Genomic DNA, 576,716 nt, shown 5'->3' on the forward strand with positions numbered 1-576,716 from the left:
CTCAGGTGAAGGAAACAGTAAGAGGTGTACTCTCAAATTCCTAGAGACAATTAGGAAGACAGAGAATCCAAACCACTGCAAAGAATGTTTGAAAGAAAGGGCCCCTCCGAGAAAAAAGGCCAAGTTAAATAAAATTGATTTTCTGCAATTTGTGAAATTAATCAGCCATCTTTTGTGGGTAAATAATTTCAAATGCAAGAACAATTAAGAAAATTAGGTTTATTTATGTTAATTAGAAAAATTGATTGTAGTGTTAGAATTTGTCAAATGTTTTCATTCTGAACAATTTACAAGAGTATTTATATACAAACATAATAAAATAAAGTACATCACATTGCTCTTGCTTGACTCAAAGTGTTTTCTCAATTCTGAACACACCCCATCACTTCGGTTTTTAATATTTAATAGGGAAATGCTTTGTCTTGACATAGTGTTTGATTCACAGAGTATAACACTGAAGTGAAAAGAGAATCTAATGATCACCAACAGTTAAAAAATACTTTTCAACCAATGACTTTATCTTTAGAATTTTTTCTATATTAAAATATGTTTCATGTTAAAAAAAACGTACTTTTATTCACTTGTCTGAATTTGTTGTACTAAATTTGACATTTATATAAACCCACAGTTGATCTAAATATAGATATGAATCTATTAAATTCATTGGTATGTTTCCAAAAATGAAAATGAACAAAATTATTAGGAATAGAGGTAACAGAAAATCCATTTGAAAAATTGAAGTGAAGATGCCTTATTTTATTTAAAATGGGTAACGTTTCTATTTTCTGAACCTAATACAAACAAAACCAAAAGATGGTAAAAATCCATGATATTTATAGACACCAAATCTTAAGTAATACTGTAGGGCTGTATTAATTTATACTATTGTGTACTGAATAATTCTCAATCAAGTTTCCTAAACAGCTTTCAAATCATTTAACATTGTTGAGAAAGCCAAGAAAGTTTAGTACAATTGCTGAACATGGCAGAATTTTAAGTTAGCAATTGGGATACAATATAAATGCAGATAATTTATAATAGAATCAATCTGCCACAGTATTAAGTACACTATGTATGTATGGATTGTCAGGCAGGAATCTGATTCAGTTTCTCATTTTTAAAGCAGTGGATTGTTTAGTAAGGTCAGTTCTTCAGCACTTTCTTCAAAGTCCTGGCAAGAATACTGACAGACCTCTGTAGTTTCATTATATGGAAAAAAAAAAACAACCCCAAAACAAAACCACAACATAAAAAATGGTAAGTTTGCTGTTACTTTGAAAAGTTACAGCTATTTAAACTGAAACAATCAATCAGACCTCCAAGTGCACTTGTGTCTAAAATGTCACTTTTGTCCCCAAAGAGAAGGAAATAATCAAGTACTATATTAAGGTGCTGATTAGTGAAAAAAAAAGACATCAGAGGAAATTGGTCTTTAATTGGATGCTTAAATTCCTTCCAGGGTGCTTAGTATACTTAGATGTTGGTATCCCGCCTCTGATACTTTCCTGATTGCCCTTTATAGCAGCCTCAAGGCGGGATTTTAGGGCTGGAGAAGAAGCCATTACACTTTTAAACACTGACGAATACTGAGGCCCAATCTGCATGAGATTTTGCAAAGCAAAGTCATGTAAATTTCTCATTACGGAGGTTGCCGATACCAAAGCCTTCTCATCCAAAAGGAAGGAAATGAGGATGGGGAGAAGACAGGCCACCAGCTGAGAGCCTGGAAAGTAAACACAAGAGGTAAGTAAGCCTTAGGTTCTATAAATGTTTATTACACAAAGCTGTAAACATACTAGATCTGCACACATTTCCCCCCACTTAAGGGGAAAACAATTCTTCCCATCTCTGCTCCCAAATTTATAATATTTAACATTAACATAATACTGCCTTGCAATGAATATGAAAATTAAGTGACTCTTACATTTTAAATATTTATTCATTTAACAAATATATTAATGTTTTACTTTTTTTCAGGAATTCACCTGTTTATTTTAATTTTTAAGAAATTTATCTGACCATAACCCTTCTACCCTCTCCAAAAAACAATCATTTTTTTAACAGTTTATTTTTATTGCATTTTTTTCCATTACCATTTATCCCCCTTAGACCCTCTGCCACCTCTATCCACCCTCTCCCCCTGAATGTTTTACATTTTAAATAACATTAACTTTCTAATTTTGGACAGATTCTGATACAGCGTGAATTTTGTGCTGACACTTACGATGCTGTTCTTCAGCAACAGTTACCAGCGCTTCCAAGACCTTTATGCCTTCTTGAAAGATCTGAAGCTCAGTAGTATCCTCAGGCTTTTTCTTGTCTATTTCCTGTAGTTTGTCCACAATAGGGGACACTAAGGAGTAAATGTAAGGGTAGGAAACAGCTGGATTCGGATACTGGAAGATGGAAAGTAGCAGTTGATAGGTCTTGATTTGTACCTAATCAGGTAAGAGACAAAAATAGTAAGAACTGTAAATATAAATTTACATTAAAATAAAGGCTTTAATATAAATTTTAAAAAGTAAATAAAAGCCCCTAAAAAGATATTTAAATTTATTTCCAATTCATCTTTAATTTTGAAAACCCAAGTGATAACAGTATGCAAACTTGCCTGCTAACAGCGGTCGCTGTGACACTTTGGATGGGAACAGACGCATGCGGGGTGCTAGGACAGGCTAACTTGCCTTTCCTGTTTTAGGATTAATTTTTCTTCTTTTCTCTAATTTCCATTTCCCCCCTCATGTGCCCTATTATAATCTAATACAAAAATAAAACCAAAACACACATGCAAACTTGAAAAATATTTGGGAGATTCAGAAAATGCTCTAAGACAAAAATCACTTAAATTGAAAATTCAAATGTCATGGTTTTGAGACACATTAATTAGTATGCCTGAACCATATTAATTATACCATCATTTTGATAATAATAATGATATCTAAGCCATCATTTTGAGACTGCTACATAAAGCTCCTGCATTGCTGTAGGCAACAAACAGAACAGAAGGAGATGACTATACATCAAATACAGGTCCTCAAATAATGTTGTTTGCTATAACGTTGATGAGATATCTTAGGAACTTAACTATTGTTTATACTGATTTTATCAATTGTTTTCCTTAGATGTTGTTTTGCTTCAAGTTGCAGAACTTACCAACAATGTTAAGTGAAGATTTACTTCATATCATCCTTTATTCAATACACTGCAATAGTATTTGGATTATTAATTTTTTTCTGAGAGAAAATCTGGTTCCTACATTTGAGGAGTCAAGATATTTATGATCATATGCTACACACTCACTTTGTAGCACATAAAAGAATAGGAAACTAATTCAGCAAATGAAGGGACCATAAAGCAATGGGATCAACTTGTGTGTACTGTTTTTGGAATGGGTCTCATTATATCAAGATCATATACTGAAGGCATGTACTAAAGTCTTCCATTTCCCTCTCTCTTGTCCTCTTCCTTGCCCCAGAATTTTTACTGATTTTGGAGAGAGAGGAAGGGAGAGAGACATCGGTCGGTTGCCTCCTGTATGTGCCCCAACCAGGGATTGAACCCACAAGCTAGGTATGTGCCCCGACTGAGGTTCGAACCTGCAACATTTTTGGTGTATGGGACAACATGCCAATCTACTGAGCCACCCAGCCAGGGCTGGAGTATTTGTTTCTTCTTTAAAAATTTTTTAAGAAAAGGAAATCTACTATAATAAACTACATGTATCTTATTAAATGTCCCTTGAAAAATTCTAGAGATATAGCAATTTTAAGATGCCCCTATTTCAAATTTATTTATTTTAAAACATTTCCTTTATCTTTTTCCAACTATGCTCTATCCTCGGGGCCAAGGAATAACAAGTAGTATTATTTGGCTCTGTCACCCCAAGAAGAGGTTTTATCCAAACCTAAAAATAAAATAACAAATAAAAGTTTTGCAAAAGCATAAACATATTGCTATTACAAACATCTCTCTGCTAAAGACACTTACCATAGGATCTTTAATCTCAAGAGTAGCCTTAAATTTCTCCACACAGCGTTCCTGAAGGCATGGGATAATTGTTACTTCTGGACTGGCAGACAAGATAAATACTGTGATAGCAGTAAGGAGACTGACTTCATCAAGTTCTTGGTGTGTTCCATCTACTGAGGAGAAAAATAATCTATGAGAACCAGATCCTAATACTGCCATATTTACTGTTTTATATATCTGTGTGAAGCTATCTCTAGTTTGGTGGGAAAATTTCTTTTGTACATAATAGTTACATACAGTAAACACTAATTGACTTTAAGACTCCTGGCAAATGTTGTCAGTTAAAAAATGTGGATTATTAAGTAATTCTACAGCCAAGAATTACCAAAGTAATTATAATCTTTACAGGTAAAGACATCAGTAAATATACATACATATTTATTAGGAATATATAAATTTACTAGTTGTGCGACCTTGGACATTAAACTCTGTCTTCAGCTTCCTCATCTGTAAAATGGGAGTAACAACAGTATTTACATTTATAAGGCTAAATGAGTTAATCCATGTAAAGCATTAGAATAGCATGTTGTATATAATACTCAATGTGTATTAGTCATTACACTACTATTTTTATTGTGGAGCAATATAGAAATGCTTGGACAACTTTTTTTTTTTTTTTTTAAAGATTTATTTATTGGGAGAGAGAGGGGAACAAAGAAGGAGAGAGAGGTAGAGAAACAGATTGGTTGCCTCTCGCACGCCCCCAACTGGGGACCTGGCCCACAACCCAGGCATGTGCCCTGACTGGGAAAGGAACTGGGGACCCTTTGGTTCACAGGCCGGCACTCAATCCACTGAGTAACACAAGCCAGGGCCAAATATTTTTTCTTTGTTAATTTTAAAGTATTCGTATTTTGATAATACCTGTGTCAAGTGAAAATAACTTAGCACATTGCTTCATATACCATTTCATAACAGTAGAGAAAAACCTGAAAACAGTTGCTTAGGCCACTGTGGGGACTAAAAAGTAATACTTTCCCTCCCACCTTCTAAATTCTTCTAGGTGGGCTAATAATCAAATTAACAGAAAAATTAACAGGAGAAAATAAAATTTTAGTATTTGTGCATGGGGAATTCATAGTAAGCATGAAAATTCCAAAAACACTGAGGCAGAACTGGGTATATATGACATTCTGGACAAAGAAGAGAAGGGGGGGCATGGGATCTTAGATTTCAAAAGTGAGAATGAGCCATTTACAGGTAATTTGTTTCTTCATAACCAGCTTAAAGACCAATATCCTAAAGGCAAAACTTTTGGTCCCCTTCACCATCAATCATTTGAAGGAATTTTCTGTTAGATGTATATTCATTTTCCAAAGTCAAACTCTCATAAAATAATTTTAATGAGCCTGATGTGAAAAGTCAGTATTATCTGAAAAGGAGTGACAACTCATTAATTTGTATAAGAATTGATTGCTACTGCTGAGAAGAAAGGGGCGCGCACGCGCGCGCACACACACACACACACACACACACACACACAGTTTGTCCAGAAGGTATCCAGCCATGTACTATGAAAAATAGAGACATTAATTGAAGAAGATACATGATAGAAGAGACATTGTACAGAAACAATGACACCTCAGTCCCCTTCAAAGTAGGCTTGGGACCTCACACAGTTATCCCAAATGCCATCAGCTGCCCCATTGTACTTTCCTCAATCTTATGGGACGGTATGAAATCTGTTCCCTTTCAAAGGTGATTTTAGTTTTGGGAAAAGCCACAAGTCTCAGGGCACCAAATCTGGGCTGTAGCGGGGTTGAGTCACCTGGGTGGTTTGATGTTGCACCAAAAAACTCTGCACAAGATGAGGTGTATGAGTGGGTGCACTGTCCTGATGATGCTGACAATCACCAGTTGCCATGGCTGCAGCCATCTGAATCATCCGAAAAGTTTCCAGAGGGATGTTCAAGCTTAATGCAAAATTTGATGCAGATGTGTTGGTCTACTTGCTCAGTCACTTTTAATGAGACAGCCACGCAGTGGACATGCTCACTCAATGGTGTCTATCGTCCACACTGGCTAGTACAGTGAAGTCATCATTGTTCATGCATGTGCATTCCGGTCCACTCTCCTTGGCTGCCAGGTAACAGCAATATCATGCAAACTATTCTCGTTATATTATCAATGGAAGGACTTTTTCCAGACAGACTATATGTATATAAAAATAAATATATCTATATATGTGTATATGTATACACGTATACATATATATCTGTGTATATATATGTGGGGGAAGGGAGGAGAAACTTTGGTAACATTCACTCCACAAAAAATTTAAGAAACGTTTATCATGTGCCTGTACTCTTTTTGGCACTGAGGTATAATTTAAAGAGAAAATCTACTATATACAAGGATGCAAATAAAGAATTTAATTTCAGCTTGTCCCAAGGTCTATAAATACAAAAGACATTAAAGTAACAAAGCAATAGGAGCTGCTATACTGGGTGGTCAGAGAAAGTACTGAGGATATTGATATGAACTGAGACTTGAGAGACAGTAGCGATAAAAGCAAAATATTAAGAATGATATTTTATAAAAATAATTTGAATAATTTTAAGGTAAAACAGTACACGGTCAACACTTAAAATTATGACAGCATTATCACAAGCACTTCACATATGTTAAATATTTAATTCTTACAACAGCACCATGAGGGAGGTACTCACTTCTCCCTTTTTATGAATTACAGACTGAGGAACAGAAGAAATTCAGTCATTTGTCCAAGTCACACCATGAGTAAGGCAGTTTGATTCCAGTGAACAAACTGTTAATCATGATGCTGTACTGCTTTCCATACAGTCAAGTTATTTTTAGTCATTTATAACAACTTGAAACTGCAGCACAGTCAGCTAGTCTGTTTAATAAAAATCTTTTTATTTTCAGTAAGATAAAAACTGTCCTGGGTTCCTCCTCCCATTTCTTCTAATATTCCCTTATTCCCCCAACCCTGCCCAAATTTCCTCAGTCATGGCTTCGCTTAAGGACAGGGATATGTTCTGAGGAGTGCACTAGGAGATTTCATTGTTGTGCAAATATCCTAGAGTGCATTTATACAAAGCTGGATAGTAGAGCCTACTACATATCTAGCTATATGGTATAGCTTATCGCTCCAGGCTACAAACCTGGCATAGCATGTTATGGTGCTGAATACTTTGGGCAACTGTAATACAATGTTAAGTATTTGTGTATCTAAACCTAGAAAAGGTACAGTAAAAATACAGTATAAAAGATAAAGTGTGTGTGTGCGCACACATGTAAGAAGGCATGCACAGATGCTTTGGGGGGTCGGGGAAGGGCTGCTGAGGAAGGTCCCTTTGGAGAGAAAGTAGATGGGGGAACGGGAAGGGAGAGAGGGACTGAAGAGAAAGGGAGAGCAGAGACAAAGAGACTCAGAGAAAAGCTTGAGAGGAGGCCCAATAAAAGGGAGGGCGGAGAGGGAAATGGGGCTGGGAGGAAAGATAAAGATGAAATAGAGGAAAGGGAAGTGAGTTTGTAAGAGGAACAGGAATGGGAGGAAAGAGAGACAAGAGAAATGAGAGGAAGGGAAGTGAGTCTGTGAGTGAAGAGGCAGGCAGGAGTTAAGGGTAGGCTTCCCCTTTCCCCAGCCTGCATCTCTTGATCCCTGGCCAAATTCTGGCTCCAGCCTCTGACGGACAGCATGCTGAGTGGGCCTCCTCATGTATTTAAACAGTGCAGAGCAAGCAGTAAATTCAACGTCATAGTCCGGTCCAGACTTTTCTTTTAACATTTCAAACAAACTTTTTGCTTATAATCCATTATAATCTTATGGGGCCCCCATTGTATACATGGTCAGGCAATGACTGAAATGTGGTTATGCTGTACATGACTGTATTCCCATTTTCTTTTTTAAATTTTATTTCTCAATTACAGCTCATTCTCTTTTATTTAGGATAGATGCAAGTTTCCCTTAGTGTTAGCCGCTTGGAGAGGGCTATGTGGTAAGGAAGCGGGGACTTCGGCTACCATCCAGAGAGAAACTGCAGCCTCTTGCCAACAGCCTTGAGTGAGTCATCTTGGAAGTGGATGCTCTAGTTGCAGTCCTGGCCAACATCCTAACAGTAACCTCATGAGAGACCCTGAGCCAGAAATACCCAGCTATGCTACTCTGAACTCCTGACCTGTAACTATCAAATGCCTTTTTTTTTAAAGACACTAAGTTTTGGGAAAATCTGTCATGTAGCAAATGGTTTTCCCGTCATGATTAGCTGCTTCTTTAATTTCTCTCAGTAGCTAGCCTAAGTCCTCAAGGTCCTAACCTCATTCCCTGATTCACAGCAGAAACACATTTTTGTGTGTGTGATACAAGAGGCATACTCATACTCATTCTCAACATAAAAATTTAGCTCTAGTACACCGTCCTCATCTATTTTCTTTGCTCTCACTGGGAGAGGTTAGTCCTTTAAAATTCACAGTGAATGTTATTTCTTCCTGCCTGGAAAGGGATGTTGTTTCCTTAATACTTCTAACTCCAGCCTCATTGCTACCTTCTTTTTTTCCATAAGCGCAAACTCATACAAGTCTCATTAAAAAAATTCCTTGACCCTACACCTTCCTTCAGCTTTTTCTTCTTCCTGTTAAGAGGGACCTATACTTTGATCCTTCCTCTTCCTTACCTCTTGTTTGTACCTCAACACTGTATTTTTACACTGCTCACCAGTCTCACCATTAAAAAAACTCCTTTTCTTTGGCTTCTGTGACTACATTCTCTTCTCAATCTCCTCTCATCTTGCTCCATAAACTCAAGCTGGGTAGTTTCAAACCATCCTGTATGTTGCACTGACAACTCCCTAATACATGTAGTCTAAAATCATCTCTAGTCCAGATTACTTTCTTGACCTTCAGACCTCGACATAATTCTGTTCCACTTGATTATCCTACAGTCTTTTCATAACTACCTTCAGCATACTCTCCTGAAAATGCTCACTACGGTATTTCTGTTAATGGTACTATGAATGCGCCACTGACTCTATCCTTTCAACTGCTAAACCATCAGCAAAATCTGTTAATAATTTAGATTTCATTATTCTACTACTCTTTACCCTTACTGCTACTATCTTATCTTCAACAATCTTGCTTTCTTTTCTATACTGGTGCCAGAGTGATTCTTCAGGAATGCAAATCACTTCACTCCCCTTAAAACCCTTTAGTAATTCCACAGGCATATTAAAAGCAGTCCACATCACAGATCAAGACAAATTCTCCATAATCTGGCCCTAAGTACCATCCAATTCACCTCTTTTTCTACTAATCATCATTCACCACCCTCTTACTCTTTCCCCCCAAACCCATATTCTCTCACTTTTCTATTTGGTTTCCCCAAATGTACCTTATTAGTTAGATCTCCAGGTGTTTAATCAAAATTCTGTGCTTCTCATCCCTATCTATGATGTCCAAGTGGAGAATGCTCTCTAATCCTTTAAGAAGATGATTCTGCTGAGAAACCTCTTGTGGCATACAGAGGTGTCTGTCTGACATCCCCTTCGCTGGGGAAGGTGCTGCCCGGCTGCGGTAAGCGTGGTCAGCTGTCGGCTCATTCAGGGTTGGCCTTAGGATCACATCCTTCGTGGGGCAGCCCACACCTGAAGATAAAGGCCAGGACACTGCTGTCCTATGTGGGACACTGATGGGCAGGCAATCTCTAGGCCTCTTGGGTTCACTGAGCTTTTTGGGACCTGCATTGTAGTGTGACTTCTTTTGCCCCAAATTGCTTTCCCCTATTCCCTTCACAGATTTGGTTTCTTGATAAAACTCCTTCGCTCCAACTTCATGCTGGCATCAGCTTCCAGAGAACCTCACCTCTGACACCCTGCCTGATATACTCAAACAGAACTGATCACTCATTTTTTCGCCAGTAAGTCTCTTTTTAAAATTACTAGAAATCCAGTGATAAATAAGATATTACTGTTGCCCTCAAGGAGAACCTAATATTATTAATCATACCCTACAGCAATTTATAGGTACTAGATTGCCAACTCTAGGTACAAAGAAAGCGATCAATAAATGCTGAATTCAACTTAAACCTTTTTACTAAATGAAATAGAATATACTGAACTGTGACATTTATCCCCAATAGAACAAGAAAAGTGGGGATAATGTGTAATTTGTCTGAAGACTTTTTACAATTACTATAATGTATGTTGAAAATAAAAACTACATAGTAACAAGAGTATACACATTTTAATGGATACTTAATATGACACTAGCTATCATTTATTGATATATGTCAGGTAATAAGGGAGATGCTTCTCTGTATTATATTACAGCTCTAACAATTTCCTGCAACATAATACTCTTATTTTGTTAATGAGATAACTAAGACAAAGAGAAGTTGGGTAACTTGGCTAATAAGTTAGCTAGTAAGTGCTAAAGTGAGACTATGAACCAGATTGGTCTTATTTTCTATTTATAATGAATGCATAGCTTATGCACTTTTCAGTATACTATGCATATTTTTTAATTTTTATTTTTAAAATTTTATTTATTTTTAGAGAGGGGAAGGGAGGGAGAGAAACACTGATGTGTGCGAGAACATCAAACAGTTGCCTCTTGCATGCCCCTAACTGGGGACCTGGCAGGCAACCCAGGTATGTGCCCTGATCAGGAATCAAACTGGTGACCCTTCAGTTTTTGAGATGACGTCCAACCCACTGAGCCACACCAGTCAGGGCTACTATAAATATTAAAAAGTTCTGTTAGCTAGTCATAGATCATACATTTTTTTAAGTTTACCTAATATTACATATGAAAGTCTTTCACTGTCAACTTAATATACACGTTGCCAGTCATTTACTTGTAACAAAGGCTAAAGATACTACAATAGGAACACAAAGGTTTCTATCCACTTATATTCTCTAACTACATATGTAGTAAATATGGTCTCTTTCAGGTGAGATTACCAAACATGAACAAGTAAATAGCTTATTTAAAAAAAACTGTCCCTCTTGCCTTTTTAAAGCAAATTGAACAACTGCTTCCAAAGAGCTATAATTACCTGGATCCCAAGAGTCAAGAATTGTTGTTAAAGCACTACGGAGAAGGTCAGTCCAAGCAGTCTGGCTCTTCTCTGCTCTGGCCATGGGAGAAGATAGTATTCCTTTCAGAGCCTGTAGCGAAGCTGCGACTGTTGGAGATAACTGGCCCCCAGGCCCCTTCACAGCAGTTTCTCTGAGGACCCCAATGGTGAGGTACAATATAGTAGGGAGAACTGAGATGCTTCCTGTAAGACACATTTTTAAAAACACTCTGTGTTCAGTGTACGTATATAGTTCCTAAAAAGAAATCATCAATGAGTAAGACAATGCCAAAGATTTCTAGCTGTTTTTTAAAAAAAGATTTTATTTATTTATTTTTAGAGAGGGGAAGGGAGGGAAAAAGAGACAAACATCAATGTGTGGTTGCATATTGTGCACCCTCTGCCTGGGACCTGGCTGCAACCCAGGCAAGTGCCCTACACTGGGAATAGGACTGGTGACCCTTTGGTTCGCAGGCCGGCGCTCATTCCACTGAGCCATACTAGCCAGGGCAGATCTCTAGCTTTTAAGATTATTTTTCATAAAGGACTATAACTGTTAAGATAACTTAAGTAATCTTTAGATTTTAAATACTGGATTATATTTTGGTTATAAATGAAGATTTTAGTTAAATTTTATTTATCTTTTAGAGACAGGGGAGCGAAGGAAGAGAGGGAGAAGCAGCGATCGGTTGCCTCTCGTCCATACCCCAACAGGGGACCAAACCCATGACCTAGGCACATGCCTTGACTGGAAATCGAACCGTTGACTTTGGGCTTTGCAGGATGATGCCCAAACTGAGCCACACCAGTCAGCGCTGAAAATATTATTTAAATTGCGTCACAGTATCATTATCTTTTGCTGTCTTATTTTGCTTTACTTGGTGTTTGGCAACTGCTGCATTTATTTTTATTTGTTTTTTAGTGTAGTAAATATACACAATATAAAACCACTTTAACCATTTCAAAGTGTACAGTTTAGTGGCATTAGGTACATTCGCAACGTTGCAACATCATTAACACTGTCCATTTGAATTCATTTTATATTAAACTCTTTTTTAAAGAAATGTGTAGCAATCCACTCAGTACAAAATATTGAAGTTTTCATGGTCATCAAAGAGTTGAAAAATCAGTTGTGTTTAAAATGAAAGAGACTTGTCCTGGCTGGTGTGGCTCAGTGGATTGAGTGCCGGCCTGTGAACCAAAGGGTCACTGGTTTGATTCCTGGTCAGGGCATGCGCCTTGGTTTTGGGCCACATCCCCAGTAGGGGGCGTGGGAAAGGTAACCGCACATTGCTGTTTCTCTTCCTCTTCCTTCATTCCCCTCCATCTAAAAGTAAATAAATAAAATCTTAAAAAAAATAAAAAGAAGAAAGAGACTGAAGCTAAAATGGTCCATTCAATTTCCCCACTGGCTACTCAACAAAACTTGTATATTTTTACCTATAATCCTCTGATAGTCAACTTTTTCTCTCACTGTTGGGGTGAGGCAGTGAGTGAGAACAAGGAATATAGATTTTAATTCAAATTAAAGTCACATTACAAATAAGACAGCATATAAACTGGTCAAGATACAGTTAAGCTGAAATATGTTTACCAATTGAAAAGTATTAAGTACTGAGTATCTATTATGTGTTAAATTTCCTAAAGGACAAAAGTATTCCTTTGGAAATAAGAAATAAGTTTGAATATATATTTATCTGCTTTCTATATAATGATCGATTACAGTTACACCTCTATATGACACATAAAAACTATGTATCTACATATGGAAGCAACACACACACACACACACACACACACACACACACACACACACACGTACGTATATATAGGGAAGCTTCACAGAAGGGGTAGGCCTGGAGCTTAACCTCAAAAGAAGGCAAAATTTTACACAGAAAAGAAGGGATGGGGTCACTTCAGATCAAGTAACACTGTGGACAATAGCACAGAAAAGGGATGAGCATGAAGCCTTGTGGGTTTAAAATTTACACAGAAGGAATGAAGAGGAGGCAGTGACTCAGTAGAGCCCTGTTGAGAGCCTTAAAATGCTGTACTAGAAGTATGGACTTGATTCCAAACAGAACTGGATATGATGACAAACTTCTGTCATCTCTGAGGTAGGGACAGTCCATTAGATATTTTATATCAAAAGAATGCTCAAGATTGAACAGTGCCACTGACCAGTTTAAAATAGTCAACCATAAAAAAACACATCTGTAGTACATGCTGTCTCTACATTTACTTTCACCCTTTTAGTAAAACAAATTACTAGAATGCAATGTTAATCTTAGAGGATTAATAACATTACCCAAACCTTTGGGTCAGATTTGGTTTAATGGAAAAGGATTAGCAACCATTATCTCCTATAGCTATGAAAACCATTTCTCTCCTTCCAGGCCACGTAAAGCAACCACACAGCACAGCGTACCTTCAGGAGAGCACACTGCAGGAAGTTCAGAGAGGATAACTAATGCAGCTGAAACCAATCTACTTCCATCTTCTGACAGCATCTGTGGCTTTGTAGCTTTTATTCCAGGGCTACCTGTCAATTTAGGATTTAGTTCTGGGAGCTGTCTAACTAGAATGCATACACACAATTCCAGTGTTGCAAAAACCAAAGACTTCCCAGGCACAAGTCCTCCCGTGTCCTTTCCCTCTCCAAATTCTGGCAAGGTTTCCTTTTCAGCAGCCCCATCATCAACTAAAAGACAAAAAGAATGGTGTTGAATAATACTTCATATTTACTTTGCTTCTGGTAGATGGCAATTTTGTTCATTTCTGTTGTAGGCAACACATTCAAATGGCTGAAGTCTTGAGTGTTAAAGATCGAAAGAGGAAGTGGTCAGGAAGGTAAACGCAGTTGTCTTTATTATGAGCTCTTACTGCAATGACTTAAAAAAAAAAATCCTTGGTAACCTCTTGGCCTTAAAATGTTCCTTGCTGTTAATATTGTGACCTCATAGCTAGAGCTCCAGTGCTACCTTGCGACATTAAGACGGAAAGGTAGGAATCGAGGTCCCTGATGTCTTCATGAAGCTGCCATACCAGCCCAGGACTGCCTACCTCTAGACTTTTTGAGATGGGAAAATAAGTCCTTGCGTTTTAAATCCATGGTTACATTGGGTTTTCTGTTACATGTAGTCAAATATAATCTTGAGTGATAAACTGATCAATACTGAATTAGACTTATAAATAAGCCATTTAATCACTTTGCAAAACCTAAGTCATTAAAAAATTGTTAGTTGTTCTATCCATGTACATTAGTACACTCAAAGCTAGTGTAAGAAACGGTCAGAATATGGGACTTTTTTCTCTTCCAGGGTTTTGTTAAAATTCTCACTTTCTCAAGGAGTAATAGTTCATCTACTGACAATAGCCAAGCTTACGTGTAAAAGTGAATGGGAGAACTTACAGCCATAATCTAGAGATGTTTCATTTGTGCTACACATAATAGATTACAGAATGACACAGACACATAAGCAATAATTTAAAAAATAATGATGCTATGTGAGTAATTTGGCATTGTGGGTTAACATTCACCTTCTGCACTTCGTCTTTTCTCCTTCACATGTTCTTGAGCTGCACAGATAATCTGTCTTACCACTTCAAGTGAAGCCAATTGAATTGAAGGTGATTCTCGGGTCAAAATTACTCGATGAAGTACATTCAACAACTCGATACCCAAGTCCTATCAGAAAACATTTAGGGGAGATTGTATGGGAAATACTTTCCTAAAAAAAACAAAAAACAATGCTAAATTCTATGACAAAATCCAGAAAAAGAGAATGTAACAAATTGCTCACTAAAAAATAAAGGTGTCAGTGCAAAGTTATGTAACACCTGCTCCACTTTAAACCAACTCCAGATTGGTTTTTGTCCAATCTTGTGGGAGATGGCACTGTGACAAAAGGTCATTTTCACACAGGTCCTAAACTGGGAAAACAGAAAAGGAAATTTTCAAAATAAGATAAGAAATTTGGCTAAAAGAATACAAGAACTGCCATGGAGATTGCCAGATTTACATTGAAGTCTTTTTTTTTAAAGTAATAAAAAATAATAGAGCAGTACGACATTAGAAGTGGGTAAGTTAGTAAGCACAGAATGGACATCTCTCTAAGAATAAAATACATGGGACAAGTAATATTTCATTTCCTCCCTTTCTTTCTACTGGTTACTCTAGTGGCTTTCTTTCATCTTTGGAAATAACCGAGTAAATCTATCATTATAATAATTGTTTTAACATACACAATAAATAAGCACAAAAAGTTTAAAATTTATAGAAGTACTAACCAAGTCAGGTAGGAACCTGATTCATACTTTAAAACTTAATAAACAATAGTATTAATAAGGTGAATAATAGTCCATATATAGAGAGGAAATCATACCATCCATGTCTTTTAACATGCAAGAGTCAATGATAAAAATTTTATATACTGGTACTACATGATGTTGAGGGTGCCTGCCCAATGCACAGTTGCTTTTGGGAAAGCAGTTAAAGGAAGTGCCACACTTTGTATAGTGATCCTTTTACCATGGTCACAACTGAGTCAGATATTAATGTCTGATTCCACCTACAGGCTAGTCAGCAGTCTCCTAAAAGACCTAGAAGGGGAACACAGCCAACAGGAATACTTTGTAATAGCCATAGACAGTAACGGCATGAACCAAGCAGATTATTTCCTAAGGAAATGAAAAATAAAATAACAGATGAATATGAGGAGCAGGGTGCACTGAAGCACACAGAAAGAAGAGCACCTGTAACTGGTGGCTACTATACTGGATAATGCAACACAGAACCTTCCCATCATTGTAGAGTTTGAAGAGCTGCTTTACACAGTGGTTAGCTGGTGGCAGCAGAGAGAAGTGCAGCAGAAGCAGAGACAGAGAGTGGCAGAGGCAAGAGAGCTCCAGGAAAGTACAGCTTCTGAGGGCATTCCAATTCTGACACCTCACTGTGCAGCTGGTTAGTTTTCTCTTTACTTCTCTGTGTTCACTTTGTTTGCTGTAGTAACCTCAACATGCTTCTGTTCCTTAAAATCTAGAAGCCTAACAAAAAACAATTAAATCACCTGATCACTGCCAATTTTAGATCTGGGCCAAGGGACATCAAGAAGGGCTTGCAATGCATGTAAACAAGCAGTAATGCTTTCCATGGTTGCCTCTGAGCGCAAGGAGCACAGAAATTCCACACAGATTCCTGTAGAGAGCAGAAAAAGAGGGAGGCTTCTTTAAGATTCTTAGTTTGTGAAGTTAAATAACTTTTCGTTTTGATAAGATGTGTAAGTAAGCTTAACAAAACGTAACGCAAACAAGCTACACTAACTTTAGGGTTCTCAACAAGTAAGTGCTAAGGCAAGTCTTTTAATAGTTTAGTTTTACATGCTTGTACACAAAGAATAATCTCATTTAGGCCTGTGCACTATTGTGTAGTTGCTATGAAATAGCCAACAGGCAAATATTACACCCTGGCTGGTGGGACTCAGTGGACTGAGTGCTGGCTTGTGAAGCAAAGGGTCGCTAGTTCTATCCCCAGTCAGGGCATGTGCCTGGGCTGCAGGCCAGGTCCCCATATGGGGGCACGCAAGACCAAATTTTGACGTACTTCTCCTTCTCTTTCTCCCTCCCTTTCCCTCTCTCTAAAAATAAATGAATAAAATCTAAAAAAAAACCCATGCAAATATTGTAACAAATTGTCTCAGAGAATATAACATGCAGTTTCTTAACTCTATTCCAATTAAAATTTATTGAGTGATTACCATGTATTGGGCACTGTACTTTACGTACATAATTTCATTGTATTCTCACAATACCTGAGGAAGTAGGTACTATTATTAACCACTCTTTTTAGAGAGGAGGAAATGAACATGGGGTTTAAGTAATTTAATCTGTACAAGGTCAGTTACAATGAGTTACATCAAGAATCTGAACTGAGGTAGTCGAATTGTACAGCTGATGCTCGTAATAACTGTTATCCTTCATTCTATGAAAGTCTGTTTTTAAAAAGCTCTCATTTCAAGACAAATGGAAAGGAAATTTTTAATATACCCAACTATATAGGAAATCTGGTCATGCTTGACTGGGGAAGGAATAATAGAAATTCCATGACTCACATTTCATTTAATCAATAACTTCTTTATTGGTAATGAATGAAGTAGGTAAAATATGAATAACATTTATTACATTTGTTCTAAAAACTTATTGTACCTTTGAAAGATACCTTACTTTAAAAATAGAGTTCTAGGAAAGCCAAAAAATCAGTTAAGCTTCATAAATGTAAAAATCTCATTTATCTTGGGAGAGCTAAAATATTTGTAATTCTTTACCTTTGAATATACTTTTCTTAAACCTTGCAATTCTTGAGGAAGGGGAAAGGCGGAGGGGAATGACCTTTTAGTACATTGTTATTTTTATATATATACTACTGAGAAATTCAGAACAATTGTACCACATGGATTATTTATTTATTTATTTATTTATTTATTTATTTATGAGAGGGGATGGGAGAGAGAGAAAAACATCAATGTGAGAGAAACATCAATTGGTTGCCTCTCATATGAGCCCCGACCAGGGACTAGACCTGCAACACAAGCATGTACCATGACTGGGAATCAAACCTGCAACCCTTTGGTTTATGGGACAATGCTCCAACCAACTTAGCCACACCAGGCAGGGCCCATATGGGTCTTTTAAAAGCTCTGTGGAAAGAACTTGCAATTTCTATAATTCGAATTAATGGTGAAGTCACCTTGTAATGGGATTCTAGACTTACGAAATTTGCAATTTTATAAAATATATACAAGTTTATTCAATTATATCAAGGCTATCACTAACACCTAATACAGAACGAGATAATAGCCACCAAGAACTGATAGGCAGTGAGGCACAATTTAAGGAAAACTCTGTAGGGTTAGAAGCTTGTAAGCTCTTTTACTGACCTAAAATAAGATGGAATCTATCAGTGTAGACATCCTCAGGAGACTTTACTGTAGTCCCAGATGATGAACCTTGACACATGGAAGTTGGTGTTACAGGCCTTGAGAGATTAGAAGCTCCTTCATCTGGTTCAGCAACAACAAAGCCTGTGCTTGTCAGCCACAATGCTGCAGCATGGAGGACAAGTGCCCAGGAGTTGGAATAATGCACTTTTGCATTTTCACTGGTCTCTGCTGTGTAGAAAGCACCACCTTTACAGAAAAGGTGAAGCAAAGGGTTTCAGGTTGAGTAAGAGAACCTACATTTTCTCTTTTCCCTATTATAAGATAGAGACCATTCCCATCATCCCAAAGCTTCCTTAAGACCCTTTTGTAGTCAGTCCCCAATACCGCAAGGCAAATATTTTCTAACTTCTATTAACACAGGTGCATTTTGCCTGTCCTTGGACTTCATATTAATGAAAAAATAGGTAGTATGCACTTATTTGTGATAGATTAAATGACAATGTTTTTGGAGATTCATCCATGCTGCTATGTTATCGATGTTTTTATTTCTACTGGGAGTACAGTTGTGGGGACAGGGTTGATGTACGTTTACACGTTTATTAGAATTTTCCAAGCTAAGTCTTTAATACTTATTTTTAATCATAAATATTTTAAAGCAAGTATGTGATGTCTGTATGTGTGTTTAAACAAAAACTGACACCCACTTACCTACCTACCTTCAAGATTAATGTAACATTTTGCCTGTATATATTTATATATATGCCTATTTATATGCCTATATATATTTATTATATGCCTATTTATATGCATATATATATAAAAATGACTATATATATATATATATATATATATCACCAACCTAATACTTTGTTACATCACTAATTCTTGTCCTTCCTTCTATAACCACTTTCTTCAAGTCAGTGTGGGTTACTCCTAAGTATGGTCTTACACTGGCACAACAGATGTTTGTATTCATAAAAAATATGCTATTATTTTGTGTTTAAATTTACTCGCAAGGCATCATATGTATCCTTTTTAAACTTGCTTTTTTTCATCTACTATGTTTTTGAGATTTATTTATGTTGATTTATGCCTGTCATTCACGTTTGCTGAAAAATTATGTCAATAAATCAGATTATTTCCATTTCTACACTATTGAAAAGTACAATAAATACTCTATATCCTATTTCTGTGTGTAATTCCAATTCCCATTCTAATTTGAAAAAAAACAGCCACTTTGGAATAACATGAAGATTAAATATGGCTACAAGATATCCAATTGACAAAATGTAATAGTAATAACTATAAAATTAGATCCCTATCCCCGTTCCGCACACATCAAATAAATTATAGTTGGACTGAAGCCCACAATGTAAAATGCAAAACTATGAAGCTTATAGGTCTTCATGATCTTAAGTAAAAAAATTTATGAGATACTACACAAACATACAAATCATAAATGATTGATTATAAAAATTCTAATGAGGTAAAAGAAATAAGCTGGGAGATATATCTGCAAAATACAGAACCACAAAAGAATAATATTAAAAATACATAAAGAGTTAACATATTAGTAGGAAAATAACAACTACCAAGTAGAAAATAGGCAAAGATTGTGACTAGGTGATTCATGAAGAAGAATCTTAGCCCATAAACCTATGAAAAAAGGTTCTCAGTCAAGGAAATAGTGAAACTATGAGACACTACTTCATACCCGTCAGATTGGTAAAAATTAAGTATGATAACATATAATGGTGGAGAGATGTAGTGAAACAGAGCATATAAATTGTTATAACCTCTTTGGAGAAGAGCAATTTGGCAGTATCTCGGGAGTTAAGATGGGCATGCCTCATAACCTACCCAATCAACTTCAGTATGTCTAACCTGAAGCAACTCTCGCATGCTCATTCCATGAATTAAAATTATTCTGAGGAAAATATTTCAGATAAACATTACCTAAGTAAAAGAGAAGTGCTGAAAAGTTACTGTCACTCTAGAAATTATGTAAATATTTTATTTTATCCCATTACCTTCAATAGGAAGTTGAGAGGCAAATTCTGAAGGCAAAGTTAAGAGAGCGAAATCCTGAAGTGCAGCAAGCCAGAGCCTACTTAGTGTGCCCAGGTCTGTGTGGACTAAGTCAAGCAGCCCATCTGATGAGTATGACCCATTTCTATCATTCTCTTCTGAAAAGGTGGTAGTCTTCAAAGGCTGTTTGTGGTTTTTATGTCTTTCTACAGCGATTATGTAGACCTGTTAAAAGTTAATTTGTAAATAGGAAGATCCTGAGACCACTGAAAAGGTGCTGTAATATTTTTATCTTTCTGAGGAGGCAGACTTACCTTTGAGGATACTGAACTTCAAATGCATTGTGATATCAAAAGGTATACATGTGTAACCACATACATGAAAATGGAGTAGAGAAGATTCAAAAGGGTTATCTTCAATAAGCTACATTAGGGATAACAATACTTCATAAATATGCCAGTACTGTGCACTTTTACAACCACAACAGCTGCAACTGAATGATCTTGGCACATTCTCCCATGAAGCTTTGTTTTGACCTTAAAATTCATCTCAACATTCAATTTCAGGTGGCCATCTCTGATTTGCTGTAGGCTGAAATACTAAAGTATTTTCTTTCAAAGTTACCACTAAATCACTACAAAAAGTTTACATACATAGACTCAACATGGACTGTTCATAGGACTGCAGGATGTTAGAGAAAAAACAAAGTTTCTGAAAAACTAATCTGGTGGCAAAAGTGACTGAACTTATGTGAGGCTATTCATCCAACACAATGTGAATATGCAAACATTTTATTAGAGATACATTAATGTGTTTGATTATAGTTTACATGGTACTGTCCTAGACTTCCTGGATGAATACATGGAATATGCAATGTATTACTTTCCAGAAATCTCTCAAATCTGAATTCCAAATATTATCTGATACCAAGGACTTGGCATTATTATGAGCCTCCTTTATGTAGAATCCGTTGGTCAGTCATTTTCTTTACTGAGTAAGAAACAGGAGCAGGTAATAGGCTTAAGCAAGAACCCAGATTCAAATTATTACAAAAAACACTATATAGGCCGATAATTATTTGTAAAATAGGCTATGGAGATTACAGCCTTTTTTTTTTTTAATTTACTGATTTGAAAGAGCGAGGAAGGGGGATGGGAGGGTTGGGGGTGGGGGAAAGGAAAAGAGAGATATCGATTTGTTGTCCCACTTATTTATGCATTCACCAGTTGCTTCCTGTTTGTGCCCTGGCTGGATATTCAACCTGCAAATGTGGTCGGATCGGGAAGACTCTCTAACTGACTGAGAACCCAGCCATGGAGAGAAGGCGGGCTCCCAACATGGTTTCATCTGGTCCTTCCACCTCCAGCACTGAGGTGGAGTAGCATTAGCAGCTTGGGTGGCGGGGAGAAACAGGAGAAGGGGCAGGAGCCAGGCAGTTCGGGTTTGCGAAGGCTCCTGCATGGCCCTGGCACCTGCAGTGGACTGCCCCGCTGCCATGATGCCCAAGAGGAAGATAATCTCCGAGGAAGGACAGAGAAGGAGGAGCCCAAGAGATCTGTGAGGTTGTCAGCTAAACCTGCTCCTACAAAAGTGGAAACCAAGCCAAAACAGGTGCCAGGAAAGGATAAATCTGCAGACAAAAAGTGCAAACAAAAGGGAAAAGGGGAGCAAAGAGAAAACAGGCTGAAGTGGCTAACCAGGAACCTAAAGAAGATTTGCCTGTGGAAAATGGAGGAACTAAAAACGAGGAGGGTTCAGCCTTGAATGAATGAAGCAGGAAAAAAGAAGCCAAGTCTGATTAATATCATGTATAATGTCTTATCAATAGTCCCTCTCTTCCTTTTTGGATAAGCCAGAGGAATATTTTTATCAACTATTTTGTAAATGCAAGTTTTTAAATAGCTCTAAAAACATTTTTTAAGGAGGGAAATTCCACTTCATCCCCTCCCCCCCCTTTTTTTAGTGTAAATGCTTTTTTAAAACAGGTGAGATCATTTGCTGGTTATTTTTTGGTACAAGCAGAAAAATAGTGGGATATTGAATATGGGAGGCTTTGATTTTCTTGGGTGTCAGCGTAACATGCCATAGAGCGGGTAGTTTTTATATCGTATAATATACAGCATGCCAAATGTCAATCTGGAGTCAGTCCTGCATTTACTATGTCTTGAATATTTTAAATTACTTCTATTCTCATGTTTTTGGTAGAATTATTTCGTAAAGAAAACCACTCCTTGATCTTGCATCTCCCTGCCAGAATTTTGTGCACTCTGAAACATCTTTGGTGTGGTAGTTCAGCTTTCCTTGTAACTTTGTTAATGTGCTGAGAAAGACTGAAAATTCAATTATGTAGTATATATGATATTAAATTGTGAATTAGACTTTGATGTAACAGCGCATTAACATTTGCAGATATTGGTACCTGATACTGCATTAAGGAAATGTAGTCTTCAAATTTTAAGCTGGAAAGTCACAGGGATAACTTTAGAAAAGAGTAGCAGCTTTACAACTTCACATTTTTGGTACGTATGTTAAGAATTGTATACAAATTGAAATGTCTGTGTACTTATCCTCAAAACAACCAATAAAATCTCAGTTATGAAAAAAAAAAGGATAAAGAGCTGACTGTTAAACACAGACCCAGCTTATTAAATCTAGGCAAAACTACTTCCTAACCAAGAATTTGTCAACCCTAAAAATTGAAAAAAAAGATCTTAAAATCTTCAGATTTTAATTAGCTGTACTAGAGGAAACCCTTTCTTATGTACTGATTAATTCTCTCAATTGCAGTGTAAGACTATGCACATTCATTAAAATGATATATGAACCCAAACTAACCAAGTTTGGTAACTGCTAAAGCTGGATGATGGGTATAAGTGGGTTCATTAAACTACTATATTCACTTTCATATCTGCTTGAACATTTCTATGGGAAATTAAAAAAAAAATGGAACTTTCTCCCTGATTAGAAAAGTAACTAATGAAAAGTTAAGCATTTTTAAAAATCCTCACCAGAGGATATGTTTGTTGATTTTATAGCGAGAGGAAGGGAGAGAGAAGGGGAGAGAGAGAGGGACATTGATGTGAGAGAGGAACCTTGATTGGCTGCCTCCTGCATGCGCCCCAAACAGGGATCAAGCCTGCAACCTAGGAATATGCTACAGCGGGGACCAAACCCGCAAACTTTTGGTGCACAGGACAATGTTCCAACCAACTGAGTCACGGGGCCAAGGAGAAAAGTTAAGCATTTTTATATATTTCTTTAATCTTAGAAAAGGAAATGACTTATTTAACATTCATAGTCATTCTACAAAACAGTATACAAAATTAAAATATGTGTTATAGAGTTAATAGAACATATAAGCAAACCCACATTTCTAGTAATTCAGATTTCAACAGAAATTGTTTTTCACTGGCTGTTGTAAAGTCTCTCTGGCTCATGACTGCCCCTGATGAAAGCCGCAGATAACAGAAAATAAAGAACACTTCAGAATGCTTTGCCAAAGTATCAGCTAACATATAATATACATTGAAAGCCTTTTGTAACCTTATAAAAGGAGTTATTTGTATTTTAAAAAGTTAATTTCAGTTTATGGCCTAAGGTGTTTATTAACTACTTCCAAAATTCCCATTATAAATTGAGAAGTACTAACCTCTGCCCAGGCTTTTAGCACAGCTAAGATCTCCATGGTAGAAGCACTTTCATTATATAAGTGACTTAGAGCTTCTTTTCCAGCTTGTATTTTTGTTAATGATGAAACAAGCAAATGATGAACTCTCCGGAGATCATTAAGGTCACTTACAACTCCACTTGCTATCCAGGCACTGCAAACCTAGTTTTAAAAAAAAATAAGAGGTTACATTTAAAAATTATCAATATTTCCCTTGTGAGTTCAGTCAAGGTCACCCACACCTTAGGAATCTAGTCCCTGAAATCACCTTGCTATCAAGAAACCCAATGGGATGCTGCTGATAATGACCCTCTAAAGCTACCATTTCAAAAGGATATGAAGTCTAAGGTTGATGCAAGGAAACCGGTACTAGTATGTAAAATCAAAGAGTTTCAGGTGGTATTTACATGGATAAAGCCATAGAAGGTATCACTTTCATAAATGTTTAGATTAACATTTGAATTAAATCTCTGATCTTGATTGTTTGATCTTATTATTTTAAAATCTAAATTTGTATGGTTAATTAAAGGCACCTAGCACTAAACCCCAAAAGGAGATTTTGATCCTTTTGAAGACAAGATATTAAAAATTTCTTCTTTTAAATTTCTAATACAAAAGCATCATTAATAATTTTCTTTCCTTTTCTTTTGAAGGTTTTAAAAAGATTTTACTTATTTATTTTTAGACAGAGGGGAAGGGTGGGAGAAAGAGAGAGAGAGAGAAACATCAATGTGTGGTTGCCTTTCACATGCTCCTTCCTGGAGACCAGGCCTGCGACCCAGGCATGTGCCCTGACTGGGAATCAAACTGGTGACCCATTGGTTCGCAGGCTGGCGCTCAATCCACTGAGACACACCAGCCAGGGCACATCATTAATAATTTTTCAATGCAAAAAGTTACTCAATTATCAGGGATGGTTATGGTTTTTCCGGTTGTCACAGTATTTCTCTTTTTCTAGAGAAAATTTATTTTTCCTTTTCCATTTTTTATTCACTTCCTGTCTCATTTCAGAAAATTTCAAGTGGCTTACAGCAAGAACACATAAAATAAAATGATTGATAAATTAGAGACTCAGTACATGTAAGATGGTTCTCTGAGTATTGAAGGCACTCACACACTTCCTGAATACAACCGAATAAAAGAAAGTTGAAAGTCCTGACTAAAAAACTAGTTTTTTTCATTATATTTATAATTAATTCAATTCAAGCCAGGTCTGCTTTTAATCATTTCAGGTCATTCAGGGCTGGATATTGAGTATTCGACAACCACTTGAACAAAAGCACCTGTTGAGAATTATATATTATATAGTTCTTCAATACATTAAAAAAACACCCAGTCTTACTTGAAATACAAATCTAAACTATCCTTAGATACCTTTTTTACTTTATCACATAGATTTAAAAAAACCTGAAAAGTGTGACAGTTTATAATATTGCTCAAATGATGGGACAACAGGTACTTGCATACATTACTGGTAGGATATGAAACTTGTAAACCCCCTGTAATAGACTCTTTAACTCAGCAATTTAATTTTGGAGACTTTATTTTACAGATATGCTTGCACCCGGTGAAATGACTTACGCAGAAAGTCCTTCACTCTAGCACTACTTAAAACAGCAAGAGATGAAAAAAATCTGATCTGTCACTGATTAAATAAATTATGATTCATCCATATACTGGATTACCATGCAGTTATATGAAAGAAAAAAATTCTCTAAACATAAAAAGTAAAAGCAGCAGCTGAGATTAATGGTTAGAAAACTATAATATAAAACCATGGTATCAAAAAATTGGAGAATTGTTTCCAAAGAGGGGATTTTACTTAAGCTTTATGTTTTTAGGCGTTTACCTGACATGCTTTGGCAGTGACATTGGGTGGTGTCTCTGAAGTAAAGGCTGGTCTAAGTGCTGCTCCTACCTGGCAAAAAATTATATGACATATCAAGATCAGTAAGTAAGATAGCGCAAGCTCTTTCTCATTTTAATGTTATTAAAATTATTGATTTATAATAGGTATTATTGACACCTACTGTTTTTGCCTGCCCAGCATATCCCAATTTTCCTTTCGGGAACCCTCCTTCTACCTAAATCTTACCTGATGTTGTTGCCTTGGAGCTGACCGCACTGCCTTGCTTTAGACACTCATGCTGGGAGCATGAGAGCTCCCTTTAAGACTTTTGCCTGGAGTACTGGGAAAGAAGTACTGTCTCTTTATAAGACTCTGGGTGCTAAGAGAACCACCTTGATATGCTTAGAGAGAGCAAAATTTGAGAATGCTGTAAAGTCAGTGTTAGGCCGACTAAGATTTCTGAAAACAAAGTTCCTTTTCTCCAAAGTGAGCTGTAATTTATTCCTATCACTTGCAATTTTAAGGGTACTAAAAATATAACAGATCTCTCCTTAATTAGATTGAATTATACTATTTTATTCTAATATGATAAGTTCTATGTATCACCACTCCCTTCCTCTTGCTCTCTTTCTAAGCATACATTGGCATCAGCTGCTGGGAAGATGTGAGAGAGACTGCTAACAACGAGTGAGCTGCTCTGGTCTCCCTAACCGCTGGCTGTCAGGACCTGCCTCTGAATCATAATGAGAGATATCCTGGGATGAATGCTGCTGGCTGCAGGGTTACATGCAATCTGCGTGATGTAACGTGTTATGATTCTGTCACCTTCCTGGTTCTTCCAAATGGCTCAATGCACCAAACACCAGTTTAAAAGACTACAGACCCAGTATTAGAAACCTGAACTCTTCTCTAAGTCCAGAAAATAAAATGAAGGTGGTTGTATCTATTCTAGGAACTATGATTTAAAAATAGCCTAAATGGAATGTTTAGTAATGATTTAGTGTTATCTTAAGCTTAGTCAGATATTTTGTAAAAAGTTTCATTACCAAAGTTCTTTATTTCCCTAAATTACCATGAAGGTTTTAATAATGAAAATTATAACCTTTAACGTTGTAAGACTTATTTTATGTACCATTTTGCATTTACCTGAAGATTTCATCAAACATATGCATTTTTTATATACTAATTATAATGGTGATACATAAATAGTGACAGTCATTTATGTATTAAAAGGTGATATGCCAATTAGCATCACAGACTTTTTAGAGAAAGATTTATTTATTTTTAGAGAGGGGAAGGGAGGGAGAAAAAGAGGGAGAGAAACATCGATGTGAGAGAGAAGCACTGACTGGTGGCCTCTCACACACGCCCTGAACAAGGACTGAACCTGCAACGCAGGCCTGTGCCCTGACTAGGAATTGAATCGGTGACCTTTCCCTTTGTCACACTACGCCCAACCAGCTGAACCACAATGGTCAGCGCAGTTTCACAGACTTTTTATCCACATGTTTAATAATTAAATTCTCTAACAGACAATTTTCAAGGCATTTAGAGAAAATATTCTCTAGCAGAATATTTTCAAGGCATTTAGGTATGTACATTAACACCTTTGAAAAAAAGTATGCTTACATTGGCTTGATACTGTTCCAGAATTACATGTCCTGGAAACTCTGGTTCTGGAATACTCGCAAATCTCCGAATAACAATTAACAATGTTTCAAGGCCAGAAAGACGGAGCTGGTCACTATGATCTGTGGCAGCCATAAAAGCCATGCGAATTAAGTCGGCAAGATGTAGCACCAAAAAGTCATCTGCAAGATTAAAAAAATCTTGTCAAGAGAAAGAGTATGCTGGAACTAAGATTTATGTTAGGTTTTTAATTTAATTTCATAATCTAGACTTTCTTTTAAGTATCTCTGATTTGAATTACTGTTTTGTTTTATAATTTGATAAATACAACCGTGAAAGCTGGATTTACTGCACCACAGGAAATACACAGAAAAACTATACCAAAGCAAGTAATTATACAGCTATTCAAAAACCAAAGACAGAATTAGCATCCTTTAAAAGAGTACTAACAGTACCTTCAATAAAATTTTTGATCAGACTTTCTGATAAAAATACATTGGAAGGTACTTAGTAGACTTTGGGTTTTGATGAATTAATCAGTATTTTAATTACTCTCTTCACATCAAATTGAAGCTAAAAGACTTGATGTTCTTTTAAAAAATAACTTTATGTAGTGCTTTAAATGGACTAGATTACCTTATTTTTACATGACCTGCCACATGTTCAAATGATGGGAATAAAAAAAAATTTCTGGCTATATAATTACCAATGAAAATTTTTTCCATTCCTACAACACATTCTTTGGTATAATAATTCTACCAGGGAAAAACATAAGACAATCATTTAGTAATGTTTCAACAATAAAATGTTTAGGGTACAGTTAACCTTTACCTAAAATATGTTTGAGACTAATTCAAGGAAGAATAGCAATAGACCACACTGAAGAAACCAACTCATTTTATTAAGTGCCAATCACAATTTTAATCAGGAGCACAGGAATCAGTAAGCATCTAGGATATACTAATTTTATACTATCAGTATTTAGCACAGTGCTCATCACAAATAAAGAAACTCAATAAATGCTGCTTGAAAAATCCTTAAAACAGAGATACCCTATTCATATTCTCAGACTGGTATTAGGAACATTTTGTTTTAGAATTCTTTTGCCTGGTAAAGAATATTTTCAAGGCATTTAGGTATGTACATTGCCACCTTTGAACTGTACTGAAGTCAATTTAAAAAATCAGATATCAGACCATGAAACACATATTTAGGCAACAATAATACAACTGAATAAAAGGTTAAAATGGTCTTAAAACTATGTTTACACTGAGAAAGGCTCAAATGTTTCTTAGTATATCCATGAAACCAAAATAATCTATAAGTAAAATTGCTATAAGTTATAACTCAGAAAATAAATTTTGGGAAGTACCTAACACATGTACTGCTTTGTAAGACCATTAGTTATTCTCTATAAACTTAACTCATTTTATATGTCCATTAAACAACTGAATGCCATTTTAAGAAGCTTATACATTAAAAGTGAATTTAAACATTTAGAATATACTACACCTACATTTTATATAAAGGTGTAGTCAGTTTCATAGCTGATTTGGAAGAATAAAAACATTTCAGTTTTACTTTTTAAATGAATAATAGATAAGCAGACAGTATTTCTCTATATATATAGCATTTGGTTTTTTTCATTATTATGCCACTTACTTCTTGAATCCCTTCTTTTCATTTCTTGTGCTAACGCAATGTCAAAATGTGCACAGTGTGCACTCTCACACTGGTTTATTATCCTACAGACACATTCAGCAGCAAAGACTCTGGTAGCCCAGCGGGGATTGGTAAAAGGATGGAATTTGTCATCATTTCTGGTGGTCAGAACTGAGGCATCATCCCCTTTATCGCCTTCCTCTTCTTGCATTGTATCCACACAAGTAACGGTTGTAAAATCTTTTATCAAGGAAGAATACATGTAATTACAATCAACTGAAGCTATATTTATGAAGGAACACAAATGACTTCAAATTCAGAACAGAATAACTGTTGTTCAATCATACATCTTTTAACAATGTAAAATAATCATGCCTAATAAATACAGATAGCAGTGATACTTAAAGAACTGCTATTAGAACTGTCTAGGTAAAAATATGAAAGTTGTTAAATTATACTCAAAATGAAAAACATTGAATATGATACTAGATACCAGGTAATTATCAACCCTCTGTATTAAGGAAGATCAAAATTCTCTTGCAGGGAGTGTAGTGGATTGCCATTTTAACAATGTGGCATTGAATGGACTTAAGAAGGTTCCTGAAGGCACTGAAAATGTCTGAAGTATTTTTCTCTGGAGAGACCCACTGCTGTCATTATAGCCTCACACTGTTCTGCTAACTAAAGCACTGAGCACTGAAGTACATGTATTTCCTCTTTGTACTGTTAACTTACTAACTCTACTTACAAATGGAACTAACGCCACAGAACCAACTTGTTTTTCTTAAATTATCTTGTATGTCAACATTTTTTTAGTGTGTTATGAAAGATAATAAAGATGTCACAAATAAAGTTATGGCAAAGTCCTGTCTTATGTCTCAGAAGTCAACAGAAACTAAAATGTGTATTTTCCAAATAAGAATGGATAGGACCAAACTATAAGATACAAAGAATAAATGGTAAAATAAAATTGAGTTAGTAAGCTCAGAGGGTATAAATGCAAAATTTAAAAAAAGATAGGTGAGATACCAGAAAAATGTAATCAACCTGTCAGTCTATGCACATACACATTTTCTTTTAAAGGAGAAGTCCTTGTAAGTTAAGTAGTGGGGATAGAAGAGAGCATTCAAGAAGGAAAATGTGGAGAAGAATGGTTGAAAGAGCAGATCTAAATCACTGCAAAAGAAGACTATTAAGAATCAAGGTAGAGACTTCTGGTCAAGATGGCAGACATGGCTCACTTCTTCACACAGCCACATCAAAATTACAACTGAAATATAGAACCATCATCACTCAGAACCATCAGAAATCGACCCGAATGGGAGTCTGACAACTACTGAATTAAAGAAACTACATCCATCCGGACTGGTAGAAGGGGCGCAGGTGCAGGATGGGCTTGTCCCACACCCAGGTGTAGTGGATAAAAATTCAGGAAGGATATCTGGGGAGTGAGAGTCCTGGCCCCACACCAGCACCCCTAGCCCTGGGTTCCAGTGCCAGAAAGGTTAAGTCCTCACCACTTCTGGCTGCAAAAGCCAGCAGGGATTGAGTCAGTGGAAGAAACTTCTAGAGTCCCAAGCAGTTCCTCTTAAAGAACTCACACAAGGACTCACCTACTGAGACTTACTCCCTGTGAGGTCCAGCACTGGGGTAGCAGCTTGAAAGGCACCATATGGGGAGGAACTGAAGTGTTTGGCATCAGGGAGAGCAGAGGCCACTGGCCTTTTCTAAACCCTCCCCTCACAGAGCCAGCAAGCTGGTGCCATATCTGAGACTCCATCAGCCTGGCTAACACTGTTTGCCGTGCCCTGGAGATGCCCTGAGACTACGACCCACCCAACACGTGGGCCCACCCAAGTTGCTTTTCTGTATGAATGGCTGGTATTGCTCATGCTTCATAACTTCTTAAATGCTATCAAACAAGCAACAGCTGGCCTCAGTGATCCTTAGGCCTGGCACTAGCAGCAGCCAGCCTAGGTTCACAACTTGGCTTTGCTTGGGAATCTCCAAGCCAAGCACAGGTAGCAGCCACCTCAGACTGCTTTATAGCTCAGGCAGGGTGGCCCCAGGCGAAACCCAGGGGAATGATCTTGGCCAGCACCACCTGGGAAAGCCCAGGGCCAGTGCACCTAGTGGACAGCCGCAGACCACTTCACAGCACCACCACCCCGACCTGCACAGCTGATCCTCCATGGAGGGTGGAGGCTCATGGTAAGTGGTCACAGCCAGTCCTTGCAGCTGACTGGCCTGGGTAAATCCCTCCCATTGATCTGCCAGCAGCAATCAAGGCTCAACTATAAGAAGAAGGTGTATTTAGCCTACACGACATACCCAGCTTGGGTGATAGGAGACGCTGTGTCACTGGGACCCTACAGGACACCTACTGTATTAGGTTACACTACAAAGACAAGGAGTCAAATCAGCTCTACCTAACATGTAGAAACAAACACAGAGAGACTACCAAAATGAGGAGACAAGGAACAGATCAAAACTCTGGAAAAAGAGCTAAACAAAACGGAGGCAGAGACAGAGTTCAAAACACTGGTTATAAGGATGCTCAAGGAACTTAGTGAGGACCTCAACCGCATAAAAACAACCCAGTCAGAAATGCAGTTTACAGTAATTGAAATAAAGAACAATTTATAGGGAAACAAGAGTACAGTGGATGAGCTGAGAATCAAATCAATGATTTGGAACATAAGGAAACAGAAAACCACCAACCAGGACAACAAGAAGAAAAAAAGATTCAAAGAAATTAGGAAAGTATAAGCAGACTCTGGGACAACTTCAAGAGGCCAAACATTTGTATCATATGGGTACCAGAAAGAGAAGAAAAAGAGCAAGAATTTGGAAATTTATTTGAAAAAATAATGAAAGAAAACTGCCCTAATTTGTGGAAGGAAATAGACATGCAAATTCAGGAAGCAAGAGAGTCCCAAACAAGATGGATGCAAAGAGGCCCACTCCAAGATACATCATAATTAAAATGCCAAGGGTTAAAGAAAAAGAGAATATTAAAAGCAGCAAGAGAAAAGTTAGTTACATACAGGGGAGTTCCCATAAGACTGTCAGCTGATATCTGAAAAGAAACTTAGCAGGCTAGAAGGGATTAGCAAGAAATAATCAAAATCATAAGCAGAGACCTAGAGCCAAGATTGCTCTACCCAGCAAAGCTATCATTTAGAATTGAAGGGCATATAAATAGAACTTCCCAGACAAGAAAAACTAAAGGAGTGCATAACTGATTAATCATCACTGGCAGAAAACTTTATTTAACATTTTTACTTTCAATTTTATACTTTCAACTGGTAGTCACCAGTACTTACCAGCTGATGCAGCAAGCACATCTTTACAAAGTTTTAACCAAAAGGAAAGTTTATCCACTGCCATCGACGTGAGCATATGATTTAAAGTCTCTTTGATATCATGGCACAATCTGTGATCTGTCTCTTTGTCTAGCAAGGTCAGTAACACTCCTTCAAGTCCTACTTCTCTGATGTTAGCATCTGACAAGAACAAAACCGATGATCTAAGTAATACAGAAAACAAAACTGCCATATGAGAAGCACACACATTCAGTAGCTATTAAAATATTACATACCAGTATATTTTATTTTTCTGGGTCTGCTCCCACACTAGAACTAAACAGCCAAAATGAATGCTTAGTACACTCTGAAGGAAGCACAGTTCTGCCTTGCACCAGTGCCTGATGCCACCAGAACAGTGACGGAGGCAACTAGAAGAAGAAGACAGGATATTCCTCTCCCGGAAGCACAGCGCCACCGCAGGAGTGAGTCTGTCTGGACATCTGACTACTGCTGGAGCATATGCTGGTATATTTTAAAGAACTCGTCCAAATATTGTGCCTAAACTTACTGAGGTCTATTTAGTCCACAGTTAGTCTGGTATTATTCACAATACTATATTGCTATTTTAATCCAGTGTTATTGAAAGGTAAGACTTTATTGAGATTTTTTAATATGTTTTCCTTAAGTTAGGTCAACATTTTAACCCAGTTAACATTCAATACTTAAACTTTTATACAATATTTCCTGGTATAATTATTTTATATTTTCTCTAAATTTAATGTCAAATAAATAATCATAGTTAAGTTTTCCTTATTCTGGTAAGAAAAAGATTTTAAATTTATTAACATGAAGAGTAAAACTCAGAAGAAAACAACTACTGCAGAGAACAGTGTTTAATTACTCCAACTAAACCACTGGGGAACTGAAGAATGTTACTAAATTAATACAAATTTACTACACAATATTTTCATTGCAAAGTAATAAAATATCTCAAAGAGAACTGTAACCCTTGATCCAGCATCTATTTCCTCTAATTCTGGAAATGCTAAAAGAACAAATTTTCTCTTGAAGATTGAACTCATCTAGCATTTATGAAAGGATTTGTTTTCTAAAGATTTTCTAAAGATTCTTAATAGTCTACAATTAGACTATTTTAAAAGAGAAATGATCTTTTAAAGTTCAGAAGGAGGTGGTAAGAACGTTTCCAATTAGGGTCTAAAGAGGCAGAATAACCAATATACAAATGAGTCATGACTGAATCCTAAATTTGGATGGGGTTGATAGGTTAAGAGACAGCCACTGAAGACATTTTTTTTTTGATAAGTGGGGAAAACTGTGAGAATTGCACCTTTTATGATGTTACTAAATGTTAATTTTATTAGGTGTAGAAATGATGTGAGGTTCTTGGAAAATGCAAACTGAAGCAATGAAGGGTGAACTGTCATATTTGCAGCCTGCCTGAAATGCTCTGGCAAAAGGTTTGTATGTCTGTATGAAAGAGGGAAAGAGATATAAAGTGAGTGTCATAAAGATACTAAGTGGTGAGTCTATATGTTCAATGCACATTTCTTTCAACTTTTCCATGGGTTAGAAAAATTACAAAATTAAAAAAGAAATTATATATGAGTTCTTTATTAATTTTACCTGCATAGCTAATTCAATAATTCTAGGAACACATACCGGCATATGGACACAACCAAAGCCTACAGCAACAGATACATAATTTCAGTGGTGAATATAACCCAAAAGTCACTTTGGGGAGAATATCTCACAGTTAGAAGATTAAAATTTTATGGTTCAGGTAAGTAATTTCATAATAGTTTTCAAATGAGTTGTCCAACCTGTTTGATGACTACTAGTATACCAGTTCAACAATGCTGATTAACTCAAGCCAGAGCATATGTTTCAGTAACAAAACTATAATTTAAAAAGCACAGCATGACAGTAAAACACATTACAGGTCTGAGAACTTTAGAGAGAGGGACACTTTGTGAAGTTTGAGACCTAAATGTGTGACAGCACTTTGGAAACTATATGCCTAGAAGTATGATATTATCATTACTATTTTTGTAGATTGTTTGAATTTATATGCATGTTTGGGTTACTTGCATGTTAAAATGATGAGATATATATTTAAAACCAAGTCTTACTGACAAAGAAATTGTTTAATTCAGCTCTAAAATATAGAAGGGGCAAAAAAATCCTTTAACTTGACACAGACCCATCCATGGAGAATTTTATTAAATGAGACTTTGGGGGAAGAAAGGAACATACGATAAATTACTTAAGGGCTAAATCCAACTTCAATTGACTACTATGAAGACACTTATTCTAATCCCAGTGGCTCTCAAACTTCAGTATACATTAACATAGGAATTATAAAAACATAGATAACAATGCTGGGCTCTATTCCTCTATTTGGAATGGGACCCAACAGCTTACATTTGTTATAAGTTCACAGGTGACGTGGATATTGCTGGTTTGGGGACCTAAGTTTGAGAAGCACTGTTCTAAACCAGTAACATCACTGGTTGGAATTACAGTAATTGTTAGCAATTGTCTCTTGTAGCAGGTTTAAGAGATATTATATGTTCACTTTTAAAATTTGTTTTAAAAGCTCATGTTGACACATGAGATTTAAGATTAAAACAATCATTCTGAGCTGGAGATAAAATTTTAAGGAAAAGAATTACCTGGAGTCAACTCTTCTCTGCTATCCTTAGTAAGCGTAACAGCATGTTCTGAAACTTCAGCTGCTTCCCTCTGCACAAGCTGACGTAAACAGGCTAGTACTGCTCTTCTCAGTAACAAATAGGGACTACAAAGATTCACCTGAAAAATACCATTTGGGAACTGAAAGAGCTGAAATTCTTGCTGGCAACTCAGTAAATCTAATAGTCACTGGACCCCTCCTAATTCTATCCAGCCCATTGTTGGGCTGGATGCAACTTATTAAATACACAGAAATTCAAATTATTCTAGTATATATTTTTTATTACATAACTTAGAAATAACTTAAGAAGTAATATATGTACTCGATTATGCAATTTATAAACAAATCCAAGCAGAAGCCTCTTGACAGGAAGACGTAAGATTTATATGAGCAAAAATAGTTTTGAGAGAAAAGAAATATAATTGATATTTATCTGCAGTTTATACGTGTGTGCTCATGCAATTATAGTTTTTTATGATTCCCTAAGTAGAGATTTACACAAAATTATACAAGCAATATAGTATACTGGTTAAAATGGAGGCTCTGGAGTCAAACTGACTCAGTTTGAGTCCTAGAACCACCACTTCCTAGCTATGTGACCTTGGGCAAGTTCTTTAACCTCTCTGTACCTTAGTTTCCTCATTTGTAAAATGGAGATACCACCCCCATCTTACACGTACGTTGTGAAGTTAATACAAAGAAAAATGCAAAAGTGCTTAGCACAAATACCTGGCAAAGAGTAAATGTTCAATAATGTTAGTTATTATTAATGCAAGTCTCAATCAATAGTATTTCATTCAGATGCCATAAAGGTTAAATAAATGCATTTTTGAATAAAGGCAGAAAGAGTTTTACTCAGAAAACATATTCACCAAAAATGCTCTCTAGAGAGAAACATTATAGATAGCAAAATTTACATACGTATCTACTTATATATGGATCTACATTTATGTACATGGATATGTATGTATCTTAAAGATGTAAAATATTTCTGCTCAGCAACAGACTCAATACACACTCTTTTTACTAAGAAGTGTTTAAACAATGTTAATCTCAACAGATTGTGTTAATGATAGGGTAAATGATATGATTGCTGATATATCTTAAATGAGCAATCAAAACAAGTCAACGGTTTCTGGATACAAATTTTTACTCAGTGATTTCCTAAGTAGAATAAAGTGTAGATCTTTTGAAATTTGTTTTGTTCTAAATATGAAAGTAAAAACCAGTTTGGTATGGCTTAAGACAATGAATGTGTCTTATCATAGTGATTTTCCAAGCAAAACTTGAAAAATAATGGCACAGTTCTTATAATGATCTTTAGATCTGGTGTATATGGGAGAAAACGACTGAAGTAGGTAAGTTTGCTGAAAAGGGCAGAGGCTAAATTCTAAGAAAAAGAGTAGGTGGTGGCAGCTGGCTTTTTGACATATAAAAAGAAACACATGCAAATAGAGCTAAATCCTAAATTTTATCAGAAGCCAAAAGACAGAAAAAGGTTGTAAATATCTCATTGTGAAACATATGGACAGGAAGTGCTTTATAAATATGTTCTATTATATCCTCAAGCCATATCATGAACTCAAAAGTGGAAAGAGAAGAATGCTCTTCACAAAGTACCAAGGTAATGTCATTCCACTCATGTTTAAAAACTGCTGTTAGAAACTATACACAGGATAACAGAGAAGTTAAAATGTAAAAACAGTAAGTTTATTCATGCCCAAGATTATGACTACATTTAACAACAATCACAAAGAAAGCTCTCGACAAGATAATTTTTAAACAAATGTTAATCAATCTTCTAGTTATTTTAACTGGAGTTTTACAAGCATATAATACAAGGCAGGTGCAGCATTATTTGGGCTATTATTATTTCAGAAAGAGCATGCTTAAAAGTACTCTTTTTTTTTTTTTTTGTAGAAAAAAAGATTAAAGGCTGTCACACAAAGCAAAATGGGATGCTTAACATCTCCGTGTCATTCTCCAGCACTTATAATAGAAAGAGGAATAAAGTGGGTTAAGGCAAACAAACCAAACAGGCAAAATACAGAAATTAAATCAAACTGTAATTACAATTCCTTTCTGAAATGAATATATTAAATGAAAATGATGCAAAATTAAGTGCAAGGAGAATATACCAGCTGGAGAAGGTTAGGGAGGATTTTTTAACACTGGTATTAAATAAACACCATGTAACATGCTACACATACTGGGTTTTGCATTAATGGTTAGCTTAGGCAGAGATGCAGAGGAAAACAATAACATCTACAACCAAAAAAATGACAAAGAAACAGCACTGCAAACCTCAAAAAGTCAGGAATTGAGGGTCAGGGACCTACCAACATAGAATTATCCAACAAGATCTCCTGCACAAAAACAAATGACAGACCAGTCAAGACAAAACCAAAAGATAAATACTAGGATGACTTTGACAACACCCAACTAATAATGAAAATACAAATGTTGATAGAGATCTATCATTAAAACTGGCTTAGCTTCAGCTTTACAAATATACCATAAATACTTCATTTTCTAACTTAAAATATGAGTTGAGCTAAGATCTTGAAATAGTCAACTCAAGGTGTAAAGACATAAAATATACAGTAATTTAAAAATGTATATTCGTATACTTAGGTTTTCCTTTGGAATCTCTCATTAAGCTTCAGTAACACAACCAGGCCAGGCAGACATGAGTGATCTGGATTGCATTCACACAGACAGGAGTCCAGCAAGAGGCAAAGTTAATGGTTTGTCTCATCACAAGTTAATTACAGATTTTTTTTTTTACTCCTTGAAGACAGGTTTTAAAACTGAGTGGAGTCAGAAGTGCTAGTGTAGCTAAGGCCATATTCAGAATTGAGGTTAATAGCATGCAGTTAGAAGAAAGTCTTTTCCACTAAGACTTTTTCTTAACGATGAAAGAGGTATTCTGAATATTCAGTGAATTTCAATTAATATGAAAACATTTCATGCTAAATAATTATATTCTTTGTAGAAAAGAAACTTACTACAGGGAATACTCTAAAATGTAATAATAAATTCAATGTGATATATTTAGAATAAGCTTTAATAACCAAAATTTAAGACACAAAATTAACATACTATAGTGATAATTTTTGAATATGATTTCTGTGTAAGAAAAAATCATTTTACATAAATATTATGACTAACATGAATCAGATCTGCAACTGATACTTCTGGTTTTTTCCAACTGTTCTGCATGTACCCACAAGAAAAATCTGATAATGATCTTTCTTCTTTATATGTATACCTTTCTCATCTAGAAAAAAAATAAGTTTGATCAGATCTAATTCACCAAGGATTAGCAGTTAGTCTTACTCTTTACTTTTCTATAAACTTTATTTAATAAATGAATTCCTGTAAAGTTAAGGAAATTTTAAAAGACTATTAATGGAAATTTCCTACTATAATTTAGAAAGAAAAAAATGGCAGCAGCATTATATTTAAATAGAGAGCGAAAGTTAGATCAACTTGCAAAAGAGTAGATATTTTTCAATAATTGTTTTTGGCGGTGGTCCTTCATATATAAAGAATAATATTCTTGGGGAAAAGTTGCAGAGTAGTAAAGGTAAAACCCTTTTTCAGTAAGTGCTATTTTCTCTAATACATATTTAACTCAGACGGAACCAAAGTTTCTACCAGAAAAGTCAGTCATATCTTCTTTTTAAGAGTCTTACATAATCATGATTATCAAAGTCAATACGAAGATAACATAACCTATGTTTAAGGTATACATTAAGAAAATAAAAAACTGCTACTTAGTAAGGGGTTATTAAGTGCCCAGGACATAAACCTTTATTGGCATTATCTTGTGTAACCCTTATGTTCCACAGTCAAGGGAGCTGAGGCTGGAAGAGGTCATGGGACTTTCCTAGGGCCACCTAACTAGGAGGTAACAGAGCTAGGAGCTATTCATAACTATAAAGTCAGTTGGGAATAATGAAATGAGGACTGGAAAAGTCCAAGTTCAACTGGAAGAACCCAAGTTCAGAAACATGGATTCTAGACTTAAAGCTATCAAAACCTAGTCCAAATTATTTGACTATTTTGGTCCTCAGTTTATCTTTTTATTAAGAAGATTGATTTTAATGCTATTTGAGGTTCTTTCAAGGTCTGAAATGCTACATATTTTGCCTCAAGTTTGAAAATGAAAGATATGTCTAAATAAAGTAATAATTCCCAAATGTCATGTTACTAATGGGAGTGTGTTATGAACACTGCAGGGGTAGAAAAAGTTAAAAAGAAATGGTGTCAGTTTTCAATCCAAGAGTAACAATTTTGAGACAAGTCCAGAAAGAAACTAGTGATGCTTAAAGTCAATCTTAAAACACTGATGATTATGAATCACCTATATTCATTAGAAACATTAGTAGAGCCAAGATATTGATGCATATGCTGCTAGAATATTAAGGAAAAAAATGTTATGTGCCCATTTGGGATCAAAAGGACTTTGTACATAATAATTTGGAACAGAGAAAAAAGAAAAGCCCTGACTGGTGTGGCTCAGTGGGCTGGGCATTGCCCTGTAAACTGAAGGGTTGGCATTTCAATTCCCAGTCAGGGCACATGCCTGGGTTGCAGGTCAGGTCCCTGGTTAGGGGCATGCGAGAGGCAACCGATTGATGTTTCTCTCTCACATCGATGTTTTTCTCCCTCCCTTCCCTCTCTCTAACAACAAATAAAATCTTTTAAAAAAAGAAATTTGACATTTCTTTAGGGAAAAAAAGAGAAAGAGGAAAAAAATGTTACCACATAAATTGCTTATATAAAAATTGGCCCCTCACTCCCTGAAAAAGACTAGAATGGAAGGAAAATAGCTATTGTACACAGTCTAGAGAATAATTAAAATAAATCTAAGTTTCCAATAAAAGAAACTAAAGACTCATTTATAATTTTGTACTCACACAGAGACGGCTGACCAGGCTAGACAAATTGACATGTCGTGGAGCAAACATATGAAGCTGCTGAAGGCAAGAGATGGCCTGAGCTTGAACAAGGCAGTCTGGGTTATCTTGCATCACTGCACAGCCCAACAGACAGGAAGTCCTTAATGTTGAAATTGAAGTACTATTACCTAAAATAAAAGCAGAACGCTTTTTATTAACTGGCCTATAAGATCATTGCTCTTTAAACATGTATTACTAGGTTAAAATTTTTTTTTCCAATTTTAAATTTAAGACTGTGAAGTAAATTTCTTCTACAAAAGCAGGGATAATCCAAATGAAAGATTTTTAGATGATTGTTAGTTATTCTTAGTCTGAAAGGCTTATAGCAACACAAATGATTTGGCAAAGTAAAACCTAAGACTACCCCCTGGCTGGTGCAGCTCAGTGGATTCATCACTGGCCTGCAAACTGAGAGGTTGCTGGTTCGATTCCCAGTCAGGGTATATGCCTGGGTTGCAGGCCAGGTCCCCAGTTGGGGGCGTGTGAAAGACAACCAATTGATGTTTCTCTCCCTCTATTTCTCCCCCCATTCTCCTCTTTCTAAAAATAAAAAAATTAAATAAAATCTTAAACAAAACCCTAAGACTACCTGTAGATTACACTAAATTATCATGAGAAGTGGAATTAGAAATTGCTAATAACTTAGCTCTGCTTGTATTAGTTGAGTTGCTTTTACAGATTGATGGCATATAATATGCATTTGAACAGATCAGAATGAGGTTTTGGACATAGTCATTTAATTCTTAAAAGAGATTAAGTTCTTGATTTTACTTCATGTCTGTGATTTTAATTGTTAAGAGAAGCATTTTTAGGACATATCAAATCTTTCTAAATATAAATTCTTGTTTTTTCAAGGTAAGAGAAATCAGATTGAATGGCATTTATTTAACAAAATATAGTTGAGCACACTATGTGCCAACCACAAAGGCTTTTCAATTTTTCCCTCATTTGATAGAGGAGAAAATCAAAGCCCAGAGATTTAAGAATTTGCCAAAGGTCTTCCAATTAGGTAGTGGTAGAGTTTACATTAACTATCAGTTTCTAAGTTAGTTTCCTATTATGTCATCATCAGGGATTCCAATCTTCCCAAGAGGACTCTCAACATCCTGCCAATATATTTGAACAGAACATGCTGTTAAAATTTCACTTCAATGATAAGTATTTGATTCAGTCATTTTTTAAATTCATTTTTATATGTATATTTTCATGTGAACATCACAAAAACAACTATGCATACCTTGTAGTTCTGGACCTAAAGTAGTAATAAGGGCATTCAAACAACGACCAAGACTTTGATGAACTTCAGCATGAGTAGGAGGCACATTTAATAACAACATTATAACAAGAGAAAGGGTAGGTTCTACATGTATATAATAGAGAGGGCCAGCAGAATCAATTATCAATGATAGAGCATGTAGTGCCCAGGTCTGTGAAGACAGAAAAAATTTTTTTTAATGTTACAGCAGCATTAAGAAATATAAAACATAATGAATTATTCTTTCATTGAAGCAAGTGATAAAGTAATGGCAAAGCAAATAACTTCTATGCTATTTCTTCAGTCTAATGCTCTCCCAGCTGAGCTATTTTGGCCCTTTTGTGTGCTATTTCTAACTTGGAAAGAGAAATGATGATATTTTTTGTCTTTAAATATCCAGCAAAAGAAATCCTGAGAAACAATCATCTAATTTGGAATGGTATATTTAGATATATCTCAGCCTAAGAATTCCAAGATAAAATTTGGTTCTTTGGCTAACAGCTTGAACTAAGTTTAGTTTGTTGAATATTGCTTATTGTTTTATCTATATAGAGAACAAAAATTCAAGTTTGTAAAAGACGCAACAAAATTTACAACTACATATAATAACATAAACAAATCTCTCAATGTTAAAGAAAGCTAGACATAAAAGAGTACATATTATATGATTCTACTGATATAAAATTCTGGGGTACTGATAATGTTCTGTTTATTGATCTAGGTATTGGATACATGGTGTATTCAGTTTGAGATTCTACTCAGAGATGGACACTTATGACAGGTGCACTTTTATAAAAATATTTATAAAATACATACTTATTTTTATATAAATATGTATTTTATATATAAATATATAGTAAAGATATATTTATACATGTATACTAAACAGAAAAAATGCCCTTGAGCCAAATTTGGACTGCCACATGTTTTTATAAATAAAGTTTTACTGAAACAAAACCATGTTCATTCATTTATATATTATCTATGGCTGCTTCCCTGCTACAAAGGCAGAACTGAGCAAAAGAGTGTATGACATGTAAAACTTAAATAATTTACTTTCTGACCCCTTAAAGAATAAACTTGACAACTCTGGTTTAAATTATTCAAGGTTGGCCATATGCTGATCACTGAAATTGGATAATGGGTATAATAGGTTCATTAAAGTATACTCTCAACTTTTATGTATGTTTGAATTTTCCATAAGAAGTATATAAAAAGTTCTCTCCTCAGGTAATAAGTTACAAAGTGTTACTCCTTTTATCAATGGATGTGTAAGAAATCTTACGGTACTTTAAATGCTACAAAAATAAATTCCTGTTAATTGAGAGACAGCAGCAATCAAGAAGAGTCAGGTTTGATGATACTGGAAACTATGGAATGAAGCATTTAAATTAATCAATAAAAAAGTATTCAATATAAAAGTATGTGCATTCTGAACAGACTTCTTGAATGAAAAGAGAAATATAATAAATAGAAGTGAAAAGTACTGTACTAAAAAGAAGGATGAAAGAATGGAACACCTTGTAAGTCAACTCAAGTACTAGATGATATGGAGGAGACTATTAATAATATGGTAATTCCAAGAATGAAAGCTGATTGTGGATTAGAGATATTGAAGTTTGACAAGGATGTGGTTAAACAGTATCTTAGAATACTAAAAAAACTGTATTAGCAGATAGGAATTGGGGGAAGAGCAACAGGAAAAAAGTAAGTGCAGACATGAGAATAATATGTGTGGGATAAAAGGTAGATCATTTAGAGAGAATACCAGTACTTTGGGATAATGAGAGATAAGGTTCCTGGATCAGTTGATGAAACTTAAATGAGAAGTTGATTTAAGAAGCAATAAGCAGCTTTTCAGTTTTTCAGCTTTTCAGTAGGGAAGTGGCAAGATGAAAGTCTTTCAGGAAAACCAATTTGGCTTCATATCTAGGGAGAGTTGAAAAGAAAAAAACCTAAAAGTAAAGTGACCAGGTAGGAGGCCATCACAGTAAATAAAGACACACAGGAAATAGAGGTAAGAAGAGTAAAAGAGCAGGAAGACTAACAGTCACTCAAGATTTGATTAACATTCCAGGAAAATTATGATTTAGACAGAAATGGGTAACATGTGTAACAATTTAGTAAAGTGGTTAAGAACACGGATTTAGATTCTCTGACTTGTTCTTAACCTGAGTTACTTAGCTTCTTTAAGCATCAGTCTTCTTTCTGTATAATGGGAATATACACTCTAGATTATTGTGAGGACTAAATATATTAATATGTTTATAACATAATATAATGCCTGGTACCTATTTAAAAGATTTTTTTAAATTTATTGATTTGAGAGAGAAGGAGTGAGAGAAGGTGTGAGGGGAGGAGGGAGGAAGGGAGGGAGAGAGAGAGAAATATTGATTTGTTGTTCCAATTTATTTACGCATTCATTGGCTGCTTCTTGTATTAAGCTCTCCAAAAGAGTAGATGTTATCATTAAGAGGGCAGGGAGATTCTCTCTCAGAAAAAGATATCGAATTCGACTTTAGACATTGAGAGTGAAGTAAAAATAGTGAGATTTAAATTTTAAAAATCCATCATGGTTAAAAATGGCTTTGATACTTATTGAGAGGGGATTATTTACAATTACTAATGGTCAATAAAAAGATAATGTGCATTATCTACAAAAGGGTACCTACCTGCACATCAGGAGAAGTGCTGTCCTGAGACAAAGTATAAAGGATTCCCACACAAGGATTCAAATGTTGAGAACTTACTCCGCCTAAATACCTATGGAGGGTTCCTAAAGCCAATGAATGCCCTGTTCTGGTAACCGCGTCCCTTGCTGATTTCAGTCTGTAATTATGGAAATAAAAATAAATGATAATCACTGAAGCAAAACTATTGCATGTTACTGTCACTTAGATAAAACTTTTTGTATGACTAGTTCCAAAATTCAGAAATATATATTTACTGTTAAGTGACAAAAAAAAAAAAAAAAAAATCTGAAATAACCAGAAAGGTATCTTGCAAAGAAATAAATTAAAAAAAAAAAAAATCTTCACATTATTAATGATTATGTAGGTAAAAAGAATTTCAATGTCTTTCAGAGATACAGATACATTAAATTTATATGAAGAGCATTCTTAGTTTATTAAGCTACATTTAAAAAACTCAGATTGCTGAGATACTTTAAATCCAGATAGAGTTCAACTCAAGAACTTTGATTTTAAAATTAAATGTAATAGGAGAAATTAATATTTATTAGTAATTTTCTTATATATTGTTTGCTAATTTAAGCCCTTTACATTTAGTCCTTTAATCCTCCCAACCTTGAGATTCATATTATTATCAGTTCCTTTTTACATATGAGGAAACGAAATATGATAGGTAAAGTAACTAGTGCAAAGTAACCATCTATTAAATGGAAGAGTTGGGATTTGAACCGAATTAGGAATCTACTCCAGATTTCAAACTCTTAACTAAATCACATATACATATTCAGTAGACTAGAGGGTCAAAGTGCTACCTACATTACTACCACCACTATTACTATAACTTTATCTATCTATCTATCTATCTATCTATCTATATACATTACTAATCTAACCATGAACTTTCATTTTGTGGTTATTTTATTTTTTTATTACTTTAATTATTTATTACCTCATTTACCTGAATGCTCTAGAGTAGTTAGGGCAGTATTAACAACCTTCTATATGCAGTTTTGACACATAGTCTAGAAATATTCAATGAGAAATTCACTTACTTGTCGAAGCTAACTTGAGCTAATGAGGCAGTAAAAGGTCCATCATCAACTACTTGGGCTAACCTGGCCCATGCCTCTGCAGCTGCACATCTCAAGAGGGGGTTAGGACTTTCTAAGGCGCCCATCACTAATGCTAGGGCAGGTCTTCTCATTTCTTCTGGACCCAAACTTCCTTTGGAGCCAGCCGCATACTAAAATATATAAAGAATAATACAAATTGAAAACGGCAGTGAATTTTTTTTAACTAATTTGGAATGTATAATCTGGTTAACTAAATATGTTCACGCTTGGCTTACTACTTAAGAAACATCTCTTTGTTGTCTTGTATGTGCCCTGACTGAGGATCGAACTGGCAACCTTGGCATATTAGGACAAAGCTCTAACCAAATGAGCTGCCTGGCCAGGGCCAGAATAGTAATGGGGATTTCCATAAAATATATGACCAATAAAGTCTATTATATTTTACTGAGAAACAACAGTTATAAATGTTCACAAAGAGCCAGATACGGTCCAAAAGCCATAGTCTGCCAATCCCTGGTCTAGGATATTGGGTTCAGTGGGTTAAGGCATGGCTCCAAGCCAAGATTATCTGCCAAACAAGTTTTATATGTAGAAAAGTAAAAAGGAAATCATAAATCCTAAAACATTTTCATCAGGAGATTAAGAAAAATGAGGGATGGGTGAAGTAATGACCCTTTAAAAACACCTTCTTCTACCCTACCTAGTTGACCATATGTTTAAAACTGGAAAATCAAGCAAATGAGAGTTTAAAAAATAGAATTACCTTCAAGAAACTAGAAACTGAAGAAACAACATGTAACTGGACTACTTGTTGACGAGCTCCTTTTGTGCGCTTTATACTGTCCAAAAGCTGTTCCAATGTAAGAAGCCTAAAATCAGAAACAAAAGATTCGAAGGCATGTTAAAAAGACATTGGATTTGTCAATCAAGATAAAGGCAAAGGGCAGTACTAAGTATCATACTGCTCATTTGTTTAGTTTCATTATTTTGTTGGAACTACTAAAATGTTGAACACACTGGAGCATTTTAGGAAAAGAAAATATATCAGAACCAAAGCAAAAATATTTTGATTATGTGTCACTCTGACAGGGGGAGAGAATCACTATTTTGTAAAAACAACCGCAAATGAATGTTATCACTTGCTAAAGAGTAACATGAGCAAATTCAACTTTTCAGCAATTATTTTCTAAACAAAGAATATCCCAAAAGTTACTTGCATCAATTTTTTGTTCTTAATGGCAAGACTTAATTGGACTCAAAGACATTGCTTCATTTGAAAGGTGCTTCATCAACTTTACCCTGAAATAGACTTTAAAAATGTACTTGAGTAATGAAAAGCAAGGGCCTACAACCAAGGTTGCTCTACCCAGCAAGGCTCTCGATGAAGTAAAAGAGTGAGAAAGAGAAAAACACAGGTATAAAGAGAAAAAATGAATAAGTTTCTATCAGTAATAACTCTCAATGTAAATGGACTAAATGCCCCAATCAAGAGACACAGGGTAGCTGAATGGATAAGAAAACATGACCCACACATATGCTGCCTACAAGAGACCCACCTCAGAGCAAGAGACCTGCACAGATTGAAAGTAAAGGGATGGAAAAAAATATTCCAAGCAAATGGGCAAGAGAAAAAGGCCGGGGTTGCCATACTTGTATCAAAGTAGATTTCAAAACAAAGGCCATAAAGAGACCCAGAGGGGCACTTTATAATACTTAAAGGAAGAATCTATCAAGAAGACATAAACATTGTAAACTTATATGCTCCCAATATAGGCGCCCCCAAGTATATAAGGAAATTGTTGGACGACTTCAAAAAAGATATAGACAGCAACACACTGATAGCAGGGGATTTCAACACCCCACTGTCAAAAATGGACAGTTCTTCCAAACAAAACATTAATAAAGATATTGTGCAGCTGAATGACACACTGAATCTAATAGACTTAACTGACATATATAGAACCTTACATCCCAAAGAAGAAAAATACACATTCTTTTCAAATGCTCATGGCATTTTTCAAAGATAGACCACATGATAGGACACAAAGCAAACCTCAGCAAATTCAGGAAAACTGAAATGATACCAAACTTTTTCTCGGACCACAAGGGCTTCAAACCGGAAATCAATCTCAAAGAGAAACTTCAAAAACTTGCAAACTCATGGAGACTGAACAGTACACTATTAAACAATGAATGGGTCAATAATGAGATAAGAGAAGAAATCAAAAAACTTCTGGAAACACATGAAAATGAACAGACAACAGTCCAAAACCTATGGGACACAGCAAAGGCGGTCCTGAGAGGGAAGTTCATAGCAATACAGGCTTACCTAAAAAAGACAGAAACATTTCAAATAAAAGACCTAACACTACAACTTCAAGAACTGGAGAAACAACCACAAATAAATCCCAGAGCAAGTAGAAGGAAGGAAATAGTCAAGATTAGAGGAGAACTGAATGACACAGAGACAAAAAGAACAATTTAAAGGATCAACCAATCGAGAAGCTGGTTCTTTGAAAAGATAAATAAAATTGACAAGCCTTTAAGCAGACTCATCAAAAAAAAAGGGTGAGGACCCAAATTAATAATATCAGAAACGAAAAAGGAGAAATAACAACTGATACCACAGAAATACAAAGGATTGTCAGAAATTACTATGAGCAATTATATGCCGAGAAATTTGAAAGCCTTGATGAAATGGACAACTTTTTAGAAAAGTATAATCTTCCAACACTGAAGGAGGGAGAAACAGAAAGCTTGAACAGACCAGTAACAGCTGGGGTAATGGAAGCAGTAATCAAGAAACTCCTGGCACACAAAAGCCCAGGGCCGGACGGTTTCACAGAAGAATTTTACAAAAATTTAAAGAAGAGCTAACCCCTGTCCTTCTCAGACTATTCCAAAAAATCCAAGAGGAGGGAAGACTCCCAGACTCTTTTTATGAGGCCAGCATCACCCTACTCTCAAAACCAGATAAAGACCCTACAAAGAAAGAAAACTACAGGCCAATTTCGCTGATGAACATAGATGCTAAAATCCTCAACAAAATATTGGCAAACCGCATCCAGCAATACATTCAAAAGATTATCCACCACGATCAAGTGGGATTCATCCCAGGCATGCAGGGATGGTTCAATATATGCAAATCAGTAAACATGATACATCACGTAAATAAAAGAAAAGACAAAAACCACATGATCATCTCGATAGAAGCAGAAAAAGCATTCGATAAGGTACAGCACCCACTTATGATCAAAACACTCAGCAAAATGGGAATAAATGGGGCATTTCTCAACATAATAAAGGCCATATATGAAAAGCCTACAGCCAACATCATAATCAACGGGCAAAAACTAAAAGCTTTCCCACTAAGATTGGGAACATGACAAGGATGTCCGCTTTCACCACTTCTTTTCAACATCGTATTGGAAGTCCCAGACCCAGCAGTCAGACAAGAAAAAGAAATAAAAGGCATCCAAATAGGAAAGGAGGAAGTAAAGCTATCATTGTTTGCAGATGACACGATAGTGTACATAGAAAACCCTGCAGACTCTACCAAAAAACTCCTCAACCTAATAAGTGAATTTGGCAAAACAGCAGGATACAAAGTCAATATTCAAAAATCAAAGGCATTTTTGTATACCAGCAATGAAATAGAAGAAGAATTCAGAAAAAAAGTACCATTCGATATAGCAAGAAGAAAAATAAAGTACCTAGGAATAAATTTAACCAAGGAGGTAAAAGACCTGTATGCAGAAAACTATACAACATTGAAGAAAGAAATTAAGGAAAACACAAATAAATGGAAGCATATACCGTGCTCATCGACTGGAAGAATTAATATCATCAAAATGTCCATACTACCCAAAGCAATTTATAGATTCAATGCAATCCCTATTAAGATACCAATGACGCATTTCACAGAAATAGAACAGACATTTCAAAAACTTATATGGAACCGTAAATGACTCCAAATAGCCTCAGCAATTTTGAAAAAGAAAAACAAAGTAGGAGGGATCACAATACCAGACATCAAACTCTACTACAAAGCCACTATACTCAAAACAATCTGGTACTGGCACAAGAACAGACCCATAGACCAGTGGAACAGAATAGAAAGCCCAAAAATAAGCCCAGGACTATATGGGCATCTAATATTTGACAAAGGGGGCAGAAGCATAAAATGGAGCAATAATAGCCTCTTCAACAAATGGTGTTGGGAGAGCTGGATGGCTACATGCAAAAAATTGAAATTGGATCATCAGCTGACACCATACACAAAAATAAACTCAAGGTGGGTAAAAGACTTAAATGTAAGTCGCAACAGGAGAACATTGTAAGAGGAGAACATTGGCAGGAAACTCAGATATCCCACGCAGCAATTTTTTTCACTGATATGTCTCCTAAAGCAAGGGACATAAAGGAAAGAATAAACAAGTGGGACCTCATCAAAATAAGAAACTTCTGCACGGCTAAAGAAAACATCAGCAAAATGAAAAGGGAGCCAACCGTATGGGAAAATATATTTGCTAATGATACATCAGATAGAGGTTTGATCTCCAAAATATATAAAGAACTCACTCGACTCCACTCCAAGAAGACAAACGATCCAATCAAAAAATGGGCAAAGGACCTGGGCAGACGCTTTTCCAAGGAGGAGATACAGAGGGCCCAGAGGCATTTGAAAGGATGGTCGTCATCACTAGCCATCAGAGAAATGCAGATCAAAACCACCATGAGGTATGCATACTGCTGATGATCTGGGCAATTTCACAAGTGTTCTCAGAGTGAACACAAAGATTTGAACTTCTTGATTTGCATGATTCTGTGGGGTTTTCTGGGTCAAGTGAATAGCAACTCATTTTCAGATGTCACTTCAGGCTTTTAGGAAGAAAAATCAGTGTTTTTGTGTCACTGAGTTTTCAGCTGTTTTTTCAGCTAGATAATAAACTAATTGTGGGTATTGTATCCACAATAATGTCTATCAGCTTTTAATTTAATTCAGTCACTTAATTTATTAATTAACTTAATTACTTCTTATTAAATATTAGCCAGGTAAATAAGTAAACAAGAGCCATTATTACCTCACCTTCATCTGTCATCTGTAAGATTATATTAATGAGAACTTCTGACATTCTTCTTAGCCACCAGTTCTCTATTACACATTCACTGCACCAATGACCAGTCTGGAAATATTACATTTCAAGGTAAGTGAATTATTTATTTCAGGGTAAGTGAACTACTGAAGATGGCTTACCTCTGATCTTCACCCACATGAGCAAATACGACTCCAAAGAGTTTGACTGCAGAGCTAATAACTGAAAGTGTTGGAGGTAGGGGCTTAGGCACCGAATTTCCTTCTACCTCATTCTCATAGACAGAATAAGGGTCATACTCCAGACTTCCACAAGCAATACCATTACTAAATAGGAGCTAAAAGGAAAAAATATATATATATGAGGTTTTAAAAACACTGTCCACAAACAGAATCAACCCAAGAGTTACTGAGAAATAACCATACCTGTTCTTCAATAAATCTATGGTCAGTCTCTTGAAGCAAAGGACTTAATAACAAAAGATCATCCTGATGACAGAGCGGTGGGAGTAAGAATGTGGATGCTGCCACCTGGATATCAGGGGCAGTCAAGTCGGCAACCAGCTCTTTGAGGATAGCACAGAGGTTTCCTGTTGAGTCAGAGAAAAAAGAATGCCAGTTAACTAGAGTATGGGGTTAAAAAAAGCCACATCAAGCTCTGATCTACACACTGGGAATCTTTAATCTCTCACAGCCAGAATTTATATACCTCATCCTTGAAAAATGCCCAACAAGCGAATGGCTCAACTATGTGTTGCTGCTGGTTGCAAGATTAAGAATGGACACTGAAAAGACACCTCAGTGTATATGTGTGCGTTAACCTTATGTTATTAAATACTATGATCATTTTAAATAAAATTACATAAAGTACAAAAACACAATAAAGACAGACAAATAGGTTTAGAAAACACAGTCTGGAAAAAATTTATAAGCATTAGATATGTTTTTGTCATGGCAAGTTTCAAGCAGATACAAAAGTAGACATAATAGTATTATGACACCCCAACTCTCCACTGTCTAGCATAAGACTGTCATTCATCTTGACTGGATGGATAAATCTAATTTGACCTATAGTCCTCTTTACTATCTCAACATTCCCTATGTTATTTTGAAGCAAACCCTAGAAAAAATATAATTACACTGTGTATCCCTAAAGTTAATGATGTTTTAAACAATTCATTATCATGTTTTAAAAACCACTAAACAATACCCACTTAGTGTTTAAATTTTCAATTGTCTCAAATGTCTGTTTTTGTTTGCTTTTGTTTGAGTCGAGATCTAAGTCTACATGTTGTAGCTAGTTGATATACCTTAAGTCTCTTTCAATCTATTCTTCCTCCCCACCAATCCCCTGGTAATTTATTTAAAGAAACGAGGTTCTCTGTACCGTAGAAGTTTCTACAGTTTGCAATTTTATGACTATAGCCCCTGATCCTCAGTGAGTTTATTCCTCCACCAGGTGTATTTTTTTGTAATTTGGATCTAGAGAGGATTCTTTTTTTGGTGTGTTTGTTTTGGCTGCCAAGCTAGTTCACAGGTGGCACTGTAATCGTCTATAAGACATAAGACAAGATATTGCTATCTCTCTTATATGTACATCTTTGAAAAACTGGTCCATTTCTCTCATTGACCCAAATTAACCTTTCGAAGATATTTATCCTAATTTCTGATAAATTATCAATAGCAAATGATATTCACCTACAGCATAAATGGCTTTGTCAGTGTGTATTTTAAATACGTTAGGAATGAGTAAAAAGCGCCTTAGAGAAACACTCACTTTTGTGTTTCTTTGAGCAACATCATTGCAATGAAATGAAGATGGGGTGATGTCTGCTTTTTACTAATGGCAGGATGTGTTAGGGAGGGTTCACCTACTGTCACTTTTTGTATCATTAGTAGCAATAAAAATAATAACAACAAATATTTACTGAAGATGTAATACCTGTCAGTAAATGGCCTAAAAGCTGTATACATAGTTTTCATAAGCACCTCACGAGGTCCAGTTACTATTGTTATTTTCTAGGTGAGGAAACAGGAACAGAGATTTTCATTGCTCAAGATAACAGCGACTGCATGGCTGTTAGGCTGAAACATATGCAGTCCAGGCTCCAGAAGGTGAGCTTTAAACTACCATGCTCAATCATTCATTAATTCAAACTTATTTAAGATGACACTTTGTTTAATAAAAATAAAAATATTTTATTATATTTAATCCTCCCTTATAGAAGATACTAAATACAGAACACAAATATATACATATAACTATAAAATGAGGGTAGGAAGTACTATGTTTCATTAAAGATGAAAACAAAAGTACTGCTAAAGTTAGGAAAAGGAGAGATTATACACAGAACTGGGAAGGATGGACAGGGATCACAGGAAGCTTAATGAAGCAAATGAGAGTTACTCAAAGGAAAGTCTTTTAGCTTAACTGACAATATAGGATTCTGAAAAAATAATTTTGTTGGCAGTACAATATGCAAGGTATTTTTTAAAAAATTTCATTTACTTACTTTTTTTTTTAGAGAGAGGGGAAGGGAGGGAGAGAAACACCAATGCATGGTTTCCTCTTGCATGCCCACAACTGGGGACCTGTCCTGAAACACAGGCATGTGCCCTGACTGGATATTGAACCAGCAATCTTTTGGTTCACAGGCTGGTGCTCAATCCACTGAGCCACACCAGCCAGGGCTGCAAGGTATGTTTGAAATTACAGCTAAATGTGAAAACTGGCAAATTCCTATTTCTCACTTAAAGTGACTGTTTCACAACTGTCCCTGAACAAAATACAGATAATTCTATTTTAAAATGCAAATAAGCTTGTTTTATAAATACATTATTGGCTTTCTGATGCAGATGAGAACAAATTTCAGTGTAGAGAATATTCTAATAATCTAAGAATTTTTATTTAAGAAATTCTTAAATATGCCCTATGTATCAAAGCCAACTTCTTACTATGTATTATAAGGTTACTTTTTGACAACCGTTGTACCAACTGGTATCATCAAAACTCTCTAAAATGAGACCTTAAACCTTTTGTTTTGTTGTTTAGCCATATTTTCTGAGTTAATTAGATACATAACTTTAAAGACCTATTTCCTTTTTTGTTAAAGATTAGAAATTACTATAGGTTAATATTGTACTATGAGCTATGTTATTAAAATGTCAAAGATATACTGATAGCAAAGTTCTGATGTCATGTGCCATTCACAGGCTGGGGCAAAAGTAGGTTTACAGTTCTATGTGATACAGTTTATTCTTGCATTGTTATTTATTAATTATTGTATTACTTTCCATGTGAACTGTAAACCTATTTTTGTCACATCCTGTACATTATATAAATCTATGAAACAGAATCATTTAAAAAGAAACCAAAAGTCCTTCAGGAAAAAGTCCTTAAGTCTATTCCCAATAGTTGTAAAGATGGAAAAAAGACAGACATAACAGCAAATTATTATTTTTGTTTAAAATAAAAATGTTAATACATTTGTATTTTTGTTTTTTCTATAACATATACTCATAGGTTACTTAATTCATGTTAGAAAAAGATAAACCTGAAAAAGACAAAGAAGGTGAATGTAGATTTTCTATTTACAAGAAATTCATATTAACTCCTGACTTTGTTTCCCAATGAACACTCTGGAATTGATTTAAAATCTATAGTTATATGTTTGTTATTTTATCAGGACACCCGATTGCATTACTAAATTTCAATTCTGAGGCAATACAAAACTTTGTTTTTCTCCTTAATTTAGGTCCTTCAAGGGTAGACATCATTTATCAGAAGATAGACTAGGTTATAAGTTGCTATTCCTAAATATTTAATGAACCCTTGGAAAAAATCAATTTTTCATCTGTAGATGAATATAAATTTCAAAAACCTATGGTAAAACTTGATGTGAAAGTCTAAAGGGAACTGACTTTGCCAGAACCTAACAGCTATCTGAATATGATACACAGAAATTATCTCTAAGCCTTTTATTAGATATCCAGCACTTTTACATTGAGAGACAGCATGAAAGTAAACACACATATCACTAAGCTTTGACTGTTTATTAAGTCTCTAGTAAGTTACTTATAAATGGATACACAGCACAGTATGAAATAGATCTACCACCCAGCCCACCCCCCACTTCCGTAATCAGTTGTTCCTTCACTGTTGTCCATGTCCATGGGTCCTACATATATGTTCTTTGACTGATCCCTTCACCTTCTTTCAAACAGCCCCCACCTCTCCACTCCTCTCTTATAGCTGTCAGTCTGGTCCATGATTGTATGCCTCTGGTTCTATTTTCCTTGTTAGCTTATTTTGTTCATTCGATTCCTCTTAAAAGTGAGATCATACGGTCTTTGCCTTTTGCCAACTGGCTTATTTCACTTAGCATAATAGTCTCCATTACCATCCATGTCGCAAAAGGTAGGAGTTCCTTCCTTCTTTCTGTTGCATAGTATTCCATTGTGTAAATGTACCAGTTTTTTAATTCACTCATCTACTGACAGGCACTTAGGCTGTTTCCAAATCTCAGCTATTGTACACAGTGCTGTTACGAACGTGCGGATGCATGTTTTTTTGCATTGTTTCAGTATTCTTCGGGTATATTCCTGGCAGTGGAATTGCTGTGTCAAAAGGCAGTTGCATTTTTAGTTTTTTGAGGAAACTCCACACTGTTTTCCACAGTGACTGCATCAGTCTGCATTCCCAACAACAGTGCACAAGGCTCCCCTTTTCTCCACATCCTCGCCAGCATTTGTTGTTTGCTAATTTGTTAATGATAGCCATTTTGGCAGGTGTAAGGTCTCACTGTGGTTTTAATTTACATCTCTCTGACGGCTTGTGAAACTGAGCATCTATTCATATGTCTATAGGCAATCTGTATGTCCTCCCTGGAGAAGTGTCTATTCAGGTCCTTTGCACACTTTTATCTTTTAAGTATATTTTATTGAGTATGCTATTACAGTTGTCCCATTTTTCCTTCCCTTTATTTCCCTTCATCCTGCACCCCTTCTTTTCTACATATTCCCCCTTAGTTTATATCCACAGATCATACATATAAGTTCTTTGATTTTTCCATTTCCTATACTATCCTTAACCTCCTCCTGCCTATTTTGTCCCTACCAATTATGCTTCTTATTCCCTGTACCTTTCCCCCATTCCACCCCCTCCCTGGCCACTGATAACCTTCCGTGTGATCTCCATTTCTGTGATTCTGTTCCTATTCTAGTTGTTTGCTTAGTTTTTTTTAGCTTCCGTTGTTGATAGTTGTGAGTTTGTTGTCATTTAACTGTTCATAGATTTTGTATCTTCTTTATCTTAGATAAGTCCCTTTAACATTTCATATAAAAAGAGCTTGGTGATGATGAACTCCTTTAACTTGATCTTATCTGGGAAGCACTTTATCTGCCCTCCCATTCTAAATGATAGCTTTGCTGGATAGAGTATTCTTGGGTGTAAGTCCTTGTCTTTTATGACTTTGAATAGTTCTTTCCAGCCCCTTCTGCCTGTAAGGTTTCTTTTGAGAAATCAGCTGATGGTCTTATGGGAACGCCTTTGTAGGTAACTGTCTTCTTTTCTCTTGATGCTTTTAATGTTCTCTCCTTATCTTTAATCTTGGGTAATGTCATTATGATGTGTCTTAGTGTGTTTCTTCTTGGATCCAACTTCTTTGGGACTTTCTGAATGTCCTGGGCTTGCATGTCTAGTTTCTTTGCCAGACTGGAGAAGTTTTCCTTCATTTTTCAAATACGTTTTCAATTTCTTGCTCTTCCTCTTCTCCTTCTAGCACCCCTATTATTTGGATGTTGGAACGTTTCAAGTTGTCCCAGAGGTTCTTTGGCTTCTCTTCATTTTTTAAAAATCTTGTTTCTTCATTCTGTTCTGGTTGGATGTATATTTCCTCCTTTTGTACCAAATCATTGCTCAGAGTTCCAGTTTTCTTCCCTTCATTGTTGCTTCCTTGTATGTTTTATTTCACTTCATATAGCCTTCATTTCTTCCTTCATTTTGCGACCACACTCAGTCATTTCTGTAAGCATCCTGATTATCAGTGTTTTGAACTCTGCATCTGATAGGCTGGCTATCTCCTTGTGGCTTAGTTCCTTTTCTGGAGTTTTGATCTGTTCTTTCATTTGAGCCATATTTCTTTGTTTCAGTGCACCTGTTACGTTGTAATGGGCAGAGCTTTAGGTATTCACCAGGGTGGGGCTCCCCATTCACTGTACTGTGTCACTGTATGTGGGAGATGTGCTTGTTTGATTGCTTGGCTCTCGATCCACTTTCCGTCACTTCCTTCACTTCTCATAAGAGGCTTGTGCTCTTTTAGGTGTTGACTGCCGGGTGGGTGGGCTTGTGTTAAGTTCTAGGATCCTGTGGGCCTCTCCAATGGACTCTCCCAAGAGACTGGGATTTTCTCCGGCTGCTGGAAAACCCACAGGTTTTTACAGCCAGAGGTTTTGAGGCTTTAGTTCCCCACACACTGGAATCCTGGGCTGCATGGCTTGTCTTGTCCCCCAGTTGTTACTCCTGGCTTATCTGCACAGGAATGTGTGATACCCTGGTCCACCAGCTTCTTCCTTTGGGTCCTCTCTGCCCCTACTACCAGTCTGGATGAATGTTTCTTCCTCATCTGCTTGGTTGTCAGACTCCCATACAGTTTGATTTTCTAGCAGTTCTGGTTGTTTTTAGATTGGTAGTTATCATTTTGGTTGTGAGAGGAAGTGAAGATTATCTACCTATGCTTCCATCTTGGCTGGAATGCCCATTTTTAAATTGGATTATTTGTCTTCCTGGTGTTGAGTTGTATAAGTTAGTTATACATTTTGGAGATTAAATCTTTGTGCTGTGTATCATTGGCAAATAGGTTCTCCCATATGGTCAATTCCTTTTTCATTTTCATGATCGTTTCTTTAGCTGTGCAGAAGCTTTTAATTTGATGTAGTCCCATTTGTTTATTTTTTCCTTTATCTCCCTTGCCCAAGGAGACAGACTGGCAAAAATATTGCTATGTGAGGTATCTAAAATCTTACTATGTTTTCCTCTAGGATTTTCATGGTATTATGACTTACACTTGTCATTTGGCCATTTTGAGTTTATTCTACTGTATAGTATAAGATGGTGGTCTAATTTCATTTTTTTTTTTTTTGCATGTATCAGTGCAGTTCTCCCAACACCATTTATTGAAAAGACTGTCTTTACTCCACTGTATGCTCTTGCATTCTTTGTCAAATAATAATTGACCATAAAGATGTAGGTTTATTGATGGGTTCTCTCTTCTTTTCCATTGATCTATGTGTCTGTTATTATGCTAATACCAGACTGGTTTTGATTACAGTGGCCTTGTAGTTGAGTGTGATATCAGGTATTGTGATCTCTCCAGCTTTGTTCAACTTTCTCAAGATTGTTGAAGCTATTTGGGGTCTTTTATGGTTCCATATAAATTTGAAGAATATTTGTTTAGATGTATGTATGTATGCCATTGGTAACTTAATGGAAATTACGTTAAATCTATAGATTGCTTTGGGTAGTAGGGATATTTTTAATGATGTTAATTCTTCCAATCCATGAACATGGTATATGCTTCCACTGATTTGTATCTTCCTTGATTTCTTTCTTCAGTGTCCTACAGTTTTCCAAGTACAGGTCTTTTACTTCCTTTGTTAAAATTATTCCTAAGTATCCTTTTTTTTTCCCCCCAATAGTAAATGGGATTGTTTACTTTGTTTCTTTCTGAGAGTTCATTACTGGCATATAAAAATGCCATCAATTTCTGAATATTGACTTTGTATCTACTACTTGGCCAAATTCATTTTTTAGGTAGTAGTTTTTTGATGGAGCCTGTACGATTTTGTATGTCCAATATCATATCGTCTATAAATAATGACGGTTTCACTTTCTTTTCCAATTTGGATGCCTTTTATTTCTTCTTTTTGTTGATCACTGTGGCTAGGACATGCAACACTATTTTGAATATGAATGGTGAAAGCAGACACCTGGGTCTTGTTCCTGATCTTAAGGAAAATGCTTTTAGTTTTTGCCCATTAAGTATGATGTTGGCAGTATGTTTTTCATATATGGCCTTTAAAATGTTTAAGTATGCTCCCTCTATTCCCACTTTGGTGACTTTAAAAAAAATCATAAATGGGTGCTGCATTTTATTAAACACTTTTCCTGCAACTATCGATATGATCATGTGATTTTTTTCCTTTCACTTTGTACCACCTTTATTGTTTTGCGGATATTGTTCCATCTTGCATCCCTGGAATAAATCCCACTTGATCATATTGTATAATCCTTTTAATGGATCTGATATGCTAATATTTTGTAGAGGACTTTAGCATCTATGTTCATCAATATTGATCTGTAATTCTCTTTTTTGTGTGTTTACCTGTTTTTGGAATTTGGATAATACTGGCCTCATAAAAAGAGTTTGGGAGTCTTCCCTCTTCTTGAAGTTTTTGGAATAGTTTGAGGATAGGCATTAGTGCTCTGAATGATCTGTGAAATTCTCCTATGAAACCATCTGGACCAGGGTCTTTTTTGATTACTGCTTAGATTTCACTAGTTGTTATTGGTCTATTTGGGTTTTCTGCTTCTCCCTGATTCATTTTTGGAAGATTGCATGTTTCAAGAAATGTATCCATTTTGCCCAGACTGTCTAGTTTCTTGGCAATATAGTTGTAGTAACTTCTTACAATTTTTTCCATTTCTGTGGTATCTGCTGTTACGTCTCCTTTTTAATTTCTGAGCGTATTTATTTGAGTCCTCTTTTTTTTCTGATGAGTCTGGTCACAGGTTTGTCAATTTTATCTTTTCAAAGAACCAGCTCCTGGATTCACTGATATGTTTAATCGTTTAAGTCTCTATGTCATTTATTTCTGCTCTGATTTGATTATTTTCTCCCTTCTACTGTCTCTGGGTTTTGTTGCTGTTTTGCTAGTTCTTTTCGGTGTTAAGGTTAGGTTGTTTGAGATTTTTCTATCTTCTTTAAGTAGAGCTGTAATACTATGAAGTTCCCTCTCAGGACTGCCTTTGCTGTGTCCCATAGGTTTTGGACTGTTGTGTGTTCATTTTCATTTGTTTCCAGGTACTTTTTGACTTCTCCCTTGATCTCATCGTTAATCCATCCATTATTTAATAACATGTTATTTAGTCTACATGTATTTTGAATGTTTTTGAGTTTTTCCCCTCAGGATGATTTTTACTTTAAAGCCATTATGATCTGAGAAAAACCTTGATATGACTTCAATATTCCTGAAATTTTTAAGGCTTATTTTGTGTTCTGCCATGTGGTCCAGCTTTGGGAATATTCCATGTGCATTTGAGAAGAATGTTATTCTCTTTGGGCTGAGATGTTCTGTGAATATCAATTAAATTCACTTAATATAGTGTGTCATTTAATGCTGCTATATCCTTGTTGATTTTTTGTCTGGAAGATCTGTCTGTTGTTGACACTGCAGTGTCATATCACCTATAATGCCTGTATTGCCGCTGACCTCTTTCTCAAAGTCCTCCAAGATTTTCTTTATGTATTTAGGAGATCCTATATTGGGTGTACATGTTTACGAGGGTTACAGCATCTTGTTGGACTGACTCTTTTTGTATTATGTAGTGACCTTTTTTGTTTCATTATGGTCTGTTTTGAAGTGTAGTGGTCAGATAGAAGTACTATTACACCAGCATTTCTTTAGCTTCTATTTGCATAGAATATTTTTTTTCTATCCCTTCATTTCAGCCTGTGTAAATCTTTTATTCTGAGGTAGGCCTCTTGCAGACAGGAGATAGGCAGGTCATTCTTTCTTATTCATTCAGCTACCCTCTGTCTTTTGATTGGAGCATTTAATCCATTTATATTTAAGGTTTTTATTGATAGGTACTTATTCATTGCCATTTTTTCCTTTGTACCCGTGTTCCTTTCTCTATTCTTCTTCTTAAAGCAGTCCCATTAACATCTCTTGGAATGCTGGTTTGATAGAAATATATTCCTTTTTTTTCATCTGGGAAGCTCTTTATTTCACCATCCATTTTAAATAGGAGCCTATCTAGATAGAATAGTCTTGGTGGTGGGTCCTTGCTTTTCATTACTTGGAATATTTCATGCCAGTCCCTTCTGGCCTGTAGTGTGTGTTGAGAAATCAGCTGACAGACTTATTGGAGCTCCCTTGTAGGTAACTGTTTCCTCTCTTGCTGCCTTTAAAATTCTGTCTCTACATTTTGCCATTTTAATTGTGATATGTCTAGGCATGGGCTTCTTTGGGTTCATCTTGATTGGGACTCTGTGCTTCCTGAACCAACATGATTTTCCCTTAACTAATTAGGCAAGCTTTCTGACATTATTTTGTCAAACAGGCTTTCTATACCTTTTTCCTTTTCCTTTTCATCTGTTATCTCTATGATGGGAATATTATTACATTTCATGTCATCCCAAAGCTCTCTTAGATTATCTTTGTTCTTTTTAAGTCTTTTTTCCATTTTGTTGCTTTGGCTGTTTCTTTTCCATGTTGTCTTCCAAACTGCCAATTCGATTCTTTGCTTCATCTAGCTTGCTTTTTATTGCTTTTAGTATATTCTTCATTTCAGATACTGTATTCTTCATTTCCACCTGGTTCTTATTCATAGTTTCTATGTCATTTTTCATGCTGTGGTAGTTCTAATTAAGTTCCTTGAGTACCCCTATAACCATTACTTTGAACTCTATGTCTGATAATTTGCCTCTATTTGATGTAGCTCCTTTTCTGGGGATTCCTCCTTTTATTTTGAGATTGTTTCTTTGTCTCTCAATTTTAGCTGTCTCTTTTTGTTTGTTTCTATATAGTAGATAGATCTGCTTTGACTTCCTGTCTTGTGGATGGGCTTATGTGGTAGGAGTCCTGTGGGATCCAGTGGTGCAGACTCTTTGATATCCTGATCTGGATACTTTAGAAATGCTCTTTGTGTAGGTTATGTGGGCTCCTCTATTGTATTTGGGCGCTGAATATTGTTGGCTTGTTTGTTGGTGGTATCTCCTCTCTGGCTGCTTGCCTGAGAGTCTCAACCACCACATCTTGTGTGCTGTTGTACAGGTGCTAGCAGAACAAAGGAAAAGAAGGAAAAGAACCCACCGAGAATGAAACCAAAACAAGCAAATCCTCCTGCAACAACAACAGCAATATCAATGACAAATGATCAGAAAATAATAAAAGTGGAAAGAGAAATGGCGTATTAGGGAAGGAGAGGGAGGAAAAAGAATAAGAGAGGACCAAAGAACAAATAAGTGATTATGGGAGGAGCAAAGGGAAGAGAGCTAATACCAACAATGAATTGAAAGAAGAAAACAGGAAAAAGGGACAGAAAGAAGGAATAACAAAAAGAAGGAGCAATGGGGTAATCAAAGGTAAGAGTTAAAGAAAAAGGTAAGAAAACAAATAAAGCAATAAAAATAAATAATAAAAAGGCCATTTAAAAGAAAAAAATAATGAAAAAGAACAAAGTGGAATTTATCTCAGCAGTTTAGTGCTTGTCTGCTGGGTTTTCCCTTTAGGTATGGCATTGATGTTGTCTGAGGCTGGTGTAAGCCAATGTTGGGTGCTGACGACATCTAGCTCTTGGCAGCCTGTTTGAAGCTACAAGTGATCCAGTTTGTGGCTAATTCCTCTGGGCTTGGCTGAGCCCCAGATGGGCCCAACTACTCTGGAAAACTGGGTTTTATCAACGCTAGATGCAGGGGTGTGTCAGCACACACACCCAAGTCACTGCAGGATCTGCTTCTGCCTGTCTCTGCCTGCTGGCCTGCTGTCAGTTTTAGACTAGTCACAGACCTGACTGTTTCTGAGAGGGCTTCTGGAGGAACTGGGGACATGGGAATCCTGGATCTCCCACGACAGGTGTCTTTTAGACTTCAGGGAAATGGTGGGTATGTCCCCTTGCCTCCAAACCACCAGTTTGAGTCTGTCTGGGATTTTTACCCTGTACGTGACAGAACGGGGCACCTAGTAGGTTAATGGGTGGGGTCTCCAGAGTCCAGATTTTGTGTCTGCTGGAAACTGAGAGCATATTTCTATGGCTCTCCTGTGAGGGGAAGCACCAGTCTGTTTCCTGGGGAACTGTCTGGTACAGCTGCACCCAGCAGCCTGGCTATGTGTTCTTAAGTTGGTTTTTGTAACCTCTGTGCCTTCATCTGTCAAATGAGGAAAATGTAATTAGCTTATTATATTATCCCAAGATAAATAATACAGTTGAGCTTTGAATAATATGAGGGTTATGGGTGCCAGCCCCCATGCAGCTGAAAATCCACTTATAACTTTTGACTCTCCTAAAAACTTAACTATTAGCCTGCTGTTGATCAGAAGCCTTAACAATAATATAAACAGTCAGTTAACACATAGTTTGTATGTTATATATATCATATACTGTATCCTGACAATAAAGTAATCTACAGAAAGTAAAATATTATTAGGAAAATTGTAAGAAAAAAAGACAACCAGAAGAGAAAATGTAATTACAGTGATTATGGAAAAATATTCCTGCATAAGCAGACCCACATTGTTAAAACCAGTATTGTCAAAGAATCAATGTAATGTACATAATTGCTAACACAGTGCCTGGCATACAGAGATGGTTTTTGGGATGTATTTTCTGAGAAACGGCAAAGTATCCACTTATGTAAGAAGGCAAGCGATTGATGTTTCTCTCTCTGTCCCTCCCTTTCATCTCTCTGTGAAAGTAATGAAAAAAATGCCCTCAGGTGAGGATAAATAAAAAGTAAATTTAAATAATTGAAGTTTTTAAATTCATTTAAAAAAAAATCTTCACCTGTGGATATGTTTACTGATTTTACAGGGAGTAAAGGAGAAAGAGAGAAAAAGAGAGACATTGATCAGTTGCCTGTATGTGCTCCAATAGGTGATTGAACCTGCAACCTAGGTATGTGTCCTGATCAGGAATTGAATCCGCAACATTTTGGTGTATGGAACGACACTCAAACCAACTGTGGCACTCAGCCAGGGCTGCAAGGTATATTTGTGATGCAGGAATAGAGGAAGTAAAAACAATACCACTCACATAAATGATAAAGGCCAATACAGATGTAAATTAATATTTTGAACTACTGTGGTATATATTATATTGCATTTATTTGCAGTATAAGGAGATAAGCCAATAAATGTATTTTAACAAAAAAGTCGATCTGAAGTAATCAATTGAATGTGCTGTCTGCTGGAAATTATTAAGACTAAAAAATATAAAAGTTCCCATTGGAGACCATTTCTAGCTTTTACCTCTTAAAACAAGTATCTTGAGTTATTTGGTAGTGGTATACAGTTTTTCATAAAACTATTTTACATTTATGAGAAAAGTTGTAGGACTAATGCTAAAATAGGGGCAAATTTATTTTATACCTTTGAGCATAACAACAGCAAAACTGACATTATAAACTTTATAAAATCAATTATACCATTGTAGTTCAATATTAAACTTCTATCTGGGTAGAGTTAAGAATGGAATAGTGGAGCAGAATGCATATGACAATCACGTCACAGGTAACCTAATAATGGGCAAATTTCTAACATATTTGCATTATATATGCTGTACAAAATCCTGGATAGAATTGAGACCAATCTTTGTTACTCATTCTCTCCCACAAAAGATAATTACAGCATTTTTTTTTCCCCAGAAGAGAGAAGAAAGTAAGACATGAGGAAGTAGGGTGTCTAAAAAAATGTGTTTTATTCACTATTGAATGGTGAACATATGGGTTAAGCTGAACTTCCCACACTTCTTAGAAACAGGGCACTAAACAACTGCCATATAATTACTTCATTCAGGTATTACTTTCAGGCACTGTACTAGCTACAGACAATATAACACTTTGGTCTAAAGTACATACCTTTATAAGTTGCAGGAGGTAATAAAATCAGTAATTCATAAAGCCTCTGTCTATAAACCACTGATAGTGTTTTCAAAGGACTTCCATATGTTTTTAGTATTGAAGAAAGCCTTAAAATAAAAGAGAAAGTATACTTTAAGTATGTTATATAACAATGGACAACTATTGAACAGGTTGATATGTAAACATAAAATAGCTAAACATATTATTAATATTAATGAACATCAGTGCTGCTTTTTTTTTTCATAAAGTGTGATTATCAGTGTCACACATGGAAATCATTCTATTTTTTCTATCATAATTCATAAAACAAAACTATATATTCAGGTCAGAGTTCTAAGAACATTAAGTATTTTGTCTAGAAAATAAAACTATTAACTAAGTTCCAAAATTTCTAACTTGGCATTTGTAAACACTATTATGGTAGAAAAGAAATCAAAGAAACACCAGGAGACACAAATACCATACCTAGAAAAAAATCCAAGTGTTAATTAGGAACTTAATCTAGAATTCTATCACCAAATAGGAATCATGAAAATATGCAAAATCAAAGCAAATTCTCTTCTAAAAAAGCTTAAGCTAAGCCAATGGTTCTCCTACAGTTGTATTTACAAAAGCTCTTATCACCTTCCTTCACATTCTTCTTTTACTTTTCTTTAAAAAATTTTATTTTAATTTATAGATTTTAGAGAGAGAGTAATGGAAAGAGATAAACAATGATTTGTTTTTCCACTTACTTATGAATTCACTGGTTGAATCCTATGTGTGCCCTGACTGGGGATGGAACCTACAACTTTAACGTATCAGGAGGACACTCTAAACAACTGGGCTACTCAGCCATGGCCTCTTCTTTTACACTCATGGACTCTTTCCTAATCTTCTGTTTATTCCCATTACTAGTATTAAGACATTTTACTAAAGTTCACTCTTCTAACAAATATTTGTTAAAGGATCATTACTCTTCGCAAAGTGCCATGTTATTAACTGGAGAATGGCTTTCATCTCTTTTAGTAATTCAGAAATTCAGGAGAATCACTTTCATTTTGACACTGGAATAAACTGACTAAACTGTCATGGCATGGGGTTTCCAGGTACTCTAACAAACTCTGGCAATGTTTATTCATTTGTATGTTCTGCAAAACTACTGCTTGCTATTTCTAGTTTCCAGAAGAGGTAAGAGAGTTATATTTTGCCTTGTCATTTTATTTTAAAAAGTTGGTTTCATTTTATATTATTCAGCTTAGTACAGAAACATTTATAAACCAGGGTAGAATTTTCTTATGATGGGAGTTAAGAATAAATTGACAGCATTTTTGTATTTCTCTAAAATCAGATGAAAAAATAATTGCTGACATATGAAAACTGTTTCAATCACATTAGCAAGATGTTAAAAAATCCTGCAACACTCATTGTTTTAAATACAATAAAATTTACTTCAGAAGGGTGTGTGTGTGTGTTTTTAAAGAAAGTAAGATGAATAGAACCAAATGAGAATTTAGAAAAGCATTCCTAGTGGTTTCTGCTTCTATTAGGAGAGAAGATTAGTCTCTAAAGGGCTTTCCTGGTATAAATACTCAGATCCTGGGTAAAAAAAAAAAATTATCTACATCGTTAGGATTGCAGAAATTGACTTTTCCAAGGCCAACCTCTCTTCCCCCAACCAACCAAATATAAAAAGCATGAAATGAAACATGAGCTGAAATGAGTCGGGACACAAATGCTGACATTAACACATGATTCTATGGTGTAAGCTTGTACCCATGACAAGGTAGAGGTGATGAGGTGGAGTGTCTTGCAGGGGGTTAAATTCATCCCAAGGCCTGGCAGAGGCAAAGGCCTATCAGATTAAACCCAGCAGGAGAGAGAATTAGCAAAGTGAAAGAGATAGCTAAAGAAATTACCAGAATGCAAGAGAGAAAAGGACAAAAAGTATTAGAAAAGACTGAGTCATGAAAGACACAATGAAAAGACCTCCAGAAGGGAACTTGAAAGATTCAATTTTTAAAAACTACAACTACATGCAGTTTATGAGACATACCAAAAAAGAGTGACACGGAAAAAGACATAGGATATATAAAATAATAATGAGAGACTTACTCCTATATACCTAATTAGTCTCAAAATATGAAAGGGTAAAAATTCATGGAACAATAGAGAAAAACTGATAAACCCAGAATCACAGTGAAGGAGTTTACCATGTCAATTTCAATAATTGATAGGTTGAACAGATTAAAAAATTAGTGAAGATGGATAAAACAATGGAATTTAAAAAATATACACGCCACAGAGCAAATCTCAACCAATTCAAAATGGGTAACATACAAACCATCTTCACTAACTACAATCCAATTAAGTTAAAAATCAGTAACAGAACTATAAGCTAGAAAGTATCCCCTTACATTTAGAAATTTAAAAACATACTTCTAAACAATTAAAAAAATGTTAAAATTTTAAAGTAATTCAAACTGAAAAAAAGAAAGGAAATAGTACATATTAATACTCTTAGGGTTCAGACTGGGATCATAGAGGAAAATTCATGGCCTTAGTTTATATTAGAAGAATTAAGAGAAACTCAGTAAGCTAAGCATTCAAATTAAAGGGTTAGAGAAAGGACAAGAATTTATGAAAGCAGAAAGAAGTAATGACAAACAATAATTAAGGAAGTATAAAACAAATTCAATGCAAGCAAAGTTGCTCTATGTATTATAGCTTAATAAAAAAGATACAGCTCTTATGAGATGGATCAGGAAAAACAGAAAACATAATAAAAACTTATCAGGAATGAAGAAAGGAACATTTTATGAGGTCTGTCCAGAAGGTATCCAGCCATGTAATATGAAAAACAGACATTTACTGAAGAAGATACAAGAAAACTTGTACATAGGATGATGTCATGCAAACCATTCTCATTCTTGTTCTTAATGATGGCTGGACTTTTTCTGGACAGATCTTGTAGTTATAGCAGTGACTAAGAAGGTAAGAGAATACTAAGAACAACATGATGCTAAAAAATTGAAGATGAAGATACATTGGGAAAATTCCTGGGGAAACCTAACAGACAAGACAAAACCAACATCCGAACCAGACCTCAAAAAGTCAACACACTTAATGAAATGGAATACATAGTTAAAAAAACAGGTGCCAGGTCCATACTGTTTACAGATATGTGGGTCTCATTGATGAATATATATAATATGTAGAAACTCAAGGATAAGCAATCTAAATCCAGATGGATTATAAATCCAGTTATAATTAAATTAACTATTTCAAGCTCAATTTACCCCAAAGAATGCAACTATGTAAATAATTGGTCAATTAAAATTTTTAATTTTGTTAAAATTATGAGATTAAACCATTTAATAAAAATCAAAGCACATTTATAATAAACAAAGCAAAACAAAACATTACAAACTAGGAAGGCTTACTATTTTTTAAACCGATAAAAAAAGGTATAACTAAAAAGCCTGTAACAAATATTCTTTAAAATTTCAAAAGTAGACAATCAAAAGTGCAAGAAGGACCAAATTATGCCTAAAGAGGAGTAAGGCCAAAAAGCTTACTCTAATTGACATTAAAATTTATTATAAAGACAAATGACTCAAATATGGACTCAAATGTGGTGCTGACTCAAAAATCGGCAAACACACAAATGGAACACAACAGAGAGCAAAAAATCAGACAGGTCATGTATATGTAATAAAATACATGACTGAAGTAAAGAGCAATAACTGGAAGTATGGATTTTTTTTACTAAAATATAAGACAATTCGTTATCCATATTAACACATACTGCTCCAAACACAAAAATCAAGTCCAGATGAATTAAAAACAAAATTTTAAACATTTTAGAGAAATGTATCTTTTTATAGCTATGAAAAGGCAAAAAGTAAAGGATTGATAAATTTGACATTTAAATTACGAATGTCTGATAATCAAAAAACTACTTTATCTAAATATAGGTAAATGCATGCATGAATAGGGATTTCACAGAAGAAGGAATACTGAGGGTCCGTAAGTATATAAAAAGACAAACCATTAGGAATAACATATATAAAAATCATAATAAGATATCAGTTTATACCTATTGGACGGGTGCAAACTGATGTTTGAATAAGTGTTGGTGAAGAACTGAATCAAAGGGTACTCATATATACTATTTGTAGAAATTTACAAGAATTTTGAAAAATAATTTGGCTATTTCATTGACATGAAATATATACAAAGCTGTATATTCACACAATAAAACACTGTACAGAAATCAAAATGAATTAAACTTACACATAGATGAAATTTAGAAACAATATTGAGTAAAAAAAGTTAAGTCTCAAAAACAGTTATGATATCATGTGCTGGATCAAAACCAAGCAAGACTAAACACTGTGCTGTGTAGGGAAACATATATACAAGATACACTTTTTACAATTGCGACGGAATGGCAACTATAAAATTCAGTGTAGTGATTACTTCTAAAGGAAAGCAGGAAGAATGGTACTACAATGGAGCACACAAATAACTTCAATAGTACTGTTAATGTTCTAGGCCAGGGGTAGTTAAATCTGACCCGCTGCCCATTTTTGCAAGGTTTTACTAAAACACAGCCACATCTGTTCCTTAACAGATTACCTATAACTGCTTTTTAAATATATCTTTAAACTATTTTATTTATTATTAGAGAGAGGGGAAGGGAGGGCGAAAAAGGAGAGAAGCATCAACACAAGGGAGAAACATCGACTGGTTGCCTCTTGTACGTGCTCTGACTGGGGACCAAACCTGCAACCCAGGCATGTGCCCTCACTGGGGAATGAATAGGTGACCTGTTGCTTTGTGGGGCAACACCCAACCAACTATGCCACATGGGTCTGGGCTCCATAACTGCTTTGGAGCTTCACAACAGAGCTGAGTAGGTGCAACAGAGACTACATGGCCCACAAGCCTAAAATTTTACTATCTGGCCCTTATAGCTCATTTTATTCTGCTTTATAAGCTGCATATTATATATATTTTTCTGTATACATAAAATGTTATATCATTAAATACTTCTTGAGAGACTTTCTCTAAACTATATACTTTATCACTTTGGAAATTACAAGTGCTCATGACATATACTGGGTTTTCTCTGTTTTCTTATCATATATGTATAAGTCAAACATATGAAAACTATAAGCAACAAAAAACCAAAACTGTTAACAACCACCTGGTATTTATGAACACAGGACAGTAGTAACAAATCAGTAAAAGGCATACCTGAAAAGGCTAACAGGCTTGATATTTAATATCTTGGTTAAATCTGACTGTATAGAAGATACATTATCCACCAAGTAATTTTCCTCCCTTTTTAATATGTTTTTCTTCCAAAACCCTAGCCTAAAAAAATAAATCATATAACTAAATATTCGCCTTCCTGTGCAAAGGAATATCATTCATCAACCATAGAAATTGGCCTTATTATTGTACTTAAAAAATATTACATAATCAGAGGGTAATTGATTGCTATTAAAATTTTTTAAATCAAATCTAAATAGCAGGTCCTTACTGAGCTAGCAAATCCACAGCACAAGGAAGTGGTGGAAGAAGACGCTGAATTACTTCCTCAGTAAGGAGATCACCACAGTGGGAAACAAAGCTCTTGACAGCTGCAAAATAGAACAGACTTTCACTTGGCAGAGTGTAATGAACTATGAAAAAAAGCATTCAATTATGCCACAACATTTGCATTTTTATTAGAGGAATAACAAAATCGGTTAAAAACAAAAATGTTCTTGAAACTCTAGTATAAAAAGGAAGCTAGTGTCCTCTATTTCTAATCAAACTGAAAAAAGCTTCCTAGAATTACTAAAAGAGACCACCAACCAAGTTAACAAAATGTTTCTTTCCTGAGGATTTACTCAGCTCTCGAGTTCAAAAGGAGTATAAATTAATTTATTAGACCCTAAAATTTGCCAGTTCTAGACTAGTTGTACAGATCTATGCTCCTTTTGAGTGAGCATGTTAGGTTTTGTAGATGTTACCTGAAACACGTAACTTTTTAGAAGTTAACTTCATATAGAGAATAAAAAGAGTACTTTAAAGTTAGACTAAGTTTTAAGATTAATTTCAAAGTTGTTTTCCATTCCTAAGAGTAAAAAAATACCATGAATAAACAAACAAAACCAAAATCAATACTTTCATGCCCTTTCAAGGATTTCCTTAGTTCAAGTTTTCACAGTGGATACTATTTTTAAAGGCCCATATATTCTAAAGGATACAACTTTCATAAATATATATATAAAAAACACTAAATGGAAACATGTTTAATCAATGCTAATTAAATCCAATCCTAGTATTTCTGAAATGAAGAATGAGTGCCTACTTCAGACAAAGCAATCGTGGCATTTCTCAACTGGAGTGCATCTGATAAAACATGTTACACTAAGGATCAGAAATCTTAAATTTGGTTTATTACACACACTTCTGCTACCATCTAACTGAATATAATCAATTATATTCAATTACCAAAAAAAATCACCATAAAAAGATTTCCCCCTTAAACATACAAGTATGTGTAAAGTTAAAGAGTGGGAAAAGCCAAAGGAAAGGGAGCAAAAAGACTAAACTCAACCTACCACAGAGTGCACCAGCTCGTCCTTCTAAGGTTACCTGCCATGTAAATGAATCTCCTCGGCTCTTTTCTGTTTCTAGATCTTTAGAAGACACTGGAAAGACACACTTCCACAACTGCAGAACTCGAGCAAGGTGATGACTGACAACTGCAGGACCTGTAATTTATTCAACTTATCACTTATAAAAGAACCCAAAGTAGGTGCTATTAAAAGCCTATTAATAAACGTATTTTAACCCCCTACTGTAATAGTTTGTCCCTTTTCTTACATGCTGGTTTTTAGGAATGTACTACTGAATGAATTATGTCTGAAGGCATTGGAGTATGGAGAGAAAAAACAAGGAACTACCAGCTAAGGCTGGGCTCTGGTGTCAGCTCTTTTACTAGTGCTGTGATCTCTGAGACTCAGTGTCTTTTATCCATAAAATGACAACCTGCGCTGTTTGTCTGGAAGAGTTTGTCTGATCCAAATGATAGTGCCCTTTAAAGTAGTCTGAACTGTAATGTACCATGTAAATGCCATATACTACTGTTTTGGTAACAAGTAATTCTGTATCCTGAGAGTAATGTTAACTTTTGATAGCAACTTGTTCCAGGCCAAACATCAGATGTGATAAATCTTAATGTAATTTTTATAAAAGGATTTCAGAGCAACATCACTTACAAACTAAGAAATCATGAATACATAAAGCGAGTAATGAAAGGCAACATACCATGATAGCATGTCATTTGCCAGCATTATCAGTTAACAGAGGAAAAAAAAAATGAAAGTATAAAAACCAACACCTACAAATTTTCTTCCGAAGTAATTTTCTTCAAAATTCTGGGGTTATCTTAAAATTCTCCTCTAAATACTTGTTATTTCTCACTCCAAGTCCTGCTGACTGCATGTGTTTCCTTTGCAGCACGGCAGCACAGCCAAGAGCTACACACAGCTCTGGAACGAGAGCACCCAGGTTAACATCCTGGGTGCACCTACTTGCTTGTGTAAACTTGGTTAAGTTACTCATCATTTTTGCACCTCATTTTCCTCATCTATAAATGGGGATAACAATAATATTTACCTCATTGGACAGTTTCTGAGACTTATATGAGTTTATTATATAGAATAGTGATTGACTCACGATAAGCATTTATATAATGACTGACACTATGCAGTCCAAAGTTGAAAAGTCATTGAAAAACTGTCTTATTTGCACATGAAGAGGTGAGCCTAATGGTAAAATGAATGGGTATTTGTGAACCAATTTTCTTTTTTAATGCATACAATTTACTAGATTAAAATATAATTAATTTCTCCATTTTTCTTGAGCTGCTTTTCAGGAAGAGGCCATTGCTAAATCCTAAGCAAAACAAGACTAATTTAACACTCTTTGCTCACTATTTTCTTTGATGAAGTAGTACTAAAAAAATAAAATAAAATCCGAGAATAAAAAAGGAGTAGAAAAGGAATTCAGAGTAAGGTAATTAAGTGACTGTAAAAGGCTTGTGTGTGTGAGTGCATGTGTGCATACCAGCATACTCATATACCATGGGCTGTGGGAATAGAGAAAGTTTTGAAATTTTAGTCAGATAAAAAAGAAAAAAGCTGGAGTCACTCGGAATGCCCATAGTTGACAGAAGTTCCATAATAATTTGCCATTATACTAAGATACCTCATAAACTCAATAGTGAACAATATAGCATCTCTATTCTAGAGAGGTATCGAGATGTTATTTCAGAGACATACATGAAGGTGATAAAAATGAGTTTATGGTAATTAAAAAGTTAAAACATAAGTGAAAGTTTATTCACATCAAATATAACATATCTAGCCCTTGCTGGGTGGCTCAGTTGGTTGGAGCATCGTTTGTGCACCAAGAGGTTGCAGGTTCCATCCCCAGTCAGGCACATGCGTAAGTTGCGTGGTCAATCCCCCCTCAGGGAGTGTACGGAAGGAAACTGATTGATGTTTCTCTCTCACATCAATGTTTCTTTCTCTTTCTCTCTCTCTCTAAAAAGACAAATTGATAAACATATCCTCAGGTGCAGATTAAAAAAAAAAGAAAATATTATATCCTGCAAAAATCATAAGCACTTTATGAGCCACCCACAAATCTGTAAGGCATATAGGTATTTGTAGATATATATACAAATATAGTATATATTTGTAGATAGATATAGATATAGGTAAATCAAAGTTGGTTTATGTGGCATCAGATAAACTGGTAAAATGTGACAGCAAAGTTTCAAAATGTTGTAGTTCACATTTGAGGAATGGACTTGATTGTGATCTATTTGAGTTAACATTTGTTCAGAATAGTGAATATAGTAAAAATGATGGAAATTTTAATGATGAAGGAATTGCTGAAAATGGAAAAGAGGTGTTAAAACTACAAGACAAAATTAATAAAACACTCAGGCTGCCACTGAATACGATTTCCCACAAAAAAGAATCAGGACTCACTGGAGAAAGGAGGCTGATTGCAAGCCTGGGGTACAATGTAAAAGCTGGGACATCTTGCCATGCCAAAAATAAACACATTATCAAAAAATAGTAGCTTCATGTTAAAAGAACGCATGAACGAACTTGAAGGGGCTCCCACTGACTAAAGGGTAGAAAATGTGAGGATCAAAAGGAATAATGACTGCAATGGATTGTAACACATAACTATATAAAAACCTGAGTTCATGATACTTAATAGCAAAACCCTGGGTGATCCCCCTTTGAAAGTTGCTAGGATACCAGCAACACATTCTAAAAATTATAATAAAGGGAAATAATAATGCATAAGAATGAACTACAGTCCAAGAAAACATAGTAATTAAGTAAAAAATTAAAGTTTTAATGCTTTTTTTGTATGTTGATTATGAATATGCAGTAAAATATGTACTACTCTTTTTTAAATAAGGGATCTCTTACAGTCTTCTTTCAATGGAATAATCTTGTTTTAAAAGGTTTTGTTCATTGAAATACTGCATTTATTAAGTAGTTTATTTTCTCCTTTAATTAACCAAGAATATTGATATGACAGGCATGAAATATCCAGCCAAAGGCAAATAAAAAACCTTAGCAGATTATATCACACTGTGAAATTATGATTTATGCCAGAGGCCAAAAAACAGTTTCTGTAAAGGGCTAGACAGTAAACATTTCTGGCTTTTAAAGCCATATAGTCTGTATTGCAATTACTCTATTCTGCTACTATAGTGCCTAGAGGACACAGGTAATGTATAAACTAATGATTGTGGTTGTGTTCTAATAGAACTTTTTTTTACGGACACTGAGAACTGATTTTCATATAAGTCTCATGTCACAAAGTAGTTTTTTAAATTTTTTGAAACCATTAAAAATGTAAAAATCATTCTTAGTTTGCAGGCTGTATAAAACAGGCAACAAGCCAAATTTGGCCTATAGGCTGAACCCTGACCTAGTCCAATATCTCTTTAATCACCTCAAGAACATTACTTAAAATGGTTCTTCATTTATGATTGCTCTTTTTAATTTAAGCTCTTTTAAGATCAAATTACTTAGGAGGTGTCAAAATAATTTACTGGTGAAAGCCAGCCACTTTTATATGTTAGTAATAAATCACATGACCATAAAGTAGAGATTTGTAACAAAATACAGCTTTAATAAAGTAATAAAATGAGTTTCAAAGTTAAAGGATATAACTATAATAGTCATGACCATAAAATACAGTGTGATTTTTAATAAATATAATTTAAATGAGCCCTATCTCCTTCAATGTAATTACCTTATTGGTGTTACCAATTCCCACAACAATTACAGAAATGGATTCATAGGCTACAGTATGTTTTCTTGCCTACCTTATGTTTTGGAAAATGTTTTTTTCTGAAAATGGATATAAATGATTTCTGGAAAAGCCGGAGTCATTCAAAGTTAAGACTGAAAGATGATCAAATTGGCTTATCCTATTTAAGCCTTGTAGTATGCTGATCTTAAAGAAAATTTCAAATAAATAGACCTAAAAATGTTTTGGAGAATGTAATATAAATATATGGCTTCTTAAGGTGGCTAGAAAACAAATGTTTGTGTAGATATTTCAATTCTGGTACATATTGAAAGTTAATCTCATCAAATCATCCATTACAATATTTTACATTCAGAAAACACAAAGTTCTTAACTACATAAACCTTCCATGAGACTGTTACCTAATGTCATCAGAGCAGCAATCAATAACCATCCAGCTTGTGTGCGCTGAGCTGAAAGGCGGCTGTTTTGAGTAGCAGAACACAGCAAATCCTCTGCTAATGTCATAATAATCTATTTACATATAAAAGAACAAGGCAAAAACAAAAAGCATATCAGTTTATAGGTTACTGGACAAAGGACAGCAACTAATATCTTGAAAATTAATTCTCATATACAATAAATTAGTTGATTAAAAAACTGCCATTTATCTCATGGCACATATAAACTAATTATTAAAATTCTGCAGCATACCAAAAAATATCTATTTTACTGATCTGACATTAAAATAGGTATAATTTTGATTCATTCACACCAGGAAGCTCTGTTGTCATTTTTTAATTTGACACACTCAGGGAAAAGACATCAGCGCCCCTGACTAAATAGTCAGGTGTCACATGTTTTATTGCTATGGCACACCAGTTGAAAATCGCTGATGTAAACTATATCACGGTACAATGTCATAGCAAAATACAAGAAAAAGTAAATACTCAAGGTTAAAAATTGGCATATTAGGTGTACACAGAAACACTATGACTGTTTGTTGAGGATATATGACAACATTGTACAACTGTTTAAGTTTAGCTGTATAGAATTTGAATTTATTTTTCTTTTTTGGCAACCATCTTAGATAGTAACTGCTAAAGAAAGTCTCCTAACAGGAAACTCGTTTTTTAAAATTTTACATACCATTTTGATACCTGAGTTGCTGTATACTATAGAGGTTAAAGGTTTTCACAATGAAGTTTCAAAGTAGAAGAGAATTCATTAAAATGTTATATCTTAGAAGTTTATAAAATAGGCAGTTTTAAAAAACTGAGAGGAAGAACTAGATGTTTTACGTTTATGAATAATGCATGCTTGTACAGTACAAAGGCCAACAGGTATCTAATTAATATGTCTGAGAAAACATCTTGGAGACCAATTATTTCTAGAAAAGCAGTAAGTATTATGAGTTGGCATGTAAATTTTCTAAAGAGGAAGGTTAGTGGATTTTAAAACAACCAACCAACTTACTGCTAACTTTGGACTATTTGCAGCCTATAGTCAATGGATAACACTCAAATAGTGAGGACCAAATAAACCAATCCTGTCTGCCTGAACTAATAAGATACAAGAATATTACATTTAACTATAAATAAATGCAATGGCAATTCTTTGCTTAGAAGATGTGATGGATTAGGTTAGAATATAACTAAAACAATTAAGTTAAATGAATGATATCACTTCCAGAGTTGTCAATCACCTTAATTCAAATGGTGTTGGCAATACTCAAAGTAAATTTACAATTTTTGAGGTAGTGGTTATGTTCTTTTGCAAAGCGTTAACTGTGGAAGATATACTAGAGTACTCATTAATAAAAACACAGGAGTGACAACGAGAAAGCAATGAATAGTGGTCATTTATTTTAAAAGAAATACTTTTACATGTGTGAGGCCCATGTTATGAGGCCTTTCATTATGAACCAACATTCTCTGACAAATTGCAATTCCCAGATACCTACTCAAAAAGAAACAAATATTTTGTTTTATAGTTTACTAAAGTTTTTTCTTTAGTTCTCTTCAAAATTCTTTGCACATCAAAAGGGTTATTTTTTTACTAGCTTCTGTATTACCTACCTGCTTGAAACTGCTACCCTCAAAAGCAGTATATTTACCCAGAAAACCGTATTTTTGGTCAGCAATGCAATTTGAGAGAGACCTTTTTTAAGTACCACTATGAACTCATGAGGGTTTATATATTTTGAGCTTCAGTCTACATTTGCCATTATTTTTTGATGCACACATTATCCCATCTTTGGTCAGTGGGAACCCCTTCAGTTACCTCTTGTATTCTTTTATAATGAACACAACTGTAAAGGCGATTACTTCCTTGCTGCCTGGCATGACCAGATACTCCAGGCTTATTCTGCGCATTTCCTGCCCCCAGACCTGGAACCAGACATTTCTACATGAAGCTCTGATTCCTTTGCTGGAAAGGTATTTAGAGCCATAATCTGGGTCCTGGAGGTTGTTCCTGCTACTTGGTTGTCACTACTTTTAGGTCTTTTAGTGGACCAAGAAGATAAGTGTTTTTAAAAACAGGAAATTATAAGTTCATAGTAATATTTTCAATTCAACTTTAACCTATGGGCTTTTACTTAACTTTCTTGATTCTATAGCTGTAGCTCTTTTTTAAATAGGAAAATCTTGTTTCCTAAGAACATTAGGTACCTACTTTATCTAATTATATTTAATTTCAAAACAATATCACAAAATTATTAAGTGAAGTTTAAGATTTTTGTTGCAGCTCTATTTGTCTTTTACAATGCGATTATAAATGTACTTTATGGCAGAGCTAAATAAATATATAGCAAAATAAAGCCTTCAGGAACAAATTCTATTACTAAATGGAAATACTTTTAACAGAAAGCACTCCCCTTAAGTGTGGATAAGACATTATTTAATCAACCCTTCCTTTTTTCATAGTAATTACGTTGATAATATTCATCACTTAAGTAGTACCGCTGATTGCTCAGAAATAGGTCCTGCATGGCTGTGACTTGGTGATACCTAAGACTATGTTTTAGAAAAAACTTAAAAATGTCATTAGTATCTGTGGAGAATGAAACTGTTACCTTGCCCTTTCCATGAGGAATTCCTAGAGGACAATGTTTCACTGCTCCCAACAAAGCTGCCACAGCAAAACTAAAGCCAGTCACTGCTTCGGGTGAAGACTTAAGTACAGTAAGTCTTTCAAGGCAACGGTCTAAGAGAGGCGTCAGGTAAGAAGGTAGTGCCACAGCAATGCAGTGTAAACACCAAGCTGCTGCTAGTCGAACAGAAATGCTAGGATGAAGAATAACTGAAATGACACTGTCAAGAATGCCTGGAAGAACAGAAAGAATAAACAATGCCTTAGCTACACAGATAAAGCTCATTTAGCAATTATATAGCCAAAGGAATAAATAGCTACATGAATGAAGTATATATTATCTTTAGTAAAAGCTAGGTCAGAAGAAAAAAAAACATAATTATAAATAATTTTTTTGTACCCAAGAATTATTTCTTCCCATTTATCTCATGAAAACTGGCTTCAATTAAGCTAGCACACAAAAGAAAAACTGTATTTCCTAAATAAGCCAATATTCTGCTTACTTTACCCTGTGATCAGTGTTAGTGGTACTAGCAATTAAAAATGATCAGTAACAAAGTACCTTGAAAAGAAATGTTACACCATGCTCTCCCCTACTTTAAAAGAAATCCCTTTTGGTACATTTATATACATAATTAATACACTTCCTGTTGACCATATTGCTCTTATATGAGTACAAAATGTTAAACTCAAGGATTTGCTAGGTCCTCAATATGCTACTAATCAACTATGAAAACAGTGAAGTACCACTACCAGTTTAAAAAAAAAAAAAAATATATATATATATGCCTACATTTGTGATAATTTAACATACACCTTCATCAAATCATGCACCATTTCATCTTGACTGCTACTCAACTAATATGTATCCTGGGATAAATAGCTTACAAGCAAAATATAATGTAAAGCTTCAGTCCACAGGAAATATATATCACAAAGGACAAAAGGCATTAAAAATGATTTTTAAAAGTGATTAAATAAAAAAGCCAGCCACAAGAAATCACACACTGTTTGACTCCATTTATATGAAATATCCAAATAGGCAAATCCATAAAGACAGAAAGCAGATTAGTGGTTGTCAAGGGTTAGGGAAAAGGGAAACAGGGAGTGACTGCTAATGGGTGTAGGACTTCTTGGGATTATGAAAACATCCTGGAATTAGATAGTGGTGGTAGTTGTATAACTGAACACACCAGAACCACTGAATTGTATACTTTAAAAACAGTGAATTTTGTATAGTATGAATTATCTCTGAGTGATTAAATAATCTTCAAAAAGAGAAAGAAAACAGAGATTACTTGCAAAGAACTTTGAGGAAGTAAATTATTTGTACCATATAGAAGCTATTTTCACCCAGATGAGAGATATGAGTTAAGGTTTACTTCTCTATTTTTCCATTACCTCTTAAAAAAATTATTTTCATTTATTTATTTTTGATTGTAGAAAATGAAGAAGGGAGGAAGAAAGAGAGAAACATTGATGTGTGAGAGAAACATAGATTGGCTCTTCTGTATGTGCCCCGACTGGGGACTGAACCCACAACCCAAGCGTGTAACCCAACTGGGAATTGAACAGGAGCCACACTAGCCACGGCTATTTTTCCATTATCTTGACTGTCCCCAGAAAGGGGAGAGAGGTTGGGGTTGCAGGAGAAATGTAGAGAACCACCTTTAATAGCAAAAGCAAACCCTCCCCCAAATATATCCATATTCTTAATAATCTTGACTATATTATCTTTCATAAAATATCTCTAATAAATCTATATTGGAATCTGTAAGAAATGAACTATATGAGGGAGCTTTCCTTCCTTGGAAAAAGGATACTAAAGTAAAGACAAGGTATTCAGTTGAGTCACAACAACAGATACCTGCACTTGAATCCTGCAGCAAAGGCGCAGCTGTGGTGCCGAGACTGTGTATGAGATTTCCAAGTTCTTGTAAAGCGCATACCAACATATGCTGGCTGGCTGCTACGTCTGCGGAGCCAAGTCGAGTTTCCAAATTACCGTCACTCATCACAGCATCTGACAGGAGTATAAGATTTAACTATGCAACATTGCTTTGTTAAAATAGATTACAGGGGGTGTTCGGAGCAGAAAAGTATAAAAGCAAAAATACCTGCACTTGATCTTTATGAAACTATATGGCAGTGACTGAAATCCTAAAAGGGGGACTTGCATCAAGGAGGAATTAAACTAATTTACCGAATCAGCTCAAGCAACTTGACCATAAGTCCCTTACTAGTCCCTTAGCAGGTGACACTGAAAGGGAGAACTAACGTAAAGCAAAAACAATGCATCAACTTCTAATGAATTCTGATGAACCATCACCATCAGCCTTTACGATCTGTACACATATATTATAGTTATTACCAAGTTAAATAACTTACGTCTCATCTGTACATTGACTACTTTACCCTGAAAAAACTAATGTCTATAATGAAAGTGTTTTTTTGTACTAATATAGTAATATAGCAGTTTAGTTTTTCCTTAGGAAGAATTCCTTTAGCAACGTTAAAACAGACAGCCTAAGTAGATCCATACCCACAACTTTCTTTAACTTCCAGATAGCCTGGCAAATATCCTTGGCAGCAGCAATTTGAGCCTTTTCTCCAAGAAGGCCTCCTATAGTAGCTCGAAGGATAAATGAAACACAACGGCGACCGCAGACAGCATCAATCTGGGCTTGGGTGACTTTAGGATGCGACTGTGACACAAGGCTCAGGATATGAGATAGAAAGGCAGCAAAATTTTTCTCTAGCCATGCTCCTCCTAATGTTGAAATAAATACCACATAAGCCTAAAAAAAGAAAAGAGTTTTAACTTCAAAATGAAATAATTTCAATTGTATGTATTTTCTCTTCCACAAAATATGTAGAATTAATATTTCTCTTATCTTTCCTCATTTATAGTCATTTGACCTATACATATGCAGTACTGATTTTTTGTTTCTTAAGCCAAACCAAAGTTTGCAGTCCTTCATTAATGCTGCCTGTTTTACTTTGGTCAGATGGAAGAGTTCCGAATAGTCAGCATAGCCAGCTAATAAGTAAAATGTGTTTGTGGCTTCTCTGAACAAAGAATTCAAGTTCTTTCACATTCTGAACAAAAAAATCCAAATCAAATACATAAGCACATTGAAGGAATTAACTCTGTTCTAACATCATAATGCTAAGGGATTTTAGTTTTAGAACTGTAAGTTTATAGTTATAATCACTGCTCTGTTACTTTCAAGAAAGTTAATGGTTTCTTTTATTCCAGAGATACAAAGAGTATTTTTCTGATATAATCTGTTTTTTAAAAAACACATAGTTTACAATTAATTATTCTAGGACATCTTACATTTTCATTAAGTCTAATATACAGTAAAAAACAGTGAGGACATATATAAATTTAAAAAATATAGGTGAACCGTAATGGCATTTAGAAAACAAGATAATTTAAAGAAAGAATGCAGAGACTCCTGTTTTGTTTTGCTCTAAGATACTTTTCCCAGAATTTAGCTTTCTAAATTTTGGTTGGGACCAAGAATTTAAGCACTTACATAGATAACATGCTATAATGTTTAGTTAGGGTTGAAGCTATGCTGAATAATATGTACCTAATAGTTTAAACTTGAACTCTACACATAAACATAATGGAAAACATGTTAAACCACAAGACCCATGAAAGCACAAGACCTAAAAACAAACAAACAAAAAATACTCAAGTTTCAAAGGAAATAAACAAAATTATCCCATTATTAGGAAATGAAAACATTGTGTCTAATGGTCTACCTAATTGGCTTTGTTACATTAAATAAGGTTCCCTTACTTGTAATCTAGTTTTTAAAAGTGTTTTGGCCTCACTATATCTATTTATAAATAAAAGAGTGTAAGTGATGACCTTGTATACTGTCACTTCTGCCTGGAGTTAGAGGCCCTAAAACTATCATTACAGGCCCGTGAGAATTACATTTAGATACTGATTTGTGATTCTAACCTGAGTAACTCCAACTCGAACATCCCTACTGACTGAACTTGTTCCTTTCAGCATATCACCACTGGCTCGAAGAAATCCTGAACTTCCACGTAGAAACCCTGTTGCTAGTAATTCAAGAACTTCCTCCAGAGATGCTCTGCGCATGCTTTGTCGTGAGGCTGCTATAACAAAGAACAAAACAAAACATGTGATTCATATTTTGCAGACTAAATTTTAATGTGTGATCTTGATCAGAATGTTAACTGAAAAAAAATAAACTAAAAATCCAAATAAAACGCAAAATTTACAGGACATTATACACATTAACACAAATCCCACAAGGGTTCAGATATCAAATCATAATGGACTGTCATGTCAGTAACATCCTAAAGTCTACATCACTTTGAAATTATGCTCTATGTGCTCTCTTTTCCTCAAGAAAGTTACAAGACTAACAGTATTCTAAAACAAGGGAAAACATAAATAAATTGCCCTAGTTCTCCATGAATGAAAATGCAACACAATAATTTGAAAATTATTTTTAAATAATTAAAATGCCAGAATTTTATTTTTCTAAATGCTCCACAATTTTTAATGCAATTTATATAAAGTAACAACAATGTCTTACTTTTAAAAACTGTCAACTGCAAGTGCAACTTTTGTTATATCCTCCATCTCTGAAGAAATCAAAACCAAGTATTACTAAAACTTCTCAGTCAGCTCTCAGGCTACAATAATTAAGAGATTAGTCCATCTTCAGTTTGACACAGCTGAGTTTCTCCCTGTGAATATTTAGAGAATAGTATCTCCCTAAAAATAAAAGGAGGCAACCCTGGCTGATGTGACTCAGTGGCTTGAGTGCCGGCCTGTGAACCAAAGGGTCACTGGTTTGATTCCCAGTCAGGGCACATGCTTGGGTTGTGGACCAGGTCCCCAGTGCGGGGACGCGCAAGAGGCAACCACACACTGCTCTCCCTCCCCCCCGCCTAAAAATAAATATTTTTAAAAAGAAGAAAAAGCAGCCCTGGCTGGTGTGGCTCCATGGTTGAGAGCTGGCCTGTCAACCAAAGGGTTGCTGGTTTGATTCCCAGTCAGGGCACATACCTGGGTTGCAGGCCAGGTTCCCAGTAGGGGGCATGTGAGAGGCAACCACACATTGATGTTTCTCCCTCCCTCCCTTCCCCTCTCTCTATAAATAAATATACAAAATCTAATAAAAATATTTTTAAAAAGAAAATCATTTTCTCCCTTTCATTCTTCTAAAAAGTGACGGTCAAGAGCTCTGACTCTTGTTATTGATTTAAGTCATACATAGTACAGAAATAAATTTCCATTATTCAAAAGTATGAGCAAAAAAAATCTACTCTAGCCTAAAGAGAAGATAACCAGTGGAAACAAAGGAAAATCTATGTTGGTCTTTGGGAGAGAAACAATGGTAAACAGTACAGAATCCATGTCCTTGTGGATCACAAATTCTAAAGAGAGACAACAATAAGCATAATACAAGACACAAGACTAAGCACATAGTATGTTAGACAGTGAATGAAAGCTAAGCAAAAGACAGAGTAGGTTAGGAATACTAGGGGTGAGGGGGAAGTGTAGTTACATTTTTAAATAAGGTAGTCAGAGTACAGTTCATAGAAATGGTGACAGCTGGACATAATTCCCTATGAAGGGAATTAGCCATGCAGGTATCTGAGGAAAAGGTATATTCTAGGCAGAGGAAATAGCTCAGGCAAAAAAGCCTTCAGGGATAGGATGCCTAGTGAGTTCAAGCAGAGATATGAGGACAGTGCAATGGAAGGGTATAGTAGGAGACAGGCCAGGGTGTGAGGATGGGAAGAGAGTAAAGGAAAAAGGACCCTGTAGATCCTTACAAGGATGTGAGTGAAGTAAGGAGCCAGTGGAGGACCTTGAGCAGAGGAGTTATATAAACGGTCACTTGGTATCTGTGCTAAGATAACACTGTAGAGGGGAGCAAAGGTTGAAGTAGGAAAACCCATTAGGAGCAATTTAGTAATTCAAGCAAGAGGTTGATGGTGGCTTAGATCAAGGTGGCTGTAGTAGAGTGAAGTCTGAATATATATACATATATATATGTATCTTTTTATTAGAAAACATTTCAAAGTTATAAAAAATCTGCAAGAATTGTAAAATCTCCTATCCCCATTACCTAGACTCACAATATTTTCCTTATTACTGTCTCATTTTTGAAGAATATATGTACAACTAGTTGTTTTACAGAAGAGCCCTCAATTTGAGTTTGTGTAGTACTTCCTCAGAATTTTTGGCAAGATAACTACATAAGCAATGCTGTAAGCCTTCTCGATACCTAACATAAAAAGCCAGGTGTGTCCACTGTAAAATATCATTTTCCCCTTTGTAATTACAAAGTAATCTGTATGGTGATACTTTAAGATGGAATAAATATCCTACAACCAATTAAACTTTCATCCAAGAATGTATTAATTCCTACCCGCATAAATTACTGTAATTCCAAAATACTGTTACCTTAAAATTAGTTTCTGTATTAGTTGAATTCCACTGTAAAAAAAAGCTTTCCCTTCTCCTTTATTTTCAGTAATCTATGAAACTAAGATTCCTTTTTACTTAATAAGTTATCCACTTTCTGTCACTACCAATTTGACCAGTGGAAGACTCTTTTAGAAAGTTGGCCAGGGGAAGTTCTTCATTTTTTGGCATAAGATATTCCAGGCTTATTTTCAGAATTTCCCTACTCAACCCCATAACAAGCCAGTTATCCTGATTCTGGTTATGTTTTAAGACTATAAAGTAGAATAGCTACTGAGTGTGACATCAAGGAGTAAGGACTTTACAAATTTTTGTTTGAACACCTGGAAGGACAGAGTTGTCATCAACTTTGATCATCAAGACTGCAAGTAAAGCAGGTGTGAGTATGGGTGGGGGAGGGGAAGCCAAGCATTCACTTCAGGAAGAGTTAATTTGAAACATCAAATAGACACCCAAATATACATGTCAAATGGGCAGCTGGACATTAGTCTGGGCCACTTACAAACTAAGTGAATAAATGAATGTGGAGGTCACTGGCGACCATAAAAATAATGCTGGTGAAATGGTGAAAAATCCTAATTTAAGTGGGTTTAGAAAATATGGCAGGAGAGGAACAACAGACCGAATGTCAGTTCTCCTGAAGGAATATAGTCAACAAGGTCATAGTAACTACACATGGTGCCAGGTGGGTACCTGAAATACTGGGGCGTTCCACTCAGTAAAGTGTATCATTGGCCCTGACTGGTGTGGCTCAGTTGGTTGGGTGTCGTCCCACAAAGCAAGGGGACGTGGGTTTGATTCCAGGTCAGGGCACATGCCCAGGCTGCAAATTTGGTCAGCTGGGGCATGTATGAGAGACAGTAGATTGATGTTTCTCTCCCTCTTTCTCCCTCCCTTCCCTCTCTCTGAAAATAAATATTTTTAAAAAATAAATTACATGACTGGCTGAACACAACACTGTATACTTGAAACTGACACAGAATAGTACTGAATGTAAACTGCAATTGAAAAATAAAACAAATGACACAAATAACCAGAAAAAAAGGAACTCTAATGAAAAAAAGCATGTTTTGTAGGGAATAATCCAATAGAAAGAAGCTGATGAAGGGGAGACTTCCTAGAGCAATGTCTTTGAGCAGGTGAGAGAATGAACTCTAATATATATTGGAAGTGTGTTGATGTTTTTTGATTATATTTTATTGATTATGCTATTACAGTCATCCCAATTTTTCCCCCTTTGCTCCTCCTCCACCCAGGAGCCCTCCACTCCCTCAGGCAATCCCAACACCATTGTTCATGTCCATGGATGATGTGTATAAGCTCTTTGGCTATTCCATTCCCTACATTGCACTTTACATCCTCACTGCTATTCCATAACTACCTATTTGCACTTCTATAATCCCCTCACCTCGTCACCCATTCCTCCACACCCCTCTCTCATCTGACAACCATCAAAACGCTTTCCATATCCATGATTTTAACTGTTCTTCCTGTTTGCTTAGTTTTTTAAATTCAATTGCTGACAGCTATATATGTACTGCCATTTTATTGTCCATAGTTTTGATCTTATTTTTCTTAAATAAGTCCATTTAACATTTCATGTAATAATGGGTTTGGTGATGATGAACTTCTTTAGTTTTTAGTTTTTTTCCTTGTCTGGGAAGCTCTTTATCTGCCCTTCAATTCTAAATGATAGCTTTGCTAGATAGAGCAATCTTGGCTGTAGGTCCCTGCTTTTCACGACTTTGAATACTTCTTGCCAATCCCTCTGGCCTGCAAAGTTTCTTTTGAGAACTCCGTGCTATTATAACTAACTGCTATTCTCTTGCTGCTTTTAAGATTCTCTCTTTAACCTTTTGCTCTTTAATTATGATGTATCTTGGAGCGGGCCTCTTTGCATTCCTTCATCTTCTTTGGGGCCCTCTGTGCTTCCTGAACTTGCATATCTATTTCCTTTACCAAATTATAGGAGTTTCCTTTCATTATTTTTTTTAGACAGATTTCCAATTTCTTGCACTTTCTCTTCTCCTTCTGGCACCCATAAGATGCAAATGTTGGAACACCTGAAGTTGTCCCAGATGCTGCTTACAATATCTTTGTTCTTTTGGATTCTTTTTTCTTCTTGTTATCCTGGTTGTTTTTTTTCCTTATGTTCCAAATCATTGATTTGATTCTCGGCTTCATCTACTCTATTGTTTCCCTGTAAATTGTTCTTTATTTCAATTAGTGTGTGCTTTGTTTCTGACTGCACCTTTTTTATGCTACTGAGGTCCTAAGTTCCTAGAAAATCCTTTCAACTGGTGTTTTGAACTCTGCCTCTGATGGATAGCTTATCCATCATGCAGTTCTTTTTCTGGAGGTTTGATCTTTTCTTCCATTTGGGCCATGTTTCTTTATCTCCTCACTTTGGCAGCCTCCTTGTGTTTGCTTCTATGTATTAAGTAGAGCTGCTTTGACTCTCTTGGTACCATGGTCTAATGCAGAAGGTGTCTTGTACAGTCCAGTGGCACTGCCTCCCTTATTAAGGTACGCCCTTTGTATGGGCTGAGTATATCCTCCTTTTGTAGTTGAGCCTTGGTTGCTGTTGGCAGATCAATGGGAGGGGTTTACCCTGGCTGGTCGGCTGCAAGGATTGGCTGTGACCACTGACCATCAATCTCTACCATCCATGGAAGATCAGTTCTGTAGAGGCAGGGTAATGGTGCTCCGACGTGGTCTGTAGCTGTCCGCTGGCTGTGCAGGCTCTGTGGCTTCCCGGGTGGTTCAGGCCAAGGTTAGCCCCTACCTGTGTTTTGTGCAGGACCACCCTGCCTGAACTATAAAGTAATCTGAAATGGCTACTATTTGTGCTGGGCTTGGAGATTCCCAGGAGAGGGGCCAGCTGTGAATCTAGGCTGGCTTCTGCTAGTGCTGTGCTTGGGGCCACTTTGCAAGAGGGTGGGGGCTCACGGAGGCCAGCTGTTGCTTATTTGAGAGGATTTAGGAAGTTGTGACGCTTGAGCCAAGACCAGCCTTTCATATGAAAAAGCCACTGTTGACAGCTATAAATTGGGTGGGACAGTCTCAGGGGATCTCTAGGGTGGGGCAAACAGTGTTAGCCAGGTTGATGGAGTCTCAGATATGGCACCTGACTGCTAGCTCTGTAGCTCTGTGGGGGGAGGTTTTATAATAAGGACAATGGCTTCTGCTTACCTTTCTGTCTGGGAGAAAGCTGTCCTCTAGCTCTCGCCTTGATGCCAGACACTTCAGTTTCTTCCTGTATGCCACTGGTGCTTTTTAAGCTGCTACTCCAGAGCTAGAGCTCAGAGGGAGTGAGTCTGAGTAAGTTTGTGTGTGGGTTCTTTAAGAGGAATTGCTTAGGACTCCAGAAGTTTCTTCTGCCAACTCTACCCACACTGGCTTTTGCAGCCAAAAGTTATGGGGACTTATCTTCCTGGCACTGGAAACCCGGCCTGGGGAGCTTGGTGTGGAGATGGGACTCCTCCCTTCCATTATATCCCTCCTGAATTTTTATCCACCGCATGTGATGTGGGACCAGCCTGTTCTGTCTCTGCCCATCCTACCAGTCTGGATGGAAGTGGTCTCTTAAATTTCGTAGTTGTCAGACTTCCATTCCACTAGATATCTGATGGTTCTGAGCAATAGTTGTTCTATACTTTAGGTGTAATTTTCATGTTGAAAATGTGGCTTTAACAGAAGACTGGATGATTCACCTTGAGTAACAGAGGGAAAGTCAGAGTATATGTGTGCAGATGCTAGAAGTTGAATAAATTTGGTAGAGGAACCTATAAAAGATAGGTCATCAAAAGAAAATAAGGTGGGGGAAGAAGAAGGTATAATATAGTTAATTAGAAAGTAGGAGAGTGAATGGATTAGGGAAAGTAGTATGTCAGCCAGCTGCCATTAAGGACCTACTTGAGGTTCATGGTCAAGCAGAAACTAAGATATCTATTTGACCATGGTGTGGCTCAGTGGATTGAGTGCCAGTCTGTGAATTAAGGGGTCACTGGTTGGATTCCCAGTCTAGGGCACATGCCTGGGTTGCAGGCCTGGTCCCCAGTGGAGAGGCACACAAGAGGCAACCACACATTGATATTTCTCTCCCTCTCTTTCTCCCTCTCTAAAAATAAGTAAATAAAATCTTTTTTTAAAAAAAGCAATTAAGATTATATAAATCCTGACAACTTATCCCTATCCTAGGATAAAGTCATACTCAGTCCCTGCTTTTTAAGTACATTGGTATAATATATCACCTATTTGAAGCTTGTAAGTTACATTAAGAAAATCACTTTAGTTCCTACTATATCATCTTTGCATATCATGGATGAATGTACAAATACCTATCAAATTTGTTTTCCAAATTTGTAAGTGCTATATTGTTACCAGTCCCCTACTTAAAAAAAGACATCTAGATCACTTTTTATGCATACGAAAATAACACAATTATAACACAAGCTAGAACTTACAGATGAATTTCTAAAAGATTAGGGCAAAGTTTTTTAGCATGGGTGAAGACGATTCTTCAATTTGCTTAGTCTGATCACAAATTTGCTGGTATTAGTTTAGTGCTACTAAAGGATAATACACGTTTAAATACTGTTCACATTTATTATGCAATTCTACATTTTTGTTTGTTTTTATTGCAACTGTGTGCTAGTGCTAATGATAACTTAATGTGCATTTTATCTTTTCAAGAGGGCTTGATTAAATGTCTTCTAATTTCAAATTATTAGGTAACTCAAAATTATTAGGTAGCTCTTAAATGCCCTGAACAATTTTTTTTTCTGATTTGAGTGTTTTGGGGTTTTTTTTTGGCTTCTTCCTCTTCCCAATCTACCCTTCCACCTCTACCTCCCACCATTCCATAAATTAGAAATTATCATTGATTTAACAGATCAGGAGAACCACAATAAAAATAAAAATTTCTTACTATAAATTTTAAACTTGTGGATCTCGACTGGAGAATGAGAGGACTGTTAGTATTCTCAATTCTGATATACTATATACTCCCCATTCTCTCTCATCTCTGGTTGAGAAACACTAGAATTAGAAGAAATCAGATTCCTCTTTTAATAACAATATACAATTTCTAGAGCAATGGTTCTCAAACTTTATTGTGTATGTAAATTATCTGGGGCTCTTGTTTAAATGACAATTTTGATTTATTAAACTGGGTGGCGCCTGGGTTCCTGCATTTCTGATAAGCTCCCAAGTGATGTGGGAGCTCCTGGTCTGCAGAGGTTAAGGGTGTACAGAATAACCACATTTTCATTTGTGAGATTGTTTAGTCTTTGGAGACAGAATAAAGCAAGTTTTCAATTATTCATCATGGTTTTGTATATACTGTAGATTTAACCCACACAATCTCTCATTTTCAAAAATATGTTATTCTTTGCTCACTGCAGATAAGTGTATAAGTAGAAAACAAAAACTAACACAAAGCAAATTTTCCAAATATAGTAAACTTCAAATATCTGTTATTTGGAATTATTTACATCATCACTCCCTTTTACAAACTTAGTAATGGCAAGCCAAATGTATGTAATCAGATGCATGCTATTTAAAAAAAATTCTCAAAGATTTGGTTCATCCATCTGTCAGATAACATTTCACCATTTACTTAAAAAGAAAGAATATAATGTAGAGGAAGATGGCACATTTCTTCAAGAGTCTTTTTTTCCCTCAAATTTTTACTTGTTTAAAAATGAAATCATAGGACCTAGAGCAATGTTACAAACTGAAATTAATTTATAAAATAATCTGCCTCTTTTAAAAAATAATTAACGGGTAGCAGTAATGCCTCATATGTTTGTTTAAATCAACTGGGAAGAAAATTAACAGAAGACATTCTGAAAATAATTAAATCAATTTACCTTTTCCTGGATGTTTAGAAATTATAGCGTTAGCCAACACTGTCCCTAGTAGCTTTGAAACTGAAATCCGCACATCATAATTGGAACCTTCAAAGGACTTGAAACATAGTGTGGCCACACTGTCCAGGTCTGTACTCCACATAAAGCTGGCCTCATTCTGAAGTTCAAGGAGACACTAGTCAAGTGGAAAAACAGAAATTAATGAAAAACAATATAAATGCCAGCTTTAGAGCTTTATAAAGTGTAGAAATTATCAAGATCTAACAAAAATAATACACAAACCCAAAGTTTCTATATAATGATTACAGAGGCAACAAATGAATACTTATTCAAAATCCTAAAAGTAGTATGTCTACATAGTATGTAAAAAATGTCTTTAGAACCAGGTTGTTGGCTATTAGCAATTGTGAGAATAATTCCAACACAAACAACTTCTCTACATTATCTAAGCAACTATGTTAATAAGGCATGACTGAAACAGAAATCAATCATTTTCAAAGAACATAAACCTTACATGTAAACTTTAACTGATACAATTATACAGAGCAAACTTAATAGAGTAGAAGGAATACTGAGTCTGATAATTTTTTAGTTTTGAAAAATACAGTTTATTCATGAACATAAACAATATAATGTATATATTTGGTTACTTAATTATTATTTTAAGTATATCATACAGAGGCACATGATTAACATTTAGTGTTTTTCAGAGGGGATGATATAAATTCTACTTTTATTTTTGTCTCTATAGTAAAATTATTGACAAAGTAATGAAACAAAGGTATATTATTCTACACCTGTTTCCCGGTATACAGTAATTCTCAGCCTCTTTTATCTTATGTTCTACCAGCAATTATATCCAATAGATCTCAACAAGTTAGAAATCAAAAAGCCTACAATTTCAGAAATAATAATTCATAATTATTCTGTTATTATGTTTATCATTTATTGTCAGTGTTAAGCTATGAAAAATTGTAGTAGAAATTGCTAAGGCCTTAAGATAAGTAAAAACCATTCCATTAGTAATTGAAAATGTTATCATTATGGTTGAGTATAAATTATTTTACTACCTTAGTAACAGTAAAACACAAAGATGATTAATAAAAAATTTTGCTATTAATAGATTTATGTAAAATTTGACAACATCCGGTAGACAAAGCAGAATAAAGGTGTTAGCATTCAGATGTCAGGTGATTTGGAAATGAAGCTCAGGGATGCCAAAGGTATATCAAGAACACAATTGGTCAAAAGAAAGGAAGGCAGAAAAGAAATCGAATGAATATTTCATAATAAGTAGGGTCACTGAGAAGCTGGAGTAGAAGGAATACTGAGTCTGATAATTTGAACTCACTACCCTCAGTAATGTGCCGCTAACTACTTGATAAACCTTGGGAAATTCGTATAACTCTCTGGGTCTCAGTTTCCTCATGTGAAAGTGAGATAGCTGATTACCAAAGTTGCAGCCTAAGGAGATGGGGATGTTACCAGTATTTTCACAGGAATGAACTGATTTAATTTTCTTTATCTTAATTTTTAGGAATTCTGCTTATTAGACCATTTCACCTTTGCAGCAGCACAACGAACAGCCATGGACCTATCTGTTAAGCAGGATCTAGCAGCTTTATAAACATCCCTGTGGCAAGGTGCAGCAGCAGCTCCAAGTCCTTTCAATATATTTTGCAGACTCAGCATAATCTCATAGCGACCTTGAGACTACCAAAGACAAAAGAAAAAAATCAAATAGGAAAAAAAAAGTACTGCAAAAAAACAGCATGAAGCACTGAAATTTATCTCATAAATGAGAGAAATATTCAAGATTTTTGTACATACTAACCTACTCTGACATCGAAACATTAATAGTTGCTATTTTATAAAATATTTACTATCTGAAAAATGTTACATGTATATATTACATTTCAACACCACACAAATTTCATAGTGTTGATGTGAAGATTAAATAAAATTACATGGAAAAGTGTCTAGCACAAAGCTAGTATGTTGTTAAATAGCCAATAGGTGGTTGCTAAAAATGAGGTAATATGGTAAGAACGCAGGGTCTGACACCTACTAGCCACATGACCTTGAACAAATCTACTTCTTTATCTGTTAAATGGAGGTAGTAGTATCCACCTCTCAGCTTGTTTTGAGGCTCAAGAGTTACTACAAGTGCTTAGCATAGAGTCTGAAATACAGTAGACATTTTATCATTTACTGGACTGAGTAGTTTAACTCAGAGGTTAAAAGTCTGGCCTTTAGATTTAAAAAGACCTGGGTTAGAGTCTTGGCTCTGACTCTTACATCTGTGACTTTAAGACATTCTTACTTATTTTATTCATGTATAAAATGAGGTTAGGATGAACCACATAGAGCCAATGTGAGAAGTAAATAAGCCCCTGTGGAGAAGGCATTCACCACAAAAGCCTGGCACATCATAAATACTAAAGAAGTAGTAGCTGCTTGGATTACTGATGTTTTACTAAATGCCCCAAATGATTTCAAAATCCCAGGCAGTTAAGGACACTGAAGTAAAGTTGGAGGAAGACAAAATTCAACATTGAGTATCATTTTCATAGTGTTATTAATTTATCTTTGTTCAAAGGAACACAACAGTGACTAATTAGAGATGGGCATAACAAAATGGGTCCTAAAGGGAAACTTCTGAACTTTCTTTTATCTCAATTTCAAAAGCTGTCACTTGTGGGTATGTATCAAACATGGAAATCCCTTTTGAGATCTTTGAAATGTGCTACACGATCAATTAAATCATACAGATAAAAAATAGTGAAGCAATAATATACTTATTAATAAGTTAACATTTCTAAGACCTACAGAGTAATCCTCTGTTAACCACAGGGCTTAAAAGGTGTAAGAGGAAAAAAAAGTTTAAAGTAGCCATACCTCAGTAAATAAAAGTTTTTACGGACATCTCCTTTTAAATAAAACCAGGGTTATAGATGTTAACAATCCCTTCTGAATAACCTTCTTCAACCTTTCAGGAAACTACTGCTAAAAAGTGATCTGCAGAGCAGACTCTCTCGCCAGTTTTACATCATGGACTTACCTTCTTGAAGTTCTTAGATCAGCTTCTTGACATTTAACATATTTTACATTTTAATCTTCCCATGTTTTATCTTGGTACATTAAAAGTGTGTGTGTGTAATTAGCCAGCATTTTTATAAATTTTTTCAGAGCTACTATCTAGACCAAGGGTCCCCAACCCCTGGGCCATGGACCAGTACCGGTCCGCAGCCTGTTAGGAACTGGGCAGCAAGCGAAGCTCACCTGAGCTCTGCCTCCTGTGCGTGGCGCCACCCCCATCCCATGTGAAGTCTACCAGTCCCTGGTGCCAAAAAGGTTGGGGACTGCTGTTCTAGGCTGTTTTTCTAAGTAAGGTAGCAACAGGAACTGGATAATGTTTGATATTTAAAGGTGTGGAGGTATCCTTGATTATTAAGAGTCAGAGATTTAAAATTTTCGATTTATTATCAACAAGACAAGTAATAAGTGTTGGAGAGGTTGTGAAGAAAAGGGAGCCCTCATTGATTGCTGGTGGGAATGTAGACTAGTATAGCCACTATGGAAAACAGTCTGGCAGTTCCTCAAAAAATTAAATAGAGTTACCATATGACCTGGGAATCTCTCTCATGGGTATCTACTCGAAAAACTCAAAAACATGCATTCAGTAAGATATATGCACCCCTATGTTCATTGCAGCATTATTCACAGTGGCCAACACATGAAGACAACCAAAGTGTCCTTCAACAGAGGACTGGATAAAGAAGATGTACATATATACAAAGGAATATTACTCAGCCATAAGAAAGGGTAAAATACTGCCATTTCCAACAGGGATGGACCTTAAGAATATTATTCTAAATGAATTAAGTCAGTCAGAAAAAGCTAAGAACCATATGATTTCACTCATATGTAGGGTATAAAACTGAAACTCATGGACACAGACAGCAGTGTGGTGCTTGCCAGAGGGAAGGGGGTGGGGAGTGAGGGCTGACGGAAGATGGGTGGACTTTGGGTGGTGGGTACACAGTGCAATACACAGATCTTGTATCACAGAAAAGTATACTTGAAACCTGTATGATCCTATTAACTAATGTCACCACAATAATTTTTTTTTAAAATTTTAGTATATGTACAGACAAATGCTTTAACTTCAGACTGATGGGCAAAGCTATGGTTGGCAAGAGATTACAGTACCTTGGAAATCAAATGAAGAGACAGCTACAAAAACAAAGGGTGTTTCACAGTGGTAAATGATGCCAACAAGTCAGTGAGACTAGGACTGAGAGTATACTCTCCCTGGTAATTAAAAGGCCATTCAGACGCTGGTCATACGTGCACCCTCCATGCTCTTTCCCTCCCTGATTATATTCCTTACCCCCTCCATCAATCAGGTATACAGTAATTAGCAACTATGTATCTGGGTCCTTGGTGACAAGCACTTGCTCTGGCACAAGTATTATCAGGTTGAAAAGTGTCAGGAGCAGAAGGAACAGAGATGGGTCTACCAAAGAAATACATTAGTTTTTGACCATTTGGATTCATACATGAAATTTTATTACTACATTACTGCTTTTCTAATAAAGCAATATACGAAGTACATATATGCCACCTAGAAATAATTCGTTTATGGATATATTTCTGTATGTACTTATATGCTTGTCACAGATAAAACTCTTCTAGGCTCAAGAAACTGTAAAACCTATAAAATATTATCTTTTTATTTTTCGGTCAAACTGTAGTTACTTACCTCTGCACTCTTCATAGCTTTAAGAATATTCCCCACTGTGTCAGTAAAGGTGTTACCCAGTATTCTACCCAACTTCTTATACAAGGAACCCAAACATACCACAGCAGCACTGAAACAACATTTAAATTAGAAATTAGTCATGAATTAAAATAACAGAACTAAAAAAATAAAAAAAAAACCTTAGAATACGTAAAGGTGACTATTCAACTTTACTTTTACAGGATAAAATTTCCTGGAATCTATTGTTAAATTATAAGGCATGACATTAGGTGAGTATCACATAATACATTTTCAATAACAAATTTTAAAAAGATGTATCTTCAATGAATCTAAATCTCAGCCCAAGGATTCCATTCCCTCAAATTTTTACATATTAGATAATTAAAGATTTTCCCAAAGGTAAAAGAGATACAAGAAATAACGTTCTCAAGTCTGAAAATTTTATCATAAAATACACTGTTATAAGCTAAAAATTAAATCAACAAAAAACTTCTATGAAATTACTATTGTGGAATTTATACATGGCTAATCAACTTCCCTAAAAAACACAGGTGATAAAATGATCTGAATCCTATGCAGAAAGAAACTATGCTGTTCTTATTAGGATCTTAGAAGAATATTTTTCTACATTATTAACTTTTACTACTAAAAACTAATAAATAATAAAGATGCAAAATCTGAAGAATTTAAAATATCTTTTTCTTAAACACTCAACTACTAAAATTTTAGTGAGTTTTCATTTCTACATCTAGACTTCGAATACGTCTAAAATATTTTATAAATATTTTCAAAGAACTATTTCTCAGTCAATAGAAACATGTTAGATATTTTTTAAACTTAGATTTAAAAATAAGTAAAACAACTTGTATTTAGTATATAAAAACGATAGCACAGGGAAGCACTACTTTGTTTTATGTTTAGTTTTAGTATTTAACTTACAGTTTAGTGGGAAGGTAACTTGGAGAATCATCTTTGCTACGAATAAGGTCATTACATTTATCGATTGTCTCATAGACAGAGAATGTGTCTCCAATACTATATAGAATGCCTAAATTCTTAGCAAGGAGTTTGCGGGTAGGAGGCCCAGGAGAGCTGTTCAACAAAGATAGGAGCTGTTCAACAAGAGTCTTCTGTTTCTCCTTTACATCACTCTACAAGGGAAAGTAACAAAAAGACAAGTCAAAGTCAACCTACTTACAGGTAACCCTTTTTTTTTTTTCCCCCATATTTTTAAGAACTAACTAAAAGGCTCTAGGAAAGTATAAACTTATTTTGATTAAAAATTACAAATAAATTGGTGGCATGGCCAATACACCACACTAACAGGTAGTTTGTTGCCCTACTGATATCTCCATAAAACAAATTCTGGACCACAATATACTAGAGTCTCTCTGAACAGAGACAAGGGCTCTATTTCTTCTGTGTCTTTCTTCTTATGTTTAAAAGGTAGACCAAATTAGTATTTCAACAAGAGTTTCTTAGTTACTAAGTTTCCACCCCATATATATCTGTATATAAACAGCAACATATAGCCTATCATCAGAGCTGACCTTGCAATAATAGTTACTTATTTACTCAGATCTTTTTCTAAGTTCAGCACATTTTTTTGCAAGCTTATGCATATAAATGCTAATAATGTTACACCATTTTACTTGTCTGCTCTCTGAAAAAGAAATACAGAATATTGTTACAGTGATAATGGTATTTAGGTGCTCACCAAGATTTAAACTTGCACATGAAGAATCTGTTAATTTAGTGTATGGATTTTTGTCTTTTGTTAAATTATAAACATCTCTGTAACTAGTGTTTTTGCACCACTTTTGCATTACAAATGGTATTGTTATTTTGTAGGAGAATATCCTTGTTTTTAGATGCATGCAAAAGTATTTAGAAGTACCACTGCACATGGCTCAGTAAATCAATAGGTGAATCAAATATGGCAAAATATTAGCAATTGCTGAATGTAGACGAAGGGTGTAAGTGATGTTTTCTTTTTTTGTACCCATTTTATAAGCGTTTATTTATTTATTTATTTTGTTCAAATACATTTGTCTCCACCTTCTCATAAGCTTTTAAAAGGGAATATATTTACCCAAAGAATTTTCTATTAAAGAGTCTACACCTTTCTTTAAAGTGAAACTCCTATGATATAATTTAGCATTATATTGCTGGGCTTCGTGCAGATGGAGATACGTAAGGTACATAACATAATGAAAATAAAATCTATTATGATGTAATTTGTAGTTAATGTTTTTGATATATTTTTGAGTAATACAAAAAATATTGGCTAATTTTTTTCCTGTTTTTTTTGAACAGAATAAAATTCCTATAATATTGCATTATAAAGTCTTACTAAGGTCTAGCATTAGAAAGTTAATTTAGGTTATTCTGGACAGAACTAGAAAGGCAAACCAAAGGAAGTAAATATTATTTGGCACTTTAAAAAAATAAACAAACACAGTTTTTGTAATTTCACTTACCCTGCTGGTTGCTAGCAAGAGTTTCTCCAAATATCTCAACCAATCAAAAATAAACTCTGCCTTCTGAACTTCACCTAGTTGACTGTATGCTTCTTCATTCAGCAGTAAACTATGAGCTAATTCCATTCCTTGCAGAAAATTCTAACTGGTCACGATTGTTCTCATTAAACGTCAGTCAATACACCTAAGGAAATAAAATCTGTAACAGAGGAAAATAACATTTTGAAATGATAGTGAAAAGGAAGGCAATCATAATTTTGGAAATCTTTCACAGAAAAGCACAAAGCATAACTAAATGGAGTCATCTTTCATAACAGCTCTAGGGTTAAATGCGGTAAATCCCAATACCAAACTCTTATCTACTAGTACAATGACACAAAATCCATCCTCACATTCTGTATTTCTTGTTTAGAAGAGCAGACAGGCAAAATAGAGTAGCATTACTGACATTCATATGCAAAAACTTGCTAAACAGAAACATTCCATTAAAATTCTGAAAACTTTAAGGTTAGATTATTCAAGTGTTAAGATTTTCAGTTTTCACTGTAGTATAAATATGGGTCATAAGTGCACATTAACAAATTACCAAATATCTAGACCTCCCACTAAAGTTCTATAGTAAAGTTTGACATCTTCCTGGACTTTTGCCTAGGTATGTATTCTGTCATTTACCTGGAGATCCAAATCAGAAGCAGAAGGTATTACTCCCACTAGCACCTGTTCCTCCAGCCTAAGACACTACTTGCAGCTTAAAGATACCAGTTCTAGGAGAGTCCCCTCTCTACCTGTAGTCTCTTTATCTCTGTTAGCCTTGTTGTAAAAGTAAACTGTTTTAGAAGGAATTTGGATGGATGTTGTCCAGGGATTGTGGCAATAAAGATCCTATCTGCTCTAATGCAGCCTTCACTTCCTTGTAGCAAATAATCAATGAAAGACAGAGTTTTGTTTTGTTTTTAAATTCATGAGCATCTCCTGAACATACCCTAGTGTCTTTCCAGAACACATATAACATAAGTGTGTGTGTGAACACACACACACACAAACACACACACAGAGTTACATACCAAGTTATGACACTGTGATTATGGAACTTTTTTATTTTCAGAATGTGCATGCTTAAATATGTATCAGTAAAGTAGCATTATGTCTGAAACCCATTTTCAAGTGGCTAAGTAAATCAATCAGCCAGAAAATGTGGCAAAATGTTAACACAGTTGAATGTAGATATTGGGTTTGTGAGTTATTGTTTTATTATTCTTTAATTTTTCTGTATTTTTAAAAGGTCTCAATAAGTGGGAAAATTATTGAACAAAAGAAATTTAAAAAAACACAAGCTGGCTTTAAAACACAAGTCAGAATTTACTGGTCATAATAATAATAATTATTTTTAGGTCATCACAATTATTAAATAGCTGAAAAGAGCCCTTTTTAAAAACAGTAGTCACAAACTAGTAACCCATTAGCGAAATATGGCCTGCAATTTATTAGGAAAAAAATTAGTTACTAACATTTAAATATAAGATTTTACATAAACATCTAGGTCTATGTCCCCATACAGCAACGAATGACTGAATGTAAGAGGAGCAGGGACTCTTAACATGCCATAGTTGCCATCTGGCCTGCCTTATTCCTTTACATTATTTTCCAACTTCCATGGGTATTTAAGTTTTTGACTCCTACCCTTTATCTTACTTGCATCTTCTGGCTTGGGCCAATAGTCTAGATTCTGACTATGATGCTGCCCCTGAGGCCAAAAGCCAACTTTTACCCATCCATCAACTGTCTTCTCAAGCCTGTGTGCTGCTTTAGCCACCTGGGCCATCCCCTCTCAATGAGTCCTGCCCACCTGCCCAATACCACCTGTGATCTGGCACTTCCAGTCCTCAAAAAAAAAAAAAAAAAAAAAAAAAAGAAATTACACATTAGGTTATTTCAGAAATGTTAATGTTAAGGAACAAGGGCAATATAAAAAACAATGTTAACAAAATCACTTTACCAGATAACATGAATTTTAGCTGCTTGTTTAAAAAAACTCTCCTTTCCTTTCTTAAATTATCAAAATAAACTGACAAAAATACACACAATTAAGGACAAAGGTAATAAATGCTAGAGATGTAATTTCTGGAAGAAACCTAATACACAGAAAGTGAAAAACAAGTCTGCACTCAGTATCTGATTGTGTGAGGGGAGAAAAAATAACCTCAGTATCACAGAGAAAATTTCTTGTAACCACCAAGCAAGTCAAAATCCTATCTTAAGAATCAAATTACCTTTTTGAGGTCATTAGGGTTGCTGAAGAGACATTTTTTTCCTTAGACAACAGCAATATTGTGGTGTTAAAGGATCTATCAAGCAGCAAAATTCCTAACACAATGCAGTAATAAATAATTCAGTAAAAAGCTAGAGATCATAAGCAGGGCATAACATCTCCAATGCCCTCAATACCTTTCACATATAAATTACTCCTAAAAAGAAGTAGACAATTCATATTAGTAAGCCCATATCTAAACCCATAAGTCTAAAGTGCACTTGTGATCTCCACACATGCACTGTAAATGAGATAAGCAAGTACATTTTGCAAATAACAAATGTTCCTTCTCTTCTCTGGAGTTTCACTTCAGGAAGATGACTAAAATCAATTACTGTGCATTTTAATATAACCACAACCGTATGTTTGTATATACACTGAGATAATACTTATTTTTCTAAATTTTTACTTATTTTCCATTTTTATGTATCTGTTGAGATTACAAAGTGAACAGTTGTCCTGGGTGGTGTGGCTCAGTGGGCTGGGCATCATCCTGCAAAATGAGGAGTCTTCATTTCAATCCCCGGTCAGAGCACATGTCTGGGTTGTGTGCCAGGACTCCCTGTGGGGGGCGTGCGAGACGGGGCCAACTGATACTTCCCTTGAACATCAATGTTTCTCTCCCTCCCTCCCTTCCACTGGCTCTCAAAATAAATGAACAAAATCTTTTTAAAAGGTGATTAGTTTATTAAAAGTAAACATATATAGCAATGTTTTTCAAAGTGATTATGCTACTTAGAAAAATGATTTCACAAACCTGCAGCTCCCACTCTAATGCCAGCCTTTATTATTGGCAGAAGCAAATATTTATTGACTCCTTATTACAATCTAGGCACTACACGAAGTGCTTTACATTTTCTTGAATAATATGAAAAATTGTCGTGAGGCAGCTATTTTTATTAGCCCTATTTTAAGATGAGGAAACTGAGGCATTGAGAAGCTAAGATGATGCCAGTACTGACAGAAAGTATTAATATAATTTTCTCTACCTAGGGTTTATAGATCTATTTTAGTAAAAATGGGAACATACATTGAAATCAGGGGCGGGTGGGGTGGAGGGGGGGAGTTTCCCTAATCTTTTTGGTCGTTTTAGTTTCTTAAAATGATTTATTACATCATTTTGAGAAGGGAAAAGAGGCAAATCACAAATAATCAAAGAGAATATCAAACACAAAATAAGATATGTTTGTTGGGTTGGTTTGTTAGTTTTCTTATTTCCAGAGGGAAAAAAGACCAATTTACAAAATGAACAAGACTCTAGGCAGTAAATGGAACTAATTCTAACATGTATCAAGTGCCTAAGGTTCTGAAATATGTCTCAATTTCAATTACATTTTTTTTCTTTTGGCTTCACTTCTCTGAAAGGTTTCAAACAGCTTCAACTCAGCCTCCAGTCTTTAGTCTCTCGTTTTGTTCAAAAACATAAAATATGCACAAAAAACCCTCTCAAGAATCTCTAACACTTCAGAAAATACATAAATCTTTAAATCCAAATCCTTCAAAAAACAAACAAAGCTCCCCCTCTCCCTCCCGAAATTAGCTTTAATCTAGAAAAAAGCAGGATCATTTTATGCTGACCTAGATCCCCTTTGACCTGTGACTCAGGCTTTGCAAATTACAGGTTACAAAAATAGTAATCCACAAGTTATATGGAGTGTCATGCTTATGACGTTGTCTAAGATGGGCTTCCCTGGTAGAAAGAAAATAAGGTTTTTTTGTTACCGTACTTTAAATATATCTAGGCACACTAAAGTTGGTTTTCCAACACAACCATTATATTTCACCAGTTTTAGGGTAAATGGATATTGAAGCAAATTGTTTATAATTTTAAAGTCTTTGAAGATTTTTAAAGTTTGTATTTTTTCCCCATCTTTAAATATGAAATATCTAGCTTTTTTTCTTTCTACAATGAACTATTTTAAAATTCAGCTAAAAAAAAAAAACCACTTCCTTTAGGAAGCCTTTCATGTTCAAGTCGTCTGTTCTTGTACTGTCTCCTCCTGACATAGCACTTTTTCCATTATTACATTCATGCTTCTTAAAATAATGTTTGGCTTCTCTAGCCACCATCCATCACTTACACTATGAGATTCTCCTGGTTTTATCCCAAATCATGATTCAAAAATCTTAACAATGATTATCATCGTAGTAGCATTGTGGGTAATGTTTTTATAGTCTCCAAATTTTTAGTAATTTAAACTTTTAAAACAAAATTCTTAAAAACTAATAACCTAAATTTGTTAGATTCCTAACTTTTAAATTCACAGTACCATTTGCCATGATCATCTTGGTAACATGACAAATGGCGAGGACACATGTATAGCCTGCTGTAGTTTATGGCTATGCCTTTCATTTCCCCAACTGACTCCCTAACCACAAAATAATAATGGTAGCTATTATTCACTGAGCCAGGAACTTTTTAAAAAACTTGTATCATCTTTAATCATCGCAAGGAAGAAAGTAAGGAAGATATTATCGGATGAAGGACCAATTAAGATACTAGTAAATAATAGAGCTGAGAATGAACCCAGTTTTTCTTGGCAACAAAACTCATGGTCTTTCCTTAATTCTAGTAAGCCTTTCCACAGTGGCGGAAAGGAAAAACAGTGCTTCTGACATTAAGATGTACGGGGCACTTCAATTAAAAAAAAAAATAAAGACGTGAGGAACAAAACGTGTGGAACAAACAGGGCACGGGATGGAGGGTAGAAGCATTTGAGCTCTTTCTCTACCTATTTTCCCTACATCTTTCAGTAAATAACAAATCGGCTTTATCTCCCAACTCCTCCAAGGATAAGGGCCAAAAAATTAAAAGGGAAGTGTTGGGAAAATAGCAAAGGGGACAATAATGAAGAGGCAGGTAAAATGTCAAAATCAAAGGAAGCTAAGCATTTCAAGATAGCAGACCTATAACAATGTAGACCAGTGGTTCTCAACTCTAGCTGCTTTAAAAATACCAAAGACGAGCCTAAACTAGCTGAATCAGAATTTTTGGAGGCTGCGGTGCTGTGATGAATGAATTTTTCATTTACTCCTCACGCTACCACCATAAAAGCACCTACTAGCACTATTAATTTATAAATAAAAATGCTGAGACTAAATAATATAGAGTAGCCCCACTACTCTCCCATAATTCATCTAAGAAATATTTGTCTTGATATAATTTTTAGGTAAGCCCATAGCAACTGAAAGTGCATTAGAAAACAGCAAGAAAATGACAATAAAATTCCAACCTATGCTGTTACTTGGTATGACTTACTTTCAGTCCAATTCTCTGTAAGAACCCTAAAAATAAATTATCGTCAGTTAATATTTTAAATGTGAAGTGCACAATAATGATTTAAGCTCAATAAGAATTTGTTTTAGCTGAATGGTTCAATATTATATACACATTGAGTCTCAATTCTGTAGGTATAAAATTTTTTTTAGCCAATACTGAAGTTTTAGAAAAGTTGTTAGTTTTATAGTGACATTACAAACAGGTTCAACTCTTGGAAAACAGAACGTATCAGAAGTGAAAAATATATCAAAACCATCTGACAACAGTATCCAGCTTTTGAAAATTCATGGTAAAGAGAAAGGGAAGTATCAGAAGCACAAGTATTGATTATAGCACTGTAAGAGTGACAAGTGGAAACTTGCAAGTCCAACACAGAGAAATGGCTGGATACATTTAACATATTCAAAAATCTGTCTTTAAAAATTTTAATTATGAAAACAACAAGTATAGGAGTTTTACATGTTAAGAGAGTGTCTCATAGGTAAAGCAGTGTTTCCCAGGCAGCATTCTGTAGAATAACAAAGCTAAAGAATGAGAGTAAATGTGGTATGTTTGGTGGGGAGGGAGTGGGGATCCAAATCCAAACACTTACAGGTAATGCCAAGTTAGCAGTTTCTTTCCTACAGAGAGAGGGTCTCCAAACATGCTATATGGCAGTGTGCAGGAGGGCATGTATTTGGAACACGTGATATCTTTCAATATGTTTTCACCACAGACCTCTCCCCTACTTCCATCTCTTTTAATTCTCCTGATCGGAATCTTGTGAAATTGGTAGTCTAGGAACAATTTTTGAAATACTAGTCACTAAAGACTACTGTAAGTAAAAATAATAATAATAATAACTTTTTAATTCCTTTTTGTTTATACTATGGTAAGATTTTTATTAGAAGTGGAATATGGAACAAGTCAACATAAAAAGTCTCCTTAAAAGTAGACATTTCTGATTTTATATTTTGGAACAGATTATCTAAAATTCAGAATTCTAATAGGCAAATTTCTAGAAACATATAATCTCCCCAAACTGAACCAAGAAGCAGCAGAAAGCCTGAACATACTGATAAAGCTCCTGAAACTGAAGCAGTAATCAAAAAACTCCAGGCACACAAAAGCTCTGGACTGGCTGGCTCCATAGACAAATTTTACCAAACACTGAGGGAAGAGCTAACTCCTATCCTTCTCAAACTATCCCAAAAAATCCAAGAACAGGGAAGACTCCCAAACTCTTTATATGAGGCCAATGTTATCCTAACTCCAAAACCAAGTACAGACACAACAAAGAAAGAAAACTACAGACCAATATCGCTGATGAGCACAGATGTGAAAATCCTCATCAAAATACTGGTAAACTGCATCCTGCAATACATTAAATAGATCATACACCATGATCAAGTGGGATTCATCCCAGGGATGCAAGAATGGTACAATATTCGCAAATCAATAAACATAATACAACACATGAACAAAATGAAAGACAAAAAACCCCCCATGATCATGTATTATTATATGAAAAAGCATTTGATAAAGTACAGCACACATTTATGATAAAAACACTCAGCAAAGTGGGAATAGAAGGAACATACCTCAACATAATAAAGACCATATATAAGAAACCTACAGCCAGCATTATACTCAATGGGAAAAAGTAAAAGCTTTTCCCCTAAGATCAGGAACAAGACAAGGGTGTCCGCTTTCACCACTTTTATTCAACATAGTATCTAAAGTTCCAGCCACAGTGATCAGACAAGAAAAAGAAAAGGCATCAAATTGGAAAGGAGGAAGTAAAACTGTCATTGTTTGAGGATGACAAGCTATATTGCATAGAAAACCCTATAGGCTCCACCAAAAAACGACTTGATCTAATAAGTGAATTTGGCAAAATGGCAGGATACAAAGTGAATATTCAGAAATTGAAGGCATTTTTGAAAACCAAGAATGAATGATCAGAAACAGAAACTAGGAAAAAATCTCATTTACTATAGCAACAAGAAAAATAAAGTACCCGTGAATAAATTTAACCAAGGAGGTAAAAGACCTGTACTTGGAAAACTACAGAACACTGAAAGAAATTAAGGAAGGCACAAATAAATGGAAGCATATACTGTATTCATGGATAGGAAGAATTAACATCATTAAAATGTCCATATTACCCAAAGCAATCCATAGATTCAACACAATCCCTATTAAAATACCAATGACATACTTCACAGATTTAGAACAAATATTTCAAAAATTTATTTAGAACCATAAATGAATCCAAATAGCCTCAGCAATTTTGAGAAAGGAGAAAAATGCAGGAGGGATCACAATACCTGACATCAAACTATATTACAAGGCCACTGTAATCAAATCAGTCTGGTACTTGCATAAGAACAGACACATAGGTCAATGGAAGAGAATAAAGAACCCAGAAATAAATCCATGTCTCTATGGTAAATTAATATTTGCCAAAGTGGGCAGAGCATAACATGGGGTAAAAATACCCTCTTCAATAAATGGTATTGGGATATCTGGACAGATACGTGCAAAAAATTGAAACTAGACCACCAATTTATTCCATTCAGCAGAATAAACTCAAAATGGTATAAAGACTTAATATAAGTTGTGACACCATGAAAATCCTAGGGGAAAACATAGACAGTAAAGTTTCAGATATTCCACGCAGCAGTATTTTCACGATATACCTCCTATGGCAAGGAATATAAAGGAAAGAATAAACAAATGGGACTATATCAAATTAAAATTAAAAAGCTTCTGCATGGCTAAAGAAAACATCATCAAAATGAAAAGGGAACAGACTGTATGGGAGAACATATTTGCTAATGATACATTAGACAAGGGTTTGATCTCCAAAATATATAAAGAACTCATACAACTCAACATAGGAAGACAATCCAATTAAAAAATGGGCAAAAGACCTTAATAGACACTTCTCCAAGGAGGACATAAAGATGGCCCATAGACATATGAAAAGATGCTTAATATCACTAGCCATCAGAGAGATGCAAATTAAAACCACAATGAGATACCACCTCACACACGGTCAGAATGGCCATCATGAATAAATCAACGAACGAGAAGTGCTGGCAAGGATGAGGAGAAAAGGGAACCCTAGTGCACTGTTGGTAGGAATGCAGACTGGTGCCCCCACTGTGGAAAACAGTATGGAATTTCCTCATAACTAATGACCCAGTGATCCCACTGCTGGGATTATACCCCAAGAATCCAGAAACACCAAATCAAAGGAACCTATGCACCCCAATGTTCATAGCTGCATTATTTACAATAGCCAAGTGCTACACACAGCCTACGTGCCCATCAGTAAGTAAGTAGACCAAAAAACTGTGGTACATTTATACAATGGAATACTACTTAGCAGAAAGAACTCCTACCCTTTCTGACAAAATGGACAGAACTGGAGAGTATTAATGCAAAGTGAAATAAGTCAGGCAGTGAAAGACAAATAACCATATCATCTCTCCTGTAAGTGGAACCTAATGAACAAAACAAACAGATGAACAAAACAGAACCAGAGGAAGGAAACAAGGAACAGACTGACAGTGATGAGAGAGGAGGGGAGGGGGTAACAGGGGAAAGAAGGGGAAGGATCTAGTCAAGAACATGTATAAAGGACCCATGGACAGGGACAACAGGGTGGGGCCTGACTGTAGAAGCAGGGAATGGGGGGTGGGAGTTGGGGAGAACAATCGGGGCTGGGGGTAATTGGCACAACTGAACAGAATAAAAAAATTAAAAAAAAAAATTAAAAGCAAGGACAACTGTAATAGCATAAACACTAAAATAAAAAATAAGTAAAATTCAGATTTCTAAATAGAATCCTCTTATAGTTTCTCCTCAAATATGAATTTAAAAAATATAGTTTTAATTAGTCTAACATATTTAAGATCTATTAGTTCACATGTAAAAATTTGTGTTATTCATACTTTTAATTGTTTCACATCACACCCTTTCCAAGCTAAATATATTTTAAAATATACTTATATTTTTATATATAGAACCATCTATTTTAAAATTGACTTTTGGAATTCTGAATACAAATTCCCATAATATCAACTTAATTTGCACTGACCAGCGTGGCTCAGTGGGTTGAGTGCTGTTCCACAAGGTGAAAGGTCACCAGTTGGACCCCAGCCAAGGCACATCCCTGGGTTGGGGGCCAGTCCATGGAGAGGCAAACAATTGATGTTTCTCTAATACACTTATATTTCTGTCCCTCTCTTTCTCCCCCCTTTCCTTCTAAGAATAAATAAAATCTTTTAAAAAAAAATCAACTTAATTTATGTTTCTTAAGTCATATACAAAACTCTTAAATTGTAATGTGTCCCAGGCATAGCACTAATGCCTTATTTTAATATGATAAAAACATATTGTGTCTGCCCCAAGATCCTAAGAATGTTTCCTGCAAACTTGGTAGGAATGAGAAGAATATTACTTCTCACCACTGCATAATACAAGCCAGCAGGAACAGCAGAAACAGCTCCAAGAACAGATGGGTAGCACATCCTATAGGACAGAGAATTAGGATGGAATAAGAAACAAACAGGAGTTATGAAAAATTGTAAGTTGCCCTCCTCTATTGTTTTTCCAAAGTACAGCAGATTACTGTTAGGGAGGAGAAAAATGGCAGATGTGAATTCATTGAAGGAGACTGTCAATAGGGCCCCCAACTGAAGTCTAACCGTTTATGGCAATTCTCCTTCCTGATTACAAAAACAAAAACCCCTGAAGGGTACAAGGAAGTGTTGGGAGTTGGGGAGAGAACTGAACAGTAGGAACCAACTCTAAGGCAGCAAATAGGAAAAGGAACTAATTTTTTTTGAGGGTTTATTTACTAGAATCTTTTAATTCACTGCCTCATTTAATCCTCACAATACTGAAATTTAGATATTATTATCCTCATCTTACAGATGACGATAAGAAATTTGTCCAAGGTCAAGATGTTATTTAAGTGGAAGAAAAAAGACCTACATCTGTACAGTTTCAATGTCCATGTTCCTTCGACTACTTCATACAGCCTCTTCATAGTTACTGATCGCTGATTTACTGCGTTATTGCCATTCCTGAAGCATCTAACCCTTCTAAATTTGTTGTTCATCACTTCACTCTCCTCTTAGTACCTCATACTTTTGGGCTTTTTTTAAAGTGTGGGGTCTTCTAGAGACATCAGCTTCAGTGTTTGGCTACGCCTGACCATTTTTATCACTCTTAATTCCACAAATCAACTCTCCCACCTCCCCCTGGGAAGAAAGATTTCATTCTGGATATTCAGGAGTTCCAGAAGGCATATTTTAAGATAAGAGAAACTTTACTCCTCTTTTATCTTCCCCTTCATTCATCTGAAAGTCCTCATCTAAGCAATAACACTACTTGGTATACTCAAGAATCTAGTAACACGAAGTAAAAACCAAACAAAAAAAGAGTTTTCAAAACAATATATAGCAACTAATTGTTTTCAAAGATCATAAACGTTACTAATATTAAGAGTCTTGTTCCCTCAACGCCTGCTCATTCTTAGTTTAGACATGACTAATAATCCAGAATTATCTGTGTTCTAGTTAGGTGGTGTACAGCACCATATTAAATGTGAAGGAACATGCATTCAGAACAAGCAGTTCTCAGTAATGACCAAAATATTATGTACTACAGATATTTTAAAAATCAGAGTAATGTGGACTACTTAGTATCAATACAAGAGCAATGTATACAAAATGCCATTATTCCCTCAGCTCAGCAGAGACCAGGAATCCTTGTTCAATTTTTCAAAATAATTCTATCCCTGTTATTTGCTCCTCGTGCCATCTGCCACATAGGATGGATTTCCTAGTTCAGCCATTAGACACTGCCTACTTTAGAATCCCCCCTTCTAACTGGTCATGGCTCTTACATCCTGGTCAGCATTCACAGGTTCAACCTTAATGTGCACTATGGTCTGACATTTTGGCTTTCCTTATGGTCCTCATTTCTAGTTCACAACATACCCTATGGAATACCTAGCCTAGAATTTGGCTACATTTCTGACCTTCCTGGATTCCTACCTGAGGGGTTTTCTTGGCAGACGCTGCTTTTCACTCTCTGCCAGGTGTGCAGCTAGGCTCTTAACTTTGCAAGTATAGCTTCTTGGAACAACTCCATTATAACTCTGCCTTCTGGCTACCACCAGCAAGGCCCACCCAGTGAACGTACCATCATCTATTACGCCCCCAAAGCGGGTGTGGGGCAGCGCACCATAATCAAACCCATTGACATTTCTGCAGCAAAAGATAAACATTCACAAAGGTGGAATTAGACAATGACTATGAATAGCTTCATGTCATTTCAGGTCATGTTTTGCTGTCAAATGAGTTAAGAAAAAGACTTTTAAGAGCCCTTTGAACTCTGGAATTAAGATTAAGGGATTTTTACCCATATATGTATATTTTTGTTTTTTGCTTTTCATATTTCCTTCCAAAAAAATTAAAAGTATTTTTTTGGTGTTTCAATGGGCAATTTCAATTTTCTGATAATTTTACTTACATAAAGAATGTATTGAATGAGCTATTACTTACACATACACACAAAAACATGCATATTTCAACACAGAGAAACCACAAATGCAACAGAAGAGAATACAGATAGCTGCTGTTGTATAACTGTTTTGTATTGGTAATTAACCAATAGAGAAAATTTATCTGGGTAATAATAGGTACAACTAAATTACTAAAAAAGTGCATATATAAAACATTTAGTGAAATTAGAACTATACCATGGTTTTAAGATTAGAAATAGCATATAATGAACTTTAGATATTTAGAATTATCATTTCCTATACGTTTTCCCTCTCTTCTCTCAAACAACCAGCTCTAATTGCTTAGTCAGGTGACATTAACATGGTGCTTTAATATGGCTAAGTTATGCTTCTTTTCTAGAAATAATTATCTTTTAAGTTATTATTAAAAAAATAACCCCAAGCATGACTCAAGATACACGCTCCATTTTCAATCGTTTGGATATCTGTTTAGAGAGTCTAGTTTCCCATTTGTATCCTACTCCAGATAAACATTTGCTTTCATGTTCACAGTTACATTTCCAATAATTTTGTATCTGATCATTTGATCAATTGCTGTATCACTGAATTCACTTAAAAAAATGTTTTAAGTAAAAGTAACTTACTGTTACTTGTGATATACACCATGAATGATATGTAAAAAAAGTACTAAATGAAAAAAACTTCCCACACCAGATCTAAATTAAAACTAAAAATTATAAACCTGTTAAGATTTTGTAACATGTAAAAATCCTTCCCTCTCTATAGCCTTCCAAAAGTCTAGGCTTGCTGAAATGAAAAACTTTTTACTAGGTAACCATACAGAAAAGCTATGTGCCCTTGCATCATTACACATCTAGGATGTGGACGCAATGACAGGATCTTACAGTTTACCTGACATAATAATGAAAAGGCAAGATTAAAAATTAAAACTGAACTTAACCTATACTTCTACAAGAGACTTAGTGATTAAGAGTTTAGAGTTTTGGTTCAGGGTGGGCAAATTATTTTCTGTGAAGAGCCAAGAGAGGGTTTAAGCTTTGTGGGCCACATAGTCTGTCACATAAACAATATATAAAAATCCATCAACACTAAACGAGTATGGTTGTATTCCACTAAAACTTTACAAAAGCTGGCAGCAGACTGGGTTTGAGCCACAGGGTGTCAATTGCTGATCTCGGGTCTAATCCAAAGAATTTAACCCTAGAATTAGACAAAGGATTCAATAAAATGATATAAACATATCTTCACCAATTAAGTCTCAGTTAATTAATTTCTTAAATGAGGTTTAATAATAGTTTCTGCAGTCTCCTTAAAATGCAGAAGTGCTTTTTATGTAAGAGGACCACGGTTCTTTTCAAGTACTGTTCAAACCCCTCAACTATACTACAGATAATTAGTGAAACACAAAAGACGGAATAAAGCTTTTTTTTTTTTAAAGTACAGATGCTATTGAACTGGTTAACCAGAATTTAAAATTAAAATATTTTACAATAGGAAGGGCCTTAAACAAATCCAGAATTTAATCATTTACTTTGTTCATAAGATAATTAAGAAATGCTCATAAAGATTATAAACTACCACAATCCCTGTATTTGAAATAAGGCTGAATGAAATTCAGGTGCACTGCTTAAAGACAAAAGTACCTACATTTTTTCCTTAGAGAATATATTCATATTTGTGTCATTAAACAAAAAGTCAAGGTACTTTGGATTATGTGTTTCCAGTCACTGAAGTCAGATGGAATAATAAAGAGAAAGGAAGAGAAACCAGTCTAAGATTCACATAGTAGTGGAGAAGCTTAAGCTAAAACTTAGGTCTCCTGTGAGGTCAGGAGACTTTTCCTACATCATAGTTATCTATATAAAATAACTGCTCTCTAAGACAAAGCCAACCTCCTATACTTTTTACAACTGTTATTGTTCTGTTATAAACTCTGCCTCCTTACCCATTTTATAAAAGAAAAAAATCGATAGTATTAAAATGTAAGACTTTAAAATTGCCTTCTCAAAGACTTACTCTCTAAATGTTTGGAAAATAAAGCAGGGCAGTTTTCTCCCCAACCATCCAATGCCCAGGTCTAAGGACCCTTCCGCTTCTGATCCTTCTCCTCCTTTCAAAACCTCCTCTAGGCTGAAAGTTCCTTAAAGGCACATAAAAGCTGCTGAATATTTGAATAAACGAATGCACATCAAATATAATTATGACTTTTAATGAAGGAACTTAAATCATTTGACAACTATTATCTGACTTGACAACTGTGAAAATCTTAACTTACCACACGTATACATGACTATGATTAGTATAAAGCGCTTTATAAAGTTTCTAAAGACTTTATAACCACTTGGAATGACACTGTCCTGACCGAAAATGGGATAAGAAATGTTTCCTCAAACTAGGCAGATGACACTCCAGCAAAGGCTTTCTTTCCTAGCGAGAAGGACTGGAAATAGTCCTCCAACCAGAAGTCATATTCACTTCCCCCTGCCGCCTTTTTGGAAACCCACCTCGAGGGCTGCGCGCGGGGGTCCCGAGAACTTCGCCCGAGGCTGCGTTTAGAGCCCCGCGGGCGTCGCCAAGGCGGGTCCGGGAGCGGCGCTCGGCAGGGCGTGCTCCGACCTAGAGACTTAACTGCAAGCCCGGGCTCCTGCCCGCGGGGCGAGTCCACGCCTACCTGTTGTGATCGGGTGAAACCAGACTTTCCTGGAAGCCAGAAGAAAGGACGGACCACAACTGGCCATTCGGCAGCCCCCGCGCCCAGTTTCCTCGGGGGGCTCCGGCCCCTTAGGCCATGACACTTAATAACCGGCCCTGATCCCGCACCCGGGGTCCCAGCTTCCTCAATCACTTCGCTGCAGCAACCACCCCGAGGTCCTCCAAACCGCTCAACTCACGGTGCAGGCCCCGGTGCGTTGTCCTTCCCAGCCGGCAGGCAGCAAAGACACCGACTCCGCACGCTCGGAGCCGCCTCCACTCGCGGGATTCCCAACTGCTCGCCCTCGAGAGGTCCCCCACGGCTCTGCATTCGTCCCAGTCCCACTACGATACCGGTTACTTAGCTCGGGGACTTGCAAGCAGCAGCGACGGAGTGTCAGCGGGGCGGGAGGGGAACCCGTGGGGCGGAGCCGGAAAGCGCGGAGTCCCCAGAGCTGCAGGAGCCGGCGATTGGGAGCCTGACCAGCGCCGCGCCTCGATCCGAGGCCGCGCCAACCGGCCGCCGAGCCATCGAGCGCCCACTCTGGCAGGCAGAACTGCTCCACCGCCGAGGGAGCGATGGTGTAGCCTGTAGCCTGAGCTGAGGCCAGAGCACAGGCTGTGCGGTCCGAAGATAATGGCCACAACTATTTTTGTCTGTTTTTATCACCAGCCAGAATCCTCGGAGGGCGGCAGTGGGACGTCTGAAGGCTGCGACTGGAGCCTGGAAAAATTTAGGCAGGGAGTGCTGTGGGTGCTGTTGATTTAAATAAAGAGGTAAACTGAGACAAGCTTAAAAAAAAAAAAAAGATTTTATTCGGGAATAGCAGGGGAATTGCAGTTTGGGACAAGCAAACCGTAGCATGATACAGGCAAGTCCGTTGAGGATTTGTGAAAGGTTTATGGGCAGAAAATGTAAAGAGGGGAGAGTTCAGTTAGAGCCAGTTAAGATACAAAACAAACAGAATAGAGCCTTCAGAATTCCTGAGCAGACAAAACCAACCCAGTCACACAAATAAAGCTCAGTTCAGCCTACTTTGCAAGGCCAACCCGACCTGAGTCATCTCTCAGGCCCCTGGCAAAACTTCCCAAGGTTGAGATGAGACGACTTCTGACCAACCCCCATCATCAAAGAAAGTCCAACACCATCAGCTGCCTGTAAATAAGACATTTACAGGAAATAAGTCTCTCAGTCCTTGAATTTTGACTTCCTGGGGGCCCATGCCTTAGATTCTCCATTTTACATCCTTTAGTTCTATTTTAGATTGAGAGTCTTTCACAATGTAGATGGTGGAATGTTAGGCTTGGAAATGATTCTAGAGCACCATGTAGGCCTATCTCTTCCTTTTACAGCCTGAGTGTTTGGGGCTAGAGGTAAAGCCACTTGCTTAGGATCACACACTGAGTCAGTGGTGAAATTGGGACAAACAGCCTCTTGGTTCCAAGTCAAGTGAATTTTTCCAGTATACTCAGCGTTTTGAATGTAATTTTTTAGTTTTTATTTTAAAACAATCTCAAGCTTACAAAAATGTTGCAAGTATAGTACAAAGAACATTTTTTTTCTGGAAGTATTTGAGATTTAAGTTGCTGACCAGGTGCCACATAGTCTCCAAATACGTTAGTGTGTGTGTGTCCTACTAATAAATACCCTCTACAACGCAGTCACATTATAACTAGAAAAATCAAAATGTTTATGCGGTATGTTTTGACAATTGTCCCAATAATAATATTTTTTATGGTGAAAAGATTCAGTCCAGAATCAAGCACTGTATTTTCCTGTCATATAATTTCAGTTGCCTTCAATCTGGGACACTTCCTCAGTCTTTCCTTGACTTTTATATCCTTGATACTTTTGTAGAGTCCCAACCAATTGTTTTTTTAGAATGGCCTTCTCTTTGCATCTGTCTCATGTTTACTCATGATTAGATTCAGGGTAGGGGGGGTCTTTGACAGGACTCACAAAAATGATGCTGTGTTCTCACTGCTTTCTATCAGGTGGCACTTGATACTGATTTGTCTTATTACTGATGGTTATTTTAATAAGGTGGTGTCTGCCAGACTTCTCCACTATAAAGTTACTTTTTTGGCTTTGTATTTTTTTTAACTCAATGATTGGAGAGAGAGAGAGAAACATTGTCTTGTTCCACTAATTTATGCGTTCATTGGTTGAGTCCTGCATGTGCCTCGACTGGACACTGAACCTACAACCTTGGTGTGTCAGGATGATGCCCTAACCAACTGAGCTACCTGGCCAGGGCTCTGCTTTGTAATTAATAAGTATTTTGTGAGGGAGTTTCTTTGAAACTGAGTATTTTGTTTCTCATCAAACTTTCAGTTTATTTATGCCAGTATGAATTCAGTTTTCTACTTAATGGGTTATAATCTGTTTATATCATTATTTATTTTGATGTTCAAATTGCCCCGTTTGATCAGTGGGAGCCCCGTTTATGCTGGTTTCTGTGTCTTTGTGTGTGTTTTAAATTCTTTCACTATATTTTATTGTAAAACATTTTTTTAAATACAGAAAATGTGAAAGAGTTGTGTTATGGCAGAAACTTCGTTCTTCTTGCCAACGCAGGAAAGAATTACAGATCAGTAAGCCTACTAGTATGCAAGCAAAGTTTATTAGTGCTAAGTTCGAATGAGAAAGCAAAAGCAAGGGTGGCTAGAGCAAGGGTGGCTAGAGCAAGGGTGGCTAGAGCAAGGGTGGCAAAAGCAGTGTGGCCAGAGGCCGGGTGACCAGCACCCAGGTGGCCAGAGGCCAGCAGGCCAGGGGCCCCCTGTGTTGGAAAAAGAGCCAACCAAGAGGGCCAAGAGCCAAAAGAGGAGTCCTTAGTTCTGAGGACTTACATAGTTGATGGGAAGCGGGTGAAGAAGTTACCTCCTGATTGACAGGTAAAGGTGGTGCCAGCTTTCCCAGGGAGACATGACTACCCGAACGTGGTATGGGGGTCTGTTAGCCTGAATCCTTATTTTGCTCCAGACTCTCTTTTTTCATTTTGTATATGTGAGGGGAGGCAGGCAGTTAATCAAAGTTTTCTTTGAGCACCGTAGACCCCTCCCCTTCTCCCTTTCCAGGCCTTGGGATAAATGCACAGTCTCAAGGTTTTTCTTTTCCCAGCTAGTGGAGATGACACACATAGTCTTTCAAGGACGCCCCCTTTCCTGCACTGTCATAGTTCTACTTGTTGTTTAGAATGCCTGGCAGCCTTCTGGGACCAGGCGCAGGATTACTGGTCAGCAGGTGAGACATGTCTTCCTTTGCTTTTAACCTCTTGCATTAAGTTCTTTGGTAGATTGCAATGGTGAGGGCCCTGACTTTATTTCCCCTCTGGCCCGCTCACTCTATCGTAACAGTTGTATATACCATATACCCACCATCCATATTCTACGTTAACATTATACTATTCCATGGCCTTTTGACACATCTCCCTTGTTCTTTGAGCACTCTGTTACTTTCTGGCACAATATGATATTCCAGGCTCATCTTGCCCCAGCCCTGGATGCAGCCATTTATCCAGGAGTCCTGGTCCTTTTAGTGGAGAATGGTAGTTAGAAGCACTACACATGCTCACTGCTATTGGGGCATCACTGCTCAGGCTGTGTTAGTGGATGCAGAGAGGGAACATTATACATTCATACACAAATACCATGCATCTATACGCATATATAGCCACTCATATTTACTGCTATATATCTTTATCAAACTATATATATTGCAAAAATATATGTTCACAATAATACCTCTAATCCAGCATCACAGTTTATTCTAGTTTTCTCCCTTGCATGTTTATAACCCCTTTCTTTTACAGAGAGAAAGCTGGACCCTGTTGTCCTTTGGATATTTACTTGTTTGAACACCTCTCCTATATTTAAGCAGTCCCCTGTATGAAAGCTGCCATCCCTCCCTTTGGAGGCTGCCGTCCTTACCCCATGAAGGTCCTGAAAACCCAAAATTACACTACATGTCCTCTTTCTCTTTCCTTACCTCTGTTCCCAAACCTGTGCCCATGCCCAGTCTGTGCCCTCCCCACCCTGCTCAGACTTCTTGCTGAACATCCCTCAAGGCATCCTCCTGACCACACTTGATGGGTATACGCGGGTGTATAGGGTACTGTGATGTACCCTGAGAAAGAAACAAAAGTATTATAGATTCCCAAGGAGAGCGCGATTACTATGAAGTCGAGTTGGGAGGCTCATGAAGGATTTAAAGAAAGAGTTGACACTTAAAATGGGCTTAGAAAGATGCAAAAGAATGGATGAGGAGGATATATTCTGTTAGATACTGAAAAATATACGTAGATTACTGAATATGTGGTGCAAGAATAACAACACTAGAATTTTGGAGCTGGAAGGGATATTAGGTATCATTGACTTCAACCACTAGTTTTACAGAGGATTCAAAGACGGCCCCAAACTTTGAGCCTAAATAACTAAGAAAATTAAATTAGAAGGAGGAGTCAGTTTGGAGGGGGAAATAAGTTTAATTGTAAACATGTCACATTTCAGGTTAACAGTAGAGCATCTGAGGAGAAATGTGGGTTTACAGCTTAGAAGTGGGTCAGAACTAGAGATTTAGATTCAGAACTTTCTACATGGAGCTGACAGCTGATAAAATGAAAGAGAAAAAATAAAAGAGAAAACAAAAACAGAACTCTGAAAAACAACCAGACAAGTTTTAACCGAATGTAAATGTGTTCCACTTTTCAACTACTATTATACTCTTTGTTCAATCTCAAGCTGAGATTTTGAGTCACAATAAAGAGCAAGCTATCTTATAATTAGCGGAAAGAGGACAGTTTTGGAATCAGGTGACTTATGTTCAAATCCTAATTCTGTCAGCAGAAAGGGAGTGGGACTGAGGCAGAACTGCCTGGGACCAAGGCACTGTCCAGAATGTGTGGACTCTTAACTTCATGCAGGAAAGATTTTGAGTCCAGGTGATTTTGGGTCCAGGTGATTTTGAGAGTACATTTATTAAAGTTGGGGACAGTGAAACAAAGGAAACGTTTAAGATAGAAGAGGCAAGCTCACAGCAACAGGAGTGAGCTTAGACTGGGCTGCCTAGACTCAGGAAAGGAAATCACAGTAACAGAGGTGAGCCACGCTGGCTATGCAGACTCAGGAAAGAAAGTTACAGTTGCTAAAGGAGAGTCCTCGGAAACAGGGTCAGGGGATTAGCCCAGGATGAGCTGCCACTGTCCACTGCTCCCCTGGTTGCAAGTCTCCTGGGAACCTTTAAAAATTATGAGAAAGTAAAGTATGCCCTGGCCAGGAAGCTCATTTGGTTAGAGCATTGTCTCAGTAGGCCAATGGTGTGGGTTTGATCCCTGGTCAGGGCACATACAAGAATCAACTAATAAATGTATAAATAAGTAGAACAACAAATTGATATTTCTTTCTCTCTCCCTATTCTCTCTTTCTGTAAAATCAGTACAATAAAAAAACAATTTTTTTTTAAAGCAAAAGTGTATCCCTAAGGAAAGTGGAGCACGGGTGTGCTCAAAGGAGAGTGCACTGGGTCTTTGGTCTTAAGCGCTTTCATCTATTTTCTAAAGGCAGGAGTTTTAGGAGAGATCTCAAGGGAGGGTCTCAACAGAATAGTCAACAGCTTTCCAGGTGTGTCCTTTAATATGCTGATGCATTAAAATGAATGTATAAGAGAGTTTGGGATCATTCTCTGGTCAGCTTTGCTGCTTTACTTTTATCATGCATTTGTCTCTAACTGTTTGGGGTTTTTTTCTTATTTGTACCCCTGACTTCATCCATTCTGGGGTTTGGCTGGCGCTAATGGCATCAACTGGGTCTCTGTTATCTCTCTCCCTGACTAGGGTGATTTAAGCTATTCATTTTCTGGTTGGGGAGGAGAGGTGTAAACCATCTGCTCCAAAGTGTCCTTGGTTAGGAAAAATAAGATTTTGCGATTTATTAGCAGGCTGTTCATTGCTTGGCCTTATTTAACTATTTGTCTTAGTTTCCCTCATTCCTCTTGCCAAGGAATTTCCTAGCTTCTTACTACCCTGCCTCAGTTCTACCACTTAATAGGCATGACCTAGGGAAAAGAAACACTTTATATCTCTGAAGCTCAGTTTTCTCACTTTAAAATGAGAACATTATCTTCCTCTCTGAGGTGTGCTAAAAATTCAAGATACAGTAGAAATAACTAACATGTTGACTATTGTCAAATGATAGCTAGCATTACTAGGCTCTTACCTTCTCTCTCTATTATCTGCTTACTCCAGCTGGTCAACTCAGTTCATGTCACTGTTTGGCACACAGAAGTCACTCATTAGATATTTGTTGAAGGAATGGAGAATTTTATATACTTCCTATTTATTTATACTCATGACTATAATGCATTATTCTTGAATTTCTACCAAAATAATTTCCCTACCAATCATTCTTAGAAGTAGAACTGTTGGTGTTTAATGGAATATGTAAAATTATCAAGTAAATCAGTAGTTACCTATTTGACTGGCTATATGATATCTTGCTTTAATTTAGTGTTCAAATACATCTGATACAATGAATCTAGGTTCCAGCCAGTATGCATTTGGGAAATTGAAAATGATAGATTATCTTTAGCCCTAGCCTGTGTGGCTCAGTGGATTGAGTGCCAGCCTGTGAACCAAAGGGTTGTCAGTTTGATTCCCATGCCTGGGTTGCAGGCCAGGTCCCCAGTAGGGGGCATGCAAAATGCAACCACACATTGATGTTTCTCTCCCTCTCTTTTTCCCTCTCTTCCCCTCTCTAAAAATACAAATAAAAAAAAGAAAAGAATAGATTATCTTTAATATTGCTTTTATCCCTGAGGTTATAAAATTCAACTATGGTAGAATAGCATTCGCCAAACAATGGCAGTCTAGTGTACCATTAAACTCTAAGGTCCTGCTTTAGGTTGCACTCCTCGAGATGTTAATAATTGTTTTTTTAAAAAGGCATACTCAAATAAGTTTGAGAAACACTATATGAATATACAAGTATATTATAGCCACCTCTTAGAGAGTCATTATGTAGGCTGCATTTTTTGGAAACATGCAATTTTTCCCAAACTTATATGGCAATGGAATATAATATCTTTTTCAGAAGAAATGCATACTGATGTCCTTTAGAACTGGTGTTCCTGGGAGCAGACTTTGTGAAATGCAGCTCAGAAATGAAGTTTATTATTAGTGATCCACTCCAGTCATGTCAGGTAGGTCAATAAAACCATCAAGGAGACTGAAGTGTACATGTAACAAGCTCATGTCATAAAACTCACGGGTTGGCCACAGCTTCCACGCTGTCAGTTTCAATGTGACCCTGATAGCCCACTCCAACAAAAGACCTGCTGGCCATTTTTGATACAGCTTTCTACTTTTTTGGTCTATCAAGCATTATTTGTCAATGTACTGCTGAGCTTGCTATAATGTGTAACAGCTTTTAGCACTAAATTTCCAAAAAGAACTTTTGGCCATGGGTAGGATTTTCTTCAGTAGGCAAACCACCATTATAAATATTCAGCCAAGATGTACTTAAAACATAGCATAGATCTTGATCCAAGATGGCAAGTAAGTAATAATAGTAGATTATCCGATCTTGAAAGAAGCAGTTAAACTCAGGATTGGTTTTTCTAAGCAGGAATACCGAGCAAAAGCAGATCCACAACTATGTATTTGATAATAGTATACATAAGAAATGACTGCAATGTTCATAATTGACTAGGACACCTAAGTCCCCTTCCAATTCCTCATTCTCTGATCAGATTAAAAAATACAGCATTTTACATGTGCATAAACTTTATGGCTTTGTTCCAAAGTCGTTGTCATACGTTTATGAGCAAGCCATTTAACCTGTTTGGGCTTCATTTTCTTTCTCTGGAAAATGAACATGTCATGTTAGAGGGTCTCCAAGATCTTCAATTTAAAAAAATCATACATTCTATTGTTATTTTTACAAAAATAATCCCTTCAAAGTAAATAAAGTAGTTATTATTTGGAAGAAATAGAAAATAAAGCCCAGAGTAGCTAAGTGATTGATCCATGTTTGGAACAAGATTCCAAAAGTAGCATTTCAAAACCAGGCCTTTTGAATCCAATTTTCCATATCGTCATAGTACCAATAGTCAAAACTGTATGAAGTATGTTAAACTAACAAAATTTTTTAAAATCTTTGTTGTATAGGTATGTAGTTATATATTTTATTTATTTATTTATTTATTTAATAGTTTGTCTTTTGTTTTATTTTCCCATTACCATTTATCTCACCTTGCCCTCTTCCACCTCCATTCACCCCTCCTTCTGCAAGCACCATATTCATATATTTATTTTAAAATATTATTATTAATATCATCTTGAAAATACAATTTTTTCAAACTCAAGGAAACAAAAACATAATCCTACTACCTCCACTTAACAATCATTTTTGTTGATTTGATTCTCTTACAGCTGTTACTCACATGTCTAAGAAAAGTCATACACATATGGAATATCAAATTTGTATTCATAGTGATATCATTACCATTGGATACATTAAGATCTGTTCCTGGATATAGCATTGCTAGCACTTAATCACATGGATTGAAGGGAGGGGGAAAAACTACTATTTCCTACCTGTAGGTAGGGATAATTGGCAAAGAGTGAAGTGGACCTAAAATGATTCCATAGTTTGCTGTGATCTCCTTTTCCCTTCATATTTGGCTTTAAAATCTCATGGTTACAATCATTCCTCTGGTTTCCCTAAGAAAGACAAGGAAAGAGACTTTGGGAAGTCAATGTTAAGATGCTGTAACCTAGGGTTGGAAAGAAAATCCTGGAGATCTCTTCTGGCTTACTCAACTAATAAAGTTTTCACCTTGGAAGATATGAAAGATGTGACCCTGAAGGACTGAGCAGCAGGATAGGAAGGTTTCTGTGGAGAGGGAGAGAATCGGGCAGTAAAAAACCCACAGAGGCCAGGGAGAGAAGGCTCTGGATGATGGGATGTGGAGCAGACTCCAGGAAGGGGTGTTGGTGGAGGATCAATAGAAGAGTCCTTGGTCAGCTTGTCAATTTTTGCCTGCCAGAAAGTTCCTGATGGGAACCACAGGAAATACGATCATAAGCCAAGTTAATCACAAACTTAATAATCTATCAAGGTGAAGAAGCAAAATTTAATGACATTAGCAGCTCAGTTCTGAACATGAGCCAAAAACCAAGGAATGAGATAGGTCAAGCCCGAGCTAGGACTGAGGAGGAGGACTGTGATTCTACATATCACACGCAAACCTTTAACTTTGGCTGTGAGCTCTTCAGGCAAGGAAGCTGTTCACCTGTAGATAGGTAATGTAAGAGAATAATTTAGTGCTTTAATTTAGGGATGTTTTATCCTTTATAAGTAGCATATAAGGCATTCCACCAAAACCTAATTCACCAGTTGGAGGCATTTGAATGTAAAAACTGATGATGGACAATCATCCGGTTAAAAACTAAATTTATTGGAATAATAATCATGCAAGATATTATGATAATAATAAGATCCAAATAATTCATTGTGAAATTCATAATCTAAGATTATTTGACTAACTCAAGAAATTGAACTTAACCAGCAAAAAGGACAAAATGATCTGGTTGATTAATAGTATTCTTGCTGAACTATCGTATTTGAGGAAAAACTAATACAATACTACAAAAATACTTATGGAAATTTAACTTATTGTGTTTATTAACATAGATTAATTATTAACTTTTTGGGAAAACATTATGCTTGAAATAAATTCTAATGAAAATTAGTTTATATGTCAAAATTCTTGTTTAGTTGCCAACTTAGAAGAGAGAATCTAATCTAGATACAACTATTTAACTGACCAGTAAGGACAATAGCTAGAAACGAAATTATCCAAATGAAATGAAAGTAATCTGTGGAGCCAGAGTCATAAATCAGGAAGAAAAGGAAAAATGTTAATATTATAGAATAGAATTATATACTCTTGAACTCAATTTGCCAACTTACAAGACATTCACAGACCAGAGTACAAATCCATTTATAAACCATACTTGCTCATCTTAATGATGTTTTGTAGACATATATTTTCTCCTTTTATTTGCTTCCTTTCCCTTACTCTCCCTTAGATGAAAATAAAAAAAATTAAAAAATACTTATGATAAAATATTGTTTTTAAAAAGCAAAATATGAAATTCCTTCATAACTAAACTATTAAAATGTGTGTAGCTATGAACAAAGAGTATAGGGGAATTAAATGAAAATAAAATTGTCTTTGAAGAATGAGATGACAAGCTTTAGAAAACCTTTTTAATATTTCTGATTGTTTATATTACTTTTACAAAAGAAAAATAAAAGCATTTAAAAATTTTTTCCTCGCAATTTCCTGGTTCAATTTTCCCCCCTTTAGTTGGAGCTCAACATAAATTTGTTGAATAAGCATACAAAATGGCAACTACAATGGCTGGCAGATTTCCTTTAGGGAAAAGACAAATGATGATGGCACTAGCTATCATGAGGCAAGAATAAAATAAATCAGTATTTACTCATTCACCTGTCCGAGAGCCTCTAATTACCTATCTCTGAGATTGTTATTAGCAGAGCGTCCACATAATTTGTATTCTGCCAAGACACTTTTGAGAGTGAAAAGCGTAGCTATTTATACACATGCTGCATTTTTGGATACAACATCTAAAGCACAAGCAACCAAAGAAAAAATAAATTGAACTTTGTCAAAATTAAAAACTTTTGTTATTCAAAGGACATTATCAAGAAAATAAAAACAGAACCCATAAAATGGGAGAAATATTTCCAAATCATTTACTGATAAGGATCTAGTATCTAGAATATATAAATAACTCCTAATTAACAATAAAAAGACAAATAACCCAGTTAGAAAATGGGCAAAGAATTTGAATGGACAGCTCTCTAAAAAAGATACAATTTAATGGGGAATAAGTGACTAAAAATATGCTTAACATTGGTCATTAGGGAAATACAAATCAAAACCACAATGATATCTCACATCATAACACTAGGATGACTATAATTTAAAAAAGGAAAATAACAGGTGTTGGTAAGGAAATGAAACAACTGCTGGTGGGCATGTAAAATGGTACAGCTACTTTGGAAAACAGTTTGGTAGTTTCTCAGGAAGTTAAACAGAGTTACCATATGACCCAGCAATTCTGCTCCTTGGTGTGTATACTCAAGACAACTAGAAATAAATGTCCACATAAAAAAGACTTGTATGTACTTACATATTTATAACAGCATTATTCATAATAGCCAAACATGGAAACAATGCAAATAGATAAATGAATAAACAAAAATGTGGTCTATCCATACAATGTAATATTATTTAGTCATAAAAAGAAATAAAGTTCTTACAGATGCTACAATATGGCTAAAACTTGAAAATATTATGCTAAGTGAGAGAAACAAGACACAAAAGGCCAAATATTGTGGTTCTATTTGCATATAAAGTGTCAAGAATAGGCAAATTCATAGAGACCAAAAGAAGATTAGTGGTTGCCAGGGGCTGGGAATACAGGAAAAAAAGGGAATGACTTTAATGGGTACTAAGCTTCTTTTAAGAATGATGAAATGTTCTGGAATTAGTGACGATGTACCTTATTGCGATATTGTGCAACATAGCAATATTGCACAACCTTTTGAATATACTAAACCATTAAATTAGACACTCTAAAGTGGTGAATTTTATGGTACGTGAATTATATATCAACAATAAACAAGCAAACAAATGAGCAACCTGGGATAATGGGGTGAACTGGAACTGAAATATGGTCATCATAGATCAGGCAGTCAGTGTATTCCCAATCCTGAAAGATGAATACCTGGAGAAAGTTGAGGTTGGAGAATGCCTAGATACTTGTCCCCAGAACAAAATGTTTAAATCTGAAGTCTTAAAGTTTAAATGAGAGTTTATACTAGTATTAGATATTGCTTCCAGATCATTTCCATTTTTTCATTTCTCCTAAAAAATATGAAGCCAAAATTTAATGTTTTCATTTTATTCTTGTCACCATCTTTTACTTTCTCCCAAACAATATTCAGGCATAATTAGCACTCTGGTTGTGTTAACGTCCCTTTTCTCTCTTAATTTCTTTTGCTTCATCTCTGATAAACAATATCGAGCCAAAAATTAGCATTGTAATTCCATTCTCATTTCTTCTTTCACTTACCTGCAACTCTTTTGTACTTCTCAGTGCCCTGTTTCCCTCCTCATGTCTCTTTGGTCACTTTTTCTTTTATTTGCTTTCTCTTTCCCATTGAACTCTGCTTGCTGGTCCTCCTAGTAATCCCATGTTATCTTCTGAAATACTATCCCTTTTTCTATTTTGCTAATAAACTTTCCTGTACTGTTAACCTTTACCTAACAATCTTCTGATCTCTTTGCCATAGTAAAACCCTGACTTCCTCCTGACTACACAGATCCTGTTGAGTGAAGGCGATTCCTATTTCATGACCAGGGAATGAAGCTAATATTCGCCTGGCTCTCCCAGGGTTTTGAGACTATGGCTCTCTGTTGCCTCTCCTCTGAAGTTTCACATTCTCTTAAAAAATCACTCTCTCCCCATCTTCATCTCTGCCTTTAGCTGATCTTCATATCATACTCTCAAAGTGATTCAAGATTTGGGCACAGGGTTATGGGTATTTCTCACTGTTCTGAGTCTTATCATTCTGGGTTATCATTCTATTTTTATTTATTTATTTATTTATTTAAATTTTCTTTACTGATTTGAGAGAGAGAGAAACATTCATTTGTTGTTCCACTTAGTCATGCATTCATTGGTTGATTCTTGAACGTGCACTGACTGGGGATCAAACCCACAACCTTGGTGTATTGGGATGATGCTCTAACCAGCTGAGCTACCAAGCTGTTGTTCCATTTATTTATGCATTCAGTGGTTGCTCCTTGTATGTACCCTGACCAGGGATCGAGCCCGCAGACTTGGCATATTGAGGGTGATGTTCTAACCAACAGAACTACCCAGCCAGGGTCAGCATACTAGTTTTTAAATTCCTTGACACTCTCCACTATAGCTGCACATTCCAATGGCCTTATCCTATATCTTGTTATCATTCATAATGGCTCTATTCACAGATCTCATACTATGACCAGTCTCTAACCTTTCCACATTACCTACTCTAGTTCTCTTTGAACTAGTCCTTCCAACTACTAAAAAGCAGTAATCTTCTTAACCTCACCCGTCACCTAGTCTGTTAGCCCCTTGCTCATTTTATTTTTTTTATCTTGTCCAGTTTACTTACAAGGTTAGTTGTTTCAACCACTTTCTCCTTAGCATTCCTTCACTCCATGACCTTATTGTACAACATGCATCTCTTCTGCCAATCTCTGAATGTGGATCTACTCAACCATCTGCTTTTTCCGATTTGCTCTTGGGCTGCCAAGAAAATTGTGTAACTGTGTTTTCTAGTTTGCTGCATTATTTATGATTTCTAATCTCAGCTAGCTGGTTCATTTGCCCATTTCCTACAGCTACGCCAAACATTCACTACTGTCCTCCAGCCACGACTCCATGCCATCTTCCTCTCTACCAGATGACCAAGTCCTACATTTTACAGCAAAAGTAGCAGGCATGATGTCTGAACTCCATTTCAGCTCTCCTTTTCATCCTATACTTCAGCAATCTTTTCTTCTTATGTCAGTGAATACCCAAAGTTTTCCAAAAGCATCCCTCTACCTATGCTTTTGACATGAGATTTTGTTCCTTAAGTTTGCTCCAGAGGCCTCTTTTCTTTTTCTTTAATTTCTCTCTTTACTTTCTCTAAAGACATGCTCAGATTTCCTGCATCTTAAAAAACAAATATCCCTTAATACTGTTTTTTTTCTACAAAAAACTACAGCTCTTCGATTTCCTTCATCCTCAACTTCCTGAGTCTTCTACCCGTACTATATTTTCTTAAATACCATTCCATCTTCAAGATATTTGGCTTACATAATAGCAAGGAACCTATCTGTACTCAATAATGTTCATAGTGACTTCCCAATGGCTTTTTAAAAGTTCTTCCCTAATTTGAACTTTTTAGTGGAATGGATATTGTTCACCACAACCTACTTGAATAGAAATTCTCACTTTTCTTGGATTACATGACACCATTCTCTTGTAATTTTTCTGCTTCTTCTCTTCCCATCCTTCATTAGCCTCTTGATGGCATCTCTTAATCAGCTGATTTCTTAAATATCCAGCTTCTTACTGTTTCTTTCTGGACACCTTTACAAAAACTTTCTTAGACAATGTCATCCACTTTGGTGACTTTTAAAAAATGTATAGTTCAGTAGTTTATATATACTTTTCATTGTGATGAGACAGATCTCTGGAACTTTAAAAAATTCTTGCATGACTAAAACTCTACACCTTTTAAATAAAAACTCCCTATTACTCCCCATCCCCTGCCCCAGAGCCCCTGGCAACCACCATCCTACTTTTTCTGTTTCTATAAATTTGACTACTTTGCATATCTCATACAAGTGGAATCATACAGTGTTTTTCTTTTTGGAACCAGTTCATTTCACTTAGCATAATATCTTCAAGGTTTATTCATGTAGCATGTAACAGGATTTTCCTTTCTTTTTAACATTTAATAATACTCCACTGTATACATATACCACATTTTGTTTTCATTCATTCTTCAATACACAGTTGGGTTGCTTCCACTTCTCGGCTATTGTGAATAACGTTAATATAAACATGAATGTGCAAATAACTCTTTGAGATCCTGCCTTCATTTCTTTTGGCTATATATGCAGAAGTGGAATTGCTAGATTATATAGTAGTTCTATTATTAATTTTTGAGGAACCAAAATACTATTAACTTTGGTGACTTTAACTACCATGTACATGCAGCTAACTTGCAAATCTATATTCTCTGTCCCAGTCTCTGTATCTGAAATATATAAAGATATGAACCTACAAACAAAGGAATGTTTTATCTTTTTATCCCCTATGTTTCCCAGTACTGGGTATATAGTTGATTCTAAGTAAATTCTTATTTAAAAAGACTATGTTAACCTGGCCAGTGTGGCTCAGTTGGTTAGAGCATCTTCCTGTAAACTGAAGGATTGCTGGTTCAATTCCTAGTCAGGGCACATGCCTAGGTTGTGGGTTTGGTCCGCAGTTGAGGCATGCATGGCAGGCAACTGATCAATATTTCTCTCACATCAATGTTTCTCACTCTCCTATTTTCTGTCTTTCTCTGGAATCAAAAATAAAAATAAAATAAAAGCTAAACATAAAAATAGTGAAGCAGCCAATGAAAGACAAATACCATATGATCTCACCCATAAGTGGAATCTAATGAACAAAATAAATTAATGAACAAAATAGAACCATAGGCATAGAAACATGGAACAGACTGAAAGTGACCAGAAGGAAGGTGGGAGGAGGACAATGGTGGAAAGAAGGGGAAGGGACTAGACAAAGAAAATGTATGAATGACCCACGGATATTGTGGGAACAGTGTGGGAACTGACTGTGGAAGCAGGGGATGGGATGGGTGGAGGAGGGCAAAAGGGGAAAAATGGAGACAATTGTAATAGAATAACAATAAAAATGATTAAAAATAGTAATAAATAATAAAAAATAAGACAAAAAAATTTTTAAATGCATCATGTACATGATTGGTTTTATGAAAAATCAGTTCTCTTTGCCAAGGAAACATGAGTCAAAGTTTGCAGGGGGACTTCCAGGACAACCTTCTCCTTGATCAAAAGGAAAAGCCTTGCCAGGAAAGAAGCTGTTTTCTTCCCCTCCCTTTCCTTCAGGCTTGGAATGCTCTCATGTAGGAGCCGTCTTTGAAGATGTAGGACTTGAGGTACAGCAGCCATTTTGTAGCCAGGGGGCACTGGCAGAGAGAACCACAGACACGCTCACCAGAGAGGGACATTGTTGAGCCACCAATGGATTCTGAAGCCAGTCAGCCACCTCTAGACTTCTTAAACAATAATTGTCCTTATGATTTAAAAGATAAAATAAAATAAAAAATAAAAATAAACAACTGATGTCTTTTGAATTTTGACTGTGTCTAACAAAGAACTCCTGGGAGAGCGAAAGTCCAATATTTTTTTCTACTAATTATTGTCTACTTCAGGGTGAATCACTGTTGTAAGCTTAATAGTAGGCACCTTGCAATACCTTTATCTCTTCGCTTATAATGCCTACCACTGCTTTGCATATATTAGGTAGTAACTGGTTAATTAAATAATCTCAAATATTAATTAAGCTTAGAGTAGCAGTGGCCCAATATTGAAATGCTTGCATAATTTTCCTTTATTTCTAAGTGAGAATACCAAGGAAAAAAGAGGAGAAAATAATGAATTCATATATTATTACTATACTCCTACACATACTTATTTTATTTTTATTTTTTATTTTATTGTTCAAATACATTTGTCTCCATTTTCCCGCTTCCGCTTTCCCCTGCCCCCCCCACCTCCCCTCCCTCCCTCAATCCTTTCCCGCTTTGGCTTTGTCCATGGGTCCTTTATATATGTTCCTTGACTTGACCCTTCCCTTCCATTTCCCTGCCCCCCTCCCCTTCCTTCTTGATTCTGTCGGTTTCTTTTTTCTTTCAATATGGCTGATTATATTTTCCTTGCTTGTTTGTTTTGTTCATTAGGTTCCACTTGTAGGTGAGATCATATGGTATTTGTCTTTTACCCCCTGGCTTATTTCACTTAACATAATGCTCTCCAGTTCCATCCATGCTGTTGCGAAGGGTAGTAGCTCTTTCTTTCTTTCTGTTGCATAGTATTCCATTGTGTAAATGTAATAGTTTTTTGATCCACTCATTTACTGATGGGCACTTAGGTTGCTTCCAGCACTTGGCTATTGTACCTTGCGCTTCTATGAACATTGGGGTGCGTAGGTTCTTTTGAATTGGTGTTTTGGGATTCTTAGGGTATAATCTTAGCAGTGGAATCGCTGGGTCAAAAGGCAGTTCCATTTTTAGCTTTTTGAGGAAATTCCACACTGCTTTCCACAATGGCTGCACCAGTCTGCATTCCCACCCACAGGGTACTAGGGTTCCCTTTTCTCCACAGCCTTGCCAGCACCCGTTGTTTGTTGATCTGTTTACGATGGCCATTCTGACCTTAGTGAAGTGGTATGTCATTGTGGTTTTAATTTGCATTTCTTTGATGGCTAGTGATGCTGAGCATCCTCTCATATGTCTCTGGGCCCTCTGTATCTCTTCCTTGGATAACTGTCTGTTCAGGTCCTTTGTCTTTTTTTAATTGGATTGTTTGTCTTCCTGGAGTGGAGTCATGTGAGTTCTTTATATATTTTGGAGATCAAACCCCTATCTGATGTATCATTGGCAAATATATTTTCCCATACGGTTGGCTCCCATTTCATTTTGCTGATGTTTTCTTTAGCCGTGCAGAAGCTTCTTATTTTGATGAAATCCCACTTGTTTATTCTTTCCTTTATGTCCCTTGCTTTAGTGGACATATCAGTGAAAATATTGCTGTGTAGGATATCAGAGAGTTTCCTGCCAATGTTCTCCTCTAAGCCTTTTATGGTGTTGTGACTTATATTTTAAGTCTTTTATCCATCTTGAGTTTATTTTTGTGTATGATGTCAGTTGGTGGTCGAATTTCATTTTTTTGCATGTAGCTGTCCAGCTCTCCCAACACCATTTGTTGAATAGGCTATTTTTACTCCAAGTTATGCTTCTGCCCTCTTTGTCGAATACTAATTGACCATAGAACATGGGTTTATTTCTGGGCTCTCTATTCTGTTCCACTGATCTATGTGCCTGTTCTTGTGCCAATACCAGACTGTTTTGATTACAGTGGCCTTGTAATACAGTTTTATGTCAGGTATTGTGATCCCTCTTGATTTGTTTTTCTTTCTCAAAATTGCTGTGGCTATTTGGGGTTGTTTATGGTTCCATATAAATTTTTGAAATGTCTGTTTTATGTCTGTGAAATACGTCATTGGTATTTTAATAGGGATTGCATTGAATCTATAAATTTCTTTAGGTAGTATGGACATTTTAATGATGTTAATTCTTCCAATCCATGAACACAGTATATGCTTCCATTTATTTGTGTCTTCCTCAATTTCTTTCTTCAGTGTTGTATAGTTTTCTGTGTACATGTCTTTTACTTCCTTGGTTAAAGTTATTCATAGGTACTTTATTTTTTTTGTTACTATAGCAAATGAGATTTTTTTTCCTGATTTTATTTTTGGTGTATAAAAATGCTTTCGATTTCTGAATATTGACTGGGTATCCTGCTGTTTTGCCAAATTCACTTAATAGGTAGAGTAGTTTTTTGGTGGAGTCTATGGAGTTTTCTATTTATACTGTCATGTCATCTGCAAACAATGATAGTTTTACTTCATCCTTTCCAATTTGGATGCCTTTTGTTTCTTTTTCTTGTCTGACATTTGTGGCTAGGACTTCCAATGCTATGTTGAATAGAAGTGGTGAAAGCAGACATCCTTGTCTTGTTTCCGATTTTAGGGGGAAAGCTTTTAGTTTTTCACTGTTGAGTATGATGTTGCCTGTAGGTTTTTCATAGATGGCTTTCATTATGTTGAGGAATGCCCTCTTTCTTCCCATTTTTCTGAGTGTTTTTATCATAAATGGGTGCTGTACCTTATCAAATGTTTTTTCCACATCTATTGATATGATTGTGTGATTTTGTTTTTCCTTTTTTTATGTGATGTATTACATTTATTGATTTGCGAATATTGAGCCTTTCTTGCATCCCTGGGATGAATCCCACTTGATCATGGTGGATGATCCTTTTAATATATTGCTAGATGGGTTTGCTAATATTTTGTTGAGGATTTTAGCGTCTATGTTCATCAGCAATATTGGCCTGTAATTTTCTTTCTTTCTTGTGTCTTTATCTGGTTTTGGGATTAGGATGATGCTGGCCTCATAAAAAGAGTTTGGGAGTCCTCCCTCTTCTTGGATTTTTTGAAATAGTCTGAGGACAGGGGTTAGCTCTTCCTTAAATGTTTGGTAAAATTCTCATGTGAAACTGTGCGGTCCAGGGCTTTTGTGTGCCGGGAGGTTTTTTATTACTGATTCAATTTTCCCAGCTGTTATTGATCTGTTCAGGCTTTCTGCTTCTTCTTCATTCAGTGTTGGAAGGTTATACTTTTCTAGAAATGTGTCTATTTCATCTAGGTTTTCAAATTTCTTGGCATATAATTGCTCATAGTAATTTCTTACAATCCTTTGTATTTCTGTGGTATCAGTTGTTATTTCTCCTCTTTCATTTCTGATATTATTTATTTGGGTCCTCTCCCTTTTTTTTCTTGATGAGTCAGCTTAAAGGCTTGCCAATTTTATTTATTTTTTCAAAGAACCAGCTCCTGGATTGGTCGATCCTTTGACTTGTTCTTTTGGTATCTATGTCATTCAATTCTGCTGTGATCTTGATTATTTCCTTCCTTCTAACTTGCTCTGGGATTTGTTTATTGTTGTTTCTCTAGTTCTTGATGCTGTAGGGTTAGGTCATTTATTTGAAATGTTTCTATTTTTTCAGGTAAGCCTGTATTGCTATGAACTTCCCTCTCAGGACTGCCTTTGCTGTGTCCCATAGGTTTTGGACTGTTGTGTGTTCTTTTCCATTTGTTTCCAGAAACTTTTTGATTTCTTCTCTTATCTCATTATTGACTCATTCATTGTTTATTAGTGTGCTAGTCAGTCTCCATGAGTTTGAATGTTTTTGAGGTTTTTCCTTGAGGTTGGTTTCCAGTTTCAAGCCCTTGTGGTCCGAGAAAATGCTTGTTATTATTTCAATTTTCCTGAATTTGTTAAGGCTTGTTTTGTGTCCTATCATGTGTTCTATCTTTGAAAATGTTCCATGTGAAATTGAAAAGAATGTGTATTTTTCTTCTTTGGGATGAAAGGTTCTATATATGTCAGTTAAGTACATTTGATCTAATGCGTGGTTCAGTTCCATATCCTTGTTGATGTTTTGTTTTGAAGATCTATCCATTTTTGACAGTGGGGTGTTAAAATCCCCTACTATCAGTGTGTTGCTGTCTATATCTTTCTTGAAGTCCTCCAAGATTTTTCTTATATATTTGGGTGCTCCTATGTTGGGCACGTATAAGTGTACAATGTTTATGTCTCCTTGATGGATTCTTCCTTTATATACTCCTACACATATTTTTTAATAAATGCAGATATATGGGTTAAATACTGATGAACCTTATTCTGATCATATTATATCTCAGTAAATAAGAATGTGACAACAAAGTTTTTGGAAAAGTTTAGCAAATTTATAATGTCACCAAAAAAATAAAAATTAAAAAAACCCCTGCTCATCATTATTTATGAGATGATAGCAAGAACACTGAGTAACATTTAAAATAATATTCTGAAATCATCTTGAAACTAAAATTAGGCCCAGCTTTACAATGGAAAAAAACATTACCCCACACCAAGGTGACTGAAGGCACAACATTTATTCATTGCTTAAGACAATTGAGACACTTTTCTCTCTTGCTAATTTATACAGCTTTAAAACTTGCAGTAACTTCTGCCAATTCAAAACCCTGGGAAAATAAGTCACTCTGTTTATAGGGAGGAGAAGAAGGAAAGGATTTTTTCAACAATTTAGGAGGAATGCAGAGTGGCAATGGCTCAAAGTGGCCCTGGCAGACTGTGAACACGAGATCACCACGGAAACGTGGAGCTATGAAATGGCAAAGGGCTGAGTGAAATGCCTGAAGCTCATTCCAACGTTTAATAACCAGATGAAAACCCATGAGATGCAAGAAGAATTTAGTTATTTTGTAGACTAACTCACACGCTAGATGAATTAAAAAGAGACAATTATAGTTTAAATGAATACAAACACAAACGTTTTTTCCAGTTCCTCTGATTTATATTTAACCAATTTCTAATTTACAAGGTTCAGTTTTCAGAGGTCCACAAAATGAGAGTGCTGAGTAGGATCTTACAATATGCCAGGTACGAATTCCTCGTTTTTATGACAAGTCTGGGAGGTTGCAATACCGTAGGGTAGGGTAACATACAATTCATGGGAAAGCTGAGACTCCAACAAAGGCCTCTTGACTCTTGGTTCAGAGGTACTAACCACTATGCTATCAGTTCTCAGAGTCTATGGAAGAGTCACAGGGAAAAAGTGACTGTTAAAATGCAGATTCCCAGACCCCTTCTCAGAAATTGATTCAGTAGGTCAAGGGCAAGATGCAGGTGTGCAAGCTTTAAATGAAGAGCAACAATCTATGATGTGGTATTAAGCAAATGTCAGAAAATTTTCAATATCTGTCTTAAAAAAGGCAAGTATGCATATAATGAAAAGAAATGAAAGCCATGAGAACTATCTGAATGTACTCAGTCAGGAGAGAGGATAATCCAGGCATTAAGGAAACTAAACTTTGAAAATGATTACATCTACTCATAAAGAGACTTACCTTGGGCTGCAAAGTATATTAGAAGTGCTGGGAATACAAAGTGTGCTTTAGTTTACCTATGTTAGTACAAAACTTAGTAAAAAGAATCTCAAAATTGGATCCAAAGATGGTATTTTTGCTGGTATGGTCAGACATTCATTAAAAAACTCCTTACATCCTCTTTTAAAAAAGTCTGCAAGTATTTTCCCAACCCCAACTATTTATAACAGTATTAGCCAATGTTTCTCAGATATGAAATCTGTATGGTGCATTCTCTTCATAAATTTTAGTTTCCACATTCAGAAAAAAAAGCCGATGTAATAGATAAAATTTTACTAGGCTTCTTAAGAGAAAAATGCTGGCTGAAACAGTGCAAATAATTCATTCAATGGAAAAGCCCAGTAATAAGTACGGTCATATTTATCACGAATTTGGCTCTTTGTGATGCATCCTACAGAACTGCTTTATTTTGTATTAAATACAGAGGACTCTAATAGAGCTTGTTGCATCAAAATTCATTTTTATAAATAATAAAGACATTTTTATGTGGTTCACAAAGTTTGTTTTGCAAAGGACTCAAATTCAGGCTTCTTAAATGAGCCTTCTGTACTTTAAGAACAAGTTGGTCGTTTTTTTTTTTTTTATATACCTACCTCTTTTAGCTACAGAGCTAGTACATAAAAACAGTTATACTGTATTGGAAAGATACTATAAAGTGAACTTAAGAAAATGTAAAGGGACCACCCTGATATAATAAAATAGAACCAGCAATGGCCACATTTGTGCCAAATCTCAAAAATCTGTTTTAGATCCTCTCTAATCTTTCTGGGGTTATCTATTGCATTAAAACAAAAGCAACTGTATTAAACTTGCTTCCTGCACAGTCCAACTTCTCTTTATTCCTAATAGCAAAGAAATCTACATATATAAATACTGGTATAACTGAACCAAAATCAAGGATACTCTGGCCACTGACATATCTCCATATTAATTTAGGTAATATTTACTGAGGATTATTATTTTTTAGAAGTGTTACTTTTATTTATTTTTTTTAAAAAGATTTTATTCATTTTTTAGATAGAGGGGAAGGGAGGGATAAAGACAGAGAGAAAAACACTGATGTGTGAAAGAAAATTTTTGCACCCACCCAACCAGGGACCGGGCCTGCAACCCAGGCCTGTGCCCTGATCAAGAATTGAACCAGTGACCTTTCAGTTTATAGGAAAACATTCAATCCTCTGAGCCACACCAGTCAAGAATATTTACTGAGAATTGCTGAGCATGGGCAACATACACAGTATATGGGAGTACTGTGGGAGATGAAAAAAAAAATACTACACTATGTACACTATTATGTTGTCTAACGTTTTTTATACTATTGCAGTCAATATATATAAACATAAAAAATTAAAGCTGAAGTACTTAATCTCATCACAAGTGTCAAGAATGGGACAACACAATACCAAGGAAGGTGGAACAGGAGAAATTACTGTGTGGTCAGAAGAGATTGACTTGAGCTAGATAATGTATGATGATGGATTTAGAGGAGAGCAGAACTTAGGTAGAGGCATGATCTAAGAAAAATATGAATAGAGCTATACTGGAAAGTTTCTATAGGGGAGCAGTGGGAGAAAGGGTTAGAAAGGAGAACCGTGGGACCAGCCTAAGAAGTCTGGCTCATTCTGAGGAACAGTGTTTCTGGAATTCCAGTGTACACAAGAATCGCCTGGGGAAACAGTGAGATTCTAATTCAGTAAGGTTGGGATGGTCTCAGAAAACTGCATTTTGTGAAACTGTTGGGCTCTCCAGGTGATTCCTGTAGAGGTGGTTCACCGGCATATTTTGAGACACACTGCTCTAAAACAGAAGATTAAGAATCTTTTGCTATTGAAATATTACCCCCATTTCCCATAAGCTTGGGAACAACTAACTGCAGTCTTTGTTGTCCAATCTTTCTTCAGTATTTGGCACTGACTTACCATACATCGTGAAAGCTATCTTTTGTTAACAATGCATTTTTCTCGTTCTTTCTACCTCTCTGATCTCTATTACAGTAGTCCCCCTTATCTGCGGGGGATATGCTCCAAGACTCCCAGTGGGTGCCTGGAATCACTGATAGTACTCAAATGTCAAGAAAAGGTTTTTTTTATTATACATACATTCAATGACAAAGTTTAATATATAAATTAGGCACAGTAAGAGAGTAACAACTAAGGATAAAAATGTGACAATTATAACAATACACTGTAATAAAGGTTAAGTAAATGTGGTCTCTCTCTCTCTCTGCAAACTGATCTGATAACCAAGATCAAGGGTTATTAGAGATGGCTACGAAGTGACTAAGTGACAGGTAATGTATACAGCTTAGACACACTGGACGAAGAGATGATTTATGTCCCAGGTGGGATAAAGCGGGATGCTACGAGATTTCATCACGCTACAAAGAATGGCATGCAATTTAAAACATATGAATTGCTTATTCACGAAATTTTCCATTTAATGTTTTTGGACTGCAGTTGACTGTGGGTAACTGAAACCATGGAAAGCAAAACTGTGGCTGAGCGGGGGTGGGGAGGGGACTACTGTAGTGTCCTCTGGATTCTTACGTTATCTTTTCTTTATGTTTTCCCAAAATTCTGACTTTGGTCTTCTGCAGTTCTCCCTGCAGGATTTCATTCACTCCTGGAGTACGGAGAACCTTCATGCCAAACTCAGAAGTTTAGACTTTGCCCTTAGATAAAAAAGAGTTAAGGGATTTCTCAATAGCAGAAAGGAATGTTTTACAAACATTACCTTGAAGATGGCTGGCAAAAAAGGAATACAAATAGGAGGAATAGATGGAGGATTATCAAAATGGACTTTTAAAGTCATCAAGATGTGCCTTGTGTGGTATGGTGAAGTGGTTGGAGTGTTGCCCCGTAAACTGAAAGGTTGATGGTTTGAATCCCAGTCCAGGCACATGCTTGGGTTGTGAGTGCAATTTTTGGTTGGGGTGTGTGTGAAGCAACCAATTGATATTTCCCTGTCTCTCCCTCCTTCTCTCTCTAAAATCAATAAGCATGCCCTTGGGTGAGCATTAAAAAAAGTAATGAATAAAATCATCAAGGTGTGACTTCAGAATGAAAGTGTTACTTTTCTAGTTCTTCAGAAAAGCCTCATTTCTTTTTAAAGATTTTATTTATTGATTTTTAGAGAGAGGGGAAGGGAGGAAGTGAGGGAGAGAAACATTGATGTGTGAGAGAAACTTCGACTGGTTGCCCTTCGTACCCACCCCAACCAGGGACTAAAACTGCAATCCAGGCCTGTGCCCTGAGAGAGAATCAAACCAGCAACTTTTCCCTTTGTGAAATGATGCCCAACGAACTAAACCACACCAGCCAGGGCAAGTCTTATTTCAATAAATTAATAAATAAGGCACTCTAGATATTTTATCATGTGGGTTTTTTTAAATAAATTTAACTATAACAAATCAGTCCCTCTGCAGTGTGAATCATAGATAGTAAAAATTTGACGTCATTGTTCTTTTATAACACCAATGTGGGTTCTTATTCTCTAATACAAGTGGCACATGATTCTATAGTATTTGATCCTTATATTTGATGTTTAATTCTTTCATTATGTAGTCAATGAATCATCACAACACAGGCGTTATTCATAAATGGCAAGCCTTAAAATCCTGTGTGATTTTACTTTGTATGTAAAGATATTAAAACCACATTCATTGGTAGGCTGTGCCTTATACACAGTATTTTCTAAAACTAAATCTGTTAAGTCTCTAAATAGACAGATAAAATATTTAGAAATAAATGATATTCTAATTAAAAATTTCTAGAATCTTAGACAGAGGGAGAAGGCATCTAAATTATGTCAACCCTATCGCCTAATTTATTTTTTATTTTAAAATTATAGTTGACATATAATATTAGTTTTAGGTGCACAATATAGTGGTTGGACATTAATAGACTTTACAAAGTGTTTACCATGGTAAGTTTAGTACAAACCTAACACCACAGTCATTAAAGTATTATTGACTGTATTCCATATGTATGTTGCATCCTTGAGACTTATTTCATAACTCTGCCATCCAACTTAATAAATAAACCAATGTACTGGCTATTCTTTATCAAAAGATCAACATTGAGAGATGCTAAACTTTCATCATGATCAATTTCAACAACTCTTACTATAAGGAAAGTCAGGAAGATGGAAATCATTCCTCCCTACAATGTGACCTTCAGAAAATTATTTAAGCATTGTCTTACTTTCCACAGCATTATCCTCATTATATACTGGGAACATAAAATGAGATACTTATTGGAAGTTCTTTGTGCATCTTTGGTCAGAAAAGCTACAGAAAACCAAGGTGTAGTTATTTTCATATCTGCTATTTCTTTCGCCCTTGCCTCTTGTTCTAGTCTCCTTGGAAATGAAAAAGTTGGCCATCACTTTCTGCTTGATAACCTTCATGTGGCTGAAACTGTTATTCTCAAGCAATTTTTTTTAAAGGATAATTGCCTGAACTATAAAATGGCAATCTAGGGCTGTGAGTCAGCATTTCACCTACACACAAAATCAAAATGATTTAAAATAGGAAACACATAATCTTTTTAAAAGATATATACAGCTCTGGAGAAGCTTTGATAAAATTGGAGTTTGCAGGTTTATGAATAGTTTATTACATTTCAGTAAGTGTATTGTGAATCAATACAGCAAAAGTTTAAGGACAAAGAGCTCATTACCAAGGCAGATATTGATTCTCAACTTCCAAAATAGTACAGGAAGAATATAGAGAAAATATAATTTTTTTGTATAGAAGTCTAAAGTATCTTAGGAACACAGACCTAAAGAAATGGTAAGACTAAGAATTTTCAGCAGCTACTTAAGAAGTTTATTCAAGTTAATTTTTTCATCTTTTTGGTAATTAGAATTGTTATTTGGTTCTTTTTACTCTTTAAAACATTTTATTTTTATCTTTATAATTTACCTTTATTTTTTATTGAATTTATTGGCGTGAAATTGGTTCACAAATCCATACAGGTTTCAAGTGTGCAACCCAACAAAACATCATCTGCACATTGCATTTTGTGCATATCAGCAAAAGTGAAGTCTCTTTCTGTCTCCATTTATTCCCTTTGCGCACCTCCACCAACCCCCATCACCATTTCCCTCTGGCTATCACCACACTTTTGTCTGTGTCTCTGTGTTCCTTTGCTTAATCCTTTCCCCGTCTTCCATTCAGACCCCAACCCCCATTCCCTCTGACAGCTGTCAGTCTGTTCCATGTATCTCTGCGTCTGTTTGTTTTGTTAATCAGTTTATTTCCTTCATTACATTCCACACATAAGTGAGATCATATAGTACTTGTCTTTCTCTGACTGGCTTATTTCACTTAGCATTATGATCTCCAGGTCCTTCCATGCTGTTGTAACAGGTTAAGATTTCTTTTTTTTTTAAATGGCCAAGTAGTATTCCACTCTGTAAATGTACCAGGTTTTCATTCACTCACCTGATAGGTACTTAGGCTATTTCCAGATCTTGGTTATTGCAAATAACGCTGCAATGAACATAGGGATGCATGTGCATATATTCTTTCAAATTAGTGTTTCAGGTTCCTTCAGATATATTACCAGAAATGGGATCGCTGGGTTAAAATGCAGTTCCATTTTTAATTTTTTGAGAAAACTCTGCACTGTTTTCCATAGTGGCTGCACCAGTCTGCATTCCCAGCAACAATGCATGAGGGTTCTCTTTTTTCCACATTCTTGCCAGCATTTGTTTGTTGATTTATTGATGACAGCCATTTTAAAAAATGGTGTTAGGAAAACTGGACAGACAACATGAAAAAAAATGAAACCAGACCACCAACTTACACCATGTACCAGAATAAACTAAAAGTGGATTAAAGACTTAAAATGTAAGTTGTGAAACCATAAAAATTCTGGAAGAAAACACAGGCAGTAAAATTTCAGACATTTCTCATAGCAAAATTTTTGCCAATATATCTCCTTGGGCAGGAGAAATAAGGAAAATATAAACAAACAGGACAACATCAAACTAAAAAGTTTTTACACAGCAAAAGAAACTATCAACAAAATGAAAAAGGAACTCACTGAATGGGAGAACATATTTGCCAATGATATATCTGATGATAGGTTAATTTTCAAAATATATAAAGAACTTATACAACTCAATACCAAGAAGACAAACAACCCAATTAAGAAATGGGCAGAGGACCTGAAAAAATATTTGTCCAAATAGGACAAATAAGCAGGTGGCCAATAGGCATGAAAAAGTCCTCAGTGTCACTAATCATCAGAGAGATGCGAATTGAAACCATAATGAGAAAAATCTTTTTATTTTTTTAAAAATTTTCATTTATTGAATTTAGAGAAAAAAGAAACATTGATGTGTTGCTCCACTTATCCATGCACTTACCTGTAAGTGCCCTCACCAGGGATTGAACTTGCAACCTTGGTGCGTTGGGACGACATTCCAACCAACTGAGCTGCCCAGCCAGGGCAGAAAAATATCTTTTTAAATCACGTTGCAAGAGTTTGCAAAATGTGAGTTTAACATTTTATTGATTTATTATTTCATTTTCTTACATATCTTCCTCTCTTGCCTTTGCAAAGTCTATTTGACTAGCTGTCTATTTTATGTCACTCTCCTAGCTTGGGCTGTCTAACAAAAGACTATAACCTAGGTGGCTTAAACAGAAATTTATTTTTTCAGAGATCTGATGGTTAGAAGTTGGAGATCAAGGTGGCAGCATGGTCAGTTTCTTTTGAGGGTCGGGGGGCAACAGAGAAGTTCACTAATAGAAAAAATTAAAGTGGCTTCAAATCATCAAATAGATAATATGAAAATGAACACGTGAACTTGTTTTCAAATAATTCCAGTAGAAAAACTTTCCTTTTTCTTCCTTTATAGCAATCTAATTCAACAATGAAGGAACTTCCTAAAAAAAGTGACATTATAAACTAACACTAGTTTCATGAAGAAGTAACTTTTAAAAGCAAAAGACTGCCCTGGTCAAGTGGCTTAGTTGGTTTGAGTAGGGAAAAAAAAGGCAAAAGACTAAATATGAGATGTACATTGTTTTGGTAAAAAAATGAGAAGTATTAATCCATTGGTATATTAAATAAAAACACCTTTTAATACCTCTTCCTATGTCAACTAACCATTCTTAAAATAATTTTAAAACACTTGGATATGCTTGGAAAGTAATATAATACACAGTAACATTTATTACATTTTCATAGATATTAAAAGGAACAATAAACTGCATAATCTTTTGTTCAAAATATAGAAAACTGAATAGTAAAGCAAAACTGACAAAATTGCAATTTGTTTTTGCTAGATTTTACCCAACTTTAATATTTGTTTTTATTACATACTACATAAATTTAAGGGTGTAAGAAATATATATATTTTTTTGAAATATATTTTTCTTGATAACTCGTCATTGCAAAATACTTAAATATAGCTCTCTAAGAACATTTCCACAATGACCATAAAGTAAATAGAAAGCATTTCTCAAAATTTCAAATTAAAGCGTAGGGAAAAGCAGAATGAACAATGACTGAGATCCAGAATTTAGGTGACTAGCAAGGTCATTCAATTAGCAGGTTGCAGAGTTAAGAATTGGACCCAGGATTTCTCATCTAAAAATGCTGCAGATCAGTTTATTCAAGAAGAAGGGGTGGGGGGGCGAAATCCAACTATAGTCCAGATCACTTTATACCAGGAAACAACTGTAGAAACTGACTTTTAATTTTTCAAAACTCAATCAGGTGCGTGAATGGTCCATTGGTATCCAGCTTTAACACTTGCCTGTTCCCGTAAGTGCCATGTTTCACCACAACCCCGGCTTCAGCGCACTTGCTGTTAGCAGCTAATTCTTTTTCACATAGAGTCACAAACTGGGAATAAAGTTCTAACCCTTCTTCTTTTCCAGAGTTAGAGTGATACTGCATGTTTCTTCCTTTTACTTTCCCGCCAAGGGTGGCTTGAGGGATAATAAGAATGTTGCCGGGTAGATCCAATATAGAGACGTGCTTTCCATTTTCTGTTTCACTTAATTTCACGTTTAGCAGTGTATTAACTGGGTGAGAAAGAAAGGGAAAACATTTTGAAGTAAAAAACAAATGAAGAAAAAAAATAAACCCAACAATTTTCTAGTCAGCAAATCTCATACTTAAAACCCAGTTTGTCAGCTCATGCTTCTTACCCAAAGTCTTTATTTAGATTTTAAAAACTGCTTCATTAAGCTGAATGATCTAAGCATGAAAAACAAGGCAAATTTCATGCAGAAAATGGAATAATGCTTTAAATGTGGGACAAAATTAACTGCATACTGAAACCTGAAAATATTGTTGCCCTGGGGGACACATGAGAAGATTTTTGCCTTTTTATTCCTTTTTACATTTCATAAGCAAATACCATTAGAAAAAGACTGAGATAAATCCTCCTTACATCAAATTCTGCTTCGTAACAAAGAATATTAAATAAAAATCTTAGTGTATATATTATTTTAAACTTAATTGCCTAGAGTTCTAAGCTGAGACAAAGGTACCAAGTTCAATTCCATGATAAACCACCTAATTTTATAATTTTATAATCTCAAAGGCACTATTAATATAGACTTATCATTTTACAGATATAACCCATGGGAGAAGAGTAAAGGTGAAAGCAAGAATCATCAGAATTTCATTGTTACTAGGGAGAAGAAACTGGGACAACTGTAACAGTATAAATAATAAAACATTGAAAAAATAAAATAAAACAAAAGCAGTAACTTTCATTCTGTAAATAGACATCCCATCCAAACAAATTAACTTTGAGAACCTCAAACAATTTATTTACTGCGCTAGATTTTCACCTATACATCCCTGATCTTGCCATGTTGCTACTCCCCCGGTCTGTATGACATGAGGGCAAGAGCCAAATGTTAGTGGCTTACACATAACAGATGTTTGTTAAATTGAATTGGGTCTACCTTGTTTATGTGTATTTTGTCAACCACCAGCTTTGCACATATATAGTAGGTACTCAATAAATCTTCGTGAATTGAAAAGAAGAGAAATTCATTGTTACAATTGAAAAAGCAAATCCAAAGGTTTAGAGTTACTGATATTATCTTCATATACATACAATGGTATTACTATTTTTACGGCACTTATGAAATTGATACTCATAGCTAATAAGTATCAAAATCACCATAAATATTGATGTGTACTAAAAAAAAATCTAGACTTAGAAAACCTATGCATCTCAACATTAGCCATTTTCAAAACAATAATCAAAAGATGTGCCTAATGTAAGTAGCACAAGGGTCTTCCTTCCTCTATAAAATAAAAATAGCTTCTGCTTGTAAACAGTAGTCCTGAGAGGATAAATGGTAAAATAAACTATATAAACCTCACACTCTTGCCCAATAATTAGGTTTGGAAAGGTAAGCTTTCTGGTGTGGTAGTCAATGGTTTCAATTATCATAGGGTCTGTAAAAATATTAGTAAGGCTTCAGCATGGTTGCACCACTCTACAATCAGGGAAATAACCTGGTATAACCTGCCAAGGAGACCGTCCAAATGAATTCCTGAGCTACACATTAAGCACTATCAATTTTCACTTAACTAACATCTATTTTAAACTATTTCCGCCTGGCTGGGGTGGCTCAGTGGACTGAGTGCCAGCCTGCGAACCAAAGGGTTGCCAGTTCCATTCCTAGTCAGGGCACATGCCTGGGTTCCAGGCCAGGTCCCAGTAGCAGATGCATCAGAGGCAGCCACACATTGATGTCTCTCTCCCTCTCTTTCTCCTTCCCTTCCCCTCTGTCTAAAAATAAATAAATAAAATCTTTAAAAAAATAAAATACCTCTAGTATTCTCTATTACAAATAGGACTTGGCTATAGAGCCAGCAGTCCTTATTCATTACTTCTAAGGAAACTGTAACTCTCCAGGGCACTTCTTTCCAATGGAATTCTTGATCTAGCTACCCAGGCCTCAGGCTAGTAACAGAGTAGGGAGGTAATTCTGCAATAACAGGCCAGAGCACGATTTATTATACTTCCACACAACTCCCTCTGTAGACTATGACTGAGAATTCAATTAATGCTGTTGGTAAACAAATATTAGTATGCAGAAGTAAATGTAATATAAATACGAATTGTCAGCAAGTAGAATTAAAAGGAGACAACGAATGAATGAATGGCATGTTGGAGACTCAAAGATCCTAAGACAGGTTATCAATCAAGTGTCTCTAATGATGTATATGGAAAGTTAAGTTTTGACAGATCTCTGGATCTCAGTCCAATTACACTGAAGATGAATTGAAGATTCATCACACTCTAGGTTAGCCATGCTATTTCAGACTTTATGGCTATAACTGGTGTTTACGTTCCCAAAGGCACATGATTTGATTGGAAAAGATCTGAATCCACGTAATTAGTGTGAGGTGAGGTTTAAGAGATTCCCATCCTACTGACTTACTTTGCCTCTTCGAACAGAGGGAAGTACAAGTTAGTACAAGCTGATGCTATCCATAATAGATGGACTTATTTTGCTTATAACTGACACCAGCAGAATGTGATTCTTAAAGTCACAGTTCTTTACTGAGAAACATGATATATAAAGCTTTGCATTTAGACATCCACTAAAAGAGTTAAGGCAAAACACAAAGAGATTCATAGACACAGAGAACGTTTTGATGGTTGCCAGAATAGAGGGGGATCGGGGAGATGGGTGAAAGGGATGAAGGGATTAAGTACAAACTGGTAGTTACAGGATAATCATGGGGATGTAAAGTACAGTATAGGGAACAGAGTGGCCAGAAAACCTATAGGCAGGACCGACAGGCATGGACAATGGTGTAGGGATCCCCTGAGGGAGTGCACGGGCTCTGGGTGGAGGGGGGCAAAGTGGGAAAAACAAGGACAACTGTAATAGCATAAACAATAAAATATAATTTAAAAGAAAGAGTTAAGGCCAACCTCCTCAGTGTTTTTAATTCACCACAATTTATACATGTATTCAAAGTGAACTAAGAAGACAGTTTTGGAAGCACACAGGATTTAATTACTATAAAACACAGTGCAGCTTGGATGTGGTTGGTTCATTTCATCTTATGATTGAGATCCATTTAAGAATATATAAAACAACTTTACGAAGTCAATTTTTACTCACGATGACAAAAATTCTCTTTCTGTTATTGAAGATTTCTACTAAACTGTTTTATGGTTAATACAGATATAATTCAAAGCAAAAATGTTATCTTGGAAAAATGAACAGTATGTCTAACTCCCAGGAATCAAGTGCTGGTAAGTAACACTATATAACACGAGCCCTTATTTCACTTTCTCTGAGCTCCCTATCATCCCCAGCTTCAAATTTTAAACCATTGTAGTTACTGGCTTTTCATCCACACCCACCATAGGTCCATTTTTAAGTCTGTTTTTCAGCCGTGTACAAATTATCAAACATGTTTGATATCTCGGTATAAAATTCCCTTAAGGAGTTTTAATATAGCTTTTAGTCTAAGCTGTTCTTCACTGGGCGATTTACTTTTTGAGTTCTACTACTTGAAGCTCTTTTAGGTTAATTTCTACATGATTCAACTATCCATTTGTTTAATTTGTATCTTATCAATCAAACTAATGGCTAATGCCCTTTACTAACCTGTCCCCAATCTTAAGGATAGAGCCATTACTGTAGGCTTTTTGGCAGCACATGATTTTTATATTAAATACTGTCTTGAGACAATTTACGGTTTAACATGGTATATATGATACCTATTTAATCATCACAAAGAATGTGCAATACTATGGACTATCCAGTACAGTGGAGGGCTGCAGAGAGATAAATTATTGCTCAGTGATGCTTGCTCTATCCCTGGAGGAGGTGTGGATATGATGTCACTAAGCTTGGTTCAAGAATTGGGGGAACATTATATTTACACACATTTCCTATGTAAGAAATGCATAAAGGGTTAATGTAAATCTGCGTAATAATGATGCCACCTTGAGCTGTCTAGATTTGAAGGGGCCCACATCTTATACATCCAGTGTTACCTACATGTTCCTGTTATAAACTCTGGAACATAGGAAAACTATATTAAGAAATGCAGCATCTGTGTCTCCCTATGTGGCCACCCTGCTTCCAACAATTTTCTGTATCCTTGTCTGAATATCAGGGTGTTGTGTGTGTGTATACACTCTTCTAAACCATTCTATAAGTCATCTGAAATGCAGCAGATATTTTAAAAGAATTCTACCACATTTGTTTACTTTAAACTTTGGAATAGACAAATAGCTTAAGTCAACAACAGTACAGAGTTAAGTCATTTAGAATTTACCAGTGAGATTGTATCTTTTGCCCCTTCTGGAAATGTATCTACTATTGCTACACATTCTCACTCAAAAAAGAAACATCAAACACATACCCATTTTGGGAAGAAGTTCTTTATCAGCTCCCTTGAAAAAGCACACGTAGATCACTAATCCTCTCTGAACCTATGATAAATTTCCACAGTAAACTTGGATTAGAAAGAAACTTCTATGTAGAGATACAGAGTAAGTGAATAAAATTTCACAACTGTTACAGATGCAAGGGAAGAGAATCAAGTTTTTACAATATTGATTTCTTATGTATGTGAGAAAACAAAGTATTTTTCAATAGTCAATCTCTTTGATTATCATTTCTTTTAAAAATTAAGTTTAAAATACAGCCAACAGCAGTGAAGACCACAAGTTTTACCTTCAAACATTTACTTCTTAATCAAAATCTTTAGGCCATAAACTAACTTCCTGCCTGCCCCCTAAGTAAGGCTGGCAGACTTACAAACATTTATTTTGCAGGGCCTCATTTATTCAATACCAAATGACTTCACATTATACCGCATGTGGCTGATGACATCACCACTATTCCTCCTGATTCATTTATTTGTAGATCATGAAAATCAGGATCCAATTTTATTTCAATAAACTCCAAGAAACCTTCCAATTATTTGTTATTATAAATGCTTTAAATAAATAAATTTAGTAGGCCTTGGAAATTGCATTTATGACACCAAGTTCAACATCACAAGGTTGTCTGTTACCAAGAATGTCAGCTTATTTATTTAATGACTTGGATATTTATTTAGTAGCCCTTGTAGGACAGGGACTATATGGAAAAAAGACACTTGATCAATGAGTTTGATTTTGCTGCTGAGTAAATCATTAAATTTTTTTTATACTGTAGATTAACCCTGAGGAATCCAAGAGTTATTATGAAGATTAAATCAGTTAATACTGATAAGGTGCTTAAAATAGTGCCTGGTTTATAGTAAGAGCTATATATGTGTTCATTAAATGAGTATGTAAAAATAAATTTAAGGTCTGGAATGCAATTTATGTTATATTTTAACTCCCAAAGCACTTTACAGGCTGTTTGTATATATACAATAAGAACTCATTTTACCTGCTGATTGGATTTAAGTTCAACCGTATCTTACGGGATCTATGTGTTACCTACATTGTGTTCTATGTAAATATAACTGCAGTTCTGCTCATACACCTGATTTACCTAATTTTGCTGGAAGTGATTTTTAAAAAGTGCAATTGTGCTTCTGGAATAAGCGAGGACCTCCAATGCACACTCACAATAAGGAGCTGGCAGACTGAATGATAGTGTCTGTAGCACTGTCACAGGCTCTCCACTGGGGTTGCTTCCACATGAGCCAAAGTGTCAAGCATATTCAAATTTGACACTTGCAATGTCAGGATTAAATATCTAATTATTTGCTGAAGTGGACACCTGTTCTTCCCACTCCCCACAATACCTCCTCATACAGGTAATATTTTCTTTTAGTTTATTTCACTAATAGATCTTAAATAGACCCTCTTCAAATCCCACTCTTCGCATCAGAATCACTTTCCTTTGTAGCTTCTTCTGGTAGAAAACATATCACATACAACTTCTGGCCAAGATGGAAGTGTAGGTAGATACGCTTTGCCTCCTCGCACAACCGAAAGGAGGATGACAACAAGTTTAAAAACAAAAAATAACCAGAACTGCCAGGAAATTGAACTGTATGGAAGTCCAACAACCAAGGAATTAAAGAAGAAATATTTATCCAGACCAGTAGAAGTGGCAGAGATGGGCAGCCAGAGTGGACACGTGGCAAGGCAGCAGCTGGCGGGCCAGGTGGTCCCACATTTGCATGCGGATAAACTGAGAGGAAGAGCGGGGGAGCGAGACAGACTGAGCAATCCAGGATTCCAGTGTGGGAAAAGAAAGCCGCAAAACCTCTGGTTGTAAAAACCGGTGGGGGTTGTGGCAGTGGGAGAAACTCCCAGCCTCACAGGAAAGTTCATTGGAGAGATCCACAGGGGCCTAGAATGTACCCAAAGCCACCCACCTGCAAATTAGAACCAGAAGGGCCCAATTTGCTTGTCAGTAGCGGGGGAAGTGACTGAAAGCCAGCCAAGAGCCGAGCAAGCAGCATGTTCCCTCTCAGGCCCCTCCCCCACGTACAGCGTCACAGCGCAGAAACCTGGGTTGCCCCACCCTGGCAAATACCTAAGGTTCCACCCCTTACAACATAATAGGCACGTTGAGATAAAGAAAAATGGCCCAATGAAAGAACAGATCAAAGCTCTAAAAACAGGACTAAGTGATGAAGAGATAGCCAACCTATCCTATGCACAGTTCAAAACACTGGTAATAGGAGGCTCACAGAAATGGCTGAGTAGGGTCACAAAATGGAGAAAAAAGTGAAGGCTATGCAAAGTGAAATAAAGAAAAATACACAGGGAGCCAACAGTGAAGGGAAGGAAACCAGGACTCAAATCAATGATTTGGAGCGGAAGGAAGAGATAAACATTCAACCAGAACAGAATAAAGAAACAAGAATTCAGAAAAATGTGGAGAGACTTAGGAACCTCCAGGACAACTTTAAAAGTTCCAACATCTGAATCATAGTGATGCCAGAAGGAGAAGAGGAAGGGCAAGAAATCAAAAACTTATTTGAAAAAATAATGAAGGAGAACTTCCCCAGTCTGGCCAAGGAAATAGATGTCTAGGAGATCCAGGAGGCCCAGAGAGTCCCAAAGAAGTTGGACCCAAGGAAGCACCCACCAAGGCACATCACAATTAAATTACCCAAGATTAAAGACAAGGAGAGAATCTTAAAAACAGCAAGAGAAAGGAGACCGTTACCTACAAAGGAGTTCCTATTAGACTATCAGCTGAGATCTCAAAAGAAACCTTACGGGCATGAAGGGGCCGGCAAGAAGTATTCAAAGTCATGAAAGGCAAGGACCTACATCCAAGATTACTCTTTCCAGCAAAGCTCTCATTTAGAATGGGAGGGCAGATAGAGTGCTTCCCAAAGAAGGTAAAGTTAAAGGAGTTCATCATCACCAAGCCCTTACTATATGAAATGTTAAAGGGACTTATCTGAGAAAAAGATCAAAAACTATGAACGGTAAAATGACAACAAACTCACAACTATCAACAAATAATGATAAAAAACAAAAACAAAAAAAAACCCTAAGCAAACAACTAGAACAGGAACAGAATCACAGAAATGGAGATCAGAGGGGAGAGGAAGGGGGGAGAATAGGGGAAAAGGTACAGGGAATAAGAAGCCTAAATAGTAGGTATAGAATAGACAGGGTGAGGTTAAGAATGGTATAGGAAATGGAGAAGCCAAAGAACTTATGCATATGACACATGGACATGAACTAAGGGAGAGGGATGCTACTGGGAGGGGTGGTGCAGAATGGAGGGGAATAAAGGGGAGAAAAAAAATGGGACAACTGTAATAGTATACGCAATAAATACATATTAAAAAAATCAAATATGGAGATTACTGCGGGAGAGAAAAAGATGGCGGAGGAGTGAAAGGGAGTCACGCTGACCTCCTCCCAAAACCAAACTGGAATTGCAACTAAATAATGGAGTAATCACCTGGAAAGCAGTGGAGCGATAGTGGGAGAGGAGCCTTGGTGCCGCGGACAGCGGATTCGACTCTCACACATCCCAACGGGTGAGAATTGCGGTGGAGGCTCGAGAGGGTGGGCTGGGTGCGCACGGGCACTGGCACCAGAGGGACATTGAAACAGCCAGTAGTTAGCTGCCCCCGAGAAGAACGGGGTCTGAATCATAAACAGGAACCCCTAAACTACAGCAGCTAAAGCCGAGAAAATACAGACAAAACGCAACCCCAAAAAGCTTAGGGGCGCTCTCTGCCAGAGACAGGTGGCTGGGGATGCAAAAAGACATTTAAAGGGCAAACGCAAAAGTTGCAGCGGCAGCCACCCTCCTTGATCGCTGGGTACAGGCGGCAGCAGGGTGGGCTGGTGTCTGGGAAAAGACTGGTGAGGAAAACTTTGTGAAGAGAACTGACTCTGCGGCCGGTGGAGCCCGGGAGATAACGCACTTCCCACTCTGCAGCTACCATCTCGCTCAGGCATAAGGGAATCAATTAACCTGCCTTTTGTGCACTCCGCACACAGCTTGTGCGCCTGTGAGCTGGGGGGCTGAGTGCAGACTGGCTGGGAGAGCCTTGAGGAGAGACTGGAGACGGAGGCATTGGGGAAAGAACGGGGGGAGGAACCGGGGAGTCCCGACTCCCTCCACGTTCGGTAGTCTCCATTGTGGGCTGGAAAGGCGCGACCCCAAAGAGGCAGAAGCGGGGCGCGCCTGAACCAGACTGCCTGCGACTGAAACGCAGTCCGCACAGGGGTTGGATCCTCGGCCGAAGGGGTCACAGAACTGCCCAGAGGCCCCTGAGGGGAGACTAGAAACGGAGGCACTGGGGAAAGAACGGGAGGATGAACCGGGGAGTCCTGACTCCTTCTCCTTGCCGAAGTCTCCATTGCGCGGGAAGAGGCCACACCCCCAAAGAGCCAAAAGCCGAAAAGCAAACATAGACACCCCCAAAACACCCAGAGCAGGCGCGCACACTTGCGCCGAGTGACTGGCGAGGGTTGGCGAGCGTGTGTGTGACCCACGCGGGCTGGCGAACGCTTGCACCTGCCGGCAAGGCCTCACACAGACTGGCACCCATACGGCCTGCGAGGGATTGCACAGAGGGGCAAGGGCAGGCATAAATTGACCTACCCGTCGCGACTGCGGAGCGGCCCACAAAATAAGTAGAGCTGCCCAGAGTCCCTGGAGGAGAGACCAGAAACAGGATTAACCGGAGAGTCCTAGAGCTGATTTCCTCCCATTTCCGTAGTCCCCATTTGGCGAGGGCAAGCAACGCACCCAAAGAGCCAAAAGCGGGGAAAACACACAATAGAAGACCCTAAACGGACCAGTGCCGCGAAGCTCGCGTGCCAGGGAGGCCAGATGAGCACGGGAGGTCGCGAATAAGCCCCCTGGTCTGGGGCAAACACATGCGAGCCCAGGCAGGTGGGGGACCCTGCCGCGCTGGGAACGCGCTCAAGGAGCTCTCGTGAGAGCGCAGAGAGATCCCAAAAAATAGCCCAGCCCTGACCGAAGGGGTCACAGAGCTGCTCCAAGCAGGAGTCAGACACAGGCATTAGACTCCTGAAAGGCTCAAACAAACAACCCAAGGCCCTACAGGGTCAACAACTGACATCATCAGAGGCAAGCCCAGAAAGAAAAGTAAAGGACAAAAATACTTAACAAACTCTCACAAAAATGGGAAGAAAAAGAAGTTCCCCCCAAATGAGTGGAAAAGGGGACTCCCCACAGAGAAAGCTCAATGAAATAGAGGCAAGGGAACTATCAGATATGGAATTTAAAACAATGGTTCTAAGGAAGCTCAATGAGCTCAGCCAGCTCAAAGAGAACTATGAGAAACTGCAGAGAAACTATCAGGATCTTACAGCAAACTATATCAGCCTGGAAAAGGACATAGAAACTATCAAGAAGACACAAGAGGATATGAAGAATACCATTTCTGAATTGAAGAACACAGTAGAAGGAATCCAAAGCAGGCTGGATGAAGCTGAGGATCGAATCAGTGAGATGGAGGACAAGGTAGAAAAAAGCTCCCAGAAAGAACAAGAAATGGAAAAACGGCTCAAAAAGAATGAAGAAGCATTTAGGGAAATGCAGGACAACCTGAAACGCAATAATATCCGTATAATAGGGATACCAGAAGGAGAAGAAGAGGAGCAAGGAATAGAGAACCTCCTCGAAAAAGTAATGATGGAAAATTTCCCTAATTTGAGGAGAGATAGGCTCTCATGGATCCAGGAGGCAAAGAGGACCCCACTCAAGAAGGACCCAAGGAGGTCCACTCCAAGACACATCATCATTAAAATGGCAAATGTCAAAGACAAAGAGAGAATCCTCAAGGCAGCAAGGGAGAAGGAGAAAGTAACATACAAGGGGGCCCCGATACGCCTAGGAGCTGACTTCTCAACAGAAACACTCCAAGCCAGAAGGGAATGGCAACAAATATTCCAAGCCATGAAAAGCAAGGGCCTACAGCCAAGGCTGCTCTACCCAGCTAGGCTCTCCATTAAAATAGAAGGAGAAATACGGAGTTTCCCAGACAAAAGAAAGCTAAAAGAATACATCTCTACCAAACCAGCACTCCAAGATATGCTAAGGGGACTGGTTTAAGCAGATGAAGGAAAAGAATGAGACAGAGAGGAACACAAGTACAAAGAGAAAAGATGAGTAAGTTTCTATCAGTAATATCTCTCAATGTGAATGGACTAAATGCCCCAATCAAAAGACACAGTGTAGCTGAATGGATAAGAAAACATGACCCACACATATGCTGCCTACAAGAGACCCACCTCAGAGCAAGAGACCTACACAGATTGAAAGTAAAGGGATGGAAAACAATATTCCAAGCAAATGGACATGAGAAAAAGGCTGGCGTAGCCATACTTGTATCAGACAAAGTAGATTTCAAAGCAAAGGCCATAAAGAGAGACCCAGAGGGGCACTTTATCATACTTAAAGGAAGAATCTATCAAGAAGACATCAACATTGTAAACTTATATGCTCCCAATATAGGAGCCTCCAAGTTTATAAGGAAATTGTTGGATGACTTCAAAAAAGATATAGATAGCAACACACTGATAGTAGGGGATTTCAACACCCCACTGTCAAAAATGGACAGATCTTCCAAACAAAACATTAATAAACATATTGTGGCGCTGAATGAAACACTGAATCAAAGAGACTTAACTGACATGTATAGAATCTTACATCCCAAAGAAGAAAAATACACATTCTTTTCCAATGCTCATGGCAGTTTTTCAAAGATAGACCACATGATAGGACACAAAGCAAGCCTCAGTAAATTCAGGAAAATTGAAATAATACCAAACTTTTTCTCAGACCACAAGGCCTTGAAACTCGAAATCAAACTCAAAGAGAAACTTCAAAAACTGGGAAACTCATGGAGACTGAACAGTACACTATTAAACAATGAATGGGTCAATAATGAGATAAGAGAAGAAATCAAAAAATTTCTGGAAACAAATGAAAATGAACAGACAACTGTCCAAAACCTATGGGACACAGCAAAGGCGGTCCTGAGAGGGAAGTTCATAGCAATACAGGCTTACCTTAAAAAGATAGAAACATTTCAAATAAAAGACCTAACACTACAACTTGAAGAACTGAAGAAACAACAACAAATAAATCCCAGAGCAAGAAGAAGGAAGGAAATAGTCAAGATTAGAGCAGAACTGAATGACATAGAGACAAAAAGAACAATTCAGAGGATCAACCAATCCAGAAGCTGGTTCTATGAAAAGATTCATAAAGTTGACAAACCTTTAAGCAGACTCATCAAGAAAAAAAGGGAGAAGACCCAAATTAATAATATCAGAAATGAAAGAGGAGAAATAACAACTGATACCACAGAAATACAAATGATTATCAGAAACTATTATGAACAATTATATGCCAAGAAATTTGAAAATCTTGATGAAATGGACAACTTTTTAGAAAAGTATAATCTTCCAACACTGAAGGAGGAAGAAACAGAAAGCTTGAACAGACCGATAACAGTTGGGGAAATTGAAGCAGTAATCAAGAAACTCCCAGCACACAAAAGCCCAGGGCCAGACGGTTTCCCAGGAGAATTTTACAAAACATTTAAGGAAGAGCTAACCCCTGTCCTTCTCAGACTATTCCAGAAAATCCAAGAGGAGGGAAGACTGCCAGACTCCTTCTATGAGGCCAGCATCACCCTGATCCCAAAACCAGATAAAGACCCTACAAAGAAAGAAAACTACAGGCCAATTTCTCTGATGAACATAGATGCTAAAATCCTCAACAAAATATTGGCAAACCGCATCCAGCAATACATTCAAAAGATTATCCATCACGATCAAGTGGGATTCATCCCAGGCATGCAGGGATGGTTCAATATACGCAAATCAGTAAACGTGATACACCACATAAATCAAAGAAAAGACAAAAACCACATGATCATCTCGATAGATGCAGAAAAAGCATTTGACAAGGTACAGCACCATTTATGGTCAAAACACTCAGCAAAATGGGAATAAATGGGGCATTCCTCAATGTAATAAAGGCCATATATGAAAAACCTACAGCCAATATCATACTCAACGGGCAAAAACTGAAAGCTTTCCCACTAAGATCGGGAACACGACAAGGATGTCCGCTCTCACCGCTTCTTTTCAACATCGTATTGGAAGTCCTAGCCACAGCGGTCAGACAAGAGAAAGAGATAAAAGGCATCCAAATAGGAAAGGAGGAAGTAAAACTATCATTGTTTGCAGATGACATGAAAGTGTACATAGAGAACCCTGTAGACTCTACCAAAAAACTCCTCAACCTAATAAGTGAATTTGGCAAAACAGCAGGATACAAAGTCAACATTCAGAAATCAAAGGCGTTTTTGTACACCAGCAATGCAATAGAAGAAGAAGAAATCAGGAAAAATATACCATTCGATATAGCACGAAAAAAGATAAAGTACCTAGGGATAAATTTAACCAAAGACACAAAAGACCTGTATGCAGAAAACTATGCAACATTGAAAAAAGAAATTAAGGAAGACACAAATAAATGGAAGCATATACCGTGCACATGGATTGGAAGAATTAATATCCTTAAAATGTCCATACTACCAAAAGCAATTTATAGATTCAACGCAATCCCTATTAAGATACCAATGACGTATTTCACAGAAATAGAACAGACATTTCAAAAATTTATATGGAACCATAAACGACCTCGAATAGCCGCAGCAATTTTGAGAAAGAAACACAAAGTAGGAGGGATCACAATACCGGACATCAAACTCTACTACAAAGCCACTATACTCAAAACAATCTGGTACTGGCACAAGAACAGACCCATAGACCAGTGGAACAGAATAGAAAGCCCAGAAATAAGCCCAGGTCTCTATGGACATCTAATATTCGACAAAGGGGGCAGAAGCATAAAATGGGGCAATAACAGCCTCTTCAACAAATGGTGTTGGGAGAGCTGGACGGCTACATGCAAAAAATTGAAATTGGATCATCAGCTGACACCATACACAAAAATAAACTCAAGATGGATAAAAGACTTAAATATAAGTCGCAACACCATCAAAGTTCTAGAGGAGAACATTGGCAGGAAACTCTCAGATATCCCACGCAGCAATTTTTTCACTGATATGTCTCCTAAAGCAAGGGACATAAAGGAAAGAATAAACAAGTGGGACCTCATCAAAATAAGAAGCTTCTGCATGGCTAAAGAAAACATCAGCAAAATGAAAAGGGAGCCAACCATTTGGGAAAATATATTTGCTAATGATACATCAGATAGAGGTTTGATCTCCAGGATATACAAAGAACTCACTCGACTTTACTCCAAGAAGACAAACGATCCAATCAAAAAATGGGCAAAGGACCTGGGCAGATGCTTTTCTAAGGAGGAGATACAGAGGGCCCAGAGGCATTTGAAAGGATGCTCAGCATCACTAGCCATCAGAGAAATGCAGATCAAAACCACCATGAGGTACCACCTCACACCGGTCAGAATGGCCATCATAAACAGATCCACAAAGAACAGGTGCTGGCGAGGCTGTGGAGAAAAGGGAACTCTAGTCCACTGTTGGTGGGAATGCAGACTGGTGCAGCCACTATGGAAAGCAGTGTGGAATTTCCTCAGAAAGCTGAAAATGGAACTGCCTTTTGATCCAGCGATTCCCCTGCTGGGACTATACCCTGAGAACACCAAAACGCCAATACAAAAGAACCTATGCACCCCAATGTTCATAGCAGCACAATTTACAATAGCCAAGTCTTGGAAGCAACCTAAATGCCCATCAGTAGATGATTGGATCAAAAAATGATGGTACATATACACAATGGAATACTATGCAGCAAAAAGAAAAAAAGAAGTACTAAACTTTGCGACAGCATGGATGGAACTGGAGAGCATCATGCTAAGCGAAATAAGCCAGGGGGCGAAAGACAAATACCATATGATCTCACCTATAAGCGGAACCTAACCAACAATGCAAAGAAGCAAGGAAAATATGACCAGCAACACTGAAAGGAAAAGAAATCAACAGAGACAAGAGGGAAGGGTGGGGCAGGGAAAGGGAAGGGAAGGGAAAGTCAAGGAACATATAGCAAGGACTTATGGACAAAACCAAAGGGGAAGAGCTGAGGGAGGGAAGGTGGGAGGGGGCGAGGGAAAGAGGTGGGGGGAAGGCAGAGGCAAATGTATTTAAAAAGTAAATAAATTAATTAAAATAATAAAAAAAAAATCAAATATGTAGAAAAGTATAGATAATTCTCACTGTAGCTTAAAAAAGTTCACCTCCCGAGAAGAAAAACATTAGCCTGTAAAGAAAAGCTCTAAATCAGAGATTTTCAACTTTTTTCATCTTGTGGCACACATAAACCACTAAAATTCTGTGGCATACTAAAAAATACATTTTATGCCAATGTGACATAAAACAATTAGGTATAATTTTGATTCACTCACCCTAGACGGCTATTGTGTTGGCTGCTGTCATTTTTTTATTTGACAATCTAAGGGAAAAAAGGTCAGTGCACCTGACTAAATAGTCAAGTACTGCATATTTTAAAAGCTCTTGTGGCACACTGGTTGAAAACTGCTGCCCTAAATGAATGAAAATAAAACACACAAAACAACCTTCAAATCTTCTGACAATTAAAACATGTTAAATTAGAACCTTTGATAATAGAATAAGGGAGAGGGTGCTTGAGAAAGAGAATTTACTTTCTATCTCTTTATACTAATTTAACCATGTGTAGGAGTGAAAAAGAAAGCTTTAATATAGCTTTTAAAATTTATAAATGCAGACTGATAGTTTGGAAGCCTGCTAAGGAGATGTGGCATGAAGAATATAAAAAGATAAAGAAGCATGGAAGAAATCTAAAGGATTACCAGTTTGGGATGTACTGTCCCATGAGGCAACTATAAAAATAGGCACTTCTCTAGATAAGATAGCAAATATAGGAAGAATGAAATTTCAACATAAGGAAGAGAAATCAAGATCTCAAAAAAGACCATTAAAAAACAAGAAATAAGAAACATGAATTTTTGAGAAAGAAACGGGGGGGAGGGATATAGGAATGTTTATGCTTGTAAATATTTCCAAGTTAGCAGAGGGTAACATTCTGATATAAGAATAATCACCCACATTTATAGTTAATGAGTAGTATTTAAAATAATGACTATGATTGTGTTAAGGAATGCTAGATCTGGGACCAAATTCTGCAGGTAAAATGAGTGAATGAGATGCTCCTATATTAAAGTTTCTGAGTACTTCCAAAAGTCTTAATTATGAACTAACGTTTCTCTTCATCTTACTCCAAAAATTAGTCAGGGGCTTCAAATAACATCTTATTTGTTTTTTCTAAGTGGGGGCAGTCCTTCCTAAAAAGCCTAATATGTGAGTAAAAGGAAATCATATTGATGTAAACGTTTTAAATTCTTTGGAGGAAATGTGTTCCAACATTGTAACAGTGGTCTTTGTTTCTATTTTGAAATAAGTCAATCTTTTAAAAGTTCCTTGAAAAAAGAATTGTTTCTTGGAAAAATCTCATTTCTATGTTGACCCAGGGGCAGTCAACATAACAGGAAAATCAAGTCAAAACAGCCCTTAAACATTTGCAACAAACCTAACTCGAACCAGCCCAGCTCAGCAAAGCAAAGAGCGTGGCATGGTCTTTAGGTTCTTCTAAGAAAGAGATCTGAGATAATTAGGTCTGAAGTCCGCCAAGCTCCTGCAGGTGTCTAATAAGAGGAAGTTCAAGTTCCCACATCGCTAAACAGGGGACGGGTACCTCCACTCGAGGAATAAGTCCGAGGGAGAAGGAGCGAGGTTGGTGGTGCAGGGCTGAGACAAAGACAGGTAGGCCACTGTGGGCAGCTTTGGGCAGACAGGCCAGAAGTCCGGTTCCACCTACAGCACGTGCCGAGTGCCACGTGGCAGTCTCCGCGGCAGACACGGGGGCGGAGAGAGGGGGGCAAGTCCACCAAACACCGCAGAAAGAAGAGCCCCCGCGCGCCGGAGGATAACTGGAGAGCAGAACCGACGTTACCTCCACCCACTGGGCCGCGGAGTCCCCTTCGGCGGGGTGCACTTGCAGCCGGGCATGCACGCACTGCTGCAGGAGCGCCCGGGCCTGAGGTGTCCGGCCGCTTTCAGCCATGGCTCGGACCCCGCTGCTGTCCCACGGGTTGAGGCCAGGCGCCCCGCAAGCTCTGTCTTCAGAGCGCAGGGAAAACAACGCGTGACGCGGCAGAGGGACTTCTTGATCGTTCGTTGCCCCGCCCATTGAGGGCGGGGCCTCTGCTCTGCTCTCGGTTGACTGACGTGCGGTTTTCAAAAACAACGTACTATCCCCTAAGCAGAACCTGCCTACCTCTGTAGAAGGTGCTTGGTGTGTTATTTTTAAACGAGTGAAAGGGCCTATTGGATCTGTTTCCTACACAACTTTTAAATGAACATTTTTCGGTTCAGAAAGCTTAAATTTCCTGACGTTGAAAAAATATTAATCTGCTTTTGTCCCTATGCCCATTATGAAGACAAATAGAATGAATCAATTGAATCACAAAATGTAAGCAGAGATGAAACTAAAAGCTGTAACTCTTTAAAAATTGTTCTTACCCCAAACAATAAGAAAATGCTGCCTCCTCTATCAGGAATGCTGTAAATTTTTCTGATCCTGTAGTTGTGGAATTTGGACATTACTCCTTTAGAAAACATCCTCGCTAAAAATATTCTTATCCAAGAAAGTTTGTGGTTGTTGACTTTTAAACCTGCTACTAATACAAAAATAAAATGGTATCGACATATACATAGGCACACAGTGGTGTTAAATTTTGTGATGTGTTTCCTTTAAGTAGATATTAGAATGTAAATAAAATTAAACAAGGACTTGATTTTGTTTACCACACATCATATTTTTTTATGATGTGTGAACAACCATCAGAGTAGCATTATTTTTCTGTAGGGTTGGAGGATTTAGAAGAGGAATAATGGTGTTACCCAGATTGCATTACCCACGTCATTGATTTGGGGTGTTGGCACAATATGCATATACATTGGGGTCTGTTTTAGAAGATGACATCGCTGACAGTATTGCTATCCATAAAAGTCGTGTGACTGAAGAAAATAATCCATGCATAATCAACGAGCCTTTCTACGTGAAATCCAAGCTGCCTGTTTGCGGGTTATCTTGCAGCTGCCTTACACTTTTTGTTAAAACAAAAAGCAAGATCTCACATTATCTCTGCTGCATTGCAGGGGATGACATTTGTAAACATTTTTTGATATTCGTGAAGCACAGATAAGTTGCATTCTCTGCACCTGTATGTCAGTACTGTAACTATTGAGTCTTATTTCTCTTTCACTCCCAGACTCAAGTTTTACAGGGCAGGAAGGACCTTTGACATAGAGACCCATAGCCTTGACCTAAAATACAAGAGAACTTCGATGTCCGTTTGTATATGGGTGCAGGAGTTAGGCAGGTCGCTTGAAAATAGGGTGAGAAATCTTTCCTGTGAATAGAGTCTGGTTAGTAGTGGTTAGTATCTTAAAGATCACCAATCACTCTGAACATTCCTTCCTGTTGGGTAGGGATTTCCCAGACATTACTGTAGGTAGCACAATAGTTTGTGGCTCACTTATTCTTTCCCTCTAACTGCAGAGGGCAGTAGAGAGTAAGCACCAAAGAGAGAGTTGTATTTCTTTTATGTATTTTATTTATTTTTTTAAACACCTAGCCTCATTCCACAAAGAATTTAAGAAGGTAAGACATACATGAACTAAAATAGGAAAATGTTAGGAGTAAACAAAATAGAATTTTGTCAATAGGTTACAATGGGAGAAATAGAAAACAAGATTGAATCTTCACTAGGGTACTGAGATGATACAGTATGTAGCAAAGTTTTCATAGAAACATAACTTTAATTTTTATTACAAAACATGTTCATCATATGTAATGTTGATATGGAACATGTTGTACAATTCCCTTCAAGTTAGAAGTCAAAGGCAAAGCATAGCATTAAGGAAGGAAGAAGTGGTTCGCTGGAATATAGAGAGTTTTGCCTCTTGAGTACGTAAGAAATCACTTTTTGGGCAGGAATAGTTTTGAAAGGGGACAGTATGGATAGCGGGTTACTTATGAATGCATTCTAGGCTCTCTGAGATGGTACAACAACTTAGTGTTGTTTTAAGTTGTTCAAGTTGACTGTCTCAAATTTTAGCATTCAAAAGTATTTCACAAATATGAAAAATTTGAGAACCACTTCTAAAAGATCCTTTACAATTGATGCTACGCTTCCTAGTTGTAAAGAGGAAAGGAAAGAGAAAGGAACTATATTCCATTTCATAGTCCTCAGAATAAGCAGAGCTTTTCTTAAGATGTAGCTCTAAAACGAGCCTCTTACCTGAGACCTTGCATAGGGTTATGTTAACTTTCCAGTAGAAGTGCTACTGGAAGAGGTAGATGTTTCATTTTAGGGAAGGCTGGAAGAACTCTAGCCCCTCACGTCAAAGTGCAGAGATTTATGTTTTTCAGTGTTTAAGGGGGTGATCAAATTCTGAGAAATTGGTTCATACTAATTAAAATGCACATGTATTGGGATAGAACCAGAATGCTAACTTACTCATTTGTAATAAGAAATGTTGCTGTGACTGAAATAGAAATTTTCACGTAGGGTATGATCAGCACATTTTCCCTTGTGTTCAAGCATGGGATAATAATCATATTTAGAAATCTCTTTACTAATTTGCTGTGAGAGAGAGTCATTCTTTTACAGGGGCATCTGAAACTAAGGTGTGAAAGCCCTATGTGAATTCTGGCTTCAAGGCATTTGCCATATGCACCAAGACTGCAGAAAGAGGAAACAAACAGTTAAATAAGAGCCTATGGGCAAATGCTCTAAACCCCAACCATATATTTTGTCATGGAGCCTCTTTTTACAGAGACAGATACTGAGACCACAAGGGTTAATCCAGTTTAAGCCTCTTCAAAGGGAAATAAGAGGCCTATGAATATGATATTTCCCACCTAAGAGCTGAGTCTATCTTTAATGTGAATAATTTGTACAACCAGGTAGGGGATGGAATTTAGTTTGGAACTTTATATTGATTATTCTTTTGTTCAATTTGCTTTTTTAAATTCTTATTGTATTACTGCACCTTTTGCTGGTGTGTTGCCTAGGTAACATACCATAGCAAGGGTTTTTTACTCTAAGGCAATGATGTATATCTTTGGCAGTCTGTAGGACCTCTCAGGGAAGGCTCATAAATTATTTTGATCTTTGGGTCATTTTTCAGTTCGTAGTGTTGTGATAACTTAGCAAAGCATTGCGTAACCTTTTAAATATTTGTCTGCTTCTGCTGGCTGTTTTGGCAAGTCAGGCCATCTTGTTATAAGGGCTCTTTACAATTTTGACACCTGCATGCTTTATAAGAAAAAAATGTGAAATATTTTAGAATGGACAAGAGATTTCTAGATATTCTTTTAATGGAATCCAAAAGCCTCTGGGGATTACCTGGTCATATAGGGCTATAAGGATTTGTCTTTGACTAGGCTGCTTTACAATTCCATAGACATAGAAGTTAACTTTTTTTTTTAACAGTGATAGTAAGCAGATTGTTCCTGTTCATAAAAATATAAAATCTGATTATTACCCAGTGCATATTGATTGGTTTTGCTACTTTTGCATCCATTTGTAAATTCACTTCAGCCTTCCTTAATTGACTATAAATGTGTAGCACCTTGAGTTCTCTGTTTTCTCTCTTAAATAAACTTTAAATTTTAGAATCGATTTAGATTTACAGAAAAGTTACAAAGATAGTACAGAGAGTAGAGTTTCCATAGACCCCTCACCCAATTTCTCCTACTATTAACCTCTCAAATTCCTCTGGTATGTGTCTGTCACACTAAGGAACCAGCACTGTTTCATTGATTTAACTTCATACTGTATTCAGATTTCATTAGCTTTTCTCTAAATTCTTTTTCTGGATCCCATTATATTTAGTAATCATGTTTTCTTAGACTGTGGTAGTTTCTCAGACTTTCCTTCTTTTTAATGATCTTCACAGTTTTGCAGGATGCCCCTCTATTGGAATTTGATGTTTTCCTCATGATTAGCCTGAAAGGAGAGAGGGAAGGAGTCTAGAATCCGGAGATAGAGACTTAGATAGACCCTAAGAGAAGGCATTGACCTGCCAAGAAGCACAGCTAACTCCAGGCGACCCTTTAGGAAGGAAGCTAGAGCAATAAATACCTGACCCCATTCTTCATCTTCCTTCCATTTCCTGCCATAGCTCCCCATTGGCAAAACCCAACCAGAAGCCAGGAAACATGCCCCCCAGCCTACAGGGCAGAAAGCGGGGTGAAGAATGCTTGAGTGTGGATCTGGAAGACAAGCAAAATTTATCTGGCACATTAACTGAAGAGGTCTTGAAGGTCACAATGGGGACTCCTTTGTCATCTTTTTGTTAGAAGATGGCAGCTGGGAAGATAGGGAGAGAGAGAGCTGCAGTTAACATTTCTAAAGGAGATCCTTAGTTTCTCTAAGAGTTTAGAGAGGGGACGCTTGACTTAGTGAGTTATCAGTGTAAGACGAGTCAAGGTCCTTGACTCCTCCCCACCTTTTTTTGGTCACTGGGGATATGGCAAGACATCAGAGGAGAGTGGTTGCTGGGATCCTACCAGTGGTGAAAATGTCCTTACACAGTTCAGCTTGCATGGCAGGAAAGGATGGAGCCACTGACTTCCAGGGGACTTGCAGACTGGAATAAGAAGCATGATAGGGGGGCCACTAAGGACCTAAGCCCTTACAGCTCTCCTGGAATCTTTTGGACGATGGGGGAAGAAACTTGAAATTGGATTTGATTTGATACAGAAAAACATAATAAATGATTTTTATTGTCTTTGAGGGTTGTAACTAAGTTCATACCGACTCCAACAGGAAGTAAATAAATAGAGATTTCAATAATGAATTGTTCGTATATACCTTACTCTTCAATTTCTTTGCTTGAGATGGAAAAGGAAAAGCAGTATTTTATCAGATGGCAGCTTCCTGGTTGTTTGCTCTTTTTGGCAAGTGAAGCGAAAGAAATATAGTAGCTGATCAACATGCTTGAGAAAGGACATTTTGAACATGTCACAGATAGAGAAAATTCCAACTCCAGAATTAATTAATAATGGCATTCATATATTTATCCAATTGTTTATAAACATTTACGAATTGTGCCAGACACCGAGCTAGGTGCTGGAAGTATATGAAGAGGAAGATGATGTACTTTCTCTCAGGGAGCTCAGAATTTAATGAGGAGACAAGGAAAACAATGAGAAACATTAGAAAAACTATTTCTTTTTCTACCATTGTGTTTTTTACTTTCCCATAGCAGGGGTGTCCAACCTGTGGCCCATGGCCCGCACGTGTCCCAGGATGACTATGATTGCAGCCTAACACAAAATCATAAATTTACTTAAAACATTATGAGATTTTTTGTGATTACGTGTCACAATGTATTTAATGTGTAGCCCAAGACAACTCTTCTCCCAGTGTGGCCCAGGGACAACAAAAGGTTGGACACCCCTGCGGAGAAAGGACAGGACTCAGAAGGAGGGCCACCTTCTGGAAAGCCTGAACTAAACTAAACAAGGGACTGGCCTTCACTGGAGAGATCTGGGGTTCAAACCAGAACTTTTCAGGGCCATGCCACATTGAGACATTTTTTTTTTTCTTAGTCACCAATGGACTCTCTCTTCATAATATCTCTCTGTTTTTCTCTTTTATAACACTTTCCCATACACTAAGTCCTCACTCAACATTGCTGATAGGTTCTGAGACTTTAAGCAAAATGATGTTCAAAGAAACCAATTTCACCATGAGCTAATTGACATAAACAAAAGTTAAATTCCAACGGCATCTCATCAATATTGTAATGAAATGATATTATTAGAGGACCTGCTAACCATGTATTATGCTATCTTCCGGGGTCTCCAAAATTCACTCCAGGCTTGACCTCCACCTCAGCAAAGATTTCCTTCCTCTAGGCCACAATCAAAAGTAATATCCTAAGTACTGTATTTAGCTGCACTCTGCTGGGTGTGAAGCTGATTAAAGTAATTCCCATTAACTTGTGAATGAAACTTAACTATCTTAAAAGGTCTATTTGCATTTTAATAGCAGTCCCTTAACACAAATTAATCTCTAATTGGTAGAATGTGTGAGAGTTACTTTTTGTGGGAAGAAGGAGAGGGAATTACTCTTTAATTCTCTAAGTTTAAAATAGTTGCTGTGCTCAGAGCCTTTGGATTCTCACCTCTCAGGCACTCCTCACACAAAGCAATTTTGCTTCTCTTCCAGAAGCGAATCACTCAGAAAAGCTTGATTAAATTCAATGGACACAATCTTTTGAATAGCTTTTATATTTGGAGAAATTCCCACATTGTGAGGATCCTTTTTCCTCCCACGTAGCAATCAGAACTCTAGGATGCAGGCATTCCTGTTAGATACCCTCAGGGAAGATTACACTTGGAAGTGAGCGATGTGAATAAAGAAGCTCTGCACGGGGCTTCCCTTTTCCTGATGGTGGTGTTGGCAGAGCTGTTCCGCAGAGGCAGGTTTAAGACCTGATGCAGAAGTGGCATTGGCGGCGGCAGCAGTTGCATGAAACCACATTGCTGGTATTTTGGGCTCAGTCAGTGGCAGCAGCAACAGCAGTTGGTACCATTTATTAAAATAGGGAACAGCAGTGACACACTCCTGATCTAGACAGTTATGAGGCATGTCTAGGGCACTGTCCCTGGGACCATAGCCTAGAATGCTTGTCCAGCCATCCTAATAATTCTGTGAACTACTTAATATCCTTTAATAAATCACTTTTTGGTTAAACAAGCCATAATGAAATCTACTGTTTGCAACCAAGACTCCTAATTGACACAGGAGTCCTCCTAAATGTCTCCCTCTTCCTCTACTTCTGAACCAAGAGAATTTACAGGACAAGGCTCTCTGCTTTTCTCTATCTTCACTTCCGCTTTCTCCGCTCAGGCCACCTCTTCTGTTAACTGGATGACTGCAACACTGTCCAGTTTGGTCACTTACCCCCAGTTTTGACCTCTCCATGATAGCAGCCAGAGTGATCTTTTTTTCTAAAATAAAATTTTAATTCTATGACTCGGGCTTACGACCCTTCAGTGGCTCCCTAATGGCATCAGGATAGTGTCCAGGATCAAGTCCAAACTGCTTAGCAGGAGCTTTCAGAATCTAGGCCTGGCTGACTTTTGTAGCTCATCTTGGCCTTGCCTGTTCCTTATACCTACACTCCAATCCTACTCTTTTCTTGCTCTGGACCAGCAGCAATGGACATTCTGGGATCCTGTTAGAAATGCAGAAGCCCTACTCCAGACTTATTGAACCAGAATCAGCATTTTAACAAACCTTATGTGATTCCTATGCATATTCAAGCTTGGTTAGTGCTGCTTTACAGCACTGTGCTCTCCCCCCTCTGGGACTTTTACATATTCTGCTTCCTCTGTTGTCTCTTCTTCCTCATCTTTATACATTTACACTGTTCTGCAGAACTCATCCTGGAAAAATTCTCTGACTGGCGATAACTGGATTGGGGGCTTTAATTTGTTAGTCCAAACATGGGACTTATTCCTTTGTACTGTAATGATGTTTTTACTCCTTTCTCTTTCCTGCTGAATAGAGGTCTTCTATGCTGGTTGTACTTTAGAGTCAACCTGAGAATTTAAAAAAACAAAAACAAAAACAAAAACAGATTCCTGGGTCCTGCCCCTAGAAATTTTGGGTTTCATTGGTTTGGATAAGGCCTAGACACTGGTATTTTAAAAAAATGTCCCAGATAATTATAATTTGGAGACAAATTTAGAACCACTATGCTTAACTCTAAGTTCCTTGAGGGGAGGGATTGCATCTCATTCCTTGTTGCATTCTCAGAGCCCTCCACAGTGCCAGGTACTTAAACTATGCTAGTAAATAATTACTGTGCCTCATTTCTCAGGGATATGGAGTCAGGTTTGCATTGCACACATCATATTGCCTTATACCGCAGACTCTCTTATGTGTTAGCAATGGGGAAGCCCATTCATATTCTTAGGACATGGACCCATTTCTTGAGAAAAGAACTTGAACTGACATTTGAAACATATTTAATCGTTCTGTCCTTGAGTCAGTTTGACGCTGATGTAATGAAGCAGGTTTATATAATTGGATGTTAATAGGCACATTGTTTTCAAACACTGTCTCCACATACCAATTCCACAAAGCAGAGCCACTAATTCTTGGTTTATAAACCTCTTGGGTCTTGAGAATTCAAAATAGTGAGGAGGTTGATGAGATCAACACAACTATAATAAGTAGGTTTTCTAGACATTAACCATGTTTTTTACAAATTAAAAAAATACATTTTTTAAAAAGTTTTTATTTTTGATATAGTTCAATTTATCCATTTTAAAAAAGATTTTATTTATTTATTCTTAGAGTGAGGGGAAGAGAGGAAGAAAGAGAGGGAGAGAAACATTGCTGTGCAAGAGATACATCAATCAGTTGTCTCTTGCACGCCCCCAACTTGGGACCTGGCCTGCAACCCAGGCATGTGCTGTGACTGGGAATTGAATCAGTGACCTTTCGGTTTACAGGTACTCAGTCCACTGAGCCACACCAGCCAGGGCTAAAAAAATATATTTTTTATTATTTAGAACCACCTGAAATCTAGCCAAATGGAAGTCTATAACTAAGGATATAAAGAAGAAAGAAACTACATTGAGACTTGTAGGAGAGGTGAATAAAAATTGGGAGGGACATCTCCACTGTGGAGCAAGTGGTTCCAGCCCCACACCAGGTTCCCCAGCCCAGGGTTCCAGTGCCAGGAAGAGAAGTCCCCATAACTTCTGGCTGTAAAAGCTTCTGGAAAAATTCTAGCGGGGATTGTGGCTGAGTGAAATCGAGGGCTTCTGGAGTCCCAGGCATTCCACTTAAAGGGCTTGTGCACATACTTACTTGGACATACTCCTTTTGAGTTCCAGCACTGGGGAAGCAGCTTGAAAGGGTCCAGGGACATATAAGAAGAACTGAACTGTCTGGCATCAGGGCAGGAGCTGGAGGGGCAGCTTTCTCCCAGAAAGAAGTGTTGGCAGAGGTCCTTGTTCCTGTGCTGAGCCCTTCCCCCATTGATCCAGCAGGTGGATGCCATATCTGATTCTCTATCAACTTGGCTATCACTGATCCCCCTACCCCATGATTACCTGAGACCCCTGTCCCACTCGATTTGCAATCCCATCCAAGCTGTTTCCAGTGGCATTTTCATACAAATAGCCTGTCTTGCCTCATGCTTCAGACTTTCCAAAAATCTCTCAGACAAGCAATATGTGGCCTTGGTGTGCTCTGTACCTCTCAATAAGTAGTCCCAGGCCTGGCACTAGTGGCAGCAGGTCTTGGTTTGCAGCTTGACCTCTCCTGAACACCTCGGCAAATTGCTGTGTAGCTCATACTAAGTGGGCTTGAGAAGAACACAGATGGTGATGGATTTTGACCTGCATCTCCCAGTAGGCCCCAAAGCCAACATACCCAGTGGACAGCTTCAGACCATGTTGAAGCACCACCAATCACCTTCACAAGTGACACACTTGAGAGTGGGCTCAGTGGTCACCAGAGCCCTGCTGAAGAAGGTCCTGCTTTGTGGGGTGGGTCCTGAATAGCTGATCCTAGTGATTGTTGCAGCCAGTCCTTGCAGCCAATCCATTTGGAGATAAATCCCTCCCATTGACCTGCCAACAGCAATGAAGGCTCAACTACAATAGGAGAGTGTACATGGCCCATGGTGGGGGCTTACCTGGAGTGCTCAGCTTGGGTCAATGGTGAGGTTGTGCCACTGGACCCTATAGGACACCTACTACATTAGGTCACTCTACCAAGTCCAGGAGACATAGCAGCTCTACCTACTGTATAGAAACACAGACAGGCTGCCAAAATGGGGAGTTAAAGAAACCCAAATGAAAGAACAGAGAAAAACTCCAGGAAAAGAACTAAGCAAAATGGAGACAGCAGCATACTAGATGCAGAATTAAAACACTGGTTATAAGGATGCTCAATGAACTTATGGGAAGAGTAGATGAACTTAGAGACAACTTCAACAACATAAAAGAGGACATGGAAAAGACAAAAAAGAACCATTCAGCCCTGGCTGGTGTGGCTCAGTGGATTGAGTGCCAGTCTGCAAACTGAAAGGTTGCCAGTTAGATTCCCAGTCAGGGTACATGCCTGGGTTTTAGGCCAGGCCCCCAATGGGGGGTATGCAACAGGCAACCACACATTGATATTTCTCTCTTTCTCTTTCTCCCTCTCTTCCTCTCTCTCTAAAAATAAATAAATAAAATCTTAAAAAAACAGAAGTGAAGGATATACTAACTGAAATGCAGAATATGTTATAGGGAATCAATAGTAGAGTAGATGAATTAAAACAGCAATTTGTAACATAAGGAAGCAGAAAACACCCAATCATAACTGCAAAAAACAAACAAACAAACAAACAGACACCCCCCCAAAATGACTATAGTGTAAGGAGCCTCTGTGACAACTTCAAGTGTACCCAAGTGTACCAACATTCACAATGAGGGTGCAAGAAGGAGAGGAAAATGAGCAAGAAATTCAAAACCTGTTTTAAAAAAATGACAGAAAACTTCCCTAGCCTGGTGAAGGAAATAGATGTACAAGTCAACATGTGCAAAGAATCCCAACCCAAACAAGATGAACCCAAAGGAGCCCACACCAAGATACATCATAATTAAAATGCCAAAGGTTAAAGATAAAGAGAGAATCTTAAGAGCAGCAAGAGAAAAGAAGTTAGTTAGCTACAAGGGAGCTCCCATAGAATGTCAGCAGGTCTCTCAACAGAAACTGTGCAGGCCAGAAGAGACTGGCAAGAGATAAATATTCAAAGTGATGAAAAAGCAAGGACTTATAACTAATATTTCTATACCTAGCAAAGCTATCACTTAGAATCAAAGGACAGATAAAGACCTTCCCAGACAAGAAAAAGCTAAAGGAGTTCATTACCACCAAACCAGTATTTCATGAAACGTTATAGAAGAAAAAAAGATAAAAATATGAACAATAAAATGGCAATAAGGACATAGCTGTCAAAAATTGAATCTAAAAACCAAATAAATGAACACGCAGAACAGAAATAGATTTATAGACAGAGAACATTTGACTGTTGCCAGATGGGAGATGATTGAGGGGATAAGTGAAAAATATGATGGGATTAAAAAGCACAAATTGATAGTTACCAAACTTTACCATGACTATGGGGATGTAAAGTACAACATGGGGAATATAGTCAATAATATTTTAATAACTATGTATAGTGTCAGATGGATATGAAATTCATCAGGAAGATCACTTAGTAAGTTATATAATGTCTAATCACTGGGGTATACAACTGAAACTAATAAAATACTGTATGTCAACCGTAATTTAAAAATAAAAAATGATTAAAAAACACATTTTGGTAGAGTTTTTAAAAGTTTACACCCTATTTTCTTAAAATTTAAAGTGACCTTTTATAAAAACTCTAAATAATGTTATTTTTATATAGTGTTTTATATTTGAGAAGTAATTTCAGTTGTATCCACATTATCCAGAAAATGTGGATAACCTGCCCCCACTAAAACACCAAGCTAGGAGCTAAGCCAGATCACCACCCAAATCTCCTGCTTACAAGTTCTATCTTTTTTTCACTTTGTGTATACCCCTCCGTTTAAATGTCATGGTGGAATGTGTGGCCAGAGGGAAAATAAAGGCAGGGCCATTGCAATCTAATGAGGAACTTAATGCAGGAGGCTATAAGCAAAAGTTCACCTGCTGAACCAGTAATCCTGAGCGTGGTTTGATAAGGCTGCCCAGTATTCTGAACAACATCAGTAAAATTATGATAGTGCAGGGGGGAAACCCTTGGAAGTCTGTGTGTGTCGTCTCCACTAGTTGGGAAAAAGAAAACCTTGAGACTGTGTACTCATCCCAAGGCCTGGAAGGGGTAAAAAGGAGGGGTCTACAGTGCCCAAAGAAAGGTCCCATACACAATTTTGGTTAATTGCCTGCCTTCCTTCACATATGCAAAATGGGCAAACAGTGTCTGGAGCAAGAAAAGGATTCGGGCTAATAGACCCCCATACCTCCCTATGTTTGGGTAATCACATCTCCCTGGGGGAAGCTGGCACCACTTTTACCCATCAATCAAAATGTAACTTCTTCACGCCCACACCACCAACTACATAAGTGCAAAGAACTCACTCTCTTGGCCTCTTGGTTCTTTTGCCACACGGGAGGCCTCTAGCTAGCTGGCCTCTGGCCACCGTTTTTGGCCACCCTGCTTTTGCCACCCTTGCTTTTGTTTTCCCATTAGAATTTAGCACTAGTAAATTTTGCTAGCACGCGAATAGGCTCACGGACCCGTAATTCTTCACTGCATCTGTGGGAAGAACCAAAATTCTGGGCGTTTCTCCCTTAACGAGTTCCCAAAGCATGATCTTGTTTCCAAAATATCATGTTTCCATTTGGTAACTTCTTTCCTTAAGTCTTACATCATAAGCTTCAGCAGGCTTGTCAGGAGCTGGGGGAGTGTAGGGAGAGAAGAAGCGCGGGCCCTTCCCGCTGCAGTGACTCTCAGAGATACAGCTTGGTTATCAATCCTACTCTCCTCTTTGGGAAAGTGTTCAGACTCCAAAAACTTGAAATACGGGCCAAAAATGAAAGTTTTCATCTACCCACGCTTTTTGTCCCTCATATTTAAAGTGATAGAACCCCAGCCTCTAGTTGCCCAGGGAAGCAGTGATACTAAGTCAGTTAGCAGGATCTTTAGGACATCAAACTACTATTACTTTCCTTCTATAAAAACGTAATAACAAAGGTTAATTTACCTTCCTTTCTATAACTCCTTGTAATTAATATCGCCCATTTTGGGGATTTCTGAATAAGATACATGCCTGAAATGGTTTGTACAAAGCTAACCTGAATATAGGGACTGAGTGTGCATTGTGGCCTATCTCCATTCTGTATTAATTGAACTATCTATTTATTTATCTGTTGACTGATAGGTAGAACTAACTGACTAAAGGTAATAGGTCAATGATACTACATGGCCTTATGTAATTCAGGTGTTATAATGTACTACAAAAACTTGAAGCAAAACTTCAATGCCAGGGAAGATATATTAATATTGTTATTGCTATTCTAAAATTAAATATACCATGACATTACCCAGGCAGGTTCTTAAACATTTATAATGCCTTAGTTCTATATTTCTGAGACAGCTTAATCTGTAGGTATTAAATAAGACATTTAAGATTTCTTTATACTTAAACATTAAAGTATAAATGTCTTTATACTTTAACATGGATGTGACAAGATGAGTGCCTTGTCATCTCCATGTTAAATTTTGTTCATACCAGTTAAATAACTTCAGTACTATCTACATAAAGATGGATCTCTGTTCAAATATTTATTTACAGAAGATTCTGTGACAGAGAATTCAAATCAATGGATACTATCGGTATTTAGAAATCGATATTCTTATAGCCTTAAAAATGAGAGGTTAAGACTCACATTTACACCACCTTGCACTCTCTAGGATGGCTACAAACTAAAAAAGGAAAATAAGTGAAGAATAATAGTAAAGTAATAAAGTATAATCTAAAAATAGTGAAGAAACTGGAACTTTGGTACATTGCTGGTGAGAATTTAACATATTATGGCTACTATGGAAAAGATTGGTGGCTACACAAAAAGTTAAGCAGAATTACCAAATAACCCAGCACTTAAAAATAATTCAAAGTAATTGAAAACAAGGACTTAAACAGAGGCTCAAACAATACACCAGTGTTCATAGTAGCATTATTTTCAATAGTCAAAAGGTGGAAACAACTGTAATGTCCCTCAAGAGAAGAATAAACAGGACATGGTATATACATACAATGGAAGTAATATTATATAGCCATAAAAAGAATGAAGTTTTGATATGCGTTACAACATGGATGAACCTTGAAAACATTATGCTAAATAAAATAAGCCAGACACAAAAGAGAAATATTGTATGATTGCACTTATATGGAATACCTAGAACAGACAAATTCACCGAGACATATAGATCGGAGATTATGTGAGGGCCTGGAGGTAGGAAGGAATGAGGAATTATTACTTGATGGATACAGGGTCTCTCTTTGGGGTGATAAAAACTTCTGGAAATAGTGTTGATGATTGCAAATATTGTGAATGTAGTTAATGCTACTGAAATTTACATTTAAAGTGGTAAAAATGAAATGGTGAAAATTGCAAATTTTGTTATACAGTTGATCCTTGGACAACATGAGTACTAGGGCTTCCAAATCCTTGTGTGTTCAAAAAAATCAATGGATAACTTTTGACTTCCTAAAAACTTAACTAGTAATAACCTACTGTTGACTGGAAGACTCACTAGTAAAATAAACAGTCAATTTTACGTATTTGTATGTTACATGTATTATATAATGTAATCTTTAAAAAATTTTTATTTTTCAATCACAGTTTATATTTAATATTATTTTGTATAAGTTTCAGATGTACAACATAGTGGTTGGACAATCATATACTTTATAAAGTGGTCCTCTGATATTTCAAGAACCCACCTTGCACTGTACATAGTTATTACAATATTACTGACTACATTCCTTATGCTATTCCTTATATCCCTGTGTCTATTTTGTGACTACCAATTTGCACTTCTTTTTAAAAAATTTTAAAAATATATTTTTTTATTTATTTTTAGAAAGAGGGGAAGGGAGGGAGGAAAAAAAGGAAAAAACATCAATGTATAGTGGTCTCTCACACACCCCCTACTGGAGACCTGGCCAGTAACCCAGGCATGTGCCCTGATTGGGAACTGAATCAGCATCCCTTTGGTTTGCAGGCCAGCACTCAATCCATTGAACTATACCAGCCAGGGCCCAATTTACACTTCTTAATCCCATTGCCTTTTTCGCCAAGCCCCCTCATTCCTTATATATAGTATTTATACAATAGAGTGAGCTAGAGAAAAGAAAATGTTATTGAGAAAATCATAAGAGAAAATACATTTACAGTGCTGAATGTATTCATTGAAAAAAAATCTGTGTATACATTTTGGGCCTGTGCAGTCCAAACCTGTGTTGTTCAAGGGTCAGTATTTTACCACAACAACAAAAAAAAGGGACAAACTTACATTTGTAACATCACCTATTGCTACCTTTCTTATAGCCTTTTTAATATTTGTAATTTAACTGCAGTACTGCCCAGCTATCCCTCTAATATAGGAACTATATTATACAAAAACAGAGGGTATATCTTTGGTGTGTAATTGACTAAGAGCTCATATTTGTCTTAGGACCTTGACTTTAAATGTAGTCTTGTAAATTTAGGTTTTGTGTCCTTTCTGGAGAAGGATCCTCATTGTATGTTGACTCAAACAGAGCAAGAATGGACTTTTTGATAACCTTTTTGAAATTTTCCCCAACAAATAGGTAGAGTGTGGGAGAAAAGACAATATTAAAAGAAGTGGTAATCACTGCAAGTATCATAGTCAACTGTAAAAGTAGAGATTTGTTGTCAGTGAGAAGTAAACCCTGGTATACATGGTAGGGCATCCAACACACAAAGAAAGAGATAATGGCAGCTGTCATGACTTTGAAGGGCTTGTTGGATTTAAATAAGCTCCTTTTTTTCATCTTGTTGGCTACTTTTACATAACAAAAGGTGATGATGAAGAAAGGCAGAAGGAAGTTTAGCAAGAACCTGCTGGTGAAACAGGCTATATGAATCCATTTCTTTAATGCTTGCAACTTTTTGCTTTCCCTGTTAGTAGATACATCATAGTAATTTTGGCAGGTCACCCCTCCTTTATGGTCATCATGCATCTCCTTGAAAAACGAATAGGGCATGCTGAGGGCAGCAGCAAAGATCCAGACTCCTAGGATGATGTTGGAAGCCCAGCGCGGGGTTCGGTGCTGCTGTGACCACACTGGGTGGACAGTGAGAATATAACGATCAACACTGATGGCCGAGAGGAAGAAAACAGAGGCGAATAGTCCTGTATACAAAATGCTGTTGAAGACTTTGCACATGGCAGTTCCAAAGCTCCAGTGATTGTCCTGAAGGAAGGAGATAGTTATAAATGGAACAATTGATGTTGAAATAAAGTGTGAGAGAATGAAATGAAAAAACAAAAGAGTATTCACAGTCTTTTTCATCTTGAATTTTAGTATCCATAGATAGAGACCATTGGTTATAATACCAATTACTGATGATGTGAACAAAAGAATGACAATGATCATTTTTGAGGCCGGAGCTGGAGAGTGAGAACTGTTTCTTACTAATGTAGAGACATTGAGCTGGTAATCAGAAGAGTTGATCAGATCCATAATTACTGGCAGAATGAGAAACTGAAAATAAGAACAGAAGAGAAGCAAACAAAAAGGTTAAATATAGAAATTAAAATAGCAATTGACTAAATGAAAATATGTTTAAAATGGCAAACATAGTATTTCTATAATTGCACACATCAGATATTTTTCTTGATGTCTTTGTTTTGTGTGAAGATTAAGATCAGATTAATTTGAACATCAAGATAGAAATACTACAAATGATATGAAATTAATATAAATGGATATTTTGAGTTTAAGTAATTAATTTAAGTAGTTAAATACTTCTATTTAGACACTAACCAGATGTCTGATTCTTCTTGATGGGCACAGCTTCTTGAAAAAGGCAATGTAGAATCAGTTTTACCTCACTAAGAGTTGGTCAGGGCAAATATTGCTAATGAAATCGAGTAACAAAAATAATAACTACTACTGCAAATTAGTAATCACAGGGAGCTATAATTAGATTTATTCCATGAACTAATTATATATAATAAATGCTATTATATAGTATTCTAACACTGAGCACATAGCAGTAAGAACTGATAGTCTTATGGGAGCCCTATGGCACTGCAAGACTGTCTTCAGAATCATCAGTGAAGGAGGAAAGTGTATTGTAGAATATAGTAGTGGTTCTTTCTTACTTGGAGAGGGAAAAGAAAGAGAGAAATCAAGGAACTGATATTTATTCAATATTTGTTGTATGCCAGAAACATTATATGAAAATCATTTCTTTGTTTCATCACAAAGGCAAACATTCAAACACATGAGAAAGAGAGGCTTTAAAGGGTTAAATTTCTTATTAATCGTCATCTCTCACTATGGCTCAAGAACAAATGGTTCTCTTCAGGCAAATACCTAAATGGTCTGCTTTGGGAATAAAAAGTGAAGTCTGAGGGCACGGAATGGACAGGCAATGGTGAGTGAACAAATGGGAACCCGAGAAAAGCTGTGTGAAGGTCCTGGGACCAGGAGAAGAGGGAGGATGAATGAGGATGGTCTTCAGGAGGCTGGAAGGGTCAATAAAATATTCAGAAGTGCAGAAATTACACAGGAGATTTAAAATGAGTAGTATCTAATCCTCAGTCTTAATCCATTTGCTATGCTTTGACATGGTGTATGTCCCTTCTCATTAATAGCAAATGTCTTATGTTGGTGGTTGCTCTGGGAAATGGAAGGGAAAGAGCTGTGTTCCATATGTGGGATGGAGTGGGATAGAGAGAAGAGACCAGCAGCAGGAAGTAAGATGTGAATGAGATGATGAATATGCTGGAAACTGGATAGAAACTAGGATACAGTAGACAAGGAGAAACAAAATCCTATGGAGAATTTCTGATACTGTGTGTGTATGGCGTGTCTGCCTGTGGTCTGTCATTATACCTGCAGTATTTTTGTGTGTATGTATTGTATGTGGCTATATGGTCTTTGTGTGTGTTTCTAAGCTGTGTCTCTGTGATGTGTTTTGGCTCCATGGGGTATGTACAGAGCTGTGTGTGTGTGAGATCTGTGTTATCTGTGGTGTATTTGTGTGCGTGTATTTGTGTATGGTCTCTGTGTGGTGTCTGCATTCTGTGTTTATTTATTTAAGTAGTGTATGTACAGGTGGTGTTCATTGTCTGCTGTGTGTATGTGTGTATGGTGTCTCTTTGTGTATGTGCATATGAGAAAACTGGGTATCTGAATTATATTAAAGATTAAAAAAAATGTGTGGCTGAACTCTAGAAGGCTGTCTGAAAGTAATGTAAAATTTGAGCAAAATCAATGTTGGACACTACCAACTTTTTATGAACATGATATAAAGTTTCCCAGGAACTTTGATTTATTTCACATAACCAGGAGATTTCATCATCCTTAAACATCTTTTAAAATGGTTTTAAAGTACTTGAGTGTAAATTAGCGGGGCAGAGCTCGGGCTCTGGAATCCCACAGAACTGGATTTCAATCCTACCTCTACCACTTACCAGCTCTGTGACCTTGGACTCTTAATTCTGAGTCTCTTTCACCTTCTAAACCACAATGAGTTTTTATGAGGACTAAATGAAATAATGTCTATAAATCACTTAGCTCCCTTCATGGGCACATATTCAGCACTCAATAACTTTTGACCTATTATTTTACTCAACTTGTTATGTAAGACTAGCAAGAGTCTCATTTTGTCCTTTTAATGCTGCAGGCCACATTTCTATCCTCCCTAAGCTTTTCTACTGAATTCTATAGTACCATCAGGGATTTCTGGAAAAAATCTAAATGTCCATCTGTTGAGGCAGAAACTCTCAGATTTATAGTTATTTTGAGGCCTTGCTATTGTGATACCTTTGGCACAAGCAGGTTTCAGGAAAAACCCCTTCTGCTTGTGGGAAGAAGAATGAGAACCTCTGGAAGCTCTTCTAAAGTAAGCCTAGATCGCCTATTCAGATAATAGCGCTAAGATAAACCTGCTGGCCCAGGGCATCTTACCTCAGAGTTATATCTTCATGTCAGATGGTCTTGGGCTGGCCAGAGTGACTCCAAATCAGCAACCTTCTCTCCAAGGAGAGAGGCAAAAATCAGTGACACTTTGCCTTCATTTCATCAGCCTTTCTTCTTGCTGATGCTACTCCCCAACCTTGAACCTACTATTTAAATATTCAGTGAGATCTTCCTGTTCTTTCTTGGTTCCTTTTTCTGTGGAATACTTACTGTGGAGGTGGAGGTAGACAAATGAGTACTTCTTCAAATCATTTCTCTATTTTAAGGGGAGATTTTAAAAATTCCATAAGCAAAGTTCTTCTATTTAAGGCTATTAAGATTGTCAGTGTTAAAACATTGTTTACAAATTACTTTTCCAGGGAGTTATGGCCAAGAAAGAGGTATAGGTAGATATGCTTCACCTCCTCGCACAACCAAAAGAAGGAAACAACCAATTTAAAAACAAAAATACAACCAAAATTGCCAGAAAATCAAACTGAAGTCTGACAGCCAAGGAGTTAAAGAAGAAACATCCCTTCAGACTGGTGCACTGGGAGAAAGAAATATGGCCCAAATGAAAGAACAGATCAAAACTCCAGAAAAAGAACTAAGTGATAAGGAGATAGCTAACCTATGAGATGCAGAGTTCAAAACACTGGTAATCAGAGTCCTCACAGAAATGATTGAGTACAACTACAAAATAAAGGAAGAAGTGAAGGCTATACAAAGTGAAAAAAGGAAAAATATACAGGAAATCAACAGCGAAGGGAAGGAAACCAGGACTCACATCAATGATTTGAAACAGAAAGAGGAAATAAACATTCAACCGGAACAGAATGAAGAAACAAGAATTAAAAAAAAAAAAAAATGAGGAGAGGCTCAGGAACCTCTGGGACAACTTTAAATGTTCCAACATCTGAATCATAGGGTTGCCAGAAGGAGAAGAAGGAGAGCAAGAAATCGAAAACTTATTTGAAAAAATAATGAGACAAAACTTCCCCACTTTAGCGGAGGAAATAGACATACAAGTCCAGGAAGCTCAGAGAATCCCAAACAAGTTGGACTCAAAGAGGAACACATCAAGACACATTATAATTACATTACCCAAGATAAAAGATAAGGAAAGAATCTTAAAAGCAGCAAGAGAAAGAGAAAAGCAGAGAGTTACCTACAAAGGAATTCCCATAAGACTACCAGCTAATTTCTCAAAAGAAAGCTTATGGGCAAGAAGGGGCTGGAAAAAAGTATTCAAAGTTATGAAAAGTAAGGGCCTACATCCAAGATTACTCTATCCAGCAAACCTATCATTTAGACTGGAAGGGAAGATAAAGTGTTTCCCAGCTAAGGTGAAGTTGAAGAAGTTCGTCATCACTAAGTCCTCATTATATGAAATGTTAAAGGGACTTATCTAAGAAAAGATCAAAATTACCTTCTCTCAACTATCAACAACTGAACCTAAAACAAAAACAAAAACAAACTAAGCAAAAAACTAGAACAGGAACAGAATCACAGAAATGGAGATCACATGGATGGTTATCAGTGGGAAAGAGGGGGAAGAATAGGGGAAAAGGTACAGGAATAAGAAACCCAATTGGTAGGTACAAAATAGACAGGGGGATGCTAAGAGTAACACAGGAAATGGAGAAGCCAAAGACCAATTACCCATATCATGACCCATGGACATGAACTAAGGGGGAGGTGAGGGCTAGAGGGAATAGGGGTACCAGGTGGAGGGAGATAAAGGGGAGAAAAAAGAATGGGACAACTGTAATAGCATAACCAATAAAATATACTTAAACAATTACCTTTTCATGTGCAGTCATCCCACCAGGCACCCACCCTGTCTCACTTCAAGGATGTTCATTAACATATGGATGCTTGATGTTGGGTACAAAGAGAGGTGGTAAATATCAGGCATGGAAAAAAAAAATAGCATCTGGAAATGAGCTACCTAATCTTGCAGGAAAGAAAATGGTCAGAAAGAAAAACTTAAACACTAACTTTCACATTAAAATGGGATATGTGAGTTCAGGCCAAAGATTAATATTATTTCATCTGGAAAAAGAAAGACTGACAGATCAGTTTGCATTAGTACAATCATTGAGAATGGTTTGAAAAAACACAGAATTGGTTAACATATCCCAGAAGATGATCTCATTATAAAAAAATTCTATCACACAGGTAATACATTTGTGAACTGACTGAATCCTACATTTTCTATTTTCCTCTCTCTAATCCATCTCTGACACTTTTTAGGATCAGTCTGTGTGCTGTCCTCAGTGTCCTGATTTCTTTCCTGCTTGCTTTCCTCTCCATCACTTCACTGGCAGTGGAGAAAACCCATCAAAACAGTCATGGAGCTTTGGTGATGAAGCTCAGAAAACAGTTACCCTGTCTGTGTTAGATGTAGCATTGTAAACCTTTCACTCCTACTGTAGCCTTATTAAAAATAGACTTAAATTTTTGTTCCCAATTTCTTGGGGCTGTCACCTTCAACCTAAGAACTGATCTTTGCTTTAGGATAAGGATAAATATTCAAACTTGATACTGCATTTTAAAAGTGATTTCTTGCCAGGTTTTCTTATCTTTTGGGTTAATTCACAGACCCGGAAGTAACCTGAGATATTATGTGGTCTAAACCCCCTAATCTGGAGGTTCAACAAACTGAGGCATAGAGAGGTTATGTTACTCATAATAGGTTTTCACCAAGAAAATAACCAAGAGCTCCTTCCACTGCCCTATGCTACTTCAATAAATAATAATAATAATAAAAACAAATAATGAAACTTGGGCCAGATTCTTCCTCCTCTACTCTCCACTCTATATTTCCAAATTTTACAGTTAGCAATATTCAAAAATAAATATGTTAGGGACTAGTGTTTAATTTCCCCCAAACATGCACAAGGGCTAGAACCATCATGAAGTAGCCTAAAATTTAATACTTTTATAAAGAATTATGAAGAAAGTATTCCTCAGAAATACTTTCATTAGTTCTTGTTTATAATAGATAATTAAATCAATGATATTAACTCGTGGGAAATATGTAGACTGTGTTTGAGGAAATAACTTCTGTAGCTTTGGTGATGTGACTTCATTTGTTTCACTTTTCATATTTTAAATTAAGTCAGGTGGTTTTAAGAAAACAACTCATGAAAATGAAAACTGTTTTATGTTGTTTTGATGTAAACAGTATGAAATACACAGAAATGCAGAAACGGGTGGTGTAGGATCAAATACTTGAAAATCTAGGAAAACATAAATGCGTATGATTTTTAGAGCTGAGAAAGGACTAAGGAGTTCATTTCATCTAATTCCCAGTTCTATAGTTGAAGATGTTACTGGACAGGGCTTGGCCTGGAGCAGGTCTGCCTCAGGCCAGCCTGTAGTGTGTAGGATCTTGGCTTTGTTTAGGGAAGGTTTCACAACCTGAATCCAGGTGATTTGGACGGTACATTTTGTAAAGCTGGAGTCAGTGAAACAAAGGAAGGACTGAGGGGAGAAGAAGCAACAGGAGAGAGCCTAGGTGGTGCCCTGCTTTGGCTCCCTAGAAATGTTATAGGAAAGAAGTGAGCCACGGCAGGTCTGCTGCTAGTTCTGTGGAAAGTCAGAGAAAAGTGGGCCTTGGAGACAGGGTCAGGTGTAAGCCCAGGACAGCTGCCTGCTGCTCCCCAGGTTGCCAGTCTCATGGGGACCCTTGGAGTTTAGGAGAAAGTAAAAAGTTCATGCCTGAGAAGGGACATGGACGTGCTATAGAATGAGCCCATGCTGAGTCTTTGTCTTGAGGGTTTTTATTTTTCTTCTGCAGGTGAGAATCTTAGGGGAGGGTTTCTGTAGAATATTTATTAGCTTTCCAGGTGCGTTTTTAATATGCTGATGCATCAAAATGAGCATGTGGGGGAGTTTGGGGTTATGCTTTGGTCTGCTTTACTGTGCTAATTTTGTCTTGGGTCTGGCTCTAATTGGGTCTTTATTATTTGTTACCTTGACTTCATCTGTCTTTGGGTTTACTGGCACAAATGGCATTAATTGGGTTTCTGTTCGTTATCTCCCTGACAAGAGTGATTTAAGCTACCTATTCTTTGGTTAGGGAGGAGACGTATAAACTATTTGCTCTCAAGTGTCCTTGGTTAGTGAAGATATGGTCTTATGATTCACTACCTGGCTGTAAGCTGTTCAAATTCTTCGGCCTTTTAAAATTATCTTGTCTCAGTTTCCCTATTCCACTTGCTCAGAAATTTTCCTGGCTTCTTACTGTTCCGCCTCAAAGAGACTAAGACCCAAAGGGATATTTGAGAGCTTGTCCTAGATTCCATTATTAGTTCATAAAATAGTTGGGGCAGAAATAACGTACACTAAACAATATGAGTTTACTGCTTATAGGCTATATAGTGATTGCACAAGGCGGTATGGGATAGAAAACAAAACCCTATATGTAAATCCCAACTCTGCTACTTTATATATATATTTATTTATATATATTTATATTTATATATTTATTTATATATATATATATAAAAAATATATATATAACCTTGTGGGGCCAATGGACATGGCCCTTCCCCCTCCCATGACTGAGGACTGGTCATATGGCCATTGGCCAGAAGGAATGTGTATTGTTTTGGGAATGGATCATAACTCCTTCCTTATCTTCCTTTGGGAGGGGCTTCTTGTCCTGTGACTGCTTCTTGACCCTTTCACCCACTGAGGTAATGTAGTTTAGAGTCACGCACAGGACATGTGCCTTCTTTGTCTGGGACCCCGTATAATGAGCTTCAGGCTGGAGGAGGCGAGGTCTCTTCTGCACCAACCCACTGCCATTGGTGCCCTCCCCTGTGATGTGAGTAATAAACAGCATGTCTTCATCTGCTAGTCCTCTGAGTGTTTTTACTGGAATATCATGAACATGTAAGCAGCTCGCCAGTTTGAGTGTGGAGCTCTTGTGCTACAAACCTCTCTGAGTCTCGGTCTCTTCATTTTCTAAGTTTAAAAAGAGAGTTTATCTTCTTAGGCAAATGATGCTAAAATAAAATATCTTCCTTAAATACAAGTACTTTCTATAATTGTGGTTTTCCAGTTTTTTTGTACATTATTGTTTATGCTGTTACAGTTGTCCTCACTTTTCCTCCCTTTGCCCACCTCCACCCAGCCCCCACCCCGTGCTTTTCAAGTTTTAAGAAAGAATCACATGCTTATGTAGAAACATAAAGCCTGGTACACTAACAGCCTATCAAAATGTGTTTTCCAGAATTCTAGATTCACAATTCAAGTTTTCCTTTTTTGTTCACAAAAAGTCTAAATAAACACTAGCACAATTGGTACAGTAGCATAATCTGAATACACAGGACTATTTAGAGGCCTGTTGGTTATTTCGGCATTACACTGAGTAGACAAAACATTGCCACCTTGTCTGAAAGTGTGATGGCAATGGTAAAGTGTATAAAACATCAATTGATTTTGTTTTAAGGTTCCCATGCTATATAGACTCTTCTGTTAGTAGAAAATGCTCATCACTTTTCAGCTAGTCACCTAACCTTTGTAAGATATGTTAATAAAATTAACACAGCCACTCTTTTTCCTTTCTTGAGAAAAGAGAAGCCTGTGATTACTTGACCCCTTTCAGGGAACTCTCTCTGTCCCTTTCAGGCCTTGTGAGACTCTCTTGAATACCTCTGATTTAATTTTGTAATGCTTCATACTTAAGAAGAAAATAAAAATTGCCAAGCAGCCTGGGCTATTGCAAACTTGAATTTAGCCCTTAAAATGCAGGCTTCTCACAGAAATTAAGTAAGTTCAGGTGGTCTTATTAACTGCTCTTGTCCGGACCTGCAAACCAACAAAAAAGTAAAATATTTAGGCTGTAGAAATAAAGAGATTTCCTTACCATACACATATATACACACACACATACACACACAAACCCCTCTAGTATTTTTTTGAGAATTAAATGAGATACTATAACTAAGGGCTTAGCACAGTAGCTGGTACATGGTAAGTACTAAATAAATGAAAGCTAATATTAATATTATGAAAGTTGTGGCAGAGAACACCAACAACCCCAGTGGACTGAGGCAAATCTCTGAGCAGTGCAATTCCAGAAACATTTATTGAGCATCTAGTACATGCCAGACAGTATTTGAAACTGGGGAAAGCAAATAGTTCAAACTAATTGTCCTCAGTGTTTATAGTTATTAAGGAAGATGATGCCTGAACTGAATGCAAGGTAACCTTATTCTAGGCCTTGAAAACAGTATGCTTAAAGGCCTGGCAAAAGAAAGCAATGCTTCATTTCTCTGGTCTGGTTCTGCACTTTTCAAGGTCACTCCTCACCACCTTCGCATCCCAGCATAGTGGGAACAACAATGCAGGTATTAGCCCAGTAGTTTCCATTGTGGCTGAAATCAGAATCACTTGGAGGTATTTTAAAAAAAATGCAGCATATTCCTGAGATTTAGTTCTTTTATCCAGTATTTACCAAGTATTTATTGTATTTGAAGGACAGTTCTTGCCACTGTGGATACAGAGTAAATGAGAAGAGCTTTGTTCTCATGGAGCTTATATTCAAGTGTGGAGAGATAGACAATAAACTACTAAATAAAAAAAAAAATACCAACTAGCACTACAGTACTATGCAGAGTATGAAAACATGGAAATGTGGTGAGTTATTAAGTGGCTATTATAGATGAGGTGGTTGGAAGTGCCTTTTAGTAGGAGAATTTAATAGGATTGGAATGACATGAAGGAGCCAATGCCGCAGTAATTAAGAGGAAGAACATTGTGTAATCTGGACCAAACTCACATCTTGCTGAATACCTATCTCTTCCATATTAGCCCCTTTCTACCTCCAGTCTGCTCTTGCTCTCTAATTGGTTTTCCCCATTTATTGGAATTCTGGCTCACGACTTTTCAACTTCATTCCACAGTTCATGGCTTGCATTCTCCTCCTTGGCAGGGTCCTTGTCATGATAACATTCCTGGGAACAAGAATTCAACTTTATTCTCAAGACTCTCGCCTGGGTTCTACTCCTAGCCTTATTGGATATGGTCCACCACATCAAGGCTCTGGACTCTCTCCACGTCTGGATAGCATTCCTGGAACTGCAGGTAGGATGCATCTGGAGGAGGGACAGAAGATGAGGCTGGGAAGTTGGCTCAGATCTTGATTATGAAATGATTTGGATTCATATTTAGTCTTGGGGGAGGAAGCACAGTCTTGGGATTTGGCGCACAGGTGGAGAGATAGGCTTTCTCTAGGAGTGAAAGAGTTAAGGCCTTGGATAGGTTTGTTATCCTGCAAATTCAGACCTAAAGTAATCTGCTGAAAGTGAACAGAGAAAGCATTTTGGAAAGTGAGGAGGGTTTAGAATTTTCTATGAGAGTAATGAAATTTATAAACAGTTATTGAGTGTGGTTAAGGGTTTGCTTGAGTTTAGGGACCACTTCCTTGCGGACCTACTCTCCTAAAAAGTGGGAAAACACCTCATGGTGCAAATTTTAAATTCTGAGCAGCTCACTCTGTTACATTTACTTCCAACTTGGGTATAGAAGCAGAAGCAGATTGTCAGAATATTCAAAATGCTGATAGTTTTGAAGCTAATACTACCAGGAGAGGAGGCCAGCAGAGTTGAGAGTTTGGGTAAGGGAGCAGTGGAAGATATGTTGCTGGGGATTTAGGTGGACTAGGGAGTGTGCAAAGCCATGATGAGTTTGACAGATGGCGAGACAGGGAGGGATTGAGGGACTGGAGGTCTGGTGCTGGCAGAGTAGTAGTGTCTGAAAAAGTATAGACGACTGTGGTCAGAGTGTGGGAAATTAGAATTATTTTGTGCCTAATATCAATTTATTTTTTAAATTATATTTTATTGATTATGCTCTTACAGTTGTCTTGATTTTTCCCCCTTTGCTCCCCTTTGCCCAGCACCCTCCACTCAGGCAGTCCCCCCACCATTGTCACGTACACAGTCATGAGTATAAATTCTTTGGCTACTCCATTTCCTATATTGTACTTTACGTCCCCATGGCTATTCTGTAACTAACTATTTGTATTTCTTAATCCCCTCAAATCTTCACCCATTCCCCCATACCTCCCTCCCATCTGGCAACCATCAAATGCCCTTCTTATCCATGATTCTGTCTCTGTTCTGCTTGGTTGCTTAGTTTGTTTTTTAGATTCAATTGTTGATAGATATGTATTTTTTGCCATTTTATTGCTCATAGTTTTGATCATCTTCTTTTTCTTAAATAAGTCCCTTTAACATTTCATATAATAATGGTTTGGTGGTGATGAACTCCTTTAGCTTCTTCTTGTCTAGGAAGCCCTTTATCTGGACTTCAATTCTAAATGATAGCTTTGCTGGATAGAGCAATCTTGGCTGTAGGTCCCTGCTTTTCATGACTTTGAATATTTCTTGCCAATCCCTTGTAGCCTGCAAAGTTTCTTTTGAGAAATCAGTTGACAGTCTTATGGGAACTCCCCTGTAGGTAACTAATTACTTTGCTCTTGTTGCTCTTAAGATTCTCTCTTTATCGTTAAACTTTGGCATTTTAATTATGATGTATCTTGGAGTGGGCCTCTTTGCATCCATCATGTTTGGGACTCTCTGTGTGTCCTGGATTTGTATGTCAATTTCTGTCACCAAATTAGGGAATTTTTCTGTCATTATTTTTTCAATTAGATTTCCATCTTCCTGAACTTTCTCTTCTCTTTCTGGTGAAATGTTGGACCTCTTGAAGTTGTCCTAGAGGCTGCTTATATTTTCCTCATATTTTTGGATTCTTTTTTTCTTCTTCTTGTCCTCATTAGTTGTTTTTTGCTTCTTGATGTTCCAAATCATTGATTTGATTCTCAGCTTCATCCGCTCTATTGTTGTTTCCCTGTAAATTGTTCTTTATTTCAGTTCAGTATCCTTTTTTTCGGACTAGATTTTTTTTTAAATTTTTTTTTTATGCTGTGGATGTCCTCATGAAGTTCCTTGAATATCCTTTTAACCAGTGTTTTGAACTCTGCCTCTGATAGATTGCTTATCTCCATTTCAATTAGTTCTTTTTCTTTCATTGGGTCATGTTTCTTTGTCTCCTCGTTTTGGCAGCCTCCCTGTGTTTGTTTTTATGTATTAGTTAGAACTGCTTTGACTTCGTGTCTTGGTAGTATGACCTAATGTAATAGGTGTCTTGTAGGGTCCAGTGGCCCAGCCTCCCCTATCACCCAAGCTGGGTGCTCGAGGTGCATCCTTTGTGTGGGCAGAGTGCACCCTCCCCTCTTAGTTGAGTGTTGGTTGCTGTTGGCAGATCAATGGGAGGGATTTATCCAAGGTCAGTCAGCTGCAAGGATTGGCTATGACCACTGACCACCAACCTCCACCCTCTGTGGAGGATCAGCTGTGCAGGGGCAGGGTGGTGGTGCTCCGATGTGGTCTGTAGCTGTATACTGTGTGGCCTGGCCCTGGGGTTTCCAGGGTGGTACAGGCCAGGGTCAGCTCCCACCTGTGTCTTGCTGGGGGCCACCCTTCCTGTGCTATAAAGCGTTTTGAGATGGCTGCTACTTGTGCTGAACTTGGAGATTTTCAGGTGAAGCCAAGATGTGAAACTAATATGGCTCCTGTTAGTGCCCAGCCTGGAGCTCATTGAGGCCTGCCATGCTTGTTTAAGAGGATTTAGGAAGTTGTGAAACATGAGCCAAGACCAGCCATTCTAATAGAAAAACAGCTTGGGTGGGTCCATAAGCTGGATGGGGTGGAGTCTCTGGGGATCTTCAAGGTGGGTCAAATGGTGTTAACCAGGTTGGCAGAGTGTCAAATATGGCACTAGTCTGCTGGTTATGTGGGGGGAGGGTTTAAAAAAGGGACAATGGCCTCTACTTGCCTTGATGCCACACATTTCAGTTCTTCTCTGTATACCACTGGTGCCTTTTAGGTTACTATCCTAGTTCTGGAGCTCAGAGGAAGTGAATCTGAGAAGGTGAATCTGTGTGTGGGTTCTGTAAGAGGAGCTTCTTGGGGCTCCAGCAGTTGTTTCCACCGACCTCAATCCTTGCTGGTCTTTGCAGCTAGAAGTTGTGGGGACTTATCTTTCTGGCATTGGAACCCTGGTCTGGGGAAGCTAGTGTGGGGCTGGGACTCCTTGTTCATGAGATGTCCCTCCTGAATTTTTATCCACCACACGTAGATATGGGACGAGCTCATTCTGTGTCTGTGCTTCTCCTACCAGTCTGGATGGATGTGATTTCTTTAATTCTGTAGTTGTCAGACTTCCATTCAACTTGATATGATGGCTCTGAGTGATGGTTGTTCTATATTTTAATTGTAATATGGATGTAGTTGTATGAAGAGGTGAGCCATGTCAGCTGATGATACCATCTTGACTGAAGGTCTGGAATTTTCTATTTTCAAGATGTTGCAGTTTTGTGTGATGGTAAGGTCTCTAGAGTGTGGCAGAGGAACTCAAATCATGAAGCAGTCATTGGAATTGATATCAAGAAAATTTAAACTAAGGTATTAGATGGTGTTTATCATCAGAGAGGTGGGAAATCAATGGAAGATTTTAAGTAAGAAGTGATATGGTTACAATGGTAATTTAAAAAGAGTCTGGCTTTTGAGATGAAGAATGGATTGGTGAGAGGTAAGAGTCAAAGGGGGAATACCAGTGATCTCAATTTGGGTTCCCCTAAAAGCAGACCCTCAGACAAGGATATTAAGGCAAGTAGTTTATTAGCGAAATGGTCCCAGGAAACTCAGTTAAGGGGTGGGAAAGGAATACAGGAAAGAATGAGAGCAAATAAAGGGTTAATTATTAACCAAGATATAGCTGTAGGTAGTTAATACTTAATTTCACTAACAAACTCTGAATAATGGTGTATAACACATACCTCTGGGTTACCCAACCGGAGCGATAAGGAACTAGGATATTATTTATACACCAACTGCTGTCAATGATTGGTTTAGAGATGCTCCAAGGAGGTGTTAATTTTTTGGTACTTTCTTTGCCACTAAACAAGAGGGAATCCTGTGGCTGGAGAAAGCTTTTGGGGAAAAAATAAAGTAGATTCTGGCAAAAGGAGGTCTGGCTAGCAAGGACTGACACAGTAAAGACAAGAAGTTATGTATGAGTGCACATCAAAGAGAATACATTATATCTGTTAAAAGGCTGTTGTATTAGTCCAAACAAGAGACAAAGCTGGCTGGGACTAGGGGAGTGATGATGAAGATGGAGATAATGGATAGAATTTAAGAGATACTTACATACTACTTTTGTGCACATTAATTTCATGCTTTCCATTTTGTTAACCATATTGTAAAGGTCTTACATTTTTGATCCTCTTTTAAAGTAAATTGTAAGCCCAAGATATCCCAAGAAGACAAGAATAAAGTCTAATATTCTTACTCCGATTCAGGATTCTAATTATTTAAAGGTAAAAATCTGCAGCAAAGCTGTCCAATAGAATGCAAGTCACACTAAAAATTTTCTACAAGTCACATTAAAAAAACAAAAAGAAATACAATAAGTTCTCACTTAATGTTGTCAATAGGTTTTGCAACTTGAAGCCAATAACATATAATGAGACCAATTTTACCATTGACTAATGGATATAAACAAGAGTGACGTTCCTATGACATCTCACCAATGTTATAAAGAAATGACATTATTTAAGGACCTGCCGTATGTACAATTCATTTTCATAATGTATTTTTATCCAAATGTATTAAAATATTATCATTTCAACTAGTAACCAGTACAAAATTTATTGATGAAATAATTTACATCTTTTTTTATACTAGGTTTTAAAAACCTGATGCATATTTTACACTTAAAGTACATCTCAGTTTGAACTGGCCACACTTCAAGTGCTCAATAACTCCCAGCCTGTTTAAGACATATATTCTTGCCCTGGCTGGTGTGGCTCACTGGACTGAGTGCTGGCCTGTGGACCAGGGGTTCACTGGTTTGACTCTTGGTCAGGACACATGCCTGGGTTGCGGTCCGGGTCCCCAGCTGGCGGCACGCAAAAGGCAACCACACATTGATGTTTCTTTCCCTCTCTTCCCTTCTCTCTAGAAATAAATAGAAAACAAAAGAAATGTGTTTTTTTTACAGTGTGTTGTACATAGCCATTACCTAGTAGAAGGAAAATATATATGTTCTTTATTTTTCCATGACAGTTTACATTCAATATTATTTTGTCTTAGTTTGGAGTGTATCATATAGTGGTTAGACAACCATATACTTTACGAAGTATTCCACCTGAAGGAAAATATTTTGCATTTAAGTACTAAATGTTAAAATTAAATTAGAACAGGCAATATTAATATGATTTACTTACTTTCCTACAAATATATTATTTTGATATTTCCAAATCAAGAACTAGACCATTAGAATGACAACTTCTAACAATCTTTTCGACCTTAAAGTAACTAGTAAGAATGGTTTCCTGAAGATAAGTATTTCTTATTGTTTGTCAGTTGGTCAGGAAGTCCTCTTTAAGTTTTTGACATCGGTCAGTCTTTTTACAGCTCGCTTTTTTTTTATGTCACTTAGGCAGCATCCCAGTGCCCTCCTTTCCTTTCCTTATTTCAAAAACAATTATCAGCAGATAGTATAAGACTGGAATTCAGAGTTCATTGTCTAATGAATTATGTTCCTTTTCTTTCTCCATCTTCATGGTGGAAATGAGAAATTTCTATTGCCAGGTAAGTGAAATAACTTAGGACAATATAAAAATGGTTCTTGAGATTATGATTTCACTATCAAAGGCCCAGAGATAATCAGATGAATGAATTTAAATATTTTAATATAATTATATTTATAAAACTGCATCCTTTAAGATAGTCTTATGAAAGTCATGGTCAAATGTGGCTCTCTTATGACTTTCTCCCAAACCGTATAAGCAGGCAGTATAAAAACTAAGGCAACTTAGGCCTACCATGCCTTAATCAATGTAAGGAGCCATTAGGCCATACCCAATTTGGGGACGTAGAGTTTACTACTGGCTATTAGAGTTTCATTTTAGTGAACTCTTTAGGTAGTGTGAGATTTCTTTATTTTATAAATAAAGCATTACCCTAAAGAGCCTGGGCCTCCACTTGAAAAGTGACCAAGGAAGTAAGCTAATAAAGTGTAAAAAACGCTTTGGAGCTTTGGCTACAGCCACACCTGGATTCAAATCTTGGCTTTACTATTTTTATAGGACATGACCTCAGTCCTATTACTTAGGTTTTCTAAGTTTCAGATGTCCTTAGTTTATCTTAAAGAGCTTTTTAAAAGTGTATAACTCACTATATTTTTTTGTCATGGTGTATGGATTTAAATATGTACGCGTACTTCTCTAAAAATGAGACCATATTATGCATCCTGTTTGGTAACTTCTCCTATTCCATGTGTTAGAAATGTTTTCCATATTAACAAACAAAAATACCATCTATGTCATCGTGTTATTAGGTATTTAAGGATTAAATGAGATAAACTCTGTGAACATAACTGACATACAATAATTTAAAAACAACTGCAGAATATAAATGGCACTGAAATTCAGGTTTTATATGATCAGCCTGCTGGCTGACCTTTGTGCACTTATCTTTGCTAGCCAGCCACCACCCTGCAGGTGTCTCCAGCTGCCTTAAAGCCAGACCGCCACTCAGAATTGCTTCATACATAAGGAGTGCTTCATCTGTCACGACCACTCCGGACATCAGTGTCTCTGACGTCACTGTAGGCACAAGCATGAAGGTGGCCCAGGGACCTGCATAGGAGATGTGGGTCATGGGGACCCTCTCTGATGGTAGATAATAAAATATTGAGGCTCTTTAGAGAGAGAAAATGTACACTCTACTGGTTTAAGATCTGGAAGGCCAGCAGACCCCTACAAGAAGGAAACAGTTTTTAGAGATGGCTTCTTAGAGCAGAAAGTTTAATTTTCATCTCTGTGAAGTTCTTCCTTTCTAGCACCCTGGAAGTATTTGTTCCTTTCCTTATGGAACAAAACTCAGCTAATGACCTCCCACTTCAGCAAGATTATCAGAACGTAAGGAACGCTCCAGATTCTTATTTGAAAATATGTGTTCCTCCTACTACATTTCTAGTTTAAAAATATCATCTTTAACATTCCAAAAATTATTTTTTTGCAAATTTCTTGGCTGCAATTACAAACAATATATGTAGCAGTTGCTAGGCTATTTCATAGTCGCTTTGTGACTACCACATTACAGAAGCAAACTCTAATGGTCTGGGATAGAAATGTATCCCAGGGGCTGAGCTTGCATGATATCTGCTAAATCACATGGGGCAGGGCCTAAGAGAGGAACCTTGAGGTCTATTGGTAGCCATCTGTCCTTTATACTACACGCTTTGGGAAGGATACTCTCAGCTGTGGATACTGGTGAAAATAGAGCCCACTGGAAAGTAGGGCTATATCTTTGGGACTTTATAGGGCTGTCCTGATGGCTTCTCCAATGAAGCCAATTGATGTCTCAATTCCTCAAAAGAGGTAGCAGTAAATATTAAAGGAGAACATCAGTCAGATGGTCAAATAATAATTATTGAAGCTATGCGATGTTCCCAGCACTGTGTTGGCACTATAGATAGAGCCACAAACAAGACAGGAGTGGTTCAGCTATTGTGGAGCTTCCAAATTTGTGTTGAAAACCAGAAATATGAAGCAAATAATGTCAATTGTGTTTAGGGAAAATGGACTTAGACCAGGAGTCAGGAAGATTTCCTTAATAAAGTGACATTTGAGCCGAGACAAAATTAAGTGGGTAATGAGAGTAGGGGATTGGCACTTCCAGCAAAGGAAACACTGAGAGAAGACCCTCGGTATGACAGTGTCTTTGTGTGTGTCAAAATTTCCCCTTCTTATAAGGATACCAGTCAGACTGTATTAAAGCCCACCACAGCAGCTTTATTTTAACTTAATTACCTCTTTAAAGGCTTTATCCCCAAATGCAGTCACATCCTCAGGTATTGGGAATCAGGTCTTCAACAGAAGAATTTTGGGAGGAACCGTTCAGCCCATAGTACCATTTATGTGCATGTAGTGTGAAGAGTGGATTTGGAGAGGGGCAATAGTGGAGACCCATAGGAGACTACAGAGAAAAATGAGTAACTGGACCAATGGAGTTAGTGTTATAAAGTTAGAGCAAGGGGAATGAGTTTGAGACGCATCTTGATAGAGAATTGGTGGGATCTGAGAGTGAGGGAAAGGGAGACATTAATGAAGACTCCTAAATTTCTGGCATCTGCATCTGGCTGGAGGATGATGAAGTTTGTTTAGATAAAGAACAATGAATAAAGAGAAAAATAGTGTGTTGGGAAAAATGATGAATTCTGTTCTGTTCATGCTGAAACTGAGGTTTCTGTCAGACATCAATTGGAGATAAAGAGTAGATTGTTTACTGAATAAGAAATTAGCCTCCATACCAGACTGACCTGCTTATTGTATATATCAGCCTCTATAATAGACAAGCTGCTCTCACCTGGCCCTTATATTTTAATTTCCATGAAAAAAATTCATAACCCTTTTCAAAAATATGCTCTTGATATCCTTAGAAATTTGTTCTACTTACAGTTAACATTGCAGAATATTTCTTTTAACAATTTTCCATAGTCAGTGTGACTTGTGACTTAATGTACTAAACATTGCAGAATATTTCTTCTAACAATTTTCCATAGTCAGTGTGACTTGTGACTTAATGTACTAAAAAATTGCCTAATATCGTTAGCTCTTTCTTGAGGGTAAAACCACCCCTTTCATTTCCTTCTTGCATGCCAAAGCGTAGTAAAGGTGAAGTTTTGCACTAAAAGTCTATGATATCCCAACACAGATGGTAGAACAGAAGGTCTTTTTGTGATAGCACAAAGCCCCAAGCAGTACAGCCCTGTGGGGACTTGGTGGCACCTCATTGGGAACAAGGGTGTTAATGGTAGATGGGGAACAGAGAAGCAGCTTCAGGAGGCAGAGTATGTTGCAGCACCAAGGTCAAGGTCAGTGGTGTCCTTGGAATGAAGACTGAGCCCTGGGGCAATTGGAGGCCGGCTGGAGCTAGGTCGGAGGTGGAGAGAGGGCTGGGTTAGTCCTGGTAAAAGAGAGGTTTGCCTTGAGTGCCCTGTTACCTCAAGGGCCAAGGAGGAGATGCCACTTTGGCAAAAGGTAGTTATAATGAATCAGGGCGACTAACTGTCCTGGTTTTCCTGGGGCTGAGGGGTTGCTGGGATAAGTGTTTCAGTTTTAAAACTAAGAATTAAGACCTAGGGAAACTGGGATGTATTGCTTACCTTACGAAAAAATTCTAATAGGGTCTTTGGTTCTTGAGTGGTCTCAAAAGCAAATAAAATTGTGTGACTAACATATCATAATCTTCTTAGTAAAAGGACTACTACTTTGCTTTATGTTTTTAAATAAATGAAATAATTTATGTTTTTAAAAAACAAGAAATCATTAGTGACTGAATGTTCTGATTTGCCTGCGACAGCCCTAGTTTATGCCTGTTGTCCCACATTAACAGTGCTCTCTTCATTCTCAAAAGTGTCCCGTTTGGGTGACTAATTATATGGTTGCCCTATCTTTAATAAGATGGTCTTTCTAATTCTTGAACAAGAGTGCTATTTTGTGAATTAATCTTGGCAAAGCAGGCCAATTGTTATACCATAATGTTTGACAGTGTTCCTTTTAAGATTATTTCACTATTTACTATTTTTAATAAATAAATTTAAAAAAATAAAAAGTTTTATATTCAGAAGTACTTGAATAGTTCCACCTATGAAAGCAGAATTTATTCCACAGACACATATATTCCCTCTTAGTATAAGTTAGAAGTATCTATTGTTCAGAGAATAGGGAGTATTTGTGTGTAGTATCTAAAGAAACTGTATCCTAAGAAAACCTCTTCTCATATTATGAGACATAGATTTTAATACATTTTGCATTTATTTACAACAAAATTGAATGTTTTTTTAAAAAGATTTTATTTATTTATTTATTTATTTACTTATTTTTTGAGAGAGGGGAAGGGAGGGAGAAAGGGAGAGAAACATTGATATGTGAGAGAAACATCAATCTGTTGACTCTTGCACATCCCTGACTGGGACTGGACCACAACCCAGAGATGTGCAGGGAATCCAGCTGGTAACCTTTTGCTTGGCGTGACGATGCCCAACCAACTGAGCCACCCCGGTCAGGGATAAGCGCATGTTTATCCCCACCTTTCACTTACATTTAAGATCACTCTTGCACGGTTTTTCATGTCAATAAATGTTATTGACCACTAGAGGGAGAAACAAGAAAAGCTTTAAAAATTTTGAAAAATCAGAGATTAGTTAAATATCAGTAGTAAATTGTATTAATTTTATACAGATTTAAGGAAGGCATTCACAGATATTGTTTGTTTTTGGAGATCTGTCAATTTTATGAAATCCAGTAGAAATAATGTAACAGAAAGATGGTGTGACTTCTCTAAGCATGAGGAACAGCATATTCTATGGTTGACTAGCTAAATTATAGTTTTTTTGTTTAACTTGTGCCTTTGCTCAAAGAGTAAGTGCAATAAATAAACATATCAAGTAAGGATGAATGACAAAAGGATTGACTGCTGCAGACTTGAAAGGTGGGAAAAATCGCAAAAAGAAAAATACTATCATAAAACAATTATACTTATCATTAAGTGAACTTGACATACTTAAAAACTATAGTTACATACATAGAACATAATTATAAAGTGGCTGAAAATTCTAACCAGCTAAAGGTGTGTTTATCTTAAACTGCTCAATACATGGATTTATCAAGTGACAATTTCTTGAAATCTATTATTTTCTTAGAGAATGTCTTTGAATTATTTGTTATCCAAAAAAATTACTGACTCCTTTCATTGTAAGAAAAATATATAAAATACATTAACTCAACAAATATATGTTAGATATCTACTCAGTCCTCAGGAGATTTAAGACTGAAATGAATGGGAATTCTTTTCCAAGAAATTTATTGTCTACATAAAAAATTCTATTTATGAAAATCTGTAAAACAAGGTAGATGTGGGCCATACCATTAGAGAAGCAGTGTCAGAACACTATGGCTGTTGAGAAGCAAAGGTTACTTCTAGTTTGATGTGTCTGTGGGGGGAGGTCCGGGATAAGGAGTGTGAAGATTCTGAAAGATTTGAATAGGACCTGGAGATATTTAGGATTTAGAAATGTGGTGATTACAAGACAACTATTCTACATGCAGGGAGCAGAATGAGAAAATGCACAGAGGTGAATATCTTGCTGGGTGAAAGCAAAATACATAAACACAATAATAAAACAGAGAAAAGGATAGATGATCTAAAAAGACATACATCTAGTCCAACATGTAAAATATATTTGGTTTACCCTTGTAAGTGTTGGTGATGATTTTTTGTGACAACTTGACTGGACCATGTGGTGCCCAGATATTTAGTCAAACATTATTATAGGTATTTCCATAAGGTGTTTCTTAGGAGATATTTAACTTGTTTAAAAGTTAAATCAGTGGACCGACACAGAGCCTATTGCTTTTCATAATGTGGGTGGACCTCATTTAATCAGTTCAAGGCCTGACTAGAACAAAATGCTGACTTTCCCCCGAGTAAGAGAGATTTCTCTTGTCTGATGTCTTTTGAACTAAAACTGGGAAATCAACTCTACAGATTTTGGATTTGCCAGACTCCATCAATTTCATGAGCCAATTTATTATAATAAATATCTTTCCTTTTCTATAAATATGTCCTATTGGTTCTCTTTCTCTGGAGAACTCTGACTAATACACTGTTAATGCTGCTTCAAAAAATAAACATCTAATGATTAATAAACAGAGATCTATTTGGTACCACTTTGATCCCAGTGTTAGGCTGAACAATGGGAGATATACTAGAACAGAAATCTATTTATAGAGAATTCTGATAAATCTGAGAGCTACTTCAAAGAAGAATAGAAATATGCTGATGAAAACAATAGATTTAAAAATAAACGTTCTACTATATTACTTTATTATTAAAGTAAAGGAAGAAGAAACCAATTGTGGAATTAAAGGAGAAACTAGACTGAGACTGGTAGGAAGGATGGAGATGCAGAATGGGCTATTCCCACAACTATGTGTAGTGGAAAAAAACCCAGAAGGTATTTCTCAGGAGCAAGGGGTCCAGCTCCACAATGGGCTCCCTAGCCCAGGGTTCCAGTGCCATGAAGAAAAGTCCCATAACTCCTATAAAAAAGCAGCAGTGAAGGAGGCTGTGGAAGACAAAACTGCTAGGATCTCAGGCAGTTACTCTTAAAGAGCCTGTGCACAGACTTGCTTGGACTCACTCACTCTGAGCTTCAGCATGGGGATAGCAGATTGGAAGGTTTTAGAGACATACGGGGAGGAACTGCATTGTCTGGGATCAGGGTGAGAGCTGGGGGGCAGCTTTCTCTCAGACAGAGGATAGGTGCTGGCAAAGGTCACTATTCTTTCTCTGAGCCCTCCTCAAACAGAGCCACAGAGCTGGCAGGTTGGCACCATATCTGAGACTTCATCAACCTGACTTACACTGTTTGCTCCACATTGGTGATTCCCTTTGATCCTGCCCCACCCAACTTTCAGGCCCACGAAAGCTTTTTCCAATGGCCTTTCCATGCAAAAGACTTCTTCTGGCCCATGCTTCAGATTTTTCTAAGTTCTCTTAAACAAGCAGCATCTGGCCTCAGTGAACCCGGCCTCTTGCTAAGTTGCCCCAGGCCTGGTACTAGCAGCAGTTGGCCTTGGTTCACAGTTTGGCCTTACCTGGGCACCTCCCAAACCAGCACAAGTAACAGCCATCTGCAGGTCACTTTGTATATTATGCTGTGTGACCCTGGGCAGAACATAGTTGGTGGCTGACCTTGAATGTGCCAATATCAGTCAAGGTTCAACTACAGCAGGAGGGTGTACACAGTCTACACAGTGGGCGCATCTTGAGTACCCAGCTTGGGTAATAGGGGAGGCTGTGCCACTGGACCCTACAGGACACCTACTACATTAGGCCACACTACCAAGCCTGGGTGATGTAGCAGCTCTACCTAATACATAGAAACAAACACAGGGAGGCTGCCAAAATGAGGAGACAAAGAAACATGGCCCAGGTGAAAGAACAGGACTCCAGAAAAAGAATTAAACAAAATAGAGATAAGCAATCTATTAGATGCAGAATTTAAAACACTGGTTATAAGAATGCTCTAGGAACTTAGTGAGGACCTCAACAGCATAAAAAAGATCTAGTCAGAAATGAAAGATACACTAATGGAAGTGAAGAACAATTTATAGGGAATCAGCAGTAGAGTCAATGAAGCCAAGAATCAAATCAGTGATTTGTAATGTAAAGGAGCAGAAAACAATCAATCAGAATAGCAAGAAGAAAAAAGAATTCAAGAAAAAATGAGGACAGTGTAAGAATCCTCTGGGACAACTTCAAGTATACTAACATTTGCATCATGGAGGTGCCAGAAGGAGAAGAGGGAGAACCAGAAATTGGAAACCTATTTGAAAAAATAATGAAAGAAAACTTCCCAAATGTGGTGAAAGAAATACACATATAAGTCCAAGAAGCACAAAGAATCTCAAACAAGATGAACCCAAAGAGGCCCACACCAAGTCACATCTTAATTAAAATGCCAAAGGTTAAAGATAAAGGGAGAATCTTAAAAGCAACAAGAGAAAAGCAGTTACTTACCTATTATGGAGTTAACATGAGACCGTCAGCTGATTTCTCAAAAGAAACTTTGCGGGCTAGAAGGGGTTGGCAAGAAATATTCAAAATGACGAAAAGTAAAGACCCACAACCAATATTACTCTACTCAGCAAAGCTATCATTCAGGATTGAAGGACAGATAAAGAGCTTCCTAGAAGAAGAAACTAAAGGAGTTCACCACCAAACTGGTATTACATGAACTGTTAAAGGGTCTTAAAAAAAGAAGAAGAGGGACAGGGAGAGGGAAGGAGAGAGGGGGAGGGGGCAGAGGGGAAGGGAGAGGGGCAGAGGGGAAGGGAGAGGGGAAGCAGGAGAGGGAGAGGTGGAGGGAGAGGCAGAGGGAGAGGGACAAGAATATGAGCAATAAAATGGCAATAAGTACATATCTATCAACAATTGGTTTTTAAAAAAATAAAAAAAAACAAACAAGCAGAACAGCAACAGAATCATAGATATAGAGAATGTTTTAATGGTTGCCAGATGGGAGGTTCATCAGGTAGATAGGCAAAAAAGGTGAAGGGATTAAGAAATATAAGTTAATAGTTACAGAACAGTCATGGGGATGTGAAGTACAGCGTAGAGAATATAGTAGTCGAAGAACATATATGCATGACCCATGGACTTGAACATCAATGTGGGGATTGCCTGAGGGAGGAGGAACAACTGTAACAGCATAAACAATAAAATATAATTTCAAAGAAAATAAAGAAAACAATTAAAATTATAACCCGAAGGAAGGAGGAAAAATAAATTATAATCCCAGTAACCTAATAAAACCACTGTTAGGATTTGGTTATATATTCTTTCAGTAATATTTTTCTAATTTTTAATATATTTAAACTTCAATGCATATAAAATCATGTCATCTATTTATCTTAACATTCTATCATAAACACTTCCTCATTTTGTTTCAGTCTTAAGAATTATAAATTTTAATGCCTGTACAACATACAATCTGTAAGCTGACTATAATTTTCATAATCATTCCTATTTTTGGATATTAAGGATATTTTTAAGATAACTAACAAATATTTTGTAATTATAGTTTTTTCATAACTTGAATTATTTCAGAGTAAATTCTCAGAAGTGGTATTATTAGATTGACGGGTATGAATATTTTTATAGTTAAATTGCTTTCCACAAACACTGTAAAAACTTATAAGGACATTGAAATAAAACCCTGAATTTGCCAACTTAATATTCATTTTCATCTTTATTAATAAAAGATTTTCTCTGGTAGGAATGTGACTTGTTATAAAAGCCTCACTTCCCCAGTCTCCCTTGTGGCTAAGGCATGTCCATATGACAGTTCTGGTCTATGAAGTTTCCTGGGTTAAGCTTCTAGAAACATTTTTGTTTTACTAATTAAAAGGAAGCAGTGGCACACACTTTTTCCCCTTTTCCCTTCCTTTTTCTTCCTGACTGAAAGTAAAACTGTCTTCTTGCTACTCAGAGGATGAAAGCTACAGGCGGAGATGGCAGAACAGGAAACTAGAAGATGTTTGTGACTTTATTGAACATGAACACCGCCTCTGTACTCTTTCTTCTGAAAATCGTGTTATGTAAGTAAATTAGTCCTTATTTAGTTAAGAAATTCAAGGCATACTTCTGTTACAAAAAATGAAAAGAATAATAGTAATATATGTGTGTAATGATTTCTCCATAATAATGGGAATTGTCACTAACATGGGGGGGGGGCTATAGTGGTGTTCTTGATTAAAATAACAAAACCTAACCTAAACTTGTTTAAACAAACAAACAAAAAGAAGGAATTTACTGGTTCACATACCAGGGGGAATCAGGGGTTTAAGTATCTTCAGGGTTTACTAAGTGGCATCAATGATACTTTTAGCTTGATCTCTTTCTCCCTTTTCATTTTCCCTTTTTTGCCCTTACACTGTCTCTTCTGTTCATTTCTTGACTTTATGTCCTCTTCTCTCTATGCAACTGAAGAAGTTGGCCAACAAGCAACTCTAGACTTAGGTTGGTTCAATGTTAGTGAAAGTATAAAAAAAGAGAACTTCCCAATTTCATTCAAATAGTCTTAGGGAAGGACTCTGATCAGGCCTGTGTCGTTTGCTTATCCAAGGATGGAAGGGAACAGACAACTGTGATTGTCAACCCCACCAAGATCAATGGAAGAGTGAAGGGACAATTTCTCAAAGAAAAAGTTGGGTGTTGACATCATAACATGGTAGAGAGGCTAAAACAACCTATCATCAATAATCATCTTTTACCAATAAAATGTTCTTCGTTGTTACGCTAGTTTACTTTTCTTTGAAGTTAAATATTTTGTCTGTTTATTAATTTTATTTTCTTTTTAAAAAATTTCCCCTTTTAATACATCATTCATTGACAAACAAACAGAGTAAGTTTATACTTGACAAACTGGACAGTTGAATATTCTCTTTATTTGGAACATGATGCCAATTTTGTGCTTATAATCTAATACTCTATATCTGGGAATGTCATCCTCAAAGGATAGAGAATATATGGCCTTTATGATGTCTGTGTAGACCTATTGTAACACTCTAAATATAGTGAGAACAGTGGTAATGACACTAGATATAAATTTAATCAGTAGGTGTTTTTGAGTCATGTTATATATTAAGAATGGAAAAGTATAAAATATAGTGGACTCCCATTTGGAAGAAAACAGAATGGATTTTTTAAAAAAGATTTTTATTTATTTATTTTTAGAGAGAGGAGAAGAGAAGGAGGAAGAGAAATATCAACGTGTGGTTGCCTCTTGTATACCTCCTACTGGGGACCTGACCCGCAATCCAGGCATGTGCCTGGACTGGGAATCGAACCAGCAACCCTTTGGTTCACAGGCTGCTACTCAATCCACTGAGCTACACCATCCAAGGCTGGAATGGATTTTAATATATTATTTCATGAGAATGCTTCTCTAGCTATTACACTGGCACTTTGGCATATGATTTGTTCTCCAAAATCTGAATGATTGAAAATAAGATTTAAAATCATAGTTAGGATTTAGGTTTTATTTTTATTTTTTAAAGATTTTATTTATTTACTTTTAGAGAGAGATAAGAAAGGGAGAGAAACATCAATGTGTGAGAGGTACATTGATCGGTTGCCTCTTGCATGCCCCCAACTGGGTCCTGGTTCACAACCCAGGCATGTGCCCAGACTGGGAATTGAACCAGTGATCTTTAGGTTCACAGCCTGGCCCTCAATCCACTGAGCCACACCAGCCAGACAAAGATTAAGTTTTATATTAAGGCCTAAAAGTAAAGTAAAATTGTTTTTCAAGTAGTCTAGAGGATCTTTTGGTAAATGATATTTTGTTTTTTAAATTTACTAAATATTTATTCCATTGGTGTTTATGGCAATAATTTCATATATTGTTATGGTCCACGTAAGATCTTATGATTTTGGAAAGCAGAGGCAGTGGCTGCAGATTCTCTAATTCTCTCCTTTCAGGCTTCAGTGCAAGGGTAGCTCTAAGGTATTGCATGATGCAAAGTGATAGGGGTACCCTGTTCCTGCAGGGTCCTCCCAGATCACCACAGGTAGAAGAAAATAAGTCATTCCAGACGCTCTCAGTCTGCCATGAAAAGGGGGTGGTGATTCCCTCTAGTGGAGAATGCCCCTAGCCCTTCTCTTGAAGTGGTTTTTATTGAGAACGATATGCACAGGGGTATATAGCATGCATGCAAAAGCTCATCAATCAATATCAATAGGCTATGATTGAAGGAACACAGAGATCTGCCTCAGGTCAGGGTCTGGTAGACAGGGTGGTGCCCATTTGGCCTTAATCATATTCTATGCTTGACCCCAAACATCAGTACTGATTAACTCGAGGACATTCATAGCAAAGTAAGTGTCATAGGATTTAATGCATTCCTTTTTTAGGCCTAATTGTTCTTGGGAACCCCCTGATCCAGTTTAGGGTTGTACCTGCCTTTAGTATTGTTTCATTGATCTGGTCAGGCAGCTGGGCAAAGGATCCAAGAGATAAGGAGACTTATTTCAGATAGAATGAGGACTCCGGCCATGACAAAGCTGAGGGGTGACGGTCTTTTGCCCCTCCTCTGTGTCCCCCCAGTCCTTCCCTTATGACCCCATGCGACTGTGCCTGTCTTAGGTTGCCCCTGCCTTTGAGGGGTCCTAGCCAGCCATCATTGACTAACCAGCCATCCTCTGGTGCCAAGCAGGGTGATGTGTGGGACAGGTTTTTCTTCTCAGTGGCCTATTTTTCCAAGGCCTGCTTGTGCTCCGGCATTGAGCAAGCAGGCCTTGGACTGTAGCCTGTCGGCGAGGCTACAGTCTCTGAAACCTGGAGGCGGGACGGTTCCCAACAGCAAAGGGGTAAAACTATGTCATCCCTATGCATAGCTTTGTCCACACAATCCCACCAAACTGAATTTAAATGTCCTTTAAAAGAGGAAAGATTGAGATATAAAAGCAAGTGATACATTGATTGTACCATGTACCCAATATATAAATCAGTTTGATTCCCCTCTTCTTTCCAGAAAAAGAACTGGCAATATAAATGAAAGAAAGTCTTTTCTCTGTCCTCCAGAGTTGCTGTGGTGTCTGGCTGCTCCAGACCAGCTGCCACCTGCGATCAAGCAGCTTGATATGTTATTTGTGCTGAAAAATAGCTTTCTTTTAAAAAAAAATTCTTGCAGTATAAAAGAAATAGGTAAAAGTACCTGGGGCACTGGTCTGTTCATAAATATTAATTACTTCTAGATTTACATAATAAAGATTTGTTCAGGGAAGTTTTTGCAAAGTTGCCATTTAGGCAGCTGCATTTTGAATGGAGCACAGAGCAACTGACATTTAGCTTCCAACAGGTATCGGGGGTCCTTAGGACTACATGCAGTTAAAGCATTTTAACAGCCATGTGATTTCATGTTTCCATATCTTATTTATATTTTGTCTTACCTGTCTGGAAGTCTGTATTTTGTCCTTTGGGAGTTAGCATCCGTTTGTGTTCTTTCAGAAGTGTTTTCTGACCACTCCCACTCTTGTCTATACTCCCAAAACATCTCATGCATAAGCATATAATTGGGCTCTAATGTAACTGATTTTTCTTACTTGCCTGCTCCACTGTCAGGGCAGGCTGCAATGATCTTTTATTCATCTGTGAAACAAATGGCCTAGCCAAATACCTGGCCTACACTAAGAAAGGATTTGTTGAAAGGATGAAAGCAGTTGAAGTTTATCTTTGGGGTTCTCCTCATCTCCCCACTTGTTTCCCTTCTTGTTTGTGGTGTCCCACCCTGCCTCACCACATCTCACTATTTTCATGTCTTCATCCATCTTCCCTCCGACTTGCTGATACCTCTTATTTCCAGATCCCATCTGGTTTTGGAAATACATTTACTTATGTCATAAATTACAAAACACTCAAGAATGGGAAAAGTGTTGGTCATCCATTAAAAAGTGTTGAATCCTTCAGTAGGTAGCAGAGTGTTTTTAACACATTAGGTGTTTATTTAGATTTAAGCGTGCATTGCTTTTATCCATTTATAAATGTAATATATATTAATGATAGAGAATTATTTTAAAAATACAGAGTATTATTAACAACAAATCACTTATCTATCATTTGTAGGTAAGCACTATCAATATTTTGAGATATATATACATAAAACAATTATTTTCTATGCATATATACTCTTTTCCTTTTTGCAAAATTGGGATCATACTGTATTAATTTATTTTGTCTTGCCTTTGCCATTTAACATTCTGTCATGAGCATTTTATCATGGCTTTAAGTATTCTTTTTAAAAATTTTTTTTACAAAGATTTTATTTATTTACTTTTAGAGAAAGGGAAGGGAGAGAGGATGAGAGGAAGAGAAACTTTGATGTGAGAAACATAGATTGGGTGCCTTTCCTACGCACCCCGACAGGAGACTGAACCTGAAACCCCCAGGCGTGTGTGCTGACCAGGAATCAAACCAGGAACCCTTCACTTTGAGGGATGACACCCAACCAACTGAGCCACACCAATCAGGGCTGTTCTTTTTAAAATGTCACTGATTTAATATTTTTCTTTCTGGACATTCAGATCCAGTTTTCCCTTTTATAAACAAGTCTGATGAAAAGCTTATGCATAAATCTATATATTTTCCATTATTTCCATAAGTTCCTAGGGGAATTATTTGACAACTCCGTGTCAGCATTTTAAGGTCTTTTGATACGTATTGCCAAACCAACTAACAGAAATATTATATTACTTTATCATTTATTTGCTCACTTAACAAATATTTATTAAGCCTTTACTATGTGCTTGATACTGTATAGGGGCTAGGATTATAATGAAGAATAATGTACTCAAGTCCCTTGCCCTCAAGTTCCTGGGGAAACAGATAACAAGTAAATGAGAAAGAATAACATATTGCTAGTAGAGCTCTGAAGAAAACTCTGACTGAGTAGATCCCTTTTCAGTCAGAATTTTGTGGGAAAGCTTTTCTGACAGATCTCATTTAATCTGAAACCTAAAGCATTGAAAATGTACCCATCATGAAAGCAGAGTGAAGTCTGCTGGGAAGAGGACAATGGCAAGAAATGAGGTTGAAAGGGGTAGGTAGGAGATAAAGAGCCAAACCCTGATTTTCTTAAGGGACTAGGAGGCTATTAAACCAATCATGATGATGTGTTTATAGGTATCAGCAGGTCAATGCTTTACCACTTTTATTGAACACATGCATTTTAACAGAAGTTTCTTAGAGATAATCTTAACTCAAAAGAATGCCCCCACGGGTAGAATTTTGGCACTGTGGCATTTCACTGCCTCTCATATCACATTAGAGAGTTCTTTCCCTGGTTGTGTCCTTTTTAATCAATACCCAGCAGTCTGCACGGGGATATTGGTCACATACAGCAGTTATGTGTGGGCCATGGGTCCTCTCTTCTCTTCAATCAAGGTTAATGAGAGCTGCCCAGTCATGACTCTTGGATTGATTGTATATTTATATGGCAGTGGAATTAATTAAGAAAAGATTTAAAATATTTAATTTAAATGTTTGTCATATTTGTATTCTTTCTAAATAATATATAATAGATTTTATATGTAAGTGTATATTACATATAATTAATATATTTTATATAGAGAGACTATACACACACACACATTTATATGATAGTAAGAATAACCTTTTGTATAGAGAATTAAGGAGGAATTAATTCCCCCAAAAGTTTTATAGTTATATCTGAGATAGAGATTGAAATTCAACAAGAGCTGTTTTGAATTCTAAATCCTTGACTTTGATAAGTTTGTGTTTATATTAGAGTTGGACTCTATTCAGCTTTCAGATTTATTTTTATGTATTGTGCATTGATGTTTACTGAGCACTTTCAGATTTATACATATTTATAAATGAAAGGCTTTATTTATTTATTCTTTTTGGGTCTGGATTTTACTTATTTCTTACCCATCAAAAAGAAAATGATACTCTATTAGAATCCAGACTTTTTAAAGACTTCAGAATCAAACAAAATTATAGTGAGAAAAGCATTCTTTCAATTCTTTGTCTAAAAAAGCAGGTCTATGCAACACTCTTCTGAGTGTTCATTTTGATAAGATATATTATTATAGGCAATTGAAACAAAACTATGTAACATAAAATCAAATGAAATCAATAAATATTTTACTCAGTATCTATAGTATATCAAACCTGAGTAGTCACTGTGGGCAGTGGAGAAGTATAGTGTGTAATCCCTGCCCTACAGGAGTTCATTATATAATAGGGGAGGCAAAACATAGGGGAGAAGGGGGAACCAAGGATGCTTGCCAGTATGGAGCACTTATTATGGCACAGGAATTGTGCTAGGTGCTTCCACATAAGTTTTCTTCTGTTGCTGAGCTTGTTATCATCCCCCAATTCATATATATATATTTTATTGACTATTCTATTACAGTTGTTCCATTTTTTTTCTCCCCTTTATCATTCCCCTCCTTCCTGTACCACCCCTCCCAGCAGCATTCCCCACATAGTTCATGTCCATGGGTCATACATATAAGCCCTTTGGCTTCTCCATTTCCTACACTGTTCTTAACCTTCCCCTGTCTATTTTTTACCTACCATTCATACTTCTTATTCCCTGTACCTTTCCCCACATTCTCCCCCTCCCCCCTCCCCACTAATAACCCTCCATGTGATCTCCAGTTCTGTGATTCTGTTCCTATTGTAGTAGTTTGCTTAATTTGTTTTTGTTTGTGTTTTTTTGTTGCTTCAGTTGTTGATGCTTGTGAGTTTGTTGTCATTTTACCGTTCATAGTTTTGGATCTTCTTTTTCTTAGGTAAGTTCCTTTAACATTTCAAATAGTAAGGGCTTGGTGAGGACAAACTCCTTTAACTTCACCTTCTCTGGGAAGCACTTTATCTGCCCTTCCATTCTAAATGAGAGCTTTGCTGGATAGAGTATTCTTGGATGTAGGTCCTTGCCTTTCACGACTTTGAATACCTCTTGCCAGCCCCTTCTTGCCGGCAAGGTTTCTTTTGAGAAATCAACTGATAGTCTTAGGGGAACTCCTTTGTCGGTAACTGTCTCCTTTTCTCTTGCTGCTTTTAAGATTCTCTCCTTATCTTTAATCTTGGGTCATGTAATTATGATGTACCTTGGTGTGTGCTTCCTTGGGTCCAAGTTTTTTGGGACTCTGAGCTTTCTGGATCTTCTGGAAGTCTGTTTCCCTTGCCAGACTGGGGACGTTCTCCTTCATTATTTTTTCGAACAAGTTTTTGAGCTCTTGCTCTCCCTCTTCTCCTTCTGGAACCCCTATGATTCGGATGTTGGAACTTTTAAAGTTGTCCCGGAGGTTCCTAAGCCTCTCCTCATGTTTCTGAGTTCTTCTTTCTTCATTCTGTTCTGGTTGAATGTTCATCTCTTCTTCTGCTCCCAATCATTAATCTGAGTCCCGGCTTCCTTCCCTTCACTCTTGGTTCCCTATATATTTTCCTTAATTTCACTCTGCATAGCCTTCACTTTTTCCTCTATTTTGCAACCATACTCAACCATTTCTGTGAGCATCCTGATTACCAGTGTTTTGAACGGTGCGTCTGATAGGTTGGCTGTCTCTTCATTGCGTAGTTCTGTTTCAGAGCTTTGATCTGTTCTTTCATTGGGCCGTATTTCTTTGTCTCAGCATGCCTGTTACATTGTAAGGGAGCCTTAGGTATTCACCAGGGCAGGCAACTCAGGTCGCTGCGTTTTGGCACTGTATGTGGGGGAGGGGTCAGAGAGGGAACAATGCTGCTTGCTTGGCTCTTGCCCAGCCAGGTTTCAGTCACTTCCGCCGCTACCCATATGCAAACTGGGCCCTTCTAGTGCTGATTCCCAGGTGGGTGGGTTTGTTTATGTTCTAGGATCCCATGGGTCTTTCCAACAACCTCTCCTGTGAGGCTGCGAGTCTCCTGCTGCTGCATCCCACACAGGTTTTTACAGCCAGAGGATTTGAGGCTCTAAATATCGGAGCTAGGACCCTGGATTGTGCAGTCTGTCTCACTCCCCTTTTGTTCCTCCTGGTTTATCTTCATGTAAATGTGGGATCGTCAGCTGCTGTCTTGTCTGCCCTGTCCTCCAGCCACTGCCTTGCTGATCGTCCTCTCCACCCAGGCGCCCGTCTCCACTCCTCCTACCAGTCTGGATGAATGTTTCCTCTTTAACTCCTTGCTTGTCAGACTTCCATGCTGTTCAGTTTTCTGGCAGTCCTTTTTGTTTTTAAATTTGTTCTTGTCCTTCCTTTGGTTGTGTGAGGAGGCAAAGTGTGTCGGATCAGCTGAATTTCTTAATGCCACTGATCTCCTCCTGATGCTTTTGATTCCCACTGAAACTCATTCACCCTTACTTCTTCAGTAGATATCTCACTAACTTCAGGGAAATTTAATATGTAATTCAAATGAACTGTATGGGTTTCAAAATGGACATCAAAGTAAGTGGCTTACATTCAAGGATCTCCACTGTGAAATCTGATATTAATGTGCCCCTTCCTTCCTTTAGCACTCTAGCTCTTTTTCTCCTTCCTTTCACAGATTCTTACTAAATAAATATAAAGCTCATATAACTATGACCTACATAATCCTATCCCAGAATGTTGTCATCTAAAGAACACAATTCAGAACAAAAAGAAGTTCAGAAGCAAAACAAGCCCTTTACTTGTATTGTCAAATACCAAGAAAAGTATTCACAATTCTTAAAATCCTCTGCATTCTCTCCCATCCATTGTCTTCACACATCCTAAGTAGTCCCTTGCTTCATTTTGTACAAGCCCCTGGAATGTTTTCGCCTAACCCTAGACATCTTGGTTTTTTTATACTCCTTTTGGTTTCAATTCATTCATAAAAATCCAGAATAACTAGAACAAAGGAAAGGCTTATAGTATATGTGTTAGCAATTTTTATTCAGTTACCCTTTCCAAGTGCTTTTAAAGGTATATGAAGAAGCCTAGACCTTTCTTTAAAGGTCTATAATCAAATGGGGAATACTTGACATTTGTTTGACATCTAGATAAGTCAAGGTCTATGCCAAGCACCATGGATGTAAAGATTAATAAGCAAGAGTCTCTGCCCTAAGGAAATTGACAGCCTATGTGGATGGGTCATATGGACAGATAACTGTAAAGCAATGTGATAAATGCTAAAGTAAATTTTACACAGAAAATTCTGTGGGAACTTGACAGAGCCTCTTTAAAAATGACTCACTGTCCAATACCCTTAGTTAATGATATTTGCTTTTTCTTTATTACAGAAATTTCCATCTTGAGTTGAAAGCAATTCATCATTGTTTTGTGTCCCTCCATGCTTATCTTCATAACTAGCCCCCAGAGAGTTGCAGCTTTGTTTCTATTTCTAGTAATATTCTCCTAATATATGGTGGCCCAGGGAGGAAATAATAAGAGAGGTGAGTAAAGTAAAAAAAAAAAAGTCCTGGTCTTTATCTTCCAGAGGAAAGAAATTTTAAAACTGCCAGAAACATGATAAGAGTTGTCGGAACTACATGGATTCAACCTTATGAACTATGAAACAAATGGTCCGGTTTTTTGTTGTGTTCCATATTAATAGATAATCACAAAAAATTTACAGGGATTAAAAAACAAAAACCTATCACTAGGTCCAAGTATCCTATGTCTTACCTACCATTTTTACTCACATTCTTCCAATGCCAATATTATCTCATATCTGACTCTTGCAACATCTTCCTAAGTGGGCTTTGCCCCAGTTTCTCCCATTTAAATCTATCTAATCTAACTCTAGATTAATTCTTCTAAATACTGTTCAAGTCACTCTATTAAAAAAAAAAAACAAACTTCAATAACTCCCCAATGTCTGTAGGATAAAGTTCAAACTCTTTAGCTTCCCATAAAGATTCTTAAAAATTTAGCTCCAAGCATTCATCTTTTTTTTTCTCATTTTTTAAATTGTTGTTCAAGTGCAGTTGTCTCTATTTTCCGGCCACCACTCTCCCCTACTCCACCCACCCCCACTTCTCACCTTCAATCCTCCCCCCTATTGGCTTTGTCCATGGGTCCTTTATACAAGTTCCTTGACAAGCCTTCCCCTTCATTCCTCAATTATCCCTCTCCCCTCTTCCCTCTAGGTACTGTCAGTTCTTTATTTCAATGACTCTAGATTTATTTTGCTTGCCTGTTTGTTTTGTTGATTAGGTTCCACATATAGGTGAAATCATACATTATTTTCTTTCACCACCTGGCTTATTTCACTTAGCATAATGCCCTCCAGTTCTATCCATGCTGTCAAAAAAGGCAAGAGCTGCTTCTTTCTTTCTGCTGCATAGTATTCCATTGTGTAAATGTACCATGGTTTATTGATCCACTCATTTACTGATAGGCACTTAGGTTGTTGCTTCCAGCACTTGGCTATTGTAAATTATACTGCTATGAACATTGGCATGCATATGTCCTTTTGAACTGGTGCTTCAGGATTCTTAAGGAATAATCCCAGCAGTGGAATTGTCAGCTTGAAAGGCAGTTCCACTTTTAGTTTTCTGAGGAAATTCCATACTTTTTTCCACAGTGACTGCACCAGTCTGCATTTCTACCAACAATGTACTAGAGTTTCCTTTTCTCTACAACCTTGCTGGCACTTACTGTTTATTGATTTGTTAGTGATGGCCATTCTGACAGCTGTGAAGTGGTATCTTATTGTGGTTTTAATTTGAATCTCTCTGATGGCTAGTGATGCATTCATCTTTTTAAACTTATTTCTTTCTACCCCTAACTCAACTATATGCTCCAGTTAACTCAAATCATCAGCCTTTCCAAGAAACACTTGCTGGTTTTTCTGCCTCACAACCCTTTCTGAGAACTGCTCCTTCTCTGTCACGACAACATGGTTACAGTTCCTTTGTCCTTACAAGGTAACCCTGCTTACCATTGGTGATTGGTCCAAGTGACTCCTAGCTGAAGCTGGCCCAAAGAGTCCTTTCCTTGAGGAACTAAGAATGGAAACTGAGGTAATCCAGTCTCGGTCTAGCTGTCATTTTCCATTGTGTATACCAGAAAAAAGAAAGAGCTGATCTGCAATAAGAGATAAAATAGATATGTATAGCAAAGACAAGAGATGAAAGAAAGAAAGGAAAAGAGAGAGAGAGATGACAGAGAGAGAGAATGATAGTCTTGGTCCATTCTGTTCATCTGACCCAGCTGCATCCTGCCCTTGAAGACCAAGGGTCACTGCTGCAGTTATAATGATAAATTACCCCCTTTTGTGTAGTTATCTTAAATAGATTCTGTTATTTGCATCCCAAAAAGGTTGTACTTAGTCATATTTGCATTTCAGAGAATTTACTCCATCAACAATGTGGAAGGAGAATAGGTTAGTAAAGGAAGGGAACAGCGTAATGAGACCAGTCAGGATGCCACTAAAAAGGTCCAGATACAGGATTTAATGCTGATAGGATGTAAAAGATGAGCAATGGTGGTGAGAACTGAGGATGACGTGAAAGCTGTATGACTGGGCAGAGAGTACAAAAGAGAATACTGAAGAACTGGGGGATGAGACACTGGACAAGACGGAGGCATAGGTAGATAACACTTTGCCCCCTCACACAACCAAAGGAAGGACAAGAACAAATTTAAAAACAAAAAGGACTGCCAGAAAACTGAACAGCATGGAAGTCTGACAAGCAAGGAGTTAAAGAGGAAACATTCATCCAGACTGGTAGGAGGAGTGGAGACGGGCGCCTGGGTGGAGAGGACGATCAGCAAGGCAGTGGCTGGAGGACAGGGCAGACAAGACAGCAGCTGACGATCCCACATTTACATGAAGATAAACCAGGAGGAACAAAAGGGGAGTGAGACAGACTGCACAATCCAGGGTCCTAGCTCCGATATTTAGAGCCTCAAATCCTCTGGCTGTAAAAACCTGTGTGGGATGCAGCAGCAGGAGACTCGCAGCCTCACAGGAGAGGTTGTTGGAAAGACCCATGGGATCCTAGAACATAAACAAACCCACCCACCTGGGAATCAGCACTAGAAGGGCCCAGTTTGCATATGGGTAGCGGCGGAAGTGACTGAAACCTGGCTGGGCAAGAGCCAAGCAAGCAGCATTGTTCCCTCTCTGACCCCTCCCCCACATACAGTGCCAAAACGCAGCGACCTGAGTTGCCTGCCCTGGTGAATACCTAAGGCTCCCTTACAATGTAACAGGCATGCTGAGACAAAGAAATACGGCCCAATGAAAGAACAGATCAAAGCTCTGAAACAGAACTACGCAATGAAGAGACAGCCAACCTATCAGACGCACCGTTCAAAACACTGGTAATCAGGATGCTCACAGAAATGGTTGAGTATGGTTGCAAAATAGAGGAAAAAGTGAAGGCTATGCAGAGTGAAATTAAGGAAAATATATAGGGAACCAAGAGTGAAGGGAAGGAAGCCGGGACTCAGATTAATGATTGGGAGCAGAAGAAGAGATGAACATTCAACCAGAACAGAATGAAGAAAGAAGAACTCAGAAACATGAGGAGAGGCTTAGGAACCTCCGGGACAACTTTAAAAGTTCCAACATCCGAATCATAGGGGTTCCAGAAGGAGAAGAGGGAGAGCAAGAGCTCAAAAACTTGTTCGAAAAAATAATGAAGGAGAACGTCCCCAGTCTGGCAAGGGAAACAGACTTCCAGAAGATCCAGAAAGCTCAGAGTCCCAAAAAACTTGGACCCAAGGAAGCACACACCAAGGTACATCATAATTACATGACCCAAGATTAAAGATAAGGAGAGAATCTTAAAAGCAGCAAGAGAAAAGGAGACAGTTACCGACAAAGGAGTTCCCCTAAGACTATCAGTTGATTTCTCAAAAGAAACCTTGCCGGCAAGAAGGGGCTGGCAAGAGGTATTCAAAGTCGTGAAAGGCAAGGACCTACATCCAAGAATACTCTATCCAGCAAAGCTCTCATTTAGAATGGAAGGGCAGATAAAGTGCTTCCCAGAGAAGGTGAAGTTAAAGGAGTTTGTCCTCACCAAGCCCTTACTATTTGAAATGTTAAAGGAACTTACCTAAGAAAAAGAAGATCCAAAACTATGAACGGTAAAATGACAACAAACTCACAAGCATCAACAACTGAAGCAACAAAAAAACACAAACAAAAACAAATTAAGCAAACTACTACAATAGGAACAGAATCACAGAACTGGAGATCACATGGAGGGTTATTAGTGGGGAGGGGGAGGGGGAGAATGTGGGGAAAGGTACAGGGAATAAGAAGTATGAATGGTAGGTAAAAAATAGACAGGGGAAGGTTAAGAACAGTGTAGGAAATGGAGAAGCCAAAGGGCTTATATGTATGACCCATGGACACGAACTATGTGGGGAATGCTGCTGGGAGGGGTGGTACAGGAAGGAGGGGAATGATAAAGGGGAGAAAAAAAATGGAACAACTGTAATAGAATAGTCAATAAAATATACTTTTAAAAAAAGAAATTCAGCTCATCTTTTACCATAGAGGAAATGAAAACTGAACAGTAATTCTGATTAAGATAGGAAGCATTTAATATCTTAAAAATACCTCAATTTTTAACTTTAATAATGAGTTATTTTATAGTAGAGACCAAACAATTTTTTCTCCAAGAAAATTTTCCTCTTAAAATCCAGTATTTTTATATAGGAGTATCATTCTTGGAATCAATAAAAAACATTTTTTTCTCAGTGGCATATTTATATTCCAATTAACGTAATATTTAACTATACCCTGAAGAACTTTAAAATGGAATATCAAAAATATTCAAAGGTCAATAGAAATAAAATGAATTTCAAGAATAAATTAGTTTTGAAGATCATGTACAACTACTACTATTATATAATATAGTTCTGAATGAATTAATTGTAAGCATGCATGAACAAGCTAGAAGCTTATCTTAAAGGTTTCTTGAGGCTTTTTCACATTTGAAAAAGTCAGGCTATTGATTACAGAACCAGAGAATTTTAAAAAAGAAAGAGATCTTTGAGATGATCTTGCTGAACCTTCTTTTATAGATGACTAAACTGTGCTCTTTAGCTAGCAGCAAACTAAAACGTCTTCAATGATTGTTCTCTACTGGGATGACTACTACTTTGGTCTAATCATTTCTTTACTAAATCACTGCAACACATAACAGGGAAACATGGAAAGAACAAATCAACATCATGAAGCCTGAGGGTCTCTAGAATTTGTAATATCCCTTCCTGCTGCTCTATGAAAACCTTGAACAGAAAGGCAGTTGTCTTTTTAAATTGATCTTGCCTGTATGAGGATGGATTTATAGATACTAGGTGACACCATTTGAGCAGTTGTGGTGGCCAGAGAAGAATTATTCTTTTCCAAGAGAAAAATCAAGATGGAGGAGGAGTGAGTGGAAGTCACATTGATCTCCTCCCAGGACCAACCCGGAATTACAACTAAATTGTGGAGAAATCAGCTGGAACAAACAAATGAATAATAGTGAGAGAGGAGCCCTATAACCTCTGACAGACAGAAGAATCAGATTTAGCACAACCTAACTGGTAAAGAGTATGGTAGGCACTCAAGAAGGCAGGATGGGCGCCCACAGGTGGCAGCACCAGATGGATATTGAGACAGCCAGTTGGATGCCCCTGAGAAGAGCGGGATCTAAACCATAAGTGGGGATTTCCAGCCTGCAGCACCAGAGCCCAAAAAGTACACAGATAACAGCCAGCTGCAAAAAGCAGCAGGGTTGTTTTCTGCCAGAGTCGGGTGGCTGGAGATTCAAAGAGCCATTTAAAGGGCCAGTGCATAAATTGTTATTTGTAGCCACTTACCCTGGTTTTCTGCAGAGGAGGGGGCAGAGTGGGCTGGAGATGCCTGATGAGAGACTGGGGAAGGAGGCTTTGGGGAGAGAACAGAGAGAATAGCTGGCAGGATCCTGGTGCTGACTCCTTCCCCATATGGCAGCATCCAATCTGGCTCAGGCAGACCACTCTCCTGAGCAGCATCAGCATGAGAGGACCCAATAACCCTGCCCCCAGGAAGGATTCCGCCCCACCCTGTGGTGTCTAATTGGCCTGCTGAGTGCAGAGTGACTGGATTAACAACTGAAGGAGATAGCAACAGACAGAAGATTCTTGTCTCAGACTGCCTAAGGTGAGACAGGGTCAAAATCTGCCATGATCAGAGGTAGATACACAAAGAAAAAACAACAATCTCCTACCATAGAAGTTCACACCACAAAGTCAGGAAATCAAGACAGCTTAGCTTAAGAAGCAGAAGCAAACATGAAGAGTCTCACAAATAATGGGAAGATAAAGAAACATCCTCCACCCCCACCAGTTGAAGGAAAAGGAGGAACCCCCAGAAAGAGAACTAAATGAAATAGAGGCAAGTAAACTATCAGCTATTGAGTTCCAAACAACAGATCTAAGGAAGCTCAATGAGCTCAGTGAGCTCAGAGAGTATTACAAAAACTATAGGGAAACTACGAGGAACTTCCTGCAAACTATATCAGCATGAAAAAGGACATAGAAACTATCAATAAGAGACAAGAGGAAGTGAAGAATATAATTTCTGAATTGGAGAACACACAGTAGAAGTAATCCAAAGCAGGCTAGATGAAGCAGAGGATCGAATCAGCGTGCTGGAGGATAACATAGAAAACAGCTCCCAGGAAGAGCAAGAAAATGAAAAAAGACTAAAAAAGAATGAAGAGGCATTGAGGGAAATGCAGGACAACCTGAAACATAATAATGTCCGTGTAATAGGGATACCAGAAGGAGAAGAAGAGGAGGAAGGGATAGAGAACCTGTTTCAAAAAATAATGGTGGAAAAGTTCCCTAATCTGAGGGGAGAAAAAGTCACACTAGTCCAGGAAGCACAGAGTGTCCCATTCAGGAGGAATCCAAGGAGGCCCACTCCAAGACACATCATAATTAAAATGGCAAATATCAAAGACAAAGAGAAAATCCTAAAGGCAGCAAGGGAGAAAGAGGAAGTAACATATAAGGGAGCCCTGGTACAGGTAGCAGCTGACTTCCAAACAGAAACACTACACGCCAGAAGGGAATGGCAAGAAATATTCCAAATCATGAAAAGCAAAGGCCTTCAACCAAGACTGCTCTACCCAGTGAGGCTCTCAATAAAAATGGAAGGTGAAATAAGGAGTTTCCCAGTCAAAGGAAGGCTAAAAGAATACACCTGCACCAAACCAGCATTGCAAAATTTGCTAAAGGGGCTGCTTTAAGAAGATGAAGAAAAAGAGGCTATGAATGCCCAGTTCCTTTCATGGTCATCAGTACTTGATATTACCAATATTTTTAATGGTCATTAATCTGCTCGTGACAATGATGTGCTATTTTAATTGTTACTTCATTATTTGTTGAAACTATGTCTGTTTTTGTATATTTCTTGCCTATTTCTATTATTTTAAAAAAGTTTTAAATGACTTTTTGGTATTCTTTATCCATTTTTTGACTAAATGTTTGTAAAAGTTTTTTCCTAAACCTCCCCCCCAAAACTATTAACCCTTTTTTAGATGTGTTGCAAACACTTTCCTATTCTATTACTTTTCCTTTAACTTTTTTATATGTATATTACTATGTAGGCTTAAATATTTAATACAGTCATATTGTCAATATTTTACTTTATAGCTTCTGGGTTTGAATATCAGGGTAAGGAAAATATTAGTTTGTATTTTCTCCTAAAACTCCTTAGATTTTTACATACTGAGTTTTGACTCATGTGAATATTTTTTGTATAATTTGTGAAATAGGGCTCTGTATTTATTTGTTTTATTTCAAGGAATAGTGAGCCATGCCTCTTATTTGTTGAATAAGCCTTATTTTCCCCATTGATTTGAAGTATCAATTTAATCATATATAACATCATTAAACAGATACATACGTTTGTTTCTAGAATGCTCATTTTATTTCATTGATCTACTTGATTATTTCTGTGCTGGTGTCATGTTGTTTTCATTGCTGAGAGTTTATAATGGATTTAAGTTTTTTAATATTTTATAATGGATTTTGACATTTAAAAAATGAATAAATAAAATCAATCTATATTTAAAAACAAAAAGAAAGATGGAACTGCTACCTTTTCTGACAACATGAATGGAACTGGAGAATATTAAGCTAAGTGAAATGAGCCAGTTGGGCAAAGACAAATACCATATGATCTCACCTATAAGTGGAATCTATTCACCAAAAAAACTAACAAACAAAATAAACCACAGGCATGGAAACATGGAGCAAACTGAAAATGACCAGAGGGGATGGGGAAGGAGGACAATGGTGGAAAGAAGGAGAAAGGACTCGACAAAGAACATGTATGAATGACCCATGGGCATGGACAACAGAGTGGGAATTGACTGTGGGAGAGGGGAGTGGGGTGGGATGGGTGGAGGAGAGCGAAGTGGGAGAAACTGAGACAACTGTAATAGAATAAAGATGATTTAAAAATAAAAAAATTAAAAACCCTAAATTAAAAAGAAAAACAAAGAAATTAAAAAAGAATTATTCTTGTCCTTAGGAAATATGGCCCGAATACTCAGTACCAGTTGATTCTAGAGAGACTGTTTTTAGTGGGACCATTGTTGTCAAGTCATCCTAACAGCAAGATCTACAGAAGAACAGGCTGGTGTGCTCCCTGTCACCCGTCTACTCACTAAGAAATGGTAACTCACATGCTTCTCTAGTAAAGGCAGGTTTATGAGCAAAGTAGCCTTTAAATATCTCTTATGGTGTGATCTCCTTATACCACAACTCCATCACTGGCATTAATCAAGCAGTATTGCAATTATTGGTTTATATGTCCTTCTAGATGACAAGAAATGAGTTCCTTGAGGGTAGGGATAGTCTTATTTTTCTTTGTATATCAAACACGCAGACCATAGAAGAATATTACATTTTTTTTAGTTGAATATGTTACTGTTGTTTTTGTTCATATAAGACTTCATCATCTATATCTGAATGAAGATATTTGAAGCAAATCTTGGAACAATAATGATAACAAGATAAACATTTAAAAAGTGCCTTTAATGTTCAAGGCTTTGTGATGCATACAAAGTTGAATGTGACATGGACTTTTCTTTGGAGAGTCTTATAAAGGAAGTATATTAGTGTGCTGGGGTTGCAATAACAAAATACCACAGACTGTGTGGTTTAAAAAACAGATATTTTATTGTCTCACAGTTATGTAGGCTAGAAATCTAAGATCAAGATGTAGGCAGGGTTAGTTTCTTCTGAGGCCCCTTTTCCTGCCTTGCAGATGGCAGCCTTCTCCCTGTGTGATCACATGGTCTTTCTTCTGTGAGTGCACATAGCTGGTGCTTCTTGTGTGTCCAAATTTCCTCTTCTTATAAGGACACCCGCCAAATTGGTTTAGGGCCCAACTTGATAGTCTCATTTTAACTTATTCACCTCTTTAAAGGCCCTGTCTCCAAATACGGGCACACTCTGGAGGTTGAGGCTTCAACATATAAATTTTGGGGAGACAATTCAGACTATAATAGGAAAAAATAAAATAATAGGAAGAAAACAATAACAAATAGCTTTAATACCAGTCAATTCTGATGAGAGGAATCTGGGATGGCATCCTGGAAGGAAACTCTGAAAGGATGTCAGCAGATAGAATGGAAGCCAAAGTACCACTGATAATTAGACAGGATAACCTCCTATTATTGAATATGGAGTGACTTGGTAAGAGGTGAGAAATCATGTTAGTTAAATTAATTTTTTCTGACTCACCGTAGATGTACTAGCAATTTGATTTTGATTCTCTTTAATAGACTCCATCATCCTTTTAACTTGATCACTTTCTTGTGAAAGTTGAAATACAATTGTGACAGATTAGTCAGAGTTTGCATCTTTAAATCTAATAAGCCGAACTGGTACACAGATGTGTGCCCATTGTCAGAAACAAATCTGGTAAACTATGTGTTAAAAATAAAATGGCTCAGAACAGCAGAAAACTTTGCAGCAGAAATCTGAGATGGAAGTTTGAGACTTAAGAGGAGTCTGGAATAATCAAAAAGTTCTTTTGAAGTCATTTTACAAAAATCAGTATGAATTTTTGAATATTTTATTAGGAAAGCCATTGCCTAACTGGGTCAGATGCCTTTGTATCAACTGTGCTCATTTACAGGCTAAGACAAAGTATCCTCCATGAATATACAGTGTTGTAGTTTTATTTTATTTTATTTTGAATGATATTTTTATTTAGTCATTTGTATACAACTGAAACTCTGGGAATTCATAATTAAAGTCCTTGCCCATGAGCTTCATATAGACACCAGGAAAGCCTTGTGTTGTTCCATGTTGTTCTGCTTGGCTTTATCCAAATGAACCTTCATGAGTCACTGCCATCCAGGTTCACGTGGATTCTCTTGCCCACAATTTCCCTTGGAACAACAAGTCCTCCAGGATTGCATTGTGTGCAGCTGTCAGAGTAAGGCTCCTGGGATGCTTTGCTTATTCTTTGTATGGCTTTTTTAGTTGGCCTGGCAGAATTTCCCTCTGAGAGATAAACACAATGTGCACCCCACTGAACTTTCTGTCCAACTCCTGTACCAGTCAGACTGATTTTCTGGAAAAACTTCAACTGAGGAACAGAAACAAAGATTATAATAGCTTTCTGACCATCGCCAGTTTCAATGTCCTTGGCTGCTATGATATTCAGCTCTTGTAGTTGGGCCTTGAGGTTTGAGTTCAGCTCCAGCTCCAGCAAAGTCTGGGAGATGCCCGACTTGAACTTGTCTGCCTTCTCACCATTTGACTTCATGAGTGTGGGGCTTGAACTGAACATGCCCTTCTTGGTGATCCCAGCCTGGGAAGGGGCCTAGGTCTTGAGACCTCCTCAAATACCCTATCGTGCTGCAATTTATTATCACCAGTTTTGGAGTTAAACTGTCTTGTTTTGAGTCCTGATTCTGCCAGGTCCTACCCTCTGTTTCTTAACCTCTGGCAAATGGCTTATTGTAAGTCTCGGTTCTCTCTATTGGACAGAAAATATATAATTTTCTGACAGTTCATGTTATATTTTGTTTTTAAGTTTGTTGTCGTTCTTTTGGTTGAGCGAGGAGGCAAAGTGTATCTACCTGTGCCTCCATCTTGGCTGTAAACCCTCTTCTTACTGTTCTGAGTGGCTGTATTTTCCTTCCTTATATTCCAAATCACTGATTTGATTCTGGCTTCATTGACTCTACTGTTGATTCACTATAACTTGTTTTTCATTTCATTAGTGTATCCTTAGTTTCTGACTTGATCTTTTTTATGCTGTTGCAGTCCTCACTAAATTCCTTGAGCATCCTTATAACCAGTGTTTTGAACTCTGCACCTGGCATATCACTTGTCTCCACTTTAGTTCTTTTTCTGAATTTCTGATCTCTTCTTTCATTTGGGCCATGTTTCTTTGTCTCCTCATTTTGGCAGCCTCCCTGTGTTTGTTTCTATGTATTAGGTAGAGCTGCTACATCACCCAGGCTTGGTAGTGTGGCCTAATGTAGTAGGTGTCCTGTAGGGTCCAGTGGCACAGCCTCCCCTATTACCCAAGCTGGGTACCAAGGTACACCTCCTATGTGGGTGCGTACACCCTCCTGTTGTAGTTGAGCCTTGATTGATACTGGAAACATTCAAGGTTCACCACTGCCTGTGTTCTGTCCATGTTGACACAGCATAAGCTACAAGTGATGTACAGATGGCTGCTACTTGTGTTGGGCTTGGAGGTGCCCCAGTGAGGCCAACCTATAAACCAAGGCCAGCTGCTGCTAATGTCAGGCTGGGGGCAATTTACTGAAGGTCCTCGGCTCACTGAGGCCAGATGCTGCTTATTTGAGAGAATTTAGGAAAATCTGAAGCATGGACCAACACAATCCTTTTGCATCGAAAAGCCACTGCAATTAGCTAGTGGGCCTGAAAGTTGAGTAGGGCAGGGCCTCAGGGAATCACCAGGGTGGGGCAAAGAGTGTGAGTCAGGTTGATGGAGTCTGTAATATAGTGCCCAGCTGCCAGCTCTGTGGCTTTGTTGGGGGAGAGGTCAAAAAATGAACAGTGTCCTCTGTCTGCACTTCTGTCTGGGAGAAAGCTGCCCCCCTCAGCTCTTGCCCTGATCCTGGATAATTGAGTTCCTCCCTGTATGTCTCTGATGCGTTTCAATCTGCTACCCTCATGGTAGAGCTCAGAGGGATAGAATCCAAGTAAGTCTGTGCACAGGCCCTTTAAGATAAACTGTCAGGGAGTCAAACAGTTTTGTCTTCCACAACTTCAATCCCCACTGGTTTTTACAGCTAGAAGTTATGGCAACTTCTTTTCCTGGCACTGGAACCCTGGGCTGGGTGTGGTGGTATGGGTGGGACCCTTTGCCCCTGTGATATGCTTCCTGGTATTTACCTGACACATGTGGGTGTGGACCAGCCTTGTCCAGGTCTCTGCCCTTCCTACTTTTGTTGAGGTAGTTTATTCTTTAACTCCATAGTTGGAGGACTTCCATTCAGCTCAATTTCTGATGGCTCTGAATGACAGTTGTTCTATAGTTTAGTTGTGATTTTGATGTGTTTGTGTGAGGAGGCTGAGCTATATTTACCTATGCTGACATCTTGAAGTCCTCTGAGTTCCTTACTCTGCAAAAGAGACACATGGGGTAAAGATAATCCCTTTTCTGTTGCACATTGCTAAGTCAGGATGGAAGTTTTGAATTGTGTTAGTTGGCTATGAAATGAAAAAAAAAAATTTCTCTTTAGAATCAATGAGATTCACTCAATAGCAGAAACTTAAGCCTAAGTGTGAAATGACTTTCTCTATGTTTCATGTGAAGTTTGTGGTTATCTAGTTATTACAGTCTAGATTTTTATTTTTAAAAGATTTTATTTATTTATTTTTAGAAGAAGAGAGGGAGAGAGGGAGAGAATCATTGACATGTGAGAGAAACTTCAATTCGTTGCTTCTCTCATGCTCCCAACTGGGACCTGGCCTGCGATCCAGGCATGTGCCCTGACTGGGAACCAAACCGGCAGCCTTTTGTTTGGCAAGCCTGCACTCAATCCACTGAGCCACACAAGCCAGGGCTAGATTTTTAGACTTTGAATGTTGTAGCACATTCAATTATATTAAAAATTTTTTAGAATTCAGAAATATGTAGTATTGCTTACTTTACATGTATTACTTTTGATTCTGGTTTCTAGACATATCCTCAATCAATCCCTTACTTTTAAAATAGTAAATACCTTTTGAAGGCAAGCAACTTATCAGATATTAAGTTCCTTGTCATATGTCTCCAGTGCCTTTCCAGCTACTGCCCCAGTTCCGGATTTCAGGGCAAGAGAGACTGTCAGTGAGTAAGTCCATGCTCAGGTTGTTTAAGAAGAATGCCAGGAACGTCATCTCACTCAGCTACAATAATCACTGGTTTACACAGCTAGAATTCATGGAGACTCCTCTTCCCGTTATTGGAACCCTGGGGTGGGAGCCAGGTGTCGGGCTGTGACCCCCTTGCTCCTTCGGGGGATCTCTACAGCTGAGACATCCCTCCTTGTTTTTAAGCACCACACATGGGTGTTGGACCAGCCCATTCTGCATCTCCACCCCCTCCTACCAGTCTCGACATGGCGTTTTCTGTATATCCTTCATTATAAGGCTTCTGTACAGCTAAACTTCAGGTGGTTCTCAGTGATGGGTATTCTGCAGTGTAGTTTTAATTTTGATGTAGTCGTGGGAGGAGATGAGCATAGTATTTAATTTCTCCACCATCTTGACTGGTGAGCTCTAAATTTTTTAGCAGATTCATTAAAATTTTCCATATATAAGGTCATATCATCTAAAATAGAGACTCCTTTATTTATTTATTTTTTTTGATCTGGGTAAATTTTATTTCATTTTCTTGGCTACTTGCCCTGGCTAGAACCTCCAGGACAATGTTAAATGGAAGTGACAAGAGTGGACATTTTTGTCTTGCTCCTGATCTTAGGGAAGAAGCATTCTGTCTTTCGCTATTAAGCATGGTATTAGCTGTCGGTTTTTCATAGGTGTCTTTATAAGGGGTTCCTTGGAAGAAGAGAGACCTTAAGGGAAAAATGGAAAAAAAGATGTTGGTGAGACTGAAGATGTTGGCTGCATTAAAGGTCTTATTTTCTGCCTTTTGGATAAAACCCTAAGAAGAGAATAAAACCCATGTCAGAGGCATCCAAAAGCAGAACCTGAGTATGCCGTGCTCCACACAGGTAGATTTAGGGTTCAAAATAGAAACTGAGTTTAGTTTTAGGAAAAGAAACAAAGTTATATTTCTTGCTCACTGAAATTGTGAAGTGACTCATAGTCACTGTATTATTATGAATCACAAAATAGCTTTTATATAGGGCCTTTTTTCACTCATAACTAGTAATGGGCATATATAGTAACAATTTCACGTAATGTCCTATTTTTTGGATGCTAGTCTTGTTCAGTGTGAATCAATCCAGTATCTTAGTGAATAAAATTTTAAAATGCTAAAATATTTTTGGTATTAGCATTGATTTGTTAGGGAGTCTCCTGTGGATATAGCAGGGTATCTTTAATCGATTTGAAGTTAGAGAATAATAATACATTTATAGAAAAGACAATGTCATTTTACACAGAAATCAATGACATTTTACCATATAAAGGTTGTTGAAATGCTAACTGAAAATTTGAATCTTGAAATAATCCTTTCACATATCCAAAGGAATCATCTGCGTAAAATTAAAAATTATACTTCCATATTTTGTGGGAATGTTGTGTAATCAGAAGCAAGATTTCATGCAAAATGTGGACATACATTATGATTTTACTAGCAATATAATACTACAATGCATTTTAAATGAAGGAAAAATATGTCTAAATTCTTGAATTTAGCACTAAAATTCAAAACAAAAATACTTCAAATATTCTTTTTTCTACTTTTTCAAATATTTGCTCATTTTAAGAAGCCTAAATGATCACATCTGCTTACTTCATTTCTTCTCTGAAGAATTTAGGTAATGTTTATATTGTATTTTACTTTAAACCAGTGAATTTTAATCATGGGTACACATTAGAATCAACTGGGTTGCTTTTAAAAAATAATAACACCTGGATTTCAGGCACCTCTGAGAGTGGGGGGTCTACCACTGCTGTTCTTAAAAGCAACCCAGGGATTTCAACGTATAATCTGGGTTGAGACTTGCTTTAAATGATCACTAGAACTGGTGAATTTTATGCTATGTAAATTATACCACAATAAAGTTGCTTAAAACGATCATCACATATGTAAAACTTTACCAAAGTAAAATGTCAAGCTTAGATGAATATCAGGTGCCACTAGTACCAGTTTACCCAGGACTGAGGGGCTTCCCCACATATGAGACTTTGGTAGCAAATACAGGAAAATCCTGAACATGCTGGGGGAGTTGATCACTTTATATAATGGGGAAAATGGTCTCTCTGGGTGGGAGGGCCTTTCCCCCTCCTTAGTCAAGGTTATTTGTGGAGAAAGAGAGATGCTTCCAGTTTCTTGCCTGTCTAGGAGAAACTCATTGTTGCTACTTCTCTACCATATACTTATTCAATTTTCATCTTGGCTTTTGGCTTCAAACTCCACTGCCTCCTTGAAATTACCCTCTGAGGGAGGATCAATGACCTCTCATCTTCAAATCTAATGTCTTACCAGTGTCTACTGCTGCGCCTACCCTCCGTTAGTCCTTGCTTTCTGTAGCATAGTGTCAGACTGCTTTTTAAATTTTTCCTCAAACTATTCCTATTTTCTTTGCTGGTTCCATTTCTTGTTTGTCTCCTAGATGCACACATTTTTTTTGTGGTTCTGTTCTTGGCTCTCTTTTCTTGCCTATACATGCTCATGATTTCACCTGATTTGTTTCTGCATATATTCCCTGTTGCCAGTAGCTGTTATCATGACCAACATATCTGTTCCCCCTCAGCATCCATGTCCTCACTGGGGTACCAGGAGAAGAGACCTGGCCTGCAGAACCTTGGAAAACTTCTTTATCTTCAAAATGAGTACTGGAATTATAGGGGCAAAGGGTGTGATGTGACATCTAAGACATTCACAGGAATTAACTTTGACAAAGATTTATATTTACTGCCTCAATAAACTGCAAATCCCATGAGGGGCTCTCTAGTATATCCCTAGCATTAAGCAAAGTGCTTGGCACATAGTAGGTGCTAAAACATAAATAAAGAGTAATTAATCTTCATCATCAACACATTTTCAGTCACGACTTTGTATTCCTTCTTGGGACCTCTAGCCTTCATAACACTTAACTTGTTTTATCCACTCTTTGTCTTCCTCCATCAGAATATAAGCTCCAAAGGGGTAGGAACTTTTATATGTATTTTTTTAAATTTTATTTTAATTTATTTTTTCAAATACATTTGTCTCTGCCTCCCCCACACCACTTTCCCTTGCTCCCTCCCTTTTCCCTCCCTCAGCTCTTCCCCTTTGGTTTTGTCCATGAGTCCTTGCTATATGTATTGTTTTATATGTATTGCAGGCTCTATCCTCATTGCTTGCAATAGTGCCTGGCGTGTGTGAGTATTCAATTCATTTGTTAAATGAATCTCTATTTTTGTCCTCATCTGAGGACATCTTTTCATTGCTTTTTTGAGAGAGGAAAGGACAGAGAAAAACATTGATGTGAGAGAGAAGCATAAATTGGTTGCCTCCCATGCGCGCCGGGTCCAGGGATCTAACCTGCAACTTAGGTATGTGCCTTGACGAGGAATCAAACCCACAACCTTTCAGTTATAGGCCGACACTCCAACCAACTGAGCAACACCGGCCAGAGCTGTTAACTGAATCTTGATCCCAAACTTGCTTGTGTCCTGGGTTAATGCCCTTACTGGTGTTCATAACACTCTGATTTTCCAGTTTATCCAGACTCAAATCTTTGCAGTCATTTTTGACTCTTTCTTATCCTTTAAACACACAGTTGGTCTCTCTTGCATAGCCACTCCCACCCTAAGTTACCATATTAGAATAAACTGAGGTATGGTCCAAAGGGCTTATGAGTAACAAAGACACTCATATTACTTGGGAAAGTCCAAGCATTTAGAGTCTCCTTCCTGGGAACCAGGGAGTCAAATTCTTTATTATATAAAAGGTACATACTATCAACATACTATCAACATGACATTACTTTTGATGTTGACCTCAATCCCTTGGCTGGGTAGGGTTTGTCGTGTTTCTCTACTGTAAAATTTGTCTCCCTCTGCATTTTTCATACTTACTCTTTGCAAGAAAGTCACTGCTTACACTTAAGATGTGGGGAGTTATGTGCAACTTCCTTCAGGGGGATATATCTACATTAAATTATCTGGAATCCTTTAGCAAGGGAGATTGTCTTTCCTCCCCATTTATTTGCTTATTCATCTTTTATTTATATCAGCACAAACTTATGCATATTTTGTTCTTTGGGTTATAATCTAATAGTACTTTATTTGGGTGAGATTACTAAGATCTGGGGAGTCTAAATCAGAGCATGCCTATTCTCTTGCACAGTAGATAAAAACAGAGCCTCAAGTAAAAATTGAAGTTGCAAGGACCTGAGTGTTTCCTTTTTGATAACATGCAGAATCCCTGAAGGGATGGAATTATCTAATATGAGGTAGAGAAGTGTGGCTCATGAACCTGTAGGATGAAGCTATGGAAAAGAGTAAGAGAAAATATGTTTTTGACGTCATGATTTTTGTCTCAATTTTTACTTTGGAGTCTTAACACTAGAATTCTGTCTCCAGAAGGCCTAGGATATCTTTTCTTCATCAGCATTTACTATGAAAAATTCAAACATATAGTTAAGTTGAAAGAATTTTAAAGTGAAATAATTTATAGGGAAAGCTATTCATATCACCTAGAATTTACCAGTAACTTTTTACTCTACTCATTCTGTCTCATATCTATCTATTCATCTCTCTATCCATCTATTAATCCATCTTATTTTTATGCATTATAAATCGCAGACATCAGTATACTTCTCCCTAAGTACTTCAGCATGTATATCAATAAGTAGAGTTCAATACAGCTTTTAAAATGTAAAATTTACATACAATAAAATGTGAAAATCTTAAGTGTGCATTTGCTGACTTTTGACACATACACATGACTAACCCAAATCACTATGCCAATATGGAACATTATCATCATTCCAGAAAGTTTCCTCATGCCTCTTTCCAAACAATCTCTGTCCTGACCTCCTCCAGAGGTAATTACTATTCTAATTTTTTCTCCATTAACGAATTAGTTTTGCCTGTTCTAGAATTTCAAATAAATGGAATCATACAGAATGTACTCTCATGTGTTAGGTTTCTTTCACTAGCATAATTTTTTTGAGATTTATCTATGCCATTGTATGCTTGTTTCTTTGCTTTTTATTTATAAATACACACAATTTAAAAATCTGTTCTTCAATTTATGTACATCTGGGCTGTTTCCAATTTGGGGCTATTATGAATAAAGCTGTTATGAACACTTGCTTTCAAATCTTTGTGGGACATATGTTTTCATTTCTCTTAGGTAAATAAATGCCTAGAAGTGGAATTTTGGCATCATATGGTATGGTAAGTGTATATTTAAGTGTTATAATGCCAGACTATTTTCCAATGTGGTTATACCATTTTAAACTTACACCAATAATATAAGAAAGTTCCAGTCACCCTACAACCTTGTCAATGTTTGATTTTGTCATTCCTTTAAATTTTAGCTATTCTAGTGAGTATGTAGGGACTGATATTATCATTATAATTTTAATTTGCATTTCCCTGTTGACTGATGTTGAACACTTTTTCATGTACTTATTGGCTATTCATATATCTTGACTTTTAAGAACCATCTTTTCAAACATTTTATCTATTTTTCAATTGGATTATATTTTTATTGTATTTCTTTACATTATAGACCCATGCTGTTCAATAGAATTTTCCTCAAAGTCCAGTATGTTTAGTGTGAAATGTAGCTAGTGCAAATAAGGAAGTATATTTTAATTGATTTAATTTTAGTTAGTTTAAATTAAAATAGCTACATGGGCTAATGGCTACCATATAAGTCAGTGCAGTTTTAGATACCAGTCCTAATCAGATACATAACTTGTGAATATTTTCTCCCATTCACATTCTTAATAGTATCTTTTGATGAACATAAGTTTAAAATTATAATCAAGTCCAATTTTTCATTTTTTTCTTTACTGGTTATTGTGTTCTATGACCCATCTAAGAAACTTCCGATTACTTCTACGTCACAGTATTTGTGTTGGGTTATAACTCACCTTGATGGTGTGGGATATGAGTCAGAATTATCTGGGTACCATTGTTAAAAACATATTTCACATCTTTTTGAAAAACAAACAAAACCCCCGACAACTGTGTATGTGTGGATCTACTTCCGTCCTCTCTATTCTCTTTTGTCAGTCTCTTTTTTGAGCCTCATGCCATTGCTAAAGTGTTTTGATTACTGTAGTTTGATTTTAAGTTTTTAAGGAGTGGGAGTCCTATTTTGTTCTTTTTCTAGATTGCTTGGGTATTTTAGGTCCTTTGAACTTCCATTTATGTTTTGGAGACAGCTTGCTAATTGCTGGAATTATGCCTGGGATTTTGTTAAATCTATAGATCTTAGATATGGTAAAAGAAATGTTTGATATTTTTAATTTGAGATTTTTTAGGATGGATGTCTATAATGGTTGATATATTTTAATATTTTGCCAGGAGGAAGAATTGGGTCTGATGAGCCTTCTATTGTTAAGGCCAGAGGAGGAGCTATAATCATCTGTGTTTCTTCCATTTTGTATTCTTTACTTAGAAGAGGTTTTGCACAATAATTACCTTGGCAGAACCTGAGGTTAGAGGTTTAGGCTCATTGGACCATGAAAAGTCAAGAATCTATGCTCCAAAGACAGAATAAAAATCATGTTCAGGAAGAATTAATGATGCTGAATGTGAAAAATCCATTATAATTCTTTATGACCTATTTAAGGAAAGCAACAAATGTGCTCTTACTGCTGTGCAGCATCTCTAAGCTGTTTTGCCTTGATTTTTCCTCAAAGTTATTTGAGTAAAAGTGAAGCTATACGCCTCTGTTTTCATTATTTTAATTCAGTATGAGCTTGGAAGATAAATCTGCGGACTATTTAATCTCTTCATGTTGTATATGAAGAAATAGAGAGTTAACTAATTTGTCCAAAGTCACGTGGCTAGTTAGTAGCAGATTTCTGACAACATTCTAGGCTTTTCAACCTCCCTATTCCACTGATGTTTCTACTATGTCTTTCTGCCATAACAGCTAACCAGTGAGTAACTCCTGGGCCCCTACAATGTGCCTGGCACTGGGCTTTGTATAGATGATATAAATTATTATTATTATATAGTTCTGATCCACAAATACCACAGAGTCCTATGTAAGACAAGCCACAATTAGAAAACTGTAAAAGTCAGTATGTAATAAGGTTCCAAGTTTGATAGAATTTAGAATAAGGTGTTATGAATGTCTATAGAAGTAATATTGTGTCTTATTTTAAATAAACCTGGCTGTGTTATGGCAATATTGAACTGTAATTGAAAGCATGTTGTATAAGAGACAACTGAAATAAGCTAACTCGGCTAACTTAAATGTATAAAATGAAAGCAATCAAATTGTACCTTAAACTAATGCTCTGTTAAATAAAATGTTAACAATTGTTAAAGAAGGTGAAGACTCATACTCGGTGAAATTATCAGAGGAGGCTTTATGAAAAAATTAGGATTTGAGACAATTTCAAGGAATGATGGAATTACAAATGGCTAAGGGATTATAAACTATTATAATTGGGACATGAACAATATTTTAATGAAAATTTAAATATCTTATAAATTAAAATTTGATTTCAATGCAGCTCAGGAGAAGGCCATTCAATATGTTTATGGGCATGTGAAATAAATTACTTTAAACTAAAGCTAATGAAGCTTAAATTTACATGAGAATCTTAGAGGTAGAAATGCCTACTGAACTAAGTGCTGAGTGGGAATCCGGATTTCTTCCTGCGGAGGTGGTGCTGTTTTGGCCAGGTGCTTCTCTTATGAGAGCTGGTCTGAATGGAATACTCTTCTTCAACAATATTCTTGTAAAGGTAAGAGACCTATATTTTCATTTTGCTTTCAACAATTTGCCCTTAAACAAAAGAAAAAAACAACAAAACAAAAACTAACATCTCTGACTCCCCATTTCCTTATCTAGGAATGGTATTAGGAATAACTTCCCTACCAAGCTTATGGCAGTTGTGAAAACCGAATAGGACAGTGTTTTGTGAGAATACTTTGAAAAGATTGCAGATATAAGTTTTAATAAGTCATAAAATTGTATAGATTATGGCATAATGAAGAATCAATAAAGATATCTTTTTAGGAATAAATTCTATAGAGTTCTCTGCAGCATTGACTTGGGTTGTTCTCATAGATTCTAACAGGCATTTATATATATATTTCTTGGGTATAGATAATTATTTGATATGTGTGCAGTACAATTAATTTAATGTATCAATTGGGTTGATTTACAACTATACAGTTAGCTGTTATTTAGAGTATCTGGAAAATTCTTGTTTGCATTACTTATGTATTTATACATTAAGTATAAAAATTGGTTTCTTCATACTTGTAACCAGACTAATTACATTATCAAAGAATGACGATGACCTGTTAATGCAGAGAATGGAGCTACAAATCTAGTCTCTTACATAACTGAAGAGTAGACTACTTGATTATTGTGAGAAGACAAGTAGAACTACAATACTATCCAATTTATATTCCACTAAGAAGTGAGTTCAGTTGTTACTAAGAAAAATAGGAATTGGTCTGTGAAGCAGTCTTCAACTTACTGCCTCCATGTCTCTATTATAGCATGTAATATAATATTTTGGAGGTTTAATGATTAATATTATAAAATTAATGTGGTTATTAGTACTTAAATAATAACATTTAATAACTCTCAGCAAAGTTTCAAAATACATAAAGGATTTAATATCTTAGCAAAATATGTATAGTTTTTCACATGGCAAAAAATTTGCTGTTATGTGGCAATTATATTTCAATTAAAAATTTGCCTACAAGAAAATATACCTTGACTATATTTTTATTAAAATCCAGGTTACTGAGTATTATTTACCTGGTGATGCTAAATCAACTACAACACACTTGGCAGCTTAAAACAAAGCATTTACTCTCTCGCTATTTCAGTGGGTTAGGAATCTGGGCCCAACTTCATGATCTCTCACAAGGCTGCGCTCAAGGGGTCAGCCATGATTAGAGCCTCTTTTGAAAGTTCAACTAGGAAGGATCCAAATCCAATATCATGTGATTGTTAGTAGAATTTAGTTCCTTGCAGGCTGTTGAACTGAAAGCCTTAGTTCTTTCCTTGGCACATGGCTTTTTCCATAGGCAGTTCATGACATTGCAGCTCGCTTCATCAAAGCCAGCCAGGAGGTTCCCTAGAAAGCCAAAATTTACAATCATATACAATGTAATCACAGAAGTGATATCCTATCACATTTGTTGTATTCTATTGATTAGAGGCATGTTGTAGGCCCTGCTCATACTCAGTGGAAATGATTACACAGGGTGTGAATACCAAGACAGAAAGATCATTTGGTGCTTTCTTAGAGTCTTAGAGAATATTGTAAAGGAAATGATTAATTCGACATGTCACATAAGCTCCAAAGAGAGAGATGCTCACTTACATGCTCTCTAAGAAATCATATTCAGTTAATTCTATAATCCAGAGGGAATTGGTGGAAATGGCTTAATAGAATTTCCAGTTAGCTATATGGTATCACAAGCTAATAAGTTTAAACTAATAAATTAAGCATATTATTTTCTTCTCCCACTATTCTGTTCTTTCTCCAGCGTGTCAGCTATGAAACAAGACCATGGAAAAGTGGTAAAGAATTGCAGTTCAGAAAAGCATTAGAGAAAAAGACTGTCTCATAAATAACATATACATTTTATCAACAAATGGTATATTTCATAAGCAAATGATATTGATTTTGTTATACTGATAATTGATATCTGTTCTTTAAAAACTGAAGTTGAGTTCGAATTCCTCATGGGGCTTCTGTATGTTTCATAGTTACTAAAAATGTTATTCTCAATGCACATTGCCAGCATGTTTCCTCACAAAAATAACTTTGGTTAAATAAAACAGTACTCTTGCACGTGATTAGAAATTTGCAAAAGAGATTCAAAATGGCATTAATGTAATAAGGTCATTCACTCTGAGTAATTGACAAAACTTCATCAGATAATTAAAAGAGCTCTTTGTATTCCTAACCAACTCAAAACACCAGCTTTGAAATTATTTAGAACAATTATGCCCCAAATGAACTTCTATGCAAAAATATTTTTTAAAAAAGATTTTATTTATTTATTTTAGAGAAAAAGAGGGAGAGCAATATCAATGTGTGGTTGCATTTCACTCACCCCCTACTGGGGACCTGGCCTGCAACCCAGGCATGTGCCCTGTACTGGGAATGGAACCATTGACTGTTTGGTTTGCAGGCTGGTGCTCAATCCACTGAGCCACACTGGCTCAGGTGCGAAAATATTTTTTACCTGTTTTGAAGACTAGTAAAGATTGGAAAAGCTTAAATTGGGAGAGATTAGAAATTGTCACTTCAGCAGTGTTTGGATTGTTGAGTTATGGTTAGTGGATGAGAGTAATTTCATTAGCTTGAATCATGGATGGTCAGGAAAATCCTATTTCATTTTTATTTTTAAGCTGCAGAAGAAGATATCATGGAAAATCATCCAAATACAGCCTGTAAGCTTGGTTGGTATGAATTAGAACACTTTGAGCAGCTTAAGAGCTGTGCAGAAGGCTGAAGACAAAGATAAACTTTATACTTTGAAGTTTACAGTTTATCCTAGAGCAAATTTCTTCTCTTTTGTTCTAAATCAGAATATAGAGCATTTTGAGAGATTATTTTGATTTGGTAGTTCTTTACTTATATAAATGGACTGAACAAACTAACTTTGTCCCTGCAATATTTATGTCATATCATATATAATATCTATATGCATGGGTAATATATTCTAAATAGAAAAGATTAATAAAAAATTTACAAGGCTTGATATCAAACACCAAATAGACTATGGTATTATGTAAATCATATGATTATAGAGGATATCCTCATATTTTGGTAGCAGCTTAAAATAGACAAAAATCTGCATTATGTCCTTTTCCCTGAGGATAATAGAACTTCACATCAGCTGAAGTGAAGGTTTGGTATCTTAATGAGGCTCTGCTTTGTCATTGTCCTTGGTGTTTTTCTCTAAAGTGTACAGGAAAATTCTGTTCTGAATACAGAATGAATTAAGTTTTAGCAAAGCCTGGTAAAAATTTACGTCTTCTAATCTTCAGGATAGAATTGAAGAGTTGGATGGACTTGGCTAAAAGAGTACTTAGAGGAAATGAAATAAAAAAACAAAATCATGGGACTACTAAGGCTCTGTGTGTAGCAAATATTTGCTTTGGATGACAAATACTTTTATAAATTCTGATTGCTTGTCTTCTATTTTAGGATAGGATCTTCTTTGAAGCTTTAAACATTAAATAGAAACTGTTGTATATTCAGCTATAATGTGAACACTGTGATCTTTGTCCAAGGATTCAATTCAATCTTAAAAAACAAAAATTCAAATGTCAAATCACCCATGATTTAACCAGCTTTGGATATTGGCATTTAAAAACCTATCCTTTCTTATTTTAGAGCTGGAATTTTAGTCATTCGGAGGCATATTCTCTGAAGCCTCTCCAATCTAAGAATATGCATAGTTTGTTTTAATTTTTAAAAATAAGAATGGATGCTTCCTCAATAGGACTAATTTATGTGAGCTTAAGTAATGAAAGGTTGGAGAAGTCTTTGATATGGGAAAATCCACAAAGTTTCTACAGTAGGTTTCCTACACAGACTGGCACATTGGGAAGCTATTTAGCAAAGCAGAATTACTTTACACTTTAATGTGAAAATTTTAAGATGTAAGAAATAGACAATTTCATGCCTAGTCACGAGCAGAGAGAGTTTGGAAACAGCTTTCACTGTGTGACAAAGTAGGGCCAATTAATGGGGTTGTCATTTGACAAGTCCATAGATGGGATGAGTTTTTCATTTCAGTGAGCCCTTTGGACAGGATGAGTGGTTGAGCTGGAGACAATAACCTTAAACTTAAGGCACTGGCACTAGTTTCTGAGCTTCGTTTAGTGTATTCAACAGAGACAGGAAACTGTCCATAACACCCCATCTTTTCCCCTAGGGATTTGAGCGAATGAGCGAAGCATGTTCTCAACTGACATTGACACTTAAGGACACAATGAGGCAGGTCCCCATTCTGTGTGGGAATTTGAACTTTCAGTGAGTCCTTGGTCATCTAAGGAGGATGGTTTCATTTGTTTGTTTGTTTTTGAGAGGGCAAGTAATAAAGTACAAAGTACTTCCTTTCTAGAAAACAATATAAGATGTTACCCTATATACAGTAGGAGACATTCAAAACAACCCCCTTTGTTTTGTTAGTAGAATTTTGTTAGTATATCAGTGTTTATTTATAAATTTCTCTCAAGGTAGGCATAGAAACTTAATCTTGCTAAATACAGATTCCAAGAGGGTTGTACCTGTGAAGCGCCCAGATGTCTGCATGAATTTAATCCCCAAGGTCTTTATCCATCCATATCAGCATCCATTGGGATGCCACATACTTGAAAATCCAGATTGTTGCCAAATCTTGCCTTATTCTTGACATTAAGATTTATCAAGGATCAGATTTTTCTCAGCCACTCTTGTGACTCCTTGTAGGGGCAAACGCCATGAGGCTGTCTCAGACTGTCTGCCTAAACTCTGCCTCAACAAAACACTCTACCATTTTTATTTTGTGGTCCTGCCACTACGCTGAGTTCTGTCTGGGAATGGGGGCATTGATTCTGTTGTTCTCACATCTGTCAAACTGATTTGAGGCTCCATTGTTGCCCCCTCCACATCTGGATTCAATTTTGAGGGAACAGGAGAGAGGTAGTCACAGTGTATGGGGTTCCTTCTTAGGAGCTATAATAAGCATAGATTACTTTAACTTCAAATAACAAAAATCCTAAACAACAGTTGTTAAAACAGTTATCTAACATAACAAAAGGTCTGGAGATGCAGGCAAGACTAGCATAGTAGCTTAACCATATAGTGAAGGATTCATCTTTTTGCTGTACTAACACTTTGTTACCCTTAGCTGTGGGCTTTTGTCATTGTGTTTGTCACCATTGTGCTTGTGATATTCATAAGATGATTGCCACATCTCCAGGTGTTGTACCCATGATCAAGGTGGGAAAGAGAGTAGCACCAACTATGTTCTACCCTATCAGAAAAGCAAAAGCTTTCTCAGAAGTCCCCCAATTTTTCTTACACCATATTGTTCAGAACTATGTCAAAGATGCCCAGAACTATAAGTAAGACTAGGAAAGTGAATACGTGAATTTCTAGCCTCTGTAGTTGAAGATGGCAAGGAAATAGGGGGTTTAGTATGCTATCAGGTTCCCCTAATATAGATATCTGGCATAAGAATCCATGTATATCTAAATTCTCACTTTTCTTTCATCTATGTCCTCCATAATCCTAAAAAAAATTAAAGTAGCCTCTCTAGAAAAAATTTTTAGTTGGCTTACTCAATATCCATTTCCAATCACTTTTCCATTGTTTTCTCTACTCTATAGGTATAAGATATCTAAATACTTGATTTCTTAGTTTCTCTTGCTTCTAAGTGTAGTCATGGACCTGGTTCTAGTCAATATGATGTGTATGTGGCTTCCCTCCCCAAATAAAAGAGGCAAAAACTCATTAGGGAAGGTTTTGTTTTTGTTTTTAAACTTTCTCATTCCTATCTTCCAGCATGGAAATGCAATATAGTCTTGACGCTTACAGGTGAGTCTGAGGGACAAAAATAAAGACACTGAGATAATAAAAGAAAAATAATGAATTTGGGATATAATAACACAGTGGATCCACCACACCAGACATGTAGAGTCTACCTGTGAACTTTTCATACAAGACTAATATATCCCTATTTGTTTCTACTACCTGTAACCAAATGAACTTCTAACTTATATAGGCAAGAAACAATATGTTTATATCATCATGTAGTTCTTCTAAATCTATTGTATTTGCCAGAAGTGTCTCCATTCTCTCAAAAGCTCCCAACTTTGAACACTGAAAATCAGAGAAAGAATCTCTTTTCTCTAACAGTTTGCTGTGTCATAAAATGATACGACATAGTTTATCAAAATGGGGAAGGGCTATATGAGGTACAAAGAATTATAGAGGAAAATATCCTTGATAAATACTATAAAATATATCTCATCATAGTTACAAGTACACAGAAACCTATCCAAAGTAAGCCAAGGCAGAAAGAGACTTGGATGGATGGATGTAAGTATATCTCATGGACCTAAGGATTGGAAGTATAGTTGAACCTCACTATGGACTAGAAACAGGAATGTTTATTAGAGTTATGAGGAAGAGTGCAGTTTTTCTCCCTTCCCCTTCTGGGCGTATGATCTCTCATGGTCAGCTTTCTTCTCTCTTGGCGTTGGTTTTTTCTGTTTCTGTGTGCACAGCTTTATCTGCACAAATGCAAACTGAGATTTAAAACAAAAATTCTCTGGAGAAAGAATCTGTTTGGTTTAATTTTGGTTGCATGTCAATCTTTAATCCAATTAGTGACCCTGGGGATGGGGTCAAATGACTTATGAATTCTCAACCGAGTGAGAATATTCTTTTGAGAAAAGGCCTAGTGTGTGAACGGCTGTGGTTGTTCGATAAGAAACAGTGGGCTTCTCTACTACTCTCCTGATATCTTAATCTGCTGAAGGGTAAATCAAATTAATGATTCATTCATTCTACATTGGTCTCACTTGTTCCTCCCCTATGTTCTCTTTTAGAGAAGGTCAGTGTCATTCATCTAGTTGCCCACATCATAAACCTCTGCATAGCCACAGATCATTACAATAGCTAACAGCTAATGAATATGTGTACTATAAGCATTCTACATGCATTATTTTAAATACAACCTCATGTAAATCTTACAAATAGGTATTATCTATTTTGTAGATAAGCAAATTGAAATTTAGAGATGTTAAGTCAAGTTTTCAAGATGTCTCTTGGATTACTGCAATAACCTCCTGTTTCCCTGCCTCTGATCTTGCCTCCTTCATCTATTTATTTCACCCAGTAATAATAGCGGTGTTAATGAAACACAAATCTTATCATGTTACCTTCTTGTTCAAAATTCTTCTATGCTTTCCTCAGATAAAATTCAAATTTGTTTGCATGGAGTACAAAACCTTTCACAATCAGGGCAACATTCATCTTTACCAACATCCATACTTATCTCTTTCAATCCTGCATCTCACACTCTATGCTCAAGCCATGTAGATTGTTTGCAGTGATCAAGTTTATTTCTGACCTCTGCACAACAACTCTGTAGCTGTTCTCCCAGCTGACTTCTACACATTACCCACACTTAGGATTCAGCTTAGATGTATTAGCTAGCCAGAAGCAGTCCTTGATTGAATTCAGAGTCCCTTGTTTGTACTTCTGTATCATTCAGTGCCTTTCTCCTATACTTACATCATACTGTAATTGTTTGATAACCTACCCTGTCTCTCTTGCTGTATTGTAAAGTCCTTGAGTGCAGGGAGTATGTCTGTTCAATGTTGAGAACTCCAAGATGAGTGTAGTGCTTGGCACATAGTAGTTGTCCAATAAATATTTGTTGAATGAATGAAACCTCCAGGTGTCACACCCAGTAGAAGTCCAGAAGAACTTGCAAAGTCTACCTGGAGAGGAACATATCTTGAGTATTTCTTGTTTTGTGAATGAAATATTCTGACACCTATTACCTTTATCCCTATTTTTTGGTTTACAATTTATAAAAATTGAGCAGGTAAACATTTAAAAATGGATAAAAATCAGTTGAAGGAACATATCACAAAATAATAAGAAAATGATATAAAATGAGCTAAATGCGTCAAACCTAGTGAAAGATGAAGAAAGCTGAATGAAGCAATAAGGTTTTGAGACTGGGGGAGAAAAAACAAGGAACTGAATTTTTTCCAGAGTTTACTAAATTGAATGCACGTTGCTTATAATATTTTATTTAAACCTAACAATAATTATTTGAGGTTGATGTTATGCCTGTATTAAAAATAAGGAAATTAAGGATCAGATTAGAACAAAATACATTAAATGATTATATGACAAATTCTCTACAGATAGAAAGTAAAATCAACCTTAGAAAATATTGTGGAGATATTTTAGGGTAAACCACCCTACACCCTGAATGTTCCCTTTTTCTAGGTTTGGGTTCCTGTACCAGCTTTCCAACTTTCTCTCCTCAAGTTATTTCTTTCACTCTCTCATCCACCTTAGATGTAGAGATACTTCCTTCCACCAAGATAAATTCCACCTCCTTCCTACCTTTGACTCACTTGAGTTCTTTTCCTGAGCAAAACTTGCTTCATTAGACCTGCATTCTGATTTAGCTAAACTATTCCGAGCCTAGCAAAGCAACCCAACTTCTCTTTCGGGTAATGGTCAGCGACACAGCAGTAAATATCAACATGAAGCAGATTATTGTAGATCACTCAAGGAAAAAAAGGTAAAATATTTGACTGTTGCAGTGTTTGAGTGACTATATTCTGCCTAGTGAGAAACCTGAAGTCATTTTCAAGTTCCACCATTTTTTTACTTCTTTTCAGTAGGGTCAAGTCTCTAATTTTTCTAAGTCTCTGTTTTCTTGCTAATGAAAACTAAACAGGATTCTGCTGAGTCTCCCATCTACCTACTCCAGGACTTTTGTGGGGATCAAATGAGATGAGGTACGTGAAAACGCTTCACAAGCATTTGGTTAAAAACACGGTAAAATGTTTTTAATCTGGCTACGAGGGAGACAGAGAGCAGTTGGTTTGCTGGGCTAAAGAAACTCAGAGGAGGCTTGTCGCTAGGGAGAGGAAGCCGAGTGTTGCCACGTGACGTCATTACTCGGCGCCAACCGCGACAGTTTCCGGGCTGGGCTGAGAGCAGTGTTCTACCATGGGGTCTTGGCAGCGCGTGCTGCTTTTTGGTGGGGTGTCGCTTCGGGGTGGCAGCAGGGCCTGTGCCCCACCTGGGGGAAGCCGAATGTTGGTTAGTCGGCGCCAGGTCCGTGGTGCAGCAGGGCAGCGGGAGAATGGCTGTACGGAGATGCTGGGGCGGCAGGGCCCCAAGTGCCTCTTGCCTAAGGCTCGCCTAAGCCTCTCGTGGGCCCCCGCCCACTTGGCACCCCCGCGAGGCCGCAGTCGCCTGATCGTCCCCAGTTTGCAGCCAGGCCCCCAGTAGGATCAGGCCGAGGTGTGGAGGGACGTGAAACACGTTTAGAACAGGGTTGTGTGACTTGCACATTGCTTTGTTAATGTTGGCTTATTTAGAAAATAGTTTAAGAGAAGAACATACGGAGAATTTAACGCTGTAAAGAGGCGTTACTTTACATTTTTAACGTTAGGGTGTCTTGACAAATAAATTTCAACTTCAACAGCATGTCTACGATTATAATCAATAGAAGTAGGTGAATAGCGCTAAAGGCCTAAATAGTAGAAATGAGCAGAATTGGACTGGAAATGAAAGCTGTCTTAATCACAAACTCCGAACTGTTTTTACTTTACAGCATGATAATGGAGATGGCTTACATAAAACTTTTTTTTTTTTTAAAGATATCTGGCGCTGAGAATGAGACCCTAAAACAAAGAAGAACACAAATCATGTCCCGAGGACTTCCAAAGCAGAAACCTATTGAAGGTGTTAAACAAGTTATAGTAGTGGCTTCTGGAAAGGGTGGAGTTGGAAAGTCTACTACAGCAGGTATTATAGCGTATTAATTCTGATCTTGATTAGGAACTTATGCCAACTGGTGAGTGAACACTATTAAGATTATGTATTTGTTCTTTAAAATCTTAGTATTTGTGGAGTTCCTAATAGCTGGTTACATAGTATCAGGAGTTGGTAGGGATTAGGAGTTTAGATTTTGGAATTAGACAAAGCTAGGTACATAGCCAGGTCTCTGACTCCTTAACTGAGGAAAAGATGGTGAGATTGCCCATCAGCTCTTAAATTTATTTAGCTGTAAAAATGGCAATGGTGATAACCTTTTTCACAGAATAGTTATGTAAATTAAACTAAACTTAGCCTAGTGTCTCTGCAATAAGTGCTCAGTATTTGGTTACTGTTATTATTATTTTTAAAACACCTAGACTTTAATACTAAATTATGTTTGTTCTTCTATGTTCTTTTCCAGTCTTGTTCCATGTACATATAGTTGTGCATGTAGCTGCAATGAGATTGTTTATATTATTGTGACCTTTTTTATTTAACCATAATATGATTTTCAGCATTTATAAAGTCAATATCTAATATTTGAAAATGGTTGAAAAGATTTAATGTAATTATCATCTAATCTTTATATCTTTGATACTAATTTGTTGGAGCAGAGAATTTTCTTTTGTGGTGGCTCTTTGTAATTGATTATAGATTACATTGTGACTGAAATCCTCATATTACCCATAAAGGAGTACACCAGAAATAGGAGAGTTACCATCCAAGACTAATAATCATATGCTCCCAAATTATTTCAAAAGAGACCTTTTATTTTTAAAAAACAATTATTCCAATGTAATAATTTAGAAGGGTAACATCCCTTCTCCTAATCCTACTCAATAGAGTATTATTAATTTGGAGTCATAAAGTTCTCATGTCTTACTGGCTGTCATGTCTTATTCAGTCATTTTAATAGGAATGGTTGCTAATTCAGCTCTTATCCAGCCTATCTCTTTTGCAGTTGATTTTTAAAAAAATGATTACCTTATTATATGTCATTTTGTTAATTTTGGGTTGGTTCTATACTGACTAAATTTTGATTTTTTTTCCAGATTATTAATCTAAAGTTGGGAGATATATATGCCCCAACTTTAAAATATAATTTTAAGATATATGGAAGATATATATCTTAAAATTCTCTATTTCCATTGAAATCAATGACATTTGAAATAAGAAGGGCCAGGTAGAGTTCTGTGACTGTCACTAGAGATTTTGTATCTTGACTTACAGCCATATTTAGCAATTCCTTGGTCTAGTGGTTTAATAGTTGTACAACTAGGTACAAATCCAACTATATAGAGTTATTATCTCAATTTTTCCCCATTTTGGCCTGAAGGTAATTGTGGAAGAGTTTTTCAGATGTTTGAAGAAATTAAGATTTACTAAATATTGTAGCGATGATAGGCCCTAAATTTACTATTTAATAGATAATACATTATCATTAAAATGATTAGTTAGTGAGTGTTCTTAATGAGTTCATGCTGTATCCTACACACAGGGCTTACTATACATCTATTTGATATTTTGTTTTAAAACTTAGAAGCTCTTAGTCTTTGGTTCTAGAATCCACCTCTTGTTTTTTTTTTGAAAATTCAGAATACATTTACCTGTTTTCAGTGGTGTGAGTCCTTTTGCATGCTCTGTGATTACTTGGACTGGTTAAAGATGGTATTTTCATCTTGACAGCCACGGTTTTGCGCAGTGTAATTTGATGGGCCTGTTGGCTAGTGCTTCTTTTTTTTGGTTAGAATATTATCTATTGCCATAGAATGTGACAGCATAGAAGTAAGTAAATATCAGAGAAAAAGTATATAGTGTCACATAGGTGCTTCAGTAAATGTCCCTTCTATTTTGAAAATAATTAAACTATATATACCATTTACATTTTTAAAAAACTAAGTGGATTATTTAAACAAAATTGTAACATTATAAATGGATTATTTGAAATGTTAATAAGCATTTACTGCTTATTGTTGGAATATTTTCTTTTTTGTCTTTTTTACTTCCTGAATTCTTTCCATGTCTTTGTTTCTTACCAGTAAGGGAGATATATTAAAAATTTCTGTGCTTCAGTTCTTACATGAGAAATATTAAAAGGCAAAATGAATTTCAGTAGAAGGAACTAAATCTAATTACTTTTTGTTTCTTACAGTGAACCTTGCACTTGCACTAGGAGCAAATGATTCGGTAGGTGTATATTAATAGAAATACTAATTTATTAAAATGTTTTTTAAGACTATGATAAAAAGAATATTTACATTTTCATTTTGTCAGAAGCTATATAGTGTAGCTCTAGTCATTTGTATGTCTTCAAGGAACTAAAAAATCTGCTGTATGTACTGGTTACATTTAATAGTACTAATGAAACCCTGGCTGGTGTGGCCAGTGGATTGAATGCCAGCCTGTGAACCAAAGGGTCACTGGTTCTTTTCCCAGTCAGGGCACATGCCTGGGTTGTTGGCCAGGTCTCCGGTGGGGGACGTATGAGAGGCAACCACACATTGGTGTTTCTCTCCTTCTTTTTCTACCTCCCTTCCTCTCGCTCTAAAAATAAATAAATAAAATCTTTAAAAACAAATAATACTAATGAAAATGAAAGGGAGCCACTGGTCACAGAATTTAGGCAGCTTCTAGAAGCTAGAAAAGGCATATAATTCTGCTAACACCCTGATACTAGCTCTTTGAAACCCATTTTGGATTTCTTTGATGATTTCTTATGATCGAAGTAGGAAACGAGTATAGACAGAAAATCAATTTTTTTAATTCTTTAATTTTCCAAGATGTCTTTATTTTGCCTTCATATTTGATTGACTAGATGTAGAATTTCAAGTTTAAAATAATTTCCTCTCTGAACTCTGAAAACAAAATTCCATTTTTTTCTGGCATTCTAAGGAGATGTTTGTTGCTAGTCTGATTTATATTGCTTTGTAATAACCTATGTTTTCCCCTCAAAGCTTTTAGTTTTCTTAGTTTAGAAATGTCACAAATATGCATCTGGTTGTTGGCTTTACATTTTTTTTTTAACATGCTTTGGAATCGGCCAAATCGTATCAAGGCTTTAGTCTTCTTCAGCTTAGGGGAAATTTCTTCATTGTTTACTTTTTGTGATGTGTTCTTGCTTCAGAAACCTATTACATAGATGTTGACACTTTATGGTAGTTAATTTTTCTCTCATATTTTCCATTAACTCTTTGTTCTAGGTTTTAGTTATTTAGTCTTTCTGATCTATTTAAAATTCAGAAATTATATTTTTTCCAATTTTCCAGAACTATTTTTATTTTCCAATTGCTGTCCTTTCCCTCTTAAAAAACAGTTGTATCATTTGTTTGAATATCTCTGAAAATGCTAATTACAATTAATAAAAAATGTCACTTTTAATAATCTTTGTTTACTTACGATGGTGGATCCCATAATGTGGTCCTCAGACCAGCAGAGTCAGCATCACCTGGGAACTTGTCAGACATACAAAATCTTGCACCCCACCCCACACCTACTGAATCGGGAACCCTAAGAGTGTTCCTGCAATCTGTGTTCTAACTAGCCCTCTAGGTGATTTTGATGCATGCTAAAGTTTGAAAAGCATGGATCTAGAGGTTTGTAAAACTCTATTCTGCAAATGGCACCCTTTTTTGTTTTCTAATGTGTTTGTTTTTTATTTAGTTGTAAACTATTTTTTCCTCTTGTTTCAATGGGCATTTGGAAAAGAGAAAATGTATACTTAGGCAACCTTATTGAAGTAAGAGCCAGTAATACATTAAAAAAAATAATTTTTATCAGAGCAATTAGTTACCCTGGAGAAGGGACCCCATTTTCCTTAGAGAAAAAAGAAAATGGGGAGAATTCAGTGGGTGGGAAGGTAGATAAATTTGTGGGGATCTTTATTTTGGTTATTTCAGTCAAAGCTTTGAGTCTTAAGACAATGTGAAGCAACTGTGTAATAAGGAATCAAAGGATGAAAAGAATAGTTAAAAAGGGGTTGATTCCTTCATGTTAAATGCTGCTAGTCTTGATGAGATAGAAGCGCAGGACTTTTTTTCTTTTCTGGGTGCCCCCCCGTCCCTTTATCCCTCATTTTTATCCCTTAAAGATGAGGGATAAGGGCATCCTCATCTTTAATGCTTTATAAGAAATTGGCAACAAGAAAGGGAAAGCAGTAAGACTTTCCTTGGGCAACATCTTCAGAAAGCATTTAGTATCCTTTAGTGTTTTTAAATATGTTTATAAAATCTTCCTTAATAAGCTCTTCAGTATTATGTGATCCTGAGGAAGGTGGTTTCGTTTTGTTTGTTTGTGTTTTCAAATTTCTCTGTATTTTGTAGCAAAGTTAGCGTAGAAGTTAAGAAGAAGAATAAAGGTAATTTGAGCAGCACATTGTGATAATTCAAAGGTAATCTGACTTACATAATACAGTACTTTATGATTGACTAGTATCTTGTTGTCTTTAATTAATTTATATACACTTAAGATCAATTTTATATAGCTTGCATACTTGATTAATAGTGCTTTTGGTTAGGGATTAGCATGTTTGGCTTAAACTGTGATCTGCCAGCGGTCTATCTGCAATAGAAAAGAAGGGTTGTGCCTAATGATTTATATGTATCTGGCATAGTCTTGTACTCTATATGTCCCAGCTTAAGGTTTTATTAATACATGTTTAGAGGACAGGCTTGGTTTAGGGGAAACTCAGGTTTCCTCTCAGCCCTTCTATTTGCCTGAACTGATACAGATGGCTTAAGGTCCAAGGACATTTATTGGAATATGGCGCTAGGGTGTGTTGGTTTATGGGGTTAAAAACTCCAGTTAGGATGGTGTCTTTGTAGCCTCTCTAATGATTTAATGCCATGGAGTCTTAATTCCATGGAGCTCTATTGTCCTTAGTCCAACTTTTTTTTAAGACCTTATTGACGCTCTTCTTCTATCTTTTCCATGGTTGGTGCTTACCTTTCTTCAGTATGGATTGGGAAGCCCTAATAAGATGGGTTGTAGGCTTAGGGGAAATAGATGCAGGCGGTTCTTTATTTTACTTTTAATGTTGGCCTTACTAATCTTTAAACTGGATTGTGTAAACCCCAGAGTGGGGTGGGGGTACGTAAAATAGTCTACTGGGGTATGGGAGGAAAATTTTTCTATTTGTATTAATTTTTATCTTTTACATAGGCTTTATAATTTACACTATATTAATGTAGTAGTTCTAATGTAATTTATAAACAGATATATTAACATATCTTGAGCATATATGCTTAAACATTTTAACTGATAGGACTGCATGATCAGAAAAATTTGGATGTCATGGGACTAGGAAAAAGGAATATTTGGGCTGGATAGTATGCCCAGTTCAAAAGAAGACTATTTTTTATATTGAGGCAAAGGCCTTACAGGAATAGTGTATGGATTTTCCCTACCTTTTCCTTGCCTTTTGTACTTTCCTTTGGGGACATAGAAGATAGTATTGCAGAGGAGAATTTGTGATTATGTATGTTATGCGTCTAAAAATTGCATCCAGTGGTGTGTTGGAGCTGGCTCATGCTTGTTTTGTGTGAGCTGATTGAAATTGTTAAATTTTCGTGGATTTTGCAAACTGGTTGATATCACATTAGCTTGAAAGAGGCCACAGTGGGAGTGTCCTACAGAAACCATAGAAATTGGCAAATACCGAAAAGCAGGCGCCTTACACCATTCTGAGCCAGTTGTTAAACAATTACTGACATGACATTGTTGTGCATATTTACAATCATATTTCTTGATTTTTTTTCTGTCTCCCTAAGTACCCTTATCATGGATCTCCTTCTACAGTATAAATTTAATAGATGGTGAGAAGAGCATAGACTGTGAGAGGGAAACATAAAAGGTCACCACTGATAAGCTCTGTGAGATTCCTTAGTTCTTTTCAGTTCAACTGGCTTTTATTGAGCATCTATAATACTAATTGCTAGGTACCCTAGAAATATAAAGAAAAATGTGTGTATATGTATATAAGTATGTATATATTTGTGTGTATCTGCATTTGTATGTATTTTGATGTATAGCTGAACTAGGTTCAATAATAATTTCATCTGAGTGGGAAAGTGTTAATTAAAGCAACGCTTAATAAGATTTTATTGTGCTTTATAACAGTAGACAAATTATGTACTCTTAAAGGTTTTATAATCTAGTGTAGGCAGAAGGAAGATAAATGTCTTAAAATAATGAGACATATTCAAGGTCAAATATAGTAGTATATCTGTCCTAGATATACTAGCTTTTATTCCAGAGAAAAGCAGTCTTTTTTTTCCACAAAGCATTTTCGTGAACATAATTATATTTGATTTTCACAGAAACCTGTAAAGCAGTGCATGTAACATTTATCAGTTTTATAGTCTTTATTGATTCTGCCCTATCCTTGTCCCATTTCATCAGCCAGCAAATGTTCTTGTTTCTGTCTTTGAACTATTTTTCCAATATGTATCTTTCTATTTCCACTCTACTCATTCTGACTAAGGCTCATGACTTCCTTTTTGGCTCATTCATTTATTTATATTTCAAGTAATTGTTGAGTGCCTACTCCATCCCAAGCACTTTGTTAGTTAGAGGTTACAGAAATGAATGAGACACACATTTCCTGCCTTTGAGGAACTCACAGATTGTCAGACCACTTAAGTGACCTCTTACCTGCTCCTGCTCAAATCTGTTCAGTACATAATTTCAGATTACTCTTACTAAAGCATTGTTGGAATTAAATTATTCACCTGTTCAGAGTCACTGCTGAATGCCTTGATGGTATTCAAGATCCTCTGTGATCTGGCTCCCATCTACCTTTCTGGGTTTATCTTCAGCTCTCCTTCTAAATGCTCCCTGTGCTCAGCTGATACGGGTTACTTGCTTTTGTGTTTGGCCTTGATGGTTTGCAGCCTTTCTTCTACATTTCCACTGGAGTGTTCTCTTCAGCTTTCTTCAGCTTTATATGTCCCATCTGCCAGGCTTCCATGCGAGGCTGTACTGGTTATATCCTGCATAAGGGTGCTCCTTGAGGGTTGAGTGATGACAGAAATCCAGGCTGCTCTCTTGTTCATGTGCACCTGCAGTCTGCATTCTAATTCACAAAGAGGCACTGTAGGAGCTAGCCTTGTCCTGAAGGCCAGTTTAGTGAAGTGCTTGATGAATTTCCCCCAAGTGAAGGTCATTTTTCCATCTTGTGAAATCCAGTAATTCTGTTTCTTTGTATCATTATTGAACCCCTGCAGCAATTCTGATAATTTTCATAATAACAAATAATATAACTAACATTATTGAGCATTTATTCTATGTCAAGCTGTGTTCCTCATGACATAGTTCTTAACTCATTTATGCTATAGCAACCATATAGGAATACATACTGTTGTGATCCCTGTTGTAGATAAAAAAGCACAAGCACCTAGAGACTAAGTAGTTGACCCAAGGTCACCAAGAAGTAAATGGCAGAGCCAGAATTTGAATGCCAGCCTGGATCCTGTGCTCTTAACCTACTTACTATACTAATACTGTCATATGATTAAGGAATGTGTTCTTTTCGTCTTTGGCTGCCCTTAGCACCTAGTACAATGTTTTATGACTTAGGAAATATACAGTAAATGTTTACTACATAGATGAATGCATTGACAGGTTTCACAGTATGTTGGTGCTAAGTTTTGTTTTGTTTTGCTTTGTTTATTGAGGAGCAGTATGGAATGAGAGGGCTTGTTGTGGCTTAGTGGCTTAGACACTTTTCATGCTTTTTAAAAAATGGTGTACACCATGATTCTATTTAGCCCTTTTCTCATTGTATACTCTTTATCCAACAGTTTCATCTTTTCCCGCTGCCCAGTTACTACGTATGTGCCCTTGTTCCAAATGCATCACCTGCCTGGTTATCTCTCCTGGATACAAAATGACCTGTTTGTCTAGTTGTCTATTGTAGACGTCCACTTGAATGCTTCATGAGCATTCAAACCTGACATGTGTAAAACTAAACTGTTCTTCTTTTCTGCAAGTATCTTTGTCCAGAATATGTACTCTCATTTCATCCCTTAATGCTCCTGTCTTATTCAGACCCTTATTATGGATCTTCTGTGAAATGATCTCTGCTCTCTGTTTTCTTTTCTTTGGGAGAAGGACTAACACTTCCCATATTATTTAAAAAAGGGTTTCTTAATCTTCTCTGCAAGTCTGTGCACTTTTGGGGGCCAGCAATTTTGGTTTTATTCCTTTTTTAAATCCTCAGTGTCTAGTCCAGTGATGGTACATAGTAAGCTCTTGGAAAATGTTGGTAATGACAGTGGAGCATGTTAAGTGAAGAGGGGTTGTGAACATATGTGTATTTCATATATATGGCAAGTTCTAAATGTTGGATAAATTGTCTATAGTTGTTCATTGCTGAACTCTCCTTTTGTCCCTGAGAAATAAAAGAATTAAAATCTAAATGTTGGTCGTATATGTGAAGTACTTAGCATAATGACTGATACGTAGTAAGTTCCATATCAGTTTTTAGTATTGGTAGCTAAATAAAAGGTATTTGTAAGTAATATTTCAAAATAAACATTCATATGCATTTTACTTATTTGGCTTTTGTAGCAAAACTTATTTTAAGTTTTTACTTACTTTCATTGCTAAAATGAATCATTAACTAGAATTTTAATTGGACTTAAAGATGGTAAAGGAAGCAGTAATATCTTCAAAGGGTTTATGTTTCTTTGGTGATTTTTTCCCCATTGATGTTTATCTCAAAATATTTATTTTTTCCCATGATTACATAATGTCTTTATACTTATTCTTTCCAGACATGCTTTTTTCCCCACAAATTATTATGAGTGGTTTTTAAACATAATTAAGATTGTCTGAAACCTTTGAAGTTAGGAAAAATTAGGAAGTTTTAGTTCAAGATTTAGGGTTTGGTTTTTGAGCTATCTTGGAACAGAACATACTAAGCGCCGCCACTTAAACACTGTGATTTTCTTCATTGATAGTATGTACAGCAGTTAATAGACTAGCTTTTTGGTGTCAGGGAAATCTGGGCTTGATTCTGGCCTTTTGCAAACTGTATGACTTTTGCCTGCACCTACCTCTTAAGGGTATGTTAAAGGAGATAAGGCATATGAAACACTTAGCACAGTGTCTGGCACATAGTATTGTACATGCTAATAAGAAACATTCTTTTTTAAATGTTTCTTATTTTTTAATTACAATTTATGTCCAATATTATTTTGTATTAGCTCCCTGTGAACAGCATAGTGGTTAGACAATCATATATTTTACAAAGTGGTTCCCCCTGATATTTCAAGTACCCACCTGGCATTGTACATAGTTATTACAATATTATTGATTATATTCTTTATGCTATACGTTACATTGCCATGACTCTTTTGTAGCTACCAACTTGTAGTTCTTAATCTCTTTACCTCTTTTACCCCATTCCCCCACACCACTCCCCTCTGGCAACCATCAATCTGTTCTCTGTATCTATGAATCTGTTTTCATTTGTTAATTCATTTATTTTGCTAATAAGAGCTATTCCTTTTTTAAAAAATATTATTTATTTATTTTTATTTAGAGAGAGGGGAAGGGCAGGAGAAAGGGCAACAAACATCGATGTGAGGAAGAAACATTGATCGATTACCTTCCATACTTGCCCTGACTGGGGACTGAAACCACAACCCAGGCATGTTTCCTAACCAGGAATTGAACTGGTGACCTTTCAGTTTGTGGGACAATGACCAACCAACTGAAGCATACCAGCCAGGCATAAGAGCCATTCTTACTAGCTGTGATAGCTGTCTACATGCCACCTTAAACATATTATTATAATCTGGAATATTAGTTATGATATGACTTTGGATTAAATAAGGATGAAACTGTGTATCTCATAATTACATATGGGGAATCCTCCCGTATACTACCTAGTTCAAGTGTATAAGGTTGGTGCTCATCTTTTCTTTAACGCTAGTGTTATAAAGGGAGTACACTATATTAAACTAACCTGTTCTTAATGTTTTTTATTATATGGTACATATAATAAAACTTGGTAGTGTAATTTGGTAGTATATACAACAGATACATTTCTTATGAAAGTATAGTTTGTTTCAATATTATGGTTAGCCATTTTTGAGGGAGGGTACACTATTTTTGTTTAAAGTATAGTTATTTTAAAGCTAGAGGGGAAATTGGGGCAAGAGATCCAGAAGGAATAGTTGCAAAATCATTATTTTTTGCTTCATTTTGTTCTTCAATTCAAAGGTAATCCTTGGTAAGGAGTGTGTTTTATAAGTGCATTTAAATTCACAAATTTTGGCATATACTGAGGAGAGACCCAGAAACTGTATTTGTAGAGTAGAAGTCTTTACTAAAACTAAGAATTTCTTTTAGGGTAAGAAATGAAAATATTCATGATAGGTGATGGATTTTTTGCAAATATTTGATAATTGTGATGGCTAGATAGGGGATTAATAGTTTATAATCACTGAAAAGAATGAACAGATTTCTGATGAATTGCTTTTTTCTTATTCTTTCATATGTAGGTTCATTCATTCATTCATTCATTCATCAAACATATATTGAGGTCCTGACATCTTCTAGGTGCTCTGCTTGTCATGGGGATACAGAGTTGAAAAAGGCCTGCCTCTGTTCTCATTCTTAGTTAATCTACAGCCTGAGTGACTGTTTGGGCAATTGTCATTTCCAGTTGGCGAGAGGATCTTTCTCTGACTTAATGGTTGTTGACATGTCTTAAGTCTGCTCTTCTGATTTACCACAGATGCTCTTCCAGATCTTTCCCACTCTTAAGTCTTCTATCCCATTCCAGTTTCTTCACTGCCAGCACATGATCTTGCCTCCTATATCATGAAAAGGGGGCTTTTCATATGTAACTTAATTTGCTGTTCCCTCTCTCTATCAAGTGTATCTTTCTATAGTCAACATGACCTCCTTACCCTCCTGCCTCAGAAAAGAGATGTCAGATCTGATACCTCTTGTAGGACTCTTGACCCTTCATTTCTTGCCTTTTCTAGGACTTTGACTCATAAATTTCTTTTGGTTATCTTCAGTTTCTCTTTACTAATTCCTCTCCCTTGGTCTTTAGGTTTACTCATTTTACTCATACATACTGAAAAATATAAATTTGTGTTTGTTGGGTGCTAAGTGAATGAATCAGATCTTTTTTCAGTCCCTAGAACCCCTCAAACTTCTTCCCTCTGTTACTTTCCCATTATAGCCACACTTGAGAGAGTAGTCTACACGGGCTGTGCCAGTGTACCCAATTGTCATTTATTTCTCATTTTCTGTAAGTTGACTCCTTATTGCATGCTATTGAATTTTCTCTTTTAGTTACTGACTCTCTGCCAAATATACGTATTTGTTCTACTCTTGAATCTACTTGATTTCCTGCTGCATTTGATAGTGCTGACCACAGGTGCTGACCTTAGAGAATATTTGTCTGGCTTTCACATCATTCTGTCTCGATTTGTCTCTCTTTCTCTGACTTTTTTTGAAAAAATTTTTTATTTATTGATTTTAGAGAGAAGGAAAGGGGGAGGGGGGAGAGAGAGAGAGAGAGAGAGAGAGAGGTATAAATTTTGTTGTTCCACTTATTTATACATTTATTGGTTGATTCTTGTATGCGCCCAGACCGGGGATCAAACCTGCAACCTTGGTGCATCAGGATGACGCTCCAGCCAACTGAGCTACCCGGCCAGGGCTCTTTCTCTGACTCTTTGAATTTTCTCTCCAACTTTTCATGTTACTCCATTTTTACACGTTTTTACTTTTCGCTCTCATACTTATGTATCCTTACTTTGTCTTCATGCACTGCCTCTTCGGTGTCTGTCTCTTTTCTAAAGTCCACATCTTTATTTTCAGTAGTTTACTCAACATCTTCATTTAATGTTATGTAGATAGGTCAGATTTAAATGATCAAAATGGAACCACCATAATTTTCTTCCTCTCCAAAACCTGTGTTCCTTAATAATTCATTTAATGTTTCCATCACTATTTCTATTTTATCTATCAGTGTGTAACAAACTACCCTAAACGATATAAAGCAACAACCATTTTTATTAATGTCACAGATTCTTTGGAACAGGAATTTTGACAGAGCACTGTAGGGATGGCTTTCCCTGTTTCTACTAAGTTTGGGACTTCACCAGGGAAGACTCAAATTGCTAGGTAGTAGAATTATCTGGAGGCTCTTTACTCACATTTTTGGTGCTTGGACTGGGATTGTTGTTAATCAGGATGTCTTTACATGGCCTTTCCATGGGCTTCCTCACAGCATGGTTAACCTTGGTGTAGTTGGACTTCATAACCTGTGGCTCAGGACTCCAAGAGTTAGCGTCCTAGTGAACAAGGAGGAAGCTGTATCGTCTTTTGTGACTTAGCCTTGGCTAGATTCTGTATTGAAGTATTCATGTGTATTCCCAGTTAAAGGGGTGGAGACACAGACCTCACTTCTTGATGGGAGGGATAGCAAAAAATACTGTGGCCATGTTTTAAAACCATCATACCAGACCTGCTGATGTCCTATTTAGAAATCTTGATATCATCCTTGTTTCTCATTTCACTCATCCCAGTTCATTTTTATATATCAGTCACTGAGTGCTGGCCTTTTAATTTGAGAATTATCTCCTTTTCTCTATTTTCACAAACCTAGGAAAGCATTTTATCACATTTCACTTAAGAGTATTCTGTCACCTCTTAAATGGTCTATATAATCTCTCCCATCTTGAGTTAAATAATGATTCCCATATTGATTATAGGATAATTCTTACTTCATACAAGTCTCTATACAAGTTGCTTAGCTTAGTTACTAAATGTTGGCTCTACATAAATTTCCACCTTGCACTTGACTTTGCTTCAAGTACTCCTTTCCATTGACTGTGTTCCTTGCCTTTTTCACCTAGCTCCTTTAATTCTTCACGTATTATTTTGCTTGTCACTTCCTCTGTGAAGCCACCTTATTCTTTCTATCTTTATTTATTAAAAAAATTTTTTTATATTGTTGTTCAAGTACAGGTGTCTCCATTTTCCTCCGCTACTCCCCCATCCTCTTGACCCCACCTCCAAACCTCAATCCTACCACCCTCTGGCTTCCTCATGCATCCTTTATACATATTTCTTGCTGACCCCTTCACCCTCCCCTCTGGTTACTTTGTTCTTTATTTCAATGTTAGTTTGTTCTTTATTTCAGTGTCTCTGGTTATATTTTGCTTGCATGTTTGTTTTCTTGATTAGATTCCACTTATAGGTGAGATCATATGGTATTTGTCTTTCACCGCCTGGCTTATTTCACTTAACATAATGCTCTCCAGATGCGTCCGTGCTGTTGCTAAGGGTAGGAGCTCCTTTCTTTCTGCTGAGTAGTATTCCATTGTGTAAGTGTACCGCAGTTTTTTGATCCACTCATTTACTGATGGACACTTAGGTTGCTTCTAACACTTGGCTATTGTAAATTGTGTTGTTAGGAACATTGGGGTGCATAGGTTCTTTTGAATTGGTGTTTTAGGATTCTTAGGGTATAATCCCCACCGTGGAACTGTTGGGTCAAAAGGCAGTTCCAATTTTAATTTTGTGAGGAAATTCCATACTGTTTCCCACAGTGGCTGCAGCAGTCTGCATTCCCACCAAGCCTTCGTAATGCTTTCAAATAATGTTTTTTTTTTTTTTCTATTGCTTCATATGTTTGTCTCCTGCTATTAGAGTGACTGTGGCTTCCGCGAGGTCATGGACTGCTTTTTAAAATGTCTGCCACTGTTGCCTGGCTCATTATTATGTGCTCAGTAAATGCTTGTGAGGTGACTGAAGGCAGATTACACTTTGGTGGAATTCTCCAAAGGTTTCGACTGTTACTGGGCTTTTTCAAATGTCTATAACATTACCAAGTAGTATTTATTTATTTATTTTACCCTAGGAGAATTATGCTTAGAGAAGCTTTCAAATAAGGGAGTTTATATTCTGTGCTTGAACGTTTTTATTTCTGTTAAAACATACAACAAAACCCCAAAACTTATATTTGAAATATTATTTTTGTGTGCCAGAGAATTTCGGGAAATGGGAAAGCATTATATTTAAAACAAGCTTTGATAAGATTAAAGTCTATGAGAATAAAGTTGAAATCAGAATAGTATTGTGTTTTTGGTTGTGGTATTTTAAAACTTTAAATTTGTCCTTGAAATATTTTGCATTACAGATTTCATTCCAGCTTATTTCTTTTTGGTCAGGTACATGTGATAGTTCATTTTTGGCAGTTCCACTGTGTGAAAGGGCCAGGGTCAGCACCGCTATGTAGAAGTGGGTCAGTGAGTGTTCTGATGAAAGGGAAAAAACTTTTAAAGGGTCTTTATTTATTGTTGGTGTAATAAAACAAAATAATTATAAGCTTGCTTCTGCCTTCATTCCTCAAATGTTGTGCCAAATGAACCACATCAACCAATTTTACAGAAAATGGATTGCTGTTTTAAATAGTTTTTTAGATACTATTCTTAAGAATCTTCTTCAGAAAGTCTCCTCTCTTGTCTTCCAAAAGGACATAAGTCTCCTTTGTACTTATGTAAAAATATTCAACAGCTGCTTTAGGAGAGCAGGTAGCTTGTTCTAATTCAATGAGTGATAAAGTATAACCACCTATTTTCAGCTGAACTGGAAGAACTGTATCCTACTGTTGCTTTAAAAGGTAATTTTATTACTGTCAGGACAGATAAGCTAGAATTTTCTAAGAACAATAAATGACAAGTTGGTTTACTGCCTGTGGCTCATAAACAATTTAACATTCTTAAATTAAGGTAGGAAAGTATTCCGGTAGTCTTTGTATGCAGTGTAGATTTCCTGCACTGAGACAGGGTTGCCCTGTGTTTAGATATTTCCTGAATTGAACAAGACACATAAGGTTTCTCCAAACCCTGGAACAACCGTTAGCTCTCAATTTTGTGCTAGAATGTTATCTGGACTGTGATGGGGCTCTTTCCCAGTCACCATGGAAACTGACCAAGGCTCTATCTAGTCCTATTCTTTAGGCTATTTGGGGAGGCTTAAATAAAAGATGACCATCATATCTAATCCTCTTCTCTGCATATGTATTTGCTTTAAAAATAATGAAAAATATAGCTTATTTAAGGGAGTATAGGGTATACATGTATCATATTTCTGTTAGGCTATTTAAAACATTTTATGCAGCTGAAGAGTATTCCTGCCAAGAAACAATGAAAATTACTATTTTGGATGGGCATAATTTCATTGGTTTGTGATTTTGTCTGTTGGCCTCTGTGCTTATATATACAATGGAATAACAAATGTTATATTTCCATTTACCTGCTTAGTGCTGGAGAGGGAATCATAGAAATTAAGGCGTGGGTATTTTATTATGCAGTTGTCAAATGAAATATGGTTTAAGTTATGGTGTCAGAGACATACAAGTTAAAAGCATCTACGAAGAAATAAGGTAATTAAATATTTAGATATTATAGACATTTAATAGTATCTTTTGAAATAACCATTTGGTAGCTGAAGTTAGGAAAGGCTTTATATATATGGTAATCTTTAGAAGTCTGAACCTTGACAATCCTATGTCCTTGGTGAGGAACTAGTGAACAGGGGAGGAAGATCAGAGCAGAAGCTATCTGAGGAGTTTCCTAGCGCTGAGAGAAGAGTCTTATTTTTAATTAGTTAATTTAAAAAAAAATTGAGGTGAAATTCACACTGGCAGAAGAGTTTCGTGCTGTGAGCCACACTGATGGCATTGTTCCAGGTTCAAGGGTGTATTTCATGTTCAATGTCCGACTCTGATTTAAAGAGGCAAAATGGAATCTTGGATGATTGAGGCTTCCTTTTGGTTGCTTCAAATAACATAATTTCCTTTAATGTCCAAGAAATACTGTTTTATGAAATAAAAATGAAGGGTGTAATGCTCAGTGCTTCTACAAAGAGAGAGCCTTTCAGTCATTTGTTTGTGTACTTACTGAATACTTACCGTATGCTAGGCACTTTTCTGGGTCCTGGAGATATAGTGGTAAAAAAAGTCTTAAGTTTCTATTTTTAAGGAGTTTACTGTCTAGTGCAGTGATTTTCAACCTTTTTCATCTCATTGCACACATAAACTACTAAAATTCTGTGGCACAACAAAAAATATATTGTTTGCTTATCTGACCAGAAAAGGGGTATACTTTTATTTGATTCCCACTGAATGGCTGTTGTTGTGTTGGCTGTTGTCATTTTTTAATAATTTGACAATCTAAGGAAAAAGAGGTCAGTGCACCTGACTAAATAGTCAGGCATTGCACGTTTTAAAAATTCTTGTGGCACGCAAGTTGAAAATTGCTGGTCTAGTGGAAGAGATATAATAAATAGACATATATTTTTAGGTTATAATAAGAGTTATGAAAGCTAGAAAAGCTAGTAAAGGAAATAGAAAGTGATGGGAGGTGCTATTTTAGATTGGGTTGTCGGAAAGGGACTCTCTGAAGACATTTGAGTAGAGATCTAAATGAACTGAGAAACTGGGCCACAGGAAGAGCCCAGAGGTGGATCAACTTGGATTGTTTGAAGAATAGCAGGAAGGTCAGCGTGACTAGAGTGGACTAGGGGAGCAGTAGGCAGTGGCATGTCATCCAGACCCTGATAAGCCATGGTAGAAATTTGAACTTTTTTTCTGAGTATGATGTGGATTTTTATTCAGGACAGTGACTTGATCTACTTTATTCCTTAAAAGATGCAACTGTGTTGTAGAGCATGGGCTGTAGGGAAATAAGGATGCCAGCAGGGAGACTTACTAGTAGCTAATATAGAAATTTAGGCTAAAGACAATAGCTTGGGCTTTCATCTACCTTGGTAAAGGTGGTGACATGTACTTGGGTTATAAAAATATTTGCAGAGAGAGCCAGGAGGACTTCCTGATGAGTTGGATGTGGATGGTGAAGGACAGAGATGGTTTCTTCTTTTTTGGGGGGGATAGTAAAATGACTTATGTAACATAAAATTTATGTTAACCACTTTTTAGTGTATAGTTCAGTGGCATTAAGTACATTCATATTATTGTACGACCATTACTTCTATCCCTTTCCAGAACTATTGTATTATTCCAAACTGACACTGTAACCATTAAACAATAGCCCCCTATTCCCTCTATCCTCAGCCCATGGCAACCACCATTCACTTTTGTTCTATATGAATTTGACTATTATTCTAGATACCTCATATAAGTGAAATCATGCCATATCTGTCCTATTGTATCTATATTATTTCACTTAGCATAATGTTTTCAAGATTCATCCATGTTGTAGCATGTATCAGAATTTAATTACTTTTTTAGGTTTCTTGGTGTTGATAGTTCCTGAAATGGAAAAGACTTCTGAAAAAGAGGTTGGAGGTTAAAATTAGTTCTCTTATCATATCTTAAGTTTGAAATGCTTAATAGACACCTTAGTGAATGTGTTGAAAAGTCCAGGACTCAGAGAAGTTGGGGTTCAAGATTTAAATTTGGGTGTCCCCAGAGTATGAGTGGTATTTAAGACCATGGAATTGAACAGGATCACCTGGGAAATCAGAGCGGATTTGAGAAAATCGTCTGTTAACTAGTAGTACACTTTAAGGTTGTGTTAAAGGAATAAACATATTCTAAGATTTGTCTAAGTTGCTAGGACTATAGAGTTTTAAAAATAGACATTGATTTAAAATGCCCTAATTGGTATAGCACATTGGTTTTAAGTGGTTGTCTGCTTGTTATTTTATTAGCCAATTCCTTTATTTTCTTTGGCTTAAAATAGTGGTAAGTTTTGTTGTTTTAGGAGTTCTCTGAGGAATTAAAAAAATAATCTGTGTCAGGATGAATTGGGTGCTGACTAGAATGGTTATTTCCAAAAGCTACACAGCATAGAATTTTATCATGGTAGGGACAATTTGAAAATTAATAGATGCCAGTGATAATAGAATAGAGGGGGCTTGTTTATGAACAGAGTATTTTAGTGAGCAAACACCAGCTGTGCATGAGTAAGGGTGGCACTCATCCAGGGGAAGGACATTTTGGGGTAAATTTGTGTACTTGTTTTTTTTTTTTAAACAGCAGAGAGGCTTTTTAGTTAGACTGCTGGTCTCTTTTCTTTTCCAAAGGATTAAATTTCAAAAGAAGGATCAGACCACTCTGGTGGGATGAAGTGGGAGTGGAGGACATTTTTGGAATAAGAGGGATACTTGCAACAATACTAGGATAGAACATTCCCTAGACACTGTGGTTAATAGGCATTTGACCAAGCACTTAGGAGCCAAATCTTAATATTACTTGTTTCCCTCCATTTAATGAGAATTGCTGAGCTTAATTAGCTCCCAATTTTGTCTTACAATGATCTCACCACAGAGCTTGTGAATACTAATTCTTTTAAAAGAATTTCTCCATTATAAATAATACATGTTTTGAGCATTGAATCTTTGCAAAAGTATTCTCATGGTAGAAAGTGTTTTTATAGTGGAGAAAAAAGGGTTTGATTTCATATTACTAAAGGATGTTATAAGTAATCAAAAGAAAAAGGGAAATTTAAGCATCTACAGAGTCTACCAAATGTCATTTTTAAAGGAGGAAATTGAAGTCAGGAAAGAATAAACTTGCTTGGAAACAAGCCCTATAAATGGAACTTGAGTAGCTCACATCTGCCTTTGACAAAATCCCCTGCAAAGCTGCTGCTTCTCCTTGAGGTCGTTCAGTTAGGGCTCTGCCATTTTCGTATTTGCCATGGGAATGATTGCAATAATATAAATGATGTTTTATTTTTATACATGATTAGATAGGGAAGATTGAAGCCAGCTGTTGTTTAAGTGCGTGTCTTATGAAACATTGCAGGGAATATGACAGAGGCAGTGGTAAATCAAAGGTGGAGGCTATTTCCAAGGCTGGTGGAGCAGGGGTGGGACAGATAACCTCTCTTGTTTCTCTTGGTGACTTTTGGTTTGGGCTCTGGCAGAGTTAGATAGGGTAGCTGATAACATCACATGGCCTCTGATTTTATGGCTCAGTTTGTAAAACTGGAGACCCCAAGTCATTCCTTTTAAATGTGTTTATTAATTCTCTGCTATGTGTCAGGCACTGTGGTAGAAATTTTGAATACCCCGGTGAATCAGACAGTCTAAGTTGTTTATTTATGCCTGTGACAAGTGCTGCAAAGTAGAAATCCTGTTGTCATGAGAACATGTCACAGGATACTGAACCTAATGTGAGGGTTCAGGGAAGACTGCCTTGAGGGAGTAATATTAGTCACACCTGTCTTTCTACACCCGCCATTACTCTCTGTCCCATTACTCTGTTTTATTTTTTCTTGGTAATAATTATAGCAACAAATTTTCTATCTCTATCTATCTATCTATCTATCTATCTATCTATCTCTATCATCTATCATCATCTATCAATCATCCTTTCTGTCCGTGTCTCTTGCACCCCCATAAGAGTGAAAACTCCTGGAGAGCAAGAGCCTTTGTGCCAGAAAACACTGAATGGAAAGGAGCGTAGCGGGGTGAAGGAACCTAAAGAAGGCCAGTGAGGTGGTAGTCAGTGTAAGAGGGAGAGCAGCAGTCTTGGAGACCATGTCAAGAATTTTAGAACTTTGGAATTTATCCTAAGGGCAATGGGAAGCAATTTTAAGCAAGGGATAGACATGATCAGATTTTCTTAAAAAACTACTTCACTGTTGTATGGAGAATGAAGGGGATGTTAGAGTAGGCACAGGAGACTAGTGTAGGCTATTAGTAACCTAAGCAGGAGAGCATGATGATGTCTTAGACTAGGGTATTGGCTGTGGAAATGGAGAGGAGGTAAAATTGGTAGATCTTAATGATGGATTGGATATGAGAGAGGAAAGAAAGGAGTCAAGGATGACCTCCATTCCAGGTTTCTTAGTTGTACAACTAAATTGATGTCACGTACATTTTCTCAATACATTTGAAAAATAATTTACATATTTAAAGTTTGGTATGTGATGGAATTGCCCCTGATTGTGAAAGTTCAGCGAATGTGTTGAACTTTGCCAGTGAACTTCTTGTCAAGATAGAAAACACAGTACTTTTGAGTCTGTGCTGTCTTACCTACCAATCAATAATTTATGCATTTGCTTAAGACTTGCTAGTTGTTATAATTCAGAGTTATAACAATTGTTATAGCAGTTTTTTTAATGGTTCTATTGAGATATAATTCACATACCTTACAAATCATCTGTTGAAAGTGTACAATTCAGTGATTTTTAACAGTCACAGAATTGTGCATCCGTCACCATCAATTTTAGAACATTTTCATTACCCCTTTAAAATATTGGACCTCTGAGCCATCATTCCTTAAAATCCCCATGGATCTCAGCCCTATACAGCTACTAATTTACTCTCTTGTCTCTCTAGATTTGCCTATTTTGGACATTTCATAGAAATGGAATCATGTAATACATGGTCTTTTGTTGCTAGCTTCTTTCACTTAGCATAATGTTTTCAATGTTCATGATGTTGTAGCATGTATCAGTTCTTCACTTCTTTTTATTGCTGAGTAATAGTCCATTTTATAGATATACCATATTTTATTTATCCACTTCATTAGTTGATGTACATTTGGGTTGTTTCCTCTTTTTGGTTATTATAAATAATGCTTTTATGAATATTTGTGTGTATGTTTTTGTGAGAACATAAATTTTCAGTTCTCTTTGGGCTGTACCTAGCAGTGGACTTGCTGGGTCATGTGATAACTCTGGGTTTAACCATTTGAGGAACTGCCAGATTGTTTTCCAAAGTGGCTCTACCATTTTACATTTTTGCTAGGAGTGTACAAAGACTCTAGTTTTTTACTTCCATGCTACTACTTACCTTCTTTTTTTAAAAATTTTGGAATTATTTATATTTTATTTATTTATTTGTTTGTTTTTAGGGAGATTATTTTATTTTTCCATTACCATTTAGCCCCCTTATTCTTCTTTTCAAATGTAGGCATCCATGTCAACGTGAAGTGGTTTCTCATTGTGGTTTCCCAACACTGTTTCTATGGGCCTAAAATGATAATGAGATTAAAGCTGGTCCATTTACTAGTTGACATAGAATTCAAGAAGCTATTTAAATCATAAGAGAGTAGAGATGAATTGGCATATATAAGCAAGTATTTGAAGTGTTTTCTGAGGCTTTACATTGCCTTTCGGGTTCTCATTTAGCAATTAATAGTTAAAACATTTTGTACCTTAAGTTTAAAAGGGTTGTGAGTTTCCAGAAAAATAATTTTCACAAATGCCTCAAATATTTTTGTTGCAGTTTTTCTTTCCCTTTAAAGGGCAATCTTCATCCCTTTTATGTCCTAAACAACATATTTGAGGTTGCCTAGGTGATTATGGACAAATTCAGTTGAACAAACCAGGGACCATCGTATATCAGTGTTTACTCATGGGTGCTAGCTTCACAATACTTCAGCCTTGTGGGAGAGACAGACATACATATTTACGTACATATGATAAGATATGTAATACTAAGATACACATATTATTAGGAAGAATGTGGTAAGTACAGCAGTTGGTGAGTATAAACACAGTATGTTCATACCAGAGTGGACAGAAATTAATTCCAGTTTTAAGCAGAGGCAGTAATTTGAAGGCTAAGTAGAATTTGGCAGGTAGGAAAATAACAAAGTAAGAGAATTATAGGTTGAAGGAATTATGTGAGCAAAGTTATGTAGCAGGAAATTTATTATAAGGTGTTTAGAATGAGAAGTAGTCTGCATGACTATAGTGTATCGTATATTGGGATAAGAAGGCTTGTGAGAATCCAGTTGAAGATATACTGGATTTATTTGTAAAGGAGTTTGGGTTTTGTCCTTGATCAGTGGGATACATTAGAAAGTTTTCTACTAGTGTCTGGTTTGTGGTAAAATCTGTGCCTTTTAAAGAAAAGCTCATAGTGATGTTGAAGGACAAATTAGAGACAGATTGGAGGCAAGGGAGTCTGTTGCAATAGCCAGAGTAAGAGTTGATTTATCAACTGAAATTGGCTTGAAAATGGAGGTTTATTATTTAACAAGAAATCTGGAAGTTAAAGAGCTGGTTAAAAAGCATTCTAACTATATCAGGGCTCTGAGTTGACATTTCTGCATTTCTCTTGGCTTAACCTTTATGGTTACAAGTTGGCTGTCTCACTTAATCACAAAGAGAAAGAAAAAGGGTGTGCTTTCATATTGTATTTTTGTTAAGAAAGAAAACTTTCACCATGCGCTCTCCAGCTTTACTGATTAGGATTGGATCTCGTGAATTTGACTTAGCTGCAAGGGAGGCTGGGATGTGGGGAATCTGACATTTTCCACCTTTAGTGAGAGGTGAGCCCTTCCTATGAAAAGAAGGAGGCGGGGTAAGGGTTCTCAGTGGGTAGCAGCCAGTAGGTGCTAATGTCCTCTGGATAGTAGTTAAAAGGCAAAAGAAGAGACAAATTTAAGAAACAGAAGGGAAGGAAGAATTGAAGATGACTCCAGGTTTTGGTGGTAAATAAAGAAGGGCGATGTCATTTTAAAAAATGTATTTCCCAATCTAAAAGAGAATTGGGTCCTTACTCCATTCATAACACTTATTGAATATAAAATTTGTTGTCTAATACCCTATAACCTCACCTTCTAATCACTAAACAAACATAAAGGAGGCAGTTTGAGGTAGTGCGGTGGTTTTTAAGTGCTAGTCCTAGACCAGGGCCAGCTTGCTGCATAAGAATCACCTGGGGAGCTTGTTAAATAAATCAGAATCTCTGTGAATTGATATTTTTAGGTCTGGGATTTGACCAGTTTTGTTAACAAGTTTCCCAGGTAATTCTGTTACCCAGCTAGGTTTGGGTATATTTGGTAGGATAAGTGTGACCTTTGGTTTTAGGCAAATCTGAATTTGAATCCAACTTTTTATTTACTGTGTGAACTTGGGCAAGGTACTTGACCTCTCAGCTCAGGTCTCTCATCTATGAGATGTGTAATAGTAATAATAGCAGCTACTTCACAGAGCTATTGTGAAATATAGTTATATATGTAATGTTTCTAGCATAACAACTTGCACACAATAAGGATTCAGTAACTGACTATTTTTATGTGTGTTAGCATGTAGTAAGTACTGTACATTTGATTTAGCAAAGAAACGCAGATGTCTATACAGCTACAACAGAAAAAAAAAGGAAGCAGAGTATAATAAATTGCTTCTCTTTTTGCTTAGTACCCATTGTAGTCAATAACTGGTTTCCTTTTGGGCCAGCCAGATATCTTCTAGGCTTGAGCGTATGAGCCTTTGTTTATTTTATTACTGAATTTTGGATGTGTCTGTTCTTTGTAATCTCTATAAGTATGTAATTTACAAATTGGCTCCTATACCAAAGGCCCTAAATCCAATTTCTGTGAATTATGTAACTTAATATTTAATAGAAGCTATTTTCACAGTGATGTTATATAAAACCTTAAACTAGACATGATTCTTGCTCTTATAAAACAATCCCCCCCAAACTAATACCATATGTCAACTGTAGTTGAAAAATAAAAAAAATGCTAAAAAGAGAAAAGCAAATTGGTATAATAATTGAAAGTCCTGGATTTCAACGTCAGTTCTCCCATCTACTTTTCGTATGACCTAATTAAAGCAAGTCACTTGAAAAAAATAAAACACCCACAAAAATGAAAACAAAAAACCCCAGACAATGTCAAATAAAAGTAATAAGTGCACATTAAAAACTATTTTGTTATTCTTAAACCTTATGTTACATAATTGCCTGGTTTAATAATTAAAATGTTATTTTGGATGGTTGTCTTGTGTGGCAAATAACTACTTGCTGAGAATAAATGCTCATTTTTTTTCCTGTTTCAGTGCATAAAGGGGTCTTGGTGGAAGAAAAGACACTGACACTGAGTATTTACTTTTTGCTAGGAATTTGACTTAATTTATCTCACTGGAGAGAGGCAGCATGTTGTAGTGGTTGCCTGGACTCTGAAGGCATACTGCCTGGGTTCCTGTCCGTTTTTGCACTTAAGAGGTGCCTGACTTCAGGCAAATTATTTACCTTTCTGAGCGTTGGTTTCTTCATTGACTGTTATTATACACCTACATCATAAGCTTGTTATGAGGATTAAATAAGCTATAATACATAAGTACAGTGTTTGGGAAGTGCCTGGCATATAGTACTATATAACTGTTAGCTATTGTTTAAGTTACACAAATTCACACTACTCTTTGATCTCACAAAAATTCTGTAATGTAGGAATCTTTTTAATTTTTATTTTATAGGTAAGAAAACTGAGGTCCGGTGAGCTTTGTTAACTTATCCACAATCACACATTTGTTTAGTGATGCAAATCCTGGTTTGCTTCTTCATGCATTCTACTGTGCCTTTAATGTGTTAGTTGTTTTTAAAAATCCTAAAATGGTAATCATTTATGTGATTCATATGGTTTTGATTTTCATTTGTCAAAAAAAAATTTGCTACTTGGCAATAGAATTAATAGAATATCTGTTAGTGAACTTTACAGTTTAGTATTTTGAAAAAACCTATTATTGATCTTTTAAAACATTGCATCATGGGGTAACTGAGATATTTAAAAAGTCACTGTGTATTACAGTACCTTAAAATTAATTACATAAATATGCATAAATATAACTTACCTGGGGTTAGGTAATTATATTTTCATAACATCATTTTGTTGGTGATGGTAATAATGGTTGGTACCTTCTGGGTTTTTCATAATTTTTGAATTTTATTTTTAATTTGTTGTAGAGTTACGTATGTATTTCAATATAGTACAATTTTTAAATTTCACTCATGATCTGAATGTCATCTGCAATTAAGTAGATTATCTAAATTCTTAAATTGCTAACGATAACCACTAATGTTTATTAATAGTATTAATTGACTTGAGATATGTGTGTCTACCCTCTGTGGAATCTTTTATAAGAATAATTCTGTGTGCTGGATAAGGAATTTAATGTCAAATATTAAACTGAAAGATAAAGCAGTGTTTTCTTTTTTAAATTAATGGTGTAATAGAGGAGTGAAGTGTGTTATAATAGATCCTAAAGCCAGTCTTCTATTAGGAATTTTCCCATACTTGCTCTTCCTCTTCCTCCATATGCACATAGGCACACATACCAGACTCAGCCAAATAATGAAATATAAATACTGTTTTATATTATGAGATAATGTTTAGATAGGTAAAAAGCCCCGAACTTCTTTTCCTTTCTATTTTCTGTATGGTTTTAGGTAGAAAGCATAATGCATAACATGCTTTAAGATTTCCAATTAGAAGCAATAGCAATTTTGTTTTGAATAGCTCTAAAGAAGCTATTCGCTGTGTGTTTCCTCCTTAGTACCCTTTGGCCTACCTTTTAAATTTCTTTTGGTGAAGTGCAGCTTGCTGCCAGTAATTCATTCTCTCACTTTGCTCATGGAAGTTGCTGAATTTGATTATGAGTTAGAAAGAGAACGGTTACCTTAATTTTATATTTAGTATATTCTTCCTTAGTTTCATGTCATTTAGAACATATTGGTGGCAAAACTGTTGCACATTCTTCGAATTTTATAATCTGATTCTGTCAATAAGTTATCCAGCTCTTTCTCACAGAATAATCTATCTTTTTTTCCTTAATTCTTCTTTCTCGCCCCTGACTCCCCCCCCTTGCCCCCCCCCCGCCCATCCCCAGCAAACTTGACTCTCAGAAACACATCTTCCTCTCTCAGTTTTTTTTCCTCAGTAAATTATTTCCCCCATCACATCTCCTAGAGGAATAAAAAGGGCCCTTAATCCCCAGTGGGGCAGTGTTGGACGGGTCACTGAAAGGACTAGAGCACAGGGCATATGAAGGCATGGATTTCAAAACCAGCTGCTTGGCTCCTGTGATTTTGAATCTGATATGTAGATCAAGTACTCTGTTCACATCCGATTCCTGTGATTGCTGCATTGCTTTTCTTTGGAAGAGCTGCTATCAGAATTATAAGTGCTCTTCCCTGCATTGCAGTTTAATTAAGGACATTCTGAAGGAATTGATGTTGGTTTTCAGTGTTTTTGCAGCAGTACTTTTATCTGGCATGGGAAAAGTTCTTGTTAGGTTTCTAGGTCTAGCAAAAAACTAGCTGGTTTATGTCACAAATAAGATGACATTATTGTTAGGGGTTAGTGTCTAGAAGTATCTTTTACTGCATTTCATGCATTACCATGTTGAAAAAGGTCTTTCTAATTTTTCCTCTGATTTTGAAGAGTTACGAAGGGCATTAATATTTTTTCTTTTTCTTGTTCTTTTTTTTTAGTTGTACAGGGCAAGGATTTAGGGTTTTTATTTTCTTTATGTTAGATGTTTTATCCTTAATTTACTTTTCCTGATGTTTACGTAGATGAAAGTGTGAGACTTAGGGGAATTGCTTTTTGTCCTGATTATCCTGCTCTGGAAAAGAAAAACAAACAAACAAACAAACAAACCCATAACAAAATTCCTGTGCAGCCTTTTTATATTTGAAAAATCCTTTTGAACCTAATCTCGCTAGTGAGCAGGTGTAAATTCCAACCTCTTTTTACCATGTTGTGGCTTAGTTTTCAAAGGTTTAGGTATTGTACTCATATATTTTTTGTTTTTTCATCTTTTTCTTTAATTTTTTGGTCATTTTTACAGCAGCCTACGTAGCCATTTTTTGCACTAGATTTTCTTTAAAAAACTCCCATTTTTCTGGAGCTGAGATCAGTAGAAAAATGAAGATGACATTGGATTTTCCTGGGGAAAAATAGTGATTAGGAATAGACTGAGAGGGAATTTATGATCCTTTCTTTTACAACAGAATATTTTAATTTGTGTACATTATCTAATTTTGAATCCTATAACTGAAAATGTTAGTAAAAAAGTAGAATTTCATGAAATTATACAATGATAAAGCTTAAGAGGGACCTTAAGGATCATATAGTAACCAATCCGGATACTCTACAGAGGAACAAGTAGAGGTTCATTTATTCACTCACTCAGCTGTTTATTCATTCAAGAAATACTTATTTAATGCTTACTGTTTTAGGTGCTTGGGAATATAACTACCCTTTTGAAGTTTTACAGTGAATAGATAATAAACATCACAACTGAGTAGTTTACACAGTATGTTAGAAAGTGATAAACGTAGTTTGGGATAATGGGGAGGGGAAGTGTGTGAAGGTGAGGGTGTTGCAATTTAGAATAGGGTGGGCCCTGCTGAAAATACAATTGAGCAGAGACTTGAAGGAGATGAAGAGTAGTCTGTGTGACTACCTGGGGGAACATCATGTCAGGCAGGCAAAAGAGACATCCAGTTCAAAGGCTAAAGAGTTGGGAGCATATCTAGCTTACTATTTAAGGAATAATAAAATGGCCAGTGTGACTTCTGGAGTAAGAAGTGGACTGAACTCAAAGGTGCTGAAAATTAACAGGGCTGGGAGGCAGGGGTGTGGGGAACTAGATAGATTTTATGGGGTCTGGGGAATTGTAAGTACTTTGGCTTTTACAAGACTGACACGGGAGGGTTGGCAGTGAAGGGTTCTGAATTTTTATTTTTTAATTTAAAGATTTTGTTTATTTACTTTCACAGAGAGGGGAAGGGAGGGAGAAGGAGAGGGAGAGAAACATCAACATATGAAAACTACATTGGTCAGTTGCCTCTCGAGCGCCCCCAACTGGGGACTTGGCCTGCAACCCAGGAATGTGCCCTTACCAGGAATGGAACCCAGTGCTTAATCAACTGAGCTGCACCAGCTAGGGCTGAAGGGTTTTGAACAGACATGATCTGACTTATATTTCAACCCAGTCATTCTGACTGCACTGTTGAGAAGAGATGCTGGGGTAAGATTGCTAGATTTAGCAAATTAATATATGGAACACACACTCAGTTAAATTTTTATTTTCGATAAACAATGAATTTTTTTTGTATACATATATTCCTTGCAATATGTGACTGACTATTCACCCATATGGCAGAATGTTAACTACTTTTATTTTTCCCCTGAAATTTTAAAAATTATATGTTATTGATTATGCTATTATAGTTGTCCTTATTTTTCCCCCTTTGCCTTCCCTAATCCCTCAGGCAATCCCCTCACCAGTGTTCATGTCCACCAGGGTCAGGTGTATAGCTTTGACTACTCCATTTCGTATACTGTACTTTACATCCCCATGGCTATTCTTTAAGTACCTATTTGTACTTCTTAAACCCCCCATCTCTTCACCTGTTCTGCCCCTCCCCTCTCCCATCTGACAGCCTTCTGGTAACTTCTTTTCTCTTGCTTTTAAGAGTCTCTCTTTATCTTTAACTTTTGGCCTTCTACTAATGATGTGTCCTGGAGTGGGCTTCTTTGCATACATCATAATTGTGACTCTCTGTACCTCCTGGACTTGCATGTCTATTTCCTTCAGCAAATTAGGGAAGTTTTCTTTTCACTATTTTTTCAGGTAGATTTCCAATTTTTTTGCTCTTTCTCTTCTCCTTCTGGCACCCATATGAGGTGAATGTTGGGACACTTGAAGTTGTCCTAGAGGCTGCTTATATTATCCTCACTTTTTTGGATTCTTTTTTCTTCTTGTTCTTATTGGTTGTTTTTTGCTTCCTTGTGTTCCAAATCAATGATTTGATTCTCGGCTTCATTCTACTGTTGTTTCCCTATAAATTGTTCTTTATTTCAATTAGTGAATCTTTCATTTCTGACTGGTTCTTTTTTATGTTGTGGGGGTCCTCGCTAAGTTCCTTGAACATCCTTATAACCAGTGTTTTGACACTGCATCTGATAGATTGCCTATCTTCATTTCATTTAGCTCTTTTTCTGGACTTTTGATCTGTTCTTTCATTTGGGCCATGTTTCTTTGTCTCCTTGTTTTATCAGCCTCCTTGTGTTGTTTGTATGTATTAGGTAGAACTGCTTTGATTCTGTGCCTTGGTAGTGTGGCCTAATGTAGTAGGTGTCCTGTAGGGTCCAGTGGCACAGCCTCCCCTATCACCCAGGCTGGGTATTTCGAGGTGCACACTCTGTGTGGGCAGAGTGTACTGTCCTCTTGTAGTTGAGCATTGGTTGCTGTTGGCAGATCAGTGGAAGGGATTTATCCAAGGTCAATCAGCTGCAAGGACTGGCTGTGACCTCTGATCAACCTCCGCCCTCTGTGGAGGAATAGCTGTGCATGGTCAGGGTGGTGGTGCTTCGATGTGATCTGTTGCTGTCTACTTGGTGTATTGGTCCTGGGGTTTCCAGGGTGGTGCAGACCTAGGTCAGCCCCCACCTGTGTTCTGCCCGGGGCACCCTGCCTGAGCTGTAAATCAATCTGAGATGGCTCCTTCTTGTGCTGAACTTGGAGATTTATAGGTGAAGCCAAGCTGTGACTCTAATCTGGCTGCCTTTAGGGCTCACTGAAGCCAGCTGTTGTTTGATAGGACTTAGGAGCCAAGACCAGACATTCTTATGGGAAAGTGTCTTGGGTGGGCCCAGAGGTTTGGTGGGGTAAAGCCTCTGTGGACCTCCAAGGTAGGTTATACAGTGTTAGCCTGGTTGATGGAGACTCAGATATGGCACCTGTCTCCCGGCTCTGTGGGTGGGGGTCTCAGCAGAGGGACCATGGCTTCTGTTTGCCCTGATGCCAGACACCTCAGTCTCTCCCTCTGTACCACTGGTGCCCTTCAAGCTGTCACCCTGGTGATGGAGCTCAGAGGGAGCGAGTCTGAGTAGGTGAGTCGATGTGTGGGTTCTCCAAGAGGAACTGCTTAGGGCTCCAGGAGTCTCCTCAACCAACTCAATCCCCACTGGTTTTCACAGCCAGAAGTTGTGGGGACTTATCTTTCTAGCACTGGAATCCTGGGCTTGGGGGAGCAGCCTAGTGTGGGTCTGGGACTCCTTGCTCCCGAGATATCTCTCCCGAATGTTTGTTCATGGGGGTGTGGGGCTAGCGTGTTCTGCATATGTCCCCCTCATACCAGTCTGGGTGGATGTGGTTTCTTCAATTCCATAGTTGTCAGATTTCCATTCAGCTTGATTTTGTAATTGTCAGACTTCCATTCAACTCAATTTCTGATGTTCCTGAGTGATGGTTGTCTCAAATTTTAGTTGTAATTTTGATGTGGTTGTGCAGAGGTGAGCCATGTTTTCTTACATCGCCATCTTGACCAGAAGTCTCAACTACTTTTTTATAATTAAAAAACCCCACAACTCTTCAATGTTACTGTTGAGTACTGTAGATTATTGTTACCATGACCTTGCTGGTCCCAAGGCTTGGGCCCTTATACAAATGTTTGTGTCTCTCTATCTTGTATTATCTATATTACTGTTTTTCACATTGTGGTTATCTTACACCCTAGAGTAGTACAAATGCAGTTTGTTGGACCCTAACCCAGACCTACTGAATCAATTTCTTGGGATGGAACAGAGTATCTCCATGACTGCTTACTGTTAGGTTCTACTTACAGTAGTGAACAAAATATACAAAAATCCTTACCCTAATGGAATTAACATTATAGTGGGGAGATATAATAAACAAGGTAAGTAAACATATAGTATGTTAAATATTGATATAGGTGCAAAGAAGAAAGAAAAAAGCAGGAAGGGAAATAGGGACTATCCAGTGTAGTCATGAGGTAGTCACAGTTTTAGACAGGATGGCCAGTGCAGGTCTCATTGCATAGTGATGTTTGAATCAAGACTTGAAGAAGTGACAGAGAGAACCAGGATATGGGGGGATGGGGAGTGGGCAGAATTCTTGGCTGAAGGAACAGCAAGTACTGAAGTCCTAAGGCAGGTGTATGCCTGTTGTGTTAAAGACATTGTTGTGTTAAAGGCAGTGTGTCAGGAGTGGAGTGAAAAGACGGAACATAGTAGGGGATGAGAAGAAAGAGATAAAGGGGAGTACTGTTGATTGCTGCTGTTTAGGCTTTATGGTATGTTGGGGAGAGTTGGATCCTATGTCCAGCTGTACCATTACCTCTGGGAGTGTTTCTTCATCACTAAAAAGTGCACAGAAGATGATCTTATAGGTTTCTTTCTGCTTTAAAATAGTCTTCAATTGAAATCTATTATTTCACTTTCTTTTCTACTTTTTTAGCTTTTTTGCAAGCAATTAGTTTATCATTTGAAATTCTTCCATACTGTTCATGAACTCATCTTTCTTTGTGCTCCATCCAGCCAGGTAACTTTTTCCTTTATGTTGCCCTTGTTTCTCCTCTTTCTTGACTGAACTTGAAGACTTTAGATAGTCCTGTGATAGAGTATGAAATAATTTTATTATCACCATGTCTAATTTTTAGTTCTTCTGACAATAGGATTTATAGCTAATATTAGCTAATAGAATTAGGAAACATACTGCTATCTACTAAGAGATTGAAATTCTTATGAAAGGAAGCTTGATTTAAAACTAGACAGAAAGAGAAGAAGGATGAGGCTTGAGCCAACTCTAAATTGAACAAATCTCATTTGCTAGTTAAAAGTTAAATGGAATGGAATGTGCAGATAATCATGGGATTCTTAACTGAGTACTTCTAAGGAAAGGACAACCTTTAGATAGGTCTTAGTCCTAAATTAATGTTTACTTACAAATAATGGGGTGGAACCACTCTAAGATGATGTTTTGATGGGTTCTATTAGCAGACAACATAGATAAAAGGAACATATCACGAAGCTTTACAGTCTTTTTTAGTATAAATTCTTTTGGGAGAACAAAGTAGTATCAAAACTGTTGTCAGTGCCTTTGAAATCAAACAAACAAAAAAAAGAATTTGTAGGCTTTCAAATTGCAGCTTTCATGTAGTAATAATGAAACAGTATAATCACTCTAAATAATTCTGCCACCTTTTACAATTTTTACAAGGTATTATGAATTATAAAGAAACAAATCAAAAATTCTAAATAGCATCTTGGGGTTTGATCTCTCTTGTGTTATGTCACCTGCTAGACAGTGAGTACTGCAAGATTCAGAAAAACGAGTATAATATTAGGTACCAGTGTATTAGGTTAAGTTGTATGGTGACAATAAAGATGGCAATCATACTTTACGATAGTAAGTTTATAGTTATTTTTGCTAATAATAATTTTCTTTATCTGTTGTGTATTTGGTGAGGCTTTTGTACTGATTACTCTTTTGAGCCTGGCTGAAATTAAAGATAAGGAAAAACCTAATTGGAACTTTCTTTACTAAATATAATTATTTTAGGAGGAGTGAGTGGAAAGGACTCCTAAAACTTGGCTGGTTTGACACCCAGTTGCTTGTATTTATTTATAGCCTCCACCTTGCTTACTTATTTTTCCTATAGTATAAAACTGTTTGGAAAATTTAAATTGATAGACTATACTCTTAAAGTGGAGTCTATTTAAAATAATGGAGGAAAAGTAAAATAATAAATTATGGGTAACAAATGAAGATTATTTGGTATCTTTTGGACATTATTGAATTTTAGACTTGGAAATATCTATAAGCTAATTTTTGTGGCTGTGGTATTTTTACTAGGTCAGTAGCTATGCCAGTTCAAAGTACATATGTGTTAATTATCATAGGCTTCATGGACACCAACTTTGCTCATGATATGTAAAATCTAAGCAAGACGTGCTAACTTCCAGTGAGACAGCCTGAAATGTGTACTCTATTTTTAAAAACTAGCCAGTTAAAGATGAGAAGGTAATTTTTGTTGAGCTTCTCTGACACAAGAGATGTCTGTGTCCTGCCTGCTTTTGGTTCTACCAAGATTACCTTATTGGGTGGTTGAATAACTTGGTCATGAAAAAGTTTATTCTCTAAATCAGTGGCAGCACACTATGACCTAAGGACTAAATCTTGCCTGTATGGTAAATTTTTATTGGAACACAGCCATGCTTATTCATTTACATATTTTCTATGGTTGTTGTTATAATAATAGTGCTGAGTACTTGTGGATCAAATGATCCACAAAGTCTTAAAATATTTACTGTTATTTAGCCCTTTGGAAAAAAATGTGCTGACTCCTGCTCTATATTTAATTCTTTTGTAGTCAGGTCCTGTTCAAGTTCTGGGGGGGTATTTTTGTGTTTAATTTCCCATATACTTCATTCTAAGAAAGAATATTTTTTAAAAAGGTCACTTTGAGTTTTTAGTGTCCAGCTTTCTTATCTGTAAGTAGGCATAATATCACCTATGAGGAGTCAATGAGAAATGTAAATAAAGTGCTTAGTGGAGTGCCTGGCACCCAGAGGGAATTCAAGCAATGGGGGAGATATAACCAGAGGAAGTCTAGGTGTTTGGGTGATTTAGGATGGCCTGCTTTTAAAGATAGTGATTTGTCTACAGAGCTGGATGTAATGACCTAGTTTATCCAGGTTTTTAATATAACATGGCTGAGTAACTTCCATCCTTTTATTCCTTCCCTCTTCCTGCCTTTATGCCTCTCTCCTTTCTCTTTCTTCCTTTTGGCCTTCATACCTTCCTCACCCCTCTTTCATTATTTGATATATGTAAGCATTGCTTCTAAATTTAGGTCAGTTGGTAACTACTCTTGGGAGAGTAGTATACAGAGAACCTAACACAGAAGAATCTTCTTTATTCTTAGTTCCATTCTCTAGTAAGCAGAGGAACTCTAAAGTCTTGTAATCTCCCTCCCTACCTTTTTTATTCTTATGTGATGATGTATATTAGCAACCATCTAGATATATGTAAAATTTATTTCTAATACAGCAAATTTTGGGGTAGATCTTTAGTTCTGCCTAATGGTTCACTTTTAGACAGGCATAGTTTTCTTCTAGAAACAGGGTAGATTCTCCCTAACGTTTTGAAGGAAATTTGAAGATCTAGTAATGATAAAATTGAGCCTACCAGTCTTATATTGCAAGCACCTCTTAGTTATCTTCTTGTTTCATGAAAACAAACTTAAAAAGTGGTTATTTTACTTGACAAGTATTTTTAGATCAGTTTGAAACCTGAGACCTAACCCTTTCTAGTTTTTATAGAATTAGTAATAGAAGAGAGCAAGGAAACAAAATCTTAGAATTTTTTTTTATTGATATTTATTATTTTGTGGTAGTCTTTAGTGTTTGTAGGTGTCAGGAGAAAAGATATGGAAAAGAGGTGAAATTCTAGAATAGTAGTTATAGTATCCTAGACTTTCACCTCTTTTCCATGGTTTTTTTCTGTTTTAATTCAACTACATTCTTTTGCTTGTGGTTTCAAAAGGAGTTAAAGTGGGTCAGAGTTTCTCATAGAATGTTCCTGCCCTTTTAATGCTAATACTTAAATTCATTAAACCTAAATTTTATATACTATCATTCTCTTAAAGATAAATGTCCTTTGTGTGTTCTCATTTATTTCACAGTAAGCTGAGACTTTGGTAGAGGTAGATGTACATCCCTAGTTTTTTGCTCTCTGTGAGTCACATAGAGACATTAAGTGGTTTTCTTGGAATTGCAGTTGAGTCAGTAGTATAAAGTTAGGGACATAAATGTTGAATGTACCTTACTTTGTGTATTTATGGGAACCAGGTAGCAAAGTTTAAAAAGTAATTTTGTCTCTATAAATAGGTAGATAACATGGAAGATGAGGACTGTTTAGTTAAAAAAAATGTTTTTTGAGAGGTTAGATGTTTCATCTTGCCAGGAAACAGGGAAAGAAGGAGGAGAGTATAGTCTTGGTGAAACATAACTCAAAGGTATATAGGTAGTATTAGCATGCTGTTTGCTTGTATATGAGAAAAACCAGTCACAGGTTGATTTAGTGTATCAAAGGAGAAAGAGGAGGGGGGATAAGAAAAAATGAAAGATTTATTTGGGAGTAGTGAATTTTGTTTTCTTTTCTTTGGCTAAGCTGATGAATAACTGGCAGCTAGTGAAGAGAACAGTCAGGATATTCTGCCCTAGGGCATCTGGATGGATCATCAAAGAAAATAGGTTTAGTTGTTCATGAATCTCCAGAAGGCCTTGGGTGTTTAACTGTGGCTTGCCAGTAGGAGGTTGTCTCTGTATTATGTCTGCCACTATCCTCCTGAGCATTTCCATGCCAGATCTGCATCAGAATTTCTCACTTGGTTTAATTATGATCTTGTTTTCATGATTAAAACAATTTTTTTTTTTGCGTTCTTTGTTGTGTTAGATGCCCTTTCCAAAGTTAATGATACATCTTCCTGGAGCCACTTAAATCATTATTTTAACATTGTGTGCGTCTAATTTGTTAGTTCTTAGTTCAAAAAGTCTTAGTCTATTTGAGTCTGTATGGGAAATCTGATCCACAATGTGTATGCAGTGGATTTCTCTGGTTAGTTTTCTAGTAAACCAACAAAAATTATTTACCCTAAGCAGTTTATTATCTTACCTTACTGTTGTTTTCAAAGTTTAGGTTATGAATTTGGAATATTTTGCAAATTGTCTTTTCTATAGTCAGACTTACTGTTGTTATGTGTTTTACCTTAGATAAAGAATGGGAATAATCTTACGATAAATTCTGTTTTCTTTCAGTCAAAGACGATTGGATTGTTAGATGTGGATGTATATGGCCCGTCAATTCCGAAGATGATGAATCTGAAAGGAAATCCAGAATTATCACAGAGTAAGTAAAAAGAGATAAGTAGTATGTTAATATAGTTACATTTTTATTTAGTATTTAGTACCTGCTGGTTACTAAATAAAAGTAAGGCATTTTATTATGTACCATGTCCACTCAATGTAATATAATAATTCTGAAAACAGATACGGAGCTAGACTGCCTGGATTTGAATTTAAATTCTGTCGCTGACTATGTGGCTTTGAGTGAATTTTTAACCTCTTTGCGTCTCAACAGCCTCTCCCCACCATGTGTAACTGAGGTTAACAATTGCTGTGAGTAATCACTCAATTACAAAATTGCTGTAAGTAATGCATTTAACACAGTGCCTCGCATATAGTATGTGATCAAAAGTTAGCTCATCACTATTGTCTCTTTATAGTAAATGTACTGATATATGAGAGTATTTGAAAGAAAGTATATAATATATTTGTGTTAGATGAAAATTATTTTCTCTAATCAGACTTTCGTTATATTTGTCTTAAAGGATTCAAAAAACAACAACAGAACCCCAGAATATTAGTTTCTTCCCCCAGCCTTCGGTGCCATTAATAGGACAGAGTAATTTTTTTGAGTAAATCTTTAATATTTACTAATTTTATTATTATATTTTCTCATAAGCTACCAAATATAAAGCTTTAAAAACAAGAAACACTATGCTCAAAATGAAAAATTAGAACAAATAGTAACTTTTCTTGAAAAATGGTTTTAAGTGAAATTAGTTCATTAAAATGTATTTCTAATTATAATGAGTATAAAATTGAATAACTTCTTTTTGTTTCTTATTGGGATTTTACTTTCCATGGATCTAGAACAAAATGACTGTATTTACTGGAGTATTTATTGAATTATCTATCCAGATAATAGAAGTATTTTTTGTTGTTTTTGTCATCATTGAAAGTTAGTTATAGACATTGTCCGCTATTTAAGGTGCTTTTGTTAGTGTATTAGTTGTTGGAGTCAATGACAATGTTAAATTCTGAATAATTATTTATAAGACAATAAGGATTCTTCTTAACATTTTGAAGGAAACTTGATGATCTAGTGATGATAAAATTGACCTTAGCAGTTTTATATTGTAAGCTACCACTTAGTTGTTTTCTTGTTTCATGAAAATATAAACTTAAAAAGCTAAGTTATTCTAATTTCTTTATTTGTCGTCCTTTTAGTGGAATTCATTCTTAGTTTGCACATATGTGACATGAACCAAGATGTCAAACTTTCACAGAAAATGGAGTAAGGAATCTGCGTACTTTAAATGATAGATTCATTATGTCTGTTTCTTGCTTAAAGTAATGTGAAAACTGGTGCCTGCAGCCTGCGAGATGGCCAGTGGAGCCCGTAGTGTCAGCCTTTTCTTAAGTAGTCTGCTCAGTCTATGCCAACATAAATGCTTGAAGTGAGCTTTAATTTCTTTTTGTTTTACTGAAGTTGTAATCTTAAATTAGATGTTTTTTAATTGGCTGCCATTAACATAGCTTTCTGGTAAAGACGAGCTACTGGAAATCCTGGATATCTTGAAAAGGATATCTTGTGTGTTGACAAGCTGATTTTAAGTCCCCCAAGAAATAAACGAACTATTAAGGCATTCACTTAAAAGAATGTGGACTCTTAAAAGCCCAACTTATAAATTATTTTTTTGAATCTTTTATGAGCCTACCACTGTGATACTAATTGGCTTCATTTTGACATTTCTACATTTTTTTCATGTTAATTTTTTTTACCCGCTATTACAGAACGTAACAATGCGATGTGAAAATATCTAATTAACAATAAAGAAAAAACTCTGAAAGACTTGTTTTTAGCATTTTAGCTTTTGGGGAGATAGACTGGTGAGTGAAATCTCAGCTTTGAGTGTGTTCCTCTGTTCTTGGACCTAGATAGACTATCTTAGGGGCAGTAGGACTTCAGGATTCTTCCTTTCTCATTACTTAAACACATATGGTAATGTAGTTTTAGTCAATTTGTTTACTTTAAAATTTCATGTTAGGGTTTGCAGATTATACATTTATTCACATTCTCATATATATATATTTTTTTGAGGGGGGAAGATTGTAGAAAAACTGCACTTTTTGAAGTTATATGAGATTTTTAACTTTGATTACCAAGAAAAATTTTAAAGAAGTGAATTCAGTAATTGGAGAGAAATTTAAGTTTGTAATAGTTTTGGGTTTCTTAGGCTGAGAATCTTTCTCTCAGCTTGAAATGACAGTAGTGATATGTATATGTTTTTATGCAAAACTGTGGTAATGGAAAGTCTAGCCAGTTTGTAGACAGAGTATTATACAAAAACTTCAACAGGTGGACATTGTAATGTCTGCAAATGACCAGTTGCTTTGGGAAACTAATGGAGGTTAGAATAAAATCCGTGTGCATTTGAGGAAACTATCATCTAAGCATGAATATACTTTTTTTTTTTAAGAAAAAAGATCAAATACCAGTTATTAGTCTTTTTTAACTTTCCAAATAATATGATATTCAAATTTCATATGCATTATAACCAATTATAGTCCTAGAAATTAGAGTGGAAAGGTTTTTCAATTGAAATTGCAAGTGAATAAGTGGTAATTACACACAGGGGTATGTTGCTGCATTTCACTAATGTAAATATTTGTCTTTTGTGATCATGTTAAGGATTTTCACTAAGCTTTCTTAAATGACTCTTACTGGTAGAAATAACCTGCTTTCTTTCACACTTTTGTGATGATAAATCACCTACAAAATACTTGTGAATTCATTCCTACTTAGTATTACTAAAGAATATCTTTTAAGGTACTTAGCTAATAGAGTGAGAAAATTTTAAGGCCTACAGAGAGAGGTTACTAAAATTGAAATGTTAAGTAATTTCATTGAGGATGGCATAATGCTTATTGATTAAATGTGAGATTTTTTTTTTTTTGGGTGGGATCCACTCGTCTTTTCTGTTGTTGGAGGATCAAAATTTTGCACTTGTGACAGTATTCTAATATGTCTGTCTTAAGGTATTAAGACATTTTTCAAATTTAGGAATTGTATGTGGGCTTATGAGACAGAAATTGTGGAGAATCAGCTTGGGCAAATGACCTTTTATAGTAGCACTCATCTCCAGTAAGAACTACAAGGAAACAACTAAGATTTCTTAAAGGTAATTTAAATGCATAAAGAATGAGAGTAAATTCTACTATTTCTGAAGTCACCTTGCTGTTTTCTTTCAGGGGTTAGAATTAAGGGTGCTATTGAAGTTGTTGAGATGGATCGTTCAATTCTAATGCAGTAGAGCTCCCAAAGCTTCTCATTTCTAATTTGCTTCTTCTGGTCATTGTCTTGTGGACCCTTGGGTTTCATCTGATACCATAGTTCCTCTAATTATCTCTGGCAAAGGTTTTGGGATGTATTACATAATCACTGTGTTACAGGAATGACTTTTTCTTTGCTGCTTTCCTGAATTATTTTTATGACCTCTTATACCTAGAATATTAAGACAAGATGATATTTCTAATATAATCATGGGCTGAAGGAATATTGAAAAGTTGTTTTGGTTTGCTCTGGCTTTAGGTGCTTTTACTTCTGAAATGTCTCAGATATGAGGTGTATGTTCTATAAAGACTCCTATCACCCTAGTTTATCAAAACAAAAGTCCATCTCTTTCCTTGGCTCACTGTTTCTTGCATAGGTCATTAAGTAGACCTGAACTAAACAACTGTTAGTGTGGCAAAACCCTTTTCCTTTTCCTTTGACAGTCCTGAGCTGAAGAACAGCCAGTGCTTTTTGGAGTTTTACTTGCTCTGCTGCAAACTATCTCATATCTCATTCAGGGGTTGCAGCAAGTGAAATCATTGAAGGATGCCTTATTTAATCACAGAACAACTAAATGTATTTTAGTAGCTACTGTCTGTTAATTTTGGTTTTCTTTCACAGGATGGCATCAAATAATGTTTGCCAGGTGTATCTTTATATGTGTCAAATGGGCCATACATCTTTGTGTTTATGATTAACTTCTGTCGCTAAACCAGATTGGTAGTCTTCTATACCTCTTTCACATTTTGACTTATATCAAAGGGCTGTCCTTAGGATGTTAGATTAGTAGTGAAGTACATTTGTAATGGGGGCGCATCTCTTAAGGCTATTTGTACATAACATTTCTCTTTTCCAGTCTAGCCCCTGGTTAAAAAAAAAATACCTGCCTCCCTTATTTCTTAACCTTTTGGTGATTTTTAATGTTTCTCAAAATTATCAGCACATTTCCATTTTTTCTCTCACATGAGAAAAATAAAAGAACTTACTATTGTTAGGTAGTAGGAGGATTAGCTTGCAATTTTATTTGTAATTTTCTTTTTTTTTATTTAAGTGCCCTGCAAAATTTTTGCTTTTTAAAATAAACCTCATTATTGTTGATTCACAGTTACTTTAATAAATACACTAGGTGCTTTAGAAACCTTTTTGGGGTATGTTAACAAAACGTATGCTTCCTTTTTTTAAAGTTAACAGACATTTTAAAAAAGTTAAAGTATTTAAAAAGGAAAGTAGTTTGGTGAAAGCTGCATGTCAAATGAGTTTTGAAAATGGAAGATGTGAGGAATATTTCTTCATAAATTGGGAACCTTATGGGAAAAAGAAAGAGGCCATTAATATTGACACTATATTAATAAAAAATTACAATCTAGAATTTGTGAGGCTAACTAGAGAGAGGAGAAATTAGACATACTACCCCCTCCAACACCCCAACCCCCAGAAAAAACCCAATGAAATAAGGCATCTTTTTCATTTTATTTTGGACTTCTGCTCTAGATTTTGTGTATTTGGTATGCATCCATACAGAGTAATGAATTGAAATGAAATCTTGTTTGTCAGAATTGGATAGATTTTGTATACCCATGTTCATTGTTCACTGTAGCTATATTGTGGAAACTACCCAAGTGTCCATAAATGGATGAGTAGATAAATAAATGTGGTTTATACATGCAATATAATATTATTTAGCTTTGAAAGGAAATTCTGACATATTCTGCAACATGAATGAAGAGGACATTATGCTAAGTGAAATAAGCTAGTTACAAGAGAAGTACTTATGATTCCTCTTATATGAGGCACTTAGAGTAGTCAACATCACAGTCAACATCACAGAAAGCATCCTGGTGCTTTTCAGGAACTGGGGAAGGGAGAAATGGGGAGTTATTGTTTAATAAGTGTGGAGTTTCAGTTTTACAAGATGAAAAAACTTGTAGATGGTGGCGATGGTTGGATACCATTTTGAATGTATGTAATACCATTGAACTATATAGTTAAAAATGATTGAAATGATAAATTTTATGATTGTATATTTTACCACAATGAAAAACTTGAAAAAGAAAAAAGATTGGATAAATTTGCTCTGGCAGTATTACCAGTACCAAACAAAACAACAAAAGGTTTCTTCAATATTATTTATAGTATTGACCCAGTGAATCTGTCTGTCCTTTAAAGGAGAAATCATTACAGAACTGGGAGAAAATAGAATAGTGGTGTTTCATTGGGAGACTTAGTAAACTTAGCTATAAACCTTCTCTAAGTTTCAGTTTGGAAATTCACTAACCTACACATTTTTATGAATTATCCTAAAATTATATTTTCATATCATGAAAAGTGATAAAACTTATTATTTTAAAAATCCTTAATGTTATCATTACCAGTATTACAATTTCTATCATTACCAATGTTATAAAGCTCTGTATGATTGATCTGGTCTTCTCCTTCTATCTACTTCTGCAGCCTGAATTCCAACAAATTTGCCTTGTTACTCAGTGAACAACAGTTACTCTGTTTCTCAAAAATGCCAAACTCTGTGCTGTCTCAGTACCCTCACATATTTTATTTTCTCTGCTTGAAATGCCTTCCACTTCTATTGTCCTCCACCCCTTCCCCACAACTAATTCCTACTCACCAAGTCTCAGTTTTAATGTTTCTTCTTCCATAACACCTCCGACTCTTCAGTCTCCTTATTGCAATTATAAGGTTAGAATTTTTGAGTTATCAATTGAGTTTTTGTCTCCTCTATTAGATAATACTACATCCACTGAGCAGAGGCTGTATTACTTGGTTTGTTTCTCTAATGCATGGTATGTAGTAGATATGCAATAAATCCTAGTAGAATAAATGAATAAGCTTCCTGCTAAGTTTCTTGTACATTAACTGCATACTTTATTTTTTGCTTTGGTTATATGAGTAACTTAATTTGCAAACATAACAAATTTTTTTGTGAATAACAAAGACAGTTTTAAGATGCTCTCTTAGAAGCTACTCTTAGTGATATATCTGAGTGACTGTCTTATACTTATTTTTTCCATTTTTACTTTTTTCCATGTTTAAGAAAAAAAAGAACCAATATAGCAAGTAAAATTGACTTTTGAGAATTATGTTATAAAAAGTGAAATGATTGCTGACATTTCAGTATGATAGGTAGTACCAGTCTTGCCTCATATTGTAGCTTTGAAATGTTGAGCACTGCTTTTCTTATAACAAATAGAGTCTGGTGGGGCCTGAATTTGAGCTATGGTGGAAAAGGCAGCTCTGGGACTATGAATAATCTGGAAAAAGAGAAGAACTAGTAGTTCAGCTTCTTTCCTTAGACCATTCTCATTGCTAAGCTAAAATAGTGCATGGACGCTAATAGGAAGATCTCATTTGAGGCTATTTATTCTGGAGGTTAGTATTTGTAATGGGTTAGGAGAAGTGGCAAGTAAGGAAGCAGTGACAGTAAAGTTTTGGATTTATTCTGCTATCTCTGAGGCCTTTCAATTAAGGAAAAGAAAGCAGAAATAACAGCTTGAATTTTAATGGGCTTTGGGATTTCCCTTGTAGTATACAAACCACATACTTTTTTTGAAGTGGTGGAATCTTAAACTGAGTTACTGAGAAAGCAGGGCCTGTGCACTATTAACGAATGTATTAGGGGGTGCAAAACCAGACTAAGGAAGGAGAAAAGGAGGGAGGGCCAATATGAGGATATGTTGTCAAGGTGTCTGTGCTCAGTGTGACAGATTGCTAGACTGCATGGTGCTATATAAACTCCATCTCAAGACAGTCTATTTGGGAGAAAAGGGGAAGAATTTATCTAATGGTATTCATCTTCCATCAACCAAAGTCTTAGCTCAGGAGGTATTAACTCTGAGTTCTGTATGAGTGGTTCCTGGTAGAGTCCTATGGTGTCTGGTGATGTCCCAACTTTGGTGTCAGCATGGAAGTTTTGGGGTGGGAGGTAATAAGCACACACTGTATAGGCCTGAAGTGAGGTATGGCCAGGGTAGCTCCGCTGTGACATCTGTCAGAGTCCATATGGAGCTGGTTGCCACAGTGGTGACTGGTATGAGAGATGAATGAGGCTGAGCGGGTGATGCATGTGAGGCCTCTGATACATGAGGATGAAAGCAGGAAGCTGAGTATCAAAGTCTAGATCTAAAAATTTGGCTTCTTTATGATTGGGTTTTATGGGGGACATATAATGCTGGCCAGTTTTAAGTACAGTATAGTATTGTGGGGATTGGGACGCTAGAATAAGATCTAAGTTTTAACTGATAATTATATGGGATAAAGACAAATAACATCTGTAAGCCACTTTCTTATTTCAAACAAATAACTGCACAGTTTGATACTGCATGTTGAACTCTTGCCCCAGAAGCCTCACAATAAGCAAGAATGTTCTTATTGTCTAATTTGGGCAAGAATAGTAACTAAAAATTAGATATGTCTTAGTTATCAGGAGAACCTGAGTTTAGATGGCACTGTTTGGATATATTAAGAGACACCATAGTCATTGGCAGAACACTTGGGGCTTTTTAAAAATAAATGTTTATCACAAATTCTGTGGCTGAAAAAGGACACACACACACACATGCACATCCAAGTAAAGCATCTTTTAAAATTTTCTTACTTACAACTTAACTAGCTAGCACAGGTTTAACATAGAAATGGTTGCTCTTAAGCAATACCTTTTTAAACCTCATTTTAAGAATTGCAGTTGTATCAAAAGTGAAATGTGAAAGTAGATATTTCCATTTATTTAGCAAACATTTAGAGTATCTTTTATGTAGTTAGTAGACATGAGAAATACTTGGTTCTTGACTATCAGATCAAATAAACTTTGTTTTAATGGGTCTCAGAATTCTGTGACAGATTTTTGGTCAAGTTGTTTCCATTAACAAGTATTGATTTTAAAAAATAATAACTTAAAAACTGACACACACACACAAAAACCAAATGGTCCACAAAACATCCTCTTTTCCTTCTGAAGGTTTTCTGTTGCATTGTAACCATTAAATTGTCTTTTACTATTAAACTTAAGTGGCCAATTGAGACGAACATTTCTGAGACTGTTTTTCCACTACTGATCAAGACTGGGGTGGCAGGTATTCATTTAGTCTTCCAAGTTTTCTGGGAGCATACATGGTGATTTTGCCAGCTCCAGCTGCCTTCTCGTCCACCGCATTGATGACCCCCACAGCAACTGTCTGTCCCATGTCAGCAACAGCAAGACAGCCCAGAGGAGGACAGTCGGAGAAGCTTTGAACACACCTGGGCTTGCCAGGAACTGTATCAATGATGGGAGCATCGCCAGATTTCATAAGCTTTGGGCCATCTTGCAGCTTTTTTCCAGAATGACAATAAATCTTTCCCTTCAGCTCAGCAAACTTGCTAGTGATAGGAGCTGTGTGACAGTCCAGCACAGGTGCATGTCTAAGTACTGATTTGGCCTGAATGGTTCAGGATAATAGCCTGAGCTATGAAGCCAGATCATTCCATGGTGAATCATTTTTGGAGTTACCAGCCACATTGCCCAGATGAATTTTTTTTTTTTTGTTTTTTAGAGAGATGGGGAGGGAGAAAAAAGGGGGAGAAATGTCAATGTGAGAGAAATATTGATTGGCTGCCTCCTGTATGCGCCCCAACTGGGGAACAAACTGCAACCCAGACGTGGGCAGGATGAACATCTTTGACAGACATGTTCTTTTTTTTGTTTTTGTTTTTGTGTATTTTATTGATTATGCTATTATAGTTGTCTCAATTTTTTTCCCTTGGCCCCCTCTACTCGGTATGCCCCTTCCCTCCAGCCATCCTCCCCTCCTTTGCTCATGTCCATGGGTCGTGTGTGTAAGTTCTTTGGCTTCTCCATTTCCTATACTATTCTTAATATTGCGTATTTTGTACCTACCAATTATGCTTCTTGATCCCTTTACCATTTCCCCCTTTCTCTCCCCCCTCCCAGCTAATAACCCTCCAAATGATCCCCATACATATGATTCTGTTCCTGTTCTGGTTATTTGCTTAGTTTGTTTTTTGAGATTCAGTTGTTGATAGTTGTGAGTTTGTTGTCATTTTTAATGTTCAGTTTTGATCCTCTTCTTTTTCTTGAATAAATCCCTTTAACATTTCATATAATAATGGCTTAATGATGATGAACTCCTATAGCTTTACCTTGTATGGGAAGGACTTTATCTGCCCTTCCATTCTAAAATGATAGCTTTGCTGTATAGAGTAATCTTCAGTGTAGGTCCTTGCCTTTCATGACTTTGAACACTTCTTGCCAGCCCCTTCTTGGTGCAAGGTTTCTTTTGAGAAATAAGCTGATAGGCTTATGGGAATTCCTTGTAGGTAATTCTCTGCTTTTTTTCTTTCTCTTGCCTTGGCATTTTAATTATGATGTGTCTTGGTGTGATCCTTTTGGGGTCCAACTTGATTGGGACTCTCTGTGCTGCTTGGACTCGCATGTCTATTTCCTTTGCCAAATTAGGGAATTTTTTTTCATTATTTTTTTCAAATAGTTTCCAATTTCTTCACCTTTCTCCTCTTCTTCTGGCAACCCTATGATGCAAATGTTGGGACACTTGAAGTTCTCCCAGAGGCTGCTTATATTGTCCTCATATATTGGGATTCCTTTTTCTTCTTGTTGTTCTCATTGATTGTTTTTCCCTTCCCTGTGTTCCAAATAATTAATTTGATTCTTGGCTTCATCCATTCTACTTTTGTTTCCTTATAAATTGTTTTTTATTTCAATTGGTGAATCATTCATTTCTGACTGGTTCTTTTTTATGCTGTGGAGGTCCTCACTAAGTTCTTTGAGCATCCTTATAACCAGTGTTTTGACACTGCATCTGATATAGATTGCTTATCTCCATTTTTTGTGTAGTTCTTTTTTCCAAACTTTTGATCTGTTCTTTCATTTGGGCCATGTTTCTTTGTCTCATTTTGGCAGCCTCCCTGTGTTTGTTTTTATGTATTAGTTAGAACTGCTTTGACTTCGTGTCTTGGTAGTATGACCTAATGTAATAGGTGTCCTGTAGGGTCCAGTGGCCCAGCCTCCCCTATCACCCAAGCTGGGTGTTCGAGGTGCATCCTTTGTGTGGGCAGAGTGTACCCTCCCCTCTTAGTTGAGTGTTGGTTGCTGTTGGCAGATCAATGGGAGGGATTTATCCAAGGTCAGTCAGCTGCAAGGATTGGCTATGACCACTGACCACCAACCTCCACCCTCTGTGGAGGATCAGCTGTGCAGGGGCAGGGTGGTGGTGCTCCGATGTGGTCTGTAGCTGTATACTTGTGGCCTGGCCCTGGGGTTTCCCGGGTGGTACAGGCCAGGGTCAGCTCCCACCTGTGTCTTGCCTGGGACACCCTGCCTGAGCTATAAAGTGTTCTGAGATGGCTGCTACTTGTGTTGAGTTTGGAGATTTTCAGGTGAAGCCAAGCTGTGAAACTAATTTGGCACCTCCTCATGCCTGGTCTGGAGTTCATTGAGGCCTGCCATGCTTATTTGAAAGAATTTAGGAAGTTGTGAAGCATGAGCCAAGACCAGCTGTTCAGATGGAAAAGCAGCTTTGGTGGGCCTGTAAGTTGGGTGGGGTGGAGTCTCTGGGATCTCCCAGGCTGGTTACACAGTGTGAGCCAGGTTGATGGAGTCTCAAATATGACACCAGGCTGCTGGCTCTGTGGCTTTGTGGCCAGAGGGCTCAGAGAAGGGACAGTTGCATTGATGCCTGACACCTCAATTCCTCCCCGTATGCCACTGGTGCCCTTGAAGCTGCCACCCTGGTGCTGGAGCTCGGAGGGAGTGAATCTGAGTAGGTGAGTTTGTATCTGGGTTCTTTATGAGTAACTGCTTGGGGCTCTAGAATTTTTTCCACTGATTTAATTCTCACTGGTTTTTGCAGCTAGAAGTTCTGGGGACTTTTCTTGGCACTGCATCCTGTGCTGAGGGGCCTGGTATAGGCTGGGACTCCTCACTCCCTAGATATCCCTCCCGAATTTTTATCTACCATGTGTGGGAGAGAGACCAGCCCATTCCTCGTCTCTGCCCCTCCTTCCAGTCTGGATGGGTGTGGTTTCTTTAATTCTCTAGTTGTCAGACTTCCATTCAACTCATTTTTTCTGAGGGTTCTGAGTGATGGTGGTTCTATATTTTAGTTGTAATTTTGATGTGGTTGTGTGTAGAGGTGAGCCATGTCTGCCTACACTGCCATCTTGACTGAAAACGTGACAGTCATGTTCTTGACATTGAAGCCCACATTGTCCTCAGGAAGAGCTTCACTCAAAGCTTCATGGTGCATTTTAACAGACTCAAGATTTGATTCCTGCTCATAGGAGCTTATAGCAGGACACACTAGTTGATGATCATTAAGTATAAGTAAATGCTGTAATAGAAGTTAAGTATGGTTCTTTGTGAACCTAGACATAGTGACTCTAAATCAAACTGGGAGCTTAGAGATAGCTTATTGGAGGAATTGATTTTTGAGTGAAGTTTTGAAAAAGGGATGAACCAGCAATTTGTTATATGAAGGGGACTGAAAATGGAGAGGACAGTACAGGCAGTTTTTAACACCATGTGTTTAAAGCTTGCAGAATGCAAGTTGTTTAGCCTGGCAGAAGTGAAGAGTCTCTGTGGATTAGTTATAAGAGTAAAACTAGGATCAGAAAGGTAGGTGAGGGTCCTGTCATAAATGCCATCTTATTCTTGTTTGAGCTGAGTGTATTTCAGTGGCTATGAGAAGCTATCATGGATTCTATGGAAGGGAGTGACAATGTCCATTTTGCATTCTAGGAAGACCACTTTGACAACATTGTGGAGGAAAGGTAATAGAACCAGATGGGAAATAGAACAAATTAGGATGCTATTACAGTGGTCTAGATGAGATGTGATAAGGCCTGATTTAAGTCTGTGGCAGTTAGAAATGAAGAGCAAGGAACTAATTGAGAGGTGTTTAAGATATTGTATGAATAGTGTTTAGTAATTCATTGAATATTAATGAGAGAAAGGTCTTTAGGATGGCTTCTGGATTTCTGGATTGAGCAACTGTGTAGATGTGTCATTCATCAAGATGGAGCAGATAGGAAAAAGGAATAAATTTAAGGAAAACAGTGATGAGTTAAGGTTTATGCTGAATTTGATGTCCAAAAACTGTTTGTCAACAATTGATTGGAATGTGTTGAGAGTTCAGGAGAGAGCTATGGGCTACAAATACAGATATGGGAGTTAGCAGTATATGTATAGATGATAGCAAAGTTGTAAGTTTAAATCAGTGATTCTCAGCTAGGAGTGATTTTTGCCCCTGAGCAGACAGTAATGACTTGAGACATTTTCGATTGTCACAGTTGGGGGATTTAGTAGGTACACACCAGGAATGCTGCTAAATATCCTGTAATGCACAAGACATCCTCCCACAACAAATTATTTTCTGGCCCAAAATATCAGTTCCACTGAGGCTGAGAAGTCCCGATTTAGATAATGTAACTCAAACAAGTGTTAAAGGGAGTCAGGTACAGGACCGAAGATAGAGTTTAGAAAATAACCTAAGGTGATCAGATAAAGGGTAAGAAGGGGTGACCAGAGAAGTAGAAAGAAGACAAGAAAAAAATTGCGCCCTGGAAACCAAAAAGGAGTTTCAGGGGAGAGTGGTCAACAGTTTGAGAGTGGCTAAATAAGAACTGAAAATTATATTTTAGATTTGACAGTATGTCCAAGTTTTCGATTTATGAAACTACTCTTTTGAAGACATTGTGTACAACTTGTGCTTCTTGAAGAAATATATTTTATAAAGTATGTTAAATCTCGCTTTTGGGAAGTAATCAATCATTTAGGCATCATTTATTGAGCATGTCTGTAATAGTACTGTGCTAGGCTCCAGGGTAAAAGGATGAGTAAGATGTAAACTTTTTCTTGAGAAGCTCACATCCCAGTGAGAGAGATGGAAAATGTCAATACAGGAAGTACCATGGGAAAGTGTGAACAAAGGACCATGGAAATTGAGGATTTTCTAATCTTTCTGTGATGTGATCCAGCTAATCCTGGACTGTGATAAGGCTTCCCAACATAGGGCACAAAAAAGAGCAAGAGACAGGCATATTAAAAAAAAAAATTAATGAAAAGATTGTGCTTTTAAAATTTTGATAATAAAATGGGCATTAAAATTATGGATGATACATTCTCTCATGAACAAAATATATATGGGATTTACAAATCCCATATATATTTTATATGATTTATTTACAAATCCCAATGTAATCTACTTTCTACCCCCACCCCAAAATAACCCTAATTTACCTTTCTTTAGAATGTGCCTAAGGCGTGTCTCATCTCTGTATCCTTGTCCCTTCCTCTCTTTCCACTTTGGTTTCTTTGTAATCCCAGGTAGAGACTGGAAATGGTAGTTGTAACCGAGGGCTGTAGATAGTTGGGGGTTGTCTGGAGAATCTAGGTTTATCCTAGAGCTGGATTTCCTCTTATCTATCCCTTTTCTCCAAAACAAACCGTACTTACTCACCTTCTAATCCCAGGTTTGACTGGAAGTGAAGTGACACTTCTCCCCACAAATTTGAATGTTTTCAGGGCTCCTGATTTAGAGGATTAATCTGTTTATTCTACTCATCCTCAGCTTCTTGTACTTCTTTTTCTTTTTTTTAAAAATATATTTATTGATTTGAGAGAGAGAGAGAGAGAGAGAGAGAGAGAGAGAGAAAGAAAGAGAGAGGAACACTGATGTCAGAGAAATAGTGATATGAGAAACATCAATTGGTTGCCTCCCATAGTACCCTGACCAGGGATCTAACCTGCAACCTAGGTGTGTGCCCTGACCCAAATCAAACCTGCAACCTTTTGGTGTATGGGATGATGCTCTAATGAACTTAGCCACACCAGCCAGGGCTGAGTGTTTTTTGTTTTTTGTTGTGCATATTATTGTAGGGTAATTTAAAAATTTTTTGGTCTCTGGAGACTTTTATGCATTTAAAAATTATTGAAGATCCCAAACAGATGTTGTTCATGTATTGATAGCTTATATTTATTGTTATTTACCAATTTAGAAATTAAAATAGAAAAATAAAAAAACTTACTATTTTTTAAAAGTAACAACAAACTCATGAACTTGTTAACGTAAAAAACAATTTAATGAAAAGTAGCTTTTTTTATCATTTTTTTATTGTTCTTCTATTACAGTAGTCCCAATTTCCCCCCCTTTGCCCTCCTCCACTCATTCCAGCCCCCACTTCCACAGTCAGTTCCCACACTGTTGTCCATGTCCGTGGGTCATTTATACATGTTTTTTGACTAGTCCCTTTCCCTTCTTTCCACCATTATCCCCGTCTCTTCTCCCTTCTGCTCACTGTCGTTCTGTTCCATGTTTCCATGCCTGTGGTTCTGTTTTGTTCATTAGTTAATTTTGTTCATTAGATTCCCCTTATTGGTGAAATCATATGGTATTTGCCTTTCAGTGACTGGCTTATTTCGCTTTGTATAATATTCTCCAGTTCCATTCATGTTGTTGCAAAAGGTAGGAGTTACTTCTTTCTTTCTGCTGCATAGTATTCCACTATATAAATGTACCATAGTTTTTTTATCCACTCATTTACTGATGGGCATATAGGCTGTTTCCAGGACTTGGCTATTGTAAAAAGCGCTGCTATGAACATAGGGGTTTATAAGCTCTTTTGAATTAGTGATTCAGGATTCTTGGGGTATATACCCAGCAGTGGAATTGCTGGGTCAAAAGGCAGTTCCACTTTTAGTTTTTTTAGGGAAGTTCCATACTGTTTTCCACAGTGGTTATACCAGTCTGCATTCCCACCAAGAGTGCCCTAGGGTTCTCGTCTCTGCACATCCTCTCCAGCACTTGTTGTTTCTTGATTATGAATGATGGCCACCCTGACAGGTATGAGTTGATCTTATTGTGGTTTCAGTTTGCATCTCTCTGGTGGCTAGTGATGTTGAGCATCTTTTCATATGTCTATGGGTCGTCTTTATGTCCTCCTTGGAAAAGTGTCTATTCAGGTCCTTTGCCTATTTTTTAACTGGATTGTTTATCTTCCTGGTGTTGAGTCACATGAGTTCTTTATATATTTTGGAGATCAAACCCTTGTCCGATGTACCATTGGCAAATATGTTTGCCCATATAGTCAATTCCCTTTTCATTTTGATGATGGTTTCTTTTCTTTTCTTAGATTTATTTATTTATTTTTAGAGAGAAGAAGGGAGGGAGAAAAAGCGGGAGAGAAACATCAATGTGTGGTTGCATCTCGCATTCCCCCCTCTGGGGAACCTGGCCTGTAACCTAGGCATGTGCCCTACACTGGGAATCGAACTAGCAACCCTTTGCTTTGCAGGTTGGTGCTCAGTCCACTGAGCCACACCAGCTAGAGCTTGACAATGGTTTCTTTAGCCACGCACAAGCTTCTTAGTTTGATGTAGTCCCAGTTGTTTATTTTCTCCTTTTTTCCCCTTGCCCTAGAATCTATATCAGGAAACACATTGCTATGTGGGATATATGGAATTTTCCTGCATATGTTTTCCTCTAGGACTTTTTTTTAAAAGACTTTATTTATTTATTTATTTATTTTTATATATTTATTTTTTAGAAAGAGGAGAAGGAAGGGAGAAAGAGAGGAGAAGGAATATCAGTGTGCAGGAGATATATCTGTTGGCTACCTCTCTCACACCTCCAACTGGGGACCCGGCCTGCAACCCAGGCATGTGCCCTGACTGGGTATTGAACTGGTACCTTTCAGCTCGCAGGCCAGCACTTAATCCACCAAGCCATGCTAGCCAGGGCTTGTTTTCCTCTAGGATTTTTATGGTGTCACAACTTACATTTGTCTTTTATCCATATTGGGTTTATTCTGGTGTAGGTGTTAAGTTGGTGGTCTCATTTATTTTTTTGTGTGTACCAGTCCAGTTTTCCCAACACCATTTATTGAATAGGCTATTTTTCCTCTATTGTATGCCCCTGTCCCTTTGTCAAATATTAACTGACCATAGAGACATGGGTTTATTTCTGGGCTTTCTACACTTTTCCATTGATATATGTGTCTGTTCTTATGCCAGTACCAGACTGATTTGATTACAGTGGCCTTGTAGTATAGTTTGATATCAGGTATTGGGATCCATCCCACTTTGTTCTTTTTTCTTAAGATTGCTGAGGCTATTTGGGGTCTTTTTGGGTTCCATTTAAATTTTTGAAATATTTGTTCTAGATCTGTGAAATATGGAATTGGTATTTTAATAGGAATTGCATTGAAACTATAGGTTGTTTTTGGTAGTATGGACATTTTAATGATGTTAATTCTTCCAATCCATGAGCACAGTATATGCTTCCATTTGCTTGTATCTTCCTTAATTTCTTTCATGTTCTATAGTGTTCTAAGTACAGGTCTTTTACTTCCTTGGTTAAATTTATTCCTAGGTACTTTAGTTTTTCTTGCTGCTATAGTAAATGGGATTTTTTCCCCTAGTTTCTCTTTCTGATATTTCATTATTGGTGTACAAAAATGCCTTCGATTTTTGAACATTGACTTTGTATCCTGCTATTTTGCCAAATTCACTTATTAGGTCGACTAGTTTTTTTGGTGGAGATTCTAGGGTTTTTTATGTACACTATCATGCCATCTCTGATAATGACAGTTTTACTGCCTCCTTTCCAATTTGGGAAAAAATTGGGATGCCTTTTATTTCGTTTTCTTGTCTGATTGCTGTGGCTAGAACTTCCAGTATTATTTGAATAAGAGTGGTGAAAGCTGACACCCTGGTCTTGTTCCTGATCTTAGGGGGAAAGCTTCTGGTTTTTGCTCATTGAGTATAATGTTGGCTGTAGGTTTCTCGTTATATGGCTTTTATTATGTTGAGGCATGCTCCCTCTCTTCCCATTTTGCTGAGTTTTTTTTTAATCATATATATGCTTTTTCAGCATCTATTGATATGATTATGTGGTTTTTGTCCTTCATTTTGTTTATGTGGTATATTACGTTTATTGATTTGTGAATATTATACCATCTTTGGATCCCTGGGATGAATCCCACTTAATCATGATGTATGACCTTTTTAATGTATTGCTGAGTCTGGATTGCCAGTATTTTGTTGAGGATTTGCATATCTATGTTCATCAGACATATTGGCCTATAGTTTTCTTTCTTTGTTGTGTCTTTACCTGGTTTTGGAATTAGGATGATACTGGCCTTGAAAAAGAGTTTGGGAATCTTCCATCTTCTTGAATTTTTTGGAACAATTTGAGAAGGATAGGAGTTAGTTCTTCCTTAAATGGTTGATAAAATTTACCTGTGAAGCCATCCAGTCCAGGGCTTTTGTGTGCTGAGAGTGTTTTGATTACTGCTTCAATTTCATTAATTGTTGTCTATCTATTCAGTCTTTCTGTTTCTTCTTGATTCATTTTTGGAAGATTGTTTCTAGAAATTTGTCCATTTCATCTGGGTTGTCCAATTTCTTGGTATAGTTGTTTATAGTAACTTCTTACAATCTTTTGTATTTCTGTGGTATCAATTGTAACTTTTCCTTTTTCATTTTTGATTTTATTTATTTGGATCCTCTCTTTTTTCTTGACTAGTATGGTTGAAGGTTTTTCAGTTTTGTTTATCTTCTCAAAGACCTAGCTCCTGGAGTTATTGATCCTTTAAATTGTTCTCTTGGTCTCTATGTCATTTAATTCTGCCCTGATGTTAATTATTTACTTTCTCTATTTTCTCTGGGCTTTGTTCATTACTGTTCTTTTAGTTCTTGTAGATGTAGGGTTTAGATGTCTATTTGAGGTTTTACTATCTTCTTTAGGTAGGCCTTTATTGCTATGAACTTCCCGCTCATTACTACCTTCGCTGTGTCCCATAGGTTTTGGGTTGTTGTGTGTTCATTTTCATTTGTTTCCAGATACTTTTTGACTTCTTCCTTGACCTCATTGTTGACCCATTCATTATTTAATAACATGTTATTCAGTCTCCATGTATTAGAATGTTTTTGAGTTTTTTTCCTTGAGGTTGGTTTCTAGTTTCAATCCATTGTGATCTAAGCACATGTTTGATATGCTTACAGTTTTCTTGAATTTGTTGAGGCTTGTTTTGTGTTCTACTATGTGGTCTATCTTTGAAAATATTCCATGTGCATTCGAAAAGAATGAATATTTTGCTTTTTTGGGGTGAAAGGTTCTGTATGTATCCATTAAGTCCATTTGATCTAGACTGTCATTCAGTGCCTCTATCCTTGTTAATTCTTTGTTTGGAAGATCTGTCACTTGTTGACAGTGGGGTGCTAAAATCCCTTATGATGACTGTATTGTTGTCAATATCTTTTGAAGATCTCCAAGATTTTCTTTATATATTTAGGTGCTCCTATGTTGGGTGCATATATGTTTACAAGGGTTATATCATCCTATTGGAGTATTCCCTTAAGTAGTATATAGTGACTTTCTTTGTCTCTTTTTATGGCTTTTGTTTTGAAGTCTATTTTGTCTGATAAAAGTTTTGCTACCCCAGCTTTCTTTCGGTATCTGTTTTTGTTTGGAATATATTTTTCTTCTCTTCACTTTCAGCCTGTGTATATGTTTTGTTCTGAGGTGGATCTCTTGTAGACAGCATATATGCGAGTCATGTTTTCTTACCCATTCAGCTATCCTGTGTCTTTTGATTGGAGCATACAATCCATTTACATTTAAGGTTTTTATTGAAAGTTACTTATTCATTGCCATTTTAATCATACCTGTGTGCCCCTGTCCCTCCCCCTCTTCTTCTTTTATCTCTCTCTTTATCTCTATATCTCTATTTCTTCCTTTTATAGCAGTCTCTTGAGCATCTCTTGCAGTGCTGGGTTGGTGCGATATATTCTTTTAGCCTTCTTTTGTCTGGGAAGCTCTTTATTTCACCTTCCATTTTAAATGAGAGCCTTGCTGGATACAGTAGTCTTGGTTGTAGGTCCTTGATTTTCATTACTTGGTATATTTTGTGCCAGTCCTTTCTGGCTTGTAGTGTTTCTGTTGAAAATCAGCTCCTAGCCTAATTGGAGCTCCCTTGTATGTTACTAGCTGTTTCTTCCTTACTGCCTTTAAAATTCTCTTTGTTTTAAAATTTGCCATTTTAATTATGATGTGCTTGGAGTAGGCCTTTTTGGGTTTGTCTTGATTGGGAACCTCTGTGCTTCCTGAACTTGCATGACTTTTTCCCTGCCATTGTTTTTTCAAATGTTTTCTATCCTTTGTTCCTTTCCTTCTTCTGATATTCCTATGATTTGAGTATTATGTTTCATGTTGTTGTGAAGCTCCCTTAAACTGTCCTCATTCTTTTTGAGTCTTTTATCATTTTGTTGCTCTGACTGGGTATTTCTTTCTATCTTGTCTTCAAGCTCACTGATTCTGTCCTCAGCTTCATGAAGCCTCCTTTTAATTCCTTCTAGTGCATTTTTCATTTCAAACATTGTATTCTTCATTTCTTCCTGGTTCTTATTCATTGTTTCTATGCCCTTTTTCATGCTGCTGTTGTTACCACTAAGTTCCTTGTAGTTCTCACTGAGTTCCTTGAGCATTCTTATGACCATTATTTTGAATTATATGTCTGATAGATTGCTTGCCTCAATTTTGTTTCGCTCTTTTTCTGGGGATTCCTCTTTTCCTTTAGATTGGGGGTTATTTCTTTGTCTCCCTATTTTAGGTGACTGACTTTGTTTGTTTCTGCATCTCAGGTTGTTCTGCTTTGCTTGCCTTCCTTTGTGGCATGGACTTCTGTGGTAGGAGTTCTGTGGGATTCAGTGGTGCAGTCTCTGTGATCTTCTGAAGTGGATGCTCTAGGGTTGCCCTTTATTCAGTTTATGTGGGATCCTCTGTACTTTGGCTTTGATTATTGATGGCTCATTCATTGATGGGTTCTCCCTTCCAGCTGGCTGACTGGGAGTCATAATCCCTGCTACATCCTGTATGCTGTTGTACAGATGCTGGTTAACAAAGCAGTACTACTCAGAAAACCAAACCCACACCAGCAAAAATACCCCTCTACCATATCAACAATATCAACAGCAATAGAGCAAAGATTAATAAAGGTGGAGAGAGATTAAGAAAATTATAAGATTAAAAAAAGGGACTATGAGATGACTAAAGGAGAGAAAAATGATTTTTCAGTGGAATGAGGGAGGAGAAATAATAAGAGTAGGGAATAGAAACAAGGTGAAGAAAGGGTGAAAATAAAATTTAAAATATAAGTAAAATGGGAGGGTGATGGCTATACAGAGTAAGAAAAGGGAAAAGTATTCTATGAAGTTTGAAATAAAAGTTAAAAGGTAGTGAAAGAAAGGGAATAAAATTTCAGAAAAACCACAACAGGGTCAATACAATGATAGCTGAGCAAAGATGTGGAAAGAGAATAAGAATATTATATGAAAAAGAAAAGAGAATATGAGATGTCTACAGTAAGGAAAATGAGGATAGAGGGAGGAGAAATAAGATTAAGGAATAGAATTCAGGCTAAGAAAGGGAAAAAATAAAATTCCAAACTCAAATAAGCATGGACAGGAAGAAGGCAAAAGGAGTAAGATATGGAGAATAACCTATGAGATTTGAAATTTAAAAAAAAGTGAACAAATAGGAATACAATTGAAGAAGAACAGTAATAACTGTAATATCCATGCCAAACAAGCTGCAATTTATAAAGGTGTAAAGAAAATAAGAATTATAAGAAGGGGAAAAAAGAATGTGTGCTGACTAAAGGAAGGAAGAATGATTTTGAGATGATGGAGGAGAAATAGTAAGAGTAAGGAATAGAACAAGGCATAGCATGGGGGAAAATAAAATTTACAATGAAAATAAGAAAGGGCAAGAAGAAGGCAAAAGGGAGTAAGACAAGGAAAGGGTACACTGAGATTTGAAATAAAAATAAAATGAAAAATAATAGAAAAATCTAAATGAAAAGAAAAACAGATAAAAGACAAAGAATAGTGAAGTTGTTGGAATACAGTTGACGCAAAACAAGATTAAAAGGCTGTGCAAAAATAAAAAATAATGCAAATTCTGAAGAAGAATGAGGTGGAATTTGTCTCAGCAGAGTTTGATGTTTGCCTTTTGTTTTCACTTTCTGGATCTGCCTCTGGTTTTTTATCAGCTCAAGATCCTGGGGTAGGGCCATCCAACTTCTGACAGCATTGCCTGTATCACCTTCACCTGCCTCTAGAGGGAGCTTTTGTTGTGATCAGAAGGGTGGGACCCCTGAGACTCCCCTGGGAGGCACTGTTCAGTCTCCTGGGAAAGTTGTGGGTGTGTTCCCCCTGCCCCTGCACCACCTGTTTTGGTCTGTCCCACCTTATTTCCAGTAATGTATAGTTTTTGTTGAATTAACTATCTCTTTCAAAGCAGGGACCAATATGTATAAGAGGGTCAGCTCTTTCCTGTTTGGTGTTGATGCAGCTCTGTGTGGGAGCCGAGGCTGGACAGGGCTCTGATTCCATCTTGCTGTATGGATTTCTGATCTCCCTGCTTTGCTGACCTCAGTGGGGTAGAGTCCTAGCAACCAGTGTATTTTGTCTCCCTGAGAGAAGTTTAAAATCAGCCCTTTAGGTCTTTTTCTTTCTGTCTTTCTCTTATGGATATGCACACTGCAGGGGGTTCTGAGCCTTCCCGCCTGTACTGTAGAGCTTCCCTGTTGGTGATGCTTACAGTCCTGCAGAAGGTGGGGGCTAGGTCCATCCTTCCCTTCCCAGAGGTTCAGTTTATGTAGGGGAAGGGGGCTCTGTCTGGCTGTAAATAATCTCAGGTGCTCAACTCCTACCTGTCCAGTTCCCAGCTGACTGCCCTAGCAGCAGACAGAGTCCTGAACTCTCCACTCTGTGTAGATTATGCCCTGCCAGCTGTGCTGCACTGGGGCCGATAAATCCCCCTGTGCACCCTTCTGATTTCTCTGCCCAGCTGCACTCTATGGGAGCAAACTGTGCCCTCAGTCCTTTCCCTTTGGTGGGAGGGCAGCTGCACAGGGTGGGCCTCAGTTCCCTTTTTAAAAAGTCTCTCTGGGCACTCCCACTGCAGCACTGAGTCACTGTCTGGCTTTCCTCACACACCACCTCTCCAAAAGCCAAGAGTCTCTCATAGTCACGGTGGCCTGTCTCCGCTTGACCCAGGTGCAGATACAATCCCTCTATGTCTCTGGCACTCTCCCGGTTGGCGTTTGCTGCTGCAGCTATGAGTGTGCTGCTCGCTGTATGTGTCTGTAGCCTGGATTTCCCCCACTTTTTGTATCCAAGTCACTCCCAGCCCAAGTATGGGGGTTCTCTGCCCTAGGAGGAGAGGGAGCCGCAGAGCTGCAATCTCTGATGAGGTTCTCTGCAGTGGCAGGCACCATGCCTGGGGTACTTCCCTTTCAACCTATACAATCTCTTTACTGCCCATTGTGAAGCATCTTCTCTACTCCTTTACTTCCAAACTTATTGTCAGCTAAGATTCCTTTGAATGATCATTTTATTTTTCAGAAGATCAGCCAAGTATCCAATTTGGGGGCAAGAGGAAGTGGACTCACCTTCCACCTACTTGGCTGCCATCTTCTCTCCTCTGAAAAGTAGCTATTTTCTGAAGTAAAAAATTAGTGAAGAATTTTATATTTTTTGTAAATCATTTTATCTTTTTTTTTTTAAATTACTAATTTTAGAGAGAGAGAGGTAGGGGGAGAGAGAGAGAGAAAAAGAGAAAGAAAGGAAGATTTGTTGTGCCAATTTTTTGATGCATTCTGTGGTTGATTTTTGTATATGCTCTGACCAGGGATTGAACCCTCAACTTTGATGTATTGGGACCATGCTCTAACCAACCAACTCAGCTACCTGGGTAAACCATTTTAATGTCTGGCTTAATAGAAGACTGTTAGATTTTCATCTATACTTTTGCATTCAATCTGTTGTAGTATGTTGTTTTGGTTGAATATATGAGGAAAATCTAATCTCACACAAATATGTAGTTGAAAATTGGAAAGGATATTTTAAAAGCATTTTAAATAAGTGTGGATTTTCTTCTTTAATACTACACCAAAATTTGACAAGTGGTAGTGTCTTAAGTAATACTTGCAGTGTAGAATCTGAGACCATATCAGTGAACTTTTCATATAGTCTGTTATATTGAAGTCCTTGGCCTAACTTAGACTTTGAATTGAATTTTGTAACATCATTCATGGACATTTTATTAATATTAGTTTATTAATATTAGAAAATATGAGTTCCTTGATTTATGCTGATCTTCCAAATATATTTTTACATTTCATTATATAATAAAAAATCCATTTGTTAATATTGTATTATTACTGATCTAATCAGATAATTCCTTAAATATTGGGAAGCTGTCAAGCTTATGGTGGCTAGGTAAAGGTTTTCCAAAATTTCTAATTTTACATGATTGCTTTAATTTTGTCATATGCAACAAATATCTGTTTGTTTTTTGTAGTACCAGGCTCATTTAATTTTGTATGCTAAATACCCAAATTTGAAGAGCCTTTGTTTGTCTGACAGTAGTATCTTTTTCAAGTAGAAATGGTGTTCTCTGGAAAACAATCACACATGTGCTTTCCCTTGAAATGATCATCATACTTAAGTGTTCTGAGGGGGTGCTTTATGTGTACTTCCCCCACAGAATGTTAAAAAGACATGTATTCAAGGGTCAAGACTTAATAAATTAAATAATTTTTACTACTTCATTGAGGAGATTCATCAGTGAAACTGGTATTTATTTTCTACTGTAGTGCATGGATGGGAAGAATAGGATGACTACTAATTAGTACAGTTTGGTGCCACTGCTTTGATTTGTGCTCAGGTGCCAGCAGTTTTACCTACCATTGCTTTTTTTTTAACTTTATTTTTATTGTTGACACTATTACAGATGTCCTCATTTTCCTTCCCTCTGCCCACTTTACATAGCCCCTGCCACCCCTTCTCTCTGCTGTCATCACACTGTCTGTGTCTTTGTGTCACGCATATATGTTCTTTGGCTAATCCCTTCCATTGCTTTTAGGAAAAGTCGACCCAGTGCAAAAGTCAACCCAGTGAAAGCCAAATAATATCTTAGTATTTTTATGAAGATAGTTCTACCCTCTTGGATCATCTGAAAGGTTTTTGGGGATCTCCAGAGGATGAGCGACTGTACTTGGAGAACTGCTGGTTTAATGGAAAGTTCTTTAACCAGAAGTCAGAAGTCTTGGTTTCTAGTTTAGTAATACTATTATGGATTTCAGGAAATTGTTGACCTCATTTTTTTTCTTCCTTTTTTAAAGTGACGTGGAAGTGAGTGCTTTACAAATAATTTGTGTCTAAAGTCGAGTAATATTTTAGATGTGGTACTTGTAAACAAGTTCTTGTAAAGATTTAAACTAGGTGTTTTCTTTTCATTTATTTTGTTGACCATACTGACATTAAGGTTCCTGGAGTTGATAATCTATTTTTGAAAAACCTCTAAATAATTTTTCCAAAGTATAATATTTCAATATGATAATTATCAACACAGACACTGTAGTCATATTGGATTATAGACTATAAAATTAAAAAGTTGCCCTCAAGTTTCTTGGATTCTGATTAATAAACACTCAGAAATAGCAGTATAATATGTTTTATGCTATCACATAATTGGTTTAAATGATATGTAATATAGGCGATCAGAGAGAGCAAGATTGAGGGCTGGAGAGGTAGAAAATGGCTCTATGAATTTAATAGAAATTAATTGGACCTTAATGGAAATAAGGAAATGTGCCACAGTGCAAAGAAAACATATCATATACCTCAGTTAAGTTTTTCCTTTCCCCAAAAAATAGCTGTTCCAGTTTCCCTCTTACATTCCCGCTTCCCTTTTTGTGGTTTGGAACATAGTTTTTCTTGTACTTCTTTTCTTTGGACTACTCTGAGGCCTGTGATTTGTGTTGCTGTTAAGACATTGGGGTGAGGTGGAAAGATCTTGGGCTTCGGAGTCAGACTGACCCAACCCCCAATTCTAATGGCACCATTGGCTGCTATGTACCTGTGGGGAAGTTCAACAACTTTGAAGGCAGTATGAAAAGTAAGTGAGCTAATAAATTTAAAGGTTCTCAAAAAATGTTAACTATTTTCCCCTATTGTTGCAAGTAGTCAGTAACAACAGAGAAACATGTTAATTAGGTTAATGGCATCCTGTGATGAAATTATATTAGACTAGAAGAGCAAAAGACATTACAAGGAAGGCTATTAGGTAGAGTGGTTACCATGGGACTGAGTGTGAGAGGCTTGTAGTCAAATCCTGACTGTAACCTATGTTATTACCTTTGTCTGCTTGGGGCAAGTTGACTTAAACTCTCCAAGCCTTGGTTTATATACATAATAAATGGGAATGGTTTGAGGAAGATAATCAGCAAGGTCTCCCCAAGTATTTGTTTTTTTCTTTAAATGAATATGATTTTTGTTTAACCACAATTGTCACGAGTATTTTGACACATACTACTCAGTTAAAGAGTTACATCCAGATATATAAGTCTAAGATATTTACTATGCCGTCTTGAACAGCAGTGGTCCTCAGCCTTTTTGGCATCAGGGACTGGTTTTGTGGAAGACAGTTTTTCCAAGGGTTGGGGAGGGGGGTGGCTTTATAGCCTGCCACCAAATGAAGCTTCATTTATACTTCCCACTCACTGATAGGGTTTTGATATGAGTCTGCAAGCAATTGATTGCAATTGATTTGTTATGGTCTCTGTGCAGTAAGCCTCTCTACTAATGATAATCTGTATTTGCAGCCGCTCCCCAGTGCTAGCATCACCACCTCAGCTCCACCTCAGATCATCAGGCATTAGGTTCTCATAAGGAGCATGAGACCTAGATCCCTAGCTTGTGCAGTTCACAGTAGGGTGCTGGCTCCTATGAGAATAAAGGCCTCCCCTGATCTGATAAGAGGTGGGGGCTCAGGTGGTAATGCCAGCGATGAGGAGCGGCTGTAAATACTGAGGAAGCTTTGCTCGCTTGTCTGCTGCTCACCTCATGCTCTGCAGCCTGGTTCCTAACAGGTCATGGACTGCTTTGCAGAAAAAGTTTGCCAATTCCTGTCATATGTATTTAGGTTACTTGGAATCTGTTTTATTCTTTTGAGGCTTACTTTTGAACTTTGGATGGGTCCCAAGCAGCCTTTAGCCTAGGGCTAATTTGTGCAAGTCTTATACATTACCTTTCGTGGACTGTCCCATGTATTATAAGATCTTTCCTCTCAGGCGGCTGGGAACATAGAAACTATTCTCAGCCGTGTGTAGTTTTCCAGATCCTCCATTGATTATTTCCCTAGTCCCAGGGGATTTCCTCTCACTCACATGCAGATGAGTATCCATCCAAAGACTCCGCAGGTCACCTCTCCAGTTCTCTGAAGTTCTCCCTCTGTGTTGCTCCTTCTTGTCTGTTATTCTGCCTCATCAATTCTCACTGCCTTGGCTTCCCCTAACTCTGATTCTTTTTTCTCAACTCAGTAATGTTACTGGGCTTTGTTTGGATTCCTCCTCCATGTGCTGTATCCTGGAAGCTGTCTCTAGGGCAGTGATAGGGCTCATCTCCTTGAGTCCCTTCAGGGATCATGGTCCTCCTACCTATTGTCCCATGTCTGAAAATGTAGCTTTATATGTTTCATTCAGTTTACTGGTTTTTAAAAGTGTGTGTGCGTGTGTGTATATGTGTTGGGGGTGGTGATGGGGGGATTCTGTTCTATTACTCTTTTGTGGCTGCAGGCAAAGTTATGTTAATAACTTTTTCTTTTTCTTTTTTTTTCTTACATACTCACTAGGACCCTAGGAAGTCAGATGAGTCCACCATATTTACAGTCACCTTTGTTTTCATAGCAATTAGATGCCATAGCTACTTGTATTCATCTGAGTTCTAAGAGAAACAGAACCAATAGGACAGATAGATAGTGGATATATAATAAGGAATTGGTTTACTTGGTTAAGGAGGCTGAGAAGTCCCAAGATCTGCAGTCAGTAAGCTGGAGACCCAGGACAATGTATGGTATAGTTTAGTTTGAGTCCAAAGACCTGAGAACCAGAAAAGCTGATGGTGTAAATTCCAGTCTGAGTCTGAGGCAGGAGAAAAGTAGATGTCCAAGCTTGAGGACAGGCAGACTGTCCTCCCTTACTCTGCCTTTTTCTACTATTCAGGCCATCAGTGGATTGGATGAGACCCACTGTGTTGGGGAGGGTAATCTACTTTACTCAGTCGATTGATTCAAATGACAGTGGGGAAGGGACTGATTATGGAAGTGGGGGGCGGGCTGGGTGGAGGGAGGTGAAGGGGGAGAAAGTGGGACAACTGTAATAACATAATAAATAACATAACAAGTAAAACATTTAAAACAACAACAACATAAAAACAAATGTTAATCTCATCCAGAAACCCTATGACAGACACATCCAGAATCCTTTTTTATTTTTTAACTAATCCTTGCCCAAGGACATTTTTTTCATTGCTTTTAGAGAGAGAGAAAAGGCAGGGGGTGGAGGAGAGTGAGAGAGAGAGGGAGACGCTGATGTGAGAAATAAGCATTGATTGGTTGCCTCTCGTAGGCTTCTTGTCTGGAGATTGAACTGCAACCTAGGTATGGGCATCAAACCTGCAGCCTTTTGGTACACGGGATAATGCTCCAACCAACTGAGCCACACTGGCCAAGGCCAGAATACTTTTAAACCAAATATCTGCGTACTCTAAATGTATCACCTGCGGTCCCTTTTCCTCCCACTATGGAGAGTATTCTTGTGTTTCTAGAGTAATCTCAGTTTCATTATAAGGATCTGTTTAATGGGGTCACTTTCCAACAGAAACATACAGCATGTTCAGAATTATGAGACAGGGAATTATTTATGAATATGTGGAAGAAATGTAGGGAAAGCACAGGAAAGAGGATAATAACTGTGGAATAACAATTGAGGAGAGGACGCCTTTATAAGGAGGGAGAGGGGAAGCAGAACAAAGAGGTCAAGGAGGGGAATGGAAAGTTCTTTATGTTCAGGCAAGCACAGTCCATTCCAGTAAGGCAAGTGGTGGTCTGGTATGCATCTTCCTGGCATAGTCATCCAGGCTTCACATTGTCCTGATTCTATATGATCCTGATTTTACGTCATCCTGGCTCCACTGTCTAAGGTCAACAAATCTCCCAGAGCTGGGATGACTGAAGGCCAGAGTCCGTATATTTTGAAGTTAGTTTTAGGATTCTTAAACAAAATGTTCTTTATCTACAAGCTACATGTTAGTCAGAATCAGCATTTACAGAAACAATGTCAAGAGAGTAGTGGGGTGGGTTACAGTTCTCCACTGTTAAAATCTGGCTTCTGCCTAAACACCTGCAGTGAGAGAAATTTTGCTGTTTCATGACAGCTGTATTTATTATTATTCTGAACAAAAATCTGCCTTCTTACAACTTTCATGTGTTTTTATTAGTTCTGCCCTCATAAGAACCACCTATTCTAATTCCTTTTTCTTTGATAACCTGTGCAATATTTGTACACCATGATCAGAGCCTTAAGTTTTTTCCTCAGCTAAACAACTTCCTGCCTCAGCTTTTCCTCATATAATGCATTTTCATATACACCTCCCATTCTGGTTGTCTTCCTATTCATGGGTCACTTTTGTGGATGAAAAAGGTGTGTTGTAATAAATTTAACTGAAGGAAATCTCAGAGTGTGATCTGATCATAAATACCTTACTGGGCAGATTATGTTGGGTAGTCGAGCTCCAGACATATAACCTCTTTAGTAAAAGGTTTATTTTTGCCTTAAGCAAGCTCTGTTCACTGTTTTTGTGCATTTAGGTTAACATGCTTTTGGAATGTCTCTTTTCAGACTCCTCAGAACTGTAACTACCCTCAAGGGATCACATAATCTTGTTAACTACCCTGTAATCCAATACCACCTTGCTTTCTCCCCCATTTATGTAATCTTCCATCCTTAATTCCAAAGGCATAAAAGGAACTGCAAACTGTTACTCTGTGAAGCATTTTTCTGACTTGTACAAATCTTGCTTTCAGATGTATCCTCCATTTGGCTCTAGTACACTAATAAATTCTTATAAAAATTTCCTGCACATTTGGATGTTCTTTTAAAATTATATTTTATTGTTAATAATATTACAGTTGTCCCAATTTTCCCCCCTTTGCCCCCTCCACCAAACTCTCCCCTCCCACTCCCTCAGTTAATCCCCACATCATTGTCTATCTCCATGAGTCATACATATATGTTCTTTGGCTACTCTATTCCCTGTGCTGTACTTTACATTCCAATGACTATTCTGTAACTGCCAATTTGTAATTCTTAATCTCTTCACCTTTTTCACCCAACCACCTGACCTCACTCCCATCTGGCAGTCATTAAAACATTACCTGTATCTATGATTCTGTTTCTGTTCTACTTGTTTATTATTTTTTAGATTCAGTTGTTGATAGATATGTATTTATTGCCATTTTATTGTCCATATTTTTTATCTTCTTCTTAAAGAAGGCCTTTTAACATTTCATATAATGCTGGTTTGGTGGTGATGTACTGCTTTAGCTGTCTCTTGTCTGGGAAGCTCTTGTTCTGTCTTTGATTCTAAATGATAGCAATGCTAGGTAGAATAATCTTTGTTGTAGGTTTTGCTTTTCATCACTTTGATTTTTTCTTACCAATCGCTTCTAGCCTTCAAAGTTTCTTTTGAGAAATCAGCTGACAGCTTTATGGGAGCTCCCTTGTAGGTAACTAACTGCTTTATCTTGCTTTTAATATTCTCTCTTTGTCTTTAATCTTTGGCATTTTAATTATGATGTATCTAGATGTGGGCTTCTTTGGGTTCACCTTGTTTGGGGCTTTCTGCACTTCCAGGACTTGTATATCTATTTCCTCCCCCAAGTTAGGGAAGTGTTCTGTCATTTTTTTATATGTTTCCAATTTCTTGCTCTCTCTCTTCTTCTCAACCCCATAATGTGTATGTTGGTACACTTGATGTTGTCCCAGAGGCTTTTTCTAGTATCCTCATTCTTTTTATTTCTTTTTTCTTTTTGCTGATCTGATTAGTTGTTTTTTGCTTCCTTATATTCCAAATTGGTGATTTGATTCTTGGCTTCATCCACTCTACTGTTGATTCCTTATAAATTGTTCTTATTTCAATTAGTGTATCCTTCATTTCTGACTAGATCCTCTTTTATGCTGTTGTGATCCTCACTAAGTTCCTTGCGCATCCTTATAACCAGTGATTTGAACTCTGCATCTGGTAGATTGCTTATCTCCATTTTGTTTAGTTCTTTTCCTGGAGTTTTGTTCTGTTTTTTTTCATTTTGGCCATGTTTCTTTGTCTCCTCATTTTGGCAGTCTCCCTGTGTTTGTTTCTATGTATTAGGTAGAGCTGCTACATCACCCAGGCTTGGTAGTTTGGCCTAATGTAGTAGGTGTCCTGTAGGGTCCAGTGGCACAGCCTCCCCTATTACCCAAGCTGGGTACTAAACGTGCGCCCACTGTGTGGGCTGCATACACCCTCCTGTTGTAGTTGAGCCTTGATTGATGTTGGCACGTCCAAAGTCAGCCACTGGCTGTGGTGTTTGGCGCCACACAGCATAAGCTGCCAAATGCTGGACCTGGGGCAACTCTGCGAGTGGTACTGGGCTCTTGAATCTAGGTGCTGCTTGTTTGAGAGAATTGAGGAAAGTCTCAAGCATAGGCCAAGACAAACCATTCATATGGAAAAGCACTGGAAACAGCTTTGGTGGGTTGTAAAAGGTGGGTGGGGCACAGTCTCAGAGAATCACCAGGGTGGGGCAAACAGTATGAGTCAGGTTGATGGAGTCTCATATATGGCACCCACCTGCTACCTCTGTTGCTCTGTTGGAGAGAAAAGAAACAATGGCCTTTGCCAGCATCTATTCTCTGTCTGGGAGAAAGCTGCCCCCCAGCTCTCACCATGATCCCAGACAATTCAGTTTTTTCCTGCATATTCTGATGCCTTTCAATGTTCTGTCCCCTTACTGGAGCTCCGAGAGAATGATTCCAAGAAAACCATGTGTGGGCCCTTTAAGAGGAACTGCTATGGAGTCCAGCAGTTTCTATCTTACACAACCTCAATCCCGGCTGCTTTACACCCAGAAGTTTGGGGACTTCTCTTCCTGGCACTGGAACCCTGGGCTGGTAGCTCTGGTGTAAGGCTGGGACTCCCTGCTTCTGAGATATCCCTTCTGATTCTTAGCTAGCACACTTGGGTGTTCTGTGTCTCTGCCCCTCCTACCAGTCTCTGTGTGGTTGCTTCTATAATTCCATAGGTGTAGGACTTTAATTAGCTTGATTTCTGATGGTTCTGAATAATGGTGTTTCTATAGTTTAGTTGTAATTTGGATGTCGTTGTGTGAAGTGGCAATCCGTGTTTACCTACGCCACCATCTTGACCAGAAGTCAGGAAATTTGTATGTCTACACTTTGTTGGTATCCCAAATAAATAAGGTGATCATTTTGAACATAATTTCTGTGCATATTTTGAAGTGATGTAGTGAATGGACTTCTAATCACCAAGTACAAAATGGATGATCAATACAACGAATGAGGAAAAGTAATAGCATCAGTTCTTTTTGTTTCTTTATTAAAAAGGTTTTATTTATTTATCTCTAGAGAGAGGTGAAAGGACAGAGAAAAAGGGGAAGAGAAACATCAGTGTGAGAGAGAAACATCAATTTGTTTCCTCTCTTACTTGCCCCAACCAAGGACCAAAGCCACAACCCATGTATGTGCTTTGTCTGGAAATCAAACCAATGACCTTTTGCTTTGCAGAATGAAGCCCAACCAAATGAACTGAAAAAAACAGTCTAGAAAACTCAACAACCATTCATGATCAAAACTCTTCTTAACTAGGACTAAAGGAATTTAATTTAACCTGATATAACATATCTGTGTAAAATATATAGCAAGAATCATATTCAGTGGTGAACTGTTTAAAGCCTTGCACTTAAAATTAGGAATAAGGCAAGGAGGCCTGGTATCACAAATTTAACATCATACAGGCACTCCTAGCCTGCAAGATAAATCCAATTACATACTAACACACTCATGAATAGTGAGTTGAATTAAGGAAGCAAATTGCCATTATTTACATAGAAAATTAAAACAAATTTGACAAATTATTAAAATAAATTAGAATTTAGCAAGATGGCTAGATATAAGATATTTGTGGTGAATGTTCATTGATTTTTTTAAAATAAAATTCATTTTTATAGAAATGTAATTTGCATATAGTCTTTCTTAGAATTATAGCTATTGTATAAATTAATTGCTTATGATTTTGAATGGCATAGAATGGAATTTTTCAAGCAGTTACCATTCTAGAAGTACTCTAATGGCAGCCTTTAACCAAAATCACAAAACTCTCCAACATTGAAAGTTTCATTACCCATCTAGACAGTTTCCAATTTACTGTGGGGTCACACATGTCAGTGACTCTGCTTTCTATTACTTCTTTCCTACTGTTTCTTATCTATATACACTGATACATGGACTATTCACATAAGCCCACAAACTTCTAGTGTAACTGAGTGGGTAGTGTAGTAAGACTTTTATTGTATTAATATATACAATGTGTTTATTGAAAGGAGTTGACCTCTTAAGTATTTGTAAATGTAGTATCTTCTATAATTTCTATTTTTATTATAGTTTATGTTTATATTTTTTATTGTAGTATTTTTTTGTTAGATCACTTTTTTTCAGTAGTCTTTTTTGAAGTAGTTTTTCATATTTATGCTCTGTATCTTTCTTCTTAAATTGAACTTACGGAATTTTTATAAATCACTGGTATAAAGGCCCCACTGAAGCCAGTGTTTTGTCTTTGCATGTACACTGTTTATTTCTCTATTCCGTTTATGTTAATTGGGTCTTTTTATGCTGGCAGTCATAATTTTGTCATAATATTTTTTATGTTTAGACTTTTTTGTTGCTTCACAGCATACACATTAACAGGCATTTTAGTTACTATAAGAAGTGCAGTTTTGTGTTAAGCCCTTGTTTTATGGCTAAGTTATCTTTTTCTCAGCCCAGTATGCCACTTTTGGTTTTGTTAACTTGCCACTAAATGCTCCTCTTGTGTCACTTTCTTGTAGGCATGCATTGCTAGTATTTTCCAAGTCCCAGCTCCTGAATATTTTGTGCCTGAGCTCACTATTGCTGCTTAAAAATGAATTAGAGATTTTTAAAAAGCCAAGTAGACTAATGGAAGAAAACCACTGTTACATGTCATATAATTTGACAAGAAGGCTGGAAATACCACTGTATAAACAGAAAGATTGAGGATTACAGAAATTTAGTTAAAAGATATATCAATATAACCAAAAACAGTCAACTGCAATTTTATAGCTAGTAAGCCTGGCTCAGACCTTTTCATGGACTTAAAGATGATTTACATTAATTACAGAATAACAGTACATCAGAGCACTGTTAAATCAGGGAACTTGTCTGGGCATCATCAAGCGATAGAAGGAAAATTGCTCCTATATTAGCTAGTCTTTGAACTGTATGTTGTCTTGTGGTCTCATATATGTTGGCATGACCTTCTACCACCTGCTTCTTTGTATATCTATGTGGAAAGCATATAGGACTTAGGATGAAACAGGACTAGTTGCAAACGCTTACTGCTTTTGTTGAGAACTGCTAAACTTTGGGCAGATTAATTTAGTTTTCTGATTTTTCAACTACTTCATAGAAAGTATGACATATAAAAGCTTTACATGTCATGTGAAGACAACTTGTTCAAGGCTACAGCTAGTAAGTGGCTAAGTTGCTTATAATAAGTAATAATTTACTGCACTAAACATTCCTGGATGGCAAATATAGGATGTGCAGTTTTATCTTAATATCTATTTACTTTGGACTGTTTAGCTATTTATAAAATTGTTTTGGCTCTTTATAAACATGTTTTGAGCACCAGCTGTACTAAGCAAGGGGAATATGGTATTTAGTTTGGGGAAGTAGGATAGAGGCATAAGAAAGATGGACAATCACACAGGATAACATTTGTTGTCAGATGCTGGAGTAGATTAGTAGAGGGAATGACTATGGAGAGCTGTTTTGGAGGCTTCTATGGAAGAAAGGAATTTAGAGAAGCAGAGAGGAGATGGGGATAGCCTCTTCCTTCCCTCAACTGCAAAATGGAGATAGTACTTGCCTTACAGGATTGTTGTAAGGATACAGTGAAATACAGTATCTTTAAAGTATCTATGCAATGCTCCATGACACATAATGTAACTGCTATTTTTTTTTTTTTTTTTACTCTTAGACTGAATATAGTGGTTCCTTCTGTCATCTTTAAGTTTTCCTTCCCAGATGCCTGACTGCTCCTTTAACTCAGAGATAACACATAGCTTTCATCTTAAATAACAGCTGGTTACCTGGAATATAGTGTTTAGAAAATCCTGAGTCCATACTTGATTTAAGCAGGAAAGAATGTGATCAATTAGTGATGCCAAGGCAGGTATAAGGTAGGCTGGAGGCCAGGGATGGTGTATGGGTTGTTGGAGTAACAGTATGTAAAGCAAATATTTATCATCCTTACCAAAAATCCATTATTGCCTACTTTTTTCTAGCCTTCCTTTCATTTCTTCCTGTTAAACTTTACATTATAAACTGGCAAGTATTCAGAAGTAGGATGCCAAGTTTCTCTCTGTACTTCTAGTTATTCAGTAAATATTTTCTGAATGATTGAAATGAGAAAACATTAGCTTCAAAGTAGAGAGGAATCTGAGGTACCATCCCTACTCCAAAATATCCCATTTATATTCTAGTGAGCAGTTGCCACTTAAAGACACTTTTATCTTCTACAAAGCCAAAGAATTTATATGCATGACCCATGGACATGAACTAAGGGGGGATTGCTGGAGGGAAAGGGGGTAGTGGGCAGAGGGGGAAAATTGGGACAACTATAATAGCATAAATAGAATATATTTAAAAAAAGAAAAAAATACTTCTATCTTCTACAAAGCTTAAGTTCTCAGTGTGGTTTACTTTTATCAGAGTCTTTTCCTAATGGAAACCACCCACATGAGGCAATGAGAATCTTGATTGCGGAAGAGATGAGCCGGAAAAGAAAGGGGCAGTTTTTTACTGGGAAAGAGGTTGGGTTTTAAGAAATGTGTGTCTGAATGGCTTTTGGCTTTGAGATGGGTGGATGCCAGGGATGGGGTAGTAGGGTTCCAGGCTTGGTACAGAATGAGGACGTGTGATGAGGGTAAATGAAATTTTAATATTAAGAGTGATAAGTGTACATTTGTAAAAACGCTGAAGAATTTTCTTTATAGTCTTACTTTCTGCTCCCTTCCCTAATATTTTACATCCCTCTCCTTTCCACTCTCTGATAAAGTGTTACAATATTGCCTTTTGGCTGTCTAGGTTGGCACTTGAGTTTTCACCGATTTCATTCTCACACCTTTACTCTTCTTCTCTCTAAATCCTTCTTCTAGGTAGACAAGTAGGGTACTCTAAACCTTTTCTGGGTACTGTTGGGGCCACATTGCCTCACCCAGCCACTTGATGTTCTCCTGAAAGAAGAATAGAGGATGCAACTTCTTTCTTGCATCTGATTTCTCATAAACAATCTTGCTTTCAGAAAGGAAGGAAGGAATAGAAAAGTGGATGGTGAGAAACTGAAATTATAAAATCTGCACTGGTTGTGCTTTCCTACTTTTTGAAAGAATTTTACCTTTGAGCGTCTTCTCAGTATGTGGGTAAAGCCTTGTATTTATAGCTTTGGTTTATTTACTTTACTCGATGTTCAAGTATTCCTTAAAATTCATGAAATGAGGTTATATATTCTTGGCTGCACACTCCATTTTCCTAAAAAGTTGATTTAATGTCTCTAGTTATATGATTTTAATTTATAATTTTTTAATACATATATTTCTAAACCTTAATGTTCAAGTATACTTAAAACTCTTCTTTTAGTTTGGGAGCCAGGGAATGAGTAGAGGGTACGGAGATTTTTAGGCTGAGAATACCAAGTAAATGCAAATGTATACTACTTAGCTGATTCACTAACGATGGTATCACTACAGAAAAAAGATCTGATTGTAGATCAGAGTTATCCTTGGAATATTTAATGATGTCAACTTTAATAGAAAGATTTAAAGTAGCCATTCTTATGCCTATTTCCTTTTTATCTAACTAGTTTGACACGGTCACTGTATCTATTCTTGCTTTATAATTCATTTATAATATAAAAGTAGTCTCAAAATCTGTTTGAAATCTGGTGACATAGAATCCATTAGTTAAATTCACACCTGTTAGAAACGATAGATCTTTGTTGCAGTAGAGAGAGGAGGACGCAGCAGATGTCATTCGTTCTGTGAGTGGCATTGTGGCAAGTGAAATGGTTTCACTTAAAATAAGAATCTTTCGTGCTGCAGTGTATGAGCTGTCATGGAGTTACAGTGAGGTAGGAAATAATGATCTGTGTCATGATAGCTTCAGCTAATGGTGTTCTCCTCAAAAAGCTATTACTCACAAGGCAGGGGATTCCAGAGTTTCTAGGTACACTTTCAACCAGTAGTACTTTGTTAGTTTTTCTATTAAGTTTATGTGGAGGAATTGCTGTATACATTTTCTTTAAATAAAATTCTGGGGAAGAGAAATTGATTTGTACCTGTAATCATAAGTTGTCATTCATTCTTTCCCTATTAATTTAAAAGTATGTCTTCAGCCTATGCCGTTATTTGATTCTGATAACTTTATTATTTAAAGTAAAATGCTTTAGGCAGTATTAATTTGTTTACTGATACATAGGAGGAGATAATGAAGAATGTGCCTTTTTCTTTTTAATATATATGCTGTACATGTCTAGGAGATTCAGTGTATACTTTTCCCTCTTAAATTCTGAAGAAACACATTTAACAACATGTTATGCATCTGCTTATATTACTGAGCTTTCAGTTTATATTATTCATTAAACTATAAGACATTTTAAAGCACACATTTTTTTCTGAATTGGGATTTAACATAATTGTTCCTTTACAGTGTTAGAGATACTGATTTTCAATTTTGTGAAAAGGCTATTAACTGTCTAAGTGTCTTAGTCTGTTCAGGCTACTATAACAAAATACCATAGACTTGGTGGCTTAAACCACAAACTTTTTCACAGTTCTGGAGGCTGGGAAGTCCAATGTCAAGGTGCCAACAGATTCGATGTCGAGTGAAGACCTGATACCTGGTTCAGTCACTGTGTTCTCTCACAGTGGAAAGGGCAAGAGAACACTCTGGAGTCTGTTTTATTTTTATTTGTTTTGAATTTCATAATTTTTATTTTTATTTTTTAAAGAGTATTTTATGGGTTATGCTATTACAGTTGTCCCATTTTTTCCTCCTCTTTATTCTCCTCAATTCGGTACCCCCCACCCCCCCTTAGTTCATGTCCATGGGTTGTACATACAAGTTCTTTGGCTTCTCCAGTTCCTGTACTATTCTTAATCTCCCTCTGCCTATTTTGTTCCTACCATTTATGCTTCTTATTCCCTGTGCTTTTCCCCCTGTTCTTCCCCCTTTCCTTCCCCTCTGATCTCCATTTCTATGATTCTGTTCCTGTTTGCTTAGTTTTTTGTTTTTTGTTTTTGTTTTTTAGGTTCAGTTGTTGATGCTTGTGAGTTTGTTGTCATTTTACTGTTCAACTTTCGATCTTCTTTTTCTTAGATAAGTCCTTTTAACATTTCCTATAATAAGGGCTTGTTGATGATGAACTCCTTTAACTTGACCATATCTGGGAAGCCCTTTATCTGCCCTTCCATTCTACATGATAGCTTGGCTGGATAGAGTAATCTTGGATGTAGGTCCTTGCCTTTCATGACTGAATACTTCTTGCCAGCCCCTTCTTGCCAGCAAGGTTTCTTTTGAGAAATCAACTGATAGTCTTATGGGAACTCCTTTATAGGTAACTGTCTCCTTTTCTCTTGCTGCTTTTAAGATTCTCTCCTTATCTTCAATCTTGGGTAATGTAATTATGATATACCTTGGTTGGGTTTGTATACATTCTAGGACCCTGTGTGTCTCTCCAATGAACTCTCTTCTGTGAGGCTGGCATTTTCTCCTGCTGCCGCAACTCCCACAGGTTTTAACAGCCAGAGGTTTTGAGGCTTTTTTTTTTCCTGCGCTGGAACCCTGGATTGCAGCAGCCTGTCTCGCTCCCCAGTTGCTCTTCCCTGTTTATCTGTGTGCAGATGTGGGACTGCCTGGTCTGTGAGCCACTGCCTCACTTCATGTCCTCCCCCATCTGGCTGCCTGTCTCTGCCCCTCCTACCAGTTTGGATGAATGTTTCTTGTTAACTCCTTGGTTGTTGGACTTCCATATAGTTCAATTTTCTGGCATTTCTGGTTATTTTTTGTTTTTAAATTTGTTGTTGTCCTTCTTTTGGTTGTGCGAGGAGGCAGTGTATCTACCTATGCCTCCATCTTAGCTGGAAGTCTGGAGTCTGTTTTCTAGGAGCACTTACCCCATTCATCAGAGCTCTACCCTCATGATCTAATCACCTCCTGTAGACTCCACTTTCTAATTCCATCACACCTGGAGTTACGATTTTAACATATGATTTTTTGGGGGAGTGGGATGGAGGACAACATTCAGTCCATGACACATAGTTTCAGTGTTCAATTCCAGTTTAAACTTCAAGTCATATTTCATACAAGCTACCAGATTATCTGTTTCAGATGGAGGATTAAGTGAATAGATGATACCCATACTCTGTTATTTTATTTTGGTGTAACCTTTTCCATGTTACAATAAATATAAGATGAGGTTGCCATTGCTACTGCAGGTTTTAGCCAATGCACTAAAACAAGGAAAAGAAGTAATGCTTATTAATAGCAAAAAGAAAAAGACAAAAGTGTCATTAATTCCATGTAATATGTTTGCCTACCTAGACAATTCAAAAGAAATAATAAAAAATACTATTTGAAAATAGAGTTTTGAAAGATACCTTGGGGGATATAACATCACTATAAAAATCAGCCACTTTCTATTTCCAGTTCTGGATACGTGGCAGACTGTTCAGAAAAACTCCTCCTGTAACAGGATACCTTAAAATATTACATAAAATATTAACAAAAATTATTTTTCAATGCATAACTGAGGTAGTAGGAAAGGAAGGGACTTTCTTAGAACTTAGATTTAAAAAGAACATGCTCTCTAATTGGGGTAGGTGTGCACTGCCTGCTGATCCTTGATGGCTTAGGGCCTACATTTTATAGGTCTGCGTATGAAGGAATGGAGATAAAGTGTGGTGCCTAAGGAGGGAGGAAAATTCAATGGAGAATCACCATGTAAAAGCTGGGACACCCAAAGGATGACATCCTTAATAAGTGATGAATGAAGTAAATCTTCCCTACACTGGTAGTTATTGGGGATTTGTACTAGACTTTCCCTTGGTTCTGGGTAGAGTGGAAAGAAATGGACAGATATAGTAACAAAAGATTTAGACACAACTAAAGAGTAAGTTAGTTAACTGGAATGTAGGTAAAAAAATACCCAGTGTATAGTAGTACATAAAGAAGAGTTGGAGAAAAAAATGGAAATTAGACATGGAGGATAGCATCAGAAGGTCAAACATAGCTCTGTTTAGGGTTCTAGAAGGAGATAATGGAGAAAATATGATAGTGGCAATATTTAAAGAGATAATGGCTGAGAATTTTCCAAGATAGAATTAAAATTCAGGACAACGGTAGTATATGAATTGGCCTGGGAGGGGGAGTGAATGGATTTGAAGAATTCACAGGAAAAGAAGGTAGAAGTACTGATTTATTTTACACAGGTTTATTTGAATTACTGGGTAATCATAAGAATAGAAACAGACTGCATGATTTCTATTCTAAAAGAGAGAAAAATATAATGAAGAGAAGAATTTCAGTAAAAAAATAAGGCTACCAAAAAACAAAGTGATGAGAAGAGAAAGTACAAAATAGAATAGTAGACATGAATCCAAATAGCTCAGCAATATAAATATACTATTTTTCATTTAAAATAATAATATTGTACGTGAAAACAAAAAAATAAAACAAAAACAAAATCTAGATAGGTTAAAGCTATTTACAAAAGGTATACCTAAAACATAAAAATCCACATAGAAAAAGATAGACCAGGCAAAATGAAAGTGTGTATAGTTATGTTAATAGCAGACAACATTGGACTTTAAAGTATAACTGAAGGTATACACAATTAATTTAGAAGTTTATTGCAACGTGATAACTAAAAACATTTACACATTTGGAAATTGAAAACAATTTTTATGTAACCATGGTTGAAAAAAAATAATAGTGGAAATGAAAACAGGGGATAACAATACTTAGAATTATAAGAATAGTTTTATATATTTATATTTAAAAGAAAAAAGCTGAAAATGAATAAACTATTTAACTTTAGAAAAGCAATAAACCAAGAAAACCCCACAAACCAACCCCAACACAAAACAACAACAAACTAGAAGGAAAGATGTGGTTAAAGGGAGAAATTAATAAATTTGAAAACTAAGATATGGTAAAGAGGATCAACAAAACCAAAAAAATAGTTTTTGAAAGACTAAAAAATTAGACAAATGCCTGGCAAGATAGGTTTTTTTATGTTTTTTATTTTTTTACTAAAAGGAGGGAAGATCTATAAATGTATTAGAAATAAAAAAGGGACTTGACCGATGCAACTATGGATTTCAAATATAAGAAAATGTGTGGGTAACTTTATGTGAGTACCTTTGAAAATTTTGTTCAATAAGGCAATTTCTGGAAAAAAAAAATCACCAAAACAGGTTTAGGAAAAAATAGAAAACCTACATTATTTCATATATATTAAAGAAATAGAATCAGTAGTTAGAAACCTTACCACAAAAATAACAAGCCAACACTCAAGAAATTAGTAATTACAATTTTACACAAACTCATTCATGGAAAAGAAAAATACATAATACTTCCTAAGTTAGTTAATGAGGCTAGTAAAACCTTAGAAGGATAGAATGAAAAGGGAAAATTACAGGTCAGTCTCCCTAATTAATATGTAAAAAATCTTAAGCAAACTTTAGGAAACCAAGTCCAGCATTGTATAAAACAACTATGTTGTGATTAAATTGGGTTTAATCCAGGGAAGCAAGTTTGGTTCAACATTAGAAAATAATTGTTAATATAAACTTAAAATGCTGAAAAAAAACAGTCTGTATAATTCGACAATCATTTATGTTCAAAACTCTTCTTAAACTATGACTAAAGGGAATTTAATTTAATCTGATATAACATATCTGTGTAAAATATATAGCAAGAATCATATCTAGTGGTGAACTGTTAAAAGCCTTGCACTTAAAATTAGGAATAAGGCAAGGAGGCCTGGTATCACAAATTTTATTTAACATCATACAGGCACTCCTAGCCTGCAAGATAAATCCAATTACATACTAACACACTCATGAATAGTGAGTTGAATTAAGGAAGCAAATTGTCATTATTTACATAGAAAATTTTAAAAAATTTGGCAAATTATTAAAACAAATCAGGGAGTTTTGCAAGATGGCTAGATATAAGATTAATATATAAGAAAATTAAATTTCAATATGCAAGCAATAAATGGGTAGGAAATGTAATTTTGAAGAAAGATACAAACTCCTTAAAAAATACAGGGTAACTGGAACAAATCTAACAAAAGTGGTGTATGGAGAGGTTACGGGGTGGAGGGATTGGCCAAAAGGGAAACAGAACTCATGTACACGGACAACAGTGTGGTGATTGCTGGGGGTAAAGGGTTATAAGGGATTTAAATGGCAATGGGAAAAATATGATAAAGAGAAAAAAATGAAAAAACATACAAATCTTATGTGGAAACAATTCTAAAGCTTTATTGAAAGGTTTAAAAATGTCAGTAAATGGAGTTACAGATGATGTTCATAGGAAAGACTGAATATTATAAAGATGTCAATTTTCTTAATAGTTGTGTAAATTCAATCAAAATCCCATTTGTGGAAAGTGACAAAGTTGAATTTACAATTTATAAAGATGGACAAAGGGCCATGAATAGATGAGATACTCCTGAAAAGAGAGACTTGCTCTGCCAGATAGAAGTTCTTGAGCTACAGAACTATATATCCTGTTTTGTATGGGCTCAAGGATAGACAAATATACTAGTGGAACTAAATAAGAGAGCCCAGAAACAGAATTACACATATATGGAAACTTGATTTGTGACAGAGCTGGAATTGCAGATTATTGATGGTGGGACAATTATCCATAATGGAAATAAAAAGAAAATGGATCCTTACACCACACACAGAAATTAGTTCCAGATGGTTTAATGACTTAAATGTGAAAAACAAAATTAATAAGGGTTTTGAAGACAATATATGAGAATATCTCAATGGCATATTAGGGAAGGCTTTCTTAGACAAGACCCAAACATAATAATCCTTAAAGAAAAAAATTGATTAATTTGATTACATAAGAAGTAAGAACAACTATTAATCAAAAAACACTATAAAGGGTTCAGCAGAGGCATGTTCAAGATGATGAATTTAAATGCTTAGTGCATTTGATTAATGTATTTGATGTTTACACAGCTGGAATATAGTTTAGGAACAAATTGCTAATATGTACTTAGAAGCTGATGGAAACACACGCATGTCCAACAAAGATCTTCCTACCACCAATTTGGGGAGACAGAGGAAAAATAATCTTATTGTATGCTGTATTGCTCAGTCATTAATAATATTTACATACTTATCACATGAAAATTGTAATATAATTACATTGAGAGGATGAGTGCATGAAAAGTGTGCCTGTGCTTGTGAAAAAGAGCTAAATCCTATCATATTTAATGAAGTAACTAAAAACTGTCAAACTTTGAATAAGGTTCAGGGATTAGTTATTTGTGTTGTATCAATGTTCATTTCCTGGTTGTGATGATTGTACTATGGTTATGTAAGATGTTAACATTAGGGAAAACTAAGTGAAGGGCATGTGAGGACTGTCCTATTTTTTGCTCCTTTCTGTTAAAAAAATCAGTTGAGTTGAGACTTGCTGGCTCTAGGGAGTAAGAAATGGGAGAGAGCTGGGAGATTATTGAATTATTTTGTAATAATTTTATAGTATAAGTTGACTCTTTAATCTGTATACATATGTAATTGGAAAAAATAAAAAGTAGAAAGCAGTGCAGAGCACAATGGAAAAAAGTTATTTGAAAATTTAAGTTAAATGGTTTGGAAAGAATTTATTAAGTTATGTGGGAAAAAATACTGCTATCAAATTAGGTACGAGGGAGACTGAGCTTGTTAGTTTAGTTAGAAATTAAATAGGGTAATCATAAAAAACCTATCTGTATATATAAAATATACTCTTAAACAATTTAACTTAAAACATTAACATGTATGCTTATTAACAAATTTTTTAGTGAGGGGCCATAGCTTTTTCTTTGAGTAGTGGTCCAGTGAATAGAGTTCAGCAATGGATTTCTTATTTAAAGCATGCCTGTATGTTTTATCTATTATTTTCAATTCAGTCTCTTTAAATAAAAGAAAGAACCTGAAGAACATACGATGAAGTCTGAATACATAATCATGCTAGAATTTTCTGCCTAAACTTTCAGCTCAATACTAGTTCAGACTGCATAAGGTAAGAGGGCTTCTGCTCTGCTCTGTTATGAAGTAGGATATGGTAGCAAGAATGAGTGGGGGTGTGGCTACACAGGTGAATTGATAAAAGAAACTGTATTTTATAATAATCTTTTGTTTATATAGTGTATTTTCTTTTTTTTTCTACTTGAGTATAAACAATAGATTGTTTTTCTCTTGAGATTAATGCAGTTTCTTGTCTTAGTTTATAAAGCAGACTTTTTTCACCTCCCCAAATTTTAGTGAGAAAAAATCGACATACATGACTGTATAAGTTTAGGGCATAGAGCATAATGGTTTGATGCATACATTGTGAAATGATTTCCACAATAGGTTCAGCTAACATTTAAGTATCTTCTCATATAGCTACAATAAAAAAAATACAGAAGAAATGAAAATAGAAAAAAATTTTCCTTGTGATGAGAACTCTTTGGATATACTGTCTTAACAACTTTACTATATATTATACAGCAGTGTTGTAGTCATCATGTTATACATTACATACTTAGTACTTATTTATCTTACAACTGGGAATTTGTGCTTTTTGACCACCTTCCTCCTGTTTCCCCTCCCTCATCCTCCACCTCTGATAACAGCAAGTATGATCTCTTCCTGTGAGGTGTTCGGGTTTTTTTGTTTGTTTGTTTTTTTTTTTAAGATTCCACATATATGTGAGATCATATATACAGTATTTGTCTTTGTCTTAACTTATTTTACTTAGCCTAATACCTTCATGGTCTATCCATGTTGTTGCAAGTGGTAGGATTTCCTCATTTTTAATGGCTAAATAATATTCCATTGTACACAGCGTCTGGCTCAAATAATGCCTCTTTTTTATTACAAAATCATAAGCATGTAATTTTGTAATAACAATCATAACATAACACTCAAGCACTCCATATGACATTTTAGGTGAAATGCTCATATTAAAACTATAAATTATTATACTCATTACCCTACCAACCACATTCAAGCAGGCATTACTTCTGCTGGATCCAGTATATTGCTATATATCACAACCTCTCTATGCATTCATCCATCAATGGAAACTTAGGTTGTTTCCATGTCTTGATTATTTTAAATAATGCTCCTATAGCCCTTGCTGGTGTGGCTCAATTGGTAGGAATGTCCTGTAAATGGAAAGGTTGTGGGTTTGATCCTCTGTCAGAGCACATACTTAGGTTGTGGGTTCAGTCCCCTGTCAGGGTATACAGGAGGTAACCAATCAATGTTTCTCTCTCACATCAACGTTTCTTCTTCTCTTTCTCTCCCTCTCTCTCTAAAAGCAATGAAAAATGTCCTCAGGTGAGGATAAATAAATATATAAATAATAATGGTGCTGTGAACATGGGGGTGCAGGTATCTTTTTGAGTTTAGTGTTTTTGTTTTCTTTGGTTATATTTCCAGTAGTGAAATTTCTGGGTTACATGATAGCTCTGTTTTTAATTTTTTGAGGATCCTTCATACTGTTTTCCATATTGGCTGTACCAAATCGCAAACAGTACACAAAGATTCCCTTTTCTCTACATTTGTGCCAGCATTTGTTATTTCTTGCCTTGTTGATGATGGCCATTCAAACAGGTGTGAGGTGATATCTCATTGTAGTTTTAATTTTCAATCTCCTAATGACTAGAGGGGTTGAGCATCCTTCTTTGTACCTTTTGGCCTATTGTATATCTTGGAAGAAATGTCTGTTCAGGTCCTTTGCCCATGTTTAAATTGGTTTGATTGAATTTTTGCTATTGACTTGTATGAGGTATTTATGTATTTTGAATATTAACCCCCTTATTTGATATATGGTTTGTAATTTTTTTCCCATTCCATAGGTTGTCTTTTCACTTTGCTGTTGGTATCTTTTGCTGTGCATTAGTTTTTTAGTTTGTTGTAGTCCAGCTTGTTTATTTTTTATTTTGTTGCCTTGGCTTTAAGTGTTATATCTAAAAAATCATTACCAAGACCCATGTCAATGAGTTTTATTCCTATATTTTTCTCTAGTAATTTCATGGTTTTATGTTTTACATTTAAGTCTTTAAAGCATTTTGAGTTAATTCATGTGAGTGCTATAAGGTATGGGTCCAGTCTCCCTCTTTTACGTGCGAATATCCAATTATCCCAGCACCATTTATTGAAGACACTGTCTTTTTTCCATTGGGTATTCTTGGCTTCCCTGTCAAATATCATTTGACTGTATATGCTTGTGTTTATTTCTGGGCTCTTGATTCTATTTCATTGGTTTATTTGTCCCTTTCACATTTTTTTTTAATTGTGGTAAAATATGCATAGCATAAAATTTATTATCTTAAGTGTTTTTAAGTGTATGGTTCAGTGATATTAAATACATTCAGAATATTGCACAGCCATCACCACCATTTGCCTGCATAGTTCTTTCTGTCCTGTAAAACTGAAACTTTATACCCATTAAACAATAACTCCCCATTGCCACCTTTCCCTGCCCTTGGCAATGCCCTATTCTACTTTATGTCTGTATGATTTTGACTACTCTTAAGTGCTTTATATAAGTGGAACCATGCAGTCCACAAAGGTTCTAATTTTTCCTATTCTCACCTCATTTGTTATTTTCTCTTTTTTTAAAAAATTATTTATTTTTAGACTGAGGAGAAGGGAGGGAGAAAGAGAGGGCAAGAAACATCCATGTGAGAGAGAAACATTTATCGGTTGCCTCTTGTACATGTCCTGACTGGGACTGAACCAACAACCCAGGCATGTGTCCTGCCCAGGAATCAACCAGCGACCTCTCATTTTGTGGAACCACACCGACCCAACTGAGCCACTACGGGCAGGGCCATTATGTTTTTTTTTCCTTCTTTTTTTTATGGTGGCCATCCTAATAGGTGTGAGGTAGTACCTTGTAATTTTGATTTGCATTTTCCCTAATGATCAGTGATGTTGGACCTTTTTTTTTTATGTGTTTATTGGTTATTTGTGTATTTTCCTTGGAAAAGAGTCTAATTACTTCTCTTTCCCATTTTTGAATTAGGTATTTGTGTTTGTTGATTCTGAGGAGTTCTCTATTTATTCTTATAAGATGTATGATTAACAAATACTTTCTTCCATTCCGTGGCTTTTCACTCTGTTGGTATGGTCTTTCAATGCACAACATTTAAAAATTTTCATGAATTCCAATTTGTCTATCAATTCTTTGTTGCCTGTGCCTTTGGTGTCATAGCCAAGGAATCATTGCCAAATACAACAACGTGAACTTTTGCCCTATATTTTCTTCTAAGAATTGTATAATTTTAGCTCTTATACTTAGGTCTTTGATGTATTTTGAGTTAATTTCTTTTATGGTGCTAGTTAAAGGTCCAACTTCATTCTTTTGCATGTGGATCTAATTTTTTCAAAACGATTTGAAAAGAGCATCCTTTCCACATTGAATGATCTTGTCCCTGCCCCTCCCCTCCTAGTCAAAAAACCTTTGACTATATACAGGGTAAAGCAAAAGTAGATTTACAGTTGTTTGTATGGAAAATAATACAATAATTAATGAATAATACTATAAGAATAAACTCTGTGTACTCACAACTACTTTAGCCCTACCCTGTATGTAGGGTTTATTTCTGAGATCTCTATTCTATTCCATTCGTCTCTGCCTTTATGCAAGTACTACACTGTTTCGATTACTGTAGTTTTGTAATAAGTTTTAAACTCAGGAAGTGTGAATCTTCCATCTTTGTTCTTTTTCCAAAATTGATTTGCCAATTTGGGATTGCTTGATTTTCCATATAAATTTCAGCATGGATTTTTCTGTTTCTGTAAAAAATGTCATTGGGGTTTTGATAGAGATTACATTGAATATGTAGATTGCTTTGGATTTGTATTGACATCTTAATATTAAGTATTCCAGTCAATGAACATGGTATGTGTTTCCTTTAGTTGTCTTCTTTAATTTCTTTCAACAGTGTTTTATAGTTTTCATTGTATAAGTTTTTTACCTCTTTAGTTAATTCTTAAGTATTTGATTTTTTTGAGTCTTATATAAATAGAATTGTTTTCATAATTTCCAGTTCAGTTTGTTCATTATTAGTGTATAGAAATGCAACTGATTTTTGTGTGTTGACTTTCTATACTGCTACTTTGCTGAATCCATTTATAAGCTTTTGATAGGTTTTTTCTTCTTTTTTTGGGGTGAAATGTTCAGGATTTTCTATGTATAAGATTATATCATCTGAGAACAGAGAATACTTGACTTCTTCCTTTCCAGTTGGATGCCATTTATTTATTTTTCTTGCTTAATCCCTCTGGCTATAACTTTTAATATTATTTTGAATAGATGTGGCAAAAGGGGACATCCTTGTCTTTTTCCTGATCTTCGAAGAAAAAGTTTGTATTTTACCACTGAGTGTGATGCTTGCTGTGAGTTTTTCATATATGGCTTTTATTATGTTGATATACAAAATAGAGTTTTTCTACTTTTTTGGATTTATATACTTTTCAAATTCTTCAAGTAAAGGAAAAAATAAAAAGAAATAGGGAGAACTGATTAGATGTGTTTGTATGTGCATGTATATGTGCAAATATTCATGTATATACATCCTAGATAAACATATGTATGTAATTTATATATCTGTATGTATGAAAAAAATTGGTGGGCAGGTATTATTGAGGCTATTTTTAAAAACATATTTGAAAATGATAGATGAATTGTTCTTAATAAAACAATATCCCAACTATTTTTAAATGTTGCTTCTATTGGAAATATTAGTTTTATGCTTAGTAAACCTTTAAATTGTTGCAAATTGAGGTGAATTAGTTGGGAGTTCAAAGAACAGCAGTATGAGTAGTCTATTTGTATTTTTAATTTGACGTTTTTTGATGAGAAAATAAGTCAGTATGTTTATATTTAATGACTCTTCTAAAAGAGAGATTTATTTTTATTTTTATTTTTTTAATTTCAGGCAACCTAATGAGGCCTCTTTTGAATTATGGTATTGCTTGGTGAGCATATCTTTTTTACTTTATGTTGCTTTTCAGAATACTGTTGATTAATTTCTGTAAATTAGTTGTATTTTTGGTTTACTGTTGTAGTATGTCTATGGGCTTCCTGGTTGAAGAGACTGAACCAGTTGTTTGGAGAGGCCTTATGGTAATGTCAGCCATTGAGAAACTGTTGAGGCAGGTAAGAAAATTGCGTTAAGTATCATTTTATTATTTGCACACTGTGGTTAATGCAGTTGCTGATTGGAGAGCTACTAAAATTTGCATTTAGATTTCAGATGTTTTGCAAAAGAATACAGTTGATAAGCGGAGTGTATAATGAGTTATGTGGCGCCAAGACCAAATTTCGCTGTTACATGATTTAATCTTTCCCATTACTTATGAGTATTAAAAATCCAGTGTCTTATTTTATATTGTTCTGTTGCTCTGTTGAGTCTGCAGTAAGATTGGGAAATCTATTTTATAAGTAATCTGCCTTCTTTAGATTTATGGTTAATTTCATTGTGGCCAGTGTGAGTTTTAAGGGCATTGTAGAAATTACTCAGATGTAGAAAAAAATTATATAAACTAGTGTTAGAACAAAATAAAATTTCATTTTACTCTGAGTACATATAGCTATATATTTGTGTATATAATATCTATCCAATCATCCTTAAGGAAGAGAACAGTTGATTGGATAATCTAAAATCAGATGGGCTATATGTTATTTATAGGAATAAATTTTATTCTTTTCTTAGTAGCTGTAAATTTATAGTTAATTATATTCTAGGAAAGTATAATAAGTAATTTGGATCTTCTTCATCAATTTACAGCAATTACCTCCTATTTATTCAGATTTTACTTTGGGTCAGGTACTATGCTATAGGCTGACATAATCTAATCATAGATATTTCTATATATGTATTCATACATATATAATTACTTCCAGTTGTGAATGTAAGTAGATGAAATATGTTTTGAACTCTGAAACTTTTCATTTTTCATTGTAACACCTTGTCTTTCTTTTGCTGCTTAAGTTCTAATAAATGTGTTCTTCTATCTCTGGTCCCAGAATCATCCTATTTGCCTTGTACATTTATTTAAGCCTCGTGGCTGCATCTCCTCCTTTCACTCAATTTCCCAAGTAGGTTATTTGAGTTTTACTCTCAACAACACCCTGTCTCTGCCAATTTCTTGTTGACCTTGACCTTAATTTGTGTGGGTTAACTTAGCCTCTTTTTTTTTTTCCCCTGGAAATTCTAAGCCAATCTTTATTCAGTTCATAGTTAGAGTCAAGAGAAATTTGAAAACACCAAAAGGAAAATTCCGATTTTGTCATGAGGATATTTTAAACATGAATTTCCCCCTCCTATCTTAGTGTTATAATTCTCAACAGGAAATGACTTAGAATTCCTCACAAGCCTTTATGGATGACCACAGAAGGTAGGAACACTTCCGCTTTCCATGATGATCAGAGACTGAGAGATTCAAGTCAGCGATGGAAGACACAGGGATCCAGGCCAAGCTTCCAGCACAGGGATGCAGGATTCACATATCCCTATAGCTTTCCCCCAGACAAATGTGCACAAGATCTCTTCTTCCTGCCCCCAATTGTCCTCTTGAAATCTTGGGAGATCTTTTTAAATCTCGAATTTCAACAGGTGACAAAAGCATCCTTGCCAAAAAACCCTTGAAAGTGGAAGAGAGAGCATGTGTAAATGTGTCCTTAGGAGAGGGGCATAAGGAATTTCCCACAGACTGAGATTAAACTTGATAGTACCAAATAATTAGGCTGCAAAAGATTGTGCCTGAAGTTCAAACACATATTTAGTACCTGCCTTTGTAAATGAAGATGTTTTGAGACCAGAGGTGAAAGGATCCAAAGGCTGAAGGAACCAAAGCATATTATTACTGTTTTTATTGAGTGTTGGTAAAGAGAGGATGGGCAGGATCCCAATTCCACATTCTCAGCCAATGCCCTGCCGTAACGCAACCTCTTTTATCTAATGTTTAGTACTGTCAGAGAATATAGAATAATTGTGTTAGTTGCTAACATTATACAATTTTTGGTTTCCCAGTTCAGCCATAGTCTCAACATTTCAGTCATCTGATTTTATTCGATATTTTTCTCAACATTTATCAAATTCTCAGCTTAAATTATTTAAGGAATTTGATAGTCTGGCAGAGGACCTACTGGAGATTTAACAATTTGGAGATTTAACAACTCCAAACCTAAATTGTATAAGAGTCACAGATTACTCTGATAATATGTATTTAGCAAACATATTACCAAATACCAGGATGAAAGACAGGGTGAAAAAATGGATCCATAACTTATTTTATTGGGATACTTAGAGGATACCTAGAGTATCTGCTAGGATATTAGGATATTAGATTGCATATTTACCTTGTAGCCTTTTGTAAGGTCACTTTTATTTGTGCATATTAATGTGAGCTGAAAAGCTAATATTTTCAGACTATGCTGTGACTATGCTGATCTTCTGAGCTGCTTATTATGGAGTGTTTTGTTTTTGTTTTGCTTTAGGAAGCAGACCAATATTTGGTACATTTAAGCATCCTTTGTGAAAATTAAATATATAGCTTTATAGGTGCTCTGTACAGCACTGCATTGTAGAGGGGACAGTGTTCTAGTAGTTTCTCTCATATCCTTTCCCAGTTACTGTTTTGGGGGGAGAAGGTAAATACTTGTGGTCAGTTGGCCATCTTGAACTGGATGTCTGGTTTAAAGTTTTTTTTCCGTCTCCCTTACAATATTTTATTGAGCTTATACATACAGGGCATGCACAGATCTTAGATGTATAGTTCAATAATTTTTGATAGATGCATATACTTATGTAATCACACCCCCAATCAAGATAGGGAACATTTCTGCTTCCCTAGAAAGTTTCCATGGGCATCCTGCTCTTCAGCCCCTTACCCACAGGCCATCATGTTGTGATTTTTATCACCATAAATGAGTTTCCATGTTCTCATACTTTGTATTACTAGAATCCTATCTTGTTTTTTCTCTTAGCCTTATGCTTTTGAAAGTCGTCCTTGTTGTTGCTTATATCAGTAGTTCAGTTCTTGTTATTGCTGAGTAGTATTCTATTACAGGAATGTAACTGCATATTGTTTGTATGTTCTTTTGTTGATGGACATTTGGATAGTCTTCAGGTTTTGGCTATTATGAATAATGCTGCCATCAAATACTTGTACATGTGTTTATAAGAGTTCCAGTTGCTTCACATCTTTGTCAACATAGTGGTATAAAATAGTTATCTACGGTTTTAATGTGTGCTTCTCCTTATCAGTAATATTGAGCCGCCTTTCACGTGCATAGTAGATATTGTTGTATCTTTTTGTGGTGAAGGGTCTGTTCAAGTCTCTTACTCATTTTTTTATTGGCTCATTTTTCTTCTTGTAATTGAATTGCAAGAGTTTTAATATATTCTGCCTAAGAGTTCATTGTCAGATGTATGTGTCAGAACTTTTTCTCCTAGTCTTTGCTTGCCTTTTGATGAGCTTAAGTTTTATATTTTCATGAAATCCACTTTTTCAAAAAAAATTTTTTTTAATGCTTGTTGCTTTTTGTGTTATCTCTAAAAATTCTTAGTCTCTCTACCCCTAAGGTTATAAAGATATTCTCATGTTCTTTTCTCTCAAAGCTTTATAGTTCTGGCTTGTACATCTTGAATTAATTTGTGTGTTTGAAGTGAGATAAGGGTCAAGGTTTAGATTTTTTGTATTTGTGGTATAATAGGAGATACATTCATTCTTGGTTTTTGGGTCACGGTGCAAAACTCCTAAAACCCTTTGAATTTCCTGGGTAATGATTGGAGTGTCTTTTCTCAGGCATAAGGAACCCCTTTTTGAGCATACCTATGTTCATGCTAGTAAAGTGACTTAGGGTGGAGCCCCTAGGTTGTCTAAGGGTGGGGCTGGTTACCAGAAAGACCAAGTGTTTAGAGGGTAGGAACTTCTAGTCCTACCCACTGATCTCTGGAAAGGGCATGGGGGAGTAGGCTGCATATTAAGCTCTGTAAAAATGCTTGAACAACAAAATTTGTTGAGCTTCTGCATTGCCTTTTTGGAGTTTTTCAACTCATTTCACTGTGTAGATGAAATTAGGAACCACTGGTTCGCACTTTTAACAGTGACAGGTTAGTGAGAATGGGGATTGAAAAAGAGCAAGGAGATAATAGGCATTAGGTGGCCATTTGTCATCCTTTAGTAGAACAGTGAATGAAAAAAGTCAGATTACAGGGGTTTAAGAGTGGATTTATAGCAAGACCATGGAGGGAGACGTATACAAGAGATTCTGTTTATTAGATTAAATAGGCCATGCAGGGGAATGTAGGGTGGGGAAAAAGAGAAGAAAATAGGATGGAAGCTTAAGAAAAAATGGTATCAAATATAATACCTTTTCATTTGTTTTCCAAAAGGGATAGCCATACCTTTTCCAAGGTATAGGATACAGCAAAGAGGGACTGAAGATTCTAGAAAATGAAAGGATTATTGAAAGAGGAATGTTATGAAAGAGTCAAAGGGAATGGTTAGTAGATGAGTTATTTTTCAAAAATAAGTATGTAGTTCCAAGTAGAATGGAAAGAAGAACAGATGAGGGAACTTCATCAACCTAGCACTAAAAGGGGGTTAACAAAAGTTATTTCTTTGATCTTCATAATGGAAAAAGATAGTGAGTTTACTCAATAAAGAAAATTTGGCTCATAATTTCTGTATTCGTAAGAATTATCTGGGGGAGCTAGTTGAAAATTCACATGCATAGCTTCCCTGTTCTACTCTCCCACTTGAAGATTTTCCTTCAGTAGGTCCAAGGGAAAGCCAAGGAGTTGACATGTTTCATAGATTATCCCAGGTGACACTAACTAATGCTGGTTGTTCTGAAATCAGGTGTAGGCATGTGATGGTCCAGAGGCAGTGCTTTTTAACTGCTTTTGGAGGAATAATAATATTAATGAAGAGATGGAGAGATGAATGGTAGGATCCCTGTGTGGCAGTAAAGGCCTAATGTATGCTAAATATCATGGATTGTTAGTTTTGGCAACTTTTTAGCAACCCTTTGACACTGAGAGTCAATATGGACAAACCTGACATTGGATCCAGGGATGACATGGCAGAAAGTCTTACAGGGAAAAATGTCTAGGACATTAATGAGGGGAAACACTGAAGACAAGGTCTGATTTCAGGGAAGACACGTAGTCAGGAGGAGGGATCAAGAGACTGGGTAAAATAACAGGAATCAAATAGTTGAAAATCAGTTGTGATGGCGAAGGAGTGGGTAGCTGAGAGAGGATCAGGTAATAAAGTTACAGATAAACTGTGTTTGTTCGGAGAGAGAGGGACATTAGAAAAGTTCGGCTTTTTTTTAATAGACGGAATTTGGAATTGAGGTATTACTAAGGAAAGGCAGTTCTATTAAAGTGAGAAAAATGTCAAAGATCAAGGTATCTCACTGTAGGGTGGTAATAAAGTTTCCAGATAAAATGCAGAATATACCTAGTTAAGTTTAAGTATCAGATACACAGTGAATAATTTTTCATAGTAGGGATATGCTACAAATATTGTTCACACTAAAAAATTAGTTGTGTTTGAAATTCAGAAGTAGCTGAATGAGGGTCCTCTACTTTTATTTGCTAAATCTGGCAACCCTAAGACACAGGGGAAGCAGTGGGTAAGAGTCACACTGGGAGAAGGTAAGCATGATAGTGGAGTGGAATTGAGTTGTGTGAGACTAAAAGTATGAAGTAATGTCAAGGGAATATCATTTAGCTAAGAATGGCAGGTATGAGTAATTGAAATGAGGTGAGCATTTGATTGGGAGGTGGGGCAAAAAATTATACTGAGATGGGGGAGCCCTACCAGAATCAGTTTTTATAGTTCGGTGAAGGACAATTATTTGTCACCTTCTTTTTACCTACAACATCTGCAGCTTCTTCTGAAAGATAACTTATTTTTCTTAAGTAGTTGTATTGGGAGTCTCATGGTTTCAGACTTGCCAAAATTTGTTAATTTATCTGCATAATTTCACCCCACCTGCTTCCAACTTTATTTGCTAAAAGGAATGGAAGATATTAATGAAAAAAACATAAATGCATTTTTGTGATGCATTACGAGAAAGTAAGCTAGGCCATAAAAAGAGATGTTATACTTTATGATCAATTAGGAAAACTAAACAGATAAATGCTAGAATGTCATTTTGAATAGTGTCTTTATCACTGTGTCTTCCTTTTTAGATTATTCTGAAACATTTTTTAAATTTTTTATTTTGACTTTAAATAAAAAGTCCATAAACATCTAGTACATTCTGCTCAGTAAGTAATAGTTTAAAAGTTTATTTGTTAAGATTTCTGAGTAATATTTACTTTTTCTAAGTTGTGCTCAGTGTAGATATAATTTAACTCAAATGAGGAAGTGTTGTTTTAGAATCTCAGAGTTTGAAAATGTGGAATACTAGGAAAAAATAATTTTAGTTATTACAAAAAGAGCTACAGAAAGAAAAACTTCAAAGGCTAGTCTGGTGTCAGCACCTGCTGTGGTCACAATGTAAGCCTTGGAAACCAGGGATTTTGGCAGCACTTCCAGTGCTTTTACTTCAATCTCCAGTATCCTCAAATGTGAAGCAGATGCCAGTTTTCTTCTCTAGGGTTTTGATAATGGCATATAATGAGTTGGCTGTTTCCTAGCAACTAAAGAAGCAGTTTCAGTGTAGCTGATCCTGCAGGAGGAATGAGACGTTTTCCCTTGATAGTTTGTATTAGTGATTTCCCTGACAATGGAATTTCACTTCTGAATAAGGAATGTTCTCAACCTTTGGTTTCCTAAAGAATTTTGCTTTTTAGTGTGGGCTAAGCTCTGCTTACCCTTTATAAAATAAAGAAAATTATTTGACCCCCCTAAGTACCCCATGGGAAGAGCCAAAGTAGATGGATACATCATTTCTCATGTGGCAAGTGATTATACCAGAAATTATAATAGGTGTATTTTTCCCATTGTTTAACAGGATGATTAACAATCAGATTCTTTCCTGTATTTAATATTTGAAGTAACAAAGGTTTATTAAATACTAGCTAATGTTTTGTAGACAAATATATGTATATAATTTTATTACCAGCACTATTTCAATATCAAATCAATATAAAAACATATTTTTCTAATCCATAATCCACTTGATTTCAAACAGTGTTCTATACAAAAATTATTGTTATACCAGTTATCATTATGGTTCACTTTAAAGTAAATTGTTGAAAAATTCAATGTTTATCCTTTTCTTCATTTCAAAATTTTTATTGAATTTATTGGAGTGACTTTGGTTAACAAAGTTATATAGGCTTCAAATATACAATTCTATAATACATTATTTGTATATTGTATTGTGTGTTCCACCCAAAGTCAGATCTCCTTCCATCATCATTTATCACCCCGTTTTTTCTACTTCCCCAAACCCCCTTTCCCTCTGGTAATCTCCATACTTTTGTCTGTGTCTATGAGTTTTCCTCCTCCTTCTTTCTTTTCTTAGTCTTTTTATCTATTTCATCCAAGCTGCACAGACCCACTCCCCCTTGAGAGCTGTCAGTCTGTACTCTATGAGTCTGTATCTATTTTGTTAGTTTATTTTGTTCATTAGATTTCATATGTGAATGAAATCATATAGTAGTTGTCTTTTGCTGAGTGGCTTATTTCACTTAGCATAATACTCTCCAGGTAGATCTATGCTCTCACCAAAGGTAAGATTTCCTTCTTTTTTATGGCTGAGTAATACTCCATTATGTAAATGTACCATAGCTTTTTTATCCACTGATCAACTGATGGGCACTTGGGCTGCTTCCAATTCTTAGCCGTTGTAAATAGTGCTGCAGTGAACATAGGGGTGCATATATTCTTTTGAATTAGTGTTTGTTTTCTTTGGATAAATTCCCATAAATGGAATGGCTGGATTATAAGCCAGTTTCATTTTTAATTTTTTGAGGAAACTTCATACTGTTTTCTACAGTTGCTGTACCAGTCTGCAATCCCACCAACAGTACATAAGACTTCTCTTTTCTCTGCATCCTCACCAACACTCGTTTGTTTATGATAGCCATTCTCACAGATGTGAGGTGATATCTCACTGTGGTTTTAATTTGAATTTCTTTGATGATTAATGACGTTGAAGCATGTGCATCCTCTTTGGAGAAGTGTCTATTCAGGTTCTTTGCCTATTTTTTAATTGAATTGTTTGTTTTTATAAGAGCTTTATAAATTTTGGGTATTGACCCCTTTTCAGTTGTATCATTGGTGAATATGTTTTCCAGTTAGGTTGGTTGTCTTTCATTTTGTTGATGGTTTTCTTTGCTGTGCAAAATTTTTTTAGTTTGATGCAGTCCCATTTGTTTTTGGTTTCTTGTTTCCCTTGCTTGAGGAGATACATAAGAAAAATTATTGCTATGAGAAATTATTGCTATGAATATAAGATTTACTCCCTGTGCTTTTGTCTAGGATATTATGGTTTTGAATCTTACATTTAAACCTTTAATGCATTTTGAGTTTATTCTTGTATATGATGTGAGGAGATAGTCTAGTTTCATTCTTTTGGATGCATTTGTTCAATTTTTCCCACACCATTTATTGAATAGACTCTTTTTACTCCATTGTGTGTTCTTGACTCTTTTGTCGACTGTTAATTGACCATTAAGATATGGATCTATTTCTGATCTCTCTGTTCTGTTCCATTGAGCTATGTGTCTGTTTTTAAGCCAGTACCATGTTTTTTCAATTACTATAGTCTTATAGTATAGTTTGATATCAGGTAGCATGATTCCTCCAACTTTGCTCTTTTTTCTCAAGATTGCTGTGACTAGTTGGGGTCTTTTGTGGTTCCATAGAAATTTTTAGAATATTTGTTCTAGTTCTGTGAAATATATTACTGGTATCTTGATAGGAATTGTGTTGAATCTATAGATTGCTTTGGACAGTATGGACACTTTAATGATGTTAATTCTTCCTATCTATGAACATGGTGTATACTTCCACTTATTTGTATCTTTTTCAGTTTCTTTCTTCAGTGTTTTATAATTTTTTGAGTGCAGGTCTTTTACATCCTTGGTTACATTTCTTCCTAGGTATTTTATTGTTTTTTTTTTTTTAAATGTAATTGTAAATGGGATTTTCTTAGTTTCTCTTTATAATAGTTCAATATTGGTATATAAAAATCTGACTGATATCTGGATATTTATTTTGTATCTGAATTCATTTAATACTTCTAGTAGTTTTTTGGTGGAATCTTTAGCATTCTCTATATACAGTATCATGACATGTACAAATAATGACAGTTTTACTTCTTTGTTTTCAATTTGGATGCCTTTTATTTCATCTGATTGCTGTGGCTACGACTTCCAGTACTATGTTGAATAAGAGTGGTGAATGTAGACATCCCTGCATTGTTCCTGATCTTAAGGGAAACACTTTTTGTTTTTGTCCATTGAGTATGATATTGGCTGTGGGTTTGTCATATATAGTCTTTATTATGTTGAAGCAAGTTTCCCTATTCCCACTTTGCTGAGAGTGTTTATTGTAAACGGGTGCTGGATTTTATCAAATATATTCTCTACATATATGGATACGCATCTACTGCTGCTCTGATTGGGTGTTTCTGTTACCTTGTCTTTCAAATTGCTGATTTGATTCTCTGCTTCATCCAACCTTCTCTTTATTCCTTTTAGTATATTCTTCATTTCAGATATTTTATTCTTTATTTCTGACTTTTTTTTTTAATGGCTTCTGTGTCCTTTTTTATTCTTGCTATGTTTTTGTTGAAGTTCTCACTAAGTTTCTTGAGCATCCATATAACCATTTTTTTTTTTTAACTCTGTATCTGGTAAATTGCTTGTCCCTATTTCATTTAGCTCTCTTTCTGGAGATTTCTCCCGTTCTTTCATTGGGACATGTTTCTTTATCTCCCCTTTGTGGCTTCCTCTTTGTGTTTATTTCTATGTATTAGATCTGCTATAACCTCCAGACTTGATAGGGTGGCCTTATGTAATAGGTGTCCTGTGGGACTCAGTGGCACAGTCTCCTTGATCATCTATGCAGGGTGCTCCAGGAATGTCCCTTGTGTGGGGTATGTGCGGCCTCCTGTTGTAACTGAGTGTTGTTTGGTATTGACCCCTTTGTGCATGGGGTCAACCCTCAGGTTGGCTGACTATGAGAATTGACCCCAATCACAGTGTATGAGCTGCTATGCAGTTGCTGATCACATGAAGTGAAATTTAGCAGGGTCTGATGCTTGCTGAGTGCTCCCTTTGGATATGCCACTTTGTGAAGTTAATTGGATCCTGCTCTGATGTTGTGTGCAGCTAGCCACTGGGTGTATTGTTTCTGTGACTTCTTCGGAGGGACTCCAGTGTCAGTCAATGTGAGATGCTGCCTGTGACTGGCCCTGGGCAACCTGTTTGATATACAAAGTGATCCATAGTTTGTGGCTGCCTCTCATGGACTTGGGTGTGTGGGTAAGGACCAAGCTGTGCACCAAGGTCGGCTCCCATGAGCACCATACCCAGGTGCAGATAAGGAAAAGGCCCAAGGCACCCTGAGATCCAATTACACCTGCCTCCACCTGCTGGCTTACCTGTTGGGCTCAGTCACTGAAAGAGCCTCTGGTGGTACTGGAGTTCCATGAGGTAAGTTCTCAGTAAGTAACCAGATAGGGTTGCATGGTATTTACCAGACTGATACGTGTTCAAATTCGGTGCCAGTGCTATGTCGGAGGCCACTCAGCAAAAGTCCCAGTTTATACCAAGTCTAGCTTCCATCCACTGGGTACCTGCAGACCTTTGTGGTGGGTTCAGGAAGACTTCAGGGTTAGGCCAGCAGAGTTTATCAGGCCGCAACAGACCAAGATTTGGCATTTTGAAGGGAGGGCTCTGCTCTGGTCAGGTGTGTGAGGGGAAATATGGCCCTGTTACTGAACAAATGGACCTGTGGTCGGGGGTGTGTGTGCTCAGATGCTGTTACTGAAACAACAACATCTCCTTCCCCGGGGTCCCTTGGTTGTAGGTCCTTTGCCTGCCGCCCTTGGAATTATGGCTCTGAATGGCAGAGTTTGGTGAAAAGGAAAGGAAGTATTTATTCAAAAGTTATACAAGTTTGATTAATGGCTGAATGTCACCCTTTAACCTCAAAATCCCTTTAAAACAATCACCAGCACACACACCATCCTTCCTTCCCCTCTTTGCCTAGTTAGACCAGTCAGGCCCGTCAGGGGTACTGTCCTTCAGAAGAAAAAGAACAGAAGTCTAGGGCTCGGCTGGGCAGGCCTCTCGGGGTTCTCAGCACCATCCGCTGCTTCGCTGCGATCTCCAGCTCTTAATCCATAACCATGTGGCACCTTCTCATGGCCCACTAGCAAGAGTCCTTTCTCCTGACTTTCTTCCCACATGGTCTTCACACTGTTCCCCAGAGACTGTGTCCCTTGTTCTCTCCTGCAGGCCCCTGTCTCTCCTCCTCCTCCTCCCTTGTTACATTCTGCTTTAAGTCTTTTAACCTTCCTGACTGGCTTTGGTGATACGCAAAATAACGCTTTTTGCATATGAGGAATGAAGCTATCCTGTTATTGACATGCAAAATGACTCTCAATGGCCCTGCTCAAGGTTCCCATCCCCCATGGTGGCCCGCCCTGGGGTGAGGAGAATATATTTTTCTTGGACACCCCAATCTCTGGACCCCGTTAAAAATACCCTTTGAGGGGGCCCTGGCTGTGCCCCGTTACAGCTCCCCGTTATAGAGCCTCACATCCCAGATTGCCCCCATATTCTGTGAAGACCTCCTGGAGAGCCCGGTATCAGCAGGGAAGGGCCATGGGAGATTGGGAGGGTGGGGCTAGTGGATTTCACAAGAAGTGGAAGAACAGTTCAGGCTTGTGGGAAGGTGGGGTGAATGGTCCTTGCCTCCACACCACACAGCTTAGTCAGTGACATCCCCTGAGACTTTTCAGACCTCTACACCTGATCCCAGGCAGTTGACTCCTCCACAAGGCCTGAGCTCTGAAGGGTGGAGCCATAGAGAGTCCAGAGGGTGGGCTATTGCATTCTTCCAGGCTTACGCTGTAAGGAGGGCAGTGCTCCGCCCTAGAAAGATGGTGTATGCCTTGTGAGAGAGGGATTGAGTACAGGGACCTTGGTGGCTGTCCCTTCAGCTCTCTCTCCAAAGCCACAAATTCCATTCTCTTCTCACGCGGCTCTTGTCTGCTCTGTTCTCCCTCTGTCAGATCCGAAGGTGAGTGGCTGTGAATGAGATTCTGTGTGCTGACCCTTAAAGACATTGCCTGTGTCTCTAGAAGATTCCTCTGTCTGTCTGGCCGACAGAATCCCTGCTGATTTTCACAGCCAAATTTTGTTTGGGAGCCTCTTCCTAGTTCTGGGCTGAGAACCTGGCATGACTTTGAGACCCCACACTTCTTAGGGTAAACCTTTGCAGCTGAGATAATCTCTCTAGATTCTCAGCCTCTTGTGGGAGTGGGGCCAGCACATTTGCATGTTTACCCTGTCCACTAGTTTTGATGTGACTTCTGTAAATCCTTGGTTATAAGACTTCTGTTCAGCTAGATTCAGTTGATTATTCAGGTCGATTGCTTTATTTTAGTTGTTAATCCCAGTTTGGTCCTGGGAGGAGCTGAGAGTAACTTTCTCTTACTCCATTACTATCTTGGATCTATCTTTAAATATTAGGAGTTTTAAGGCATCTGTATGCAACAGAATCATGTCTAAATCCATAATTGGCAGTTGTGCTAGATCTGGAGATATTCTGACTCTAAAGATGCATGGTGGCATGATAAAATTATCTCAAATGACCTTCTTTTAGTCATTTATCATTTAAACAGTTTCTAAGGAAATTATCCATTTTTCTTGCTTTGATATTATATAACTAATATAAATTGTCTTCTTTATCCAGATTTATAGTATGATATATTAAGTTTCAGAAGTTCCCAGGCACTTAGGCAAAGAGATAAAATATTAAATGATGTTCTTAAGATAATTAAGTTAGCCATATCTAAATATACCAAAGAAATTTATTGCCTTGCATGGACAATGTTCACAGACTATGCATAACTCTAGATGAAGTTATTGAATGTCTTCCTCATCAGTTTTGGGCATCTGATCTTACTCATTTCTCTCTCTGATTTTTATGTCGGCAGGTGCTTAGCAGGTCTTATGTTTAAAAACACCTTATTAGGCCTTTGCAAAGCAGTAAAGAAAGAACACTAGTTAATTCAGTTGGACAGGACAGATGTCTTTCAGGTACCTAAGACATTAATTTTCTTAAAAACTTTTTAATCATGAAGCCAAGTTTCTATATACAAGGGGGGACTCTCCCCTACAACTGGAATTTTTTAATAAAAAATTGTATATTTATTCATACATGTTTAAACTTCAGTCACCTTCAAAGTACTCTCCATTTGATGCAATACACCTATTAAGACTTTTTTCCCACTGCTCAAAACAGTTTTGAACTCATTGATTTTGATGCCTTTAAGTGCTTCTGCCATTTTTTGTTTCACCTCTTCTACATTGGCAAAAAACCTTTCCCTTTGAGGACTTTTTTCATCTGGGGAAACAAAAAAAAGTCGTCTGGGGTGAGATTGTGTGAAAAGGGTGGATGGGGCACGGGGTCATGCCATTTTTGGTCAAAAACTGCAGAACACTCAGTGCAGTGTGGGCAGGTGCACTTGTAAATCACCCATCATGAAATGGGCAAAGGCGTTGAAATTTAGAGTCTTCCAAAAAAAATTCACTGAAGCCAAATGCAGCATCTCACAGCAATGCCAGCTGGTCCACTGATATAGGTGGTTTCCTAGAACACTCCCCTGCTGGGGGAAGCCTGTACTACAGGCCTGACCTCCAGAAGATAATTCAAGTCTTTTTTTTTGGCGGGGGGGGGGGGGGGGGGGGGTCACCCCTTGTATAGTTTATAGAGAAATGAAAATATGAATGTATTGACATATTTTTGCTTTAACCAAAAATAATAACTTACCATTTTATGTCTGTCTTTTTTCCATCTTTACAACTATGGGAATAGAATTAAAGACTTTTTCCCTAAGGAATTGTGATTTCTTTTGGCCCTCTCCCCTTGTATTAGTCAGTTATTGCTCTTAGATAAAAGAGTCAAGCCTAGTTTTAAATTCTTCTTTTCCTTTTAAACTATATATTAGTGAACATGGAAATAGAGATATAACTAAACCCAGTTCTTTGAAATAGTTTTCCAAGACAGTATTATCTAGTAAATAGCTCAACTTGATTAATCTTGTAGAGGTTTCTTTTGATCACCATTCATTTGTTCATTCATTTAACAAATATTTATGGAACTGGTATCAGATAATTATTCAAGTGCTTTTAAAACATCATTGGACTTTTTGTCATCTTCAGCAGCAGTCATTTAGTGACTACTTACTATGTTTGGGTGATTGGTTAGGATGTAAGAATGTGTAAGACATAGTTCAAAAATGTAACATGAAACTTTTAGTTACAGACATTGTTGACTAGTCATAAGCAAGATGTTTAGATATGTTAGAAATTTTGATGATTTTCACGTACTGTCTGACAGTGTTTTACTTAAGTTAATTAAAGTTGAAACTTAGAGTACAAGGTTGCGTATTACATAGTGGTGATTTCAAATTGGTGGTATTGTTACAAGAAATCAGATCTCACAGATTCTTTTAGGTTCCATATCAACAATCCTGTTTCACGTGGAAAAAGGATGAGTCCTCAGGAGTTAGAAAATAGCTGATGAATATTAATTGCTGGTTATTTCCTCCTGATAAGGGCAAGATGACTTGGGAGGAGCAGCCTAGCCAGAGACCCCTCCCAGGTTAACTGTTAATCATTGCTTATCTGTTCCTGTAGCCCGTTTTCACATCCCTTCCCCCGCCTGGGTAGCACATCAATCTCATCAATCTCCCACCTGAATGCTAATCCCTTCCCCCACCTGGGAAGCCCATCCGTTTCCCGCCGGAATGCTAGGGCTTATAAACCCCTATCTAACCCCGATTCGGGGCTCAGAATTTGGAGACTGCCTCCTCTGAGCCCGCGCGTGTGAATAAAGGCTTACTCCGTTCCCTGAATCGTGTCTTGAGTCTGGCTTTCCGTAACACTCCTACTAAAATGACCTCCTTTTCTGCTAATTATAAAAAAAAAAGACTTAGATGAGTACCTCCAACTCTCTGTGATGACTGAGTACTTGAATCTTGTAATGTTCTTGTTTTATATGTTGCTATTGTAGATATCTAAGACTGTAAGAAAGCTCTTACAATTTTTATTTGGCTGGAACCAATGGTCCCCAATCCCCCACCACAAGTCATTCATGACAAATTTCTCAAGTGTTAGAGTGGATCTGGTTAGTGTCATTATTTCATCAATTTACTCGTGTGTTCTGGTTACTTGATTAAACTACTTCGTGATCTGAAGGTTTAAAGGGTAATTTATTAATAAAACAATAGAAATAAAACAAAGCAACTTAAGTGTAAAAACAATTAGTTATTGTTCTCCATTGTCAACCACTGATACTCTCACTTATTGTTCTGTGTAATTTTGGGTTGGAGTGTTTTTTAAGGCTGCGAGGGCCCTGACTCTCAGAGCTTCTTTTCTAACCTAGCACCCAGGGTAGGCCTTCTGCTGCAGTCCTGTGATTACCTATAGCTGAGCCAGATTACCTTGTGCTCTGCATTAGTGATCAGCCTTCTTAGATCAGTCCTAGTGCCGGTACCTTTGGAAGGTGAAGGTGCTTCACCATTCTGGGCCATCAGTTCCTTAAATCTCTTCCTTAGGTTTTAGGCATTTCATCTTGCTTGGTCCTGGAGGCAGGAAGTAGCATGTTACCTTCCCTTCTCCCATTTGGTATATCATTAGCTATTTCTTTTTTTTTTTTAATTAATTAATTTATTTTTTCAAATACATTTGTCTCTGCCTACCCCCTACCACTTTGCCTTGTTTCCTCCCTCAACTCTTCCCCTTTGGTTTTGTCCATGAGTCCTTGCTATATGTTCCTTGACTTTCCCCTTCTATCATTAGCTGTTTCTTTACACTCGATCTCCCCTTTGGCAAGGTTAGGCTTCTTCACCTATCTAGCTACATGTCCTTCTTTCGTAGGACTTTTCAGTCTGGTATTAGATTTCTCATCTCTGACCTTCCCTTTTTTTCCCCAGTTCAAAGCTTTGTTTTCATTGATTGGCTCTTTTTTCTTGAGTGAAAAACATGTCCTCAGTCCATTTGTAGGCTAGCCTACATTCCAGGAATGATTGAAGCTGTAGGCTCAGGTTATCAGTTTTACTATAACTGGCTCAAGTGCTTCCTAAGGATAGAGGTGGGACCTTGCCCTGATTTTGTCTCTTCATGTTAATCTTCATTTTAAGCAGTAAACATAGAGAATCATGATTCTTACTTTCGGAGCATAGCATGGCGGGGAAGGGCCCAATTTGACTACTCAATCCAAATGGAGTATAGTAACAGGTTTCTATGATTTTTCTGGCATCTAAATAAAGACGTAATGATAGTTAAAGAAAACAGAACATCTGGTTTAACTTCAGGCCTGACTCTAAAAAGAGAGCAGGAAAGGAAGTAACAAGAAAGAGAAAGGAGAGCAGCTACTAGGAAATTGAAGTCATCTTTGTGGTTTAAACTTGGCCAGGGCTCCACTGATAAAACAAAGATGCTTGGGTATCCTTTTGTGTCCGACAACACAAAGAAAGGTTTCCCATTTCCTTTTTTGTGTATCTACCAGAAGGAAGTAATAGGGGTCCCAAGGCAGTCAGTTTAACGTAAGTGTGGACTCTAACTGTAGCTCTGACATAAATGGGAAGCATGCAGAATGTTGGATTGTGTATAAGAGAATTGATAAAACAGACTGTCTCATTCAGATGAAGTCGGCAGTCAAAATTAGTGTAGAAGGAAGCAATAGTAGAAAAGTGCACCAAGCCAGTGAAACATACTGATGAAAGGGAGATAGAATGATGTCAGACCAATTCATTAGCAGCAAAAACCAGTGAGGATAAAATAATTTGCCTTAGAAAATGAATAAATTAAAGAGAGGCTAATTGCCAAACACGTATTCCTATTTCTACCTTGAACACTTCAGAATAGTTCTTAACTTTTTTATTCTTTAGTGTTGTTGGTACAGACTTTAAAGTATAACCTACAGTGATATGAGCAGAGTCTAGGTTGAGGATAATTATAAAAGATAGAGCCTTGTCTTCTGTAGTCATGATTAAGAAGACCCAATGAAGGTCACATAAGATTATTTACTGGGCTCTTCAGAGAGCTTCTTAGAGCTGTGGCTCTTGTCATGTAGGCAAAGGTTTATCCTTTCTCCTGAAGTGCAGATGGGGAGTCATGGGTCAGTCAGAGATTAGAAGTTTTCTGGAGCAGATCAGGTTCCAAGAAGAATTGAATAGATCCCAAGCAGGCTATGAGGGAGGGAGAATTAAAGATATTATGGGGGATTTTATAGGATTTGACTCCTATTAATTATTTAGGCAGATACTATATTTATCTGATTTTAAAATACATATATTTTAAATTTTAATATCTGAATTTGAGTGTATTATCTGATCAATAACATCTTGGCATCATGTTTAATTTGTTAATATTTTTCTCTTTGGTGGTATTTAAAATAATGGTGTATTGTGTAATCTACAGTGTTTTCTATTTAATGAGATACAGTAATTATTTCTGTTGTGATTACTTTAATGCTGATTGAATTGTATTTTTGCCTTTTTCACACTCACTGCACAATGATTCCATGTCATTCATTTTGGTCAGGTTTTTTTTATTGTTAAAAGACTGTTTTAGACTGCTGGTGGTTGTTTTGTCATCCATTCATTGTCCTTCATTCGCCTGTTACTACATTTTCCCCCTTATTCTTTGCCTGGAGATTGCCAGATTACTCTTCCCAACTGTAACTGACATGATGTGTCATTTCAAAGACTATCAGTGTCTCCTTAATACTTTTCAAGGCAACCTCCTCTCTGACTTTATTTGTTCATTCAAATGGTTAAATTTTAGGAAAATTGTAAATAAGAAAGGCATGAACTTGCTGCTATAGATTCCTTTGGTTCCTGTGAAGTGGGAGCGAGAGAGAGAGAAACATTATGTGAAAGGGAAACATTGATCGGTTGCTTCTCATATGTGCCCCAACTGGAGATTGAACTGAACCTACAACCTAGGTAGTGCTCTGACTGGAAATTGACCCTAAAGCCTTTGGCGTATGGGGCAATGCTCCAACCAACTGAGCCACCTGGTAGGGCAATTGTTGAGACTTTTTCACTGCTCAGAGGAATTTATGGGAGCAGATGACCATTAATAGGTCAGTAGACTATTTTTCAGTGACAATTTTAGCTAACATCTTATTTTGAGTTCTTTTCAAATAATTTTTTTTCCTTGAAAACAAATTAAGGGAGAATATGTATTGCAAAGAGTTTAACTCAAATACAGAATTAGAGGACATAGACCCCCACAGTTTGCCTTCACTTCTGAGATCACTTGCAAATTTAGGGGTTCCCAAGATCACCTTTAGTTTTAACAGTTTGCTAGAAGGACTCACAGAAGTCACTGAAAGCTATTATACTCATTGGCGTAGTTTATTTCAAGGAAAGGAAACATTAAAATCAGCCAAGAGAAGAAGCCGAAAGGGCAGTATCCAGAAAATTACCAAATGTAGGACTTCTGTTGCTTTCTCCCTGTAGAGTAAGGCACTTTACTTTCCTGGCATTGATGTGTGACACTATACATGGGGTATTGCTAACCATGGAAGCTCACCTGAACCTTGGTATTTGGTTTTTATTAGGACTCTGTGAAATGGTCATAATTGATTATGTGGCTGATCTCAGTCTCTACCTTCCAGCCCCTCTGAGCATGACCCATATTCCCCAACCTAAATTACATTATTACTGTCTGGCTAGCCCAAGGCACCAGGCAAACAAAGACTTTAGAGGTTACTTTTTAGAAGCTGAAGTCAAAGCCTGTTTTTTGGGGGGCCTATTTAAGCAAGGTTAAATTCTTTACAGATACAATGTGAATAATATTGTTTTCTAGAATAAATGTACATCTAAAACTAAATTTGGATTAAAAAAATTTAAAGTTAAATTTATTGGGATGACATTGGTTAATAAAATTATATAGGTTTTAAGTGTACAATTCTATTATAATACATCAGCCACATATTGCATTGTGTACTTATTATCCAAAGTCAGATCTCCTTTTGTTACCATGTATTTGACCCCTTTACCCTTTACTACCTCCACCTACCCCCATTTCCACTAGTAACCACTATACCATTGTTTGTATCTATGAGTTTTTGTTTATTTGTTGCTTTCAGTTTTATATCTCACATGAGTGAAATCATACGGTTCTTGCCTTTTTCTATCTGACTTATTTTGCTTAACTTATTTTGCTTATTTTGCTTAACACCACCAGTTCTTTTCACTCCAATTTTAACCACCATTTTATGATTTAACATCCTAGTTTTTCAAGATTCATCCATGTTATTGCAAATGGCAGTAGAAGATACACAAATGGCCAACAGACATAAAAATATGTTTAAATTCACTAGCTATTAGGGAAATGCAAATAAAAACTACGTGAGATACCATCTCACACCTGCTGTAGTATATTATCAATAAGACAATTGTTAACAAGTGTAGGAGAAAAAGGAACCCTCATCCACTGCTGGTCCGAACGTAAACTGGTACAGCCACTATGGGAAACAGTATGGAGATGCCTCAAAAATTCAGAATAGAGTTACCATATGACCCAACAACCCCTCTTCTGATATCTACCTAAAAATTTTGAAAACATTTATTCATAAAGATGAATGTGTACCTGTGTTCGTTGCAGCATTATTCACAGCGGCCAAGACATGGAAATTACTGAAGTTTCCCTTGATAGATGGTTGGATAAAGATGTGGTATGCTCTGCTCGTATAGCTCAGGGGATTGAGTGCTGGCCTGCGAATGAAAGGGTTGCCAGTTTGATTCCCAATCAGCGCAAGGCGCATGCCTGGGTTGTAAGCCAGTCCCCAGTAGGGGGGTGCGCAAGAAGCAACCACACGTTGATGTTTCTCTCCCTTTCTTTCACTGTCCCTTCCCCTGCCTGTCTCTAAAAATAAATAAATAAAATCTTTTAAAAAAATATAGAAACTCTTTAAAAGAGAAAAAAAGGATGCGGTACATATATACAATGAAATACTACTCAGCCATAAGAAAAGATGAAATACTGCCATTTAAATTTGGATATTAACCTAGAATGTTGGAAACATTGTAATTGAGAAATTCTAGGTATTGTATCTCAGAATGAGAATTCCTTGAAAGTACCATTGGTTTGGGCTGTAGAATTTTCCAACCAGAGAGGCTGTCTTAATTGGTTCTTTTGGATACCTTGACGCCTACTAATTCTATTACATCCCATATTCCCGTCATGCTTGATAATTGTCCAAATATAAGCTTCTCTGGTCATTAAATTTTTTTTCTTTTTTACTGTTTAGGACTTCTTCTAAACCTAAACTTTTCTTCCTCTTCTTCCCAAATTTTTGTTTTGTGTTTCTATAGCTTCAGTTTCTATTAAATGAATTCTCCTTAATATCCTTAACTGAGAACTTCTCTGTTTGCTTTAACTGAAAACTTTGATTCCTTGCAGGCAGCTTTTCATGAAGTCTTCTTAAGTGGATGCTGATTATTCTTTCACTTATTGTCTACTCATGGGTTTAGGGTAAGGTTTGACATATTTTTTGTTTTGTTTTCTTGGGCAACTACTCCTCTAGTTACTCTTCCACTCTTACCATGTTTCATCATGTATAAAGAACAAATTTTTGTCCAAATTTTTGAGGGAAATACAAGGATAAGCATTATACTTGGGGTATTGTGATTATAAAACATGGGTAAAATGGCATGATAATCCTGTGTATAATGTGCACAAAAACATGGGTGTGCATTATACATGGGAAAATATGGTATATATTTTCTTGATAGCCATGGTTCTTAAAAGTATAATCACCTTCTCCCTCTTATCTTTGGTCACCTCTTTTTCATTTGTTAAAGATACCACCAGTTCTTTTCACTCCAGTTTTAACCACTATTTTATGATTTAACATCCTACTTTTTCACTTTCTTGTTCTTCTTAATGTGAGTGTCCTCAACCTCCGTTCTACTGCAGCCATCCATTCTTAGTGTACATCCTCGATCTTGTCCCCAGGGGGTACTCATTTTACTCTGACTGCCATGGCTTTTCATCCTTCTAGCCCTCTTAATATGGCCACTACCCCTCAGGTTCCTTGACTGTCCCGCTCTGTCTGCCTCTTCATACCTTTTATTTCTTTCCTAACATAGATATATGTGACCCATTATTTCAGTGGCTTGCTCATAACTTCAACTTTTGTGCATTCTTTTCTTTTCATTGTACACCTACCCTAACTTCAATCTAGAATGGATTCAACATTCTGCTTTCTCTATTTTTACTCTCAGGCTATTGGATGCTGCTACAGAAGTCCTTGTAAGGACTATGAATTAATGATTTCTAACATTGACCGAATCCTCTGTTCTGTAATTCCTAGGAAGTTTATTCTTCCATTCTTTTCTCTCTTTACTGCCTGTTAGTCTAGGAAGCCCCCTCTTACATTCTCTGTGGGGAATATTTTAAAAACTGCATTGTTATCCTGTACACTTTTATCCTACCTTCCCCTTGGCTTTTATTGAATATCCTATTTTTCTGCTTCACAAAGAAAATTAAGATTATATAGCATAAACTTTCTCAAGTCCTATCCAGCCCCCTTACCAACTTACCTGTATCTGAGGTTATTCTTGCGCTCTTCTCTTTTATGTCTTTGGCTTCTTTCTACTTATTAACTCTTTCACATCAGCATTTAAACATGCATGTGGCAGAAAGTGTTGGCTGGCTGGGCAAAAGTCATTCCCAACTCCCATGTTCTTCACTGCTTCAAAATAGAGTTTAGAAAATCAGATAATTTCTCAGCTTCCCTTATTGCTAAGAGTGGCCATGTGACCCAGTTCTAACCAGTGTTGTTTAAGGGAAAGTCTGATGGGTGGGTGGGGTGGCTCCAGGTAAGGTGTTTTGCTTCTTAACAGAGAGGCAAGGTTTTTTCTTCCCCTTTCTTTCTGTTGGGAATATGTTGTAAAGACATGATGTCTGGCAGTGGATATCATTTTGTGGAAGAGCAGGAAGATAGAAAGAGCCTTGATCTGATGACATCACTGAGAGTCTGAAAACAACATAAAGCTGTCTACTTTCAGACTTTTTTGTTCAGTAAACAATACGTGTTCAAGTGGTTTAAACATTATTAGTTAGGTTTTCTGTTCCTTGTAGCTGAAAGCATAAGTCCCCCTCCCCCACCACCAAAAAAAAAAAAGAACAACCAACCTCCAAAACAAGCAACTCTATTATGCCTTTATTTGGTACAAGTTTAATTTTTCTTCCCCCTTGCATCCAAGCTTCTTGAATTATCTAAATCTGTCTGTACTTCATCTTCTGTATCTACTTCCGTCTGTAGTCATCTCCACTGTGCTTTAGCTAAGATCACCAGAAATGTCTTTTCTAATTGAATCCTTTGTATACTTTTCAGTTCTTATTTTAATTTATTTCTCTGCAGTAGAAATTGTCCTATTATCGTTACTCTTGAAATACTCTTTTCCATTAGTTTCCATAACACTACATTCTTCTGGGTGTGCACTTTTTAATCCTCTCTTCCTCATTCTGCTTTATAGTTTCTATTTCCTGTACTCACTTTTAAAGTGTAAGTCCTTAGCACAGGTATAATTGTCTTAATTTTCTTAGGTTTGGAGACCCGTTACAATTCATCTCTTGGAACTTCTTCTGATCTTGAGCTTTCCCTGGGCAATGTCATCCAGTCCTGAAGCCCAGATACATACGTTCATTCATGAGTTGTAGAGACACCCATCACATGTGTGACTGCTACTAGATGGCTCTGCTTCACTGTCTCATGGGTACCTCAGTCATGAATTCCAGATTGGAACTCATCGTCTCCCATACACCTGAAATGAGGTGTCTGGGAGAAACACACACCTTTTTGTTTGTGACAGACTCAATCATTGGCACTGCCATCCATGTAGCTGTTCAGGCCAAAATACTGGGTGTCATCCTTGACTCATCCTTCATATTGCACTATTTATATTTATTATGTCCAATTCTCCCATCTCTACTGCTGCCCCTCTCCAGTGCAGTCCACCTGCATCTCTCCCCTGGGAAAGCTGTAACAGATTCCACGTCTACCTCCCTGTGTAACTTGAGGTAGTCTAATTTTTCTTTTCTTCTCTCTCTCTCTCTTTTTTTTTTTAACAATGCAAAGGAATTTAAAAACATTTTCTTTATTTTTAGAGAGGGGAAGAGAGGGAGAGAAACATCAATGTGTGGTTGTATTTCATATGCCCCCTGTTGGGGACCTGGTCTGCAACCCAGGCATGTACCATACACTGGGAATTTAACCAGCAACCCTTTGGTTTGCAGGCCAGCAGTCAATCCACTGAGCCATGCCAGCTAGGGCTAATTTTTCTTAAATGCAGAACCACATCACGTTACTTTCCTGATTAGATTCTTTAGTGACAACTTATTTTCTGGACAACAGTTCAAAATCTAACATGGGAAATAGGCTCTTCTTGATCTATCCTAGCTTATTCCCCTACTCCCACTTTTTGCTTCAGATGCCCTAAACTATCTGCTACTCCTGGATTCATTTTGCTCTCTCTTGCTTGTAGGGCTTCCCTCATGTTCTCCCTCTTTCTGCAATACTCTGTCACTCCATCTCTTCCTATAGGTATTAGCTTAGATATCACCTCCTGTGGGAAAGCCTTCTGTGATAACCCTGCCCCCACACCAAGAGCGCTGGAATGCTTACAGTGCCTTGAAAGGGTCTCAGGGCCTTTATATATGCTGCTGCCTCTGCCTGCTGTCTCTTTCCTGCCTCCACCCTGTTGTTATTCCAGAAAATGTTCTGTGGTGGTCCTACATTTTCCCCTGTCACAGCTAAGAAATTCTTCTGTTTGTAAAATTTGAAGCAATTCTGTTCCATTCCTGTGATTCAGAAATTTAGAATTTTGAATAGTTTGCTTTTAATTTGTGTTCTTCCTCCTTTACTTAAATCTTCACAAACAGAACAAAAGCTTAAGCCTGTTCTTTAGCTTTATGCTTTTCCAAGCAAGCTGACACTGAATAACTTGAGAGTCGATTATGTGCCAGAAGTCAGCTGATACTGTTTAAAAAAATAAAAATAAGTAAGTAAATAAATAAATAAATAAATTGGCATTTGTAGCTTTCAGCTCCAGCCATTGAACCTGACAAGTTCTGACATCTCTTCTCTTGGCTGCCTCTCACTTCTTTTTCTGTTTCCATGGAAATGGACATCAGATCATAGAAATATAGTAAGATACTGATGGCTAATTGCTGTTGTAGATTTCTGAATTCTCTTTGTTTGTGGAATGATTACTTTAGTGATTCTATGTAGTATGGGGTAGTTAGCCAAAATGTCTATGGCAGTTTCTGGGTTTCAATGTTAGCTGATGTTCCCAAGTGTCACTAACTAGTATTCTAAACTGTATTCCCTGTTTCAACTCTCATGTAAAATATATTTTAATTTAAGAACTGCAGTCTTCTCAGAGAGGAGCACTAGATTTTAAGCCAGAGGACCTGGCCATACTCCTATATCTACACTGTCTCACTGTTTGGCCTTGGTTAATTTTGTTGCATTTATTGAAGGAGTCCATTGCAACTACTTAGTTGTGGGACTTATTTATAAATGTCTCAGGTAAAAGGCTGCTACTCCGCCAGTGTGTTTTAATAGAAATAAGATATCCAACTCATTTTAGTAAGGAATCAAACCAGGTTTCTAAACATCTAAAATGGAAAAATGATTTTAATTCTACTTTATTTTCTATTTCTGTAAAATGATCAGAATAAGGCATGTCATATGGCTAGAAATGTTAGGTTAAGATTCTTTTTATAATGTACATTTAGTTTCCCAAGGCAGATACAGCCTATCTTATGGCAAAATGATTAAAACTACTGTTGAAAAATTCTATTCATTTCTTATTTAATGAAGGAAGTTATTACATTGCTTATCTAACTTATAATTTATTCACTTCCATGATGTAGGAAGATTTGTTATTGCCATATGCCTCTGTAGTAGGCTTAAATCTATACCAGGTCAGGATTTCCTTGTACATCTAAATTTAGAACTTGGAAAGCCAGGTTTTTTAAGTGGAAAAAGGGACTGGCATGTACATATAAAAAAGATTAGTATTTGCTGAGCCGCTTCTTCAGCATATAGTGTCTGCTCTATATCAAATGAACCTGAGTAATTGAAATTGAGTAAGAGCAGAATCAGTCTTTTTTTGCATGACTATGCAGAATAAAATATAGGTTTATACCAAATTCCCACTTAATTGCATGTATAAAGACATAAACCATACATAAGACATTATAAATAAATTAAATGGGAAATAATCCATTGTATACTTTGTAATTATGGCAAATTTCTTAAAAATTAAAAAAAACCTGTCTTTATTCAGTTTGCTGTGAGGTTAGTTTCTGATAACAACCTACAGGACACTTGGGTCTAGTCATATCAAATCCCCTTTGTGACACAGCTGTAGGCTTCAGCAGATTTATCACAGACCCTAGTGCTTTAAGGTACAGTGCTTTGGAGCAAAGGTTTATTTTTAAATAAAAAATATCCTGTACTTGCAGTATAATTAGACAATTAGAAAAAGATATTCAAAAAAGAAATTATAATGGCTTATTACCCCCCTGTCAAAGAAAGCCACTGTTGACTTTTTTGGCCTATTCTTCTAATTTAAAAAATTCTACTAGTATATAAAACAAAATTGGGGTAATGCTTTGTAGTCTTCTTATTTCATTTACCATATCACAAATATTTTACCTTGGTATATTCTTTAAAAATGATTTTAATAAATATGTAATATGCTGTCTTAAATGATTCTATAATTTATTTAACTTTTAAGCTATTAATAGACATTTAGATTTTCTTACAAACAACTTTGAGTAGGAGCCTATAAACTTTCTTTCTCTTTTAGTCAATGTAGAAAGTGCCAAATTATCTGGTTTTCCAGGCTGGTAACTCAGTGGTATTTAATTTATTGTTGTCAACCACATCCCACTAATTTTATCTCCAGAATGTCTCTTGAATTTGTTCTTCATCTTTATTTTCGTCATGATTGCAGTAGTTTGAGTCTTCATCACCTAACTTGGAGTGCTGCATTACTTCCTTACGTAGCTGGTCTTCCTACCTCAAGTCTCTTCTTTCAATGTATCAATCATTTTATGGTTAACTTGTTTTGTGAAAGCATGGATATGGTCATATATTTCATATTTCCTGGCTTTAAAACCTTTGATGTTTTCCCATTTTCTGCTACATAAAGTTTTATTCTTTGGCCTAGTATTCAACAGCATTCATATTTTGGCCCTATCTAACCAATTTAACCTTATTTCTCTCTTCTACTTTTCACATTCCACATGTCCCAGGCAGCCTTCCCTAAACATATTAAGGTGTTCTCACAACCCTTCATGGAGTTTGTGCCTTTTTCATTGCCTAGAATGTACCATTCTCCACCTTCTTTAATATTTTACTCCCTTATTTCTTCTAAGACTTCAGCTTGGTGGTTCGGAGGTTGCACGTGGGAGGCCCCTTGGGCTATTAGTCTTCACCAAAAAAGAGCAGGATTGAGCCCTCCATAGTGGCCACAGAAAGTGCTTGCAGAATTTTAAAGGTGATCAGTGACTACCTGGATTAATGGGCCCCTCTGGTGTGCAAAGTGATAAGGAACTGAAATATGTTTCACTTCCCACTAAGTGTCAAATTTGTGCCAAAAATCAGGTAATTTTGATCCAGAGTGCATGTTGAGTTGGGTGGAAGACAAGATCATAATTCTGAGCTTAGATCTAAATGGATTTTTAAGTTTTTTTTCAGAAGATTTTATTTATGTATTATTAGACAGAGGGGGAGAGAAATATCAGTATGTGGTTTCCTCTCAAGGGCCCCCTCTGCAGAAACTGGCCTGAAACTCAGGTATGTGCCCTGACTGGGAATCGAACTGGCAGCCCTTTGGTTTGCAGGCCAGTGCTCAATCCACTGAGTCAAACCAGCCAGGGCAGATTTTTAAATTGTTTTTTAATAGAGCCAATCAGTTTCTATATTAATATTGGAAGTCTGCTATTTAAAATTGTAAGAACATTGAGGGAGATGCAAGAGGGTGGCAGAATAGGTGGAAGCTACACTAATCTCCTCCCAAGACCAAACTGCAATTACAAATAAATTATAGAAAAATCATCCTGAATAACCAACTGAAGACTACCTAGAGAGAAATTTTATAACCAAGGACTTATGGAAGAAACCACATGACCACATTGAGACTGGTATGAAGTGTAGAGGCATGAGATGGCTGGCTAGGGTCCCATGGGTGGCAGCTGAAGTTTTGGAGGGATATTTCAGTGGCCAAGGGGGTTCCCCGTGAGAAGTGTGAGGTATAAACCCCAGGGTAAGTTCCACAGTCCTGAGCACCAGCACCAGGAAGGGAACCCAAATAACGTTCATTTGGGAAATGCAGTGGGGTGTCTGTCTGCCAGGGAGAGATGGCTAGATATGCAGACAGCCTCTTAAAGGGCAAATGCATAAAATTTTGTTTGCAGCCACTTACCCTGGGTTCAGTCAGAGGGAGGGCAGAGCTAACTAGAACCATGTGAGGGTCTGGGGTTGTTGGTGCTCAGGAGAGAGCTGAACAAATGGTCAGTTTCTGAGATCCCTGTCCCCATCATTCCCCATAATGCAGAAGCCATCTTTCTCAGGGAGAGCACTCCCACCCATGTGACATCAACCTTGGGGGAATTAAGGGCCACGCCTGAAGGGATCCCTCTTGCCCCATCCTGTGGAGCTTAAGCATTGTTGAGGAGTACAGCAGGAGGCTCATTCATTGATTAAGCGTAACAGACAGCCTGCAGGTGGAGGCAAATTTCTGGGATCTTTGAGATGTTAGGTAAACCTCCACCAGGCCTGGTACTTGTAAAAGCTGGCCTTGGTGTGCTTCTTTGTTCTTTCTGTATGCACCCAAGCCCAGCAGAGGGAGCCACAAGCTGTGTATCGATTATAGCTCCAAACAGGTTGCTCAGGGCCTGTCACAGGAAGCATCTGATACAGATCTGAACCAGAGTTTTTAAGATCTACCTAATACATAAAAAAACAAAACAGACAAAAAACAGAAAGAGGCAGCCAAAATTAGAAGACAAAGACACAGGCACCAAATGAAAGAACAAGAGAATTCTCCAGAATAGTGAAATGGAGACAAGCAATTTATCAGATATATAGCTCAAAGGACTCATTCTAAGGATAACCAACAGCATGAAAAAAGACATAGAAACCAAAAAAAGGGCAAGTCAGAAACAGTATAATACATGATATAAATCATATACCAGAAGGACTAAACAGTAGGTTAGATGAGGCAGAGTTTTGAATCTGATTTGGTAGACAAGGTGGAATGAAACACCTAAGCAGAGTGGCAAAAAGAAAAAAGAATTTTAAAAAATGAAGAGATTTTAAGGGATCTATGGGACAATATGAATCATAACAACATCCACATAATGGGGATACCAAAAGGAGAACAGAGTCAGCAAGAGATCAAGAACCTATTTGAAGAAATAATGACCGAAACCTTCCCTAAATTCGTGAAGGAAAAAGACACAAAATCCAGGAAGTGCAGAGTCCAGACAAGATGAGTCCAAAGAGGCTCACAGACACATCATAATTAAAGTGGCAAATAAAGACAAGGAGAGTATTTTAAAAGGTGCAAGAGAAAAGCAGTTAGTTATCTACAAGAGAACTCCCTTAGATGGTTAGTTGATTTCTCAATAGAAACATTTGAGGCCAGAAGAGATTGGCATGAAATACTCAAGGTGATGAAAAACAAGGACCTATAACCAAGACTGCTTTACCCAGCAGGGCTATTTAAAATTGGACAATAAGAAGCCTCACAGACAAGAAAAAGCTAAAGGAGTTTGTAATCACCACGCCAGTATTGCAACACGTTTTAAACAGTACACTTTAATAAAAAGAAGAAGAAAAAGAAAAAATAAAATAAAACTAGAGGAAAATAATTAAAAAGTAAAATTGCAATAACTGTCTGTCAGTAATGACTTTAAATGTAAATGGCTTAAATGCTCTAATCAAAAGACATAGGGCAGCTAAATAAGAAAACAAGATCCGTATATTAGGTCTGTCCAGAAGGTATCCAGCCATGTAATATAAAAAATAGAGACATTTATTGAAGAAGATAGAAGAAACATTGTCCATAGGACAATGACTCCTCAGTCCCCTTCAAAGTAGGTACCTTGGGACTTCATACAGTTGTCCCAGTTGCCATCAGCTGCCCCATTATATTTTCCTGAATCTCATCGACATTCTGAAATCTCTCCCCTTTCAAAGGTGATTCTAGTTTTGGGAAAAGCCAAAAGTTGCAGGATGCCAAATATGGGCTGCAGGGAGACTGAGTCACCTGGGTGATTTATTGTTTTGCCAAAAAACTCTGCATAAGATATGATGCATGAATGGATACCTTGTCATGATGAAGCTGCCAATCACCAGTTGCCCATAGCAGAGGACTTCAGAATCATCCAAATAGTTTCCACAGAGGAATGTTCAAGCTTAACACAAAATTTGATGCAGATTCGTTGCTCTACTCACTCAAATATTTTGAATGTGACTGCCACCAACCACTCAACCACCTCTACGGCCTCACTGACTAGTACAGTGCAGTTGTCACTGTTCACGCATGTGCATTCCAGTCCCTTGTCTTTGGCTGCCAGGTTACATCAATGTTGTGCAAACCATTCTCAATATATTATTAACCATGGTTTGACTTTTTCCGGACAGACCTTGTATATGCTGTCTCCAAGAGACCCGCCTCAGAATGAAAGGTATACACAGACTAAATGTAAAGGAATATAAATGTAAAGGACTAAATGGAAAAGATATTTCATGCAAATGGGAAAAATAAGCTGGGTTATCAATACTAATATCCGACAAAGTAGACTTTAAAACCAGGCTATAGTAAGAGACAAAGAAAGACAGTACATAATGATAGTGGGAACAATTCATCAAGAGTATGTAACCCTAGTAAACATTTATGTACCCAACATATGAACACCTAAATATGTAAAGCAAATAATTATGGACACAAGGGGAGAGACTTGAAAGAAATACAGTTATTTGAGAGGATTTTAACACCCCGTTGATTTCAATGGGTAGCTCATCCAGAGGGATAATCAACATGGAGACGGCAGGATAAATGACACATTAGATGAAATGGGTTTAATTGATATCTTCAGAGCATACTTGCAGCAGAATATGCATAATTTTCAAGTGCACATGGAATGTTTTCTAGGATAGACCACATCTTAGGACACAAAACAAGTCTCAATACATTTCAGAAGATTGAAATCATGTTAAGTATCTTCTCTCGCCATAAAGCTATGAAACTAGAAATCAGTCACAAGAAGAACGCTGAAAACTACACAAAGGCATGGAAGCCAAATAACATGTTATTAAACAAAATGGGTTAATGATGAGAGCAAGGAAGAAATCAAAAGATACCTTGAAACAAATGCAGACACAGCCATTCAAAATCTGTGAGACATGATGAAAGCAGTTTTAAGAGGGAAATTTATAGCGTTTCAGGTCTATCTCAAGAAACAAGAAAAAGCTCAAATAAGCAATCTGACTTTACACTTAAAGGAACTTGAAAAAGAACAACAAATAAAACCCAAAATGAGTAGAAAATAGAAAGGATGTAAATAATAAATGTCAGAGCAGAAATAAATGAAATATAGTCTAAAACAATGTTACAAAAGATCAATGAATGCAAGAGCTGTTTCTTTGACAGGATAAACAAGATTGACAAACTTTTAACCAGACTCATCAAAAAAAGGGAGAGAGAACCCAAATAAATAAAATCATGAAAGAGGAGAAGTAACAGTTGACACCAAAGAAATACAAAGGATTGTAAGAAAATACAATGAACAACTATATGCCAGCATTTTGGACAAACTGGATAAAAAGGATAAATTCCTATATACACAGTCTTTAATAACTACATCAGAAAGGACCAGAGAGTATGAATAGACAGGTTGCACCAAGTGAAATTGAAGCTGTAATAAAAAAAAAAAAATCCCTACAAACAAAAGCCCTGGACTGAATGGCTTTACAGGGGAATTTCACCAAACATTTTGAGAACTAGCATCTCTCCTCAGACTATTTCAGAAAATTCAAGAGGGAAGGCTCCCAAACTCACTTTATGAGACCAGCATTATTCTAATTCCAAAACCAGGTAAAGAAACTACAAAGAAAGAAAAATTACAGGCCAATATCCCTGATGAACATAGATGCTAAAATCCTCTACAAAAAATTAGCAAACTGAATACACCAGTGCATCATAAAGACCATATACCATGATCAAGTGGGATTTATACCAGGAATGCAAGGTTGGTCCACCATTCCCAAATCAAGAAATGATTCACCATATAAACAATGAAGGATAAAAACCACATGGTAATATCCATAAATGCAGAAAAAACATTTGATAAAATCCAGTACCCATTTATGATACACACTCACCAAAACTTAAATAGAAGGAATATACCTAAACATTTCAGAAGATTGAATTCATATCAAGTACCTTCTCTGGCCATAATGCTATGAAAATAGAAATCAGTCATAAGAAAACCAGTCATAAGAAAAACCCACTGGCAGCATCATACTCAATGGGCAAAAACTACAAGCATTTCTCTTAGGATTGTGAACAAGACAGGGATGTCCATTTTCACCTCTCTTACTTGACATATTACTGGAAGCCACAGTAACAGAAGTCGGACAAGAGGAAAAAATAAAAGACATCCAAATTGGAAAGGAAGAAGTAAAACTGTCCTTATTTGCAGATGACATGATACTGTATATAGAGAACCCTAATGATGCCACCCCAAAACTATTAGAACTATTAAATGAATTTAGTAAAGTAGCACGATACAAAATAAATATCCAGAAATCAATTCCATTTGTATATGCCAATAATGAACTATCAAAAAAAGGATATTAAGGCAACAGTCCCATTCCCAGTTGTTTCAAAAATAATAAAATACCTAGGAATAAATTTAATCAAGAATGTAAAAGACCTATACTCAGAAAATTATAAGACACTAAGAAAGAAATTTAAGAATATACAAGTGGAAGCATATACTGTTTTCATGGATAGGAAGAATTAACATCATTAGAATGTCCATACTACCCAAAGCAATCTATAGATTCATCACAATATACCTATCCAGATACTAATGATGCATTTCACAGAGCTAGAACAAATACTTTAAAAATTTATTTGGAACCACAAAAGACCCCAAATAGTAATAGCAATCTTGAGAGAGAACAAAGTTGGGTTAATAATGGCATTTAATATCAAGCTATACTGTGAGGCCCTACTAGTCAAGACAGCATGGTAGTGGCATAAAAAAACAGACATATAGATCAATGGAATAGAATAGAGAGTCCAGAAATAAACCCATACCTTTTAGTCAATTAATATTTGACATAGGAGGCAAGCACAGTGCACTGAAGATAGTTTGTTCAATAGTGTTGGGAAAATTGGACAGATATGTGCAGATAAATGAAACTAGACCACCTTTTTATGCCATACACAGAAATAAATTCAAAATGGATCAGAGACTTAAATGTTAGACTCAAAACCAAAAAAAGTCCTAGAAGAAAACATAGCCAGTAAAATCTCAGACATTGCTTATAGCCATATGTATATATTTTAACATCTCCTCGGGCAAGGGAAACAAAAGAAAAATAAACCAATTGGACTGTATCAAACTAAAAAGATTTTACACAGAAAAACAAAATAAAAAGACAACGCTCTGATTGGGAGAACTTATTTGCTGATATGTCTTTTAAGGGGTGAATACCCAAATTTATAAAGAACTTATAAAACTCAACACCAAGAAAAGAAACACTCAAATTAAAAAATGGGCAAAGGACCTAAAATGACACTGCTTCAAAGAGGACATACAGATGGCCAATAGACTTATGAAAAGACACTCAATGTCACTAATCATCAGAGAAATGCAAATTAAAACCACAATGAGATATAACCTCATACCAATCAGAATGGCCATCATCAATAAATCAACAAAGAAGTGCTGGTGAGGATGTGGAGAAGGAGAAACCATTTTGCATTGTTGGTGGGAATGCAGATTAGTATAGCCACTGTGAAAACAGTATTGATATAGCTCAAAAAATTAAAAATGGATCTGCCTTATGACCCAGTGATTCCACTTCTGGGAATTTATCCAAAGAAACTGAAACAGTAATTGGAAAGATTATGTGCATCTCTATGCTCATTGTAGCAATAGGTACAAGAGCCAAGAATTGGAAGCTGCCTGAGGGCCCATCAGTTGATGTGTGGATAAAAAAGTTGTAGTACATTTACACAATGGGATACTTACTCAGCTGTAAAAAAAAAAATAAATAAAAAAATAAAATTTTACCTTTGTGACAGCATGGTTGGACCTGGAGAACAGTATGCTAAGTGAAATAAGCCAGTCAGAGAAAGATGAATACTGTATTATTTCACTCATGTAGAATTTAATTCACAAAATGAACTAACAAGCAAAATAGAGACCGACTCAGATGTAGATCAGGATGACAGCTCTGAGATGAAGGGTGCTAAGGGTGGAGAGATGGAGCCAAAAAAAAAAAAGAACTTATGGATGTGGGCAACGGTGTGGTGATTTTGGCAGATGGGTGTGGGTGGAGTTGGATGAAGACATAAAGTTGGTAAATGGTAATGGGAAAAGCGCAATAAAAATAAGCTATTAAAGAAAAGTTTTTTAAAATTTAGAGGACATTTTAAAAAGAAAGACTTCAGCTCATGTACTACCCATCCTGTAAAACTCTCCTGTCCTACAGTAATTACTAGCTCATGTGGCTAGTAGGATTAATAGTAATTAAATTAATTAACATTAATTAAACTTTAACATTTAGTTCCTCAGTCAAATTTACCACATTTTAAGTGCTCAATAGCTACATCTGGTTAGTGTCTATTGTATTAGATAACACATATGAAAGAACATTTTCATCATTGAAAGAACTTCTGTTAGGCAGCACTGGTATAAAACCTTTTCTAAAATAATTCCTTTTGTCCTCAAAGCTTCCATACCCCTTAAGATTAACTATTTTTAAAAGATTTTAAAAGCTCCTTTATGGGTAGGTAAGGGACCAAACCTTTGTTCTTTTCATATCTTAACACCTAGAATAGTATGGTGTATAGTTGAATTTCAAAATGTGTTGACTCAGTGAACAAATGAGTAAAAAATGACATGAGTTTTGGGAAGTGATATGAATAATAACTGTGTTAGGGGTCTTTCAAGTCTAGAGAAGTGCTGATTCCCCTTTGTAAAGTGGGTAGTAAGTTTTACTTTGTTAGTGACTTACAGAGCCTTAGACAAATTGCTCAGCTTCTCTGAATGTTTTACCACCTAAACACTGGGGAATAATGTATGTTTCTTCTGTAAAATTTAACATAAAGCCAACATTTACTGAATCAATGCCAGACTTGGTGGACATTACACAAAAGTATAAAGCATTTCCAGTGGATTCCATTCTATTGCCTGAGTGTTTATTTTATGAGCTGAGAGAGCACACATTTAGGGTGGCTTATTTTATGCTAGAATTCTGACCTCCTTTACTTTATTTCATCTTCATATTTTTATGAGCAGGAGTAATTTTTTTTTTGTCTTGTAGATAAGGAAATAGAAGCATAGAGAAGCTAAGTAGCTTGCATAAGGTCACTTACAGCTGGGAAGGAGCTCTTCGGGTTATACTTCAGCTGCCTCTCATGTAACCTTATTTGAATTGTATATTCAGTGTCTCTGGGGTAGCTTTGGTGAGTCATGTACTTGGTAATTGTTCAAGGCCAGAGTATGTCTTGGTTTTTGGTTTTAATGAAAACAAACTGCTTGAAAAAATATTAAAGAAGGAAATATTTAATGCCTTACTATTAACATTTTGTGATTGACTGCTATGGCCTGGACTGCACCTGGGTTAATGGGATCTAACCAGATCAGGTTAAAGAAAAAGCCATAAATTCTATGAGGAGTAGAATTCCAGAAGCCTTTCCGAAGCACCTACCATATTTTACCATGTATAGTGTGCACTTTTTTGCCCAAATTTTGGAGGGAAAAATAAAGTTGTGCATTATGCATTGGTAGTACTAATTTGTTACTGGTACATAAAGTGTCATGTATCTTATATCTGTTCTTGTGTTTTACATTAACTTTTGTGCTACATAAAATTTCTTGTACCATAATATGTTAAAAAATAAATGCTAAAATTCCTTTATAGTACAAAAAACATTTAAATATAAATAAATACAAAATTGAATTAAAAAACTAAAACAAAAGATTTTTTTCCTGAAAGTTTGGGCCAAAGACATGGGTGCACATTATACAAGGGAGTGCATTATACACAGCAAATTATGGTAATTGCTTTATGAATTGAAATTATTTTATACCACTGGCTCTCCCTATGTCTCTGGCTCTCTAGTTTTCAAAAAATTCTCAGTGCCTAACATTAGCACTTAAAAATCCACACACTATATTAAAGAAAGATAGGACACAATAGAGAATGATCAGGAAAAGCTTATCTGAGAAGATGATTTTTAAAGCAGACCTGAATGGAAGGAAAGAGAGTGAGTCATCCAGGTATTTGGCAGAAACATTCTAGGTGGAGAGAACAAGAGCAGAAAATGAGCAAGGAAGTCAAGGATTACATCATCTATAGGATCTTACAGGCTATGGTAGTGTTGCTGGTGTAAAACTAGTTCTTGTGGCATTGCGAAGAACTGAGATCTGCATGGGATGATGGGGTTTCATGGTAAACTTTGTTGATGATGTAAAACTAAGGGGGTTCCCCTCCTGATTTCCCATCTCTGTCTGGACATGGAAAAGGCCCAGCCTTGTCCTTGGCAAGGCCAAAGCAAAAGTCAGCGTCCAGAGGTTTGCTCCATATTCAAGTATAGTTTAGTCCAGCATCTGGCTAGCTTGGCTGTGTTCCCAGCTGCAGCCCATTGCTCTACTGAGACATCATCCTCCCCTCTGGAACCTGCACGTGTAGTCCATGCAGCTATTGGCCATGCAGCTGCTAAGGCCACATAGCTATAGAGGGAGGAGGCAAGAGTGCATGGAAGAAGTGCGGGTCATGAGAGGGGGGATGGGGGGGAGGGACGGGGGGGGGGGAGAGAGAGAGAGAGAGAGAGAACTCTCGCTTGATTTTTTGTTCTCCTAGGATTACATTAGCTTGGTCTTGGAAAAGACCAGAAGGTTTTTCAAAAGACCCAACTAACTTCCCAAGCTTTCTTGGACTTTTGATAGGTTTTTACCCCCTAGTTAGACTGACAGGCCTCTTTGGTCAAGCTCCTTCCCCTGTGCCCCACTACAATCTGGTACCAGAGCAGGGAAGGGAGGAATGTTTGTCCTCTTGGTGGAAAAATGCTGTAATTCCCTGCAGTGTGAAGCTGTAACTTCTTGATGAAACAGGCTTATGTTCCCCAGTTTATTAAACTCAATGTTGAAGTCCCTTTGCTATTTTTTTATTTTTCCTTTATTAATAACCAGTTAATTATTGATGGTAACAGTAGGGTTTTGGGTTTTATTCCATAGATGATGAAAGCCATTGCATTTTTTGAGCAATGGAGTGACGTGATCTGATTTTTGTTTCATTTCATTTTTTACTTGATCCAGTTCAGTTATTCAAGGGGGAGGGCACCCAGAAGAGCCCATCCACTTGACAAACCCAGGGCCAAAAAGATTGGCAGTCTCTCCCAACCTAGCCCTGCGTCACTGTCCATTGGCAGTTCCTCTGAGGAACAATGGCAGTGCATCCTGAGGCCACGTCAGGTAGATATGTCCATTGCAGGGACCTCAGTGGATTCTTCTGTGGGCACTGCCCACTGCTGGGTGGGGGGCAACGTAGGAGCCCATACCCACTATCCTCTCAGCCTCTTCCTGAGTGTAGGGCTCCATGCTCAGCTGCATTAGCTTTTTCTTGTGGTCCTTGGATTTGAAGTGTGTCTTCAGGTTGGCAGAATCAATTAAATATCTTGCGCAGGCCAGTCAGTGATGCAAGCCACCTCCTATCATGTCTGGGTCAGGTTGGGTGCTCTGGTCTGGGCCATGAGGGAACCTGAGCCACAGCTTGTGGTGGTCGTCAGCCACATCTGGCACCACCACTTTGCCTTCATCTGGTAGTCCAAGGATTGCATTCAGTGTGCACCCTTCCAGCAAAGCGATGCGTTGCTGATGTCAACAGAGCCATAGGGCCCAGGGCTGAGTTGGAAGTTCAAGGGTGAGTACTTTCAGACTTTTCTGATTTTTGTTTTAAAAGGATCAGTTTGGTGTTTTGTGTAGTGAATAGAAGCACATGGAGTGGGAAGGAAGCACAAGAAGAATGGAAGAAGGGAGATGAATTTAGAGCCCGTTACTTGTACTTCAACAACCCTGTGAGATAGATTCTATTATTTTCTCCATTTTTAGTGTAGAAAACAGAGACCTAGGGAGGTTAAGAGGTTGTTCGCTGCTGTTAATCCCTGCCATTATATTATACTGCCTGACTGCTGTGAATGAGGTTTAAGAATTATTGGGATTTTATACTATTCCAATGTATAGAGTCTGGCACAAATAATGCTTCTTTTTTATTATAAAATCTTGTGTTACAAGATCATAAGCATGTAATTCTGTAACATAACAATGTAACACTCAAACATACCATATGACATTTTAGGTGAAATGTTCAAATTAAAACTATAAATTATTACACCCATGTTATTACCCTACCAACCACATTCAAGCAGGCCTTACTTCTGCTGGGCCCTGTACTATGTATATAAATTCCAAATGGATTCTTTTAAAACTTGTTTTCTTATTAAATAGCAACTTGTGAAAGCATATATTACTTAGAATTTGTTAATGAAACAATTCAATATATTGATATGGAAAGTTACATAGGTAGGACAAGAATGTGTATTCTTATTCAGAGACACTTGATGTTAGAATATTTTTATAGTAGAACAAGATTCTTTATACAACCATAAACTACTCTGAGATTTAGCTTCATTTTAACTTGGTTCATGGAAATAATGAAAGCTTAGTAATAGAATTGAAATGTGAGAGAAATCAAGATGGTAGAGTGAATGGAAGTCACACCAACCTCCTCCAAGGACCAATCTGGAATTACAGCTAAATTGTGGAGAAATCACCTGGAACAAACAACTGAACAATAACGAGAGAGAAGCCTTATAACCTCAGACAGACAGAAGAATTAGCATTAACACAACCTAACTGGTTAGGAGTGCAGTAGACACTCGAGAAGGTGAGCAGGGTGCCTTTGGGCTGCAGTGCCAGAGGGATATTGAAATGGCCAGTTGGATCCCTATGAGAAGAGCGGGGTCTAAACCATAAACAGGGATTTCCAGCCTACAGCACCACAGCCCAAAAAGCACATAGATAACAACCAGCTGTGAGAAGTGGCAGGGTTGCTCTCTGCCAGAGACTGGCAGCTAGAGATGCAAAGAGTCATTTAAAGGGCCAGTACATAAATTTTTATTTGCAGCCACTTAGCTTGGGATCTGGCAAAGGGGGGCGCAAAGTGAGTTAGAGATGTCTGAGGAAAAACGGGAAGGAGGCTTTGGGGAAAGAATGGAGAGAGTAGCTGGCAGGATCCTGGTGCTGACTCAGCCTCATATGGCAGCAGCCATCTTGCTCAGGCAGACCACTCCCTTGAGTGGCAGCAGCATGAGAGGACACAATAGCCCCACCTTCAAGAGGGATTTGGCCCTAGTCAGGAAGTGCTAAAACTTGATGGCTGAATACAGAGTGTCAGCCACATATAGTAGATCCTAGGCTAAAGGGGGCACAGAGTGTTCTAGAGACACTTGAGGAGAGACTGGAGATGGAAGCTTTGGGGAGAGAATGGAGATATTAGCCAGCGGGATCCTGGTTCTAACTCCTCCCCCATACAGTGGCAGCCATCTGGCTCAGGCAGATTACTGAGCAGCAGCCGCGTGAGAGGACCCAATTACCCCATACTCAGGAAGGACTCTGCCCCACCCTGTGGTGCCTAAGCCAGCCTGCTGAGTGCAAGAGTGACTAGATTAACAGCTGAAGGAGACAGCCACAGACAGTAAATTCCTGGAAGTCTCAAACTGCCTAAGATCAGAAAGTGTCAACATCTGACATCATCAGAGGCAGATCCAGAAAGAAAAAACAGTGGTCTTCTACCATAGAAATTTACACCACAAAGTCAGAAAATCAAGACAGATCAATTTAAGAAAGAGAAGCAAAAAAGAGGTGTCTCAGAAATAATGGGAAGACAAGGACACACCACCAAATCGGGAAAGGAGGAATCCCCAGAAAGAGAACTAAATGAAATAGAGGCAAGTAAACTATCAGGCATTAAGTTCAAAACAGTTATTCTAATTGGAAGCTCAGTGTGCTCAGTGAGCTCAGAGAGAATTACACAAACTACAGGGAAACTACGAGGAACTTAATGCAAACTATATCAGCATGAAAAAGGACATAGAAACTATCAATAAGAGACAAGAGGAAATGAAGAATAGAATTTCTGAATTGAAGAACACAGTAGAAGGAATCCAAAGCAGGCTAGATGAAGTAGAGGATCGAATCAGCGAACTGGAGGATAATGTAGAAAAAAGCTTCCAGAGAGAGCAAATAAATGAAAAAAGGGCTCAAAGAATGAAGAGGCATTGAGGAAAATGCAGGACAACCTGAAACATAATAATAATCATATTATAGGGATACCAGGAGTATAAGAAGAGGAGGGAGGAAGAGAGAACCTATTTCAAAAAATAATGGTGGAAAAGTTCCCTAATCTGAGGGGAGAAAAAGTCACACTAGTCCAGGAAGCACAGAGCATCCCATTCAAGAGGAATCCAGTGAGGCCCACTCCAAGACACATCATCATTAAAATGGCAAATATCAAAGACAAAGAGAAAATCTTAAATGCAGCAAGGGAGTAAGAGGAAGTAACATATAAGGGAGCCCTGTAGGTAGCAGCTGACTTCGGACAAGAAACGTTACAAGCCAAAAGGGAATGGCAAGAAATATTCCAAGTCATGAAAAGCAAAGGCCTTCAACTAAACTGCTCTACCCAGCAAGGCTCTCAATTAAAATGGAAGGCGAAATAAGGAGTTTCCCAGATAAAAGAAGGCTAAAAGGATACACCTCCACCAAACCACATTGCAAGATATGCTAAAGGGACTGCTTTACAAAGATGAAGAAAAAGAGTCTAAATGCCCAGTTCCTTTCACTGTCACCAGTACTGGGTCAACATCTGATATCATCAGAGGCAGATCCAGAAAGAAAAAACAGTGGTCTTTTTAAAAATAGTGGATAATACCAATATTTTTAATACTTACTAATCTGCTTGTGACAATGATGTGTTATATTAAGTGTTACTTTATTATTTGTTGAGACTAAACCTGGTTTTGTATATTTCTTGCCTATTTTGAGTATTTTTAAAAAGCTTTAATAAACTTTTTGGTATTCTTTATCAATATTTTGATTAAATGTTTGTAGAAGTTTTTCCCTAAAAAAAAAAAACCTATTAACCCTTTTTTAAGTGTGTTTCTACACCTTCCTATTCTATTACTTATCTTTTAAGTTTTTTATATGTATATTACTGTATAGTCTTAAATGTTTAATATAGTCATATTATCAGTATTTTACTTTATTGCTTATGAGTTTGAATATGTTACTTCAGGGTAAGAAAATATTATTTTGTATTTTCTCCTAGAACTCCTTACATTTTACATATTGATCTTAACTCACCTGAATAGTTCTTATATAATGTGTGAAATAGGCCTCTATAGTTGTTTTATGTCAAGTAATAGTAGTCCATGCACCTTATTTGTTGAATAAACCTTATTTTCCCCATTGATTTGAAATATCAATTGAATCATATATGACATTGTTAGATAGATAGATAGATATGTTTGTTTCTAGAATGCTCATTTTATTTCATTGATCTACTTGATTATTTCTGTGCTGGTGTCATGTTAATTGCTGAGGCTTTAAAATGGATTTAAAATTTTTAATATTTTATAATGCATTTTGATATTAAAAAAATAAATAAAATCGATCTACATTAAAAAAAGAAGGAAAGAAAGAAGGAACTCCTACTTTTTGTGCCAACATGGATGGAACTGGAGAATATTGTCCTAAGTGAAATAAGCCAGTTGGTGAAAGATAAATACCAGATGAGCTCACCTATAAGTGAAATCTATTAAAAAAAATAAGCTAACCAACAAAATTAACCACAGTCCTGGAAACAAGAAACAGAGTGAAAGTGACTAGAGGGAATGGGGAAAGAGGACAATGGTGGAAAGAAGGGGAAGGAACTAAACAACATGTATGAATGACCCATGGACATGGACAGCAGCGTGGGAATTGAGTGTAGGAGTAGGGAGCCGGACGGTGGGATGAGTAAAGAAGGTCAAAGGGGGAAATATTGAAACAACTGTAATAGAATAAACTTGATTTAAAAAAATAAAAAAAAATTATCAAAAAAGGTACATATAAAATGGTAAAAGAAAGAGAATTAAAATGTGAAATCCAGCATCATTTTTTAGGTACCATGATAAAGTGAAAAGAGCCTGAGCTTAGGAAAATAATAAGATCTTTGAAAAAATTCCTTTAATTTTTCTGAGCCTGCTTTCTTCATGTCCAATGTAAAGATAGTATTAGCTATTTCATTGGACTATTATAGTAATTAAGTATGATAATGCATCTGTCAATAGTACACCTATATATATGAAGGTCAGTAAATGTTATATTCTTTTTTACTAAAATCAGTATTGTGGTTTTGAGAATGATGGTTCAAGGAAATTTAGCAATTACTAACTCAGCCTAAATTCTTAACAAAATCTCCGTATTTTACACATTTCTTTGTGATTTGAAAGATCAAGTCTTTAGAAGAGTTGTAAGAGGCACTGGTGGAACTGTTTTAGTTTTTATGAGATAAAATTTAGAGATACATGATAGCTATCTTTAAATGTGTAAAGGGCTGTCATGGGGAACGGGAATTTGTTCTTTATGACTCAAGAGAGCATAAGTATGATCAGAGGGTGAAAACTACAGGGAAGGTTGTTTTAGCTCATTAAAATAAAGGCATTTTCAAAAATAGAACGAATGCTCTATCAGTGGGAACTGTGTGCATAGCTACATCATTTTCCAGAATATGTTAGGCATTGAAAGCTTTTTATTTAGGTTGAAGATTTATTCAACCCAAGAAACATTAGAATATAAGCTACATTAAAGCAGAAATCTGGTCTGTCTTGGTATCACAGTATCCTCAGTGCCTAGTACTGTACTTGATACATTTGTTGAATGAGTGAATGAATCATTTGTCCTTGGAGGTCTTTTGCATACTTCAGTCCTCTTTGCCTTAAGTTCTGAGTTCCAGTTGATGGTTTAAGAAAGTATTTATTTGAGCTAAAGATAAGAGAAACTAGGGGAATTGTTGCTTGGTAAGAAAACAGAGGAGTTGTTGGAAGGTTTCTCAACAGTGGCACTATTGATATTTTGGGGCAGATGATTGTTTTGGGAGGAGCTGTCGTGTACATTGTAGGATTTTTAGCAGCATCTCTGTCTGCTGAATACTCATTAGATGCTCATAACATCCTTCCCTTCACTCATGACAATAAAAAATGTGTCCAGGCCTTGCCAAATGTCCTTATGGAGAAAATTGGTCCTTGTTCAGAACCACTGAACAAAGAGATTCACTACTCTAGTGAGTAGTGAATACCTCACTAGAACACACTCTTGTAAATAGACAAATCCAATATTTTCATTTGATGAAATTAGATAAAATGGTGTCATTTAAGAAAGCTCACTATAAATTGTTTTAAGGTGAGCTATGCACTAGTATCATGGATGTATGTTGAGGCCTGCATATAGCTTTATAATGAAGAAGTCATCTGTGTAATGCTCCTGGGTTTCTAATTTCACTTTGAAACATGAAGCTGATTCTTCAGTCTTAGCTTCTCAGTAAATGAAGCCTTACTATGTATTTCTATTTATTTGTTTATTATTGATGACATTATTACAGATGTTCCATTTTCCTGTCCCCCCAACTCCCCTCCTCCAGGCCCCTACCTCCCCTCTATGGCCATCGCCATTACCATATTTTTTGATGTAGAATTGTTTATGCTTGATTTTTAGCCCCAAATTGCTTTCACAACCATTTTTTGTTGCAGTATAGATGTGGAGAGTTCGAAAGCAGGGGTTGATGGAAATGGTTGCTTGTAATGATCAAAGACAAAGACGGTATGAGATGTAATTACAGAAAAGGTCGCAGAAGCAGAAAGCTGAGCAGCTGATCAAGGATTGTGGAAGCAGGAATACTAAGGATTTTTAAAAGTTTTATATATTTTATATTTTGGTCTTAGTTTAGGGTTATGATCATGTTATGACAGATATGGTTTTACACATAATTATGGTATATACCTGTCACATTGGAAGTCAATTATTTTTAAGGTATGCTGAGTTTGTACTTCTTAACTTTTCTATCTAGTATTTGTGTTGAAATTTCCTCTTGTTTAAATTTTCTGAATGGCATGTTCTAATAAATCCTTGCTTGCATTATATTTTAACTCAGTATATTTTCTTGATGCATCACACTTTATAACATATTTTACTTAATTATTCTTATTCATGGTTGTGATTTAATTATGAGCTAGGCACTGTTGCATTTTAATATACACAACTTGCATACATATTGTGATTTAGTCATTTATAAAATATAGTTGTCTTACCAGGCATTATAGAGAAGCATCTGTCAGCATTTCCATTATAATCCTAATTTATTTTTAAGGACTTTCTGACTTGTTTATTTCTAAATTGCTTTGGACTGATACCTACTTTAGAAGTTGTCAGCTAAAGTTCAGGTTTTGTTATAGTGTAGAGGGAAAAATTGAAGGTAGTATTTTCTACTACTTTGTGTCACAGCATTTAAAACACTCATATTTTTAGAGGATTTTGATGCTTTTTACTTGATATTTATTTATTTCTCATAAACCCAAGTGAGGAAATGGAAACTGACAGCCACTTAAATAGGCTTGTTTCTTTTCCTGTGTCATGCTATAAAATTTTTGAAAAATTTATTTGAAAAGTATTTACTGAGTAGATCCATTAAGTATTTTGTTAGAACCACTTTAGAACATGAAAGTGCCTTTATAAAGCTTATAGGAAATCAGACCCAGGTTTACTGTGAACAGAAAAACTTGCAAAAGCATCAGCTATAATGAGATCCTGGAGATAGTCCTGTGGTTCAGAAAGTAAATTACTGTATAGTGATCAAGGGTTAGGATTCTTATTCTTCTTGTCTCTTCTGGAGTGGTATTACTCTGCAATCACTAACTTGGTTAATTTGTGCCCCTTCCTTTTTTTTTTTTTTTTTTTTTTTTGTGAGATGTCTTTGCTCGCAGTAGCTTTATCTATTATATCATACTTTCAAATTACTTTTAAAACCACTTGAAAGCCAAAGTTATTACTTATTTTGTACTTGAGATTTTGGTATGCTCTTATAAAACTGATTGCCTGTATAAAAGGTAAACTTTAATTAACATAGAGCTTTATACAAAATTTAAAGCATTAAGGAGTTTAAGGATCAGAAATTGAATGAGTTTATTTACTTAAAATTATTCAGCAAATATATATACATATTACTTTCTATATACTAGGTCTCTATGCAGAAGATGTAATGATAAACAGGCATAGTCCCTACCCTTTTATATACTCTAGTAAGGGAGTTAGATAATATGCAAGTAAGCAAACACAAAATAACTATGAATTATTTATTTTAGTCAAATTTAATTAATAACCCAAAAGCTTGCCTTATAAATGATCTATAACATAGAAACCTACACTTAAATGTGTGTGTTTTAACACTGGTCAGTGTGGCTTGGAGTGTTGTCATGTAACTGGAGGGTTGCTGGTTTGATTCCCGGTCAGGGCATATGCCTAGATTGTGGGTTCAATCCCCAGTCAGAGCATGTGAGGCAACTGATTCATACTTCCCTCTTTCTCTCCCTTCTTCGCTCTCTCTCTCAAGTGAGAATAAAATAAACCTTTAAAAAATAAATGTATATGCTTTATGTTTAGCGGAACACAAAGACAAAAACATCATATTACTTTAGGTAAATCTAAACTCTTATTTCCACGTTAATGGAATCTTTTTGTGTATACACACACACACATATGTATATATTTTTATCCTCACTGGATGGCATGATTATTGATTTTAGAAAGAGGGAAAGGGAGGGAGAGAGAGAGGGAAAGAAACATCATACAGTTGTCTCTCACACCCTAGTATGTGCCCTGACTGGGACCTGACCCCTATAACCTTTTGGTTTATTAGATGATGCTTCAAACAACCAAGTTATACTGGCCAGGACACACAGGTTTATAATTTTAAAATTAATTATTGCTGTTATCTAAGAACTTGATTTCTGTGTTTATTTTCTTCCTTCCTTCCATCTTAATAGTGTTATAAATTTATTCCCAAAGCTTTTCAATTGAATTTCTAGTAGGTGGTCGTCTCATTTGTAGTGTTTATACCTCTTAACTGTTTTACTTTTGTTATTGCATTGTCTAGCATTACCAGTTGAATTTTAAATATAAAGAGTGCTAGTAGGCATCCTTGTATCATATAAGATATTGATGCCAGGATTTCTTCTCTTTCACTATTAAGTATGATATTTGCTATACATTTCTACTAATCCTTTTGGTAAGTGAAGGACATTTCCTTTAATTCCCAGTTTACTGATTTAATAACTAAGAACAAACAAGATTCTGTTTATATAATGCACAATCTTAAGTAATTTGGACCAATACCCCTGCTAAGAGCAACTAAAGAAGCTGGATAAAATATTTTTAAAAAGTTTCTTAGAAATGTCTGAGAGTAGGTGAGAACTATAGACATGAACCCATTTTTTTAAAAACTACTTTTGAGGATTTTGGTTTATCATAGAGCCTACCCGTGTTGAAGCTGAGTTCTGCTTTCAGATGCCTCAAAAGACTGGGGTATAAGTCAAAACCTGGAGTCTGCTAAGAATAGTTTGCCCTTACTTTGAGCTGGAACCACGAAATAGTGGGTCCTCAGAATAGAAATTAACTGATAATAGCTTAGCCCTCCTAAGAACTTGCAGCACTGCTTCCCATCATCTGCTAGACTAGGGAATGTTAAATCTAGAACTTGGATTAAGACAGTCCTGGATTGTCTTAAACTATTAAGATAAGCAATAAAAGTTCTCTGTGGAGGAGGATGCTATCATCCAATGCATTAGTTTAGTTTTTTCAAATACATTGTCCAGCATGCAGGCCATACAGCTGAAAAGAGAATTAGTGAACTAAAAGATAGGTTAGAAGAAACAATTCACAATGCAATGTGGAATATTAAAAAGTGGAAAATGCAAAGAGATTGAGAGACAGACATTCAATGCAAAGAACTAGAAATTAAGTGAACCAGTTTGAATTCCAGATTCCATCATTAGCTTATATAATAAAATTGACTGAAAGTCATTACCTTTCTGTGCTTCTGAGTTTTCTTTATCCTCACCTGAGGATATGTTTATTGATTTGAGAGAGAGAAAGGAAAGGAGCGAGTGGGAGCTGGGGGGGGGTGGGAGAGAGAAAGAGAGAGAGAGAGCGATGTGAGAGAAAACATTGATCGGTTGCCTTCTTTACCCTACCCCGTGCCAACTAGGGATTGAACCCACAACCTAGGTATGTGCCCTGACTGGACATCAAGCCTGTGACCTGTTTGTGTGTGGGACAGTTCTCCAACCAACTGACCCACCTGGTCAGGGCTGTGCCTCTGAGTTTTATCATCACTTCTAAAATGGATACTGTTGTTAATGTTAATTTTTACTTATTTAACCTTGTCGATAGATTACTCAAGTTTTTTTCCTTATAACTTCTCTTCTTACATTTAATCATATAACTAAAATATTTGCTAAGTAATATTTGCCAAACCCTGAGGAAAGTATCAGGAATGGATACAATGAACACTTTGCTCATGAGAGGCTCACACACTGCTGTCAAATGTCAGCATATAACTGAACAGCTGTGAGACCAAATTCCTGGGCATGCCCTGTGCTCTGAAAGTCCATAGTCAAATAGTACTGGGACAGCTATCCATTGCTGCAGATAATATTCAGGAATAACATTCCTCCTTTTCTCACCTTCCTCAAAAAAACAACTGAAGAATTTACTCTGAGTCTTATCCACAGTTCAGTCAAATTCATGATATGAGTAAAGAATGGACTTTTGAATTCGAGCTGACTCCACATTTGTGTTGAAAGGAAGGTCGACACAGGTTCTGCCAATACTTATGCTGACTTTGCTCTACTTCTTCCTCCTTCAACTTTCACAATTTCAAAAGTAGTTATTTAGATCAGACTCTGGGCAACTCATTTAACTCAAAAGGATCTGTATTTCAGATCTTTTTGTCTTCAAAAACAGAGACAGTACCCCTCAAAGCTTTATAGTCATGTGCCACATAACAATGTTTCAGTCAATGATAAACTGCATATACAGTGGTGGTCCCATAAGATTAGAATTTCCTGTAAAATATGGAAGTATATATATATATGGTTCAGGAGGAATTTTTTTTCTCTAATGGAAGCAATATCTGAGGGGCTTGGTGATAGATTTCCCTCTCTCATAGCACCTCAATTTTGAGTGCAGAGATTATACCTTGTTCAGTCAGCCACTGACCTGTCCCCCAGAGTAGCCTGTCCCCCAGGGCTACATATTCAGAGGGTCCTGGACCTCACTTCATGGTCTTCAGAATACATTACTGTAAATCTTTTGTTGAGGACCTAAGATCCTGTACAAGGACTCATGTCTGCAGGAGTTACCTTACCAAGTATTAAGTGGCACTGCCACTTTAGTGAAAGCTTTCTGTGCTAGTGTGGCCAGTCCCTATATTTTGGAAATATTTTTAGGTTGTAATGATGTAGAACGTAGATAAGTTTTATTCCATCAGTTTAACGCCAGAGAGAGTCCTTTGTGTCAGATAGGGTCAATAGAACCAAAAATATATCCTCAGATTCTGTACCCTCTCCATGCTAAATACCCTCTTTTTTTTTTTTTTTTTAATGAATACCACAAAGTTCCTTAATCTGACACTGCTCTAACATGTGATAGCTAAAACCACATTGCCATGACAGTGCCTTATGTTCCTTTATATCTCCCTCTTCTTATTCCTACTGATCCTCAGGCCACCTTCACTCCCTCTTGAGTCAGTAGCATGGTGATTTATGCCTTACTCAGCTATTTTCTTCTCCATATTTCCAATTCATCCAGCTCACATCCCTGTTCACAGAGCAACATTAACAGCTTTGATATTCTATTTCAGACCTTGTAGGAAGAAAGCTTGCTCTCTGTATCTATGAATCTGGTTGGTTTGTTTTCTTTTAGATGACACATATCAATGTAATCATGTAATATTTGTTTTTCTCTTACTGACTGACTCAGCATAATACCCTCAAGGACCATCTGTATTGTCACAAATGATAATATTTCATTTTTTTTAATGACTGAGCAGTATTCCATTGTATATATACAGTTGACCCTTGAACAACATGGGGCTTGGGGGTGCCAGTCCCCTCTCTGTGCAGTCAAAACTCTAAGTATAACTTTTTAAAATTGTTGTTCAGTTACAGTTGTCCCCATTTTTCCCCCTATTTCTCTCCCCTGCCCCATCCAACCCTGCTCCCAAAGACAACCCCCCACATTGTCCTTGTCCATGGGTCCTTTGTACATGTTCCCCTTCTTTCCCCCATTATCACCCGCCCCCCTCCCCTCTGGTCCCTATGAGTTTATTCTTTATTTCCCTGTCTCTGGTTCTTTTTTGCTCCTTTGTTTTGTTGATGAGGTGAGATCATATGGTATTTATCTTTCACTGCCTGGCATATTTCACTTAGCATAATACTCTCCAGTCTCATCCATGCTGTTGTATAACTTTTGACTGCAGAAACTTAGCTACAGTTTGCTTTCTGCATCTACAGGCTCTTAACAGTGGATCATAAAAGTTGACCCTTGCACAATCCAGGTTTAAATTACATAGGTCTAACTGTACGCAGAAGTCCATAGCTTTCTTATTTATTCATCTATTGATGGGCATTTAAGTTGTTTTATATCTTGGCTACTGTAAATAATGCTGCAACAAACATGAGGTACGTGTATTTTTTCAAATTAGTGTTCTTATTTTCTTCAGATAGATACTCAGAAGTGTAATTGCTGGATTATATAGTTCTATTTTTAATTTTTGCAGAACCTCCATACTCTTTTTTCATAGTGGTTGCACCAATTTATAATCTCACCAATATCATGCAAGTTCCCTTTTCTCCATATCCTCGCCAATATTTGTTATTTGTTGTCTTTGATAATAGCCAGTAGGCCAGGTATGTGGTGGTATCTTGTTGTGGTTTTGATTTGCATTTCCCTGATTAGCAATGATGAGCATCTTTTCATGTGCCTGTTGACCATCTGTATATCTTCTTTAGGAAAATATCTATCCAGATCCTTTGACCGTTTTTTAAATTGGATTGTTTGTTTTTTTGCTCTTGAGTTGTATGATTTTTAAATTTTTTTTTATATTAACCCCTTATTGGATATGTGATTTGAAATATCTTCTCTCATTCAGTAGGTTGCCTTTTGGTTTTGTTTATGGTTTCCTTCTCTGTGCTGAAGCTTTTTAGTCTGATATATTCCCACTTTTTAAAATTTTGTTTTTGTTGTCCTTTCCTTTGGAGTTAGATCAAAAAATATCATTGAGATTAATGTCAAGGAGCTTATGACCTATGTTTTCTCTATGTTTTATGGTTTCAGGTCTTATATTTAGGTCTTTAATCTGTTTTGAGTTAATTTTTATATATTGTGTAAGACAGTGGTCCAGTTTCATTCTTTCGCATGTAGCTATTGTTCCCAGCACAATTTATTGGATAAACTGTCTTTTCCTCACTGTATATTCTTGTCTCCTTTATAATACATTAATTAGCTATATAAACATGACTATTTCTGGGCTCGCTGTTCTGTTTCATTGATCTATGGGTCTTTTTCTGCTAATAACATACTGTTTTGACCATTTTGTAGTATATTTTGAAATCAGGGGGAATTATGTCTCCAGCTTTGCTCTTCTTTCTCAAGATTACCTTGGCTTTTCAGGGTCTTTTGTGGTTCCATTCAAATTTTAGAATTATTTGTTCTAATTCTGTGAAAAATGCCATTGAAATTGGAATTTTGGTAGGGATTGCACCGAATCTGTAGATTGCTTTGAGTAGTGTCGAAATTTTAGCAATATTATTCATTCTTTCACCCCCTGAACATAGAGTATTTATCATCTTCAGTTTCTTTCATCAATATTTATAATTTTCTGTTACAGATATTTCACGTCTTATGATTAGTTATTCCTAATTATTTTATTTTTTTAATGCTATTGTGAGTGGAATTTTTTTTTTGATATTTTTTGAATAGTTTGTTGCTTATGTATAAATATGCAATTGATTTTTCTACATTGATATTTGTATCCTGCAACTTTACTGGATTTGTTTGTTAGTTGTAACACTTTGGTGGAATTTTAGGGTTTCTCTGTATAATATTATGTCAACTGCAAACAGGCAGTTTTACTTCTTCCTTTCTGAATTGGATGCCTTTTCTTCCTTTTTCTTGTCTAATTGCTTTGACTAGGACTTCCAGTATATGTTGAATAAAAGTGGGGCGAGATAGGCACTTTATCTTTTTTTCTGACAGTAGAAGAAAGCCTTTTAGCTACCATTGAATTTGCTGTTAGCTGTGGTCTTATAATATATAGTCTATGTCATGTTGATGAACCTTTCTTCTGTACCCAGTTTGTTAATGTTTTATCATGAATGGATGTTGAATTTTGTCGAAAACTTTTTCTGCATCTATTGCGATTATCTTATGAGTTTTATCCTTTATTTTGTTAATGTGGTGTATCACAATGATTGATTGTTGTATGCTGAGCCATCCTTGCATCCCAGTAATAAATCCCACTTGATCAAGGTGTATGCTTCTTTTAATGTACTGTTGAATTTGGTTTACTGCTATTTTGTTGAGGACATTTATGTCTGAGTTCTGTTTTGGTATCAGGGTAATGTCAGCCTTATAAAACGAGTTTGGAAGTGTTCCGTTTCTTCAATTTTTTTAAGAAGATTTTGAAAAGGATTGGCAGTAATTATCTTTTAAGCATTTGGTAGAATTCACCAGTGGAGCCATCTGGCTCTGGACTTTTCTGGGAGGTTTTTGATTATTGATTCAATCTCTTTACTAGTAATTGGACTCTTCAGTTTTTGGGGTTTTTTTTTTTTTCCTTCCCATGATCCAGTTTTGGTGGTTGTGTATTTCTAGGAATTTATCTATTTCTTCTAGTTTATGTAATGTTGGCACGTATTTGTTCATAGTAGTTTCTTACGATCCATATAATTTCTGTGTTTTCAGATGTAATGTCTCCTCTTTCATTTCTGATTTTTAATTTTAATCTTCTTTCTTTTTTTAGTTAGCCAGTTCTGTTTATCTTTTCAAAAGGCTAGCTCTTAGTTCCATTGATATTTTTATATTGTCATTCTAGTCTCTATTTCATTTATTTTCACTCTGACCTTCATTTTTTTCCCCTTCCTTTTACTATTTTTGGGTTTAGTTTGTTCCTTTTTCTTGAGGTACAAAGTTAGGTTGTTTACTTGAGATGTTTTTCCTTAATGTAGTCATTTTCATTATAAATTTATCTTTTTGAACTGCTTTTGCTGAGCGCATATGTTTCAGTAGTTTGTTTTCATTTTCATTTGCTTCAAAATATTTTTTAATTTTCTTTTTGATTTCTTCTTTGACCAAGAGGTTGTTCAGGAGCATATTATATAATCTCCACTTATTTGTGAATTTTCCAGTTTCCTCCTGTAATTATTCTAGTTTCATAGTGTTTAGAAAAGATACTTGATATGATTTCAATCTTCTTAAATTTATTAAGACTTATTTAGTGGCCTAACATATGATCTATCCTGGAGAATGGTCCATGTGTACTTTAGAAGAGTGTGTATTCTGCTACTGTTGAATGGAATGTTCTGTCTCAGGTCCATGTATTCTAATTTATAGTTTAAGTACAATGTTTCCTTATTGATTTTCTGTCTAGATGAACTATGCATTTTTGAAAGCAAGTTGTTAAAGTCTCTGTTGCTGTCTGTTCTTTTTTCGTTAGATCTGTTAATATTCACTTTATATATTTTGGTGCTTCAGTGTTGGGTGCATGAATATTTAAAGTTGTTATAAGCTCTTAATGAATTGACCACTTTATCATTATTTAATGACCTTCTTTGTCCCTTGTTCCAGTTTTTGGCTTAAAGACTATTTTGTCTGATATAAATATAGCTACCTCTGCTTTCTCTTGCTTTCTGTTTGCATTGAGTATCTTTTCCTGTCCCTTTACTTTCAGTCTTGGTCCTTAAAGCTAAAGTGTGTCTGCTGTAGGTTGCATATAGTAAGGTCTTTAAAAAAAAAAAAAATACAGTTACTCTATTTCTTTTAATTAGTATAATCCATTTACACTTAAAATAATTATTGATAGGTACGTATTTATTGCCATTTTGTTAATTGTATTTTTGGCTGTTTTTTAACTTCTTTGTTCTTTTTTTTTTTACATATGTAATCTTTATTATATTTTTTTCTATTACCATTTAGTCCCCTTATACCTCTCTCCTCAGCAATCACCACACTGTTCTCCATGACCATGAATCCTTTTTCCATTTTGCTCAATACCTCTCCTGCCAGACATTCCCCACCCCACAATAGCTGTTATCTGTTCTCCATCTATGAGTCTGTTCTGTTTTGCTTGTTAGTTCAGTTTGTTCGTTAGATTCCACATAGGAATGAAATCATATGGTATTTGTTTTTCTCTGACTGGCTTATTTCACTTAGCATAATGTTCTTCAGGTCCATCAATACTGTGGCAAAGGGTAAAATTTTCTTTTTTTTGCAGCTGGTAGAATTCTATTGTGTAAATTTCCCACAGTTGTTTTATCCACTCATCTGCTGGTGGACACTTGGGCTGCTTCCATAACTTGGCAATTTTAATAATGCTGCAATGAACATATGGGTGCTTATGTTCTTTACAATTAGTGTTTTGGGTTCCTTTGGATATATTCCCAGAAGTGGGATCACTGGGTCATAAGGTAGATCCATTTTTAATTTTTTGAGATAACTCCACACTGCTTTCCACAGTGGCTGCACCAGTCTGCATTCCCACAACAGTGCAAAAGGGTTCCCCTTCGTCCACATCCTCACCAGCACTTGTTGTTTGTTGATTTATTGATGATAGCCATTCTGACAGGTGTAAGATGGTATCTCATTGTGGTTATAATTAGCATTTCTCTGATGATTAGTGATGTTAAACATCTTTTCATATGTCTACTGGCCATCTGCATGTCCTCTTTGGAGAAGTGTTTCTTCAGGTCCCTTGCCTGTTTTTTTAGTTGGGTTGTTTGTTCTTTTGGTGTTGAGTTATGTAAGTACTTTATGCATTTTGGATATTAATCCCTTATCAGATGAATATTTTCTCCCATTCTCTGGGTTGGCTTTTATTTTGTTGATGATTCTCTCTTCCTTTGTGATTTGAGGTTTTTTTTAAAAAAAATAAGAGTTCTTTTGTGCCAAACTGATGACATATGCTTGGGGAGCAAGACCTCAGATGCTCCCTGATGATTTTCTATAGTGGTCTGCTTTGATTAATCTCTTTATCTTTCGTGTATGTACTTTAGGCTTTTGCTTTGTGGTTACCCTGAGGTTTTTATAAAACATATTTATAAGTCTGTTTTAAGCTAATGACAGCCTCAAATGCATACAAAACTCAGTATTTTTACACTTTTCTCCACACTTTGTTTTGATGTCATAATTTACATCTTTATATTGTATATCCATTACCAAATTATTGAAGTTATAGTTAATTTTTAATACTTTTGTACTTTGTACTAGAAGTATAAATGATTTGCCTATCACTATTACAGTACTGGAGTATTCTGTTTTAAGTGTATACTTAGTAAGATTTAAACTTCATGTATTTTCATGTTACCAATTATTTTTTTTTTTATCTTGAAGAACTCCCTGAAACATTTCTTGTCTCTGGCAATGATGAATTCCCTCAACTTTTGTTTGTGTGAAAAACTCTTCTCTCTCTCAATCCTGAAGGACAACTTTGCCATGAAGAGTATTCTTGATCGGTAGTTTTATTTTCCCCTCACTACTTTTAATATATCATCCCACTCCATCCCAGCCTGTAAAGTTTATCCTGAAAAGTATGTTCATAATCTTATGAGGGTTTCCTTTTATGTAACAAGTTGCTTTTCTCTTGATGCCTTTCAAATTCTCTTTTTTGTTTTTAACTTTCGACAATTTAATTGTAATGTATTTTTGTGTATCTTTTTGCGTTTTTATTTGGTACTCTTTGGGATTCTTCGATCTGAATGTCTGTTTCATTCACCATACTAGGGAAATTTTCAGCCATATTTCTTTGAAAAACTGTAGGGTACTTGGAGGTGGTCTGGCTCCCTCACCTCGATGCATGGGGAGCCGGAGGGAGCAACTCCTCACAACCTTGGAAGAGTCTGATAAAGCAGTGTTCCCACAGGTTTTTGCCCAGGTCTCATGGCCTTGAGTCCCAGGTGCAATAAACTGCTCTGTAGCCTTGAGTAGGATCGCATATGCAGCTCATGATAGTTACTTCGCCATCTAGCTTGATTGCCTGCTTTGTTTAGGGCTAGTAAAAAAGGAATAGGAGCTTTGGACAAGGTGGGGAGTCAGGGCACCAACTTGGACATGGGCTTTGTGGCCTGTGTGACTCCCTCCACATGGCTTCGTGGCCTGTGTGTGGCGCGGATGCAGGCTTTGTGGCCTGTGTCATTTCCCTGGACCGGGCTTGTGCCTGTGTGACTCTTCCGAAAGGCATGTCAAGCATCCCCAAGGCTCCATGCATATTCTTCCTTCTACCTGAGCCCCGAGTGGACCTATCCAGCCTATAGAGGCTGCAACACAAAAGTCTTTCTGCCTTGTTTTTCTTTTGCGATCCTTATAATGCATGTTGGTGATTTTATGGTCTTCTATAAGTCACTTAAGCTGCCTTCACTTTTTCATTCTTTTTTTTCGTTCGGCTCCTTTCACTAGATACATTCCACTGCCCTGTCTTTGGGTTTGCTTATCTTTTGCTTCACAGGATCTAGTTTGCTGTTAAAGCATTGTATTGAATTTTTCAGTTCAGTTACTTTATTCTTTAGGTCTGATTTTTGTTTGGTACTTTTTAGTATTTTCTATCTCTTTTTAAAATTCTTACTTTGTTCATGCATTGCTCTCCTGATCTTAGTGAGCATGTTTATGACTCTTATTTTTAACTATATTGGTGAATCACTTTTCTCCCTTTAAGATCATTTTCCTGGAGTTTTATCTTGTTTGGAACATATTTCCTTGTTTTTCATTTACTTTGGCTCTATGTGTTGGTTTCTGTACATTAGATAAAACAGCCACATCTTTCACTCTTGACAGACTAGTCTTTTATAGGGGATGGACCCCATAAATCACCCTCGCCCAAACTCCTGGTTGTCTCTGTAACCTTTGTGATTGTCTAAACTGCCATTTTTGTTTTTTAGTGGTTCCCAGTAGCTGAGGGTGTGCGAAGACCTGTCAGTGTCCCAAAGGGGAGAATCATAGTCAGCACCTAGAAGGGGGCTGATTAGAAGCCAGACCCCCAGCCTGCATCTGGAAAGGGAGAAATTGGGGGATGGGCATTTTAGTCATCTCCTTCTTGGCTGAGCCTTGGTGTATTGCTGCTTCTGAACCCATTTAAAAACTGCTTATTTGTTATAAAGAGTATCTCCCTGCCCCATGGGACTTGTGAATGTAAGCCTTGCTGGCTATAGGAGCCGGGTGTTTTGGGGAGCCATTCCTCAAGTGGGTGTCATAAAAACTGGGGCACTAGAAATGTGTACATGCTCCTTCCAAAGAGATGCTGATGAGCTGTTTTATTGCTGGATTGAGCCAGAGGGAGAAGTCGGGCAAGTGCCCACTGGCTCTAGGGAGGATCACAACCAACCCCTAGGTCAGTGTTAGAAACCAGACCCTCAGGCAGCAACTCATAAAATATGTAGTCAGACCCCTTCCATTGAAAGACTGGAAGATGGGCATTTCTACCTGCTCCCTGTGCACTGAGCCCTGGGGGGATAGGTCTTCAAGTGCTCATGTGCACTCTGTTGAGAACTGCTTCTTTTCTTTGTTACAATGCTGTGTGACCACATGAATTAAGTGCCCATCAGTTATCTAAACCAGTTGGTCTGGAGTCCTGTTCCTTGTGCAGCAGCTGCAAAAATTAGGGTGCCAGATGTATAGTCTACTTTGCTTCTTAGATAGAAGCTGGGATTTGGGAGTTTTCCCCCAATTGTTTGGCATTGTGCTGTGGATGGAGTTTATGGCAAGAGTGTGTCTCAGACTTTCCTCCCCATTTCAACATGGGCCTTTTCACATTCACCTGATGTGTAGGAGTGCTTCAGCTAGTTTCTGGATTTCACTTTGGATTGGTTTGTGAGTAGCTGTATATTCAGTATGTCCATGGGAGGAGGGAAATTCAGGAGCCTCCTATGTTGCCATGTTGCTCCATCCTTAGTTTTTTCTTTTTGTTGCTAAATAGTATTCCATTGCATTATATACTAAAATATATCCTTTCTCCTGTTGATATTTGGGTTGTTTTTTGTTTGGGGCTATAGTGAATAATGCTGCTATAAATATTTTGCATATGCTTTATTGTATTCAGATACATTCATTTCTTTTTGGTATATACCTAAAAGTGGGATTGCTGGATTTTGGAGTGTGTCTAGTTTAATTTTTTTCTGCCAAGCGTTTTTACAGAGTGGTTGTACTAATGTACTCTTCAACCATTTATGTAGGGGAACTCTGCTCTACGTCTTTGTCAACACCTGCTATGGTCTTGCTCTTTGCAGTTCTTTTGGTTATGTTGTGATATCACCTTATTGTGGTTTTAATATGCATTTCCCTGTTGAGTAACGCTTATTGGCTATCTGGATAATCTTCTTTGTGAAGTACCTGTTCATGTCTTTTTTGGGGGGGTGGGGTCCATTTAAAAATTGCATTGTCTTTTTCTTATTGATTTATAGGAATTCATTATATATTTTGCATATGAGTCCTTTATCAGATGTGTTGCACATATCTTCTCTTAATCTCTGGCTTGTATTTAAATCCAGATTATCCACTCTTTTCTTTTAGATTTATTATTAAGAAATAATATTATTTAAGAAATATTTCCCTACCCTACTCACAAAAATATTCCCCTATAAGATATATTAGATAAACATGGAGGGAAGGCTTGTTCTTGTTCTTAGAATAAAAGTTCTGGACAGTCTCTTCATGAGTAAATGATCTGACTTTAGTAACTACAAGTACCAATGCTATTACCAATATCATAAGGAAAAAAAGGTGCATGCGAGGTGGGTAATCAGCAATACCTTTTGAGAAAAGTGTAATCACACTCCACATTGAAGGGTCTCAAAGACCTTTTATAAAACTGATTTGATTAATCTCTGTTCATAGAGACTAGATGGTTGAAGATTCTGGTCTTATAGGCCTGTGACTTTATGGCTTATATGTAACTGTTTTAAAATCTTTGAGCCCAGTAAGTGCTTTAATAGCAGAATAAACAAAAGAAATGTATTAGTGAGTATAAAAATATCTCCCTATATTTTTTTCCTATAAGCTTAATTATTTTAGCTTTCACACTTAGGTCTATGATCCCTCTCAAATTAATTTTTAAAAGAGTATACAATAAGGGTGAAGATTAATTATATTTTCCATATGGATATCCAATTTTTCCAATACTTAATTACAGTGACACCTTGGTCATAAGTCAAGTAGACCATATGTATGATTATTACCCTAATCTTTGATAGTGTTCATTATAAGCATCCTACTTATACATCTTCTCATTAGGATATACTCAGCATTCACTACAAAAGTGATTAAATTATTCTGTTCATGCTAGTTGCACTTCATAGTTGAATGACTTCTTTCTTCCAATATAGAAAGAGTATAGGCAATTTGAACTCATAACCCTTTCATCTATTCCTTTTTGTTTATTCTAAGTATTATTTTTTTTTAAATGCTCTTTATTTATAAGCTCATTTATTACTTAAGAAATCATTGTAATGGTTCAGTGCTGGCCTATTATAAATTTTGCATGATTACCTTTATATTTAAATATAACACTTGAGAATTTGGTGGCTTTAAAAATAGCCATTTACCACCCTGGCTCGTGTGGCTCAGTGGACTGAGCACCAGCCTGCAAACCAAGGGGTCACTGGTGCATTTCCCATCAGGGCACATGTCTGGGTTGCGGGCCAGGTCCCCAGTAGGGGGTGCTCAAGGAATGACCACACATTAATGTTCTCTCCCTCTCTTTCTCCCTCCACTCCCTTCTGTCTAAAAATAAATAAACACAATCTTTAAAAAAAGTAGCTATTTACTAACTTTAAAAAGAGCTATTGTCACTACTTTTGTTATAACTCACATATTGTGAACAAGATATTTAATATGTTTAGTTTTACCAAAATTACTTTGACTTGTTATCTTCAGGCTGTATCCCAAAGGCAATGGGAACTTTGTCAGTTACTCAGGAAAGAAAATAATATGAGAGTCAAATTCTTTGGAGGGCTGCGGTAAGAGGTGGCTAGTTACATGGGTTGTTCGCTAATTAGGAATTTCTTCACCAGAGGCTACAACCCTCACAGTACTATAATCAGTGGGTTTTTTTTCCTTTCTGCAGTTTTTTTTAACAAGCTAAATGTTGTGAGTCTGGATCACAGATTCACTGGGTGTGTGCATGGCGGGGGTGGAGGGGTCCTCAACAGTTCCTTTGTCCCACCCCTGTTTTTATTATATACTTCATTATTTGATATGCTCCCAGGTACTTTGAGGAATAGATTTCAATATTATTTTTCCATGCATTTTCTTACTCCCAAGAAGACAATGAAAATGCGGATAGTCCAAGGCAGGAATGTGTCAACTATAGTGTGAGGAGAGGCAATATCTTCAAATTTGAGCATTTCTGGTAGCACTTAAAACATTTCTTAGTTGATTAGTTGATTAATAATGAGGTTTTTTTATTTGCCACTTGAAAAAGTGTCTCTAAAACGAACTAAGCTTTCCAATTTTTCTGTTTCATTGGAATCTTTCTAGTAGTGATTTATGAATAGGTATTCTTAAAAATCATGTTTTGTTGAATAGGTGTATCCATTCCCTGTCTTATAAAGAAGGGCGTCAGGGAGAATATGGGGGAAAAGTCTACTATATAATATGTGAATTTATATTCAGTTTTAAAATGTTGGTGGCTAGGCAGACAATATTTCTATTATACATGGAGCTGGTCTGTTAACAAGGTTGGATAGACTATGTAGTTTGAAAATACTGTTTGTCAATTAGATTATAGAATGGGATGTATGTAAATGTGGGTACAGTCAAACCTCAGTTTTCAGATGTCTTTCATCTCAGACAATTCCATTCTTGATAGAGTTTTCACACACAGACACACAGACACACACACACACACACACACACACACACACACACACACACGTCTTGGTTTTCAAGCAAAACTTTGGTTCTTGACCCAACAACCCTTTTATACTGATACCTGTATGATCAGTCAGTCACAGATCTCTGTCAACAAATGAGATTTGGTTTTCGAACAAATGACCTTCCAGAATGAATGAAGTTCAAGAACTGATGTTCTCCGGTATATGTGTGTATGCATATATGAATACAAAACAAAGCCAAAGACAGAAGATATATATAAGCCTGGAGAAACATAGAGCAAGGTGATAGGAAAACCATATCAAAATATTAAAAGAATATATGTGATCCTTATTAACTCTTAGAATTTGCCTAATTCTCCACTGACACTATAAAATCAATGTTCCTTAACCATTGTATGTAAAAAAAATCTCACTTCTCTTTCAAAGCTCATGCCATGGGACCATCCACTTCTATCTTCTTCTTTTCTATTATATATTAGCCATATACCTATATCAATTAAGTTCTCGAACATGAATCTGTTCACATATCACCCAGATTTTGATTTAGCAAGCCTGGGGTGGGGTTTTAGATTCTGCATTCTTAACAAACTCCGAGGTGTGTTGCCTTTGGACCGCGAAGTCAGTACCATTGAGGATTTAGACCAGTCCTCAGTACTTATCAAGAGTTTTGGCAGCTGGCTTTCCACTGACTTGTGTCATCGTCTTGGGTCATGTCTTTTAATTCTTCTGTTTCAACTTCTATAAATTTTATTTTCATTCCATCCCTTTCAGCAGTTCGTTCCCATAATCTTAGATAGATTTTGTTAGTATTAGGGCTTTCCTACCTTTAAATCTTACACTTCAGTGTCCTATTCTGAATTTAATCTACTTTTCTCACTCCCTCACTTCATGGACCTTGCTCTCTGTTTATCCTCATTGAGACCTCCAGATCCTGACATCTTTACTTTCTCTGAGTCCATTAGTTACCTACTTACAGTATATCCTTTGCTGAACCTGAAGTTCATCATTGCCCTTTAAATGACTTTCTCATCATTGTCCTCCTTGCCTTCAAGATGCCCATCAGAGTTGCAGTTTAGTCTCCCCGTTTCCATGGTAAGGTCGCTGAATATACCAGGGTGAAATTACATAATTATTCAGATTGGTGCCATTTTAAATTTATGGTACATGTTCTCATCTGCGCTGTTAACGTTGCTTTTTTTGACCCAAAGATTTCCTGGATGAGGAAGGCATTCTTTTTGCCTGAGTCTGCAAAGCTGAGAGAGAAAATACTTTTTGGGAACTGGAAAAGAGTTCTTGTGTGAGAGCCCATATAGAAATAGGACGAAGTTTTCCTGAAAATAGAAACTGTTGTTTAGTGTGTCACAGTATTTAACAGATGAAAGAACCTAAACCCCTAAGTGCCTCTGTGGTGCTGTTCCTCAGGGTGCCCAGAGCATCAAGAGTTAGAGTGGCAGAAAATTCTTAGTTTCTCCCACTCACTTCAACACATGTCTACATATCTGTACCAATTCTCAATTCCGTATTACTTTTCCTGTTCAAAAGCTCTATTTCTTGTTTATTTTCATAATTCCATTTCCTCTTGATTTCTCCAAGGTCTTCCAGTGGTTGATAACCTCCCTTCATTACTTTGACATGAAGAAGGGAAAAAAGGCATGATAAGAAAAATAATTGCCTTATTTGAAAGACTATATTCTTTAAGTGATAATTGCTGCATACAGAATGACTTCTCATTCTAAAATTTAATTTGCTCATATTTTACTGATTATAGTAATTTCTTCATGCCATGAAAAAATTGTTACTTTAGAGGGTAATTGATGTAGATCCTGCCATTCCCAACACCAACAGATACAGTGGGGGCCCAAGCATGCAGCCCCCAGGACTGTGGCTCAGCTGCTGGTGCTACTACATCTTCCTGGTTGGGCCTGCTCTGCCACAGAGATGCTGTGTGGCTAGAGAGACTTACACGACCTTTGGTGCTATGAAGAGACTGCAGCTGGCTGGAACTGGCTCAAAAGTGGAAAGCCAAAGAATGCCAGAGCATCTTACTGTCCCAGGCTTGCGTGGGAGCCAACTCTGGGGATTGGAGGCACTGTGAGGAGGGCTTGGTGGGGGCAAGAAAAAGGCATTCACTGTTGGTAGGGGTGGCCTAAGAAGGTCAAAGCTCAGCTCCTCAGGAGAACCATAGGAGATGAAATTCCCAGGACGGGGGATCTCATGAAAAAGAGAGTAGGTTTCACTTTTTGCCCCCAAAGCTGCTGGAAAACTGACTGCTAAGGCTTATCAGGCCAAGGAGGTTAAGCTGCTCAGTGCTGTATTGACCAAGACTAGATTGGGGTGTGACCCTAGGGGTTGCTAGGTAGTGCAGAGACCCACTGAGCCCAGAAACCCAAAATCTGCGTAAGCTGGCCAAACAGGGACACTGTTTTTGCGTGTCATGGGCTCCTGACACTAACTCCTCGTCATCAGTCCCTCGCAGTGAACTTACCAGTACCTGGGGGATGAATGCTTGGATTCGCAGAGGAAGCTTGCTGAGGATTCCAGTAGTTCCCCTACATCATATCTTTGTTTAATAAGTAATTTTTTGAAGCCAACAGAGGCAAGGGAAATGAAGGAGCTGAACAAACAAATAAAAGACCCTCAGATCCAGTAAAAACTGCTCATGGAGTATACCAGGCAGCTGGTCATCATTGAAGTTACTTGTCCAGGCTGAAAAATAAATTCTTCCTGGAACATCTGACCAACAAAACTGAGGTGTATAGAAGGCAACTGGAGAAGCTTGAGATGACTCTTTACAAAAATAGTGGAAAAATTGAATGAAGGAGACAAGAACTAGCCTCCAAATATGGGAAACAAACTTCAGAGCTTAAAAGAGTCCTTGCAGAAAGCAAATATCTAATCCCTTTTGAAGCAGCGGTTGCAGGCAATGAGGGACCTTAAACTATTCGAGGAGAACAGGAGAGAGAAATGCAGACATTACAGGGGAAGCTCAACAAATCCCAAACTGAGACAGCTGCAAAGTCACAGGCAATCAAGGCCCAGTTGCTCCAGGAAAATGCATTACTGAGGAAATAACTGAGTGAGTCTGACATGAGGCTGTTGGGAGAGAAAGGAGCTTAAAAGGCCCAGGCTTTGGAGATTGCTGTGGGGAAGCATACTTCTAAGTTCTACTGTGGCTTCTGCAGCAAGAACCTGTCGTTACAGAAGGAATAACTGCAGCAGTCTCAGCAATGCCAGGAGTTGCAGGCTACCTAAAGCCTGTTAAAAAATCAGAAGCAGCAGCTGCAGCAAGAACAGTGGTGTATAGAGCGCTTAATCCAACGGGGGCAACGACTACAACAGGGTGCTTCAAAGGCCACCAGCACCCCTTCCCTAGGCACCAAATCAAGGATTAATCCACAGTTATACCTAAGATATCACTGACTAAGGACTGGAACAAGTATTCTTAGGTGCTGCATAAACACATATGGCTAGGAAGGCTTTTTCATCTCATTACTGTGGTGAAATATACATCATGATGTATTAGTGTGAAGGATTAGGTACTTTTTATCCAGCCATACTGCTAGATATTTGTGTGACCAGTTTCTCTAATTTAGGTTTTTCTTTAATTAGCTCTTGTTAATAAACAATATATTTCCCCAGACCTCTAGATAATGTAATACAATTTGCCTAACATTCATACGTTGAACCAAGTTGAGAAAACCACCTTGAGAAAGTGAAGGAAAAAAGTTGTGTGATTTATTTCATCTGGCCGAGTCAGATTTTCTTAATACAAAAAGCACATGTGAGAATAGCATCTCAGAAAACTTTATACAGTTCCTTCTGCTTTATAAACAGCCAGTATCAGTTTATCTTTATTCCTTTTGACCAACTCAGAATACAAAGGCGAAGTGTTTTTAAGCTTTTATTTTTAAGTTTGCTAGATGCTGATCTAGTTTGTTTGTTCCCTTCCCTTCCCTTCCCTTCCCTCTCTTTCCTTTCCTTTGCATGTATCTGTCAAAAATTCCCCATACCATTTCTTGATAGACTATTTTTACACCACTGTATGTTGTTGCCTCCTTTGTCATATATTAATTGACCATATAGGTATGGATTTATTTCTGGCCTCCCTATTTTGTTCCATTGGTCTCTGGGTCTGTTTTTATGCTAGTATCATGCTTTTTTGGATTACTATGGCTTTGTAGTATAGTTTGATGCCAGGGATCATGAAACCTCCAACTTTGTTCTTTTTTTCTTAAGACTGTTGCGGCTGTTTGAGGTCTTTTGTTGTTTTATATAACTTTTTGGATTATATATTCTAGTTCTGTGAAAAATGCCATTGGTATTTTGATAGGCATTGGATTAAATCCTTAGATTGCTTTGGGTAGTATGGATATTTTAATTTTCATATTTCTTCCTACCCATGAGCATGGTATGTGCTTCATTTATTTATAGCTTCATTTTTTTTTCTTCTGTGTCTTATAATTTTCTAATATAGGTCTCTCTGTCTCCTTGGTAAAATTTATTCCCAGGTAGTTTTGATGCAGTTTAAGTGGATTGTTTTCTCTTTATAATAGTTCATTATTGGTGCATAAAAATGCAACTCATTTCTGGATATTTATTTTGTGCCCTCTACTGAATTCATTTCATAGTTCTAGTAGTTTTTTGGTGGAATCTTTGGGGTCCTCTACATGCAGTATCATGTGATCTGCAAATAATGACAGTTTTACTTCTTCCTTTCCAGTTGGGATGCCTTTTATTTCTTCTTACCTGATTGCTATGGCTAGAATATGGCTAGATGAAAGTGGGCATTTCTGTCTTGTTTCTCACTTTAAGGGAAACATTTTTAGTTTTCCCCATTGAATATGATGTTAGCTGTGGGTTTGTCATATATGGCCTTTACTAGCAATTTTTTTCCCCTGATATATCTCCTTGGGCAAGGGAAACAAAAGAAAAAATAAATGGGACTACATCAAACTAAGAAGTTTTTGTGCAGCAGAAAACCATCAACAAAATGAAAAGATAATCTACTGAGTGGGAGAAGATACTCACCCATGATACATCCCATAAAGAGTTACTATCCAAAATTTATAAAATAACTTCTGCAACTGAACATCAAAGGAACACACAATCCAATTTAAAAATGGGCAGAGGACCTGAATAGAAACTTCTTTAAAGAGGACATACAGGAGGCCAAATGGCACAGGAAAAGGTTCTCGAAATCACTAATCATTAAAGAAATGCAAATTAAAACCTCAATGAGATTTCACTTCATACCTGTCAGAATTACTATCATCAATAAATGTACAAATAACAAGCTTCGGTAAGGATGTGGAGAAAAGAAAACCCATGTGCATTGTTGGTGGGAATGAAGATTGGTACAGCCACTGTAGAAAACATTGTTTCCTCAAAAAATTAAAAATAGAACTTCTTTATGACCTAATGATTTTACTTTGGGGTATATATCCAAAGAAATCCAAAACACAAATTCAGAAGAATATATGCACACCTTTGTTCATTGCAGCATTATTTATAATTGCCAAGATGTAGAAGCTACCCATGTGCCCATCAACAGATGAATGGATAAAAAAAAGTGGTGGTACATGCCCTGGCCAGTGTGGCTTAGTTGGTTGGAGTACTGTCCCATGGACCGAAAGGCTGTGGGTTTGATCCCCGCTGTCAGGGTGCAAACAAGAAGGCAACTAATCGATGTTTCTCACATTGATGTTTCTCTCTCTCTCTCTCTGTCTCCCCACTTCCTCTCTAAAAAGCAATGAAACGATGCCCTAAGGTGAGGATTAAAAAAAAAAAATGCAGTGGAACATATATACAGTAGAATATCATTTGACCATAAAAAAGGATGAAATCTTACCATTTGTGACAGCATGGATATACCTGGAGGATATCATACTAAGTGAAATAAGTCACTCAGAGAAAAAAATATACCATATGATTTCACTTATATGTGAAATCTAAAGAACATAAAAACAAACAAACAAACAAAAAAATAGAAACAGACTCATAGATACAGAGAACAGACTGATGCTTGATAGAAGGGAGGAGAATTGGACTGGGTTGAAAAGGTGAAGGGATCAAGTACAAATTGGTAGTTACAAAATAGTCACAGGGCTGTAAAATACAGCTTATGGATATAGTCAATAATATTTTAATAATTATATATGTTACCAGGTGGGTACTGGAAATATCAGGGGGAATACTGTGTAAAGTATATGATTGTCTAACCATTATGCTGTACACCTGAAACTAATACAAAATAATATTGAATGTAAACTTTAAAAAATTGATAATAATGACATGGTAAAACTGTCATGATTTTGCAGAAATTATATTTTGAAATAATAAAATACCTTTCAAAACTGGTTGTGCCTGGTAGCTCCTTCTATAGTTTTCTCATGACTGAAAAAATACTCGAATAACAACAGGATCAATAAATGCTAGGCCAGATGACCTTTTGTGTGATATAGTCCTTACAATTTTAGTTTTGAGTAAATTCAGAAGGGAAGAGAAGATAAAGGGCACTATTACGTCAGCTCTTACTTTTGAAAATGTTTTCTGTGAAAAAAATACCTCTAGAATTAATGAGGTGGATGAATGCCTCTGATAGTTTTAGGAAAATGTATCAAAAGAAAGTTTTTAAATATTTGGACATCTTTTTAAAAGAGTCTTGTGCTGTCTGTTTCCCTAGCAACACTCAAAATTGTAAGATGACAAGTAAGATTGCTTAATGTTAAATATAGTAAGTACTTTAATTTCAGGTTACCTATTACATTTTCTTACTATATGTGCGCTTAATAGTACATGAAATGCCTTTTGTAATTAATATGTGACATCTGCCTATTTATTGTTTTTAATTTTTTATTTTTTTATCCTCACCTGAGGACATGTTTATTGACTTCAGAGAGTGGTGAAAGGAGGGATAGGGAGCGGGAGAGAAACATCTATCTGTTGCCTCTTGTACGTGCCCTGACCAGGACCGAGCCCATAACCCAAGCACAATGCCCTGACTGGGAACCAAAACCATGACTTTTTAGTTTATAGGATGATGCTCCAACCAACTGAGCCACACCCACTAGGGCTATTTATGCCTATTTAATATAACTGGGGATAGTATTTTAAATTAGTATAGACTTTTGGGGTAGTTTTCTTTTTTTCCACTTATGACATATTGATGGTTAGACCAGTGATTTATTTGAATGCTGAATAATAGTACAGGAACATAACCTTATACAGTCATACTTCAGTTCTTGTCAGCTTCAGACCTCGTCAAGCCTGGTATTTGTTGCATTTCGATGAGGAAAAAAATGTTTCAGCACTCAGTGCATTCTCAGGACTCATTGCATTTGCTAGAACTTGCATGAGTCACACCACCACCCTGCAAGAGAAAATGCTTCATCAATCATCACTTGCTTGCCACTCATCACCCCTCTCTTGCAGTGAAACAGAGGTCAACACTTCAGTCTCATGGTATCTTGCAAACAGTACAGAACCCCTACATATTTGTTGTTACTATCTTGTACTTTTGTGCATTTTAAGTGATTCTCATGGGATGCAAAAAGATTAAGAGTAATACCACTAAGCCTAAAAGACAGTTAATAAGAACCAAAATCAAAAAGAGAAAAAGAGATCATAGCTAAGTATGAGAGTGGTATAGGTGTGACTGATAATCGCTCTTATGTTCAAGATTCTGAGAATGATGATCTCGATGATAGTGAGAAATAAGGAAGTGGTTAAAGCAGCAAGTATTGCTAAAGGCATAAAGCCTGTGCGTAAGCAACGATCACAGACATTGGAAGAAGTTGAAAAATTGCTTTACATGTGGATTAATGAAAGAAAGTTAGTGGGTGACAGCATTTCTTAGGCAATAATTTGTGAGAAATCTAGGCAATTGCATGCTGATCTGTTAAAAAGGCAAGTCCAGAGCAAGTGGTAGGAGCATTGAAGTGTTTAATGCCAGCCGTGGATGGTTTGATAAATTTAAAAAGAGAACTGGTGTTCATAGGGTGGTGAGGCATGGAGAGGCAGCCAGTGCCAACAAAGAAGCTGCCAAAAACTTTGTCACTGAATTTAGGGATTATGTAGAGGCTGAGGGTGTTGTCCCCCGATAAGTGTTTAACTGTGATAAGACTGGTTTGTTCTGGAAGAAAATGCCTAACAGAACCTATATCACTCAAGAAGAGAAGGCATTCATTGCCAGGGTACAAGCCTGTGAAGGACAGGATAATTCTGTTGGTTTGTGGGAATGCTAGTGGGGATTTAAAACCTAATCTTCTACAGAGAAAGTGATAAAAAGCAAGTTAAGAGTGATGTGGAACGCCAGTACTAAAGCTTGGTTGATGAGGCGGTTCTTTATAGAGTGGATGGATGAAGTTTTTCGCCCCAGTGTGAAAAAATATTTGCAGGAAAACAAACCACCTCTGAGCACTTTGTTAATTGTGGACTCTCTAAGCTTGGAAAACTGCTTATGGGAGGAGTGCGGTTTCATAACTGTGAAGTTCTTGCCCCCTAAACACAACTCCTCTGCTCCAGACTATGGACCAGGCAGGTCATCTCCAACTTTAAAAACTCTCTACAAAGGTCCTTTTCCAGAGGTGTTTTGAAGTAATCTCAGATACACAGTTGACACTCAGAGAGTTCTGGAAGGACCATTTTAATATCCTCCACTATGTTACTTTCATGGATGAGACTTGACATGAAGTCTCTTACAAGGTCATGAGTTTTGCCTGGAAGATATTGTGGCCAGAAGCTGTAACTCCAAAGGACTTTCAAGGCTTTGAGGATGATCCTGACAGCCCAATAATGGAGTGTATTGTGTCTCAGGGCAAGTCCATGGGCCTGGAGGTCAATGATGAAGATGTCAGAGAGTTAGTAGAGGAGCACAGAGCAGAACTCAGCACTGAGGAGCAGCAGGAACTTCAACAAGAGCAGGAGCAGTGGGTGGCTGAGGAAATTTCTTCAGGTGAAGAGGTGCGAAGGGAGGAAGCATCTATTGCACTGATAAAAGAAATGTGCAGAAAATGGGTTGAAGTTCGAAAGTTTGTGGACAAGTATCACGCAGACAAAGCTGTAGCAAGCAGAAATGTGGACCTGTTTAATGAACAATGTCACACTTTAGAAACATTCGGAAACACGGACAGAAACGAATTTCTCTTGATAGGTTTTTAGTGAAACTCCCTAAATTTGAGTCTTCAACATTGTTCAGTGAAGCCAACAGACGGAAAACAGAAGAAACCACTGAGAAATCACCTGAAATCTTGGAAAAGTATTCCTCTTCCAACAATTAACGTCTCTCCTCTCTTCTACCTCACCACCATCCCATTAGGCCAGGAACTCCCCTAGGTACAGGCCAAGTAAAGTTAAATTTTATTTGATTTTTATGTAATTAATTGCTTTTTTATTCATGTCTGTTTAGTTTTAAGGTTCTGTATTATTAAAAAACCTCATTACTTAATATTAACTCAGTAAAATGTAGAAGTTCTGGGGAAATTTCATGAATTCTTTCATTTTTAAAAATTTTTAAATCATGGTTATTCTATTTCAGTTGTCTCAATTTTTCCCCCTTTGCCCTTCTCCACCCATCCCACCCCACCCCCTGCTCCCACAGTCAGTTCCCACTCTGTTGTCCATGTCCACGGGCCATTCATACATGTTCTTTGTTTAGTCCCTTCTCCTTCTTTCCACCATTGTCCTCCTTCCCCATCCCCTCTGGTCACTTTCATTCTGCTCTGTGTTTCCTAGCCTGTGGTTTCTTTTGTTTGTTAGTTTATTTTGTTGAATGGATTCCACTTATAGGTGAGATCGTATGATATTTGTCTTTCACCAACTGGCTTATTTCGCAAAGCATAATAGCCTCCAGTTCCGTCCATGTTGTCGCAAAAAGTAGGAGTTCCTTCCTTCTTTCTTTTTTTAATGCAGTTTGATTTTATATATTTATTTTTTAAATACCAAGATCCATTATAAAATATTACAAAATTTAAATCCATTATAAAGCCTCAGCAATGAAAACAACATGACACCAGCACAGAAATAATCAAGTAGATCAATGAAATAAAATGAGCATTCTAGAAACAAACACATCTATCTATCTATCTAACAATGTCATATATGATTCAATTGATATTTCGAATCAATGGGGAAAATAAGGCTTATTCAACGAATAAGGTGCATAGACCACTATTACTTGACATAAAACAACTATAGAGGCCTATTTCACACATTATATAAGAACTATTCAGGTGAGTTAAGATCAATATGTAAAATGTAAGTTCTAGGAGAAAATACAAAATAATATTTTTCTTACCCTGAAGTAACATATTCAAACCCAGAAGCTATAAACTAAAATATTGACAATATGACTATATTAAACAGTAGCATACATATAAAAAAAGTTAAATGACAAGTAATAGAAAAGGAAAGTATTGCAACACATATAAAAAAGGGTTAATAGTTTTTTTAAGGAAAAAGTTATATAAATATTTAATCAAAAAATGGTTAAAGAATACCAAGAAGTCATTTAAAGCTTTTTAAAAATAACAGAAATAGGCAATAAATATATAAAACCAGGTTTAGTCTCAACAAATAATGAAGTAACAATTAAAATAGCACATCATTGTCACAGCAGATTGATAAGTATTAAAATATTTGTAATATCAAGTATTTGTGAATACTGAAATACACAGTACAAAACACTTCATTATGTTTCTTTTAGGATAAATATCAAGAAAAGCATTCCAAAGTAGAATAAAATGTGGTGCTTAAAGAACAGTTGTATCTCAGAATTCAAAATATTTTATTACAGTATGGAATAATAGAATTATTTTATATATTTTAAAGTATATTTTACCTTGAAGATCTTATAGAATTTAAAAAAAAAATCTTCAGACATAATATCTTTAAGTTTTCATAAATGAACTCAGACTTTTAAGAATTTCCTATAGGTCTAGGATTTCTCTTTCTGTAATTATTGAGATATTTGACTTGCATTGTAATTTTTGGAATTATATTTGTGCTTATCCTATGTTCTCACTGTGTAGTTTGTCTTTTTTTTTAGCTGGCAAAACTGTTTTGTTTTTACTTCCCTCTGAGTCCTTTAGTAGAGTCCGATTAACAGGGCCAGTGTTGATGCTGGAATATAACCCAGAACCAACATTTGCACATTTTGAAAAAGGACGTTCTATCCAGGAACCCAGTTACTACTAAATAAGCTCTATTTACACATAAATATAGTTGTAAGACCTAATGGAGATCAATAGCCTTAGTTCAGTTTATATATAAACATATATGTGAATGCTTTGTGATACAAGAATGATTTGTAATTTTTATCTCACTAGTTAATCAAATATTCTACAAATGTATATTATCAAAGTGGGGTATCATTTTTTAAATTCCTCACCTGAGGATATGTTTGTTTGTTTCTTTGTTTATTGTTGTTCAAGTACAGTTGTCTCCATTTTATCTTCTTCACTACGCCTCCGCCCCACCTGTCCCTTCCTCCCACCCTTGATCCTACCCTCTTTGGCTTTGTCCATACGTCCTTTATTACGTGCTCCTTGATGACCCTTTCCCTCTTTTCACCTAGTATCCCTCTCCCACCTCCTCTCTGGTTACTATCAGTTTGTTTTTTATTTCGATATCTCTGGTTATATTTTTCTTACTTGTTTGTTTTGTTGATTAGGTTCCACTTATAGGTGAGATCATTCAGTACTTGCCTTTCACCGCCTGGCTTCACTTAGCATAATGTTCTCCACGTCCATCCATGCTATTGTGAAGAGTAGGAGACCCTTCTTTCTCTCTGCCATGTAGTATTCCATTGTGTAAATGTACCACAGTTTTTTGAGCCACCCATTTACTGATGGGCACTTAGGTTGCTTCCAGCACTTAACCACTGTAAATTGTGCTGCTGTGAACATTGGGGTGCATAGGTTCTTTTGAGTTGGTGTTTCAGGATTCTTAGGGTATAATCCCAGCAGTGAAATTGTCAAGTGAAAAGGCAGTTCCATTTTTAGTTTTTTGAGCAGATTCCATACTGTTTTCCACAGTGGCTGCACCAATCTGTATTCCCTCCAACAGTGTACTAGAGTCTCCTTTTCTCTGCATTCTCACCAACACTTGTTATTTGTTGATTTATGATGGCCATTCTACCAGTGTGAAGTGGTATCTTATTCTGGTTTTAATTTACATTTCTCTGATGGCTGGTGATGCTGAACATCATTTCATATGTCTCAGCCCTATGTATGTTCTCCTTGGAAAAGTGTCTGTTAGGTCCTGTGCCCATTTTTTAATTGGCAGTTGTTTGTCTTCCTGGAGTGGAGTCATTTGAGTTCTTTATGTAGTTTGGAGATCAAGCCCTTGTCTGAGGTATCATTGGCAAATATATTTTCTCATATGGTTGGTTCCCTTTTCATTTTTCTGATGTTTTCTTTAGCTGTGTGGAGGCTTTTTATTTTGATGAGGTCCCATTTGTTTATTCTTTCCTTTATGTTTCTTGCTCTGGTGGACATACCAGTGATAATATTGCTGTGTGGAATGTCTGAGATTTTCCTGCTTATGTTTTCCCCTATGACTTTTATGGTGTCATGACTTATACTTAAGTCTTTTACCCATCTTCAGTTTATTTTTGTGTATGGTGTAAGTTGGTGGCTGTTTCATTTTTGCATGTACCTGTCCAGATCTCCCAACACCATTTGTTTAAGAGGCTATTTTTACTCCATTTTATGCTTCTGCCCCCTTCGTCAAATGTTAATTGACCATAAGGACTTCTGTTTATTTCTGGGCTCTCTATTCCGTTCCATTGATCTATGTGTCTGTTCTTATGTGAGTACCAGACTGTTTTGATTACTGTGGCCTTGTAATACATTTTGATATCAGGTATTGTGATTCTTCCTATTTTGTCTTCTTTTTCAAAATTACTGTGGCTCTTTGGGCTTGTTTATGGTTCCATATTTGTTTATTGGTTTTACAGGGGAAGGAAAGGAGGGGTGGGGGAAGAGAGAGAGAGAGAGAGAGCAGAGATAAAGAGAGGAACATCCGTTGGCTGAGAGAAAGGGAGAAACATCGATTGGCTGCCTCCTGTTTGCACCGCAATTCGGGATGGAACCTGCTGAGGTTTGTGCCTAGCTTGAGGATCAAACCTACAATTTTTTGGTGTATGGTCCAATGCTCCAACCAACTGAGCCACCCAGCCAGGGCAAATGGGGTATTATTTTTAACTTATTATATACAGAAATGATTTGTGATGTCTGATAATCCTTTTCATATGAAACTTTAGGTAACATATCTCTAGAAATTTTGTCATTCAGAAAAAATATTTATTATTTTTGCTGCTATTGGTAATGTGTTGAGGCTAGGTTCTTTTCTTTTCCTTCTCTGTTGAAATCTTTCATATTTTTACTTTTTGTAGGGAAAGGCAAGAGAAACACTATAGGACAATTTGAATTATTACTCACTTAGAAATGGGAAGATGGAAAATTAGCTTTTTTGTTGTTTTTTAAGTATAGTTTATTGATTATTCTATTACAGTTGTCCCATTTTTTCCCTCCACTTTATCCCTGTGTACCCAGTACCCCTATTCCCTCCAGCATTACCCCTCCTCCCTTAGTTCATATCCATGGGCCATACATAGAAGTTGTTTGAGCTTTTCCATTTCCTATACTAATCTTAACCTCCCCTAGTCTATTTTGTACCTACCAGTTATGCTTCTTATTCCCTGTACCTTTTCCCCCATTCTCCCTCATCCTTCTCCTCGCTAATAACCCTCTATGTGATCTCCATTTCTGTGATTCTGTTGCTGTTCTAGTTCTTTGCTGAGTTTGTTTTGTATTTTTTAGGTTCAGTTGTTGATAGTTGTGAGTTGTCATTTTACTGTTCATTGTTTTTGATCTTCTTTTTCTTAGTTAAGTCTCTTTAAGATTTCATATAATAAGGGCTTGGTGATGATGACCTCCTTTAACTTTACCTTATCTGGGAAGCACTTTATCTGCCCTTCCATTCTAAAGGATAGCTTTGCTGGATAGAGTAATCTTAGATGTAGGTCCTTGCCTTTCATGACTTTGAATACTCCTTTCCAGCCCCTTCTTGCCTGTAAGGTTTCCTTTGGGAAACCAGCTGATAGTCTTACAGGAACTCCTTTGTAGGTAACTCTCTGTTTTTCTCTTGCTGCTTTTTAGATTCTCACCTTATCTTTAATTTTTGGCAGTTTACTTATGATGTGTCTTGGTGTGTTCCTCTTTGGATCCAACTTGTTTGAGACTCTGTGAGCTTCCTGGGCTTGTATGTCCTATTTTCTTTGCCACATTGGGGAAGTTTTCTTTATTTTTTTCAGATAAGTTTTCTATTTCTTGCTCTTCCTCTTCTCCTTTTGGCTCCTCTATGATTCAGATATTGGAACATTTAAAGCTGCTCCAGAGGTTCCTAAGCCTCTCCTCATGTTTATCAATTCTTGTTTCTTCATTCAGTTTTGGTTGAATGTTTATTTCTTCCTTGTGTTCTAAATCATTGATTTGATTTTCGGTTTCCTTCCCTTCACTGTTGGTTCCCTGTATATTTTTCTTTATTTCACTATGTATAACCTTCACTTCTTACTTTATTTTGTGGCCATTCTCAATCATTTCACTGAGCATCTGATTACCAGTGTTTTGAATTCTGCATCTGATAGGTTTTCTGTCTCTTTATCACTTAGTTTTTTTACTGGAGTTTTGATCTGTTCTTTCACTTGGGCCATATTTCTTTGTGTTCAGTACACCTGTTATGTTGTAAGGGGTAGAGCCTTAGGTATTCGCCACTGTGGGGGCAACCCATTTTGCTGCATTGTGGTGATGTATGTGGGGGAGGTGTCTGAGAGGGAACAATGCTGCTTGCTTGACTCTTGCCTTGCTTTCAATCACTTCCCCTGCTTCCCACAAGCAAATCGTACCCTTTGAGGGCCTGCCCCAGTGCTGATTCCTGGGTGGGTGGGCTTGTGTACATTCTAGGACTCCATGGGCCCCTCCAACAGACTCTCCTGTGAGACCGGCAGTTTCTCCCACCGCTGCAACCACCATAGGTTTTTACAGCCAGAGGTTTTAAGGCTTTATTTTTTTTCTGGCCAGATCCCTGTGTCGTACAGTCTGTCTCACTCCCCAGTTGTTCCTCCCAGCTTATCCGCACATGAATATGGAATTGTCTGGCCTGCCAGCTGCCACCTTGCCAAGCATCATCTCCACCCTGGCTGCCCATCTCTGCCCCTCCTACCAGTCTGGATGAATGTTTTTTCCTTAACTCCTTGGTTGTCAGACTTCCATACAGTTGGATTTTCTGGCAGTTCTCGTTGTTTTTGTTTTTAAATTGTTTGTTATCCTTACTTTGGATGTGCGAGGAATAGCATTGTATGTATCTATGGCTCTATCTTGGCCAGAGTGAGAAAATTAGCTTTTTAAAAAAAAAAATTATTTATTTTTTAGAGAGAAGGGAAGGGAGGGAGAAAGAGAGGGAGAGAAACACTAATGTGCAAGAGAAACATTCAGGGGTTGTCTCTTCCAGACCCCCAATTGCATTCCCCCAACTGGGGACCTGGCCGGCAACCCAGGCATACGCCCTGAGTGGGAGTTGAATCAGCGACCTTTCCGTTTGCAGGCCTGTGCTTAATCTACTGAACCACTCTAATCTGGGTAGAAAATTGTTTTTTAAAAAATGAATTAGAGTTCTTCTCTTCCCCCAAGATTAATTGATTAATACTAATTAACTGGTTAATGTTTTTGAACTCTGTTTCTCCATTCTTCTGTATCCTGTCTGTTTGTATATCTGTTGTATTTGTGGTGATCTATCACACCTAGATGATACCATTACCTAGATGATTTGGTTTTTAAATCTGCTCTTCCCTTAGTGGTTCCCACAAACCTAAAGGCTCAGGTCAAAAATCTAGGACACGTTCTTGATTTTTTTCTTTCCCTTACCCTATGTATACACTCAATCAATAAGTCCTCTATACTTTACATTCAAAATATACCTTAAATCTGTCTACTCCATCTTCAGTATCATCCTGATACAACCCATTATCATTTACTTAGAATACTATAAGAGCCTCCTAAGAGGTATCTCTGACTTCACTCTTGCTTTCTTACGTATCACTCTATTCTCCAAACAATATTCTGGATGATCTTTAAAAACCCTCCTTAAAAACATCCATGCTAAGCAACCAACTTGTTATTGTTATTTTTCTATAACATTAATCACATAGTTAGTGAAGAAACTTTTTTCTTTATAGAGGTATTTCAGGTGTTAAAGAAAAAATAACAGAATTATAGTGTCAACATTTTCCAACTGCTAATGAAGTATAATAACAGATCTAAGGCAGTAATTATCTGAGAGAGAGAGGCAGACAGATAGACATTGCACATTAGTCTCTGACTGGAGTACATAACATAACCTATGGAGCAGTTTTCCTAGAAATTTGAACCTGAATCTGATTAAATCTCCATATCTGACTATCAACTTACAAGAAATCTGGGAGACAGAGGAACATGTTAATTGACACTGTGAGGATGCAGTCAAGGCATACAGAATGTGGCAAGTCTTATAGGACAAATAACCCAGTTTTCTATAAATAAGTTGCAAGGGGAAAATAGTAAAGGATGATGATCTATAGATTCAGAAGACGAAGGAAGTGATTAATTACGATATCTGGACTTTATTTGGATTCTGATTTGAATCAATAAGGTTTTAAAAAATGATACACAGAAATTTGAACATTGGCTATATAACTGATAATTTAATAAAGTATTATTGAAAAATTTGGTTTAATGATTGTAATATTGATGGTGGTTATACAAAAGTCTGTCCAGAAAATATCCAGCCTTGTGCTATGGAAAGCAGACGATTTATTGAAAATGATACAAGAAACATTGTGCGTAGGACAATGATGCCTCAGTCCCCTTCAAAGTGTGCACCTTGGGACCTCTCACAGTTCTCCCAGCATAATTAGCAGCTGCAGCATGATATTCTTTCAGCTCTGGTAGCAGAAGCAAAGGAATTAATATTGCCATGACATGTTTCATGCCAGTATCCTGCAGCAAAATCTCAGACAAAGTAGTTTTTGGAATCCCCAGATCAGCTTCTAGTTCTCACACTGTCAGTTGCCAATCTTTGTTGATTGTTGCCTGTACCTGTTCAATATTCTCAGGTGCTCTGCTTGTTGCAGGCCTTCCAGAATGCGGATCACTTTCATCAGATTTCCAACCATCTTTGAAGCATTTGTGCCACGTTTTTATTTGCGCCACACTCATTCTGAATAGTTTTGGCAGTGGAATGTTCCAGCTAAACGTGAAATTTGATGCAAATTCATTGTTCTGCTTGCTTAGTCATTTTGAATGTGATAGCCACACAGTACACATGCTCACTCAACAGCTGTCTACCGCCCCCACAGACTAGTACAGTGAAGTCATCATTGTTCACCCGTACACATCCCAGTTCACTCTCCTTGGCTGCCAGTTTACATCAATGTTGCACAAACCATTCTTTTTATATGAACAGTGGCTGGATTTTTTCCAGATAGGCCTCATATTTTCAAAATGAGCCCTTATCTTTTAGAGATACATACTAAAATGTGTGTAGATGAAATGATATGATAACTGAGGGTTAGATAGGGAATGAGTGAAAGTGCAGATTGAGGAAAACTGACCCTGAATTGATAATTGTTGAAACTGGATGATAAATATTTTCGGATTCATTTTGCTCTTTTCTCTTTTATCCAAATGTTTAAACTTCCTATAGTTAAAAAAATAAAGGTATTTTGTTTAGACTATAATTCAAACTCTTTATTTTTGCAGGTCCTACCTAATCTGTCCTCTATTAAACTCATCTCTACCATAATTACCCTGGCTAACACTATACTTTTTTCTTTCTTTCCCTCAGACACCCCAAGTTCATTCCCACTCTAGGGCTCTTCAACTTGCTGCTACCTCTTTCCCCAGATATTTAGTGTTTGTCCCCTCTGGACATTCAGGTCTCATGTTAAATGTCACCCTGGAAGAGCTGGCTATGGCAGTGATCTCACCTTAATTTGTAATTATCAAAACATTTATCATGATTTGATATTTTCTTTTATATTTATTTGTTTATTGACAGTTACCACCCATTAGGTTATAAGTTACATGAGGGTGGTGGCAAAATCTTAACTATCTTGCTCACTTTTAAATTCCTAGTGCTTCAAACAAATAACCTGGCAAATATAGTTGTTACTCAGAAAGTTTGCTAAGTGAATCAATAAAATGTTTGTGAAGTTGTTGAATTCTAAGAAGATTATTAATCTTTTACATTTGGAATATTAACAACATATACTGTTGTTGCTTAGCAAAGTATTTGAAATTCAGCTGGAATTATTTTTATTAATGTTTTCAAAGGTTCATGTGTGGGAGAATTATCTCTGTACCAAAGTTTCAGAAAGATTTTTAAAAATTCACAAAATGTCAAGTTCTGTTAGCATTTATTTAAAAATATTTTTATTTTGGGTAATTAACATCACATCTTCTTTAAAAGCTATTTTTTCATATCTAGATAAGTATAGGTTAAGTCTTGTGATACATGTTTGTGTATGATATGAAAATTTGGCAAACATTTCTTGGCTCATGTGAATAATAATGAAACACATAATTATTCATCAAGAGGAAACTGAAAAATACTTTATAGATAAATGCATAGAAGAGATGAGACTGTAAAATTATAAGATCTCCTTTGAAAACAGTAAAATATATTTTGTTACAAGTAGGCAGACAAAAACATCTATCTACAAGTAAATGTTGTCATTCAAAATAACTGCTTAGGGAAGATGCTCATAATGGTTATTGAATAAAACTATGTATTTCATTGATGGAATAATTTTCATCCTAATATTTATGATGCAAAAACTGGTAGATTCCCTCCTCCTTGTGTCCTCAGGAAGCTTTCCTACCACAGCACAACATAGGCCATAGAGTTGGGCTCATTTTGCCATGACAAAGATGGTTCTTCTCACCATCCTTCGTGAATGACATATAGGAGTTAGATCGTAGCTTTTCCTCCAGAAATACGCTACTGTATGCTTCTCTTCTTCACTACCTCCTGTCATGTTCTACAGATCCAGAAACTTCTTCAGATTTGGCTCATTGCCAAGACATTTTATTCTAAGTGGATTTGCTTATTTGTTCTTTTATTGAATCCTTCACTTATTTCTGTATTCAATACAAGTTTATTGTGGCTTCTTAACATGTATAACACTAGCTTTACAATGGTAAGCAACAATATAGAGATGAACATAGCATAATATACTTATACACTTATTCCAGGGGCATTGCTTGCTCATTTCACTTTTGGAACTTCTCTTTTGGAATTGTCTTTAGAATGAGGTTTTCAGTTATGTATATGCCCTCATATTTACAGTCTTATCTAACTTTAGCGGGAGTCAGAGAAAATAAGCTTTTCTTTGGTCTCCCAAGGGAAAGGAGTGAGAAGACACAGAATAACAGTAGGTCCCGGGTGAACCCAGCGCTGGGGCCACAGAAGCATACTTCTCTGCTAAGGGGAAGGTACTGATTTTTCTTGTCATGATCCTGACCTTGCTCCCATTCTTATCCTTCAGTGTTTAGAAGTCATCCAGTTCTCTGAATGCTTCCTTCCTTTAGTTCCCTAATTTCATTCAGGGAAGAAGGCCACTTACCTTGTGAATCCCAGGGGAGTTATTCTGCCAGGTGATGAGGGGAGAGTTCCCTGGTACCTTGTATTTGGTGTTCATCTCTTGTGCTAATAGCCTGATGATCAAGGAATCGTGGGATCTCTCAAGGGGTTTTCTGATCCCTGGCTGGCCATAGGGGTTTTTGTAGATGTTCTGTTTATTCCTTGGGGAACACCTGTTTTGAGAGAGCTCAATCTGACTCCAAGGTGGCATCTGGCAAGGGATAACTAGGTGCCCAGAGGCAAGTTCCAATTCAGGTGACTGACTCTGAAGGCAGAACAGGCTCAGGGGGAAGATTTGATTTGGGGATTTCAGTCTCAAATACTTATTTAGCTGTTTCACCAATGTGTTTGGGGGCGGGTAAAGGGGAGGTCTCTGCTGGTGGTTTTCATAGGTATTTACACAATCCCAAGTCCTGGGCCTGCTTAGGACCTTTTAGCTACTTACCTGCTGGTAGGTTGGGATGTGGGGTTAACACCTAGACAGGAGTGGGCAGGATGCTTGCACTAAATGAATAATCTCCCACTCAAACCAGATGCTTGTGCACTGGAGTGACTTCAATGCTCTTGGCCGAACCCATCTCAACCAGAAGGAATAGGGTAGGGTAGGACCTGCCCAGCCTTGAAAGGAGAGGGTGCTGGGACTTAATTTCATCTTTGGGTGCACTGCAGCTCTTCCAGTTTGTTGCTTGATGATATTTTATTTAATCATTTTCCCATTAAAAGACATTGAAGTTTGAATCACATTTTATTTTAAAAATATTGTACTGAGCATCTTTGTGTATGACATAGTATTGTTTTTGGATGTATAATTTCTGTTTATTAATCTAATAAAGCATGGATTATTAGTGTACATATATGTGTGCAGGGGCTAAGTGAACCAAATTCTTATATTTGTGAATTTGTGAGTTTTTCAAGGTGCCTTTACATCATACTAAGTTTTTTGCAAATGAGTTTTTTTTTATTTTTCAGTGAGAACAATTAAGTTCTAATGTTTTAGTACATTTCAGTTATTCAATGCACTGTTATCAACTGTGATCACCATTTTTTATAATAGACCTTTAGACCTAATCCATCTTATAGCTGAATGATTTTACCCTTTTAACCTCTCCCTATTTCTCCCACATTGCAGCCCACTTTTCTACTCTCTGTTTCTATGAGTTTGACTTTAAAAAAAATTCTACATAAGAAGAGATACTATGCAATATTTGTCTTTTTCTGTCTGGTTTATTTCACTTAGCATAATGCCCTCAAGATCCGTCCATGTTGTTGCAAATGGCAGGATTTCTCTTTCTCATGGCTAAATAATATTTCATCTTATATATATTTTCTTTATCCACTCAGTTGTTGACAGATACTTAGGTTGTTTCCATATATTAGATGCTGTGAATGATGCTGCAGTGAACCTTGGAGTGCAGATGTCTGTTTGAGATCCTGTTTTCATTTGATTTGGATATATACCCAGAAAATTAATTGCTGGGTCATGTAGTAGTTCAATTTATTAATTTTCTGAGAAACTTCCATATGTTTTCCAGTGTGACTTTGCCCGTTTACGTTCCCACCAACAGTGGACAAGGGTTCCCTTTCTCTACATCCTCTTGTCTTTTTGAGGATAGCCATTCTACAAGGTAGGAGGTGATATTTCATTGTGGTTTTAATTTGCATTTCCGTGATCATTAGCCAGTAATATTGAGGACCTTTTCGTGTACCTTTTGGCCATTTATGTCTTTGGAAAATGTCTTTTCACTTCTTCTGCCCATTTTTTAATCAGATTGGTTTTCTGTTTGTTTTCTTTTTCTATTGTTGTATGAGTTTTTAAAAAATATTTTGGATATTAATCCCTTAACAGATATGTGATTTATAAATATTTTCTCCCATTCAGTAGGTTTTCTTTTCACTTTGTTGATTTTCTTTGCAGAAGCTTTTTAGTTTGATGTAGACCCACTTGTTTATTTTTGCTCCTTTCCTTTGCTTATGGTGTTAAATCCAGAAAATGATTGCCAAAATCAATGTCGATGGGGCTGCCCCCCTCTTTTCTTCTAGGACCTTTTAGTTTCAGGTCTAGTTTTGATTATTTAATCCATTTTGAATTGACTTTTGTGTAGGGTTATAAGGTAAGTATTCCAGTTCATTCTTTTGCATGTAGCTGTCCTTTTTTTCCAATACCTTTCAATGAAGAAACTTTCTTTTTCCCATTGCATGTTCTTGGGGAATCAGTTTCTTAAAGTTTTAATAAATAGAAAAATAACAGAAAATTCATTTAGTCATTCTGTAATTACCCAGAATGATATTGAATTGTTGTCACAGTTTTTTGGGAAGAGGACAGAGGCCCTGTGTTCTCAAAATACAGGGTGAAGGCATCTTGTAAAATTTTTTTCTAACCATTTTGAAGCATAGGGTATTATGCATAGGCCTTTAGTCAAAAATGATACTACTTAGTCATGGATCAAGATTTTTGTTTAACTAAACTTGAATAGTTTTTAAGATGTTACAGGATCCATGAAATTGAGTATAAAAATAAACTTAGAATGAGTAGTTCTTGAAAGATGGCAGATACCTTACTTGTAGCTTCATGGGTAGTTGGTTTTTCTTTTATTTTGATGACCATAAGTAGACAAGTCTACTTCTCCTATGGTAATCATGCTTATAACGCCTCCTACTGTAGAGCCTTGGGCCTGCATACCACCCAATAATTCATTAGTATTGATTTTAACTGTTTCATATTTCTGTGAAGTGACTGTGTCACATGACCAATTTCAATGATTTCAGCTGTTATGAAAAACAGAGGACAAATTTAGGAGTATTGATAAAAGTTTTATACGCAGAGCCTTGCCACCGCAATTATTCGGCAATTTAAATATATCCAGATCCATTTTTTGAGACATGTGTTGACCCTTCAATTTTGTGGCACACACTGCTAATGGGTGTGGAGCAGCCCTCCATTAAGGTAAGAATACCAGTCAGGCTTTTATTTTTACAATGAACACTTTTGCATTTAATCATCTGATTTTGGAGCACATGAATTTTTGATTTGCAGATACTTGTTTATGATCTTAGATTATAATATTTTACCAAATACCTTTTACAAGCCTCAGGTGATTGCAGGTTGAAAGAGCCTAGCTGAGGATTGTTAACCTGTTATTCCCGAGTTTTCTTTGTAGATCACTTGTGTAGCTCATCTTCATAAAACCATGATAATATGCTCTGAGCTTTTATTAAGAGCTTATGTAAGAAATACCTGTACCTCTTCTTCTTTTGGAGAATGGTAGAAGAGGAATGGGACAGTGGGATGGAGGTACCTGTTACTGAAAAGCAGAACGTTGTATGGGAAGAATGTGAGCTCTGTTGCTGTAAAGTTAAGTAGCTTTGTTGGGGGATATGGAAGTCCTGTTTTGATTGTTGCTATGTTTTTCAAAAAATAAGGCATTTATTGGGTCCATATGTCCCTGGCACTGTGCTTGGCCTGAAGAAATCAAACTGAGTAAGACTTGTCCTCTGCTTTTAAAGAGAGATTCACTGTTTAATGGGAAGACAGCCATGTAACTCTATTGTTAGCACATTTTTCCAATTTTTTGGTTTGTACCCAAGTTTTAGCCTTAGTTTTCTCAATGTAGGTCTCTCCTCCCTGCCCCCATTTCTTTTTTTTTTGTGTGTGTCATTGATTGGGGAATTGAGAGATAGAGGACATATCATTGATTGATTCAGGCCATGGGCTATCTTAGATTTTATGCTGGGAATGTGCATATATTTCTTTACTCTGATTTATTGGCCTACATTAATATTTCAGAATTATTTGGAATATACTTGATTCAAGGAGATAATTTCTTACATGCAGATTTCTGACGCCAAAGTAGCTTGGTTAGAATTCCAACCTTTAAATTTATTTGTACATTCATAACTAGATTCCTGTTTTAAATAGTAAAAATTAAACAGACTACATGACTTTTTTAATGCACTTTTGCAAAGGTATGTATTCATCACATTAAATAAAATTATTTCTCCAACTGGAAAAGAAAAAAAAATTCTCACTTAAAATGTGACTTGAGATTTATAAACTGATTAAGATAAATCTATTTGATAACAGAGAGTTTTAAGCTGGCAGCCATGATGTTTGATATAAAAATGACTAGGGCTTCTGGTCAAGATGGCAGAATAGGTAGATGCAGGACTGGCATTCTCCCACCGTGGCTTACACCTACTCGGGCTTGCGGTCTGTTATGTATGTACCACCGGAATCAGGGATAGATTAGGAAAAAATTGAAATATAAGTCCTATTGATATATAGTTTTTTGGCATAATTTTTGTTTGAGAAGGATATGATGATGCTTCCCTAAGTAATACTAGTTTTCTAGTTTTATACATAGCAAACTGAGTTCCAGGAAGATGACTTTCACATCAAGTTTATAAGTGATGTGCTTACTGATTAGTTTTTTGTCTTTCTATTCCTGCTTCATGAGTGCATGAACCTCAGCTAACTTGTCAACTGCATTGTAACCAGTGTCTAGATCAGTGCTTGGTGTGTGTAAATGTTGATATTAATTTCTGACTTGGGGTTAAACTTCATAATGATTACCCTCTGCATCCAGTTATTTATACTCTGGCTTTAAGCATGTGTATTAATGTGTGATCTGTTATAAGATAAATATGAAGACAGGAGATATTCAGGCAAGGACAACTTAGAGATACATCACCACATCAATTTACTCATCAGAGTACAATGTTCTTGTGAAGTCTAGATATAATGACCCGATGTGCTTAAGTGAGAATAAAGGAACTGTTTATTTCATGATCTTTAATATAAAATATAATATTCGGTCCATTTTCCTAGTTTTTCAACTTACTGAACTCAGATTTCTCAGATGTCTTTTGGATACTTGTGAAGTAATTACGTATTTTCAGAAGTTGGAAAATGCTAAAGTTGATGAGATGGGAATTAGGTTGTCTTATGTGTTTATTTTGTCCCGAAACCTCAAACCTATTTCCCACACCTGTATCTGTATCATCTCCATCTCTATTCTCATACATGTATTTCTTAATCTTTCTGAAAGTACTTTGTGTTCAAAATAGATATAGTTGAAAACTACTGCATCATTTTGTTTTCACTAGGAAATAACTTGTGACTGTAAGTTTTTGGTTTTCTCTTCATCTTTGTAGGTGACAAGCTTACTTCACAGGAGCAAAATACAAGTTACTAAAATGTAAAAATTTAATTACTGGGTTAGCCAAAGAAGTTCATGTGTTTTTTTCCATAGGATGGCTCTGTTAGTGCTAGTTGTTGTTAACTTCATTCAAAACAATTTTGTTAGATTTCATTGGGACAGCTATCATATCAGCGTGCATTAAAAAAATTATCAAAATTGGTGAATTTTTGTGTAGCCAATTTTAATATTGAAGATGAAAGAAAATATGCAACATTATTGGCATATTATGATTTATTAATTAAAGAAAGGTAAAAATGTAACTGAAATGCAAAAAAAGATTTGTGCAGGGTATGGAGAAGGTACTGTGACTGATCGAACATGTCAAAAGTAGTTTGCAAAGTTTCATGCTGGAGGTTTTTCACTGGACGATGCTCCATGGTCAGGTAGACCAGATGAAATTGATAGCGATCAAACAGAGATATTAATTGAGAAAAATCAATGTTATACCCTATGGGAGAAAGTGAAATACTCAAAATATCCAAATCAATAAAGTAATGGTGAAAATGAAACATGTGTCTTTTATTTTACAGAAAAAGCCATATGGACTTTTTAGCTAACCCAATAAGATATTAAAACAACAGATGTGACTTTTCTGCTCAATTCTTTGCCCTTAGTTATAGTTATTTATATCTTTTTAAATGGTACTTTAACCAAATATTTTATGCTTAGTTTTACTGGTGAGAAATTTCCTTTTACTTTCAAAAGAAGCCATTTAATGCTTATGTCATCTAGGCATATGAAAATGATATTTTAAAATTACTTGTTCAGATTATTGTAGAATGTGGTAACCTCAGAAATAGACAAATATTTTCTCACCATTTGGTAGAAAGAATAAACATGGTATGCTGATGGAGAGAAATTTTAATTTTGACTATGACAAGCTTCTCTTTTAAAGTAACATTTGTTTCAATGTAAGCCTACTATTTAATTACCTATCTTTTTTAAAATCCATGATTTCATTTCCCTTTACCCTCTTCAAACCCACACCCCCAACCCCTTCTCTCTGGTAATCACCATACTGTTGTCAGTGTCTATATGAGATTTTTGTTTGCTTATTCCCTTTACCCTTTGCACCCAGCCTCCCACCCTCCTCCCCACTAACAGCTGTCAGGTTGTTCTCTGTATCTGTAAGTCTGTTTCTATTTTATTCATAAGATTCCACATATATGTGAAATCACATGGTGCCTGTCTTTCTCTGAGTGGTTTATTTCACTTACCGTAATACTCTCCAGGTCCATCCATGTTGTAGCAAAATGTAAGAATCCTTTCATTTTAATGATCGAGTAGTATTCCATTGTGTAAATGTACTGCAGCTCTTTTATCTGCTCATCTACTGATGGGGACTTTGGCTGCTTCCAGATCTTGCTTATTGTAAATAGTGCTGCAGTACTATGTTGAATAAGAGTGGTGAAAGCGGACACCCCTTCTTGTTCTCGATCTTAGGGGAAACACTTAATTTTTGCTCATTGAGTGTGATGTTGGCTGTGGGTTTGTCCTATATGGCCCTTATTATATTAAATTATGTTCATTGTATTCCTACTTTGCTGAGATTTTTACTATATATGGGTGCTGGATTTTATCAAATGCTTTCCTTGCATCTATTGATATGATCATGTGATTTTTATCTTTCATTTTGTTTATTTGGTGTATTGGTTATTGATTTGCAGATATTGTACCAACCGTACAACCCCCAAATAAATCTGACTTGATCATGGTGTATCATCTTTTTAATGTATTGCTGGGTCTGGTTTGCTAATATTTTGTGGAGGATTTCGGCATATATGTTCATCAAGGATAGTGACGTATAATTTTCTTTCTGTGTAGTGACTTTATTTGGTTTTGGAATTAGGATAATGCTGGTCTTGTAAAATGAGCTTGGGAGTCTTTGAATTTTTTTGGAATAGTTTTAGAAGGGAGGGGGTTAATTTTTCTTTTGAATGTTTGATAAAATTCACCTCTGAAGCCATCCTGTCCAGTAATTTTGTTTTTTGGGAGGTTTTGTTTTTGTTTTTAAATTACTGCTTCAATTTTATTAGTTGTAATGTTTCTATTCAGTTTTTCTGATTTTTTCTGATTCAGCTTTAGAAGATTGTATGTTTCTAGAAATTCATTTTGTCCAGGTTTTCCAATTAGTTGGCATATAGTTGTTCATAATATTTTCTTATAATCCGTTGTGTTTCTTTGGTATCTGTTGTTGCCTCTCCTCTTTCATTTCTGATTTTATATACTGGGTTCTCTCTTTTTTTCTTGATGTGTCTGGTTAAAGGTTTGCAGTCTTGTTTATTTTTTCAAAGAACCAGATCTTGGTGTTACTGATATTTTTTATTTTTTTAGCCTCTGTATCTTTATTTCTGCTCTGATCTTTATTATTTGCTTTTTTTCTATTCACTGTTCTTTTTCTAGTTACTTTTATGTGTAAAGTTAGGTGGTTTATTTGAGATTTTTTACCTTGTTTCTTGACATGGGCCTGAAATGCTATGAATTTCTCTCTTAGGAATGTTTTTGCCATTTCCCATAAATTTTGGGTTGTTGTGTGTTTATTTTCTTTTGTTTCAAGGTATCTTTTGATTTCTTCCTTGATCTCACTGTGAACCTATTCATTATTTAGTAATATGTTATTTAGCCTCCACGTGTTTGTGTGTTTTTCACAAGATGCTTGATACAATTTCACTGTTCTTAAATTTACTGTGACTTGTGTTCAAGCTGTGCACCCTGGCTGGTTTTTACCTTTGTGGGGCCTTTGGGCAGGTCAGTTGAAGTCCCAAGACACCCCAAGATTTGCCTCCTCCTGCCTTTGCCAGCCAGTTGCCTGTTAAGCTCGGTTACTGAAAGAGTCTTTGAAAGTTTTCAAGTTGCATGAGGTAGGTTTTCAGTGAGTCACCAGGTAGGGACAAGTGGCGTTCAACAGACTGATACAGGTTGAAATTTGGTTACAGTGCTGGGTCTCAAGCTACTCAGCAAATGTCCCAGTGTATACCAAGTTTAGCTGTCACTTGCTGGATGCTCACATACATTTGTGTTGTGATGGCGACTCAGAGAGTCATCAGAGCAAGACAGCAGAGTTTTCAGGCCCAGACAGACCTAGATCTGGCTGTGTGAAGAGAGGATTCTTCAGTGGTCAGGCATGTGAGGGGAAAAGTGGCCCCTTATCCTACACCCACGCAACTCATTCTTTCTCACATTCTTCCAGGAGCCTCATCTCATCAGGGTGGGGCCACCAGCAGTGAAGAGGATAGGACTAATGGATCTCCATTGAGGGAGAGGTGCTAGTCAGGCTTGGGGGAAAGTGAGGGAGCGGTCCCCATTCCAGAGCCACACAACTCAGTTTGTTCTGGACTCTGCCCAGGCTTTCTCAGCAGGGCAGGGTACCAGGAGATGGCAGGGTGGGGCTTCTGGGAGCCTAGAGGTTGAGGTATCTTATCTGCCATGAGAGGGAGGGGCCAGTCAGGTTTACAGAAAGTGGAGGCAGTGGCCCCTGCCCCAAAGCCACACGACTCAGTCACTGACACCCACTGAGTCTCCTTCAACCTCTACACCCCTGCCCAGGCAGCTGACTACTTAGCAGGGCAAAAGCTTTGCAGGGCGGGGCTACAAGGAATCTAGAGGGTGGGGCTATTGCATTCCCTCAGTCTGATGCCATATGGAGGGGCGTGCTGCACCCAAGAAAGATGGCATCTGTAATCTGGTAGAGGGATGCAGCATAGGGATCCTGATGGCTGTCCCTTTAGCTCTCTCCCCAGAGCCACAATCCTAGTCTCTCTTTGTGCGACACTAGTCACTCTGCCCTCCTTCTGCCTGAGCTCAGGGTGAGTTGCTGTGCATGAGATTTTGTGTGTTGGCCTTTTAAGAGGGTGGTTCTGTCTCTAGTGGACTCCCATGACTTCCTGGAGGATAGAATTCCTATTGATTTTCACAGTGAGATGATATGTGGTTGCCTCGTCTAAGCTCTAGTGCTCTGGGCTGGGGAACCTGGCTTGGGGTTGAGAGTCCACTCTTCTGAGGGGTAACACCCTAGTAGCTGAGATATCCCTCTGGAATTTTCAGCCCCTACCTGTGGGAGTGGGGCCAGTCCTTTTTTGTGTTTCTGCCCTTCCTACCAGTCTCAATGTGGCTTCGTCTATCAATCTTTAGTTATAACATCTCTCTTCAGCTAGTCTTCAGTGTTTATTCAGGTTGATTACTCTATATTTTAGTTCTAATTCCAGTTTGGTCCTGGGAGTAGGTGAGTGTAGCTTCCATCTACTCTGCCGCCATCTTGGATCCTCTCATTTGATTTTTGAGTTTAGTTGTTCTATCTGAAAAATAAGGAGATTGGACAAGATAATCTCTGTGGTCCCTTCTAGCTCTAAAATTCTCCATTTTCCTGTTTTAAGATGAGGAAACAGAGATACAGAAAAGGTAAGCAGTTTGGCTAAGTTCAAACTATAAATAAATAATAAAACTTCAATATCTTTCTGATTAACCTGTTTATTGGCACTTTTACAAAACCCTGTACCCATCACTGAAACTTTGCTTCGGTGATGCTTTATTTGCTTCAATAAAACTTTGCTTTATTGAAAATACAGTAGTTTCCAAAACTTATGCTACAGATACAATCCTTTTTATTTTTTAAAAAAGCTCAAATATATTTCTATAGTCTAAATGACTATAATTTAGTAGATGCTTATTTAAATTAAAAATAGGGAGGAGAGAAAGATGGCGGAGGAGTGAAAGGGAGTCACGCTGACCTCCTCCCAAAACCAAACTGGAATTGCAACTAAATAATGGAGTAATCACCTGGAAAGCAGTGGAGCGATAGTGGGAGAGGAGCCTTGGTGCCGCGGACAGTGGATTCGACTCTCACACATCCCAACGGGTGAGAATTGCGGTGGAGGCTCGAGAGGGTGGGCTGGGTGCGCACGGGCACTGGCACCAGAGGGACATTGAAACGGCCAGTTAGCGTCCCCCCGAGAAGAACGGGGTCTGAATCATAAACAAAAACCCCTAAACTACAGCAGCTAAAGCCGAGAAAATACAGACAAAACGCAACCCCAAAAAGCTTAGGGGCGCTCTCTGCCAGAGACAGGTGGCTGGGGATGCAAAAAGACATTTAAAGGGCAAACGCAAAAGTTGCAGCGGCAGCCACCCTCCTTGATCGCTGGGTACAGGAGGCAACAGGGTGGGCTGGTGCCTGGGAAAAGACTGGAGAGGAAAACTTTGTGAAGAGAACTGACACTGCTGCCGGTGGCGCCTGGGTGATAACGCACTTCCCACTCTGCAGCTACCATCTCGCTCAGGCATAAGGGAATCAATTAACCTGCCTTTTGTGCGCTCCGCACACAGCTTGTACGCCTGTGAGCTGTGGGGCTGAGTGCAGACTGGCTGGGAGAGCCTTGAGGAGAGACTGGAGACGGAGGCATTGGGGAAAGAACGGGAGGAAGAACCGGGGAGTCCCGACTCCCTCCACGTTCGGTAGTCTCCATTGTGGGCTGGAAAGGCGCGACCCCAAAAAGGCAGAAGCGGGGCGCGCCTGAACCAGACTGCCTGCGATTGAAACGCAGTCCGCACAGGGGTTGGATCCTCGGCCGAAGGGGTCACAGAACTGCCCAGAGGCCCCTGAGGGGAGACTAGAAACGGAGGCACTGGGGAAAGAACGGGAGGAGGAACCGGGGAGTCCCGACTCCTTCTCCTTGCCGAAGTCTCCATTGCGCGGGAAGAGGCCACACCCCCAAAGAGCCAAAAGCCGAAAAGCAAACATAGACACCCCCAAAACACCCAGAGCAGGCGCGCACACTTGCGCCGAGTGACTGGCGAGGGTTGGCGAGCGTGTGTGTGACCCACGCGGGCTGGCGAACGCTTGCACCTGCCGGCAAGGCCTCACACACACTGGCACCCATACGGCCTGCGAGGGATTGCACAGAGGGGCAAGGGCAGGCGTAAATTGACCGACCCGCCGCGATTGCGGAGCAGCCCACAAAATAAGTAGAGCTGCCCAGAGTCCCTGGAGGAGAGACCAGAAACAGGATTAACCGGAGAGTCCTAGAGCTGATTTCCTCCCATTTCCGTAGTCCCCATTTGGCGAGGGCAAGCAACGCACCCAAAGAGCCAAAAGCGGGGAAAACACACAATAGAAGACCCTAAACTGACCAGTGCCGCGAAGCTCGCGTGCCAGGGGGGCCAGATGAGTACGGGAGGTCGCGAATAAGCCCCCTGGTCCGGGGCAAACACATGCGAGCCCAGGCAGGTGGGGGACCCTGCCGCGCTGGGAACGCGCTCAAGGAGCTCTCGTGAGAGCGCAGAGAGATCCCAAAAAATAGCCCAGCCCTGACCGAAGGGGTCACAGAGCTGCTCCAAGCAGGAGTCAGACACAGGCATTAGACTCCTGAAAGGCTCAAACAAACAACCCAAGGCCCTACAGGGTCAACAACTGACATCATCAGAGGCAAGCCCAGAAAGAAAAGTAAAGGACAAAAATACTTAACAGACTCTCACAAAAATGGGAAGAAAAAGAAGTTCCCCCCAAATGAGTGGAAAAGGGGACTCCCCACAGAGAGAGCTCAATGAAATAGAGGCAAGGGAACTATCAGATATGGAATTTAAAACAATGGTTCTAAGGAAGCTCAATGAGCTCAGCCAGCTCAAAGATAACTATGAGAAACTGCAGAGAAACTATCAGGATCTTACGGCAAACTATATCAGCCTGGAAAAGGACATAGAAACTATCAAGAAGACACAAGAGGATATGAAGAATACCATTTCTCAATTGAAGAACACAGTAGAAGGAATCCAAAGCAGGCTGGATGAAGCTGAGGATCGAATCAGTGAGATGGAAGACAAGGTAGAAAAAAGCTCCCAGAAAGAACAAGAAATGGAAAAACGGCTCAAAAAGAATGAAGAAGCATTTAGGGAAATGCAGGACAACCTGAAACGCAATAATATCCGTATAATAGGGATACCAGAAGGAGAAGAAGAGGAGCAAGGAATAGAGAACCTCCTCGAAAAAGTAATGATGGAAAATTTCCCTAATTTGAGGAGAGAAAGGCTCTCATGGGTCCAGGAGGCACAGAGGACCCCACTCAAGAAGGACCCAAGGAGGTCCACTCCAAGACACATCATCATTAAAATGGCAAATGTCAAAGACAAAGAGAGAATCCTCAAGGCAGCAAGGGAGAAGGAGAAAGTAACATACAAGGGGGCCCCGATACGCCTAGGAGCTGACTTCTCAACAGAAACACTACAAGCCAGAAGGGAATGGCAACAAATATTCCAAGCCATGAAAAGCAAGGCTGCTCTACCCAGCTAGGCTCTCCATTAAAATAGAAGGAGAAATACGGAGTTTCCCAGACAAAAGAAAGCTAAAAGGATACATCTCTACCAAACCAGCACTCCAAGATATGCTAAGGGGACTGGTTTAAGCAGATGAAGGAAAAGAATGAGACAGAGAGGAACACAAGTACAAAGAGAAAAGATGAGTAAGTTTCTATCAGTAATATCTCTCAATGTGAATGGACTAAATGCCCCAATCAAAAGACACAGTGTAGCTGAATGGATAAGAAAACATGACCCACACATATGCTGCCTACAAGAGACCCACCTCAGAGCAAGAGACCTACACAGATTGAAAGTAAAGGGATGGAAAACAATATTCCAAGCAAATGGACATGAGAAAAAGGCTGGCGTTGCCATACTTGTATCAGACAAAGTAGATTTCAAAGCAAAGGCCATAAAGAGAGACCCAGAGGGGCACTTTATGATACTTAAAAGAAGAATCTATCAAGAAGACATCAACATTGTAAACTTATATGCTCCCAATATAGGAGCCCCCAAGTTTATAAGGATATTGTTGGATGACTTCAAAAAAGATATAGACAGCAACACACTGATAGTAGGGGATTTCAACACCCCACTGTCAAAAATGGACAGATCTTCCAAACAAAACATTAATAAACATATCGTGGCGCTGAATGACACACTGAATCAAAGAGACTTAACTGACATATATAGAACCTTACATCCCAAAGAAGAAAAATACACATTCTTTTCAAATGCTCATGGCAGTTTTTCAAAGATAGACCACATGATAGGACACAAAGCAAGCCTCAGTAAATTCAGGAAAATTGAAATAATACCAAACTTTTTCTCAGACCACAAGGCCTTGAAACTCGAAATCAACCTCAAAGAGAAACTTCAAAAACTTGGAAACTCATGGACACTGAACAGTACACTATTAAACAATGAATGGGTCAATAATGAGATAAGAGAAGAAATCAAAATATTTCTGGAAACAAATGAAAATGAACAGACAACTGTCCAAAATCTATGGGACACGCAAAGGCGGTCCTGAGAGGGAAGTTCATAGCAATACAGGCTTACCTTAAAAAGATAGAAACATTTCAAATAAAAGACCTAACACTACAACTTGAAGAACTGGAGAAACAACAACAAATAAATCCCAGAGCAAGTAGAAGGAAGGAAATAGTCAAGATTAGAGCAGAACTGAATGACATAGAGACAAAAAGAACAATTCAGAGGATCAACCAATCCAGAAGCTGGTTCTTTGAAAAGATTCATAAAGTTGACAAGCCTTTAAGCAGACTCATCAAGAAAAAAAGGGAGAAGACCCAAATTAATAATATCAGAAATGAAAGAGGAGAAATAACAACTGATACCACAGAAATACAAATGATTATCAGAAACTATTATGAACAATTATATGGCAAGGAATTTGAAAATCTTGATGAAATGGACAAATTTTTAGAAAAGTATAATCTTCCAACACTGAAGGAGGAAGAAACAGAAAGCTTGAACAGACCGATAACAGTTGGGGAAATTGAAGCAGTCATCAAGAAACTCCCAGCACACAAAAGCCCAGGGCCAGACGGTTTCCCAGGAGAATTTTACAAAACATTTAAGGAAGAGCTAACCCCTGTCCTTCTCATACTATTCCAAAAAATCCAAGAGGAGGGAAGACTCCCAGACTCCTTCTATGAGGCCAGCATCACCCTGATCCCAAAACCAGATAAAGACCCTACAAAGAAAGAAAACTACAGGCCAATTTCGCTGATGAACATAGATGCTAAAATCCTCAACAAAATATTGGCAAACCGCATCCAGCAATACATTCAAAAGATTATCCATCACGATCAAGTGGGATTCATCCCAGGGATGCAGGGATGGTTCAATATACGCAAATCAGTAAACGTGATACACCACATCAATAAAAGAAAAGAAAAAAACCACATGATCATCTCGATAGATGCAGAAAAAGCATTTGACAAGGTACAGCACCCATTTATGATCAAAACACTCAGCACAATGGGAATAAATGGGGCATTCCTCAACGTAATAAAGGCCATATGTGAAAAACCTACAGCCAATATCATACTCAACGGGCAAAAACTGAAAGCTTTCCCACTAAGATCGGGAACACGACAAGGATGTCCGCTCTCACCGCTTCTTTTCAGCTTCTTTTCAACATCGTATTGGAAGTCCTAGCCACAGCGGTCAGACAAGAGAAAGAGATAAAAGGCATCCAAATAGGAAAGGAGGAAGTAAAACTATCATTGTTTGCAGATGACATGATAGTGTACATAGAGAACCCTGTAGACTCTACCAAAAAACTCCTCAACCTAATAAGTGAATTTGGCAAAACAGCAGGATACAAAGTCAACATTCAGAAATCAAAGGCGTTTCTGTACACCAGCAATGCAATAGAAGAAGAAGAAATCAGGAAAAATATACCATTCGATATAGCACGAAAAAAGATAAAGTACCTAGGGATAAATTTAACCAAAGACACAAAAGACCTGTATGCAGAAAACTATGCAACATTGAAAAAAGAAATTAAGGAAGACACAAATAAATGGAAGCATATACCGTGCACATGGATTGGAAGAATTAATATCCTTAAAATGTCCATACTACCAAAAGCAATTTATAGATTCAACGCAATCCCTATTAAGATACCAATGACGTATTTCACAGAAATAGAACAGACATTTCAAAAATTTATATGGAACCATAAATGACCTCGAATAGCCGCAGCGATTTTGAGAAAGAAACACAAAGTAGGAGGGATCACAATACCGGACATCAAACTCTACTACAAAGCCACTATACTCAAAACAATCTGGTACTGGCACAAGAACAGACCCATAGACCAGTGGAACAGAATAGAAAGCCCAGAAATAAGCCCAGGTCTCTATGGACATCTAATATTCGACAAAGGGGGCAGAAGCATAAAATGGAGCAATAACAGCCTCTTCAACAAATGGTGTTGGGAGAGCTGGACGGCTACATGCAAAAAATTGAAATTGGATCATCAGCTGACACCATACACAAAAATAAACTCAAGATGGATAAAAGACTTAAATATAAGTCGCAACACCATCAAAGTCCTCGAGGAGAACATTGGCAGGAAACTCTCAGATATCCCACGCAGCAATTTTTTCACTGATATGTCTCCTAAAGCAAGGGACATAAAGGAAAGAATAAACAAGTGGGACCTCATCAAAATAAGAAGCTTCTGCACGGCTAAAGAAAACATCAGCAAAATGAAAAGGGAGCCAACCATTTGGGAAAATATATTTGCTAATGATACATCAGATAGAGGTTTGATCTCCAAGATATACAAAGAACTCACTCGACTTTACTCCAAGAAGACAAACGATCTAATCAAAAAATGGGCAAAGGACCTGGGCAGATGCTTTTCTAAGGAGGAGATACAGAGGGCCCAGAGGCATTTGAAAGGATGCTCTGCATCACTAGCCATCAGAGAAATGCAGATCCAAACCACCATGAGGTACCACCTCACACCTGTCAGAATGGCCATCATAAACAGATCCACAAACAACAGGTGCTGGCGAGGCTGTGGAGAAAAGGGAACCCTAGTTCACTGTTGGTGGGAATGCAGACTGGTGCAGCCACTATGGAAAGCAGTGTGGAATTTCCTCAGAAAGCTGAACATGGAACTGCCTTTTGATCCAGCGATTCCCCTGCTGGGACTATACCCTGAGAACACCAAAACGCCAATACAAAAGAACCTATGCACCCCAATGTTCATAGCAGCGCAATTTACAATAGCCAAGTGTTGGAAGCAACCTAAATGCCCATCAGTAGATGACTGGATCAAAAAATTATGGTACATAAACACAATGGAATACTACGCAGCAGAAAGAAAAAAAGAAGTACTAAACTTTGCGACAGCATGGATGGAACTGGAGAGCATCATGCTAAGCGAAATAAGCCAGGGGGCGAAAGACAAATACCATATGATCTCACCTATAAGCGGAACCTAACCAACAATGCAAAGAAGCAAGGAAAATATGACCAGCAACACTGTAAGGAAAAGAAATCAACAGAGACAAGAGGGAAGGGGGGGGCAGGGAAAGGGAAGGGAAGGGGAAAGTCAAGGAACATATAGCAAGGACTCATGGACAAAACCAAAGAGGAAGAGCTGAGGGAGGGAAGGTGGGAGGGGGCAAGGGAAAGAGGTGGGGGGAAGGCAGAGGCAAATGTATTTAAAAAGTAAATAAATTAATTAAAAAAAATAGGGAGAGGTCTAATAAATAGCAGTGCCTGTAGCAACTAAAGACAAATCAGAAAACAAAGCATATCTGAAGTTATGTAGTCTGAGTAATAGAGGCAAAAGTAAACCATTCTCATATATAGCAAAAGAAAAAATAGGAAAGATTCTTAAGTGACAATTTTCTTCCATCCTTTTATTGATCCCAAATTTGTATTTGAGGATGTAGTATGCAGTGGATGATTTGAGCCTTTTTTTGTAGCTAGTATATCCCTGTTATGAGTGTTTATAGAATGAAGTTTTATATTAATTGGAAATTTGGATTAGACCTCTCAACCTGTAAGGGTCTGTGTGTGAATCCCCTCCCCACTTCTCACCTTAGTGGCCATCCCCTCAACAGCTTTTCCAGAGTGCATCTGTTTTGTAACATTTGCCATTTTGTAAAGATACAACACGTAATTCCTAGATGAGCTAGAAAGAGGTATTTTAGGATGGCAGTCAGGATAGATTGTAGTTCAATACAAATTTAAATCTAAGTTCTTTATGAAATTTAGCTACATTTCCAAGGGAAATACCATTCTATAAAATATATTCTCTTTTTTTTTAATTTGTACTGTTTTTTTTTATTAATTTATTTACTTTTTAAATACATTTGTCTCTGCCTCCCCCCCACCTCTTTCCCTTGCCCCCTCCCACCTTCCCTCCCTCAGCTCTTCCCCTTTGGTTTTGTCCATGAGTCCTTGCTATATGTTCCTTGACTTGCCCCTTCCCTTCCCTTTCCCTGCCCCGCCCCTTCCTTCTTGTCTCTGTTGATTTCTTTTCCTTTGAGTGTTGCTGGTCATATTTTCCATGTTTCTTTGCATATTCTTAAATGGACCAAATAGTTTTTAGCTTCCATGTTCTTATAAAAAGTGCTCCCCCCCTTTTTTAAACGGTTGTTTTGCTATTTTGGATGCAAAGTCCTCTTTATTTTCACCTTTTTCCTGTGAGCAGATCATCACAAATATTTTCCAATTTACACAGATAGATTATAGTCACACTTTTAAAAAAGTAGATAGAAGTAACCTTGTGATTATTTACTCTAAAACACTTTATTTTATAGATAAGAAAACTGAGATCCAGAGTGGTTAATTAGCTGACCCATGGTAATATACCTAGTTAGAGACATAAATGATTGGAATTTAGACATGCCAATTTCCCAGACTAAGATACTTCTATTTAATGAAAAGATATCTGGATTCTTATCTCTACCCGCTATTGTCTTGATTTTTGCCAGATTTCCCCTTTGCTTCATAGTCTTGATTTTTGCCAGACTCCCCTTTATGGTGCTATTTTTTAAAAATCATAGTAATTAATGTCTGAATAAGAACTTAAAATAGAAGCTGCATTATAATAACTGAGACTTAAAATATAACTGCATATGGAACAACAGCTTCTTGTACTTGGTTTACTGTTCCATAGGGTTTAGATCTTTAAATTCTTAGAATAAAATCCCCTAAGCTAGTTTTTAAAAACATGTTTAATAGCTGTAGATATTTTTTAAAAAAATCTGTCCTTAGTCTTCATAGGTTATTTATTTTGATTTAAACAATTGCTCCAAATAATTTTCTTTTGTAGATGGTTATTAAGATGATGCTTATTGATTTATTTAAAAAGCCCAGAATTCAATGGTAGATTATCGGACGTTAAAATATTCTTTAATATCACAAAGTCAGGAAATTTATAGTCATCATGTCCATGGTTACTCAGACACAGGCTTTATACTATGTAATACTATGTACTATATAATGCCATTAAAAATATCCAGAAATGAAAGGAACATTGTAATTAACCAGAAAAAGAAAAAAGTTAAAGGAAATAAATAATTATGTTTCTTATTTACATTATTTAATGTTTTCTGTGAGTCTACAGACTCTGTTTTATACTGTATTTCCCCCTTAGCTGTGGGGATATGTTCCAAGACTGCCCAGTAGGTGCCTGAAACCACAGATGATACTAAACCCTATATATGGCGAGGTTTGTTCAGGAAGTATCCAGCCATTTACTATGAAAAGTAGAGACATGTATTGAAGAAGATACAAGATGCAAGAAACATTGTACACAGGACAATGACACCTCAGTCCTCTTAAAAGTAAGCACCTTGGGACCTCACAGAGTTCTCCCAGCATCTCTTTCACTGTTCAGAACATTCTGCAAAATCTTTTGTTGGAATTGCCACAGCTGCCCTGTTGTATTTTCCTGAATCTCATCGACAGTCTGAAATCTCTTCCTTTGCAAAGGTGATTTTAGTTTTGGGAAAAGCCAAAAGCTGCAGGGTGCCACATCTGGGCTGTAGGGTTGCTGAGTCAACTGGGTAATTTGATGTTTCACCAAAAACTCTGCACGAGATGTGATGCATGAGTGGGTGCATTGTCATGATGAAGCTGCCAATCATCAGTTGCCAATAGCTGCTGCTGTTTTCATTATATTGCATCTCTCAACTGACGAAGAACATTGAAGTAGTACTTCTTATTAATTGTTTGGCCTGGAGGGGCAACACCTTCCCAATCAAAAAACACACTTAACATGGTCTTGCTCTTGCTGTGACTGCCACACCTTCTTTGGGCATGGAGAACCAGGTGACTTCCAGTGGGACAACTGGGCCTTCATTTCCAGATCATAGCAATACACCCACGATTCATCTCCAGTTATGACCTTCTTGAGGAAATCTGGTTGATTGTAACAGTCATCAGCAGCAGTTTGAATCAAGTCATTAGCAACTGTTCCTTCTGCTCTGGTCAAATTTTGCCATGACATGTTTTGTGCCAAGATCCTGCGTCACAATCTCGGACCCAGTAGTTTTGGAAATCTCCAAATCAGCTTCTAGTTCTCACACTGTCAACTGCCAGTCTTCGTTGACTGCAGCCTGTGCACGTTCAACATTCTCAGGTGTTCTGCTTGTTGCAGGCCTTCCAGAACATGGACCACTTTCAACAGATTCTGGACCACCTTTGAAGCATTTGTGCCACACTTTTATTTACATCACACTTATTGCATCATCCCCGAAAGCCTTCTGAATTATTTGAATAGTGCCCGTGGAGGAATGTTTAGACTTAACACAAAATGTGATGCAGATTCATTGCTCTACTTAGTCATTTTGAATATGATAGCCATACAGTAGACATGCTCACTCAATGGCGTCTACTACCCTCACTGACTAGTACAGTGAAGTCATTGTTCACACATGTGCATTCCAGCCCACTCTCCTTGGCTGCCGTAGTTTGCATCCGTATCGCACAGTCTGTTCTCATTATGTCTACAATGGCTGGACTTTTTCTGTACAGACCTCGTTGTATACTATGCTTTTTGCTATACATACGTATCTTTGAAAAAGTTTAATTTATAACTTAGGCATAGCAAGAGACTAACCACAATCACTAAATAAAATAGAACAGTTATAACTATACTGTAATAAAAGTTATGTGAATGTGATCTGACTCTCTCAGCTAACTGACCTGGTAACTGAGAGAGCTGCTAAGTGACTAGCAGTAGGTAGGGTATACATCACAGACACCCTGGACAAAAGGATGGTTCACGTCCCAGGCAGAACACAGTGGGAAGGCCCGAGGTTTCATTCCGCTATTCAAAATAGCATGCAATTTAACACATGATTTGTTTATTTCTGGAATTTTGCATTTAACATTTTAGCATCATGGTTTACTGTTGGTCATGAAAACCAGGGAAAATGAAGCCGTGGGTAAGGAATACTGTATATCTATTTTATGATACACTGGGAAAGTAAGACAGTAAAGCTCATATGTTCTTGGAGCAGTGAAGTGCTAGCAGAATTCTTCAGGGTCTTGGAGAATAGTGATGCTGCACCACATTCTGTGGGAGACTGAGAACATGACTTGAGTCACACAGACCAGGATTCATGTCCCAGCTCCATCACTCACCAACAGACTGACCTTGGATGTCTTTATTCTTAAATCCTCATTATTCCTACCTGTAAAATAGAGGTTATAATGGCTGTTTTTTACAATGTTATATAATATGTAAAAAGTATTAGTGCCTACCTTATAATAGGCTCTCAATAACTGTTCATTTCCTTTTGCACTTCTTTACCTGTTACTTGCAGATCCATTCTGCTGCCCCCTGCCCCCTCGCCACCTCTTACCTATTACCTTAGTTTCACCTAATGGACCCTAAGGCTCAAAATTAGGATGCCAGGTGGTGGGTACCTAAAACTAAAGAAATGAACTCAACTAGGACAGTTTCTCAGATCAGCCCTAGCATGCAGTAAGTACATGGGACAGACTGGTTTCCTAGAGCAGTACTATTGCCCACATTCTGTAACATCCTTAAGAATCATCAAAACCAGCTGATGATGACTGTGGATTCTCTCAGTGGGGCTCCTTGCGTTGCTATGGCAGATGTAATTGTGTCCGTTCATTACCTTGAATCCTCCCAAATACCATGATATTTCTAAGGATTTTTAAAAAAGGAGTATTATAGTTTTGTAGTTTTCTTTATTAAAGAGAGTACCACACATCTATATATATTTTATAAACTATCCAAAATTAATTTAATAATTTCTTCCTCCTACTGGAAAAAAAATTCTGAAGCTTCAGTCTTTAGGTGTATAGGGAAAGTTTTTATTTTAAAATTTGTTTTAGATGGAGAACAGATGACAGCTAGTGGGGGGGGTGGAGATTAGAGGGTAGAGGGATTAAGCAAAAACAAAAAAGTATTAGGGAAGAACATTTATATCATTGTTGTAACTTGTATGAGATGTTCTCATTTTATAACTGGGTCAGCTCTTATCAAAATGATCTCAAGGATGAGTTTAATATATGTTGTCACATCATTTATTTCCATAAGTCAGTAGACCATCAACTCAAGTAGAAATGTTTGTTATTCAGGTTTTTACTGTGGTATTTATATTTAAATAATTTCACCTTTATAGGAATTTTCTTCTTGCAATGAAAGTGAAATGTTGCATGATTTTATGAATAGTCCACTATGTAGAGAAAAAACTATGGTTCAGACTTAAAGAAAACCACTTCATGTTCTATTTTAGATTTATATTGTATATAAAAAGATGCATCACATGGAAAAAAATTATAATACAGTTGTAGGGAGCAGCCTGACTCATCGAATATTTCAGTAGATGTTGATTGAACACTGTTTGGGCATTGAGGGGATTGGATGTAGAGAAGGAGTCCAGAGATGCACAAAGAAAGGTCTCTTCTATCAGAGAGCTTACATTGAAGTTGGGGAGATAGTTGTTTATAAAAATAATCACTCTACAGTTCTTAGAGCTTGAAAACCCATTCAAACTATGGAAGTTCGTTGAATAAAAAAATCTTAGGAGCTTGGTAATTTGCCTGACAAAATTGTCCATGGGTCTGAGACAAGGTTAGCTGCATCTTCTATTCCAGCAGTCCCAAGATTTCATGTCTGAGATTCCAAGCAAAGCATTAAGTATTGTTCTTTTTGCTGTTAGTATAGTATTGTGCCTAACTGGGGTTGGAGAACCAGGAAGTAAGGGACAGATGGCAGAAATTAGGTATGAGATAGACTTAGTAACAGATATATGGTCAGAGTCAGAACGCTCCTTTGAGGTCTACTAATTATAAGTCAGGTAGGCGTAAGGATCAAAACCCACTATTCAGTCAGTAATTAAGAGCAGACAGGAGGTAAAGAGGCAATGTCTGGCCCAGCCTAACTTCCTTTAAGAATGTGTTCTATCACTTGTGGAATATTCCACGCATTGTATGAATGGGCTGCCTAGATATAGCCCACTTTTAAATTATTTAATCTAGATTTTGTCCCATTTTTCCTGCTTCTTATTTCTCTATTTGTTCCTTAGTTGTACTTTTTTCTTTCCCTTCAAAGTTTAATTCTTCCTGGCTTCTACTTTGGCTCTAGCAGGCTCTAGCTCTGCCTTTCTTACTTGGCAATGGTGTTCCTTCCTGATTCCCCAGGCCTAGGGGCCACCCCTACTGATAATTTTCACATGGCTCACATTGACCTTGCTAGCTGACCTGAGATGACTGGAACATCCTACCTTGACTTTGGAGAAGAGTATAGTAACTCTAAAGTATTTAAACATGACCGTATAATTCTGGTAAAGGAAACTGCTACACTGGAGGCTGACTGTATCAAACTGCTTGAGCCAGCTGAGAAGCCAAAAATGGAATGCATCTGTAGGCCCTTTCTTTTCAACGCTTGCAACTCAGCATGTTTGCACTTGTGCTTCCAGCATCCTCTAGAGCGAGGTCTTTCCTCATTCATAGCACCATACTATAACTGCTGTCCAGAAAAGGACAAATTACCATATCTGCTCAAATATTAGATATACTTTTATTTTCCAGTAATTTCTCAGAAAAGAGGGAATTGCCTTTATTTGAGTTTCTCTCAGATTATCAGGCATTGTTTGGAATATAAAATATTATTTGGAGAAGACATATTAGCCTAAAATTACCCAGTCAGTGCTAGTTTGGAATATTTTTCCATTCATAAGGTTGACAAAAAAGAAACAAAAATAATTTGACAGAGATTTAGTAATTAGTTCTGGTGGCATAACCATTAAGTGCTGGATATATTAATAAACAATATTAATAAAGTGAAAGAACAAATTGTACCTTTGTGGATATTAGATTCTAGTACTGTTCATTGTCTTTTGGATTTCGTTTTGTTTTCTACTTGTAAACTGGACTGGATTTGGAATTATTCTGGTCCCTTCCAATATCTGTTTCTAAAAACGTGTTTCTAATTTTTCTCCCATCCTTTGACTAGAAACCATTGAGAACTAAAATAGCCTTTTTCCAAAGCCATGCAAACTAAAGATGGACAACTCGGTATAAAATTCAGAAAATCACCACAACAGCTCATGCTTAAATAATCTCAGGAATTGATGCTGTGAAAGCCACACAGAGAGCTTACCTGAGAACATCATCACAGATGCTTCAAACTGCAAATGCTTTCATCCTTACAACTAGAAATCTTGACTGACAACCTTACAAACTCAGAAGCTGGGTTATAATTTCCTCTGATCATTAACCTTTGTTTTTATTTTTGTTCTCATAGACATCTCTCTCAGTAAGTACTTGATATTGTGGAATTTAACCTGTACAGTCAGCCTTTTGGCTAGGTCAATTGCTCAGGCTCTAAGTCTTCAACTTAGAGTCCTCGGCACATGGGTCCTTTGGACAATAGGATTGCTTTAGATTACTAGCTGGCCCAACAAGGAGGAGTCTCTGCAGTGGCTAGTACAGCATGCTATGCTATGATGCCATTAACAAAATGGCGGCTGCAACTGGCAGGCCTTAGATTACTGTTAGGTGAACAAGGTGGGGTGTGTACCATTATCAGTTCCTCATGTTGTACATGGATAAACAATATTGAAGAAGTAGAAGTCATTATCTTTGAGATATACAACCAAGACAAATGGTTACACTCACTTGGGAAAACCCATTCCAACACCCAGGATATCTGCAATACAATAAAAAGGGCTCTTGCTATCCTCACTAGTTTCCTCCCCGTCTTAGGCTCTCTTGCCACTATCCTTTTACCGCTCATCTTTAGACCTTGCCTCCTGAGCAGTCTAGTTTCTTTGTCTCTAAAAGACTTGAGGCAAACTATAGATGATAATAACCTAGGGATATGAACAATTGGAGTTACAGCAAGGAGATATTAGGCCTACTCGAAGCTTGCTAGGGACAGGTTCAGGTCTTTAACAGAGCCCCTGGCAATAACCACTCTCAGCTTGAAAAAGTTATAGAAGACATACCTGCAACCCTCAGTACCCTTTAAGAATGAGGAGAGAGAACAGAAAAAGGGGGAATTTGTTACCCTACAGTAGCCCTAAATGACCTGACTGAAACCCCTACCTCACCTTCACTCTGTTCATCTGAAAAATAAAATGGCCTACAGTTAGTAGCTCTCTCCCCAGAAGGAAGAGTTAAAACTGCCTGCCACCGACATCACCCTACTGAACTCCAGATGACCTCAACCCTCATTATATCCACAGGGCATCTCTGAACTACCTTGGTAGCTCCACTTGTAGACTGATCCTTTGAGTTTGGGGCCTGAGAGGGAATTAAGAAGGTTTTACCAGAAGTAGGGTTATCATGAGGCTAATAAAATTTAAGCTCAGCAGTTCTACACTTGCCTGGCCTCTGTCAGATGCTAGGAGTTGTAGAGTGTTCCAGGTACAGAGAGGAAGCAGGTTGCAGTCAGGAAGCATTTCTATGTAAGTATTTCAGTTCAAGTGATCTCAGAGAAAGGAATTTGAATCTCTAAGTCTCCAACATTTTAGGGTGATTTTTTTTCGCATTCCAAATATTTACTTTTATACCTTATTTTGCATTTCTAATTTTGTATTCTTATTCTTAGAAAGGACTGCCCAAATTGTATATGCTTTAGGCCACACAAAATCTGGATCTGCCACTGGATTTTACCAAATGAGCTACCTGGGTGTTTTGCTAGTACATGTTTCCCTACATTAAGTAACACAGTTATATAGGTGAACAAACACTAAGTAGAACCTCAGGGGTGTCCAACCTTTTGGTATCTCTGGGCCACACTGGAAGAAGAGGAGTTGTCCTGGGCCAAACATTAAATACACAAACACTAATGGGAACAAAAAAATCTCATACTGTTTTACGTAAATTTACGATTTTGTGTTCGACCGCATTCATAGCCATCCTGGGCTGCATGTAGCTTGCGGGCCATGGGTTGGACACCCTGAGAGAATCCCAAATAATTCTAAAATCAATGCTTTGATGACTCTTTTATAAGAGAACTGAAACTTCCTGGCAACCAATATATTTCAATAGTATTAATAAATGCTGTACAACTGGAACTCAGATACTTTTATGTCAGTTCAGTTCAGTGCAAGTAGCAAGCCTTTGTGGAATGCCTAGTGTGTGTGAGGAGATTTAGAACCAGGTTCTTTTTTCTAAATAGCTTAAATTCAGCTTAAGAGTCATTTGAAATTAATTGCCTTAACAGTGAAGTATTTTTAGTTTCTGGGAGCCTTAATAACAGTTGTCTTTTAAGAAAATGGAGCCAACATGATAAATGGGATTAAATACCAAGGAACAACAATGATAAATTGTCAGTACCAGTCATTTGATGTTCTCTGGAACGGAGACTTGTCAGTCTGCTAGGGCTAGTAGTTTCAGTGCAGAGGATATAAGATGGAAAGTACTCTTTATCTTTTTTTGTAGGTAGTTTCATTGATTATGCTCATGGATAACTTTGAGATAACTATTTTTCAAACCAAGACATCCTATTTTGAAAATGAACTATTTTATGTTCATCATTTCATCATTCTCTTAAAATGTGTCATGAAATAAGCATTTGTGTCTGAGAAATATAGAATTCCTAAAAGACAATTCAATCAGTAATGTGCGATACTGTAAATGTTTTGAAGAAAAACAGTCAGAGGAGGAGAGAGATTGCTATTGGGGAGGATGCTGTTTTAGAAAGGCCATCCTGTCTTCCTAGCCATACCTTTCGTGTGCCCAGTACATCCCCGTCGTAGGGCCTTTACCGCTGCTCTCGCTTTGGCCTGGAATGACTTCATTCAGATAACTGCGTCCGTTATTTTCTCCCTTCACTCAGCGCTCTGACCACCCTGTTTAATGGGTCACCTCCCACCATTCCGTTTCTCCTCCTACTCTTCAAGTATCCTTCACCATCTGCCCCTGGAAACTGAAGAGATTCAGAGAAATTATTTGATAAATCCTTTGCTATCTGAACTCTTAGTACTTGCATTTTGAAATTTGGGAATTGAAAAGATTTTAAAATGTTTTTTGCTATTTGATCTGGATATCCGAGTCAGGATCCAAATAATTTTGTATAGTAAGGGATACTTGTTGTTTTCTCCATAGCATCTGATTTGTTTGTCTTTCTGTTTGTCTGTCTGTCTCTCTCACTAAAATGTTAGTTTCACGGCGGCTGGGACTTTGTTTTGTTCCCTGCTCTATCCCCATGACCCGAAGAGTGTCTGGCACCTAATCGAGTCTCAATAAATGTGTGTTGAGTAAATGAGTTACTACATGAATGAATCCATTTGACCCAATATCATCTAAGCTTTAATTTTAAAAAATATATGACCATGGAGAAAAGGCTTATTTCACATTATTGTTTTAAGAAGCAAAATATGAGATTATATACACAGTATGATTTTCACTTATGTTAAAAAAATTCTTGAACCTTTGCACCTGTTCATTTATTCATTCCTTCTGCGAAAGAATAGCTTTTAAGCATCTGCAGCGTTTCCGTTCTGTGCTGGGCATTCTAACTCAGCTACAGTTTCATGAAAAGACAGATCATGAAACAACAATAAATGAATACAACCCTTTCCCTCATCACTGCGTTCTGACTATGTTGGTGTTGATTCAGTTTCTGACATTTGCTGACCTTTCCCTTTGTGCAGGTTATTTCATAATGTGATTAATATGTGCCTCCCTCTATATTATTAATTCTGTGAGGCTAGGGACCATGATACCACTTAATTATCAACACCTAGCTCAATGCCTAATATATAGTAGGTACTCAGTAAACATTTGTTGAGTGATTGAATGAATGAATGTATGAATAGGAGAAGTACCTAGTAGGAACACCACATCTAATCTCATGGAAGTTAGGGGAGGTAAATTTCAGGCTGGGATCTAAAGAATGAGGAGGCATCAGCAAGTGAAGAAGATCAAGCAGAATTCTCTGGAGCTTAAGCTCTGACTTTGTCCTAAAAGCAATAGAAGGGTTTTAAATAGAAAAGTGATACTATCAGACTTGCATTTTAGATAGACCATTTTTCATTGGTGTTAGGAACAGACTCGACAGGCAGTGCTGGAGCAGACACTGGTTCAGAGGCTTTAGAGATGGATGGTTGTGGTCTCCATTTGGCTCTTGGCAGTAAGGAAAAGAGAAGTAGATACATTTGAGAGATTTTTAGAAGGCAAAATAAGGGACTGGGATAGCAAGGAGAACAGAAGAATGAAAAATGATTCCAAGCTTCTGCCTTTGGCAACTGAGAGGATCCTAGTGCCTGCCATTCACTGAGACTGGGGACTTGGAAAAACTGAGGAGAAAGGAGCCTGGAGTATCCTTGAGACCTGCCTAAATTGAGGCTGAGCCTTAGGGACTTGGTAATATAGCTGAATTTCTTAGGCATAGATATTTAGAAAAATGCCTGGAGAGAAATAATCAAAATATTGTAGTGTTGGCACTCTAGTTATATCTCTAAAATTTTCTTACTATTAACTTTTGGTGTTCATTATATTTGTGTTTTATAAAGGAAAAATAATTAACTTTTAAAACTTCTATTAGGATCTGCCATATTGGAAATGCTGAGGCTTTTGTCCAAAGGGCAAAAAGGTTAAAAAAAAAAAAAAATTTCTTAGTAAAATATGAGCTCTTCCTAGTGAAAATAAATGATTGGTCCTGAGTGGAAGCCCACTGTAAAATGGGTTCACCATTTGTGTATATGCATAATGGGGAGTAGTGCATCATTTGGAAAATTAACCTTATCATTCAGAGGTCTGCTAGAGTTAGGGACTGTCTCTTATTCATTCATTCACTTATCTTTCATATATCTATCCTTAGCACAGTCCCTGGTGTTTGGTAATAGCTCAAGTGAAACCTATTATTTTAGATTTGTTATTAATGCATTTATTTTTACTGCAGTTGTTATACAATGATATTTGTGTTATGTTGATTTTTAGGTAGATTGGGGTCAACTGGACTATTTGGTTGTTGACATGCCGCCAGGTACTGGAGATGTGCAGTTATCTGTCTCACAGAATATTCCCATTTCAGGTAAATCTTACAGTTTGAAGTAATTTGTCTTTAATGGTTTGCTATTGCCTTACAGAAAAATAAACTTCATGACAGGCAAACATTTTTATATCTTAAAAAACATAATCATTTATAAAGTTTCCTTTAGAGATTAGATTCATAAATTGAATTTTTCAAACTATTATCAGAATGATTGTTTTTATAATCATAAAGACACCTGAGGTAGTGATGTATATGTGTGTTCTGGAAAATCAATAGCATTAAGTATTATTTAGGTAGAACATGACTATTTGGGGTTCGCAGATGTCTAGCACTTACGGTATAGTGCTATGGTAGGCACTAAGTAAATATTTTTTGAATGCATACTCCTGAATAAGAGTAAATATTAGGAAAATTTGGGTTTTTGGTAAGTTTAACTATGGGAAAATTTTATATTCTGTAATTAATGTTAAAGTCAAGAGAGCAAAAAACACATTAGCTTACTTTGAATACACAAGACTTCATTATAGTAGGGGATAGATATCTTTTTTATGATATAGAATTTCATAGTCAGCTTTTATGTTCAATCTGTTTCTAAGTGAATCTTTCCTAGATTCCACTGAAGAAATATTTGTGAATCTCATATATAAGGACTTTTGGAAAGATAATGGAATATTTAAATGTCTTTGCATATCAGTTATTTATTGTTAATAAATAATCAAGTGATATCACTGACTTGAATCATCAAAAGGTTTAGAATCTATGTTTTCAATAACATACACATTGCTTGGAGATATCAATATAGCATATTAATATGAATATTTTTGATGTTTAAATATAGTTGTAACCTAATAGAGTCTTAGACTTTAGTGAGGCAAGCTATAAAGTATGCGATGGGAGTAGAGTGAAGTAACATAGCAAGATACTATATGGCTTACTTTTTCTTTTTTAAAGTGGTTTTGAGAATTTTATAGTTCTCAGTCTTAAGAATAGTCACTAATTGTTTTTTGAATAATATATGTTCCTGACACTTTGAAATGCCTGTTGCAGGCATCCAAAATGCTTACATTATTCATGTGGATAATACATTGATAAACTTGGACTAAATTATTATTTCTTTCCTGAGTGGTGACTTGGTACCTTGAAAAAGTTTAATTTTCTTCACACTGATAAACTGAAGTGCCTAAGCAATTTACCTTTGTTTACTCAGATAAAAGCTTCTCTGTTTGAACAGGGTTTATGATTGTCTCATGCTGTTTTAATTTGTGCTAGATTGGGGTTAAGATTTGCTTCTCCTTTGAGGATTTCTTCTTTATATCCTAAAATTTAACCAGTGTATTTCTCATTCCTTTCATCTGATGAAGAGTCTGCCTTGTAATAGGTGATTAATATTATATGAGAATAAAAAGCAGTGTTTTTTATTGCAGTAACATACACATTAACAGTTTAGTAGCATTAGGCACCTTCACATTGTTATTGCAGCCATCACCACCCTCCATCTCCTGAGCCTTCTCATCCTCCCAAACAGAGACTGTGGGCCCATTAAACAACCACTCCGTTTTGCCCTCCCCTTAGCCCCTAGTAACCACCATTCTCCTTTCAGAAACCGTTTATTAGTAAGATGAGGGAATGAGGTAATTATATGAGAAAATATTAATTTACAATATTGCATGAAACAAAAATCTCACATTGATTTTTGATTTATTAATAATTTTTTAAAAGATTTTATTTATTTATTTTTAGAGAGAGGGGAAGGAAGGGAGAAAGAGAGGGAGAAAAGCATTGATGTGCAAGGGATACATCGATCGGTTGCCTCTTGCACACTCCCAGCTGGGGACCTGGCCTGCAACCTAGGCATGTGTCCTGACTGGGGATCAAACTGGTGACCCTTTGGTTTGCAGGTTGGCACTTAATCCACTGAGCCACACCAGCAGCCAGGGCAATTTCATTAATAAAATTTTAAACCAACACATATTTGTCTATATAAAGGCAGATGCTAAGCACTGTAGAGGATCCAATTATAATTAAATCACATATATCCCTAGACTACAGCCCTGGACTAGGGTTCTGTACCTTTTATGAGTCCCAGACCTTTTTTTTAGACCCATTGATTTTAGAGAGAGGGAAAGGGAGGGAGGAAGGAAGGGAGGGGGAGAGAGAGAGAGGGAAACATCCATTGGTTGCCTCCCATATGCGCTCCACCGAGGACTGAACCTGCCACCTAGGCATGTTCCCTGACTGCGAAATGAACCTGTGACCTTTTGGTTTATGGGACAACACTCTAACCAACTGAGCCACACTGCCAAGGACGAACCATATGCTCCCCAACCAGAGATTGAACTGGCAGCCTAGGTATGTGCCCTGATCGAATAGAACCTCCAACATTTTGGTGTGCAGGACGATCCTCCAACCAGCTGAGCCACACCAGCCAGAGCTCTCAGACCTTTTTTGACAATTTGATGAGTATGTGGATTTTCTCCAGGAAAGAGTATTTGTACTGACAGAAATGCTTTTTCTTTTTATATAATATCAGGAGGCTCATAGTCCTTAGTTTTAAAGCCCCAGCTCTAGGAGATACACAGCAGGCGGCCGGCGGGGGAGGGGGGTGGCGGGAAGGGCAAGGGAAGGGAGCGGTGGGTAAGAAAAGAGCATAGAGAGCTATAATGCAGAGTATGAGAAGTGCTATATGAGAGATATGGGGAATCAGGAAAGAAGAGATCATGGGTTTGAGAGGAATTGTAAAGCACTTCACAGAGATGAGCCTTAAAGACTAGTATGATGCATTGTAGAGCATTCAAGATAGCACCATACCTTGTCTCCTTTGCTTTTTCTTGGCCGAAGGGGAAGAAATTTGAAAATGAAACTTCTAGTGTTCTATATAATTCTATCATGGAAACTTAACATACATTTCAATTCCTGAATCTGGTCCATTATAAAAAAAATAGGGCCAGGTACTATAGATGCTTTTGAAAATGCACAAACTTAGTTATTATTGGACTAGCAAAGTAAAATTATTGTTTCATTATTTTCTTTTTTTAAAAAATGTTTTATTGATGATTTGAGGAAATTATTATTTTTTAAAGATTTTTTTTTTAAGTTTTTAGACAGGGGAAGGGAGGGGGAAAGAGAGGGAGAGAAACATCAATGTGTGGTTGCCTCTTCAGTGTCCCCCACACTGGGGATGTGGACTGCATCCCAGGCATGTTCCCCAACTGGGAATTGAACCGGTGACCCTTTGGTTCGCAGGCCAGTGCTCAATCCACTTAGCCACACTAGCCAGGGCTATTTCAGTATTTTCTAAATTTTTAAAAATATGAACATGTATATTTTTATAATTTAAAAAGTAAATAAAAAGCACTAAATCTTTTTTAAAAGTATTTTATTTATTTTTAGAGAGAGGAGAAGGGAAGGAGAAAGAGAGGAAGAGAAATATCAGCGTGTCTTTGCCCCTTGCATGCCCCCTACCAGGGATCTGACCCACAACTCAGGCGTGTGCCCTGACTGTGAATCCAGCTGGCAACCCTTTGGGTCGTAGGCGAGTGCTCAGTCCGCTGAGCCACACCAGCCAGGGCGAAAGTACTAATTCTTAAGGATAGTAAATTTCTGTATAAATTGATAATGATTGCCTGTTATTAATAAACTGCCATTTAATGATAGCCTTCCACAAGTTAATTTTTTAATTATCACAAGTGTTTCTCTATTTTCTTAAACCTTTGAAAGATGAAGTAACTCTCTCAAGCTCATGCAGTTGCAGTTGGTTATAGCTGAGGTTCATATCAGTTCTGATTGAATTTATACTTAATGCTCTTAACCTCTGCATCAAAGTTCCCTCATTCAAAACCCAACTCTATTTGACTCATTGGTTTTATAGACCTACTAGACAACTATAAAAAGTGCTATAAGCACTGACTCATTGGTTTTCTGAGTTTAGTTCTAGTCCATTCAAACCCATTTAGGTTGAAATTATTCTGATCTAGGTAATCTCTGATAAAAAGAAATTTGTCTATGAATATGCCTGATGCACCTCTATATGATGAATATGCAACCTCTATATGATGAGTATACAACCAACTGTCTACATTGGTGTTTACTATATTCGTGGTTCCCTTTCTTTCCCTCTCTCTCCCCTTCTCTCTCCACTACCTTTCCCACTCCCTTCCCTTCTCTCTCCCTTCTGTTCCCTCTCCCTTCTGTTCCCTCCCCTCCCCTCCCCTCTCCTTTCCTCTCCTCCCTCCCTCCCTCCCTCCCTTCCTTCCTTCCTTCCTTCCTTCCTTCCTTCCTTCCTTCCTTCCTTCCTTCTTTCCTTCCTTCCTTCCTTCCTTCCTTCCTTCCTTCCTTCCTTCCTTCCTTCCTTCCTTCCTTCCTTCCTTCCCTCCCTCCCTCCTTCCTTCCTTCCTTCCTTCCTTCCTTCCTTCCTTCCTTCCTTCCTTCCTTCCTTCCTCTCTCTCTCTCTTTCTTTTTTCTTGACTTGTTAGAGATTCCTTTGGGCCTATTTAACTCATACATTCGAGGGAAGGTCTGGAGGGGGTCTAGAAGCAATCTCCTTTGACGTTTAGGAGTAGAGCCCCAAATGATTCTTGGAAAGACCAATATTATCTTTGAGCCGATCATACTCGTCTTGGGTATTTGGCAGTTTCAATGCAACACTGGGTCTCGGAATGGAATTGCAACCATTGTTATTAAAAAAACACTATGTTTTATGTGAATATTAAAATTAATATCAATGAAAAGGCTGGATTGTCTACAGTGAACCATGTATTAATTTTGTAGCTAGAAGAAATAGCAAAAAATTAAAGTATCCTACCAAAAAAATATGAAGGGAAGTTGGCAGAGGATGCATGTGATTGTGTCTGTGTGTGTGTTTGTTAAAGACTTAGTTTCTGAGGTTTGGCTTTATTCAGGCCTGTGTCATTTCACAGTTAACATATCTAAGGAAATACCAAAATTGATTTAGTTTTCAGGACTTAGAGGGAAGCGTGTCAACCAAAGGGTTGCTGGCTTCATTTGAATAATGGCTTTCACCAATTTATATAATCTAGAATAACCTGTCAGATTCATGTCTGCCTTTCTAGGCCTAAGTGAATTAGGTACTCTCTAATTATAAACCTGATTTTCCTTTCCCCTTATCATTGACTTTAGAATTCTTCTTGATACTCTATGTTCTACTTTTTCCTATGTCCCATATATGTTCAACCACGTAAGCGTTTTAGACTCCCTTTTGAATTCCCTGGATTGACTTCCTCATCCTTCCGACTGTCATATACCCTGAGATCTTTACCCCAAAACCTTATGTACTCACTGCCCCCTCTCTCTTCCCTTTACTTTCCAAAGTCTTTTAATGTACATTTGACCCTCACTTAGAATGTCTTTCCTCCCCAGTCAGTGGGTACCCAAGTCCTGCATACCTTTTATTTCAAATATCTACTCCTTGACATCTTCCCCAAACCCCCTGTTAGGAATCACTTCTCCCTGTTTGGAATTCATGCAGAATTTTATTTGGACCTTCTCACGTTCTCCATTCAAAACCTGCATAACTGTGTTATCTCCTGTACCAGACTGTCACTCCCTGGAGGGCCAAGTGTCTGTTTCATTTATTTTTTGTATTTCTCACAGGGCCAAACTCAGTGCCTTCCTGTAACCTCTCAGTAAATGTTGAATTAATGAATGCTTCATCTGTGTGTGTGTGTGTGTGTGTGTGTGTGTGTGTGTGTGTATTACCTTCCCAACTAGGCTGTATGCTACTTGAATGCAAGAATATTTTCTTATTCATCATAGTATTTCTTAGAGTACTTTGAACAACGGGTTATGCAGTTAATATTGATTGAATAAATGGCAAGGCTAGTTGATTATTTCTCACTGTTCTGTGAACAGATTTGTCCCTCCTTATCTTTCTTACCATCCTGCTAACTCATCTCTGTGATCTCTCTGACCTCGACTGCTTTTATTCAGAAGTTTTTTCTGTAAGTATAAGTTAAAGAAAGCATTGGTTTAAAAACATACGTTTTATTTCACTCTCTCTTTGAGAGAAAAATACATTGTAGTTTATATTTATTTATGCTGTTATTTTTCCTGTGCTATATATAATATCCTTATGGTCAGTTGATATCTTTTAGTATTAACTTTATTTTGGTTTCTGAGATATTTATGCATGTGAGCACTTGCTGTTTGGTTTCTTGCACGCTCTGTATTAAACTGCTAGTGAGCATCATTGTCATTACTCCATTGTAAGGTAATAGTAAGAAATTCTCCTTTTTACTTGCAAGGATGTTTAGCCAGATACTACCTCTCTGACTTTTTATCCTTACCTATTGAACAGCTGACCATCCCACAGACTTATAAGGATTGAGTGAGAGAATAAATTTAAAAGCTGCATGTAAATAATATGGTATTTTTTAGAAAATACTTGAACACTTTAAAAGAGTTTTTTTGTCGGGGATGGTGTGGTGAAATGTTATGAATTAGAAGAGCCTTTATATCAACTTTGCATTTCTCCAAGCCATGTTGAGAATGAAATTAAATGTTTTATATTTGGAAAGAGACATCCTTTTGGAAAATTCATGGAGACAGACCTGTCCAAGCAAAAAGATCCTCTTTGTGAATGCCAATTAGCAACTTTTTTATGTGTTCCATTTTGTTCCATGGTATGGATGATAGGCTCATTATAAGAAGAAATGTCAAAGGAAAAAAATCATTCTCTTATTTGTATTACAAGTGTTGTGTAGCAACAACAGTGATAAATGTGTTGACAGCAACATTAGTAGCTAATAACATTAGTAGCTAATAATTTAAATTTGAGCTTACATGGACTACTGAATCATTACTTATTAGAATAACCTAGTAGTTGTAATAATTGCTAGAGGGAAAAGAGACAGGATAAAGGATGGGAAATAACCACTTACAGTCTTTGGATTTATTCTTGTCTTGTTGAACTTGTCAAGGGGAAAAGGCAGAGGTGTCAGTGCTGACTTTGGTTCCTTATTCTTTTTTACTACTTTTTATTTTTTTGGTGATGCAGTTCGGTGAGTTTTTGCTGGGTTGTTTTTTTTTTTTTTTTTTTTTGGTTTTTTTGGTTTTTTAGCTTGTAAATTCATTGTTGCCACATACTGAATTGGGTAGAGTCTAGGGTTGACGTCTGGGTTTTTAAAAAATGCATAGTGATGAACTCTTAGGAATTACTGAATAATAGAAGAGGATTAATATTTATTTGAGGAACATTATAAGTTCCTTGAAATATTTGAAAATATATACAGTGCTAGTATTTTAATTCTAATATATATTACCTAAAATATTTTTTCTTCCTTTGCTTCAACTGAGGTCCTCTATAAGACTACCTGAAGACTATCTTAATTTGATTTTAACTGTTGGAATTCAGTGAAGAGTTTATGCTTAACATGAAACAGGGGAAGCATATTTTCTTTTGCGAGAGGCTGGATAATTTTAGTAAGTTATTTATATTAAGATACTATTTTAGTCAGGGTCCTGGCAGGTACAGATGACACCCCTTAAAAGGAATTAATAGAGCAGAATTTAATGAAGGGACTACTGATAGAGGTGTGGGCAGCATTAGTGAAGCCAACAAGAGACAGTGCAGTGCCCAGAGACTAATGGTAGTAGGAAGTAGTCACTGTCCCACTGCCTAAAGGGGCAAGCGAGTGAACTGTGTCAGCAGCCTGGCAACTGCTGGAGCCATGGGAGAGAGGCTACCTTTTGGGATTTGTGGCCACAGAGGAGCACAGATAAGGCCAGAACTCCTGCAAGGCATTGTGAAGCAGTGTGTGAGGTAGGTAACAATATTTCAACCTTTTTCTTCTCCTACAGTCTCATATTTTTGCTGATACTTTCTAGTGGCAGATCACTTTAGGAAGCCAGAGGGTAAGGAATCTCAGGTGATGCAGACCACAGAGGTCAGCTGCCCAGGCACTGATGAGGACAAAGAAGGGTGGAGGATAAAGCAAAGCTTGGGAAGGAAAGGAAGTGTAGTGGAGTTATTACCTGGGAAATACCCAGAAGAGCTCCTCTTCTTCATGGTCCTCATTATAATAGTGAATTAGTGGCTTGGAAGAGATGAAACACAAAGCAAATCTTTTTCTTTCTGTGCCCCCTACCCCCCCAAATATTTGCAAAGCAAATATTTCTGCCTTCTAAGTTTGCAAGCTAGTAGAGATAGTAGTAGTACAGTCAAATTAATGAAAACCCATACAATCATAAGGCAAAATTGTACTGTCATCACATTTGTGAACAGAATGTTTATATTGTAGATAAGCAAGGATGTAAGTATATTTTGTATAGTGGGGAATAGTGGATAAAGAGTTTATTTGGATAGGATAGATTTATGAAAAAAGTTCCCCTTTATTAAGTAAAGATTGATGCAGGAATGACACTTCTGGAAAGTATTCTTACAATAATAGCAGGGCAGGGAGTGAGCTGTGGAGAGGGGAGCCATCAGAGTCTGTTCTTTGTCCTCTCCGTCTTCCAGGGAAAAGGCAGAAAATAGCACCGAAAACAGCCAGATCATCCTCGCGTAGGTCCTGTTTTGATTTCTTTCTCCTAGAGAGGGAGAAGCTACTGTATGTATCAGAATTGTTAGCTAGATAATATGCTAAATATCGGTGGACTCAAGACAAGCTTCACTAGCAGACATTTCATAATGTAGCAGGTATTACATTATGAAAATGAGGTGATGTCCTCTCTTCCTGTCTAAAATCCTTCCTATCTGGACCCTATAGATGGGAAGAAAGCCAGAGGCCTTTTTTCCCCTCATTCATTTAAATGAGATGGCATAGGAATTTTAAATTAAGCCACCTTAATATTTCAGTCATTGTTTAAAGGACACATTGCTTGTAGCGATTGGGCCTATTGCTACAGTAACTGAACTGCTATTCACTCATCACAGATTCTTGAGGAAAAGCTCTACAAGTCTGCATTGGTATTTTCCCCTCTATCCGAATTTTGCTGGTCCTAATCAATTCTCTCTTTTATGGTAATACTCTTTGACTACCAATTTGGACTGTTTTTATAACATGAAACCTGAGTGGAGTGTGGAGGGTCAGAGATATTGTTGCCATTGTTAGATAAGTGAATGACCACAAGCCATCACTTGAAATAGTTTTCTTGGTTATCTGGTACTTACTCTTTCAAAACCAAAGAAACATAGTAGTTTCACTTAGGTAAAGTAAATACAATATTTTTTTCAAAGAACTGGTTTTTCCTTTCTTAATTGTTTTTGAATTTAAAAAGAGTAATTCTTTAAAGCCATTCAATACTAATCTTTAGGAAAACCATTAAAAACTCAAAAAGAAAATACTTGGCTACTTTGGATTTTAGTGCTATGTGTCCTTATAATTTTGCAATTTATAATGACCTCAAACTGTAAAGCCATAAACATGCTTGGACCTTCAAAGTGGAAGACTTAGGTCATCACTTTTCTTAGTATTCAAAGGTATTAAATCTTCATTTATGTTTTCAAGTTGCAGAATGAAACTTTAAAAGTGACAATTTTAGACTTTTTCCAGGTGTACTGTATTTCCATGCAAATGTTGAGTAGAGTTATAGTAATGAATATTTGGCAAGAATAACATGAGGTAGAAGAGGTTATTGTTTTATTCATAAAATTATAAAAGTTATATACAAAATAAATTTGTCTTTGTTGATCCATAAATTGTGGCCAAGTGCTAAAGACTAAAAACTGTATTCCAGGGTTTTATCTTTTAGGGCATTTGTTGTACTCAGTCTGAAACTTTAGTCCTTGTTAAATTGGAATTCAAATGATAATATTAAGTATAATACCATTAGTTAATGAACAATAATGTTTCCAAATGCAATTTAAGAAGAAATTAACTTTTCAGGGCTCTTCTATTTGGGCCAAATATATATTGGGTTGGCCAAAAAGTCCATTATGTTTTTTCCTTATGATGGCTCTAGTAGTGCTTAGTTGTCTTTAACTTCATTTGAAACAACTTTTTTAGGTTGTATTGTGACAGCTATCATATCAACATGCATTTTTTTAAGAAACTTGGCAAAGTTGGTGCATTTTTGTGCAATCATTTTAATATTTAAGATGGAAGGAAATATGCAACATTTTCAGCATTTTATGCTTTATTATTTCAAGAAAGGTAAATACACAACTGAAATGCAGAAATGGATTTGTGCAGTGTATGGAAAAGATTCTGTGACTGATTGAGTGAATGTGTCAGAAGTGGTTTATGAAGTTTCTTGGTACTATTGATGTTTTGGCCAAATGATTCTTTCCTGTGGGGCTGTCTTACGCATTGGAAGATGCTTAGCAGCAACCCTGGCCTCTACTCACTAGAAGCCAATAGCGGGAGATAGCGGACATACTCAAAGTATCCAAATCAGTAGAGTTACTGGTGAAAATGAAAAATGTGTATTTTGTTTTATGGTAAGAAAACATAACAGACTTTTTGGCCAACCCAATAGTACAGGTAGAATTTATGCTGTATTAGTGAATTGTTCAAAGAAATAGTCTGAGAATTAAAGACCCAGGATTTAAAAAGCTTTCCCAAATGATTTTTATATAGTCAATGTTCACAGTCATTTTGTCTAGAACAGCTTTTCTGATGTTTGAATTCTGTGGTTATCTAGCCTGTGTTTGGATGGGAGGCTTCTGAGATAGTTATTAAGTTTTGTCTTTTAAGAATTTCTAGGCACTTTCTTCATGATATGACCAACAGCTAAAATTCCTTAATGTTTTAAAGTTCAGTGAATAGTATAATAGCAATCAGATTCCTATTAAGAGCTACTTTTAAATACATTAAACATTTACACGTTGAAAAAAAGAAGTCCCAAAATCTCTCATTTTAAAATGTTTGCGCTTGGTCATAGATGTAAGGTATTTGATCAGAACCTGAAGTGTAGCTCTGAGAATATCTTCACATCTTAAGTATGACAGAATTTGGAAATGCAGCAAACCTTTTCCATATATAGTCTCAGTCTGTATTTCCTGAAATATACCTGGTTAAATAAAGTTAGGTAGTTAAGTAATTAGGGAGAAGCAGTTTTCCTCTCTGGAGTTTGTATTACAGAAAGGATGTGTATAAAAAAGGAATGTGTTCTGTTATTAAGCAACCTTCAGTGGTGGCTCACTGTGAGCAGGGGCAGGGTGAGCTATATGTGCATCTAAAAGAATTTGAAATGCAAAATATTAAATCTAAGCAAAAGAGCTTTCTGCATTGTAGAGACATATATGTACAACAAGTAGGTCCCCCACAGTGTTTACTTACTGGCATAAAGATGACTTTAGCACTGGAAAGAAGGGAGAATTTTATCTTAACTTTACTGGAAACATTAGAAGTATGAGGGAGGATGAGAATATGTGATAGAGAAGAGAAAGAAGAGAGAGAAAAGAGCTAGTGTGAGCCTGAGAGAGCTATTTGGTTTCCGCTCAAGCTCTTTAAAACCTCTGAAATTCTCCCTTTTCTCTAGTGGTTCCTTAGTGAAAGGCAGTTTGGATAGCCCTGGTGAATTAATTTTTAACCTCATTAAGGTGAGGTGATTGGAAGCTCGTTACCTGTTGACTCAATTGTTGAAGAGCCAGCCTTTGTCCCTAAATAACAAATAGGCATCCAGGTTCCTTTGATGAACTTGAATTCTTAAAGTTCCAAAGTGCACATCTTCTTCCTCACCAGTGACTTTGGAATACTGTGGTTTCCACTAATTACTGTGTTTTATTAATTTTTTTGGCAGCAAAGGACATAATTTCCTGAACAAAATTCATTTCTAAAGTGAGCAAAATAATGATTCATCTTTATATGAATAATAAAAACATATCTCCTTTGTGACTATAGTCAATTTTCTACTTTGTTGGAATGGCGCATAGTGGCCAAAACAGTGACTCATGAAATGATTATGTGTATTTCCTGTTGAAATAGTCTGTGGGTACACTAGAAGTGAATTTGCCTTTTTAATCATGTTACTTAATCTGATACTAATATTAGTGGGCATTTCTTGATCTTATAGGAAATAATGTTTCTAATTCAGGAAGTTTGGGGGTCGTAGAAGAGAAAGATGGGAGAGCTAAAAAAATACTAAAGCCAATCTACTTTATAAACAATTGTATTTTTGTTATTATTTATATTAAGCTAACAGAAATTGAATGATTATTTTCTTTGGCTGTCTTTAAATAAATCAAGGAGAATCAGAAGTGCTAAATATTAGAGCACTGTGAAGATCAACTATATAGCAGTTAATTTGTTCTTTTAAATCATAGTTGAATTTACCTTGATTTCCTTAAGAGATATAAGACATAGAATGAATTGTCCACATATGGTTACAAGCAGTTTTTGTTGTACATATTTTTTAGGTTCCAACACTGAAGTTCTCAGTCAAGCATGGGAATTAGATACAGTTCGTGCCCTGGAGACTTAGAATGGCATAATTGAATAGTTCCACACTGGTGTAATTATCATCATTCTAACATCTGGAATAATATATTTTAATTGTTTAACTACTTTGAACTACTACCCAAACCCAGATATGCAGTTACAAATAGATTTCACTCTTAATAGTCAAGAGAATTAGCAATTAAGGCAATACTCTAGATAATTACATTTTAGGATGTTTACTTATTTGCCAGAATCCTTTTTTAGTAAATTAACCTTTTATAGTAAATCTCAGCTGATTAAAAGCCTTTAAAAATTACAGCTTTGGAGATAGCATTTAAACAATACTATATAATCATTTGGACCTAAGAAATAGGTAGAAAATTCACCCTTGACTGGAAGTACTACTTCTAGTCAATGGAGGTGTAGGTGAACATGCTTCACCTCCTCATGCAACAACAGGAAGAATTATTACTGACCTCAAAACAAAAACATGGAGAACCATCAGAAAATTGAGCTGTATGGAAGTCTGACAACGCAGGATTTAAAGAAGCCCCTTTCATCCAGACAGGTTAGGTGGGGTTGAGATGCGGAGATAGGCAGAAAGGTGTAGAGTCATGATGAGGCATGCATGGAGAGGAGGCAGTGCTGGAATGGGTGGTCCCACATTCATGTGTGGTGGATAAAAATTGGAAAGGATACTTTAGAAGTGAGCATCCCAGCCGTGGACCAGACCACACAGCCCAGGGTTCCAGCACCAGGAAGAAAAATCGCCATAACATCTATCTGTAAAAACTAGTGGGGGTTCAGGTGGAGGAAGAAATTGCCAGAATTTCAGGAGACTCTGCTTAAAGGGCCTGCATGAACTTAAAACATATGTGGAACTACCCACTCTGGGATTCAACACCAGGGCAGTAGCTGAAAGGACAGCAGATGCAAAGGGTGAGTACTGGGCAAACCTCCAGAAGCCAGGCAGTGGCACTGTCCCTGGTCCAAGCCCTCCCCACACAGAGCCACAAAGTGGTGAAGCATGTTGCCCTGCGCTGGTGATTAAGACTCCACCCCATGCAATTTACCGTTGCCTTTTCTACAATAGGCCATGGTACTAAGACAGGGAGTCAGAGCAGCTCTACCTAATACACACAAACAAACAGGGAGGCTGCCAAATTGAGGAGACAAAGAAATATGGTCCAAATGAAGGAATAGAACAAAACCCCAGAAAAAGAACTAAATGAAACAGAGATAACCAACCTATCAGATGCAGAGTTCAAAACACTGGTGATCAGAGAACTCATTGAGTGGGGGGGAAAAAAAAGAAAGAAAGAAAGAAAACAAAAAAACTTAAATGAGAACTCAAAGAACTCATTTGAATATGGCCCCCCCCCCAAAAAAAAGACCCACAAAGAAATGAAGGTTATGCTAAGTGAAATAAAGAAAAATCTGCAGGGAACCAGCAGTGGAGGGAGTAAAGTCAAGATTCGAATAAATGATTTGGAACATAAAAAATAAGTATTTGATCAGAACAGCAAGAAGAAAAAAAGAATTAAAAAAAAAAACAACAACAAGGATAGTATAAGCTACCTCTGGGACATCGCCAAATGTACCAACATCCGAATCATAGGGATGCCAGAAGGAGAAGAAGTACAAGAAATTGGAAACTTATTTGAAAAAATAATGAAAGAAAACTTCTCCAATTTGGCAAAGAAAATAAACTTACAAGTTCAGGAAGCACGGAGAGTCCCAAACACGATGTAACTAAAGAGGACCACACCAAGACACATCATAATTAAAATGCCAAATGTTAAAGAGAGAATCTTAAAAGCAGCAAGAGAAAAGTAGAGAGGTACCCTCAAAGGAGTTCCCATAAGACCATCAGCTGTTTTCTCAGAATACACTTTGTAGACAAGAAGGGACTGGCAAGCAGTATTCAAAGTGATGAAAAGCAAGGACCTACAGCCAAGATTACTCTATCCACAGCAAAGCTATGATTTAGAATTGAAGGGCAGATACAGTGCTTCCCAGACAAGATTAAGTTAAAGGAGTTCATCATCACCAAGCCATTATTACATGAAATGTTAAGGGGACTTATTTAAGAAAAAGAAGATCAAAACCATGAACATTAAAATATCAACAAATTTGCAACTATCAACAACTGAATCTACAAAAACAAACTAAGCAAACAATGAGAACAGGAACAGAATCATAGATATGGAGATCACATGGAGGGTTATCAGCTGGGAGGGGTAAAGGGAAGTATGAGGTAATGGTGTAGGGATTAAGAAGCATCACTGGTAAGTACAAAATAGACAGGGGGATGTTAAGAATAATATAGGAAACAGAGAAGGCAAAGAACTTATAGGCATGACCCCTTGACATGAACTAAGAGGGGGAATCCTGGAGGGAATGTGGGTACTGGGCAGAGGCAGGCAAAGAGGGAAAAGTTGGGACAACTGTAACAGCATAATAAATAAAATATGTTTCCAAAAAAAGAAAATTCATCTTCAGATATATGTTTTATGGTACTGTGCTTCCCCCCAGAAAATAATCCCATTTATTGCAAACTAAACATTTTCTTTGTTGCTATGACATTCTTTATGGTCAGTAGAGGGAGCACAAGTTTTCCAACAAACCCTCCATCACCAAACAAGTGACATAATCAGTGATGGTAAAAAGGGGAAGAATGTAAACTAGTTCATATTGGTTCATATATATTTGTTCATGTTCCATTAGCCCTGAGAAAAATTAAAATTTATAAATTAGAAAGCCAAGAACCATAAAGATAGTATGAAATATCATATTTGGGGGCCATATTTTAAGTTGAGAGATATTAACAAGAAAAATTTGACATAATTTTGTTAACATCTAGAAATCTGCATTGTGATGCACAGATTGATTAATCATTAAATTTACTTTTAATGAAGATTTTGTGGGTTTTTTGTTTGTTTTATTTCTTTATAAATCCTAAAGGTCATCATAGGGGCAGTCTGAAATGGTTACTTATATGATGTATTAAAATTTGGTACAACAAAAGAGGTAGTGATTAATGTGTGAGTCAATTATATTTTTGTTCTTTAAGAAGTCTAGAAATTTTTTTCTCAGAACAGTGTCCTAAAGACTAATTGTACTGTGATCAAGGACTTAATTAACATATATTTCAGAAAAAAAATAGTACACTAAAAATCTTCTACAAATTAGGCAGGTAGTTCCAATGGAATGTTTACATGTTTTGTGAGCATTTGATGGGACATGGAAGATGATCATTATCCTTGTCGCAAAGTTGTTACTAATTGATGTATGAATGGTGCTATTTAGATTACTCGGCAAAGAAACTCAGATGGCATGGATGCCTATTTGTAATACTGAATGAGAGTTAAATACTACAGAGAAAACCAAACGACTTTAATTCCTCTCTCTAGGATCTTAGAGCTATCAAGGTAATGTCACTGAATATTTTTATAACACTTACATATTTTTAATGGAACAGCTCTTTAAATGGAACCAATGGAAATAGGTTTGTTGTATAGAAGAGTTCATTGAGATGTATTGAGATTTAGTGAGCTATTCAAGATTATATAGTACATTAGCATAGTCAACAAAACACGAATCTAGAACTCTTAACTCCTAGTTTGAGTTAGTAAGAGTTCATGCAGTGGTATTGTAGGATACATGATTTGAAAATATAGAAACATTGTTTAAGTTGCCAATCCTTTGTTTAGTGCCTGTTTTGTGCAAGTCATTGTGCTGTTAGTTTTGTTTGATTGAAAAAATAAGAAATATCATAAGTGGTCATGAAACTATATTGTGTAGTAGTAATGCAAATAACACACCAAGGATATTTAAAACAATAAAATGTTAATATCCAAAAAGCTAAATGTACTTTTAAGGGCTTATGCAATAGAAAAACTCCCTACATACTAGTATATGGTAAATGAGAGAATTTGGAGGGAATAGTCAAGGGGGATTCATTTACATGTAAAGAGAATGGCTCTGAGATTGAGGAGCCATAATTCTCGGAGGAGGTCGCATTTCACATTCACTTAAATAAGTTTACTGAGGCAGTCAGGTTCAACAGGGACGGCTTCAGAAACTACAGTTAAGAAGGAATGCTAAGTCATACAATCAGAGAGCAAGCTGAGACCTTGGAGACTATGTAGTCCTTGCATTAATTTTACAGCTAAGGAAGCAGAGCTAGAGTGGTTCTGAGTTACCTGTCCAAGGCTAGTCAAACAGCTAGATAGGGGTAGAATTGGAATTAGATTCCTTCTAAATGCTTGGATATGAAAAAACACTGAAATAGATTGGTAGCAGAATCTAGAAGGTGATAAATTGTGGAAATATATTGTATGTGTACAGTAGATTTGAGTATAATTTTTGCTGGAAGTGATTTTCACCCATCTTTAAAAGAGTAGAAAGAGAACTTTGACCAGTTTTTGGTTTCTTGGGCAAAGCAAATCAAAATACAAGGATGAAGTGATCCATGGGACAGTTTGAAAAGTAGGGTGAGCTGCCTGATGGCAGTATGACAATGAACTTCTCAGCAGCTTGTAAGACATTTAGTTGTAAACAATAATAAAGATAATAATGATGATATTATTAACAACAGCTACCATTTATGGAATGTTTACCCTTTCCAGGCACCACATCAAGCATCTCATGTACATTAGTTCATTTAATTACTTCACCGTGTGACCTAAATATTACTATGCCATTTTGTAGGCAAAGAAACTGAATCTCCGTTCTTGCCCTAGTCACATAAGTAGTTGACTATGGAATAAAAATGTGAATTCTGATTATGTTTGGATTTCAAGGCTAATGTTTCTCTAAATTGCATTATGAATAGACCCTCCTTCTAAAGGAAAAAAAACTGTTCCATATTGACCTTTGTTTATTCTAAGACTATTTATATAGGTGTAAACATAAATTCCTTATGCTTTTAGCTCTTATATAATTTTTAAAAACTTAAATTACAAATTAAATACAAGTAAAACATACAAAATCAATAAAATACAAATTAATGATATTAATATAATGTGAAAGATGAAGAAGTTTTTACTGAAATGAAAATACTGATTACAAGATGAATTTGTGGCTCTTGCAGTTCTTTTGAGTTTGGCGTGTCTATATTGCCACATGATTGATGATAACTTGGTTCTGCTACCACTTTTCTCTATCCTGACTTCTTTAAAATATCCCTGCACACAGTGGTCTAGTATCCTCTGACTTTCAGTTGGTGCGCTCAGTTCATTGTTAATTGAACTGAGTTAATATTCATTGTTAATCCTACCTGTTTCATTAACTCTGACGAAGTACTGCTGCCACATACAGACACTTTGATGGTTTGGGGCTTTGAAATGTCATGGCAATGTGTATTTAGTTATAAGGTCGATGGTAACCCAGGTGATCTAGGATATGTTTGTGTTAATTGTTTTTCAGGTTATTATCTTGGAGAAACCACAAACTTTAAGAAATTCAGACTACAAATCATAGCCAGGCCTCTGAATCATAATTCCCCCTTAAAGAAAAACTTGCATTGCACTTTATCTCAAAACACTATATCAGAGAACCATCTGATTTCTGCAGAGTAATAGTGGAGACCCAGAAAAGCCTCCATCTTCACCTACTTTCAGTTCTACCTTAGTGCAGACCACCACTATACTGCATCTGAAATTTTGCTCAGCACATACTTTTGCCTCCACCAAACCATTCTCCACGGTGTGTTTCACTCTGGTGAGTTTTCTATAGTAATAAATACAGGACTGAGCTTCAGAATCATCTTTCTGTACACTTTCTGTTGTATCTCCTTATCTCCTGCTTCCTCGCCCCACTCATTATCACCTTCCTCCTTCTCGCCACTGGATTCAATTAGTTATATTTTTCTCATTTTTCCTTTTTTGACTTAATCTTTATTGTATTTTTTTCTATTACTATTTAGCCCCCTTATACACGCCTGCCCCCAGAATCACCACAAAGTTGTCCATGGCTGTGAGTCCTTTTTCCTTTTTGTTCAATCCCTCCACCCCCTCACCCTCCCACTAACTGTCATCCTATTCTCTATATGAGTCTGTCTCCATTTTCTTTGTTAGTTCCGTGTGTTCATTAGATTGCACATATGAATGAAATGTGCACATATGAATTGCACATATGGTATTTGTCTTTCTCTGACTGGCTTATTTCACTTAGCATAATATTCTCTAGGTCTACCCGTACTGTCACAAAGGGTAAAATTTTCATCTTTTTTATGGTTGAATAGTATTCCATTGTGTAAATGTCCTATAGTTGTTTTACCCTCTCATCTACTGATGGACACTTGGGCTGCTTCCATACCTTAGCAATTGTAAGTAGCATTGCAGTGAATATAGGGGTGCTTATGTTCTTTCAAATTAGTGTTTTGAGTTCCTTCAGGTATATTCCCAGAAGCGGGATAGCTAGATTGAAAGGCAGATCCATTTTATAATTTTTTGAGGTATCTCCATACTACTTTTACGGTGGCTGCACCAGCCTGCATTCCCTGCAACAGTGCAAAAGGGTTCGCCTTTCTCCACACTCTTGCCAGCACTTGTTTGTTGATTTATTGATGACAGCCATTCTGACAGGTGTGAGATGGTATCTCATTGTGGTTTTAATTTGCATCTCTCTGATGATTAGTCATGTTGAGGATCTTTTCACATGTCTGTTAGCCAATCTGTATGTCCTCTTTGGAGAAACCTTTGCCCATTTTTTAATTGGGTTGTTTGTCTTTTTGTTGAGTGGGGTTGTTTTTGTTGTTGAGTTTTGTAAATTCTTTATAAATTTTGAATATTAACCACTTATCAATGTATTTGCAAATTGTTCTCCCATTCTGTGGGTTCTTTCTTTTATTTTGTTGATACTTTCCTTTGCTCTGCAAAAACTTTTAAATTTGATATAGTCCCATTTGTTTATTTTTTCTTTTGTTTCCCTTGCCTGGGGAGATATATCCAATAAAATATTGCTATGATCAATGTCTGAGATTTTGCTGCCTATGTTTTCTTTTAGGCTTGTTATGGTTTCGGGTCTAACATTTAAGTCTTTGATCCATTTTGAATTTATTCTTGTGTGTGGTGTAAGAAGATCATCTAGCTTCATTTTTCTGCATGTATCTGTCCAATTTTCTCAACACAATTTATTGAATAAACTGTCGTTAGCCCACTGTATGTGCTTGCTTCCTCTGTCAAATACTAATTGACTGTAGAGGGGTGGGTTTATTTTTGAACTCTCTATTCTGTTCCATTGACATATGTGTCTGTTTTTATGCCAGTACCATCTGTTTTGATTACTATGGTCTTATAGTACAGTTTCATATTAGGTAGCGTGAGTCCTCCAACTTTGTTCTTCTTTTTCAGAATTGCTGTTGCTATGTGGCGTCTTTGTGGTTACATATACATTTTTAAAATATTTGTTCTAGTTTTGTGAAATATGTCACTGGAATCTTGAGAGGAATTGAGTTTACTCTATAGACTGCTTTGGGTAGTATGGACATTTTAATGATGTTAATTCTTCCTATCGTGAACATGATATGTGCTTTCACTTATTTGTATCTTCTTCAATTTCTTTCTTCAGTGATTATAATTTTCTGAGTATGGGTCTTTTACATCCTTGGTTAGGTTTATTCCCAGGTATTTTATTCTTTTAGTAGCAGTTGTGAATTGATTGTTTTCTTAATTTCCCTTTCTATTAATTCGTTATTTGGCATATAAAAATGTAACTGATTTCTGGATGTTAGTTTTGTATCCTGCTACTTTGCTGAATTCATTTATCAGCTCTAGTAATTTCTTGGTGGAATCTTTGGGGTTTTCTGTGTACAGTATAATGTCATCTGCAAATAATGACAGTTTTACTTATTCCTTTCCAACTTGGATGTTCTTTATTCCTTCTTCTTTTCTTATTGCTGTGGTTAGGACTCGAGTACTATGTTGAATAAGAGAGGTGAAAGCAGACATCCCTATCTTGTTCCCAATCATAAGGGGAATGCTTGTAGTCTTTGTCCATTGAGTATGATGTTGACAGTGGATGTGTCAAAAATGGCCTGTATTATGTTTTAAGTGTGTTCCCTCTAACCTCACTTTGCTGGGAGTTTTTGTCATAAATGGGTGCTGGATTTTATCAAATGTTTTTTCTATATATATGGATATGATCATGTGGCATTTATCCTTCATTTTATTTATGTGGTGAATCACATTTATTGATTTCAGAATACTGTACCAACCTTGCATTCCTGGAATAAATCCCACTTAATCATGGTGTATGATCTTTTTGATGCATTGCTGTATTTGGTTTGCTAATATTTTCTTGAGGATTTTATCGTGTATGTTCATCAGAGATATTGGCCTGTAATTTTCTTTCTTTGTAATGTCTTTATGTGGTTTTGGAATGAGGATAATGCCGGCCTTATAAAATGAGGAGAGGAGCCTTTCCTTCTCATGAATTTTATAAAATACTTTGAGGAGGGGTGTGTGTTCTTCTCAGAATGTTTGGTAAAATTCACCTGTGAAGCCATCCTGTCCAGGGCTTTTGTTTGTTGGGAGTTTTTTGATTACTGCTTCAATTTCACTAGGTGTAGTCTGTCTATTCAGATTTTCTGTTTCTTCCTGATTTAATTTTGGGAGATTGTATGTGTCTAGGAATTTACCCATTTTATCTAGGTTGTTGTTCATAATATTTTCTTGCAATCCTTTGTATTTCTTTGGTGTCAACTGTTGCGTCTCCTCTTTCATTTCTGATTTTATTTATTTGGGCCCTCTCTCTTTCTTGATGAGTCTAGTTAAAGATTTATCAATCTTGTTTCTTTTTTCAAAGAACCAGCTCTTGGATTCGTTGCATTTTTGTATCCTTTTTTAGTCTCTATTTCATTTATTTCTGCTCTAATATTTATTACATCTTTCCTTTTACACACTTTGTGCTTTGTTGTTCTTTTTCAAGTTCCTTTAAGTGTGAAGCTAGATTGTTTATTTGAGCTTTTTCTGTTTTTTTTTTTCTTTTTTTGAAATAGGCCTGTAATTCTATAAATTTCCCTCTTAGCATTGCTTTCCCAGTGTCCCACAGATTTTGGATTGTTTTGTCCTCATTTCCATTTGTTTCAAGGCATCTTTTGATTTCTTCCTTGATCTCGTTGTTGACCCATTCATTGTTTAATAATGTGTTATTCAGCTTCCATGTCTTTGAGTGTTTTCCAGTGTTCTTGTGATTGATTTCTAGTTTGATAGCATTGTGGTCAGAGAAGATGTTTGATATGATTTCAGTCTTCCTAAATTTATTGTGACTTGTTTTCTGTCCTATCATGTGGTCTATCCTAGAGAACATTCCATGTGCACTTGAAAAGAATGTATATCTACTGCTTTGTGGTGAAATGCTCTAAAGATATCAATTAAATCCATCTGATATAGTGTGTCATTTAAGGCTGTTGTCTCCTTGATAAGGGCAAGATGACTTGGGAGGAGCAGCCTAGCCAGAGACCCCCTCCCAGGTTAACTGTTAATCATTGCTTATCTGCTTCTGTAGCCCGTTTTCACATCCCTTCCCCCGCCTGGGGTAGCACATCAATCTCCCACCTAAATGCTAATCCCTTCCGCCCATCCATTTCCCGCCGGAATGCTAGGGCTTATAAACCCCTATCTAACCCCGATTCGGGGCTCAGAATTTGGAGACTGCCTCCTCTGAGCCCGCGCGTGTGAATAAAGGCTTACTCCGTTCCCTGAATCGTGTCTTGAGTCTGGCTTTCCGTAACATCCTTTTTGATTTTTTGTCTAGAAGATCTATCCATTGAAGTCAGTGGGCTGTGGAAATCCCCTTCTATGACTATTTCTGTCGATCTCTCCCTTTATATCTATCCAGATTTGCCTCACATGTTAGTAGCTCCTATGCTGGGTGCATAAATGTTTACTAGGGTTATATCTCCTTTTGGATTGTTCCCTTTACCATTATGTAGTGTCCTTTGTCTGTTACTATAGCCTTGGTTTTAAAGTCTGTCTTTTCAGATATAAGTACTGCTACCCCAGCTTTCTTTTCCTTTCCATTTGCATGAAATATCTTTTCCATCCCTTTACTTTTTGTTTGTGTGTATCTTTTGATCTGAGATGAGTCTCTTGGAGGCAGCATATGTATGGGTCTTGTTTTCTTATCTATTCAGCTACCTATATATTTGGGTTGGAGCAGTTAAGGCATTTACATTTAAGGTGAATATTGATGGGTATGTATTTATTGCTATTTTATTGTTATACTATTTCTTTTGTTTTTTTTTTTCTTTCCTTTCCTTCCTCTTTTTCTTTATCTTCTTAAAGCAATCCTTTTAACTTTTGTTTGCACTACTGGTTTAGTGTTAACAGAACTCCTTTAGCTTTTTCTTGTCTGGGAAGCTCTTTCTTTCTCTTTTAATTTTAAATGATAGCCTTACTGGGTAATGTAGCCTTGGTTGTAGGCCCTTGCTTTTCATCACCTTGAATATTTTACGCCACTCCCTTCTGACTTGAAATGTTTCTGTTGAGTAATTGGATGACAGTCTAACTCGTGCTCCCTTGTATGTAACTATCTGCTTTTCTCTTATGGCTTTTAAGATTCACTCCTTATCTTTGAGTCTTGTCATTTTAATTATGATGTGTCTCAGTGCAGGCCTCTTTGGGTCCAACTTGTTTGGGACTCTCTAAGATTCCTGGACTTGTGTTTCTTTTTCCTTCACCAATTTAGGGAAGTTTTTGGTCATTATTTCTTCAAATAGGTTCTTGATCTCTTGCTCACTCTCTTCTCCTTCTGGTATTCCCATGATGCAGATGTTATTAAGCTTCATATTGGCCAAAATGTTTCTTAGGCTCTCCTTAGTTTTTTTAAATTCTTTTTTCTTTTTGCTGCTCTGCTTGGGTGTTTTTTTCTACCTTGTTTTCTAAATCAGTGATTCAGTCCTCTGCTTTATCTAACCTACTGTTTATTCCTTCTGGTGTATTATTTATTTCAGATCTGCAATTTTAATTTCGGACTCATCCTTTTTTTATGGTTTCTATGTCTTTTTTCATGCTGTTGAGTATCCTTATAATCACTCTCAACTATCTGATGAATTGCTTTCCTCCATTTCATCTAGTTTTTCTTTTGAAGAATACCCATGTTCTTTCGTTTGAGGTCTATTTCTTTGTCTTCCCATTTTGGCTACTGCTTTGTATTTTTCACCTTAGTTGTTAAGCTGATCAGCTGCTAAGCTGCTAAGATGACTGGTTGTTAAACTATATTCAAGCTATAATCAGCAACCTGGCTTAAGCAACACAAGGTGGGCATATTAATTCCTGAGGGCAGGGCTATAGTGTCCCCTCAGGCTGGTGCCATATGGGGAGAAATGCTCTGCTTGCGAGAGTTGTCCCCTGCAGTATAGGAATGACTCAGCACAGGCATCCTGGTAGCTGTTCATTCAGTTCTCTCCCCAGAACCACCGACCCCAAACTCTCCTCAAGAGTCTCTAGTCTACTCTGCCCTCCCTCTGCCAGAGCCCAGGGTAAAAGGCTGCAAATGAAATTTTGTTCATTAGCCCTTGACGAGGTTCTCTGCGTCTGCAGCCATCTTTCCCTAGCAGACAGAAACCCTGATTTTTTTTTCACAGCTGGATGTTTCTTGGGTTCCTTTTGGGCCCTCGTGCTATGGGCTGGGGAGCCCAGCTTGGGGTTTAGACCCCACACTTCTCAGAGGGGCCCCCTGCCACTGAAATGTCCATCTAAAACTTCAGCTGCTGCCCATGGGAGCCCAGCCAATTCTCTTGTGCCTCCTCTGCACTGCCTACCAGTCTCATTGTGATGAAGTGTTTTCTTCTGGCTTTGGTTATAAGGCTTCTCTCCAGCTAGTATTCAGTTGGTTTTTCAGGATAATTTCTTTACAATTGAGTTGTAATTCCAGATTGGTCCTGGGAGGTAAGTGTAGCTTTCACTCACTCCTCTTCCATCTTGGATCTGAATTAGTTATTTTGTTTTTATTCCTTCTTTAGAACTCTGTAACACCATAGGACACCTCTGTTATAATGCTTAGCATGTTGTGTTGTAATCCTTAATTTTTTGATCTTCCTAAGTAGACTACTAGGTTTTTTAAAGTAAGCCAGGATGTACATCTTCCAAATAGCATATTGTCTGAGTGGGAAGGAGATTCTGATGATATATCTGTGATCTTGAATCATGGTCAGTCAGTTGTAATTTTAGAAGTGAGGAGTCAAATATAGGCGAGAGCAAGGTAGATATTTCCTCATCTTTCCCATTCATATATGTAAAATTTATACATATTACATAAATAGTTAATGTAGTAGACTCTTTTAGTATGTAAGCAATATAATTTTGGAAGTAATCCATAAATAATGAAATGACAGCATTATTTTGCTCTCCTTCTGTTTTCTTTTCGTCAGGTGCTGTGATTGTCTCCACGCCCCAGGACATTGCATTGATGGATGCACACAAGGGCGCTGAGATGTTTCGAAAAGTTCATGTGCCTGTAAGTATTTATGCTTCACTATTGTACAATTACAACACACTTCTAACTGAAGAAGCAAGTCATTAAGAAATACAATCCAAGTTTTAATTTAGTTCTGTGCAAAAGTCTGTATGAAAACCCTACTTCATCTTATGGTTACTTTAAACACACACATTTAGGTGCAAACATATATACACATTTTATATACCAAGGTTGTGGGTTCGATCTCCCATCAGGGTACATACAAGATGCAACCGATGAAAACATGAATAAGTGAAACAACAAATCGATGTCTCTTGTCCATCTCTCGCTCTCTCTTCCTCTCTCCCTCTTTTCCTTTCTCTCTCTCTCTCTAAAATCAATATATAAAACTGTTTAAAAAGAAGTGTTTTAAAATATCCTTCCAATATCAGCTTTCTGAACAAGTACTACCTCTCAAATACAGTTCTCACTGACCAACACCCCCCCATAAATAAATAAATAAATAAATAAATAACAAGGGTATTTGAGGAAATTATTAGGTATATACACTTGAATAGATAACCAGTGGGAACACAGGTGGAAAAGATGTCATATTTCCTTCTGTCTCCTACAATTTAACTCCTTTGTAGTTCACCATCTTATAAATGGTATCGAAGGATTTCTATACAACATGGCAAAAGAGAACAAATTAAAAATATTGATATAATGAAAATAAGGCAAAGAACAACTAAAATCAAATGGAGTCAGAAATGAAATCTATAAACAAATTGCATGCCATTAAGGGACTTAAATACATGTTAGAAGTATGCCATTAATTTTCTATCAGCCAGAGGGAAAGAAAGATGTGAGAATATTGTAAAATTGTCCATTTCGATGAGGTTAAAAAAAGAGGTTGATGTTCAAGAGAAGCAGAGCTGAGACTAGAGAGGTGGAAGCCTACTCTAGATTCCCAGAAAAAAGAAACCCTATAGACATAAACACAGTCTCATTACCTTCTTGACCTTAAGTAGAAGCTCTTCTTTCTAGTGTGCCACAGTAAAAGCAAGTGGACTTGTGCAAGTGGACAGTTTATAATAAGCATTTCAAAACAAAGCCAATATGATACTTTCATCTATATGGCTCTCTAGTGGCCTTGCTTAATTCAGAGATAGATTTTAGAGTTTATAGAGCAGAGCTTTTTAGACTTCAGCCTGTGGATTAACTTCAGGGGTCTCATTATTCTCTCTCCTCCCCTCCTACCCTCCCAACTGTATGTTTACTTTGTCTTTGTTTTATTAAAGTTTAATTAAATTATGCAATGAGACTATGATATGGAATAAGATCTAGGGATGTAGTGGAATGAATAGACTCTCTGGGGAACTTTCATAGATGTTTTTCTCTCAGGAGAGCTTCTGAGAAGTACAAAATAGAGCAGTGGAATTGAGATGATCCTTTCTGACAATTGCCTTTCCTCTCTTGCCAATTAGTGCAGAGCTGTCTGCACTTGTTACGAGCCATGGGTGGAGCTCTGGGTTGACATGCTTTTAGGAAATTGAGGAGCCTGATAAGGATAATGCCTGTCTGCTTACCTTCTAGGTGATCTGAGGGTGTTTTCACTAGCAGTGCTAAAATTGTGGTCAGAAAGTGTTTCAGGGACAGCTTTTACATGTGAATAAATGAATGATGAAACCCACAAGATGCTGTTCTATGTTGTGAATTGTAGCTTGGAAAAATTATAAAGCAATGGTAACCAAATGCCCACCTAGGACAGAAAACTGCCTCAGTGAAGCACTTAGTTTGAGCAATGTGACTTCCTATTATGCCCTCTGAGACAAACTGATAGAAGTAATGCCCCCAGATAACTAAATAATGTGACTTCTATGGGATTTTAAAATATAAATCAGCAGAGAGTTAGAGAGAGGGCTATCTACCAAAAATTACGAGACCAAATAATCTATAGCCCTTCTTTTTTGCAGAAATTAAATACCAGGGCCAGTGGTCTGTTACTGCCACTTCAAGGTCAGAATAACAGCCATGCTATCAGTGTATAAGTGAATGCTTGATTTCTCATTCTTTAAGATAAGGGTGGAGGCTTATGTCCAACTTACTCCAAAGCATCAGGAAATCTGTGAGGGGAGTTTTCAAAAGAGCAGAAGCAAGATCTTTTTGTTATTTTCCCTGGTAAATTATCAGTATGTATAACAAGAGACTGTTTCGATTGGTGCTGTCACTTTAGGCAATGATGGCTATGGGACAGGTCCTCCGTGCACTTTGCTAGTTGGCAGTCTAAATGGCCGTTGTTGCCAAAGTCAGCAAATATAACTTTTGGTCCTTAAGTTATTTTTACTTACCCGAAGCATCTGACACTGCCCTTGCAAGTGAAGAGGCAAATAATCTCCTAATTGTTCTGACAGTCTTCTCTAGACATAGGACAGAAAGTGGGACAGAGAATCCTTATGGAACATAGCAGTGGGGAAAAGGGGTAGATGGTCACTAAGTCCAGGTTAGGCAATTGCTAAGTAAGTGGCACTAAAGGATAAAAGTTGAGGATATCAGCAAGGAAATAGCATGAGGAATGACTCCCAAGGGAAGGACCTCAGGCTGCATAAGGTTCACAGGACTCGTGCAGGATTAGGTAGGAAATGTAAGAGTTGTTTGTGATCAGAAAGTTAACGTTGGAGTTTAAGTTTCAGAATTGGAGCAATTCTGGATCCTGAGAACATCCACGGGTTGGTCACGGATATGTAGGGCTGAAGTGGAATGGAAATGAAAGTCTTTGGAAATGCATAATCCCTCAAAGTTGGCTTTTTTTGACATTGTCCTATATCTTCCTTGTATAGCTCTTTTTTCACCCCTGTATTTTAATTATTCGCCCTATAAATAGAAAAAAATTTAAAAGAATGTAGAGTGTCTTAATTATCTCCTAAATCTTCAGAACAAAATAGGTGCTCAGTAATTTTGCGATTGAGAATGAGAACTTTCCAGCAACGAGCTCTGTAAGCAGTTGAACGACATGGTACAGCCACACTGTGTAAGGAATCCCAGCTATGAATGTGCGGTGGACTTGCTAACCTCAGGTCCTTCTGGCACTTAGGAACCTTGGAGTCTAAGTAATGGTAAAGCATTTGAAATTAGAAAGTGTTCCACAAATGCCAAGGAGAAATGTTATGTCTTGTTTATACCACTTTATTCCATCTTTCCTGGTTGTTAGTTTTGCTATTTTTATTCCTTTTGAAGTACATTAGTTACCATGGAAACAATGGCATCATCTGAATTCATTGGTATGGACAGAATTTAGTAATATCTACAAGGACATTTTGAAGTTAATTTAAATGGTTTGTTAAAACTCAAGGCTCAGATACGGGAGGGAGAAGAGACGAACTATTAAATTCGCTTTTCTCGGCCTGAATGATATCAACTCTGCCAAATCCTTGAGTATCTCAGTATTTGTAGACAGTTTTTTAAAAATAATAAAAATGTTCAATCTTACACATGTGTAATTGTGAGTACATTGTATGTTGTGTCATTCTCACCCATTTTTGTTGCCTTCCTTTACTTGGGAGGCCCAGGCACCTCAATTTGAAATCAACTTTTAGAGTCAAAGAGATTTCACTTAGGTAATCTCCTTCCTTCTTAGGTAATCTCCTCCCCCGCTCCTGGAAAGTATATTAAAGTATATTTCCTTTTATTCCATCTGTATATAAGGGATCACTTAGCTGATTTTAATTCAAGAAATAGTTATTTGTTCTATAAATACATATTTACCGATAGTGCTTTCTCTAAGCCAAGTACTCTGATGAGCTCCATTAGTGATTTTTTAAAAATGAGGAGGATGAAGCCTTTTCCTTCAAGTACCTTCTCATCCTGCAGACTGACTTCATCTTGGTGCAAAGGCCCTAAATTCTGAGGGACATGAGAATACTTTCTTCTCTGGGCTGTCAAGGAGCTCTATCATGGAAAAGTCGTAATTTTTTTCATGGCCTTATAATTTTGTACATGTTGGTTCCTCACCTGGTAAGCCATTGTCAGCTTGGGAACTCATACTCATTTTTCAAATCCCTGCTCAGGCATTACTTCTAGGAAGTGTTTTCCAAAATGCCAGATAAGGTTAATAATTCTTTCCCTGAACTACTTGAACATCTATCTAGTTTGACTCATCTCACTACAGGTTTCCCTGTCTGTCTCCACTACAGAATGTGAGTTCCTGGAGGGCAAGAAAACATGCCTTAAATATCTTTAAATGCTCAGTTACCTGGCATGTAGCGAGCATATGATAAATTCTTATACTGACATTTGACCTGGGATATATTGCTGTCCACAATCTGCCATTCCCTTAATGCCCTGGTAACGGGCCTCTCTGCCTCGCATTCTCTCTACCAGAACCAAATTGGCTGTCGCCGCCTCTTTATGATTTCCAAACAGTTTCTCTCCGTACTGCCCTCAGCATGCTGTTTCCCACCTAAGAAATCTTTTCCCTCACTTCTTACCTGGTAGCCCTTTTTATCCTTTGGCACTTAGATTAAACATCTTTTTCTTTGGGAGACTTGCGCTGGCCCTGTTAGCTAAGTAAGGTCTTTCTAGTATGTGATCCAATAACACTCTATTTCCCCATTGTAACCATTTCAGATTTGTTAGTGCTTTCACATTTATAGCGCCATACTTACTGTCAGCTCTGTGAATGCAGGGACCTCTTACGTTCCCCTATACCTAGAATATATAGTTGCTCACTAAATATGTACTGGATGAATGAGTGAGTGAAATTTTTGTAGGCGTATCAGGGGATAAGGGAGGACAGAATTCAATCTAAAAAGAATCAGGAAACCATAGTTGTGTTCAGTCAGTTTATCTATAGTTGAAGTAATATGTTTGGGTATGTGTATGTTAGGCTCAGGTTCGGTTGAGACAAACACTGGAGTAGGCTAGGAATTTGTACTTTCTTCTTCAGATTTTTAGAGGAGTCCATAAAGAATGTTGGATAGCAAATAGACAAAATTAGAATAGAGCTTTAAAATGATTCTATCTACTGGGGATTAATAGAAAAGATAGGAGCCAGGAGAGTGTGAAGATGGTGAGGAAGCATTTTCGGTAGTCAAAGTTATTCACACTGCAGGTTGTAACCTACCATGAGTCATGAAATCAATGCAGTGAGAGATATAGCCCAAGTTTTAAAACAGTATCAGGGTAAATTGCTCTTAGGAAGAAAAAGTATTATTTTTACAAAGATTTGCTCTCAACTATAAACATATGTATGTGTGTGTTTATATTGGATCAAAATGTAAAACATTTCTCTTACCATAAGACAGTTTTAATAAATTGGAAAAACGCTGGTGTAGGTGATAGGCAGTGAGGGTCTGATCTAGAATAATAGCGATGAAAACGGAAAGGGGAATAAATGTAATTGACATTTCAAAGGAAGGATGGACAGGCTTGACAATTGATTATATAGGGGAAGGTGGTTAGGAAAGAAAAAAAGCCAAAAATGAAAGGGATTGTGAATTATACTGCCCTTAATAAATCTTCCAGGGGCTGTGTTTTTCTTTTTCTTTTTTCTTTTTTTTTTAATCAGGCTAACAGTGAACTAGAAATTAGAGGTTAGATTACCAGTCACAAATCCTTGCCCTTATTCTCTGAGGGTTGTGATTTAAAACTGTTTGGCAAGGAGGAGAATGGTAGAGAAAATAATTTGGTGTTGGCCTTCTTGATACTATTTACATAACAAGATACGATACATGTGACCATCTCTTCTCACAAAACCAGATTTATTATTTACTTGTATATTTGTAGCCTCTTATACACAGATTTTTTTTATCACTTGAAGAGCTGTATTCTTTAAGTGTATAACCTTTTTCAGTTGTAAATTAAATTACTTTAGAAATTTTAGTATAATTTTTATGCAGTAGGGTACCGCTTACAGAAGCATTTTTACTTAATAGTAAAGAGGGGTAACCTAAGGAGTCTGAATATTGGAGTTCAAATCCCAGATCTGTCACTTTATAGTTGTATGACCTGAACAAGTTACTTAATCTGTGATTCAGTGTTCTCATTCAATATGGGAATTGTGGTAGTATTTCCCTCAGAGAGTTGATGTGAGAAATAAACGAGGTAATGCACATAGTGGATTTAGTACAGTGTTTGGCTAACTCTAAATACTCAAGGATAATATAACACCATATGATTAATGCTTATTATAACTACTTTTAGAATATTATTATGAAACAGATTTATAAACCACAGGTGTTTATGTATTTGACCTAGGTATTGTGACAAGTCTGTTTATTTAGTAATAGGAATTTTAACAAAAATTTTTTTAAAAATTAGATGGTGTTTTTGAGATTTCCTTATTCCTTTAGTATATTTGTTGAGCCTAAATTTTTCACTTCATACAGATTTATTAAGTTGCTAAAGTTTAATATTTAAAATTCTGCATTATTTAAAGTATGCATTATTTAACGTAGACTAATTGCTATTACAAATGGACCTCAAAATATATAGTGATGCAAAGGAAGGGAAGGGGCAAGTCAAGGAACCTAGAGCAAGGACTCATGGACAAAACCAAAGTGGGGAAGGATTGAAGGAGGGAGAAGGGAGAGGGGGCAGGGGAAAGTGGTTGGGGGAAGGCAGAGACAAATGTATTTGGAAAAATAAATTAATTTAAAAAAAGAAAGAAAAACAAAAAGACCTCAAAATATAGTGATGCAAGTGCAATAGTTTATTTCTTGCACATGTGACAGTACTAGTAGATGACGAGGTGAGCAGAGTGGCCTTCTTCCATAAAATCACTTAGGTTGTTGGATCCTCTGACATCTGAAAATGTGACTTCTAAGGTCAACCTTGGGACCATCTTCAACTGAGCCAAGCAGCACAGAAAGATAGCACAGTGGCGTTGTACATGGTAGGTTTTTATGGACTAGGCCTGGTGGTGATGCACATACTTCTACTCACATTCCACTAAAACTCAGTCACACGACCACACATCATGATTTTCAGGGAACCCGAGAAATGAGGACTAGCTATGTGCTGAGGAAGGTGAGACCATGGGTTGTTGACTGGGCAACAAATACAGGCAGGGGCCAATGTGGGTTTACAGTTGTTTGTATGGAAAATAACACAATAATTAATGGGTAATACAAGAAGAAACTCTATTTTTACATACTCACAACTGTAAACCTACTTTTTCCAACCTTGTGTATTAAAACCTAATGCTGTTCACTCAACTATTTTTCCCTTATAATAATTCTGAAAAATCTATAACTATTTCAGCCTTGCAGATAGTTATTTTATAAAAGAGTTAGAAATTTTGCTTTTCTTGTGGTTTACTTTTCCTGCTGGCTAAACACAAAAAGCAAAGAAACAAAAAAATCATACTGTAGTCTTGAACTTTTTAGCATTATGTGTAGGGGTTAATGATTATATTGTCTTCCAAGAAAAATTAGGTAATCTCAGAACCTAAAATAGATGATTCTTATCAATGTTTTCTTTCCATTTTTTATTTGTATTACCAAAGACTCTACAAGTTGCTCTTAGTGATGAGGATCAGAATTGTGATTTATTATTTTTCTGGCAGAGTAACCATTTATTGCGGTAGGTTATCTATTTGGACCAAGAGTTCTGCACTTTCACCCTCGAGTGCTTTCATAACTCATGTGTTTGATATTGGTCTTGGAGCTTTCTTAGCATCCAGTCTGTCTGTTGTACCCCCAGTCATATTTTATTTAATACCTCAAGCATACCTGCCTTAAAAATGATTTAGGAATGGGTAATCTTACATGAAGTTAGAGGCAGGTGACACATCCTGGAGCATTAGTTTTTCCTCATGATCATCAAGTAGTCTCACTGGATTCTCTGAGAAGTTGCATACTTCCAGTGTATTTAAAGAACCTTTCATTATTGGCTTGGAAGGCTTTGTAAAATACTGTTTCAGTTTTTTCCAGGAATACATATTAACTAGTTTGCACATGACATACTACATGTGGCTTTCTTCTTCACAATTGGGTAATTTTTCCATTTAAAAAAATTAACTTTTCTTTAGTGATAACCTTTATAAGACTGGGTAGTTAGCATTCTTCATCTCAGTCATGGTTACATCTCAGAGACTGAAGATGTATGCTTTAAACTAGAATGTTGTTCTGTGTGATTTACATGAATTAAACTAATCTAACCTTCACAACAAGCCTGCGAATTAGACAACATTATTTTTCCCATTTTGCAGACAAGGGAACTGTAGTATAATACAGAGATTAAATAACTCCCTTAAGATTAAATAACTCATCTATCTGTTTAGGGGGCCATGGGGATCCTATTGTAAGCAGTCTGCTACCTAGAGCCCACATTCTTAATTGCCATTTCTGTGGATTATCTGGAGTTGAAGTTTAGTGATATGGATATTGTGGAATGTCACAAGATGAGAGAATCCAGGGAACAAGTGGAGTCTCCAGTAAATTTGATTACCATTGGGGTTCTGATTTTAAAGGTGGACAGCGAATACAGGAAATTGGTGGCTTGAAAATGAAGCGTTAAGGGCCCCCAGGTTCTGTTGACAGTCAAGGGAGGTTTAATGAGAGTGTCAGAGGGAAGAGGAGTTCCATGGCTGGGAGAAGGGGATGAATTCTAAGTCTCGACTGTATCAGTGAGTAGTGAAGATGGTTCAAGTTGGGCCTTCCCTTATAAACTGTGCTCTTAATTACTATATTAAACCTGCCACTAAGCTGTATTGACCATCAATTGTCAGGCCACCTAGTTCCATAAACAGAATCCTCTAGTTCATTTACTTGTCATCTTGTTTGGTGACTTCCACATACAAACCAGTGGCCCAGCTAGTTTCAGTTTTGGCTCTGTTATTTACGAATTTGGGACCTTGAACAAATAATCTAGCTTCAGTGTTTTGTGACCCACCAATAGGTCATTGTGATAGTTAAATGAAGTTATATATACAGTGCTTAGCATAGACTTTAGCACATAGTACTAAGGTAGCTCTGAATGTTATTGTTATAATGGTTGATTGTAGAGATGATTATAAATCCTCATTTTAGAATTCAAGGCATAGAGAAGTTGGGTTGTGCCTTGCAGACCCAGAGCTAGTTACTTGGTTCCTGAGGAGCAACAAAGCAAGCCTCGCCATTAACTGCCCTTCCTGTGCCAGACTACTTCTTCTCAAAGAGAAGACAAGAACACCATCTCATTTTTTTAAATTGTAAAACCTATATACATGATTCAAGGATTATACCAAAAGTTGGTTCAAGGCTAATGGAGAACTGAAAAGCATTTCTATTTCAGTTATTATTCATTCTCTATTTAACAGTGAGTTTTTCCTCTTCATTTTTTCTTAAATCATAGCTTTTAATCTCTGTGACAGGTTCCAACCAGCAAGAATTTAACCTGATTGTAACCTTGAGAAATTGGATTATAGAGTAGCCTGAAAATCTTGCTTATTTCTTACCTGAATCTGGGTCTCAAATACCAAGAAAAAGTTAACATTGGGGACTTTTGAGCCTGCTTAATTTAGTACATTTAGGGACAAAGCCAGTATTTCAGAGCACTGTTGATATTTCAAGAATCAATTTTTATAACGTTAATAAGAAGTACTTTTCTGAATCAGTGATGGATTGGAATAACATAAGAATAACATATAAAAAGTTTGTAGTGCCTGATGTTGGGGAGTCATGTAGCATTTACTTTCTTTCCGTAAAACTAGCTGAGGTAAAAAGAAAAAAGGATCTTCTACTTTGATGAGATACTAGAAACTTATAGAGCATGTTTTCTGATGTTTCTGCTGCTAAATGATACACACAATTTCTCTAAGCACAAACAGCTTAAAACATATTCACATGATCTAAGACTTTTACAAAGCATGTTTTCTGATGTTTCTGCTGCTAAATGATACATACAATATCTATAAGCACAAACAGCTTAAAACATATGTTCACATGATGTAAGACTTTTACAAGATGGCTGTAGGGGGTGGTCATGTGTATATGGATTCTTAAAGAGAAGAATTTTTATCAACAAAATTCTAATATGGGTAGTCTAACGTTCTTTCTTATTGTATTAGCCACCCCTGTTTGAAAGACGTCAGTTATAGAGAACTACTCTTAAATGAAATAGAGCAGTGTTTTCTGACCTTTTTAGTGCTCAAAGCTTTCTGTTAAATGTTCTCCCAACTAACCCCATATTTTGAAAAAGTCATCTGCCACATAGTCTGCATACCTTACTAATAAGTAATTTTTTTCCTCTTTTTAAACAGTGTGTGTTTGTCTGCATGTGTGACCGTTGTATGAGGTTCTGAACAGGAGATAATCCACACGAGTGTTAAAAATACTAGGAATTCTTAAAATACAATAAAAAAACACAATCAATAGAAAAAATAGACAAGAGACCTAAACAGACATTTTACAGAGGAGAATATACAAATGACCAAAAAACATGTAAAAATATGCTCAATTTCAATTATAATTATGTCCATGCAAATGAAAACCATAGAGCAAGGAGACCTGGGCACAAAGTCAGGAAGAGTGAAGGCAAACGGGAGTGCACCTGCCCCTCTGCATCTTTCACCACCTCTAACCAAAGGAAACGTTTAGAGTGTCACGCCTAAGGCTTCACCTCCACCTTCCAAATCTCATGCCACTTTATTTTTGGTGAACTTTAACCACGTAATTAAAGTTCACCAAAAGCCATGTAGTTCCCAGTATAAACAGAATGACACTTGAACAGTCCAGCACAATGAGATTTGACAACACACTCACCATATTTGCTAAAATGAAAGACAACTGATGGCATCAGATGTTGGTGAACTTGTAGCATAACTGGAACTCTCCTACATTGCCGGCAGGAGTGTAAATTGGTAGAACTTTATTGTGGAAAACTTGGGCATTTTTTACTAAAGTTAAAAATATGTAACTTAATACCAGACAAAAAATACATGTATAAAAACATAGAAGGGGAGGGAGGTTTATGATAATGGAAAAAATATAATAAAGATAGAAAATAATTAAAAAAATAAAAACAAAAAAATTCAGAGCAGCATTATTTATAATAGCCAAAACCTGGAGACAACAACAATGACCCAATAAGAGAATGAATAGCTGTGATAGAGTCGTCATAGACTCTTAGGTCTTAATGAAAATAAACCATAGATATGCATGGTTTAGCTAGATGAATCACACAGACAAGAAAGAATATATTGTATGATCACATTCATATCAAGTTCACCAGACAAAATTAATTTATGGTGTTAGAAATCAGGCTAGCTAGCTTATACTTTTAGGAACATGTTTTGGACAGTATACAAGGATACTTCTAGGATGCTGGTGATGCTTTATTTCTTTACAGCATTATGATAACATGGGTGTATTTTATGATAGGTCCATTTAGACATACACTTAAGATGTATACTTTTTTTGTGTGTATAAGGTTAAATAATTTGTAAACTTGAAAAATTATTGAGATATTTTACATCCTTTTACTTGTGCTAAGTCTTTGATGTCCAGTGTGTATTTTACACTTGTGGCACATCTCAATTCAGACTATCCATGTTTGTGGTGCTCAGATATGACGAGTGGCTACCTTACTAAACCGTGCAGGTCTAGAACCCTACTATTTCGTTTCAGAGCTTCTCTAGAGTTGAACTTTTATTTCAGGTCTTTACTTGGAGCATCAGGCGGAAAGAAAAGGGGATTGTTACTCACAAGGACTTTGTTTACTGCTACTTCACTGTTTTTACAGAATCTTTCCTACTTAAAGCAGATGGTTTTGTATGCAGGTTTAGAAGATTCCCAATAAACCATAATTTTGGTTATTTGCTCTTATTGCTTTATTGGCCATTCTTTATATGACTACCCCTTTTTAAAAGCAAACATTTTATTGAAGTATGATATACATAGAAGGGCACAAATTATAAGTGTATAGTTCAATGAATTTTTACCAAGTGAACATACCTATTGTTTGTATTCAAGAAATAGAACATTAACAGTACTCCAGAAGCTCCTGCTTTGTGCCACTTCCCAGTTGCTTCCCCCAAAATAGAACCCAAGTTAGAACATGTAACCCCGAAGATTGGTTGTGCCCTGTTAGGGATTACAGGTATATACTTTTGTGTGACTTATTTTGCCTCAAATTGTATTTGAGAGATTCACACGTACTGTTGATTATAGCTCTAGTTTTTTAATTCACATTGCTCCACCATTGATGGACATTTGGGAAGTCTTTTCTATGAGGGTAATTAGTGCTGTTTTGAACATATTTGTGTATGACTTTGTTGAATGTTATGTTCATGTTTCTGTTAATATATAACTGAGAGTGAAATTACTGTGACAGAGCGTAAACATATTAGTTTAGGTAGTTAATTACCAAAGAGTTTTCCAAAATGGTTGTACCAGTTTACACTCAACTGAAACTATGAGTGCAATTGTTCCTGTCCTCACCAGCAATTGGTATCTTTTGCTTTTTTGTTTGTTTTTGTTGTTTTAGTCATAACATTTATTCTAATCAGGTCTTAAGCATAAATATATGGTACCTCACTGTGGTTCTAATTTGCATTTCTCTGCTGATAAGTGAAGTTAACACTTTTTCTCATGTTTGTTGGTCTTTGGATATCTTCTTTTACAGAGTGCCTGTTAAGTCTCTTGCCCATTTCTCTATTGTATTACCTGATAGGTAATTTTTTTCTTATTGACTTGTAGGAATTCTTTATATATTTTGGATAAAAGCCCCTTGTCATGTATGTGTATTATAGATATCATTGCCTTTTCTATATCTTGTGTTTTCATTCTCTTATGTCTTCTGATTAAGTTGTCAATTTTAATGTCCAATTTGACAAAAAAAATTTCATTTACATAGAATGCTTAGGTGTGTCCTGCTCAAAAAGTATTTTCCTATATAACATTCTCCTGTTTTCTTCTAAAAGCGTTATTGTTTTACCTTTCACATTTAACTCTATAATCCTTCTGGAATTAATTTTTATGTATAGTGTGACATACATAAATTGGTGACGTTCATGTATGAGTCCACACTCTCTGCTATGTTCTGTTACAACCTTTTAAAAGCAAATTGGTATATGTGTAGGAAGTTCTTAAGATGAGGGTATTCTAGAGTTAAGTGGAATTAGTTTATCCAAGATAACCTAGGAAGCAGTATTAGGGCATTTATCCTTAAACTAGATGTTATGTATTACCAGTAATAGAACCAAGTGTAGTTGTCAAACCTCTGAAGTTCAAACATACAGAGGATTATCTCCAGATTTTTTTTACTCTACTTCCTTATCAGTAAATGATGCTTGAGCATATATTTACTTATTATTAATAAATTACATATCTCTACATAATATATACATATTATTGCACTAATATGTTATGTTCATTATGAAACATAGCAAAATTGGAATGAAAAGGGAAATAATTAAAGCAGAAATTGAAATTTTAATATTTTCTTCTTATACCCCTTTGTCAGCCAAGATGAGCTGGGTTGTGTGTGCTAACAATTCTGAGATTTCAGTAGATGAAAACACCAGTTTATTTCTTTCTTGTTAGTTGTCTGTCATGGCTTGGCTTCAACCTTCCTTTGCACTGTTCTTACTCTGGCACCTAGACTGATAGAATAGCCACTTTAGGAAGCTTGCTGACCCCCGGCCAACAGGGAAAGAGTATGGGGATTAGCACTTAAGAGCTTCTCTGCCTAGATGCAGCACGTGTCACTTCTGCTCACCTTTCATTATCCGAACAAGTTACATGTCCTCACCTAATTGCAAAGAAGAAAAATCCTAACCTTATACCCAGGAGGAGAACTGGAATATTTTAGACAGCACCAAAAACTGTCACCTTTGAAAAGACTGATTTCAGAGAATACAGTCCTGGATTTGTGTTCGACTCAGAAAATAAATACACAAAGACACGTCCTTTTAGTTTTTCCAACCCATGTTTTAAAACCCTGCTGTCCTGAGAAACGAGTCTACTACCACTACAGTTCTCTCTTGCTTAAAATCTCCTTAAAGGCTTCACTTTGCACTCGTGTGACCCAGACACTGAACACGGCTCACAGTCCCTGCCTCTCAAGCCTCATCTCGTGACATTCACACCGAACCTCGACCATGCCGACGTTTCAGGTCTTTGGAGGAACTGTGTCCCTGCTTCTGTCTTAAATGTCTTCCTACCTTTCTTCTTGTTTTTACTTGCTTAGTCTTTAACTTTTCAGTCAAATATTTCCTCAAGGAAATCCTCTGTGACTCCCAGGGTGGACAGAATCTTCTCTTTTCTACAGTCTCATAATACTCTGCTTCCAGAGAACTTGTTTTATTTTTTAAAGTAGATTTTTGCACTATTATTTGTTCAATCTGTTTCTTCAATTAGTGTGCAAGCTCCAAGCAGGCAAATATCAAGTCTGTTTTACTCACCACTCTATGCTGCTGCTTCTGTTTAGCCAGTTACTGGTGTATAAAAGGTATCATTAAATACTGAGTTTGGTTATAGTTTTATGTTTGTAACAGTTACGTAGTCTCTATAAAGAACATGTCTTAGACATTTCTGCAGTCCTTAGAGAACAATTCGATGCTGATAAGTTAATCACACAAACTGCAAATAAACTGTTGCTCCAAGTCTCTGTGTCTTGGAAAGTCTAAGAAGATTCTAGAGTAGGAATGCTTTTCCCATTCTCTCTGGCTTGGAATAACCCTCACCTAGATTTTCACATTATTTAAGCGTTTTTTCCTATTCCCATTACTTGAGTGATATTTTTATGTTTAAGTTGAAAGCCCTGTAGTCAGGGGATACATCACATTTAATGTAAATGGTAGTAAAACTGCCCAAGCAATGAGTGTATTATTTAGACATAGTGAACAAACAAATAAGTTATGTGATATTAAGGTGTGGGGGGTTTTTTTGTTTGTTTTTTGTTTTTTTAGCTTCTGGAGATGCTATGAATGGCCAAAACACAGTGTGATTTATTTTTGTGTTACGTTGCATCAGCAAAAGGCCATATATTAGAGGCTTGGAAAATGCTTACCACATATTTATGTCCCTCACTATTTGTCTTCATTTACCTGTGCTGTGGGAAACTCTAGTCTTTCAGTCTTTTCTGTTTTTCTTTTCAGAAAGAATAACAAATTTGATCACTTTCTTGTCTATATGTTTCATTGTGGACTCTAGGTGCTATTCTTCATTTAAAATGCAAATGTTTAATAGAGATATCTCCTATAATGATAATCTTATAGGTGGAATCGATAGGATGATATAGAGCTTGTTATTGTAAGCCTCTGATAGTTATGTACCCAATTTCTATTCTGGAAGAGAACCACTGCTTCCCATCGATACGAAGTGGGATTAAAAGGAACATGAGTAAGGATTGTATTTGCAGAGCCTGTCTATTTATCAACAAATGTTTATAAAGTTATCTACTTTGTGCCAGAAGCAGGGGGAACTCAGAAAGAGATGGACACTTTCTATAAGGCTTTAAATTTTTGTTTCAAATGATAACATTCTGATAAGAACTGAGTTCCACTCTTTTGCTAGTTCTGTCAATTTCCTGACCTATAGAATGGGGATGATAAAATACTCATCATAAAGTTCTTGTGAGAAGTAAATAAAATTGTGCATTTAAAGCACTTATCCAGTGCCTCACATAAAATAAGCACTCAGTACATATTAGCTGTTCTTTACCATAAGGCTTTGTCCACAGTTAGTCTCTTAACTACTTATTTTCCTGTGTTTTGCGTATTTTTTCCATGTTGCCATCACAATTAAATTTCTGAAACACAGATCTGATTGTGTAACAACACCTTTTCAATACCATCTTCTCAAATTTAAAAAACTTTTGTCGTTTTCCGTTGTCTCAAGAAGAAAATCTTATATGTATGGAAGGCATTTAACATCTTGCCATGTGACCCTGACCTTTCTTACCAGAGCAGCTTCTGCCTTAGCCCCCAGCTAGGCTGCAGCCTGGATAGGCCATACAAGTTATGTTCCACTGACGTGTGCTCTTCTTCTGCCTAGAATTCCTGCTACAGGCCTCAGCCCCACTTTTCACGCTCAACCTGAACAAACAATTCTCTATGGCAACTCAGAGATTCCTCTTATTCTTCCCAGACAAAATTTTTTTAATTTTAATTTATTGATTTGAGAGAGAGGGAGAGAGAGGAAAAGGGTGGGGTTGGGGAGAGAGATCAGTATCAATTTGTTGTTTCACTTGTTGATTCTTGTGTGTGCCCTGACCGGGGATCAAACATACAACCTTGGCGTATCGGGATGATGCTCTAACCAACTAAGCTACCTGGCCAGGGCTCCAGATATAATATTTTGATCCATGTCACTTATATCTCTTTAATATTTATCATGTTATTAAAAGTAATTACATGTGTCTTGCTCTCCCACTGGCTTGTGAGTTCCTTGAGAGCAGAGACCATCATTTCTTCATCGCTCTATCAGTAGAGCCAGCAGGCACACAGTTGAGAAATAAATGGGTTGAGAGTTGGTTTGATTTTGTTTTGATTTCAATGTTTTTATCATTCTAGGTTCTGGGCCTTGTTCAAAATATGAGTGTTTTCCAGTGTCCAAAATGTAAACACAGAACTCATATTTTTGGTGCTGATGGTGCAAGGAAACTAGCACAGGCCCTTGATCTGGATGTTCTAGGTAAGACCATGGAATAGTCTTTTGCAAAGGAGATGGTAGAAGGGAAAATAGGAATCAGGTGTGGTGATGAAGAAGCTCAGGAAATACTGAATTTCTTTCAGCTTTGTGTTTTAAATTAAGTACAGTGCAGTTCTATGTGCTAACCTTTCTTTGGCTTTTATATTTCATTAGCGGATGGCTTTTTAAAAGAAGATTTGTTCTGCCAATTTTGATGCCTTCTGCTATTGATAAAAGCTGCTTATAACTTGAATTTGAGAACAGAATTTTGAGGTCTGAAGCCCATATTTTAAGCAATGGTCATCAGTTTGTTTGCAAAGTTGGAAACACATCTCTCAGTATAAACAGTATAGATGAAAATACCTGTTCATTATGTTGTAGCAGCCTTTGGAAATGTCACTTCTCAGTGCAAATGGAAAAATGCTTTCCTGATCACTTCTGAATTTGTCAGTTCTTCTGCTCTAGAAAGACAATATTTTCTGTTTTCTGTAATCTTTGCTATGTCTATTGAATATGACACCTGATTTGCATTGTATGCACTGTTCATGTTACTTGAATTGAAGAGTTAATTAGTGTTAGGAGGAGAAGTGAAATCATGTGCTAAGTGAACAAAACAGATTTTGGATAAAACATGGTTTTTAAAAAATCCACAAGCAACTTAATAAACTTTTTAGGAAACATGCCTTGATATTCTACTTACTGAATGAGTTTTTATTCTGGGGAAGGCAGATGTTAGATGCTGAGTAAGGGAGCCATAGAGTGAATTATTAGTTTTAGGTAGTTAGCAATTAAGGTCCCTTAGAAATCAAGGAATTTCAAAACATTCTCTATTATAATTACATTTCTAAAAGTTGGTGTTAAATTGTTATTATGCATTTGTACTGTAGCAACAACCACAATACCAGGTGCAACTAATCATATATTTTGATACATTGCTATAATTATACTCACTAATTATATTCTGCAACTGTTTTTCATTTAACTAACCTAGAAAGTTCAATTTCTTAAATCTGCATAATAACATAACAGTGACATTCACTGATGTACTAAAGTAAATGTGTAATTATAATGGCATTATTGAATTATGTTGGCTATAATAATTCTCTAATTTATAAATGTGTGTGCGATTTTGTAAGTAATTGGTTTAGAATTAAAACATATCTTCTAGAGAAAAAAATCTCACATGTGGAAGTTACTTTTTAACTAACAGCTCACAAATGTATAGTTACCCTAAAAAAATATCAGCAACATTGATTACTGATCACAAGAACGGAATAGCACTCTACAGACTGCTGCATCTAATAGTGTTATGGGAAAAATAATTCAGGGCACATCTCCTTTTAGTGCAATCCTGGGGGCTCAGAGGAAACTCCCATGAACTGAACTGGAGCAGGAGCTCCAATATTGAAGAGGTTGAAATTGGAAATTAGGAACTGATATGAAAGAAAGAGCTCTCACAGCTATGGCTTCCTGGCTGGCTGGGTGCCTCAGTTTATTTCATTCATTGGTCTGTGTTTTAAATTTGGTAAAATGGCTCTTCAGAACTTCATCCATATTTATCTATAGGGACAGTTTTATGCATGGTAATTAAGGTCTTGGATCATCTCACAGAGACCCCTTAACTTGTATCTCTAAAATATGCCCTGCTTTCCTGCAGACCTAGCCCATCAAAGATACTTTTCAAGGCCAGGCTGCACCTCACTGCCCATGCCTTTACTCTCCTTTTTATCCTTTGTATACAGCTCTTAGCCCTTTACTGCTCTCACTATGCCATCTATTTTCTAACAAGGTTTTCCTCTTTTTTGGTCTATGCTTCTGAGCTGATGGTAGGATTGTGAATCTCTGGAGGGGCAAAAATGATGTCAATAGGTGACTACATAAAGGGGAAGATTTTACTTTTATATTTCCCATTACTATAAGGGCAGTTCATAAATCAAGAGAAAAAACTTTATGGGTTTCTAAGTCTTTTCTATAACATATTCCCCTGCCCTCCCCTGTGACAGCTTCCTACAGTCTTAAGTTGTTCTGTAGAATAGACATCAAGTTTACTGAAAAGGTAATCTTTAAAAGGTTACTGAAATATTCATGGATTTTGTCATTTGGCTATTGAACATTTAAGAAAGACTTAAAGAGTTGGGTAAAATTTCACAATTTGCTGACAGAACATAAAATATCTGTTCCTCCATGTACTTCATAATATAAATTGTAGTAGTTTTGTAATTTTGTAACATATACTTCTGCATTATTTACATTGCGTGGCATGGTGCTGAATGACTTATTTTATAAAACATGCATACACACATGTTTCAATAACCTTTTCATGGACTTGGAGTGGTTCTAAGAATGCTGAGGACCTTAAGTCAACTCTTCTACTTAAGACTCCATTTACTGCATTTTAAATCTCAGCCTTTTTGAAAGGCTTTATTTGTGATGATGTGGTGGAAAGACAGAGTCAATTGGATGATGAATCAGAGCATTTTCCCCTAAATTATACTACCTGATAATAATATATCATCAGGAAAGCCTTTCAGACCTCAAGTCTGTATATTGGAGATTCTTATATACATCCTAAGATCTCATCAGACTCGCTAGTAATAATGCTATAAAGATTAATATACAATAAAAGTTATCCTTTCTGATAAAGAAGCAGAAAGTAGAGATAACAGTTCTGGCCTACTTTTCAGTAGTTCTCTTGGTTACTCATCTGCCAGCATGAGGAGGATTATATTGTTGTACTTTTTTGTGTTTTTTTTTTTGTTTTGTTTTACTACTTTGCCTCTCCATCTTTTCCTCTTCAGTTTCCTCTTATTATGTGGTATCATATGTCTTTATCAGGTATTACAAGTAAAAATAATTTACAAATGTCTTCCAAGCCATTTCCTGCTAGAAGATCTCCAGCAAAGAATAAATCAGAGGCCTTTTCGCATGAGGGGCTGCCACATAGTTTGTATGTATGTATGTGTGTGTGTGTGTGTGTGTGTGTGTGTGTGTGTGTGTGTGTGTATTACTGCACAACCCTCAAATGGAATATTTTGCTCCTAATTTTCATTTAAAATTTCTTTTTTTCAGAGATTTAGCTATTTTAGGATAGTCATAACTCAAGTTGATTCGAATCAATTTGGTTTAGTTATTTTTTCTTTCTGAGGTTCAAATAGAGAAATTCCAACTGCCAATATAAACTTTTGTCGTGCTAATGGATATCTGGTGGGCTCTTTTAGGAGACATTCCCTTACATCTTAATATACGGGAAGCTTCAGATACAGGCCAGCCAATTGTATTTTCACAGCCTGAAAGTGATGAGGTAAGTGATCATTTTAAATCTGCATAATAACATAACAGAGTGACATTCACTGATGTACTAAAGTAAATGTGTAATTATAATGGCATTATTGAATTACGTTGGCTATAATAATTCTCTAATTTATAAATGTGTGTGTGATTTTGTAAGTAATTGATTTAGAATTAAAACATATCTTCTAGAGAAAAAATCTCACATATGGAAGTTACTTTTTAACTAACAGCTCACAAATATATAGTTACCCTAAAAAAATATCAGCAACATTGATTACTGATCACAAGAACGGAATAGTGCTATACAGACTGGATATATACTTTTTTCCAGGATATATACTTTTTGATACATAGAAAGAAGGTTGGGAAGATCAAGTTTATCTATTTGCAATGTATGTATTAAAGATTGGTTAACTTATCCAAAGCATTTTTAGGTACTATTTATTTATTTGTTTGTTTATTTATATTGTTGACATTATTATAAATGTCCCCTATTTTCCCCCCTCTTTCCCCACCTTCACTCAGCCTTTCCCTCCTCCTTCCCTCCCACCTTCACCACACCGTTGTCTGTGTCCATGGGATATGCAGTATGTTCTTTGCCTGATCTCTTCACCTTCTTTCACCAGTTCCCCTCCCCTGCTCCAACATCTGTCATTTTGTTACTATTGTATATTGTAGGCATACCAGTGCTGGCTCTGAGTTATCAGCTGAACAGGTTCACCTACAAAGAATCATCTTCTAACCAGTTTTCTTATGAAGAACACGAGCAGTGAGAGTTTGTAGAATTCTTGTCTTGATGGCTATCAATATCTGTCTGCCCAAAGTTATTAGGAACCTCCATTCTCGAACTTAATTTGTTCTGGAAAAACTGTTAGAGAAGTGATTTGTTTGAAAACCAAATCTCCTTTGTTTGTTGCCTGAGACAAACGTGAATGATCATACAGGTATCAGCATGAAAGGGTTGTTAGGTAGAGAATCAAGACCTGAAGTTTTGTTAGACAACTGAGACTTTTTTTTTCCATGAACGCTTTAGAGGAGAACCGAATTGTTCGAGAACCAAGATATTCAGGAACTGAGATTTGACTGTATCTGAAGTTCAGCTGATTGTTGGAAGAAGAAAACCTAATGTAAAAAAAAAAATGAGTTGGATATGGGGAAGCTGTATAAACCATTAGAGATGGGATTTTCATTGCATTTATTTTAATAAATATGATTGGAAAGTGAGGAGGAAAAACTAGTAGCGTCTCATTTAGGGATATAGCTGATAAATTTTCAAGTTACTGAAGCTTTACAACTTTAAGCCTAAAATATTCTTATTTTACTCTTTTTAAAAAATATAAGTAAAATCAATCATATATATCTGTTTTTCCTAAGTAGTACTTGCTATTCAATTTAGAAACTGAGCCATCACTTGGTATATCAGTTCTGATGTAGTTTTCATGCTTGTTTGCCAAACAATCCCAATCAATCTTTTGAGAGTTTCTCTCTGGGGTTTTTTTTTTAGCTAATGAGTGTAGCTTTATAGTGCTGTTATTTTGGTTTGTCCTTTTTTAAAATCATAGCTAACATACAATATTATATTAGTTTCAAGAGCATCCCATAGTGATTCAGCATCTATATACCATGTGAGGTAACCACCACAGCAATTCTACTGCCCTTCAGTCACCACACAAAGTTATCACAATATAATTGACTAGATTCGCTCTGCTGTATATTACATGCTGTGACTTATTTATTTGTAACTGGAAATTTGTAATTCTTAGTCCCTTTCACCTTTTTGTGCATCACTCCACCCCTCTTCCCTCTGGCATTTATCAATTTGTTCTCTGTATCTGTGAGTCTGTTTCTGTTTTGTTTTGCTTGCCTTGTTTGTTTTGAAAACGTTCAGATTCCACATGTAAGTAAAATCATATGGTATTTATCTTTCTTTGTCTCACTTATTTCACTGAGCATAATACCCTCTTAGGCCCATTCATGTTTTCCCAAATGGCAAGACTCATTATTTTTATGGCTGGATAATATTTCATTTTTTATATATAGTATAGTCACATACATTTTTTTTATATATATATAGTGTGTGTGTTTGTGTGTGTTCACATCTTCTTTATCCATTCATCTGTGCGAGGATACCTAGGTTACTTCCATATCTTGGCTGTTGTAAATAATGCTGCAGTGAACATAAGGATCCATATATCATTTCAAATTAGTGTTTTTGATTTCTTCAGGTAAACGCCCAGAAGTGGAATTGCTGGTTTCTAATGGTAGTTCTATTTTTAATTGTTTTGAAAATCTTCATTCTATTTTCCATAGTGACTACACCAATTTATAATCCCACCAACAATGTACGGGGTTCCCTTTTCTCCATATCTTCACCAACACTTGTTATTTGTTGTCTTATGATAATAGCCATTCTGACAGGAGGTGTGAGGTGATATCTCAGTGTGGTTTTGAGTTGTAATTCCCTGATGTCAGTGATGTTGAGCATGTGTTCATATGTCTATTGACCTTCTGTATGTCCTCTTTGGAGAAATGTCTCTGCAGGTCTTCTGCCCATTTTTAAATTGGATTGTTTGTTTTTTTAATGTTGAGTTTTATTAGTTCTTTATTTTGGATATTAACCTCTCATCAGATATATCATTTGTAAATATCTTCAATTTAGTAGATTTTCTTTTCATTTTGTTGGTTTCCTTTGCTGCACAAAAGCTTTTTAGCTTGATGTAGCTTTTTTGCTTATTTTTGCCTTTATTGCTCTTGGCTAAGGAGACATACCCCCCAAAATATTGCCTTTGTTGAAGAGTTTAGTGTCTATGTTTTCTTCTAGGAGTTTTATTGATTCAGGTCTTTCATTTAAGTCTTTAATTCATTTTGAGTTTATTTTGTATGTGGTATAAAAGAGCAGTCTAATTTCTTTCCCCTTTTTTTTTTTTTGCATGTATCTGTCCAGCTTTCCCATCACCATTTATTGAAGTTACTATCTTTTCCCCATTGTATAGTCTTTTTTTATTGCATTTTTTCCATTTCCATTTAGATCCCTTACACCCCTCTCTCCCCTGCAGTCACCACACTATTATCTATGTCCATTAGTCCTTTTACCTTTTGATCCTTGTACCCCCTAAACTACTCCCCCCCTCCATTAGCTGTCATCCAGGTATCTGTGAGTCTGTCTCTATTTTGTTTGTTAGTTCAGTTTGTTCATTAGATTCCACATGAGTGATATTATGTGGTATTTGTCTTTCTCTGACTGGCTTATTTCACTTAGCATAATGTTCTCCAGGTCCATCCATGCTGTTCTTGGCTCCTCTGAAATAGATTAATTGACCATATAATTGTGGGTTTACTATAGGTCTCTGTATTCTGTTTTATTGATCTATGTGTCTGTTTTTGAGCCAGTACCATACTGTTTTGATTACTATACCTTTATACTACAGTTTGAAATCAGGGAGCATGATACCTCCAACTTTGTTCTTCTTTCTCAAGATTGCTTTGGCTATTTAGGGTCCTTTGTGGTTCTCTATAAAGTACTGCTATTTTGTCTATCCATAGCTACTACCTCTTTCATTCTAGTTTGCTTCCTCTAATCTTGTGTGAACTGGAAAATAAGAGAGCCAAGATACGTTAGAATTGTGGATAAAGTAAAAGTAAGTTGAAAGTCAGGAGTCTAGGATAAATAAAGTAGATTTATTGTGAGTTGTCCCTTTCAGAGGCCCAGAGCTCCTTTCCCTTTACTAAGGGTTGACAGGTATGGTACACATAATTGAGTTGCTGGGAATATGATCTCTGAGTAAATATAGTGTACCACTTATCATTGTTTTTTTTCCTCTTTCAGGTAATAAATGTTTAGTTTCCTTTTCAGTCTTTACTTAGAAATCTTTCATATAAGCAAAAACCATAACCCTTTATTTCTTTCATAATTAAAGTCTGGCAATCTCATCTACAACAGGTGTACTTTATGCAGTGAATGAAAAGTTGTATAAAAATTGAGTTTTTAAAAATTACACACTTTTAAATGCCTCCTGAGAACAGACTATTTAAAGCCATTCTATGTTGATTGTGATAAGATTAATTACTTACTAGTGTATTTCAGTTGAGTTTAAATTTTAAAATATTTTTCCATGCTTTTTTCCTTTGAGATTTTCCAAAAACAAGGAACATTTTGAGCAAGTTAAAGGAATGTGATATAAGAAAGAATATATAGCAACTATCAAAAGATAATAAGATTTTAAACTCTTAAAACAACAGTGTTTGTGGAGTTTTTTGTAGTTACATATTTTTTAATCTGTTTGGCATTAACATTAGACCTGTTGTTTTTTTTTTTTTAAGATTCTATTTATTTATTTTTAGAGAGAATTGAAGGGAGGGAGAAAGAGAGGAAGAGAAACAGCAGTATGTGCGAGAATCATCAATTGGTTGCCTCTTGCACGCCCCAAACTGGGGATCTGGCCTGTAACCCAGGCTTGTGCCCTGACCAAGAATCGAACTGGCAACCTTTCAGTTCACAAGCAGTGCTCAGTCCACTGAGCTACACCAGTCAGGGCTAGACCTATTATTTTACTATCGTTAGGTGACATTTATGGGAACGTGAACAGCCTAACCTTTTGTAGTTAAGCTAGATTTGATTTGGTGAGGTGTGCTATAAGATACTTCTGGTTGAAGACTATCAGTATAAGTGGAAACTTCATCATCTTATGCTTTCTAAATTATTACCTCATAGTCTTAATATGAAACAACTGTGTATGATAAATTAGAACTTCAGATCTTAAAAGACAAAGGACCAAAGCTCTTTATAAAACCACTTGTACTTTGGTTGCCATCCATTTCCTTAATGACAGAGCAGACAAATAAGATCCAGTTGTATTATCTCTGACTCACAATTGCCCGATAAAAGATTTTGAATAGGTAAGAAGGCTTAGTCTGTGTAGAGCTGTACTGATGAAAAAGAGAGTATTAATAGTTTGAGAAATCTAATCAGTAAATCATATTTTTATATATGATGTATATGTGTATGTTTTTTGCTAGTTATGGATTAAATAAAGGGGAAGGATTTTTATTTACTTATTCCTCGATAGGAAAAGTGCCCAAAAGAATATTAATGTGAGTCCTTCAATGAGATTGTAAATTACTTTAGGGCAGAATAGTAATAATAATGGCCACAAATATTTATTATTTGCTTCTTCTTTGCTAATACTTCACATGCTTTATTATTACTTAATATTCCCCCAAATCCTTTGAAGCAGATGCTACTGTTACAACCATTTTACAAATGTGGAAACTGAGTGTAGAAGGGGTAAGTAGCTTGCCCAAGGTCTTAGGGCTAGTAAGAATCTAGAAAAGCTAAGATTTTAAACCATGCCTGTGTGACTTAAAGGCCCCAACTCTTCACCAGCGAGCTTTTATATCATTGCATCTCAGGTTTCCCCGAACAGTGCCTTATACACATGCGTGCTTGTACGCACACACACAAACACTAAAACCAAAAGAGTGTTTTTTGAAATGATATTGCTTTGGCTGAAAAATTCAATCTCTACAGTTTTGTAGCAATTGAAACTGTTAAACTAAGCACTTTTAGTGGTTTCTCAGCAAATGACAATTTAACCATTACTTTGAGTGTCAGATACTGAAAGTTTAAGCTTGGAAATAGTCCATTAAAAAGGAAAGGTTACATGTAACAAATTTATTTATCCTAGAATCATCCAGTATTTTGTATCATCTGATAGGTGTGTCTCTAATTTAACATAAGTATAAATAAAAGCTTACAGAATGATGACCTTGTCTCCACTTGCCTTAGTGTACTAAATTTCATCAGAAAATATTAGGCTTAAATACCTAGAAAAGATACTAGGAGAGTAAAAAGATATTCATAAAGATGCACAGCTGAAAATCAGCATATTAGATTTAAGAGAAATATTTCTTTATAAAGTCCATGCTATTTCCATTTTTAAACAAAAACTGTTGTTTCTATTAAGTATTACAGGGACCGCAACCAATTTTAGACAAAGCATTGCAATGATAATTACTTGCATCTTGATTTACTGTTTCATGAATAATGTCATAGAAGGAGCTGAGCAGTCAGGTGGAACCAGATTCAAATGTTTCCCTGCCTACTGACTGTGTGACCTTAAGCAAACAACTTCCAGTTTCTTCATCCAGGTTGAGCCCACGATGCCTACACAAGTGGGATTATATATGTGAAGGACTTGGTATAGTAGGTACTCAGTGGGAAAAAAAAAGTCCTTATCCATGTTTTGAGAGCTATTCTTTCTTTTTTCTTTTTTTTTAAATGGACTCAAATGAAATTTTAACACTTTTCTGGTAAAATAAAGCATGATTCATATGTTATGGTTCAAGCATATTTTTTTAAATCCTCACCTGAGGATATATTTTCTTATTATTGATTTTTAGAGAGAGAGGAAGGGAGATGGAAAGAGAGAGAGAGAGCACCATCGATGTGAGAGAAAATCATTGATCAGCTGCCTCCCACATGTGCCCCAACTGGGGATCAAACCTACAACCTAGATATGTCCCCTGAGCGGCAATTGAACCCATAACCTTTTGGTGTATGGGACTGTACCCCAAACAACTGAGCCACCTGGCCAGGGCTCTCACATAGTTTTTTCTTTTTCTTTTTTTAATCAAGATTTGTAAGACACACTTAAAGTATTTCATCAAGTCAGGGTGAACAAACCTCAAACAGATCTTTAACCATGCAGAGTCAAGAAGTCAGACAGCTCATCTCATACTAGCTGTAAAGCTTTAGACAAAACTTTTCTGGGTTTTGGTTTCCTCAACTATAAATTGAAGATAATGACAGAATTTATCCATTAGGGTACTGTAAAGATAAATGAAATAATACTAGGCAAATATTAAGTACTTAAGTTTTAGCTATTATTATTAGTAGGAGTAGTGGTAATAGCATATACTCAAATCTAAGTATAGAAATGTATAAATTAATGGTTTTAGGAAGTCTTACTATTATATCTGAAAGTTACTTTTATAGACAAAATAGAAGAAATAAGTAGTATTTACATTGCAACTGTTTAAAACTCTTAAAATACAAACTTAATGACCATTGTCCTAACTGCACTGTGGGCGTTGGGTCAGCTTGTGGCTCACTCGGCGGCCTGGGACCTGCTCTCAGTGTTCCACTGAACTGGGAGAGCCAGAGATGAAGCGCGTAACAACTGACCCTGTGGTCCCCAGAATTCACCAGATGAGGGAGGTGCCAGGTGCTTGGTGCTGGTATTAGGTGCCATCCTCAGGGAGAATAAAGAAAACACTTTCCAAAGACAAACCATAGGGTGGTAAATAATAGTCTTCTTTAAAATGACTAACAGTTCTATGCCAAATAAGTTTTGGCGGTATCTAACTCAGGATATTAATTTGTCAGAAGAGGAAGGTGTAATTTTTCTGCAGTTAGACTAGGTTGCTAGTTTAGTGACATGGGAATTAGACTTTGCTAAACAGTAATTGTTGGTACTAAATTACTTCAGAAAGTCCAAATACTTTAAAATTCTTTCTCATTGTTCCACCTGTAATGTACACAGTAGTAAGTATCTTCTCTTTCCTGAATGTTTTCAACTCAGCCTTTTCACTGGTAAATTCAGTGGACAGGTATGGCAAACAGTTCATGAGACATTTGATGTGCACTGGGGAGAAGTTTAGACAAACTCACCTGTTCTTTTCCAGGCCAAAGCCTACCTGAGGGTGGCTGCAGAAGTGGTAAGAAGATTGCCACCACCTCCGCAGTGATTCCCCAGCGTCCTGGAGACTTACCTGCTGCACGTCAACAGGAAGACCTTTGGAAATGAGCAGTGTGGTGGGAAAACCTACAGAAATAATAGCACTTATAGTTGTTTTGTTGTATTTCTAAGGAAATAATGTCTTATTTTGAGATTTGATTTGCTAAGTGATGACTCACAAATAAAGTTTTTACATATCAATGCTAACTGCTATATTTATGAGTGTTTTGAAAGCTGATGTGTACCAACTGCATTTTATTTTATTTTATTGAAATACCCCTTGAAGAATCATGAGTTTATACTACAAGCCCAACCTTCAGTTCAGGAGAGAACTACACTCTTTTTGCAGAACTACAGAGTTAGTCACATAAAGGATTTACTAAATTTGTGTAAGAACGTAAGTGTGATGCCCCTCAATCAGGCAATTTGGTTGGGGTTTGAAGCCTGCCTCTAATACTATCTTGAACACATTCTTAATATAGATTGACCTGTGCTTCTTCATCTGGACCAGGCTCTATCCTAGACTTAATGAGTCTGCATATCCAGGGATAGGGCCTGGACACATGTATTTTTAACAAGATCCTAATGATTTTGAATCCTACGATGGCAATAATAGTAATAAGAGCTAACATTTATCAAGTATTTTCTTGTGTCCTTATAGTTAGTCTTCCATTCATCTGAGAAGGGTACTGTTGCTATCTCCATTTTACATATGAGAAAACTGAGTTACAGAAGAGTTAAGTGTCTTACTAAGTGAAGGTTACTATTTTAGCAAGGATGGAGCTGGGCTTTCAACTTGAGCAGTTGGATACTGGATCCCTCCTTTTACACAACATGGGGCATTTGTTTATTCAAAAGAGGGATATAATATTCAGCATTATCTAAAACTCACTTGGCCATGAAGCTCCCTGCCCCTACCCCCACCTTTTAGAAGTTCATTTTTCAAAGAGTATGCTTTGAAAAACATGTCTCTTATCTAGTGGAGACTCAGAGAGGGAGAGCTTCTCTAGGTCAGGTCTGGTAGCAAGATAGTTGTGAGGATGCAGGTACTGATGAGAGTCATCAGTTAACCCTCAGTTACACGTAGGTGGTCCATGACCTTTGGCAAATGCCTTGGCATCCTTTGCTCTATAGTTAAGCAGCCAGAAAATTAGGCAAAGAGTTACATGTCATGCTAAACATATTTTCCCACACTTATGTTCACATGGTTGTTTTTAGCAGCTTTATTTGTAATAGCCAAAACAACACAGAGTTTTTCCGTGGGTGAATGGTTAAACAAACTGAGATATATCCATACCATGGAATACTACTCAGCAGTAAGAAAGAACAAACTGTGGATACATGCTACAACTTGTATAAATTCCTGAGAATTATACTGAATAAAACAAATCCCAAAAGGTTATATATTAAGATTCCATTTGTATAACATTCTTGAAATGACACAATTATAGAAATGGAGAACAAATTAGTGGTTTCCATGGGTTACAGAAGGAGTTGAGGTGGTTGGGGATTATGTGTGTCTATAAAAGGGCAACAGAAGGGATCCTCGGGGCGAGGGAAACGCCCTGTGTCATGACTGTGTAGATGCCAGCATCTTAGTTGCGATAGTGTCCTCCGGTTTTGCAAGATGGTACCATTAGAGGAAATTGGTAAAGGGAATGAATCTCTCTGTATTATTTTTTATAACTGCATGTGAATCCAGTTATTTCAAAATAAAAATAAAAGTTTAATAAAAAAAATAACTTCTGCTACTGTGTCTAAACTGAATGTCCTGAAACAAATTATCCACACTGATAAAAATCATGAGTAGGAGTATTTGTGGACACAAAGTAGTCATCATTCATCACTCCAAGAAGGAAGTAATCACTTTAAGTTGAAGATATTTGTTTGTGTTTTTATTGTTTTGGGGAGGGAGGCCAATATAGAGCACTTCTTAAAAAAGCAGGTATTTGAACCAAGCTTAACTTTACCTGGAAAAAGAATGATTTAAATAAGCTTCAGAGGCATTTAAAGTTGTGAGCCATAATTTAATACATCTTATGGGGAATGGGAAAGATAGTCTTACTCTTAAGTACATGACTTAGAGAAGAGCCACATATATAATCACCTGTTCCCCTCTCCTTCTCCCTCATCACTAGTCTCTGCAGATGCTTCCAGGAAAGCCACTGAAGAAATGGTAGTTGGCACATGTAAAGGGTTCAGAAGTGGAGGAAGGACAAGCTGCTGTAAGAGCAAGAATGAAGTTTATCCTTAAGTTTTGCCCATGGCATCCTTTGCTAAGCTTCAGAGAGCTGAGTTCAAAGACAGACTATTAAGCAAAGCTAATCTGCCTGTTGTTAGGGGTAATATTTATTGCTCATTCTTCACATTTCCATGGAGTATAGAGAATTTCCACTTCACTATCCAGGAGGGGAAGGCAAGCTCCCCAACTTACCCCATTCCAGGAAAGGAGGAGTGACTCATCTTATGGGTAAATTTCTTCCTGTCTGCATTTTTTTCTGTTTCAGCCAAATCCCAAGCTTTCTGAGGAAAGCTACAGGGAAACCTGAAATTGCCCACCTCTGCTTCAGACTTGAGTGGGCAAGTTGTTCATCTGATTTAGGGGGAGGGTATTTGGTAACCCGCGTGGGCACATATTTTCTATTCCAGCTATTTATGAATAATAAAGCTATTTTTTTTACCTTTGTCTGTATTCTGTGTCTCTCACTTCTAAACAGGGGAAGAATCCCCCTAACCACATGCCATGAAAACACAAATATCTTTGTAGAATCTTACAAAGTTAAAACCAAAGAGTATATTAGATTTCAGTGTATTTGAAGTACGTCTAATAAAAAGTAAGTTTAACAATGCCCAGAAGATAATTTGGGGGGATGTGAGGTGAGGTTATTATGAAGTATATGCATATGTAATAAAGCATAGAAGACAAATATACAAGTCAATTAATTATCTACAAAGTGAACGCCCATGTAGCTACCACCACGCGTGTTAAGAGGTTGAGCACCGCCAGCGTCCTAGAAGCCCCTGTGTTTTCCTTCACAATCGCTCCTCCTCCCCTTACAAAATTAACCGCACACTGAGGTTTTCACACCCACACCCGTGCCCTTAGGCATTACAGTTTTGCCAATATTTTTGAGATGTATATTAAATGGAATTACACAGTATTTTGCTCTTTATTAACTGCTTTTGTTTGGATCCATATTGATTGCCTTTGTTCTATGTTTCTGAGATTCATGCCTATTGTTGCATGTAGCCATGATCTATTCCTATTTTTCCTGCAGATTGTTCCATTGTTTTTATACACAACTCATCCGTTCCGCTGTACATGGATATTTGGATTGATTTGAATGTTTTGCTATTACAAATAATGCTGCTCTGACCATACTTCTACATATTTCCTTTGTATTCATGTGCTTGAATTTCTGTTGAGTTATTTCTGGGAATGAACTTATTGAGAGTTGCTTAGTGATATCTCTGTGGTTTTAATTTGGCATCTCCTGATTACAAATTAATATGAGCACTTTTATATTTATCGGCTAAGTAGATATCCCCTTTTGTGTAGTGCAAAGTCAAATCTCTTCCCCATTTTTCTATTGTGTTGTTAGAGAATATGTATATTTTTTATGTTCTTAATATGAATCCTGTCAGTTCTATGTATTGCAGATATCTTTTCTACTCTATTACTTGTTTTTCACTGTCTTAATAGTGTCTTTTGGTAAACAAAGGATCTCAATTTTAATATACGCAAATTTTTCATTTTTTACTTTTATGTTTATTGATTTTTGTGCAGTCTAAAGCATGAAGACATTGTTCCATATTAACTTCTATAGAAGTTATACAATTGTTTTGCCTTTTACGTTTAGTTCTACAATCCAGCTGGAATTGTTCTTTGGTTACTAAGGTAAGCATTAAGTTTCTTTTTTTGATTTTGTGCTATCTCATTGTCTCAGTACCACTGGACCTGTTTTCTCCTCCACTACTTTGCAGTACCACCTTTGTTGTAAATTAAATGTGTCTACGTTTCTCTGGGCCTGTTCCTGAGCCGCCTCCTATTCCCTTCCATTGGTTTACTTGTCTGTTTTTGCAACCTAAGCACAAGGTAATACTAGAGGGATCTGAAGCTAGTAATGCATGAAGGAAACCATAACAACAATAAAACCTAAACAAGATAACTCCTGGCCAATTTGACTCAAGCCTGCACATTAAGTTCTAGAAAAAGAAGCGGCATGCCCGTATTTAGCCATAAATGCTATTTATCTCAGCTCCTACTGTCCTGCTCACAATAGCCAGTATTTAGTTTAAAAAATATAGGACATAAAAGGCAAGAAAAATCAACCCCTTATCAAGAGACAAAGCATTCAAGAGAACTAGAGATGAATCAGATGTTGGTACTGTCAAATAAGGAATTTTTTAATGGCTATAATTAATATGTTAAAGGGTCTAATGGTGAAGGTGGACAACATGCTTCATCAGATGAACTTCACAAAGAGACACTGTAAGAACAACTAAAATAGAAATGCTAGAAATTAAAAAAAAAAACAAACCCTAAAATAACAGATGAAAAATGCCTTTGGGCTCATCAGGAAACCTGACACAGATACAGGTGAGGAAAGAATTGATGAGCTTGAAGACAAGTAAACAGGAGTTACCCAAACTGAAGCACAAGCAGAATAAAGAGTTTCACACACACATAGGGGATAAACGGGCATCTAATCAGGACAAGAGAGGGACGACTGGAACAGACAAAATATTTAAAGAGAGAACTGTAAGAAGTCTTTAAATAAAACAAAAAATATTAAACCAGGGGATTTACAAAACTCAGAAGACCCTAAGCAGGATTTTAAAAACCTATTTAAAACCTATGGAAAAACAAAAATGAGAAAATCTTGAGGCAGTAAGTGAAAAAAATCACATTAAATATAGCAAAAATAAGAATATGACAAATACAAACCTGCTGTATGACTTATAAATAGACCCACTGTGTATAAGTCATAACACAATGGAGGAACATCTTGTAAGATGATGAAATTAAAAAACAAAACTGTAGATCCCAGAGTTCTATACTTATAAAAATAAGATTCAAAAAGGAAAATTTTTTTCAGACCAAAGCTGAGAGAATTCATTAATATTAGACAACACTACAGTATACTATAGGAAATTCTTCAGGCAGAAGGAATATCAGGTAGGAACTCTGGTCTATACAAAATAAGATTTCTGAGAAGAATTCAGATAAAGAAAATTGTGTCTTATTTTTGATCACTCTAAAAGACAATTACCTAAATTGAAGGTAATGGCAATATATTGTGATTTTATAGCATATATAAAAGTAAAATATATGAAAACAACACAAAGGATGAAGGGGATATATTGGGAGTACACTATTTTAAGGTTTTTGCACTATGCTAGAAATAGTATAATATTATTTGAAAGAAGATAGGGCAGGGGTCTTACCCACCATTGACTAACCAGCCATCCTCTGGGGCCAAGCAGGGTGATGTGAGGGAGGCAGGGCCTGTGCCCCTGCCAGGGGGACAGGTTTTGTCTCCTCAGTGGCCTATTTTCCCAAGGCCTCCTTGCCCAGCTATAGCCTTGGGGCCCTCTCGCCTGTCTACGAGGCTACAGTCCCTGAAACTATGGGGGACAGTTCCCAACAGAAATGCTCAGCATTTATTATTTAATTGAATTATCCTGGGAATGCAAGGTTGGTTCAAAATTTGAAAATGTAAACAGCTATTAAACAAGAAACAAACTGAAATACAGACTAAGGAAGAAAAACTATGTTTATCTTAATAGAATTAGAAAAAGCATATGACAAAATTCAACATTTCTGGTGAAAATCCTCAGCAAACTAAGAATAAAATACAGGTTTTTCAACCCAATGAAAAGCACCCACAAAAATATCAACACTTAGCATCATAGCTAATGGTGAAAGACTGATTGCTTCCCCCCTAAGACTGGGAACCAAGCAAGGTTGTCCACACTCACTGCTTTTATTCAGTATTGTAGTTGAGGTCTTAGTGCAATTAAAAAAGAAAGAAAGAAAGAAAAGCATACACATTAGAAAGAAAGAAAACTGTCTCCACTCACAGGCAACAGGATTGCTTATGGAGAAAAATCCCCCCAAATATTTTTGTAAAGTCGTTAGAATTAATAAGTGAGTTTAGTAGAATTGCAGGATACAAAATACACAAAATGAATTTCATTCCTATATATGAGCAATGAATGATTGAAAATGAAAGAAATAAAAACATACAAATGGTGAGAGATACCATGTTCATGGTTTGGAAGACAATATTGTTCAAATATCTGTTCTGATCTACATCCAGTGCAGTTTCAATAAAAATTCCAGGAGAAGTTTCTGCTGAAATTGATAACTTGTTTCTAAAATTTACGGGGAAGTAAAGAGAGTTTAGAATAGCCAACAGTTTTGAAAAGAAGATTAAAGTCAAAAGACTTACACTACTTGATTTTAAGACATTATTAAGCAACAGTAATCAAGACAGTGTGATATTTGTGTAAAGATAGACAGAAAAATAAAGATCCATAGAACAATAGAGTTCAGGACAATAGGGAGTTCAGAGAAAGTCATATACAGACATGGTAACTTGATTTTGAGCAACAGTGTCACAGCAATGAGGAATAGACTATGTTTTCATCAATTGTGCTTGTACAATTAGATATCACTTTGCAAAAAAAAGAAACTTGCCTTATACATTACACAGCTACAGAAATCAAATGGATCTTATACCTAAATGCAAAATTTTAAATTATCAAACTTGTACAAAGAAAACTTAGGAGAAAATCTTCATTATCTTGAATTAGGCAAAGATTTCCTAATACAGCACAGAAAATCACTGTAAAACTGTAAAAGAAAAAGTTGATAAAATGTAGTTCATCAAAATTAAAACAGCTGTTTGAAAAATACAGTCAGTAAAATTAAAATGCAGCTTACAGACTGGGGAAAACATTTGTAAAACATCTGACAATTTGTATCTAAACTATATTTAAAAACTCTTAGACCTCATAATAAGAAGGCCAAAAAAACCCTGTTTTTCATTTTTTAATATGTTTTATTGATTATGCTATTACAGTTGTCCCAATTATTTCCCCTTTGCCCCCCTCCAACTGGTTCACTCCATTCCCTCCAGCAAACCCTCCCCTTAGTTGATGTCCATGGGTCATGCATATAAATTCTTTGGCTACTCCATTTCCTATACTGTTCTTGACGTCGCCCTGTCTATTTTGTACCTACCAATTTATACTTCTTAGTCCCTGCACCTTTTCCCCCATTCTCTTCCTTCCACCTCCTAGATGATAACCAGGCAGATGATCTCCATATCTATGATTCTGTTTCTGTTCTGCGTGTTTGCTTAGTTTGTGTTTTAGATTCAGTTGTTGATAGTTGTGAGTTTGTCGGCACTTTAACGTTCATAGTTTTCGTCTTCTTTTCCTTAAATAAGTCCCTTTAACATTTCATATAATAAGAGCGTGGTGATGATGAACTCTTTTAGCTTTACATTGTCCGGGAAGCACTTTATCTGCCCTTCCACTCTAAATGATAGCTTTGCTAGATAGAGTAATCTAGGTTGTAGGTCCTTGCTTTTGACCACTTTGAATATTTCTTGCCAGTCCCTTCTAGCCTGCAAAGTTTCTTTTGAGAAATCAGCTGATGGTCTTAAGGAAATTCCTTTGTAGGTAACTCTCTGCTTTTCTCTTGCTGCTCTTGAGATTCTCTCTTTTTTTTAAAGATCAGTTTAAAAAATATATATATATGTATGTTTGTATGTATTTTTAGAGAGGAGAAGGGAGGGAGAAAGAGAGGGAGAGAAACATTAATGTGTGGTTGCAATCACACACCTCCTGCTGGGGACCTGGCCTGCAACCCAGGCATGTGCCCTGTACTGGGAATTGAACCAGCAACCTTTTGCTTCACAGGCCAGTGCTCAGTCCACTGAGCCACACCAGCTACGGCAAGATTTTTCTTTATCGTTAACCTTTGGCATTTTAATTATGATGTGTCTTGGTGTGGCCCTCTTAGGGTTCATCTTGTTTGGGACTCTGTGTGCTTCCTGGACTTGTATGTCTTTTCCTTCACCAACTTAGGGGAATATTCTATAATTATTTTTTCAAATAAGTTTTTAATTTCTTGGTCTTTCTATTTTTCTTTTGGCACCCCTATGATTTGAATGTGAGTACATTTGAAATTGTCCCAGAGGCTCCTTAACCTACCTTTGTGGGGGTTGTTTTTTTTTAATTCTTTTTTCTTCTTGCTGTTTTGATTGAATGTTTTTTTCTTCCTCATGTTCCAAATCATTGATTTGATTCTCAGCTTAATCTACTCCACTGTTGGTTCCCTGTCAATTTTTCTTTATTTCACTGAGTGTAAATTTCACATCTGCCTGGGTCTTTTTTATGCTGTTGAAGTACTCAGTGAATTCCTTGAGCATCCTGATAACTGGTGTTTTGAACTCTGCATCTGATAGACTGCTTATCTCCATTTCATGTAGTTCTTTTTCTGGAGTTTTGATTTGTTCTGTCATTTAGGCATATTTGTCTTCTCATTTTGGCAGCCTCCCTGTGTTTGTTTCTTTGTATTAGGTAAAGCTGTTTTGACTTGTCGTCTTAGTAGCGTGGCCTATTGTAGAAAATCACACCAGTAAGTTGGATGGGGTGGAGCCTTAGGTGATCCCCAGGGAGGGGGCAGCCTGAGTCGTTGCTCTGTGGCTGTGTGTAGGGGAGGGCTCAGAGAGGGGACAGTGCTGCTACCAGGCCTCTGGAGTTTTTCTGGGAGGAAGCTGACTCCCGGCACTTGGCACTGATGCCAGTCACTTCAGTTTCTCCCCTTATGCCACTGGTGCCCTTCCTGCTGTTGCCCTGGTGCTGAAGCCCAAAGGGAGTGAGTCTGCAAAAGTCCTTCCATTGTGGGCCCTTTAAGAGGAGGCTCCTGAGAATCCTGCAGTATCTTCTGCTGCCCCAACCTCCACTGGTTTTTACAGCCAGAAGTTATGGGGACTTATCTTCCTGGCTCTGGAACCCTGGGCTGTGTGGTCTGGTGTGGTGCTGTGATCCCTTGCTCCTGAGGTATCCCTCCCAATTTTTATCCACCACACATCGGTGTCGGGCTGCCCAATCCACATCTCTGTGCCTCTCCATGTCTCCGCCCATCCTACCCATCTGGATGAATGTGGCTTCTTTAATTCCTTAGTTTGTTGGACTTTCATACAGCTCAATTTTCTAACGATTCTGGGTGATATTTGTTTCGTAGTCTAGTTGTAATTTTTGCTGTGGTTGTTACTAGAGACTTCACCAAAGAAGAGATACAATTTAAAAATAACAGGAAAAATGCTTATCTTTTGTCATTAGGGAAATTTAAAAACCAAAAAACAAACAAAAATCCTACAATGAGATACCACTACCCAGCCACAAAAATAGCTGTAATGAAGGAGACTGACCACACCAAGTGCTGGTGACAATGTAGATCCACTGGAAGTTTTTTACAGTGTTGGTGGGAATATAAAATAGTACATTTACACTTGCAAAATTGTCTGGCCCATTCTAAAAACAGTAAGGATGCACTTACCATACAATCTAACTATTCTGCTCCTAGGTATTTACCCAAGAGAGACAAGATATATATTCACATGGAGAGTTGTACACAAATATTCCTAGAAGCTTTGTTTATAAAATCTAAAAGCTAAAAATAACTCCAATGTCTACCAAAAGGTGAATGTATAAACCAAATTTGGCAGTTATACAATAGAATATTCCTTAGCAATAAAATGAATGAATTATTGATATAATAATATGCATACATTTTATTTTTATGTTATACTTTTTTTTATTTTTCAATTACAGCTGGACATTCAATATTGTTTTATGTTAATTTCAGCTATGCACCACGATTCTAACCAAGAATATGCTATGCTTCTTCATGTAAGTCTTTTTTTAGGGGAGGGGCAGAGAGGTTGAGAGTTAACCCTCTTTATTTGACATCCCAGAAGGCCCAAAGAACCTGCACTAGTGTTTTCAATGGGTTCTCTAGCCATGTGGTCTCATGATACTGGGGAGGGCTCTTCTGGTGTTACCTAGAACCACCATTTCCATGACTACTCAACAGATCTGTTTTGACCAGTGTTGGTCCTCTGGATACAGAGTTCTCCTACTGCAAAAGAAATATATATAATTGATTATGCTATTACAGTTGTCACATATTTTCTCCTCTTTATTCCCCTCTGCTCTGTACTCCCCACAAGCGTCCCCCCCCTCGCCCAGTTAGTTCATGTATATGGGTCATACATATAAGTTATTTGGTTTCTCCATTTTCTATACTATTAACCTTCCCTTGTCTATTTTGTACCTACTGTTTATGCTGCTTATTCCCTGTACCTTTTCCCCCATTCTCCCCCTTCTCCCTCTCTTCTAATCTCCATTTCTATGATTCTGTTCCTGTTCTACTTGTTTGCTTAGTTTGTTTTTGTTTTTGTTTAGGTTCAGTTGTTGATAGTTGTGAGTTTGTTGTCATTTTACTGTTCATAATTTTTGATCTTCTTCATTTTCTTAGATAAGTCCCTTTAACATTTATGTAATAAGGGCTTGGTGATGATGAACTCCTTTAACTTTACCTTATCAGGGAAGCACTTTATCTGCCCTTCCATTCTAAAGGATAGCTTTGCTGGATAGAGTAATCTTGGATGTAGGTCCTTGCCTTTCATGACTTTGACCACTTCTTTCCAGCCCCTTCTTGCCCATAAGGTTTCTTTTGAGATATTAGCTGATAGTCTTATGGGAACTTCTTTGCAGGTAACTGTCTCCTTCTCTTGCTGCTTTTAAGATTCTCTCCTTATCTTTAATCTTGTGTTATGTGATTACGATGTGCTTTGGTGTGTGCTTCCCTGGGTCCAACTTCCTTGGGACTCTCTGAGCTTTCTGGGTCTCCTGGAAGTCTGTTTCCGTCTCCAGATTACGGAAGTTCTCCTTCATTATGTTTTCAAATAAGTTTTCAATTCTTGCTCTTCCTCTTCTCCTTCTGGCACCCCTATGATTCAGATGTTGGAATGTTTAAAGTCGTCCTAGAGATTCCTAAGCCTGTCCTCATTTTTTTGAATTCTTGTTTCTTCATTCTGTTCTGGTTGAATGTTTATCTCTTCCTTCTGCTCCCAATCGTTGATTTGAGTCCTGGTTTCCTTCCCTTTACTGTTGGTTCCCTGTATATTTTTCTTTATTTCACTTTGCATAGCTTTCACTTTTTCCTCCATTTTGAGACCATAGTCAATCATTTCTGTGAACATCCACATTACCAGTGTTTTGAACTCTGCATCTGAGAGGTTGGCTATCTTTTCATCACTTAGTTCTATTTTTGGAGCTTTGATCTGTTGTTTCATTTGGGCCATATTTCTTTGTCTCAGCATGCCTGTTATGTTGGAAGGGGTGGAGCCATAGGTATTTCCCAGGGCAGGGCAACCCAGATCTCTGAGTTGTGACACTGTCTGTGTGGGATGGGTCTGAGAGGGAACGAGGCTGCTTGCTTGGCTCTCAGCCAGCTTTCAGTCACTTTCCACACTACACACAAGCAACTGGAGCACTTCTAGTGCTGATTCTCAGGTGGGTGGGTTTGTGTATGTTCTGGGACCCTGTGGGTCTCTCCAACGAACTCTCCTGAGAGGCTGGGAGTTTCTTCTGCCACCACAACCTCCGCAGGTTTTTACATCCAAAGGCTACGAGGCTTCCTTTTCCTGCACTGGAAACCTGGATCGCATGGTCTGTCTCACTCCCCAGCAGTTCCTCCTGGCTGATCCTCAAGCAAATGTGGAAGTGACTGGTGGCCACCTTGCTGCGCATCCTCTCTGCCCCCTGCTGGTGCCCGTCTCCGCCCCTCCTATTTGTCTGGATGAATGTTTCTTCTTTAACTCCTTGGTTGTCAGACTTCAATGTAGTTCTATTTTCTGGCAGTTCTTGTTTCTTTTTGTTTTTAAATTTGTTGTCCTTCTTTTGGTTGTACAAGGAGGCAAAGTGTGTCTACCTATGCCTCCGTCTTGGCCAGAAGTTGCCAATATGCATAAATATTAAAATAATAGCGCTGAATGAAAGAGACAGACAAAAAAATGTGCTACCTATGTAACTACTTATATACAATTCTAGGAAATGCATATTTAACTACTTGACAAAGTAGATCAGAGGTTGCCTGGAGATGAGTTTGGAGGGAGAAAGGATATGGAAAAGGGATGAATTTAAAAGGGAATGAAATGTTGGGAAGTGATAGGAATGTTCATTAACTTGATGAACATTTCACAGGTATAGACATAGGTCAAAACTCATTAGACTGTACACTTTAAGTATGTGAAGTTTATTGCACATCCATTATACTTCAATAAAACGATAAAAAATGCATTAGTGAATTGCTTTCTGATATTGAATTATACTTTTCAGAATTATATTTTTTTTAAATAAGATAATCCTTTGTAAATGCCTGGAATGTCATAGATTCCATATATGGCTGTTTCCAAATCCTTTTTCAAAGCTCCACTTAAAAAATAAAAAATAAAGATAGCTTATTGAAAAACTGGATGAGCATTCCCTCTTTCTTGTGCTAGTCAATTTGAGTGACTACTGACATTTGGAATTCAGGTTGAAACTTGAAGGATAATCAACTTAACTATTTGATTTCTTTTCTTCTGCCACATCCTATTGTATAATCTGAAGCAGCAAATTGTTTTTACATTTAAAACTATGTTTAAATAATTTGGCTTAAAGTTTCAATATAGTGACAGTAGAACCTGGTCATGGACCACTTTCATAATCAGAATCCCTTATTTAAATAACAGTTAAATCCAGCCATCAGTTTAAAGCATATCAATGCTTTGAAAGCCTTGTTAAACTCTGTAATTGAATGACCTATAGAAATATTAATCTGCCATACATACTTTCAACTTATTAATTGAAATATAGCTATCTTTTATTCCTAGGAATGTCAGGTTTGTAACAACATGTAACTTGGTTAAAGCAAAGGATGCTCATTTAATGCAAAAGGATATCTTTTAATTTAAGACCAAAAAGTTTTGTGTATTTGAAATTGTTTTCAAATGACTTTCCTGCTCTTTGTTATTTTTAATCTTTTATAGATATTTCAAAGTTCTATAGTTTTTAGTTTTTGTTTCAGCTCATTTATACCCTATGCCTTTGGTAGTTTTTATTTTTTATAAATATTTATTTATTTATTTTTAGAGAGAGGGGAAGGAAGAGAGGAAGAAAGAGAGAAAAACATCCATGTGAGAGAGAAACATTGATCAGTTACCTCTTGTACATGCTCCAAATGGGGACCAAATCCACATCCTAGGCACGTGCTCTGACTGCGATTGAACTGGCAACCTTTTGCTTTGTGGGAAGAGACCCAACTGACTGAACTACACCAGTCGGGGCTGCCTTTGGTAATTTTTATTCTGCAGGTTAGTTTGGGCCTTTACCATACACATCAGTTGTCTTTTACAAATCGAATGCATCAAGCAATAATGATTTTTATTTTTTGTTATTTTAATGGAGACAAAAGATAGGAACAATAAATATCTTCAACTATATCTGTTTCAAGCATTAAAAAAACATTTTGAACAATATGGGTGTTACTGCTGTTGAGCTATTGTTTAAATACTATTTCTCACACTTGTGCCTAATGGATTTAATTATGATTCACACACTTGTTTCTTTATCGTTTCTTCAGATGGAGAGCTATACAGATACGTTGTAAACCACCATGAGAACATGTTATTAGGCTGTCTCTGTTGATAAAGGTATTTTCAAATTATGTTGTAACAGTCTCTTGCAAATAAATTCCATTAAGCACTGGCTTTCTTTTGTAGTTCATTAACTGTAGTTACCCACCTAGATTAATTATAAAAGAAAGCCAACATATCCAAGGTAAAAGGCCTTTACTATGACTGGACCCAAAGGCTGGCAATAATGATTAGTCTAAAATCCATTTAATACGGATTTTATATTTCTTCAAAGATATTTCTTCAACTCTTTTCCAGGTCATAATTGCCCCTGTGGAGCTCATACTAAATTGAGGATACCAATCATAAAGTAAATTTTAAAACTAATAAGAGCCAGACTCTGACTTTAAGTACATTAGTAGTTTCAGAGGAATGGATGGAGACAAATCTGGAATCAAGTTTGAGGAATAGTGGTTGAAAAGAATGAAATAATATGAGCAAAGAAATAAGGGGACAAATGTGGGCTGAATATGGCTTACATGGCGGTGCTTTTAAAAACTAGCCTGCTTAGAGATGTAGTTTCATTTTTGGAAGTAATGGATAGTAGGACAATAGGATGAAAAATTGATCAGATTACAGAGATCATTGAATGACATGAAATGCAATTTGACCATGACATAACAAACAGGCAGGCATAAGTTTTTAAATTTTTAAAAAATTTATGATACATGCCTTCCAGACAAAATTTTAAAGGTACAAAAAGGCATTCCTTGAAAAATAATTCTCCCTTTTATTAAAGTCTAACAAACTAACTTAAAAATTTATATGAAGAACCCTGACCAGTGTGGCTCAGTTGGTTAGGCATCGTCCTGCAGAGCAAAAGTTCACTGTTTTGATTCCTGGTCAGGGCGCATGCCTGGGTTGTGGGTTCAGCCCTTGTTTGTGGTGTATAAAAGAGGTAACCAGTCAGTGTTCCTCACATCAGTATTTTTCTCCCTCTCTCTTCCTCCCTTCCCCTAGAAAACACATTTAAAAAATGTATGTGAAGAGCAAAGATCCAATAATAACTGAAAAACTGAGGAAGAAATATAAGCTGGAGGAGGAAGGCAACTTGCTCCACCAGATATCAAGACCTTCTATAAATTACAGTAATTAAGACAGTTTGTTGTTAATACAAGGATAGAAAATGGACAAAATAGCCTAGAAACAGTCTGTGCATATTTGAACACTTAACTTATGACAAAAATGATTCTTGCAGATCACTGGGGAGATAGTGCAGGGACCATTGGTTTTCCATATGGGGGAAAAAAGAAAATAGATCCCTACCTCACGCCATACAAAAAATCAATTTTAAAGGTACAATGACAAAATCTTGAAGAAAATATAGGACCTTTGTGACCTTAAGAGTGAAGAACATCTTAAACAAGATACAAAAGGCACTAACCATACAAGACTGATAAATGTAGCTATATAAAAAATTAAGAATATCCCTTTAAAAGACATATAGAAATTGAGATAAACTGTAACCTGAAAGAACATATTGCAGCACCCATAACTATTCTGAATAATTCAAGAACTCCTAGAGATCAATAAGAAATAAAGAAGATAACTTAATTGGAAACTAGGCAATAGAAACAAAATAGGCATTTCATGGAAGAGGAAGCATGAATGGCCAATAAGCATAAGAAAAGAAGCTCAGTTTCTGGAGTAATCAGGAAAATGCAAATCAAAACCAATGAGATGCCATTTACACTCATTGGATTGTAAAAATTAAGTCTAAAAAACCAAGTGTTCGAAGGGATGTGTCTTTGTCATTGCTGGTAAAATATTAACCACTTTCGAGAGCACAGCCTTACAATATTGCAGTCACATAACTTACCAGTCTGTTCTGGGTATTTCCTAGAGGACGTCTTGCACATGTTCGCCAGAAGACACAAAAGGATGTTCATAGCAGCACTGCTCGGAGTAGCAGAAACCTGCAAATAACCCCAATGCCTGGCAGTGGGAGAATGGGTAAAGTCCATGTAGCGCAGTTACACAGGGTATTATGCAGCTACTTTCAAAAAAGGGATGCATCTTAGGAGCATAATATTTGAAAATGACAAGTTACAGAAGACTATTTACAGGACAGAGAGCCTATTTCAGCATTGCCATTGCAAAGATTATTTACAGCAACGCCCTTTTATAAATCTGCAAAACAAGCAAAGCCGACTAATCTATGATTTAGCCATATAAACATGTGACAAAATTTCTCAAAAGCCTATGGGAATGGTAAACACTAAAATCAGGTAAGAGTTATATGCAGGGTAAGAGACAAGGATGAGGCAAGAAAGGGACAAAAAGATAAGTACAGTATTTATTGGTAAACTAGGTGTTTACCTAGTTTACACTTAGTAAACTAGGTGAGAGGGTGGGGCAGGGCCATGGGTATTGTTCTGTTTCTTAACTTACTCATATACATTCTTTTGTGTGTATAAAATGTAACCTTAAGTGAGAGAAATATAACTTCATTTGGAGAAAAAAATGCGTTTTTTCCTCCTCACTCCACCCTCTTCCCCTATTTCCCTCCCACAGAGGGCTTGTTAAATAGATTGTGAAAATCCACACAATGGAATATAATGCAGCTATTAAAATAGAATAAAGCAGCTCCATGTGTTCTGAAACAGACTGATCACTGGTTATATTGTTAAAAGAAAAAGTGTGTGTAGAATGCTGCAATTTGCATGGAAATGCACACACATGTGTCTGTGTATATTTATGTGCATGTCAGCTATCTCAGTATGGTTAGTAAGAAACTGGCTCTCTTAAGTTCTCGACTCTGGAAGTTAACTCATAGAAGCTGTATTTTTAAAAGATTGATCCAGTCGTGTGTAGGAAATGAGGTGGCGGCAGTGCTGGGGTGAGGTGCAAGAGAGGGGCGTTCAGTGACAAAATTGGGGAAAACAGAGACCAGCTGGAAACCATCACAGGGATGTAGCCATGAGGGAACCAGGCTGGAGAGGGGTGATGGAAGAGCATAAGGAAGGGAAATATATATTTTGACACTGAAATGATTAAACAGTTCATTCTGTAGTTGCTGTAGCCAATACTCTATTAAAAATTCATGTAAATCTACCAGCTCTGGCTGGTGTGGCTCAGTGGATTGAGTGCTGACCTGAGAACTAAAGGGTCACTTGTTTGATTCCCAGTCAGGGCACATGCCTGGATTGCAGGCCAGGTCCCCAGTAGGGGGCATGTGAGAGGCGACCACACATTGATGTTTCCCTCTCTCCTTCCCTGTCCTTCTCTCTAAAAATAAATAAAATGTATTTTTTTAAAAAACTGCATTTTTAATTTGCTAAATGCAATTGATTTTACTACCTTATTTATGATCTGTTAAATTCAAGGTGTGGTCATGAAATGTCACAACATAGAAGGTCTTCAGAAAGTTTTGTGGAATTTCCTTTTGCATTCAGGCCACAGAAAGAGGAATCTCTGCAAAGTCTGAAATTCTTCTTGATTTACTCCATATAAACTAATTTTTTACCTTTCACCCTGAGAAGGTCTTAACTGATGTCTTTGGTGAGATTATAAAAGTGTTTGCCTACTAATGTGCCCTACATGGCAATGCAAGAAATAACCTCCTAACTGAATATTCTAAGAAAGATTACTTTTTAAGGCAAAAAATAAATATTATAACATTTATTCTCTTGACACCTATAATTAAATTTAATGAAAATGTTAAAAACTTTTCTTCTATCCGTTAATTATGGTATTATGAAGTTTTGCAGATATATAGTATTGTATCCACAATTACAAATTTTTGATTTTTCTTATGTTCCATCAATTATTGACACGACCTTTTTTTTTTTTTTTTTTTTTTTACTAATTTGTAGTAGAATCTGCTGGCAATCTAAAATGAATAGTTCTACCCACTTTTTCTTCTCCCCACTCCTACCCAATCTGCTTTCTTCTGCACTTCTTGCCATCATTACGCTCTTGCAGTTGCTCATTTTGCCAAAGGGAGGCTGGGAGCTAGTTGTGTGCAGACCTGTCTATTGTAGTGCTGTGTGTGTGACTCTCCGCTGCCCTCTTTTCCTGAACCTGGAATAGAGTCATTACTTCCACCAGTACAAATCAATTACGTCTTGTGAAGTACCTGAGCCTTTGAACATCTGTTGTCCTTTATGTCATTTATGGGACTCAGAAGAGATCCACTCGACTTTTTTCATCTCATACTACAGGGATTTTCTAAAACTTGTGTTATTTCCTGTGGCCTAGAGTTTGTTTCATTTTCCTGCAAGAGGCGGAAAAGAGGGATCTAAATACTTCCTGTGATTGCGTAAAGTTTATTTTAGGAATTGAAATCTGTACTCTTTTTTTTTCCCTATTACATCCTATTTTCCTTGCTTAAAAATTTATAGGGTGCTGTTTACTCCTTTGCACCAAGGAAATGTTTCTTTTACTGATTAGAAAGATTTTAAATAAATATTATGTGACCCTGCAGTTCACATTCCAGACATCATGTGTTTTGTGGACAGGAAAAACATTGCTCTGAATCTATCTGCTTACTTTTTAATTAGTGTTCAGACTGTTGCTTGAAACAGTTGACACTATTTAGTATCCCTCCACACTCACCTATTTTTATGAAGAGTACATAAATCATCAACGAATAAAAATATCAAAACCTTTTATTAGTTTGTCATTTCATGGTGAGGGGGGAGAGTTTTTACTGTCCTGAATTAGCAAGTAATTTTCTGTTGAATCGGGGATTTCTTATCATTTTTAGGGAGGAATTTTCATATAAACAAGCTTTTTGTATCTATCTAAGGCTCCAATTAATTTCATTTGACAACAAATGTCAAAAATAAACATTCATCATAACTACTTCCTATTAGTAAACACTAGGACATAGGAGCTATTTAGTCAACTTGCTTTTTTTATAAAATGAAGTATTCTATGTATAGAAAAAATAAGCTATCTAAGCATTTACTAATCCACTTTTATTTCTGAGTGATATCTTTACCATCAGGCTTTTCAGAATGCTTTAGTGTCCTGAGCTCTAAAAACAAGTATGTATGCAAGTTGCACATTTTCTAAAAGCACATTTTCCAAATGTAGAATAGGTGCTGCTACTTCAGTTTTGGTACTTCACACCTCTGTTAATAAAAATCGTTGCAAACTAGCTTTTTTTTTTTTTTTAACAGTTCATAGCAACCCTAATGTGTTATTAATTTAATCAATAAATGAAGGAGTTATCAAGTCCCATGTGAATAAGAACACTGGTCACCATCTCCAAAACTGGTTTGAGGAAAGGGTTGATTTTCTGATGATATGAGAGACCAAACTGGCAATAATTTCCTTTAGTGTAGTCAATTTGTCTGTGCTAGAAAGTACCTTACCAACATGAATTTCTTTCCCTATGTTCTTTTTGTATATTGGTAAGCCTAAGACACATTTTTTCAGATGGATGAAACAGGTTTGGAAGTTTCAATAAATTTGCCTAGGTAAGACTGCCAAAGGAAAATACAGTTGTCCCTGGATATACTTAGGGGATTGATTCTAGGATCCCTGCCGCTACCAAAGTCCATGGATTCTCAATTTCCTTAAATAAAACGGTGCAGGATAACGCATACAGTTGGCCCTCTGCATCCATGGATTCCCAAGTGCAGATCAAAAACAGTATTTTCCATCTTCATTTGGTTGAATACTCAGAAGCAACCTCTGCAGATATGGAGGGCCAGTGGTATCCCAAAGAAACTCAGGAATCATATTAAGTTTTTATCAGCTGGAGCCGTCCTCAGTATTAAGTGGATATCGACTGATATTAAGATTCTATTCAGATTGCCCTCCGTTGTCCATCATAATTTCCTTGCTTTACTCTCTGGAATACCAGATATAATTTAAAGGGAAATTTGAATCAAGTAACTATACCACATAAATTAGAATAAATGTAAGTGACATTCTTATTGAATTAAATATTAATCAAAGATATAAATTTAACTCATTTATTCATTTATTATTACGCTTCTCTGAAAGATTTGTTTTATAGGTTTAAAGAAGTATTTGCTTTCTCACAACTCCATTGCTCTGATTTTTTTTTTTAATAATGATTGTGGGGGAAGCACTCAGAGAGAGGATGGCATCTGGAGGAGTAAGGAGTTAGCCCGCCGCGGAGAGCAGCGGAGAGGAAGTGTGCAGTGCTTGAAGTGATTACATTTGCTGGGCCATCTGGTCATCAGGAAAAGGCTGTGTTTTCAATTTCACAGTGAATGAGGACAAGTTTTTTAAAGAAGGAGAGTATTTAGTGTAAGGAAGAAAGAAATCATACTTTATTTCTACCACTAAGCCTCAAACTTGCTTAATCATAAACAGAAAGGTCAGCTGTGAAGACTGACCATCAGGATGACTATAAGAAGATGTTGTCTGCGTTACTGGGGCAAAATTTGGAGACAATGATTTGGGAAGATGAACAAACACCAAGGGCAGCCGCTTGGAATGGAGTTACTCTGGTCCCCTAAAGTACCCCCCCGCGCCCCGCCACACCTCCATACACTCTGGAGGGAAGAAAGTGAGCGAAAGGGGTCAATTTTTCTCAGGCTAAGGAAGGAAACCAGAGCTCCTGGTTCCTTAAAGTTCACTGCCAGAGCCTCTGATCCAGGTATCAGTTAAACAGCCATGAATCATAAAATTGATTAACATCCATCCACTCTTCTAATTAGCGAACTACTCCCTGCTTTAAAAGTTAAAGCCAAGCTCATGTTTTATTTATCACTTTTTAAAATAAAGTTCAAGGAGGCTGTAGGGAGGAAATCAGGAATAGGAAAAAAATCAATGCACAAAGCTTATATCTGTACTAAGTATTAAAACTGGCAATCTGGTAGAGAGATGGCAATGGACAAGGGAATGCAGAGAGCGCGCATGAGCACGAGCAAGCTTGAAGGTGAATCTGCCTGTTGCCCCCTGCAGCGGGCTCATCTTTGCAAATAATTAACACAATTCTCTGATGATAACTGAATGAAACAGAATGCTCAAACCCTGGGCTGTGATTTACATTGAGCAGCCTAAAACTTTTATAGGATTTGTAGAACCTGCAGTTTCACAGAAAAGTACAGTTTGTTTCAGTCAAGGTACAGCTAATCACAGAGTATGGGGAGAAATTTCCCTCACCCTCTAAGAGACTGTTTCCCAGATGGTCTTCGGTTTATTAGGAGTGCTTGTCAAGGTGAGGAGTCTTTTCCATTGCATTTGAAGCTGCCAGCACGAGGGGTAGGGCTAGAAGTGGATTGCCCTTCGATGAAGGGCAAGAAGAATGGAATGTGCAAAGGCTTGAGGGCCAAGAGTTTAGTCAGCTTCTAGACCACAGACAAAAAGTCAGTGAAGCTGCAACTGGACTGGGCTGAGGCTGAGCAGAGATGAGCTACAAAGCACTGGCTTATTTCACTTAGCATAATACTCCAGGTCACGAAGGGCTTGCTGCCATGAGAAGGAGTTGGGCCTTCCCTGCAGACGATAAGAAACCACTGGAGAATGTTAGCAGGCAGCCCTCACTGTCTGCCATCCTGGCTTGCAGTCTCCTCTCTGTTCCAAGCTCCCCACCCAGGCTGCACGTGCAGCTTCAGGGTGCATGGGGACAGCCCAACCAGCACCTGAACGTCAGAGCCTTTTTCAGTTCCCACTTCCTCAGCCTCCACTCCTCTGAATTTGTTCTCATCCATCTTTACTGTGCATCTGAAGTTGGAAACTCCCCTAACTCTGAATGTAGTTCTTCACCATCTTCCCTGTTTTTGCATTCTATTGCCCTCACTGAGCTTGCTTCTCAAGATTTCTGATGCCTTCCTGTCCCTTCACCTAGCTCTTCCCCTCTCCCCAGACTTACCTTGTCTGTGTATGTATGTGTGTGTAAAGGGAGACAGGGCGGGAGAGGGGGGAGGAGAAATGGAGGGATGAAGAGAGAGGTTTTTAAGGAACTGGCTCACGCCATTATGGAGGCTGGCAAGTCTAAAGTCTGCAGGGTGGGCTGGCAGGCTGGGGACCCATGGACGATCTGATGCTGTGGCTCAAATTGAAAGGTTGGCTGTTGGCAGAAGTCCTTCCTGCTCAGGGAAGATCAGTCTTTTGTTCTGTTCAGATCTTTGATTGGGTGGGGCACACTCACATTTGGAGCGCAATCTGCTTTACTCGAAAGTCTACTGATTTAAATGTTAACCTCATCAAAAACACCCTCACAGAAACATACAGAATAATGTTTGAGCAAACATCTGGGCACCACAGCCCAGCCAAGTTGAAACACGACATTAGCTATGACACTTTGCTTTCTTAACCAACTTAGATGTACACAGTGAATGGCTTCACTTGCTTCTCCCTCACTATTCTTACCTTGTGTGACTACTATCCCTGCTTTGTTAATGTCTAAGTGTGTATCATGACTGCAGTCTGTTTACTCTCCTCCTGAAACTGCTCAGCAACCCTGAAGGAAACCACACACTCAAGTGGAGACCAAACGTGTGGTCTCCAGCCTCAACAGCGTCCTCAAGGCTGCTGGGCACTGCTTTTGTCCCTGGTCACCTCCCTCTCCATTCCCACACAGGCTATTTCAGACCTTTCCAATTCTGTGTGGTTTCTTCATCCCAGCTCTCTTCTCTCTTCTCTCTCCCCTCGCCTCCCCTCCCCTTCCTCTCCAGATAACTTACCTTTTAGTATATAATGAAAATCAGCAAATTTGACCATGGACCACCTCAACTTGCTGGTTTTCCTTCCTGACTGAACTATTTGTTTTTTCAAAATTGAATTTAATGGGGTGTCATTGGTTAATAAAATTATAGGTTTTAGGTGTACAATTCGGTATCATCTGTATATTATGTTGTGTATTCTCCACCCCAGGTCAAGCCTCCTTGTACCACCATTTATCCCCCTATACCCCATTCCGCATCCCCTCCACCCCGCTTTCCCTCTGATAGTCACCATACTATTGTCTGGGTCTGTGAGGGGTATTTTTGTTTGTTTTTTGTTTTGGCTTAATCACTTCTCCTTTCTCACCCAGCCCTGCAGTTCCTCTCCTTTTTGACAGCTATCAAACTGTTCTCTGAGTGTTTCTATTTAGTGTGTTAGTTTATTTTGTTCATTAGATTTCACGTACGAGTGAAATCATGTGGTATTGTCTTTCTCAGACTGGCTTATTTCACTTACCATAATACTCTCCAGGTCCATCTATGTTGTCCCAAAAGGTAAGATTTCCTTCTTTTTAATGGCCAAGTAGTATTCCATTGTGTAAATGTACCAAAACCTTTTTATCCACTTATCTACTGATGGACACTTGGGTTGCTTCCATGACTTGGCCATTATAAATAATGCTGCATGAACAAAGGGGTGCTTATATTATTTTGAATTATTCTTTGGATATATTCCCAGAAGTGGAATCACTGGGTCATAAGGCAGTTTCATTTTTAATTTTTTAAGGAACCTCTATTCTGTTTTTCACAGTGGCTGCACCCATCTGAATTCCCACCAACAGTGCACAAAAGTTCCCTTTTCTTCACATCCTCGCCAATGCTTGTTTGTTTTATTCATTGTGGTTTTAACTTGCATTTCTCTGATGATTAGTGAGTTTAAGCATTTTTTTCATATGTCAACTGGCCATCTATATGTCCTCTTTGGAGAAGTAATATTCAGGTCCTTTGCCCATTTTTTATTGGATTATTTGTTGTTTTGGTGTTGAGTTTTATAAATTTTGGGTATTTACCCCTTATCAGATGTATCATTGGTGAATATGTTCTCTCATTCTGTGGGTTCTCTTTCCATTTTATTGGATTTCCTTTGCTGTGCAAAACATTTTTAGTTTGATGTAGCCTAATGTGCTTGTTTTGTTTGTTTCCCTTGCCTGAGAAGATATATCAAAAAAATAAAAAATGCTGCTGAAAGAAATGTCTGAGATTTTACTGCCCATGCTTTCTTCTAGGATTTTTATGGTTTTGAGTCTAACATTTAAGTCTTTAATCCATTTTGAGTTTATTCGTGTATGGTATAAGAAGGTGGTCTAGTTTTATTTTTTTACACATATCTGTCCAACTTTGTTCTTTCTCAAGATTGTTGTTGCAACTCATGGTTCCATATAAATGTTTGGAATATTTGTTCTAATTTTGTGGAATATGCCATTGGTCTCTTGATAAGAATTGTGTTGAATCTATAGATTGCTTTGAATAGTATGGACATATTAATGATGCTACTTCTTCCTATTCATGAACATAGTATATGCTTCCACTTGTTTGTCTCTCTGAAGCATTTGAATGATCTTGGCCTGCCCACATAAGAGAGTATTAGGAGCAAAGAGCCCAACAGGCACTTACACTTTGTCTTCAGAATTCATTCAGAGCGACTCTGCCTCTTCATAGTTTTGCTTTTCCTGGTGCTTTGATTCCTTACCCCATTTTCCCATGCTCTACTTCTCATTTTCCACCTTGTCTCTCTAACCAGTGGCTCAGTTTGGATTCAACACGCTGGCTTTGACCTTTACACTCTTCAAGGTCACATGTTCTGGTGGCTGCTCTACACAGCGTAGAAGTGGGTGGCATGGCTGGAGAGGCCTATATTCAATTCCTACACCTGCTGCTCAGCTAGATAACATGGCTGTTCAGCACTGCAGAGTCCCAGAGACTTTGGTGACTCCACATCTAACATGGCACCCTATAGTTTTTATCCCTAGTCTTTCAGCATTTAGCCAATGCTTGCAGCAATTACAAATCTCCAGGGGGACCTCCAGACACCCTCTGGTATACTAGAGTACCAAAAATCTGTACAAAAACTATTTTAGTGTGTTCTGGTCTCTGTGGAATAGGAGATGCAGTTTGAATTTCCTGTAGACACACATGCTCCAGACCAGAAATGATTCACCTACTCTTTGAAGGACAGAGGTCATTACCACCTGCCTCATGACTTCACCTGCTACCACCCGAATCATAGTCCGTCCCATCTTTCAGCTTGCCTCACTGGCTAAATATCCACTTTCAACTCCTACATCTGACCCAACAACTCAGGATGGTGAACCCAAGTAGAATTTAGAAATGGCAGGACATGATGTCTGGATGTGGTCAGGCAGATGGGACCAGTCATGGAGAGGTGGCAATAGGAAGAGAAGTAGGGTGTTTTGGAAGAGAGATGATAAATGTTTTGGCCATGTTTAGTCTCGGGTGCCTGTGGAATCTGTGTAAGCACTGTGACTACCTGAGGGGTTTTTATTAGTCCTTAATCATACAGCCTGACATTTTCCTTTCCTTCCAGGCCATGTGATTTGACTCTTCATTTTATAGGTCACAAAAGCAAAAAGAACAGTGCTGACCACCCAATCACAGTCATTTAAACAAGAGGGAGTTTATTAAGTGTGACTGAAAAGGCCCTTGTTAAAGTAGGAATAGATTGCACACACTAGAGATGGGCCATAGTTTATGGCAGCACCAACAATCTTTCTGTATCTGTACTGTAATCTCTTGCCATCTTTGCCTAACTGTTGATGGTCTGAAGTTCATCCCAAGCAAAGAGACTCATACGTTGCTGAGCTAATAGTGAGGGGAATACATCTCTAAAGTTATCAACCGCCAGTTGTATTGTTTAGTTAAGACCATAACTTCTACAGAACTACTTAATATGATTCCTCAAAAAGACCTCTGTGTGTTTATTCATCAGGTAATCTAAGCATGTAATATAGTTGCTCCTTCAAATGCTAGCCAGCTCTTAAGTGCACCGCAGGCATCTGGGAGGGTCTGCAATTGTCAGCTATCATTCGCAACATCAATCAGCAACAGGAGTATGCGTGGGAGAAAACATGTGCTAAGGACCCCTCCTGGGTCTATCTCTAGACTGAGAACCTGGCTCATTTTCCACACAAAGCCCCACTCTTAAAAGGCTATTTCATGAATACGTAATGGCAAGTGCCAAGTGCGTGCGTGTGTGTGCCCACATGCACAGGCACACATGCTTGAGTGCTGAGCCTTTGAAACAAACCCTGCTGACCTCTGTCCTGTCAGAGTGCCCAGAGCAGGAAGGTAGCTCTGTGTCCAGCCTGGAGCTCAGGAAGTGGGTGGGCTGCAGGTAGAATGTTCAGAGTCGTTGCATGTTGGTGGAAGGTGGAGAATTTTGTTCTTAGGTGCCTTTTGCATCCTTCAGCTTCCAAATTCCCTAATTTCAGTATTGGAAATTATTTTCTCCTTTACTGCACACAGATTCAGGAGGCATGTGCCTCTTTAAGGGGTTTTGTGATTTTTTTCCCCATTATCTCACAGTTGTGAACATCACTGCTATGGGGTATAAATAACCTTTTCAGTGGAAAAAAACAGGACATTTTGAAATTTTAAAAGAGGAACATTTTAAAAGTACTTTAATTAATTTTGGAAATATTAAAAGGTGAAGAGAGGTCCTCTAAATGTCCTACAAGAATGAAATCCTTGATGAATTAGCAATCACCAAAAAATAGTCAACAGAATACATAGAAAAATGGACATGTCAATTGTCCTAGTTTTAAAATTCTGAAGTACATCTAATGGTGACAGAATTATAGAGAACTAAGTGAATGAACAAATGAATGAGTCATTAAGTTCTCCTTGAGACTAAGTTAAGCTCTTTGGGAGTTCCTTGTCTTCCTCAGCCTACTTAACAAGTTAATGGATGGTGTTCCTTCAGTGCCTGAGGGTCTCCCATTACTCCTAAACCAAAAGTTAAAAATGATAGGTCCGATACTCCTATTAATTCCATTAGTTAACTCTGCATTATTTTTATCAAGTGCCACCAAGGAATCGCTCTCAGTCACCCAGTTTTCTTTTTCTTTTTCTCTAAGGTACAGAACTGCTCCAGATAATGTATGCTTTTCATTCGTTCTTGGCGTCACATCTCCCACAGAGATGGTTGTCCCTGGGCCAAGAGACCAAACTTTCAAGGTTGGTGGCAATAGATCTTTTACATTGATGAAACCAAATATGTTTTGCTGAGAATATTGATAAAATCATTCATTTTTACTGAAAGCTATTTACACTGATAGATGGTTAAATATAAGAGACAAAATAAAAATGGATGATCCTGGCATTAAGGCCTCTGACACTTTTTTATTACTTTAATATTTTTCTATAGTCTGTAGGTATGGATGGGCGCCAAACTGCATTTAATTTTTCTATGCCTCCCGGAATTGCAGCAGTTGGTTTTATGTACTAATTCTTCAAGGAAAAGATGTTTCCGTATGAAGATGTGGTGCTTCAACTTGATGATATGTCTGCTGCTTTCTAAATACAATAAACTTTAACTAATAAGGAGAGTTTAATGAGATATGCAGGTTAACTGAAATATAGAATTATTGAATCTTCCTAAAACAGATTTTTAGAATTCCTTTCCTTAATAAATTATATCCAGTATATTTATCGTCTTTTGAGTAATCTGGATTTTATCATGCTTAAGCATAGAAATAATCACATGTGCTTCTAGTGCAATATGTACGCATATATAGTGGGAGAAAGTAACTTCCCTCTTTTCTTTCCAGGATATAGCCTCAGAATTGCATTTAAACACCTAAAATCATTTCTCTCTGTTTTCTTTCAGTTGCCTTTTTAACCCAAGTGCTAACTGAGTATTGGCCCAAATTCAATTTCATTGGGAATTTAGTTATTTGAGGTTTTAAAATCATCGTTAATCCTTTTTTCCAATTTCAATCGGAAGTCATACATTTTAATAGATGTGTTTAAATTGCTGGCTAAGCCAAGCAAGTGAATGTCCCTTGCATTTCAGAGAGCAAGTTTAAAAAACAAAATCCTAAGTTACTTTTTTTTAGAAGAATTTATCTGTTGGTCAAATGCTATAATCATCTCTAGCCTTTCTTCTTATTCTTCCTTCATTATTCATCCAATGAATATTTATCAGCTGTCTACGATCTGTCAGACAGGGTGTGAGATGCTAGAGAACATATCGATGACAAACCACAGTCTTTCCTTCAAGGTACTTACAATGATACCAAACCAAACTGCAGTTTGGCTGCACAATACGACTTAAAGGCAAACTCTAGAGGCAGAGGCTGGTGAGAAAGGAAAGAGGTTTTTATTTGAATGCTGAACGATCTGAGAGAATGGGGGGCTCCCCTTATCAAAGCTCATCTCCCCTGAAAAACCCAGATACAATACCCAGCTGTATTCAGCAAGACCAAAACCAAAAGCAGTGCCCATAATTCTTGTTCCACTTAAAGTACTGCCCTTTGCAGCCTGAGATGGCTGAGTGGTCATCTAGGTAGCTTGGCTTGTTCCCAGCTGCTGTCCAGCTTCAGGCCTCTTCCTGAAGGCTGTGTGGAGCCAGTGCCGCACTGGCTATGCAGCTTCTAGGGCCACAAGGTCCCATGCTCCTGGCACCAGTGTGTGCTCTACCAGGTCAGCAAGAGAGATTCCCTCCTGGAGGCCATGAGCCATGTTACTGCTAAGGTCATGTGGCCCAAGGAGAGGACAGGCCAGTGCACCTTCTGAGTGCAGGTCCCTAGCAGCGAGCCAGGAGCAAGAGACAGAACTTTCATTGTTCTCCTAGGTTTATGTTAGTTTCAGGTGTGGGATAAACTGGGCACTTTCTCAGAATTACCAATTAACTTCCTAAACTTTTGTGTACTTTGAGTGGGTCCACCTCCCAACCAATACCTCCCCCCTACACCCCCCAACCCCTGTTAGACTGACAGGCCTCTTTGGTCCGGCACCTCCCCTGCCACCATTTTAACTGCTATTGCGCATGTGCCTGCCTTTCCCTGGTCCCACCACCACTCTGGTACTGGAAGGGGGTGGGAGGGCTTTTTCCCTCATCCAATTATCGCGCTAGCCTTGTGTGTGCTGAGTTTAAGAACTTGCTCCTGCCATTTTCTTGCTGAGGGCTGGGGAGCATACACTTGTTTCGCCGCAGAAGTGCTGCAAAACTCAATGTCCTTGTCATCACCCCAGGCCATTCATGAAGGTATTATCTGGCTGCATGGCACACCCTCAGTGCCCCAAGGAGTGTGGCTCAGTGCAGAAGTGGCTTCCAGGTTTCAACCCCGTGGCCTAGCTTCATCTCCCCTGGCGGCCCCTGCTGACCCCTGCCCTCAGCCTGCTCCCAGCGGTTTAGACAGACTATCTGTCAGTGTCAGTAAGGCTTGTGGGGCATCAGACAGGGATTCTCTCTTCCGCCTCACTGGCTGGTAGAATCAAGGCTAGAATGCAAGTTCATTGTTCTCAGTCAATAAAAAAGCAAAATGTTAGCAGCCTTCCTGAAAAATTCTAGCTCTCTGAAAGTTTACAAGAGGCTACAACAAATGATGGTATTAGATAAGGGGTTTTCAAACTCTAGCATTCCTAAAATTACTGAAAGATTTGTTAAAACACAGGTTGATGGGCCCTACACCAGAGGTTCTGATTCAGTAGGTGCAGGGTTGGAGACTGGAGAGGAGGGCCCATTTCTAGGAAGTCTCAGATGACGCATAGCTGCTGGTTTGGGGAATATGCTTTGAGAACCACTGGTATAAAGTATTTTATTTCTTAATAACCACCCTTTTGTTGATGACAATGACGTCAATAATAATAAGAACAGTTCATACCTAGAGAGGTCTTGTGGCTATTTTGCCCTTTATAGCCATCATTACATTCAGTCTTCCCAACAGCCCAGTCAACTAGCTGTGACTGCTACCCTCATTCTGCAGGTGAGGAAATAAACATTTGGAGACATTAATTAATTTGTCTGATATCACAGAGTTAGTTAGGACAAAGGCCAGGATTTCAACTTCAATCTTTCTGACACATGTCTGTGTTCCATGTACCATGCTCTTCTGACTTCCTAGACTGTGATGGAGCAATGCAACTGTAGTTTCCTTGGGAGATGCCCAAGACACCTGTTGAACCTGTCTCCACATGCACCCGCACCTAGAGGACTCTGGGTAGATGGCGCCTTGGGCTCTCATGGAAAGGGTCAGCAGAACTTCCTACTAATATATTCTAGTGGCTAATAAGCTTTTTGTGATGGGAACTTACTTTTCAATTGGTTAAATGTTCCCATTTTACAGATTTTTAAAAGCCATTAAATCATCAAGAGTTAGATAACTTAGCACAATATACCAGGTGGAATAGGCCACAGCTCTAGATCAATGATTTTCAACCAGTGTGCTGCAAGAATTTTTCAAATATTCAATACCTGGGTTAGCAAAAGAAGAATCTATTAAACTATCCAAGGTTGCCCTTCAACTTTGGAACTCCCTGGATGTGAATCTGGTTGCCAGAAAGATCTTCATTCCTGAGCATGACTCAAGGCTCCTGCTACCTGTGCATTCTAATATTTTCCTTACCTAATTCCCCATTACATTTTGTTGTAATTACTTATAGAAATATAATTCAAAGCACAAATGCCAGCTTCTTATATAATTTAAAATTTTCTAGTAGCCATTTTTTCAAGATTAAATAAAACACAGATGATACTAATTTTAATACAATATTTTATTCAACCCAATATATTATGATTTTGAAAAAAAAACCATGCAGTACCTGACTATTTAGTCAGGGGCACCGACCTCTTTTCCCTTAAATGCCAAATGAAAAAAAAAATGACCACAGACCACACAACAATAGCCATCCTGTTTGAATTAGTCAAAATTACACTTTTTTTTTTTTTTTGTCAGATGGGCAGAAAATATACTTCTTGGTGTGCTGCAGAATTTTAGTAATTGGTTTGTGTGCACCATGAGATGAAAAAGGTTGAAATCACTGCTCTAGACGAAACAGGATATAACAGTAGGGAACAAGATCTGCTGCTTTTTCCAGAAGGTGGTATACCTCTTTTCCATTCCCTCTGCTTACAACTCTTTCAAAAGGCATCTACAAAATTAGTTTCAGCTTTCCTGACCTGTCTAAGTTAAAGTACTTTTTACATATCTCCTGACATAAAAATAGTAATTATCAGTATATTAATTGACAGTTCTCTCAAGAGAACCTATCGATCTTTCGAAAGGGTGAGGAAAATCAAAAAGTGTGCTGGTAGTTCCTCAGCAGCCTGGGGAAGGGTCCTCTGGCTTCCTAGTTAAACAGCATCGTCTGCTGGGGAATCGCTCCCATCTCCTGGCCTAGTACCACGCTCTCCTCCCACCTGCAGGGGCTCAGGAGCCATTTCAGATGGGTTATTATTATAGCAATATAATATTATTATAATAAGGCGCAAATACAGAAACAGTACAAAACAATTGTATGACTTAATGAACTATTCTGAGTCCAACGTTCTTGAAATCACTACCAAGTCAAGAAATAGAACTTTCTCATCCATTGTGATGGTTAATTTTTCTATCAGCTTGACCAGGCTAAAGGATTCCCAGATACCTGGTAAAATATTATTTCTGGGAGTATCTGCGAGGGTGCTCTGGAAGAGATTAGCCTGTTAAGTAGTAGACCAAGGAAAGATCACCCTGACCAAGGCAGGTGCACATCATTCAATCCCTTCAGAAACTGAATAGAAGAGAAAAGCGGAGGAAGGGCAAATTTGCTCTGTTTAAGCTGAGACGTCTCCTTTTTCCTGCCCTCTGATATCAGTGCTACTGTTTCTCAGGCTTTTGGACTCACACCAGGACTTATACCATTGGTCCCCCAGTTCCCAGGCCTTGGGCTTGGACTGGATTACACCACTGGCTTTCCTGGTTCTCTGCATCGCAAAGGCAGATCATGGGACTTCTCACCCTCCAAAATCACATGAGCCAATGATAATAATAAATATCGTCTTATATAATCTGTTTATATCCTATTAGTTCTGTTTCTGTGGAGAACCCTGGCTAATACACCCATCCAGAAATCACATCTTCCCCACAAACGTAACCATGCCCCGACTTCATCATAATCACTTTGCTGTATTTGTATAGTGTTATCCTGCACTATAGTTTAGTCTTATTTTAAAAACTTGATATGTGTTTACATCTCGTTTAACTTACAGATTCCCTCTCCATCCTTTTTATTTCCTTAAAATTTATGTGGAGAATCCAGGCCATTTGACATTTAGATTCCCAAACTCTAGATTTTGCTGATTGCTGTCTCTTGATGCCATACACATTCCCCTGTCCTCAATATTTTCAGAAAATTGGCAACTGGAACAGACACTGAATCAGATTCTTGTTTACTCCCTTTGGCAAGATTCTAGGTGGTGTTTGGCAAGATCGTAGGAGGCACATGATATCTGCTTGTTTCTCTTTTTTATGCTAGGAACAGCTTTGAGGCTTACTGTCTACATCTATTAATTCACTAGAGTTGCAAAATGATACTATTCTAATTCTATCTTTTTTTGTTTATTAGTTGGAATAAATTTATAAAGATACTTCATTTACTATTTATCAATCAGTGGTATAATTCATGTAGGGAAAGAAGGATAAATGTTTGATTCTTTCCCTTTGTTTACTAATTCTCATGAATTACTTCTCTGTCATACTTCAAAGGTGACCAATTTCTTTTTTAAAAGATCACTTAAGAACTCATGAATTTAAACATATTTATAGACTTAAATATATTTCTGTTTATTGTCATTCTGAAATTCAAATTATCACATCTTTGGTCAGTGGAAGTGTTTGCAAGGGGCTCCTAAGTCCTTTAGATACGACCGAAGCAGTCTTTGACAAATGTCCTTGCTTTCTGGTATGATAGTATGTTCCAGGCTTATCTTATATACAGCATGTGCCATATCTGGGATCTACCATTTCTCTAATAATAAACCCCAGGTTCTTTTAGTGAGAAACTGTTTTAAAACTGTATCTGGTGGCAGAGTTGCTCATTGCTACTGTATCAGTCTTTGTTTATAGGCCTTTTCAGTAGACAGATCTAGGAACGATACATGTGGACAGACATATACATATATACTTGCATATATTTTATATCTGTTCTTTCCCATCCTTCCCCTAAGTTCCTTGAGCATCTTTATAACCTTTGTTTTGAACTCTGTATCTGGTAGGTTGCTTACCTCCATTTTATTGTGTTCTTCTGGGGTTTTTTCTTGTTCTTTTATTTGAGACTTGTTTCTTTGTCTTTCCATTTTGGCTGCCTCTCCATATTTGTTCCTTGAATTAGATAGGTCTCTGTCTCCCAATCTTTGTATGGTAGCCTTATGTAGTGGGTGTCCTGTGGGGCTCATTGGTACAATCTCCTTGATCACCTGTGCTAGGTGCTCCAGGAATGTCCTTTGTGTGGGTTACATGAGCCCTCCTCTTGTAGTTGATCCTTGATCAGTGTTGGCCCATTCATGGGTGGGGCTGACCCGCAGGCTGGCTGGCTATGAGGACTGACCCGATCACGGCATATGACCTGCTCTGCAGGGGTGACCCCATGAAGGGGGACTCGCCCAGCAGGGTCTGGTGCCGGCCCAGATCCTTCTTTGTGTGTGCCAGTTGTGGAGCTAATCAGGTTGTGCTCTGGTGGGGTCTGAATCTCACTACTGGGTTTTTGGTTTTGTGACCTCTTGGGAGGGACTCCAGGGTCAAGTCACTGCCTATGACTAGCCCTGGGCTACCTGGTTGGAAATACAAAGTGATCCAAAATTTGTGGCTGTTTCTGCTGGGCCTGGGTGTGCATGGGAGGGGCTAAGATGCACACCCAGGCTGGCTTCTACCAGCACTGATCCCAAGGACAGGTCAACGAAAGGCCCAAGGCACCTGGAGATCTGAGTTCGCCTACCAGCTGCCTGATAGACTGAGTCGCTGAAAGAGCCTCTGGTGGCACGCAAGTTGCACAAGCTAGGTTCCCAGTGAGTCACCAAGTAGGGGCAAGTTGTGTTCACCAGGCTGATACCAATTCAAACTCAGTATCAGTGCTGGTCTCAGGCTACTCAACAAAAGTCTCGGTAATAGCAAGAGTACTCCAAGGCTAGCCATCCCCACCAGGGACCTGCAGACCTTTGTGGTTGGGGAGGGGTCAGGGAGTTGTCGGAGCGAGGCCAGAAGAGTTCATTAGTCTGAAACAGACCGAGATTTGGCTGTGTGGAGTGAAGACTGTGCACAGGAGTGGGAGGGGCTGGTGTGTGAGGGGAAAATGGCCCTTGCCCTAGAGCACACGACTCAGTTTCTGCCACCCCTAAGTCTGCCCAAACCTCTTTGAGAGCCTTCCAAGAAAGTCTGCCACACGGGCCCACGCTGGAAGCAGCGAGCTGACTCTTCTGTAGGGCTAGAGCTCAGCAGAACGGGGCCACAGGGAGCTGGGAGGATGGGGATAGTGCATTTTCGGGGGTAGGAGGCAACACTGTTTGGTCATGACAGGGGAGAAATATTCTTCTCCTTTGAGTCATAGGACTCAGTTATTCCCTTTTTGTCTCTGATACCCTGAGTCTGCCCAGGCCTTCTTAAGAGCCCTACAAGAAATTCTGTACTGTGGGCGCAGGTTGGCAGCAGCCAGCAGACTCCTCCACAGAGTATGAGCTCTGCAGGGTGGGGTCACAGGGACCCCAGAGGGTGAGGCTAGTGCATTTCCTTAGGCTGATGTTGTGTGGAGGGGAGTGACTGACCCAGGAAAGATGGCGCCTGTGTGTGGTGTGGGTGCAAGACTCAGCACAGGGAACTCGATGGCTGTTTCTTTAGCCTTCCCCACAAAGCTACACGGTCCCTCTGATCCCCTTCCCTCCACTGGGTCCCAGGGTGAGTGGCTGCAAACAAGATTTTATGCATTGGCTCTTTAAGAGGTGCCTGGGTTTGTAGCAGACTCTTGTGTCTCCCTGGCAGATAGGATTCCTGCTGATTTTCACAGCTATATGTTACATAAATTCCACTTTCAGGCTCTGGTGCTCTGGGTGGGGGCGTCCAGTTTGGGGTTGAGATCCCTCACTCCTCAGGGAGACCTTTGCAGCTGAGATATCCTTCGGATTCTCACGTGGGTGTGGGGCCAGCCCTTTGTGTGTCTCTGCCCTTCTTGCAAGTCTTGATGTGGCTTCGTCTGTAAATCCTTGGTTATAAACCTCCAGTTGGTTAAATAGGTTGATTACTCTGTATTTTAGTTGTAATTCCAGTTTGACCCTGGGACGGGGGATCCTCCTATCATTTTCTTAATGTTTTCTAACTCATTTTGAAGTATTAGATTACAATTTTGTTCCATATTGTGGACATGTCTTTCTGGCATGCTTTCTTTGCTTGTGGGTTTGCTTATTTTATTTTTAATAATAATTTTGTATGGTATATATTTGATAGTTTTCTATAGGTCATTTTTAGTGAAATTAGTGTTTCTGAATTTTAGGATGTGGTGGGGTTTCAGTAAAGTATCTCTTGCTTTACAGGGCCCCTCGTTTGTAGTTTTTGTGTAGTGTTGGAATATATAGCAGCTTTCTTGGCTGTGCTTCTCTCCTCGACTTTGGTGTGAGCTTTCTCTTTCCGTTGCCTCTGTTGTCCCTATTCTGCTCAGTTTTGATTGCATTCCCCAGAGCTCCTCCCCAGAGCAGGCTTCCTCACAGAAGGGAGGCTTGATTTCACAGGACCCCTGCGGTCCCTCTTGCTGCAGGCCTCTTGCACTCACTTCCTGTTGGCAAGGGCAAAACCTCTCGTTTCAGCTGCTCTTCTCACATTGGTCCTCCGCGTTTTCCAGTGAGACCTGTCAACTCTATTTGTGGTTTTTATTGTTCTAGGTTCCATAAGTCAGAAACCCTACTGCTTCCTCTTCTTTCTCCTGCACAGATGGGCTTCCAGCCAGGTCGTATGTGGGTTGGTTTGTCTCTATGCATTTATATTTTGGGATTCATGGGGATACCTTGTCATCTAGTTTTGTGATAAATATTGTCCATTAGTTTTGAGTTTTGCTATCTTGTTCTGTTTTTATGTGGTGATTTGGAGAGATTGAAAAACTATGCTTACCAAACTGCCATCTTCCCAGAGTCCTTCCCTACCAAGGAAGAGCTCTTAATAACTGTTCCCCTACTTTCCTTGTCACTTAGAGCACGTAGAACTATTTTAGCCTTCCTGGTGAAAACATTTAAAAGCAATTTTTCTTGTTTACGGAGAACTCTCTTTTCTCCTCAGCTTGCTCAGGCCCACTTTCCGCTCCCTTCCCCTCCCTTCCTCTCCCTGGGCAGGTTTCAGCAGGATGGAGGGGAACAGGGATGCTTAGAGCTTAGCAGTGTGACAAAATGCTGGGCATATTTTTCTCTCTTGCTCTGCATAGGACTAGACCAGAGGTGAGTGGGAGCAGAATATTTCAGAGATGAAAGTTCCAACTGAAGCTTTGGTGATTCATTCTTAAACAGGAGGAAAAATCATTTAAAATACAGTTTCTCTGGGGCTGACATTACACTTCCAGCCAGAGGCAGGCACCGACCACTAGGGAAAACAGCACTGTGACCCAAGAAGCATTTTAATGCTTTTATTCAGATGGCGAAAATTGGAGAGGTCTGGGATTTTAACCCAGTTATAAAGACCTGTTTTGTGAGTGTAAACATGCAGCAGCCCACCCAGGGTGGCTTTTCTCTTTACGCTCGTCTCCGGAGGAAGGCAGTAGTGTGGCCTAGCCAGTCTGGAAGGCTCGTGCCCTCCCTGGGTCAGGGGAGGGCTGTCAGCTTGCCAGGCTCTGCAGTGTTTCTGTGCAGGTGCCGGACATCCTTGGAAATCCGAGCGCTGTCCTGCCCGGGGCCCTCACTGACAGCTAGGGCTCCTTCTGAGCTTCAGACCAGGCGAAGGCCCCCTTTGATTGGCATTTTTTTATTAGCTGGGAGCGTACAATCAGCCCTTCCACTGCATGCCAGCATTCAGTGTTTGGCTGAAAAGTGTCTCTTGGTGACCTTTATTTGCATTGGCCTGCAGAAAATAGTAAGTTTCCTTAGTGAGGAGGCGGTAAAGGGCATACGTGAAGCCTAAGTATTAGCTGTGAGGACTTAAGTATAGGATGTGCAGCCGGCTCTGGCAGCCTCGGTTCCGCTGCCCTTTACAGAGGGGACAATGACTGTGTCATTAACCGCCCTGGCCGAGCACCACTGCAGGGCACTTACAAGTTCAGACATTTTAGAGATCAAACTCCCAGTGTCCTTCACAGGTCCTGGAAACAGGAGGCCACACCTGGTAGCCACAGGAGGGGTAAAACTTGCCTGTAGAGGAGAGGTTGCCAACTGGCAGCCTACAGATCTGCAGATGAGTTTTGTTTGGCCTACAGAGGGTTATTATTATTATTTTTTAATTCTCTCAATGTTGCCAACATTTAAATATTAGGTTTTTTTTTTAAGGTTAATTTCTAGCTTCTCTGCAGAAATCAGAGACCTGGCAACAATTGGCTGGAGCTGAGTGGCACCTGCACCTACTGTAGGGGCCTGTGTGCTCCTCGTTGCCATGGTCCCCTGTGTCTTCTACCATCATTTTTGCTCTTTCTCTTAGGTTATTCCCATCAGTGTAAAAACCTTCTGACGAGTCAACCTTTTCTTGACTCCACTTCCCCTGACAGCCCTCCTTCCCAAATCTCTTCTTCTCTTTGCAGCACAAACTCTCAAAGGAGTTGCTCACACTCGCCATCTCCAGTTCTCTGCTCCCATCTCTCTGGCACGCTCTACAGTCCAGCTCTGGCCCCTCGGGCTCCACCACAGGCAGTGAGGTCACCCGTGCCTCCCCTTCTCCTGTTTCCTTTAGGCTGTTGACCTGTGAGTCCCTGTGATGCCTGCCCTTGGTCCCTCCCTCCTTCCTATGCCCACCCTTTGCTTAACTGCCCTCCAGGTTCCACACTCTGAAGCTTTCCTTTCTTTCCAACATCTTAGCTAGGAAGTCCTTAGGTCTCTGCCTTTGGTCATCATTTCTGCTTCCACCTCTTTCGTGTTCACTTTTGGTCTAACAGCGTTAGAAAGCATCCATGTACGAAGTCCCAAGTGTGTATCTCCAGTCCGGGCCTTAGCCCACACTGCAGCCATAGGTGTAGCTGCCCGCATAATACCTGCTCTCGACATCTGGTAGAACTCTTATATCTACACATCGACGCTGAACTCCTGGTCTTTCCCTTGTTGCCAGCTACCTTCCGTGTATCTCTCCATGTTCACTGTCTACCTGCCCCCTTGTCTCCTGTGCCCTGGGAGAAGTGACTAGTGTGGGCTGTTTCATTTTCTGGCTTCTGTCGGGGTTCTACCAATGCAGATCCCAGCAGGAGATCAGGAGAGAGAGAAGAGTGAGGTCAGGTGTTAATTCCTCGGGTTCCTTCCCTGCAGGGTCACACAGGCTGGCTGCCTCTCTCTATCAAATATAAGCCAAGAGAGGAATTTCCTCATGATGCCATCCCTTTAGGACTGGTCACTGGCCCACTATTCATTAGACTTGGGGTATCATTCTATTTCCTCATGCCCCGCCCATACCTTTGTAAACTGTCCCTTTATTAAACCCTCCATGATTTACCCTAATTTGAGTGTGCCATCTGTTTCCTGCTGGGATCCTGCTTGTACTTTATATTGCTGTCCTTTTTATTTGAAGAGCATGTGACCATCTTTGCATTAAGACAGTTAAGCAGGCAGATGTGAGTCCGTCACTTTAATGATACACCTCGATGGAAGTCTTCGTGGAAAGCAGAGCCACATGGTCATTCCAATAAGTGTCTGTGCCTAGACCTTCGTCCAAGAGCATAGATAATTTGGGAGTAAATGCGAATGAGATAAAAGAGTTTTGCCTTAGATAATGACTCTGCTGCACACACCAAGCAACCCATAGACTCATGCGGTCCAGTCTGGCTGTGGAAATATAAAATTGTGATTCATAGAAACCTTCCGAGAAGGCTACAAACTACATTCCAACACATTTCCAGCCATGTGCCAAGAAACATGTAGTAGAGAAATATTACATCTCCTCAATCTGAAGAGCAGGCATTGATTTAGCTGCCAGAGACAGAGGAAACTAGAATCATTAATTTATCTACAGACACTGACCCAAGCCATTCAATAAACAGGGTTTAATGCAAAGATTATGTTTCATTGATTCCATTGTTTACTCTTGTTAATGCTATCCATATGCTCAGAAAAAATAAAAATAAAAACCTCAATTAAGCAATCTTCTAGCTTGTTAATGCTTCATGTTCTTTTTGCATTTGATTGAATATAAAGAGAAGAAATACCATAGCCCTTCTACTGGTTATGGCTGGAACCACAGAAGGGGAGGCTTCCCTTGACATGGGAGTGTGAGACAGGCAGAGACTTTATTTCTAACCTCACTTTGACTTCCTGTCCTTTTCCCCCTCTCGGAACTCCTCTTACATCTAACTTCTAGGATTTAGATACAGCCCTGTTTTTCTTTGTACAAGTAAAACGACCTGATAAATGTATTAACATGAAGCCTTTAGAGAAAACATCTATGGGCTTTTCCAAGGGCATTTTTGTTTTTAAAACTACAAGAAAAAGAATAGCACAAATAAAACATAGATCAAGATGAAAAAAGTGTCAGTAGTATATCAGTTGGGGTCAAAATTATTTTTAAGGACACAGATAAAGGAAAATAAAATCAAAAGGGGCAAATAATAAGAGAGGCAAAGATTTATGTACAAAGAGGTTTATTTCACAATTATTTATTCTGAGAGAAGCGCCAAAAATATAATACAATACAGGAATGGTTAGAGAAAGTATAAGATAGCCATAGAATAGTTAAATAAATCATTATATGCCCATAACCACCCATCAAACATCATCTTTTCAAAATATATTTGAATACGTAGGAAATTGTTCAACATGTTAGGTACAAAAAGAAATTATATATTCAGTATTATTCTTGTTCTGATTATATGTATGCACATTACATATATGCACACCTATCTTAATAAAGGACTGGGATGTCATATGCTGCAATACTGGTAGTAATTTCCTCTGGATGATATGGTTATAGATGACCAGTATTTGATTCTTTATAAATTCTGTATTTTATAGATTTTTTGGCAACAAATATTTTAATTTTATAATTAAAGTCAGATAATTACTTTTTAAAGGAAAGTACATTGATATAGAGAAAGAAACTGTGGGATTCCAAGCAGCAAGGAATGGGCATTTTAATGTGTGTGAGAGCCTTCCATTATATCATATATATTAGATAATGGTAGTTAACAACAGCTTTCATAGAATAATAATAATGAACCTTTATTATGTACTTACCATTATACACTAACATACTTTATATTCATTGTTTCTCTTTTAATCCTTTGAACAGCCTATGAAGGCAGGTGCTAGTATTATCCTAAAGAGGCAAGTGAGGTTAGAGAAGTTAAGTACATTGTTTAGGGTAAAACAAACTGCTTTAACATCGCCCTGAAATTGCATTCAATTAACAAAAGGAAAATAATATTTTCTTTCTTTCTTTATTTTAGAGAGAGAGGGAAAGGGAGGGAGAGAGAAAAGAGAAACATCAATGTGAGAGAGAAACACTGATCAGTTGCCTCCTGCACACACCCCGATTGGGGACAGAACCCACAACCCAGGAATGTGGGTGACTGAGACTTGAATCTGTGACCTTTCAGTTCATGAGATGATGCTCCAACCAACTGAGCCACACCAGCCAGGATGGAAGATAATTCTTTAGTCATGTAAAGGATATTTCTTAATCATGTAAAATCCCATTGGCAGCACCAGAGGGGTGAGGGGTGGAGTTTGCACTCCATGCACGGACGTTAGGTTCTGCTGTCTTCAACACATGGCTTCCAAGGTAGCCCCGGATAGTCATGTCAGGCCAGCAGCCAGGACGGTGGTGCACTGTGAACTTTTGTGGCTCAGAATTCCCATCCACATTTCAGCAGCTCAGTTGTGTCGCTGCTAACTGCAAAGGAGGCTAGGAAATAGAGTCACAGGAGGAAAGGGAGCAGGATTTAGAGAATGGCTTTCTAATTTCTGGGATGTGAGAGAGCTTACTAGAGATCACACACTAAGAAAGGGGCAGAGCAGGATCTGAATACAGTCAATCCCTATTCCAAAGCTGACACCTTAACCACAGAGCTAGACTTTACACTGCAGAGGTCAAAAGGGTTAAAAACTGACGCCCTTAGGCACTGCCTTATAGAGCAGCAGTCAGTGACTTTGGAGATGAGACAGTCAACCTTTTGCTTTTACTTACTTTTGAAAAGGAGGTTTTCTTGTGTTTTTAAAAAGTTATATTCAAATGAAAGGGGAGGTTGAGACTCGGCCAAAGCTAAATACCCAAGAATGGGGAGACATATAAAAATTATAGATAGGATGAGTTGAGCTAGGTGAAGAATTGCTTTCAATGGCAGTGAGGTGGATTTTAATAAAACCTCATGCAAGAAGAACAGCATGTTACAAATGGATGACAAAGGAAACAAAAAATTGCTAAGCACGTATTCTATCAAGAATAGTCTTCAAATAAGAAAGAGGAGAACAAATGTAATTAAGAGGGAATTGGAACTGACATGCAAAACAACAAATGCGCAGTTCACTGTTCTAGAAAATGAATTCTAGAGCATGTATTTCATAAAGATGGACTAGGTACACACATTTGCCTTCCATTATTCCAAGGATCCAACAAAAAAGAAAGTATAGATAAGGAAAGGGAAGAGAATGGCCCGCGTTTCACAGAAGAATGAAAGACTTCAAGTCTCTGGAAGGTGGAAAGAGGCTGAGAGGAGCTGACAGATGCAAAGCAGGGAAAGATGACAGCTTAGTACCGATCACAGGGGACAAGGGAGGCAGGTATGAGCAGTGGGACTAAAAAATGGCAAAAAGGGGGCAGGGGAAGGGAAGGAGGTACACATATTGAAAGTATATCTATAAGAGAATCTATTAATAAAGAAATCATAATATATCTGAAACCAGGTAGAATGTGGTAGGGAGTGGGAAAGGTGGGGAGTCAAGTCAGAATGTCAGTTTTTATGTAAAAAGGAAGAGGTTTGAATATAATTTAAGGTTACAGTGATGATTGATGGAAAACCTAAAAACCATTTTAAATAAAGCATTGAGAAGAGAATAGAGCTGTGCTCTCAACATTCAGTATTTCTTGCCAGGATTATCATCTGTTCCCTCCTGATGAAGTCTTCCCACTTTGCTCTCCAGTTGTGCCAATCTATACTTCATGAGTTGTCTTTTTAGCGCCCAAATCTGCTTATATTATTTCTTTGCTTACAATTTCCAATAACCTCTGTGAATAAAATTCAGATTACTTAGCCTGACTCAAAGCTCCCAGGAATGTGCCTCTTGCGTGCCCTTCTATCTTCACCTCCTAGCATTCCCCTTTGTAAATCCTATGCACTTCTTGAACACTTCATTCTCTCTCCCCTACCTTCTTGGCTCTGCCTGGTACGTCTTTTCCTGGTTCTCTCTTTGACTGACTTATACTCACGCTTTAAGATTTATCCAAACATTATCTTTTCCTGGAAGCCTTCCCTTCCCACCTCCAGCCTGGGTAAAATATTTCTTTGATTTGTTTAGGAATGAGTTGCAGCTCAAAATCTATTTGGCTAGCTTTTAAAAAGGCAGAGGGAGGAGGAATAGGTGCTCATAAAATTACTGGACTAGGGTTACAGGAGCAGGTTCTAGGCTGAGTTTCCAGGAGTGATTCCCAGATTAACACTGCAGAATTGGCCCACCAAGGGATCGCCGCCTCTGCTGTGGTCAGGAAGCCAGAAAAAAAGGGAGGTGCAACCACAATTCTTAGCTCTAGATTTACACTGCCTCTGCCAAGATCCACGTCAGCATGGTGCCCAGGAAGCTGGGGGCTCAGCTCAGGCACTGCTTGCCACTGAAAAGTCCAAACAGTCTCCACAGCTGAGCTTGTCAGTGTAAACAATGGCAGCAGTAACCCATGCCTCTGAATACCTTAGGGTATTTACACCCATGTCGAAGTCTTTCAGTCTTTGCTTCTGTTTGGCAGAGGCTAGTTTCACGTGAAATGGAACTGCAAGGGAACTGGGAAATGTAGTCCCTAGCTTTCCAGGCCCTAATGTGCAGAAAGGCATGCCAGAAAGAGGAGGGAATGAGTCAAGGGAGCCAGCACGTCCACCTGTCCCTGACTCCTTCTTGCTCTCATACCATCATGGACACTGTTCTGCAGTAACACCACTCATGTTCTGCTTCATTGCTAAATTCCTCACCTGTCTCATCTGAATACACTGTCACCTTCTTGAAGGCAAAAACTATTCTTACTCATTTATAAATAGTGCCTGACAGTAGTAGGGTCTCAGTAAATGCTTGTGAAATGAACGAATGAATGAATGAACAGGAAATTTTAGCATTATCTTAAAATTCTCCTTTAATCCACCAGCCAGCAACCCCTTTAATTCTCTATTCAAAATGTCCTTCCAACAGGCTCTCATCATCTCACCTATTGTAACAATCTCATTATTAATTTCTATCACTTTGTTCCATTCTGTGGTATGAACTCAAAATCACCACTTGACTTTCTGAAACACAGATCTTCTCACATCACTCTCCAGCCTAAAAGCTTCCAATGGCTTTTCCTTTAGGAATAGTACAAATTCCTGAGCCTAGTGTTCCAAGCCTTCCTCCCTCTACCACAGTCTACTTTCTAGCTCGGCTCACGCCATTCTCTCACACAGTAACACTGGGCTAATGGCCCCCTTGGTGCGTCCAAAATGCCGGCTCCCACCCTGTACTATCCAGCTTGGGTGCCACTTATTTTATAGAGGTTTTTCTGTTACCTGTTCTTTATACCTCCTCCTCCCCACACTGTACATACAACCAGTAGATGACGTTCATCCTTCTCAGAAGTTCTGCACTGCTCTGCACAGGGCCCTGGAGCTTCAAGGGTGCTTCTGGGGCCGCTGAAAAGGAGAGGGGGAGGCTGATCAGGTGAGGCTCCGAGCCCACCTCACGTCAGCCAGAGCAGCTCTGCTCTGTTTGATGCATGTATTATATTTCATATAGACTGTTGAGAAAAAAGTTTACATTGCTATGGGAAACAAAAATTTTAAAGGTAGTGTCTAAAGGACTTTATACTGTGGGTGTAGTTAAGAGTCTCATGAATTAAGAGTCATTATGTATATGTCTGGTACTGCATATGGCTCATTTTTGAATTCCCTGATCTAACCTGCTAGAAGCAACGAATAAGCACTTGTTTATTTGGATTGAGGAGATAAGGCTTAAAGGAGACATTGTAGTAAACATCAACATCATGCAGAGAAGAGGGGAGAGGCTTCCTCTGCTTCCTCAGACAAACAGAAAGTGAGAACCAAAGGGAATGTTACAGAGATGGGGGCTTAGATCCATATGAACAATTGTCAATTCGACCAAAGCTGCAAGGTCTATGTTGCAAAAGCCTCTCTGGTGGTGGAATTATTTGCCATGAGTGACATATAAGTGACTCTGTGTGGGGCTGGCTACCCCACTGAAAGGCCTGACAGGTCTCTTTGACATCTGGGCCTCCGTGATCTTTTTTTGCAATTTTAAGTCCCCACTGTGATTCCAGATGGCTCGGTGTCTGGATTTTTTGAGACTGCAGTATCAGCAGTATTTTTTTTTAGTTGGAGATGAACTGGTTTCATATTTTATATTATGGAATTGGCTGCTCTCTGCTTCCAACTGAGGCCACTGTAGAAAGGCAGCCCCGGGACCGAAGTGGTGTGAGGCAGCGGGGCCAGCGCTGTTACCGAAGCAATGCTGTTGGCATCTTCTGGTCACAGATTGGCTGGGCAGCACAGTTAGAGGAAAATTTATAGCTCCTGCTTCTTGGTAGTAAATGGAAATTCACTTGGCTGAGGTAATGGATTGTGGGGGATTCTGTAATTGTCTCTGTGGGTGGTCAGCAGCCACTTGTCAGCAGCCTTAGAAGTCAAGGGTTTACTTTGTTGGCTATTTCACATTATACATTTATTGCAGTTTGATGGAGTTTTCCCACTTGCAGGTTGGGTAATGGTACATTTTATTCCCAGAACAACTAACTTTTCACTAGAAAACAAGATTACTTATTATTTCCAGGCCTTGGGATCTCTTCTGTGGTATGTTTGGGAACACGGGCAAAACTAACGATGGCCCCGAGACTGCTGCGGTTCTCAGGGAAACTGGACGTGGTGTACACTTAGAAACATGGCAAGAATTTATTTGCTTGCTTAACTGGATCAAATACCTATCTTTTCTAGAAATGGTTTATAAGAAGAGAAAGTATCACATGTAGCTCGATAGTTCTGTTTTAATAATGTTGTTCTAATTAATTCTTGAAGTCCTGGCTAATGTCTTCAGGGAAGAATGGTTAGCACAATTAATTAATTGTACTTCTTTTTACCTTTCTTTTCCTCTCTTTTACTTTTCTAATTCCAGAGGTAGTTGTTTAATTAAAGGCTGATAGCATAATATTTTTCTTTACTAAGAAGAAATGTTTAATTTCATAAATTGCATATATCACATACAAAAAACAAAATCAACAAATAAACTTCAAAGAACATATTTTCATATCAAGACATGATACCCTCCTTGATAGTTATTCTTGTGAACAGAAGACTAAACAAAAGTATAATTTGTGAATTATATTATAGATATCAGCTGACTTTGAGAGTCATACTAAATAAAGGGCTGGCCTCTAACACTGTACACTTTTTGATATCAGAATATTTTTTTCTATAGCTAAATCTGCCCTATATCTTTTAGCCTCTTCTACATATATACACACATTCCATGTCTGCTTCCTAATTCTGCAATGTTGCCCTGTTATCTCTGTTGTTAATGGAGCAAAGGAGAAATAACAGTATTTAAAATGCTAGCTCCTGAGATAGTTATTCTTTCACATCTAACCATTGTCCTGTAGCTAATGATTCCCTTTGAAATCCTGGCAAAATCATTAGATGTCTCATTTTCTTAAACCTGATGCTACATTAGCAAAATAGTTATTCAGTATTTGCAACATAGTGAATAAGAGAAGAACTTATGTAATTGTCCGTGGCTTAAGCTAACAGGATTAAACGCAGATAGGTTTTGTTACCGACATATGGCCCATTTTCAGGACCGATTACTTGAGATATGTAAAGGGTGTCATCATAGAAGCAGCAGAGGGAAATATAAAAATATGTGCTGTAATTATGTTTCAGAGGAGGAATAACCAATTATATATATTGCACAGGGTCAGCTCGAAAAGAATCAAGAAACTTCTTATGTGTGCCTAAAGATCAAAGAGTGCTTTATTTTATGGGCTCAAACAAATAACTTCAGAAACCAAAGTCCAGGATTAAAAGGGCTGTCAGAAGAGATGCAAAATGCTTAGCACAGACACAATCTTTGATGCAAATGTCACTGTTCTAAAAATCGCCTGATGGTGCTGGACACCCTTTGAAATTTGGTTCTCATGTCGGGCTTGTCAATACACTACCCATTCTGCCAGAAGCTTCAAGTTGGTTCTTTTCTCCATTCACTTGGGGTAGGGGTGGGGGTCAGGGAATGTAAAATTTGTTGCTCATTCATTATACATACAAGGCAACATCTGTTCCCTGCTCATTTTTCGTCTGCATTTCTGCCTTCAGAGTATGTTAAATAACCATAGAAATGAACTTTGTGGTTGAAATTTGCTAACCTGAAAGTGAAAATAAATAGATAGGCACATTACCTGGGCTCACATTCAGCTGAATGCACCAGCTGTTAAAACACTAAACCTTTCCGTGTTGGTTGGTCAATAGCACTTGGGAGTGATATCTGCCCTGGCTGCACCAGCTCCTCCCCTGGGACTCTAGACCTTTCTGTAATCCAGCAACTGAAGGGATAATGCCTGGCTCAGCAGGCCTCCAGGCCCCTGCTGGGGCAATATGTTAAATATTTTGAACATACTACCTAACTCTCTGGACAGCAGATTTCTCATAAAAGACTGGAATGTTTCTACCCCTCCCCACTGAGCAGTACCATAGTCCACAAATCTGCAGGTGATACATTCCAAGACTCCTGTGGATTCCTGGAATGGCAGATAGTATTGAACCCCTCCCCCTCTATACACGCACGCACACACACACACACACACACACACACACTGTGTTTTCTTTTGTACATACATACCTATGATAAAGTTTAATTTATAAATTAAATAATTTCATGGACAGAAGACTCATTCTTACCATAGATTTGAGCAACCTCAACGTATGTTTTTTTCTTTCCTTATTAAGTCAAGAACTTTCACCTTTTCAGTGAAACGAAGCAGCACTTTATGCTTCTCTTCAGCGTATCTGAGTTGCCAGCATCCCTACTCTTGTGCTTTGGGACCATCGTGAAGTAAAATAAACGCTGCAGTGCTGCCGCAATCAACCCGCTCACTGAGACGGCTGCTGAGTGACTACCGGGTCGGTCGCGTATACCATGTGGACACACTGGGCAAAGGGATGATTCGTGCCCCGGGTGGGAGAAGCAGGACGGTGCAAGGTTTCTGCGCGCTATTCAGGATGGTGTGAAATTTAAAACTTAGGAATGGTTTATTTCTGGCGTTTTCCATTTAATATTTTCGAACCACAGATGACCCCGGGTAACTGAAACCGCAGAAAGCAAAACTGTGGGTAAGGTTGGACTACTGTAGAACAGTCTCCAGTCAGGGTCCCGACAGGAAAAAGATGACGCACCCAAATTAAGATAACGTGTTGAGAGTCTATTATTTATAAGCGAACTATTTGCAGAGATATGGGTATACATGGGAGTAGGTGAGGAAGCACAGGGTTATGCAGGGACCCAGGGCTAAGAACAGCAAACCAGCCCTCACCCTGGGCCCTGGGGGATGGAGGAGGAGTGGCAGTAATATAGAGAAGCCTGCCTTGAAAGAAGTGACCTTCCATCAAGCAGGTCGTCAGTCTGAAGCAGTCCTGAAGGCAGGGATTCTGACTACCCATGGACACCTCGAAGTGGGGCCCGGGTCCTGCGAGTTCCCCAGTGGCAGGGCCCGGTGGGAACCCAGGAAGCTCAAGAGCCCACTGACGAGGCCTGTAGTTTGTGCCTCTGGGGGCAGCACTCAGAGTGGAGAAGGTGGAGAATGGGGCGAAGGGGAGACACCCAGCCCAACATCTCATTGTTGTCCTACGGAATTTTTCAAAATAATTCATATCCCACAAGCGTGCTTTCCACGAGGAGAAAATTGTGAAAGATTTAGCTTGTTTCTTTAAATGCATTGCATTAGATTAGGAAATGTATCTCCTTTTGCTTTGTTGACTAACTTCATTTTCCGTGTTACGCTTAGTACCGTATCAAAGCCACAGCTCTCAATTGGATTTTTCACTATCAGTCAGGTTTACACAAAGTTTCGGTATTAGAATGACAAAAACAAATAGGTGTGCAACCGTTCAGCAAAGATTCCTGAAAATAAAGTGATAGAAACTCTGACAGATGTAATTATGCCTGAGTCAGGGCACTGCAATTGTTTACTCTCAGTCAGATCCGGTGGGGTCCTTGTGATGTCTACAAGGGTGGAAATACAACTCTCCTGGCATCTCAGGAGGTAAAAAAAAAAAAACAACAACAACACTGTCTGTCTGAACGGGTGGGGGCCACAGTTATCTCTGATCAAACTGACTCGTGTTATTTTCCCATGCAAGTACAGATGCTTATTATCTACATGTTAAAAGATCAAAAGATAGGTTGTAAGACAAAGAGAAACTGTGAGGTTTTTTGCCACGTGTCCTTTCCAACTCCACCTGTAGAAAGTTGAGCACGTAGTGGCGTTGATCAGAGTTGGATTTGTGTTGTCTGCTACTTGCCTCCAGATTCCCACAGTTTTCTGTGGCCACATCCACTCCTTTGACACCTTCAGACTTGGAGGGAGGCTCGAGACGCAGGGGCACATGCATGGTTGGCTAGCAGCAGGAGGAATGGCTTCCACACTGTGGAACAGAAAAAGTCTGATTGCTCTGATGGCATAATCAACTTGGAAGTGTTGCCACTGCCTAAGGCTGAGGGGCCGCTGGCCACACTGGAGTGCCTGGGCCAGTTACTCCCAGGAGTGACATGCTTATCCCTATAGTTGGTGACAGGAAGGAGCTGAGCATTATAACATTACAATTAGGCAAATTGCTTATGATGGGGATCATCCTTGACTTCAGAAGATTTTTGTAAGGACTATTCAGCACTGTGGTGGCCTGCCCTGGCCTGAGGGACCACTTTCTTTTAGCCGAGGTCCCGGATGACCATTTTTACTCCTTTGTCTACTATAGCTTTTGCACACATGATGATGTCAACCCTCCTTGGCACTGAACTAAGGAAATTATAACATCCTTACCTCCTAAGGATATAATCTAATGCAAAGATATACAAACAGCTTTGTGTTTAGAAAAGTGTTCCATCCAAACAGAATAGGAAAGGAAATGAGTTTTAAAATCCTTTGAACATTGAGGTTTTTTTCTTTTAAGTATATGCCTTAAGTGAGTAGCAAGAAACTTGGATAATGGAAAAAAATAACAGATAATTCCAAGTTTAAAATTTATCAAGGACATACTGATTGCCCAACACTGTTCCAGGTATTGAAGCAATGATACAATAAGATGTCTACCTTGGCCTCAAGAAGCCCATGGTATGAGAGCACCTTTAGACGTAGCAGCACAAGGGATTCTGCGTAGGGAATGTTTAGCTGCTGGTGGGAGAGTAGAAACAGAGGAATCTTCATAGAAGAGGTGACATCTCAGATGGGCTTGAAGGATAAATTCTAAGCAGACGGAACAACCTAGATAAAGGCACGGAGTGTGAAAGCAGCACCGTTGGTCTGGAGGAGGAGCAGAGACTGGCGGAGGGTGTGGTGCTAGGAGCCTGGGTGTCAGTAAGCAACAGGGGGCCCCTGCAGGGCCTTAAACCCAGCACGGGCACGGTCAGACCGGCCTCTCAGAACCACCAGCCTCGTGTGGGTGCAGGCAAGGAACTAGATATTCCTGTCCCAATCATTTGTATTGGATGTTAACATATATTAAGTGGCTTTCCAATTTGCTTAAATTAAAAATGAAATTGATTGCATATAAGTCAGTGTCATGTCAAGAGACAGAAACCAACCACATCGACCTGAAACTAATACAAAACAGTATTGAATTAAACTGTAGTTGAACAATAAAATTTAAAATGAAAGATTAAGGCTAAAAAAAGGGAAACCAACCACATCAGTTATTTTCATTGACATAATTTAATATAAAGGACGGTTAACTAGGTGTTGAAGAACCGAAAAGACAAAAAGTACATTAAGGTGGTCGTAACTGAAGGAAGCAGCCACCAACCTGAAGACAAGAGGAACAAAGGGTGAGGTCAGAATCGTTATAACATAAAAGTTTCTGGGGGTGGGAGGGGGTGGTCGTGCACAGTGGGCTGGTTCTGTGCACACTGGCAGAACTGCCAGCTAGAATCAACTGCTGCTGCTGCTGGAATGAACTGCCACAGCCAGGGTGAAGACGTGAGGCTGGGGAAGCACTGATCCATAGGAAGCAAGTAATGCTTGACCTCACCTGAACCCTGTGGATGTATATTTTGCCCAAGAAATTTCTGATTTCAACAGGAGAACCACCCTCCTGAATAACGATGTTGATAGGGAAGGGAGCGTACACAGACGTCATCCTGTAACAAAAGCCCAAGGAAACTGAGTTCTGTTTTGATGTGATTGAAGCCCCTCCGCAGGGCACCTCTGGGGCCCTTCACAGTAGCCATGTGTCCCTTCAGAGTGATGTTGACATTTTCTGGGATGTCGACAGTCTGATTGCTGAAAACCGTCTTTATCCTCACGGTAGGTGCCACAAAGAGAGTTCCTGGGTGTTCTTAAAGTTGCAGTTACTATCCCACCGTGGAAAGCAACTCTGTAATGAACAGACAGCTGGCCCTGCTTAGTATTACAACCAATATTTCTTCCTGGACTAATTTCCAGTGAGCCTTTGTCTCCTAGGTTACTTACGGTTCCACAGAGGGTACTCAGTTATACTCTAAAGCTCCTCTGAGAAAAAAGCAAGAACAAATATATATAAACTGCAGCAGGAGGGTCTTGAGTTAAAGTTCTGCTGTGCTATGTAGTCAAACTATGTGATATTCTCTGCTAATTGTATTTTAAAGGGTGAGTTGACCACACATGGGTTTGGTTCCCCTTCCTTCCCTGGCTTTGCCATCTCCATCCAGCACTTGTTCCTGGCAGAGCCTGAGAGGGAGCAGCAGGCCACAGAATCCCAGCCCAGGACCACCAGGCAGAGTGATTCAAGCTCAGTAACTGGCACAAATGCCATTCCCAGTGGGTACCAGTGGGTGGGAAGAAATGGGGCAGGCATCCTAGGAGCTAAAAATTTCCTGGAACATTAGCAGGTTTTCAATCACCTTTTAGGTATAATAACCTAAGGGTGCTATTAGCTGCCTTTGTGACCTCTAATTCACACTTCCTTTAATGTCTTAGCACTTACTGCTTTTTCTCTGACACCCCCCACCCCCATCCCTGGTCTATTATCCTTTAGACCGTGGAACTTTAGGGGGAAGACATGAATGGGCCTAGGCATGTCAAAAGGTGGGCAGTGCCATCTCAGGCCTACAGCCTCACGCCTATCTTCTTGGTCATCTTGGATTATCTGAGGCATATATGTCATTGGCAGAAAAATTTTGCTTCCTTTAGCCACTTCTACTTCATTAATGTTCCCTCGAGTGCTTTGCTTAGGGCCTGGTCTTAGTCGGTATTTGTACTTGTCTGTGGAATTGAATTCAGGAGTTTTGGTCATGTGGGTCAAGCATTGGATTATATACTGCTGGTATTTTTCTCCAGTTGATTTCTATGTGTAATTCTTGCCCCGCCCACTAGATAAGAGTGTTCTTGAGTGCAGGTCTGTGTGGTAGGAGAGCATGGACTTGGAATCAACAGTTTAGGTTCAAATCTCAGCTTTGACACTTAGTAAGTAATTCAAGGAAGTTAACTCTATTTTCCAAGCCTTTGTTGCCTTATCTACAAAATAGGAGATAATGTCTATTTTTCACCAGGCTTTGATAGTGAAATGAAATGATATCATAACATAGAATCTGGTACTTAATAGGTGTTAAATTACTTCCCTTTATCTATTTCTTTTACCATATTCTTCTAGCAACATGGAAAGAAGAAAGAAAGGAAAGAAGGAAGGAAGGAAGGAAGGAAGGAAGGAAGAACAGGAAAGAGAGAGAGAAAGAGAAAGGGTTGATCTGACTTACCAAATAGAGAAGTTATGGAATCCTTTTAGGAGAGAAATCAAAATGTCTTCTTTTTTTTTTTAATTTTTAGAGAAGCCAAAATTTTATTTTTTATTTTGTTTTCTAAAAGTTGTATTAATTTATTTTTATAGAGGGGTAGGGAGGCAAAAAGAGAGGAAGAGAAACATCAATGTGTGGTTGCCTCTTGCACGCCCCCTGCTGGGGACCTGGCTGCAACCCAGGCATGTGCTCTGACTGGGAATTGGACCAGCGACTCACTGGTTCACAGGCCGGCCAGGGCAGGAAAATGTCTTTATATAAAATCCCTCCTCCCCAGTTATCTAGAACATTGAGTACACCAATAACAATTTTAAAAATATATAGTGGCTGGAAGTTATTTCTGAAGAGGAAGGTCGTCTTCAGTGTGTACAGACAAGAGTGGCCGGATACTGTGTCAGAACAATAGCTATTCATTGTGTCGGTTTCCAAACTGGCACTGGCAAGCTAGTATTCCCGTGTTATTCCCACATAGACACATCTTGAGTAAAATTTCTATGATCTGGCGGATTGGTGTAAACCACTCACTGCAAGAGCTTTTTACATCTATCCCCATGTCATTCATTTAAACACTCAATCCCTTTCAGGGAGACTTGTAAGCACAGTTTAAGGATTAAGGGTTTTCTGTGTTTGTGTGTGTGTGTGTGTGTGTGTGTGTGTGTGTGTGTGTGTGTGTGTTTAAACAAATGTTCAGCAGCCCTGACTCTCAGGATTGTATTTTTTTGCTGAGCATATATGGTAAAATATGGTTCCTTCCACCCGAGCTGTGGGTGGGAGATTCAGCCATCAGATAACACAGGCTGAAGGAAGGGTCCTTTAAAGGCACCAAAGCATTAACCAGCTGGCTGAGGCATGCAGGCTGCCAGAGGTCTGTCTTCACTCCTGGGCCAAAGAATAATGATAGGCTTTTTATTTTTAAGTAGTAGTTAGCATTTGATGGCACTTAGTATTTGCAGTGACCTTTACAACTATCGTTATTAGTTATTCCTCTCAGTGGCTCTTTGAATTATGACAAAACTATTTTTACCCAAGTCCACCAATTCCTTTCCCTTCTGCTACAATCCCCAAACCAGTAGTGTTCTTTGTACATGTGTTGACATTCATTTAGATTTAAGCTTCATTTGCTCACAAGCAATGACCCCAGTAATAAAGAATACTTTCAAGTCAAAATAATATTAAATATATTGCATTTTAATATACCCAGTGTAAGTCAGATCATGTCCCTTCTCAGCTTTAAACCCCACTGTAGTTTCCCATGTCACTCAGTGTAAAAGCCAAAGTCTTTCCAGTGGCCCGCAAGACCTGCCACCTGCCCCCCCACCGTTGGAACCTCACCTCCTGCTCCTCACCCCCTGTCTAACCTTGCCCCAGTCACACCGCTTCCTTGCAGCTTCTCCAGCTGGGAGGGTTTTGTCCTGGGCCTTTGGATTGGATGTTTCCTCTGCCTGAAATGTTTCTTCTCTAGATACGTACACAGCTAACTCACTCATCTCCTTCAAGTCTTTGCTTAGATGTCACCTTCTCAAAAAGGTCTGCCCTGCCAGCTGAATTTAAAACTGCTACTGTGATCAAGAACTTAAAGCTTTCTCATATACTATATAATTTACTACTTATTTTCTCTCCACACACTAGACTGTGCAATACACAGATGTAGGGAACTTTTTCACTGTTACATGCCAAGTGCCTAGAAAAATGAACACAGAAAGCATATAATAATATTTGCTGAATGAACAAATATTACTCTGAAGGTCATTATTATGAAATTCGACCTACAGGCTTAGAATGTGTCTTGATATGTGGTTTGTATTTCTTAGCAGTAGTTCCTATGCTTATTTTCCACTTATAACAAACAATTCATTTTGATAGCAATTCTATAAAGATAAATAAAACACATAGATTCTTAAGGTTGCAAAGAAGCATAAAATATGAGAGTTGCAGCATGGGAAAGGACTACGTAGGTATTCTAGTCCACATTCATCTATTCCAATCCCCTCAGCTACAATGCCATGGTGCGTTGCATTTCCCTTTCTATCTTCACCGGGAGGTAGACGGGTGTGCTGATTTAAAGGATAGGCTCTGCAATCAGGCGACCCTATCATCTAATTCTCATTCCATCCACGTCTACTGTGTGACCCTGACAAGCTCTTTTAGCTTCTCTTGGCCTCAGTTTCCTCACTATAAAATGGTGATTAAAAAATAGCCCCCAGCTCATAGGGTTTTGTGAGGATTAATCAGCTAAGGCATGTAAAAAGATTGGCATGTAGTAAGCACCGAATAAACCCTAGCTATTATTATTATTACTTCTTATTTTTAGAAAGTCCTTAACATTGAGCTTAATCAAGTGTTATTAAATATATGCAACTGATTTAACCCACTTCACCAGCTTGGGGGTTACAAATAATACATACATCATTTTTCCCTTGGTAGTTGCCAGAACACCTTCCTGCTCACATGGGTAGGAAGTACAAAAATCTCTTTCGACACCCTTACCAACTCTCATCTCTTCTAAACGTGTAAGAACACTGAGTATGCCTGGTTTTAATTCATTCCAAAAGGGTCAGTCCTGGTTCCAAATACAGGCAGAAAAAAAACATGGTGTCTGAGTGGTCTGTTGGTGTTTTGCTTCTCACCAGGTGGAGAGAGTGGAATGGGCTCCACACACAGTCAGCACCGCTTCCGTCTACTGCAGGGCTCTCACTACACCAGAGACTCTGTGCACATGTGCTCGGACTCAGAGCTCACGGCTCTCCTAGTTCACATTGCTCATTGTTCTCAAATCACACCCTCACCCAGAGGGTTTCTAGTCTCAGCCTTGGGCTGTGTTGACCAGCCTGCTCCCACCCACCCCCTCCAAGGTTGCCCTGTCTCCCTGCAGGTAACCTGAGACCATCAGTCCAGACTGCCCCTTTCTCATGCTAAGTTTCCCCTTGGGGGTCTTTGGAGTCCTTTTCTCCCAGAGGGCTTCTTGTGGGGTCTGTTTGAACCCATTAGGGAGATTCTATGTAAGAATGTTCTTTGACCCCCATGCAATTGTCCCACCTCTTCTCTTAACAAGGGGTATTGGAGGGGCAGGCTTTGTCAGGCCACAAATAGCTCTACTTAGGCTCTCCCTCCAGGCCAACAGGGACATAATTAGAGTGACCACTTCATGACCTCCCTGAACTAGGAAGATCTGTGTCCACTTAGGTAGAAAAGTAATGACATTAACTAGCGAACTAATTTCAGGTTGCACCCGATCAGGCACCCTATAATACTTGTGTTCACTGAGTCTTGTTCTACTTCCTGAAGTCAGTACAAGCCTCCTCCTTGTTCCCTATGACAGACCTTCACCTGCTAGAAAGTAATTACCCAGGGCCTTCAGATCCTTTTCTTCTCCACTGGCTCCCCCTCTTACTCAGTGGCTGATCCTAGGCATGTTTTTTTAACAATAATAGCTGATGTTTACTGAGCTTACTATATGCCAGGCTGTGCCAAGTGCTCCAATGTATTACCTAAATTAATCTTCACACAACCCAAGGAGACAGGTGTCAGACTCCCTTTTGTAGATGAGGAAACTGAGGTTCAGGGAGGCTTAGTAGTCTGCCCAAGGTCACATAGCTGCTAAGATTTAAACCAGACTTTCTGCCTCCAGAGCCAATAATGATGCAGTATTGTTTCCCTAACCCAACTTCACAGAACCGTGGTTCTATGAAACTGAGATAATATTTATCTGAGAATATCATGGTACGGATAGCTGTGACAAAGAATAAAAAAGTAATTAGTGCAGTGGCTCCATTAGTTCTCAGAAAAATACTCATTTGCCATCTTTTTCCTTCCATTCAAATGAACATCTCATATCTTAACTACTTCCCATTTTTAAAGTGCCTGACACAGAGTGGGTGCTCAGTGGGTGATAACTACTCCTGTTATTATCTTGTGTGGTTTGAAGTCCCCCCATTTCTGATTGTCCTTCTCTAGTTCATTTAGATCTTAAGATTGTGGTCCCCAGAAGGGTGCATGATACACCGGGTGGGTTTGAATAAAGCAGAGTGGAAGGGTACAGTCACCTCCTATAGGGAGGGAGGTCCGATTACCTGCAGTTATTACTTTTTTAGTCACTTACACTAGCAGCAGTTATTGAAATTGCTGTCAGTCAAATTCTCAACATCTCTTTACTTAGGCTGTTTCTGATCCACCTTATTTGACCTGTCTTTGTATAATTGATTTTTTTTTTCCAAAAATGTCCTCTTCTTTTTTTCTGATTTATTAAATACCACATTTGTTGTGGGAGCTTTGAAAAATGTACAAAATCACAAAGATGGAAATTAAAGTCACCATGAATGGCATAATCCAGAGATAAGAACTATTAATATCTATCTATAGATATAGATGTATAATAGATATAGATAAATATCTTTCCAGTATATGTGTGTGTTTCTTTTTTATAAAAGTAAGATCATACCATTCAAAATAAATTCTGAGCCTGCCATTTCTCCCTGTTTTCCCCCTGCCTAAGCTACCTTCATCTTTCTTAAAATACTGCAAAACTATTAAACTACTATCCCCCCAAATTGGTTTCTCTACTTCCATTCTAACCCTCTAGTCTATTCTCCAAAAAGTAGCCCATATGATCCTTTAAAATCATAACTGTCCTGCTCACAATTTTCCAGTGGCTTCCCATATCACATAAAACAAAACCCCAGCTTCCCCTGACTGGCAGGGCTGTGCATGGGGAGGCCTCTCCAGCCTCATTTCCTTCTCCTCTCCCCCTTGTGCACCATGCCCACCTCATGAGCTTCCTTCCAGTCCAAGTCCTTTCCTGCTTTTGGGCTTTTGATCTTCCCAGCACTACATGGCTCAGCCCCCCCATATTAGTTCCTGATCAATACCAGCCCTCAGAGACCACCACCCTCTGTCTCCATCACTCCACTCCCTTACCCTGATTCATTTTCTTCATTGCCTTAATTATTCTTCTGACACATGATTCTGTTGGCTGTATTATTCTATCATACCTATACACTATCAATCCTCTGCTGTTTGACTTTTAGGTTTTTTTCCTTACTAGGTATTATAATTTATAGCAAATACCTGATTCTTATAGCTTTCATTTTGTAACATTCTACCACTTCATATTGATGGAAATAGTTGGGGTCCTGACAACTTCTGTAATGAGGTATTGTTCCAAATGCTTTTACACTTACTAATTAAGTCTACTTCATCTAATGAGGTGGATAAAATATTTTTTCTTTTTGCTTTAAGTAAATGTCAATTTTATTGGTAACAGCTTCTTTTACAAAACATGAGGCAAATTGGGGAGCCAATTGTGTGTTCTACAGGCTTGAACTTCTTTCCTTCCAGAATGTGGCCCTGATGGGGTGAGGGGGAAGTGGGCATCAGGGAGCAGCACAGAACCAGCGACCACGAGGGCCTCAGGCTTTGTCTTACTCTTGCTGCAAAGCTGGGGGCAAGTTATGGACAGTCTCTAGACCTGAGCTTCACCTAAACATGCCAGCATTGCGCCCATCAGGTGGGAAGAGGAGCAGCTGTTCCCTTCCTTGGAGCCTGAACAGTATAAAGGGGATGTGCTGCTCACAGGAGAGGATTGATGACCGACCTTGAGGTGACTTCAAATCCCCAACTGGTATACAGCTTCAACAATTCACATCTCATCTTCCACAGTCTAGCTACAAGGTCTCTCTGGCTCCTTCTAATCCCAAAATTCTAGAGCTCATTGTTTCAGACTGTCTTGATTCCATAACCCTTCTTACAGTTGAAGACAAATAAAAACAACTAAAAGCAACTTGAACTGCAAAGTTCAGAAAGCAGTATACCATGTGTAATTTCATGCCATCCTGCCAAAAAGTCTTTAAAGTATCTAGGGCAGGGATGAACTTGATCCTAGTTCATAGTGGAGGAAGCTGACTCTGGAAGGGTTAAACAGTGGGCCAAAGAGAAAAGGATTGTCATTGAAAAGCAAGAAAATTGAATCGCTAGTCTGCAAGCACTTGTCCTCCAGAGGCCTCTATTTTCCAGATGGGTGCAGTTGGTCCTGACACAAATTTTTTGTGACTTTGTTGATAGGTATACATTTTTTTTTAATTTAATTTTTGGGGAAATCTAAGATGGTGTCTGAGTAGGTGGAAGCTACAGTAATCTCCTCTCAGGACCAAACTGGAATTACAACTAAATTATAGAAAGATCATCCTGAATAACCAGTTGAACACTAGCTGGAGAGAAGACTTATAACCAAGGACTTATGGGAAAAAAAAACCCACATTACCACAATGAGACAGGTAGGAAGTGCAGAGGCATGAGAGGGCTGGCTTGGCTCCCATGGGCAGTAGCTGAAGTTCTGGAGGGATATTGCAGCAGCAGAGGGGGTTCCCCCTGAGAAATGTGGGACCTAAATTCCAAAATGAGCTCCTCAGCCTAGAGCACCAGAACCAGGAAAGGAACCCAAATAACATCTGGCTGTGGAGAGCAGTGGGGTTTCTGTCTACCAGGAAGAGATGGCTAGAGATGCAGAGAGCCTCTTAAAAAAACAAACACACAAAATTTTGTTTGCAACAACTTATCCTAGGCTTCAGCAGAGGGAGGGCAGAACAGACTAGAGCCATTTGAGGAGAGTCTGGGGTTGGTGGCTCTGGGGAGAGAGCTGAAGGAACAGTTGCCAGGATCCCTGTACCAAGTCATTCTCCATGCTACAGAAGCCATCTTTCTCCGACAGAGCTCTCCTCTCCATGAAGCATCAACCTGGGGGAAGCAGTAGCCATGCCCGCAGAAATCCCTCTTGCTCCACCCTGTGGATCTAAAGCCTGGGTTCTGAGGAGTACAGCCAGAGGCACTTTCAGTGATTAAGCCTAACAGAAAGCCTACAGGCAGAGGCAGACCTCTGGGAGATTTTGGACTTTAGCTGAACCTCCCCCAAGACCATTGATGGTAAAAGTTGGCCTTGGTGCACAGCTTTGTCCTTTCTGCATGCACCCAGGCCCAGCATGTGGATCCACAAGTTGTGGATTGCTGATAACTCCAAACAGGTTGCCTAGGGCCAGTCATAGGCAGCATTTGATGTAGGACTACACTGGAGTCTTCACAAATCTACCTAATACATAGACACAAACACAAAGAGGCAGCCAAAATGGGAGGGCAAGGAAACAGGCCCAAATGAAAGAATGAGAGAATTCTCCAGAATAAGAACTAAAGGAAATGGAGTCAAGCAATTTATCAGAAATAGCATTTAAAGTAATGATTATAAGGATGCTCAACAGCATGAAAAAAGACATAGAAACCATAAGGAATAACCAGTCATAAGTAAAAAAATGCAATAAATGAAACAAATAATACACTGGAAGGAGCAAAGAGTAGGTTAAATGAAGCAGAGGATTGAATAAGCTATTTTGAATACAGGGCAGAAAAAAAACATCCAAGCAGAGCAGAAAAAAGAAAAAAATATTTTTTTAAGAAAAGGAGACTTGAAGGGACCTACAGGACAACATGAAGGGTAAAAACATATGTATCATGGGGATACCAGAAGGAGAGGAGAGTGAGCAAGGGATCGAGAACCTATTTGAAGAAATAATGACTGAAAGCATCCCTAACCTGGTGAAGGAAAAAGACACACAAGTCCAGGAAGTACAGAGAGTCTCAAACAAGATGGACCAAAGAAATCTACTCCAAGACACAGCATAATTAAAGTGTCAAAGCATAAAAACAAAGAGAGAATCTTACAAGCTGCAACACTAAAGCAGTTAGTTACCTACAAGGGACCTCCTATTAGTCTGTGTTCTAATTTCTCAACAGGAACACTTCAGGCCAAAAAGGATTGGGATGAATATTCAAGGTGAAGAAAAGCAAGAACCTATAACTAAGCTATTTTACTCAACAGGGTAATTGCTTAAAATTGAAGGAGAATAAAACTTCCCAGACAAGAAAATGCTAAAGGAGTTTGTTACCACCAAACCAATATTGCAACAAATGTTAAAACACTTGCTTTAAGAAGAAGAAGATAAAGGAAAAAAACAGAGGAAAATGGTTAAAAAAATAAACTGGCAATAAATATGTATCAATCGTCACTGTAAATGTAAATGGCTTAAATGCTCCAATTAAAAGACACAGGGTCGCTGACTGGATAAGAAAAAAAGACCCATATATATATATACTGTCTTCAAGGATCCACCTCAGAACAAAAGATACACAGACCAACAGTAAAGGCATGGAAAAAGATATTTCATGCAAATGAAAAGGAATAAAAAGTAACAGTACTTATATCTGAAGAATTAGTCATTAAAATTAAGGCTGTAGTAAGAGACAAAGAAAGACACTGCATAATGACAGAGGGAACAATCCAACAAAAGATATAACGCTAGTAAACATTTTTGCACCCAACATAGGAGCACCAAAATATATACAGCAAAACCTGATGGCATAAAGGAGAATTGACATAAATACAGTCATAAAAGGGGATTTTAACAGCCCATTGATATCTATGACTAGATCTTCCAGGTGTAAAATCAACAAGGAGACAGTGACCTTAAATGATACACTAGATCAAATGGATTTAATTGATATCTTCAGAGCATTTCACCCCAAAGCAGCAAAATATACATACTTTTCAGGTGCACATAGAACATTTTCTAGAATAGACCATATGTTAGACACAAAACAAATCTCAATAAATTTCAGAAGATTGAAATTATATCAAGCATCTTCTCTGACCATAATGCTATGAAACTAGAAATCCATCAGAAGAAGCAAATGATAAATTCACAAAGACATGGAAGCAAAATAACACACTATTAAACAATGAATGGGTTAACAGTGAAATCAAAGAAATATCAAAAGATAACTTGAAACAATGAAAATGAGAACATAACAACCCAAAATCTATGGGACACAGGGAAAACAGCCCTAAGAGAAAAATTCATAGCATTACAGGCCTATCTGAAAAAAACAAGAAAAAGCTCAAATAAACAATCTAACTTTACACTTAAAGGAACTTGAAAAAGAACAACAAAACCCAATGTGAATAGAAGGAAGGAAATAATAAAGAAAAGAGCATAAATAAATGAAATAGAGTCTAAAAAAACAATACAGAAGAATAATAAATCCATGAGCTGGTTCTCTTAAGAGATAAACAAGATTGACAAAATATTAACCAGACTCATCAAGAAAAAAAGAGGACAAATAAATAAAATCATAAATGAAAGAGAAGTAACAACTGACACCAAAGAAATACAAAGGAAATATTACAAACAACTATATGCCAACAAATTGGATGATCTGGACAAAATGAATAAATTCATAGAAACATACGATCTTCCAAAACTAAAGCAGGAAGAATCAGAGAAGTTGAATCGGCAGATTACATCTAGTGAAATTGAAGCAGTAATAAAAAAAACTCCCAACAAACAAAAGTGCATAGCTTCACAGGTGAATTTAACCAGACATTCCCAGAAGAAGTAACACTTCTTCTCAAACTATTCCAAAAAAATTCAAGAGGAGGGAAGACTCCCAATCTCATTTTGTGAGGCCAGCATTATCGTAATTTCAAAACCAGATAAAGACACTATAAAAAAAGAAAATTATAAGACAATATCCCTGATGAATATAGATGCTAAAATCCTCAGCAAGATATTAATGACTGAATACAGCAATACATCAAAAAGATCATATACCAGATCAAGTGGGATTTATTCCAGGGATGCAAGGTTGGTACATTCACAAATCAATAAATGTGATAACGCCACATAAACATGTAGGATAAAAACCATGTGATCATACCAGCAGATGCAGAAAAAGCATTTTATAAAATCCAGGACCCATTTTTGATAAATCTCTTAGCAAAGTGGGATTAGAGGGAACATACCTAAACATAATAAAGAGCATATATGACAAACCTACTGCCAACATCATACTCAATGGGCAAAGGTTAAGTAGAGCACTTGTTAAGTGTTCTACTTAAGATTGGGAACAAGACAGGGATGTTACATGGTTAAAAAATTATTTTTTAATTAGTTTACATTCAGTATTACTTTGTATTAGTTTCAGGTGTACAGCACAGTAGTTAGACAATCACATACTTTACAAAGTGTTTGTTCCAGTATGTCAAGTACCCACCTGTCACCGTACATAGTTATTACAATATTATTGACCATATTCTCTATGCTTTACTTTATATCCCCATGACTATTCTGTAACTACCAATTAGTACTCTTAGTCCCTTCACCTTTTTTACCCATCCTTCCAACCTCCCTCCCATCTGGCAACCATTAGTCTGTTCTCTGTGTCCATGAGTCGCTTTCAATTTTTTGTCCTTTAGATTCCATGTAAATTATATGGTATTTCTTTTTCTTTCACTAAGCATAGAACCTTCTAGGTATGTCCAATCTGTTGCAAATGATTTCATTCTTTTTTGACCACATGATATTCCATTGTATATATGTACCACTGCTTGTTATCTGCTTGCATATTGATGGGCACCTGGATTGCTTCCATATCTTGGCTATTGTAAATAATGCTGCAACGAACATAGGAGTGCATATATTCTTCCATATGTGTTTTGGTTTTTTTTGGATGTATTCCCAGAAATAAAATAACTAGGTCATGAGGCTGTTTCATTTTAAATTTTTTGAGGTAACTCCATGCTGCTTTCCACAGTGGCTGCATCAATCAGCAAACCTACCAAAAGTGCATGACGGTTCCCTTTTCTCCACATCCTTGCTAGCATTTGTTGTTTGTGGATTTATTGATGATAGCCATTCTGACAAGTGTGAGGTGATATCTCATTGTGGTTTTAATTTTAATTTTTTGGATGATTAATGACATTGAGCATCTTTTCATATGTCTATTGGCCATCTGTTTTGAGAGGTGTCTATTCAGGTCCGTTGCCCATCTTTTTAATTGAATTGTTTGCATTTTTTTGTGTTGAGTTTTATGAGTTTTTTTAATAAATTTTGGATATTAACCCCTTATCAGATGTATCATTGATGAATATGTTCTCTTATTCAGTGGGTTGTCTTTTTATTTTATTGATGGTTTCCATTGCTGTGCAAAATGTTTTGGTTTGACTTAGTCCCATTTGTTTGTTTTTTCCTTTGATTTCTCTTGTCCAAGGAGATATATAAGAAAAAAAAATACTGCTATGAGCAAAGTCCAAGATTTTACTGCTTTCATCTACTTTTATGGTTCCGAGTCTGGCATTTAAGTTTTTAATCCATTTTGAGTTTATTGTCTTATATAGTGTAAGGAGATCATCTAGTTTCATTTCTTTTGCATGTATCTGTCCAATTCCCAACACCATTTATTGAATAGGCTATTTTTACCCCATTTTATCTTCTTGCCTTCTTTGTCAAATATTAATTAACCATATAGGTGGGAGTTTATATCTGGGCTCTTTATTTAGTTCCATTGATCTGTGTGTCTGTTTTTATGCTGGTATCATGCTACTTGATTAGTATATAGCCTTATGGTATAGTTTAATAACTCCAACTATGTTCATTTTAGTCAAGGTTGCTGTGGTTATTTGCGGTCTTTTTTTGTTTCCATATAAATTTTTAAATTATTTATACTAGTTCTATGAAATATGCCATTGATAGTTTGATAGGTATTGTGTTGAATCTATAGATTGTTTTGGGTTTGTTTAATGATGTTAACTCTTCCTATTCATGAGCACAGTATATGCTTCCATTTATTTATATCTTTTTCCGTTTATTTCTTCAGTATCTTATATCTGTGTGTGCATCTTATCTCCTTGGTTAAATTTATTCCTATATATTTCATTATTTTTGATGCAATTATAAGTGGGATTGTTTTCTTGGTTTTTCTTTCGAATATTTCATTATTGGTGTATAGAAATGCAACCAATTTCTGAATAATAATTTTGTATCCTGCTTTTTTACAGAATTTATTTATCAGTTCTAGTAGGTTATTGGTAGATCTTTAGGGTTCTCTATTATACAGTATCATGTCATCTGCAAATAATGATAGTTTTATTTCTTCATTCCCAATTTGGATGCTTTTTATTTCTTCTTCTTGTCTGATTGCTGTGTCTAGGACTTCCACTACTATGTTAAATGATAAGAGCTGTGAAAGTGGACATCCTTGTCTTGTTCCTGATCTTAAGGGAAATGCTTTTAATTTATCCCTATTGAGTATGATGTTGGTGTGGGTTTGTCATATGTGACATTTGTTATTTTGGGGTATGTTCTGTTTATTCCCATTTTGCTGAGAGTTTTTATTATAAATGGATGCTGGATATTGTCTAATGCTTTTTACGCATCTATTGATATGATCATATGCTTTTTATTCTTTATTTTGTTTATGTGGTGTATCACATTAATTGATTTGCAGTATTGTACCAACCCTGCATTCCAGGAATAAATGTCACTTGACCATGGTGTGTGATCTTATTAATGTATTGCTGGATTTGCTTTGCTAATATTTTGTTTAGGATTTTTGTACCTATGTTCATCAATGATGTTGGCATATAATATCTTTCTTTGTAGTGTCTTTACAGTTTTAGAATCAGGATAATGGTGACTCATTAAATGAACATGAATTTTTTGGAATAGTTTGAGAATAATAGGTGTTAGTTCTTCTTTGAACCTTTGTTGAAATTCGTCAGTGAGGCTATTTGGTCCAGGACTTCAACTTGTTTAGAGGTGTATTTTTTAAAAATTATTATTAATATTTCTACTTCATTAGTTGTATTTGGTCTGTTCAGATTTTCTTTTTCTTCTTGATTTAGTTTGGAAGATTGTATGTTTCTAGGAATTTTTAATTTCTTCCAAACTGTCCAATTTGTTGGCATATAGTTGTTCACAATATTTTTATAATCCTTTGTATTTCTGTGGTGTCAGTTGTTACTTCTTCATTTCTGATTTATTTGAGTCCTCTCTCTAATTTTCTTGATTAATCTGGTTAAAGGTCTCTCTACCTAGTTTATACTTTCAAAGAACAAGCTCTATGTTTCATTGATCTTTTATATATTTTTAGACTCTATTCCAGTGGTCCCCAACCTTTTTGGCAGCAGGGACCTGTTTCATGGAAGACAGTTTTTCCCCTGAGGGAAGGGTGGAGGGACAGGAGGTGGAGCTTAGGCAGTAATGCAAGTGAAGCTTCACTCACTGGCTTGCTACTCTCCTCCCGCTGTGGGGTTCAGCTACTAACAGGCTGCGGACCGATAGCAGTCTGTGGCGTGGGAGTTGGGGTCCCCTGCTCTATTTCATTTATTTTTCCTCTGATCTTTTAACATTTCTTGTAATATTGGTTTGGTGGTGATAAACTCCTTCAGCTTTTCCTTCCTTCCTTCCTTCCTTCCTTCCTTCCTTCCTTCCTTCCTTCCTTCCTTCCTTCCTTCTTTCCTTCCTTCCTTCCTTCCTTCCTTCCTTCCTTCTTTCCTTCCTTCCTTTCTTTCTTTTTCTTTATTTCTCTCTTTCTCTTTTCTTTCTTTCTCTCTCTCTCCTTTTTCTTTCTTTCTTTCTTCCTTCCTTCCTTCCTTCCTTCCTTCCTTCCTTCCTTCCTTCCTTCCTTCCTTCCTTCCTTCCTTCCTTCCTTCCTTTCTTTTTCTTCTTTCTTTCTTTCTGTCTGGTAAGCTCTTTATTGCTCCTTCAATTTTATTTTATTTTTCCATTTAACTAGATGAGTCAATGAATCAATTTAATATTATTTGGAATATAAGAGTTTGATAGCCTAATGGGTACAGACACTATAATTTTGTTTGTTTGTTTGTTTATTCGATTACAATTATCTCAATTTTTCCCCCTTTGCCCTCTTCCACCCATCCAACCCTGTCCCCCTCTCCCACAGTCAGTTCCCACTCTGTTGTCCATGTCCATGGGTCATTCATGCATATTCTTTGTTTAGTCCCTTCTCCTTCCTTCCACCGTTGTCCTCCTTCCCCATCCCCTCTGATCACTTTCAGTTGGCTCCACATTTCCATGCCTGTGGTTTATTTTGTTCATTAATTTATTTTGTTGAATAGATTCCACTTATAGGTGAGATCATATGGTATTTATCTTTCACCAACTGGCTTATTTCCTTTAGAATAATATTCTCCAGTTCCATCCATGTTGGAGCCAAAGGTGGGAGTTCCTTCTTTCTTTTACTTTTTCTTTTTAAATGCAGATAGATTTTATTTATTTATTTATTTAAATGTCAAAATCCATTATAAAGTATTAAAAAATTTAAATCCATTATAAAGTCTCAGCAATTAAAACAAAATGACACCAGCACAGAAATAATCAAGTAGATCAATGAAATAAAATGAACATTCTAGAATCAAACATATATATCTGTCTAACAATGTCATATATGATTAAATTGATATTTCAAAAAATGGGGAAAATAAGGCTTATTCAAGAAATAAGGTGCATGGCCCACTATTCCTTGAAATAAAACAAATATTTAGCCCTATTTCACACATTAAACAAAAAATATTCAGGTGATTTAAAAATCAATATGTAAAATCTAAGGAGATTTAGGAGAAAATACAAAATAATATTTTTCTTACCCTGAAGTAACATATTCAAACCTAGAAGCTATAAAGTAAAATATTGACAATATGACTATATTAAACATTTAAGCCTACATAGTAACATACATATAAAAAAGTTAAAGGACAAGTAATAGAATAGGAAAGTATTTGCAACACGTCTAAAACAGGGTTAATAGTGGGGTTTTTTTCCCCTTAGGGGAAAAATTCTACAAACCTTTAGTCAAAAAATGGATAAACAATACCAAAAACTCATTTAAAACTCTTTAAAAATAATAGAAATAGGCAAGAAATATACAAAGACAGACTTAGTTTCAACAAATAATAAAGTAACAATAAAAAAACACATCATTGTCACAATCAGATTAATAAGTATTAAAAATATTGGTAATATCAAGTATTGGTCACTGTGAAAGGAACTGGTTATACATAGACTCTTTTTCTTCATCTTCATAAAGCAGCCCCTTTAGCATATTTTGCAATGCTAGTTTGGTGGAGGTGTATTCTTTAGCCTTCTTTTGCCTGGGAAACTCCTTCTTTTGCCTTTCATTTTAATTGAGAACCTTGCTGGGTAGATCAGTCTTGGTTGCAGGTCTTTGCTTTTCATGATTGGAATATTTCTTGCCATTCCCTTCCGGCTTGTAGTGTTTCTGTTGAGAAGTCCACTGCTAGCTGTACTGGGGTTCCCGCATATGTTACTACCTCTTCCCTCCTTGCTGCCTTTAGGATTCTCTGTTTGTTTTTGATATTTGGCATTTTAATTATGATGTGCCTTTGGGTTCCTCTGAAAGGGACCCTCTGTGCTTCCAGGACTTGTGTGACTTTTTCTCCCCTCAAATCAGGGAAGTTTGCCATCATTACCTTTTCAAACAGGTTCTCTATCCCTTCTTCCTCCTCTTCTCCTTCTGGTGTCCCTATTATACAGACATGATTACCTTTCAGGTTGTCCTGCATTTCCCTACATGCATCTTCATTCTTTTTGAGTCTTTGTTCATTTGCTTGCTCTTCCTGGGAGCTGTTTTCTACCTTGTCCTCCAGCTCGCTGATTCGATCCTCTGCTTTATCTAGCCTGCTTTTGATTCTTCCTCCTGTGTTCTTCAATTCTGAAATTGTATTCTTCATTTCCTCTCGTCTCTTATTGTTAGTTTCTATGTCCTTTTTCATGCTGATATTGTTTGCAGCAAGTTCATCATAGTTTCCCTGTAGTTTTTCATAATTCTCTCTGATCTCTGAGCTCATTGAGCTACCTTAGAACCATTGTTTTGAACTCAGTATCTGATAGTTTACTTGCCTCAATTTCATTTAGTTCTCTTTCTGGGGGTTCCTCCTTTCCTTTTGATTGGGAGGTGTTTCTTCCCATTATTTGTGAGACTCTTCGTGTTTGCTTCTGTTTCTTAGGTTGGTCTGTCTTGACTTCCTGACTTTGTGGTGTGAACTCCTATGGTAGGAGACCGCTGTTTTTCCTTTGTGGATCTGCCTCTGAAGATGTCAGATGTTGACCCCATCTGACCTTAGGCAGTCTGTTCAAGACTTCCAGGAATCTACTGTCTGTGGCTATCTCCTTCAGCTGTTAATCTAGTCACTCTGCACTCAGTAGTCAGGCTTAGGCACCACAGGGCAGGACAGAGTCTCTCCTGGGGGTGGGGTTATTGGGTTCTCTCACGCTGCTGCTGCTCAGGGGTGTGGTCTCCCTGAGCCAGATGGCTGCTGCTGTATGGGAGAGGAGGCAGCACCAGGATCCCGCTGGCTATTCTCTTCGTTCTTTCCCTAAAGCCTCCTTCCCCAGTCTGTCCTCACGTGTCTCTAGACCACTATGTGCTCCTGTTAGCCAAGGATCTACTATCTGTGGCTGCCACTCTGTACTCAGCCATCAGGCTTTAACACTACTGGGCCAGGGCTGAATCCCTCCTGAGGGCAGGGCTATTGTGTACTCTCACACTGCTGCCACTCAGGGGAGTAGTCTGCCTGAGCAAGATGGCTGCTGCCATATGGAGGATGAGTCAGCACCAGGATCCTGCTGGTTACTTTCTCCAATATCTCTCCAAAGCCTCCTTCCCCAGTCTCTCCTCAGATGTCTCTAGCCCACTCTGCCCCCGCCTTTGCCAGAGCCCAGGCTAGGTAGCTGCAAATATAAATTTATGCGTTGGCCCTTTAAACAGCTCTTTGTGTCTCCAGATGCTTGTCTCTGGAAGAGAGCAACCCTGCCACTTTTCGCAGCTGGCTATTATCTCTTTAGGTTTTGGGCTCTGGTGCTGTAGGCTGAAGATTCCCACTTGTGATTAAGACCTTGCTCTTCTCAGAGGCATCCAACTGGCCATTTCAATATCCTTCTGGTGCTGCCACCAATGGGCGCCCTTCCCTCCTCTAGTCTATACCACACTCCTTACCAGTTAAGTTGTGCTAAAGCTGATTCTTCGGTCTGTCCGAGGTTATAAGGCTCCTCTCTCGCTATTGTTCAGTTGTTTGTTCTAGGTGATTTCTTCACAATTTAGTTGTAATTCCAGATTGGTCCAGGGAGGAGGTCAGTGTGACTTCCCCTCACTCCTCTGCCATCTTGATTCTCCTTCTCCTTCAATTTTAAATGATAGCCATGCTCGGTAGAGTAGTCTTGGTTGTAAGTCCTTACTCTTCATCACTTTTAACATCTTGTGTCCAACCTCTCTGGCCTGAAATTTTTCTGTTGAGAAATCTACTGACAGTTGCATGGGAGCTCCTTATAGGTAACTATCTTTCTCTTGATGCTTTTAAGATTCCCTCTTTGCCTTTAACCTTTGCCATTTTGATTATGCTCAGTCTTTGTGTGGGCCTCTTTAGGTTAATCTTGTTTGGAATCTCTATGCTTTCTGGACTTGTGTTTATTTTTTATTCATCAGGTTAGGGATGTTTTCAGTCATTGTTTCTTCAACTAGGTTCTCAACCCCTTGCTTTCTTCTCTTGTCCTTCTGGTACCCCTACAATGCAGATGTTGTTATGCTTCATGTTGCCATGCTTCATTTTGTCCCAGTGACTCTTTATATTATCCTCATTTTTAAAAGTTCTTTTCTCTTTTTGCTGTTCTGATTGAATGACTTCTGCTACCTTGTCTTCTAAATTGCTGATTCAAATTGCCTTATCTAATCTGCTCTTGAATCCTTCTAGTGTATTCTTCATTTTTGATATGATATTCTTCATTTCTGAATGTTTCTTTTTAATGGTTTTTATGTTCTTTTAATGCTTTCTAAATTTTTGTCGCAGTTCTTAATGAGTTCCTTGGGCATCCTCATAACTATTGTTTTCAACTCTGTAACTGGTAGATTGTTTGCTTCTATTTTATTCAATTGTCTTTCTGAGGACTTCTCCTATTCTTTCATTTTGGGCATGTTTCTTTGTCACTCCATTTTGGCACCTCTTCAGATGTGTTTCTGTGTATTAAGTAGATCTGATATATCTCCCAGTCTTGATACGGTGACCTTATGCAGTAGGTGTCATGTAGTGGTCAGTGGCACAGTATCCCTGTTTTCATGAGTTAGGTTCTCCAGGAATGTCCCTTGAGTGGGTTATGTGAGCCCTCCTGTTGTAGTTGAGTCTTGTTTGACCTTGAGTCATCTGTGGCTGGGGTTGACTCTCAGGCTGGCTGATCATGAGGATTGACTGTGAACACAGTGTATGAGCTGCTGTGCACAGGCAGACTCCATGAAGTGAATTCACCCTGGCAGAGTCAGGTGCTTGCCAAGATCTTCCTTTAAGTATGCCACTTATAGAGCTAATTGAGTGATGCCCTGATGTGATCTAAAGCCATTCACCGGGTGTGTTGGTTCTGTAGCTTCTTGGAAGAGACTCTAGTGCAGGTCAATGTCAGGCACTACCTGTGACTGGGCCTGAGATGCCTGCATAGAGCTACAAAACAACACAGTTTATGGCTGTTTCTGCTGTTCCTAGGTGTGCATGGAAGGGAGGGGCCAAGCTGTATACCAAGGCTGAGTTCCACCAGTACCAAGCACAGGTGTAGATCAGCAAATGGCCCAAGGTACCCCAAGATCCACCTCCACCTGCCCCTGCTTGCCCACTGCCTGTTAGGCTCAGTCACTTAATGAGCCTGTAGTGGTGCATGAGTTGCATGAGCTAAGTTCTCAGTGAGTCACAGGTAGGGTTGAGTGGTGCTCACTAGACTAATACAGATTCAAACTTGGAGCTAGTGCTGAGTCTGTGGGCAGTCGGCAGAAGTCTCAGGGTACACCAAGGCCTGCCACCACTTGCTGGGTACCTACGTTTCTTTGTGGTGGGGTATAGGGCTGTCGGGGGGAGGTCAGAGAGTTCATCAGACCCTAAAAGACCAAAATTTGGCCACATAAAGTGGGGATCTGCATAGGAACTGTTTCACTGGTTGAGTGTGCAAGGAAAAAAATTAAGCCAGCCCCAGAGCCTAATAACTCAGTCTCTCTCTGATAATGCCTGCACCTCATAGAGAGTCTGCCAAGAGAATCTGAACCCCAGGGCCCAGTTGGCTACAGCAGCTGGCAATTCTGCAGGGCGGGAGCTTGGCAGGGTGGCACCACTGTGGGTTGGCAGGGTAGGGCTAATGGATCTTCTCTGGGGAGGCAGTGTGAGTCAGTCATACAAGAGTGGAGGGAAATTGCCCCCATGCCAGAGCCACACAACTCAGTCTCTGATACCCTAAGTCTCCCCAGGCTGTTTCATGCTTCCTCCAAGAAAGTCTACAGCATGGTCCAAGTAGCTGACTTCTCAGTTTGGCAGGGCAAGGCAACAAGAAGTCAGGAGGGTATGGCTGTTGCATTCTCTCAAACTGATGCTGTATGAAGAGGAATGCTTGACCCAGGAAGGATGGTGTCTGTGAGTGATGTGGGAGAAGGACTCAACACAGGGACCCTGGTGGCTGTCCATTCTGCTCTTTCGTGAGAGCCACATAACCCAGTCTCTCCTCCTATGACTCCAGTTCACTTTGAACCTCCTCCCTCCCCCAGAGCCCAGAGTAAGTATCTGCAAATGAGATTTTGTGCATTGGCCCTTTAAAAGGGCACCTGGGTTTCTATCAGACTCCTGTCTCTCCCTGGTAGAAAGAATCCCCACTGATTGTCACAATCAGATGTTATGTGAGCTCCGTTTCCCAGCTCTGGCGTTCTGGGCTGGGGGGCCTGGCATGGGGTTGAGGCTCCACACTCCTCAGGGGGAATCTTTGCAGCTAAGCTATCCCTCCGAATTCTCACGTGGGTGTGGGGCCAGCCCTTTTTGTGCCTCTGCCCTTCCAACTAATCTCAATGTGGCTTCTGCAAATCCTTGTTTATAAGACTTCTGTTCAGCTAGTCTTCAGTTGGTTATTAAGGTTGATTCTTCTATAATTTAGTTGTAATTCTGGTTTGGTCCTCTGCCTCCATCTTGGATTCCTTGTAGATACAATTATTGTCCCCATTTTCCAGATTGTAAAATTGAGTCAGAGTATAAGTAACTTCTTTAACATCCCACAACTAATGAGAAGTGTGGCTGAGATTAAAACACAGGCCCTCTGCTTGAGAGGGCTCTCAAGCCCCCTGCCACCCTAGCAATGGCCCTTAGTCTTTCTCTCAGCAGATGTCATGAAACTTCCTTTGTCCTGCAAGTCAAGACTGCTGTCTGTATAGAGAGGCACTGAAGACTGAGTCATGTGCCATTAAAATCCCTCCATGGAGTGATACTAAACTGTTCTGCACTCCTCGTTGGGGATTATAGCTGAGCCACTTGGAGTGTTCCCAGCTGTACTATCATGGAGCCTGTATTTTTCTAGCTAGTTTTCAAAGAGATTGTGCAGCCTCATTTGTTACCATTTCCTAACTCTACAATGTCTGTGGAACAAAGTTACCATCTGAAGACCCCTGTGAAAGAAATGAGGTTGGTCTGACTAGCATTCATTTTGCTAGATGAACAGAAGTCCAATCTGAGCTAAAAATTTTGTTAAAAGTCTCTGCTACTAAAATTGAGACATTTGACCCTCTGCAAGTTTCTGGAAGTTCTACCATGATTCATAAACCCATATATTACCATATCAACTTTTTAAAAAATGTTATAATCATGAATTTGTGTCCTTTTAAAGTCCTAGGGCTGTTCATTTTGCCATCCATGTTGCAGTGAGTATTTGGGTGCGTGTACAGACGGTGCTGAGGTGTAATTCATCGGAGCCCTGAGACTTAAATGTAGGGGCCAGGTGCTCTCCTCCTATCGCTTCTCTATCTCAGACTTTAATTTCCTCTTGGCTGTGTTTTTGCTTTCTGTTCTGGCCTACAGATCCTTTTTCTTGATAGAGAACATGGAAGCAAACTAGGGGATGAGTAATTCTGTTTCACTTATCATCTCTAAATTAACTGTGCCGTCTGCCCCAAGCACAGGCTGATCCTTCTCTTGTTCTTTTCTTGTTCTGAACATACCCCAGTGGGTCTTATTGTTGTTCTATGTGTGCATTAATTCCAAGCCTAGTCTTCCACTTCCCTGACTTGATATTTTCATTTTATGCCATTCCTTTGTATCTTCTCCTGACTGCAAATTTCTCCTTCCTGCCTTTGTAAGTGTCCTTATAAAATATAAGCTCACTGGAGACAGTAGTTTCTTTGGATAACTCCCTCTCTTCCTCCTCTCAGGAATTAGGTATGGATAGACAATCAGAATTATATTATGTGGAGCCTCTGGTCTTTCTAGAATCAGTTTCTATATGATTAGACTAGAGTGTAATCGAATTAGACTAATTAATCTAATCTAGATTACAGCCTCTGATCATAGTATCAAAGAGCACCTAGCCTGGTGCCTTACACATAGGAGGAGGCCTGCAGTAATGGTGATAACAACAATAATAGCCAATTTTTATTGAGTATTTACCATGATTCAGGCACTGTGCTAGGAGCTTTTTATACATTATCTCCTTTAATTCTCACAATCACTGTGTAAGGTAGTGCTGTTATTCATGACTATAGTGAGGAAGCTGAGATAGAGGGAGGTGACGTTTGCACACTATGAGGGCAGAGCCAGGAGCCTGACTCAGGTCTGTCCATGTTCCTGAGTGTGCACTTTAACCTCCACATGGTGCTGCCCTGTGAGTTTGTTTAAGACCATGAATCATACCTTCTTTTCCCTGGACTTATAGAGCTCTATTTTCCTACAGTCCCAGGAACACAAACTGCTGATATTCCCTCCTTTGGCTCTTATAAATCATATGATGACAAGTCTCTTTTCTTTCCAAGTGCCAGTCACCTCCACTCTATCATCCATTTAATTCTCCTTCATTGGCCAAAAATAGGTCCAACTAGCAGCTCTTTTTACTGCATTCTTGTCCTTCTGTGAGATTGTCGGCAGAGCAAGGCTTGAGGGAATTAGCTGCTCTGCTTCTTGCAGGGTGGGGCTCATAACAGAGCTCTGGATGATTCCTCCATCGCCCTTCAGCCTGCAGAGAAGAGGATCTGATGATGGAGCGACAGGTGCGCACGGGCAGGTGGGCCTGCTGGAAACTGGCCCTCCATCTCGCTGCCTCCTGGCTGAGGTTTTCATGCTCTGGGAATATTACTTTGGTTTGAAGGGTTTTCTTCTATGATTTACATGCCACCTAACTCTCAAAAAGATTGTGAAATGGCTTACAATAAAACATGTCTAAAACAGGACAGTTGAAACACATTTTAAAAAGAGAGACAGAAAGAGAGGTCTTAAATCACTTGGTTTGAACCCCTGGCAAGAAGTTTTATAGCACATGACTGTACTTGATTAATTCCCAATACAAACATCTAGGTGTGTGGGAATGGAGAAAGAACTCTGTAGATGGGGAGAAGCTAGAACCTCAAGGGCCCATTCTATACATGTGGTCAAAACCAAATAGCCTCATGCCTAGTGACACCCATGAAAATACCCATTACTACTGCCTCATCTCAGAAAGTCTTGGGGTAAAGCAGCAAGACAATCACATGGGTTAATCCTAAATTTAGAGTAGTTAGTCTGCCCAAGAGTCATTGCCAGGATAATTCATCATTGTCATCAACAAAGGACCACAATAAATTTGTCTTTAAACTTTAATAACCAACTCATATATTATACAGATAGAACTTACACTATCCATTTGTCTCTCTGTTATTATTTTTAAGCACAGAATTGGTTTAAATTACAGTGGAACCTTTTAAAATTACTACACTTGCTTCAAGGAAATCCTATGCTAAAGCCTAACTGCTGATCATGATTTCCAGTGGGAATGGCTGAGTAAGGAATGAATGAATGAGTGTCGACATGGTCCCATAACACCAGTGAGTCAGGCCCATACTGGCTGTGCCGCAAACAGTTCATTCATCAAGGCTGGGCATGACCTCCAGCAGGGCTTCCCATTGTGATGAAGGCCAGCCCTGGGGAGTTCTGAGTCAGACTGACAGCCAGCAGCATGACCCAGGACATGGTGAAGTAGGGCAAGGAGTGAAATTACTTTGCTGACCCTGTCCAGACACGCACCTAGAGCCACATGGATAGTGTCATACATGACTATGTCCATTCTACAGCTACATGGAAAAATAGAGGAGAAACTTTGGCAGTGAAGGGTGGGCTTATGAATTTCTATGCCATCAGAGGTGTAATAACACTACAAGTGAGCAAGTTAACCAGAAGAGAGATTCATTGAGGATGCTGGTAGGCATTTCCTGATTCCCTGCAATTCTAAAGGGGCATTGCTGTAGTTCACTGCATGAAATCAGAGTGCTAAGACAAACTAGAAACTAATTACTGGCCAGGTTGAGTTTCAAATGAACAGGCACGCACAATGCAATATCAGGCAACAGATCCAACCAAAACTCTGTTAGTTCTTTCTGTTTCCCTAATGCAAAGTTTCTAAGTATACAGGTATTTATGAGAGAAGTAGTAGTTATTTGTTATAGGCAAATACTGATATTCTCTTGGGTATGAGAAATAATACAAATAGGAATGATTAGGCCAGGGGAAATGGCATTGATAAATCTGGGCATGACTTTTTATTTTTTGGTCAGCTTGATAGAATTTGGAGAGTAGTGATTTTTAAAAACAGGGATGGATTAAAATATTTAATGTAAAAACCTTTGGGATATTACAGCAAAACGCAATTTCCACAAGTGACTGTGTAAACTCACTCAATTCACTCAGTATTTGTTGATCACCTGATTGTCTATCCATCCATCCATCCCTATTCATTCACACATCCTTCCACCATTCACTCATTCAACACTTGATTGAGCCCTGTTTCCCCCTCCTCCAAATTTATGTTAAAGTCCTAACCTCCAGTACCTCAGAATGAGACTATATATGGAGATAGGGTCTTTAGGGGGGAAATTAAGTTAAAATGAGGTCATGAGGGTAGGCCCTAATCCAATGTGACTGTGCCCATTAAAGAAGAAGACATTTGCACAGAAGAATACAGAGGGAAGCCCATGTGGAGACAGAGGGAGAAGATGGCCCCTGAAAGCCAAGGAGAGGAGGCTCAGCATAAACCAACTCTGCTGACATCTTTATATCAGGCTTCCAGGCTCCTAAATTGTGAGAAAATAAGTTTCTGTTGTTCAAGTACCAGGTACCATATTAGGTATGAAGGAAATATCATTTTTGCCTTCAAAGAACTCCCAGCCTGCTAGGTGCAAAACAATGCCCAGTGTTGGGGAAACTATAAGGCTAAAACAATGATTCAAATGCTTAGTTTTGTGACATGTTAATGTTTGTAAAACCAAAACTTTTTCCTCCATTGGTCTGACAACTGGGAACACTGAGTGACACATGACCTCATTTTATTTTGAAATATGACAAAAAAATTTTTTTCACAGTGAGGTGTCAGTTGAAATTTCTATCAACTACAAAAAACTAAAACCTGCAGAGGTATGGGAGGTTTTATTTTTTTTAATTCATGTGACATTATTTAGATACAAAACAGTCTTCAGAGCAGTGTTGCACCTTTAAACTCATCAGAAAACTATTTTCACAGGAAAATCCTATCTTCATGGCAGATCTGTTTACTCCCAGCTCACATGGCTTTAGCTGATCTGCAGAGTAAACAGAAGGTACAGCAGTGACAGCTGGCACCCTGGCTCACTTAGTGTCTGTGCAATTACTGTTTATGTGGAGTCACTAACTCAGGAACAAATCATGACTTAAACCAAGTGGATGACCTAGAACAGGGCCTTATGGCTTTTGGAGCAGAAAGTAGTCTCGCATCTTAACAAACAGCCTGAACTAAATCATAGAAACATGGAATTTTTAGAGCTCTAAGGAACTTTAGTGTTGTCCAGTCTAAAAAAATTTCTCATTATATGGAGTTGGAACCAGACACACAGGTTAAGTGTTAGATGACTTGCCTATAGGCAATAAACTAGTTAGCAGGAGAAATGGAATGAAGGCCCTCATCTCTTTCTGCAATTCCAGGTGTCTCTTCAGCCACTGTAGACTGAGGCTTGGGAAGTTACACCCCAGAGCCAATCTGCTCACAAATACAGTGTCTGTAATTCAGTTGCACTGTTGCTGAATAGAGAGTGCTGTTTTTTTCCTTGGTTTTGGGCTGAGCAGCTAGGATTCCTATTGGTATGGGAAACTGAGTCAGGCAAGTATTCAAAAATAGAACAGTTCTCTCCTTACACCCTTTCCTCCTGCATGGATCCTTCCTCCTCTCTTTCAGATCTCATGGCAGAAACCCCTCTCGTTCAGCCTGTCCTTATTTTAAATGCTCTGCTCGGAACTTCCTATGTGACTTCATATCCAGGCCCTCCCATGATGTGCTACTTCTGCCAGATCCCCTATATCTTTTATCTTCTTTTGGTTGCCATCTTTAGTTAGGACAAGAGTACCCTGTGGCGCAGGGGAATGGGGGAGCATCCAGGTCCCCTGGCTATGTCGTGAGGTAAGCCCTTAAAGTCACTACACCTTTTGCTCCAGGCTGCAACACAGCTATCAACTTACCATTGCTATGCAAATTATCTTAAAGCTGAGTCATCTACTTCCCCCTTCCCCCAACCAAAGATTTGGGAATTTTCTCCTATTTTGGGAGGAACCCCTTTACATATTCTGTACCCCATTACAATATACAGTGTGTCAGTCTGGCTCACTTAGATCTGTTTGTGGAGTTCCCTTTTCTAAGAAGCTAATGCTTACTGAGTGCTGATGTCTCAGGTACCATACTAAGCCTTCTCTCTGGATGGTATCCCTTAAAACTCAGAGTATCCTTATATAGCACCGACCTTTTAACAGAGATGTAAACTCACTTGAGAAGGTCAGACAATTCAGCAGGTTCATACAGCCATCAAGAAGCAGGGCCAAACTTCGAACCCAGGCTGTTTGTGCAAACCCTTGAGCTTCCAAACCACAGTGCATGCTGCCTCCTGACTCTTTGTTTCTTTGTGCATTTCTCTAGTCAGAAGGTTTTTCTCCTCCTGGCCATGTATTTTCTATAACTCTTGTTCTTGGAACAGATGATTTCCAAGGTCCCTTCGAGTACTGAAATTCCATGACTAATTAAAGTTATAATTTATGCCGTTTGATTAATTTGCACTAATGTCCAAGTTCATTTATTACATTAATTCCTTTACTGAAGGTTCCAACAGCTTTTTAGTTTATTTACAGATCTCTTCATGTTACAGGAATTGTGCTGCTTTTCCAAGAATAACATTTAAAACTTAATTTTAAAAATGTAAGTTTTAAAAACTTTATCTGAAAGAATTTTATCATGCATACAACATATCAGTTTTCCATATGGACTGAAATAGTCATTTTAAGCTCCTTTCTCTTGGTCGTCTTTCCCTAGTCTCACAGATGCAGTGCTAATTGCTTGCAGCTTCAGGTCCTTTTTAACATGAGGTAACAATTTGAGCGTCTTGGATTTGAGCACTGCATTTGTTAGATATGCCAGGCCTAGAACTGGCGTTGGCTCATCAGGATGTGGAATCCATGATCAACTCATCTGAACTTCGAGAAGCTTCTTGGAGAACCTTCTGTTGTGCTCCTCTCAGACATGGTATGAACTAGCAGAGTGACAGCTTGGTCCTGAGAGCCAGTGGTGCGACAGCTGGCAGCCTTGGGTAATGGCCCTTTTGGGCCAGCTCAGGCATTTGAGTCCTCTAGCAAGCTGTGCTTGTTGAAGAATGGTTCCAGAAGGGCTGTTTATTCACAGACCTACAAGATGAGCCATCTTCAGCGTCTGAGTGGCTCTTTGCAGTCGAAAGCAGACCCCACTGGGTACACACTGAGGTTCGTTCTGACTGGGTTGAGAAGACAGAAGACCAAAACAAAAGGAAATACAGGATTGTGCAATCACATGTGTAATCTGGGTATAACATTGAAGAATATCTAGACCTCGTCTTACTCGCTTCTTATCTGTGGTTCCGGCCATGGGAGTTAGGCAAGCCTGGGTTCCAACCAAGCTGCGCTACTGATGTCTCTTCGGTAATGAGGGCATCGCTTGACCACCCAAACCTCAGTTTCCTCATCTTTAAACTGGGATGATAGGACCTCCCTCATGGCTGTGTTGTGATGATGCTGCCGAGGCTCCAGGCTCCCTGTGCTTTGCTGTGGCCAGTGTATGGTCAGCAGCTAAGTGATGCTGGTTGACTCCCTTCTTCCCTCCCTAATGAAGCACATACTCCTCTAGAAAAATAAGGTTCATGCAAACTAGCATTTTAGGAGCACTTACACACTGTGTGCTATGCAATACATGTGTGTTTGATGAGTTCTCAGTAAATTTAATTTTAAAATCACATTTTAAATATGCTTAGGGAGATACAAAAAGGTGCCCCAGAGCACATTGCTTTATAAAGACAATCATAATTTTCTGGGTTATTTTAATTTAGGCTGTTTATAAATTGTGTTTTTATACAATTGGACCCCCATCTTATGGCCTCTGGAGGAACAACAGCAATAAGCAAACAGTGCTTGCCTCCTGAAAACAGGCGGTCACTCCTGCCAGTGTTTCTCCTAAAGGCCAGCTCACTTACCACAGCTCTCGGGTACATGCTGCCCTTTGCTTCTGAAGAGAAGCAGGCCCAGGTCCTACTAAGCTGGCTAAGACTTGAACTAGAATGTTGAAGTGGAAGAATCAAGACAGGTCTGTGTTGGAGGACTAGCAGAGGGGAAGAGGCTGTCCTCCAGGGAACTGCCTGAGCCCACCCTGGAGTGAGGGTGGTCCTCGCCTCACTCCAGAAATCATACTCCTAGTAAACCCACGTGAAGCATTGGAATTGTGCCCAGGACATAGTAAGTGATGCATGTTCACCATCATTACTACCAGTGTTATGATTATTACAGGGCTTGTTGCAAGATGGATTTGGCTTGTATTGTCTTTCCAAAGTGGTCTTCCATCTTATAGAACTGGGGTGGGTTTTGGAACCAGTAGTTAAACAGCCAATGAAAGAGCAATTGGGCAACTTTGGAATTGATTCCACAAGTCACCTCAGACCTTCTATGTTCTCCTTACTATCTCTAAATAGCCAGGACTAGCTAAGTTCTGGCTCGGCTGTGCCAATTTACCTCAATTATTGTCGTCTCCCGAGCCCTGCAGTAGTGACAAGCTCCTTGTTGTGTATTCATCTGATGGGCTGATGGAAATAGGATGCAGCCAGACTACTAAATCCACACTATTCTGCATTCAGGCCTCAGAAACCTGATTCCGATAATGTACATCTTGCATTGCAATATGGGTTTCCAGAGGAAAGTTTTGGACAAAATTACTCAGATCCATATCTGGGTAATTTAAAGCCAGGGAAAGAAAGCACAGAAAGAGCCCAGAATATGCAGGTCTGAAGCTTGGCTGGGGAGATGTGGAAGATTCAAGTGCTAGACGACTGGCTTTCCTCCAAGTGTCTACCACCCTGGTGCCATGTGCTCATTTCCCCCCTCTCTTCCTCCTCTTTCTCCTCATATTTGTCATAGGCTGGAGAAACTCAGGAACCTATGGCACCTGGAGAAGGATAATGAGACAAGTGAGACCAAGGAATCAGACCTGCTGTGACTGGAGACACCATGAAAGATAAGGGCTGGCCCTGGACTTTGAATATCACCTCTCATCTACCTCTGCCTGGATGTGGCCCTTCTGGCCTAGAAGTGTTTGTCCTCAGGAGAGAGGAGAGTGCGAGGCCTGGGGTTGTATCTCCAGGAGATAGGAGGACTGTGGTGGCCATCGATTCAGACAGAGCCAGTGAGAACAAGGACTACTGTTTCCTCCCTGCCTCGGGCCCCACACCAACTCCTCCACCCGATGTTGCCTGGGCTGCCTGAGCTGCTTGGAGGCCAGACCTTGCCAGGGGCCCCCTAAGAGACTTCTGTGGCTTGCAGCCGGTGGTACCTTTAGCCAGGGTGTTTCTGAATTCACCTCCCAGAGGAGAAAGCATATGCTGCTGGGACCAACTGCATTTCCTCACTGTGGTGCCCACCTCTTAGGCAATACTTGTTATCCAGCCTGAGATTGCTTTCTCTTCTTCCTAAAGCATAATATCACATGGAGTCCTGAACCCTGAGCCCAGTCTAGCTTATGGGACAAAAGAATGTGTTCTGGTATAAGTCCACAAAACTGCAGGTGCTGCACGGGAAAGAGTTTCCCCAATCTCCCTTTCCCAGCGACTGTGTGTTAAACTAGAGGAATTACCTTAAGGAGAAAGAAGAGTGTCTTGTGATTGTCATTGCTCCATTTGGTGTTGCCAGCAGCCAAGTCTGCCTGTGGACAGAGGGCACCGGAGGCCAACGGGGTGAGTTGCTGCGGAGGGCCGGCAGACAGGCTGACTCTGCTCGAGTGCACCTGCGGAGCCCCAACTTCCCTCCTGTGCACCTGGCCCCACTGCAGGCTGCTGCGAGGCTTCCGGTGCTGGCCAACTGCCAAGGCCTGACCATGCACAGCTGCCCTGGGTCACACCTAGAATCTCTTTCCAGGAGTCCTCTTGGCATGGCGAAGGAGGGTCTTCCATCCAGGAATCTCACACTCACGGAAGGCTTCAAATTTGCATTTTTAAAATGTTATTTCCAAGGATATGCTAATAAGACTAAAAGAAGGAAATGATCATCAGCTTTAAACTTCTGCCAGACTTTGGTATCATGCCCATGAGTTTTAAAAATAAATCCTGCTATTATATCGTGAGTAAGATGATTACATTGCCTTATGTGTGTGTTACAAGTCTTAATTTAGTAAATGTAAATTTCTAAAATATATCAATTTTTGAAACCCTATTTGAACATATCTTCATTTTAATGTACCTGGACCCTCAAAGAGAGAAAGTGGCCATTCTCGTCTTTTTGGACTGTGGGAAAAGCTGTTCTCTTTCCACATTGTCATTTCAACTTCAGAAAATCTAAGCTGCAACTTACTTCTTTGCAGCAGCTGACCTATAATGAAAGAGGCCTTCTAGGTTTAGGCATGCACAGTTCAGCCTCTTTGTCTATTTTAAGCACTGTTTTCTCCCCCACAATAAGGCTGCCTTACTTGCTTACTTACTTACTTACGCCTGTCCAGCTCTGGGGGAAGTGGCTGGCAGCTATTCCTGAGACCTTTACCCTTAGATAATGGGGCTTAACCATGACTGCATATTGGAATCTAGGGCGTGGGGGGAGGTAGTTTTCAAAAAAGTGACGCATGAGTCGCACCCCCAGCTATTCTGAATTACTTGACATGGGGTGCGGTCTGGGCACTGGGAGCTGTAAAAGCTCCCCGGGTGACTGGCGATGGAGCGGTTGCAGCAACAGTGCCCTAGGACAGCAGTTGGCAAACATTAGCCTGCATCAGAATAACAGAGGGGGGCTTGTTAAAAATCTGATTGCTGGGTGCCATCCCCACCGTGTCTGAAACAAAACCTCTGGATGCTGCTCCATAATTTGCATTTCTAATAAGTGTCCTGGTGATATGATGCGGCTGGTGCAGGGACTGCGCTTGGAGAGCCACTGTCCTAAAAGAAAGCCAGGGAGATGGGCTAGAGAGGGAAATGTGAATGAATGCACAAAGATCCAGCTGTTAAATTCTACCCTTGGCTTCCGGGGCACTGACACCCCTGAGTTCCAGAGCCGGAGTTGCCATAGCCGATGCTGTGCAGAAAACCCAAGTGGAGTTGAGCTGAGCCCAGGCAGCTGGAGCCTTGGTTGGCTGGATAAGGCATGGCCTGAGAAGAGTGTGGGGGTCTAGATAAGCTCTGTCCAATGAGAATATAATGCAAGTCACAAATGTGAATCGTGTGTAATTTCATATTTTCTAGCCACATTAAAAAAACAACCTAGAAACAGTCAGATTAATTTTAACTATATATATATTAATTACCCCAAATCTTACCATTTTAACACGACAGCAACATAAAAAGAAAACAAAAATATTTCCAAATAGGGTTTCAAAATTGTGAACAGAGATTAAAATTTTTTAACCAAATATGAATCATACTATACTGACTGTTCTGCCATTTGCATTTTTACTGTGGAACATATATATAACATACAATTTACCATTTTAACCATTTTTAGCTCACGTTTAGTCACATTGTGTACATTCACATGGCTGTGCAGACATCACCACCGTCCATGTGCTGAACCCTCGTCATCTTCCCAAACTGAAACACCGCACCCGTTACACACTAATCCCCATTACCCCCGCCCGCAGCCTCTAGCTGCCACCACTCTACTTTCTGTTTTTATGAGTTTGACTTCTCTAGGTACCTCATATAAGTGAAATCACACACCTTTTGTGATGGGCTTTTTTCACCTCATGTAATGTCTTCAAGGTTCAACTATGTTAAAGGATGCATCATAATTTCCTTTTATTTTAAGGCTGAATTATAACCCATTGTCTGCATAGACCACATTTGGTTTATCCATTCATCCGTTGATGGACACTTGGGTTTCTTCCGCCTTTTGGCTATTGTATGCTATGTTCTTTTACAAAATATATTGTGGACATTTTTCCATGTGAGTTTCTACAGAGCCACTTTATTCTTCTTGATGGCTGCCTAATATTCCATTGAATAAATGTGCCTACGAGTCTGCAATCACACAACCAGATGGTGGTACAGTGGTTATTTGAACCCAATTCCTTCTGACTCCAAAGGCTGAGCACTTCTCACCATTCCAAGAGACATGAAGGATAGGTACATTTTGAGCCACCACATGGCCAGCGTGGCGTTAAGGAAGTGTAAAATAAAATGATACGATGAGATTGGGTTCTGAGAGGATTCAGATCAATGACATGGTAACAGTGATGGAGACCAGATGTGGCCCTAATTTTTAGGAGTCCCTACTCTGTGTCGTCCCATGACAGGGATCTCAGTTGCTGGTGACCTGGGCCCCTCTCAGGGTAGGTCTAGAATAATGACAAATAGTAGCATCTTTAGGCCAGAAGGGACCTGAGAGTTCATCTGGCCCAACCCTTTACTGAAGGAGAGAAGGAAACTGGAGGCTGAGATGGACCTTCTGCTGCCAGTTTCCCCTTCCTCCACCTCAAGGGAGTGGCTACAGCTAAGCAAGGTGGTAAGATGCTCCACACTGTTCCCATCCCAATTTTATTGACTCAGAGGCACTCTGTTGCTGGAAACTCATTTTCCCAAGTGCTCTATTTTCATTGTTTATTTCTCCTGTATGCGTGTATTCTTGTAGCAGCCTGCCTGGCTTTATTCAAAGGTATTTATGTTTTCTGATCACTTCTACCTCCTTCTCTTTCTCCCCAGAATGGAAAAATCAATCTGAGTATCATTAAAAGGATATTCCCTGAAGAAGACTGCTGGTGGCAGTGGATTTGTCACTCAACTTACTTTCTCCTGCTGAGCAATTGAAATTTCTTCCACGAGGGACGAGGCCCCGCGTTACTGGACTGCCTGTATTCAGGGAGGCCTTTTACTGACTTGCCAAGTTTTCATTCCATTGTCTCACTGTCATTGGCTGATCTGATCTGTATACTGATTAATTAGATTCAAATCCCTTCATATTGATCTAATAAAATTGGCTTGTTTAATTCATGTTGAGAAATTCTGAGGATGCTTCATTTAGACTCAGATAAGGGCCATATTTTTGTCACGTCTCCCGAGAGAGAGAGAGAGAGAGAGAGAGAGAGAGAGAGAGAGAGAGGTTGTCCCCCCTGCAGGCTTTTGAATCACACAGAGCAAATGCTGAGACCATGGAAGGATTCTCCCTGCTGCCTGGTCTGGATGCTCTAACGATAAACAGTACTGGCCGCTAATGGGACAGTTTTTATTTTATGCCCTCTCACCAAAGGCACCAAAAGACCCCTGTCTTTCTACCTCTAGAGATTGTCTCGCCGGCTGTGAACATCAAACCTAACGTACCAGGGCGTGTCCTCCAGACCATCCATTGCTGCCGTCTGGGGCCAGGACAGAGCAAACCCCAGACGCATGCGGCTTGTTTTATAAATGCCTTCTTTTTTTTCTGTTGGTTGGGATCCCCTCAGGAGAGGTCAGAGTAAAAGTCCCAAAGTTGAATGTTTTCTGTTCTGTCACAAAGAGAAATGGATGGGCAGATACAAGTGGCCTTCATGGGGAAAAGGGAATTCAGCAAAGAGCCAAACCGCATTCAGGATGCAGGACTGATTCATGGCACTCAGTAAGATGCCTTTTGGGGTGTGGTTACTCACTGGCTGGAATTAAAATTCTAATTTAGTTTCCCAATCAGCAACCACCAGATGCAGGGAGCTTGTTTATTTAACACAATCAGACCCATATATCCAACTAATCTCTACTTGCTTATCTCCCCTAAGATAGCTTTCATAAAACTGTGCAAACATGCTCTTAGAATCTTCTTAGTATTCCCTTAAAGTCCCCTGCAACGGTCTGGCCCCACGGCAGGAGGGTCCTCATACATCTCCATCAGGCCAGGCAAGAGCTGCAGCCAGAAATGAGCTTCCCCCACAAAGCAGCCTCCCTGCGAGGCAGGGCCGAGGGAGCTGCTGTGCAGGCTGCAGCATTCAGCTAATTCATTTGTCTTCATTAATGTTGCTTATAGCTGAGGACTTTGTCACATGTATGATGATGTGAGAGTCGATTCTTCTGAATGTGTAAACACAGAGCTCTAGTGCGAGGCCCCAAGCTGGCAGCAGCCTGAAGAGCTTTTCTGCTCTTGGGATGGCATCTGCTTCCAGTCCCCTGGTCTCAAATGTCAGGAACTGGTTCTTGGACAGACAGGGGTTAGGAATGTTGCTCCTTGGCTGCAGGGACTCGCCTCTGCCCACCAGTCACCTCCCTGAGCATGCCCTTATTCATCCTTTCTCCCCTCTGCTCCACATTCACCAAGTCCTCTCAACTTACCGCCTTAACGTCTCTTAACTTGATCCCTTCCTCTCTCCTCCTCTGGGGTCCTGTCCTCATCTAAGGCCACCGTCACCTCAAGGCTGGATTCCTGCAACAACCTCTTAATCACAGTCCTTACCTCTAGTCTTGCTCCCTCTAATCCATCCCATACGCTGCTGATATCTTAATGTTTCTGAAATGCACATCAATTTGAGGCACTCCCCTTCTCTGGGAAAAGGCCAAACTGTTTCGGATCGTCTGAGGCCCCAAAGGAGTAGGCCCCTAGAACTCTTCCAGGCCTCAGCTCCATCAATATGCTCATTCCTTTACCGCCCCCCACCTTCTCCCCCACCCCGCCCCCATTGGCTTATACTTTGTCACAGGGTTCCAAAACAATTCTACCTTGTGCCTAACATCATAGGGCTTTTAGATAAAGCAATTTTTAAATTGTTAACTCACTTACTGTGCTATTGATATTTTTCAGATTAAGACAGGAGAACATGAGGACCTGGACCAAATAAAATGTCTAAGTCATCGCTTTACTAAGCAGGATTCTCCCAGGACTGTTACACTCAGGCCACTTTAGGTGCAAGAAAGAGAACGATCCAAGTTACCAGAGGGAAAAAGGGGGAATTTATTAAAGGATATGCATGAGGGAACCCAGAAAATTGGCTTCAGGAAGGGCAGAAACAAGATAGCTCTAATGCCCAGCCAGTGTTGCTCTGTCTTCCACTCCTGCTCTTTTTCTTTCAGTTTCGTCAGCTCTGCCTCTCTCCATTCTCCTTTTTCTCTCTTCGCCAGCTCCCTCCGCTTAACCACCATGGACGCAACCCAAAATGGCAGCTGCAGGCCAAGGTCTACATGGGCTTCAAACTTAGCATCCCTGCCCACTACACTTTCTAGTATCTTAGAGAAAACGTGATAGTTCTGGGTCATCCCTCTGAGCTAGGCTGCTGCAGTCCTGGCCTGGCAAGCCCGGGGATTGGCTGTCCTTGCCCAGAACTCTTTCCCTCATTCGTCCCCATAGCTTTGACCCTGGGTGCAGGGTGTTTTGCCTTCTCTGTCCGGGGCTGGGAAAGGAGGCAGCCTATCGCTGGGAGGCTGTATTACTAGTTTATTAAATTAACTGGATTAGTAACAAAGTACCACAACCTGGGTGGCTAAAACAACAGGAATTTACTGTCTCGAAGTTCTGGAGGCCAGAAGTCTGAAATTAAGGTATTGGTAGGTAGGCTTAGTTCCTCCTTCTTGGAAGGAACAGAGGGCAGGATCTGTTCCATGCCATTTTTCTAGCTTCTGGGAGCCTCAAGCATTTTTGGCTTGTGGGTGGCCTGCTCCCTGTGTCTTCGCATCATCTACCTACTGTAGGTGTCTGTCTTGGGGTCTAAGTTTCCCTTTCTTATAGGGGCACCAGCTGTATTGGATTAGGGCCCACCCTAATTACCTTGTCTTAATTTCATGTTCTACAAAAATTTTATCTCCAAATAAGGTCACATTCACAGGTCCTGAGGGTTAGAAATTTAACATCTTTTGGGGGAACACAATTCCACCGTAATAGACTGAGGGCAGAGTCAATAGACACCTCTACAGTCCCTCTCCTGGGCCTCCCCAGGAGTGTCCTAGAGAGAGAGCCCACTACGCCCGTTCTCTAGACATGACTATGTACTAGAGTAGAAAGATGTTAGGTTCAGATTCAAGGGCCCACTACAGGCAGAAAGAACATTGTAAACTCCAAGGAAGCACACTTTGCCAGTAAACAATGCCCCACTGCTTCCCTGTCAGGAATACAGACTTTTGTAAGAGGATCAAATGTGTACCTCTGTGAACCCAGAAAGGAGATGCCTCTCTATTCCTGTCCCCTCTTCCTGTCATGTCCTAGAGTTGCTTTGTTGAAGGCTTATATAATGGCATTCTTTAAATTGGGTTTTCATTTATTTCATTTCCTGTCAAAGCTCTTTTGTGGTTATCAAAATTAGGTAAAGTATAAAGAAAATAAATTTTATGGTAAAATAACATGCACTCTTTAGTTATGCCTATAATATCCAAAAGGCACGTAGCACAGTCCTTTACCAGAAAGGGGAAGGGAAAAGGAAACTCATACACCTTGTGTGTATGCTCTCCCAATATCTATTATCCTTTCTCTCTCTCTCTCCCCCTCCCCCTCGCCCTCGCCCCCGCCCCCAGTCATTATTAGAAGACATAGGGGATCTGGAAGGTGGAACAATTTTTTTTTTTTTTTTTTACTTTCTGCATCAAGTCTCTTTTCAGTTTATATGTCAAGCCCTTCTCTCTCATTCCCCTCCCATGTCTCTTGCCCTCCCCCTAGAGGGAGGTGTTGGGGGGGAGGTGTGTTCTCACCCCCCACACTTTGCAGTCTCTTGGCTCCATTTTAGGATGTCTCAAATGGGGATACTAACAGGCTACTGCTGCGATGATGGATCATGTGAAAGTGATTTATCTATTAGGAAACCTTCCCAGGAACAAATGGTGAGGGGTGAGGAAGGGAGATCAGGAAGGAAGGTACCAAGCAAAGTCCCACAGACTTGCTCTTGGAGAAGAGGAGGTCATACTTCAGAGTGCTCTTTGTCAGGAATGGATGGGCACGGAGCTCGAGTAGTTTACATCCTTGAAATCTGCAGTCATCAGTTTATAAGGCCTACCCCCAAGCTTCCTCCCCAGGACACGAATTCCCAGTCACTTCCAATAATTAGTGTGCAGGCCTGAGGGTGGTCCTTTATGAGAGAAGCAGGTGCTGCCTGTTGGAAATGAAGGCACTGCTGAAGCTGGTGTGTGTGAAGGTGGTGGAGAGATCAAAGGGGAAAGGGGCCTGCTCCGTCCAGTGCGTGGTGAACCCTGGAGGTGCTGGTTCCAGACTCCATCCTGTGAGAAGCTGCGTAAAGTCCCTTTTGAGAGGGCCTGAGGGGAACTTTAGATCATTCAAAGTGGAGAGTCTGCAAAATGAAAACACATTTCTGTTGCTCACGTGCACTGTCTTTTTTGGCAAAGGTTGGATGTTTTATGCTACACAGCATCTGGTTTTTTTAGTTGTTTTACTAAAGTCAGAGAAGGGAAAGCAATGACAAGAGTGAAGGTGGGAGAAAACCCCACCAGTCCACAAACATAAACATATTTTAGTTCCATCTTACTGATTTTTAAATGAAAGTAAGGACTGATGAGACAAACCCCAGGTCCAGGACCTGGAGTTTGCTGCTCTTGGAAGGTTTCCTGATTCAATGTCAGATGCCCCCACATCCTAAGGCTCACCCCACATCTTTCTTCTTCTCTGTCTCTGTCTCTGTCAATCTTCTTCACTTTTTCCTCTTCTGTTCAGAATTGGTCCTGGTTTCTTTATTTCCATCTCCTTTTTGCCTCTTTGAAAGCCATGGGTAGGAGAGAGATGCTGAGAGGGATGAGTTGAGCACGCAGCCTGTATCCTTTTAGGGTACAGGGTTTTAGCTGAGAAGAGACTAGGTGAGCTAACCCTCAATGGCAGGAAAAACAATGTATGGGAGTGGCAGGCATGGCTGAAGGGGGGAATAGGGAGGCACAGAAAAGGCATGCTCCTGGGCTCTGCATGTCAGTGAGTTCAGAAGAGACATATTCTCGCTAATGAGGGAAAATGGGTTTCTGGCCTGCGGAAGAGAGAGCGGTGGAGGGGGACATGCTTGATGAGGGGAGGCTGCTGGTAGTTGGCACCTGTGGCCGAGAACTGAGCCACTCACCTTTAGTACCTCTTGGCATCAGTCTCCTAATGGAGACTGATGAAGCCAGAGCTCAGAGAGATAATGAACTGAAACAGGATTCCTCTCTGAATTGAAAGTCAGGGCTGGCGATAATGAATGCAGTTGTCTCTGTGGAGCCTAAAAGCTCCACGCAGCACAGAACTTTGTGAAATGGGGCCTTCCTTGTGGAACAACAGATTATGAAGAGTGAAATCTATGTTTAATTTGCTGTAAAGTGAGCTAAGCAAAGTCAAGCAATAGACTTCCAACTCAACAGATTAATCCTGCAAGCTAGGTGCTCTGAAATTTCTGAGGCTTAAGTCTTCTCAAGTCTCCGCGCAACCTCTGAAAGGAAGCAAGTGCAAAATTCCTTCTGCCACGTAGGAGCTAAAGCATCTCAAGGGCAACCTGCAACTATTGCCCAAGATTGTTCCTCCTAATACAGGGACATCCTCAAGTCAGAAGCTGGTGGTATTATGGGGAGAACAAAAGACAGAACCCTCGGGTGCAAGCATTTTGGAAATACAGAGAGGGGTTTCACTGGGCTGGGGAGTATCAACAAAACATCGTAGACTTTGGGGTACATCAAAAGAAGGAACTGAGGAATGTTCATGCTAAAACAAGGTTGGATAACAAGTCTACTGATCCTGAACTACCAGTATAATTCCCAGCATCACCCGCATTTCTATTGTGCTGAATGGAAAAAGTGGGGTCTGGATTGGAGAGATTGCTTTTGAGGTAGGATACTTTATTGATTTTTAAACTGGTATTTATCTGTATAGTATTTGATATACGCATTGTCAGTCACTAAGTTTTTAACTCATGCCCTACATGACTGCCAATATTTTGTACAGTCTGCATTTCAGAAAATTTTGTGTAAGTTGAATTTTTGTAAATCAATCACAATTTTGATGATTTAAGGCAATAATAACACCATGCATCTATAAATCACTTCCATGGCTTACACAGAATTTTAGTATCAATTTTCACAGCATCTTTGTGAGGAGGTGTTGTCATCTTTATTTGCCAGATGAGGGAACTAAGACTTATGGGGGACCAACGGATGACATAAACCTTCCACTCCTTCCTGGCTTATGTTTAGAAGTCAGTTCTCCTGACTGTAACTCTTATAACCTTTTTAAACTTCAGTACTCATTAATTAAATTAATTCCCTCATAGAATAAATGCTCCTTCTTCCTGGTTAATTTTTCTATTTTATATGTACTATATAATGTCAACAAATATTTCTTTTTATTTATAAAATTATTGTAAGGTGGGGTATTCCTATAGCGGGTCAACACTGAATGAGTGTCTACTAAGAATGAAATAAGGATTATTGTCCCCATGTTGTGGGTAAGAAAATGAAAGACCAATGAGGTTAAGTGGATTTTCTAAAGTCTTGGTAGTATCAGTGCCAACTTTTTCAAGCATCTGAGTTATTCCATAAAACAGCCCAATATTTTTGTTTCTTGCTTTAATAGTCTAGTTATTTGCAATACCCATAAGAACACCCCCAGTAGAAGCATAATTTGTGAGTTTACACAAGACACAAGGGTAGACCCATATGTCAGTGCTTTGAAGGTTACACAACTTGACAGAACAATTTTACGAAAAGGAATACAAAATTAGGAAGGACTCTGAGGGTTACTCTCACATTAACTCTAACTCTACCAATAGCTGGCAGGAAGGCCCAGCAGCCGCCTTCCAGCCCCTCCCCACATTCCACATCCCATTGGTGTAGTGTAACTACCCTTTTTTTGGTCTCCTTTCATCAGTGAGAGGTAGGGTGAAGCCCCAATTGGACAAAGATATTGAGGGCAGCTGGCCACTTGAAGTGTATTTAAGTTTCTAAGACCAGAAACATTACTTTCCTAGGAACCAAAATAATTTAAAGATGTGATTGAGGAACAACTTTTAACTATCTTTGAACAAGAAAGAATATCCACAGATGAGAGCGACAAGTTGTTACCCCCAAATTTCCAAGGTGAATTCTGGAAACTGCAGATTGGTAATGTTAATATTAAGCACCGGCAAACTTCTAGAATAGGTTATCTAACAAATAGTTTGTAGAAAGGGGAGACACGATAACCAGGTTCTAGCATGGATTCACAAAAATAAATCATTTCCACTTTTAAAATTGAAATATGAAACCCAAAGATCAGAGGAATACATTTGGGTTTTTGAAGACTATTTGACAGGTTCTTCCGTTATATCTTTCAGGCCAGCTGGAGAAATGTGGTCTGAATTATGGAATAGTTAAACAGGTTGATTTGGTTGACTGATAGAACGAGATGAATTGGTGCTGAAGTGGAAAGTTAGACTTGCCCATTTCTTTTCAGCTCTTGTTTGTCAGGGACAATGGAGATACAAAGATGAATAAAATGGGGCCCCTGCCTTCAAGGGTTCAGGAGAATAACACAGTATATTAACAACTAGCTGTGATCATGATAAAGAGGGCTACACCAGACATTTGCAAGGGGAATGAGACTGAAGTAGAACCACGGGGGTGAGGGGTGGGAGGTCTTTTATGGCAATTAGGGATGTCCGACTGGTACACACTGTCTTATAAAGTAGCGAGGGTTTCAACTAGAGACAGGATGACTGTTGGGGAGGGATATTTAATGAAATGACTTTCAGGTTCCCTTCAAATATTAAGGTCCTGAGTTTCCTTATGTTTAAATTTACAAGAGCTGGTCTCGGTGCATCCAAGCCTGCCTAAAGTTCTGAGCAACGACGCCACAGCCAGACTGAGGGTTTGTGGGGGCGGGGGAATGAGAAAAATGCTGAGATGCGAGCAGGGTGGGGGGTGTTCTGGCCAGAGGAGAGCAAAGGGGGGGAAATTGGGACAACTATAATATAATAACAAAAAAGCCCCAATTTTTTTAAAGAAATGCTGAAGTGGGTAACAGAGTCAACTTGGAAACCACAGTAGAAGTGAAGGAAGGGGAACAAAAGCTTGTTAGCTTGTTCAGGTTATTGAGAGCCTCAGGAAAAGGAATGTATTAGATTATTTTAAAAATTACAAGCTAAAAGGTCTAGAAATTGAAAGAACCTGTGGTATAGCAAATAAAAGCCGGCAATATGGGAGGGAGAACCCTCATTCAGAGAGATTGTGTTTATGTCTAAAGAGTGCTAAACACCTCCATGTTCTCCCCATTTCAAAGCTGTTTCATGCCATTGAAAAGACTGATTATGCTTTCTAAAGAACAATGCAGGTTACTTATTAACATTTACAAAAAGTATTTCTATAATGCTACCTCAGGGTTTGAAACCAGCTGGCTAGATAAGACACATGCTCTTGTGCAGAGCATGGTTTAAAATAAAGTATTAAGTCATTGAGTCATTTAAGTACCTGGAAACGATTTCACAGCGACTGGGGAGAATTTATTACAAAAACACATCACAGTCCCCCAGAACAGGAGCCCACAGCTCACTGTGCACAATTGTCAACAGCAGGGTTCCATTAGAGTCTATCACTGGCAAGTATCCTGGCCTAAATCTACACTCTGACTGGGAATCTCCTCCCCAACCCTAAGTCACCGTAACAAGATAGCCACACATCCTCAAATTCTTTATAAATGTCTCTCCCTAGGGGCTCACCCTTTCTCAGATGGACACCCTCCTCTGAGGACAAAAACTGGGCATGTGGTGCGAGCGAAGCCCTTTTCACCAGGCCAGCTCCTAATTACACAGAGCCTTTTCTCCAGTGCGCTCAGTGTCAAAGACCAGCCAGGCAATGAACTTATGTTGCAGGGCTCCGGATAATGCCGGTCATTTAATGTGGTTGAATATCGCAGCCAGGGCCTTCCTGTTTCCAAACCAGTCAAAAGAATGTGGGGCCTTGAGTGTATTTCACAGCCTCTCGCCATCCCATGGAAAACAAAGAAGAGTTGATATCTGTGCCCTGAATACTTAGCATGAGGTGCCAAAGTCTCGCGATTACCCTGCATAGAAGTGCAAGCCTGTGGGACTTGGACAAATTAGGCTAGAGCTCAGTTTGTGAGGCAGCACCACACCTCTGTACACACAAGTCCACAGATAGGGTGCTCTCAATGTGACTGGGGGAATCTTCAGTTATAAAGTATTATCTGTTCTCCTGCATAAACACACAGACATCATTCTTGAATTTAACCATTCATTTTTGCACCCTGAACCTTCCATGTTTTATTTGCAAAACCATTTGTGTTTTTTAAAATTGAATGAGACAGTCTTAAATAACTAACCCAGAAGTAGCACAATAACATGCCAGTACATCCAGACTGTGACTCTCTTCTGAGAAATCGGTGATGTGCCTTCTTTGTAATCAAGGAAATACCCTGCTACTCTGAACATGTGAGAATCTTGCTGGGATGGGCCTTAACCCATTGGCTCTCAGTAATAGAAAGGGCCTACAGATTTGTTCACAGGCAATCTCTTTATTTTATTCACAATAGGTTGGCAGTTAGATTATGCCCATGCTGTGGTTGAAAAGAAATGCTATGAGTAGCAATAGACTGCATGGAACCAACAAACTAGAGTCCTAATATACCCTCTCTCCTCTCCTTTTCTCTTCACCCTCCATTTGCAAGCAGCACTATGTCAAACATCTCAGGCATCTGAGAATGAAAATCTACAGAGATGCTATAAAAATTGTATCTTCATGCTTCTACCCAGACCAC

At 37.5% G+C, this 576,716-nt stretch overlaps 5 protein-coding genes, 1 non-coding gene and 2 pseudogenes across 9 annotated transcripts; 3 read left to right on the forward strand and 5 right to left on the reverse strand.

The window, feature by feature from the left end:
* Positions 1-272: 272 nt before the first annotated feature.
* On the reverse strand, positions 273-112,078 carry HEATR5A (HEAT repeat containing 5A). 3 transcript variants are annotated; one of them, XM_054577915.1, is made up of 37 exons: positions 111,852-112,078; positions 96,829-97,027; positions 95,288-95,499; positions 94,349-94,457; positions 91,147-91,296; positions 89,584-89,758; positions 81,200-81,360; positions 79,763-80,018; positions 79,088-79,243; positions 77,204-77,454; positions 74,550-74,661; positions 70,398-70,550; positions 69,329-69,428; positions 63,796-63,905; positions 50,366-50,529; positions 50,102-50,277; positions 45,608-45,713; positions 44,824-45,014; positions 43,754-43,910; positions 41,064-41,253; positions 39,785-39,954; positions 37,199-37,225; positions 34,840-34,978; positions 32,165-32,344; positions 28,839-29,078; positions 27,177-27,358; positions 25,548-25,616; positions 23,681-23,860; positions 20,034-20,256; positions 18,001-18,249; positions 16,135-16,262; positions 14,606-14,753; positions 13,494-13,766; positions 11,045-11,269; positions 3,988-4,139; positions 2,225-2,438; positions 273-1,723 (listed from the first exon to the last, which is right to left on the reverse strand). In XM_054577915.1, exons 2-37 carry the CDS (start codon positions 96,952-96,954, stop codon positions 1,416-1,418), a joined length of 6,162 nt encoding a protein of 2,053 aa, XP_054433890.1. In that variant the 5' UTR covers positions 96,955-97,027; positions 111,852-112,078; the 3' UTR covers positions 273-1,415. The 3 variants fall into 3 exon arrangements, with proteins under 3 accessions (XP_054433890.1, XP_054433889.1, XP_054433891.1); XM_054577914.1 differs by having other exon boundaries at positions 3,988-4,142; XM_054577916.1 differs by lacking the exon at positions 37,199-37,225 and having other exon boundaries at positions 3,988-4,142.
* On the forward strand, positions 21,435-21,833 carry LOC129074187 (non-histone chromosomal protein HMG-14-like; annotated as a pseudogene).
* LOC129074207 (small nucleolar RNA SNORA74) lies at positions 32,458-32,661 on the reverse strand. The gene has a single exon (XR_008529517.1). It is a non-coding gene; the product is annotated as a small nucleolar RNA SNORA74 (small nucleolar RNA).
* Positions 98,619-157,785, reverse strand: DTD2 (D-aminoacyl-tRNA deacylase 2). 2 transcript variants are annotated; one of them, XR_008529512.1, is made up of 4 exons: positions 157,569-157,785; positions 145,484-145,553; positions 140,205-141,147; positions 98,619-98,628 (listed from the first exon to the last, which is right to left on the reverse strand). XR_008529512.1 is itself a non-coding variant. In XM_054577917.1 (3 exons), exons 1-3 carry the CDS (start codon positions 157,677-157,679, stop codon positions 140,822-140,824), a joined length of 507 nt encoding a protein of 168 aa, XP_054433892.1. In that variant the 5' UTR covers positions 157,680-157,785; the 3' UTR covers positions 140,077-140,821. The 2 variants fall into 2 exon arrangements, 1 of the variants encoding a protein (XP_054433892.1); XM_054577917.1 differs by lacking the exon at positions 98,619-98,628 and having other exon boundaries at positions 140,077-141,147.
* Positions 157,786-172,925: 15,140 nt separating this feature from the next.
* Positions 172,926-173,948, reverse strand: GPR33 (G protein-coupled receptor 33). The gene has a single exon (XM_054577776.1). It carries the CDS (start codon positions 173,946-173,948, stop codon positions 172,926-172,928), a length of 1,023 nt encoding a protein of 340 aa, XP_054433751.1.
* A 43,793-nt stretch (positions 173,949-217,741) lies between these two features.
* Positions 217,742-218,327, reverse strand: LOC129074117 (40S ribosomal protein S7-like; annotated as a pseudogene).
* Positions 218,328-237,575: 19,248 nt separating this feature from the next.
* On the forward strand, positions 237,576-483,188 carry NUBPL (NUBP iron-sulfur cluster assembly factor, mitochondrial). Its single transcript, XM_054577918.1, has 11 exons — positions 237,576-237,714; positions 238,263-238,410; positions 240,575-240,609; positions 273,794-273,884; positions 322,609-322,648; positions 322,739-322,829; positions 430,517-430,610; positions 455,289-455,374; positions 471,810-471,930; positions 475,146-475,228; positions 482,902-483,188. The coding sequence occupies exons 1-11, from the start codon at positions 237,607-237,609 to the stop codon at positions 482,962-482,964; spliced, it is 960 nt and encodes a 319-aa protein (XP_054433893.1). The 5' UTR covers positions 237,576-237,606; the 3' UTR covers positions 482,965-483,188.
* Positions 384,978-385,841, forward strand: CCDC121 (coiled-coil domain containing 121). Its single transcript, XM_054577777.1, is given in 4 exon segments — positions 384,978-385,101; positions 385,104-385,294; positions 385,296-385,369; positions 385,372-385,841. Coding segments are annotated over 4 exon segments (810 nt in total). The 5' UTR covers positions 384,978-385,026.
* Positions 483,189-576,716: the final 93,528 nt, after the last annotated feature.

This window comes from Pteronotus mesoamericanus, unplaced genomic scaffold, assembly GCF_021234165.1.
Source record: "Pteronotus mesoamericanus isolate MK-2021 breed Mesoamerican mustached bat unplaced genomic scaffold, CSHL_Meso_final contig_46, whole genome shotgun sequence".
Taxonomy (NCBI): Eukaryota; Metazoa; Chordata; class Mammalia; order Chiroptera; family Mormoopidae; genus Pteronotus; species Pteronotus mesoamericanus.

Excerpts from the sequence above, each read along its gene's own strand:
- DTD2 (XM_054577917.1), bottom strand. The coding sequence starts at position 157,679 with ATGGCTGAAAGCGGCCGGACACCTCAGGCCCGGGCGCTCCTGCAGCAG. Across the intron at positions 145,554-157,568 it reads CCGCGGCCCAGTGGGTGGAG|GTTCAGAGAGGATTAGTGAT; the intron begins GTAACGTCGGTT and ends AATTTATCATAG. Across the intron at positions 141,148-145,483 it reads AGAACTTCTTCCCAAAATGG|TTAATACACTGCTAAACGTG; the intron begins GTATGTGTTTGA and ends TTTCTCACCCAG.
- HEATR5A (XM_054577914.1), bottom strand. The coding sequence starts at position 96,954 with ATGGAATTAGCTCATAGTTTACTGCTGAATGAAGAAGCATACAGTCAA. Across the intron at positions 37,226-39,784 it reads GCCTGGTCAGCCGTCTCTGT|GAGATCTTGTTGGATAATTC; the intron begins GTGAGTACAAAA and ends GTTTTTGTGCAG. Across the intron at positions 23,861-25,547 it reads TCACTGCCAAAGCATGTCAG|GTTTGCAGTGCCTGGATAGC; the intron begins GTAAACGCCTAA and ends TTTTAAAACTAG.
- GPR33 (XM_054577776.1), bottom strand. The coding sequence starts at position 173,948 with ATGGATCTGATCAACTCTTCTGATTACCAGCTCAATGTCTCTACATTA.
- NUBPL (XM_054577918.1), top strand. The coding sequence starts at position 237,607 with ATGGGGTCTTGGCAGCGCGTGCTGCTTTTTGGTGGGGTGTCGCTTCGG. Across the intron at positions 238,411-240,574 it reads TGGAAAGTCTACTACAGCAG|TGAACCTTGCACTTGCACTA; the intron begins GTATTATAGCGT and ends TGTTTCTTACAG. Across the intron at positions 430,611-455,288 it reads ACAGAATATTCCCATTTCAG|GTGCTGTGATTGTCTCCACG; the intron begins GTAAATCTTACA and ends TCTTTTCGTCAG.